The following is a 554641-nucleotide window of genomic DNA, read 5'->3' on the forward strand; positions in this document are numbered from 1 at the left end:
AAGGGGGGAAAGAAGGTCTCATTTTTCGGTTTTTCACTTATATCTTGGAAACTTTGCGTCTTAGCGATATGACTACTAAGACAAACCAAAAGCTGATAAAATTTGTTACAAGTTTTATTCAGTCAAATTTTTCGATATCTTGAATAATTTTGAGATATCCGCTCTTGAAAGTTTATTTAGGGCTTTCAATTTTATCTTGATATCTACATTAGTGAAGCTGCTAGGCCGTGTTTGGTATCATTTTCGTGTAAATCGGGGGTGCTGAATTCATTTTTGGTATCACATTGACACCATTCCTAAGAAAAAACATATAAAGTTTAAACAAATACCTTTTTTATTAAATTCCTCTTCACGCTTAAACCGCTCAACCGATTTAATTGAAATTTGGTATACATATATTTCGAGTCCCAAGACAGGACATAAAATACTTTTTATCTCAATAATCATCCTTTACCGCTCTGGACCGATCAAAGTGGCGTGCTCTTGTGTTGGAGGCCAAGACTCATTTTGGGTCACCGCGCCAACAAAGTAAGTAGTAAGTAATCATCCTTTAAAGTTGTGAAATGGAGTATGGGAGGAATTCCACTTCGTCGACGAAACTGAATTCCTGAGGTTATTACTGGTTAAGGTAAGGTTTGAAGTCACGTTTGGTATCATTTTCATCTAAATCACAGATATATACCATCCTACATTTCATGTAAACCGGTTCAGCGGTTATTGACTCCCTATACAAATTTCCACCCCACTTTTCACACCCTCTAAAGATGCTTTTGGTTATAAAAACTATCCTATGTCCTGTGTCGAGACTGAAACTATTTCTATACCAAATTTCAACGAAATTGGTTTAGCGGTTTAAGCGTGAAGAGGGATTTAAAAAAATATATTTATTTAAATTTTGGTTTTACTTCGGAATAGTGTCAATGTGATACCATAAATGAATTCAGCACCCCCGATTTATACGAAAATGATACCAAACATGGCCTAACAGCTTCAATGATGTAGATATCAAGATATAATTAAAATCCCTAAATAAAATTTCGAGAGCGGGTATCTTAAAAACTATTGAAGATATCGAAAAACTTGACTGGATAAAACTTGTAACTAATTTTATCAGCTTTCGGTTTGTCTTAGTAGTCATGTCGCTAAAACGCAAAGTTTACAAGATATCAATGTAAAACCGAAAAATTCGACCTTCTTACCCCCCTCTACCCCCCAGCACCGGGGCTAGAGCCGGGGACTTTTGATATGTTCACCTCCTAACTAGTCCAAACAAAGTTACGCAGTCAAAAATTGTGTTCCTAGATATCCCCATTTCCCTCTACAACGTTTTTTGAGCATTCATTTCCTGACCTAAATAGGATTAGCCGTTGAGCTCTATTTGAAAGCTACACACTATATCATAATATTGCATTGTCACCTAACTTACATATGTATGCAAATTTTCAGCTTCATTGGATGTTGGGAAGTGGGTCAAATTTTATAATTGACTACGGAACCCTAAAAACTGTGTTTGAAAGCTACGATGCCACTGACAGACATTGGCATCAAATGTATAATCGCCCCTCGTTTTGCGTCGGGGGTTAAAAACGCCCGGTTTCAACTCGCTGGGTTCAGTAAGATTAAAAGCTCAGGTCAGCTGCCCACGGAACTCCAGCATAAAACAGATCGCCGTTAAGTCCACACCGTGTTTGCCGGCTCCTGTTATTTTAGGGAATAACTGCGAACTTTGCTTAGGCCGTTATTAACTGGCAAAAAAGTCTTGTACTGTTGACTAGTCTCGACCTTAATACCATGACGTAAGGTCGAACACTAGTCAGATTTCCGTGTTGCTTGTTACCATAGTCGAAATTGTTGACTGAGGTATTGTGGACGTTAATGTTAAGGCAATAAGGTCCACGATCAGTGAAGTGTTAGTGCCCGGTTTTTGCTCCCGGGATGGAGGCTGCGCGCGTGCGTGGGATGCGTTGGTGGTGCAAACTTTAAGATAGTAGCGGGTAATTTTAAGGTACCATATTATTACTCGATTTCAAGCTAACATCGTCATTTATATTATACATGCAATAAATATTTGTTATCATCATCATCATATCAGCGAGAGGACGTCCACTGCTGGACCTTGGCCTCCCCCAAAGAGTGCCACAATGATCGGTCATGCGCCACCTGTATCCAGCGGACTCCCGCGACCTTTACCAGGTCATCAGTCTACCTTGTGGGGGGTCTACCCACGCTGCGCCTTCCGGTACGTGGTCGTCACTCGAGAACCTTTCCGCCCCAATATCCATCGGGCATGCAAGTGTGCAATACCGAAATATTTGGGGTTCGGCGAAACAAATTGAGCAGCGAATTGTGAATAGATTTATAACCTCTTGCGTCGAATGATGGTCCCTATGACAATTCTTTCAAGTATGTATTGGTTGGGCTTTATTTAAAAATAATCGGTTTAATATCATGTTTTTACTTTATTTTTGTTACTTAAAAGTTACATTTCTAAATAACTTGCTAAAAATATTTTTAACAGAAAACAGCCGAGTCGAAGAAACGCACCCTAATTTTAATCACTTAGACAACATGAAAACGCTTCTTCACATCCAGTATTGAGGTAATACCTGATAGTTCCTTACATATCCCAAAAAATATTATAAGTCTTCATGACATTTAGATATTTTTTCATCTGCAACAAAAAACTATTCATAAATTAGTTTTACACCAAAAAACTATACGTCTCGCTCAACGCTCCTTCCTTGGACCAAGCTTAATAAAAGAGAGCTCCCGCCAGAACGAGACAGCTATACATCCTCAGCTACTCCTCAATTTATTGCGTAGTTAATCGAGTGCTCGCATGTAACATAGTAACGATTCCATTCACGGACCTAACGATGTAGCGATTTTGTATCGATGATAGCGATTTTTATGATTTAGAAGGTACGCGCGTGTCTGTGCGGTAATGGGGCTATTATGTTTCTACAGATGATAATAGAAGGCCAATTTCCTTTGTGCACTATAGAGATTATTAGTATAGAGAAGCCATACCAAACAATGACATTGTCGCAATCGTAACCTGTACTGCGCGATCAAAACGTCGTAAGCGCCATAAAATTCATGGCGCTTACGCGTTTAGTGCGCAAGTAACTACAAGCTCGGTCAATGGTTCAACTTACGACGGTGCAAAATACTACAAAGGGTAATTACCAACCCAACCAACCAGTAACTGGCCACCTCTTAGTAACTGGCCACCCTAAACTAAAAATGAATTATATTCACCTAACAGAATTTATTTTAGTATAAGGTTGCTAGTTATTGAAGGCTGGCCAGTTATTGAAACCTTATACTAAAATAAGTTTTTGGCAAAAATGACATTTTTCGTACAAGCCTTATCGCTGACTGTACTTTTCTTAGACAGACAACTAATACTCATCGAGACAATTCTAAAAACCCCTAACACAATTAGGTTACGTTGGTTCATCACAGAGTTCCTCGATGGTACCATAATATTGCATTGTCATCCGATTTATACATGCATGCAAAATTTCAGCTCAATCGGAAACCGGGAAGTGGATCAAATTTAACTTGCAAGATTTGATTACACATAGACAGACAGACAGACAGACAACGGTCAGGTGAAACTAAATAAAAGCTTGTAATGAATTCTGTTTATAGGTGGAGAGAATTCATTTTTAGTTTAGGGTGGCCAGTTATTGGCCGGTGGCCAGTTTTTGGTGAATTACCCTATATTAATATAGTATAATCATAATAAACGATTATGTTTACTGGTTCTCTGTGCCGGTTCTATACGTAGTAATAATAGACCAATGGTGTGGACACGCTATCTACATCTCCTTCAAAATTCGAAGTATGTACTTATTCTGAAACTTTACAAGTCTTCTGTCTTTGTTTAAAACAAAATCTAAATTCAAATATACTTACTATAAAACCCAAGAGACATAATCCATCTCAAACATAACACAGTGCACAGTTTACCTCTAGATATATTTAAACATTCACAAGACAAACACATTCAAAGACATTGACTATAGAGAAATATAAAATCATCATCATCCTCATCATCTCAGCCATAAGACTTCCACTGCTGAACATAGGCCTCCCCCTTATATGGGGGGTGAATGCCATAATCGCCACGCTTGGCAGGCGGGTTGGCGATCGCAGTCGAGTACACCGAATTTGAGGGACGCTGCTGCCCGTCCACCGGTGGTCTTGGACGTAGTTTAAGGACATACCCGGGTCCAGGACATATAAAATAAAGAGTGGTAACTCCATACATCCAGTGTTGCCAACTCGGATTTTGAAAAAATGCTAGCTAATGTCTAGATTATGCCAAAGCTTTATGAAATATGCTAAAATGCAAATGTCACTTGAAAATAGACTATTCAGGAAAAAAAACACCGTACTTTGTCAGTCGAAAAAGGCGCGAAATTCAAATTTGATGATAATCCTATATGTCAATCCATGAAAAAATCAGAGGTCAATTTAACTGAATTTATAGTCCGTCGACGTCCATCCGCCCACAAAAGTCAAAATTCATATGAAAATATGAACCACATAAGGCGATGGCGCATATTGTTGCTGCCAAGTTGGTGCAAACTTGGCTTAGACTAAATTATGCTAAAAAATATGTCAGATGCTAAATGCAACATTTTGGTGCCAATGCGAGTGAAAATATGCCAGATTTTGCATAATTTATGCCAAGTTGGCAACACTGCATACATCAGTCTTCTTATTAAAACGCGAGTTATTTCATAGTCGACATCTAGCGTCAAGTAGCGGAACTTATCAGTACTGCTGGTTGACAATAGATGTCGCGACGACCGAAGAGTCTAACGGCTCGATTCTGAAAATGTATTAGATCTCTACTAGACCTCAACAAGTTACGATATGGATAATTTAAAGATATTTGTAAGATATGTCAAATTTGACGTTTCCGCGATTCTGGAGGCCCTCTTGAACGATTTCGACAAGTTATGACTTAGATATATATACAAGTCACATCTAGTCGATATCTAATGTAAATTTAGTTGATCTCTATATCGTTTCTAGATTTTGTGAATATCTCGTTTCCCGAATACGCGTGTAATGCTCAACAATTTTCAAGATAATATAACCGGATTAAACGGAACTTCCATCCATCTCCATCTTCCATCAGTAGCGACACTTGTGACATCTGGTGTCAAGTAGTGGTACTGATAATTCCATTACTTGGCGTTAGATGTCGACTGCGAAATATCTCGCGTTTTGGCACAGAATAAATAATAGTACTAGGTACAGAAGACTCACTCTCTAAAAAAACGCGTCTGTCACGATCAGCACAGATATGGCCGCTAGGTGGCGACAGCGCCACGCGCGGCTTATGGCAAACCCCAAAATTGGGGTCGAACGGATGTACAAAAGTACACTCCTTCTTTACTACTTGCTCTATGTAAGTGACTTACATAACTTGTTTAGGGTAATTTGCCTATAACTGGCTGCCCTAAAAACTAAAAATAAATTCTATTCACCTATAAACAGAATTCATTTTAGTATAAGGTTTCTATAACTGCCAGCTTTCAATAACTGGCCACCTTATACTAAAATGAATTCTATTTATATGTGAATACACCTAATTCATTTTGGTATCGTCTTGGGTCGTCCCATTCGTTTTTCGTCAAGTTCTTAAATTAGTCCCATTCTGCTTTCGTCACTCATTCTACATTGAAAGCCACCGACGTTTGTGACGAATGTAGAATGAGTGACGAAAGCAGAATGGGACTAATTTAAGAACTTGACGAAAAACGAATGGGACGACCCAAGACGATACCTTCATTTTCAGTTTAGGGCGACCAGTTACCAGTGGCCAGTTACTGGCGAATTACCCTATTTAGCATTTACATTTTCTTAACATCTAACACTAAGTCAAATTGACATCAATTAGGAACTTGCCTCTTCCAACCGGTTTGAATTTCGAACTTCGTCCTCTCGAATAACTGAAGCCAACTAATATGTTGCCGCAAGCTTGAGAAACACTGCTCTAGGTTATCTAAAGTTTTAGAAACTTTGGCTTAGTAAAGGGTTGACCAGACGGGTTGACGACGATATTTTTAGCTGACTGACGAAGATGAAAGGGTCATGCTTTTAGTCAACAGCAAAGTTATTAATAAATGTGTGTCAATAATTAACACTTAACTACAAACAGCACCACCCTTAAGAGCCAACAGGAGTGGTCATTTCTCCATACAAACGTACTCGACTGTTTCCTCCGTGGGTTTTGACGCTAGAGCAATGATTTTTTCAACACAGATTAATATTGTCAATATCTGTGTCGGACCGTTTAGCTTTTTTGATATTTTTGTGTTTTAAGGCGCTAAAGCCCTTCAATAATGGCCAAAATGGCCTCAATGACTATGCCGCAATGAGAGGCGTATTATTCTAAACTGATATCAATTAGCCAAAAAAGCAAAACGGTCCGACACAGATAATTTTATTACGTATTTGCATTATACATTCCAAATTTGGTTACGATTGGTTATTTTTTGGAGAATGAAACAGTCAAGTACGAAACCTCGATTTTTGAGATTTTTACGCAGGATTTTTCGCCTTGTCCTTATCGCACAAGTTTCAGGAGCCTCTTCCGTTAGCGAGACGGGTATATTAATTTACCTAAAATATTTAAAACTCATCTCCTGTTTCGTCTTAATTGGACCTTATGCCTTTTGGAATAATGTTTACGAACTGTCAGTTAACAGTGTGGGCGATGGTACAGTCGCCATCAGAAACATCGCAGCTGTCGAGGTGCTCAAAAATATCTGAACACGCAGTCTTACGTCATGACAATAGGGGCGTGTTTACATACTTGTGAGCGCCTTGGCCGCTCCGATATATCTGATGACGACTGTACCTACCCTACATGGCACAACGTAATAGAGTTAGACCAAGAAAAGTCTGTAGCATTTTGATAGCCCACGCAGTGCAAGTGTTATTTTAAACGCCATACGTCTGTGAAATTATAACGTATAAATAACACTTGCACTGCGTGGGCTATCAAAATCGCTGCAGACTTTTCTTGGTAACTTAAATATACTTTTGTCCTCCTATAGAAACTCGCTCGAAATGTAAAATTGACGCGTTTTAGAACCGCCCCCTATCGATACGCCTTGGGGGCGCGTATCAGAGGTCAAGACGTATTGACCTACATAATACAAATGGGACAATCAAATATCTTCCTATTTGTCAAAACGCGTTGTTCTCCCAAAATGTGACATTATCTATGAAAAGGGACCTTATTGTCGATGGCGCTTACGCCATTATTAACGAAGCTCCGATATTATTAAAATGCCGCGCGACGATGTGCATCGTAAGCGCCATCGACAATAAGGTCCCTTTTCATAGATAATGCCCCATATTGTGAGATTTCAATCTCCGTCGTGATCAAGTATTTGAAGGTCCTATAGGTATTTTCACATTCGGCGCGATTCTGGAAATGAATTAGAGATTTACTAGATATGAAATAGATAAAGATATGTGACGTTCCACGGCAAAAGGTACCATTGCCCTGGCTGAATATTGGAGCGGCGTTAATAATAGCGTAAGCGCCAACCGCCATAGGGTACCTTTTTCCGTAGAACGTCACATATCTTTACTATTTCATATCAAGTAAATCTCTAATTCATTTCCCGAATCGCGCCGATTGTCCGATCCGATATTTCTATGATAATTTTATTAACAATAATGTGTCTATTGATTTATTTAATTTTTTGTGTGCCGTACCCAAAGGGTAAAAACGGGACCCTATTACTAAAGCAGGCCACTGACGAGCCTTCCAAATGGATGCCGTTACAATGGATTCATCCAAATGGAAGGCATCCTAATATTAAACATTGTACGTTTTTGACATTCACGTACCGATTCTGGATTGCAGCCACGCAATTTGGACTGTTGGAAGACTAAAAAAAAAGTTCGAATCGGGTCGTTTATTAGGACAGTGGAACGCCAGAGTTAAATACGAAATAACCTAATTTATCTTACTTAAACATATTGAAAAGGTTTTCCAAAGTTTTATACATATTAGTATGTTGCTCGAGTAAATATAAAAGTCTAAATCAAACCGAAATAACCAAATAAACATATTCAAAGCAAAATAAAGTTGTCACAGGCAAAGTTACAAAGGTTACTCCTACGTATTCACTTTTACTTTAGTTTGACTTCTAAGCTTCTCACAGTCAGAGAAACAGACTTCAAATGAATTATATGGAGCTCTGCATAAATTTTGTGAGTAAGATAGGTATGCCCTAGTGGATATTTTGGTATAACTTTAGGTAATATAGGTACTCGTATTTTGTCGCTAGCTTTAATTTATTTCAAATACCTAGTAGGTACCTATTTTAGAAACAAAAACAATTAAGTAGCTCTTCATAAATACTTTATAGAGTGTGGCCTGTACCATAAGTAAATAATTAAAAACAAACTTCCGTAAGACACTGACATATTAAATACCGGGTGTGGCCTGTAACACGAGCAAATAATTTAAATATAGATTGCACTCCTCAAACGGTGACCCTTTTGTTCAACGACTTTTAAAAATTAAGAAGTATTTAGACGCCCTATTTTTCATACAAAATAAATATTACATTCAATGGACGCCATCGCCACGCCATATCATTGTGATTGACGTTGCTTGTCAAGCCTTAAACATAACAAAATTCGCAATACATTGCGTCTTTGAATAACCTTTAAAGTGTATTAAAAATCAAAGTATTAGAAGTTATTTTCAAAAGTCGCTGAACAAATGTTGATCAGTATGAGGAGTACAGCCTACATTTAATTTTTTTGCTCATATTACAGGCCACACCCGGTATATTAAAACGGGTTCACTCACTTTTAGAAGATTGTGCGACTTTATAAGCGCGAGTAAAACATAGATTGTACTCTTCTAACGGCGACACTTTTGTTCAATGACTTTTAAAAAATATAAAGTTAATTTCGTTCAGTTCTGACACGTACTTGGGTTTTTTTATAAATATTGTGTTAATTTCTCTCATTATGAGTAACTCCGGTACTACCAACCTAATAGTTCTGAAGTCAGAAATGAGATCTGCACGTCAGATCAGACAGATAGACGTGCATACCAACGTTGACCCGATGACCTTGGGTTGATGGTCCAATTGCGGGCGATCCAGTGACCAACATCACTAGACTTCGCATTGTGTATCAATCTCCACGGCAGACGATGTGGTGGGATATGTTCGCAAGAGTTCCCGTTAGGAGCTAAGGGTTTTTCCGCTGCGATCTGTTATATACATTCATAATTATTTTGCTTACCAGGTAAAACTAAAATGTAGGTGAAGCATTGACAGCAATTTTACTGTACAAAAATTCGAATAATAGTAAAAATAGTGTCGCTCATAAATTACTCTTTAACATAGATCTAGTAATATCTTAAATATTTTAGTGTGTAAGTTTGTGCAGTGTATTTTGGTTGAATAAACTGTTTAGGTTGTATTCAAGAGTTTTTTTTGAAACTTCAACGGAGACTGCCCTATAACAGATCGCGCCATTGCACTTAAGCTTGTTCGTGATGTGCATGCTGCGGCCGCTGCTGGAAACATTTCGAACGCGGAATTCTTGCAATTTTTTTTTTTATTACGAATGGGCTTACTCATGGCCACAGACTAGCCGAGGCGTAGACGTGGCCTACGATGGAGCGAGCTCGCCCAGAAGGTGCCTGTTCACTCTTGATTTGAAGGTTGCCGGGTTATAAGAACACGGAAATATAGACGCCGGTAAGTAGTAGTAAGTAGTAATAGTGTGGTATTACGCTGTGGTCACGCTGGTTTACTGTGTAGTTTTATTGTTGATGAAATTAATAAGCCGAAAAATAATTACAAATATATATATAAGGAAATAAGAAAGATAAGCAACAAGGGAAAAAAAACTTTTCGGGAAAGAATTATTGCAGAACACTGGATAGGCATAGGGCTGAACACCTTTATCCAGAAATTTAATAATCTATTCACAGAATGTTTCCCGAAGAAGAAAATAAAGGTACATGAAAAAAATGATTCCAAACTAGTTTGGATAACCAAGGGTATTCGAGTTTCTAGTAGAATGAAACGTTTCCTTACTACAAGCGCAAATCCCATCTCGGAATCCATTGCTAGCTACAGAAAAAAGTACATAAATATTTATAAACGAGTGATAAGAATTGCCAAAAGATTGTCAGTCCAGACAACAATTGAAAAAGCAAGGAACTCCTCGAAAGAGATATGGAAGGTTGTACAAAAGCATCGAAACAAATTTAACCAACGTAGTAAAGAAATGCAAATGTTAAAAACTGAGCAGGATGATGGTACTGTTAATATCGTTAACAATCCCAAAGACATGTGTGATACACTATTAGAACAGTTCACTAACAGCTATAATACGTGTAACCAGTCAGATGAAGCCATTAGATTGCTTCAGTGTCACGTTACAAGAATACAAGACGATATTATTTTTGACAAAGTCAACCCCGCTGAGGTAAGTTTTATTGTTAAAAAACTAAAATCAAAGTCTTCCAGTGGGTATGACGAGATTCCCATCTCTGTAATAAAGGAAAATATTGACATTCTAGCAGAACCACTAACTTATTTCTTTAACGCATGTTTTAGTGCTAGCATTTTTCCGGATCAGCTTAAGATTGCAAAAGTCGTACCGATACATAAAAAGGGTTCTAAATCTGATTCAAAAAATTATAGGCCAATATCTCTCTTACCAACACTTTCAAAACTGCTAGAAAGACTTATGAAGGACAGGTTGATGAAGCACCTTTTTCTACATAAAATCTTAAGTGAAAGACAGTTCGGCTACCAGAAAAGTAAGGGAACAAGTGACGCAATTACAACCTTGATTGGAGACATAGTGGGGCAGCTAAACCAGCGTAAGAAAGTGGCGGGTTTGTTTTTAGATTTAAGCTCAGCTTTTGACACAGTTGATTACAATATATTACTCGCCAAGCTGGAACATTATGGAATTAGAGATGGGACGTTGTCACTCTTTCAATCCTATTTAAATAATAGGAAACAATTTATACAAATTAAGAAAACATCAGACAATGAGGAGAGAGTTTACAGTTCTAGCATGGCTAAACTAACAAGAGGAGTTCCACAAGGATCCATACTAGGCCCTATTCTTTTTATAATTTTTATAAATGATTTAGATACGTTTATAATCAATACTCTTCCTAGTACTCAGCTTGTAGCTTTTGCTGATGATACTAATGCCATCATATCAGCAGATAGCACTTCAATATTAAATGACAGGGTAAATGAAGCTTTAAAAATTTTTAATGCCTGGTTCAATATTAACAACTTATTATTAAACTGTAAGAAAACCAATGTGTTGCTTTTCAGATCCACTGCCAGAAATAAAGAAATGTTAAACATTTTTTCAAACGGAACTGCTATCCACCAAGTTGAATCGGTTAAATTTCTCGGTGTTGTTATAGACGAAAACCTAAATTGGAAAAACGAACTTCAAGCAATAGAAAACTCTGTTAGTTCTGCTTGCTATGCCCTAAGGAGTTTTAGAGACGAAGCAAAACTGTCTCAACTAAAGATTGTCTACTACGCATTGATTGAATCCAGGTTACGATATAGCGTCAAGTTTTGGGGCAATAGTTACAAGTACAATATACAAACAGCTTTTGTGGCTCAAAAAAGAGCAATAAGAACGATAGCTAGATTACCACAGACAGAGTCTTGTAAGAGCTATTTCTTGGAATATGAAATTCTCACTGTTCCTAGTCTGTATATCTTGGTGATACTAACTGATTTAATTAAGTCTATTTTTATTATAGAAACTCCAGAAGACAGAGAACTCCGCTTAGCTACTAGGAGAAAAGACTTGCCACAAACAATCACGGCTAAGCTTAAAGTAGTGAAGCACTCAGCAAGCTATCAGGCCATTATTCTCTTTAATAGATTACCGGTTGAATTGAAGATGATCGTCAATGTGAACATGTTTAAAACCAAGCTCAAGGCTTTTTTGCTAAGCAAGTGTTTGTACTCAGTGGAAGAATTTTGTCAGCCTACTAATTGAAATTATTTATTGAATTGACATTAAATATATACACTAAGAATTATTCATATGACATATATAGATAATATAATTATTCCGTAATTGACCATTAATTGACATATTTGTTGGTTTTTAGATTTATAAGTTAATATTGACATTTTATATATTTTTTTAATTGTTGTTTCTTTTTTTTTTTTTAATTAGTAAATTACTTTTGTTAATTAACGTGTAGGTAATCCTTGTTTATATTTTACTGTATTTATTTTTAATTAGTAAATTACTTTTGTGATAGTTGGGCAAATTAACGTGTATTTTTTGTATGTTATTGTGTATTTCTTTTGTGTTAGCCAATTTTTATGTATAATTTCCAATGCGATGTACATATTGCTTGTGAATAAATGAATGAATTTTGACGGTTCTGTGAGAATCTGATGAATTTACACCCAAACAGGTGACGCAGCAAAAAAACTGTTGTATCGCCTAAAATTATTTTTAGTTTTTAAGGTTAGGTATAATTATTGTATGTATAGTCTCTAAGGTATGTATCTACATATCCTACAGACATAAAAACATGTTAAATAATAATAATATTATTACGGGCCGTTGTTGCCTGATTGTAAATTAAAGTTAATTTGATTTGATTTGGCAAATAACCGTAGGTACAGTCGCCATCAGATATATCGGAGCGGCCGAGGTGTTCACAATATCTGAACAAGCACTCTAACGCCTTGACAATAGAGGCGTGCTCAGATATTTGTGAGCACCTTGGCCGCTCCGATATATATGATGGCGACTGTACATGGTGCATTTGAAGATAGAAAGGCACAGACCTAAATCAAGGTAAACGGATTGACCTTAAATCCTTTTATATGAAATTTGACAGCCAATTAAAGCAAATTATAGATTGCGCTTTTGATGGTACATTGTTAGTATGGAAATCCGCAATACGATAGACATTTAAATTGACAGTTGCCGCCCCCTTAGTTATCTAATTGCTCCGTCTAGTGTGTGTGATCTGTGCAAACCATTATCCCATAGTTCCCAGCAGGATCAAACAGATGATCGTGTTATGTTAAAACTTCATGTCAAAGTAATAACTTTAGAAGGTTTATCATCAGGCTATTATCCCGAGGCCGGCTGCCGTATTCGAACTTCAAGATATTCACGACGACACGTACTAGATCCATTCTAGATACGTTATAGTTTAGATATCAAATAGTTCTCTTTTGCAGCGCAATTCGGGCAACCAATGTCACTTTTACGTTAGATAGAGTAAGAATATCTATTAGATGTGAATTGGATCTCTAAGTCATATCCTGTGGAAATCGTTCAAGAGTATCTCCAGAATCGTGCAAATGTCAAATTTGACAGGTTAGATCTTAAACATATGGTTATCGTATCTTGGTGATGTCTACAAGATCTCTAATAGATGTCTATTTTATAATCCGAATCGGGCCCCGTAATGTAGTTTGAATAGGTATAAGGCCTATATCAATGAGGTCCTACAGGCAATGTATAGAAAGTTATTGACCGATAAAGAGCGAGGTCTCCCTTTAAATCGAGCAAAAATGATCGTATGTCCGGATGCCCAGATGCTCTTCTGAAATATCAGGGAACATATCGAAATAAAAAAAGTAAAACAATTTTCGACGAATAGGGAAAATTACGTAAAACTCTGCGTAGAGGGCGTCACTAGCACAACGACAGGCCCTACCGCGAAACACGAAAATCGAAAGTTCGGTTTCTGCCTCTCTATCAGTCTTGCCTATTCGATCGATAGAGAGGCATATAACGAAATTTCGATTTTCTCGTTTCGCGGTAGGCCACTTGTAAACAAACCACCTTGATGTACAATGTCATAGTGAAACCTTGGCAAAAAACTGTTTAACAGCCGTATTCGAACAACGAGATACGTCAAATACTAGATATTGAAACGATATGGATTAGATATGTCAGTGTCAAACAAGTGTCAAAATTGACATTTCTTCAAACAAAAACGTCACTTTTGACACTTGTTTGACACTGACATATCTATTCCATATCTTTTCAATACCTAGTATTTGACGTATCTCATTGTTCGAATACGGCTGTAAGGCCTAGTATGTATAAGTTACTATGTGCACTAGTGCTGCACTCTAGCGACAGAACATTGCATTAATACTGCCTATTGAGAACTTCGTCGTTTTGAAGTCGCTCAGTGTCATGTCAGTGACAAGCTCGTGGTAAGGCTACATTTAAATTTGTCCTCGTATTAATTAACTTCAAACCAAATTGCTCCCGTTCGATCGGAGTATTATCATAACCATGTTAAAAAAAACCGGCCAAGTGCGAGTAGGACTCGCGTTTCTAGGGTTCCGTACAAGTCCGACTCACGCTTGACTGCACGTTTCCAATTGCACATTTGCAATTTTTCAAAATTTTAGACCCAGTAGTTTCGGAGATAAAGGGGGGAATGGTCATTTTTTGGCGATTTTCTTAAATAACTTCGAACCTATGTATTTTAAAATTATACACCGTGTTTTTTTTGTTTTCCGTTAATTTCAAGGGTGCATTCCTGAGCTTAAATCAAGTAACTTTCTCAAAGACACCGATATTGTAATTAACTCCATTTCGGAGATAATCTATATTTTATTTTTTTCCTATAAGACCTCTACAATCGTGTACACTTGCCTTAGGGCTGGTTTACATATTGATTAGTGTTTAGAATGAGTTCATACATTTGCTACTAAACTTAAGTACAATCTCGGTCGATCGATGTTCGAAATGACATTGATATGTTACAGATTTCATTTGTTTGGTTGAGTTAAATGTAATGCCCGTCTTACAACAACGCTACATTCTACATTTAATTACTATTTAAACTTAATTTTTTTTACAAAAAAAAAACAAAATAACATTTTTTTTATTGAAAATTAACTATGCCATTTAGTTCTCTTAAACGTACTTAACCATACCCCGAAGTTAACGGAATTCAATAAAAACACGGTGTATAAAAAATATGTCCATCTTTGGGTCACTCATTTACTAAATTTCAACTTAATTGGTCCAGTAGTTTCCGAGAAAATAGGCTGTGACAGACGGACAGACAGACAGCCGCACGAGTGATCTTATAAGGGTTCCGTTTTTTCCTTTTCAGGTACGGAACCCTAAAAAACTAATTGTAAAACTTGAATACGCTCCTCTATTTACCAACCAATATATTGTCAATCTCAGTTGCAGATGCGTGATTTAAATATAAAACAAAAACTGTTGTAAAATAAATAAACATACAAGTTTCAGTATTATTCACGTACTATCGTTATTATTTTTATAAATTGAAGTTGAAAGTGTGTGCGGTCGTTTGTAATGGTGAAAATAAACATTTATATTTGCATACGAAGAATATATCAGATTAGCTAAGGCAATAGGTTTTTTTATACATCGTCAAATGTGTGTACAATTTCACGAAGAGGGCTAATGAGATCTTAGTGAAATACATTAATTCTTATAAATAATTTTAAAAACTTATTTTTGGCTAGAATGAGACGGACATAGACAAAGTGATAGTATATGTGACGTATTATTTTACCCGTAAGTACACATTAGTGAATTTTATGGAATCGTATTATATGGTAAAAATATTAAATTCATTCTAATTTTATAATTTTGTTTATTCGCATTTTATCCTACCTATTTTTTCTTTCAAAACTATCACAGTTGAAAAGTATAACCTAAAAACGGTTTTTATTTATTTTAACTAAAACAGTCAAACGTTCTATTCAACAAGTGTACAACAAAAAACAATTGCAAACCACAAAAACAAAACACAGTGCCCGGGCTAGGTACGCGCGGGGAGGGGCGACGTCAGTACCGACCCGCTCGTAGCTCGTAGCGCTCGTGCGGCGTAGCGATCGTAGCGAGCGTAGACCTAGTGCTGTGTTGTGCTGTGTTGTTCTGTGAAACATGTTTTGAGGTATGTGTGTGTGTTTGTGCTACGCGTAAGTACGTAGTTTAAGTTATGTGTTTAATTTGGTACGCGTATACGTTTTAGGATGTATCTTTCGGCGGTAATTTTATGGGCGTAATATATGTAGGCATATATAGTATATATAATATTTATTTTTATAGAGATAAACTGATAATTAGGTTAACACACTGTGAACATACTGTGAACTGTATAAAAGAAAGGAAATGTTGAAACGAACTGTCTTGAGTTGTAATAATAATTGTATTTGGAGAGAAGAAACTACCACAATATAAGACAAAAAAGACGTCAATCACACAAAACAACCATTAAAATTGATTATGAAGATTGTCTTGCGAAAATGTTTGGTACTTATAATATAAATAATATTTCCTATATTCACAACAGGTTAACCATATACCATACCTAACAAATATTTTAAATAACAATAATACCTACTAATTTAAGTACCGTTTTTTTTTTAAACACCTTATTTGTATTTTTTTAATCTTATTATCAACGTCTGTAAGAGATGTGTGTCAAATAAAATATGCTTTTTAAAGTGGCATTTTAAGGGCAGTTGTATTTAGTTTTAAACAAAATGGCTTAAATGAAATAAAGACTTTATGAATTAACCTCATAGTTTAAAGTTTTAAACTATCAAATAATTATTTCGTTTTGGCCTTAAACGGATGCTTTAAAGCGTGACTATGAAAATAATACTACAAAAAAAATATTAACATTATAAAAAAAAAATAGTTATATAATTATATATAATATAATTATATAATTAACGGCACTTCTTTTTATATCCGTCTTTTTACAAGTACTTCAGTATATATACTGTAAGCTTATCTGTCGATTGTTTTTTTTCTACCACCCTTTGTAGGGAACTTATGTAGATGGATAATTGGTAACAGTTTAAATACAAACTATTAAGATTAAAAATTATATTGAAATTAAATTTCGTTTAACGGATAACTGTTATGTTTCGATATAAAAACGTGTTAATTAAGGAAACCAGGATAAGCTATATTTACCCAAGCCTAGCATTTTTATCATTATAAAATTACTTATGACTCATACGTAGACATAACATATCTGTTACTTAACAACTTTGCACAATAACCACATCACATGACATCCTTAGTGATGTCCTCGTTCTTAGACCCTGTATAATTATTACGTTTTTAGGGTTCTGTATCCAAAGGGTAAAAACGGGACCCTATTACTAAGACTCCGCTGTCCGTCTGTCCGTCTGTATCTCATGACCCGTGATAGCTTTTGGCAGTTGAAATTTTCACAGATGATGTATTTCTGTTGCCGCTATAACAACAAATAGGTACTAAAAACAGAATACAATAAATTTGTTAGAAATACACTTCGCATAACACGTATGGCAGACACACTTTTAGTCAAATAATATCCTTCGCATAAATATAAATAGGTACTTAATTACTTGATATATAATAGTCATTTCACATAATATTCATCTGGCAGAATTTTGTAAGTGGTTTAGGTTAGGGTTTTGTACCAAATAATATTATGCGAAAAGAAATTCTGCGATGTCATATTAGATGAAAAGCAGTATGCCAAAAGAATTCTGTCAAACGATATTTCTACCAAGTAACATTCTTCTTCTTTGCCTGTCCCTCTTCCCAGGTTTATCTGGGGTCGGGTCTCCTTGAATGTCTGCGCCAGAGTGCTCTGTTCTGGCTTGTCTGCATACTAAGGTTCTCTTTCCGGATCTCTTTCTGCATGTCTGACTACCAGGCGTTGGGTGGTCTTCCCCTTCCTCGGGTATATTTAGGGCCTTTTTAACAGAATGGTCATCATCACGCCTAAGGATAGCAAGTTCTACCAAGCAACATTATGCCATACAAATTCTAAATATCTGGGAGACCGAGCTTTGTTCGGAAAACATAATATAAAAAACTCAAAAATGCGCAAAAATTTTCCAGAAATTAGACCTGGCTAGATCGATTTTTCGCCCCCAAAAACCGCCATATAGCAAATTTCATCGAAACGTTAGAGCCGTTTCCGAGATCCCCGAAATATATGTATAAAAAAACGAGAATTGCTCGTTTAAAGGTACTAGGTAAACAACTTTCTGCAACATATTAGTAAACACATAAAAAAACCAAGGCTTTAACTAGCCTTATAGGCTTAGTTAGTCGCCCAACACTAGCCGCCCCACACATTCGCCCGTAGGGTCTGAACTTCTCCCTTTGTGCCTGCTCCTGACAATGTACAACACAGCTGTGGATCGAAACAATGCCAGTTACAATTGTCTATTATGTATGTATATGATAAACATCTGTAACCTGTTTAAGATTTGCTTAGGAAAATGACGAAGAAATGACACACATCATAGTGTCGTGTAGATTCAAACTTTAAGATACGTCAATTAATAGATCTAGAAACGATATGGATTAAATGTGTCAGTGTCAAAAGTTTTTGTTTGAAGTAATATCACTTTTGACACACTTTTGATATCTAATCCATATCGTTTCTAGATCTACATATAACTGACGTATCTAACGTATCTTAAGTAAGAATCGGGCCGTTATACAAGGTGTCCCAAGAAGTAGTGATATACTGAAGCTGGGAGGTAGAGGACCTAGAGGGCTATCTGAATCACCCCCATGTATGTTCCGCGATTTTTCGTATTTTCGGAGTTATGATTTTTTTTTTCACCTATGCCAAATGCTAAAGCCAAACGGTAATTGTTTTTATGTGATTTTATGTTTTTAAGGGCCCTTGAAGTATAGATTTGAAAGGGACGACACTTCATACTACATAATAAGGTAGGTATATTTTAATATATTACGAGTACATCTTCATGAAGTTCCAAAATTTGAAACGACTCATTATGGTAGTAGAACGCTTGCTCTACTATCCAAATTTTTAATTTGTTTTTAAATACTGCTACGCTTTTAGCAACTACTATTGAATCCGGGACGATTGTACATAATACTTTTGGGGACAATATGTGATGTATCGCATCGCTGTGACATCCTATAAGTATTTTTCGAATTAGGTCGCAAGTCTTGCAAGTAAATTAAATTCTACCTCGTAGTCATGATTTTTCCAGTTATTTCCAGTTGCCTCTGGTTACATTTCATGGAATAAATCTCGCCTGTTCGAGCTGTATCCACCTTGAGATCTATCGCGGTGACTTTTCTTTATCTTTGAGCTTAAAGCTCAGTCTAAGAGCTTTATAAGCTTTAGGGCGTTCTTAATGGTTTGTTTTTTGAAACGGTTTATAATAAGATGCCTGTGGCTTTTAAATAATGAGAGGACTATTTTATTTACAAAGTTCCTTGAGGCTCAGATATAATACATATTAAAACTGGTTACTCGTGTTCTTTAAATCAAAAAAAATCTAAAGCTCCACGTTATGTAATTAAATATGTCAAGCACATATCGATTTAATAAAAAAATATTTAATCCAGTACATTTCAAATAATCCAATAAGCGCGAACGATCATATTATATCAATGATTTTAAAATACATTTACACATTTTAAAATAATATATAATGCACGCATTGATAAGTAATTCATGTTCCGAAAGCGATATTAATTTAAATTTTAATATACCTGAATTAATTAATATGCACCTTATATATTGGTCGTTGTATGTAATCTATAATATTATTATATGTTTATAGCTATTAATTAATATGATAGTCTTTTATGAGATTAGGTATTAATTAATAAATGATTTTGCGGAACATGATTCGAGTGATTTCAAAATATAGCCAATCAAATTTTCAGGTAACAATTTATACATTTTCAATTTTATTTTAAGTTTTAATCGTTTGTCGATAGATGGCAGTAAATGTACCTTGACTACAAAATTTACTTTGGCAATAGCCCTCTATACTATCTATTCTCTTTGGTACTAGTCCAATGAGGGTTTCCGCGATCGAGTTTTTCACTAGATGGCAGCACCGTGGTGAGAGGTCTATCTGTCATAATCCACCAATCATGTTTAACCTTTCATTCGATATTGGTCTACGGTGTGGACCTATGGGCAACATGTGCGGAACGTGAAAAAGTTTTTTAACTACAAAAACGTGCAATCCGTATCATGGCTAAAAAACCCTCAGACTACCATGCTAAGGAGTTGTTTAAGCAGCTGAAAATTCTCACGTTACCTTCTGTATACGTACTCGAAGCATGCAAGTACATACGACGCAATCTCGAGCGGATTCCCTCTAATCACCAAAAACTCCAGACTGTAACGCTTAGACGCAACCTCCTATACCTGCCCCCGCGACGTCTAGCAAAGTCCAGAAAATCCTTACCCATAGTAGGTATAAAACTTTACAATACTCTAGACGAAGAGTTAAAAGCTACTTCTGACTCGATATTCGAGAAAAAACTTAAACTGATATTGTTGGACATGGCATGCTACAGTATTGACGAATTCGTTAACTGCTACAAGTCACTGACCCATCTACACAATAAAATTGTTTCTTAATTTTAATTTAATTGTGATATTACCAAATGTACCTAATAATAATTTATAGTACCTACGTATAGAATAAGAAAATGACATGTAAATTTTTTATATTTTTATCAATAAATGATCTATCTATCTATCATGTTTTTTTAGGGTTCCGTAGCCAAATGGCAAAAAACGGAACCCTTATAGATTCGTCATGTCTGTCTGTCTGTCCGTCCGTATGTCACAGCCACTTTTTTCCGAAACTATAAGAACTATACTGTTGAAACTTAGAAAAAAAAAACAATAAATTTTGGGGGTCCCCCATACTTAGAACTGAAACTAAATTTTTATTTCATCAAACCCATTCGTATGGGGTATCTATGGATAGGTCTTCAAAAATGATATTGAGGTTTCTAATATAATTTTTTCCTAAACTGAATAGTTTGCGCGAGAGACACTTCCAAAGTGGTAAAATGTGTCCACCCCCCCTCTAATTTCTAAAATAAGAGAATGATAAAACTAAAAAAAAATATATGGTATACATTACCATGCAAACTTCCACCGAAAATTGGTTTGAACGAGATCTAGTAAGTAGTTTTTTTTTAATCATCATAAATCGTAAACCGCAATTTTATTATGTTACTTGCTGCTACGGAACCCTTCTTGGGCGAGTCCGACTCGCACATGGCCGCTTTTTTATTGGTGGGTTTTGACAGCTGTCAAAAAGACCTCTCGTCACGGTGCTGCCATCTAGTGAAAGTCCCGATCGCGGAAACCCTCATTCGCACAATACTACAGAGTGATTTTATCATATCTAAAAACCTGATTTTAAGTAAGAAAAAAGGGATTTATTGTGCATTAAACTTAATAAATGATGTGTCTATATAATATATTTCAATAAAAAACATCATTTACCTAGTTAAAAAATTCTTCTTAAGAGTAAAACGCAAAAAATGTAAGGGGACATGCGAAAAACTCGAGGGTACAACTTTAAATGGAAATGCCCACTTAATGATAAGTCTAATAAATTCCTGTCAACATGTAATAAAACCTATTAATTTTATGAAAATTACGATCATTCACATTTAAACAGACCGTGAATGCAACCGCATTAGTTTTCAAACGTATTAAATGCGTTTGACATTAAATTTGCATATCATTGTGGTTGTAGCCGCAACGTTTCTCTAAAACAGCACAAGTGAATATTGCACGAATCGCATTTGCGAGTTTTTCGCCGAGCGAATCGTGGTAACGCAATGACGCATTTCACTCTAAAACAGCACAAGTGAATATTGTACGAATCGCATTTGCGAGTTTTACGCCGAGCGAATCGTGGTAACGCAGTGACGTATTTCATTGGTCTAATTAGGATTATTTATTTTAACTCAAATATAATTTAACTATTGTCTAAACTAAATGGTGACAGCTTTTTGTTAAGCATGTAGGTAATTAATTAAATTAATCTTTAGTGTTCTTGCCTAGAGCACTATTTCTATAATAATAATACGCGGAGATAGATGATGAGTATTTACATATAATGAGAGAAATATTTACAGTGATTAATTTACAATTTGATTCGGAAATAAGATTTAGGCTTCCGCGCTGTACAAGGAAAATTTCGTTGTGTCCGAATGACATTGACGTAGATACGTAGACATGCAGCCGGGTTGTGGGCAGCCAGCATTGCGGTGCGCCACAGGACCCCCCTGGGAGAATCAGAGTCCTGCCTGTAAATGAGAAGGAAAGGTTACTTTCCGGCTAGACCGAGTGGTTCTCACCGGGACAACAGCTTGAGTAGGCTTAGCACTTGTGCCTGTAGGTGAAGCTGTGTCGCTCTGCATGTAAGCTGGTTTGACGCGGTCAATGGAGACTGTCACTGGTCCTCGCAGTAAATCCAGTGTGACGGTCTTGTCCGTTCTATTTAGCACGCGATATGGGCCTGTGTATGGCGGTTCTAGTGATCCACGCAGTGCATCCTGTCTAAGGAAAACATGGCTGCATGAACTTAGGTCCTTGTGAACAAAGACTGATTTGTTTCCGTGCCTTGATGCGGGGACGGGTCTGAGGTGTGACATCTGGCGTTTCAACTGAGTGACAAAATCATCAGGCTGCAGGGTGTTTGAGGTATGAGAATGAAAGAACTCACCCGGGATGCGTAAAGGCTCACCATACACCATCTCTGCAGCTGAGCATTTGATGTCTTCCTTCCACGCACTTCTTATGCCGAGTAGGACGATCGGCAACACCTCAGTCCACCTCGTGCTGTTGTGGGCCATGATGGCAGCTTTCAGGGAGCGGTGAAGACGCTCCACCATCGAATTGGCTTGAGGATGATAAGCCGTCGTGTGACGCAGCTGTGCACCACAAAGCTCTGCCAAGACCTTAAACATACGTGAGGTAAATTGACGTCCTTGGTCAGTAGTTACGGTTTGAGGACAACCAAAACGCGATATCCAAGTATCGTAGAATGCATGGGCTACCGTTTCAGCCGTGATATCAGACAGTGGCTTTGCCTCGGGCCACCGTGTGTACCTGTCAATGGCTGTGAAAAGGTAACGGAATCCTGATGAAGGTGTCATAGGGCCGACCAGATCAATATGAACATGACTAAACCTTTCTTCAGGTAATTTGAAATTTCCGAGAGGAGAGGAGGTATGACGTTGCACTTTGGCACGTTGACACGATTCGCATGCACGTACCCAGGTACCGCAATCTTTGCGTACAGATGGCCACACGAATCTCTGAGTAACAAGTTTGATTGTGGATCTCGTACCTGGATGACTCATGCCATGAATGGTGTTAAATATCTTCTGGCGATGCTGCTTGACGATAAACGGACGTGGCTTTGCTTGAGACGTGTCACAATATAAATAAACATTGGTACCTGGTACGGGTACTTTCTCAAGCTTCAGTGACGAAGATCGATTGGCAAGAAGTTCTTGTAGTTCTGGGTCTTCCTACTGGGCTTGCGCGATGGCTTCGAAGTCTGGTGGCACGGCAATGGTCTCGATACGGGAGAGCGTGTCAGCGGTGATGTTGTCTTTCCCGGAGATGTGTCTGATGTCGCTTGTGAACTGCGAAATGAAATCAAGGTAATTGAATTGTCTCGGGGAACATTTCCTGTCTTTTTGCTGAAAGGCGAAGGTGATAGGTTTATGATCCGTGTAAATGACGAAGTGTCTGCCTTCGATCATGTAGCGGAAATGTTTGACACTCTCATAAATAGCGAGCAACTCCCGATCATACGCGCTGTATTGCGTCTGTTGCCGTGTCATCTTCTTTGAGAAGAAAGCAAGTGGTTGCCACTGTCCTTGCACCAACTGTTGTAAAACGCCGGCCAAGGTCGTGCTTGAAGCATCAGTAACTAGAGCTAGTTCGGCGTCCATAATGGGATGAGCCAGTAATGTAGAGTTTGCAAGACTAGACTTACAGTTCTGAAATGCCTCTAACTGTTGATCTGTCCAAGTTAGTGGAGACGAACTTTTCAGCTTAGGTCCAGTTAGCATGTCGTGAAGAGGGACTTGGTGTTCGGCAGCGTGAGGAACGAATCTTCTATAAAAGTTCAGCATGCCGAGAAACCTGCGTAAGCCACCGACGGTCTTTGGAGGAGGAAATTCCTGCATAATCTTTACCTTCTCGTCGATGGGACGCGTGCCTTCCTCAGAGACAGTAAATCCTAGGAATGTGACTTCTTTCTGGCCAAAAGAACATTTGGATTCATTGATGAGCATACCGTACTCATGGAACCTATCGAACACTTGCCGTAGATGATCCAAGTGCTGCTCGGCATCTTTATAAAATGAGCACGTCATCGATGTAGGAGTACACGAAGTCCAGATCTCTGAGCACCTCATCAAGGAACCGTTGAAAGGTTTGGGCAGCGTTTCGGAGTCCAAATGGCATGAATGGGAAGGAGAACATTCCAAATGGTGTTGTAATCGAAGTTTTGCAGATATCATCTTTGTAAACGGGAATTTGGTTGTAAGCTTTAACTAAATCTATTTTTGAAAATATTTTACTACCAGCAAGTCGATGTGCGTAGTCCTCTATGTGGCGGACAGGGTATCTGTCAGGGATAGTGCGTGCGTTCAGCGCGCGGTAATCCCCGCACGGCCGCCAACCATTGCCTTTCTTTGGCACCATATGTAGCGCCGACGCCCACGGTGAATCAGATGGTTGTGCTACACCGTCGCGAAGCATCTCTTCAAACTGCTCCTTAGCAATCTTCAGGCGATCTGGAGCTAAGCGGCGTGGTCTACAGAAGGTGATTTGATTAAAAGGCGGAATGTCAAAATAATTATGAAGGAAAGCAAAATAGCACGCCCGCGTTAAAGCTAGCGACTATGGAAGGTAGAGGTACTTATTTACTTTACTTCTACACTCCATACTAGCGACTGCGTCAACTTAAACGCAGTGCATCTCGCTTGCACCAATGTCAGTATGACGGAGAAGCATTCTGAGTTAGTTTACGCAGTCGCTAGCGAATATGTCAGTGTCAAACTTGTAGTAAGGTGACTGGAATGAATTACCTATAAGTAGATAGATAGTTTTATTGAATATAAAACAGCATGATACTCGAAGTTATATATTCAATAGTATTATGAAATCAAGTAAATCTGAAACTTCATTTAAGTTTCTCTTAAAATTATCTCAATCTATGTAGGCAATAAATTCTCTGACCGATTATATCTACCTACATAACATATAGTAAAAGCTTTTGACAAAAATCCGCTCGCATTCAATCGCCGTTTCAATATATCCGTAAAAAACAGAGCCTTTTCTCCGTAACTAAAATCCTTCAAAGCATCTATATACGTCTATAGGTCCTAACCCGTCGATTGCCCACGTGACCGGAATATCCTTGTGGACAATTTGCCCGTTTCTGAGACATTTGCGGGTTAAGGCTTTAGCGGTTATATAGCTATAAGTTTTACGAGTATTCTACTACTATTATAAATTGTGAGTTTTTTTTTGGATAAGTATTTGGATTTTTGGATGTTTGTTTCTCGGTTTTTGGCTCACAGTTAGTTTATTTTAAACAGAAGTTATTTTAAAATTAATTAAGATAAAGTCTTCCGTTGCAAATTTCGTTGATCGCGCCATGTCTTTTGTTTCTTTCTAAATTCCTGACTTTACGCCTGAACTTAACATGGTATTGGTACAGTTAAGTTCATAAATATGTATATGTCGGCGGCCGATCGTAAGATCAGGCATATTGTGAAATTCCTAGGCATATCGTGAAACGTGAAAATCTTCGACTCGTTCCCTGAGTCGACGGAGCCCCGGTACGCGGGGCTTCTATTTCTGGGCAGTTTGCCCTTCGGGCATCTGAAGCAACGTAACGAACATATCATACCTATAGGTATATATTGGTTTAATGTGACTATCCTCAAAACAATACACAGGAACATTACGATCTGTCTGATCTTACGATCGGCCCCCGACATATACATTTCTTCACCTTATTGCAATAAGGTGAAATCTGTATACATACAATACACATATAAACTGTAACAGTCAAGTGTAAAAATATGTGTGTAGACACAACTTACTCAAAAATATGTTCCATAGTTCTTAACTCGCTGACATACTAAGAGCTAAGGGACATATTTTGAGTATGATTTGTGCACCCATATTTTTACACGATTGTACATCATTTTCTATCAACACAAGCATATTATGTGTGTAAATCGACAGTCATTAGAATACGTGCTAAACCTAATATCGGTTTTAGTATTCTATTCAGGTTAGGTCAAGCGAAATGTTCTAGGCCTACCTAGGCCGTCAATGAGGCTTAGTGTGGATTCTATCAATATATCGGTGAGGCTCAAATGTTCAGGAAACCGATTCAGAGTTTAAGAATCTGTTACGGTTATGATTGTATTTTGATACGAAGGTCGCTTACGATTGGTGCTCTTCTTGGTTGCATCCATCATGGCTGATGAGTGTGGTGTGGATTGTGGAATTCAGCCAGCTGACCTTCCGTCAATTACAGCGAATTCAGTCAAATATTGCAACTTGACTTCGTTGATTGACGTTGCCTGTCAAATATCAAAAGTGCGACCAAAATCGGAATGAACAAAGTATTGAATTCAGAAATAATACGTGATTACGTTAATTATTTGCTTTTGTAACAGTATTTTCCAAGATATAATCACCCACCATCGTATCTCCTGAATTTAGCTTTTCGTATTTTCCAGTCTGCTAACCATAACTTCTATTCGCTGTAATTTCTCTTTGTAATACGGTTTTTATTAACGAAATCTAGTATCCGTGCGACATATATCCTCCTATGGCCCAAGGTCCTACCTATAGTACTTATTAAGTTCAATGAAATTTAAATAATATATTCAATTGGAACAGAGTCACATTTGTTTTGTTTCGTTCAATTTTCAAACATTATCAAAATCAACTCTATTCTCTGCACTAAAGGTTCAAATTTCAGTGGCAAATTCTGAATTTTTCATTTGTATGGCTGGGCCTTAAGAGGATATATATAGAATATGTTACTGGAATGTTCATACCACATTAAATATTATGCTTAGAATTAAAAGTGAAAAAATGTACTGTCCTCACACACTCACACACACACACACACTCACACACACACACACACACACTCACACACACACACTCACACACACACACACACACACACACACACACACACACACACACGCACACGCACACACACACGCGCACACACACACGCACGCGCACGCGCACGCACACGCACACTCACACGCATACGCACACGCATACGCACACGCACACGCACACACATTATTTGTCTCATTCCAGAATATTGTTTCAAACTTCCTACCAACTGCCTCAGTGAAACTAGACCTGTAGGTTATAGTTTCCATAAATCTACATAACCCCACTCCTCAATATCGAATGTCCCCTCAGAATACGCGTCTCCAAGATAAATGCGGTTAACCTTAAACGGGAGAACCTTGGCACGGATCGTATCTTGACGTTAATCCGGCAGATGGAATGTTAAGTTGAAATGTCACGGCTTTTTTCAAGGAAATAACGATCCCTCTTCGTATCCTGACTTGACATTTGACATTGCTTTTATATTAAATATTAAAATAGACAGGAAATGAGGATGATAAATTTTTAAATTTAGTAAATACTTTTGTCGAGCAAGATTTTGTGTGGTTTTGACACTCTAAAATTTATTTTACTGTATGTAGAGGTAAATATTGCCAGCGACTTCTCTCGCGTAAAATTGGAATGGAAATGTAAAGAAGGTGTGTCGCTATATACTACCGTACAATGGGCCCGATTCGGATTTTGAAATTGACATCTATTATATATCTTTTAGACATCACAAAGATACGATAACGATATGTTTAAGATCTAACCTGTCAAATTTGACATTGCGCGATTCTGGAGATACTCTTGAACAATTTCCACAGGATATGACTTAGAGATCCAATTCACATCTAATAGATATCTTACTCTATCTAACGTAAAAGTGACATTGGTTGCCCGGATTGCGCTGCAAAAGAGAACTAGTTGATATCTAAACTATAACGTATCTAGAATGGATGGAATTTCGGGCTTGAGTAATATCAAGCCTCGAAAATTAAATAATGAATAGAATAAAATAGAATAGAATAGAATTGATTTATTCGTAAGCACAAACAATCGGTACAATACATTATATAAAAGGAAACACAAAATAAGATTAACGTGCCACGAAATGGCCCCATCTCAGCATGTTGCTGGTGGCTTCCAGCGCTGATCTTCCGATGAGACCATCAAGTGAGAAGAATCACGGAAGGTAACAGACAAGAATAAAAAGACAGAAATAACATATGGTTAACAAATAGTTAAATAAGGAAAAAAAGTTACACAGCAAGAAGATACAACATAACGACTACTAATGTTACCCGTAACATATAATAGTATACTAAATCAATAATCTATGTAGAAAACTAAATCAATAGTTTACACAACTGTCTTCAACAGTTTTAGTACTTTTTAACGTTTATCTGAGCAATAAAGCCTTGCATAACCCTTAGCTATGATAGAAAAAACGTTACAAAAAAAATGGTAAAATTTCTGCCTTTTCACTATAAAAGCTGCCCATTGACGATAAACATCAGAATTGATGAGGTGTTCCGAACTTTAAGTTCTTTACGTGGCTTTAATATTGAAAAGTTAAACTGTCGATTGGATCGTGACGATTTTTCAAGCGTTTGAGGGGTTAGGTAGTAGATGACCGGCGGCGCGATACGGGAAATGATTTACGGCTCGATTCGGAAAATGAAATAGATCTCTACTAGACCTCAACAAGTTACGATATGGATAATTTAAAGATATTTGTACGATAGATATGTCAAATTTGACGTTTCCGCGATTCTGGAGGTCCTCTTGAACGATTTCGACAAGTTATGACTTAGATATCCAAGTCACATCTAGTCGATATCTAATGTAAATCTAGTTGATCTCTATATCGTTTCTAGATCTTGTGATTATCTATTTTATTTATTTACTTTATTAGGTACACTAAACAGACATCGTACAATATCATGGGTAATACATTTGCACATTATGGTTTAAATCTAGCACGAGATCCAAAACAAGTGTACACAGCATGTTTTACAATTGAGCGGAAATATTATAAACTAATTAACACCATATTAAGTTATAGCTACAGTGAAAAATATCAGAGAAGAAATAACTATCTAAACATTACAATATAACGAGTAACGAACTTTACATTAAATTATAAAGACTATTAAACATCACAAATGAAACAAACTTAAAAGAGGATTAAGGCAGATGTCATCAGTTAAGTGGGAGAAGAGGAGAAGAGGACGGCAGCCAAGCACTTCCTAAACCTAGCGATCTATCTCGTTTCCCAAATACGCGTGTTAGCTTTATGGCGGCTGGCGCTCGCTATTATTAATGCCGCTAAAATATTCAGCCGGGGAATGGTACCTTTTGCAGTGGAACGTCACATATCTTTACTATTTAATATCTATCTAGTGAATCTCTAATTCATTTCCCAAATCGCGCTGCGGGTATCCGTTCGAATTGAACAAAATTCCACATACCAAAGAAAGGAAGTTTTATAATTATTAAAAAAACAAATTTAGCGCAAAAACTGTGGCAATGTATCATGTACAGTCAGCCAAGAAAGTGGTTTTACCACTTTTCAACTCTATCAATCAGATAATAGAGTCGAAAGATGGTAAACCATTTTCTTGGCTGACTGTACCTAGGTATTATCTATTTAAATATTGTTGATATTCAGAGAAAATGTGGACTACGTTTGTATGAAGTGGTCGTTTACTTTCCTCCCTCAACTAGGTACCTAATGACTAATGATATACATGCAAATGAGAAAAAGTACAGTCAGCAATAAAAAATGTGTCAAAAAATAGTGACAGTAACTTATATCATTTTTTGCGCACAATAGCTATTGTTATCATAGCACTATCCCTCTCTATTGGCTATATAATAGCGGTAAAAAAGACATTCTATTAGCCAATTATAAAAAGTAGGTGAACAACGAGAAAACACGACGTACGAGTACCTACCTACTTTAAGATGAAACACATTAAACATCACTTCAAAATTGAACCTTTTCGACTACATCTTAAGGCGTAAATTTAAACAAGGCTTTTTTATGTCCGTACAATCGCGATCCCCTGCCGTTTGTTCCTCAACTAAAAAAAAACATGGCGTCCATTAACAAATTGCTACAGTCACAGCCACAATCAGCAAGCTTTTTCAATCCGCCGGGAATATAACCAGAACGGGAATATTTAGACAAGATTCGGGACTTCAAAGGACAGGGAACTTCGCAGGCACTTCATTTTGTTATAAATAATAAATTCGGGTCGCAGATTAGATGCTGCGGCAGATAAATCACTCTCAAACGTAAATAAAATAAATTTTGTTTCTGTTCTTTTTTGTTCAATTTTAATTAAAATTCACTGCCGATTTTTCTTATAAACATAGCGGGCCGCTATTGTGTTAATACTGTCGTATAAAATCCACAATGTTTCAACACAAATTACTGGAAGTTGTCACCTGAGTGTTTACTTAATGCACTAGTGTGTCAATGTGAGAAAAAGGATTTGAATACCGCTTCAAACCGTTATGCTACTTTAAAAGACTATGCGAGCTCATAGATCTAAACGGTCAGCTTAAAAAATTTACCTTGTACGCGAAATTTTGAGACGTTTAATGGCGCGGAAGTCATCGCAAAAACAAGGCAAACATCGTAAACAATGGCTTGTGAAAGAATGAGGTTCTTAAGCTACCTATTTACAAGATTAAAATTTATTTGTTCCGATATTGGGAAGTTAGGTTTTTTGAAAGCGAGGCACCTATCCAAGTTAGTGTTTGGGTATTAACTAGACTACTTTGTCATCGTATTATTCCAAAAGTGGCATATCTTCCATCTTATTGTACTATCTATGTAAAGTAGCCTGATGGGCAAATAGCTAAGTGCATATTTATTTCTTGTTTAAACATAGGCTCTATTTACTTCAGTTCCTTATTTTAATTTATATGTTGATTGAATTCGACAAAAGGGACAGACCCCCGGTTTTCTCAAATTTCCATAACTAATGGATAATTGGGTCGGGTTCGACCCAAACACTGTTAAGATCTGAGGAATATTTGTAATTTGTGTTACTTGAAACGAGTAAATGACAGTAGTTGCTTATTTTCATATAGATGGCACCACTTTAGCGAAACAAATTGTGAAATTGACGAATAGAATGATATTTGTTATTTTTTGGGTTTACATGGTTTTTTATAGCATTCATATTCATTTATAGCTTTATTAAAGTTAGTTTGTAATGTTAACATACGGTGTTGTCTATCTAGTCCTTACAAAATTATACCTGATGGAAAGATGAATAATGAAACACGAAAATGAACACAAAATTGACCGTCTGATTTCAACTTAGTTAAAAATTATTGATGATATTTCATCAATTTTTTTTGCCGTAATTACCTATATTACTGAAACTAACATTTCTAAAACAAATAAATGAATGTGTTATACTTCCAAATAAAACGCATACTATACATTAGAAAATATCAATACACATTATAAAACAAAGTCCCCCGCCGCGTCTATCTGTGTGTATGTATGTTCGCGATAAACTCGAAAATTACTTGATGGGATGGGATTATCATGCGGTTTTCACCTATCTATAGAGTATTTCTTGAGGAAGGTTTAGGTGAATATTTTTTTAGTGTTGTGTAACCCTTGCGGAACCGTCACTAGTTTTAATTATAAATTTAAATGGGAACATTTCGTTCCCAAATGATTTACTTCAGTAACCAGATTTTGGTTAACGAAACAAAATTCTAGCAGAACTCGCTGGCACAATCCACTGGCAACTTTCTAATTACTGGCCAGTTCTGTCTAACTTTTAAATAACACGCTGTTCAAAAGCTAAACATTGTTAATTCTAGACGTGATCTGATGAAATGTTCTGTTTAAATTCAAACTACGAACTAGACTGACTGACTACTCGCTGGAATTCCTTGAACAGTTGTTGAAACACTGTATTGAAATGCCACCGACTTAAACAAAAACTTAATACAATGTAGATACATTACGTGCGGTCTAGCCTGCGCCAATACATGTACGAGTAGGTATAAATATTGTTATATATTTCTACGACTAAGTACGGATAAGTACGACGATGACTAAATAACATCAATCAAACTGATGTCAGCCTACGTTCGAATTGGCTTGAAGGAATCAAACCATTCATTAAAGAGCAATATAAACATCCTTATCGGGATATTTAAATGGGCCCACATTATCAGTTCGCGGGACGATATCAGCCTGTCGTGTCGGTTAATCGCAAAAGGTGACAGCTCCGAACAACTGACAGGCTGATATCGTCCGGCAAACTGGTAATCTGTGGGCCCCTTAATGCTAATTTCTCCAAGCAAATTCTTCTTGTATTGTCAAGTTGAGGACAGTGACAAATCGACATCTTTTACTTGAGAAAAAGTTGGGTCTTTGTCTTATCAATCTTTTAGACCGAACTCACGTATATAAACCGCTTTTTCTTTCTCCAAGCGAAACTAAACCTATTTCCCTTGAGTTTACGGTTGAAATTGGAACTACATCGTCGGTGTGGTGGGACTGTACCTTTTTAATGGGCTAAAAAGGATTGAGTTACTATTTTTTTTAGTTTGAGTGCTTTGGGATAGGAGTGTGGCCAAGTTTGCTCTAAATTTTGCTTAACGTGACTAGACTCGAGACTAGAATGAAAATTGTAAGTATTAAATCAACATTCACTGCAGCGTAACTATGCACATCTCTCATCTCATTTTTATTGTTTTTGCACAATAAGCACCTAACTTACACTAGATTGACCTACTAACATGAAATACCTAAGATACAAGTATTAAGTTACTTAGTTTAGGTATTGATGTAAAAAATGTTAGAGCCAGTTACAATTTTTGCTTACAAGATCTTTTATTTTATGTTTACATTACTAAACCATGATTGTACATTTATAATATTTAAGTAACTACTACTACTACTTAATGGCGCAACGACCCAAAATGAGTCTTGGCCTCCGACACGAGTACACGCCATAACCATAGCCATAGTATTTAAGTAACTATTTAAGCGTATTATGATTGTTTTAATTTTTGGATATTCTTCAATAAATTAAATTGTATCTTATCTTATCTCTGCCTCAGTGTAAAGGCAGCTTAACGCGGTTATCACACCGATGCGGGTCCGCACTCAGCGTCGCTTCTGCTTGAGCAAGACAATTAGGTCACCATCATCCTGTCCTGACCGGTTTCGGCCACGGCGACTGGGGTTGTACTCGTTATTGAGAGCGACGATCGTGAGCTCTAGGTGACTGGCGTAGCCTATCTTTGCAGTGAATGTACGATCGCACTCACCGCAGGTCAGCACCCAATTGTAGTTGATGATCGCAGGTGGTCGGGCCTTTAACTCGTCACGCTTTGCGTCGAGTTCCACTCGCCTCTGCTCTTCAAAGGCTTGCACTTTTGTGCTCACTGTATGCCTCCACTTCGGCCGATCTTGCGCCGAATTCTCCCAGTGCGATGGCTCAATGTCACATCTCTGCATGTGGCGCTTCAGAACATCTTTGTATCGCAAATGTTGGCCGCCCTGTTTCCGCTTCCCGCTCTGCAACTCTGAGTAAAAGATGCGCTTAGCAACTCTGTTATTAGACATAGTGTGAATGCCGACTCCCTTCCTGGAGTTTCTCGAAGATGGTGGGCCTTAGGAGGAAAAATATAGTTCATCATCATCATCATCTCAGCCATAAGACGTCCACTGCTGAACATATGCATCCCCCTTTTGGGGGGTGTATGCCATAATCGCCACGCTTGGCAGGCGGGTTGGCGATCGCAGTCGAGTACACCGAATTTGAGGGACGCTGCTGCCCGTCCACCGGTGATCTTGGACGTAGTTTAAGGACATACCCGGGTCCAATAAATATAGTCCGGGAAAAATATAGTTGGTCAAACCAATTTGTCAGTCAGCAAGAACCAGGAAAACCATACTCATCCTTTTCTTTTGGGTGCTAGTACTAGTGTAAGACAAAGATAGTATGATTCTCTCCGTCTATGATTGAAATGAGACAGTTTTTTGACAAACTATAGCAAGGTTCCGCCCGTACAACGGAGAGGCGTGCAGCATCTAGTGATCCAAAAGCCTCAAGCCTTTTAGCTCTTTTTTTAGGGCTCGCCTCATCTCTTGACGCCTAAAAGGCTAAAAGCCTATTTAGCTCTTTAGCCCCCGAGCCTATTTCTATTTAAGAGCCTGGACTCTTGGGGCTAATAACCTTATTAAGCCTCTAAAAAAAGCCTATTTAGCACTTTAGCCCCCGAGTCTAGTTCTATTTCTGCCGTGCTAACAACATACGCAGTAATCGCAGTTGAAAAGTCATGCAATTGTTTATCTTGTTCTCTTTGAATAAGATCTTTATTTAAACGATGATTTTCATGCAAGTACTGCACATTGAATAAGCAGGGCAGGTTTAAGAGCCTGGACTCTTGAGGCTAATAATCTTACTAAGCCCTATTAGGCTCTTAAATAGAACTAGGCTCGAGGGCTAAAGAGCTAAATAGGCTTTTAGCCTTTTAGGCGTCAAGAGATGAGGCAAGCCCTAAAAGAAAAGCTAAAAAGCTCGAGTCTTTTGGATCACTAGCAGCACCGTACCCAATGTGAATACCGCCTATGTATTTAAATTAACGGCAACATTTCATGAAGCAGTTTATGATTTATGAATAAATTCTATTGTTTTGAACAATGGAATTATTCATAAATATTTGCTTTAAAATAACCTTCGGCGCCTCTGGGACTCATTAGACCCAAACAACTATTTGAGAAATTAATTACCCACGTATACCCATTGTCCTAAATTATGGGTTGCTGTTTCCAGTGAAGACTAAATAAGGTAAATAATATAAACACAAAATAATGGAAATTAAATAGTATGGAGCTAAAATTTCCAAACTAAATTGTTGCCATGTTTACCTAAGCATTTTACGTCAAAAATGTTACAGTTACGTAGGAAGTGGCGCCCTCATTTATTTTATACTATTTTATGCCGCACTATATTTTAGTTTATAATTTATATCATAGTTCTCAAACAAACAGAAAACAAAACATTTAATAAAACAATTTGATTTATTCTTTAAGTTATATTTCTCTTTTAATTAAAAACTACAATAGTTTAATATCAGACGTTTCTGCGTACATTTTGTATTAGAAAGGATTAACAGAGCGAAGTAAACAAAGATCCTGTGACAATAGAGCGCTCCCACACGAACCAAATTAAAGGCATTTATCTAACAGCGTAAATTCCTTACTACATATAATATTACGTTTTGCGAGAATCGCAGATCACTTGCTCACTATACCTCTCGCGTAAATAGTGCCTAAGACAGTTCCTTCAATTCTCTTTTGGTCGGGATTTGTAAAAAATATTCAGAATTGTGTTTTTACCGTACTTTTATTATTTGTGTGTATGTTAGATTCATATATAAATTAATGTGCTAAACTTTCAAAAATTGTCTTGCAACTGTAAATATCTGACCTCCATTTGAGTGTGACATTGACTTAAGTCATTTTTGCAATAAATAAAATTATATCGAATGAATTCAGGGGTCGGACAAAAAGTGCGGATGACGTAAAAATGACGTAATCTTGCACACAGGATGATGTTTGAGTTTGTATTTAAACTTCCGTGTGACATGTAGTAACAAAGTAGTAGGTATTAATGAAGTAACAAAATAATTGTAACTAAATCCTTGGAATTAATAATACAGGTGGTAGGGTGATGTAGTGAATAAAATAAATTTCACGAATAAATGTCTTTTAATATTGCTTACCTTCGTTGGTATATCTTGATTACAGCAAGAGCAGTATACGTGTTTGTCACGTACCTCCAAAAACGGAAAATTGCCACAATATTCGAGTAAAGATGACATTTTAGAGCGTTTTCTTATACATTAGTAAATATAAATTTTAGCTAAATATAATCGTGAAGATACAATAGCTAAACAATAACGAAGTCAATTTATTGTTCATCTGATTGACAATGTGTCAGTCAAAAACGTACTTACTCATTTCAAGTGGCGATATCGTTTAATAAAGAGGTTGATAAATGATAAGTGATAATTGTTTATGAAAATCAAAAATACTATTTGAAATCATCCTATAAGTGGTTTGACGTCATCCGCACTTTTTGTCCGACCCCTGCGAATGATTAATAACTACACTTAAAAATTGTAAGTCACATAACGGTACGTCACACTTTAGTAGACTTATAATAAGTTTTATAGTTTATGACGACCGGTCTGGCCTAGTGGGTAGTGATCCTGCCTATGAAGCCGATGGTCCCGGGTTTGAATCCTGGTAAGGGCATTTATTGGTATGATGATACAGATATTTGTTCCTGAGTCATGGGTGTTTTCTATGTATTTAAGTATTTATATTATATATATATCGTTGTCTGAGTACCCACAACACAAGCTTTCTTGAGCTTACCGTGGGGCTTAGTCAATTTGTGTAAAAAATGTCCTATAATATTTATTTATTATTTATTATAGTATCTCATGAACTGTGATAGCTAGACAGTTCAAATTTGCACATATAACAAATACTAAAAAGTACGGAACCCTAGGTGGACGAGTCCGACTCGCATTGACCAGTTTTTTGAAACGTCAAACCAAATCGCACCCGTCTGTCAAACCTGGGTGTGCAACTCTTATAAGACGTAGTCTACGGAAGCTCGTCTGTGTAGAGAATTAACAAGGTAGTAAAGTAGTAAGGCATACGACTTACGTTACGGATAATGACGTCGAAACGTGACATGCCGTGACGTAAACACGTCGCGGGCGTGACGGCTGTGCGACGCCGACGTTTTGCTACCGGCATTTTCCTTAACGTTATGTTACGCTTTGTTTTGGTTGTATACATAACGCACCGTGTTTTTATTCCATTAATATCAAGGGTGCATTCCTGAACTTAAGATAAGGTTAGATTAGATTTCATTTATATATCTAAACATAGTACAGTGGTTCTTATGCTATAATATTGTTATTAGGTAACACATGATTAACTACATAGTAGCATGCAATTTTACACCTTAAACTCTAGGACCATACATTACAACACATTAAACAAAATAGACTGGTATAAGTATACAACATTTCCGCAAAATTTCCAGTGTGTCGCTGCCTGCCTTCTTGTCCCCGGTGCATAGTGCTCAAAACCTAATTGGAGGCATTTTATCTCGCTCTCTCGGGGCCATAGAGGCAGCACATTGCACCGAGGCCAAGAATGTTTGGTCACTAACCTGCAGCAACACGGACCCGCCTGCCAATCCTTGCTCGCAGAGGCAATGGGACGAGCCGCTCTGCCGTCTAGTACGGAATAATCTCGTTGATACGTCAACTAGTACGGTGGAGCGAGCTCGTCTCCTTGCCACTGCGGAGTGGGAGTCGGGTCTGTGGCTACAAGCCCTACCCTCTCCATCCATAGGGACCCTATTGGACAACACCACCTTCAGACTGGCGACTTGTTTGCGCATAGGGACTGTAACAAACGTCCCCCATCACTGCCGTTGTGGTGCCATGGTGGACAAATTTGGACATCATGGACTTTCCTGCGGCAGAAGCGCCGGACGCATACCCAGACACGCCAGCATCAACGACGTCATCCGAAGGGCCTTTGTCAGCGTCAAAGTCCCGGCCATACTCGAGCCCGTCGGTTTGGCTAGGGACGATGGCAAGAGGCCCGACGGTATGACGTTGGTGCCTTGGAAGATGGGACGGCCTCTAGTCTGGGATGCCACATGTGTTGACACCCTCGCGCCGTCCCACCTTCCGGGCACCAGCAGAGATGTTGGTCATGCCGCGTCCATGGCAGAAGACCTCAAACGCCGCAAATATGCCACCCTTGGCAGTAGTTATATTTTTGAGGCGTTTGGGGTCGAAACGCTGGGGCCGTGGGGGCCAAGCGCGCGCCGTATATACAGGGCCTTAGCGGAGCGCCTTATAGATGCCGCAGGAGACCAGAGGGCTGGCCAGTATTTTGCTCAACGCATAAGTATTTACGAGGATTTGGCAGACCACGTCGGCGATGGCGAGACGAGTTAGACTCCTTTTTAAAGGAATGGCCAGAGACTGCACAGGATCGGGAAGACTGGAAAAAGTGGGGGGAGGCCTTTGCCCAGCAGTGGGACATTATAGGCTCCCAATAATAATAATAATAATAAGTATTGCCATACAACGTGGCAATGCGGCCAGCCTTCTGGGCACACTGCCCATCGGCAGTGACTTGGGGGACGTTTTTTTATTTATAGGCTTTTTATTTTAAGTTTATTTAGTTTAGAGATAGTTTGTATTATTATTTGTAAGCTAATTTAATGTTTTATATTTACTTAATTATTTGTGAATTAAAATTCTCTCAGTATACAACATAATTTAAATGTCAATGCTAAAGCTAAGAAATTTAATAACATTCTCAAAAACACCGGTATTCTAATTAACTCAATTTCGGAGCTAATCAAAAACATTTTTTAATTCGATAAGACCCCTACAAGCGTACCCCTTTTTTACCCCCTTTTAACCTGTTGTCTGTTATGATAAGGATTCTGACCGAATTTTTTGTTATATTTTTGCGTTTTTTTTTTCGAGAACTACTTTTATTTGCACGCTCTTTTACCACCCACATTAAAAGTTAACAGACTCACTCACTCGTCTTTATTCATATGAAAAGTTACAGGCAAAAACTAAGGTTACCTCGCTCAACGCTTCAGTCTGGCATTTCAGCGGGGTAACGCAGCCAGCATCTTGGGAACCTTGCCACAGGGGCCTTTTTTAGATTTAGTTTAGATTAGTTTTATTTTATTTTAGAATAGTTTGTATTTAGTTTAATTTTAAGTTATTTTTATTTATTGTTTTTTTTTTACTTGTTTTTGTACCATATACCGGGTGTGGCCTGTAACATGAGCAAATAATTAAAACATAGATTGTACTCCTCAAACGGTGACACTTTAGTTCAACAACTTTTAAAAATTATTAATTATTTATACTCCCTATTTTTCATACAAAATAAATATTATCTTCAATGGACGCCATCACCACGTCATATGATTGTGATTGACGTTGCTTGTCAAGCCTTAAACATAACAAAATTCGCAATACATTGAGTCTTTGAATAACCTTTAAAGTGTATTAAAAATCAAACTACAAGTTATTTTCAAAAGTCGCTGAACAAATGTTGATCAGTGTGAGGAGTACAGCCTACAGTTAATTTTTTTGCTCATATTACAGGCCACACCCGGTATATGAATAAAGAACCATTTATGAAAATTTTAATAACAAAACTTCCGTGAGACACAGACCGACCCGTAGCTCTACTATGAGTTCCGTGAATGACAGTGAGAAGTGAAGATAGTGAGAAAGTTAAGGAAAATGTATGGAGTAATTGTACAGTGCCTCTACCGGTCACGTAAAGAACTAAAAATTTCAATTTGTACCATGAGTTACAAACGTGCGTTTGCGTGCGTGCGTGCGTTTCCAACGTGACATTTCTGTCAACTTGTAAACACAACAAATACGCAGATTTTTCACGAATATTAATGCAATTTTCAACGTAATATGTATAAATTTATAACAGTATGTGAACTTCAAGCAAAACTTTAAGGGATAAATCAATTAATAGTTCGATAAAAGGCTGATTTAGTACAAAGGTAATGAGTTATACTTGACATCATATTTTCCTATTTCTACTGCTACATTTGCGAAAATCACATTGCTTACGAGCAGTTTTTGGTTTTAGGCAAGAAGCTGATTGAAAACAACATTTCCCTGAAAACCCGGATTGCATCATGTATGCATGCGTATGCATGTAGAAGTTACATATATTATGTAATTTATGTATTAAGAATTAAGGCTCAATACAAGGAGCGGTACAGACATGTTGCTGTTTTTGTTGCTGGGTGCACATAACACATAGTAAGAATATTTACACAAGAATTGCTATGTATTTTATTAAGCATTATTATCTTAAATAAAATAAAACATACAAATGTTCTGTGAGTTTATTTATTTTTCTTTACTAAGTAAGCATTATTTTATTTTCCGTTGTTCAAATTATTGTGTTTGGTAGGTACTCGTTTTTCATGTCAACTTGGTAACAGGAAATATAAAATTTTCTTCAAAAACTTTTGCTGGTGGTTCAGAATCTGAAAATTTAAAACACATTTATTGCCAAAAACCCGCTGCGTGGGTTCATTTTGTATTGGAAATGGGGCGCTTGGCACTGAAATATACTCGAGATCATATAGGTACTATAAAATTAAGATCGCTATTAAGGTCATACGTAGGTCGTAGGGTCTGTGCGGAAAGAGAAGAGTCGTAGGTATAATGTATGGGCTCCCCTAAATTTCACGACTCTTCTCTTTCCGCAAACTCTATTAGATAATGTTACTTAGCAGTAGGCGGTGCGGACTGAAGCGGACCATTATAATACATACCTATTTTAATATTTTAAGATTTCTTCTCATGTGTGTACTATTTTCATCAAACGTAATAAATATGTAGCCAAAAGTAGCCTGTATAATCGCGCCGTATACTTTGCTTCCTATTTTTTAACATGCAAAGTCATAATTTTAACTCGATTATTAATGATGTTTACGTAATTATCATATTTTGCAATTTTTGTCTTGAATACAATATATTTTAATTTATACATTGTTTACTAACATTGATGTGTTTATTATTTTCGTAACTATGGCAACGTCAAATCTTTAAAAAATTGTAGAATGAAGGTTGAGTCAGTAACAAAGTGACAAAATTGGTCTTAGAGCATTTAATAACTGGAGTGGCCATTGAGTGCTTACTGTTAGGATTTAGTATTAGGGTTCCAAGCAGGAAAGAAAAGCTTGTTTTAACACCATATAGGTAATGTTTATTAATCTCAAGCAAAACTACATAGTAATGGCGTCTCATACGGGAAGAAAGAACACCTACAATTGTTTTATATTGACAACCGAATAAATCAAATATCATAGTCGTAGTAGTCTCGTAGGTATACTCTTTATTTTTTTGTTGACATTATTACTTACCCCTCTGCCGAAAAACACAATTGTGCAAACTTTTGTATGGACTGACATGGCTATTTGTACGTTACGTACAAATCATGTAGAAATAGCAATACATTTGACGTCCCCTCCCCCGCAAAAATCGGCAGACTGTTTTGTAAAGAAAATGATGACATGTCCCTTCTAAATGCTCTTAGTGGATGGTAGAGGTAAGGAATACAATCTCCATGTAATTAATAATGAAAAAGTGTCAGTCAAAAACCTTAAGAGGGAAGTATACTACGTAATCGTCCATACAAAAAGAGAAAACGTTTTTCCACTTGTAAATACGAGTATCTTCCATTCTCCATGATTTTTAGTACGGTATTGATACAATGAAAAACTAGGTTTATGGGTTTTCTTTTTTTCGCTACTCTAGAGAGATTTAGAAAAATTATAATAGCTGACAGCGTGCCCACTTTTTGCAAATATTCTCCGATAAAGGAGTTTTCTCATAAAGTCATAAAGGATTCTCCTTACCTCTACCCTCCATATTCACGGCTACCATCAGTATATGTAACATTACTTTCTGTGCATCTCACTTGCACTAATATGCGAGAGCGAGATGCATAGATAGTAAATTACGTAGACGTGAGAATGTGTCAATTTTGTTATTTAGTTCTTTAGGTGAATCCTAGAGGCGCTGTATAAAACTCCGATATAACTCTTGCTCTGTTTTTTAGTATACTTAGAAAGGGACAGCATCGTTTGGAGTGGAGTGAAGTTAGGTACATAAGACCGTAAAGAAACGTAAAACGTGACACACGGCACGTTTATTCACTGAAAGTAAGTGAAAAATACTCTGCCAACTGATAGTAGAGGCACCGACCCTTCCGTGAGAGGTGTCGAGCGTTTTTCGACTTAAAATACGTGAGTGACCCGTTCTTAATATACATTTATGAAAAGTTAATTATTGAACTTAGTTATTACCTATATCGTCCACTACCTACTAAATTAATCCACACAAAAGCAATTGCAACGTGAATTTCGCCACATAGATATACGTACAAACAACAACACTTCTAACTGTACATCGATGGACCTTATTACAAAAGGCATAATGTCTACTGATGTACAGTTAACAGTGTTATGTTACCTCGCATAAAACAGTGAACCCGTAATACTACGGACGACCGGGCGTCTCTGTTACAAATTAGATAGAAGGAGGAGTTAGGCACTTGTCCCACCGCCGACGATGAGCGATAAGCGAGTAGAACGATAAACTAGAAACGAGTGGGCGAGCGGCGAGAAGCGAGTGTTAGCTCCAATAGTTTTGTCGCTCGGCTATAGGCGAGTGTTCGAGTGCGACGGGTTGTTACTCGCGTCACTCGCTCGGGCGATGCAGCGTAGCCGAGCACGCAGACGTCGCAGACTTGTTCAAACTACGAAGCGAGCATCGCCGAGTGAGTACCGCTAAGCTACTTTTATCTTATCGCGGAGACAAACTAGTAGAGCGAGTGTTCTCACCGGCAGTGTGAACAGCCAGCGCTGAACTATTAATATATGTGTATCTTTTACTAAACACAGGAGCCTAATCTTTTGTTCGTTTCTTGGGCGAGAAAATCGCCGATAGTTAATCGCTTACTCGCTCTTGGTGGGACAAGTGCCTTACTAACTTGATTGTGTGACGTGGGACTGAAACAAAACACTATTGCCTTATAATATATATGTATGTTCTCCGTCTCTCTCAGATGTTACGTCAAACTTTTGATGTACGTAACGTTAGAAGTAAGACGTAAGCTGCAAGCGGAAAGTTCAAGAAGGAAACAGTGAAATTTTCCACGAATCTGTTAAATAGCTGATAGAACACAAAAAGACCGGACAAGTGCGAGTCGGGCTCTCCCACCGAGGTTACCGTACTTTTTAGTATCTGTTGTTATAGCGGCAACAGAAAAACACTATCTGTCAAAATTTCAGCTGTCTAGCTATCACGGTTCATGAGATACAGCCTGGTGACAGACGGACGGACAAACGGACAGTGGAGTCTTAGTAATAGGGTCCCGTTTTACCCTTTGAGTACGGAACCTTAAACACAGTCTAAGACTAAAAGGAAGGCAAACAATATAATGTTTCTCATTTTCTCTGGGCTAACTTATCCTTACGTAACACAAGTTAAACTAAAACTATTTCGCGAACTACTTAAAAAATCACCAGAAGAGGCAGAAACAGGGCGAGTAAAAAGTTTCCTCTTATAATGGTTAGCTGGAGATAGTACGATAGTTTAATTTTTAGAGTTAAGTACATAGCTCCCGAGAAACTGAAATAAAATAAAATACATAGTGCTTTTTGCTAGGCCTACATGAATAAAGGGTATCGTCTTGGGTCGTCTCATTCGTTTTTCGTCAAGTTCTTAAATTAGTCCTATTCTGCTTTCGTCACTCATTCTACATTGAAAGCCACCGATGATTGTGACGAACGTAGAATGGGTGAAGAAAGCAGAATAGGACTAATTTAAGAACTTGACGAAAAACGAATGGGATGACCCAAGACGATACCGAATAAAGTACATATATTTGAACTGAGCTGAAAAGAAAAGTGTGTTGTATCACTTGTGTGAGTCAATCGGTCCTCGCTAGAAATACGAGCGGCCGGTTGCTCTTTGTCGGATAGAAGCTAGTGTTTGAAGGTATGTGTACTATGTGTGCTGCTTGTATGTAGGATAGCCATACAGGCATACATGTCCCTGACATGTCAGGATTTTCGGTCCTTTGTCAGGATTGCGTGCGGTTTTTAGAAGTTATACTTCAAGTGAAATAATCTATAAATACACTGAGAGAAAAGTACAACAAAAATACACTTAGAATTACAAAAATAAACTTAATCCGGGGACAAGGAGAGTTAACTAATAGGAACAAATTGACTTTTGCAATTTCTATTAGTTCTTGCAATTTCTATTATCTGTTTGTTGAAATTATATTTGGGAATACTGAGCTGTTTGTAGAAATAAATAAACTTTACAGAAATAGTGAAACGTCCATAATTATTACTAAAACTTCATTTTTTCCCCCAGTACAGAACTTTTTTTTAAATTCCTGGTGATGACTTTTCTCTCAGTGTACATTATCCTAACAAGATTTGAATCCGAGATGTATGGGTTTGTCAGAGCTACAGTCATTATCCGTTAAAAAACTGAACTAGTTAACAATAGTACATTATTGTCGAGGCTCGGAAGTAGCTACTTGCAGGCTGAGGATTCGTTTTAAACGGACGACCTTGGGAGTCATATATAGTCCTTTTCTCAAAAATGGTGCAAGAAATATAAATATCATAGAAATATTTTACAAAAGCAACGTTCTTGCATGTATATTTTGACAGAAAAAGCCCTTGCCGCCTTTTTATTTTTTTAATAAAAAAAATAGAAGTGTATTTTTCTGCCAAATAAACGCCAACCTATTTGAGACATCTAAATAGTCGCGGTACTAATCATCTGTTTGGCTGTTTAACGGGCCTGTGCCTTCATTTGATATGGTCATATCAACTTTTAAAAAGTTTGGAACTCTACAAATAATGGAATTTGTATGCAACATTGCAGTCCCAAAATCGAGACTGCAATGTTTTTAACTTTTTAATTTTTGACTAACCATAAACTACGCGCTTCGCGACCTATTTTTTAGGTGGCAAAGTCGACTTTGCCGTCCATTTTTGAGAAAAATACATTAACATATCAGTATGACTTACCGTGCCTTAAGAAAAATACCGATTTTCAGCGTTCATTTGTCCTTCATACCTCCATAGCATAAAGGTCTCGGTCTTCAACCGTTTAACAGACATCCACATATTAAGTACCTAGTACCGTAAAACGGGGTGAGTAGGTTTCGCGGGGAGGGTTGGGTTATGAATGGGGAGGGAAGGTTTGAGAGGGGGGTGAGAAGGGATTTTAAGGCTACTGGTATAAAAATAATGTATTCCAATTTAAAATGGGGCTATAGTAATACGCATGATAAAAAAAAAATCGATCCAACAATCTTCCGAAATCACCTTTGTATGAAAAACCCTTTCAGTTTTCACATGTAAAAATAAAATTTTATCGAGGTTTGAAAGTCAAATTTCACCCAACTCACCCCATTTTACGGTATATGGGTTTTTCATTTTTAAGTAAAATTTTAAGTTTCAACAATAAACAAAAGAAGCTTAAAGTTATCTTTCGCGTGTTTTATAAATCCCGTTGTTAATTGTTGTGCTTAAAGAGCCATACTTCTCTAAAACATATAACTACCAAGTTTGCCGATAAACTTAACTCGCGATAATTAAACACATAATTACTTCTCTCACGCCATTGCAGGTGCCATTCCAAGCGCTTACCGTGCACATTCGGCCTGATTCGAACTTTAAGATACGTCATTAATTTGCTAAGATACTACATGATGATGATGATGATGATGATGGTATTTGATGGTGATGATGATGATGATGATGATGATGATGATGAGGGTGATGATGATGATGATGATGATGGTGATGATGATGATGATGATGATGATGATGATGATGATGATGATGATGATGATGATGATGATGATGATGATGATGATGCTCTCTTGACGTGCTCTCAAGTGGCGCTAAGAGGAATGATATTAAACAATATCACGCTACATTATTTCTTTCATAAATAGTACATGAGATAAAATAATTAGGGTACCGCTGGGGCAGATTTCTTATCTGTCTGACCCCTCGTATAAATTGTTCTCAAGGTTGTTCACCCGTAATATTGTGAGTTGAAAGGTTGACGCTCACTTAAGAGATGTCGTACCTAAATAAATTAACGAATTACGAGAAAGATGAAGAAATAATGTTATGTAATCAGCCATGATGAGCAAACTTCGGACTATAGGGGGCAGTTTGAGGGCAAGGTAAGGTTTACAAAAAAATCTTAACTTACGAGTATTATAATGTACCTTGTATTTGTAACATATGTAGTTAATTAAATTAGTTACCCGTTATCATTTATTCATCTTTAATGTGTAAATACTCTTTGAAGTGATGACTGATAGCCCACTGAAGTGGCCACTTAAAAAACAAATAAATAGCTGACATGCGTCATTATGACTGTTGTTCATACTTATATTTGTTGGTAGAGTGCCGTCTAATCAATAGAAAGAAAGATTTGCTTTATTTGTTAATTTTCATAGGTACCAAATACTAAGTACAAATACTCGAAAGTGAATTGATTGATTTGCGAACCTTACCTATCATTCTGATATGCCACGAAAATTGCCGCTGGAGTCCGACGTATGATGATGAGACTTAAATTAATGCATTTTAATCTATTCTAAAGAGTGACAAGAAAATTGTCATTGTTACTCGTACTTGCCCATAAGATGGTTACTTATAATGAATTTTATAACAAAATATAGTTAAAATTAGCTAGAAAATTAGCATTGTACCATATGGAATTAAAAATTTAAAAATATATTATGTAATTAATGTGAAAATGACTCAAATTAATAATTTTGTTGTCATTCGCTCGCGCTAATGCTTTTACGAATAAGTACTAATGAAAAGCACGCGCGAACGATAGCAAAATTATATCATTTAGAGATCATTATCAAACTGCACAACGAGACTTAATCGCGTATTCAAGTTTTAGGATTTACCTCCGACGTTTCGAGGACGGCGTTGTCCCCGTGGTCTCGGAGAAGACTGGCTCAAGTTGAAAGTCCGTTGTGCAGTTTGATAATGTTTAACAATCGTGAAAATTTAAATCAGTATTTAGAGATCAGTTCGAATTGGCATCGGTGACTATATAGAAACAGCCGTTGCTGATCATTTGATCAACTTTACCTTAAAGGCCGAGCCACACCGGCTTGCGTGTGCGTGACGTGCGCGTGTGCGTGCGCTAAAATGTTGGAGCTGCACACGCACACGTCACGCAAGCGGTGTGCCATCTCTCATAAGGATCTGTATACTACAACTCCGCACGCGCACGTGCACGTCACGCACACGCAGCCGGTGTGCACAGACCTTAATACGTCCTCTGCAGCACACATTATTGCTACTCATCTTAATTTACCATCTTCATAGAGAAATTGTATAGATAATAGTATGACTGTCACGTATGTCGGGTATAGGTATGCAATAATTGTATTGTGTATAAAACTGCCGTATTCGAACTTCAAGATATTCAAAAGAGACGACACGTACTAGTTCCATTCTAGATACGTTATAGTTTAGATATCAACTAGTTCTCTTTTGCAGCGCAATTCGGGCAACCAAAGTCAATTTTACGTTAGATAGAGTAAGATATCTAAGTCATAACTAAACTGTGGAAATCGTTCAAAAGTATCTCCAGAATCGCGCAAATGTCAAATTTGACAGGTTAGATCTTAAACATATCGTTATCGTATCTTGGTGATGTCTAAAAGATATCTAATAGATGTCTATTTCAAAATCCGAATCGGGCCCATAGTCTTTCGCGTTGCTGAGCCGAGCGAGTTGTCGCGTGGTTGACAATTGACATGTGTGCGTTGAGGTTTATCGGTTAGTCTGTCACGTAAGGCCCATAATTACTCAATTTCGGTTGGCATTTTGTTAAACCATCTTGTTTTAGCAGATTTTACTAACTTTTAAATTTACAAAGAATAAATAATGAAACTAATAAAGTAACTTATAGCGGTGAGTGCTTAAAATACCAAATATGCTTTCTTTATATACAGTCGCCATCAGATATATCGGAGCGGCCAAGGTGTTCACAATATCTGAACACGCACTCTAACGCCCTGACAATAGAGGCGTGTTCAGATATTTGAGAGCGCCTTAGCCGCTCCGATATATCTGATGGCGACTGTACCAAGAACGGTGAAAAATAAGGGAATCATAAAAAATATACCATTAAATATCGGTAATCCGTCAATTGCCGGTTTTGCCAGTCCGATTTAGAGAGGTTCCACTGTTAAAGTTGTCAACTGTCATATTAATGTGTTCCAATACTCGCCAGGGCGGTGCCACAGTCATACACAAAGCGTATTACTACTGACTTAGGCCCACTTGCACCATTCTACTTACCCGGGGTTAACCGGTTAAACCTGGCGTTACCATGGTTACCAGTACAATTTGACACTAGGTTAACGGTTTAACCGCTTAATTCCGGGTTAGTGGAATGGTGCAAATGGGCCTTACCGGTATAAGTCCCAATCACGAAAGGTCCCTTTTCTCCCAACCGACACAAACGTACTAAGCGCCACTTGCACAATCCCACTATTAACCCGGAGTTAACCGGTCAAACCGTTAACCCAGTGTCAAATTGTACTGGTAACCATGGTAACTCCAGGTTTAACCCCGGGTTAGTGAATGGTGCAAGTGGCCCTTAGACCAGGGGTGCGAAACTCCTGACTTCGGTCAATCTCGGCTCCGCTCGGCTCAGCATTGCTCCGAGCAATTATTAGGGTTGGCACCACTTGACTTCCTTTTGCGTGCACGGCCACAGATAAGATAATCACTTGAATTTTGACAACCCTAAATAGCCGAAAGGGATAGTGCCATATATTAGAAAGGGACAGCATGATTCGACCCTGAACCGCTGTCAAACTTCGGTTTTGTAGGAAGTTTTCTTTCTGTACGGTAGTACTATTAATTATTCTGTGCTTAGACTTTTAATCACAAGTACTTTTAATACACGCGTGATGAGCGGAGACATGTTTCTGCGTTACAAGAGGAAAGACAAACAGACATAAGCGGGCATAACGAAAATAAACGTATTAAAACTTGAGAAGTAATTGCGGGTTGCGGCAGACGCCGGTTTAATTTCACGAGATTTAGCCCGGCTGTTCACAATGCGAATAACACAAAACGTTATCATTGTATCACAATGTATTTTTAACTCAATACTATCCTTGTCTTTTATTTCATCATCATCATCATCTCAGCCGTAAGACGTCCACTGCTGAACATAGGCCTCCCCCTTGGACCTCCATTCGTGCCGGTTGGAAGCGACCCGCATCCAGCGTCTTCCGGCGGCCTTAATAAGGTCGTCCGTCCATCTTGTGGGTGGACGTCCTACGTCTACGTTTACGTCTTTTATTTATTCATTTAGAAATTTACATCAGGCAACAAGGCCCATATTACAAATACCTTACAGACTATGTATGTTATATGTTTAACATTAATGTAAGTAGCTATTTACACAGGGTCACAGATAGGATATATCAAATTGCAAGTTAATTAGTTCCTGACAAACAGACAGACAGTGGACACCGAGGGATGCCATAAGAATTCCGTTTTTTTTTCTTTTGAGGGAACGCAACCCAAAATTTAAAATCTACGGCGCCACAGATCGAGTATCTGTACCCACACAAGTATCTGTCGAACTTATGATACGTCTCTTTATGCTGCGGAGTTTAAAAACATGTGCTTTACTCGGTATGTAAAAGTTAAAGTTTCGTTTATAACATAGCATACTCGCTGTTAAAGTTTCGTTTATAACATCAAGAAACTATAAGAATTCATTTAACAACTTCGCAAACTAAAAGATTAACTATAACATCTTTCAACCATGTAACTACTTTTATAAACAAACGTCAAACTTGTCGGATGCTCAGTCGCTACGTGAACAGTGAGCCTTACAAGCATCGGCAGAGTTTCCAAGTTGCAGGCTTTATGTAAAGAGTTACGAAGAACGCCTCTATGTTACTTTGAAAGTTTAAACACAATATAAGTTGGGATCCACAATAAATATTACCTGTTTTTGTTTATATTCAAGGTTTTAAAGTGGGCTTTGTTCGATTCTTTCCCATAGACAGGTTAAGGGAATCGATAACTAATTTTTTCGCTGCACCCTTCCAGGCGGGATACATTTTTAGGCTTTCGTACCCAAAGGGTAAAAACGGGACCCTATTACTAAGAGTCTCCACTGTCCGTCCGTCTGTCTGTCCGTCTGTGTGTCAACAGGCTGTATCATGGCTCACGTGTTTCTTAATATAGTTTTAGTTTGGGCAAACGATGCATGCACTCAAGACTATTGTTCGTTTATTCCGTAAGCCATAGACATGAATAATGTTTCAGTCTTCCCGAGGATTAAGGCCCCCCCCCACATCTGGCGTCTTTCGAGCGTGGGCGTCTATAATTCTATGGCCGACGTCAACACAACGTCGACGCGGCGTCGACGCAACTGCGCAGCGACGTCATTTTCCATAGCGCTGGACCGACGCCGACAGACGCCGACGCTCGAAAGACGCCAGATGTGAGGGGGCCCTAAGACCTAAGGCTTTCATCTCCAAACAGCATCACGTCACGTGCTATACACATATTGTGTTGTCTTCCTACTTAATCTTTTGGACGAAAATGACCGATATATCCGCACCGCAGGTCCAACGCCAAACACGGATTAATCGGTTACAGAACACAGAGCAACATAGCCCTACGTGCATATGCATAAAGTTCAACTTTAGTTTTGACACTTCGGTGACGTGGCGTCCGAGTGAGAGCTTTTGTGTTTAAATCATAAATCATTTATTTTTCGTGTTAACTTAGTGTACGTACAAAAGTAACATGAAAGGTTTAATACAAACATAATTACATATTGTTTACCACGAAATGGGCTCGCCTTGGTATAATGCTGACCCGAGAGTCGGCGCTGGTCTTCTGGCGAGTCCAAATTGGTGGGCCACGATCGCAGGGCCATGTTTGACACGGCAATTGTACAGTCACCTGCAATAATATGTAACACAGAAATATCTGACACGATCTTATTTGTAGAGCCATAAGAGCGTGTCACATATTTTTGCGGCCTCCGAAGAGTAACATATTATTGCAGTCAATTGTACGTTTCTCCAGAAACTTCCTGCCGCGCACAGCTAAACTGTGAAATGAACTGTCATCCGCGATATTTCCGGACCGATATGACCTTCGAGCCTTCAAGAAAATAGCGTGCCTCCGTCTTAAAGGCCGGCCGGGAAAACATAATTATAGAAACATCCATAACTCAAAGAAATATCCGAGTTCATCACATAAATAAATGCCCTCACCAGGATTTCAACCAGGGACCATCGGTAGAGTAAATAATAATACTATCGTACAGAAAGGACACTTCCTACAAAACCGAAGTTTGACAGCGTTTCAGGGACGAATCATGTTATCCATTTCTAATGTATGGCACTATAACTTTCGGTTATTTAGGGTTGTCAGAATTCATGTCGGTCGCACACGCAAAAGGACGCCAAGCGGTGCCAACCCTAATAATTGCTCGGAGCAATGCTGAGCCGAATGGAGCCGATTTGCCCGAAAGGAGTGCCTTTCCACTGCCATCGGCTTCATAAGCAGGGTCACTACCCACTAGGTAAGACAGGTCTTCGAAATATAAGATATAAGACCAGGTAACTTGTACAGCACCCACTTGTACAGGACCCGGGTATGTCCTTAAACTACGTCCAAGACCACCGGTGGACGGGCAGCAGCGTCCCTCAAATTCGGTGAACTGTGTACTCGACTGCGATCGCCAATCCGCCTGCCAAGCGTGGCGATTATGGCATTCACCCCCCATAAGGGGGAGGCCTATGTTCAGCAGTGGACGTCTTATGGCTGAGATGATGATGATGAACTTGTACAGCAACGGAAAACCCACCTAAGTAATTCATTATCGTTCTAAACTGCGTACAACCAAAGACAGAAAACAAATGTAACGAGCAAAGTCCGCGCAATAAATATGAAACTCCAAGTTGTATCCAACGAGGGTAAGTTGGGGCAAGTTGTACCAACGTTAAGTTGTAGCCGCAAACTCGGCCGCAACCTTCTTGTAAGATTTACTCGAGAAGTTGCTGTCGCGCGCTGTTGCCGCTTTTTCGACGGTTAATTGCCAGTTACTTGTTAAGGGTCTAACACGCCCTGCTGTTAGATTACTTTGCTGGAGCGCGCAAGGGACATTAAACTTTTGGAACCTAACTATGTTTTCAAGACTAGTCATTGTGGGAAAAATCTATCAAGGCCCGTATTTTACATTGATTTGCATGTTATTTGCCTTCAAATAAACATGCAATATTTATTCAGTCATATTGCGTATTTTTTAGTAATGACGCAAAAAATCTAATAGCTTCTAACACATGAAGCGGAAACGCACGAGCACTTACGATCGTGACCGAGTGCAGGAAATTCTTGTTAATGGATTCACCCGCGCCAATGCACTGATTGCATTATGACCGCTGAAAGGGCGTCCATCAAAGGTAACAGGATTCTGCGACAGAGTGAGAATCCTGGCAAATTTCGGATGTCAATGTAATAAAATTTGACATAATTTATATGGAGAAATGACGATTACTCCACCTACAAGAGCCTGGGGGCCCGATTCGGATTTTGAAATAGATATCTATTAGATATCTTTTAGACATCACCAAGATACGATAACGATATGTTTAAGATCTAACCTGTCAAATTTGACATTTGCGCGATTCTGGAGATACTCTTGAACGATTTCCACAGGATATGTCTTAGAGATCCAATTCACATCTAATAGATATCTTACTCTATCTAACGTAAAATTGACATTGGTTGCCCGAATTGCGCTGCAAAAGAGATCTAGTTGATATCTAAACTATAACGTATCTAGGATGGATCTAGTACGTGTCGTCTCTTGTGAATATCTTGAAGTTCGAATACGGCAGTTTCTCTTAAGAATTATGATGATGATATCTAATTTATACTGAAATTGGTACCAGAAAAGGATTAGTACGGTCAAGTGTAAAAATATGGGTGCACAAATCATACTCAAAAATATGTCCCAAAGCTCTTATGTCAGCGATTTAAGTTCTATGGGACATATTTCTGAGTAAGTCTATACTTATATTTTTATACTTGACTGTAAGTACAATGTATTTTTTTTTGTAATGTTTTCTAGTAATCCAGTAACTTTGTCGAATTTTGTAACCTGGTTAAGAGTATTTTGCGTCAAATCCGGTAGTTCTGATTTTTTGCAGGCTTGTTTATGATGTTGGCCCAATGAATAATCCAAGTTTGTGACCTCGAGCGCCGAACGTAACTTTGTCAAAAATCGAATAAACCGCAATTTTTTTTAGATTTGGGTGATTATAACCCTAAAGTACTAGTTTTTGATAGTAACTTCCCAGGGCGTAATAAATTATAAAATTTAGAAAGGCTTTATCTCGGAAAATATTAGATGTACAGAGACAATTCTAAAGTCTTATTGTAGCAAATTTAGTCTACTTTAAAAACGCCCTGGGAAGTTACTATCAAAAACTAGTACTTTAGGGTTATAATCACCCATATCTAAAAAAAATTGCGGTATATTCGATTTTTGACAAAGTTGCGTTCGGCGTTCGAGGTCACAAACTTGGATTATTCATTGGGCCAACATCATAAACAAGCCTGCAAAAAATCAGAACTACCGGATTTGACGCAAACGCAAAATGTATAATTTTACTGTATTATAGGAGTAATTCAGACTATTTTTCTGCATGATGAATCTTATTACGAAATAACAGTAAGTACATTTTCTTGAAAGTCTATAAAACTGAGTAACATACTGGATTTAAATAATTTTAGCGATGGCCAGGATTTAAATAAAAATATTAAAAACAAATCGACTTATTTATTTTAAATTACAGAATTATGATCCTTAATATTAAACTAATCTCAATAATTAATAACTGAAATACATAGAAATCTAAAAGATGTACAGAATTGACAAAGGCTTCCCTAAACAACCCTTACTCCACGTTGCTGGTGCAGAAAAAGAGGCCGGTCTGAGGTGTGCTCCCGCTTATAAAGGCTTGTGAGAGGGGCGGCGGTGGTGACGTAGCATGACGTCGCACGCAACAGTCTTCTATCTCCTTTTACGGCCTCTCCTGACACGTGGTCGCCCTCGACCACATGGTCGTCTAGGCTCCTGCGCTTTAGCATCACGAACGTCATTGTCGCAGTCATCTATACGTCCGGCGGAGCTCTCTATTGTGTGACTGGCAGATGGTAGGCGGTGGCTCGTGCGTTCTACGGCTTGGCTCTCCTGGCTGTTAGGTTCAGAAGGCGCGGGCGCGGCGCTAGTAGTTGGACCCGGCTGACTATCATCGGTAGGTGGGCTGACAGTTTCAGCGCTGGAATCAGAGATCGTGCCGGATGCTGTGGCCTCGTCACCTGGAATTGATAACAAAATAAATTAAAAGACAGTTCATAAATAAACTTGAAAGACAGAGGCACCTACTTTGCATGTCTGTCTCATGAACGGATAGAGGCACCTAGTTTGCTTATCCAATAATACTGTCTCTTATGGGTTAGAGGCACCTAGTTAGCTTAACCCTTCGTTCTTTAAATTTGGGCAGGTGTTATAAACGCCGTGGCCCTTATATAGTAAGGACATAGGCACCTAGTTAGCATATCCTTACACACACAAATATGGACAGAGGCACAGAGTTAGCGTGACCTGTAACGCAAGCAGTCAAAAGCTACTTATGACGCGATTTACGGACAGAGGCACCGAGTTAGCATGTCTATCTACGTAGCACCAAATACAGAGGCCCCTTGTTTGCATGTACAAGCTACATAGAATGGAATTTCATGTACTCACTGTCAAAGAAGGCGGCACACGACTCGGGGGTCCATTCTCCGCGCCATATAACCATATGCTCAGCGGCAGCTTGTGTAGTTTTGCCGTAGGAGCCACCAATCAGTCGCAGGTTGTAGCGACCGTTTGGTAGCACTCTCGAGACGCGGTAAGGCCCACGCATCCCGGAGTCGAGCTTGCCAGTCATCTGCGAAGTTTTAATTACAAAAACCATATCATTTAATTTAAATATACGCTCCGCCCGGCGATTTTTATTTACACGTTTGTCTTGCTTTCGTTGATTTTCATTTAACAATTCAGTGGCGCGTTGTCTTTGTAACTCTCTAAGGCCTTCACGGTTTGGTTGCGTGTTATTAAGAGCTACGTCGCGAATAAGGGTCCTTATTAACGGTGTCGTACCCTCGATACCGACCAGCAATTGTAAAGGGGAAGTTTGAATAGTTTTCTGCTTTGTGCTGTTAACAACAAGTTGAAGCCTCCAAAGGCTAGTAGACCACTGACTATTTTTGTGGCCTCTACGCGAAGCATGTTAAGTACAGTTCTACAATATCGCTCCACTTGTCCATTCTCACCGTGCATTTGAGGAGTTATAAAATGTATGCTAGACCCTATACTCTTTACCCAACCTTGAAACAGAGAGCTTTCAAACATACGACCCTTGTCGCAAACTATAAGTTTGGGTGTACCAAACAAAGAGATTGCGTTACAAAAACAATTTTGCAACTCATTGGCGTCTTGTTTAATCATTGGGTAAAGCAAACAATATTTTGAGAATGCATCGACAATTAATAAAACATACTTAAAACCGTTTGACTCTGGCAAGATACCTAATGCATCAACGTGTATGGTATTAAAAGGAACATCGGGCTTGTGCCACGAAGAAATCGGTTGATGTGGAGCTCTAGGTACTTTTTTTGATGACAAACATATCAAACAATGTGCTATGTATTTTTTAACAAAAGCGCGTAATCCAGGAAACCAAAAGTGTCGCAAAATGAGATCCGTAGTTTTATCGATCCCAATATGATCATGTTGGTCGTGAAAGATTCGTAACAAACTCAACCTGTGACCCTTGGGTATAAAACACAGTAACCTGGATTCCTCGCCAGTAGGAGAGTACTTATAATATAACAAATCATTTTCTACAACGTAACGAGATGCGTCAAGTTCATTATTGTTAACTTTGTCAATCAAATCGCGGGTTTCCTCGTCCGCGGATTGAGCAATTTGTGCCCAGTTTTTTGGTTTATTTATGTGGCAGACATCTACGGGATTTCGGCTTAGGTAATCCGCGTGTTGCATCATTACTCCCTTTCGGTATTCTATCGTAAAATTGAAATCCTGCATATATATCCACCACCTCGCCACACGTGGTAGGAGATCCTTCTTTCGTTCTGTCAATTTCAATGCATTGCAATCTGTTATTATTTTGAAAGGAACTCCTAGCAAGTAATGGCGGAAATGTTGCAAAGCTTTCACGACAGCGAGGGTTTCCAACTCATATGAGTGATATTTAGGTTCGGCGCCTTGAGTAGTCTTACTAAAGTAGGCCACCACACGCCTACGATTATCATTATGTATTTGAATCAGTACTCCGCCGTATCCAACCGAACTCGCATCTGTGTGAAGTTCAGTTGGCAGCGAAGGATCGAATACTGCGAGCACGGGCTCATTAGTAAGACACTCAATTAAATATTTTCGAGCCTCGACCTGTTCCTCACCCCATATGAACGGAACCCCTTTCTTCGTCAATCTAGCTATGCAAGCCGTCTTAGCTGCATAATCGGGTATATATCGCCGGAAGTAACCGGCTAGCCCAAGCAATTGTCGTATTTGACGTACGTTTGTAGGCACAGGAGAGTCAATCAGGGCTTTTATTTTTCTTTCGCTCGGCCTAACCTGACCATGTGATATCCTACGACCTAAATACTCTACTTCTGTAGCGACAAACGTACTCTTCTTTAAGTTAATCGAAAACCCGGCGGAAGTCAGCGTTTCAAGAGTTTCACGTAAGTTATCAAGTGCCTCGTCAACGGTTGAGGCTAAAATTAAAACATCATCTATGTACGTCAAAACTTTACCCGCGTCAATAAGTGGCTTCAGTGTCTTCGTTATTATTCGCTGGTAAACAACAGGCGCATTAGAAAGTCCATACGGGACCTTTAAATATTCAAAGTGGCCTTCGGGCGTTACAAAACCTGATTTTGGGATCGAATCGCTATCCAGTGCTATCTGATGGAAGCCAGTGGCCATATCTAAACAACTAAAGTATTTGCTTTTGCCAAGACGGTCTATATGGTCCTCGATCAGAGGCAGTGGAAAGCGATCTTTCACCGTAATGGCATTTAACGCACGGTAATCTACGCACATACGGTCTTTTCCGTCGCGTTTTTTAACAAGAAGTATCGGGCTAGCGTACGGTGATTGTGACTCGCGAATAATACCCTTATCTAATAGATCTCGAACTATCTCGCGCACTTTAGATTTCTCATCGATAGACATTTTGTACGGTCTATAATTAATAGGAGTGTTACTTGTCAATTCAATGTGCATCTCGCCCGTAGTAACAGTCGTATGGGCCGTGCCCTCAATCAAATGGTCTTTGAAATCATTAATAATTGTAAATAATTTCTCACGATCGTTCCCGGTAAGCGGACTATTAATATCGCTTTCGGTAAGCGAACTATTGGTCGATTGTTGCTCATTGGATTGTACATGTAACACGTCCTTTTTACCGCTAGTATTAGAAACCTGAGTAACGTAATGTTTACCATTTAATCGAAGATATGCTACTCCCTCGCCGTTCAAAGCATCCGTCCCAATTATCACAGGCACACTAATACACTCAGGGGGCACAAGCAATAAATCAACATTCAACGCATAATCACTAAATTCAACTAAGAATGTTACATAACCAGTGCAAACGATATTACCGCCTATGCCGCGCAAAACTTCATAAGTGGGTAGTACAGTGTGTTCAAAATGTTTAAGCACGGACCTACTGATTAAAGAGAAGCGAGACCCACTGTCAATCAAAACATCTGTAGGTATGCCTTGTATAACCGCCGTTGTTATATCTTTGTCGTCCGAACTACCCGTTAATTCTCGACAAAAATTTACATTGTTTTTATTCCGAGATTCTGATCGCTTCTTAGCAAAACATACTGTGTCGTCATGACCCGGTTTCTTACAAAATGAACATACGTTCGCGTTACCATTAGACGAGGTGGCAGAAGGCTTTTTCTCGTCTTTGTTGGGGTTTGCTTCAGGCTGTTTAAGTCGTTTAGGGCAAAAACGTTGCGGGTGGCCTATTTCAAAACATGAATAACATTTTAATTCACGATTGGGCGTATTAAACGTGCGACCGCGTTTCCGGTTATTTGTTTCAATCTGCCTACTGCGTGATGGACGTGTGGATGATTGCGCAATATTTGAATTAGGTTTTGTATAAATAGAAAGAAACTCTACTAGATCTTTGGGCAATAATTGAGCGTTAGTCGCGGTAGCACGAATCTGAGCATCAGTTATACCTCGTATAACAATAGCAACCGTTAACTCGTCGCTTAATCCTTTTACTATGTTCAATCTGAGTAATGAACGTCTTGCATATTCTGCATACGTGGTATAACTGTCGGAATTTGTTGACATGACGCTAAATAAAATATTAGCAACATCGATTCTTCGCGAGCACAATGGTTTAAATTCGAATTTGAAGTTCGTCCACGAACGATCGTTGGTAACCCACTCGTTAAGCCAACTACGAGCGTCCCCTTTCAAACAGTTTGATATCCTAGAAAGGCACTCATTGTCATCCCAACGATTGATATCACGAGCTCTCTCAACTTCTTCACACCAAGAATCGATGTCATGCAAATTTGGATCAAAATTTGAAATATAATAATGGTTAGATCTTACTTTTGTCAATGCCGTAAGGGCTCCAATAAGCCGGTCAGTAGCATCAGGTGCGGCGGTAGAACTCGCATTTGGTTCGCCGACGGTGCTAGCACTTGATCCGGGTGGTACCGACGGGGCCTGCGAGCTGGATCCAGGAGCAACGATGTCCAGGCTGCTGGCCGCGTCCACGTGGCTGGCGTTCGGCTCCACGTGGTTGGTGGCGCCATTGGCTGGGCTCGGGACCACCGGCGCGCTGCCCTCAAGCGCGTGAAGGCGCGCCAATATATCGCCAAGCTGCTCCTGGAGGCCGTCCGTTCCTGGAACTGATTGATTATTCTGCCTACTCCTACCCCTATTACGAGTGGATCTTTCGGCCATTGTTCATTTATTTTTATAATATTTTTTTTTTTGATCTCAATAAATGTTCGCTGCTTATCAAAAACTACTATAGGCGGTAGGCACTATCCCATTTCTGATTTTAGCGATGGCCAGGATTTAAATAAAAATATTAAAAACAAATCGACTTATTTATTTTAAATTACAGAATTATGATCCTTAATATTAAACTAATCTCAATAATTAATAACTGAAATACATAGAAATCTAAAAGATGTACAGAATTGACAAAGGCTTCCCTAAACAACCCTTACTCCACGTTGCTGGTGCAGAAAAAGAGGCCGGTCTGAGGTGTGCTCCCGCTTATAAAGGCTTGTGAGAGGGGCGGCGGTGGTGACGTAGCATGACGTCGCACGCAACAGTCTTCTATCTCCTTTTAATAATTAATACCGACATAGTACGTAAGTGCAAATTGGCCTCTATTTTGTTATAAATTTTTCATAACCCAATAGCCTAAAAATATCACCATTAATAAAGTTCTTAACCTATCATTATAAAACGCTACATCATGTTCAAGTTAATATAATATTTAAAGTAAACTGACGTCGAAACGAGCTCAGAAAATGTTTTCATTTACTAAAACGAAACCATATTTTCGGGCACTGAATTATTAAGAAATCCCAAGGAACGAACCCTTCAGAATTCCGAGCGCTAAATATTAATTTGTTTTGATAACAAAGTAGAAATTTACTTTCAAGAAATGGAGTCTTGAGCCTAACTTAATTGTTAAGCTATTGTGTAAGCTGTAATTTCTTAATGGAAGTGGGATCATTTAAGCCATGCTCATGTTATCTCATAAGTCATAAGTTAGTGTTAAGTAGATATTGATATACCCTTACAGGGCTCATGAGGTATTAAGTACTTTTATGAACTGCCGGCCTAGCCAAGGTGACAATTGCTATCGCTACGACAACGAAACGCTTTGTGTCTCTCTATCACTCTTCCATATTAGTGCAACAGTGACAGTTGCCTTTCGATCGCTACGGAGCGTAAGCGATTGGCATGTTGGCTACGCGGCCTGTATGAGTGCAATCAATAAACAGTTCTGATTCTGAATTATTAATATACAGGGTAATTCTAACGTACTTACACTGATCAGAATGATATTGAACTTTGTTATTTACTCGTAGTTATCGTGCGTCTTGCCCATGCCATGTACCTGTATAGGGTGTCAGATGAGATATCGTTCTGATATCAATGTAAGATTGAATTGGCCTGATAAATTAAGAGGGGATTATCTATAGCAAATTGCCATGAAAAAAAACATACGGAAACAAATTATATTTGCAAGGACAGGATCATAATAATCACAAAAATTTTAATGTTGGCTCGATAGAAAACAAAATACAAAAACATGTCTAACTTTAATTTATTTTCAGTTATAAGCCATACACAAGGTACATACTATTGAAGTATATTTTTTGTTTAAAATAGCAAGTAATATAGCAGAGAGATCTGCCGAACAAATTCTAATTTAAAGTTAAATTTTATCGTGTTTCGTATTTTATATTACTAACTAACGAATAGTAGTAATGTGACACTCTTGATTAATTCACTCCTCTGCTTTTATCATAAAACGTAACAGTTAAATGTGCTTCATATTTCCAGCTCTCGTAACTCCAACATTTTCGTTTCCAATTTACTGGCTTGTTCATCGGCGCCTCATTTTGCAGAAATCCGGGAAATCTCAGTGGTACAGTTGCAATTGGTTCGGAGAAAAGCATCATTCTGTATCTGCTATTCTGTTGGCACCTACAAAGTGAGTCGAGCATTTGAGCGTACCAGCTGGGTCTGCTCATGATTGGCGCGACAATCTGCCGGATTCGACCTTAAAATACGTCAATTAATAGATCTGCAAACGATATGGATTAGATATATATGTCAGTGTCAAAAGTGACGTATTTGTTTGAAGAAACGTCACATTTGACACTGACATATCTAATCCAGATCTATTAATTGACGTATCTTAAAGTTAGAATCGGGCCGAATATCTCGCCCGCGGGATAGGATAAGGGCTGATTTAGACGGCGGCGCGCGAACAGGCATGCGATTTTAGTTACCTACATTACGGACGGTTGTTACGTCTAATCGCGCTCAATGCTGCTGGCACGTACAGGGAAACTACACACAGAACACTGGCTAAACCAAACTGGATGCAGACAGGCCAAGCAGGCCATGCCTAGCATGAACGGTAAGCTCACAAGGGCGCTCCTTCAACTAGGAAAGGTTCGACTGAGTATGGTAACCAGTGTCATAACAGGTCATGGACTTTTTAACAAACATCTTTTTATAACAGGTGTCACAGACAGTCCCCTATGCCGTGGATGCATGGAGGAAGAAGAAACAGCCTCTCACGTGGTGTTGGAATGCAGCGGATTGGCCCCATACAGGGCAAAACATCTCGGATCCCCGAGTGACCTCCCCAAGGTCCTACTCAACATCAAAGGTTTGATAGGATTCCTCGAGGAGCTGGGCTGGCAAGACTAGCCCACCCCCTATCACGCAAAATAGGCGCAAGACGTCGAGTTGCGGAAAATCGCCCGAGCTACAATACAATACAATACGTCTAATTCTAACACTTTTTTTTGAGAAGAACACTATTTATGAATCGGCTTAGTGTCATTTGAATTTTGCTCCCATGGTCTTTAGTTTAAAATTGATACTTGAGCCTACAAAATGCTACATTTCTCGCCTCATCAATAATGTACCTACTAGATATACAGTGTTTGGTACATCGTTTGCCAAATTAAAACGGCAGATAGGTCGAGTCATTTGCTATCTTTTCAAGCCTAGAAATTTTTAATTTGGCGCACATTTTTTTTTCACATCTATGCCAGTTTTTCGTAAATTTCAAATTTTTACTTGCGTAGTAGGTAGTAAAAAAAAACATGGCCAATTTTGTTTTTCTAGACATGAGAAGATAGCAAATGACTCAACCTATCTGCCGTTTTAATTTGGCAAACGATGTACCAAACACCCTGTATAGTTGGTCAGAGAGCTCGACTCCACAGCGCTCGAGCTTCCTGGAAATGAAACATTGCGTTTGCTACTCAGAAACACGTTACTAAATGCGAGTACGTGGAAACGTAAATACAGAGGATTCTAGTAGGAATTATTGAGTGATATTCACGGCGCGATTCGGGAAATGGATTAGACATTCACTAGATATGAAATAGTAATGATATGTGACGTTCCAAGTAAAAGGTACCATATGACGGTCGGCGCTTAAACGCTATTATTAAAGCCGCTCCAATATTATTGCGGCCATAAGGTACTTTTTGCCGTGGAACGTCACATAATATCGTTACTAATTCATATCTAGTGAATGTCTAATTCATTTCCCGAATCGCGCCGTCAGACGTATTATGTTGAGTTCGTTAAAGTTGGTTTAACGCAATAATATTACGCAATATCTACGCAAATATACCACACAATATAATCATTATCATTGCGATTGGGTAAACCTAGTTCCGAAAATTGAAAAATCTGGAAGTTTTTTTCTTATTATTTAATATTCAAGTGTGCCTATTAGATGACAAGAGTATAAAATTAGTTAAATTTAGTTAATATATAGTTATTTGGCATTGCCAAGTTATCTTGGTTAAAACCTTATGGTTTATAGAAAGGAATACATGAAATAACGTCGAGCAAATCATTATGGTTGCGTAAAATGTATCACACAACGGAAACCCGCCCAAATTATTGCTCTATACTGAGCTGAAACCAATTCCTTTGCTTATACCAACTATCTAAATGATTTATTCAGTGGCTTGGCTGATATTTCAATCGTTGATCACAAGCAAATTACCATTGCCATCTGATTGTACTTACTTATTTCCAATCTAGAGCTCACGCTTAGACTGGTTTGTACAATTTTCGCTCTGTACTATATGTAAGCGAAGGCAGTACACTACTGCTTTATTCATGCTGTGGCCATCCTAATTATGAGCTTCAAATATCTGCCACATGACTAAACGACGTAAGTACAAAGCGATTAAAATACGTATGTGATGTTCCGACTCTGGACTGGTTTTGATACGTTGAACATTTCATATTCTAGTGGCGAAGCAAAATTATTGCAGAGGGGAAACTTGATTTGTTTTAATTGCAACTCATGAAAGTGCTAAATGGGTATTTCATTAGAAAAAGTAAACTGAAATTAACGCTTGCTACGAGACTACTGCATTTTCATTTATACTTTTACAAAATAATGAATGGCGTTCACATAGTAGGTAAAATTTGTCGCACGCGTCTGTGCTAGTTAGAGATACTCATACCTTCTTTTTCTTTTCTTTTTAGCCCTTTTCAATCTTTGAGATGTAGGCCTCCTTCAATTTTTGCCATTCTGGTCTATTTTGTGCCCTATGTACCCATTTTGATCCAGCTGTTCTTTTGATGTCGTCATACCAACGCATTTCCTACTGGGCGTGACTTTCCCAAAGGTCTCCACTCTACCAGCCACTTACACCACGAGCCGTCTTTCCGGGATACTCATACCATTTTTAGTTAATCCCCTCACCTGCTCCGTGCAACCGTGCCAGCTAGCGGACGCCCTTACTCAAATTTGCTTTCAACTGTACTCCCACTGTGCTTAGAAACTTTGGTAATCGAATTTGGAATCGAAGAGCAACTTGAACTGTCGGCTGCCAGAATATTTCAGATCGGCTTGAATTACTGGCTTGACTCCTCGTAAAGACGTAGCCTTTATTTTCTATCGCATGGATGATGAGGACTGCTTAGAGGAATAATTCAGATTAATCCCTGCGCTTCTTTTCGCCATCGCTCTACGCGACAACATTTACATCTTCACCTCTTATCTAAATGGTTGGCAGGCTGTTGGCAGGCCTCAACTGTGCGCTTCTCCAAAAACTTCCTCTCTCGCTAAAGCTAAACTGTGGAATGTCTGTCACCCGGGGTCTATCCAGGCCTATATAGGACAATCAAATCTTTAAGAAAAGAGCGTACCTACTCCCAACTTTATCGATTTCTGATGGGTAAGGTTTTATTATCCGTATAACTTATAAGTGTCGTATATCTATGTTATAAGTGTTATACCGGGTGTGGCCTGTAATTTGAACAAAAAATGAAACTGTAGGCTGTACTCCTCATACTGACCAGCATTTGTTCAGCGACTTTTAAAAATAACTTGTGGTTTGAATTTTAATACACTTTAAAGTTTATTCTAAGACGCAATGTATTGCAAATTTTGTTATGTTTAAGGCTTGAAAAGCAACGTCAATCACAATGATATGGCGTGGCGATGGCGTCCATTGAAGAGAATATTTATTTTGTATGAAAAATAGGGAGTCTAAATACTTCATAATTTTTAAAATTTGTAGAACAAATTAAAAGTGTCACCGTTTGAGGAGTATAATCGATGTTTTAATTATTTGCTCATGTTACAGGCCACACTCGGTATGTATGTTATAAGTGATAAATGAAGTAGAAATTCATTGGCTGATATTGGTAGAATCTAGTGTAGTAGATAATGCTATCCAATTTGCGGTTAATGCCAGATACCTAATTAATTTTCCTGTTTAGTGCTCCCAGAGCGTCGCTAATCAATAATACTACAAGTGCATTCAGCATAAATGGATTGCGGATGTCAGTCTTTGCCAAATTACAATCAATAATGATAGGCTGGCTGACTGACAGCGTAAATCAAACTTAAATTAATAGGGAGGTTATGTTTGAGTGCGCTAATGCGGTTGCCAGATAGAAGATATGTACCTACTTGCAAAAAGTTACCGATGTGTTCTATTACAAATAAAATAAACTCATTTATATAAGCAATTTTTATGTCAATAGGTTTGTGCAACAATAGTTACACAGTTTTAATGGTGTGCAAGTTTTAAAACCTTCAAAAATTCTGCTAGTTGAACTCACTATTAAGAATACGAAAGTATGAAACCGTTTTACCGTTTATAGGGTTCCGTACCTAAAGGGTAAAACGGGACCCTATTACTAAGACTCTGCTGTCCGTTCGTCCGTCCGTCTGTCACCAGGCTGTATCTCACGAACCGTGATAGCTAGACAGTAGAAATTTTCACAGATAATCTATTTCTGTTGCCGCTATAACAACAAATACTAAAAACAGAATAAAAAAAGATTTAAGCAACGTCGGACGGGGTCAGTACTTGGATGGGTGACCGTTTTTTTCTTTTGCCTTTTTTGCATTATGGTACGGAACCCTTCGTGCGCGAGTCCGACTCGCACTAGCCCGGTTTTTAAATATCTTTTTGTACTGAAACTGACTGAAATAGAATAACACGTTCGTGCGTTTCCGTGAAAATAAGGTGGTGATTATTCACTACACCTATATCTCGTTAAGAATACCCTTGGTAATATAGAGCGCTTTTAAGAATTTAATTAGGAATGGTTTAGATCCTTAATTTTGAGAGGATAAGGTGTTGTAACCCAATTTAGTAGTTATATACTGTATAAGTACCTGTTAGCGTAATTTAACAATGTTCCCTTGAGGCTCGAAGATGGGTAACATAATGAAATAGAAGGTAGGCTACCAAACACTCATAACAAAACATTTAATGCGCTAGTAAGCAGGATCTGAAAACCAACATTCATATACAAAAATACGAGGAAAGTTGGCCAAGATTTTAATTAAATTTTGCACAATTACATTTTCGTTACTATTTCTCCGGCGGCGTCACAATTGAGCTTTTCAGGAGCTCCGTGAAGAGTTTTGCAAGTTTCGAATTTTTGGTTTAAATACGTTGGCTCTACGAACGTTTAAAAAAATACGGCGGCAAAGGATTGTTCACTACATTCTGTAATAATAATTGAACTTGGCTTGACACGCTGCCGCGTGTCTAGATAGGTATTCTAAATAGAAATAATATATTATATTTTTCACTACGTTCTTACTCGCGATTTCGTGTGCGTTTAATTAGCATTTCTCTATCAATCATCCACCTCATTTCACCCCCTTAATTGATTTCCGTGATAAAAACTTTTCTATATCCTGTCAAATTATCTCCGTACTAAATTTAATCTAAATCTGTTCCGCAATAAGCGCGAAAAGTTTCAAACAGACAGGCAGACAGAGGTTCTTTGGCGTTTCTTATAGTATTACTAGCTTCTGCCGTTGACTTCGTTTGCGTGGAATGATGATGATGATTGGTAACAGGCTACCCTATAATATATCCTTTCCCGGGACTAAGGCCGAGCTAACTATCTCCATAGGTACCGAATTTCATCTAAATCGGTTCAGCGGTTTAAGCGTGAAGGCAGACAGAGACACACAGATAATTTCGCATTTATAATATGTCGCTCATTGAGAAACATAGTGTCACTATACAAAATGATTTGTGCCTGAAAACTCAACTTTTCTAAAATGGAACAACGTCACTATTCGAATGGTTCTTAATTTTGTATAGTGACACTCTGACACTATGTTTCTCAAGGAGCGATGTATTAATACTCGTATTACAAATGTGAAATTATCTGTGTGTATTATCATTAGATGTATGTATATTATATGTATTACGGTTTTATAGTGCGTCAGCGATGTTTGTTGACTTCTTTGCCATTATTAGAAATCGAATAGCGTCGTTCTGGAACAGGGTACGCATTTCTAATAATATGCTATTTACGACTGTAAATGAAAATATTTACCAAAATGTGTTTTTCCGGCATTGGTTGTCCGCGCTTCAACAACCGTAAGTAGTTTTTTAGTTCTTTTTTTTAGTTATTTTTAGTAGTTATTTATTTTTACATTTCTTTCCTTTTATTTTTAAATTTATTGTATTTTAATTTTAAAATTATGTAATGGGTCTATTGTCTGAATAAAAGAAACATTCATTCATTCATTCATTACCTACCTATATCCATATTCACCCAGTTACTGGGATGTTCGAATAATTATAAAGCTTGTACGTATAACCGTATGTATACTTAATAGGTAACCAAGTACCCTTTACGGTAGCAAAGTACCTTCACCCTTCCTGAAATTATTTAATAAATTCTCTTTAAACGTATTCGTACGTGATAGAAACGTATAAGTTTTACTAGAAGTGGTCTCGTTAAATTAGATGTTCTTTCGCAAGAAAGGTATCGTGGAAAAAATCTCTGGATATTAACATTACAGAAAATATTATTTAAAGAATAGAATTCTTCGTTTGACTTTAATTTTTATTTTCAACTATTGTAAGTTTCCCTTTTAAAAATTTGTGTGGGAATTTTCTTGCTCCAAGCTCTGTAATTGTAGGTTTACCTAAAATGTTAAACCTCAACGCAATCAAAGAATGAAACAATATATAATAACCAATGATCGTACTTCCATTTTCCATCATTTTTGGTGCAGCGGACTGATGTTAACGGAATAGGTATAAATAATTTCAACCCTAATGATTAATTATTACGTTAATATTAACCTTAATTTACCATTTCAGTTGAAATTATCGATACCAATTCCGTTAACACCACTCTGCTGCACCAAAAATGCTGGAAAATGTATGATGTTGATATACATAAGATTAGTTGGGTGTAATTTACGAGAAAGAAGCCAACACACAGAAATCTGTCAGTAAAATTTGAACTTGCTGATAATCAATCAATCAAGCATTTATTTTCAGGATACTAAGGCCCATAGACCTTACAAACTAACATATATTTACAATAATAAAAATCTTAAATACTAAAAAATCATTTTCGTGACGCAGTTTTTTGTTGCGGCGTCACTTGCTCTGGTGTAGAAAACTATGACAATATTATGATGATGGTTCCTTTTCTCTACCAAGTTAATGTACAGCAAGCTTACACAAGTTAATATACCACATCTAGCGATTCTACGTCCGCCACGGAATGTCAAGGCAAGCATAAGGTGCAATTTCCCTTGAATAATTCTAACAATTTGCCTCCCTGCCGACTTAAATTTAAGCCGTAATAAACGTCAGCGTAACTAAAGAAAAATGTGCTCCGCGACACTTTATTACCGGCGTTGTTGAGCCCCGATTGTGTGACATGCAAGATTTTTGATGAACGAGGCTTTTGTATGGAGATTAGGTACTGGTACAGGTTATTTTGGGAGTTGTGGAGAAGTGATATACGGTATAGCAGTTGAGTAACTCGACTCACACTTTGTTTTGTGGTTTTTATCGTTTTATCTCTTATTCATAAAACTTTGCGGGCCTGATTTAGTAGTTTAATTATGTTTTGCCCCTTTTTTACAAATACATAAGTCAAAATGATAGATAAATACAAAAGATTATTAGCTAATTGAGGTTTTTAGCGCGCTTATGAATAAGGGGGTTAAGCGTCTGTAGAAGAAAAAGAAGAATGATTACTGTAATGCTATGTTAAAGGTCTTAAAGGATGTTCTTACGGCCCGATTGAAACTTAGGGAATAGGGATACGTCAAATATTACGGCTAGATACGATATAGATTTAATAATATATGTCAGTGTAAAATATGTCTTCAAACAAAAACGTCACTTTTGACACTAACGGCGCGATTCGGGAAATGAATTAGAGATGCACTAGATAAGATATAGTAAAGATATGTGACGTTCCACGGCAAAAGGTACCATTGCCCCGACTGAATATTGGAGCGGCGTTAATAATAATTAATAAGCGTAAGCGCCAGCCGCCATAAGGTACCTATTTCCGTGGAACGTCACATATCTTTACTATTCCATATCTAGTGAATGTCTAACGGCTCGATATCTTAAAGTTCGAATCGCGCCGTATAAGTATCGTATCTAGACTTAATATTTAGGTACGTTATTTCTTCGTATCTTAAAGTTCGAATGGGCAGTAAGTTAATTGACAATGATACTGAATATAACCATCATATCGGTACAATTTGTACATAATTAGAATGTCAATAAAGTTTACCTTAACCCACTTCAAAACATGTTTGATCAAACCCAACATGCCCAGAGGCGTACATGGATTGAGTAGGGTAATGAAACTCCCATAAATAGCTATCAAAGTCAAAATCAATTTATTAGTCTCGCTTTCCATTAAATATGGAATATTTTCCGAATGACTTCTGAAACTGGAGAATCAAATTAAGACTTAAATTAATAATTCCTGATCAGTCTTTTTAAATTAAGGTAATAGATTAGGAACTTTGAAATAGGTACGCGAATTATTTTTTACAAGCTTTTTATTAACTTGCAATGTACCTAACTATGTATGTATGTTTGTGTTTAGTGGTTTATAGAATTGTCTCGATGAGTATTATTATTAGTTTCTTGTGGAAAAAGTACCTACAGTTTGCGATAAAAGCTTGTACCCTAAAATGATGTATTTTTCCAAAAACATATTATTTTTATATCGGTAGTTAAAAGTTACGTAGTCTTCCTGTAGAAACTTGTTTTGGTATTGCTTAGCAACCCGCTGCCGTATTCGAATTTCAAGATATTCACAAGAGACGACACGTAATAGATCCATTCTAGATACGTTATAGTTTAGATATCAACTAGTTCTCTTTCGCAGCGCAATTCGGGCAACCAATGTCACTTTTACGTTAGATAGAGTAATAGGTATATCTATTAGATGTGAATTGGATCTCTAAGTCATATCCTGTGGAAATCGTTCAAGAGTATCTCCAGAATCGCGCAAATGTCAAATTTGACAGGTTAGATCTTAAACATATCGTCTTGGTGATGACTAAAAGATATCTAATAGACGTCTATTTTTAAATCCGAATCGGGCCCCTGTTTTGTGTTAAGCAGGTACAAACTGTAAAACACGACAAAATTTTGTGGCAGCACTAAGTTTGGGACTCTTCACGAAATTTATCGGAGACGAGTTTTAGATTTAAGACGGCTTAGACTTAATTTAGTGGAACGATACTCATTTTATCCCCCCTTTATCGGCCCTAGATCTAAAGTACCTAATTTTTAACAAAGATTTATTACGGAATTTACGGAGCTACATCTTAAAAAGATATTTTACAAAAATTATAATTAGCTTAATGATTTATCTTTATATTAATGTGTACTTTGTGAGTTTTATATTTATGGGCAATATAAACAGTATCATTTTTATCTTCATAATTCATAACTTATTTATTCTTAATCAGTATTCGTAGACCGTTTTTATTTTAAAATGAGCTTTTAAGTCGCATCTCTAAGTCCACAAATGCCGAATTAATGTGACGGTTTACTGCAAAAAGCTTAAGTACACGTTAAAGCAGAAAACGTAATATTTGTTTTTCGTTATTTATTTATATCTTTGGAAGACAACTCTTTCATTAAATACAACTCTTCAATTAAATATATATCAAAAAAATATAAAAAGCCGTCCTTGTTCAAATCAAGAGTGAACAGGCACCTTCTGGGCGAGCTCGCTCCATCGTAGGCCACGTCTACGCCTCGGCTAGTCTGTGGCCATGAGTAAGCCCATTCATAAAAAAAAAAAAAAATATATATATATATGTTAAAGCAGTATAAATACTGTAAATTAGTGTTGGTAGGAGCTCGATTCTTTTGAGTCTTAATCTGAAGAACTCGAACTCCGTTTTCCCGCAATTCTGTGTTTAAAAAACTTCTTCTAAATCTTTTATGTCCCCAGTCAATTCCTTCACTGAGTCATTTAAGCGTAACTTAAACCGTCGAGACGATTTAAGTTATAAAGATAAAGATTTTGTCAATTTTTTTGTAGGTTTATATTTATAGAAACACTAAAGAAAATTGGCGTTCTTAAATAATATGTAGTAATAATAACTTACACAGAAGACTAAGCTCCGAAGGAATAAAATACATAATTATGTCCAGCGATGCTATCGATCCGACTGCGTAAATCCAAGATGGCGCATGCCAAGTGCCAATGATGGGGTATGCTCCGAAGGATAGTGTTGTGTTTTTCTTAATCGTCTTTTCAATAGTTAACAGTAGGTACCCAATCCATTAATTTCATGAGAAGGCAATGGGGTTTAGAAAATATTTGTACATAATTTCAAAGTTATCTTCAATGAAACTGAATCTTTCCAAATGACTAAGGAAAAGCGGTGGGGGCCGACGCCCGACTTTTAATCTGGAGGTCGCGGGTTCAAATCCTGGCTCGTACCAATGAGTTTTTCGGAACTTATGTACGAAATATCATTTCGGTGAAGGAAAACATCGTGAGGAAACCTGCATATTCAAAGGTGTATGTGAAGTCCCCAATCCGCATTGGGCTAGCGTGGGGACTATAGCCCAAAACCCTCTCGCGCATGAGAGGAGGCCTGTGCTCAGCAGTGGGACGTATATAGGCTGAAATGATGATGATGATGATGAAGGAAAACCCGTGAATCTCTTGATAAGAACTCAAGTTTCGACTTAATTATTAGAGTCTAAAATACGGAGTCGAGTGGAAGCAGAGGACTCAAAAGGCTTGAATCTCAACCAGCATTGGTGTTAATTATCAAAAGGTGTAGGCGCTCACAAAATTAAATATAATATATCAAAAATATATAAAAAGCCGTCCTTGTTACAAAGAATTAACACTTACCAAATGCTCATAAATAAATAATAAAAATATGATCACTGACTTAATCATTATAAAGCCTTTGAATGAATCCCTTTTCACCTGCCATTTCAAACAAAAAAGTCTCAATTCACGTTTCCAATTCTTACGTTCGCAATGCCTAACTAAACACAGACGAAACCAACATTTGAGCGACCACCTTTCTTCGCCTTCAGTTCCATATTTAACAATTAACCCCCTTATTCATAAACGCACTACAAACCTCAATTAGCTAATAATCGTTTGTCCTTATCTGTCATTTTGACTTATGTATTTGTAAGAAAGGGATAAAACATAATTTAACTAAATCAGGCCCGTTAAGTTTTATGAATAAGGGGGTAAGTATTTAAGGTGTGGAACTAATAATAACCCTCATTGAAATCAGTTTTTTAACAAAAACTACTCGTATTATTTTTAGCATTAGAAAGAACTTGCAAGAAGGTAAGCGATCTTGACATGTCTTTTAATAGAAAAACGCTTTTTAAAAATCAAAAACTATTACTTATGAAAGCAGAAGAATATAAATGATCGTATTAGATTCATAATTGTTACATATATACAATAACTTATTATTTTTAAAATGTGTTTTTCAATTAAAAGACACCTCAAGATCTAGTAAAATAAATTGATGACTACTTATCCGATAATACTAAAATAGATATTGATCTTAAACTTATTTACCAATTTTCTACTTACCTACCCTACTATAATCTAAAACAATATTGATTTTGTTTGGAAGACTGGTAAATACAGTTTATAAGTAGATATGGCTCATAATTACAATTTTTATTTTTTCTTTCTGCGGTTATTATGTATGTTAACATTATATAGTTACCTACTCATTAATGAACCTCCAGGTCTGTTTCTTAAGTATGTTAAGTACACTACATTGTACTAAAAATCCATTTGTATTATGTGACTGTTTGTGTTCTAAAAAAAAAAAAAAAGATTGTTTACCTTATATCTAATGCTAAAAAAACGAAATATTAGTGCTATGCTGTAAGTAGAATTACATCAGTAGTATTGCAGCGTACCTACCTAACATTACTGACGACTGTATTGCTGGCGCAAATGTCAAAATAATCGGGCAGAATAATCGATTTTGACAATTATGACGGCAAAGCAGTCGGCATGTCGTGTCGCTTTCACTGCAACAGTTATAGGGAATATCACGAAAAACTCTGCGTAGAGGGCGTCATTAGCCCAATCACATGGCCTACTGTGAAACACGACAGTCGAAAGTTCGGTTTCTGCCTCTCTACCACTCTTGCCTATTCGATCGATAGAGAAGCAGATAATGCAATTTCGATTTTCGCGTTTCGCGGTAGGCCACCTGTAAACAAACGGCCTTGGTGCATCAATGTCGCAGTAAATTTTTTTCAAAAAACAGTTTATGGCCTAGTATGTGTAAGTTATTCTATGATTTAGTATATACACCGTGAAATTTTAGTGGTTGTTTTCCCGCAACGAAATGATTCTGCTATCGATATACAGTCGATGTGTAATCTTTTATTTAAATAATGTTAAGAAATGCCAGATTTATAAATATGTCGAACGAAACTCGAAAGTGACCTAACACCAGTAGTAGCACTGCAGTAGTACCTACCTAATTCTTTTGAGAGAATGGAACAAAATAACCTAAAAAGTAGTTCCATTTATTTTTCCTTCACACATTTTACGTGCAGTTAGTTTGCAGATCCTTAAAAGTAAACATAACAAGTTAAGATCAAGCTTTTAATGATCAAAAACTTAAACAAACACTTAAACTTCCCGATACCGCAATAATTGTTCGAACTGCAATCCGCCACGTTCAACGTACGACGTACACAATCACCTCTGCCCTGTGCATGCTGTGCTGGCGTTGAAACTGCCCGTGGTTAAGCAGCCGCTGTGTTGCGGCGACAATTGTTCGTCCGTGTGGAACTTGGGGGTTTAAAATCCCCCGAAGACGCAGCGACTGTAAATGGTCCGGTTCCGCGTAAAGTCGCCGGGCGGCGTGGGAGTCGTAGTTAGCCCTAGCGTACAGCTGCACCATCGCGACGTACTCTGAATTAGAATATTCGTAATGTCGATCCATTTTACTAGAAATAGCAGTGATGACATTGACAGGATCTGTTATCATATCAAGCGAAGAGGATGTAATTATTCGATTTACCAAAGTTGACACAACGTAATGGCAATCATCAAGCTAATAAAAAGGTTTTATTTCAACTGTTAATCGTGAAGGAACAGTCTAAGTAAATTTTAATTTCAGTTGTCAAACAGTAAAGGACTCTAGCCTGTTACACAGTTTAAAAAAGTAACATGTGCTTGTTTATTTGTTTATTTGTTTACAATATCGGGAACTGTCGTCGACTTGCAGTTTTAGTGTGTTACTATTGTTTTTCGCTTGTTCGAGTTTAGGTAATTTTTTTGTAATTTTTTTTTTTTGGAAAACTGTTTATTTATTTGTTTGTCTATCATAATTCGAAAGTACTACCGATAGCAAATCGCCCTGCCGCGGGAAAACAACCACTAAAATTTCACGGTGTATAGTACCTTGCCTGAAAATAAATGTTTTAATTCATTCATTCATTCAATACTCCGTATTCTGTGTAATCCACACGGTACCTTCAGTGTGATAACAGCGTTATCAGAGTCACCCTCTCGGCAAGCGATAGGAATAAAGCTGTCAAGTTGACAGTTACAATTTCCGGTGCCTTTTGTTCGGCCCGTGAATCTTCTTTTATGACATTTATTAAATTATTTATTATTTTTATTGCTCCAAGGGTTGCTGGGGGGTTCGGATGCAAAAGTTAGACTAACAAATCATGTAGAGTTACTGGGGGTGGGTTATAGTGTGGAATTGGCACCAACTTGCTATCTCTTCTTACAAAAATTATAAGCAAATTTTAGGTCTGTAAATAAGTATTATGTTTACTGCATCTGTTCTATTGCTTTCAAGATTATTTTATTGCACTAGAGATCATAGTTTCAAAGTAAACACGGTACCTATATGTCAAAAAATGGTTTCCTTACTTAATAACTTATTTTTATTAATTATATGATATACAAAGTATCATAACTAATTGTTCTCACTATACAGAATTACGAATGGCACGTGCTTAGTCGAGACCGCTCTCTCTTTTGTCCTTTCGTATAAGTACGTAATAATAAAGTTTTATGACTAATCGGTGCAAATTATATTTCGTCGACTATAACTCTAAATTAGACGTAGATCACTCCTCAAAATTCTAACGAGTTAAATCGAGCACTTAAAATTTAACTTATAATTAAAACCTTTTTCAATTAAGCTCTTTAAATCGAGCTTCTATTTTTAAACACCAAAAACTCCACACTCAATTCTACACCTTAGAAACTTTAAAACAAGGTTTCAAATCGGTTAACTTCAGATGCTAAGGAGTTAGTTCCACTTTGGTCTAGCGCTTCGTACCGTCGTAAATTTTCCACTTAGTTCTAATAAATTACCCATGTTGCGCTTTTGCTGACGAAGAGTGCTGACGGGGACTAACTATTAAAGGATATTATATCGAAAGAAGGGATAACGAGGTAAATAGTGGAGGAAAAATATCGGATAGTTATTTTTTTTCCTTTAGTTAAGGTAGGCGAACTCTGCATAGGTCTACCGCGAAACAAGAAAATCGAAATTTCGTTATCTAGGTAACCTCTATCACTCTTCTTGCATATTCGAGCAATAAAGAGGGAGATAAAAAAATTTCGGTTTTCACGTTTTCCGGTAGGCCCTTGACAAACCGCCTTGATGCATCAATGTCTTATTTTATTGTCTGTGGAAACTTGTCAAAAAACAGTGTAAGGCATAGTGTTTATAAGTTACTCTATGGTTTATAACTAGCTTAGTGCTGCACTCTGGCGGCAGAACATTGCAATAATACCCCTTATTTGGATAAAATTTAGCTCTTTCTGGGCGGGGTAAAAGGCGCTTCGTTTTCTATGGCAAGCACCACGTGTTCGGGCTATCGTGTACTGCGGACCCTTTCTCCCCTCCACTCTCCCCTCTTGTATGTTTTAACGGTTTTTAATTGGACAAACGCGCGGGCAGAGGCCAGTATTACTTATAATAAAATACAAAAGTAGTTCAGAATAACAACAATGATATAACATCTTAAACAATCGACCTATAGAAGATTGACATTACCTATAGCTCTTAAATAAAGAGTACTTAATCCGCATCACCTAAAACAAACCTGACTTCATCGCACTCCAAATTTAATCCGGAAAATTGCGGATCACTTCTAGCTGAGATTAGTTCAGGACCGGGACAAGTGGTGTACTAGAAGAGAGGCCTATGCTCAGCAGTGGGCGATAAAAGGCTGATATGATGAAAAATAAATCCCAAACGTGATCTTACACAAGTGCCGCGTTAATCGTATTATTTTACGCCCTCTTCATATCACGCTCTCCTAAAGCCTAAAAGCTTAAGCTTAAGGCAGGTTCATACTAAACTTGTCTGATGTATTGTCTAGTGATGCGGAGGTATCGATTTCATACAATACTTCGGTTAGAATAGTACCATGAGTCACTGACAGTGTCAAAACTGTGATATACGCTAACTTCTATGTAAGTAATTTACTTTCTATAGGTATATCCCGCTCGCACTAATATGGGAGTATGAGCGAGAGACATAGAATAATGTGACGTTAGTGTTTATGTCAGTGCCAAACTGGTGGTATTGGTAGCCACATAGAAATAATCCGAAAGTCACGATTACACTGTAACAAGATATTGTGTCATGCGCCACACCACATCAGATCACGTCACGGCATATAAGTAGGATATATATGACTGAATTCTTCTAGAATAATTATCTAGAGCTATACTGCTCTTCATCACATTACTTACTACTGTAAGTAATGTGATGTTTTTTGCCCTTTGCTTTTGAAATTCAAATATCCTGGTCACGGCATCATCATTTGTATTTATTTTCTTGTTTTTCTATGTTGGGAAAGAAACAAACATAGGCAGATAATAGTCTCATAAAACTGACTCGAGATCTTAATATTGAAAGTGTTTAAATAAGTTGCTGAGTTACCAATACCAATCGTTTATTCTGATACTTGACAGTATACGATTGCTGTATATTCTACGATGAACTACCATTACCTAGTTTGCGTTTGTAACAGCGCCATCTTTGGTGAAATTAGGACATCAAACTATATCGGCTCGAACGCAAAGTGATAAGTCTAAAACCCTTAGCAACTGTGTGTGTACTACGCCAGGCTCAGGTGTTAATACGAGTACTGAATTATTTACCGGTCGATATTCCCGCATACGTCCGCTCCGAGCCGCCTGCGTTAATTCACTGGCAGACTATCTAATTACCAAGGTAATAACGATTCGTATACGTGATATCACACATCTGTTTCCATAGTCTCGGATTTCAAAGGCAATCGAAGTAATCCTATTCGAGGGATTTGCGTGTGATTACACTTTGAGTCCTTGGGTGTAGATGGGGAATGGATATTGAATTGTGATAGGCAAGTTAAGGTGGATGCTCACAAGTCAATTTGTAAACACATTGCGAAGGATTAAGACGTATTTGAGTTATATTTTCGTGTCTACAACTACATACTCCAAAAAATACAATAACTAAATCAATACTTAATCTAACCTCCATCACTTAACAAAATCAATTACTTATTTTAATAATCATGATCGAAATTAAACTTTCGTGAGACATATTTGACACTGTTTAGACAACAATGGTTTCACACACTTAAAACCGAAAATTCACGATATTTAAGCGTAAAGTTACTTACTTCATGGTAGACAAAATCTTAGTCGAACAATTTTTTGAGTGGATTGTTTTCTCCCGTATTTATAAAATGTATACAAATGAGTCTTTAAAACATTACATTCTAAGAAAGTTCTCAGAACCGCGAGGTAATATTACTTATGTATTAAATTATAATAAATTTAATTAGGTAGTTACATGGCTTCAGTAGAATTTATTAGATTCCACGAATATAATCAAATATTTTGTAACGAAAGATCCATACGCCCACATAAGCGTAAGTTCCCAGGAAAAGGATATAAAAAAAGATTTTTAATTAATACCACAAGTTGGCTTTCAATCATCAAACGTAGAATTTACTGTTTTAGGGGAAATTAAATGACAGTAAAATTAATTAGGTAACGATTATTTTCCCATGTACTAGTGATGTGATCAGGGTCATTACTAGTTTTGCTTGTAAATTTATAAGTGTATTAAAAGCATGATAATGAAACAAAATAAAAACATTCTTCTCCTTATTTGAAACTTCACTGTTTATCGCGTCTTTTTCCATATAGCCATCCCGTTTTGCCATTTATTTTGCTACACTATTTAATAAAATTTATATAGATAATGATAACGTTTTCATAATGCAGTAATACTCATAACCTATCGAGGGATCCGGGTATGTGGACCCGGGTATGTCCTTAAACTACGTCCAAGATCACCGGTGGACGGGCAGCAGCGTCCCTCAAATTCGGTGTACTCGACTGCGATCGCCAACCCGCCTGCCAAGCGTGGCGATTATGGCATTCACCCCCCCAAAAAAGGGGGAGGCCTATGTTCAGCAGTGGACGTTTTATGGCTGAGATGATGATGATGGTGATGATCGATATTTTGAGGTTTGTTTTATATTTCCTACTTTATCACTGTCTTCATGATATTACTTACAAAAAGCACTTTCAAACAAAAGCAAAACTGAAAAATAACGAAATCTGCAAAAGCTAGATAGCAGGGATTTTGGTATTAATTTAGCCCTTTTCCAGGCCACATCACTCTACAATATTTTCCCGAAAAATCCAAATATATTCAAATAAATCCAGCTTTGATGATTAATTTGAAACCAAGTCATATTTCCCGAAAATCTAATTTAATTCAAACCTTAAATCGGATTGCTAGGGTTGAAATTCTCTTGGCGCGTAAGTGATCGATAAATCTTACTATGCCTGGAAAAGGGTTAAAGCTGGGATATAATAGTATCGATGATTAAGTTTATCGATGTAGTAATTCCCTAACTGTCATTTAATTTTGCCCCCTATAATCCAGTGAACTGAGAATATCATTATCAAACATAACAGGAAAATTGTTCACAAAACTTATCAGCAGAATTTTGTTTACACGCATATGATGTAAATGTAAATATTCTTACAATAAAATATTATGTATATATTTATTTGTTTATTCAGTATGTAAACTAACGAAAACCATCCCGTTAATGTATAGGTCACACTGAGCAACTTTTGCTATGGCAGTTGTTTCATATATTTTGCTGGTCTAGCATTGAAATTCAATTTTTTTTTCGAGAATTCGGGGTTGGTGCCTTAGTAAAAGTTGCTCAGTGTGACCCATTCATTAACGGGCTTGAATAAATTGTATTCGTTAATTTATATACTGTATGATGTATGTGTGTGTGTGCTGCAATGTAATATTATGAAATAAATAAATATCATATCATATCATATCATATATATATATTCTGTTTTGTTACAGGTATGTTCAAACTCCGTGCCGGCACTACGAAATAACCGTCGAAACTGATATTGTTGCCAAAGCTTTGAGGGCTACAGATTCAGATTACCGCGTCGTTAGAGGTACGCCTAAACTCGGGTTTCTACCATCTTAGTTTCTTGGTATACAACAAAACTCGGAGGTATATTCCACGTGTATGCTTTAAAGGTACGTGAATTTGAAGGCTCTAAAGCTTAGAGCAATTAATAACCGGAGGCGCCTTTAAGAGTATACCCCTCTGCTGAACTTGCATAATTACTTCTGTATGGACTGACGTTTATCTGACATGGCTATTTGCACGTTATGTACATTTGACGCGCCCCTCCCCCGCAATAATTGGCAGACTGCTTTGTATAGAAAATGACAGACAAGGCATCTCCAGTTACTAAATGCTCTAAGCTCTAAAGCCTCCGGATTGAAACCTTATACATTAATCAAACATTATCAAACATCAACACTTATTCAGCAATTACCTAGGCTACAAGGGCACTTTTACATGTCATCATTGAATTTACATACAAGCAAAAATCTTATAATTACCGTCTCGATAGTAGATAATTAAATAGATAAGTTAATAACTACCCTATATGAAACAAGCAATTATTTTTACTTACCGTAAAATGTGACTACTCTACTGTGCTCCCCACTGGGTATTCGTGGGTAATTGTTCTCAAATAGCTTTTATATTTTAAAAAAAACTAGAATTTGACACAATTCTAGGGTTGACAAGGCAGGCTATCTTGGCGCCATCTACTAAATACTTTGACCGGCTAACCCCATTTAGTTGCGCGTACTCTTAGACCCCTAGTGTAAATTTCATTCGATAGCGTGACGTGACGCAGAGCGCTGGTGGCCTAGCGGTAAGAGCGTGCGACTTACAATCTGGAGGTCACGGGTTCGATGAGTTCGATCCCCGGCTCGTACTAATGAATTTTTCGGAACTTATGTACAAAATATCATTTGATATTTACCAGTCGCTTTTCGGTGAAGGAAAACATCGTGAGGAAACCGGACTAATGCCAATAAGGCCTAGTTTACCCTCTGGGTTGGAAGGGCAGATGGCAGTCGCTTTCGTAAAGACTAGTGCCTACGCCAATTCTTGGGATTATAGTTGCCAAGCAGACCCCAGGCTCCAATGAGCCGTGGCAAAATGCCGGAACAATGCAAGGAAGATGATGAGCGTGAAGTGACGCACGCGTTTGCGTTAAGTATCATTCTGTATTTGTAATTTTTCCAAAAATTTTAAAAGCAAAAACGTAAAGCAATGCATCTTCTCAATCTAATTATCAACCGAAACTCGAAGACAGTTTTCCACTAAAACATTCACAAAAACAAAGTTAAACATTTCACAACTTTCTCTAACTTTTTAATCCTGTCCATGATTGATGTTGAAAAAAACAATGCTTGTCTGTGGAAGCATCTATCACGTGAGTGGACGTGCAATGTACTAACATCAATTAAGAGGGTACGGGACGACCGCTTCTATATACAAACGTAGTCCCCTTTTTCTTTTTTGAATATTGACATTATGGGATTTTTTACACAATTTGATGTATTTTTACCATAGTGTAGCCCATTTCGTTTGACTTTTTTTTATTATAATAAGATTTTAATTAAATATTAAAAATTTTTAGAAGTTCCTTAAGTACTTTTATAATAATCAAAAAACTCGATAAAATTCAAGCGAGGTTGAAGGGGCATAGATACGATTAATATATATCAAATTGTGTAAAAGCATTGCTAATTAAGTAAAAAATGTATTGTGCAAAAAGTATTACCCGTGTGGTTCGTAAAACCTAATTTTTTGACTTAGGGCTGTATGTTACATATCTACGAAATTAGGCAGAAGTTTTCCTATTTTCCTTTTTCTCCCCACAAGTGTGACGAAAAACATTGTTTGTTTCACGGACGATACAGAATTTACGAATTCGTGTTAACTAAGCCCTCGCCTTGTACTTTGGGCTTCAATTCACACTCGTTCGTTAATTCTTGTTTACTTACAACGTTAATATTTAGAGAAAAAACTGGGGAAGTTTGTATGGAAGAGCGGTCGCGCGCTGTCCTCTTTCCTTTTAACTGATCATCAACCTTATATCATTGTAATAAAGCTTACAAATTGTCAGTCAGCAGTGTAAAGGATGGTATTAATCATTTTTATTGAACGTCACTGATTGGTCGATGATGCTTCCATTATCGGGCTTGATGAGGCGCGGGCAATTATGTCCTGCCTGGTTTGTGGGACGATTTTTAAATTGAAATTCATTCATAGATGAGAGCTGAAATTTTTGAGTAGTCAATTAGTTGAATCTCCGACCGAAACCAAATTTTTAGCTGAAATCGGAATCGAAGGCTCGGTTTGGTTCTAGTTTCGTCTAGAAGTTAAACTTCGATCGAAACCTGATTTGAACAAACAAAACTTTGGACGAACACCACAAAAATACAATTTCGGCGCAGTTGAAAAGTTTGACAGTTTTTTTTGGCTGAAACATAATTTTCGGGTCGGACACTAGTATTGATTTTATTGAGATTTGAAAAACTTAAGCATGTTGTTTACAAGATCACATTGTAGAATGATTATGCCGTGACACGACAGATCATATCTATTACAAATTAATAACAATTTATTTACTATCATTCAGATAGTAACTATGCACTATGTAACCAAACTGTTTCATATATGTATCTATTTATATTTATAAATGTAGTTCCCCACGTACACGACGGCACTTATCAGTGCATCCGTCCGTTTCTTGCCAACTCGAGTTATCCGACGTATGAGCGTTTTCTGTGAAATATTTTCAAACACATCTACGCGATGTGTATTGCGCTGCAGGTGTTTTGACATACCTTTGTTATATTATATACTGAATACATACGTACTGAGACTTGCACGTGCACTTTTAGACATGAGAAAATGGGTACAGACTGTATCTCGAAAATTGTGTACTTCTAGTAATGCGATATGACCGAAGAAACATTCCTCCGCTAAACCTTAAGGGGAATTTATGCAAAATTCTAGTTTCTATGTCGTCGGCCGATCGTAATGTTCCTGTGTATTGTTTTGAGGATAGTCACATTAAACCAATATGTAGGTAAGATAGGTTCGTTAGGTTGCTTCAAATGCCCGAAGGGCAAACTGCTCAGAAATACGAGCCCCGCGTAGCGGGGCTCCATCGACTCAGGGAACGAGTCAAAGATTTTCACGTTTTTCTAGGAATTTCACGATATGCCTGATGTTACGATCGGCCGCCGACATCTATATTGAATTTTTAAAAATTCATACTATTTGTAGACTATATTTGCAAGGGTAGACTCGAGACTAAACGTTAAGAGGTAAAATTTGGCTCAATATAAAAGTAATTACGAGAACATGTCTTATTTTAAGTTGTATAAGCGTGTTATTTCCGTTGTATAAGTTTAGTGTATCGTGACATACTGCCTACTTCATAAATCATAAACAATATTCAAATTTAAATAATTAGCTTCCCTGAAAAAGTAGCAAAGAGTAACCAATCAGTTAATGAGTTTGTATATAATTAATTATTAACACACGTTAGCGAAACTACGCTCCAATTAAGCGAAGTTAATAAAACGCCATTAAAAAGTGTTTATTTTGCTAATGAAGTATTTAAATTGAGCTCGGTTTTGCTTTTTACCGGTGGTTTCACTGAACTGGGCTGTGTAAACCTTCCGCCAGTTTATTTGAAGGGTTTTTCGCATTAATTTTGTGATAAAAAATCTGTTTAAGTAATGTTCTTTCTGTCTATGCTATAAAATCAAAAGTCTTACCTTTTTTCTGCCTTTCAAGGTCACGGTCCATTCGCCATATTCTTAGACTTGGTAGTAGTCAATTAGGATCCCTTGTGGTCCGTTCCAAAATCGAGGGAATTATAATATAAGTAGGTATACCTACATCCATAGCGATTTGGATGTTTTTAGGGTTCCGTACCCAAAGGGTAAAACGGGACCCTATTACTAAGATTTCGCTGTCCGTCCGTCCGTCCGTCCGTCCGTCCGTCCGTCTGTCCGTCTGTCTGTCACCAGGCTATATCTCACGAACCGTGATAGCTAGACAGTTGAAATTTTCACAGATGATGTATTTTTGTTGCCGCTATAACAACAAATACTAAAAACAGAATAAAATGAAGATTTAAATGGGGCTCCCATACAACAAACGTGATTTTTGACCAAAGTTAAGCAACGTTGGGAGTGGTCAGTACTTGGATGGGTGACCGTTTGCATTGTGGTACGGAACCCTTCGTGCGCGAGTCCGACTCGCACTTGCCCGGTTTAAAAAAAAACTCAGTTATTGTTTCTTACAGGTTATGTTTAGTTTTTCTCATATTTAGAAGTGTTCGCTACTCCCAAAAATGTGGAAACATAAATATATCCCACGTTACATCGCCCTCATTGTTAACTGTACCTTATGCCGTTTGTAATAAGGTCCACCGATGTACAGTTAGGAGTGTCGCTGTTTGTACCAATCTCGAAGATTACTTCCCCGTACCCTAAAACATCATCAATCCTAACACAAGTTCGCGAGGAGGTAATATAAACTTGCGCGGAGTTGGGAACGTATGTATGTTACGTACGTTCAATTAGTAATTAGTAACTCCAATCGTAATTAAACTGTTGTGTAAAATTTCAGTTTAATTTAGAACGTATATTTTTAGTCTCCATTCTCTAGGACTCCATTTTGATGCACCAATAGTGCTGAATAGCGTTCTTCGATGCCCATGCATGCGGATTACTCAAAATACGTGAGTACCTACCTAAAACTCTGAAATTTGGTTTATTTTAATACTTTACAATAACATTTAGGACAATAAGAGGAAATCGTCTGTTTTGGCAAGTTTTTTTTAAGAAAACAATGCAGGTTTAACTATGTAATTCGTTGTAATAGAGTGAGTTACTCAATTTTGCCTCCCGAGCGGCGTCCACTGATACACAATTTCCTTACCGGATGCCAAAACAGGATCAAAGCATAGGAAATTGACAGTTAAAATTAAATGTAACTTACTGTTTAATGCTCAGTCAATTTTAAATTAAATTCACTCTGCATGCTAAAGGTTAGAATAGAAGTGAAAGGGTGAAAATACCCCCGTATTTTGTATTTTAACATCTCAAATATGAGATCATTTTCAAAATCCCAAATGATCAATTCTGATGAATAACTAACTAGCTCAAAAGCATACCTACATAATTATATTTGTGATTTATTTCTACCGAGTGAAAGTCAAAAAATCGTAATTCGAATCGATGAAGTCACTAAAGAAAATCTTCAAGATTTCTAATTAAATGCCAACTTCATTGTGACCTAAAAAAGCGGTAGTTACGATTTTTCACAAACTCCGCTCTCTGAACCTACGGTACTTTAAGAGCTACAAAAATAAATCCTACTGTTCAGTAAGGACATGCTAACACGCGTATTCGGGAAACGAGATAATCACAAGATCAAGAGACGATATAGAGATCAACTAGATTTACATTAGATATCGACTAGATGTGACTTGGATATCTAAGTCATAACTTGTCGAAATCGTTCAAGAGGACCTCCAGAATCGCGGAAACGTCAAATTTGACATATCTATCTTGTCGAAATCGTTCAAGAGGACCTCCAGAATCGCGGAAAGGTCAAATTTGACATATCTATCTTACAAATATCTTTAAATTATCCATATCGTAACCTGTTGAGGTCTAGTAGAGATCTAATACATTTTCAGAATCGAGCCGTTAGTCGCTCATCACGTCTCTGAAGCTGGAGCACCCCAACATGCGCTGAATTCGCCAATAACGTGCACCTCGGAAAAATCGAATAACTCCTGTTCGCCAATATTAAACGTGGAATAGTTCAAAACGGGGTGCCGATGCGAAATGCATTTTATTAGACAGACGTGACAGCGTGCGCGAAGTCTGGGAAGGCCTTTTTAATCTGTTAAAGAACACCCTTAACTCTTTTCTAATGCTAATGCTTTTGTTCTTATTTCGCAAAAGTCAGACTGACTCGCTCAAAATGTATTTATTTGTTAAGAAAAGAGTTCAAATAATTGTGTTGGTACTTTAGATAATTGGTGATGTATTCACAGTAATGTGTTACAAATTTAAAGTACAACTAAGTACATATATGTACCTATTATATTATTATTAACACCCACATTATCCTTGTGACACCGGAAAATGTCACTTTTAGCTTAAATAAAATCTACACAATCACTGTAACCCGCTCAATCTGAAAGTCCATAAAAATGTAAACAACAACTAGCAATATAAAATTTAGAGTTGTAGCTATCATTTTTCATCGAAAACATTCACTAACCCTCCACTTCAAACTATTGAGAATTGTTTTTATTCGCACAAGCTTTAAAATTTCGAAAAATATCCTCTACAAACACTAACTGTACCAGTACTCGTTCAAAAATACCGGGTATAGCTGGTATTTTATGTAGCCAGGTGCACCGTCGCAAATTGCGACTGCCAATGACAGGTACGCCGATGTATTGGTGCTCGAATGCGAGTACCTGCGTTCCATTTGCATCTATAGTGTCTGGGATGACGTTGTTTACTCTTACGTTAAGAGTGTTTGATGCAATTGACTTCGTGAATGCTATAGGTATATATTGTGAAAAACGTTAAATCTATTAATCAGAAAGGAACGAGTTCAAACTTCCTCTGCGCTCAAAAGTTTGTAATCATTCCGGTGGCAAACTTAGATCAATTGTTTGACATGTTTTTCTTTGTACATGACGATCCTTATTTAAAGACACAATTAATTTTATTATTTTAAATTTACGGTGTAATTTTTGACGGTCATGTCATGATGAGAAGATAAACATAATTTTGACGAATGAAGCATATTTATAGGTACTGTAATTGTCATCTTGAAATAAATAAATCTAATCTAATCATTTTGACTTCAAAATCATGTCATTTTATTGTCATTCGACAAGTAACGAGCGAAATGCACGCTCGAATGGTAACTAAATGACATTTATTATTTACCTTTTTGATGTCAGAATTCAATTTTGAATTGGCCTCCTGGTAAGGAAAAAATGCAAACCCACTTGGTTCAAGGTTCTTCTTCTTTCCCCTGCCCTTATCCCACGTTATGTGGGGTCGGCACAACATGTTTTTCTCTTCCAGTCTCCTGTCTTTCGTGTCCTCAGCACTCACTCCTTTCTTTCTCATATCCTCTTTCACACTATCCATCCATCGTTTTTTGGGTCTACCATACCCTCCTGCTCGACTTCGCTGGCTCGGCCATGTGGAGAGGATGGGAGAGGATCGTGCGGCTAAAAGAGCTTATCTGGGGCGACCAACTGGGAGACGTCCGGTCGGAAGGCCTAGGTACAGATGGATCGACGAGGTCCAGAAAGACCTATGTGGCATGCAAGCGGCTGAATGGCGTCAGATCGCACAGGAAAGGAACGAATGGCGCAATCTAGTGTCGGAGGCCAAGATCCACTTCGGGTCGCTGAGCCAGCGAAGTAAGTAAGTATACCCTCTCCGTCCATCAACATTCATCCCTAACATTCTTTTGCCAAAAGGTTATGTCCAGTATTTTACGCTTAAAATAGGTAAACAAGTAAAATGAAATATCATCATTCATTCTCTTGCCCTTGTCCCATTCACTTAGAGTCGGCGCAGCATGTCTTTCTCTTCCACACCTCAAAAAAAAGAAAACAGTATAATGAAAAATAATAATTAAAAAAACAATAGTGGCTACAAATTGATATATTGCACCGAAGTCTCCAATAACCTACATACAACTGATCAGAAAACGGATAAATATACTGAAATTGATAATTATACTGATGGCCCGCTCGCGTGACTGACCAATCACGATTGATACAATCAGTGCTGATAGGAAAAATATGTATCATTTATGATACATTTTACTGTTGGGCCTTGTGAAAAAATTTGACTACGTCGGTGGCAAACAAGCATACGGCCCGCCTGATTATAAGCGGTCACAGTAACCTACCAGAGAGGTGTTATATCCCTTTTTATCCCCAAAATTACTGGGACAAAAAAATTTGAAAAAAAATACACAAAATATTTCTTTACTGATAGACAGGTAAACCTATTAGAAATGTGCAGTCAAGCGTGAGTCGTACTTAATTACTAGATCCGACCCTACGGGTTTTGTAAATGTCATTCACGTTCCCCATAAAAAAATACCTACATTTTTAAAAATTGGGTCGTGTACGGAACCCCTTGGAACACGAGTCCGACTCGCGCTTGACCGGTTTTTATAAGTATATGTAAAACATTTCCGTTACTTATGTATTATCTTGATATTCAACAGCCTATAAGTTCGAGGTAGGAGCTTGAAATATGAAACATTATAATTGTATAATACTAGATGACCGGTCTGGCCTAGTGGGTAGTGACCCTGCCTGTGAAAGCCGGTGGTCATGTTCGAATCCCGGTAAGAGCAAGAACAAATATTTGTTTCTGAATCATGGCTATTTTCTATGTACCTATACATATGTATGCGAGCCCCGATGCAAATTATTTCGTCTAGTTCCACGCAACAATTTTGTTTATTTTAATAAATTTTACACATGAACATAACATGACCCGGGAATGGGAACCATAAAATAGCAATGTTTAATGTAGTTTATTTTGATCGTATAATAAAATTGCACGAGACTTTTATAGCTGAAAAAAAAGGACTTTTCAAAAACGTCGTCCAAATCATATTGTCCTCTCCTACAGCACTGCTGCATGCATGGGCTCGAAACAAAATTGTCAGTACATTGGCAGAGCCCTGTTGTTTTCCCTAGTAATAGCCCTTTACACATATGTTGTAATCCTACCCGTCAAAAAAAATCGTTATTTTTTTTCTTTCAGTACAAACGGCATTTCTTGTATTTGGATTTAGTTATTGCAGAGTATTACCATATAAAATTAAATAACATTAGTATAAGCATTAAATATTAGTAATTTTTAAACAAAAACATAATTTTAAAAAAACGCGAGAACCTCAAAAAGTGGTCTCACTAGACGAAAACATGTGCATCGGGGCTTGTAAGTATGTACATAATACCGTCGCCTAGCAGCCATAGTACAAAGCATGGTGCTAGGTTGATCTGCATAAGATGTCCGCTGATATTTATATTTATTTAATTTATGTATTATATATATAATATTATGTTCATCTAATACCCACAACACAAGCCTCCGAATCTTGTCTCGAACTAATGAGATTATTGGAATTACGGTACGGTACGGTACGTCGTTTGATATTTACCACTAATTTTGCGCTAGAAGAAAACTATGTGAGAAAGGACTAATCCTAACAAGGCTTAATTTCTTTCTGACTTGGAAGGTCAGATGGCAGCAAATTTAGTGACAATAGTTTTAGCGCTAATTCTTAGTCAAGAAGATGCACTGTACTTTTGTGGCCCTTATATTCTCCGCTGCTTTTATCGGGATATTTGTATTGCATCACTGTCCTTACTATTAACAGATACTATGCCGTATTTGCTAAGATACGGTGTAGTTAAGGCTAGGTTGCATTCATTGAGACGGTTAGAATTTGGCCTCTGCCACCTTTTTTTAATAAATTACATCAATTTCACGAGCTGATGTGATGGAGACCAAAGAGGATCATATAAACTCTTAGGTAAAGTATTAACCATGTTGAGTTTGGCTTTGTTAGAATTGTTGTGACCAGACCAACCGTATATTTTAATCTAATATAAGTGTTATAAAATGAATATAAAACTAAAATTAAATACAATTAAGATAACTAAAGCTAAAAATGTTTTTAAATACCTATCAAAATTTTGCGCCTTTGGTATGGCTGGATTGCTGCCGCTATGGCCAATCTTTGCGCGAGAAAGCTGCCTGCGTGAGGGTCACCTGTGGCCTGCCTTAGGCGTTTGCTGAGCGCAAACAGACCAACCGTTGTTTGTTGTTAGTTGACCTCCCAGACGTATTCATCGACGGCGACACCCGGGCAAATAAGTAGACAACTTCTTACGTGCATGCGGGCTGGAATGTAACTCGCTTTGTTTTAAAACTACAGAAAGACACTCAGTAAAGCTGACAAAAACTTAAACAGTGACCGAAATGATAGGTCACATTATATCAGCGTAGATAAACAGATACATGTATTCACGTCGTTATGTATCCAACATTGTCCACGTCTTTTGGACCAGCAGATTCGCGGTCGTCATTTATAAGCGTCGTCATATCCTCCGGCCATTTGTGGACGTTGATAAATAATTTCATTTCTTCCCCCAAATCGGAGATAAAGGAACGTTCTGATGGACAATTCTGGGGATTGTTTTCCTTGTTCCCACAAAGCGGTTTTGTTGTGTTGATATTTTGTTGAATGTTAATGTTGGCAATGTTAATGTTTTTTTCCACAGCAGAAAAAGTAAGGGAAAATCATCTGGCGTTGTAGGGGCATGTAATGCAGAGGGATACGTAAAAGTCATATGGCGACGAACGTATTAGAAATGAGGGTGGAGGTATAATAAGAGGAAAGGAAAACCAAGGAAAAGATGGAAGGACTGTGTGAGAAATGATATGAGAAGAAGCATGTGAATGATGAGATGACGGACGACAGAGAGGTATGGAAGAAGAATGCTGCGCCGACCCCTGGTAAATGGGACAAGGGTTAGCGAAAAATGAGTGCTCATAAAAAGTTAATATAATATATATTGTATAGATATTTTTCTCAAACATGCAATGAAATATTGATGTTATGTTCCTTATAATAGGCTGCGAAGTATGACGTTTCAGGTGCGGCTAGGACAAAAGGTCGTTAATGGAATTTCATACAAATCTTGCAGGCCTAGGCCGGCAAAGTCCTCTTTTTTAATTTTCATTTCACAGATATTTGTGACACAGCGTCGTGGCATTCATCCATTAAAAAAAACTAGACGCAGTATTTGCTTTGTGGTTCGTAATGACACTGCCACTACGCCTATATAAAAAAAAAACAAAAAACAATGCTTGCTATAATTTGCAGTTTTATTTGTATAAAATCAACATGAACTTAATAAATAATACATTATTAACCAAATTCTATAATTTTAAATTATTAATTTAACTACACAAATAAAAACATTTAAAATATTTCATCTAAACGTTAGCGGTAAAAAGGTCTACTCAAACACGCGTAGTTATTTTTTTTTAAATTGTTATGGAGGTAAAGTTGAAAAATATTCGTTCTGTTTTATTGGATTTATGGTGCGTTGTTGATTCTTTGACTTTAATATGAGTTCCGACGAAATAATGAAATTAATATTAATTGTAATCGTAGGTGTTGGAATTGGCAGCGTGAGCAGAATTGATTTTAAATAACTTGCTGCCTCTGCCGCCAAGTCAAAGACGAAGTATGTATATGGTTGCTTATGGCAATTTTATTATTTGAGAAACTAAGAAAAATGGCTTACAGTTTATTAGAAACAGTTTTGTGGCATATTTTAAATGAATGTAACTACAAATTCGTCAACACTGTGGAAATTATACTTATTTACTCCATGCATAAAGCAACGATGTATGTGAAACATGATATCAACATGAAAGACTATGTAAACTTATGTGACGAAAACGACAGTCAGACGGATACAAGGTGAAAAAATCAAAGATACATGAAAATATAAGGGTAGTAAAAATACACGACTCGTGTAAAACATACGCGTGATAATGATATATAGGTACGTGTTGGTTATATTTTGGGTGTAGTTTACTTTTAGTTTTTTGCTATAAATAAAACTTGGGTTTCGTGGATTTTTTATTTTATTTATTTCATTGCATGTTTGAGAAAAGCACTATACATACCTCGGCGGGAAATGGGGTTGCCCGCGCTCAGACCTATCCGGCCTCGCTTCGCTCGGCCGTCTATATGTCTTCGGCCGGCAACCCCTTTCGTCCCGGCCTCTGTAGTAATGTACTATTATTCGCTTTTATGCTGAATTAGGTTGTGTAGTGACCCTGAGGCGTGAACCGGACGTAATAAGTAAATAGATATGTATTTGTTGCGATGATTTACGTAATACTTTTTTTAGCAGAACAATAAATTGAGCTACCAATTCCTTTTTAGGGTTCCGTACCCAAAGGGCAAAACGGGACCCTATTACTAATACTCCGCTGTCCGTCCGTCCGTCCGTCCGTCCGTCCGTCTGTCTGTCACCAGGCTGTATGTACTCACGAACCGTGATAGCTAGTTGAAATTTTTACAGATGATGTATTTCTGTTGTCGCTATAACAACAAATACTAAAAAGTACGGAACCCTCGGTGGGCGAGTCCGACACGCACTTGTCCGGTTTTTTTTTGTGTTCCGTTCGTTGTGTACATTTCAAATAAAGTATCTAATGTTTCATTAATTCCATATTTAAAAATGTAGTTATTTTGTAATTTTTGGTTATTTGACATGTAAAAGTGCCCATGTGGCCTATTAGCTGAATAAATGAGATTTGTATTTTCAAAGAGTTCAGTACCATCGCCCACACCGTTAACTGTACGGTGTACCTTATTAATATGCCTTTTGTAATAAGGTCCACCGATGTACAGTTAGGAGTGTTGTTGTTTGTACGATGTTTCAGAGGAGCATAACAAAATAGATAGTTATATCATAGACATCGCAATTTAAAATCAGGGGTGAACTTGAACACAAAATATGATTAATTTATCCTAAAAATAGATTTTACTAATTTATTTAACTCCTACGCTGCACTCTAAATGCTTACAAATTTATATTATTTTAATTGTGAACATTTTAACACGCAGTAAATAGTATTTTTACTTTAATCGTCTACAACTACCAATAATATGATAAACATTTCAATCAATAAAGTCTCAACAGTATTTATGTAGTCAATTTGACGGATTAAAAAATGGGCCAAGTTTTATTTTGTTGTCTATTTTCTTTGATATTTGGTGGATAGATTGAGTTCCCTATTCTGTAAAATATAGCGCAAATTCACCGAATGTTCTAAAAAATCTTCCACTGAGTTATGAATATATGGTATTTTCGTAACATAAGGGTAAAAAATAGTTAGCAAAATATAGATTGGCCTTGGTACCTGATTGGATTTCTTGTAAAACTTGAAATAAAATTGTACGCATGGAAAATTCCCGCATCGAAATTACTTTTACTCCATTCTCCTGGCGTTCAATCTGCCATTTATTCATTGCCTTGTATACCACGGCAATGATAATTAATGAATTTGTATACTGAACAGGCTCGTATGGGTTGAATGTATGGAGAATCATTAATTATAATTATATAAGGTTTCCAAAATACTAAGTATTCGTTTAGATTTCAGATAATAGGTCAGTAAATGAATGCTCAAAAAACGTTGTAGAGGGAAATGCTAGGAACACAATTTTTGACTCCGTAACTTTGTTTAGACTAGTTAGGAGGTGAACATATCAAAAGTCCCCGGCTGTACTGCCGCCTTAAGAAAAAAAACCATAACTGACAAAAAGTAAGTTTCGAGAAAAAGCCAAAAAACTTTGCACTCCTGTTCAAATAGGTTAAATTCAAAGTACGAAGTTGAAACTTTTGTTAATGAACAAAGTAATAGTGTAGAATTTTTCTGCATAGTAAATTATTCGATTATCTTTTTATTTAAATAAGTTATTCAGAAAAAATAGTTTCTGCTTCGTAATATAAATAAAATAAAAATATCTTTACTAATATTAAATGACATAAGTGTGTACTTATGGTTTTTGTGTTAGTTTTGCACTACGATGTCTAAGAAATAAAAACACAAGTAGACAGTTGTGCTTATGTTACTGACCGGTCTCTTAGCTGAAAAAGCACAATTGGGCACTTTGTTTTTTTTGCTTAGTTAACGTCTTCAAATTATGATTTATCTCGTTAAAAGAATTCATAAAAAGACGATGAACAATCAGAATTATTTATTAAGAGAAAACAAATGAGATACTTTTAGAGATATTTGATTAATAAAACTAAAAAGTTCCATAATTAGATTGCACTAATTTCCTAAGTACAAATGCTATCAGAGACCTTTAAAATGTCATGATGTAATACAAAACTGGAATGAGGTACAAGTAGATTGTACTAAGTACTAGTCCTTAATTTATTGAGACGCTTCTGATGTTTGTGGCCCGACATTATTATCTTGTTTTTCACCTCTGGCCATAAGAAGCAATCGTCTGCTCCTGGATGACTGCCGCATCGTTACTAAACTGATAGTGATAACAAAAACAAAAAAAAAAGCGTACACCCACTGCCAAGAAGCAAGCATAAACAGCCTTTGACTTTTAGAATAAAATATGTTTAGATATTAGCTCAAACACTCAGAAAATTATCAATTATATTTTATCATAACAAAACATGCAATCATAAAAATTACAACACAGCAATACTCAGGAAACAAACATAATGAAAAATAAGTAGTTGGGAAAAGCCTGTTTCATGAACAAGCATGACTGGGCGGTGTATCATGTAATAAAATTAAGCCATGTGCCAATGTAAAACTGTGCGTGTTATTTTGTAACATACATTATAATACAGTAAAATTATACATTTTGCGTTTGCGTCAAATCCGGTAGTTCTGATTTTTTGCAGGCTTATTTATGATGTTGGCCCAATGAATAATCCAAGTTTGTGACCTCGAGCGCCGAACGCAACTTTGTCTAAAATCGAATAAACCGCAATATTTTTAGATTTGGGCGATTCTAACCCTAAAGTACTAGTTTTTGATAGTAACTTCCTAGGGCGCTTTTAAAGTAGACTAAATTTGCTACAATAAGACACTAGAATTGTCTCTGTACATCTAATATTTTCCGAAATAAAGCCTTTCAAAATTTTACAATTTTACATCAGTTCTTAGCTATAATTTAAGGGTTAGGTAGGTAATTTATATGGAATTCATCACCGGCGCGTTCTACAAAATATTTATTTTCCATAAAAAAATGTATGAGTACCTATTTTGAAAAAATATATAAAAATATAAAAATTTAAATATAAAATTTTGAAAGGCTTTATCTCGGAAAATATTAGACGTACAGAGACAATTCTAGTGTCTTATTGTAGCAAATTTAGTCTACTTTAAAAACGCCCTAGGAAGTCTAAAAAAATTGCGGTTTATTCGATTTTTGACAAAGTTGCGTTCGGCGCTCGAAATCACAAACTTGGATTATTCATTGGGCTAACATCATAAACAAGTCTGCAAAAAATCAGAACTACCGGATTTGACGCAAAAGAGCCAGGTTACAAAATTCGACAAATTTACTGGATTATTAAGCTCGGTGGTGCCAGAGTGATCATACATATGATCGAAACTTAAAGCCACGTTATTTTAAACCATTGTACCTTAAATTCGTGGTTAGGTTATGTGAAATAGGTAGGTACTCAACACCAGTCCCAATAGACAAGTTACTTAACACCAATATAAATAAATAGGTAATGGTAATTCCAGATACGCATATACATTTGAATATAATAAATAAATGAAATGAAATACGCGCTCCAAGCCTTAACGTAGGTACTACAATGACCGCGACAAATATACCTAAAGTTATTTTTAAAAAATAGGCAAAATCTGGAATAGGCGACAAGGTGACAAACGTAACATGGATATAAGTATACTTACGAATAATTTATGACACTTTACTTATTACAATCACGTATACACATTAACACTTCTAATATTTTTCGAAGTAGACACAGGAGTCATTAAAACGTGCGACGTACGCGCAACCTCTTCCGAAGGAAAGTAACCTATATCAAGCCGCGTGCGCCGAGCGAACTGGCCGAAATCTGTCCTTAAGGGAACCGGAGAGGAGACTACCTACTAGCGTGATAAAACGTAACTGACCACAACGTTTAATAAATAAAGCACAAGTTTACTTTTTTGAAACCGACATTAAGCAGAAAAAGCATAAGGAAGAATCATACGAGATAGAAAAAACATAACGTGCAACTTGTGTTTTTTTCAGATTCCGAGAGTTATGACTATTAATTATTTTATACTAACAATAATGAACATTTCTGTCGACTTATGGGTTTTTTACATAGAAATTTGATAAAATACCAATATATGGTTTTTCTTCTTGTGAAATTATTGTTGGCCTCAAATTCAAGACAAAGGAAAAACAACACCAGTCGTCAATTTAGTACTTTTCTGTCTATGAATATATACTTATGCTTTTTCTTTCTCAAAAAGGCAGCAACTTTACCAAAATGGTGTGTAGTTATGCTTGTCTAAATCGTGACCTATTAGAGATAAAGAAATAACTGCTAGATAGAAAAATCACATTTTTCTTCCTGATTTCGAGGGTGTCAATAACTCAATTTCGCAAAAATTGTCACTTATGGTTTTTTTTCTTAAGGCGGCAGTGTAGCCCCGGTGCTGCGGGGTAGAGGGGGGTAAGAAGGTCGAATTTTTCGGTTTTTCATTGATATCTTGGAAACTTTGCATCTTAGCGACATGACTACTAAGACAAACCGAAAGCTCATAAAATTAGTTACAAGTTTTATCTAGTCAAGTTTTTCGATATCTTGAATAGTTTTTGAGATACCCGCTCTTGAAAGTTTATTTAGGGATATTAATTTTATCTTGATATCTACATCAGTGATGCTGTTAGGCCATGTTTGGTATCATTTTCGTATAAATCGGGGGTGCTGAATTCATTTATGGTATCACATTGACACTATTCCGAAGTAAAACCAAAATTAAAAAAAATATATTTTAAAGAATCCCTCTTCACGCTTAAACCGCTGAACCAATTTCGTTGAAATTTTGTATAGAAATAGTTTCAGTCTCGACACAGGACATAGGATGGTTTTTATAACCAAAAGCATCTTTTGAGGATGTGAAAAGTGGGGTGGAAGTTTGTATGAGGAGTCAATAACCGCTGAACCGGTTTAGGTGAAATTTAGGATGGTTAGGGACAGATGTATTCTGTGATTTAGATGAAAATGATACCTAAAATGACTTCAAACTTTACCTTAAGCAGTATTTACCTCAGGAATTCAGTTTCGTCGACGAAGTTGAATTTCCCCCATACTCCATTTTACAACTTTAAAGGACGATTATTGAGATAAAAAGTATCTTATGTCCTGTCTTGGGACTCGAAATATCTGTATACCAAATTACAATTAAATTGGTTGAGCGGTTTAAGCGTGAAGAGGAATTGAAAAAAAAAAGGTATTTGTTTAAAGTTTATATGTTTTTTCTAAGGAATGGTGTCAATGTGATACCAAAAATGAATTCAGTACCCCCGATTTATACGAAAATGATACCAAACACGGCCTAGCAGCTTCACTAATGTAGATATCAAGATAAAATTGAAAGCCCTAAATAAACTTTCAAGAGCGGATATCTCATAAACTATTCAAGATATCGAAAAACTTGACTGAATAAAACTTGTAACAAATTTTATCAGCTTTTGGTTTGTCTCAGTAGTCATGTCGCTAAAACGCAAAGTTTCCAAGATATTAGTGATAAACCGAAAAATGAGACCTTCTTTCCCCCCTCTCCCCCCCAGCACCGGGGCTACGGCCGGGGACTTTTGATATGTTCACCTCCTAACTAGTCCAAACAAAGTTACGAAGTCAAAAATTGTGTTCCTAGCATTTCCCTCTATAACTTCTTATTTCTTGGCCTATAAGTCTAATTGAAAATACGCCCAGACGAATATAAAGCCTAGGACCGATATCATTAATATTTAATACTAGACGGGCCCGCAGCTCCGCTCGCGTAAATGAAATAAAGAGTTCGTCTTATGTTTAGTTAAATACCGACATTATTATGTATTCAACCCTGCCATGGTTTAAAACTGTGATAGGGATTTCTTATTTGTAGCCGTTATTTGGATAACTCAATTCGCAAATTTGTCAAAAAATGATGTGATTTGATAAAAGGCAAGATTGTATTTTTTCATCTACACGTATTTATTTAAAACTTGTTTCAAGATAAAATTATTATTTGTTCTTATAAGCCTGGTTGCAAAAACGGTCATTAGATTATTTTCACCTTAAGACGAATATGGACGACCCTTAAATTACCTTTTCATACAAATAGGTAGTCTAGTCCTCTCGGTCTTGCGATAGCTCTCGCCAGTCGCCATGGCCGAGGTTGAGCAGGTCTTGAGCAACTACGTCGTTTCAGCGGTACCTAGGACGTCCACTCGGGCGTCTCCCATTTTGTTGTCCCAAGTACCTGCGCTCTCTTCACGGCACGATCCTCTCCCATTCTCTCTAAGTGTCCGAGCCACCACTGAATTTAGCCGCTTTTGTCTCTCAATATTTCGCCACTATATCGGACCACATCCTTATTTCTATGGCAACAAAATTATATTACGATATTTGGCTGACTGCTGACTGTATATTTGCTTATTTTTATCAGGTCGCTCAATAATATCTGAACATGCACTTTAATCTACCTACATAACTTACTATCAACTTTGTATTTTTAGCCCATCTCAGCATTCTTAGCCCGTTCCCCGGAAGAATGGCAATGTTTGCCGAAGCCGTGAAAGTCAATCTGAATAATATAACTCAAAAATAAATTTAAAACAACAAAATACAAATTGATAACAATAATATAGTAATTACTTTGATTGATAAGAATGATTAAGTCATATATGACATAAATCACTCGTATGGGCTCTATAGACTAAGGTTGAGGTTGACAGCACTTTTTATTATACTTCGTGTAAAAAAACTCAGAAATACCTGTATACCAATATGACAAACATAATTTAGGTTACTTTAACTTACGGATAATTTGATCTAGGCTGTAGCACCGCCAAACGAAAACAACCGAGTGTTGCCGAAAATGGGCCAATATCGTAAAATCAAGATTGTTATGAAAATTTCTTTTACTTATTGTAAATTAAATACGCATAGAAAGCGATAGTTTTTATATTCTAGTTTTATTCCCATATGTAGATAATAGATTTAAATAGTTTTTTCTTATGATACGTGCGTTGTATTCGAGATACGTGTCAAAAACTTTTTTAGAAATTTGTAAGGCGCCATCTCTCTTCTTCGCTCGTTTTTTATCCCGTTCTGGTTTTTCAATTTTATATTTAATATATATATATATAAATATATATGATTTTAAATTAAACCATTTATGTCATGCCATTTTCGATAGCTGGCAGCGGCCGGCCGTGTTATGTAATCTGCTGCTTGTATTTGAAAATAAAATTTAACTTGATATTTTGGTATAAATTAGAGTACAGATGCTGCAATACCAATCTTCCAACTATTAATGGAGTCCAAAAAAATGTAATACCAATTCCTCTCGATGACCCCTTTGAATTCTTTGCCCTGAGCCCTTAAGGCTTAAGAACTCAAAGGGGGCATCGACCTTAATTAAGACTGAATATATAGTTTTAAGTAGTTTTAAGTTTGTAAAGCTCAGTGTGCCTCTCGAGCACTTGACGCCCAAGCCGGTTAACGAGCAAAGGGCACCAGCTGCCCAGCTCAATAAAAATCTATTTAAAAAATGCTGCAATAGCTGCCTGCTGTCAGAAATCGAAATTCCTTTAAGGTCCTGTCTGTCAAAACACCCGTCGGATGATAGCGTCTTTTATTTCATTTGCTCAGTACTAATTAGGAAGAGATAGCTACTATCTTCTACTATCTTAACTTGCGAAATGAAATGTTCTAGAGCATCTTTGTCTAGACAAAGAAACGTAATCTTAGTAAACAGTGCTTTAGGTAATCAGATGCAACAGAGCTAAGATGATGCACAAAGCATTTGCAACTGTACACAGTAGAGAAGTCGTGGATATATCTCTAGAATAAACAGTACAAAGCAAGCAGATGACAAAATGAATAGAACATTTTACGGTGTTCTTTAAAAACAACCTGAAGAGATTTAAAAAGGCAACGAGGATAAGCTTCATCCAAAGCTTCCTCTTCATCGTGAAACGTTTTTGGTCGTGCCCTAAATAAGCTTAGGCTCACGCTCACTTGAGATGATACTTCAGGTTCCTAGGTTATCTTATGCTTAGAATTGATCAACATTATTTTCCCCAAATGCGATTGCCAGCCTGCCCTTTCAACAACGAGATTACCTAGGCTTTATTCTAGGCTTATTTCGTCAGATAGTTTTTAGGGTTCCGTACCCAAAGGGTAAAACGGGACCCCATTACTGAGACTTCGCTGTCCGTCCGTCCGTCTGTCACCAGACTGTATCTCGTGATTTGTGATAGCTAGACAGCTCAAATTTTCACAGATGATGTATTTCTGTTGCCGCTATAACAACAAATACTAAAAACAGAATAAAATAAAGATTTAGGTGGGGCTCCCATACAACAAACATGATTTTTGACCGAAGTTAAGCAACGTCGGGCGGGGTCAGTACTTGGATGGGTGTCCGTTTTTATAGATAATGGTACGGAACCCTTGGTGTGCGAGTCCGATTCACACTTGGCCGGTTTTTCTTCACCAAAACTACTGAAAATCAAGCGGGAAAATATATCAAATAGGATTTTAATTTTATCGAGCATATTACCGGGATATCACGGTATTGAATTGAAGTATTTTGCGATCAATATACACTTACGACATATTAAATATATTAAGAAACGGGTCACTCACGTATTTTAAGTCGAAAAACGCTCGACATGTTTCACTCCGTACCGAGGAGTGTCATCAGGAGCTTGCGTTTACGGTGACGGACCGGCCCCCCCCCCTCGCTCCCCCTGCTGCCACCGGCGCCTGCGCCGAGTCATCGGGCGCGGAGAGCTGCGACCCGCAGTCTGCGCCAGTCCGTCACCGTAAACGCAAGCTCCTGATGACACTCCTCGGTACGGAGTGAAACATGTCGAGCGTATTTCGACTTAAAATACGTGAGTGACCCGTTTCTTAATATATTTAATATGTCTGTGTCTCACGGAAGTTTTGTTATTAAAATACACTTACGACTACGAGTATCTCATAGCAGTCATAATATAGAGAGCGCGTGCTATAAATTAGCTAGTCATGACTTCGTATAAACTAGGTCAGGTTTAGCTAAAGCATGAGAGTGAGGACTGTAATAGTCTAAGCTAGTAAAACACCCCGAGGACCAGGAAGTACACGTATAACATTAACCGACTTCTATTGAGATTTGCTCGGCACCGTATTAAGCCCCATTTAGACGTATCAAGAACTTGCATGCGATTTTTGTTACATATTGTGGTATTACATATGGACGATTAACTGAATTCATTGTATTTTGTAGTTAGTAATATATCGAATATTGTATTTAAGTTCTTGAATCGTCTAAATGGAGCTTCAAGCTCATTGATGTGCTTGACATTTGCAAAAAGTACACATGTGCGTTGCTGACACTTAAAAATTTGGAGGTACACTTTTTTAGTTTGAGAAAATCTCGGCAGGGAATTCATCCCATGGCAGGATCGTTATGATATAGAATTTCCAGTATTACTTTACAAGTATTGGCGCGGGCGAGTCGCACGATAATAAAATAACATGATTTAAATATCATTTTGATTTCGTTCGAATTGACCTGTCAGCTAAAACTACTTGACTACTATTACTTTAAGAGCAGGTACTTACTTAAATCTCCCCATCTAAGATTTATGTCATTCTAATGCCACTGCAGTTTCAAATACCTCAGATTATGCAAACACATCCACAATACGTCGATTAGGTTCGATAATCGACCCATAGTCGATCTCGAATCGCATGAACATTGTCGGGGACAATATAATTGGCATTAGGGTCTAACAGTCATTATTATCGGAGCCAACATACAATTACATCCAGTTCAAGCCAATATGAGCCTTGCGACAGCAAATTAAGGATCACATTGACGGTATAATATGAATTATTGGATAATAACTGTGCTTGAGCGAAGTTTGTAAACGATTGTAGATAATATACGGTAGTCGTGATAGGGTTCGCAAGTTCCGGCCATTAAGACGAAAGGGGACGATCGCCTCAAAACCGGTTTTCCATACAATCGTATTTCCCATTTTTCTCTCCGGATATTAATATTATTGAAAACAATTTTGCATGTTTGATTTTTTATTTCTATTTTTTAATTATTATAAGAGTCAGGAGCAAAACTCGGGTTACAAACAATTTTTTTACAACTCCGTACTCTTATAATAAAGTAAAAATCGAAAGAAAATCAAACCCGACCGTTTGATTTGATTAAAATAGATCAAATTATGTAAAAATATTTTTCAATAAGTAATGTCAATATCCAGAGAGGAAAATGAGGACTACGTTTGTAGGGAGTAACGGCCGTCCCTTTTCCTCATTAACGCCTAGCGTTACAATTTGGTGCCGTGACCAGGATCGGCGACATTTGGTCGGGCTAAAGTATGACAGCGTCAGTTTGCGGTGTCGTTGCTTTGCTCGTATTTTAGAGGGACTTGGCTTTTGCTTTCATTCGTGCTTTGGCAAAGTGATGCCAATAGTACGTCTAAGCTAACTTTGCACTGATTTGAATAGAACAAAGTGAGGGAGTGTCATATAAACGTCATATTTTCATTAATAATGACATTGCCACACTTTGTAATGCAGAGTTAGTTTTATTCGACTATATTTCTATTTGTGTAAATAACGTAAAAGTTTTTTTACGATTTTCAATTTTATTATAATACGCGTATTCAATTCCATGGTACCTATCATCTTTAAAAAAAGAAAATTAAAATACGTACATTTTTACCAAATGTAAAACCTGAATGAACAGTTTTTTGTCAATAGATGTTTTAATTGAACTGGCTAGTAGAAACGAGTAAGCAATGATTTTGTTTCTACAATATAGTTTTATATCAATGTAAAATTCCTACTGACATATATTTTTAATATTTGTGTATCATAAATAATAATTAAAATCTCTTACATAATATTTAACCGCCAATTTCCACACCAAGTTTTAAATATAAGTAGTATTTGCTATTACATAAGTACTTCATTTACAAACAAGATACAAAAAGCTTCGAACTCACTAAGCTAAAAATCAAATAACGAAGAACATTCCAATTTCAATCTTCCGTCTTCTCCATTATGTATATCTAATGGCTCCTCTACACGATGGGCCAACGCCGGCCACTCCAAGGGACGCAGCCATGCGGTAGAATGAGATAGCAATATCACTTGCTCCCTCTAACGCATAAATGCGTCCCTTGGAGTGGCCGGCGTTGGCCCATCGTGTAGAGGAGCCATAAAATAAAAGTTTAATCCTGTCCTATGAGTTACTACCAAACTAGATTTATCTGAGTACATAAATAAGGACCAACTCGACTTCGGGACTTTTCTATTTCCATGTGGACAGTGCAAAAAATAACCGTCGGATATTTTTCACTCCCTCCCAGTTTACAATTTGAGAGCGATACTCCGGTGCTGTGGTCCAAGTGAGAACCATATTTGGATGTTAAAATAATACATTTCTCTGTGCTATTTGCTCTTTTGTTAATAGTTCGAGTATATTCATTCATTTATTGTTAATAGTTCGACCACCAAGGCTAGGAGAGGCTCGCAGAGCAGCGGACGGAATGGCGCAAACGTGTTGTGGAGGGTCGCAAGTTTTATGATGAGACCTGGTTCGCCGCACTCGCTGACAAGAGGCAAAGACGACGACAAGGTGTCTCAGTACCGGTTTCCGCAAACTTCTCTTGTCAGACCTGTGGTAGACCATGTCGATCTCGCATCGGTCTATTCAGCCATCAAAAACGGTGTTACACCATAAATCGTCTGATATAGACGAAAAGGCCTATGATGATGATGATGATTCATTATGAAAGTAATGCACTGACTTTAATATTAGTTACATATTTTATTAATCTTAATATAATATGTTTCTAGATGAAATAAACAAGATTTAGAATTAGGCGTGCTATCGATTCGACAAGTTTTATTAAGTATGACGATTTGGTTATGCAAGAGTTTATAGATTCGTGGCGATTAAGTAGTAGGATTTTCAGTTACTTTTATTTCTCAATTGTGTCATTTATCATGACTATGTACTTATCTATATATATATATATAGTCAGGCATTTTATTGCCTGGGTAAGCCTCACAGCCTTCATATGTATATTAGTTTTACTAAGCGCCCGCAATATAATGGATATGGCGAATTACACGATTCACACGGCTATTGTATACATAATACGCATACAGAGAGATCGATTTATAATATTCTTGGTATTCTACCCGCTTCCGCTACGTCTTGTAACTCGCTCGTAATGTAACAAATAACGTGTCGAGGCGACGTGACGCGACATTTCCAATTTACTCCCTTTGTGCCACGACTGGCCGCGCGTGTGGCCGTCTTAATGCTGAGCATACGTGTAGTAACGCCTTTATACCGGCTTGATAGGACGAAATAGAAAAAAGAGGGATTATTTTCGGGCTCATTTGTTGATTATAATATGCTTTTTTGTCCGAATGATTAATCGGTCTAGAAATATAAAATAAAACCGGGAAAGTGCGAGTTGGACTCGCGCACGAGGAACCCTTCGTGCAATGCAAAAAAAAAAGCCAAAAAAAAACGGTCATCCATCCTAGTACTGACCGCGCCCGACGTTGCTTAACTTTGGTCAAAAATCACGTTTGTTGTATGGGAGCCCCATTTAAATCTTTATTTTATTCTGTTTTTTGTATTTGTTGTTATAGCGGCAACAGAAATACATCATCTGTGAAAATTTCAACTGTCTAGTTATCACGGTTCGTGAGATACAGCCTGGTGACAGACAGACGGACGGACGGACGGACGGACAGCGAAGTCTTAGTAATAGGGTCCCGTTTTACCCTTTGGGTACGGAACCCTAAAAAATATGTATCTGAAGGTTCTAAGCATTTATATACTACTTATAAACTGAAAAAATCTCAACGCTAAACACACGTATAACAACGCCTTTAAACCGGTTTTCACAAATAAGACTCGATCTCAATGGCTGATTTCAGTATGCTTTTTTGTCTGAATAATTTGGCTTGACAAATAAAAATGTAAGCGTTTTTGAGCCTCGTTTATAAATAATTATTGGCAAAAGATGGAATAAGAAAATAAAATAATAGGTAGGTAGGTATATTTATATGTAAAACAAATTACCAAGCAATAAGCAAAAAAATAACCGGTTTCTTTAGATCTCGTTGAGTTTATAGGAACGTCGATTTTGTAAATAAGCAAATTAGTAAAGAATGGATCTTATTTTATTGAAATTGGCAAGGGTTCCTTTTTTGTTGCATTCAAATAAAATCTTGTTGTCTTAGTCACTTAAGTCATAAATATCTTGGCAGACCCAAAATTGACTTAAGTAATTATGTTCAAGAAACATTTTTTCATCAGTTAGCATAATACGTTTTCTTTTTTAATTAAAAGCTTCTTAATTAGTAAGTGAAGTAATTAATCATCATGGTTTTAAGAAAATAAGTTAATTACGCCACTACTATATCCTTCTTCATTTCAATATTGCTTTTAAGAAGCATGTCATCTAAGTTTTTAAACATATTTCTACACGAAGCGTTTCAGAACAGAACTGTACTGTTAATTACCGTCTTTTAATTAAAAACCGCACGTTCTAGGAAAATTTCTCCATATTTTGACAGCAACATATAAACCCAAATTCATTCGACAGAACTTCGCAGCTTGCGCTTTAAATCTGTACTTTATTAGTAGGGGGGAAGGTAGAAATTTCAATTTAGTGTTTAGGTGTGCGGGGTTATAATATAATAGAGTATGAGGATATTTTCTGGCCAATTGGAAGGAGCGTCCTGAAAATGGTTAAACTATCGTTAGCTCCGTCTAGCTTATCATGGGCCCGATTCGGATTTTGAAATAGACATCTATTAGATATCTTTTAGTCATCACCAAGATACAATAACGATATGTTTAAGATCTAACCTGTCAAATTTGACATTTGCGCGATTCTGGAGATATTCTTGAACGTTTTCCACAGGATATGACTTAGAGATCCAATTCACATCTAATAGATATCTTGCTCTATCTAACGTAAAAGGGATATTGGTTGCCCGAATTGCGCTGCAAAAGAGAACTAATTGATATCTAAACTATAACGTTTCTAGAATGGATCTAGTACGTGTCGTCTCTTGTGAATATCTTGAAGTTCGAATACGGCAACATTATAGCTAGTCATGACAAGCTTTCCTGCCAATAGGCTCACTTTATTCTAGAAATAATTAGAAAGACTGAAAATGAATTAAATAAGAATTGCGTGAGCACTTCTAACGACTCATGTGAACCCCTTCAGCTTCCACAACTACTAATGGTTGAATCAAAGGCTTTTACGCTTTGTCTGTCAACAAATAACTATTTTGCATAAACCAGTGAAGCAAAACTTCAACTTTGATTAAATTCAAGAGCAGAAACACCGAGAACGTTCATTGTGAATTCAAAGTCAAAGTCGAAATGAAACACGTACAGCCAACAAAACAAAATTACTGGTCAAATACAATATTCGTCCCGGCTGCCACAGACTGAAGAAATATTTTACGATTAAGACCGGGCACGATGTTGCCGGGCATTTACGATCGTTACCGAATAAACCCACGTACTTACTGAAAGAGGTAGGATTAGGGGCAGTAAAGAAGCGAAATTCGTTTTAAAGGCTGCTAGGACACGCTACGTTACATAGGTTGCACGAGACTATTAATGGCTAGTTGTTTGTATTCTCTTCTCTTACGTATTCAGGTGAGACATTTTGTTCTATTAGGCGTACTTTATTTAATTGTGGGATCTATTTAACACTAATGTAGTAGCTCAAGAGGTCGCTGGTTGATTCTAATTCAAACTGGTCTTGATGCGACTGTGACGATCGTCTTGGTGATTAGCGCGCATCACACGCGTGACTTTTACTTCATTACGCATGCACATTGGTGCAGCGTGAGCGATTATCAGGGTCGTATCAAAATATTATCTTAACCATAACAAGTTGTTAAATCAGAATCAGGCTCTTAAACGTTCGTTCACGTTCCTAACTTTACTATGGTTGCGAAAAGTTTGTGATAGAAAATCGAAATTAAATACCACAAATCAAATACCAAGCGTCTACATATTGAAGTTCTAGTAGTACCATGTAGTAAACTCTTTACTGTACAAAAAGACGTATTAAAAATAACTTAGGTACAATTATTAAGAAGTACAAAGGAATCCCTTTGAGGGATTTCTTCCAGTACTTTTTGACATCATTTCCAAATTTAAATACGGGACGCATATAAAACGCGCTCTCTGAATGGATTTTGGTATTCAAATAGAACTTGTGAAACGATATTACCTAAAGAACTATTCAAATACCATTCAAATTCAATATCAATGCATGTACTTAAAACGTGACAATAAAAAGGTCAAACCATTTTATTCGAGAAGCTGAAAGAGGAAAAAAATACCTCGCTGTTTTAGAATAATAATATAACGTCACGTACCATCGACTTAATTCCGCCGAAAATGAGTTTTCCAAACGACTTGTCAGATGGAATATTCCCTGCTTGATAAATTGCAGCTCAAACCCATAACGGGCCCAGATCAATTGGTTTAATCGACAATTATCTTCAGAATTACGTAATATTTGCGAAGTAGGCCAAAGGAATAATGAGGATCGCCAAGGGAACCCTTTTTGGGTAAGATGAAAGTATTTCCGAGAAATCAAAATCAAAATAACGAGACCGTTTCCTTCGCTTTATTTGTTGAAAAATAAAAGATTTTCATGACGACGGATAATGAGGTGTACGATGTTGGAGTGTTTCGAATGATCGCGAATTTGCATTAAGAAGGTCGTCTTTGTTTATGGTTGTGTTTCACAGAATTTTAATTCGTTTTATACGCCCCAACCCCCACTATAAGCTTACAGGTGTCGGGCACTAGCCACTATAAGGGTCAATCAACTATTTCTTGTTGTTATTCTGTCCCATCAGCCAGGAGACAATAGTAGCATAGTTTGCTAGAGGAACTGCTGTACCATGTTCTACAAACGTGCTTAGTAGATGTCCCATTATGGAAAAGTCTTATTGACTACGAAAAAATTCAACTTTGATTCATTTAAATACGAAAAAACTAGTATTTTAAGAGTGACCCAGGAGACCGTAATCATAGCAACTAGTGACAAGAAAAAAGTTGATTCAGACATAACTATAGGTGCCTTGCGCCGAAACGGCGATCCTGACTGTCACACGTCCCAGTGTGCCCAACAACATCACAGATTCTCAAAAGAAGTAAAATTCCAAATAGTCAATCTGCTCGGCTATCTTGGCATCACAACAAAACAATCACAAAAAGTTATAGTAACACGAACACCAATCAAAATGAGAATTAGAAATTGATGGCATCTTGTTCTCATTTTCACGTGTAACAATTTTACGGATAAGTACTTTCAGATATCATTATGATGTCAGTGTAAGTCTGAAATGGCCTTAGAGTCATATGACGTCACACAACACATGATGATGTCCTAGGACGCCCCAGACGTATCCGTCGACGGCTACACCCGGAAAAATTAGTATCAGGTATTCACACACCATGATTCACACACAGCACAACACAAGCATGATTCTGGCATGTCAGTAATAGCACCAGTAACTGGAAGCCCTTACCCAGTGACAGTCAGCGGGCATTTCTCGCTCCATTACCCCCCATCGATCCCTTACACCCGCCCTTATCTCCCCTACTGCGACTATTTGTCTGAATGTCCGGTTTGACGCATATTTCTAAGGCTTTGTCTACTTTATGGATCTGATTGGAGCGTTATTTAGATATGGAACCGAATTTATCGCTAAGATCATGAGTTCTGAAGATAATCTATAATAATGTTCGTGATAAAGATCTTACACAGAGAAAAAGTTATTGAATATAAATTTTTCAAGACCCTTTCAAATTTCAATATTTAAGGAGACTCGAAAATGTCTTTGTCCAAGAAATTAAATGTCTTATATTGATCTCGGGCCCAGAACTACTTTTTACTTCAAATATAAAATTTTAAATTAAAAAAAAAGTTCCGTTTTGATTTAGCACCTATGTATGTTTTGACCCAAGATATAATTACAAGTTATTTTATTTCCTGGAATATGACTTTTTTGAGTTTACTTAAATCGATTTTGAAACATATAATATTCAAATAAATAGTTATTATAATTATATAATTGGTTCATAAGGGCTATTTATTGATAGAAACAAAGAAATAAATTAACAATAGATATGAAACTACTTATGTAACTGACCCATATCAACCTACTTACGTTTTATCAACGCAGTAATTAAAAAAGTGTCTAGTTAAAATCTTTATAACATCTAAAGTACGTACTAAAAAAGTAATTAATCAACATCATTTTATTTTTCAAAACAAAAAAGTTTAGCTAAATGATCGACCGCGAGTGGTTTTTCGACCGCAGGCAATTTTTTTACTAAAACATAGTAAAATTTAAACAATTCTGCCGCACGCCTCCTGGCAAAAATACGTTTCGTAACGCTTCAAATAAATTAAAAGTTATACAATTCTATTTACCGCTGCCCTGCGGCGTGACAAATCGGGTTTTCAGCATCGAATAATCACAATCTATTCGAACCATCGATTCTTCGGATGTTATTCGAATTGATTCAGAAGACAAGTCGAATATTCAAACGAACCAGTATAAGAAGGACGAGTGTTCTTTGCAAATAGTAAAATGATTACTTCAAGTATGGCCTCTACTACATGCAATGCACGCAACCTGTAAGTGCCTATTATAATGAACCATCAATATCAGAAAGTTTGGAGTTGCATAAGGATTATTTTTAACCGACTTCCAAATCCCAAAGGAGGAGGTTATCAATTCGGTTGTATGTTTTTTATTTTTTTTATTTTTTTTATTTTTTATGTTTGTTACTCCATATCTCCGTCATTACTGGACCGATTTTGAAAATTATTTTTTTGATTGAATGTATATGCATACAGATTGGTCCCGTTTCTGTCAAAACCCAGTTCTGATGATGGGTTCCATGAGGAATCGAGGGAACTCCTCAAATCTTAAAGGCATACATATAGTGATTTTTGGGTTTTTATCGTCAAATCAAGCATATACATCCAAAAGAGTGACATTTGATGAAGTGGAACTGCTGATGATGATCAGAACGGAACTCCTCAACGACGCATAGTTCACGGTTGGCGATTTGTCCTCTTCGTTATGTTTGTTAAGCAAGTTCAGTTTTTAATGCACATTTTTGTCAAGCTCGAGTTCTGATGATGGGATCCATGAGGAATCGAGAGAACTCCTCAAATCTTAAAGGCATGCGTATATAGATTTTTGTATTTACATCAGAAAATTAAGCATTTTCATTAAAAACTGTCACATTTGATGAAGTGGAACTGCTGATGATGATCAGAACAGAACTCTTCAACGACGCATAGTTCACGTTTCGAGATTTTTCCTCTTCGTTATGTTTGTTAAGCAAGTTAAGTTTTTAATGCACATTTTTGTCAAGCTCGAGTTCTGATGATGGGATCCATAAGGAATCGAGGGAACTCCTCAAATATTAAAGGCATGCGTATAGAGATTTTTGTATTTACCTCAGAAAATTAAGCATTTTCATTAAAAACTGTCGCATTTGATGAAGTGGAACTGCTGATGATGATCAGAACAGAACTCTTCAACGACGCATAGTTCATGTTTGGCGATTTTTCCTCTTCGTTATGTTTGTTAAGCAAGTTAAGTTTTTAAGCCACATTTTTGTCAAGCTCGAGTTCTGATGATGGGATCCATAAGGAATCGAGGGAACTCCTCAAATATTAAAGGCATACGCATAGATTTTTTTGTATTTTCATCATAAAATCAAGCATTTACATTAAAAACTGTCGCATTTGATGAAATGGAACTGCTGATGATGACCAGAATAGAACTCTTCAACAACGCATAGTACACATTTGGTGATTACGAATTTCGATTTTGACTTGGACTGGGTCCCGGACTCGGACCCAGAACCGGACTCATACCCGGATCCGGTTCGGACCCGGACCCGGACCTGGACTCGAACCCGGGCTCGGACCCGGACTCGGACCCGGACTCAGACCCGGACTCGGACCCGGACCTTGACCCGGAAAACCACTATGATACCTTAACTAAATAAACCACTATGATTACCTACCATAAAATGTGTAAGTATATAAGTATGATGATGCCAATCTTACTAGCCCCTCCCGCTTAAACCCCCGTACACCGCACCGCATGCGCCGTTAAGTGGGTTAGGTTAGGTTTGAACTGCGATCCTCACAGAACCGAACTGCTATCAGAGACGTGGGTTAGGTTAGGCTAGAACTACGACCCTTACAGAAGCGAAATGCCAGTAGAAAAGTGGGTGGTTTTACCTCCTTTTCTACATAGTGTACCATCTACAATAATCTTTCACCGGCCCCCATAGAAGTCGGTTTTTTTTTCTTAAAAATTATTTTACAAGCTTTTATTTAGTTTCACCTGACCGTTGTCTGTCTGTCTGTGTGTGTGTAATCAAATCTTGCAAGTTAAATTTAATCCACTTCCCGGTTTCCGATTGAGCTGAAATTTTGCATGCATGTATAAATCGGATGACAATGCAATATTATGGTACCATCGAGCTGATCTGATGATGGAGACAGGAGGTGGCCATAGGAACTCTGTGATGCAACAACGTAACATAATTGTGTTAGGGGTTTTTAGAATTGTCTCGATGAGTATTAGTTGTCTGTCGTAAGAAAAGTACAGTCAGCGATAAAAGCTTGTACCAAAAATGAAATTTTTGCCAAAAACTTATTTCATTTATTAAATGACGATTTTTACACAGATTGGCCTAGTCCCACAGTAAGCTTAATAAGGCTTGTGTTGTGGGTACGTCCATTACTCAGGAACAAAATTTTTGTGATAAACACACAAATGCATACCCTTACCAAAATTCGAACTCCTGCTTCGTACGCAGAATCACTACCGACTAGGCTAAGAGGAGTAGGAGGTGGTCAACAACAGTTAAACAACAAATTTAGACACATTGCGCTGTGTCTAAAACTTCAAAGAAAAAATCGGTTCTTGGTTTTGAAGTTAGAATTCCAACAAATTATAAAATGGCCGCCGCGTCTCAATTTAAATTGGTTTTATCGACTCACGCACTCGATTGTAAACAAAGGTGGCGATCACGTGCCATCGACAAATCGGACGACATCAACATCTGGGTGACGATTTTTTCTCATCTCATTTGAATAATCCTATTCTGTTACGTGGCATGTCGATTATTCTTATTCTCCAGCCGATAATTTGGAATTGATATTCCGGTGTTATGGTGCTGGCACGTGAACTCTACGGCCTTTACATACAAAACTTCTACTGGGTCTAGTTTCTCTGTAAAACAATTTTAAGCAACGAAAACTAGCACCAGACATAGTGTTACGTAAATGTTCATAAGCTTCATGTTATTTAAACATAATAAGTATGTTGTTTTAAAATAAGAGACTAACAGTAAATACAATAATAATTAATTACAAACAATATTGAAATACATTCAGCTCTGCGAAGCCTGTTGCAAACAAATGAACGTATTTTAAAGTTTGCATTACACAACATTGCCTAGAGCCTAATGATGTTTGTTCCAGGCATTTTACGCGGTTCAATAATATCAAAACACTGCGATATTATAGATTAAACTATATAAAAAAAATAGATATGCAACTCTTGAAAAATAACAAACTTCAATAATAACAATCCAATCGTGGTGGTCTCGATATGTAAAAATAATATTCTGTCTCAGCCACAACTATTGGCCGTACTCTGCAAGCATTCTGTGCAAGTTTATGCGAATAAAAATAAACAACGGGTTGCACTCCGGGAGTGGCGGCAGAAGAGAAAACTCAATGGCATTGTAAGTTTATCGATCAGGTCACGTGTCCGTCTTACGTCTTATGAATCTTACGGTCACGTGACCTCTCGCAAGTTTAACATTTTTTCCCCATCACAAAAAGTGCACAGCGCCGCTAAAGAAGTTTTCGCTTTTGTACATATAGTCGTGGTATATCTCCTACAGCATTATTTGATCTGCTATGTAATTTTGCATACATATTGCCCCATGGGGAAGATGATAGGGCCTTTATCGCGGTCGAAAAACTTAACCCGACCGATGGTATGATAATATACCGAGGAATACCCAAAATATAAAAGCCTCATATTCGAAAGGTTACCTACAAAAAGATACGTTTTTAAGTAAAATAACTCAAATATTATGTTATATAGATATTTATTTATTTTATTTATTAATTTTATTTTTCATATTGAATATTTAGCTAGATAGGTATCGATATTAAATATTTATTTTAACTTTTTATTACCAAAAAAAAGGGTTACTGATAAAATAATATTACGTACATTTTATTGGTGATATATGACGTACATTTTATTTTTATCTAACCTAATGCCGCCTAATTTATGTACATAACAAAGTACACTTCAATGGAATTTCAACTTTCATAAAAATTTACAAAGTAGCTTTTTTTTCTCATAAAATATCCGAACTAATGAAAGTCAACCAATTTAAAAATATAGCTAGATTCAAACTTACCTAGTTATAATTTTGTATGGTAGGCGGCACGAGGCAAACGTTAAAAAAACAAGTTGACTTGAGAATTCTTATTTGAAGGAGGAAATTCTCAACTGATGTTTTGATTTCCTTACGTAACTGGATATATTCCTGTTTATTATATTTTCATCATATTGTTGTTATTGTCCAAGTCTTATTAATATCCCAAGATTATATCTCTTACTCATCAACATCCAAATTATATTATCCCCGTGAATTCCTTGTTCTATAATAAAATGACCTAACTCAATAAATGTGTGTTCGATTTTCAACCATAAAATTACAAGTACAAGGTTAAAAATAAAATACCGGTTTAGTACCGGATCGGCCGTGAAATGTGTAAATAAGATCGATCTAAGCACTCGGTCGAGGATTACCTTAAATCCCTTGGAAAAGGTCCCTTTTTCATTCAATTACAGTTATGCAGACTAGCGGTTATATTTCCCCCAGGCATTTTTCATTACGAATATCATACTTATTGAAAATTTAATTTCGCGTAAGAAGAAGACATTGGACATATATTTTATTGTATAGCCTTAACATTTATAGTTTTTGAGTCATTATTTTTGTATGTGGGTAGTAGTTTTGCATGTATTTTTGTTAAAGGTAAATTTATATTTCGTCAGATGACAAGCAAAAGTCACTAGTTACTAAAAAAACATTAAACAAAAATCGATTTTCTTTTAGTACTAATTTGGTTCACTATGGTTATGAACTTGTGGTGGTACTTAGTGACTTTTGCTTGTCACCTGGCGATTTTTCCTCAGTCACGCGTTGACCACAAACGCTGTAAAGGGTTCGAAATTCGAAACATCGGGATATCGAAACATAAATTATTTATACGCGATATTATCCGTTTCCATCCGTTTTATTCCAACAAAAGACTTTCTAAATATAATTTTTAAACAAAAAAGCGAAATAAATATGTAGAATGGTGGTTAAGAACTATATAAAACCGTAAACACATAATACATAGGTATTAAAGCAGCCAAGTTATATAAAATATGTATCATGCAAACTGTATAAATATTAAATAGGTCCATAATGCCATTTGGCATTAAGGCCGCCATTTTTGCATGGTTGTATAATATTTTCTGCAATAAAGTTTAAACAAATAAATAAATCTTGCATTAATATCAATATCCAAAGAGGAAACTGGGGATGGTGATACAGTCATCCATTTTCATCATACCATGGCCAAGTTATACCAAAAATCATGCAAGCTGTATAAATATTAAATCCTGAATAGCAAACTCCGAGCATGCGATGTCCAACTTCGGTACAATATTTACACTATGGGTCGCATTGATTTCCCCAAAGTACGGCTTCGCTTAAACTTAGATTGAGGCTACGTACGCCCGGTTTTATTACCATACTAGCTTCGCCCGCGAATTCGGCCGTACTTGTTAAATCAAGAGGGGTCGTAAAGCAGGGAATTAGAAAGAAACGAAAGATATGGCTCTACAGAGGTTATGGCATCGTGTGGGTTTTTGCCTTTTTTCAATTACTCTGAAAATATACTTCTGTTAAAAAAATTCGCCAGATCCCTCGGATATTATATCACAACTATCACAAGCTATTCTCTACAAAAAAAATTATGTACGACTCTATCCTCCGACGTACCTATATTGCACACAAGCCTTATCGTAACTGAGTTGCAGAATCCAAAATGGCGGTATTACAGCGTCCCGCCCGCAGGAAATTACATTTTGGAAGTTACGTATCAACACCCCGGGGACGAGGATGGAGAAAAATACAAAATTTTGCGTATCCACTCATGTTGAATGGAATATTAATAAATATGGCCGAAGCGGTATTTATGGCTCGTCAGAAATGATTAATTTCGTAGTTTTTTACACAACTAGTAACTACCGATCGATGATTAATTGCAACTAGGGAACACCGTTACCGTTACCGTTAAGTGACTGCGCCAGCCAGCAGTTCTGCTGCAAGGACGCAGAAGCGTTGGTCACACCGGAGAGGGAGGGACGGAGAGGCTCGTCGAGCTTGCTCAAATACACGCGCTGGCACGATCCAGGCAGTCGGTCAGAGACGTATGCTACGGTACGCTAACAATCTCCGTCCAGACAAACCTGTTCCGAGCCAGGGCGTGTATTCGGGCCTACTCGCGTATTCCTTCCATCATCAGCCGCCCCGGCATGCTCAACTGACCCTCCTGCCCGAGACACCGGCGAGCCAATAATACAGGTGGGGAGTGTGGGGCGTGTGCAGTCTAGGATAGGAGTTGACGGGAGTAGAAGAACCAGACCGAATACCAGCATCGTGCCCAGTGTAAGGAAGATATGTAGATAAATACTAGTGTAAATATATAGGTAAGAAGGGATGGTGACTGCGATTAAGTAGCGTTCGTTGTTCTTAGGTTTGTTGTGAAGCCGATTGTAATTTTCCCGTGAGTTGTTCAATCACTGGTCTGTCGTTCTCATCAGGCTGGGACTTCGGTATTAACAGTTTTCATGAATTCGTGATTGACTTTCTTTAAGGTCTTTTTCTAATATATGATTAATTGCAACTAGGGAACAAAAGAAAAAAATATTTTTTGAACAAACTTTCGTCAGATAAATTTTAAAATATATATTCGTAGATCTCAACGGTATTTTGAAATTATTTTGATTAAATATTTTGATTTATCTATACTACTATATTATATAAATTGAAATAGATAGCATTATACTGATATAAATAGCACTAGTCCCCTGGATACAAAGGGCCGGAGTCGAACCGCGTATCGGATTAGACCAATGGAGGGTTTGTTCACTTTTTTATATCATAATTGTAATATCCTTATAACATTTAATATCAAAGAATGTGATTTTATATTACAGGCACCTTCTGGGCGAGCTCGCTCCATCGTAGGCCACGTCTACGCCTCGGCTAGTCTATGGCCATGAGTAAGCCCATTCATAATAAAAAAAAGAAAGACAATATTAATTTAATTTAGATTATATTTTACATATTATGTATACATGCATATGTATAAAACTTAAGAAACTAAAACCCGTTCTGAGCCATGCCGGGTCCAAAGGTCCCCATCACACTAGCAGCGTTACCCCGCTGTATGGCGATGGAGACCTGTTGGACAAGCCATGACTCAAACCGGGGGTCATTCCCCTTTTCTCTGAGGCGCTTCCCAATCTCCCTGAAATGCTCTCGTGCCTCCCGTCCCCAGGGCCCAGCTGTCTCGACAGCGACGGGCAGGAAATCGTACGTGGCTCCCAAAGCAGAGTACTTCTGTCGCTTATTTTTGGCGGCAGTCTCTGCCGCCGAACCTGCCGACTTAGCGGTGTGTCCTACATGGGATGCAGCAAATGTACTCACACAAGTTGCATCCCATATAAGACACCGCCCTCTCTGCCAGGGAACCAGCGTCAGCCCGTCGGGTCGTTTGCCATCCGTTCGAGACAGCCCTGGTGGTTCCAGGAGGCACGGGACACCCACCGACAGCAACGCTCGACGGACGAGTTCATTTAAGGAATGGTGCCTGGGGAAACGACTGGCGCATCTCTGACAGCGGAGCCCATGGTGGCCGTTCTCTTCCACCATCACTCCACAGATGCAGCGATGCGCGTTGCACACCTTGCACCCCAGCCTTAAGGCCACTGCGATCCTTAGGGAATCGTTGTCTAGCAGTGTGCCTAATTGAGGGGATGGCAAGGCGTGCAACCATGCACCGGACTCAGGCTTGGAGGCGGCCTTGAGACGCGCCAGATCGGTTATCGAGGCACCAGCCTGTAAGGTCGCATGGCGAAGCCTACAGAGGAATCAAAGAATTAAAATTATTGGACACCAATTCTATATATACTAAAAAATCCCTATACTAGATAAGGAAGGTATCATACAATTTTTAAATTATATTGTCTCCGTCCAAACTTCGCGTAAATTAATATTTTCATTCGAATGAGCAATTTATTTTAATTTAGCGGTAAGCCGAAATAATGGAGATCAGAATTACGCGACAGTTTTCGTCTGTTTGCTGAACAAAGTGATCTTCGAGGTCATTATCTTTTTAATTATGATCGAGAGACTGCTATTTTTATTACCGAGCTTGTTTAATTAAATTAAGCGTTTTTTGGGGCAGTAGGGTCAGTTTGGGTAAGAAAAACATAATTTTTCACCACATCCACTCATGCATAAAATTGCTGCTTCCGTATTTTGCTCCGTGTGATCGTTTTAGGTCTTATTTATTTTAATATCAAATTTTAACTGTGTTTTTTACCGAGTAAATAATAATTGTCTAAACTACAAAATTTTTCATTTGATGTCGAGTACTATCATACTCATATCTACGACCGAAAACCACTTCAGTAAATTCGACGCGAGCGCGCACTGCATCAGTTTTGGGGTAAATAAAAAAGAATCTATATTTCAACATGGATTCATATTTCAAAATTGTTTTTTTTCAATATAAATTTAATTGAAATGTTTGAATAATCGAACTCATACTAACATGAATTTAATTGAAATGCTTGCCTGACCGAATATCATACCGAATTTTGTGAACACCCATATTAACATAAACATGGTCACGTAAATTTGCATCAATACCGAAATAATAGTATCGAATGCTGAGACCAATACCGGAAATTGGGTTACCGACAATACCGACATGCCGCATTTTCGAATGGCGAAATAATTGGTGAGCTGCTCGCGTATTGATTGACGCATTTTGAGTATTGAAAACCGCACTGTTTTATACAAATGTCCTAATTATAAACGATTTTGTTGGAATCTAACTATCTACATATTTAAAATTTGACTTGCGGAATCGAAATAATTGTTCGTGTTCAATTGTTATAAGTAAACTTCTAGAGGCGTTTGAGATGGACGGATAGAGTTACCAATGACAGCGTGCTGCAGAGAGTGCAAAAGAAAAGAGAAATTTTGGATACTGTAAAGATTAGGAAACTGCAGTACTTTGGTCATATATTACGAAATGACAAATACCACCTCCTCCAGCTGATAATACAGGGTAAATGAAAATGTGGAAGAAGACGAACCTCTTGGCTCAAAAACCTCAGGTGCTGGTTCAAGATGAGCACCAGATCGCTGTTTCGAGCTGCAGCGTCAAAAGTGAAAATAGCCCTAATGATAGCCAACCTCCGGCAGCAGCAGACGGCACCATAAGAAGAAGAAGAAGTATAGGGCTTATCACTTATTAGTACAGTCAGCAGCAGAAGTTGCTAAGCTGGCGAGGTGTTCAAAATGATCTTGACTCTTGACGCGACTTTATTGTTAACAGAATACGAGAGTGGCAAGGTATTTTGAACACCTCGCCCGCTTAGTAACTTCTGCTGCTGACGGCATAGGTAACAATAAATGATTACTTAATTTTCTTAGGGTCACCCCACACTAGCGTCGATCGAGCTTCTTCAGCGTCGACGACGCACCGTTGGCGCAACTGCGCAACAACGCCATTTTCCACAGCGCTGAATAGATGCCGAAGCTTAAAAGACGCTAGTGTGGGGTGGATGTATAACAAAATTACCGTAATACCACCAACTAATAGTCGAAAAGCCCAATAGTTCATAGTACAGACAGAAACACACTTTTCCCGGTAGGTAGCTAATTTTAACAAACATTACCTGTTTCTAAGTATAAATTAATATCAAAGTTACCTAAAATTAATACGGCGACCCCAACGGCCGGGTGGATAATTTACCCTCCACTTCAAAGACGGCCATCTTGATTTTCACCGTATTATTTTTTTAAGAATTATTTCCGTTTCATTAATTCACTTCGCAAAATTTACGCGTGAGGGCATTTGGGTTGGAATTCCTAATGACAGAAGAAATGTCTGTTGTCTTTGGATCAAGCAAAATGGCGATTTGGTAATTATTTGTTTGTATTATAGATTTTTATTATATTATATTTAAGTTAGTTTGTAAGGTATGTATGTATATGGGCCTTAGTTGCCTGAAAATAAATGCTATGATTGGTTGATTAATGACCGCATAGTACTCGTACGAAGCTTTAATAGGACAGTTAAGTACTTTCTTTGTAGGTATCTACCGACAATGGTACCATCGCCCACACTGTTAACTGTATAATCTGTACATCGGTGGAACTCATGCCTATGTACAGGAGTGTTGCTGTTTTTACTAGAAGCCAATAACTAAGTACCTAACAAAATATCGACTAGAACTCGTACATACCGAAAAACAATCCAACAGGCGGATTAATAAAAGCCCTTGTAGCTAACGTGCGGCGTAAACACGCAATATCTTATCTTTCAACTGTGCTGTTACATAACGAACTTTAGAACTATCAGAATAAGGTTCATTTTAAAACAATAAATAGTAGAGGCTGGAAAAAAATGGTTTCCGTTTTAGAATCGGGTGATTCCAATTTTGAAAGTTAGGTGCGCCTTCGTGTTCGGTCTGGACGTTCCGGCTTATTGCACTGGGTATTTACAATGTTGTTGTTTTACTGGTCCAGATGGTTATATCAGTTTTTTATGCCATTTGAACAATAAATTGAGTCCAAAACGTTCTCTAAACGGACTTTCCTTTAACAGAATAATAGTTACCGATTTGGGTGCCTAAACTACAGTCGTATAGGTAGGTACTTTATTTTGACTTTCATCAAGTTTTTAAGAAGTAACTTAGTAAAGGGGCCCACTGATTAACAGTCCGCCGGACGGTATCGGCCTGTCAGAACAAAATTTTGACAGTTCCAAACAACGACTGACAGGGCCCCCTAAGACATGCCCAGGTGGTCGCGATCCTCAGCAATGAGGGAACGAGAAAGAAGAAGTTTTGGAGCTGAAAGGACCAGAAAATACAGCAAAGAAAAAACTCTAATAAAGTAGACTGATGATCTGATCGCAAGTCGGCATATCGCAGAAAATTTAAAAAATCATATTTCATACACAGTATGTGCCGAAAAACTCATTTACGCTTTAAAAAGGGATTTCCCAGTTTAAATTTGTTGCACAAGGTTGCTTTGACCTAGTTTGGCGATCGAATTTGGGCCGGCTAAAAAGTGTTTTAGCCATGGAACAAGCGAAGCAATATAATTTTAAGGACGGTTATTCCATACGTTTACGCTGGAATTAAAAAAATATAGCTTCATAACGGTCAATATTTCTACCATCATCGAACTATGTGGAAACGACATAAGAATTTCTTCAAAATTTTCCATTTCGAGATTACACTTCATCCTCTATATATCTTTAATCCCGTATGTTCCCGAACGTTCCAGAATCAATTCGCATAATTCCGGTATCAAACAGCCAACCGACGCGAATTTCCAAATTTCAATTTTCGAACGTGTAGGGTGCCGCGGTGTTGTATGAACGGCGGTTCGTGCTCGAGTTCCAATTTCGAAATTTGCCAAACGTTATCTTGGGTTTCGTATTTTCGTTGGCAACTGGTGACTTGGCAAATTGTGACGCATTTCACTTACTAGTTGGTTGGATGTGACGTTGTTATCGGCGTGTAACTGGTTGGATAGGACAGCTTTCTGGTTTGAATTTCAACGTTTAGGAATTAGGTGACGTTTCGTCAATTCATTTGGTTTTTGTTTTTAATATTTTGTTGGTTCGTTATATTCGTAAGTACTCAAAATCATAACGGCAAAAAATAAATAATGATATCAGACGTAAAAAAAGCTTGGGACTTAACTTCAAGTTTAGAACTATGTAATGTACCTACATATTATATATTTGATACGTTAGTTAAATCATGCGTTTTTTAAACTCGCGGACACCAGAGGGCCTACCGCAAACACCAAAATTCGCAAATTGCGTGTAACTTTTGATAGCCCTCTCGCGCTCGAGAGGAGGCCTGTGCCCAGCAGTGGGACGTATATAGGCTGAGATGATGATGATGATGATGATGAGCAACTTTCTCTGTCACTCTAATTTACGCCTTAATTGGAGTAAGAGGCCCTTATTTTGCGTTCGCGGTAGGCCCTCTGGTTTCCATTGGTGAGCTGTGGCAAAAAGCGGTTAATTAAAACCAAAAATATTACTTTGCTAATCCGCGAAAAGAAAAAAATGAAAAAAAAGCGGTTATATTTTTTAATATTATAGGTACTAAATTATATAAAAAGTAACGTTCTCTCCACTGCCTTAAAATATATCCCTTGCTTTGAAAACGTTCAAGTATAGCAGGGAAGAAGCATGTCGAAGAAATACTGTTAGAACTGTCAGGGACATAAACTTTCTTGACTTACGCAGTTAAACTGCGACTGTTCTTTCTTCGGCGCGAGTTACTCTTTCTTATCGTCTCAGTTACGTTATATTTATGTTTATGACTGCAATATGGACAAAACTTGAGAGCTGTTGTAATCTTTATTTCAAATAAATTATAACCTTGACGAAACTACATAACTATAGGGGAAAGATTAGTATATTAATTTTAGTATAGGTAATTTTAGTGTAGTGTATCCGAGGCACACGCCACCGTTTTAAGTCGACCGCCAGGTGGCTTGGGTTCGACGACGGTGCCGCCCTTCCACACATCGATTGAAACCACTTTTCTACCCTACCCACATATGTATTACCTAACCCTTTGCCTATGTACTTATGATTGTTTTAATGTAATAAATTTTTGTTGATCTCCTTAGTATAGGTACTAAAATAAAACTACAACAAATTATGAATAACAGCAACACAACAAACTGGCCCGCAGTTTGTCAGAAGAAAAACTGGACAAATAGGATTTATTTCGCCTTAGTTTTAAACTGGCTTCAACTTTGTTTGAAGAAACGTCAAGTTCGACACTGAATTTCCGATTGATTTCGTATTTTTAGCCAATTTTTTGACGTATCTTAAAGTTCGAATCAGTATGGCTGCTGCTCGACGGAACGTTGACGCAACTGCGCAGGGACGACATTTTGCATAGCGCTGCTGACTAGACACCGACGCTCGGGAGACGCTAGTTGAGGTGGCCTTAAATTTCAGCTAGAACCAGGGCTGCCAGTACATAAATCTCGATTATACGATCCAGTGCCCGCAATTATACGAAATTCGATTGCATAATACGAGTACGAAATAAAAAAAAACGATTAATATTAAATCGATTTTTTTATAAACTGGAGAATTTCGATTTTCGCGGTAAGCCCCAAATTGCGGGGATCTTTCTCTTTTACTCCAATGAAGGCGTAATAAGAGTGACAGAGAACGATGCCCGCATTTTGCGAATAGATTTTTTGCTATAGCCCACGTTGACGTGTATTTTTAAGTAGTTGCCGTTCCATTAAATCGTATAAACAGTATTGGCACACTGTTTTTTAAAGCATAGTAGTTTGACATCGGTGTTTTTATTCGTATCCAATTATACCGATTGATCAGCTATACGTGATGGATACGAAAAAAAATTGATTATACGAATTTCGTATCCAATTCTACGATCTGGCAGCCCTGGCTAGAACAACTACCTATGGTTGCGTCCTAGGTATCGCTGGAGCGATGAGGTCGTGAAAGATTTGAACGAGCTCGGTGCCGTCGATTGGACAGAAAAGGCGCTAGACACATAATATAAGCATGGCGTCCCTTAGTGTCAGAGGCCAAGATACACTTCGGGTCGCTGCGCCACGGCAGTAAAAGTAAATAAGGACAACAACTATTTGAACCACAAAAAAACGCCCGACCACATTACGCTCGTTTTTAAAATAACTTGTCCAGTAGCGAAAAGTGTGAAAAAACATTATCATTGTCTCGCTCGGTAATAGTCTGTCATAACCCAGCACTTAATGAATCATTCCAGAGTTCAGCGTTAATAGTCAATAAATTATAGTCGTTAACAACCAGGTCTGAAAGGTGTGGGCTTTAGTGTTCTAGTGAATTATTGGGACTATTAAATGTTTCGTTTTTAGGGTATCACTCCCACTTTTATAGGTTATTAGCGCTGACAATTTTATGATTCGTGTTTGATCTTAAGACGTACTCTCGTATTGTAAACAGGTTAGGAATTTGATCTGATTTATTATAGATACATATTACAGGCAGACCAAGAAAAGTCTTCAGAGATTTTGATAGCCCACGCAGTGCAAATGTTATTTATACGACAAACTTGTATGACATCATGTCGTTTAAATAACTCTTGCACTGCGTGGACTATCAAAATCACTGCAGACTTCTTTTGATCTAACTCTATGATCTGCCAGTATCACAAGTGACTGTAATAATGAGTCGACACTAGAATGCTACTATAGCTACTCCTCTGGCGCAGCGACCCAAAGTATGTCTTGGCCTCCAACACGACTGCTCGCCACTGATCCCGGTCCTGTGCTGTTTCTCGCCAGAATGCTTCTCGTATTCCATTTTCAAATTCTCAAACTAACTCCACTTTCCTATTGTTTCAGATGCGAGCAACGGGAATTCAAAATAAACAGCGCGTTTGATAATGTTCGCCTGATCCGATGTGTCGGACTGTGTTGGTGTAGTGAGTGATGTGATCAGTGATGTGATGGTGGCCATTATGCTGCCGGCGCTGCGGGTGCTGGCTCTGGCGGCCTTCGGGGTGGCGTACGCCAATCTAAATAATGGTAAGTGTAGAAAATAGTTTCCAGTTCACAGAACAATGGTGCTTCGGAGTATCGGGAGAGGTGCGCGGAGCCGTAGACAACACGTAGACGCTCTTAATGTAAAAGGGCCTACACATTACCAGTTTGCTGGACGATGTCAGCCTTTCAGTTAAACGCAAAAGGTGACAGTTCCGAATAACTGACAGGCTGATATCGTCCGGCGAACTGGTAATCTGTGGGCCCCTTAAAGGATACATCGAGCAAATGCTGCCCTTGTCCATGTCATGGCTCCTCTACACGATGGGCCAACGCCGGCCACTCCAAGGGACGCATTTATGCGTTAGAGAGAGCAAGTGATATTGCTATCTCATTCCACCGCATGGCTGCGTCCCTTAGAGTGCCCGGCGCTGGCCCATCGTGTAGAGGAGCTATCATGGGACTCATGCAAAGCTAGTACCCGCGAGGATGTAAGGGCTATTGAGATATTTAAAATGTACTAGGCTATAATATTGGGGGAAAGTCATGGACTGAATAGGTACCTTGGCAATTGAATAAAAACCTGGCCGTGTAGCCAAGATGCCAATCGCTTACGCTCCGTAGCGATCGAAACGCAACGGTCACTGTCACACTAATAAGGAAGAGCGATAAAGAGACATAATGCTTTTCGTTGTCGAAGCGATAGCGATTGTAACCTTGGCTAGACCGGCTGGACCTTAAAAAACAAGAAACAGAGATATTGATGCAAAGTTATTCATAAATTAAGTATGAGTTAGAACTCAATACACACGACATGACGCATGACTACTTCGAAATTCACCCCCAAATGAGTTTAATTAAGAATAAACAAGTAAGCCAACATTACATGCAATATTCAGTACATAATTTACTACTGTAAAATATTCACTCAAAAGGCTGTATAAGAGATATTTATACATTATATAATGATAATATATTCCTGTCAGGATGTGTACCTATGCTATTTAATAATTAATCTGTATTAAATTTTACCACAACAGAGAAATACGAAGTTGGAAATTAAATCAATGTATTTATAATTACAGTAATTATGCTTTGAATACCCTGAAGCTATCTAAAATTATGTTTGTTTATTTACATTGTATTTAACAACGATTGAACATTACAAACATATTCTAGATTATTTACGTAGGTATGCCATATTTACACTGTATACTCAAAATATAAATTTCGCGACGTGGATAATGTAGTATTTTACAGTATTGCATGGTTTGCATTGATGAGCTGAATACTTTTATAAGATAAATAAATAGATAATGGAAACCTCTATACTAATGTAGATACTAATGTAGATATCCATTTGAATGTTATATAACTTATATACAAAATCGTCACTCACACGCCAATATTATTAGGACAAGCGCACCAAATATATAAATCTAAGTTTAGGTACCTAATTGTTTGTATTAGAAGTACGTATACTCTAAACAAGTTCAAAAGTGTGTAAAATGACGCTATAACCCTATCAATTACTATAAGCATTTTTGTCATCCACAAAGTTAAAAGGCTAAGCTCGAAAACCAAGTAGGTACAAAAGGCGAAAGACCTCATATAAGAACTACAATCTAGGCTTCAAATATAAAGGGAATTATTTTTTCCTCAAGCCACCCACAAACCGAAAAGACAATATGCAGTTTAGATTTATCAGAAAAAAGTTCAAAATACAAATTGAAGGTCTCTCAACTTCAAAAAACTCATTACCAGTCCGCCGGACGGTATCGGCCTGTCAGTTAGATCAAAATTTTGACAGTTCCTAACAACTGACAGGCCGATACCGTCCGGCGGACTTTTAATCAGTGGGCCCCTTTAAAGAGGTCTTTTTAAATAGGGCTGGGAGCGGATAGAGATAAGTTCAAGTGGTTCTCTGCAAACGGCCACAAGGCCCTTGCCGACATAACTCCGGCCTCCCCATTCCAAGCATGTTCAAATGCAAATTTCCGTATTAGTGTTTCAACGCTTTATACACCGAGTCGCGATGGCCCGCGAGGGACGCGAATCAGAGCCACGCTAAATTTGCAAAAAACGGCGTAAGCGTCGTGCTACATGAAGATGCAAAGTATACAATTTTCTATCTTAGTACACTGTTATAAGGCGAAAATTGTATACTTATTTTAGAACGGTCTTACGTACTTAAGACTATTACTTTCAAAGAGATGAGCTATGCTAAACAGCAGCGCAATGACGTTATTTTTAAAACCTTAGGGTGTTATTTGGGATTTCTTGAACATGCTGCGAATGGAGAAACTCAGGGATTTTATTACAGATTTAAAAAAATAATGCATTTTGTACTGAGCAGTTGCCTGCCAACGAAATTACAATTTTAAAAATAGATCGGTGGTAGATTTTGCTCGTGAAGTGGACAGTTCGAATTCCGTTTGAGGTGGCAATAAATTTTTAATTTTCTTTATTTTAAGGATGCGATTTTGTGATGATTTATTATTATAGTACCTAATATCTGATACAATTTTGATCCCGCACACTGTCTAGGTTTAAAACTTAAATTAGAATCTGCAAGAAAACCCGATTTGAACACTTCGTCTCCATTTCAAAGAAAACAGTGATCACCACTTATCACTAGATGGAGCACATCAGTTGACTTGCGTTTCATAATTCATCCTAGCCGCGAAAATGTTCAGTGGCTTTAGAGCATCACACCTATAAGACCTATGAAGGAGAGAACACATAATATATGCACCATTTAAACCTCTTGTTTGTGTATGAAGATTAGGATCCTGAAATAAGTTTTTAGTTTATTTCTTTTGAAAAACTAAATTTTTTTCTCTAGATACAGTATAACGGAGGTTAGAACCAACAATTTTTGACCAACACATAAATGACAACGTGTGTATAGTAGTGTGTAAGACTTATGTATGGGGTGTGTGATACTGTCTACGTGCTTAATGATTAATGATAATATCTGTTATTTTAAAACACCTGTAGCATATATTATATACATTTAAAAAAAATAGAAAATACTTGTAAATTAGTATTTTCCACCGCTCTTTTGTGTCCCGATTTTAGCAGTATTTAATTTATTCTTCAAAAACGGTTGAAGTTACACAAGACTGTCAATACACAATAAACTCATCATAAAATTTTCTACTACACTTAGTTTCGTAGCATGTTAATTTGGATACGGAATCTAGTAGGAGGTACATCCGCCATTTGAAGAGTACAAGCGTTATCGAAAAACTATAAAACAAAACCTTTTCATTCTAAAATCGCCTTCGCGAAGCTACGAAACTTTGCAAATCCGCGTATTAAAAGCCAAGTGACGAACTCACTAAAAGAGGTTATCTCCTCTTCGACTAAACTTCAAAATTCAATCTTAATTCTCCACCAAATAAGGTTTGTTTTCAAAGAACCGCCTGAATACAAATGGCCGATTGTCAAAAGCCAACCAAGTGGCATCCAGATTTTATGGTAGACTGTCTCCCATAAACCGGTCCATTGGTGTTTATAGACAACTTTGTGCCCTGATAATACGTCGTTAAAGTCTATTTTACATTGGCAAATGATTTTTGGACATTTCCATGTGTAATGAGTCACAAAACATCGGTTTAGTGAATTTTCCGTGTTCATTGTAGCCTTTATGGCATAAGAGTTGATACTGTTTGTTAATTGCTTGAATTTTCCATGAAATTGGTGCGCGGTTAAAACAGTTTTATCGTTTGCGATATATAAATATGGTACGTTTTCAAAACGAATACAGTTATTGGGTTAAATAATTACCTAAGCTCGGATAGTTTGTTCAGTAAACTATTTCTATTTATTGTGCCATTTATTTAATATATTTCTCACAATGAAAAAGTAATAGAACCGCCCACAATCTTTCTGCTTTGCCTTAAGGTTACCTAGTAGAGAATGCCTTTTGGCATTATAGCCGCCTTTTGAACGATAAGTTTTTCTTTTATGCAATAAATATAAAATACACTGAAACAAAGAAAAAAAATGTTATATTGTTATCGTTATAATGAAAATACTAAATAGATATTACATTCATATCTCGAATACCTACCTAGTGATTAACAACCCTGCAGGCTATGTAAATATACACAGAAACATAAATAATATATTACCTTTATTTATGAAATACGCCACATTATTTATTAATAATGGTTCCATAAATGTACAGTAAAGCAACCTTCTCTTTTCATATTAAATTTATTATAAAAACTAAAAACAAGCGCACTCAGATTTCCCGCAAAACTTTTACAAAAATACTGTATGTATTTTTATTGGATACTTCACATAAAAGAACACACTTGTTTTAATTAAACTCGTATCAACACCAGCCAATTTGCGGCCAACAGGCGTTCTCAGGTGCGTCCACACCGGGCACCTTTTTTTATTATTATGAATGGGCTTACTCATGGCCACAGACTAGCCGAGGCGTAGACGTGGCCTACGATGGGTCTACCGCGAACCATAAGTTCGACGTGATGCGTCCCTGTCACACTTACGTACGAATTTACAAGTGCGACAGAGGGTAACACGTGGTTCGCGGTAGACCCTCAAGATACGATCGTATTCGTTTCGTTTGGTCTGCGTCACAATGTAATTTTTAATTTTGAACAGTACAGTCAAATGTATAAATATGAGTGCACAGATAGCTTTTATGTCAGCGAATTAGGAAATATAGGACCTATTTTTGAGTAAGTATATGGATTAGATATGTCAGTGTCAAAAGTGACGGTTTGTTTGAAGAAACGTCACATTTGACACTGACATAATTATCTTATCCATATCGTTTCTAGATCTATTACGTATCTTAAAGTTCGAATCGGGGCGTATATCTCAAATTGTTTTCTTCCATAAAAGTGTCTGCAGATGTTTTGAAGAACTTTATGAGCTCTTGTGGAACCAGAATACCTGTAGCAAATAACCGAAAACACCATTGAAATTATACAGAAAACTTTTTAAAAATGTGCCCATGAATGTGAGGCGGTGAAACGCCCGAATAATGATGCTGGTGTGGACTCACATTTAGGCAAATTTAAGCAAAAAGTATACGACGGCAAAAAACTGAATGCTAATGTAACCGCATGGAAGTGGCATTTCATACCGCACTGCGACTGCGAGCCGTTTGGGCGCGGGGAGAACCGCCTGTTCACTTAATATTTGTATTTGGTATAATACCTCTAGCGTCGAATGAAATTTTTTGGAAGTATGGTTTTTTTTTTATTGAAAATGAAATCTATTTAAGTAATAATATTACGGTAGAAACATAATCTATAATTATTTTTTATATTACGTCCAATCTACAGCATGATCCCATTTTGCTACATGAAGATATCGCGCCGTTAGACATTCACTAGATATGAAATAGTAAAGATATGTGACGTTCCACAAAAAAAGGTACCTTATGGCAGCTGGCGCTTACGCTTATTATTAACGCCGCTCCAATATTCAGTCGGGGCAATGGTACCTTTTGCCGTGGAACGTCACATATCTTTACTATATCTTATCTAGTGCATCTCTATTTCATTTCCCGAATCGCGCCGAATTATTTTAGCATGTTGCTTTAAAATGTTATATAACTTGTATTTTAATCAATATGATGATATAAAAGTGCTTGTTGCTACGCCTAACTTCAATATTGAATATTTTGACATTTGACTTTGAAAAACAACGTAACTTTGATTGTATGGGAGCGGCTTTTTGGCGCCCTGGGGGCCTACCGCGAACCACGTTCGACGTTTTGCCTCTCAGTGTGGCAACACGTCGAACGTGGTTCGCGTTAGGCCCTCTTTTCTTGTGACTATAAACACCGAAAGATTTGTAATTTTTAAAGTATGACTACATCTTAGCGTTACTATAAAAAAAATAATTAAAAAAATTACTGAGCCTTGTCAAATAAAACTTGTTTATTACAGTGCACAAGCTGGCCTACCTAAGCCCTATAAGTATGTGCTAGTGTTGGCAACATTTGTAAAAGTTTAACAGCAAAGTTAACTATACTCGCGTCAGGCACTCACTTATTTTGGAGCGTAAGTGAAAAATACGCCAAGGAGGTGTGAGCAGAAAACTAAGTGTCAGCTTTTCGGCCCGATTCGGGAAATGAACTTAGAGACTCACTAGATATGAAATAGTGAAGATATGTGACGTTCCACTGCAAAAGGTACCTTATGGCGGCTGGCGCCGCGATTCGGGAAATGAGATAGAGATTAACTAGATATGAAATAGTGAAGATATGTGACGTTCCACTGCAAAAGGTACCTTATGGCGGCTGGCGCTGCGATTCGGGAAATGAGATAGAGATTAACCAGATATGAAATAGTGAAGATATGTGACGTTCCACGGAAAAAGGTATGTTATGGCGGCTGGCGCTTACGTCACATAGCGCCGTAATAATATTGGAGCGGCGTTAATAATAGCGTAAGCGCCAACCGCCATAAGGTACCTTTACCCGTAGGACGTCACATATCTTTACTATATCGTATCTAGTTAATCTCTAATTAATTTCCCGAATCGCGCCGTAAGTGTCAGCTTTTGGCTGAGAAAGTCCACAACGTTATTGAGAAATAAAGTTGCGCTGAATAAGGAATTGTAAAGTTGAAAGTTGTTACTGTTTTTAGTGGAGGAATAAAACGGAATATTTTTATTCGCAGCTTTGTGTGGTTTTCATTTTGTGCATTTTTCAATGCTAAATGCATTTTTAGTGCTAAATTTAACTTATACTAATAATGTTTTAGTATGTTTTGAGCAGGAGGCCTATACAGACTGTAATGTCATTTCTGGTTGAAGAAATGACACTTAACAGTTGACAGATCATATGTGGCTTTACATCAGAAAAGGGTCAATTCCAATGTCAATTTATTTATTTATAAACACGTCGTACACGTCACAAATCATCAAAATAACACAATCACATCACATCATCCAAAATAACGTGCTAAGCATCAGATTATTTGTGACGTCCCACGGGTAAAGGTACTTTATGGCGGTGGGCGCTTACGCTATTATTAACGCCGCTCCAATATTATTGCGGCGCTATGCGACGTAAGCGCCAGCCGCCATAAGGTACCTTTTTTCCGTGGAACGTCACATTTTTGTTTGCTTATGTACGTAACGAAATTAGGCTGTTAAAATGTGCTTTATAAAACTTTTAGGTATATTTACAGTCAAAGCCCAGTAACTGAAGTGTATAAAGAAACTTGTAGTTAAAATAAAAATAATATTGACACTGCGTAAACTTTCCATAGATCAGAGACTTCACCAATAATACCTGGCGAAGAAAAAACAACGTTCTTCAAAAATACCTTTTCCAAAAAACACAAGGAACAACAATACCCTCAAAAAAAGATTCGTAAGAACGAGGGAATGGAATGAAAACAACAATTGTGAGAAATTGGTATTCGGAAGGGATTCTCGTAAGAAAAATAAAGAATAAAATTCCTTCGAAATTAGATGAAGGACGGTAATAGGGGAGTTCGATAGCGGAACATAGTAGGTCACTGCTTTTGAATTATATATTAAGTGAGTATGTGACCGATTTAAAAAGCAATTTTATTGATTGTGGGCCCGATTCGGATTTTGAAATAGATGTCTATTAGATATCTTTTAGACATCACCAAGATACGATAACGATTTGTTTAAGATCTAATATGTCAAATTTGACATTTGCGCGATTCTGGAGATACTCTTGAACGATTTCCACAGGATATGACCCAGAGATCCAATTCACATCTAATAGATATCTTACGAATTGCGCTGCAAAAGAAAACTAGTTGATATCTAAACTATAATGTATCTAGAATGGATCTAGTACGTGTCGTCTCTTGTGAATATCTTGCAGTTCGAATACGGCAGTGTGTTCTTGAGGTCGATTCTGACTTCAAACAAATAAATATTATTGGACAATTTTTACACAGATCGACCTAGTCCCACAGTAAGCTCAATAAGGCTTGTATTGTGGGTACTAGACGACGATATATATAATATATTACACGTATACATAAATACTTATATATCTACATAGAAAACATCCATATCTCAGGAACAAATATTTGTGATGAACACACAAATAAATTCCCTTACCAGGATTCGAACCCGGGATCTCCTGCTTCGAAGGCAGGGTCACTACCGACTAGGGTAGGAGGCCGTTAATTAAACGTAAATTTAACGGTTATTACGGTTTTGAACTGATTTTGATACGACTTTCACGATCTTTTGCGTGATTGGCGAGAATTCTGCGCATGACTTTAACTTAATTTCGCATGCGCCAATCAGCGTGAGCGATCAAGGTCGTATCAAAATAAGATCAAAACTGTAACAAATAGTTTAATCTGAATCAGGCTCCATGGCTGTGTTCTTTTCATACATAATTATCCTTTTGAAGACAAAGCCTCTTAATTGTTTCCATTCTGGGAAATATTTGCACGTACTTAGATATTATATAGATAATACCAGTAAATATAAATATCTAACGAGTTCCAACTAACCAGCTTATATTTAGTACCTACCTATAGAAAATAATCTACAAATAAAAATGAAATATTATGGACCAATCTTACACAAATCGACCTAGTCCGACAGTAAGCTCAATAAGGCTTGAGGCAGATACGGACAAATGCCTAAAAACATAGCAAACATCCATAATTAGGAACAAATATTTGTGAAAAACAAACGATTCAAATCCAGGACCTCCTGCTTCGAAAAATAGCGTCTAATTAAATATATTTTCCTTTACATTATTAAAGCATAAGAAAACTCGCAAATAAGTAAGTACGTCGTAAATTTGCAAAATGCTCCATCCACGTAGAAGTCAGGAGTTGAGTTATATTTTAGTCTCCTTGTGGATTCACGCGCGCACTTTACCGTCGCTAAGAAGGCTGCTTTAAAATCAGACAACTTACGAATAGATCCTGGGCGGGGTGCATAAAGTGGTTAAGGGCGATGTGTAGTGAACCCTCAAGGACGTCAGCTGACGCTCCGTTAATTTGAGAGTTATCCCCCTGGATACTAGTGGTCACGAAAATCTGTTCTTGGCCCTTTTTTTATAATATATAAGTATATAAGACGACTGGCAGCATCACCACATAATTACACAGAATATATAATTGTTTTAGTGTAATTTGTTGCCATGGTTGCATTTAGTTGTCCAACAGAAAACATCTGTCTGTCTGTCTTAGGTAATTCGTGATTTTATGAGATTCAGATATACCAAACAAGACATGTATTTAATTAGACGTATATTTTTTTTGTTTTACAATATATAAAACTGAAATACTTATTTTTAACTCCGAATTCGCTTTAAGTTTCTATTTTGATAAACTTATCAAAGACAGCCCCTTGATTGTATCAGTTCTGGGAATTTTTGTGCCTACTTAAGTATTATAGGCACTAGTAAAAACGATTTGATGAAAATCTCTATCTAACGAGTTCTAAATAACGAATTTTAATAAGATATTATACTTGACGCCTATTTTACATTAGGTGTATTTTAACCCTTAGCTACATTTTACCACGGGAATTTAAGCAACCTAAATTGCAACCAAAATGCAGAATAGGTTTAAGGGTTGAAAAAAATACATTTTATGGAAAAACATCTAAAAATAGCAACAAATAAAATCTCTTTTCCTTGACATTACTAAAGCATAAGAAAACTTGCCACGAAGTAGGTCATAACTTTGCAAAATGCTCCATCCACTTAGAAGTCAGGAGTTGAGTTATATTTCAGTCTCGTTCTGGATTCACTCTCGCATTTTACCGTCGCTAAGAAGACCGGAAAAACATAGATAACATACTTAGTAGGTGAAGTATACAGGGTTTTTTCAAGCCTTAGGGCTCATTTACAGGATTCGAGAACTCGCATGTGAATTTCATTACATTGCGGGTTTTGATCGGTCGGTTGAATTCGACGTAACCAACAGTCCGCAATGTAGGTAACTATAATCGCATGCGAGTTCACGTGCCGTCTAAATCAGCCCTATCGAATATTAGAAATTCAAACAGAAACGTCACTTTTGACAGTGACATATCCGGTCCATATCCGATCCATTAGTTCAAATCAGGCCGTAACTGAAATAGCATGACACGTTTCCTTGAAAATACGATATTAGAGTTGAACCAAGATAAGTCTGCAACGATTTTGATAGCCCACGCAGTACCAGTGTTATTTTAAACATCAAACTTCTATGAAATGATGACGTATAAATGACACTTGTACTGCGTGTGTTATAAAAATCGATCCAGACTTCTCTTGGACTAACTCTAAAGGATTATGCACCACTTCATGTTACTTGAATGTGTATGTGAAATTTCATTTTAATTTAGAATGTTTTACAATGAGTGCGTAACTTGTGGCGTGGCTCGTATGATCCGTAATACAATTATTAATGAATTTTACAACAGTAGCCAGATCTTTCTTTCTCAAGTCAAACACCCCTGGCTGTCCCTCGACAGTTTCCCATTAACCGACAACTTCAAAATGGATACCGGGACTTTATTTTACTTGCCAACTTGCCCCTGACTTGAGCTTATTGCCTGCACTGACAATAAAAGAATTAAACTCGGTTCCGCAGCTGGCATTCTGAACGGACTTCGGAACAGATGCTTCCTTTGGACGCTTTGACATATGAATCCTTTTACTTTCTTTAAGTTGAGTTTCTTTCTGTTAGAGTTAATTTAATTTTTGAGTAATATGGCTCCATCGATACTTAACTGTCTATGAACTGAAAAAATAATAAAAAAACATTAGTTACTTTCATAAATTGGGACTTGCGAACTATGTGTTACCACTTGTCAACAGATAAGTTTGTAACAACATAATCGGTTTTAGGAATTAATCAAAGTTTATTTATTACTAAAGTTTATTTATTTTTCGAAGGAATGAGTTCGGCTAGTTGTTATTTTCAGTGTGACTTAGCCAATGTCTTGGTGAGAGCCACGTACCTACATAATTTGTATAATTAGGAATGAACATAATCGTGTGATGTTATGGAACTCGCTTTAAGCTCGTTTTATTACACCTTTCATTATGTAGCGGTCACATAAACTGCTTTTATAATTTATAATTATGTACCTAGTCAATAGGGTAGGTAATACGCAATTTTCAAGATTTATTGCGAAATACGTTGTATCCACTGAAGTAGACATATCTTAGTAATTTAATCTTACACGAGTATTATCTGAAATGTCAAATTTCGTTTGAAGATAACTTTGACTTTGAAGCATTATTGGCTCAATGGAATGAGAATTTGAACAGATTATTGATATTGGATTGTTAAGTGATTGCTATAAATAATTTTGTTATTGATATTTAAATGAATTTATGAAAATAAAATCAAAAGACAAAGATTATTTTCTAAGAAAAAAATATATAAATTATGGAATAGACGTTTTATTACAATTTGCCAGATCTTGTTCCTATGTGAGTTATGCGAGCTCGTATTTAAAAATTCTTAAATAAATACTATTAGAAATTCATCAGTTTGCTTTGAAGATATTTTAAAGATTAATGCATGAATCAATATTAAAGTTCATTCTTAGTTTAAATAACGTTTTTAGTCCAGTATCTGCCCAGCCGGCCTAGCCAAGGTTACAATCGCTATCGGTTCGACAACGAAAAGCATTATATCTCTCTATCACTCTTCCATATTAGCGCGACCGTGACAGTTGCGTTTCGATCGCTACGGAGCGTAAGCGATGGGCATTTTGGCTACGCGGCCTGGTCTCCATTTTCAAGCGTGCCATTCCAGTGCTGAGCACCGGTTTAAGTTGCAGCCCGCCTTAGTGTTTTGAATTTGAGATCTACACTCTGCGAAAAATGTCACACGAATGAAAAGTGAAAAACACGTAAGTTGAACCCTAAAATCAGTTTTGTGTTACCTACTAATACTATTCAAATCAGTTTGAAATCAGTGTGGTGTTATTATTTATGACAGTTCAAATTAATTGTTTCATTTTGAATATACTCGTAATTGCGCTTCACTAAATTCCTTCTTCTTCAGCGTCAAATCCTGCTTCTACTAAGACAAGGCACAAAAGCTTTAAGTAATTGTTCACTATTCATTCATATATTAAAAAGGACATCGCTAGCCTCTGTCTGCGACTTTTTATATACAGGGTGATTTCTGGGTTGTGATCGAGAACCACTTTTTCTGACTCTGTAAATGATCCACATTATCATATGGTAATATTTGATTAAAAGATAATTACTTTAATTATTCTTATTTTTCAAGTAAAATTAATGTTATACTAAGTAACTAATTATGGTCACCCTATGACTTTTGACATACGCTGTATGGAATGCGACAAGACGTCACATTGAGTAGGGTCACCACATTGTATGCAAAAATGTTTTTTTAATACAGTTGCTCAAAAAGTGCTACTTTACGTAGCTGTTTAGCGTGCGGAAAGTTGGTTATCTCGAACTAGTGCTTTTTACTTTTCCAATTTTTTTAAATTTATACTTGTTCCAATTCACGACTACTTATTGATGAGTGTTAATATTAGTTTCCTTTAAACGTCGTAATCAGCATAAAAACCTACCGTTAATGTAAGAATACGAAAAATATTACATATTTCATATTTAATTACTTACCTCTTCATCATTATAACACGTTTATTTTTTAATATTCAATATTGAAAATTCCGTTCTTAATAAGTTGACTGAATGGAACGGAATAGCTGCCAAACGCCCATAGATGTAATATACTTAAAGACGACGTCTAACCGAGCTGTCACTGTTACCACTTTTGTTTAGTGTACGATTAACAATGTTTTTCTTATTTTTTCGCAACTGTATTAAAAAACGTCGTTCGATACACGTGCGGAAATGTCATTCTTCACTCGTCCCGAGTCTTGCCACTCGCCTGCGGCTCGTGGCAAGATATCTCGGTACTCGTGAAGTAACGACATACCTTTCCTTCGTACCTTCCGCACTAGCATCGAAATGTACTATTTCCTACTTGTCATCTTGAAAATAATCATCATTATTGGTGATAAACAATAATTAACAACATCATTAGGCTCATCTTTGGATTCTGTATGATGTCTGGCTCTCTTGCTGTACGACCCCGAAATCATCCTGTAGTTATAGGACTATAAATTTACACAGATCAACCTATTTCGACAGTGAGCTCAATAAGGCTTGTGCTGTGGGTACTAGACGACGATATACATAGTATATTATTTATAATAGAATATAATATATACCTAATAGTGTAATATATAGATACTTTTATGCAAAGAAAACTAAGTAACAGATATTTGTGATTTACCTCCTAAAGCGCTCCGTCGTCGAACAAAATTGAACCATTTTGCAGTCCCGAAGGAATCCTAGAGAATAACTTCTTAAAGTCAATTACAGTGAGTTCGACACACGCTTGGACACGAGTACGTATTATTTTAGCCATTTTATCCGACACTTTTGGAAATAAAGGTCTTATGTCACTAGAAAAAATGGGGCGCTTACGACGTATTGTACTGGTAAGTTTATAGTACGGGATGTGACTGAACATAGGTTATTAGGAAACGAACTGAGAATTTATCAAGGGTAATTGAAGTTTAAGCTTTAAAGATAGAATTGTGACTTAAGGTGACAGTCCATTTCCAACGACAGCTGCATTACTTACTGTTCATTTTACTATGGAAATTGACAATAACAGCGACGCGTTCAGTACTAGTAGTGCAGCTGCGGTTAGAAATGGAATATTACTATTACGATCCAAGGAGGTAATATAATGAGACTAGCATTTTGCTTATTGTGTTAAAAGAGAATAGAGATCCTAGGGGGACATGGAACGAAACGAGAACTATAAATTAATGTAGTTGCTAAATCAACAGATATTAAGTTTAGTATCTGTAAAATAATTTCACCTGTTACCTTTTTATTTTTCAAAACAAATGAAATTTAATCGCAAAAGTTATTTTCAATCCATGGGACTATTCCAATAATTGTATAGAACCTGATAAGGTACAAAATAAATAAAAAATCCCAACTCAATTTCATTTCCTTAATCAATTTAATTGTCTACTATCCCTCGGGCGGAACTCCATCGTCCAATAGCCAAACTTTTGACAACCTAAGACCGGCCGTATAAGCCAATTGGTCCCATACAAGTCCCGTTCTTTGGAAACTTTTAGTGAATTCCAAACTTGTCTGATCTATTTTGTTCCGCAGTCGACTGACAGATAGCAAGGGCAAGTTGCCTCATAAATCTGACTCGGTACTCTGAAAGTGTCACAGACTTGGAAAGAAGTTTCGTATCAACGGTGGACATGGAGTGAGTTTTACAGTTGAATGTCAGTTGAAATTAATATTTATTGGGAATATTGGTGGAAATTTGTTAGACGGATCTTGAGGTTTACGATTTGTGTAAGATATAAGAATTTGCTAAATAATGTCTCTATATTATTGACTAGTTATTAAGAAATGTTTTTGTAAATTTTAGACTACTTACAGATACATTAGATGTGATTGAACGATTAAGAAATTCCTGATTAATTTAAAATAATAAAGAATCATCTTTAATATTTGTTTCATAAATGTAAACCCGAAAGTCTCTTGTAGGTACTCTTTATTTGTTTTATGTATCAAATATAATGTTACCTTTCTCCGGAATTCATCAGAAAATGAAGTCTTTGATGAATTTATTATGATCTTCATTTCATATAAGATCCTTATCCTCTTTACTTGATATGATTACTTAGTATTTTGTATCCTGAGATTTAAGAAGACATCACCAGCTTAAAGGAAAACGGTCACACCTGCAGCGTTTAGGTAGATGCTTGCAACATAAGAGAGTAGTCGTCAGCAACCTGGACCTTAGCTCATTAATATCGGCTGCCTTCATAAAGTGTGTCAGTCTCTTAAATCTATTTGAGTACACCGTGGATTTTATTAAACCATGTCGCAGGCAAAATAGTTCGCCAAATGTAAATCGATACTTAAATATTATATGGAAATACGTGACTTTTCTTTTGATCTGTTATTCCAATTTTTATTTATTTTTCGATTTTTCAGTAAACGATTGTCTTTTTGGCTAAGCCCATAGATGGTTAGACAAAGACTTGCAACTCAAGTGTCATGGGAGTTGCCGAACCATAAAATACCTTCACACTTATTAAAGAACCCCATATGGTACGATTTATAAGAAGTGTTTAGGCGACAACAGTTTCACTCACTTGTATTTTTAGTCGCTATTGAAACCGTTATCGTTTAAACAGTTTAAAATATCTCTCACGAAAGTTTCATTTCGATTTATAAGAAGATTAAATTGTAATTGTAACCATTTCTTCCCAAAAACTTCCGTGTAATAAGTCTGTGCAGTCCGTCAACTTGGGCCCGAGACAGATAGTCGTCGGCGGGAACTTTGCTCATAAACATGTCGGCTGCCTTCATAAAGTGGGTTGCTGTAGGCCGCGACTCACACCGGGAATGGTTATTGTGAATGATTTAATACGTTTAATATCTTATAGTTATATGTTTCTTATAAGTAGCTTGTGTCTTTGTGTTTCATCAACAACTTTTTAATCTTCTTCATCTTATTTTGATTCCTCTTCTATAGAAGCTTGGAGAAAAACTGGAAGTTTGACTTCCCTGGCTAAAATACGATGGTGAGTAATAGCCTGCTAGTCAAACTGACTGCGCGGCTATGAAAGTAGCACGGGAAAATACTGATTAGATGTGGCGAAAAACCTATTGCTGCGAATTTTGATATAAATCACCTAGGTCAAATGCCTTTTTAAAATCGAAATCTGCTGTGACCCCTCGTGATATTACCGAAGTACCTACTGAAGTTTATGTACGAGATGTTTGGTAACACTTTTTTAGTTTTTTACAGTCCAACATACTGAGACAGACACCCAAGATATATATTTATTTTACCTAGTATTTCTTACTTTACAATGATCAAAATCATCAACATAATTATGGAGCCCGTGTCTTCAGGATCTATTTTATCCCATTTTAGATGATACTACTATGTTGTATATTTTTGCCAAAAAGACGCACTTCCTTGGCTTCGTTTCAGTGTAAAAGCGGCAAGTCTCGAGTTGCCAGTACAAAGGCTTTTGGTAGCAACTCTCCTGACGCGTTCTACTAAAACTTTCTGAATAATTGAGGTTTCTCGTAATGCTCGGGTTTCATCAATTTCACTTATTTAAGCCCGCACCAATGTTGCTTTAGCAGTTTTTCCATATCTCATATTTGATGTTACGTATTTCTTTAAGTTAAACTTATATGTATTATTAATTTTACTAACATGCGCCTCGTGACTTTTACATAATTATATAATAAGTATGTTAGTAAGTAAATATACTGTGCGCCATCAAGTTAAAAACTACACAGAAAATGAAATAGGTGTTCAACTATGTATGACCAACAAGGAGAAAACAGGCGGCCTTATCGCTAAAAAGCGATCTCACAGGTACCAGGAAACTAAGTAATTACAAATTTGAACGGGTAGTGTATTGACACTACATAATATAATATAATATAGGTACATAATAGTTAGGGTGTTTCATTTTTCCGAATTTTCGATTTTCATCTGACTTTGCTCGAATTCTTGTTCTAACTGATAAAAAAATATTATACGTTTAAAATAAACTAAATCGGTCAACATTTAGAGGTTGCACATCATCAATAAGGATTTTTCAAATAACCAACGACTCTACATCGGAGGGTAGAAAATGGTTTAAGCGGCTATCATCAAAGCGGAGAGTATTTTGAACCTTCTACATATAAATATTTTTTTAAATTAGTCGTAACCTTGGATTTTTGTTACTCGATAAATGTTCTAATTAAGATTTTTCAGTTTTTCCACCTTTTTCCAAAGGAAAAGTGCTTTTATCGTGTTTTAGACGCAAAATTCAGTTTTCTCATTCGATTTTAGTATCAGTTCATTATATTTTGTCATTTTAGAACATAGTTCATTTTCACGCAATGTATGGGGTTCTCACTCTACCTTTTCAACGTGTGCAACCTCTAAACGTTATTCTATTCTTTTGAAAATTTAAATAGATAGTTTTTAGTGTGGGGAGACTCCATTGGTGAGCAAAGTCAGGAAAAATATTACAACTTTTTTTTCTCCATACAAAAGTGAACCACCCTAGTACATAATTCAAGACTGAAAACACAAACATTTAGGTACTGCTATTTATTTATCATCTTCCTCCAGTTATCCCGGCTTTTTGCCACGGCTCATGGGAGCCTGGGGTCCGCTTGGCAACTAATCTCGAGAATTGGCATAGGCATTAGTTTTACAAAAGCGACTGTCACCTGACTTTACACCCCAGAGGGGAACTAAGGCCTTAGATAAAAGATAATATAAAAAAATGATATACCTTTGGATAAATCAAAAATTCTCACGTTTTAGGTTTATCTTCAGAAAGAATTATGATAATGATCAGAGTTCAATATAATGTTAATGTATCGTATCGGTTGATTTTTATACCTTAGATAAAGTGTCAATCTACCCGACACTTTCGGGATTATCAGCTTAGGCACGATTTACATGGAGCGAGCTTGTCCCGCGTGGTCCATTTACACGGATCGCTTAAAATGCAGCGCCAGTCCAAAGTGCTACGTGCAACGACGTTGCTACATTGATTCAGTTGACAGCAAATACTTATGTGAGTTCACCTCGTTCTGCCGAAGACGGAAAGTGTACAAACAGCGACACTCTTAAGATAAGATAAGATAAAGTTTATTATTCTTGTAGGCATATTGCAATGCGCTTATGAACATTAAATAAAGCTACAACGGCTCTAACCCTACACCTCTGCTTCGAGAATAACTATTTAAATCCCTCCTCAATTGGAGAAGGGTATTGAAATATGGGACCGGCAACAAACTAGGCGGGACACATCTTTTCAAAACATTACATTACGATGTAAATAACAAAAAATACAATTTCAATTACCATAGAATTCTTGCAATTATACATCAGAAAATATATCAAATTCTTACAAAAGCAAAAGAAAATAACATTAATAAAAGAAATGAGAATATACATGATATAAATTTGACTGATTGTTTTGAACTAGGTACCTATTGAAAAAACAAATATTTGATGTGCTTATTACAAAAGACATAAGGTCAACCGATATACAGTTAACAGAGTGAGCAATTGTACAATGGTACATCCGACTTCTCAAAGAAAGATTTTAACGGGATTATTTATATAATATTTTAAACTTTCGCGTTTTGAATACATATTAACTCATATTATAGACGGGTCTAACGCGAATTATATTCAATTACCTTTATTTACCGATGTTTCGACACAGGTTTCACTGGTCGTGGTCGCGGCTGACTGATTGTCCCAGCAAAATGTCAAAACAGAGATTTGTGCATCTACCCGACGAAAAGTGTATGGAAAAGTTTGGGGTAGACATCACATTTTCAAACCACCCACCACACATTTTCGTCGGGTAGATGCACAAATCTCTGTTTTGACATTTTGCTGGGACAATCAGTCAGCCGCGACCACGACCAGTGAAACCTGTGTCGAAACGTCGGTAAATAAAGGTAATTGAATATAATTCGCGTTAGACCCGTCTATAATATGAGTTAATAGGGATTATTTATGTATGTACATGTACAATTATAAAGAGAAATAGTAAAACTGTCATTTTCAGCTGAAACCATCATCAGAAAAAAACCGCAATTCACACGCCTCATTCAAAAACAAAAACCATAAATTCGAAAAAATTCCAAACACAAATTCTGCATCGTCATTCTGACGTTGGGAAAAAACAATAAACCGTCGAGTAGAGAACGGCGCGGTGTTCCAATTTCAAATTTGCCAATCACCGGGCCCGTTTCGCTGCTGGCTTGATTAAATTCGGTCTTTATGTGCGTGGGAGCAGCGTCTTCGTATTAACAGGGCCATATTGTGTAAAAGTGTTCCCTTATTATTGCCCGTGCATGGGGAATGGGCTCATCGAAAATTTTAATATGGCGGCTTTCGATGTTACGCTTGATGAATTGGATTGAGGCTGAAATGCTTTGGTTGCTTGTTTTTCGTCATGTAAGGTGAAAAAAAATACTATAATTTAATTTCACTGTCATTTTAAGAGCTAATAATCATGTACCTATATAATTGTATAAGTAGGTAAAGATTTTGTACAACAAATATCTATACAAATAAAAATAATTTATTTTATTTTATTCTCCATATAGCCCAACAAGGTAAATAAGGAAAATAATGCTACATCTGTAATCCCTTATAACCTAAAGAGGAAACCAATAACGAATTGCCAAACCTTCAATCAATTATATTTCCATTACCATACCAAAGATCACTGTCTGAATCACGTGCCGTCAATCATAAAAGCGCATTGATCTTCAAAAGAACATCTCGAAATGTATCGCTAGCAAACGAAATACAACTTTAAAACACAGTCTTAAGGTTTATATTTGAATAGACGAAGTATGAACCTTGTGAAGGTGTATCATGTTTTTCGGTAAGGTCGTACAGAGCGCCATTATACGCAGTTAATCCTTCAGAAACGCTCCAAGGCTCCATATTGCTTCGTAGAATGTGAATTCGTAATGTGCGGTACGAGTAACTGGGTGTGAAGCGATGGAAATGAAAGTATTATAACATTTATAACCTCTGCGTAAGGTTGGTATTTCCACCTGTCCAATTTCTTAGTCCAATTTGCATTGCGTTTCTAAGCAATCTCTTTCTCACTCACTAAGCAAAATGTGAGACGCAAATACAAATTGTACAGATGGAATACCTCCTTAAGGCCTGAGGAGGGGCAAATTTAAAAACAGTTAAGCCAAGTGGGATGTGCTAAACAATTTTCGGGTTACCCTATTTTCGAGTTTGTTAAATCTTGTCGGTGTTTTGTAATGGGGTAAACAAGCGTGGTTTAAGGATTTGCTCCACATTTTTGCTGCTCAAGTAAAAAGTACTGAAGCAAGGTTTTAATGAGGGTTTCCACAATCGAGATTTTCACTAGATGGCACCGTGACGAGAGGTCTTTTTGACAGCTGCTGTCAAAATCCACCAGTAAAAAACATGGTTAAAGCATGTTTGGTGAATTATGACAGCTAGACTTCTAACCACGATGAAAAACTCGATCGCGGAAATCCTCATTAAAAATATACATGTCTGAGTGACATGGTGGCCAATTCAAACTTTCACCCCGATATCAAAATGATATCGTTTTGTTATTATTCACGAGTGTAATTCGCTAGTATTTTGTTTGTACATGTATTTTCGCAAGCGAGACGCACGGGCGAATGATAACAAAATAATACATACTATTATCGGAATAATACATACATACCATTGTATTGATATCGGAATGAAAGTCCGAATTGGCCTCCCGGGTATCATTTTTAAATACCTATGCTCGGAAAATGTGGGTGCCTATTTTTTCCGTACATTTTGTGAATGTGTTAAGCAATTTTATTTCTAATACTACATTTATTATAAGAGCTCTCTCTGAAAGGCTAAAAACATAATCCAGGCTGCTAAAATGCTTATATTGTACATAAAAATGCGAAAAAATATGATTTAGGTTATCTGTAATCCACTGGCGTAAAAATAATTTATTTCATACTAAATCCTTTGTGTAGAATAATTTGTAGTCTTTCTCGAAATTAAATTGTAATGTAATATGTCGGAAATAAATCAAAATATTCTATTTCATATTTTAGGGCCAAAAAGTAGTAGACCGCGAGCCACGAACAGATTTCCATGACCAATCGCCTCCTGGGTCATAACTCGTATACTGGTTATCGGCTATGTATGATGGTCCCTCATGAACGTCAGCTGGCGCTCCGTTGGTGGGTTGAGGAATGGCAGCCACCGAAATATGTAAAAAAATAAAATAAATTTTGTCATCGCCTCGCGTTATAAAAAAAGACCGTCAGCCGGTTGTACGGCGGTGGAAAGACCGTCAGCTAATAGCATAAATATGTAAAAAATAAGCGCTGTACCTTTTTATTATTGTAATAACTAAATCATGAAACTTTGCATGTAGGATTTCATCAGGCATTTCAAAAAACGCCTTATGGACTTGCGGACATGATCAACTGACGGTCTTTCCACCGCGATACAACCGGCTGACTATATTTTTAGTTCATGATAGCATCTAAACTATCATCTGACAAAGTATCAAGCGGGAGGCGACTGACGATATTTGCTCCTGGCCCGCGGTCTATAGATACCTAGTGATTTCATAAAGTAGGTCCTTGATTCTTGAAATACGACACTGACGAAGAAATAAAAGCAAATTACAAGTTAGTCTGTAATAAATTAACTACACTTTTTAGTGTAGTTAGTACCTCTTCAGACTTTACGCCTTGTATGTTGTTAGATAATTTAATTATATTTTAGTTAAAGTGCCTTCAAAATTATTAATAAATTTGTCTACCTATCATAAACAATTAGGCACCAAATTAAAATATCTTTAACTAATTTCACGTACTACAACAACAAAGTTTCAACCGAAATAACTCTAGAACTTCTTTAACTTTTCAAAGTGACCTCAACCTGGAAAATATTGAAAGCCGTTCAACGTTCCAGCCTTAAGAGGAAAGTCGAGGACCCGTGTGAAATCGCCTTTTCATACAGACGTAGTCCTCATTTTCCTCTCTGGATATTAACATTATTGTTTTTTTTTGACACAATTTGTTGTATATCAACCATAGCTATGCCCTATGTTTGATTTTTTCGAATTTTTGAATATTATACAAGTTAGGAGCATTTAAAAATTGTATAAAATCTGTTTTTCGCTGCAAATTTTTACATAATTCACAAAAATAAAAAGTCAAAACGTAGGGACATAGCTAATGTTAATATACATCAAATTATGCAAAAATATTTTCCATTTTGTCAATAATCAGAGACGAAAATGAGGACTTCGTTTGTATGAAAAAGCAGCCGTCCCCTTTTGCTCTTAAACTACAAAATCATATTCATTTGTTTTTCGTTTAATCATAAACTACGCTGCTCGTATCAAAAATTCATTCGCGTTCTCGCGCTCCCGCTGATTAAAAGTTTACTTTATGGCGTCTGTTTTAAAGTTTAATTTGCAATGAGTTATTTTACCGTGGACCGGTTTTTTTCGTCTAATTAGATTGCTTTGCCGCGTGCTGTCTTTTTGCTGTCTTACTTTTGTTTTATTTCAAGAGTTGAGCGAGACGGGGTATTTAAATTACTAGCTATATGTTTCAGGATAAAAATGTGTCATTATAAAAGAAATAAAATATGTTTTGAAGATACATTTATATAAGTTGTAAAAAAGGCCATAGTCGGTTTTAATTACATTTTTTAAATAGTTTTTTTTTATTTAGGTATGCATCGATACTCAAAAAACGAATATGTACCAGTTGTCATATAAAAAAAGGAAAAAAAAAGTAAAACAAAAATAAAACATTTTTTTATGTCGTGGTGAAGTAGTGACACCTCTAATTTTTAGGGTTCCGTACCCAAAGGGTAAAACGGGACCCTATGACTAAGACTTCGCTGTCCGTCCGTCCGTCCGTCCGTCCGTCTGTCACCAGGCTGTATCTCACGAACCGTGATAGCTAGACAGTTGAAATTTTCACAGATGATGTATTTCTGTTGCCGCTATAACAACAAGTACTAAAAACAGAATAAAATAAAGATTTAAATGGGGCTCCCATAAAACAAACGTGATTTTTGACCAAAGTTAAGCAACGTCGGGAGTGGTCAGTACTTGGATGGGTGACCGTTTTTTTTTTTTTTGCATTATGGTACGGAACCCTTCGTGCGCGAGTCCGACTCGCACTTGCCCGGTTTTTTTTATAGTTGTAGGCCAGACATTGGCCTACTACTTGCCTAAATATCACAATTTTCTATACGGTACTTCCTGTCAAAAATTTGCAATGTGTGTGGTTAAGTTCTGTACTCAATCGATGTTTTTGCAATGTAGTGCATTTTCAGATATTTTTGAGCATCGCGACTGCTCCGATATATCTGATGACTATCGTTGCACTTCAATAAAATCACTTAAGAGCCAACGAGCCGTAGAGTTAAGAGGCGGCAGACCTGTTAACATGAAATATCGCCCATTCCGGCGGTGCAGCCTCTGTCGAGAGCAATTACTATGACTTACAGCACACTGCTACTGGGGATGTGGTGCTGCCAATATTCCTATAGGGAATGTTCCCTGCAACAGTCCCTGAGGGTCACTGTAACTCGTAAAGGAGTAAAGCTTATTTTTAAATGTAAAGTATTACATAAAATATATAGGTAAGTTGAAATAGGCGTTTACTTTTGAATTATTTTGATTATTTCTAGTTTGTGGTAATGCCAACCAATTTTATAAATTGCCATGGCAATTTTATTGTCTGTAGGTCTGTGGTAAACGAAGTTGGTAGTAAGTACATACTAAACCATAGTCAAAATTAAACACCCATAATTTTTAGTAATATTAGTAATATTATAAATAATAAATAAGGGAAAAGTAAAAAAACTCACTGTCTCGGGTGAGATAAATATAACAGTAGCAATGATTTTGATTGAGAAAAAATACAAAAACAGGGTCATAGGTTATGTCCAGTATTTAGGACGTTGCCGTAAATTCTGTAAGTTCCCACCAGGTACGTCACTACTCACTAGATACTGCTGATACAACAGTGATAAGTGATTTACGTGCGGTTTTAATCTCCGTAATACGGTTACGTTACTTACGGTTATGTTTGTGCCAACTCTACCGGTTTATGTATTCATGGTTTCTTGTAGTGCCCATAACTTAGGAACGTATTGCTTCCATTTTAATATTTGGATAATATATACGGGACTGGAATATACCGTTCTTTAGCTATAAGACCGAGGTGGTAGGTTAAACTGTAGGTTTCTGTATCAAAATATATTATGTAGGTATGTATTTTTTTTTATTGTAAGTGTCTCAGACTGTTTTTAACCCTACAATGCATGACATTTTAGTGTTGACTTTTGGAAAAAAAAAATGAGGATATTTATTTTGGAAAATAAAAGGTTTTTTATGTGTGTTCCATATGTGGAACTCCATGCATTAATGTATCGCTGCCATGCAATCGAAATAAGTAACGATATTCCGAAATAAAATGTTTGACATGAACATTTAAGTAACATGTATCTTATTAAAGCCCAGATATCATCATCTAATGAAATGGAATTTAAAGTTTTGGGTGTCAACAAACTCTTATGAAAACAATATCACCTCAACATGAAGCGAAACTAGAATAAAAGTATTCAGATTACCTAAGACAAAAAAACACTATCAAGAATGAATGTAACATTGCTGACTAAGACGCGCTTTGGGAGCAATGTATCTTGCCGGCGCACCAGATGATGCTAACAGCGCACGGAGGTGCAATTCAAAGCGCAATCTTACGTTGCTTGGGTTATTATTTAGATAAAGAGATTGCATGTTTTTTTTCCTAGGACCGAAAAGAAATGGAAATGTTGGAAGTGGTGTGCAATTTTTCGAACATGAAAAAAACTGTTGGGTGACAAGGTAACATTAAACTAATTTTAGATAACAGAGAAAACCACTTTAGTACTCAACCCTTAATACGGCAACGTCCTAAATACTGGACATAATCTATGACCCTATTTTTTGTATTTTTTCTTAACCAAAATCATTGATACTGTTGAGTACCGATTTGAATTCACGACCTTTGCTCAAATTGCGAAGAACACATTTTACAGACTTAAAGTCCTTTATCGGATTCGCGATTTCCTAAGTGTTGACTTGCGAATTAAGCTTTGTTCTTCATTAGTACTCTCTAAATTTGATTATGCTGATGTCGTTTATGGTCCCCGTTTATTAGCTAGTACAGACCGGATGGTGCAAAGAGTGCAAAACGCCTGCGCACGTTACTGCTTTGGAGTCGCACCACGAGAGCACGTGACGCCATATTTGAACTCTGCGCGTATTCTTAAAATGTCACTACGCAGAGAATTGCATCTTTCATCTCTGTTATTTGGTGTTTTTAAAACGTCTAAACCAGAGTATCTGTTTAATAAGTTTAAATTTCGCGGTAGCAGGTCAAGCTTGTATGGAATCAGATCAGTTCGCAATGATTTGTTGTTACCTCGTTGTCACTTCGCCGTTTTCAAAGGTAGCTTTAAATACTCAGCAACAAAATGTTGGAATAACATACCGCCACCTATCAAAAACTTAAATACAATTGGCACTTTTAAATTAAAACTCAAACAACAACTTCTAGAATTTCAAAGCACGCTACCTCCTGGTACTAGAGTAAAACCGACGTATCTGTAGTGGTCGAAATCGTACTTATGCGCCGTTCAACTTTGTTAATCTCAGTACCTATACATATAGTAATATTATTACATTCATGTATTTCCTCAATCTATACTTTATTACCCAACGTATTTATTAAGTCTAAACATTAAACCTACCTTCACATATGTCATAGTATCATACAGTATAATCTTATAAATGTATCCACAAACAATCATATATACACATAACTATATTATCTTCTACACAATCTAAAATAGTGTTAGCCATAGTTTCCGACAAGCAGCAAGCAAATTCATATTGTACGAAGGGTCGGCCTGAAAACCAGCGTTGTAGTAGGCAAGCCTGCTGCAACACATGCTGAGGTTCGCTCCTTTTTAACATCATAATTTAAAAAAATTATATCTACATGTAAACATAATATTTTTTGCCTATTTAAGTTTAATTCTAAGCTTATAATGTTTTGTAGCATTGCCTGTAAATATTTTTCAATGTGGTGTTAAATAAAAATTTTCTATGTCTATGTCTATGTCTATGACCTTCCGTGTTTTTTGTCCATTTAAGGGTAACAGATTAACCAAACAAATGTGACGTTCCACGGTAAAAGGTACCTTATGGCGGCTGGCGCAACTTACGTCGCATAGCGCCGCAGTAATATTGGAGCGGCGTTAATAATAGCGTAAGCGCCAACCGCCATAAGGTACCTTTACCCATGGGACGTCACAAATGTTGCTAAAAAGGATACAAACAACATTTACGTGTCTATTCGTTAGAATGTCCGCAATCAAATAGTAATTAAGTTTAAATTGATCGGGAACGTCCACCGCTATAATATTTACATATTTGTTTTTGGCATTTTACACGGCAGAGTCAAAGCTTTTGAACGAAAACGATTTTGGTGTTCGAAAAGTTTAGGCGTCCGTCCATGACGGCCGCTATAATATAAAACGTCGAAAACAGTTACATGGCGGTTCACGCTGCCAGCATTTAGAGTGTTTTCACATTGTCCGTTCCGATATCGGATGTTGGAACTTGGAACACTCTTTAAGAAAGACAGCTACTAGAGAGTGCCTCATGACACCAATTTTACATTTAATGATTTCTTTTGAGCAAATACAATTATCAAATGAATAAATAAATATAAAAAAAGCACTTATATTTTTTTTTATTTCTTCCGAATTCAATATCACGTCGAACTATGTGACCTCATCACCATTATCATCATCATCATCATCATCATTATCATCACCATCATCATCATCTTAAGAGCCTGGCTTTTGTCGAAGGACTAATCGCCATTCCGTTCTTCTTTCTGCCACTGTTTTGAGCTCCTGATACGTCACTACATTGATTTTCTCTTTGACTTGGTCCAAAAACCCTCTGTTTAAAAAAGAAAATGCTCTCAACGTTAATAAAAAAATAAGACCGCCAGGTTAGGATTCGTATCGAACCATGTGAGATTGTAATGTATTTTTCATTTACACATAGGTACTTGGCAAGAGTGAAAAACGATACAGCGCGTTCATATTAATCATTGCAATGCGATATTGCTTGGAAACGTTTTTTATCTGTAGGTAATATTGATGCGTTTGAAATAGTTACGAGAAAAATACGTTAAAAGATACTCAGAAATTTTAAATACTTGTTCAGCGTATAACTGTGATATTTGGATAGTGACTGCAACAATGTTTGCATTAACGAGACTGCAACATTGTTGCAGAACGTGGCAACGTTTCCTTGACATCATTTCAATCATATATTGTGTTTTTTTTTACACAACAAAATGTAATACAAATTAAAATTAAATTAAACCCATCTTAACCTATAGGGCCTTAATTATGTTTACAAAATATCCCCTACACCGCTGCCACTTGCCATAGTGTGCCTATAAGTTTGGCAGCGTTACCTCGCTAAATGGAATGCGCTTCCTTAATGAAGAAAATTTAACTCTGTCACTCATTTTGTGAAGAAGTTTGATAATAACATCGCCCATTTCTCTGCTGTAATGCTGCACAACACTTCTTTCTCAACTATGAAATCCATCTCAACTGTCAAATAGAAAGATGTCATTACGACATTACCAAGTGCTGGAATACGACCCTAAATTGACGATTAACAAATTTACCGAAGCGCTCTTACGAAAAGGAACAAATCATTTAGCACCCGCCGCCCAAACATTGAAGAAATTACGCGAAAGTGGATTTAGAAAGCATCCTCAGTAAATAAATTTATTGTGTCGTTATTCTTTATAACTTCAAGCACTAAGCACAAGCACATATTTCGGAGTTTAGGGCTAAAAATAACGGGTAACGTTGTGGCTCCACGTTTTAAGAAGAAATGGATGGAGTGGGCGGTTCATACATTCTATTACCTACGTACTTATCTAACATCTCCTATGTACATTATCATCTTTAAAAAAAATTAAATCGCGTATTGGAAATGGAAAAAAGTATTGAAGTTAAACTCTGTGATTGTTACTAGAGATACTTATTCAATATAAAAGCGACGAGAGAATGAAAACATGAATAAGATTGTTTTACAAATAAAGGAAAAATAATACACCGCTAAGCTTAAGTCCACTGTGAAAATGCATTAGGAAATATAAAATTATTTATGTTAATTCGGGCTGTTTAGAACCAATATAATTTTATGTCATTATCTGTCAAATTAACGAACTTCATTATGACCACATTCATCAATGATACCCATAAATTTAAAATTAGTACTTTACTTTTCACTGAAGAGTTGGTGTAACTAATCATGTTCGTGTCAAACACACGTTCAAGTCTCTTCTATGCATGTCCACAGGCTATAGGCTATAAAACTTAATTTTCTGTCTGAGGTCTGAGGTCTTTTCTATTAACAGGGGTGATGTTTAGTTTGAAAGCTCTCATGTTCAACGTCCATACTTGGAAATTATGTTTTCTCCTTTTTTTTATTATTATGAATGGGCTTACTCATGGCCACAGACTAGCCGAAGCGTAGACGTGGCCTACGATGGAGCGAGCTCGCCCAGAAGGTGCCTGTTCACTCTTGATTTGAAGGTTCACTCTCCATCGTAATCTAGAAATTATGACAATGAACGTGAAGTCCGTTTCAATCATATACGGTCCAGTTTTATCTGGGCCAAAGTGCTTAACAATATCGACGGTCTCCTTTGAGTGTCAAGTTACGTTAAGAAAGGTGTTAAATGCTAAAGCAGCAAAGGTAATCGTCGGGCTTAAACTTAAGTTTTGAGCGAACTGTCGGGGTTTCGCGGATTAGCGGTAAACAGTTGCTAAGCCGAAGGCACAGATAGGCGGATAACTACAACAAACCCTGTTGGATCAGCTCTTTTATTCATATAAACTAATTGGGTATACAACCGCGAAGTGTTAAACAACATTTTGCCCCATTGTAAAACAAATAACATTTAAAGTGGGCCACTCAAAACAATCCGCCGTCAGTTATTTCGTTAATTAAGGTGGTTCTCCTTGCTCGAATTTCATACAAACTTCTTGGCACCCTAGCTCCTATTATATAGGGTTTCTTCACTTGTATATGTAATGTTTGGGTAGTATATATACTTCTGTCTTCGCTTAACGTAAAAAAATACTAGATTTTGATTAATATTATTAAGAAAAAAGCCTTTGAATATTGGTAAAAATTTGCCCCATTGCTTGTTTGTGTGAGTGATGCTTATAGTGTAGGTGTAATTCTAACATGGCGACTTCATTTGACAAGCAATCATTTTTAATTTATCAAAGGTGTAACAGATGGCACTTTAAAACCGCAACACAGATTACCTGTGTATTTTGTTTTATTTTCACTCAATAGAGGGAGATATATTTAATGCACAAAGCATGTTACGAGTATACTCATTTAAGAGTCTCCTTTCTGATATAATTTCATTCCCAGATTTAATATAACTTAATAATTATCATGATTATTACACAATAAAATACATTTATATAACTATACATTTAATAGAAAGGTCAGTCCAAACAATCATTCGCGTAACGGTCGTCCACCGAAAAGCCTTGTGAATTCTGCTTTCGGTTCGGCAGAAATATAAATGTTCGCTGGAAAAGCCTATATTTATTGTAAAAATGATTTTTAAACTAAAATACCTAGCTATATTTTTCTCAAAAATATATAGGTATGTGGAAAAAAATGTCACCTTCTTGTAAATAAACAAGATTCTATATGTTCTACTTGTGCATAACAATAACATTAGTAGATTATTAACCAAGTGATCATTTCTTGTTGAAATTTTTTTCAAAAATGTTGCCTTTCACCCGAGTTAAAACACTCTACTTTTCATTTCGCATATAAGGAAAGTAAAATGCATGTGTTTTTTAAATACATTTTTATACTAGGTATTTTTGAGAGTAGGTATTTTCAATTAACAATTTGGCCAAAAGTAATATCGTTATTTATGGAATGGGGAGTCAAATATCAGAATGGAAATTGTATAACAAATCCATTTATACCCAAATTTCAATTCCTTATTGTAAAAAGAATAATAAAATCGTACTTGGAATTGGAACCTAAACTGCTCTAGTGCAGAAACGTAGGGTAGACCGGGTGCAATAGTACCACGGGGCAATAGTACCATCGTTATTATCTTCACAATTACAACGGAATATGAATATGTGGGTATATACGATAAAGCCCAATACTTGTCTGGACCCGCTCACTTAGTGTAGTAAATAAAGGTAGTGGACCCCGCAGTAATTCCTCAGCCAGAAAAAGCTTTACAGTATGATAAAGTATCAATAAATAAAAAGTATTGTATAAATTTCCAAAGAACAATAATAATAGTATTTAAGTAAATACCTAAAGTCTTAAATCGTTAATATCTTTTTACGGAAAATTGCTCCGTTTAAACTTTCTTCTCCGGACATGTTCATGTAACGTATTGCAACAATATATGAAATATCAAAAAAAAAAATCCCCGCAGAAATACCAATATTAACAAAATATAATTTTTTGGCGTGGCTTGGACCGGAAAATTGCTCAGTCTAATTTTTTCACTGGAATGCCATTTTATTGCCGATTTATACATACAAATTGAAAATCTAAAAAATTTACCATGTAACTATACTTTTTTTCAGAAATTGCCTTTTTACTCGCTGTGGAAAATTTCTCTATCCATTTTATTTATTGAATTAAGTTCACAGTTTTCTTTCCATTCAACTATAAAAACATCCAAAAAAATAACGAGCGTATTCAAAACTAAACATATCGGGAGCAGTGTATAGGAGCGGGGTGTACAAGGGATGACAGTTCTTTTGGATATTTTGGATTTAAGTATATACGTGACTACTTAGTATATATTAAAAAAGAAATCAGGCTGAGAAATTTTCCACTCTCAGTTTTTTATAGTTCTAAAATACATAAACTTGGGTATGCATTTTTTTTTGGATTTTCTTACCCACTACGCCAAATTATATTCTAAGATCATATAAGAAGGAAAAAATGGCAGAGCAATTTTCCGATGAAAATGAGCGCCAAAAAAGGAATTATCGTAAAAAAAATATTCTCATGTTTGACAAAAGTTGTAGATTTTTTTCTAGTATCAGATACTGATACAAATAACTTATTTGGTAAAATAATTTTGGACGGAGGAATTACTCGGTTCAATATATAAACAGATTTGTATTTTTACGTATAAATACCTAACTTAGGAGTGGTTTTTTTTTGGATATTTATATGTTAGTTTCGGCTCATACTATACAATAACCAAGCAAAATTTCATCGACTGAGAAATTAATGCATGGGTCTCCATACAACAACTTGCTTCGTTTACTACACTACACTAGTCGGCCGCTCGCTGCGACGCGGAACGGAGGTGCGCGGAGACCATTTTTGTTTTCGAGTGATCAAAGTAAGTATTTACGAGAAATATTTTGTCATATTATTCAAAACTAAATAATCCTAGAGTTAGATTGGTATTAGATTATGATTAGTTAGTTATCAAAGTTTCTTTTGTGGGACAGTATGGGGATGAGTTAGGTAAAGGAATTGAAATTTAAGTACTTTATGTAATTTTGGGTACTCGGGGGCATTAGTAACTATGTGAGCCGGGAACAATTGTACCGTTACAATTGACACCGCGGTACAAACGACTCCTTAACAACGTTACCAAAAATATTAAAAAAGCATTAGGAGAAACCAAAAATAAAGGAAAAATATGAGACGAAAAAAGCAAAAGGGAAGGGAAAAGGCAAGCTAATAGACAAGGGGAAAGGGACCGGAAAAGGAAAAAATATTCAACGACAAGGAGGATTCTGTAGAAGAATACTATTGCCTAGTCTGTGGTGAGCCTTATAGTATAAGCAGATCCAATGAAACATGGGTGCAATGTGATAATTGTCAATTGTGGGCTCATGAAGAGTGTACTGACCAGGGCCCTATTTCACCAACTACGACAGGTATGGCAATTGTCAAAAAATGACAGACCTCTGTTTTACCACACCGACATTTGTCAGTGACATATGTCGAGTGACAATTGACAAGTGACAGGTGACAATTTCGTAGATTGTTTTGTATAGAATTTCATATAAACATGACAGGTATTTTGGTACAATTGTCCATCTTAAATTTAATGACAATTATTTTGTGAAACAAGGGTATTTTTTACTAGTCGATATATTTGTCAATTCTTGACAAGATATCGTTACTGATTTAAACTTTCACGATTATTAAACATTATCAAACTGCACAACAAACTACTCCGATATCTAAATTCAATTCATCCGAAGACGAAGTTCACGTATGAATTGGAATCACAGCGCAGTTTGCCGTTTTTGGACGTGAAAGTGATTGGTCGAGTGGACGGAACCCTAACTCATACTGTTTATAGGAAACCTACACACACTGACAGGTATTTGAACGCCCTTTCTCACCACCATCCTCGTCACTTACAATCGGTGGTTACCTCGCTAGTAAACAGAGCACATGATCTGTGTGACCCTGAATATTTAGAGAGCGAGATGTCGCATATTCAGGAGGTACTAAGGAGGAACGGGTACAAGGTAAAAAAGTGGCAACCCAGACGAAAGGCAAGGCGGAAACGTCCTGATGTCTCCAGACAGCCGGCATTTTTGCCGTATGTAAAAGGGGTAACGGATAAAGTTGGCACAGTACTTGGAAAGTACTCTATAAAGACGGTGTACACACCTTTATCCAAAGTAGCAGGGAGCCTAAGGTCACCGAAGGACGTTATTCCGTTCCAGTCACCTGGCGTTTATAAAATAGATTGCAGTTGTGGTAGTTCCTATATCGGAGAAACTAAGCGCACCATAGCAGAAAGAGTTAAGGAACATATCGCAGCTGTCAAAAATCGTCAGGTCAACAAGTCTGCGGTGGCTGAGCATTTGCTGGAGTCAGGACCAAACCACTGGATTGAGCTGCATAACCCTAAAATCCTCTCCACGGATCGCCATTTCTACAGTAGAAAAGTGTGGGAAGCCATTGAAATCAAAAAACATTGCAATTTTAATCGGGACGAGGGTTTTAAGATCTCATCCACATGGAATCCAGTCATTAGTAAATGTAAGCGGAAACGAATATCGACAGTCGATAAATCGAATATCGTTAGTGTTGTGTGTCGACAGAGTGACATCCCTAGTGCGCAAAACGTTCAAACTGATAAACAAGACCAAGTGCGGGTAGTTCGAAAAACTCGCGCGGCTAGAAGATGTTGATGTCAACTTGAGCCAGTCTTCTCCGAGACCACGGGGACAACGCCGTCCTCGAAACGTCGGAGGTAAATCTTAAAACTTAAATACGCGATTAAGTCCCGTTGTGCAGTTTGATAAGATATCGTTAATTGCTTTCTGTGTACCGTGTTGTCATCACTAACATGATATTGATTGAGATCCCAATCCCACCTAATGCAGCGTACCTACATTATTTGTTGACAAGGCGTGAAAGCATTATTTTTTTGTTACTTTTAAGTTATTTTTTCTGCAAATGCAAGTGCAGTGACGTCAAAGTAGAAATCTATTCTTACCTACTTTGTGTATTCCCTTGTATAAGAATGTCACCTCTGTTACTTTCGCGGAGATTCATTTTCTAACCAAAACCCTAACTTTACCGTTAGTGCCCAACTTCGCCCAAGTAAATTATAAAAAAAAAAACAATACCTACCTATTTACCTAAACATACCTAATTTAGCTACCTGTCCCCAACTCAATCAAAACTATACTGAAACTTATTCCAAATCCAAATCCTAAATGTTGAAGTACTAAACGCCTTCGTAGGCAACAATTACTATTTATAGTGTTATTATGATTTCATGCTTGTTAAGAAGAATTTAAAAGCGATTTTTATTTGTACCCTAAAGGCGAATTTAGGGTACAAAGTTTGTTTTGCCAACGTTTGCCAATAACGGGGTTCGCTAACAACGAAAACACTACAATTGTCACCTAAGCCTGACACAGCTCCGATTTCATGTCAAGAATTACCGACAAATTGACAAACATGTCGACTTATAAAAACTACTCTTGATTCATCAAATCATTGTCATTAAATGAAAGATTGACAATTGTAACTAAAGGCCTTTCAAGTTTATAAGCATTTCTATACAAAAACAGTCTACTAAATTGTCACTTGTCACCTGTCACTTGGCAATTGACACTCGACATATGTCACTGTCGGCTTGGTGAAATAGGGGCCAGGAATTGAGTTACACTTGTCATAATTGTGAGTAGCGATTATCTTACTATGAGATATGTTAGTTTAAGGTTCCTTAAAGAGCATTCGCTCATCAGACACGTAAACGTACATTTATTTATGAATTGGAAAAAAAAAAAACACCTCAAGCAAGCGGTGTGACTTGTCATAACGCACGCACAATATTAACTTTAATAAACGTAAAGTATCAGAATTTCACATTTTTTGTTGGATTTTACAAAAAAAATTAAGTAAAATACGATAACCCCTAATTCCGGAACATGTTCCGGAATTCCGGAATTCGAATCCAATATCGAAAATCAGTTCCGGAATTGGAGACCATCCGATATTGCAAGCCCTAATTGTAACACAAGGAATCATTGACCAAAAACGGGATTTTCTACCATATTCTTACCGTTAACAACAATTACCCTCAAAAATACGTAAATCAATAACCTACTATTTCATATGTAGGTACGAACAGTTTTGGTTCAACTCCTATACATTCTGAACTAGGAACCATTATCCAAAAAATGGTACTATTGCCCCCGGTCTACCCTATCATTTCCTGCACACCTTTTACAACAACAATGACCGTCTTTCATAGCATGCGAAATGAAACGGATATTTCTTGTTTTCTTTGCATTAGCATTTTTCTCTCGATAATTTAATCAATTTGCAACATAAGTATTAGAAGAATCGTCATAAATTCATAAATAACAAAATATAAAAGAACATACATTTATAGAAGGTTTCCCCGCGCTACGTTGCCAATTGGTTTAAAGGGCAACATGCTCGCAACGTTTGGATGTCAATAATTCGACAATGAAAAATTATATTTCAAATCAATTCAAACTTGATATTTTTGACAGTAATGGGTTACTTACTTAAATAAGAAGGCATATTTCGCCCGGGTCTACTATGGTCAAATGGTCTAGTGGCTTTTAGCTAATGAGTATAAGTCTAATAAGTTGAACAGCATGACAGGGTTCAAACCACGAACAAAGACTCATTTCTTTTTGTATTTATTTTATTTCATTTTTTGGCTTTTTATGACCTTATTTTTTATCACACGATTATTTTACGATTTTTAATCATTATCAAACGGGACTTACCTAATCGCGTATAATTAAGTTTTTAAAATTTACCTCCGAGTTCCAACGTTCCGATGGCGTAGTCTCCGTGGTTGTCGGGTCGGGCTCTTAGTTCTCTTAGACAACGGGGACGGAAAAGTTGGAGGTACATTTTAAAAACTTAACTAAAACGGTTAAGTACTGTTTTTCTAAATAATAATATAATGTATAGTATTTATTTTAACTCTAAATTAGTTTTAATAGGTATATATATATATGTATTAGAAAAGGTGGAAAGGCTGACCATATAGTCATCCAGCGTGGAAATGCTCTCAATATCCTTTAGCATTGCATTTTCTAAAAACCTATCTAGATAGAACAACATTAGGTGTTTATGTAAAATGGTAACTATGTATAATTTCAATAAAATGTAGGTAAAGGTATACTTACTTACTTTATAGTTCGTTTTTTTAGCTTTAGAAATAAGGTAAACAATCTTGATGCGTCTTTTAATTGAAAAACACATTTTAAAAATAAGTTACGGCAAATATGTAACAATTATGAATCTAATACGATCATTTATAATCTTCTGCTTTCATAAGTAATAGTTACCGATTTTTTAAAAACGTTTTTCTATTAAAAGACATGTCAAGATCGCTTACCTTCTTTGTAGTTCTTTCTAATGCTTAAAAAAACGAACTATAGTTAGGTATAGTTTTTAGGACTGACCAACAATGACTACGATATTTACGATAGGTACAGAAAGTAAGGCTGACTGCTGTATAAACGTAAGGAAACATAATTATAATTATGTACAACAATAATATATAAGGTATACCTAAATGAACGAGTTCACATCCCATCATAATCACAATATTTTATTGTGTTTAAAGAACGATATATTTTGATTTTTTCTGTTTCTCATTTCTTCCCCAACAATGTGACTCACACGCCAGCTTAGTAGTGTTACGTTACTACTAAGGTAACATTAAAAGCGTTTTTTTAATTTTAGGTACCTAAAATAATTTGCGTCATTTTCAATTGATAATAAGAATAACAATATATAAATTATAAAACTTTTCATAAAATAAAAATAAAAAACAAAAAAAATAAGCACCGTCGTGATTTGAACCCAGAATCATTGTAACTAGCTTAAATTTATTCAAAACAGATGTTGTGGGTGCCACAAGCACATGACAATTTACGTTTCAAAATTCCAGTTGGTTCCAAGTTACTTGTCAATGTCACAAATAAGAATTTAAATTCTAAATTGTTTTTACAAAAAATAAAATTTCATGCGCTGAACTGCGCCCTCTAGGATACTTTATTGTAACATTCCAAATCTACTGACATTTGACACTGACTTTAGGTATGTAAGTGTGCGTGAATGCAAGAAATTGCAATATTTTGCAGTTGGATTCCGATAATAACGAAATGAGACACTGTTGAGTTAAACATATCTCGATTTGGATGTAATATTTTTTATAGTTTTCGCACATATCAACACATCTTAATGAAACTTTGTATTTTGGGAGAAATAGTGAAAATCCACAATTCGTGCACAGTGACGCCATCTTTTGGCTGATAATCGGCATCCCATCCCTAGACATCCACCTTAACCTTAAGTTTTGAGGTCAATGTAATCAGAGACGCTAATACCTTTATTTTGAATTTTCTCGAGTTAACGAACTACGTCAACATTCGTTACCATTATCAATTCAGTTGAATTGGAAATATAAAAGGCTTGATTGATGAAACGTTCAAAGGATTAGTAATAGTAGTGAAACATTTTAATGCACAAAACAAGTACATAATAAACATAGAAGACTATAAAAGTGCACAAATCAAAACTTTTTCCTTTAAGGAATCTCTTCCAGCTAACCTTTAAGCAACTGAGAAAGATAAATAGTAGATGGTGGTGAAACAAATAATGAATTCAGGTAAGTTTTTTTTTTCAAATGGAGCCAAATCCGTTACACCGATAGATTAGTCTTAAAAAGATCTAAAATACTTTTCGCAGTCGGAATCCCTCCCTTAAAATGAAATTATAGACGCAACTTTGTATAAGTGCATTTTAAAGATTTATTTTACGTAGATGAAGATACTAAGAAAATCTATCAAATAGTCATCCTTCTCCAAACAACTGCATAGCATTCAAACAAGAAACTCTGAGCAATTGTAGAAATAACGTAGGTAATTTAGAATATTTCTTAACAGACTCCGTTATCTTTACCCCTTGGAAACGCGCCAGCATACCCGGAAAAAACACTCCAGCAATAAGACCGATTCCACGCCAGTAACTGTTTCTGTAGTATCCAATTAACTTTATTTTATAGTTGGTTACTCCCATACGAGTTTGTTTGGTAAGTCTTGGAACTATTTTAACAAGTTTCTTGAATATTCTGCCTTTAGATTGTGAGATTTTGCAGGTAGGAATATTATTACCGTTAAAACCACCCTAGTATAGTCTAAAGGCACTCAAATAATGTTACAAAATTCACTCAAATATATTTGTTCAGATGGGACTTTTATTTAAATTTCACAATTGGCGCTCCTCAAGCAGGACTTTCACTTCATTTCACACAAAATATTAGGCGCAACATCATCAGTATTTGGTATTTCTCTAAGATCCCCACATTACAGGTAGAGCCTAGTGTCGGGATCAATGTGCTGCTTATATTGAAATTGAGACAGCAACGGAGTTGACAGCAGTCGCCGTGGCCGAATCGGCCGAGGAGTTATTATTATTATTTGTTTCTCCATTTTGGAATTCACGGGCCTACAAATCCCGGTCTTTTGATAGGCTTGCGTGGGGATATAGATCCAACACGTAGAGGCCCCTTGGAGAGCTTTAATGTCATGTAGAACGCCTGCTGGAACCCGTTCACAGGCGCAACAATAAACACCCATGAACCGGTCGCAGCAGGCATTGGGACTATTGCAGAAAAAGTGAGTATACCGGTCTATGGATTGAAGTTTGGATGGACAATGAGACTGGGCTATTGTAGAGAAGTCCGGACACCTGCCATAACAATGCTAAAACACGTTATCGAGGCAGGTGGTGACTTGCCGCTGACTAGATGGGCCCCTGAAACTGCCGTCGCGAAGACGACCAGGAGCAACATCGGTGTGAGCGGCTCAGGGGTGTCGAGAGGTATGCGCCGCTTTCTACCCAGTGGCTGTTAACAGCCACTGTGCCAACTCGCGTCTTATGCATCTTTCACTTCCACCCCTGGAGCATATAGCTCTAACGACTCCTCTCTGGACGGCCAATGAAAGCAAGCCAGAGCTGAGAGTCCTGCGGGTCCCCTTGGGGTCCACTCCGACCGACGAAGACACGCCGGAGACGGAGACCCTGACCGACTCTCGGGAGCACTCGGGTCCGTGGGGTCGTTACTCCCCAACAGCTCGCCACAAGCTGCCCTGCGGGCTTATTATTATTATTATTTGTATGTCTTTTCCATATCTCGGGACCATGGGGTCCCGGACCTTTGGGAGGCGTACGTGGGGCCGAAGCCAACAGCGCAGAGGCCCTTTAAGACACTTTAATCTAAAAGCAAGGGATACACACGTGGCGGATACCATCCCCGAACGCACAATGTGATACATCAAGAGATGGTCCCCGCCAGGTGCAAAGACTATTGCAGTGCAGCACTTTTGTGCTGCGATGGGAACTAAGGTCATGGGCTATAGATTTGAAAGTTGGATGGACTGGATAATGGGCTATGGGAGAGACTAGCGGACACCTGCCGTGACAATCAGTCTCAAAATTGTATAAGACAGGTGGTGACTCGCCAACTCATTGAGTGGGCCCCGCAATGGCCGCACGCACAGTGCGACAACAGGGCAACACTTTGGAGCGGCTGTGAGGTTGTCGAGAGGTGAGTCTGCGGTAGCCAGATCCCGGTAATCCGTTCAAGGGCCGCCGGCGTTATGACATTTTACACTTCCAACCTGGAGCATAGGTCCCGCTCTTGCGACTCCACTCTGGCCGGCCGGTGAAGGCAAGCACAGAGGCGAGGGCCAGATGACAGGGCCCTCTGGAATAGGGGTCCGCGGTGTCGCCACTCACCGTCAGCTCGCCACAAGCTGCCCCCGCGGGGTTATTATTATTATTATTATTTGTTTGTCCTTTCCATATCTCGGGACCATGGGGTCCCGGACCTTTGGGAGGCGTGCGTGGGGCCGAAGCCAACAGCGCAGAGGCCCTTTAAGACAGTTTACTCTAAAAGCAAGGGATACACGTGGCGGATACCATCCCCGAACGCACAATGTGATACATCAAGAGATGGTCCCCGCCAGGTGCAAAGACTATTGCAGTGCAGCATTTTTGTGCTGCGATGGGAACTAAGGTCATGGGCTATAGATTTGAAAGTTGGATGGACTGGATAATGGGCTATGGGAGAGACTAGCGGACACCTGCCGTGACAATCAGTCTCAAAATTGTGTAAGACAGGTGGTGACTCGCCTACTCATTTAGTGGGCCCTACAACGGCCGCACGCACAGTGCGACAATAGGGCAACACTTCAGAGCGGCTGCAAGGTTGTCGAGAGGTGAGTCTGCGGTAGCCAGATCCCGGTGATCCGTTCAGCAGGCCGCCATTTATTATTATTATTATTGAAATTTCTGTATTTCTTGAAATTAATATTATTTTTAATTTGAATTTTGAATTTGGTTTGCACCAACCAGCGTGAGCAACCTTCAAATTCGAATCAAAATAATATCAAAACTGTTACAAAGTGTTATAATCTGAACCGGGATTCTGGTCATCTTACTGATCTTTTCAATCGTAATTGGCAAGCTTTAGGCATTGATCTACATATTCTACATCTACATATCAAAGCCGCCGATATTAGGCCAAACAGGAAATAGCCGTTCGCTACATGTAGTTCAAACCGATCTAAATAAACATCGGCTTGAAGAGCGGAATTTTTGCTATTTTTGGCGAATATGGAGGTCGTCTTTGGTTAATGAAAGAATTGCAAAACAAGAACCAAAGTACTTAAATCAACAAATTTCTGGGCTACTTTGTATGAGTTTTTTTTATTTTTTATGACTTGCAGATTTCATATTCATTGTGCCTTACATATAAAGTAGTCCAAAATCAAAACTGGGTTCACTAGGCCTTCACAATATTATATTACAAAATTTAAAATGATTGACTGTACCTCCACAATATTTATATGTCCCGGCATAATCATTAATCATAGAATTTCACCATTTCATGATACTCCATTTTTCGAGTAAATTGATCACTTTATATTTTGAGTTTTTCATAATGTGGCCAACCAACCATCACGTCATGGATGAATTCTAACAGTGTTTCCTCCTCACAAGTATTATACAAGCATACCTAATTATTAACATAATAGTACGTACGTGAAACGTAAATGCCTTTCTGTTTATAGCATTCAGCAGCCGGATTCAAAAACAAAGGAAAAAGAATTGATATTGGGTAAGCTGACTTATTAGATCACTATAAAAGCAGACAGGAAGTATCTGCCGAAAATGATGGACGATATGTTTTAACAAATAAACGAGCGTTATTATATTTTAATGTTCCGTCCATGGTCCGTAATATCGGAGATACTAAGTACCTTTTACGGGGGATGAGCTTGGCGGAGATCCAACATCAGATGGGCTAGAGTATCATGACGTGATCAAAATATGTATGCGTTGTTGTTGAATTTTGAAACTGCTTTTATGATGCACGAATATAATAAAATTTAAGTTATGAAGCAAACAAGAATCTAATAACTATTTTGCAGACGAGACTTATGAAATTGGAAATATAGAAACAGAAATTGAATTCATCATGTGTACAACGAAGTTATTGAAGCATTGTATTACTTTAGTTAGAGAAAACAGAAGAATTTATTATGCAAAATATCAAACTTTGCGCGCAGGCAGGCTAAAACACTTTGGAAACAAACAAAGGACAAACACTTCTTTACCTACATTTTTTCCCTCGAATGCTCAAACTTGAGCCATCCAGTAAGCGTACGTAAAATATTGCTATTGCCCTTGTTTACCTCACATTGGGAAACTTTTACCATACTGTCATAGATTTATGGTCCTCAAGTATTGTCGAAGCGACAGCGATAAAGAGCTCATTTCAATTACGCCCACAAGAAAATAGATCCGACAAAGAACACGAAATAACTCAAATGTGTCGTAATAAATCCGAACGCGTAGATAAAGTTTGAATTACTTCACCATTGAAAATTGCGGGATCGAGAGGGAATCGCACGCTCAGCCGTTCAAAGTTCTTGCCAAGTTCAGGACAGCAGTTTTCTTGTATGACCAACTCGGATTGTGAGGGCTGCTCAGACAGTATGTTGTGAAGTTGCCACTAAAATGTAACATTAGAATGTGGTTTCTTGGAAAGTTTACTGTCTGGAATTTGGAGGTTGGACTTTGTGTTTCACTGATAAATTATTCCCAAGATTCGAACTTGGATTTAGAGATATAAATAACATGTTTATCCTTAAAAACTTACTTTTAGATAGATACAGAGACAGATAACGAAATTTAGATTTAGGTTTTTAGGCCTTCTGTTTTAAGCTCTCTTAATGCTAGGACAAACTATTTTGAATTAGATACATACTTTGTTATCACCTCATTATTACTTAGACGGACTATATTACACACCACCACCACATGACACCATTTGCAAGAAACTCATCTCCATACATTGGTATTCCAAATATGGGTACAGCCTGTGGCCTGTAATACGAGCAAAAAAATTTAACTGTAGGCTGTACTCCTCATACTGACCAACATGTGTTCAGCAACTTTTAAAAATAAATTGTGGTTTGATTTTTATTACACATTAAAGTCTTAGAATAAACTTTAATGTGTAATAAAAATCAAACCAATGTATTGCGAATTTTGTTATGTTTAAGGCGTGACAAGCAACGTCAATCACAATGATATGGCGTGGCGATGGCGTCCATTGAAGATAATATTTATTTTTTAATACAGTTGCTCAAAAAGTGCTACTTTACGTAGCTGTTTAGCGTGCGGAAAGTTGGTTATCTCGAACTAGTGCTTTTTACTTTTCCAATTTTTTTAAATTTATACTTGTTCCAATTGATGAGTGTTAATATTAGTTTCCTTTAAACGTCGTAATCAGCATAAAAACCTACCGTTAATGTAAGAATACGAAAAATATTACATATTTCATATTTAACTACTGTGGTGTGGGTATTCATAAAAATATGTACTAGCGGGTAGATTAATAAAATCAGTTGCTATCGAATACACGTTTCATTTACATCATGGTGACAGCGGTGCCGTATTTTATTATATATTAAAGGCATTTCGGGCAAGTAAATAAGTTTCGTGCAGTTTAGAGTGTGTGCTAGTGCTAAATTGTGTTGTGTAAACAATATGGAGCATGCGCGGCCTCCGCCAGAGTTGTGCCTGGAGGGTGGCCCGGCCGCGCGCGCCGAGGCGTGGCGCCGGTGGTACACGCAATTCCAAGTATTCCTAAAGGCTTCGGGTGTCTGTAAGGAAACAACTGACGTGCAAGCCAGTTTGCTGGTAAACCTAATAGGGTCGGAAGGTTATAATGTTTACTTGACCTTCAATTTTACAAAAGATGAGAGCCGCGATGACTTAAAAACTTTAGTGGCAAAGTTTAACGATCACTTTGGGACCAAACAGAATGAAACAATGGCACGATTCAAGTTTTTCTCTAGGAACCAGGAAAGCGGTGAATCTATAGACGAGTACGTAACGGCACTGAAAATACTTGCCCAGCAGTGCGCGTTCAAGGACCTCGAGGAGAGCCTAATGCGTGATCGCATTGTGTGCGGTGTGGCCAGCAGCAAGGTACGCGATCGCTTGCTTAGGGCGGAGGATCTAACTTTGGATAAGGCGGTAAAGATTACTCAGGCAAACGAGATGTCAAGTGAAGAGAAGCGCGAAATCGAGGAATCTAAGGTTGCCGGGACACCGTCAACGTCGGCAGTGGATGTACTGTATGGAACCTCGGGACAGTTTTCGGGTGGCCGCGGCAGGCGCCCGCAGCGCTGGCGGGGACGCGGCGCCCGGCGCGGCGGCGGCGGCGCGGGGGCGCGCGGGGCCGACAGCCCGAGCGCGGCGGCCCGCTCCTGCGCTGCCTGCGGGAGTACCTACTGCGACGGAGGTCAGCGGTGTCCAGCGAGAGGTGCAAAGTGTTTATTGTGTGGTGGTGCAGGTCATTTTAAGGTAAAGTGCCCATTTAAAAGATCGAACAAAGTGTATCAAATTGAGGAAGAGGACAGTTACGGTGACGACGACGAGCTGTACTTCATCGACGGGATCGATGTGGACTCTGATTATCATAAAGACCGCAAAAAATGGTATGAAACTTTACTAGTTAGTGATAATCGTAGGGCCGAGACTTTTAAGCTTGATACTGGCTCGGATTTAAACGTTTTATCAATGAAAAATTTCAAAAAATTGGGTCTTGACAGTGCTAGTATAGAACCATCAGATAATATTAGGGCCGAATCATTTTGCGGAAATTTTGTACCTATGATCGGCTCGTGTATTATTAATTGGTTATATAAAGAACGTTTATATCCGTTGCGGTTTGTTATATGTCGAGATGATAGAAAGAGTGTTTTGGGCAAATATGCTTGTGAGGACTTAGGTCTAGTAAAACGCATATATTCACTTTCCTTAGATAATTATGAGGATCTCTTTCATGGCCTGGGTAAATTGCCGGGTGAGTATACTATTAGTATTGAGGAAGGAGCGCAGCCGTCAGTCTGTCCGGTTCGCAAGATACCTATGGGTGTGCGTGACAAGCTACAGGGTGAACTAGAACGCATGGTCAAAATGGGGGTGATTAGAAAAGTGTCCCACCCCACACCGTGGGTCAATGCGATTGTAGTGGCCGCGAAAAAAGACGGCAGTTTACGCGTGTGCCTCGACCCGCGGCCGCTCAACCGCGTTGTGCGCCGTGCTCGCTATCCCCTCCCCGCGCTCGGCGAAATTGCCACTAAGCTGCAGGGTGCGCGATATTTTAGCAAGCTTGATGCTCGCTCTGGTTTTTGGATGGTACAAATAGATGATGCCAGTGCCGACCTATGTACATTCGGGACACCATTCGGTAGGTACCAGTTCTTACGCCTCCCGTATGGTATAAACTGTGCGTCTGAGGTGTTCCATTCTAAAGTTCGTCAAATTTTGGAGGATCTGGAGGGAGTCGAGTCCTTCGTCGATGACATTATAGTCTATGGACGTACCTTAGAGGAACACGATGCAAGATTGAAGTCATTGCTGGACAGATCACGCGAGGTAGGTATTAAATTTAATAAACAGAAGTGCGAATTTAGGGTACAGCAAATTACTTATCTCGGTCACACGTTTAGTCATGAGGGTATGCGCGTTGACTCAGAGAAGGTTAAGGCTATCGAGAAGATGGCTTCTCCACACGACCGACCGTCGTTGGAAAGGTTTCTAGGTATGGTGAATTACTTATCCAAATTTATACCTAACTACTCAGAAGTGGCGTCACCTTTACGAGCCCTGTTAAAAAAGGAAACGGAATGGTGCTGGGAGCCGGAGCACGAGGCAGCCGCCGGACAGCTGCGGGCGTTGGTGAGCGGCGCGCCTGTGCTGGCCCTGTACGCCCCGCGCGCGCCAGTACTGGTCTCGGTAGATGCTAGTCAGCACGCGCTGGGCGCGGTGATCCTTCAAGAGGGCCGGCCTGTCGAGTTTGCGTCTGCCACGCTGACAGACGCACAGACCAGGTATGCACAAATTGAAAAGGAGCTTCTTGCCATCGTCTTCGGACTGGAGCGATTCCATCAATACGTGTACGCTCATGGTGACGTCACAGTCGAGACGGATCACAAGCCTCTGGAGGCATTGTTTTCAAAACCTTTAGATTCGGTGCCAGCGCGTTTGCAGAGGATGATGCTTCGCATACAGGGTTACGATTTCAAGGTCGTGTATAAGCCAGGTAAATATATGTATGTTGCAGATACGTTGTCTCGAGCACCCCTTCCGGATAACATTAGTGACAAGGTATCCGAAGAAATAAACGACCAGTCAGTTTTCCTATTGGAAAATGTCAGATTCAGTGACGGTAAGCTACGTACAATCAGAGAAGTGACTGCAGAGGATGAAGAGTGTCAGTTAATAATTAAATATATACGTGCAGGTTGGCCACACAGTAAATATGAAGTCAACGAAAAAGTGCGAGGACACTGGTCGTTGCGAGATAGTTTCGAATATATAGATGGTATAATTTTCAAGGACAATTTAGTATACATACCAAAAGCGCTGAGGTCAGAAATGATTGGTCGCGTGCACGACGGACACATGGGCATCGATCGTTGTAAGCGGCACGCACGTGACGTCATGTTCTGGCCGGGAATGAGTCGAGACGTGGAGCGCCGCGTGCGCCGCTGTGGGGCATGCGCCGCGCGTGCGCCAAGGGCCCAGCGCGAACCCATGTTGCCACATGATATACCCGATTTACCATGGATAAAGGTAGGTTCAGATATATTCCAATATGGCTCGAAATATTTCCTTATACTGGTTGATTACTTTTCTAATTTTATCGAAGTAAGTCAAATCAAAAACATAGGAAGTAGGGCAGTCATAGAAGCCATGAAAGATCAGTTCGCCAGACATGGCATTCCTTGGGTATTAGTTACGGATAACGGACCTGCTTACGCATCCAAAGAGTTCGCGGGTTTTAAAAAAGAATGGGAGTTCGACCATATTACGACATCTCCCCATTATGCACAATCGAACGGTCGTAGTGAAAAAAGCGTGCGAACTATTAAAGATATTCTTATAAAATCTATAAATTCTGGTACGGATTTCCACTTAGGACTTTTAAACTTCCGAACTACACCCCGCGATAACCTAAGTTCGCCATCTCAGTTACTAATGGGACGCACGCTCAATACAAGATTACCGTCACACGAGAGCAAACTTCGACCGAGCCGAGATAACAGCCGTGACTACGAGAGAATGGTACGTAAGCAGCAAATTAGTAAACAACATTACGACCAACGAGCACGGGCACTGCCGGAATTACAGCCGGGCGACCCGGTGCTGGTGGTAGACGGGCAGCGCAGGAGACAAGCCCGTGTCGAGTCACGAGCAGATCAACCGCGTTCCTATTTCGTGACTGATTGCTCCGACAAGCGAATCAGACGAAACAGGCGCCATTTAATAAAACTTGAGCGCTGTTCACCCGTCAATGACAGCAACGTTGCTGACAAATTGCCGAGTGACGACGAAGCTTGGTCGAGTGCCGACAGCGACAGGCCGCCGTCACCCGACGGAGCTACTACAGCTACGGGTTCCGCAGCAAACTCGCAACCACATACGGAAAAATCTCGCGAACCTAGACAAGCAGCGGTTAAGGCACGCATTAATATGAAAAACTATATTTAAAACATTAAATTTTTCCAGGCCAATGAAAGAAGTTTCGCTAAAGTTATTGTAATAATCACAATAAAGAATAATGTAAAAAAAAAAAAAAAAAAACATAAGTAGGTAATAAAATAAATACTTAAGTTAAGTTACGTGCATGCAGATATGTATATTACTGAGTCAAGAATTAAGAATAGTTATTTTGTAATACTCGCATGCGTCAGCTCAGCTTCTATTGATAGATAAGATTAAGTAATATGCATGTTATTAATGTTATAAATTTAAATAATTTATTTCCCCAATTACATAATTACATAATAAATATAATGCAATCTTGTTACTATTTTGTTAAGATAGTAAGTAATATGCTTGCAGTAGCATAAATGTATTATTATTAATTCGAAACAATCATACTATTACGTCATTAATATAAACATCATTTATTAATCCAAAATTATAACTATTATACAACAATATGATTATACTTACTTTATACTTGTGTAAAGTTAGCTTTGATTTCCACTGTAATTATAATAATGTACTTTAGGCATAAGTACTTATGGTTTACTTTTGTAACGGGGAAGATGTGGTGTGGGTATTCATAAAAATATGTACTAGCGGGTAGATTAATAAAATCAGTTGCTATCGAATACGCGTTTCATTTACATCAACTACTTACCTTTTCATCATTATAACACGTTTATTTTTTAATATTCAATATTGAAAATTCCGTTCTTAATAAGTTGACTGAATGGAACGGAATAGCTGCCAAACGCCCATAGATATAATATACTTAAAGACGACGTCTAACCGAGCTGTCACTGTTACCACTTTTGTTTAGTGTACGATTAACAATGTTTTTCTTATTTTTTCGCAACTGTATTAAAAAACGTCGTTCGATACACGTGCGGAAATGTCATTCTTCACTCGTCCCGAGTCTTGCCACTCGCCTGCGGCTCGTGGCAAGATATCTCGGAACTCGTGAGGTAATGACATACCTTCCGCACTAGCATCGAAATGTACTATTGTATGAAAATTCATAATTTATTAAAGTTGTTGAACAAAAGTCATCGTTGGAGGAGTACAATCTATGTTTTAATTATTTGTTACAGGCCACACCCGGTATATATTTAGACAACATTTCATTATATAACCTTCCTGACCAGAAATAGTTCAATTGGCCTAGGATTGTGGCCATTTTACATCGGCTATACAATATGCAACCATAAGTGAGACCGCACAATTCCTCATTACCATTTATACATAAACCATGACCTGCCCGAATAAGCTATCAGCTATGTGGCGACATTAAAATTTACAACATCACCAACAGCCATAAACAGGAAAAAAAAAACGTGGCCGAGTCAAAAATTCACAAGAAACCGCGACATACGCGGTAGTAAAACCGAATGACCCACGTTACTGGGAATTTTACGATGTATCCGTTATGTATGTTTAATACATTCTTTGTCGTACTGCAGGAGATGTTGCCAAAAGTCGCTTGATTTAAAAGCGGAGTCGGACAGGTGTACGTGATTTCATGTAGGTTTTGGGGATAGGGCAAACCAATTCGAGCACTGCTCATAAGATATCACGGCGATACGATACAGATCTGTTAGTTTCAAAAGTGAAATTTCTTCAACCAAAAATGTCACTGTGGACACTGATAGATCGGTATCGTATCGCTGTGACATCTTATAAACATGTTTGAATAGGGGGCCGTGAGTATCTCAGATTATAGGTGCAAACAGACAAAGGACGATGGGATAATATCTGTGCCTCCAGTGTAAAAGGGTTAAACTCAAAAAATGAAATTTTTCAGTATGGCCGAAAAACGTTTCAAACCGTGTTTTCTCTGCATTGTTTCTAAAAAAAATAGGTTTTTGTTTTTAGTTTAGATAGTTTAAGTCACGAATTATAACTTGTCATTTAAATTAACCTGACTTATGTGAAAGTAACGGAAATATTGGCTTTCAAAAACAACTTATATCCCTTTTCACAAAAATAATGAATGTGTGAAAAGGTTAAACTGCACTTTCTCTAGTGTTGCTAAAATCTTTTTGAACTTTTGTGTTGTGTAAAGAAACCATTTTGGGAACTAAATATTGCATTTTTTTTAGATTGATGGTACAAAAAACAAACCAAAGAGAATAATATTAATGTAATTAAAGAGTGACTTAATATATTTAATTACTCTGTTGAAATTGTGAATGGTTACTGAACAGAGTAATGTTGTACTGTTGTACTGTAGTAGTGTTGTACTGACAACAGGGCAGTTGTACTTGTTTGTCTTACTTCCCCATCTTTGTTTTTTTATGTTTTGTTTTTGTTGCACAATTATTTCATAATCAGCCTTTTAGATGTCTTTTCTTCTAAAGGACTTTCTTTTTGATATTTGACTTCCACCGTTTTGCACAACATTGACCAACAAAAAAAAAATTATATGGAAAGGAATCTAAGTGAACATTAACCATAATCATTAACTCAATTTAGCGAAACTAGATGGTGAAAAACGGTCAAAGTAAATTATTTACACCCCTTTACACATCATGACGTCTTAAAAAATGTTTGTGAATAATAAAAAAACTTAAGTTTTACCGTCATTCACGAACTAGACTCGGTAGTTGAAATAGATCTAAGTGAATTTTAATTTCTTTACACCGAATGTTTCTTGAAATGTAGTTTATTCATTAAGATTAAACTTTACTTTAACTATCGTTCGTAACACGATTCTTAAGTACCAATTTTTTAAACGAGATTATATAAAAATAAATCGTTTTGAACATAATGGTTAAGATTTTTGACAAACTTAAACCCTTTTGCACAATCGATATCTCAGCAATTAGAAGTCGTAGGGCCGTGGGTGTCAGCACAAAAGATGTAGTTTCATGTAATAAACCTTGTACTGGCAAAATTTGTAATTTGGACAAACTCGAGTTTAACCCTTTTACACTGGAGGCACAGATATTCTTTATATCCGGGTTTTAAAGTATTAAAAACATCGCCCAATAAGCGAAGTTTTATTACAAAACTTGTAGCTTATAATTTCGTCTAACTTTAGTATTTCGCAATAATTAAACAGCGAACCTTCGTCTAAAACCTGCGTAAACCGGGATTACGTAGCAAAGGCATTCCAACCCCATTTTAGTATGTAATCCAATTAAAACCACCATATACATTACTGTACGGATATGATGGTCGTATTTGTCTACGTGACAGCGTGATAAAACGGTGTCCGTCTCTTTCTATCCCGCAGAGTTAAAAAGTGACAGTTGTTTTATCACGTGGATAAATGTGGATAAAGCGATCCATAATAGGCTTGCTGGACAGGTTACTTTCAATCCACTCGTGTTGTGCTTTTCTTTTATTAAACAAACAAACATCAAATATTTATTCAGCAAATAGACCACAGACACAGTACAGGGGCACTTTTACATATCAAATGACTACAAGCAATAAAAATAACCATTATAAATTACAATTAAAAATATAGAGTGGATGGGAATACGGTCTCTAAATGTGGAATTACAAAAAACATACAAGCATCAGACCAATACAAAAAATCTTTGGAGATGTAAAAGTGTCACAGATAAATTAAATGTAACTAAAAAAATATTATCAAATTATCCTTAGAGATGTTAAAGGTCTCCAAGACTTGATTTCTTATGTAAGTCATTAAGGACAAGAAACTAAATCAGACAAACAAACAAGTACCGAATGAAATGTTATCTCACTTATATAAATATTATCTCACGTTAATGCCACTCAAAAGTAAAGTTACATGATAACATGACATGTAGCCCGTGTAAGATCTAGACACGCGGCAGCGTGTCAAGCCAAGTTCAAGCAAAGGAACTGGCTAGCCAGCGCCAAGTGTAATATTACACGAACCACTTGGCGCCACTTTTGACCCTTCTATAACTCAAAACATCTTTAACGTAAACACATAAAACTACGTGTGTTTAATTATATCCATAAGGACATCTAGAAGCCCAAATTTCATGAAGCTAGCTCAAACGGTTATAAAGATATGAAGGTCAAAAAGTCGTAAATTTTAAGACTGACTGACATACCTATAGTACCTAAACCTAACCTACTTCCAGATGATCTAGAAGGATGAAATTTGGAATCCAGCTCAGTTATTGTGTGAAAGCGTAGGAAAAAATCTAAAAATAAAAAAAAGTTATAAAATAGGGGGGGTCCCCATACAAAAAAACCATTTTTTATTGTGACTGACATATAAGTACCTAAACCTAACCTACTTCCAGATTACCTAGAAGGATGAAATTTGGAATCCAGCTCGGTTATTGTGTGCCAGCGTAGGAAAAAATCTAAAAACAAAAAAAGTTAATAAATAGGGGGGGTCCCCATACAAAAAACCTGTAATACGCGCTAAACAACCGGCCAACGGTGTGTCGTTGGCGGCGCGTGGCACCACATAATTAATACAAAGAACAGAAGTAAAAAACATGCAGCGGAAACACAAGAAAAAACATTAAATCTCAATACCTGCCTAGTTTTCTTTACAAAAAGTATTGATATCCCATCAAAAACATAAATGTAAAAAAGGAGAGCCAAGTTCAATACAAAGATTATGCTTGGCTGTGGGGTTCGCCGCAAAAAGAATGGATATCTAAATGAGTACGTTCTATGCAAAATCGAAATATGTATTTATAGGAACAAAATAACATTATAAACAAGTATTAAACTCTATTTCTTTGCTTTATTGGATACCTATAACAATTGCTGTTATTTAAAAAAAATGTGAGATCTTAAAGTAGGTTAGATTTGGCAGTTTTTATTAGAATTACAAAATATATATGATGAATAACTTTATAAAATGACTGATGTAATGAAAACTGGCCAAGTCAAATCTAACCTGCTTTAAGATCTCGCATTTTTTTAAATAACAGCAATTGTTATAGGTATCCAATAAAGCAAAGAAATAGAGTTTAATACTTGTTTATAATGTTATTTTGTTCCTATAAATACATATTTCGATTTTGCATAGAACGTACTCATTTAGATATCCATTCTTTTTGCGGCGAACCCCACAGCCAAGCATAATCTTTGTATTGAACTTGGCTCTCCTTTTTTACATTTATGTTTTTGATGGGATTAAACAGACCAGTCTCCACAAACAGCACCTGTTTATGAGTATGACGCGTATCTCAGCCATATTCTCTGTTAATCTTCTTAGCCAAATGGGATAAACGTAGGACTAATTCCTTTAAAGTCTGTCTCTAAACTAAATAAAAAGGTACCTAACTCTGAGATCCTAATTTAAGAAGACAGAAGGTCAAGTTTTCTTAAGAATACAACAGTAGCGCAAAAGTTTTCAAAAATATATGTAGGTAAGTATTTCTTTCATATAGTGCCATGCCTTATGGGAAACGATCACAGAGATAGTTCAGAGCCGGAAACCGCTACCAACTTTTAGTATGTTGTTGGGCATGGCATTGGGTCTCCAAAACTGCCGGGAGACGGCGGCGCCGGCCATCTACTTCAGCGGAATGACGTCATCAAAATGACTCCCGCTTCGTTGCGAATATTGCATACTGCACCCAAACTATGCATAGCACATACACGTGTGGGGTATTAAATGAAAGCCAATTAAATAAACTATATTTTATTTATACAAAATGTATCAAAATATGCAACAGTTAAAGAGAAATTTACAAAATAATAAAAATTACGTAAAAAAATATTCGATTATTCGGGTTTTACAACCAAACCAAAAGTCGGACGATAAAGCAATGTACTACAACATTAAAAATGACGTCTCAAGCCATACACGGATATCAATAAAATCAAAATTGGACCAAATATGTGGAAATTATGCATCAAAATGTAGATATTTGCCCATACAAACGCATAAAAGTAAAAAAAATCCAAATTGGTCATTTTCAGGATAATCCGCATAAGCTTCTAGTATGTTATTAGCAATATGACCTGGATTCTAAAACTGCCGGGAGACCATCTTTATTATCCCCCAGTCACGAATTATGACGTCATACAAATAATCACTGCCGAATTTCGTAAAATGTAAATTATAGCTATACTATGAGTCACACATACATGTGTGTTACATATAATGAAAGGTTATTAAATTTAGTATGATTCACCTAAACATTATTTGTAAAAAAAATGTACGGTTTAAGAGCTAGAAACAAAGAAATACCACTTTTTATGGCAAAAGTAGATGTATATCAATTTTATAGCTAAACTAAAATCGTTAATAAAACGTTGCATATAACATTTAAAAAACCAGTTATTCAACTATACATCACAGTTTAAATTTTACATTTTAGATAAAAACTGTGGAAGTTGTGGAAAAAAAACTAAAGCGCGCCAACAATTCTACCTTAATGCGCTCATATTATGCAAAGAATAGTTCTAATTATCGAGTATTAAATGAATGAACATTACATAAAGTACATGAAAACGACATTTTCGAATGGAACCATAATTAAAAAAATAATAATTTACTTGATAAGTAAGCAAAATACTGTTTCTTTAAGTACATAATCTCCTCCTTTCAAAGTCGGTTAAAATGTAGCTTTTGTGACCTGGGCTACAAAGACAAATAAATTTACACCTAATTTATCAAAATCAGTTCAGTAGTTTCATGCAAACGGTACCTACTCATGCACGCATAGATAGCAAATTCTGCCGTAGTCGGACAAAAAATTAAAATTCAATAATTAGACCTTTACTATTATGGCCTGGCGTGGCTTGGCATCTAACGTTGAAACCCTCAGGCCGTAGATGTTAGCAGGCCTAGCGGGCGTCGCCTCGATGAGTTAGCAAGATGCCTTATGGAGGCTTCGAAGGACCAGAGGGGTGACCTGTATTTCGGAGGATCAGAGGGAAAATTCTGCCAGCCTTCTCAGCTCAGCCTTGAAACCCTTGCACCACTCAAGATTCCACTTTTATAAGAATACCCAACTGGCGCGAAGTGGCGCAGAATAGGGCAGAGTGACGCTCTTTTGTGTCAGAGGCCAAGATCCTATCCATGTATGTATAAGGCTAATCGAGGCTTAAATATATAATTATGTATCGCATTAAGTGAACTGATATGGCATTTACCTCGATAAGGCATTTTGTATTAGGCATGTACCTACTTACTGGCATGTAACTTTACATTTCTCTAATAATGTAGCGTAAGAGTCTATTTCATATTAATATTTATCGCGACTACAGCAGGAACTGCTGTCTACGAATGTAATTATGTATTTTTTACATGAAACAACTGATCTGATTTTGATAAATGAGGTGTCAATTTATTTGTCTTTGTAGCCCAGGTCACAAAAGCTACATTTTAACCGACTTTGAAAGGAGGAGATTATGTACTTAAAGAAACAGTATTTTGCTTACTTATCAAGTAATTTTTTTTTTTAATTATGGTTCCATTCGAAAATGTCGTTTTCATGTATTTTATGTAATGTTCATTCATTTAATACTCGATAATTAGAACTATTCTTTGCATAATATGAGCGCATTAAGGTAGAATTGTTGGCGCGCTTTCGTTTTTTTTCCACAACTTCCACAGTTTTTGTCGAAAATGTAAAATTTAAACTGTGATGTATAGTTGAATAACTGGTTTTTTAAATGTTATATGCAACGTTTTATTGACGATTTTAGTTTAGCTATAAAATTGATAGACATCTACTTTTTCCATAAAAAGTGGTATTTCTTTGTTTCTAGCTCTTAAACCGTACATTTTTTTTACAAATAATGTTTAGGTGAATCATACTAAATTTAATAACCTTTCATTACATGTAACACACATGTATGTGTGACTCATAGTATAGCTATAATTTACATTTTACGAAATTCGGCAGTGATTATTTGTATGACGTCATAATTCGTGACTGGGGGACAATAAAAATGGTCTCCCGGCAGTTTTAGAATCCAGGTTATATTGCTAATAACATACTAGAAGCTTATGCGGATTATCCTGAAAATGACCAATTTAGATTTTTTTAACTTTTATGCATTTGTATGGGCAAATATCTACATTTTGATGCATAATTTCCACATATTTGGGCCAATTTTGATTTTATTGATATCAGTGTATGGCTTGAGACGTCATCTTTAATGTTGTAGTACATTGCTTTATCGTCCGACTTTTGGTTTGGTTGTAAAACCCAAATAATCGAATATTTTTTTTACGTAATTTTTATTATTTTGTAAATTTCTCTTAAACTATTGCATATTTTGATACACTTTGTATAAATAAAATATAGATTATTTAATTGGCTTTCATTTAATACCCCACACGTGTATGTGCTGTGCATAGTTTGGGTGCAGTATGCAATATTCGCAACGAAGCGGGAGTCATTTTGATGACGTCATTCCGCTGAAGTAGATGGCCGGCGCCGCCGTCTCCCGGCAGTTTTGGAGACCCAATGCCATGCCCAACAACATACTAAAAGTTGGTAGCGGTTTCCGGCTCTGAACTATATTCCCATAAGGCATATGACTAATAAGTTTATACCTGCTGTCATAGAGTGTACTCGACATCTATCATTCAAATATAACACTAGACTAAAAAATATGACAGTCAATAAATTCTTTTTAATTCCTCGCATCGGTTTTTAAAGTCTCATAAAATTTACTGTCTTCAAAGGAATGCTTGAAGAGACTCCTAATGATTTCCTGTCATACCTACCCTGCCCGCGTTCTAATTCCGCCTACATTTCCATGCGTTTCCTCTTTACGATCTGTGTGTACATGACTTTTATCTATTTTTAGATTTGACACAGAAATTTTCGTTAGTAAAACGAATGTTTGAGAAAATGAAACATCGATAAATCCGCTACCGATATGTCAGTCATAGATTGATAAATAAAAGATGTGTCAACTTGTAATAGGGGAGGGTGAGCTCTGGGTAAGTGGTCCAGAACCCCCAAGATCTACCTACTTAAAAATTCAAAAATGCTTACGGCTAACTACGAGCATAGATAGGGTCGTGGTTTCTGCCACTATGGAGTGAGAATAGATATCCAAATATTTAAAGTAGGACGCCAGGATACTATCCTCATCAAACGTATGACATATCCAAATGAAAATACAAATTTATTTACTAAATACTTTTATTCACTTTACACCACAATAGGACCTGCTACGGCCTCAACACTTAAAATTTAAATTATATACCGTAACTATTACTAATTAAATTTAACTTAAGTACATCTCAGGCATACTCGGGCCTGCAATACACACAAAATCCTACATAGGAATTACAGGTTTCATAATAATAATAGAATTTACCATGTAGAAAGTTCACGTTAAAAAGAAATTCAGACTTAAATATTGTTTATCCTTTCCATCAAAGGAACACAGTCACTAATGTAAATATAAGTTTTTAACTCACAGTTTTATCGTATAAACACTTCACCTCGAGTCCAAAAATTAAGTGGAGAAGACGGCTTCTCAACTAGCATGGTGCGACACCACCCTAGATCTTCCAAAAGCCATAGGGCCAAGAAGATGAAGAAGGCAAGCCAAGGGACAGGCCAAGCCAAGAAGTAGGCCTAGCCAAAGGACTGGCCTAGCCAAAAGACAGGCCTAGCCAAAGGAACCCTAGAAACAAAGAGAATGTTCTAGGTTTTAGAGAGGTTATGTTATAAAAAGTTATATTTATATTTAATTGGGACAACGCGCGATTTAGCTTGCGGAAATAATGAGATTAAAAAATCCTTACCGGTTTCTAAGCCGAGTCCCTTATATTAGACACCAGACGTGGCGACGTAGGCACACGCGGTGAAACAAAATGATGTCTCATCTTTGTCAAGGAATTGCAAGTTGGTTTGAAAGAGGTGAAAAGGTTATGCCGCCATTACCGGCGCATAGGAAGCTAGGTTAATCATATTTTGGGCCAAGCCCATGAATTAATTGCCGACCTGATGTCGAAATTACGTCTTACATCTTGTCACGGAATATCCCAGTGATCAAGCGAAAAATCAAATGGCAAAAGCCACAGACAAAGTGGTGAATGGAAAACCTCCCATTCAATGACATCGCAACTGACCGGATCCAATTTACAGAAAACCGAAGTCACCAAAAATAAAAAGAATTACTAATTTCGAAAGCTAAAAATAAGGACATTATTTATAACTACGAATTGCAAAATATAAAAGAACACATACCAAATGTTTATTCATAAATACTCTTTATGTATGACTGATTGTCTGTGCAAAACCACAGACAACAAACCAACTGTCATTGACAGACGTCAATGTTTACTGCGACAGTAATAAACAACACCGATTCAACCCGCTTTACCAAGTCAAAGCTATTTATATGTAGTGTAACCATGTACAAATGTATTTCAATTGTGAAATGTGTAAACTCCAAAGAAAACAAGGTATTTATGTCCCAGCACAATGCAGGAACGAACAATGGATGCGCTAAATGCGACGATTTATATATGATTGATGACCTACCATTCCGGTAAGTTTTATCCTCTAAATATAGCCAAAAGCGTATATGTGAAGATTAAAAACAACATTACTGGTCTCCGACCTTGACCTATCTACTCTAATACTCGTGTAGAACGTATATTAACCACCAAATTCTTATCAAACAAACATCTACTTTTCTAACCTATAAAGTGCCTATCTATAATAACATTCAGACGTTTATAACACTGGGTGCCTACCCTAAAGTGTTACAGTTCATCTTTAGTTGGGTAAAAAAAAAATTTTTTTTTTGAAAAAAAAAATTTTTTTTTTTTTAAATTATGCGTCTAATATGAAGTTACACCTTAAACTACCAAACTTAACCACGAGAACACAGATAATCTGTAAAGAAAACAAACCTTATGACAAAACTTATACCTATGACTTGGTGAATGGCCAATTCAACCAAGGAAAACTAACAACTAATTTTGATCCGGATCTACTTATTCCTAGTGAATACTTACCTAAATCTAGAAGAGGATGTCAAAGACGGCAACCCGAGAAAAAAAAAACTTTCCCTTTATTAAAGAAATTGCCTATCACCGACAAAGGTGGAACTAAGTAAAGAGCTGCATCATCTAGCCAATACACAATTCCTATATCGACAAACAAAAGTTTGGACATAGTACAGAGTTTATTGAGAACGTAGTCTCGTTTCACGATTTAATAATGTTTTATAGAGTAGTCCCACTTAAGGGTTTATAAGTTAAGTAAGTTTCTGTAGTTTATTCAGATTATTTAATGTTTTATGTCTTTATAAGGACATATCAAGATTAAGATTGGTCCGTATGCATCCGGTACCAATATATATAGAATCAAATACATGGAACAATTACCCGGTCTGATAATTTCAGTATTTAGTATCATATAGGATATTTCAAATTTAAGTATTGAGCCAACAAGTGAAAAGACGAGTACCGCTACGAAGACGGCTCGGCTTCACCAGGACGTACAATATCTTTTATGTGAAAGTTACCTAGAAGTTTTCCTTCTAAGGATTTTAAAGAGTATACAAGAGGACTTAATTTTTTATGAATGACACACTTGTCATAACGGGGCGCTAATTTAGCTGAGAAATGTTTTGCTGCATTTGACAATGGGAAACATCTTTTATAAACGATTTGCCCTTCTTCTAGTTCTACGTGACGCTTCCTCATGTTGTAATACCTAGCATTACGTTCATGGGAGGCGATCAACGAGTTACGCACTTTTTGAAATATAGTTTTGAGCTCTTTAAGTTTTTCAGAAAAAACACCACTGGTATCTAATTCGAGCGCGTTTTGATCTATAGGACCTTCACTATTATAAAGAGAACCATCTAGAATCATCTGACGACCATGTGTTAGAAAATACGGTGTATCTTTAGTTACTTCGTGACGAGCTGTATTTAATGCACATTGTATTTCCGATATGTTCTTATCCCAGTTACGGTGATCAGAACGCACGTATGAAGCAATAGTTCTTACAAGTTCACGGTTCACTCGTTCCGTTTGATTCGTCTGAGGATGATATCTAGGGTTATAGAAAATATGAGGGACATTATATTTGGACATTAAGTCTCGAAAGTCTTTTGAAGTAAATTGAACACCATTGTCGCAGAATATATATTTAGGAACCCCATGTATAAGAAATATCCCTTTTTCCATACACTTAACTATAGCTTTCGCAGTTATGTTGCGTAGTGGAAACAAAGTCACATACTTACTGAAATAATCAGCACATACAAAAAGATACTGATTTCTCAAATAAGACGGAGGAAAGGGACCAAGAATATCACAAGATATGGCTTCGCCTGGTGACGATATACGTCGGGGATTACCCATCAAGCCAGGACGAGCTAAATTAACAGGTTTATAAGTTTTACAAATTTCACAAGAATCGACATATTCTTTCACGTCTTGAAACAACGTAGGCCAATAATATAAATCCGCTATTTTGGAATGGGTTTTAGCCACGCCAAAATGACCGGCAGTAGGATCATCATGATACTTATTTAAGATTTCATTTCGGTGCTCATAAGGGAGTACCAGCTTCCAGTCAAATTGAGCTGTCAGACGATACTTATTCTTAGAGTAACGGAAAAGTTTATCATTTTCAATTTTAAAGTTGGGAAAGAGAGAAGGTTTTTCAGATACCTTTTTATATATATCAAGATACCAAGGGTCTTGAGTAGTAACAGAATTTATAGAACTGACATGAATACGAGAAAGACAGTCAGGTATGACATGTTCTTTGCCCTTCCGATGAATAATTTCAAAGTTAAATTGACTTTATATTAAAAGTCCTATCCGTTTTGTAAATAATCTCCCTAACAATACGAGATTCGTTAGGAGATTGAAAGTCATCATCCGAACCAGACGACGCAGAAGAGCCTTGCTCATTTAACCGATCCAATAAAGAGGTAATTAACGTTTTCAACAGAAGTACCGCTTCGGTCTCCTGAGGCAACCGTGAAATACGACACAATAGATATTTGCAACGCGAGGATAGCCTGTCGATCGCCGCTGCTGATAATTCTCCTTTTGCTTCTAACTCTATCTCCTCTACCTTATGCTGACAGAGTTCTAATTCGGAAGCTTCATTACTTATTACCAAGTCCTGGAACTTCAGACTACCCTTTTTGGCTAAATCTGCAGTTTGTTTCAAAGCTTGACACAGACTGGATCTACGTGAGATGGGATTAACCGGAAGTCTGCGAATCGCTAATTCATGTGACATTTCGTCTTTATGTAAATGGGTGATTTTACAACCAGCTTTTATGAAATCCATTTTTCAAGATTGATATGTAATATCAGAAGTAAGTCAGTATAGAGTTATAATATTTTAAAGATAAGTTAAAATTTTATTAGATTTTAACAGTTTTAAAGTATTTTAAAATATTGAGAAAATCTCTTTAAGTATAGCTAATTATTTAGCGTATAAAGTATAGCTTTATTTATAAATTGGTTAAATTTATAAGTTTAACCTCCAACACAAACAACACTTTCAAACAACAACTTGCAATTCCCTTTACATATAAACACCTTAATACTAAAATATTTTTAAAATGTTTCACTTGGAAATGTCATACTCCATAGGCCATACGTTGGGCACGCCACTGTAATAGGGGAGGGTGAGCTCTGGGTAAGTGGTCCAGAACCCCCAAGATCTACCTACTTAAAAATTCAAAAATGCTTACGGCTAACTACGAGCATAGATAGGGTCGTGGTTTCTGCCACTATGGAGTGAGAATAGATATCCAAATATTTAAAGTAGGACGCCAGGATACTATCCTCATCAAACGTATGACATATCCAAATGAAAATACAAATTTATTTACTAAATACTTTTATTCACTTTACACCACAATAGGACCTGCTACGGCCTCAACACTTAAAATTTAAATTATATACCGTAACTATTACTAATTAAATTTAACTTAAGTACATCTCAGGCATACTCGGGCCTGCAATACACACAAAATCCTACATAGGAATTACAGGTTTCATAATAATAATAGAATTTACCATGTAGAAAGTTCACGTTAAAAAGAAATTCAGACTTAAATATTGTTTATCCTTTCCATCAAAGGAACACAGTCACTAATGTAAATATAAGTTTTTAACTCACAGTTTTATCGTATAAACACTTCACCTCGAGTCCAAAAATTAAGTGGAGAAGACGGCTTCTCAACTAGCATGGTGCGACACCACCCTAGATCTTCCAAAAGCCATAGGGCCAAGAAGATGAAGAAGGCAAGCCAAGGGACAGGCCAAGCCAAGAAGTAGGCCTAGCCAAAGGACTGGCCTAGCCAAAAGACAGGCCTAGCCAAAGGAACCCTAGAAACAAAGAGAATGTTCTAGGTTTTAGAGAGGTTATGTTATAAAAAGTTATATTTATATTTAATTGGGACAACGCGCGATTTAGCTTGCGGAAATAATGAGATTAAAAAATCCTTACCGGTTTCTAAGCCGAGTCCCTTATATTAGACACCAGACGTGGCGACGTAGGCACACGCGGTGAAACAAAATGATGTCTCATCTTTGTCAAGGAATTGCAAGTTGGTTTGAAAGAGGTGAAAAGGTTATGCCGCCATTACCGGCGCATAGGAAGCTAGGTTAATCATATTTTGGGCCAAGCCCATGAATTAATTGCCGACCTGATGTCGAAATTACGTCTTACATCTTGTCACGGAATATCCCAGTGATCAAGCGAAAAATCAAATGGCAAAAGCCACAGACAAAGTGGTGAATGGAAAACCTCCCATTCAATGACATCGCAACTGACCGGATCCAATTTACAGAAAACCGAAGTCACCAAAAATAAAAAGAATTACTAATTTCGAAAGCTAAAAATAAGGACATTATTTATAACTACGAATTGCAAAATATAAAAGAACACATACCAAATGTTTATTCATAAATACTCTTTATGTATGACTGATTGTCTGTGCAAAACCACAGACAACAAACCAACTGTCATTGACAGACGTCAATGTTTACTGCGACAGTAATAAACAACACCGATTCAACCCGCTTTACCAAGTCAAAGCTATTTATATGTAGTGTAACCATGTACAAATGTATTTCAATTGTGAAATGTGTAAACTCCAAAGAAAACAAGGTATTTATGTCCCAGCACAATGCAGGAACGAACAATGGATGCGCTAAATGCGACGATTTATATATGATTGATGACCTACCATTCCGGTAAGTTTTATCCTCTAAATATAGCCAAAAGCGTATATGTGAAGATTAAAAACAACATTACTGGTCTCCGACCTTGACCTATCTACTCTAATACTCGTGTAGAACGTATATTAACCACCAAATTCTTATCAAACAAACATCTACTTTTCTAACCTATAAAGTGCCTATCTATAATAACATTCAGACGTTTATAACACTGGGTGCCTACCCTAAAGTGTTACAAACTTATATTCACTAAATTACTGAAAAGTTTAAGAAAGTGAAAATCAATTACAAATCGGAACATAATTTCCGTATTAATTATATTTAGATTACCTAAATATAAAAACGAAATCAGAAGTATAAGTACAGAGGTAAAATAATAGAAAACTATTCATATATAAAAGAAAATATTGGTCGTGTTCTGCGGTAGCATCTTTCACAATGATGAAAATTATTAGCGTAGGTATAATGTTTTCTGACTTGATGATCTTGAACTACAATAATTTTATGTTAAGTTAAACCGGTATCATAATAAAATTAATATACGGAATCCGCTCCCAGAGCCCAATTCTGATCCAACAACTTATTACGATTTTGATACGACCTAAAAGATCCACGCTGCTTGGAGCATGCGAAATCGTCAAGGTCGACAAAACCAGTTCAAAACCATAACACATTTTTAAGACGAAACAGGAGCTGAGTTTTAAATTATTTAGGTAAATATACCCATCTCGCTAACGAAAGCGGCTCCTAAAACTAGTGCGATAAGGACAAGGCGAAAAATCCCGCGTAAAAATCTCAAAAATCGAGGTTTCGTACTCGACTGTTTCCTCCTCCAAAACTTAACCAACCCTAACCAAACTTGGAAATCTAAATTATAATGATATTATCTGTGTCGGACTGTTTCGCTTTTTTGACTAATTGATATCAGTTTTGAATACTACGTCTCTCATTGCGGCATAGTCAATTAGGCCATTTTGGCCATTTTTGAAGGGCTCTAGCGCCTTAAAAAACAAAAATATAAAAAAAAGCCAAATAGTCCGACACAGATATTGACAATGTTAATCTGTATTGAAAAAAACATTGCTGTAGCATCAAAACCCACGGAGGAAACAGTTGAGTACGTTTGTATAGAGAAATGACCACTCCTGTTGGCTCTTAAATCAGAATTCTGAACTAGGCTCCCAGAGCTCTATAATACTTAACGAATTCAAATCCCACTCGCAACATAAAACCTTTCAGTCAAACTACGATGGAAATAAAAACAGCGGCAAATAAAAACGGGGTGAGAACAACCGCAGTTATGGACATTCTACTAACCTAGTATTCACTAACTTTAGTTTATACAAACTTTTCCGCCTCTCATGTTGTGTCCATAAGTTATTTATGATGCTTTTTGTTCCTTTTCTGGTTTAAACAAAAGCTTGTGAATATATATATTTTTAATTAGTTTTATATTATGGGATAAAATGCAATCTGACTATGTAAAAGCTGTAATGAGTTAGAAACGTTGGGGTGTATTTTAAATTCATTACTTGTAGTGAATTTAGTGAACCTACGCGATATATTTCCAAGTAGGTATCGCGGTAACCGAAGACAATATATATTTTTTATTCAAAGCGAGAGATATATGTAGCTCTGTGTAATCAATTTACCCTGAACTCTTTGACACTTTTAGAGTGATACATTATAATCTGACCAGGGAACCCAAAAAAAGTTAAATAAAGCCCAGCGGGCTGTTGGTCCGAGCCTGATTTTATTTCATCCGCTGTAGACAACCCAAATCGATCACTTCGTGCCAAGAGCGATTGGTTTTTTGAAGTGCTCAGGCCAAATAAAATACAACCCTCTTTGCCAGATACTTCGTGCTTATTCACGACTGCGGGCCTTAGGGTGGTCGCGCTTTTGGGCCTTTTTATTGAAAGTTGTATAGATACTAAAGACTACACGATGTGTCGAGGACTAATATGTAAGGTTTTATATATTTTTTATAAATTTTGTCTATTTGTCATTTTATTATATTGTTGTTACATTTGTTTCTTTAGTTGTCAGTAAATGCTTGATCTTACTGCAGGTTTTTTCGTTTCGCTCTCCGCATTTTATTAGCTATCGGATGGTTTTAAATGTCCTGAATTCGTGGACACGATGAAACCCGGCCATGCATGATCTGGTATATTTTTTTACCGAATGCACATTTTTTTTTCTTTATTAATCTGTAATTATTGTAATTTATAATAAAATACGTAAAAATAATATATGGGCTTCTGTGAGTTTTCGCCAAATATATTCCATCATACCTTAGATTTTTTGTCCAGCGTTTCTTGATAAGTATTATTCATTCGCTTCGTACTACAATGCCATAATTGTATTTATATATTCATAAGGTGTTTTATACTTATTAGAATGTCATCTTGCCAAAAACATGTTTTTTGAAACTCTTTTCTACTTGAGGTAGCCAGGAAAACTTTCTACTCCAACAATACTACACAGTGGCGGATTTGCAGTCTTTGCCGCCCTAGGCCCCAAGCCTTATAGCCGCCCCTTTCGCAGCGCCCATCATATTGACGACATTTTAAGTTATTTCTTGTTATCATTCATCGAAATTTTTTGTCACAATTTGCCGCCCCTAATTTTTTGCCCGGGCCTACTGGGCCTTAGGGCAAATCCGCCACTGACACTACAACATAATATACATATATCGGAGCGGCCGAGGTGCTCAAAAATATCTAACGACTTGACAATAGAGGCGCGTTCGGATTTTTGGGACCAAGTTGGCCGCGCCGATATATCTGATGGAGACTGTACCTACATCCTACATCTGAAAGCAGAATCATTGCGTTCTAATCTAAAGCAGGCCACTGACGAGCCTTCCAAATGGATGCCGTTACAATGGATTCATCCAAATGGACGGCATCCTAATGTTAAACATTGTACGTTTTTGACATTCACGGGCCGATTTTGGATTGCAGCCACGCTATATGGATTGTTGGAAGGCTCGTCGATGGCCACCTTTATGATTGAGTTGAAATAATAACGCCATCACCCGAGGCAACCTTAACCGCTAACAGCTTTTGAGAGGTAATTACATCGTCTATATCTCCATCTGCCTCGAGACAGTCAACATTATTTTGACCTCTCTTTCGGCATTAGCTCGGGGGTCAAATGTCTGTAGAGTCGGACCGAAAAAGTCTGCAGCGGATTTGATATCCTACGCAGTGCAAGTGTCACTTATACATCATAAGTTCATAGAAGTTTGACGTTTAAATTAACATTTTTACTGCGTGGGTTATCAAATCCGCTGCAGACTATTCTTGGTCTGACTATAATTTGTTTGTCCTATGAATAAAAGTAAAAACCTGATGTATAAATTAGACAGCGAAGCAAGGGCCCATTGACGTCAAACATTATTTATCTGATGACATTGTTATTGAACGTAATAATTGATATCAATTCGCCACTTGTGTAAACATTGACATTATTATTGGCATTTCATTATTTTCAGTACTGACGGAGCAGAAATATTTTGGCTATGGATAGGTATAAACAAACAACCAATATTTGGGGAAAATATTATACTGATAGATTTAGCTTCAACCAAAGAAACATTGATTGAGTAAGATGCGTAAAATCTAAGACTATATAATTTGGGCTTCAAATTTGATAGGTAAACGAGATGGCACTGTACAGTTTGCGGTATCTCGCGGTCAGTCAAAACTTAACGTTTGACAATTCAGTGGCCTTAGGGTGGCAGCCGGAGGAAAGTAAAATAAATTATATAAATACTTAAGTACATACATAAAAAACACCTGAAATTGAGCGCTGGTGGCTTAGAGGTAAGAGCGTGCGACTTTCAATCCGGAGGTCGGATCTCACCTATACACGAAATATCATTTGATATCTACCAGTCTCTTTTCGATGAAGGAAAACATCGCGAGGAAACCGGACTAATTCCAACAAGGTCTAGTTTACCCACTGGGTTGGAAGGTCGGATCGCAGTTGCTTTCGTAAAAACTAGTGCCCTTACGGGGATTTAAAACCGGGACCATCGGCTTCATATATTCACTTCATAGTCACTTAAGTCACTACTCACTAGGCCAAAACCGGTCATCTTGGACCTATATTAAATATACGTGACGTGACATAATCCGATTGAATAGTTGTACCTATTTATGAGTAACGATAGATCGCGGTGATCGAAAACAATATTAAAACCTTATTTCAGTTTTATTTGCTGACGGTATATAAGTACATATGCACTTTGAACATTATGCACGTCTTACTGCTTTCTTATTTCTACTAATTATTATTTCCATTAGACTTGTAAATTAATTGCATTCATAATCAACTAGACTATTTACTGCATAAGTCACATCATCAGATAAAGATGCCTCTTTTCTACGTTCCATTATTCTTAATTACTTTAGTATATTTCTTATACCGCCACTTCACCAATAAACTGGACTACTGGAGAACAAAAAATATTGCTGGACCACAACCGATACCATTTTTCGGAAATTTAAAAGAATCCGCCTTAAGAAGAGTGCCCGTTGGTTTGTTATATAAAAAGTTTTATGAAGATTACCCTGAAGAAAAAATTGTTGGCATATATTTGATGAAAACACCAGCCATTCTAATTAGAGATTTAGAAATAGCGAAGCATGTTTTGATAAAAGATTTTGACATGTTCGCTGATAGAGGAATCAAGTTTGGAGAGAAAGATATGGGTGCCAATCTATTCCACGCTGACGGTGATACTTGGAGAGTTCTGAGGTCCCGATTTAGTCCACTGTTCACATCAGGGAAGCTGAGAAACATGCTGCATCTGATCAATGAAAGAGCGGAAAAGTTTGTAAATTATGTAGACTTGATCACTAAAGATAATACCGAGCATGAAGTGCATTCATTAGTACAAAAATACACGCAAGCGACAATAGCAGCGTGCGCGTTCGGTTTAGACATGGACACATACGGTCAACTAGCAGACACGCTGAAAAGAATAGACGAGAAGATCTTCACAGTCAATTCCAGTTCCATTTTAGACATGTTGTACCCTGGTATACTTAAAAAAATGGGTGGATCCAAGTTCCCGAAAGAAGTTAAAGAATTCTTCTTCGATTTGACAAAGAGAATCATCAGTCAAAGGCAAGGCAAACCTACAGAAAGGAACGACTTTATGGACTTGATTCTGGCTCTGAGGCAGAAGGAGATTCAATGTCGAACGAAAAACGACGATAATTTAATCCTGGATATGAATGACAGTGTAATTTCAGCACAGTCTTTTGTTTTCTATGCAGCGGGATACGAAACCAGTGCTTCCACGATGGGTTTTCTTCTATACCAGCTAGCTTTAAACCAAGACATACAAAATAAAGTAATTGAAGAACTAGATGCAGTTCTAAAAAAGCACAATGGAGAGATGTCATTAGAAGTTATATCTGAGTTAACTTATATGGGAAAAGTATTTGATGAGACGCTTAGAATGTATCCGATAATAGATAAATTGAAAAGATGTGCCCAAATGGACTACGAAGTGCCTGAGACTGACCTTACGATAAAGAAAGGGCAGATAGTGATAGTACCCGTGCATGGAATCCATTTTGATGAGAAATACTACCCTAACCCTGAGGTGTTTAATCCTGAGAGATTTTCGCCAGAGAATGTAGCAGCGAGGCACTCATGCGCATATATGCCGTTCGGATTGGGACCTCGACATTGCATAGGTAACTTTTTTATATTATAACAGCTTAGGCACTAGGTATGGTAAGTTTCAGTAAAAACTAGTTTTCACAAAGGAAACTAGTTTTTACTGAAATACCTATCCCAGTTAAAACTAGTTTTCATTTTTTTTATTGGATTCCAGGTATGCGCTTCGCCATCGTCCAAATCAGGGTATGTCTCGCTAAGCTGCTGTCTCGCTTCCGCGTTGCGCGCTCTTTGAACACGAAGAGTTTTTGCGAATTCTCTCCTACAAGGCTGGTCTTATACCCTGAGGGTGGTATCAAACTGAATTTTGTTAGAAGGAGTTAGTTATTTTTTTTTATAAATGGCGGAATCACCTGGGTAATACTAAAAATAACATTGGTATAGTACGTAGACGTACTTAATAATTAAGGCCCAGTAAGTTCATGCTCTTCTCTCACTCTCATTTAGGGTATAAGCGTGAAACAAATGGATTTGCGTGCCCGGGAGCGCGAATATTATGTTTTCTATTTTTTTACGTTTGAATAAATAAAAAGTAATCGAAACGTTCCCTCAAACATTCTACTGCCGATTTTTAGAAGCAATTTTCGTATTTTAAAAGCTTTTGTTCATAATATTTTACAAATGTTTAAAGTGCAAGTTCCTCGAGAAAGGCCTCAAGAGCAGTATTGTGATCCAAAAAAGTATGTAAATTAATAAATTATTTAAATATTATTGAAATGGTATGATAGATAAATACATAGGTATGTTTATCACATAGGTATAGTGAGCGTATGTTAACGTGCGGCACCTAAGTCAACAATTATTGTAAATAATAAATGTACTTATTGGTTTGTATGAATGTCATCTGTGTCGTCTTTAGAACATTCAAGAGCAGAAGTAATCTATTTTTTTTTACGCTCAACTGTATCTGATGAGCAGTGATCTGGGATTTGGTTGCAACGCCGCGGGATCTAGTAGAATTTTTTGTATGGGTACGGGAGTAAGGATATGGATATAATTTTTCACAAATATTTTTGAAATACAATTATGTACCTACTAAAAATATTCTTCTTCTTCTTCTTCCTTACTCCATCCCACTTTACATAACATTACATAACATAAAAAACCGGGCAAGTGCGAGTCGGACTCGCGCACGAAGGGTTCCGTACCATAATGCAAAAAAAAAAAAAAAACAAATAAAGCAAAAAGAAAACGGTCACCCATCCAAGTACTGACCCCTCCCGACGTTTGCTTAACTTTGGTCAAAAATCACGTTTGTTGTATGGGAGCCCCATTTAAATCTTTATTTTATTCTGTTTTTAGTATTTGTTGTTATAGCGGCAACAGAAATACATCATCTGTGAAAATTTCAACTGTCTAGCTATCACGGTTCGTGAGATACAGCCTGGTGACAGACGGACGGACGGACGGACAGCGAAGTCTTAGTAATAGGGTCCCGTTTTACCCTTTGGGTACGGAACCCTAAAAACCACGTTTATTGTATGGGAGCCCCATTTAAATCTTTATTTTATTCTGTTTTTGGTATTTGTTGTTATAGCGGCAACAGAAATACATCATCTGTGAAAATTTCAACTGTCTAGCTATCACGGTTCGTGAGATACAGCCTGGTGACAGACGGACGGACGGACGGACGGACGGACGGACAGCGAAGTCTTAGTAATAGGGTCCCGTTTTACCCTTTGGGTACGGAACCCTAAAAAACATTTATCTTTAGTAGCAACCAAATCCCCGATCACTGCCTGATGAGGTCAATCTTGAGACTATTAAGATTTATTCATTAACAAAACTACTACTATTAAAATGAATAAACTTAGGTATAAACAGTTATAATTATAATGATTTATGGCAAAGACTAGTAAAATTAATATTCCAAGAAGTCGCAAAAATATTAAATTCAAACTGTCATCATTTCCCCCTTAAAAAATCTTTTTACTGTTAAGTTTATTAAAAAAAATAATTACGATTGAAGAAAGTTAATGTAAGAGTCACTCAACCTTCCTAAGTGCTCATTTAATGTCACTTATTAACTTAAATTAAGCGAATGTGATGTTCTTCATTCTTATACAAGCTTTGAAATTAATTTTCTTTGGAGGCATGATGTAATTTTATTGAGTAGGTAAGTGGGTAATTGTTTTGAGATTGTTAATTTAACGACTAAAAGGCAATTTTGTTTTATTTTTTAATTAAAATTTTTACAACAATAAATTACAAAGAGGCAAAACAGATTTATTTAAAAATAGAATTAATTATAACATTTTCAACCTTATTCTCGTCTATATATTTGGATTTTCGAGAGCTTGCTCAAACGTTTGAGGAAAATCATGACGTGTAGGTAGTTTAATGAAAAAAAAAAATACTAACTGTAGAGTACTTTCAACAACTTGGAGGAAAGATTATTGCGAAAAAAAATTTGGTTCTGCGACCAATGCCCTGTTCATCAAAAGCTTGTAACTTCTAATACAAGTGGAAGTCCCTTTCTAACAAAAGCTGTCAAAAAGGGACTTCCACTTGTATTACAAGTAAAGTTGGGATTAGTCCAGTTTCGTATCGATGCTTATTACTCAAAATCAATTACTAAACTTCATGATGTTGCTTTCGTAAATATTTATTTAATTAGCCCATTTAGTCAGTGTGTCCCACTGCTGGGCAAAGGACTCCCCTCTTTCCTGCCACTGTGATCAGTCCAATGCATACTTCTGCCACTCCTGACAGAATATATCGAGATTGTCCCGCCATCTCATCTGAAAAATTGTTACTTGAGATTATACACACAACAACACATGCAAGAAGTGAGGTTTTTCGTACCGTACTACAACATTAATCAAAGAGTTTCTTCAAGTTAAGCTTAAAGTAAATATCATGCACGTTAATATCATTCACTCATTCGTTCATTCGTACCAAAATGTAGCTTAGTAAAGTGTCATTCTATAGAACTTGCTATGTAAACAAAAGTCCCTAGTAAATTCATCATTTTTGACAGTTTCAATATGGCGGTTTGTTTACATAGTTAGCAAGTTCCATAGAATAACACTTTAGACTGAATGACTTCGATTTATGGTTCGGTTCGGTCTGTGAGACCGAAGTAAACTCTGAGACGCACCTGACTCCATTGTTCTAGCGGATATTTGTGAAGTTTTTCATTCACGACAAACTCCTCACAATTGAGAATTCAGAATGTTCGATACTCTAAAGGAATGGTAGTTGTTGTTGGTTTGAATTTAACGTACTTTTTGTAGTTTCGCTTTGAATATTTACAATAAAAACTCTCTGGAATTCACTTTTATTTTTGCTATTAAACTATTTACAGGTTTCACGAAAAAACCTTTGATGTTTCGTTGTGGTAGCACCTACGTTAAAAAGGATACAACATTAAATTGATTCATATTAGAGGACTATTATTATTACATTTTCCCAATCCTATATTCTGTATATGTTCTAGATCTACCTAAGTAGAATGGCAATAAGGATTGTGTTGTGTGTATTTTAAAATAAACAACAAATCTAGTATTTGGCGCCATCGCATCGTATACGATTCATTAATTATGCATTTCATATAGGATACCTACTCAAAAATGTCAAATTGCATTACAACATTCGGTCGGACGAATCTGATAATCAGATACTTTTGACATCGTCGATCTTGAAATTGAGCCAACCGTTGCAAGTGCCCAGCCAATCAGAAAGCATAACTGACAATTAACGGAGCATTGGACCAATCACGATCTATGTTCACAAGCACTATTGACCATTCGCATTGAGATTCCATATACTCGTTTTTAGGGTTTCGTACCCAAAGGGTAAAACGGGACCCTATTACTAAGACTTCGCTGTCCGTCCGTCCGTCCGTCCGTCTGTCACCAGGCTGTATCTCACGAACCGTGATAGCTAGATAGTTGAAATTTTCACAGATGATGTATTTCTGTTGCCGCTATAACAACAAATACTAAAAACAGAATAAAATAAAGATTTAAATGGGGCTCCCATACAATAAACGTGCTTTTTTACAAAAGTTAAGCAACGTCGGGAGTGGTCAGTACTTGGATGGGTGACCGTTTTTTTTGCTTTTTTTTTCGTTTTTTTTTTGCATTATGGTACGGAACCCTTCGTGCGCGAGTCCGACTCGCACTTGCCCGGTTTTTTAATAATCAGTTGCAGTGGCTCGTTATAGAGAAAGCTGTACGGATATGATGATCGTATTTGTCTACGTGACAGCGTGATAAAACGGTGTCCGTCTCTTTCTATACCGCAGAGTTAAAAAGTGACAGTTGTTTTATCACGTGGATAAATGTGGCGATCCATAATAGGCTTGCTGATTAGATTGCCCGTGCTTGAGATTTTAAGTGAATATTGTACTTTTTAATTTTCACATCTCTCGATATCGTGTTGCCTCCGGCCAATTGTTTAGGGAGCTGTCTAAGTCATCCCGCCATCTCCGCGCCTGTGCCTGCCCCATCCACGCTCCTCAAACTTCTATGAAATTATGACGACTAAATAACACTTGCACTGCGTATGCTGTCAAAATCGTTGCAGACTGTTCTTGGTCTAGGACATTGACTGTTTTCGTGTATTTTGCTAATTGTCAAGAACTCATTTTTAACTGTTTTTAAACAATTGAAAAGGTCAAAGTCAATGCACTCATACATTCTGTCAAGCTTCCAAAGTCAAAAAAAATTAATCATTAAAACATCCAGTTCGCGTTGAAAGTTCTCAGTCACTTCCACATCTCGAGGAAGCAACTTTGAATTACTTTTCGCAGTTGAAAGCATAATGAATCGGGGCCGTCCGAGATATTTGCTCCAGAGTTGGGAATTTCTGTGCAAAAGGCGAAAGTTGTTCGACAAAATGATTTCTTTGGAGCTCGAATCGTGCTTGGAAATCTTTTGTTCCGAGCATCGTGGGGAAAAAAATATATTAAATGACAACGTCTCAAAATAAACACAGAAACGACTCCCGAATGTCTAATGACACAACTTTATGACACGCACGCGGGGACAATTAAAGCCGAGCCACACCGGCTTGCGTGTGCGTGACGTGCGCGTGTGCGTGCGCTAAAATGTTGGAGCCGCACACGCACACGTCACGCAAGCGGTGTGCCAACTCTCATAAGGATCTGTATACTACAACGCCGCACGCGCACGTCACGCACACGCAGCCGGTGTGCACAGGCCTTTAGTGTGAGGGATTGCTCAGGGTTGTAACAAAACAAGATCAAAACCTTAACAAATTGTTATATCTCTTTGACATGGGTATCTGTAGAATTTTTTTTTGCTATCTTTAAAGATGAATAACGTACAGTCAGCATCAGATATACCTGAGCGGGTAAGGTGTCCAAGAAAACATATACACTTCAATCGTCACAAAAATAAGGACATCTAAGTTGTCATTTTAGCATAGGCTTTCAGTTCGTCACATATATCTTAACTTCTGAGTTTTTCTTTAACACATACACCCTTATTTAATCACAATGACAATAACGGTTAGAAACTCAGTGGTAACTAAGCACTCAAATTCAAGCTGCTGTCATTAATACCTACACACACTGCCAATCACGTACGTCAGCAGCCAGGGTGCCACCAGTAAGTTGCTAAGCAGTTGTTATTTCAATGGTAACTAAGCATCAACATTTTTTCTGTTTAACTTTTAAAAAAATACTGTAGCAGCTACGAATTGACACCTCCTTTCTTAAAGAAGTATTTTATCGTCAAGTGTCAAACTTAGACAATAAATAACCCTTTCCGACCGGTTCGGTATAATCCTGCAAACTATTTTTAAAAAATCCTGTCCGCAAGCAAATCATCTTTTCGAGCTCAAACCTATTCCGATCTAAACTGCAGATATTAGAGACACGTTTGAGTACTAAATACCGTCAATGGCATCAGTCGGTCGCAAGACAGTGGTGAAGATGGTGGCGTAATTTGGTGTGAGTAGTGACACACGTAAGTTCATAATATCGTATAATTTTGGTATCAAAGTTGCTATTTAATACTTAATTATTACAGTAAAAGAGTTAAATGAGTTTATTAAGCACAAATTAGCGCAAAAATATGTTATTTAGGGAAAATTACATGCTCGTAAAAAATAAGTGCACGAATTTGTGGGTTCGGCCGTAGCCCGTGACTCAATTGTCATAACTATTTGCAAGTTTGTGAGTATCCGGCTTTTGCGCAAAAACTTAAATCATAATAGATAGCATATGTTTGATCATTTTATAATATATTCCGTTTCTTAGGTTTGTATGTTTTAAGACGTCCATTAGGAGCCAGACAAACTCTTTGAATTTTGTGTTATGGTGATATAGGTATCAAATATTGAAGAAGATTTTACGACGACTTCATTCCCCTTATTCGCTTTTGGAATGGATTCACTATGAAAGCCAAGAATCAGACGATGTTCTAGCTTCGCTGTGTCAGGTCGTGGTGTATAAAACCCGTCCAGTAGGGCTAAAAGCATGGTGATTATAATTCTGCCGGACTTATGCTTGAATTCGGTACATCCATATAAAGCAGTTTGGCTGTGATATTATGTCACTGGGGTTAGGTCCAGCTGTTGGTCTATACTCGATCTTTTCTCGAAGTATATGCCAAGGTAGTTAATTTATATCGTCATAGATTCTTTACAACTATATTATTTGCTGTAAAACTCAATCATAGCAGATGACACAGCACGGGTAAAGTAATGGTGAATCGAATAACTGACAGATCGAGTTTGACATTCAAAGACGACAATGATATGTGACGTGGAGAGAGTCGGCTGATGATGACAAATTAAATAACGTTCTAGTTAACTGGAAAGACAGTAAATTATGTTCCTCGACTTCTAACTGTTCAAGTTTTCAGGCACAATCAATATTAGGGTTGTGAAGAGATGAGAGAAAAAGATTCGATCAAATCGTTGATGTAACAGCTCCAGAATTAGTTATAAACTATATTAAACATATGTAAATACTTTCTTTTTACTTGTGAATGAATGAATATTCATTTTATGAGAACTTTTTCAACGATTTCTATATGATGTAGGTAGTTGAATTGAGATTACTTTATAATTGTTTTCAATCATTCTACAATCGTTTCGGTGTTGATTCTTAAAGAGAACTGTGATGATTATGTAAATTCTGTCACTTATTATTATACTAGTGTATTGTTGTGTAAAATGTTGCGTTTTTTTCATATCATTTTACAAATCCAAATGAATTTGCACGTTCGTGCATTTACAGATAAATCCTGAACGTCACTTTCGTGCATGCGATTTTTTTTATCATGAAGGGTCGTTGGATTTTTTTTATCATTTTTTACGTGTATTTTATAACAAATGAAAACGGTTCACATGTATTTTTTATTAGTTTTTCCAAAATATTTTTCCCGGCCGTAAAGGGATAAGTAGGTTTTACGAGAATGATAGGTTATTTATTTTAACTGTCATAGGCGGCCGTTCTTCCAAATCGTAGAGCATATTATATGTTAATATATTGATTTAACCCGCTTATTGTACTAAAATATACTATATAGTACTAAAATACGATGCTCCGAATCGATCAAGGAACGAAAATAATAGAATTGAAACTTAACACATAAACCTTATGGCTTTGTAATAGAGGCTAGCCGTTAAAACCATCACTGCCATGCATATACACGTACGTAATATGCTAACTGTCGACCATAGGAATGACGAATTTTGTTTTTACAACTTAGCAGCGAGGATAGAGTATACAGAGTTATATGTATACTTACAGTATGTATCAGAACGAAAGGCCAAGAAAGAGACCCATTAATGTTTAGGTCATACTGAGCAACTTTTACTATGGGACCAACCCCGAAACCCCGGAAAAAAATTACTCTCCCATAGAAAATTTCAACATGAGGCCAGCAAAATGTATGAAAATTCCAAGTATTTTTCCGCGTTTTCGGGGTTGGTCCCGTAGTAAAAGTTGTTCAGTACCTATGACCTAAACATCTTTCTTGGCCTTTCGTTCAAACTAACGTTCGTACTAACAATAAGTTCAAAGATATACAGTATGTATCAACATACCGTGTATCTTTGAACTTATTGTTATTATAACCAGTATAACCTAGCAGTAAACATCAAATGGCATTCCGCACAGGAGTAATCTAAGGAACGCTTACTGCGGGTTCAAACCTACAACGTCCTGATAGAAAGTCGTACATACTCTACATGTGACATATCTTCAAAAAACATATAAACGTATCCGAAATTAATATAAAACCACAAATTAAGTAATAATAGAAATGAAACCCAAAAAAAAAGCTGTAATCTCTAGGTGCATCCGACTGAGATTTGAACCCGCGGTCTCTGCTTTGAAAAGCAAACGCCTTAGTAACAAGACCACAACGTGCCTTGACAATTGGTTCTAAATTCGGCTTCAGTTAGCTTTCGCTAATATGTGTCACTCATTCGTTTTGATGATTCTATTAAATAAAAGAAATAGTTTGCAGTAAGCTGACTGACAGGCCTCTGTCAATGGTTGAAGGGCAAAACTTGAGATAGATGTATGTGATGACAAGACTGTACTGCTTTCGATGATTGTCAAAACGCTTTACCTGAAATTAGCATAGCTATTATTCATTCAATATACGACCATACATGTATGCTTTAAACGTCTATTTTTCCATATTGTTCAGATATATTTGACACATTGACCGCTTAGATACCAATGATTTTTTGACAGCTAAGGTATCAATGATTTGTTGTAAGTGTAGAAATTAATGAATAGCGACTGTTAAGATATTTGTGATATGTTGAGCGCTCACAAGTAAATGCTACCATGACAGTCAACAACTTTTTGACAGTTTAAACGTTTACCTCTCTTTGAGCACCTGGAGTGTATAGCGTCTTCTGCTGCTGACTGTACCACCCCTGCATAGAAGTTTGAATACAGAGGTGGTACCTTTTCTCTGCAGCTGAGTGTACAAGCGGTTGCTGGTTGAATGGTTGCTGTGATGGTCAAATATACTTCAGCTTGAAGTAAGATCTTGAAAAGAGGAGCAATGTGCGGAATAAACCTTTCCTAAATTTGAACTTATTCACGGATGTAAGGGTAGGATGTCATTGTGTGGAGGTTTTGGGCTTATTACGGACCTTTGAACTTGACCTTGAATAAATTTTGCCTTTGTTGATAAAGAGGCCGGTCCTGGTTTAACGTCTTGTTAAGGTTTTGATATTTTTATAATAAATAAATATTTGGAGACAACACAAATCGACCTAGTCCCAAACTAAGCAAAGCTTGTACGACACCCACACTGTTAACTGTACATCGGTGGACCTTATGCCTTTTGTAATAAGGTCCACCGACGTAAACAGCAGTTGCTGTTTGTACTATGGGAACTAGGTGACGATACGATAATAAAGAAACACGTGACAGTGTAATGCATACTTAAAAACACAGAAAACATGCATAACTTCAGGAACAATTTGTGATAAACACACAAATTAATGGCCTTACTATGATTCGAACCCGGAACCTCCATATTAGTAGGCGAGGTCACTACCGACTAGGCTAACTAGGAATGCTAGGATGTCGTTACGACGGTAACAATCGCTCACACTGTTTGGTCCTCGCGCGTGCACGTTTTAAAGTGGTGTCATTAGACGTTTTGCTAGCACTTATGGGTGCGCGTGTGATGCACTGCGAGTGTCAAGGACTCACGTCACATCACGACATCAAAACTATAACAAATTATTTAGATAGAATCGGCCTGAAAGTTTATATTATTTAAATGTGTTTAGGTAAACAAAAAGTCATATCTAAAATAGGTCACAAAGTGGTCACAAAGGCATGTTTATGTCTGGATTTGCTTCTTATTATCAAGCAAAGAAAGTTGATTTTTATGTTATTTTGTATAAAAGCTTTGTTAGATTTACAGTTTCATTTTTACGACAGTTGAAATATCGGTGAATTGTGTTCTTTTAGGCGCTGTGTGTTTCAATTACGAATACGGTAACATTTTTCTTATATACTCAAGTCTTGAGTAATTTTTGTTAATTTCAGCAAATATATTCCGCATTTTTTCATGGCTCTGTTCAGATTTCTTAAACACGCCAAGCCTCAAGTTTGAATTTTTCTGAAAACACGTGTCTAATTAAGTTTGTAAAAATTAAGTTAATTTATTGTCCTGTTTTCTTCACAAAGCCCGAAATGTTTATATCTCGTGAGACGAAGCAGATGTTCAGAACTCACACAAATAAGTCCTAGCGCTGTTTTATATCATGGTTTATTGGATTTGATGCGAGCTTCGGAGTTAAGTTCTTTTTACTATTAATCTGGATACTAGGATAGTGTTTAGCAAAAATGTGCTAACCCACATTCATATTTATTGCAATAAAATGTCAAATTTAAGCGTCAATTTATTGACTTGACATATTTTTGCAAAATAAATGTGGGTTGACACATTTTTGCTAAACACCATCCATTATTGTAAGTACCTAGATACACTAAAATTACTCGGAGATTTACTTTAAGGTTTTATTAAATTCATATGTAGGGAAGTCAGGCAAATCAGACCACATTTTTTATGATAAATTAGTAGATACAACTTTTTAACCAGGCACAGGAAAATACCTAACATAACTGGGCAATTATTTATAAAATAAAGAGGTAATAGAATCAATTATAATATTTATTGGAGTACCTATATTTAACGGACACATTACGAAAAATTATAATCGCCTTCTTATGGGGGCGAATCGTAAAAACTCTGTTAGAGAATTATATTTATTTTCAATTATATTTCCACAGTATACATATTACAATACAAAAATACATATTACAATTAGAATTACAATTAGAATACGCGTCTAAATCTTTCCGTTGGGATCCATTTTCTAGGTAACATTTAATACCAAAAACCAATATCCTGTTTAAATGTAACGAAAGTAACTTCTACTTGGTACATAGTAGAACATTGTAATTTTAATATGATCAGGTTCAGTTTTCCAAAGTTAGACCAAACACAGCTCTCTGCATGTGGATAGTAAAACAACCAACGTTTGTTTTATCGAGGCGAGACTTAATCGCGTACGAATACGCTTTTAAAACAAATGAAAAATTAATTATGAAACTGGAAGTTTGGACACGTATGTTTTCTTGAATAATTTTACGGTTTAGACTCACTTATTTTTAGTCACTCGCGCGACATGTTTCGGAGAGCCTAGGTCTCCTTTATCAAGCACTAACAGTGCGAGCAACGTTCACGACGGCCGTGTATCGCGTGCGTGGTTGTGTATCGCGACTTTATGTTTTCATTTGCATCCTTTGCACTTTGATTATTTTTCTAAGGTGGTACTATATATATATATATATATATATATATATACAATACAATACAATACAATACTCTTTATTGCACACCTCACATACACGTAGTTTACAATAAATGGACAATAACATAAACAAAGACAGTAGAGGTAACAACAGGCGGTATATATATAAATATATATATACTATGTAGGAGAAGCCATACACCTAACAATGAAATGGTCGCAATCGCAACCTATACCAAGCGACCAAAATGTCGTAACCGCCGTAAAGTTCATGGCGCTTACGAGTTTAGATCACGAATTTCACGCTCCGCTTCTATGGTTTGTTGTCAAAACAACAACAACTAATGGCGCAAAATACAGATTCTGTGTGCCGGTCTTCTTTTTTTCTCTCACAACGAATCCCATCATCTTCTTTAAGCTCGAAGCATGGTGCATGATAAGCCATTTCGAAAGAGGACCTGACATCTAAACGATGTGTGAAAGATGTCAGAAGTTAGTTATCATTTGCGCTGTCATTTCGCTCAAACTCGAAAGGATATGTGATAAAGGATATGTACGAGACGGACATGAACCCCCTTATTCATAAATGTTTACTAAAGTTGTCAAGCCGATAATAATCGTTTGTTGTGATGTTCTTTCCGACGTATTGGTATGATGGAAATGGGACAAACGATTATTATCGGCTTGTTATTAACTTTAGTAAACGTTAAACGTTAAATAAGGGGGTAAGTACTTAACTTAATAAATATGCCTCTCAATCGGGCCACTGTTTTGATTCCAATATTTCTCGCACATTAGACTTTGTATTCAATTACTGGTATCGCGAGCCGAGCCTTATGTCGTAAAAAAGTTAAATACCACTGGAATTCGTGTTTGTGTTGACAATAAAAATGATGGTGACCTATATTTACTCGTATATACCTTACAATTATTCCCCATATCCCCCTAACAAGTCATTAAAGCAACAAGATGCCACTTTGAGTCGCGTCATACAATAAACTCTCACACACTAATTGGATAGGTATGACGTGTCACTTTATATGCGATGTGACGCGCGATTCTGTATTGTATTCACATTGCATAGCTCTAGTGAAAAGGGTACTAGTAACTTACATTCTTTCACCTGCGCTGCGCAAGACTTGTACTCAGTTGTACCCTTTTCAATAGAGGCGCTCATAATATATGTGACGTTATCTATGAAAAGGGACCTTATTGTCGATGGCGCTTACACCATTATGAACGATGCTCCGATATAAATTCAATGCCGCGCGACGCTGTGCGGCGTAAGCGCCATCAACAATAAGGTCCCTTTTCATAGATAATGCCTCATATTATATTGTATTATGTTCCCGAAACGAGAAGAATGCGTGTAGGTACCAATTTTGAAATTTGTGATATAAAATAAAGAACTATATGTCGACCCGTCTGGCCTAGTGGGTAGTGACCCTGCCTGCGAAGCCGATGGTCCTGGGTTCGAATCCTAGTAAGGGCATTTATTTGTATGATGATTCAGATATTTGTTCCTGAGTCATGGGTGTTTTCTATGTATTTAGGTATTTGTATATATCGTTGTCTGAGTCCCCACAACACAAGCCTTCTTGATGAGCTTACTGTGGGACTTAGTCAATCTGTGTAAGAATGTCCTACAATATTTATTTATATAACTTATCGTCAACCCAGTTAAGTAAGGGTCTCGATAATAAAATTATCGTTTTTTAACAAGGTTTAACTTGATATTTCTCCGTGTGTACATAATCATAGAGTAAACGGTTACCAATTTTTGAATCATTCGCCTTTTTCGAATTTATGAAATCGGACTGTCTAACTGGTAACTTATAAACACTACAACATAAACAACATTAACAAAATTGTCAAATCTAACAATCCCCTGATAATCATTTATCCATATCCGTCATTTTAACATTCCTATTTCTTAGAAAGAGACAAAAAGCAGAGTTTTGTAAAAGGATGCTCTTTTATGAATAAAACGGTAACTTTCCAGCTTTTCACGAGAGATTTTAACTCAGCTGACAAAAGTGAATGCCACATATTTCCAGAACAGCGATTTTTAAAGGTAATTAATAATTATTTCATACAATTAGCTAGGAAAATCAGTGCCGGATTTAGACATTTGCCGCCCGTAGGCTATGCCGATTTTACCGCCCCTATCCGCCTCGCTTATAGGTTTTTTAATAGTACATTACTACAGAGGCCGGAACGAAAGGGGTTGACGGCCGAAGACATATAGACGGCCGAGCGAAGCGAGGCCGGATAGGTCTGAGCGCGGGCAACCCCCATTTCCCTCCGAGGTATGTATAGTGCTTTTCTCAAACATGCAATGAAATAAATAAAATAAAAAATCCACGAAACGCTAGTTTTATTCATAGAAATAACTAAAAGTAAACTACACCCAAAATATAACCAACACGTACCTATATCATTATCACGCGTATGTTTTACACGAGTCGTGTATTTTTACTACCCTTATATTTTCACGTATCTTTGATTTTTTCGCCTTGTATCCGTCTGACTGTCGTTTTCGTCACATAAGTTTACATAGTCTTTCATGTTGATATCATGTTTCACATACATTGTTGCTTTATGCATGGAGTAAATAAGTATAATTTCCACAGTGTTGACGAATTATTCATTTAAAATATGCCACAAAACTGTTTCTAATAAACTGTAAGCCATTTTTCTTAGTTTCTCAAATAATAAAATTGCCATAAGCAACCATATACATACTTCGTCTTTGACTTGGCGGCAGAGGCAGCAAGTTATTTAAAATCAATTCTGCTTACGCTGCCAATTCCAACACCTACGATTACAATTAATATTAATTTCATAATTTCGTCGGAACTCATATGATCGCTAGCTTTTTGTCCGGTAGACGCTTATGAGCCGTATAGTAGACGGAAGCTGCTCCGATAGTGTGGACATTACCGCTGGCGTTCCACTAGGTTCTGTGCTATCATTGCTGCATATCAATGATAATCATTGCTATGCAGATTGCAGAGATGACAGTAGTAGGGATACGTACAGGCCGTGCCAATATCCCTCATTCTGTGGTGCTGGAAAGTCATGAAAATCTGATATCGAGAGCACTCTATTCATCCTAAGTTTCAGCATGGGATCGGAACCATTTAGTGAGATTCAATACCACGAAGACACAAGAATCGACGACCACCCCAAACTCACAATGTAGTCAGATGGTGGTCAGATGGGTCACAAATAATGTAGGTACTTGAACAAAAACGCGAGCGTAGCGAGCGCGAAATTTTTTCGAAAAAATTGTAGGTAGGTACATTTTTAGGGTTCCGTATACTTCAAAAGGAAAAAACGGAACCATATATGGGGTCACTTTTTTGTCCATCCGACCGTCTGTCTGTCTCAATATAAAGGGTCTTGACATGACAGAGGGCGGCAAAATCGACAAGTAATGCTTGTTATTTAAATTTTAGAAAAAAAATCTGGTCGACCCTATCTGAACAGCACATAAAATATATTTTTTTGACCCAAATTTGCCGCCCCCTAAAATCTGCCGCCCTAGGCTTCAGCCTACTCAGCCTAGTGGTAAATCCGGCACTGAGGAAAATTACCAGAAAACTGAGAATTACAGTTCGAAAGCCTTTAAGACTAGGAAAGTGACCTATAATAAACTTTATTGCAACAGCATAAGGTCTACCAATGGTTAAAAGTGTAATGTAAGCCTGCATCGACTACTTATCCTTTAGGTGTAAAGGGATTTTATTTCCAGTGTTGACATTATTGGAAAAATGATCCCTCGCGCTCGGCGTAAACCCAGCACTCCCTCGGGAACCCTGATAATCTATACTCACTGCCATACACAGAACATACATTACATATATAAATCAAGATACTTGATAAAATAATTTACTTAAACTGTTTCCTTTTCTGTGTTGTGTTAGAACTGGTCAAAGATGCTTAGACCTAGTCTTTCTTAATCTAGAAATGGGGACTGGGAACGGCCGGTCCAAATTCGGCCTCAGCCACTAAAGGGGCCCACTGATTAACAGTCCGCCGGACGGTATCGGCCTGTCAGTTTTTCGGAACTGTCAAATTTTAGTTCTAACTGACAGGCCGATACCGTCCGGCGGACTGTTAATCAGTGGGCCCCTTAAAGCACTTGGTCACATCTTCTGTTATTTGTAATAGTATAATTATGAGTATTATGACATCTATTTCAATTTATAGTTCATACGAAAGCTTATGCTACATACGGATTTCAAAAATCTAAGATAAAACAAAACCGGGGGCCATATTCAACACGGAAGATTAATGCGATTTTGAAATTAGTGTAATTGTAGGTACAGTCCTATTAAATATATTAAAAACGGATCACTCACGTATTTTAAGTCGAAAAACGCTAGACATGTTTCACTCCGTACCGAGGAGTGTCATCAGGAGCTTGCGTTTACGGTGACGGACCGGCGCAGACTGCGGGCCGCAGCTCTCCGCGCCCGATGACTCGGCGCAGGCGCCGGTGGCGGCAGGGGGAGCGAGAAACTACCCTCATTTATGGCATTATTGTCAAATGATGGGTTGCACACAACACTCACTACGTCATTCGCTAATGGTTCGTACACACTGTCCACCGACGTAGTACCCAAAACAGTATACGTGAGTGACCCGTTTTTAATATAAGTATTGAATATGTTTGTGTCTCACGGAAGTTTTGTTATTAAAATTATACAGTCCATACCGTAAAAAAAACCGGGCAAGTGCGAGTCGGACTCGCGCACGAAGGGTTCCGTACCATAATGCAAAAAACAAATAAAAGCAAAAAGAATCACGTTTGTTGTATGGGAGCCCCATTTAAATCTTTATTTTATTCTGTTTTTAGTATTTGTTGTTATAGCGGCAACAGAAATACATCATCTGTGAAAATTTCAACTGTCTAGCTATCACGGTTCGTGAGATACAGCCTGGTGACAGACGGACGGACGGACGGACGGACGGACGGACGGACGGACGGACGGACGGACGGACGGACGGACGGACGGACGGACGGACGGACGGACAGCGAAGTCTTAGTAATAGGGTCCCGTTTTACCCTTTGGGTACGGAACCCTAAAAACAATACCTACTTATACCTACGCATTACTACCAACTTAACTTTCCACGCAAGTGAACCACCTGAACATTATTAGTGCTACATGTTCTGAGCTCAAGTTTCTCTTTACTTCTCGAAAGTTCAGCTTCTTGCGAGCGAGCTTACACGTTCAATTGAGTAGAAGTATTTTCAAAAGGGCTTATCACTCTATGAACACCATACAAAAATAAGTCTTTTTGAGAGGTAACTCTCAATTGAGATACGGAGGCAAATTCTTTTTTAACTACTTTATATGGAGGCCGTTTCCAACTTACATTGCTTATCTTGTACAAACAAGCAGACGGCCTGGTGATAAGCGGTACCGTAGCCTATGGGCGCCTGCAACTCCAGAGAAGTTATATGCGCGTTGCCGAACCTAACACCCCGCAGCCTGCACAGAATAAACAATACGAGTAGTACTAGGTACAGAAGACTCACTCTCTAACAAAACGCGTCTGTCACGATCAGCACAGATATGGCCGCTAGGTGGCGACAGCGCCACGCGCGGCTTATGGCAAACCCCAAAATTGGGGTCGAACGGATGCACTTTTAGCTACCTGTAGCAAAGCGACGAAATCGCGGAGTGAGCCACGCCTGCCGCAGCCTCGTTGAGCTCTGGCAACCTCAGGAGCCATACCTGTACACGATGGGCCAATGCCGGCCACTCCAAGGGACGCAGCCATGCGGTAGAATGAGATAGCAATATAACTTGCTCCCTCTAACGCATAAATGCGTCCCTTGGAGTGGCCGGCGTTGGCCCATCGTGTAGAGGAGCCATTACTCACCGGCAGGTACGCAACACTTTAGTAGGATCTTGTCAATGGGGAGACACTCTTCACTTCGGTCGAACTCGGCTCCGTTCGGCTCAGCGTTGCTCAGAACAATTATTAGGGTTGGAAGCACTTGACTTCCTTTTGCGTGCACGACCACACATAAGATAATCACTTGAATTTTAACAACCCTAAAATAGCTGAAAGGGATAGTGTCATATATAGAAAGGGATAGAAAGGGATAGTATGATTCGACCCTGAACCGCTGTTAAACTTCGGGTTTGTAGGAAGTGTCTTTTCTGTACGGTAGTACTATTATTTATTCTGTGATATAGTGTTAGTGGTATGATGACATCAATATGATATCAGTGGCCGTCAGTGCGTCTTGCATGCACCAATACATGTACGGACAAGTACAATACAAGTGTGATACCAGTCTGCATTAGAAAGAAGTGTACCTACATGAAAACTAGTTCGCTGTCGCGCTCAGGCTCGCTCATTAGCGCGCGACCTATATGCTGCTCAAGTGTGGTGCATGGCGAAATTAGACTATTTTATCTTCTTCTTCCTCGCGTTTTCCCGGCATTTTGCCACGGCTCATGGGAGCCTGGGGTCCGCTTGACAACTAATCCCATGATTTGACGTAGGCACTAGTTTTTACGAAAGCGACTGCCATCTGACCTTCCAACCCAGAGGGGAAACTAGGCCTTATTGGGATTAGTCCGGTTTCCTCACGATGTTTTCCTTCACCGAAAAGCGACTGGCAAATATCAAATGATAATTCGTACATAAGTTCCGAAAAACTCATTGGTACGAGCCGGGGTTTGAACCCGCGACCTCCGGATTGAAAGTCGCACGCTCTTACCGCTAGGCCACCAGCGCTCCTTAGACTATTAACTTATAAAATCCTTAGACTATTAAATTATTAACTTATTAAATTAGACTATTTTATATGAAATATTTATTTATTTCAACTTTAATGCCGGACGACTTGTGGGCCAAGTTAACCACAGAGTGGGAGTCCCACGACCCACGAGTCTAACCGGGGAGCCGGCAGGCCTCGCCGGCGATGGGGGATAAATTGGACTCCTTCTTGAGAGGCTGGCCAGATATTGCACTAAATAGAGACGAGTGGAGGAAGAGGGCTCAGGCCTTTGCCCAGGAGTGGGACACAGTGGGCTTCGAATAATAATAATTATTATTATTTAAACTTTATTGCACAAAAGAAAACTTATCGTACAAAAGGCGGACTTAACCTCTCGTGTGCTGTGATTACTTTTTTCTAATATTTTCCTCGTACACGGATCCGCGCTCCGGCATTCTCTACCAGTCAACCTCAAGGCAAAGCAGAGAGATTGTGGGTGGGAAATATAAATGATTTAATTTCGGTACCGCGGACCTAAATGCTGGAATAATATAAAGTCCGCCGGACGATATCGGCCGGTCAGTTATTCGGAACTGTCAAATTTTTGTTCTAACTGACAGGCCGATATCGTCCGGCGGACTGTTATTCAGTGGTCGGCTTAACTGTACAAAGAAGATTGTAGATTCTTTCTCAAATCATTTTCAATAATCTCATTGCTAAAAACCTACTAAATGCGTATAGTTACTGATGTTTTCCCCCTTCTTTGTCCCCCCCCAAACAACGAAATAGACGGACGCATTTCTGAAAAAAGCGAAGTGCCGCTGCACTCCCTCTAAACTTCCATTACTTAGGCTGCGGCGTTAAAGCGAGTTCTCATACCCGAGATTACTCAATGCTAGAAGATACGTCACTATTAAAAACACGTTAAAGTTAGACCAAGAAAAGTCTGCAGCGATTTTGATAGCCCTCGCAGTGCAAGTGTTATTTATACGTCATAATTTCATAGAAGTTTGACTTATAACACTTGCACTGCGTGGGCTATCAAAATCGCTGCAGAATTTTCTTGATCTAACTCTACCAATTAATTGTTGTCCATTGTTACAGGATGGCCCAAAGATACGTACAAAAATAGAAGTTTTCACAAAAAAAAGAAAACAAATGTCATTTAAAAATAAAAGTATATTCATTTAACTAAAACAATACGTATTATTTTCAAAATAGTGTCCTTTAGCTATGGTCACACAAAAGCACACGTTGGTTAAAATTATCAACAATATGCTGCAGTCCCTTCACTTTTGATACTGAGATATCCGATCCAATCGTATCTTTAGCAAATTTTTGACGTATTTCAAAGTTCAAATCAGGCTGTTAGGGCTGACTTAGACGGCGCGCGAACTCGCATGCGATTTTAGTTACATTGCGGACTGTTGGTTACGTCCAATTCAACCGACCGATCAAATCCCGCAATGTAATGAAACTCGCATGCGAGTTCTCGCATCGTCTAAATGAGCCCTTATTCGTTTGACTAGGTCGAGGTTAAAGTGTAACCGTATTAGTTTTAATAATTGTACCATTTCTTCTCTATCTTTATAAATTGAGATAATCTGTGGTCGCAGTCCTTTTACCCGTATATAGTGCACAGACGCGGGCGCGATAGGATTTTTGGGTAAAATGCTATTTCGCGCGCCTTCCCTTTCACCCCCTCTTACTCTAATTTAGGAGGCCGCAAAACTACTAAAGCGAAAATCTTGCACGGTCCTACCATCAGCATCCTTTAAAGCAAACTTAGACTTTACCTACTTGGAATAAGAATCATAGTTGAATTAGCAATTTTTCAAGGAATGATCTTGCGAAAATTAGCACGAAGTGCGGGTTAGGCAAGGTTTAAGTCAAATTTACATTTCCTGCTTTTAATTTAAGACTCAAATTTGTTTAGCACCACGTACTGTAATTTGTGTTTTATAAATTAAACAAAACATTAAAAGCTTTGTTTTAAAGTAAGTAGCTATAAATAACTTTGTTTGTATTATCCTTAAACCTGCTTTATTATACCTAGATTGTTAAAACTTTAATTGTATGTGTTTTACTTTATTTTATAGGTACATAATGTGTTTCGGTTGGAATTTTGTTTCTACTACTTGAATGGATTTAATGAATGTTGTCACAGGGTCGCCATGACACCAGCGCTGAATTTAGTGCTTGGGACGACGACTTTAATTGATGTAAGGTAAGGTGGGGTATTACAAAACATAGTTTATTTTGTTCGGGGCAACACAAACAGTATGAGGATTCCATACAAGTGTTTGTATTGCCCCGTAGACACGTATCGTTCACGAGTGAGTGATTTAAATGAACTGTATCATTTGACTGCATTCACTCACTCTTCAACTCAGTGCAGATTCATCTCGCTCATTTCGCTCAGTAATTCATTTATCTCAGTATTCTTTGCTCGTTCTCGCACCTATCTTTTCATTATTAGGTGTTAACCCACATTAATTTTTCAATAAGATATCAACTCAAAAAATTGACGCTTAAAGTTGATATTTTATTGTAAAATGGATGCGGGATGAGTGGATGACTCATTTTTGCTAAACACCATCCATCTCATGTTGTCGTCATCCGTTAGTCATGCCACTTTGTACCTTATTACAGTAACATAACAAGCAGTGGTGGCCGAGTGGACATGACGTCTGACTTTCAACCGGAGGTCGCGGGTTCAAATCCTGGCTCGTACCAATGAGTTTTTCGGAACTTATGTACGAAATATCATTTGATATTTACCACTAGCTTTTCGGTGAAGGAAAACATCGTGAGGAAACCTGCATACATCTGCGAAGAAATTCAAAGGTGTATGTGAAGTCCCCAATCCGCATTGGGCTAGCGTGGGGACTATAGCCCAAGCCCTCTCGCGCATGAGAGGAGGCCTGTGCTCAGCAGTGGGACGTATATAGGCTGAAATGATGATGATGATGACAGTAACATAATGAAAGCTGCCAAGGATCACAATTTGCTGTCACCATGACAAAATACGAAACGGAGAAATTAAATTATTTAACCGTTCTTCTAAAATTTTTACGATTGAGATGCCCCTTGAGTAAAATGAATAAAAAATGCTCTCCAGAGATATTAAACCTTTTAGAAAAGCTCTTATTTTATAAAATGTTTTGATATTCCTTTACAAAGCGAAATAACACGCGGTTAATGTCAAAACACTTTGCTTGTTCACTTTTGCTACGAATTTAGTTACAATTTGACATTAAACCAGGGCTTAGAGTGAATATTGTACGTAAATAGCAACGTGTACGAGTATTCCGTCAAATATATTATTAAAAAGATGTTTTGAAATGTCATTTTATCAAAACATTTTATATTTTTGAAACATATATTTTATATACCTATGTGTTCTGGCGTGAAGTGGCGCAGAGGGCACAATGGCGCTTTCTTGTGTCAGAGGCTAAGATCCTCTTTGGGTCACTGAGCCAGTGATGTATGTATGCATGTATGTATATTTTATATAATTTTTTTCATAAGTATTTGAGTCTCAACTCTCAAGTTCCGAGAGAATAAGGTGTTTAAAATGATCTTGACCCGACTTTATTGTTATCAGAATAAATATCGTGTCAAGGTAACTTCTGCTGCTGACTGTATCACGCCTATAACTGTGCAGTTAAAAATTACCTAGCTTTATACTCGTATTCACTTAACTTTGCGATGTCTACAGGGAAGACGCGTACGAGTTGGTCGTCTAGCCCCACCTTACATTATAGAAGGAAATATAGAGGCATTTGCAGTGTCAAAATAGTAAGTAGTGCTAAGTACCTACTATTAATATCGTTGAGTATTTCAAATAAGTACCCAAGTTTATCATTCATCAAGATTCCTAAAACTAATGAGTCTTCTTGTCCTCCTCTCGTTCAAACTTTGCTGACTGAATAGGTCCAACTTTGTCATGTTAATTAAGTTATTTTCTGGAGCAAACTAAATTGATTTCATTTAGTAGGTCCTTGTAAACGGCGCCTTAGTAATCAAATAAGAATTAATATCCGATAACAAGTAAGATTAACGGCCTAGTTTTTGACAGGCTAATTCCAATAGTTGATAGATCACCTCTATTGTTTGGAACTAAATAAAGTTGCTGGAAGCTGGAATCTGGAAGCTGTGGTGGCCGAGTGTAGCTTTGGTGGCCGAGTGGATATGACGTCTGACTTTCAATCCGGAGGCCGCGGGTTCAAATCCTGGCTCGTACCAATTTTCGGTGAAGGAAAACATCGTGAGGAAACCTGCATACATCTGCGAAGAAATTCAAAGGTGTATGTGAAGTCCCCAATCCGCATTGGGCTAGCCTGGGGACTATATAGCCCAAGCCCTCTCGCGCATGAGAGGAGGCCTGTGCCCAGCAGTGGGACGTATATAGGCTGAGATGATGATGATGATGATGAAATAAAGTTGTACACGAGGTACACATTTTTATTTAGATTTGGACATTTTTATGTTACTTCTACTCGGAATCACGAGCTTTTTCGATCCTAGAAACAAGAAGGATCCCAAGATTGTCATAGAAAGAAAGTTAGTAGGTATCCTAGTTTGAGCATGTTTTGCTCAATTGTTACACCTAATTAAAAAAGTATTTTAATTAGACGAAGATAATTTTGCATTTCAGATCTCTACACTACTCTACATAGATACTACTCTGACTAGTTAAATATCTGTACATAGTCTCGCCTTAGTCCAAAATTAGTACCTCGTTTGCTGCAAATTTTCGTGCTATTCTAGAATCAAAACAATGCGGTGGTATGATTACTAGGGTTGCAAACCAAGCAAACTCCAGCAATTTATTAGCATTATTTGATGATGTTTCTTTACCAGTCTTAATATTGCTACTGTTTTCAATTGAGTTTTCGGATTAAAATGTATCGACAACTTTCTTATTTTCACTAAATGACCAGGCTGTGTCACTCTCCTAATATTTTATGTCCTATTCGTTATTCTTCTTGGTCTTCCTTACTCACATTCGTTGTTTGCCAACTTGAATACGAGTAAACTATTTTTTATCTTTATCTTTATCTTGTCTTATCTTCTTTACCTTATCATTAGCAGGTTATCTTTACACATTTGACATTTGTCGCTTTTTGTTTGCCTACATTTCCAATTCTTCTAGTTCTTTTTAACAAGCTTTTATTAGGTCAACCTGTATGTAACTGTGTAATGGAATCTAAGGTAACTAATTTAATCATCTTCCAAGGATCGTAACGTCATGAAAATTGGCAGCTGTATGTAGTTCTGATGACAATACAATAATATGGTACTGTCGAACTGATCTGATGATGGAGACAGGAGGTGGCCATGAACTCTCGACCTGTATGTAACTAACTATGTAATGGAATCTAAGGTAACTAATTTAACCATCTTCCAAAGATCGTAGCGTCATGAAAATTGGCAGCTGTATGTAGTTCTGGTGACAATACAATAATATGGTACTGTCAAACTGATCTGATGCTGGAGACAGGAGGTGGCCATAGGAACTCTGTGATGAAACAACGCAACCTAATTGTGTTAGGGGTTTTTAGAATTGTCTCGATGAGTATTAGTTGTCTGTCGTAAGAAAAGTACAATCAGCGACAAAAGCTTGTACCAAAAATGAAATTTTTGCCAAAAACTTATTTACACAAGATATTTTTTAGGGTTCCGTACCCAAAGGGTAAAACGGGACCCTATTACTAAGACTTCGCTGTCCGTCCGTCCGTCCGTCCGTCCGTCCGTCCATCCGTCCGTCTGTCACCAGGCTGTATCTCACGAACCGTGATAGCTAGACAGTTGAAATTTTCACAGATGATGTATTTCTGTTGCCGCTATAACAACAAATACTAAAAACAGAATAAAATAAAGATTTAAATGGGGCTCCCATACAACAAACGTGAACGTTTTGGACCAAAGTTAAGCAACGTCGGGAGTGGTCAGTACTTGGATGGGTGACCGTTTTTTTTTTTGCTTTTTTTTGTTTTTTTTTTTGCATTATGGTACGGAACCCTTCGTGCGCGAGTCCGACTCGCACTTGCCCGGTTTTTTATACGAACGATGACGATGCGTTGGTAGGATTTTCTTAACAATGGCTATAGCTTTAGATAGAGTAAAACATCAAATACACATTTTATTTTGAAATCGAGCCCATATTTTTGAAACAAGGATGCCGAAAACTGAATAGCACAAAAATAATATCAACAAAAAACCCAATTTCGACTGTCGTGTTTAGTCCCTGGCCCCCAGCGATTTACCTACAACACACGCTATTGACGAATCTCGCTGCGCGCTGTACCAACCTAATGATGCCTTTCGGGCTGCTCGCATATGCTGCGATTTTTAAGGTACCTTTCAGATACGGACTATTACTGCTGCGGTTTTATTGAATCAGGGGCAATATATATTATTCTACTGGCGCCACCTATAAGACTTTGTCACAAAAAAACTGAGCCGTCTTTTGTTTTTTTCTCGTGGAATTTAGCTACAAATAGCACAACTCTGGATTGTTCTAATCAAGCTCTGAACGCATCAAAATTTATGAAAAAAAAACGAAAGACCGGCGAATGGCTCAGGTTTGAACGTGATTACGTCTTATAAATCGATGAACGCCGGTAAGTAGCATGCACGAAAAAGTGTCACGTTGTAGACAAATCTCCATTGTAACGTTGTGGACGGATCTTCGTTACGTAAAATAACGGTAATGTTTTCTTATGACGTTATCACGCAACATTATCGTCCGTAAACCTACTTTACAGACAACCATATTTTTTTTACCACCGGCCAGAGCGAGCATGGCTGCACTATGCCGGCCCAATTCGAACTTTAAGATACGCCAGTCAATAGATCTAGAAAAGATATGGATTTGACACTGACATATCTAATCCATATCTTTTCTAGATCTATTAACTGACGTACCTATCTTAAAGTTCGAATTGGGCCGGCAGGTTTGCCATGGAACCTTTTCGGTTGCTAACATTTTATACAACGAATAAGCGCCAAAACGAACGACGACAATTTGCCCCCCTAGCGATTTGCCTACGTATCGTATGCGTCTCACGTAGCTCGGTGTACCCACTAATGACGCGCTTCAATGTGCATTATTGACTCTGATTGGCTGACAGTGTGAATAGAGAAGTTCTGTTTAGATTTGATAGCTACTTATAAAATATTATACTTCCTTATATCTACTTAACGGTAACGTTACGTAATATAATTGTAATGTTTTCTTATGACGTTATCACGCAAAATTATCATCCATAAACCTACTTTACAGACAACCATTTTTTTTTTACCACCGGCCAGTGCGAGCATGGCTGCACTATGCAGGTTTGCCATGTAACCTTTTCGGTTGCTAACATTTTATACAACGAATAAGCGCCAAAACGAACGACGCCCAATTTGTGACGTTCCCCGGGTAAAGGTACCTTATGGCGGTTGGCACTTACGCTATTATTAACGCCGCTCCAATATTATTGCGGCGCTATGCGACGTAAGCGCCAGCCGCCATAAGGTACCTTTTTTTCGTGGAACGTCACATTTGCCCCCCTAGCGATTTGCCTACGTATCGTATGCGTCTCACGTAGCTCGGTGTACCCACTAATGACGCGCTTCAATGTGCATTATTGACTCTGATTGGCTGACAGTGTGAATAGAGAAGTTCTGTTTAGATTTGATAGCTATAAAATATTATACTTGCTTATGTCTAATGCTTGTTTATTTTAACAAATAAAATTTAAGACTTTATTCGAACACGAAAAGGAAATTACATAAGTATAAAAACCGGACAAGTGCGAGTCGGACTCGCCCACCGAGGGTTCCGCACTTCGCACTTTTTAGTATTTTTTGTACAACAAACATACATCATTTGTGAAAATTTCAACTGTCTACAACAATAGCAATACATCATCTGTGAAAGTTTCAACTGTCTAGCTATCATGATTCGTGAGATACAGCCTGGTGACAGACGGACGGACTGACGGCCGGACGGACGGACAGCGGAGTCTTAGTAATAGGGTCACGTTTTACCATTTGGGTAAAGAGAAAATCTCAGCATAATGCTGACGACTGTCTTCCAGCGCTGATCTTAAAGTGGAAAATAATACAAAACGGCAACCAGCAAAACTTATATCTATTTAACTTATTATACCTACTAATACCAAATTCCTCTCCCATTCCTAACAGTACTCAGCGCACGTACAACTGTCAAAATGACGTTGCCGTTAAGCCAGAAATTCAAGTTATTTTACTGCCGACACATAAAAAGGAAATTCATTGTTGATGTTATAACCTTATAATGCCCGTATAGGTGTTGAATGCGTGACGAGTTTGCTTAAGGTGAGAAATAGGGATCTATTTCTTAAGAGGTATTCTACGTTTGTATTATGAAAAGGCAATTTCGCGCGGGTCCTCCACTTTCGTCTTATGGTTTCTTTATGCTATTGACACAGTGATATGAGTAATTTTTTGTCGGTATATAAAAAAAGGAAGATTACATAATATTCGATACATCGCTAACTACAAAGTACAACGAGTTCAGTCGATCAACCAAACACCGCTAATGTAACGAAAATCGCATGCAAGTTTTTGAACCGTCTACTTACTTGGGACTTAAAGAGGCCCACTGATTAATAGTCCGCCGGACGGTATCGGCCTGTCAGTTGTTCGGAACTGTCAACATTTTGATTTAACTGACAGGCCGATCGATACCGTCCGGCGGACTATTAATCAGTGGGCCCCTTGAGGGAGCCCTCTGTCATGATAATCACGCAAACCATGTATGTAAGTGATCTCTTCAATATTGAGCATTACTAAGTATCGCACAGGGCGTAAACTGAGCCATTCCTGAGCTAGTGCACATTAAACTCAATAATTTATGCTGCACTAAACCGTAGAGCGCCGTAAAATAATGCTTTATTATAAGAGGATTATAAAACTTTATGGGATAAAACTTTAAGTGAAGTGTCTTTGGAGCCATTAATGGTGGATTTCCGGCTTCCTATTAGAATGAAGAAATTAATTTAATTCCACCACTTATACTTGCATTTTTTGGGAACATAAAAAAACTTAATTAAATACGAATGGAACAAGGGAAGTAATTTTTTATTTAAAACCGTAAAACTACCAAACTTTAGTCCGAAGTATTCTAACTAATTTCATAAAATCTTAATAATAATACACAGAAAACAGTGACTGATGCTTAACAATTACCTACTAATCAAACTTTTGTCACTAAGGTCCACAACAAAATATATTGGAGTAATGATTGAATGGTTTTACATTTACGAAATCCATTTTCTTTTATGTCGTAGCGGTTTTTATCCCAAAATCCGCTCTGTCTTACTTTAAGTGTTGATCGGAATTTCATACCAAATACCTACAGTATTGACACTACTGACAGAATGAAATTGTTTCGCTTCCTCGACATAATTTATAATTTAGTTACCTGGATGCTAAGAGTTTTTACACTCTGTCTGTTTATATTACCAAATCTCAACTAAATCTGTTCAGGAGATAAAAGCGTGAAGAGGTAAACATACATAGGTACTATTCAAAATGCTTTAATAAATATAATATGTCTGTTACCTCTTCACATCCAAGCCGCTTGATCGATTTAGATAAAATTTCCTATGGATATAGTTTGAGTCCCGAAAAAGGATTAAGGAAAGGTTTTATCGCAAAAATCATCTTTTTAAGCGAATAAAACAGCAGGGGCCAGATTTTCATGAAAAAAGAATTCTAGACATAAGGTATGCCGTTAAACCTCTTTCCATTCGCAAATTCGCGAGAAAAATCCGGCCAAGCGCGAAAGTGTTTTATGCGCCGATTGTTTTTCCCAATAACAGCGTGGCTCTGACTCGTTTTTTAACAAAACCACACCCCGATCATTGTTCGCACGGATGCCTCGGACGTTTTTTACGAGTAGTGCCCCGTGTCTAAAACGGAATAACAAATCAGAGGTTTCATTTAAAAGCTATACAATTATAACGAATTTGGAATGCGCGTTGGCTATACTCGTATAATTATTATATGTGGTAGGACAGCTGAAAAAAAAAATCAAATAACATTATAAAAATGTTTCTATGCACAAATCAATAGTTCATTTCAAACTCTAAACACGTAGTTAAAAACTGGGAATCTGTATTTCATATTTTTAGAACAGATAGAACCGCTTCCGCAAATTTCCTACTAAATTTTCCACGCGTGATAGGGAATAGTTCCTATAATTCGAAAAAGTTTTGATCCTGTTTTGACACGACCTTGAATCTCATCACCAGGCATATCACGCGCACGAATAAGTGCGAGAGAGAAAGCTTATCAGAAGACTTCTGATTGCATTTCGTAAGCATCCTTTTCACCTCCTCAAAGGATAGTTTCCGGGACTAAAACTATAATTTTACTCCTCACGGTTATTTACATCCTTCCCGGGACTCAAAATATACTCATGCAAAATTTCATCTACAGGGTGATTCAGGAGACATGAGCAGGACTAACACTGCGCATTTCTTAAATTATAAGCAACTGTTTCGTATCAGTATTAGTGAGGTTAACGTTAATTTTCTAGGCGTGTTGAAAAAAAAAGTTATTAATTTATTTACGACATGCATGGTTACCCTACAATTAGAATACTAAACTACCGATATTCTGTGTCAAATTGAATGTCATCACGGTCTGGTTACTTTTGAAAACTCGTATCTCACTCAAGTTTGACAGTTTATTTTCTTCGTAATCATAATGCTGTCATTACGGTTAAAGAGGTTTTACGTTTATTAATTAGGTCTTGTAGGGTGACCATGATTGTACAGAATTGAATTTGCCCTCGCCAAAAAGATAAAAAATAGTAAAAAGTGTGGTTGTTTCACCTAAATACGACGGTGATCGATCAATTATCAGTTACTGAGTGTGCAGGATTAGTCCTGCTCACGTCTCATGAATCACCCTGTATTTAAGGGTAACATTCCATTTCCAACGACAGCTGCACTACTGTCAATTTTACTATGGAAATTGACAATGACAGTGACGCGTTCAGTATCGGTAGTGCAGGTTCGGTTATAAATGGAATGTTACCGTAAATCAGTTTAGCGGTTCAAGCGTGAACAAGAGGTAATAGACAGACAGCTAGGCAGACAAACATTTTTCTTTTCGAATTTATTATATGTGTAGGTATGGATTGTTAAAACAGAATCAGCCTCCAGATCAAAATCGCAAACATTGTGCAGGATTAAATTGAAAGCTGTAGTCAATGCAAAATCCACGCGTTGTAAATTGGAATTTCCTGAGGCAAGCCTAACAAATACCTTTTTCCGAGGCACGCCTAAAAATACCTATTCGTGGTTAGAAAGGGCGGAGATATTTTTCAAACAGGAGCTTGATTCTGATTTTAAAAAAAGGTTATTGATAATGATATTATATTAAATATTATTTGCATTATGCAATTACACCAGCAAGTAACGGAGGGTGAGAAGCACTGATATGATATTATTATTATCACTAGGTACACTTATAAAACAAAGTTTCCCGCCGCGTCTGTCAGTTTGTGTATATGAATGTTCGCGATAAACTCAAAAACTACTGTACGGATTTTAATGCTGTTTTCATTTATTAATGGAGTGATTATTGCAGAAAGTTTAAATGTATAATTTTTTAAGTTTTGTGTAGCCGGGGCGGGTCGCTTCTTATACATATCATAGAATAGAATAGAATAGAATAGAATAGATTTATTCGTAAGCACAAACAATCGGAACAGTACATAGTATAAAAGAAAACACAAAATAAGATTAAAGTGCCACGAAATGGCCCCATCTCAGCATGTTGCTGGTGGCTGGTGTCATCAATCTCAAATCAATAAGAAATCCGAAACAGATCGAATAACTAAAACTCTAATTGGCCCGTGAAATTATGACAGTGTCGGTTGCCATTTCCCATTGGACTCTGAACTTGTTTTCATATAAGTTTAAGATGGGTTCTTGACGTGGTCCCTTCGGAATATTCTTCAGCGGCTGAAGATTGATTTTGATTTCGAGCCAGCAAACAGCTAGATTCTTTTTTTGAAGTCAGTTATAAATAATTCTGACGGATTGAAAGCCATCGGCGCGTACAACGATTCTAAATTGAATAAAATTGTAATGCTAGAAATGCTTGTCGACTTTTTAAAAAGTTTTTCCCATTGAGAATCTGTGAAGATCCTTTTGACTCGATGGAGCCGTGGGAATAGAATAGTTTTGATTTGAAGGAGAAAATAAATAATTTTAATCAAAATATAATATAGGGAGGGTACTATATGATATTCGTTATTTTATAATGATACAACTAGGGAACTAGTCCAAGAGACTACTATACATAAATTATGAACTGATATAGGTGTCATAATACTAAATAAAAAGTGCCCAGGCCAAGTTTCAGAAACGCGTTTCAGAAAAAATTAAACTGCGGACATCGAAAATGCGGACAAACTTTATGTCAAACAAAGGGACCCCTGGACCTTAATACTAATAAAGTTCCTAAATCAATATCAATTTACGAATTCTATGAAGGAACTCAAAGTGGCGCCTAACTCAACTCCTACGAACAGAACCTGCGAACGAATTGTCCCACAAATAGAACAAAATGCTTCACGGGACAAATAGTACGAATGCAGTGAAGTCGTCTGAAACAATAAATTTTGTTTCCAATGCACGCCCTCGTTTTTACTTCGACTTGCATTTGCTAGTCCAATGAATGATGTCAATGAACTGGATGTGAATGTATTTGATTATGTTCAAGTGAATGAGGTTTACTCTGTCTATTCAACACAAATGGCACAAACACTTTTTTTTTATATAATGAACCTCTCTTTCCTGGGGAAGCTTTTTATTATCAAACAGTTTCGCACTGAGCTAGACCGTTCCGAAGAGAGAGAGAGAGAGAGTTAAATTAGGTCTAATGCAAAACCGAAAATGCTTAGGTCTAATAATTAACGTCAGAAAAGTATTTTCAACATATTATACCCTAACTATTTTGGCTCAGCGATCCAAATAAAATCTTGGCCTCCGAAGCGAGAGCGTGCCTCGTGTCCCGATCCTGCGTAACTTCCTGCTAGTGATTGACGCGAAGTTGAAGCAGATCCGCTGTCATACTGGCTTCCATAGTACCTATGCACAAAACAATTTTTGAACTAGTTTTTTCCTTAAATATATTAAATATGTCTGTGTCTCACGGAAGTTTTGTTATTAAAATAGTTTCCTCCTTTTCTAGACCTTATCCAGTGAATGTTATATATCTGTAATCCTTCCGCACAGGATCCCAGCAATATGTTTCGTTTTAGTTTTGCCGACCACATTGACAGCCTGACGTATCGAGTGCTGCCCACATATTCCCATTGCTTCTATTCAGGCCAGTGTACAATGACCGTCAAGCGCTGAAGTTTAACGTAATCACGGAAGAAACTTATACTGGTTTAGTCCGTATTTGACCTGGGCTTGTTTATTATTTGGAATAACTGTTAACCGTCGGAGTAATTTAGTGATGCACCGCTTCAGATGTTTCAGTTGAGATGCCGAGATTTGTGGCGAACGTTCCTGTTCGAGAAATGTATTAGTTCGTTTTGTTCTATAGGAAGTATAATAATATAAACTTCGAGCAACACGGAAGGGAGGCGGCATTCGCACTATTTCCCCTCTGCCGAGGTACAAGATTAGCGCGTCAATCTAATCTAGCGCGGGTAATAAAACTAGTTGCATTTGGATTTTTCACTAGACCGAGTCCAGACGCGCGCGTGAACACTGCTGCACAAAAATGCCTATTTGCTCGGTTTTTTGTTATAAAAAGAGGTCGGGGACATCAAATTTACAAAAAGAAAGTGTTACATTTCACATGTAATATTTTTTTTTACATATCATACGTTAAATTACATTTAAATACAATTATTATATTTTAGTCTCAAGTAATTGTTGGATTTATCGATTTTGCTCGCTCAGTTCAAATTGCGGATCGGTCGAGCGACAAATCCGACTTCTCATCTCTCAGAATACAATGACATATGTACTTCAACGAAAATGTGTTAGTGTGCGTGTTGTGACACTAGTCACTCGTCCGTACACAAAAAGAGATCGAGGTTTGCAAGATTTGTCTTTGACGTGTGTCATTTTCTATGTATTTGTGTCGTCATTACAGATTGGATTTTGTATGTAAGTGTGTGAGAAATGCGACTGTGTGCACCTTTCCCCCCGCGAAAAATGGCAGAAAGATTTGTACGGCGAGATATCGCTTGCCCTCCCTTCCGACGTGTCGGAAGCCGGTGTTGCTCTAAGAATATAAAAGTGATGTTGGGGAAAACATTTATTAATACTCGAAAAAACTTTTGGCAGGCGCGGATTCGAATGAATTGGGAGACCTCTTAGTTATTATTTACAATACCTATCAACAGGTCTATTTTAGCTTTAGGCGAAGAATCTATGAGTATACAGATGAAACTAATTCAATCTTAACCTGTAGGTTTACTTTATTTAGAGGGCGTTACCAAATAATTATTCTGAAGCTAAAGCATTTGCTTTATGACCGTCAAACGGAATGTATAACTTCACTTGGATACATGAGATTCGTCCCTCCCATAAAAAGGTGTAATAAACAAAAACTAATAAAACCCTTAGGGGTACATCAGAAAACTTTTTTATTTTTACGACGCTTCCCCGTATTGCTTTTTGACCTCGCATAAAGGGACCATGCGTATATAAACGCATTTTAGAAAATAACTAGTAATTTTGCGTTTTATAGCTGTCTTGTCTGTGTTTTGGGGAGGTAACAGCTTTTGAATATATCTTTGATTAGAAGTTATTAAACTATTGTATTCTTTTTTATTTTAGGTTTTACTATGGTTCAAAAACAACAGCTCCACAATATTGTCATAGAAGTTATCACAAGAAGGATACAAAAGTATCCGTTTCCCGTTAATACTTTTGTATTAACATTTTCATACATTCCACTCAATGAAAATTAATTTCAAATAATTTTCAAGTAAATTGTCAAAATTCACTCAAATATATTTCTGTTAGGTACCTAAGCCGGTTTTACGTAATTGAGTTAGATCACACAATTGTTAGGATATTACTTAGACATCTATTATTCATTGGGAGTTCACAGTGGGAGTGTTTGAATAAATAAAGGTCGATCTACAGGGTGATTCAGGAGACGTGAGCAGGACTAACACTGCGCATTTCGTAAATTATAAGCAACTGGCCGCGTAGCCAAGATGCCAATCGCTAACGCTCCGTAGCGATCGAAAGGCAACTGTCACTATCGCACTAATGTGGAAGAGTGATAGAGAGACACAAAGCTTTTCGTTGTCGAAGCGATAGCGATTGTAACCTTGGCTAGGCCGGCTGTTTCGTATCAGTATTAGTGAAGTTAACGTTAATTTTCTAGTCGTGTTGAAAAAAAAAGTTATTAATTTATTTACGACATGCATGGTCACCCTACAGTTAGAATACTAAACTACCGATATTCTGTGTCAAATTGAATGTCATCACGGACTGGTTACTTTTGAAAACTCGTATCTCACTCAAGTTTGACAGTTTATTTTCTTCGTAATCATAATGCTGTCATTACGGTTAAAGAGGTTTTATGTTTATTAATTAGGTCTTGTAGGGTGACCATGATTGTAGAGAATTAAATTTGCCCTCGCCAAAAAGTAAAAAAATAGGAAAAAGTGTGGTTGTTTCACCTAAATACGACGGTGATCGATCAATTATCAGTTACTGAGTGTGCAGGATTAGTCCTGCTCACGTCTCATGAATCACCCTGTATAAACATTTGAACTTCCGAATCAATTCAAATGCCAATTGTTTTGTCAATTTGTCAGAAATCCAGTGACGGCCAACTTTTGTAAAACTAGCTTCATATAGAATAATATAACTTTAGGCAACATTTCACTTCTCATTAGAACAACAAAATCCCTCCATTACCGAACGACCGAAACTTATTTGCGGCCGATAACTCTTAAAGTGTATTTTCACCAACCTTCATCAACTCCAACCAAGGAAAACTAAACCTTATCCTGTCATATTACGCTTCAAATTTACTTGACGAATTATACATACCACGCGTGCAAAATAACTTTGAGCATGGAGAAAGAATATGCGTGGCGATTGCTTTAAAAATGCCTTAACTCGCTAGCTGATATGGACCTTAAAATCATTGCTTGAAGGTTGGTTTTAGGTTGCAGGGTGTTGTGGGTAGCAAGGGGTGATCCTATAATCTTTGAGTCAGCATCTCAGACGCCCACAAACTCCTTAAAGTGCCATCTCTGGGGCTTATGGCTAAATGGAACACAACTTTTTCATCCAAAACGTTGGGTCTAAGCGCGAAAATTGCTAACAGCGTACGAGATCAAATTGTTCATTGGATTCGTAGTATGAGAAGAACTTATGCAGGTTGCATAAGAATTTGATAATTTCGTGGCCTGAATATAAAACATCAATTATGACTGTGATGAGCTAAAGAAAAACTATATTTATGAAACAACATGTTAACTTATTTTTTACGAAATTTGTTTTAATCATATTGCAATGTTTTGATTCATGGTATGTTTTAAACATTAACATTAATAATTGATATTTAACGTAACCCGTTTAAGCTAATTGACCATTTATTTTTAATTAAACATTAGGTTAATTTAAGTCCAAACGTCACAATAGTGAAGACATGTCATTTAAAACACTGTATTATGTCGGTTATTAAAACTAATACTTAATTGATCAATTTAAATAAAAGTCACTTACTGTAAAAAGCCTCATCATGTATAACAGTAAGTAGCCCGCATCGGTTTGTTCAGTCAAAGGAAAAGATGCGGAATACACAGTAGCTGTAATAAACATCTGAAGAAGATGTAAAGGCCAATGATGATGATCTAATTATTTAAATAAAACAATATATGTATTTAAATCTGTTTTAAAATTTTACTATAATACCGTATATATACCTACAACTTAACAACTTATCGTGTTTTTTAGCTGCGAAGTCGGCACAGATGCGGGCCTCTGGCACAATCAGCATCTGACCTCAAAAAACAAAAATATTCGTCCCGTCCTAATTGTATTCTGTTTTTCCCTTTCTTATTTATTCCCGGGCAGACAATCAGATATTGAAGAATACAAGAGAATGTTTCTTGTAATAAAAGTACTTCTAAGGGTACTAACGTCAAACCAATTCAAATCAAGGGATACTTTGCCAATGAACGCCTTCGCTCAAGCGTTCCCGGAGAAAACTTTTGCCGTTGGAGGAAGTAAACAAACAAATGAACTACGTGACAGGACGCAGCTGAAATGCCGTCCTTCATGAAGGGCATAAGGTCGAAATTCCTTTGTTCACCTTTTTAATATACAGGACGAAAAGATGTGTGTCACAATCAAGCTATTTGATGCTCGAGTGGCCAGTGAGCCGGTTTGGTATACAGGGAAAAATGACAGAAAATCCTGACGGTATTTTGAGTGTCGAAATTGATAGAGGCTTTGTTGGTTTCAATTTAGAGATTTACGGTATGACAAGATTTAACAAATCGAATTGCTTCCGCGCTAAAAATGTTATTTGTATTTTTTTTATGATACATTGATGAGTTTTAGTTGAATAAAATAACTAAAATGTGTGCATATGCAACTAACATGTTGCTGTAGCTGGATTCAGTTGCGAGTACGTTTGTGCCCTTTTTATTTTTTAATTAACTAATCATGATAAATCTATGTATATACTAAATATGTAGTGCATAATTATTGTTTTCCATCGTTTTTCTCGAAAACATTCGTATTTGTCATGCTACTTCCGTCAACTTCAGTACTTTTTGTGCCGAGACTGACTGAAATAGCAAGACACGTACGTACGTTTCCGTGAAAATACGATGGAAAATAATTACGCACTACATCTGTAGATACTGTTATAAATTCAATATGTGTCATCCCTATTGAACGCCTGTCAATCTATCCGTCTATATTACCAAAGTCGATAACGAATTCAATGACAATTCGATTTAAACGCCGTACTGGAATGAGTTCCAGCGTTTCGTCAGTATTTATGAGATTGTCACTGTCATCGGGCGATATCAGGCTGTTATCGACTGCATACTACTCATAAACATAACTCGGTTAGACGGGTGCAATTTGTTTTGACTTTTAAAAGGCATCGCTGGGATGACAGTGTGGCGGCGGATCTGCTTCAGCTTCGCGTCAGTAACTGGCAGGAAGTTGCACAGGATCAAGACAGGTGGCATGCTCTCGTATCGGAGGCCCAGATTCTCTTTGATACACTGAGCCGAAATAGTTACCTAGTTTAAAAAGTACGAGGGCAACTGAAACTTGTTAATTAGATATACAGTTGCAATAAGCATGATCAAAGAGATTTGCAAATAGATTCGTACTGGTACGTTTTGACTCTCTAAAAGCCGGGCTGTTTTTCGGGGGTTTTCTAGCACTTTAAATTTTAACTAATATCAAAGAGTAATAAATATAGCCTTCCATATTTTTGTTCTTTTTTCCCATCGTCACGTACTTTAAATTCTTTGATTGTAAAGTCATTTAATAGCCGTTTATAATATTTTTACACAATTTTCAATCGTGGCTTAACGACGGATGGGTTTGTGCCTTCACTGCCTTTGATGTCTAACTTGCCAAAGAATGACAACATGGCGGACGAATATTTGAAATGTCATCGTATTTAAGAATTATTTCGATGTGATGGAAAACATTGCGTACGTGTAACTTCGGGGGTAAGAATATTGCAAGCTCGGATCATTAATTCCCTCTAGCCTGCGGCCCTAAACACATACACCACATCACACATCGCCACATCTCCAAAATTTCACTTACCTCCCAAGTTGCACAATGTAATATTTCATCAGAGCTAATGACAAAACCAATAAGTTCAAAACACGCAATAAAACCCAGAGATTATAGAGTTGTAACATAATAGGGTGCAAACGGCCTTCCAGCGTCACCATAAACTTGAAAGTTTATAGACACATTCCGTTTATAGTAACAACGGCGAAATTACGACGAAATGGCGTTGGCCGGTCGAAGTATATTACAGATGGCGCCAGCGTAGGGTTTACCTGTCAATCCTACGAAAAGTGTAAGGGGCAGCGTAGAGTTTTTGGATGGGTGATATGACATGGCGACCTAGTAGTTTCATTTTGTAGCACTGGCGTCGCCACTGCAGTTTCACAACTCGAGATCTTGATACTCTTGATAGGGTACGTTTTAGGCGCAGGTATTATTAAGGAAAATTTCCCCTACTAAGACTCCACTGTCCGTCTGTCTGTCACCAGGCTATATCTCATTAACTGTAATAGCTAGACAGTTGAAATGTTCACAGATGATGTATTTGTGATGCCGCTATAACAAAAATACTAAAAAAGTACGGAACCCTCGGTGGACGACTCCGACTTGCACCTGTCCGTTTTTTTTAATTTTATGGCCTGAAGGAAGGAAGTAAGTTTTGTTCTATGAGATTTGGCTTGAAGGGCTAGCAAGCCAAATCTCATAGAACAAAACTAGAGAAAGATAAAACCTATGCTTGAAAACTTTGACAGTTGCCAACAATTGAAAAACAACCTTATTTAAACAGTCTAACCGTCACAACCATCTTAGCCAATCCGATTTCAAAATTCAAACGTTTGAAATTCGAATCCGCCGGCCGGAAGCTCACGACGTCGCCGGTAGCAGCTGATCCGTCCTTCCGGCGGTATTTTATACTTGTTTAAATAGCTTTTTTGGGTTTACGTCTTATTTAGTGAGGGTGTATTTACGAGGCCCGGGAAATACGGCAGTTCCCTTTGAAATAGTGCGGGGGTTGATAGGATTGTATGTTTCAATGGAGCGTAATAATATATTGGATAATGTTGATAAATACATTGATAAAGACGGAGGAATTATATCATACAGTTTTCTATTTATACCACATAACAAACAAGCACATGGCTGCCTGGTCTCAAGCGATCACAGTAGCCCATGGACGCTTGCCGAAATAAAACTTGTTAAAATGAGATCTTTTTCAGAAGCACGCTACTTGTATTTTTTTAAGTCACATTTCTAAAATAAAGTATCAAAACACTTAATAGATGCTAATGCTAATACTACTAATTATTACTTATTAATCTCACTCCAATTTAATTAAGACGGCTAAACATATTTTCAATGCCAGTTTCATAATAAATGAAGCTAAAAGCTGAATAATATTAAGTAAATTAATTGAATATTCTAAAATTAGAATCCTTCTACCAATTAGACAAATAGCTGGTCCTTTCACATATTTATGGTTGACTGGTAGACAATGCCACAAGGCATTAGCCCGCCTTTTGTATGTTTTTTCGATATGCAATAAAGTTTAAAATAAATAAATAAATGTTTATCAAGTTTTCACTGATTCATTCATTCATTCATTATTTATTCATAAAACATAATATTTTACATGTCAAATAAGGTACGTATATACAATTTATACACTAGATCTTAGGTAGATCTCACTGTACTTGTTTTTGGCGAATAACGAATTAAATAATACAAAACTGGGGTCTCATAATACAGGTTGAAATAAATGCCTACTTGATATAAAATCCTAACCCGAGGGACCTATATTTTTAGCGAAAATAAATTAGGTGTTCACTTTCATAAAATGCTTTTAGAATTACTGCTTTACTTAAATATTAACTTGTAAGACTAAAATACGCTTACAAAGGAAACAAGATTGTTAGTTATAAGATTTATTTAACTTTTCTATCAAAAATAATAGGATGGGACTAAGCTCTACGTAAACTTTACACAATAAATATAATTATTACAAAAGCATTTATTTCATCACTTTTTACAACTGTTCTTAGTTATAAGTTAAGGTTATTTATAATACAAGGGTAAGGGGGTAGGGTATACAGGATGATTCATGAGACGTGAGCAGGACTAATCCTGCACACTCAGTAACTGATAATTGATCGATTACCGTCGTATTTAGGTGAAACAACCACACTTTTTCCTATTTTTTTTACTTTTTGGCGAGGGCAAATTTAATGGTCACCCTACAAGACCTAATTAATAAACATAAAACCTCTTTAACCGGAATGACAGCATTATGATTACGAAGAAAATAAACTGTCAAACTTGAGACTTGGACTTGAGTGAGATGCGAGTTTTCAAAAGTAGCCAGACCGATGACATTCAATTTGACACAGAATATCGGTAGTTTAGTATTCTAATTGTAGGGTGACCATGCATGTCGTAAATAAATTAATACCTTTTTTTTTTCAGCACGACTAGAAAATTAACGTTAACCTCACTAAGAGTGACATTCCATTTCCAACTGCAGCTGCAATACTGTTCATTTTACTATGGAAATTGACAGTGACAGCGACGCGTTTCCATAGTAAAATGAACAGTATTGCAGCTGCAGTTGGAAATGGAATGTCACTTTAATACTGATACAAAACAGTTGCTTATAATTTACGAAATGCGCAGTGTTAGTCCTGCTCACGTCTCCTGAATCTACCTGTATAAAGATAAAGTTGAAAGGTGTTGTGTATCATCAGGTGTTTATAATAAGTGCCGACGCGGTCTACTCGTAGGATGGAGCATGCTTATCTAAAAGATGTCTATTCACTCTCGATTTGAAAAGATCCAAGTTAACCTAGCGAGTCTAAATGTACCTACAACACAATGTGCATATATATTTGTTGAAATTTAATTTGAACCTTTAATAAACCAAATAAAGTAGCATATCTTTTGTTTCATTGCATAAAGCGAAATTCGTTCTATATAATTTACTACCAACAAGTTTGGTGGGGGAGGAGTAGGCAGGTTTGTAGGAAATGAGTTCCATTCCTTAGCTATTCGCATAATAAAGATAGAAGCAAAGCCTTTAGTCATATTGTTACTTCAAATGCCACTACGTCAATTTATATAGTGGCACTTTCGCACTTTGTGACTCCGAAGTCTGTGCCCAGTTAGCGTAAATGAACTCTTCACCAAAACTATCCATGAATCTAAACTACAAATCCAACAACATTCTTGCTAATCTAGAAAGCAACCTACTTAGACTCAGCTTATCTCTTTCATATTAGCTCACTTAGAACGGGACCTCAGTTTCGTCTTAATTTCTCATCTCCATTATTTCCCGTTTAGCCAAGGCAATTATTAGCGAATTCTGCTCTCGGCGCGTATAATATCCTAACTTCACCCGGTTTCCCGGTTAATACGCCATTTTGGGTACGTGGGGGAGTTGGGAACTAACAGGAACAATCGTACATCATCGACTTGCAGTCATAAATCCGTTCATTACAAGAAAATTTCGGCCGAAACTAATTTCCGTAGGAATGTACCTTCGGAACTGGGGTTTTTGGGACACACGGGCGCGTTGAATGTTGTTTTTGTGGGCCATGAACCATGAGCGTATTAAATATAACAAAAGAAATAAAAAAGGTTAAATTAAAAATTATGAAATTATGAAATTATGAAGAATTATGAGATTATGAAGAGAGAATTATGAAGATGAGTGAGAATTACGCGGTAGACCCGTTTGGGTTACTAAATATGATTGTGTACAAAACGCGAGAGTGTAAAATATTATAATAGAAATGTTTATTTTAGACGTCCTGAATGTATCCCACTTGATATGTATACATATAAGACTAAAATTTGAACGTTCATGCGATCTTCTTTATATACCTAGATAATAGAAGTAAAATGTCTTCTATATAGACGAGGCAAAAACGCACAGGAATATTGCATAATAAAATAAAAACTAATATTGTTAGTGATTATGTACGTAAAATCACTAATATTATTAGTTTATTGTTAACTTGTACTTTATTATGCAATCCTAGTTAAAGAAGTACATAGAAGTAAGATAAGTACCAATACAATTCACGAAAATTAAGTTTAAAAATCCGGTTTTTTATGATGTCCACAGGAAAGTCGGTCACTTTAATTCGGTTTATGTAATATGTATATTTAAGTAGAATGACGATTTTACTACTACTTTAGTTAAGTTATAGCTATTGTTATTTTGAGAGCCAAACCTTACTACAGCCATCGACTTTCAGGATTTTAATTTTCCATTTCCTAGGCTTTGAATACACTCACCTCACCTAACCTTTTTACTCTTTTTAGCCTTACATAGCAAATAGCTTGCTCGATAGTATTCCTAAAAGTCTGTAGGTGAACGATGAAAAAGCTACCAAGCGAAAAAGAAGGCATGAACAACAGTTCATGCTTACTTTTTTTTTCTTCTATACCTGTTTTTTCCGTGCATAATACACTCCCGAATCCTAACCTACTTTCGTCGGCACGTTCGTCACTCCCTGCATCCCTAGAGATGCCGCTAAAAGTTCGCGTAATCCATACCCGGGTATCCAATGCCCGGGGAATTGGGCCGGTTTCCCGGATTAACGGGTAATAGTGCCCGGGTAACCCCACTATTGGAAGCTGAAAGGTTGGATATAATCTGTAGGTTTAATGAAAAATGTCGGACGATTTATGGATGGATGTGTGAACCCTACTGATTTCTTGAGCATTGAAGGACGAGCCTTACAGCTGGATTAATATATATAAAAAAACCGGGCAAGTGCGAGTCGGACTCGCGCACGAAGGGTTCCGTACCATAATGCAAAAAAAAAACAAAAACATTAAAAAAAAAACTGTCACCCATCCAAGTACTGACCACTCCCGACGTTGCTTAACTTTGGTCAAAAATCACGTTTGTTGTATGGGAGCCCCATTTAAATCTTTATTTTATTCTGTTTTTAGTATTTGTTGTTATAGCGGCAACAGAAATACATCTGTGAAAATTTCAACTGTCTAGCTATCACGGTTCGTGAGATACAGCCTGGTGACAGACGGACGGACGGACGGACGGACGAACGGACAGCGAAGTCTTAGTAATAGGGTCCCGTTTTACCCGGTACTTGGGTACGGAACCCTAATAGCTGCTCATCAGCTACGTTATTTTTTACTTACTATTATCTGTTTTTAGGTGTCTTTAAAAAATAATCCACTGAAATAGATACGAAACTACAAGGTCTCAATTGCCCGTGGTTGGGGTCTAACATGCGTCGTTTGCATTCGCGACGTACAAAAATAATTTGATTTACTCTGAACTCTTCAAAAAAAGTGACAATAATCATTGAAAATCTGTCATACTTGATTATCATACTTCAATACAACATAATCAATTATTATATAATTACATTGTTAAAGTAAACGCTTTTACCATATCACCATAAGTATCAGCCATACGAATAAATAAATTTATTTAGGAAGCCAATGGTCCTGGGTTCGAATCCTGGTAAGGGCATTTATTTGTATGATGATACAGATATTTGTTCCTGAGTCATGGTTGTTTTCTATATATATAAGTATTTATATATTACATATATCGTTGTCTGAGTACCCGCAACACAAGCCTTCTTGAGCTTACCGTGGGGCTTAGTCAATTTGTGTAAAAATGTCCTATAATATTTATTTATTTTAACTAATTATTAAAAATTACATGTTAGACAGAAGATCTTTCGAAAAATAATTTAAAGGGCGTTAAAGGAACGCTGTTTAAAAACAAATCTAATACTATTCTTATTTCTGATAAAATAAATAAATAAATGGAAAATAAGTTACAAAAATTTACCTTTATTTATTTAGCCAAGCTCCCAAGCTTTCATTAACCCACTATAAGTAATTATAACCGGTTCAGTCAGCTTATCCGGTATTTTAACCGGTCCGTGCCCACAACGTCGGAGCCAGCAAGGATTTAATCCGGGCTCACCTCGTGTCGACCCGTCCGGCTCTGATCCTATCCGGACGAGCAAAGCCGTGTCAATGAATACTATGAATAGTGCCCTAGTTAGTATGGAAATAAAAACCGATTTTTAACCGACAGGAGAATTTAAAGCAATGTTGATGGATGACGTAATAAGTCGATCAAGAAAAAACTATAAATGTGTTACAAGTAAACCGAGAGTTATATATGTATAATGCGTGAAATTAATGAATTATCTTTGTTTATTTGTGGCTTTAGTAACACTACTCTATGAACACCATACAAAAAAGTCCCTTTGAAAAGATACTCCTCAAATGTATTAATATGAGGAGATACAAAGAGTTTTACGAAAGCAAGGCAAGGGGCTCTGACTAAAATTCTCACAGAACGACTTGTTTTTTTAGATAGCTTAATACCTCTGTATTATTCAAAACATCCTGGCTTACAGCATCTATGGACTTATGCAAAATATTGAGACAGGAAAAAAAGATTATACACACCCGCTGCCTAATTTAAACGTGTATTTGCTTTACAAACAGCTAACACGATTAAAGTATACCAAGCCGGCATTAACAGAATGATTAATAGCGATGCAAGCAATTTTTTAAATCCCCCTGTATATACTCCACTGTCCAAAAGGTCGTAAGTGCTAAATATTTTGTATGACGTTCCATCGTTTTGTAAAAGGGATGTTTAGAACACGGTCGTGACGGCTGCCACAAAGGCATATTTCAGCGGATCGTTACAGACGCAGTGTTAGAGCGCCGCTGCTGTGGGGCCTCGAAATGAGCGAAAATCTGCAGCCTTGTTAAGAGGGCTATCTTATCTTATCTTATTATTTTCGGGGGCCCTTGCGGATACACTTCGACCCATAGAGCTCTTTTGTGCAGTTACGAGTGTTAAGAGGGCTAACGCAAAATTGTAGTTATTAATATTAAATTTACACTTTTTTAACAATAGAAAAAAAAACTAGACCATATTAAATTCATTATTCCCCGTCTTAATGTAAATTTTCTCCAATATGCTCGGAAATGTTCACCTTACTGTAGCAAAAATACTACGGGAAGTTCTTCGTTAATGTCAAACTCTAATTAAAAAACATCAAACTATCGCTGTCCTGTTCTAGCGGACGGGAAGTAAAAAAACACTACAGTAATAACTTATTACTGTAGTGTTTTTTACTTTTTAATCATAAAAAACGCAAACGGCCAATTATTATTGCCGCGAGCCGCTTCTACACGACCCGATCAGCTATCATTTCACGTGTATGATCGTGCGAATACTGCTTAATAAAATCAAAGATTATATTTATATTTTTTTTAAATCTCATCCGTGTTCATAAAGCTTATATAGTTTGTCAAAGGACTTTCTCATTTCAAATATAGACAAAGAGAATCATACTATCTTTGTCTTACACTAGTACTACCACCCAAAAGAAAAGGATGGGTTTTCCTGGTTCTTACTGACTGAAAAGTTGGTTTGACCAACTATATTGCACAATTATATTGAATGAACGAATACTGAATGGCAGAATAAGTTTGTAACTTTAACTTTTAAAAATTAATTAAAGAGGGAAATTGTTTTTGACATTTTGGATGTGAAGGTTTGATTTGAGTGATGCTTGATGGTTAAATAATAATTATTTTAGCTTATTTCCTCGCATGTTTGGAGAAAAGCACTATATATGCCTCGGCAGGAATAGCAATTCGTGGATTCGTCTTCTTTGTCGGACTCCGCTTCGCGTCGTCCGACAAAATCGAAACTCATCCACGAATTGCCCTTTCCCGGCCTCTGCAATAATGTACTATTGTTTTCATGTTGACATCACTTGTCCATGTGGCTCGCTCTTACCTGTATATTGGCTCGAGCAGGATGCGATGCGAGAGAGAAGAACAAATCAAAAAGAGACGACTCCTAATATCTGACTTGAACGTATTCGCTTCTCCGCTTCTCATGATTGGTAGTGCCGATGAAGGAAAGAGGTATTGAATGAGGATATATATTATTGAACGCAATCAGTAAATAGGCAATCATTTACGTACGTAGGTACATTTTCTCCCAAATAATGATTTTGAAGAAAATTGCTATCTTTATAAAGGCGCCTAAAAGTGATATTAGACAACCTGAGCAGATAAGTTCTGCACTTATTATCACTCCCAGGATACAATATAAAGCCACATTTTCTTTAGTTTTCTAAGATATTGCATCCCAAAAAGTATTGAAGCAATTACAATATTGTTTGCAAGTTCAAATTCAGAAATGTGTTACTTTGAACTCTCTTAGCAGGAAGGAAATGTGCTACTTTGATCCTTCCTAGCAAGGAAGAAAAAGCTCTTTTCCGAATAGGTGGTGTGTAAAATATATTTAAAAATATATTCACCTACTCGGTTGAGACCCGTCACTATTCTCCTACGTCTTCCGAGTGAACTAATTAGTACCTAATATTTATTTGGTTTCCTCGTTTTCCCTGGCCCTAACGCCAAGCTCAGCGGGTATTGTTCCCGCGCACAGTTATTTTCCTCTCCCATTATGCCTTCATAACAACGCAGCTGTAGCTCACGCCTCGATATACTGTGACAGCAGTAAGCATAAGGTCACCGCTGTTTTACTGGCCCCACATGCTCCAGGCATTTGTTCCTGCTCTCAGTATTTTCCTCCCCTATTATGCTTTATTACAGAGAGGCTGTATTGCGATTGCTTTGCGATTTCGCACTGGGTTTACGGAAATCCACATTACGGGTACATTAAAGAGAGATGTACCCAGGACCCAAGACGTTGGTAAAGCGTATATTTTTCACCACACTATTCACAGGCAATTGCATTTTATCCACAAGTATGGTAGAGTAATTTGATGCAAATTTAAATACTTATACATGCTTCAGATTTAGGCATGAAAAATGCAAAAAAAATACACAAGGGAAGATACAGGATCAGGAGCCCCTTACACTTGTCTGCTGTTTTCATTGTAGAAAAAGTAAATTTATTAACAAATACTGTCTTTTGTTTCAGGTAACTTCCAATCTCACGGAATCGAAACTTATATTGGTATGTTTTAAACATATCAGAACAGAAAATTCATTCATTATAGTCCAGCCCTACAACTACGTAATTAAGTACTACACGGTAGCTAAAAAATAACTGCATTCCCGTTGTCAGGGAGGTTTTGGGATTATACTGAGTAATTCTTACTGTGGGATCACGATCCGAAAAAATATTGCCCTCCCATAGAAAATGGACGAGCCAAAGTGTAGGAAACAGCCTAATTTATTTTCGCGATTTCGGAGTTGGTACCAAATACCAAAGTAAAAGTTGTTCACTATAATCCTAAATTATCCCTGGCAACGGGAATATAATTATTTTTTAGCGATCTTGTACATAAGTACTTATCTATATTGATTTTGTTGAGTGAGTTTTTTCTTTGTTTTGTGATATTTTGCATCATATCTGAAGAGAATCATGAGCAAACGAGTTTACCTACTCTAAGGGTCGGTTGCACGAAACTGTTCGTATCGTTAAAGAGTTCGCTAAATTTTTATGTATGGAAAGTTTCATAGTAAAGCGCCGGGGCGCGCCGGCTGACGTTGATCAGTCTGTCAAATGTGGTTGGTGCAACTGGCCCTAAACTACAGAATGTTCTATTTTTCATCCCTACATCTTGCCTAAACCTATGTAAATATATTAGCTACATATTTACGTTAAAAATCATCTTTTGGCCAGAACCACAGAATAAATAATAGTACTAGGTACAGAAGACTCACTCTCTAACAAAACGCGTCTGTCACGATCAGCACAGATATGGCCGCTAGGTGGCGACAGCGCCACGCGCGGCTTATGGCAAACCCCAAAATTGGGGTCGAACGGATGTACTTTTAGCTACCTGTAGCAAAGCGGCGAAATCGCGGAGTGAGCCACGCCTGCTAGAACCCAATTGTAGCCCAGACGTACTTTTATGACGTCCTTTATCCATATCTCTGTTTCAGCAAGGATTTAGTAAATTTCATCACGTCGCCCAAAGCCCGTGATACATTGCCCTTTAGTTGATAAAAATCGTATCCATGCATATTTTTGTCTTAAGTACGGCCCACTAAGGTGACCCGTATTTTGACCGGGCTATTTCAGCCATAAGTACTTGTTTAATGCATACATTGTCACATTACCTTATCAAATTGTAGATATACCCCCTTATTCATACAACTTAGCACACATTTGTTAAATTTTGTCCCTTTCAAACACAATTTTGATGTCAAAATAACAGATAGGGACAAACAATTGTCAAGAACTTGTCAGATTTGATGAGTGTTTATGAATAAATGCGAATTTGAGAATATTTTTGAAAAGTTGAAACACCCTTATAAGAGTAGGCTTATGGTAACATTCCATTTCTAACCGCAGCTGCACTACCGGCACTGAACGCGTCGCTGTCATTGTCAATTTCCATAGTAAACTTGACAGTAATGCAGCTGCGGTTAGAAATGGAATGTTACCTTTAGCCTATTCAGCCAAAGATATCAAATTACCGAGACTTTTTTTATGTATGTGAAATAACTTAAGTAATTTATAGGCAGAATAATACACACTCTCTCTCTCTCTCTCTCTCTCTCTCTCAATACCAAAACTGAGGTTGACTGAAGTAGCATGACAAATACGAACGTATCCGAGAAAACACGATGGTAAAGGATTTTGCACTCTGTGCCTGTACGAGTGTACGGCTACCATCAGTTTGGCATTGATATAAACGCTATCGTGAACGTAATTTACTTTCTATGCATCTCGCTCGTACTGACATATTTGTGCGAAAGAGATATATCTATAATTATATCTCTTTCTAAAGTAAATTACGTTTACGTTAGCATTTATGTCCATGCCAAACTGATGGTAGCCGTACTGGCCACTACTTCTTTAAAAAACGCAATATTCCCGAAATTTCCTTGTTTACCGCTAAAAGATTAAAAAAGCCACTATCATCCCTGTGACCCATATTGCCGGCATACATTATTCATGCTCACGCCATGTTATTATTTACCTGAACATTCTCTTTGGGACGCTGGACGTGACGCAAATGACGGATTTTTGTCTTTTAATCAAATTATACGTACTGTGTTATGTGAAAATGCGCGATTGGGTATGTGTTCCGGGTTTTAAGTAAGCTCTGATATGTTACGTGTGATATTATTTATTATGTGCGCGGAATGTAACTGTTATTTTATGAGACGGAAGTTTACTTTTTGTAATGGAAATAATTTAGAAACATCGTGTATTATGTGTTCTGGTTTTTAAGTTGGTTCTTATAAAGCTTTCTTATGTCGTGTGCCAAATGTAACTGTCATTTATGACTTGTGATATGTTTACAACTTAACAAACACATAACCTTATAAATAAAATAAATGCCCTAAGTCGGAGTCCGTAGGTAGGGTGCCCAGAAGGCTGGCCGCATTGCCCCGCCGCTGGATGGCAATGCTGATCCCTTAGGCAAAATATTGGCCACCCTTCTGGTCACCGGAGGCCTCTATAAGGCGCTTTGACAGCTCCTCATAGAGGCGACGCGCGCTAGGTCCCCACGGCCCCAAGGTTTCCACTCCAAACGCCATTAATGTAAGTTTTTATTTTGCGAAATGGTTAGGTATATAACTAAGCTGAAGAGGAGATAATTTGCCTCCTATTGACGCCGAGTGTACCGCAGTTAATATTCCAAACCCGATTTCCCGAATTATAGTTCGGCTGGCCGCATTTTTATCGCAACCGTTCACAATTGCGTAGCGTTTAATGAGGCGGCGAATCAAATTGCCCGAATACAAATTATAGTTACATGGTATAATTGCCGCATTTTTGTAATTTCCATTCGGTTTTTCCTCCTTTTGGAAGTGGGATGAGAAAACAGATTTTTACGGAAATGTTAACGTTTAAGACGTAAAATTAAATTATGGGGATTTTTATATTAAAGCGTAAATGGACCCGGGTATGTCCTTAAACTACGTCCAAGACCACGGATGGGCAGCAGCGTCCCTCAAATTCGGTGTACTCGACTGCGATCGCCAACCCGCCTGCCAAGCGTGGCGATTATGGCATTCACCCCCCATTAAGGGGGAGGCCTATGTTCAGCAGTGGATATCTTATGGCTGAGATGATGATGATGATATTAAGGCGTTGTTAAGATATTGCAAAACAGGGATTTAGTGTGACAATAAAGGAAACAAAAAACCGGGCAAGTGCGAGTCGGACTCGCGCACGAAGGGTTCCGTACCATAATGAGAAAAAAAAAGAACGAAAAAAAAATGCAAAAAAAAACGGTCACCCATCCAAGTACTGACCACGCCCGACGTTGCTTAACTTTGGTCAAAAAACACGTTTGTTGTATGGGAGCCCCATTTAAATCTTTACTTTATTCTGTTTTTAGTATTTGTTGTTATAGCGGCAACAGAAATACATCATCTGTGAAAATTTCAACTGTCTAGCTATCACGGTTCGTGAAATACAGCCTGGTGGAAGACAGACGGACGGACGGACGGACGGACGGACAGTGAAGTCTTAGTAATAGGGTCCCGTTTTACCCTTTGGGTACGGAACCCTAAAAATGTAAGTAATAAAACACTTTGTCATACTATTCTTACATTACCTATATAAAAACCTTTCGGTAATTAATATATCTTCAAGGCACCTTAACAAAATATTTACATAATTATATTCGTTCACTGAAAAAATGATAATAATATTTAATAAAAAAAAATGCCTTAAATAGTATAAGTAGGTATTATTTGTGACAAATCTCACACCTACACAAGGAAGACCGTTTATTAACTAAAGAACCCTAAAGACACCTCACAGGAAACAACAATGTTTTGATTGTATAATATGGCTAATATGGACTTAACATGTACCCGTATACAAAGGGTGCAGATTCGATTCCCGGCCTAACAAATATTTGTTTTGGCTCCCCCTGTGTACCCAAGGCTTAGGTTCACGATTAATTTAAGTAGGTCATGACAAGTTAAGCCCTTGCGTTGATATAGTGGGGTGGCTTAGAACGGTGACGTCTTAACTATTTCCACACTTAGGGTTTACGCCTGCCATTTTAGGGCTTTCCTGTCTGTGTTTAGGAGTCAGCCCGTTTCGAAACCTTATGTTTAATGGGTCTCTATTGTTTATCAAAAAGTCTTACTCAATTTGCCCGCATTTTCGTTACCATATATAACTTTGTTTGGTTCAAAAACGCGTCACTTTTCAGGATTGCCATAAAACAAACCTTTTCACCACACCAGCTCGGAAAGGCTTACTTTGCACTTCAAAAACTGATAGCAAAGTTGCATTTTATTCACATGTGAGGCAAAGTAATCAAATGCAAATTTTGAGTTTTTTTCTTATGTTTGCCGGAAGAGTTGACTTTTAAATTATGATTTTGGATGATAAATATTTAAAAACAATTATTTGGATTTGATTTGGTTTGATTTAGTTTGATATTTTACATTTAATATTTCCCTCGGGTTGGTGTGGTGAAAAATTTTGTGTTTCACTCGGAGGCAAATTTAGTTTAACCCTCGTGCTTTGAAACCCTCGCCACGCTCAAGATTCCATTTTTCGAACCACTCGCTACGCTCGTGGTTCAACGTTGGAATCTTTCACTTGCTCGGGTATCAATATTAGCACGAACGGTTAAACAACAACTTTGCCCCCTTGTAAAACAAATAACTATTTTTTTGTTGACGAAGTGATAAAATGCGTAAAGAATGCGTAATGTGCAGGCTGCATGCACAGGCTTTTACAAAACCAAAAATGTAATCTTAAGTACATTTTAACCCTCTAGTTCATATGCTATAAAACAACGATGCTTATAAGATGTCACAATAAAATTGTCACAGCGATATGATACTGATGTGTCAGTGTCAAAAGTGACATTTTTGGTTGATAACAAGTCACTTTTGACACTGACACATCAGTATCGTATCGCTATCAGTCTTAGGATATCAATCTTATAAGCACTGTTCAAATCGGGCCTTAACCTTTCATATGTCTTGTCCGGTATACGTTCCCGTCAATTTGGACTGTAATTTACAATTTCTAGGTTAATAATTCAAGGGTAATAATAATCCAGTAGCAAACTTTTGACAAAAACATTCGAAGGGTTAAGTCAGAGACCTTCAAAATTTTTCCTTTACCGAATTGCGACGGGAAAAATATGAAATGATACGCTATGTTTTTCCTTTAGGAATTTAAACAAAGCTTTAATGTCAGATGTCAAGAAGGAAAATGTTATGATAATAGATTGTTTTTAACTTTGTAGCTGTTCAATTTTCATCAAGAACCTCGTAATCGTAGGAAAAACCTACCCTCCACCCCCTGGTTCGCTCCCACAGATTATTTAATATAAGAGATATGACTCGCCTTTCTATATTTATCATTTGACATTTTAACCTTTATAATTCAAATCAATGACAACTTACATAGGTATTGACTTGCATTAGATGTATCATTAATTTGATCATCATTTTGTTCTTCTAATTGTAAATTATTTTTGAATATGACGATGTACAATTAATACAAATAATATCTATTCTATTTTATAATTGCTGGCTTCAGGCCGCGACATCGTTTGCGTGGAATGATAATAATGAATGAAAAAACTATTGTAGGTACTCGTATGTTCTTTCCGAACCTCAAACTATTCGAAATTTCATATGATTTTTGTGTACCAAATTTTTTTCTGTGGGTCTTTGGCAGCACCCCGCTACTGACTAGGTCAGGAAGCCATTCGAGTTCGTATTTAGTGGATTATCTGCCTTGTTACCTAATCTGTGACCACACGTCACATCTGCCCGTTTTCTATAGCACTCGAGATGAATGATGGCGCCAAACGCCGGGAGAAAAATGATGCAAAACCTCATATTCATATGCTAATGTCTTGTCCCAACCTTAGTGCCTTGAGTAGCACCGAAGCTCGCGGGGAAAGTTAATTTCGTGAAAAGGGCAATTTTTGAAGCAAGTTATTACGTGTTGGAGTTTGGGTTTTTGAATTTATTATTATTACAGTTATTTCACTATGCCAATTCGAAGTTACATTTTGAAGTCAGCATGATGCCATATTGTTATCATTCGCCCGTGTGTTTTTCTCGGGCTAATACTTAATTGTGAGAACAAGTGGGAGCGAATGATAACAAAATAAAATAATTTTCGATATCAAAATGTAAGTTAGATTTGGTATCTACTCGTAAAGCGGTGAGCGGCAACCTCTTACGACACAGCAATGGGATAATATCAAACACTGTTAACTGTACATCGGTGGACCTTATATATTTTGTAATTAGTGTTGCTGTTTGTCCATATTTGAACACACATTAAAAGATATTAGCTATGTGTCAGTCAGATCTATAAGACAAGCCTGTAAGTGTAAGCCTGTATTAGTAGAAATTTACAACCTAGGTACAGTCACCTGCAATAATATGTTACACAACGAAGGCCGCAATAATATCTGACACGATCTTGTTTGTAGAGCCGTAAGAGAGTGTCACATATTTTTGCGGCCTTCGAAGAGTAACATATTATTGCAGGTGACTGTACCTAATATCGCGTGCAGTCTATGTAGTATAGACTTCAAAATAAATACTTAATCACTCACCGTATATCAAAATAAAATAAATAAACGTAGTAGGTTACGTTAATTCAGTTGAATTTTAATGAACAAGCCGGTTTCCAAAGCTCAATTTCGAAAACATCCAAAACCTATTTTCCCGGAAGTATATTTAAAACCGGAGCTAAACTTTTAGATATTCCGAATATGTTTTAAAAACGCCGAGCTGACACGGATTTATTAATTTGTTTTAAAAAATTGGAAACTGATAAAATGGCCTTGTGGCGGATCGGGTGTGACACTTTTTTGCGGGACGATTTATCGCCCAGTCTGTATGGGCCCTTACCATGACAACAACGCCGTACTTATTCGCTAGTGACTTTCAAAACTCACTCGCTAAATATCTGGATCGCACTAAAGCCACACGGCGGGCACGCCATAAGTAATTTTCTGTCTCGCACAGCTAAACTGGTGTGGAATGAATAAAACTGTCGCCCACGGTATTTCCAGACCGATATGACCTTCAAAAGTTCAAGAAAAGAGTCGTACACCCATCTCAAAGGCCTATAACGCACTTGAAATTCCTCTGTTATTGCAGGGGTCCATGAGCGATGGTAATTCCTTACCATCAGGCTATTTAGTCCGCTCGCTTGCCTCCTACTTATATCATAAAAAAAAGTAAAGAATTTGCTATAAATTCGGATAAACTAACTGCATAGTCTTTTAAGTGAGAGTGGTAGTCTCAACGCAAACGTCACAATTTTATGAAAAATTTACAATCAGAATACGCATCCCGGTGTGCGAGCAGGACATCGCTATATACGTGCATAGTATCTCGCTTACACACCGGCTTCTACATCAGTGTAATAGCCGCGTAAAGTGATGGTAAGGGACTGGTGTGGGATAATATGGATAGGTTGTGTTCGGATCCATTCAGCCGATACTGTGTGATTGCTTTAAAATGCTAGCTGTGGAATAAACTTCGTAGGTATCGAAAAACCACACAACTATAAGTATACTCCAATACTGCAACTATAGTCCAAAAGTTCAATACATAATTAAGTATTACTTGACTTACTATAAATATAATATTATAATAAATTAATTTTATAGGACATTTTTACACAAATTGACTAAGCCCCACGGTAAGCTCAAGAAGGCTTGTGTTGTAGGTACTCAGACAATGATATATATAATATATAAATACTGAAATACATAGAAAATAACCATGACTCAGGAACAAATATCTGTATCATAATACAAATAAATGCCCTTACCAGGATTCGAACCCGGGACCATCAGCTTCATAGGCAGGGTCCCTACCCACTAGGCCAGACCGGTCGTCCTCTTCTAACGCAGCGACCTAAACTGTATCTTGGCCTCCAACACGACTACTCGCCACTGATCCCGGTCCTGTCCTCTTTCTCGCCAATCTTCAACCTGGAGCTTGTGCTGATCAGCGTTCACCACGTCCACACATCGATACCTGCCGGCCTAGCCAAGGTTACAATCGCTATCGCTTCGACAACGAAAAGCATTGTCTCTCTATCACTCTTCCTTATTAGTGTGACAGTGACAGTTGCGTTTCGATCGCTACGGAGCGTAAGCGATTGGCATCTTGGCTACGCGGCCAGGGTCGACTGACGGGGCGGAGTGCTGTCGGTTTTCCCTCAAACGCTCTTTTCACCGCCCGATCCGTGACTGGTAATTTGCGGAACGGAATCTGGTCATCTGCGTATCTGGTAATTTACAAAATGAACATCTGGTCATTCGCGTATAAGGTAATCTGCGTTTCTGGCACTATGCGTCTGAACGGTTGTTCAACTTCGGCGTTTTTGCGGATTCTCCAACTGCCATCGTGTCTCTGCGTTGATCCGAGGATTTTGCGGAGAATCTTCCTCTCAGCCACCAACAACTTACTTTCTTCCTTCAAAGTTAGTTTCCAGGATTCACATCTGTATGTTAATATAGGTTGTAATTAAGTATCGATAACCATGAATCCCTCTTTTTTAAATTCATACTCGGAGAAATAAATACTTTTGTCTTTTGGAATTGATCAAAATAATCCCATTCTACGGTAAGTACCCGCAACTAGGGTTTGCAATCCGGATCCGAAATGTATGAAATTATCCGGATCTGGATCCGGATCCGCGGATCTTCCCATACATTTCAGATCCGTCGTGCAAACCCTACCCGCAACACAACATTGAGCTAATGGAACTAGGTTTATTTGTAAAAGATTGTTTCCTAAAAAAATATTATTCTTTGATGTCAGGAAATGATTGCTTCAGATATTTGAATGTGGAATATTAAGATCATTGGAGATTTATTTTAATTTTTATCTACAAAGACATTTTCATTAGGTGTCACCACGGATAAATAAATACAATATTATTTTTGATTGTACCGTTTCAATTTGAAAAAAAATATTGGAAAAAATATTATCATTGATAGGTGCTTTGTATTTAATACGAAAGATATTGTTTGATTACATAATATTCTTTTAATATGTTGACGATAAGGGTTTAATTATTATCAAACAAAATAAAAGTATTAACAAAATAATTAAACTAGACATTAAAACTAAAACTAAAAAAATACTGTTGACGATTATGAATGATTTCATAGTATGATGCTAAAAATAATGTAAAAATACTTTCTATAATGTCAATATCCAGAGAGGAAACAGGGACTCGGGCATGGAGAAGCGGTCCTCCCTTTTCCTCTTAAGCAGATTTTACTGTACTTTCATATTTGGCAGGAGATTATTCAACTCTCCTACCTCCCCGTAAATATTTAATGAATATGCCAATAAGTAATCGAGATTTTCTGATGAACGCAGCCTTTTTCATAAATATACATTACTCATTTAAGCAGATTCGGGTTAAATATACAAGGCTGGAAAATGAGAATGAATATCAAATAATTTCCGTAAACAATTTGATTAAAAAGCATCAACACTTTTAGTTTACTCGTACGCTTCTCTAATGGGCTGAATTAGACGGCGCGCGAACTCGCATGCGATTTTAGTTACATTGCGGACTGTTGGTTACGTCCAATTCATCCGACCGATCAAAACCCGCAATGATATGAAACTCGCATGCAAGTTCTCGCATCGTCTAAATCGGGCTTAAGGTACTTTTTGAGTTTAGACTGCACAAGCGTTACGACTGCTATTGTCGATTCAGTTATTGGTTTTTTTTTTAATTTTAAGCTATTCTCGCGAGGTCTACTACAGCTCAGTATGACCAAATGTTCTCGTCTAAACGCCTCATTTCTCAACCGATTCTCGTGAAATGTTGTGACTGTGAGCAGGTTCAAGATTTAAAAAGATTATTATTGTCTATTCAATTTTCAGATTTTGTTCTAAATGGCGGAGTCAAAGGGGTTCACGAGGCTAACAGCTTATAAAGCCACTAGTAATATTTATATATGTACAATGGCGTTCAAAAGTGCATGGATAGATGTTGACCGTAATGCCTTAATATTACGGTTCAAACATCTGCATGCTCTTTTGAACGCCAGTGTATGTACGTACATTTTTCAAAATGTTGTAATCTTAACTTGACGAATAATATATGTAGGTACTGTTTCGATTATTCATTATGGCAGACTAAAGCTTACATACACGTTTTGATACAAACAATCCATATTTCATTTCCAAAACCCCCACATGTGAATCTAATTGCAAAACAATTAAGCAAGCCCTCAAGCAACTTACGGCTCTATCCCAAAGAATTACGTCTCAATACACTTTGACACTTTCATAGAACGAAGTTTGATAGGATTGACGCACTTTAACCACTTCCTGGGAAGATTAATGATGCTGTCACGAGCGGGATGCGGGTTCGAATCCAGGTGAGGTGACAGCTTATGAGAAGATAGTGGCACTTAGGATCTATATTATGTACTTACGTGTAGATTATCCTGAGTACGTTGAGTAGTTTAAGTTGAATCAGCGACGGAATATACAAACAGCAACATTCCAAACTGTACATAAGTGGACCTTATTACAAGAGGCATAAGGGCCACCGATGTACAGTTAACAGTGTGGGTGATGGTACTACAGATGTAGTGCATAATAGTTTCCATCATATTTTCTCGGAAACGTTCGTAATCGTCATGCTACTTCAGTCAACCTCAGTACTTTTTGTAGCTATACTAACTGAAATAACAAGACACGTTTGTACATGTCCGTGAAAAAAACGATGGAAAATTAATTATGCACTACATCTGTACCTATAGTCCTACAAAAATCAACTCACATGTAAAAAAAACCGGGCAAGTGCGAGTCGGACTCGCGCACGAAGGGTTCCGTACCATAATGCAAAAAAAAAAAACAAAAAAAAGCAAAAAGAAAACGGTCACCCATCCAAGTGCTGACCCCTCCCGACGTTGCTTAACTTTGGTCAAAAATCACGTTTGTTGTATGGGAGCCCCATTTAAATCTTTATTTTATTCTGTTTTTAGTATTTGTCGTTATAGCGGCAACAGAAATACATCATCTGTGAAAATTTCAACTGTCTAGCTATCACGGTTCGTGAGATACAGCCTGGTGACAGACGGACGGACGGACGGACGGACAGCGAAGTCTTAGTAATAGGGTCCCGTTTTACCCTTTGGGTACGGAACCCTCAATACTCAATACTCAATATCTTTATTGCGAATAAGGAATAGTCCATGCAGTAGTGGATACACAGTAAGTATCAAATAAGTTAAAACAGGAAAAAAATAAAGTAATTTAAAAACATGTCAAAAATAAAGAAAATAGATAGCACATAATAAAATTGATAATGTCATTAGAATACAAATGAATAATTATACAGATTAATACAACACATCACAAGATTCAACAAACAATTATAATAACAGTCCAAAACAATAAAAATCAAGATAAAATTAATGCAATTCCAAGGTCTATGTTAATCAAATATCTTACCAAAGTATTCGTCCAGGTTATAGAATGGTCTACTTATTACCTACCTACTACCTAAATAATAGGGTCCCGTTTTACCCTTTGGGTACGGAACCCTAAATAATAGGGTCCCGTTTTACCCTTTGGGTACGGAACCCTAAAAAACGATGGAAAATTAATTATGCACTACATCTGTTCCTATAGTATGTACAGTCGGCTACAAAGACATGTACCCATTTTTCCACTTTATTATAACGTAGTAAGGTGAAAAAGTGGATACATCTCTTTGTAGTCGACTGTACCTATAGTCTTACAAAAATCAACTCACATGTAAAACATACCTAGGTATACGAGCCCCGATGCAAATTATTTCGTCTAGTTCCACGCAACAATTTTGTTTATTTTAATAAATTTTACACATGAACATATAATGACCCAGTAATGGGAACCATAATAGCAATGTTTAATGTAGTTTATTTTGATTGTATAATAAAATTGCATACGACTTTTATTGCTGAAAAAAAGGACTTTTCAAAAACGTTGTCCAAATCATATTGTCCTCTCCTACAGCACTGCTGCATGCATGGGCTCGAAACAAAATTGTCAGTACATTGGCAGAGCCCTATTGCTTTCCCTAGTAATAGCCCTTTTCACATATGTTGTAATCCTACCCGTCAATAAAAAAATAAAAAATCATTATTTTTTTTCTTTCAGTACAAACGGTATTTCTTGTATTTGGGTTTAGTTATTGCAGAGTATTACCATATAAAATTAAATTACTTTAGTATAAGCATTAAATATTAGTAATTTTTAAACAAAAACATCATTTTTGAACAAACGCGAGAACCTCAAAAAATGGTCTCACTAGACGAAAACATGTGCATCGGGGCTCGTACGCTAGATCGTATGTGTATCCTCCTCCCATTTATCCCATTTTTATTTTTTATTATTTGCAGTTTATCCAAGTCGCCATACGTTACCGCCGAGCATTGGATATTGTGTCAAACCCAGCGAGCTCAGACAGTACTGTATCGTATACCAGCAGCCGTACTAGGCAATAATGATGTGGCGCAAGTAACGGGCGGGAGCGTTTAAGAACTTAGGCCAGATATTTTCATGAACAGATATCGTTTCATACCCAGTGAACTTAGTAAGTACTGTACTTATTATATCCTAGCTGACGTAATAGCCAATAATGATGTGCCGTAAGTAATAGGCAGGAATTTAAAGAGTTTTTTATTACATTCGGTTTAAGTACCTCTGTAAGTAATCACTGGGTTTGACACAGTGTCCATATAAGGATCAAATCCAGTGACTTCAGATACTACTATATCGTATTCTAACAGTCATACGTTTCGTTATTAGTCACGCTAACCAAGTAGGTACCAATACTGTAGAGCTCACACAGTTGACTATATCGTATCCTAGCAGCCACACCGTGCTTTTGGCAAGATGTCTCTGATTGTATAACGTTGAACAAAAAAGAAGCAACTTCACTAAGAACTTTCAAAAGCCCTAATTTTATTTTAAGCGGCCCACAGATTACCAGTGCGCCGGAAGATATCAGCCTGTCAGTGGGCCAGCTTAAGTCTTCATCAGAAATATCAATTTCTCAAATGCTAATTTACGAAAGTAGAATGCACAAGTTACTAGAAAACAAGTAGAAGTATTATTTTATTATTATCTCAAGCCTCGTTCCGCGAAAACCTCATAGCTTACACCACAATAGCGTGCGCTTCACTATCAGGGCGTCGCAGCCGTTCGGTCAATTGGCAGTATCGCGCACTCGCTGAAAAATACAGCTCCGAGACTTGCGTGCAATGTTTCCCATCATTAAACTTATGTCATGGCTTCTGAGTAAACGTTTCATTTAAATCATTTGAGCGTGAAGCAACTGTCTAGCGTACGTTGTATTATGATAGATAGATAATCTGTTGATTCATTAGCCACAATACACAAATCGGATCAATCAAATCAAATCGAAAAACAGATCGGGTAAATCCTGTAGAAAGGCTAGGTCAAGAGCACCCTAAACCAGCGAGCGTGTATGAGGAATGTTATGAAAGTGAAGGAAGCGAAAGAGGTATGTCAGGATCGCAGCAAGTGGAAATCCGTGGTCTCTATCTACCCTTCCGGGAACTATTTACACAAACGCCTATGCGTGACGTATGTACAATACACAAAGATAATTCAAATACTTACAAAAATAACATACAATAAAAATTCTTAAAAAAAAAAGAAAATAAGTACAAAATCAAATAAGAGACACAGATAGAAAAATAACATCATATTCCATATTATGTATATAAAAAAGCGATCTGCGTCGCACCAAAATATTATGGTCGGATGTCACACGTAAAAAAACTTCTTGCCAACCGCCTCAGTTAAATTGTAGTGCTAGTTTGAAACAGTTAAGATACATAATAATATTTTTTTGTTCTGTTTCTGGATAAAGTAACAAATATTTTTTGTATCGTATTTCCATTCAAAAATAGGTACGTCGTTATAAATGTAATCTCACTCTTCAATCATCGGCAAAAAAGGGCAAGAAAAATAAAAGACCAAAAATCGCAATAATCATAAAAAGAAGTAAGAGTAAAAGAATGAACTGAAATACAAACTCGACATCAAAAAGTAATACGGACGTAATCACAATCCATCCAACCAAAATTCCTCTTCAAAAGAAACACGATATTTCAACAAAAATAAATGCAAGCGGAAACTCCATTACACCCTTTTGACAATAAATTCCGAATTAATTAAATCGGCCGACATCTTGCGATGACGAATCGATTCGGGCCCGTGTCGGTGGGTTTCGGCCTCGCTCGGCCCTTGGGCTTTATTTCCAAATGTGAATTGGACTTGTCGAAATGTTATTGGAAACGGATTGTTGGCGATTTCTAGTCCCAGGCCGATTCGAACGTACCTATCTGACATCAAAACGATGTACAGTGTGTCAAAACAATAAAGGCGAATATTTAAATGGTGGTTAACATAGGACCTAAGAACTTAGAGAATATAACCAAACGGAGTGGTCATTAACAGGCGTTCCCCTCTGTCGAAAAAAGGCGGCCAATGGTCAACCACATGTCAGACACATGGATGGACTGGCGTTTATCTGACATGGCTATGTTAACGTTACGTATACATTTGATGTGCCCCTCCCCCGCAAAAAACGGCAGACTATTTTGTACCGAAAATTATACACATGACGTCTCCGTTGGTTATATCCTCAAACCCTTAGAAGTATATTGAGATAAATCTTGCTTAGAAATACAATGAAAATATTAACCATACAAAATAATTTGGCCCGCAATGTTTACAAACACACTAACGTAATGTCATATTATGTTATGTCTCGTAATTTTTACAGTACAGTCAACGTCAAAGATATGTTTGCACTTTTGCACCTTACTTCTTTGTAATAAGGCAAAAAGTGTAAACATATCTTTGACGTCGGCTTTACATTGCTGCTCCGTATTGCTACGACTGTTATGTGTCAGAGGCAGAGCGAGACTAAAAGAAGATGCATTGGTATGTATTATATTGGCATGGATTTTTTATTTCTAACAACGGACCCATTAGACCGTTTTCAACATAGCGATATTACCTGTCAAAGTGAAAAATTCGATAAAGGACCAATCAATTCATGGATGCTCTTTCTATTGAGGGAACTTATGTAGTTGATTCAAGTTTATGAATACGTAGGTAATATATATTATCTGTTATTTGAATTTAGGAGTCCATAAAAGATGTCCAAAAGAGACAAAATTTTTGACCATTTTTGTCTAAATCAATTTTGTAAATCTATTGCTAGGCTTAATCAGACATTTATATTGCTCGTAATTTTCCGTCAATATAATACAAAACTTGTTATTTATTAAAAAAAATAGAAACATACAATTTTTCTGACCGCCTGTTGATCTCTTTTTGATTGTTTGTTTATTCTATGTATTGAGAATTTGTTTTCTGTATCGAGAATATCGAGACGATAAATTGTAAATACTCGTATTTGTAGTGTATTGTTTTCTGAAAATAACCCGCCCACCTACCTGTTTACAAGAAAATTCACAACCTACATATTTTTTTCAACGCTGCGCTTACCAGAATCAGCAAACATTGATCGTACATTTAACGGACCACAGCCGGTTTAATTACTGTCCTGACCGGTCTCAGGATGTTCGTTTAAATTAAACAAATAAAACGGAATTGATTTCGCCAAGTTAATTTAGAAGGTCGATTGGCTGATGTCGTCCCACGGGTTTTGTTTGTTCTACTATATTGGACATCGAGTTTTATATGGATGAGAAATAGACCTATTGAAAATTAAGTTTAATAAAATGTATTTCGTGTAACACGTCAATAGGCATCTATTGCGCTATTTTTGACGTGATAACGTGTCACGTTGTGGACAGATCTCCATGGTAACGTTGTCGACAGATCTCCATGGTAACGTTACAGCCAAAGTATGCAATTTTTCATCAATGTTTTCTTATGACGTTATCACGCAAAATTATGGTCCGTAAACCGACTTCACAAACAACCATATTTTTTGATTCAAACTTCTTTTTACAGACCGATTGGTCTGTTATGGGAATAAATAATAGGTACATATAAGTATTACCATTTTTGACACCGTCAACTGATTATTTCCATTTATTTGAATTCAATATTTCCGAAAGACTTCAAGGTCTTCACGCCATCTCCTTCGAGGTCTGCCGTGACGCCGCAGTATGAAATCTTATTTTGTATTAAGTATGTAAATAGATCGTTTTTAAACGAAACCACAATGCTTAGAAATAGAAGAAAGGTTCAGCGAGCTCAAGTCTCGCCTGACAGGATTTTTTTCCAACGTGTTCTTTATTTCCAAGCTTTGTGATATCTGTTTATATTTGTTAAATTTTACGAGTATAATAAGGTGGAGATTCATCTTAATGACTCCGCCTAGAATGGAGGTCGTCGCTGAGAGGCATTAATAAAATAATAACCCCTACATCCCACTGCTCACAAGGAAGCTACCTCTCAGACCCCTTGATATATTATTATTATTTATGTATCATTTAATTTTAATTTATTTTGGTTTCTGGGAAGCGAAAGACTTGTGCTTGAATCCCGGTTTGGGCTTAAATTCGAGATTTAAAATGATAAAGACTGAGCCCCGTGGATACAAAATTTATTTACGCTATTTGAGATGATAAGGGCATAAAAAGGGTTGTTTCCTCTCAAAGGGTCATTGAATCAAAATTACGGAAATATACGTAGACCTGTAATACTAGAATCATAAACAGTCATCAAACGTTTTGCATCAGTGTTCAAATTGAAATCAACAAAAACCCATTTATTAAGGTGGAGTCTCCGCTTATCATTTTGATGATCTTGTTTTGATGTTTATAAAAAGTACTTGATTTTAATAATTATTTCATTACCCATTTATGGCCCATTTGCTGAAAAGAATAATACATTACAATACAAATCCTCTTTATTACACAACCTCAAAATAAATTTACAACCTCCAACCTTTATATTTTATAAGAACCCCTTTTACATCGTTAGTAAAAAATTCAAATGCTCATGTGCTCAAAATTTATAAGAACCCCCGTTTTATCGTCAATAGAAATTTCAAATGCTCAAGTACTCAAAAAAATATTGAAGTAAGCAGTATAATATTTTAAAGTTAAAATGAGCTATTTAGTAGACGTTCATGTTAAAAACAAATAGGTAACCTTAGTTTTAGCCTGCAACAAATAATATTCAATTAATTATGTAGGTAAACAACTCACGTTTCGTGATAAGCGTTTATTTATTAACCTAGCCAACAAATCATACAAGAATTTTACACTTCGAATTAAATTCGTGTCATACTAACATTAATCTAATTTTACGGTTGAACTCAAGTATTTTTAATAACTAGCGTCACGTGTTTCGGAGAGCCTGGGTCTCCACATTCAAACTCAAATTGGTTACGTGCTCCCAAAACATGTAGCGCGAGTGACTAAAAATACTTGAGTTAATCCGTGGAGTGCCCTATATCACACGTGTGATTAATTTGAGAAGTGACTCATTTGATACTGACAGTGTATTACTACAGATCAGTATGGGTCAAATTGTTTTGCATCAATTTGTATGGTGGATGTTCACCGGGTTAACCCGTAGAATTAGCTTAATTCTTAACTTACCGTTAATTATCGTCAAATTGTCGCTGACCGTTCTCATTAATATTGTTTTATGAAGCCGATTTTATTTAAAGATTGTAGCTTGTTTTGAGTTAGTTATAGTACGCTTGACACGACTTTAGGGGGCCCCTTAAGTCTGACAGATTAAGTGTGACAGATTAGATACCAGCTCGCCGGAGGCTATCAGCCTGTCAGTTATTCGAAGCTGTAAAATTTTGCATTTAACTGCCAGGCTGATATCGTCCGGCGAACTGGTAATCAGTGGGCCCCTTTACTGTGCACTCGCGCATCAATAAGTGCGAGCTATCATGCTTTTGCTTTATGATTGACACGACTTACTATGCACTCTCTCAGCAATATAAAAAAAAACCGGGCAAGTGCGATTCGGACTCGCGCACGAAGGGTTCCGTACCATAATGAAAAAAAAAAAGGAGCAAAAAAAGAAAACAGTCACCCATACAAGTACTGACCACTCCCGACGTTGCTTAACTTTGGTCAAAAATCACGTTTGTTGTATGGGAGCCCCATTTAAATCTTTATTTTATTCTGTTTTTAGTATTTGTTGTTATAGCGGCAACAGAAATACATCATCTGTGAAAATTTCAACTGTCTAGCTATCACGGTTCGTGAGATACAGCCTGGTGACAGACGGACGGACGGACGGACAGCGAAGTCTTAGTAATAGGGTCCCGTTTTACCCTTTGGGTACGGAACCCTAAAACATACTATGTACGTGGTTCGCAGGTTTGCGCAAACTTGTTTTTTTGGTTACAGTACATGCAACGGTTACGGTTACGGCTCGCTAATGAGTATCCGTCTTCATGTGCTAGGTACGACCTTTCATACCACAACAATATTTTACACCTTAATAGATTTTAAAATTCGGTTTAATTTTAAACGTCTGCATTGCATACCTTGTTAGAAATTAAGTAAAAGTGGGAAGGCGCATTGTCTCAGGTGAAGGTAAAGTCTATTTCAATAGAACTTGCTAACTATGTAAACAAACAAACAGTAGTAGGTAGGTAGTAGGTAGGTAGGTAGGTAGGTAGGTTAGTTTAGTAGGTACCCATAAATGGCCCAATTACGTTTAACACGCAACACATGAAAAAAAAAACTTAATTTGTTCGGGACATGAAAATAATAGGTTGACGGACGTTGTAAACGATTTTACCGCTAGAATTATTAATAATTACAATAGGCTACCTATTGAAAGCACAAGAGCGTTTTTTCAAGTTTTAAACACTTACGGCCCGATTCGAACTATAGGATACGTCAAATATTACGGCTAGATACGATATAAATAAATAATAATAAATATTGGGGACATCTTACACAGATCAACCTAGCCCCAAACTAAGCCAAGCTTGTACTATGGGTGCCAGGCGACGATATACATACTTATATAAATAAATACATACTTATATACATAGAAAACACCCATGACTCAGGAACAAATATTAGTGTTCATCACACAAATAAATGCCCTTTCTGGGATTCGAACCCAGGACCATCGGCTTCGCAGGCAGGGTCACTACCCACTAGGCCAGACCGGTCGTCAAATATGGATTAGATATGTCAGTGTCGAAACTGACGTTTCTTCAAACAAGAATGTCACTGTTAACACTGACATATCTAATCCATATCGTATCTAGCCGTACCATTTGACGTATCTTAAAGTTCGAATTCGGCAGTTACTTCGGTCGTGTTTTAATAACGCCGCTCTCGTTGCGAATTTCATACTTTTCACACAGTATATATCGTAATGTACTACTAATATCTAAATACTGCTTCAGTATTTCGTAAATTTTTTATGAGACTAACATACTAGATCTAATAATATAAGTACTAATTAGGGACATGAAAAGACGTAGTATATCTCAAGTTTCATCTCTTCATATATGAAAGTCAAAGTAATTAATTTTAGTATCGCTGAAATATTATGATACACTCGCATACTCGTATTTACTAATTAATTAATTTCTTTGTGTATCATATTTAACGTTTAATTGGGTAATTCTATTATCTAATTAAGATATAGGTATTTTGATTATGTTTCACTATGTTGTGTTAAGGATTTTGTAGCCAAAATGTCAAAAATCAACCATTATAGTTTTATGTCCGTCTCTCTGTCCGTCCGTCTGTGTGGTTATATGTCACAGCCATTTTACTCGAACACTATTACAGTGAAAAACTACGGTAGTACACGAAGACAGTAGGTAAAGTTTAATCAAATCGAATCAAATCCAATCTAAAATCATTTATTGCTAGGCAACAAGGATCCCATCAGATCCATCCTAACATACATACTTACAATAATCTTAAAAAACCGGACAAGTGCGAGTCGGACTCGCCCACCGAGGGTTCCGTATTTTTAGTATTTGTTGTTATAGCGGCAACAGAAATACATCATCTGTGAAAATTTCAATTGTCTATCACGGTTCGTAAGATACAGCCTGGTGACAGACGGACGGACGGACGGACAGACAGCGGAGTCTTACTAATAGGGTCCCGTTTTACCCTTTGGGTACGGAACCCTAAAAACTGTAAATCATTTTGGCGAGACAATAGATTTTTCTGCTTCACCTCAGTGCCCAGGCCGCGTCCAACATGGCAATCGCTTTACGCTCCTTAGCGGTCGAAACGCAACTGTCACTGTCGCACTGATATGGAAGAGTGATAGAGAGACACAAAGAGTTAGTTGTCGTAGCGCTAGCGATTGTCACCTTGGGGTTCTGGTAAAGATTCGGCAGATTCCCATAAAAGTTCTACAAAAGTCATATCTGGAAGTAACTCGGCATACTTACTTTCTTTTAGAGTTCATATTTATGATCATATCTGGCACAAAAAGAAGGTCCATTTCCCCAAGATCACATTTGCGTGGAACTCCGAATTTTGTGAACGTTACCAAAGACTAGTAAATATTGAAGACTGACAATCTCTATACAATACTGCGTTCCTCGCGTGCCTCATCATTTTGTTACAATGTATTATAATATGTGACGTCCCACGAGTAAAGGTACCTTATGGCGGTTGGCGCTTACACTATTATTATTAACGCCGCTCCAATATTATTGCGGCGCTGTGTGACGTAAGCACCAGCCGCCATAAGTTACCTTTTGCCGTGGATGACACATATTCTATGCGTATGAAAACTGTCACCCTAACTGCTCAGCTGATCATGACTTTAAAAACTAAAATTGATCTAACATTATGAAACTGCACAACGGGACTTAATCGCGTATTTAAGTTTAAAGATTTACCTCCGACGTTTGACGTTCGTTTCGTAGTCTTCTCCGAGACCACGGGGGCAAAGCCGTCCTCGAAACGTCGGAGGTAAATCTTAAAACTTAAATACGCGATTATGTCCCGTTATGCAGTTTCATAATATATCTATCTATCTATCTATATATATAAATGCAAGTGTCCTGACTGACTGACTGACTGACTGACTGACTGACTGACTGACTGATTCATCAACGCAGAGCCGAAATTACAAAAGCCAGAAAGTTGAAATTTGAACATCAGATTGCATTTATAAAGTGTACAAGAGATAAGAAGCGGTTTTGAGAAATTCAACCCCTAAGGGGGTTAAAAAGGGGATGAAAGTTTGTATGGGGTTAAAGTTTTCTTTTAAGCTAGGAATTTGAAACTTCGCAAAAAGATATATTATTAAAATACAAGAAAACTAATTTCAGCGTTTTTGAAAACTCATCCCCTAACAGGGTTAAAAAGGGGATGAAAGTTTGTATGGGGTTAAAGTTTTCTTTTGAGCTAGGAATTTGAAACTTCGTCAAAAGATATATTATTAAAATACAAGAAAACTCATTTCAGCGTTTTTGAAAATTAATCCCCTAAGGTGGTGAAAAAGGGGTTGAAAGTTTGTATGGATATCAAACATGTTTTCGAGTGTGGGACTTGAATCTTTGTATTTAGGGATATTATTAGAAGACAGGAAAAGTAATTTCAGCGTTTTGTAAAATTCATCTCCTAACAGGGTTAAAAAGGGGTTGAAAATTTTAATCCATTACAAATGCTTTGAAACTTCGTAGAAACGCATAATAGCCGATTACAAAAAAAGTGATTGCAACGTTTTTGGAATTTCAACCCCTAAGGGGGTTAAAAAGGGGATGGAAGTTCGTCTGCGGGTGCAAATTTTATTTTAAGCAAGGAACTTGAAACTTTGTAAAAACGTTTTAAATTAAAATGCAAGAAAACTAATATCAGCGTTTTTGAAAATTCATCCCCTATGGTGGTGAAAACAGGGTTGAAAGATTGTATGGATATCAAACATTTTTTCGAGCGCGGGACTTGAATCTTTGTATTTGGGGATACTATTAGAAGACAATAAAAGTAATTTCAGCGTTTTGTAAAATTCATCCCCTAATAGGGTTAAAATGGGTTTCAAAGTTTAAATCCATTACAAATGCTTTGAAAATTCTTAGAAAGGCATAATAGCCGATTACAAAAAAAGTAATTGCAACGTTCTTGGAAATTCAACCCCTAAGGGGGTTAAAAAGGGGATGAAAGTTCGTCTTCAGGTGCAAATTTTATCTGAAGCTAGGAACTTGAAACTTTGTAAAAAGGTATTATATTAAAATACAAGAAAACTAATTTCAGCGTTTTTGAAAATTCATCCCTATGGTGGTGAAAACGGGGTTGAAAGTTTGTATGGATATCATGCATTTTTTCGAGCGCGGGATTTGAATCTTTGTATTTGGGGATATTATTAGAAGACAATAAAAGTGATTTCAGCGATTTGTAAAATTCATCCCCTAACAGGGTTAAAATGGGGTTCAAAGTTTGAATCCATTACAAATGCTTTGAAACTTCTTAGAAAGACATAATAGCCGATTACAAAAAAAAGTAATTGCAACGTTTTTGGAAATTCAATCCCTAAGGGGGCTAAAAAGGGGATGAAAATTCGTCTTGGGGTGTAAATTTAATTTTAAGCTAGGAACTTTAACTTTTTGGAAAAAAAAGGTAATAAATTAAAAAACATGAAAACTAATTCAAGCATGTTTGAAAATCATCCCCCAAGGTGGTGAGAAAGGGGTTGAAAGTTTGTATGGAGATCAGATATTTTGTGAGTGCGGAATGCGGAACTTGAATCTTTGTATAAGGGTATGAGAAATACAAGAAAAGTAATTTCGGCAACCAACATCAAAATCCACTTGACTTAAAACTTCATACAACTTGCTAAAAAAGAAAAGAACTTAATTTCAACATTGCTTGGATATTAAAATTATAGGTAGGTACTAAAGATGTAAAATGTTGAAGATAAGATTCCACGCGGACGAAGTCGCGGGCAACAGCTAGTGTTAAATAATCGTGAAAGTTTAAATCAGTGTAAAATTGATCTTCTTTGACCGCCGAGGTAAACTAAAACTTAATTTTATGCCATTAAGTCCCGTCGTTGTGAATAATTAAATCGTGACTACTTTGGAAAAAAAAATATCTTATCTTTTTCTATCAATCAAAAGAAAAATGTGGGATGCATACAGAGGTACTGTGTTTTAGCTTTGAGTAGCAGTGCGAGACGAGATTTTTTCAAAGTAGTGATAATATCGCTATCTACAACGATTCTCGCAGCGTTGTATGGGTTATCAGTCTTTTCTATTTACTCTCTGGCCATACCCACCAACATTACTCAACGTCTGATGTTAATTGACTCGGCCATACATCATTCTGGCGCATTAATATGCTATACATAGGATAGGAAATTATCCCGGAATAAAACATCCGAACAGAATATATATCAGCGGGCAATTGAATGGAGTGTTCCATATTGTATGTAACCTATGTAAGAGCTTCTATCGGTGATGTTCAGCGGTACGTGTAATATAGGCTTCAAATACGGATTTATATCGGATGTGGCCTGTAATATGAGCAAAAAATTAAACTGTAGGCTATACTCCTCATACTGACCAACGTTTGTTCAGCGACTTTTAAAAATAACATGTGGTTTGATTTTTAATACACTTTAAAGTTTATTCTAAGACGCAATGTATTGCGAATTTTGTTATGTTTAAGGCGTCACAAGCAACGTCAATCACAATGATATGTATAAAATAGGGAGTCTAAAAACTACATAATTTTTAAAAGTTGTTGAACGAAAGTTTCACCGTTTGAGGAGTATTATGTTTTAATGATTTGCTCGTGTTACAGGCCACACCCGGTATAAAACCTGGATAGTACAATTCGTTTTTTTGCTGGTGAAAATTGGCCTTTATCACCGACGCAATACATCATGTATTCAACTGAAGAAGGGATGACTCGAATGTAATGATTTCTTAATTTCTGATTTGTTGGATTCGTCTCTGCCCCGATAAGCAGAATGGCTATTTAAATGTCGGAATAATCACGATAAGAAATGGTGGGGAGAATCAAGTCTATATCAATATAATATAAAAGATTAGCTATTCAAATATAATGTCGTAAAAATATTTATAATTGTTATAAACTAATCGAAATTAAAATTACCTTATTTTTATTAAATTCCAAATTTATATTCAGTTAAATCTAACAAGAACTTAATCGACTGAAGGCTGGACCGCTAGTATAGCATAAACATGTAAACTCCTCAAAACGCATCAACCTTTAGAGCAAATATTAACAAAACCGGACAAGTGCAAGTATTAGTTGTTATAGCGGCAACAGAAATACATCATCTGTGAAAATATAAACTGTCTTGCTATCACGGTTCATGAGATACAGCCTGGTGACAGACAGACGGACAGACAGACAGACAGTGGATTCTTAGTAATAGGGTTCCGTTTTTACCCTTTGGGTACGGAACCCTAACAAAAATTAAATTTCAACTCAAGTCAGACTAATACATGTTGAATGGTTTCTTTTACGACACAGTTACCAGATAATAACAAGCATATGAACGCCACTTACTTTTGATATCCACTCGTGCCCAATAATAAGTGGACATCAAACATATTATTTTTAATCGGAGCGTTTGTTGCGTGCAGTACTGCTGTTATGATGGCTATTAAGTTGATAGGGGTCGTTACGGTAGCCAATCAGTACCCTCGATTATCAAGGGTCAGAGGAAATCGGTGGAAAAATACGAATATGTATCACTAGCTGTGCCCGCGGCTCCGCCCGCGTGGAATTCGATCTGTGTCAGTAAGCGGCTAATTTCTAATCCTAATTTCTCTCCCTCTCCCCTGGAGGCGGAACTTGAAGTATAGTTGACAGATGGATATGCTAGAGGACTGCAGTCCAGATACAATATTTTACAATTAGGTACCACAAAATAAAACTACAATCCAAAATCAATAGTTTTGCGATATAAAAAAAAATCGATATAAAAACGCAATTTGATAGACATTTGTACATTTTTACTTTTAGTATGGAAATCAGTCACATCATTTTATCACGAAAATCAACAGTATTACAGCAGTAACGTTGCAACAGAGTAATGCTGCCGCAGTCGCCATAATTATAAAGTCATTGAAAACGCGAGCGAAGCGAGCGCGAAAATTTTTCGATATAAAAACGCAAATTGATAGATAGTTGTAAATTTTTACTTTTAGTATGGAAATCGGTCACATCATTTTATCTCGAAAATTGACAGTGCTGCAGCAGTAACGTTGCAATAGAGTAATGCTGCTGCAGTCGCCACACATCAGAAAGTTGTTGAAAACGCGAGCAGGCGTGTCTCACTCCGCGATTTCGTCGCTTTGCTACAGGTAGCTAAAAGTACAACCGTTCGGCCCCAATTTTGGGGTTTGCCATAAGCCGCGCGTGGCGCTGCCGCCACCTAGCGGCCATATCTGTGCTGATCGTAACAGACGCGTTTTGTTAGAGAGTGAGTCTTGAAGTACTTAGTACAATGATTTATTCTTTGACGCGAGCGAAGCGAGCGCGAAAATTTTTCGATATAAAAACGCAATTTGATAGACAGTTGTATATTTTTACGTGTAGTATGGAAATCGGTCACATCATTTTATCACGAAAATCGACAGTGCTACAGTAGTAACGTTGCAACAGAGTAATGCTGTTGTAGTCGCCATACATTAGAAAGTTATTGAAAACGCGAGCGAAGCGAGCGCGAAAATTTTTCGATATAAAAACGCAATTTGATAGATAGTTGTACATTTTTACTTATAGTATGGGAATCAGTCACATTATTTTATCACGAAAATTGACAGTGCTGCAGTAGTAACGTTGCAACAGAGAAGTGCTGCTGCAGTCGCCATATCTTAGAAAGTAATTAGTAACGCGAGCGAAGCGAGCGCGAAAATTTTTCGATATAAAAACGCAATTTGATAGACAGTTGTACGTTTTTACTTTTAGTATGAAAATCGGTCACATCATTTTATCACGAAAATTTACAGTGCTGCAGCAGTAACGTTGCAACAGAGTAATGCTGTTGTAGTCGCCATACATTAGAAAGTGATTGAAACCGCGAGCGAAGCGAGCGCGAAAATTTTTCGATATAAAAACGCAATTTGATAGATAGTTGTGCATTTTTACTTTTAGTATGGAAATCAGTCACATCATTTTATCACGAAAATCGACAGTGCTACAGCAGTAACGTTTAACAGAGTGAGAGTGACATTCCATTTCCAACTGCAGCTGCAATACTGTTAATTTTACTATGGAAACGCGTCGCTGTCATTGTCAATTGCCATAGAAAATGAACAGTATTGCAGCTGCAGTTGGAAATGGAATGTCACTTTAATGCTGCTGCAGTCGCCACCCGAATGTCACTTTTATCGTAACTTATAATGTTATTGTAAACGCGAGCGAAGCGAGCGCGAAAATTTATCAATATAAAAAACGCAATTTGATAGACAGTTATACATTATTTTTTACTTTTAGTCCCAACCAGGCGCGAATCCAGGATTTCATACAGAGAAGGGATGGGACAGTTTTCTATCAGCCTAGCTTCGCATAGGGCTCGACATTTAAGGGTCTCAGCGAGGTTGTTTTCATACAGAAAAGATGCAAGAAAGCAGAGCTTTGAATTGACCAAGTGAATTGAATTGGCGAAGTGTGAGCAAGGCAGAAGGCCCAGCTGCGAAAGAGGAAAGCTTGGATTTGGATCCACGCCCAAGTGTAATTAAGGGAGAAGATCAACTTTGCCATAAGGCAGAAGACCTCGCGTGAGACCTTACGCCGAACTGCAAAGGAGTGGCTTGAAATCGAATCTATGCATGTAATCACGACTCTTCTACTGCTCGCTCTTTGGCTTCACTCGAAAGCGCTACTTCATAGGATGCTTTTAGTTTTCGGCTTTCACGGGGCCCCTTATAACACTTTGACAGTTAGGTCTCAGGATCGCGGCTAAGGAGCAACTCGGCTTGGCCGACAAATCTGGCGTGCAAGAGAGCAAAATTCGCTATAAAATCAGCAACCTATGTCGAAAAAATCGGCTGGCCGCAAGCCCGAAAGCAAGATTTTTTTCCATGACTTTAAGGGCCTCCGCGTAAGGTCAAATCGAAAGCCTACGTTGGAGATGTTCTTACGTACCCTCACTCTCTTACTTGATCCCTATATACGGCCCTTCGTTATTAGATGGGTACTTGTATGTACACGTATAAAAGTTTCATGTAGGTACCTACTCCACGACGACTGCAGTGCTAATGCAGCCTGCGCTTTTTTTTGCCTACGGTTTTGGTGCCATAAGCAAGTGCTTATTTTGCTTAAAAGGGTTAATCCGGCACTGCAAATGACAGAGGTCAATGTTTTTTTTTCAAAGTACCCACCTTCGTGGTCATTATTATTAAGTGCTTAAAGTAGGCGATACGTATGAATATAGATTTGATATGGGTGCAATAATTGCGATTAGGTATAATTCATGATAGAGAAAATTAATAATTTTAAATAACTATGCAATTATACGCGTGTTGATATGTGTGTTTATTTTACCTCTACGTAACTATGTAAACTCATTTTTAGTTTTCTTGATTACTTAATGTTTACTCAGTTCCCGAAAAGATGGCACTGTGCAATGAGGGGCAATTAATTTACTGTCGTTTAATTTTGTTGTATTATTAATTTATTAAATCAACATAATTATTCCATTATTTTTGTTGATATATCCGTACCCCCTTTCTAAACTTAGAGTTAATTTGGCAAAATCTTTCCTCGGTGGCTTATTCATGTCACAATGTATTAAATTCAGCGCCATCTGTTAGTTTACCAGGATACTCAATAGTTGTAGCACAACTATTGAGCAATAGTTGAAAAGAGTTTGCCCCTCTTTCCTACGTAGCGCCATAAGATTCAGGGGCAAACTTAAGTCAATCGAGTGTTGTGGCTACCCCCCCTTTTAGGGATTGAATTTTTATAGCCTATAACCTGGCCGGGGATTTTCTCGACATATTAGTAAAGTTTTCATCAAAATCCGTTCAGCCGTTTTCACGTGATGCGCGTTCAAATAAACAGACAAACAGATAAACAGATAAACAGATAAACAGACAAAAATTCTAAAAACTGTTGGAACGTGTTCTGTTATCGATTCTAAGTATCCCCAGCCAACTTTTTTTCAAATATCTTCCAAGTACAGACTTTCGACCGTCTTCAGCTTTATTATATGTATACCTAGATATATGTTACATAGTATACAAGCGTAGGGTTCTACGGAATTTCATGATAGCGCCTTTCTTTATGTATCCGTACGGATACAACTTAGCTACATTGGCTAAAGGGGCCCACAGATTACCAGTTTGCCGGACGATATCAGCCTGTCAGTTACACGCAAAATTTGACTGCCCCGAACTACTGACAGGCTGATATCGTCCGGCGAACTGGTAATCTGTGGGCTCCTTAAGATAACCTGAGAGGTGTATGCCACTTGTTCAAATGAAATCTGAGAGCTTACCGCAAACCACGTTCGAAGTGTTGCCTCCCTGTTACACTTAAATTACGTACGAATTTACAACTGCGACAGAGAGGCAACACGTAGAACGTGGTTCGCGGTATACCTTCTGAGTACCTTAAAGGCGACGACTTTTATTTTCACCAAATATAGCAAAGAACCATAAGACGGACTTTCAATAAAAAAAAACGCCGACCGCACTCTAATCGCCTCAAATATTGCAACAGATACACAATATGTGTCAACTCTGTAACGCTCCAATTTAGGCGTCTTAAATAGGTTAATATCACAGGAATGCATTCTGCGAAGTTATGTGTACATATCTATCCACTATTTTCAACACCACATGTATGAAACCGATTGTATGAAACCGACACTGAACCAAGGGCGTTTTTCATACCCATAACTGAACTCTGTCATAAAGTCCAAGGATAAGGCACATGACACAGGACACGGAGCGTTCATAAAATTTTAAAGTAATAAATTCTGCTGAGACACAACATAAACACGCCGCAAAACTAAACAGTATCAACAATGCAAATGTATGTTTTTAATTACAAAACGTCTTACACCTTCACAATTTATGTGCGGTCTTTAAAAGTTTTTAAAGCGAACGACATTTTATGGTTCATGAAAGTAAAATGAGACGCACTGCGCAGGACCGGAGCGTTTTTAAAGCGCTTAAACTATGTTAATTAAAGTTGTGAATAATTTTGAGTTTGTAAAGGCTTTTGTGGTGATGGAAACACTCTATTGCTTGGCATTATTAATTATGATCGGTTTTTGAAATGTTTTAAAGTTTTGCACCCACAGAGGTGGACCGAAATAGATAAACGACACGCTGGAAGATAAATCATTCAGAAATGTACTTTTTGTCGTATCATACGTGTAAATCTATCTGTATATAAATCTTAAGTACCTAAAATATTAAGGGACAATCTTACACATATCGAATTAAGGTTGTATTGTGGGCACTAGGTGACGATATATAGGTATACCTACTCGTATTATAGGTTGATATATACCTACTTAAATAGAAAGAAAACATCCATAAGTCACGAACGAATACTTATAATGAACACACAAATAAATGCCCTTAGCAGGATTTTAACCCGAGACCTTCCTCTAATAGGTCACTAGTCCACTGACTGGACAAGGAGGATGTTCAGAATAATTATATGGATTATTGTCACATGTTTAAAATAATTGGTTAATGTTCACAGTGCGTTAAAGTGAACATTTTAATTAAGTATTTAGAATTTAATTATTAATCATCAATTCAGTGGTTATGCTGAATTTGACGTGGATACTCAACTGAATTTATATCGCGTACATTATGAATTTGCATATTCAAAGTTATATAGCTAAATTAAAAGGGAATTTTATATAATATCTCGTTGGTACCTCCTATGGTACTTCTTATGAATGCCTTTCTTTAAAAGTGTACACACCACTTTTTAAAAAAACTAAAATTTGATTTGAAACTAGAAATAACATTTGAAAAATACAAAAAAAAAAGTAGTGTACTAAAAAAAATAGTCTATGTACTAAATTTGACTTGTGAAAGAGCCCTTCAGGCATATATCAGTGTCAGATTGGTGGTATGCGTACTGGAGCCAAGGAATTCAAAATTCGGCCTGAAGGTTTCTATCACAAAGTCAACCATCCCTCAATCACAACCAACTTTTAATTGCTATAGATCCTAAACGATCACAAATACTAAATTAAATTACTTATAAATAATTTTCAGATCCTTATAAAATGACACCACACTTAACATACGAGTAGTACATAGATTTTTATGTATTTATTTCTTACACTACAGCATTAATTAGGGTTTATTTGTAACTCGTATATCGTTTAATGACGCTCAGACAATCAAGATAAATCGATTGATGAAAAAAATAATCAATATCGACCACGCGTTTATTCACATAGGTAGGATACACCTTTGCTTTACCTTGCACAGTTACTATATAAGTAGCTTTATTAGTTTCTATGCAAATAAAAAAAAATGCCCCAATTTCAATAACAAGACAATAAAAGGTTCGCGTGGCTCGAAATCAGTTAATAACATACACAAATACCCCTTGCCCCTAAAGTATGTTATCGTGCTGAATCTAATTAATTATTATCATGGCATTTAAACTTGCACTAAACACGCAAACGCGGCTTTTTTGTTATTATTTATTGTGAAAGTTATTCCTGGCAACTTCTACTCAAATTATTCAGGTTATTATATTTCAGTGTCTTCGTTGGTTTTGAAAACATCAAACATGGTTTTATTTTTGAGCATAATTATACTTACAATAAAATTACATATTATTTATTTTGTTTTCAGTTTCTTCCATTATTCTATAATAGCATTACAAAAAGGTTTCTTATTATGTCTACGTTTATAAAAAAATACGTTGCGATAAATAAAAATAACTATTTCTATATCTATTTATTTAATAGAACACCGGAAAATGCTCGCTGGTACGCTCCGTTATTAAAAAATTCAAAATTCGTTTATTTTTTAAACGTTTTTCCTAGGTGTCGAATCCTCCTTTTAAGTTTGACACTTGTGTTAGGAGGTGTTTGCTCTTCAATACAAAGGTGATTATAACATTTATAACTATACATTAAAACTAGAGAGAGTTTCTTACTTCATTTACAGTAACATTAATTTACACACATTATGTGTGATGCTTGAAATTGATAGCTCACCTACTTACTCCAGCGAAGGCTTAGAATATGCCCCAATCTGTGTCAACTCCGTGTGCAGCAGATTATGCAGCCCTCGCGTCTAATGAAGCCCCGCAGCAATACTTGCTGCATATATTAGAACATGTGTGCCGAGGGATGAGAAACAACATATACAGGGCGTCCCACGGCGATGCCACATGGAGGGAAAGTACCTTAAATATCATAGATAGCATATTTTGCTGAAAGAAGACTTCATTTTATTTTTAAAACTTAGTAAAGTTGCATTCATACTTTTTTAATTTTTTTTGAAAAAAAATGTATGGAAAAAAATTATCGCGTCATTGGAGGAAAAGTACCTTAATTATTGTAAATGAACATCTTACTGAAAGAAGACATTATTTCGATTTAAAAAAACAAGTTGAATTGCATTTTAAATAATTTCATGGTTAAACCGGGAATCGAACCCGCTACACGAGAAAAAAAAATACCTTGTACCAAAAAAATAATTCTCACATTGAAGCCTTTCGATCGGTATGACAAAGCTACAAGGTATTTTTTTTTTTAACTAAGTTTTAAAAATAAAATGAAGTCTTCTTTCAGCAAAATATGCTATCTATGATATTTAAGGTACTTTCCCTCCATGTGGCATCGCCGTGGGACGCCCTGTATATGCAACCAAACAGCGGCGGTATAAAATTGAGTTGCCCCAAAACATAATACCGTATCTTAATGTCAACGGCGCGTCGTACGTCGTACAATAATAGACTCTATAATAGATAATAGATTTACATACATATTGCACAATACAAGATGAATATCTGAATAGGAGCTGAAATCTGAACTATCTTACTTGCAAAATAATAATAAGAAACTCATAATACTGGATAAAAGCTAACAGAGAGCGAAAATGGTTAATCAGAATAGTTTAGTACAGTCAAGTGTAAAAATATGGGTGCATACAACTTACTCAAAAATATGTCTCATGGTTCATGAGCTGAGGTCATAATTTTGTGTATGATGAGTGCAACCATATTTTTTTTCACTTGACTGACCTAGACCGCAAAAAGTACCTTAATTAAAAGTCTCATTGTCAGCACATTATACAAATTATTCAGCAGTATTGCAGCGCGAAATTACTGCCTAACATATTACTATAAAATTTATAAAATTTGACGCCCCTTATTTACATTTGAACCTACTTCTGAGCAGCTATTTTAAATATTAACTCTATTTGAGTCGTGTTTGCATAAAACTTTTCTCTATTGGAAGAGTTTACGTTGTATTTGATTCAATTGAGTTGAAACAACAGGATATATCAGTATCGATGAGTTGTAGTTTACTGAAATTAATGTTAACTTTTGTTTACTTCCGTCTTGTTTACACTTTTGAGCAAATTGTTAGACAAGAGTATATTTAAATTATACATTAACTATCTTCTGCTCTCGTCTTCATTTGCGTAGAATAATGATGATTGATAATATCTATCATACTTTAATGAAAATCTCTTTTTATTTTATAATTAAATCCTTACTAATAATGTTCATGATTTATAATATATGTCTAATATTATCGGAACTATCAATCCGATATCGGATGTCGGATAGCCTCTATCTATGAGAAAGACTGTTAGAGACAGCCTTCTGGCTCAGAGTCCACCAGTGTCCTGTTTTGCGATACCCATATACCGTTTTTTAGCCATATTGATTTCTTAAATGAAGAAATAAATACATATAAACAAATACGTTATCTAGACACGCGGCAGCGTGTCAAGCCAAGTTCAAGCAAAGGAACTGGCTAGCCAGCGCCAAGTGTAATATTACACGAACCACTTGGTGCCACTTTTGACCCTTCTATAACTCAAAACATCTTTAACGTAAACACATAAAACTACGTGTGTTTAATTATATCCATAAGGACATCTAGAAGCCCAAATTTCATGAAGCTAGCTCAAACGGTTATAAAGATATGAAGGTCAAAAAGTCGTAAATTTTAAGACTGACTGACATACCTATAGTACCTAAACCTAACCTACTTCCAGATGACCTAGAAGGATGAAATTTGGAATCCAGCTCAGTTATTGTGTGAAAGCGTAGGAAAAAATCTAAAAATTAAAAAAAGTTATAAAATAGGGGGGGTCCCCATACAAAAAAACCATTTTTTATTGTGACTGACATATAAGTACCTAAACCTAACCTACTTCCAGATGACCTAGAAGGATGAAATTTGGAATCCAGCTCAGTTATTGTGTGAAAGCGTAGGAAAAAATCTAAAAATTAAAAAAAGTTATAAAATAGGGGGGGTCCCCATACAAAAAAACCATTTTTTATTGTGACTGACATATAAGTACCTAAACCTAACCTACTTCCAGATGACCTAGAAGGATGAAATTTGGAATCCAGCTCGGTTATTGTGTGTAAGCGTAGGAAAAAATCTAAAAACAAAAAAAAGTTAATAAATAGGGGGGGTTCCCATACAAATTTCTTTTTTATTGTGACTGACATATAGTACCTAAACCTAACCTACTTCCAGATGACCTAGAAGGATGAAATTTGAAATCCAGCTCGGTAATTGTGTGTAAGCGTAGGAAAAAATCTAAAAATAAAAAAAGTTAAAAAATAGGGGGGGTCCCCATACAAAAAACCTGTAATACGCGCTAAACAACCGGCCCACGGTATGTCGTTGGCGGCGCGTGGCACCACATAATTAATACAAAGAACAGAAGTAAAAAACATGCAGCGGAAACACAAGAAAAAACATTAAATCTCAATACCTGCCTAGTTTTCTTTACAAAAAGTATTGATATCCCATCAAAAACATAAATGTAAAAAAGGAGAGCCAAGTTCAATACAAAAATTATGCTTGGCTGTGGGGTTCGCCGCAAAAAGAATGGAGATTTAAATGAGTGCCAAGTTCTATGCAAAATCCAAATATGTATTTATAGGAACAAAATAACATTATAAACAAGTATTAAACTCTATTTCTTTGCTTTATTGGATACCTATAACAATTGCTGTTATTTAAAAAAAATGTGAGATCTTAAAGTAGGTTAGATTTGGCTTGGCCAATTTTATCAGAATTACAAAATATATATGTTGAATAACTTTATAAAATGATTGATGTAATGAAAACTGGCCAAGTCAAATCTAACCTGCTTTAAGATCTCGCATTTTTTTTAAATAACAGCAATTGTTATAGGTATCCAATAAAGCAAAGAAATAGAGTTTAATACTTGTTTATAATGTTATTTTGTTCCTATAAATACATATTTGGATTTTGCATAGAACTTGGCACTCATTTAAATCTCCATTCTTTTTGCGGCGAACCCCACAGCCAAGCATAATTTTTGTATTGAACTTGGCTCTCCTTTTTTACATTTATGTTTTTGATGGTACATGGTTTACTGTGCAATGTGAAAACGCTCTTATAGTACTCCGTGTTGAAACATAAGTACAAAAGGTACTTTCGCCGACCTCGCACAAGAAAAAAGCAATAAAACAATTACACGGTACAACGACCATTATCCTGGATTAACCTTAATTGAACGAAGCTTAGGTAAGTATTTAGTTGCCAAAAAAATGAACTTTCTTGTGACGATACGAACATTCCTAAATTGTTGTATCGAATAATATACAATCAATTTCAAATTATAACTAAATAATTATATAAATATACATACGAAAAAATCGTATATGACACGTTTAAAGCACTTCCACATCTGAGGGTCTCCTGGGATACACGAAAATGGAAATTTTGTTATCAGCCTCTCTATCTTTAGAATATGCAAGAGTGATAAAGATGCAGATAACGAAATTTAGTAGGCCCTCTGATAAGTATAAGAAGAATAGTTATTTGTTTTACAAGGGGGCAAAGTTGTTGTTTAACCGCTCGCGTGCTCATATTGATACCCGAGCAAGCGAAAGATTCCAAAATTGGTTCGAAAAATGGAATCTTGAGCGTTGCGAGGGTTTTAAAGTACGAGGGTTAAACAAAATTTGCCCCCGAGTGAAACACAAAATTTTTCACCACACCAACCCGAAGCAAATATTAAATGTAAAATATCATACAAAATCAAATCCAAATGAATGTTATTAAATATTTATCATGCAAAATCATCATTTAAAAGTCAATTCTACCAGCAAACTTAAGAAAACAACTCAACATTTGGTGTTGATTACTTTGCCTCACATGTGAATAAAATGCAACTTCGCTATCAGTGTTTGAAGTGCAAAGTAAGCCTTTCCGAGCTGGTGTGGTGAAAATATTTTTATTTTATGCTGTACGTGATGATGTGATGAAAAGGTTTCTATTACCTAATAGATACTGGTAGTAACTACTTAAGTAATGAATAAATTAACATAAATTTATTTTGTTCCAGGTAATGCCCGATCATTCTCGGAAATATTATTCAAGACTGAAGACCTTGGTATAGTTGAATATTTTTTTACCGTTTTTCATAGATTTTAATAAAAAAAACTGTCCAAGTGCGAGTCGGACTCGCGTTCCAAGGGTTCCGTACATTACTTAATTTTTAACAATGTATTTTTTATATGTGAAACGCGATTGAACTGCCTTTAAAAAAGCCGTAGGGGTCGGATCAAAAACTAAGTAATTAGTCCGATTCACGCTTGACTTCATATTTCTAATAGGTTTTCCTGCCATTTATAGGTAAAGACCTATTTTATGTATTTTTTTCAAAATCTTAGACCTAGTAGTTTCGGAGATAAAGGGGAGGAATGGTCATTTTATGCCTATTTTCTTGAATTACTTCTAAACTGTTTATACGAAAATTATAAAAAAAAATATATTTGAGATCCTTATAATAAGATCTTTCATTTGATATATATAACACGATATAGTTTGAAATACTTTATTTATTAATTTTCTCATTTTCCCCCCAAAAGTGGCCCCATGTTTAAAATTAATTTGTTTACGTTGCATGTCCGTCTTTGGGTCACAAACTTACATATATTAGCCAAATTTAAACTTAATTGGTCCAGTAGTTCCGGAGGAAATTGGCTGTGACAGACGGACAGACAGACAGACAGACGCACGAGTGATCCTGTAAGGGTTCCGTTTTTTCCTTTTGAGGTACGGAACCCTAAAAAGAAGCAGTAGATCAAGATGGCTGATCTCCATCTGGCGGAGTCAAGTGACAGCTATTATCCGCGCGATCGCATCTGTCATTGCGAGGACAGTTTCCAACTGAGCGCATATTATTGGGTAGGCCCAGTGGATATAATATAAGTAGGAAAATTTGACTTTCATGGCATTTTTGGTGGTCAATACACGACCAGTCTGGCCTAAAAGGTAGTGACCCTGCCTATGAAGCCGATGGTCCCGGGTTCGAATCCTAGTAAAGGCATTTATTAGTATGATGATACAGATATTAGTTCCCGAATCGCCTTCTTGAGCTTACCGTGGGGCTTAGGGCAATTTGTGTAAAAATGTCCTATAATATTTATTAAAAAAAAAATACTATTTGTAGAAACACTGCTTTTTAAGAGACAATATTGATTTAAGTCCCAAAACAATCATTCAAGTATTTTTCGTTGACATTCATCATCATCATCATCATCTCAGCCATAAGACGTCCACTGCTGAACATAGGCCTCCCCCTTACATAGTCGTTCATCGTTGACATTATGAGACAAAATATAATATAGTCTAAGCCCATTCATCCATATATGCACCATTCACTAACCCGGGGTTAACCGGTTAAACGTGGAGTTACCATGGTTACCAGTACAATTTGACACTGGGATAACGGTTTAACCGGTAAACTTTGGGTTAGTGGGATGGTGCAAGTGGCGCTAAGTCTAACATAACCTTAAATATAACAATCATCATCCGATCCTCATTTTCACCTGAACTTAAAAAAAAAAAAATATAAAAATAACTTATTGAGCCATTTCATCTAAAGTTGAAGGTACACTACACTTTCTTTCAGATTTGGGATTTGTAACGTTATGTTTACTCAGAATAACGAGCCCTATCGATCCTGATAGGAGAAAAGTTTTTAATTTCTTCTATCAGGCGTCCCAAGTAATTTAGGATGGAAATTGTAGGACCCTTTTCTGCTATTATTAGGATTGAAAAAGCTCGCGATTCTAAGTAGAAACAACATAAATATTCCCAACTAAATACAAGTGTAGTTTACCCTTAATAAAATAAAGCGGTCCTCTTGAACGTTTTGTTTAATTCGCTAGGATCCGTTGACCGCTCGCCATAGACTAGAAATACTCTAGACCGAGTTTAGAGTAATTATTTCATGCAACCGGTGATGCCAAAAATGCGGGGGTGCGCGGGACGAGGTGAGCGAAATCCCGTGCTGTGATTGGTCTGTTCAAAGACACGGACGTCACACAAAGACACTTTCGACTCGAACATGGAGTGTTAGTTAAAGGAAATTACCGTATGCGTGGCAGAGGGGGTAGCGGGACTATGCTCAGTCTGGAGGATGTTTTGTCTGTGCCGCTCGCTAAATGTGGTACCTAGCAGAGTGAACTATGAGCCAACATCTTGTTTATTGTCTCAAAGATAATGTCACTGCTAGAAGCGGCCTATTTCTGTAAAAGCGCCTTAGGGTTTGTTTTGTTATGTTAACAAAGGACAGGGGTATTATTTCAATCGCTTGCGGAGCACAAGCGAATTGAATTCAGCTAAACCAGTACCTTTAAGTTCACTGCACTGCTTCGATGCTTAATAAATAAAGGAACTGTCCGCCATTTGTAATTTCTTGTATTGTGCAATAAAGTTCATATAAATAAATATGTATGTGAAAAATCCACTGACTTGAGCGACACACGAACTCGCAGCTCTAGGATACCAGCCCGCCGCTCTACCAACTAAGCTACCGAGAACTACCCGTTGACAGTAGAATATATTGTACCATATGGGCCATATGATATGACGAACAATCGAGAGATCGGCCTGATGGCGTTAAGCCTATGGGGTCTTGGGCCTCGTGGAAGGGATATTTTAACCGTGTCTTTTATTCGTAAGCATTGTGGTACCATCTGCAGACGTTGAGTTTTCTTCTTCCTAGCGTTATCCCGGCATTTCGCCACGGCTCATGAGAGCCTGGGGTCCGCTTGACAACTAATCCCATGATTTGACGTAGGCACCAGTTTTTACGAAAGCAACTGCCATCTGATCTTCCAACCCAGAGGGTTAACTAGGCCTTATTGGGATTAGTTCGGTTTCCTCACGATGTTTTCCTTCACCAAAAAGCGATTGGTAAATATCAAATGATATTTCGTACATAAGTTCCGAAAAACTCATTGGTACGAGCCGGGGTTTGAACCCGCGACCTCCAGATTGCAAGAGGCACGCTCTCAGCGCTAGGCCACCAGCGCGTCTGCAGACGTTGAGTAATACAAAATTACTACGATTAAAAGAAATACGTCGCTAAGTTAGTTTCAATCAAAATGTGACCTTTATGTTTTGAATACACGCTAGGTAAAGGACATTTCGCACCTTTAGACAACAAAGACTCACTGCCGTATTCGAACTTCAAGATATTCACAAGAGACGACACGTATTCGATCCATTCTAGATACGTTAAAGTTTAGATATCAACTAGTTCTCTTTTGCAGCGCAATTCGGGCAACCAATGTCACTTTTACGTTGGATAGAGTAAGATATGTGAATTAGATCTCTAAGTCTTATCCTGTGGAAATCGTTCAAGAGTATCTCCAGAATCGCGCAAATGTCAAATTTGACAGGTGATCTTAAACATATCGTTATCGTATCTTGGTGATGTCTAAAAGATGTCTAATAGATGTCTATTTCATAATCCGAATCGGGCCCTCATTTCACTACCTATAACTTCCACGTCGGATATACCCTTGTGACGTCAAGGGTACGTTGTCACTTTAGTATCAAAGGCACTGATGAAGGGTCTTATTTAGGGACGGTGAGACAATGCGTTATCATAAAATTTGCCTATAGTTCCACGTAAACAAAGGGTGAATTAAGGTTAAGCTAGGAAGAGAAGGGTTGAAGTATATCTTAAGCAGGTATCGTTACCTGCTCGTAGTATAAACTGAAAAAAAAAATACAATTAATAGCGGTGCGAAGCAGGATATACTTGTTTGAATCCGTTACTTAACATCCCAATTCTGCCACTTAATAAAATATAACAGATGAATAATAGTTATTTGTTTTACAAAGCGGCAATTTTTTGTATGCCGTGCCAATATTGAAACACGAGTAAGCGAAAGCTTTAAAATTGAACCACGAGCGTAGAGAGTTATATGAAATGTGGAATCCTTAGCTTTGGGGTTTTAAGGCACGAAGGTTAAGCAAGCTTTCCTACCGATTTAAACTCAAAAAACACAACACAAAATTTTTCACCACACCAACGTGTGGTGAAAAATTTTGTGTTGTGTTTTTTGAGAAAATACTAACTTTACAAATAAAATCTAATGAATGCTTTCAAATATTTAGCATGCAAAATCATTGCTTAAAAGCATATTCTAAAATTTGCATCAAATAACTTTGCCAGTCCTGTAGATAAAATGCAAATTTCTCATCAGTTTTTGAACAATTAAGAGAGCCTTTACAAGCTGTTGGAGCATTTTCACCAAAAATATACTTTTGTTTCTACCTATTGTACGTAAACTGTTTAGGCGACAATGGTTTCACTTGCTTGACTTTTTAGTCGCTACTGGCGACATGTTTCGGATCCATCGGGGGTCCATCTTCAGGCTCAAGCACTCGCGTCGGTTGCACTTCGTTTGAAATATTATGTCTCAGGCAAGTTTAATGTCTATGGTTTATTTGTATTGTATTTATATTTTTATTGTTTTTTAAAGCGAAAACTATTTATTTGTTAAAGCCCAGGATGACATCATAAAATACGAGTGGTTCTGTAATATGAACATAAATCTACACATAATGCACAGATAAAGTGGCTTTTGAAATATGAACGTTAATTTAAACATACTTAATAGAGCTTATTTCACTAACAGCTTAGTCTACAGTTCCGGAAAACAGGTTCCGAGATTGAGAAATTCGATTCCGAACTTTCAAATGAGATTTAGTAGTGAACTCCTAAAGGACGTAAGTTACTGAGGGTAGCCTAGATAAGAGTAGAGAAGCCCCGAATAGTGGTTTTGGCCGAAAACCGAATATTCGACCCCAGGTTTCGACCGAAGCACGGAATATTCGGCATGACATGCGAACATTTTGTTTCACAATTTTTATGAAAACTGTTCGCCAACCAAGCACAATGTTTGCTTAGATATATTTTTTGATTAAAATAATTAATGTATGTAGTTATCAAATCAGAAAAAATATAATAAAATAAAATATCGTGTAATCAACAAAAAACTTCGTGTTTAAAAACTTTCCCATAGTAGGTACATTTCTAATATTAAATTAATATAATATTATGTTTTTTTTTAGGTAGGTGTAATAGATATACGGTATGCGGCGTTTTAGCCGAATATTCGGCAACATTCTGAAGAATACCGAATGTTCGGCAAAATGGCCGAATACCGCATAGATGGCGAATATTCGTGGCATCTCTAGTTTAGAGAGATAATCTGTTTAGTAATTGGGCATGAACTATGCTGAGCTATAGATTGCATTTGGATGTTTAAATCTATCAATGGAATCTTTAGTATAGGAGCTTAACAGCGCTGCATTATAAAAATCAATAATGCCTCTGACCAAAGAGACATTCTTCTTAGGAAAATGTTCAATTTTAAATAAAATACCTACCTTAAATCTTTGAAGAAATGTGATCACAGCTCAACGTTATCAGACCTAATATTTAGTAATTATTATTTATATTTAAGTAATTAAAAAAATATAAGTATTAAGTGCAAGAGATGTAGTATACATATATGTATACCTAATAGTTAGGACTGGTCATATTAACAGTAACTTCAGGTTACTGCCTGCAACATATATTATATGTGACACATGTAAGCAATTATCGTGTATTTCGTTCGTACATTTCCGTATTTATAATTATATGTATGTATTGGCCCGGGCGAGACGCACGATAACGAAATAACATGATTCAAATCTCATTCTGAATGTCAGTGTACGTTCAAATTGGCCCTGTTTGTTTGTGGAAAGAATATTTGAGCGTAGCAGTGAAGTAAGAATCGGTTTTGAAAACATCTACCTATATTTGTTGTCGAGGCAAGGTATTCAATGAAAATAATAATTGCAAAAAAGTTCCAATGCCAGCAAGGCCACAAAAGATCGTGGATTTGACCTCTTAACTTCAAAACGTTGTTCTCAACGGTCTTAACTTTTGCAGACTTTGAACTCGGAAAATACAACTGGCTTTTATTTTTTAACTGTGTTTAACTTTGAAAACGTCTGACATTTATAACAAGGGGGACCCCGGGAGACTTGCCTAGCCCTGAAAATTTATTTTAAAAGAGTACCAATATCCTAATTTTATTTCATTCAGCCTTTCGAAATCACGTAGCTTATCCTGTTCGGTCACGATACAATGTACAGTCGACGTCAAAAATATGTTTACACTTTTGCACCTTAACCCTTCGTAATAAGGCGAAAAATGTAAACATATTTTTGACGTCGACTGTACCTACACCTATAATAAAAGTATTTGCATTTTTTATAATATGCCCCTTGTTATCATATGGTTTAAGTCTCTCAGACTTCCCTTACGAATTATCATCATCATCATCATCTCACCCATAAGACGTCCACTGCTGAACATAGGCCTCCCTCTTGGATCTCCATACGTGCCGGTAGGAAGCGACCCGCATCCAGCGTCTTCCGGCGACCTTAACAAGGTCGTCTACCCCCCCCCCCCCTTACGAACCCCCCTGACGAATGTTATTTGATAAAGAACAATAAAACAATATGACATTACATTTAGTTTCAAACCATAATAGGTAATGTAAGTCACAAAATCAAGTCACATTAATCCTAAAAAATGATCTGCCGTTTATTACCTATAAATATTATTTTCATATTTATATCAAATGGGACTAGGTATAGTTAATTATGTACAAAACAATTCTTTCTTTTGAAATATCATCCAGTCATCTAGCGTTGTTACAAGTATATTTCTGTCTTTCAATTGCCGAAGTGCTTAGTCAGGATGACGTAGTGACACAAGGATTCTGTCAGTATTTCGGTTTATTTTTAGGGTTCTGTATCTCAAAAGGAAAAAACGCAACCCTAATAGGATTACTCCTGCGTCTATATGTCTGTCCGACTATCCCCCCCCCCCTTATCTCCGAAACTACTGGGTCTAAAATAAAATAAAAAAACACTATAGGTAAAGAACTATTCTTTGCCTATAGATCTCAGGAAAAGATATTAAAAATGTGCAGTCAAGCGACTGATTGTTGTTTTTGTCCTTTTGGAATTAAAATTTGGAAAAAAAATGCAATTTATTTTCACGCAGGGTTTAGTGTATTCCGTAAATTATCCACGTGAATTAAGCATTATTTAAACCATTTCAGATTTTTTAATGTTTCGCTTTTCCATCCGGCTTTATCTCATAGTTTTAAATTAATATTTTCTGTTTTCACGTATTTATATGTAGTTTTAAAATACTTGAATGATTTTATGAGCGTTACCTAATGTTTTTTTGCCTTTGTTTATTTCACTAAGTAAATGTAAAGTTTTCCGTATTATGAAAATTATTAGTGTCTTCTTTCGTGACCGTCACAATCATTTTTCTACTTGTGTTCTTCTTCTTCGTGGTCGTGACCTCAAATGTCTGAGGGACGTGACTCCTATGGGTTATTCTTCCTACCACTGCTCTCCAGGCCTCTCGATCTTCGGCCATCTGCATCGTTGCCTGGAGCGAAGTCTGGGTAATATTATGGACCACATCTGACCATCTACTGGGTGCACGCCCTCTACTCCTTCGTCCGTCGACACTCCCGGTAATAATGTGCCTTTCTAGCGTGTCCACTACTTGTGTTATAATAGTAATACTAGAAAATTTTCAATTTATTTAAAGGAAATACGAAAAATAAGATAACAATGTTTTGGGTTCGAACTGGCGTCCTATTGGAACATAAGTCATAACCAACTGAGCTATCGAAGCTTTCTAGAAGCGTGCGAATTTGTTCCTTTCCTTTCGGTCTGGTTTGAACTTTAGGGTACGTCAAAAATTTGCTAAAGACACTACATGGATCGGATATATCAGTGTCAAAAGTGACGTCTCTTCAAACAAAAAAACATATCTTTTTTGACGTATCATTATAGCTCAAATCTGGCCGTTTCTCTTGTTTAAACGTCTTAAAAGGGTAGGTACGCCTACGCCGACCGTTCCGGTCGGACCGGTGTTCAAAACGCTTGCAAGTTCGAGTCTTGCCCGAAGCGTTGATTCTTTTCATTTTTGCTTTAATTAAATAATGATGGTGTTCATAAAGACTCTGACTGTCAAGGAATATTACTTACAAGTCTTTAAGACGACGGAAAATATTTTTCTCTTGTTATACACCAGGAGCAGCTGGCTCGCAAAACAATATTGTTTTACTTAGGTATTACTCATAAAGTTTTCATCCGTATTCCTACTCAGCTAAGTCCTAAAACAAAGGATAAGTTAAGTACTATGCTTAGTTTATGCGTTTACTTTATATTACCAAGTACCAGTACCTAAGCAAGTTTTTAAAGACTCGACAGCGCTGATGTGATACTTCTAGAATTGCACATAAGCACAGTATGAAGATTGGTACCTATAGATAATTAATAAACAAGTTAAAAAGGACATAAAAATATTTTTTTGTCACCATTAATTTATAATAAACTAAATGTTTTATTAAAAGTTATATAAAATGACAAACGAAGAGTTTAGCATACGACATTATAGTCCGGTTTTTTTAGCATTAGAAAGAACTTCGCAGAAGTAAGCTTATGGTTCCAAATCCGGCACTTTTAGCAGTAATCATTTGAAGTAAATTATATGTATTGACCATGCTACATTAGGTAATTCAATAATTATTAACAATTAAAGAGTCTGATAAAAACTGCATGCTTGCTTCTGTGGAGTTCTTTCTAATGCTAAAAAAAAACGAACTATACATGTTTGTGTTTCTGATTGAATGAATAATTAATAATTGAATTATTTGAAACACACATACACACAACAACATTCAAACAGGCTAAATTCTAAATAAATTGGAAGTTACAGTACGGGTTACGATGCTATTTCTCAGCTATTCTTTGACGAATAAAACAAACACGTAAACGAAAAAACAGCAGTAGTAAAAGAGTTATTCAGTTTTAATTCTATGTTATTGACTTGCATTTCTAAATAATAAGCTCTTACAATAATTATTATGAACTGTACTGCGATAGGCACGATAGCGCGCACGCCACACAATGTTCGAAGCGAGAATGTCACAAATAACAACATTTGGTAAAATAAATTCGACATTTCAAACCCCAGGTTGTGTTTTATACTTACTCAGGTGAAGTGGCAATCTCGGCGAGGTTCAAACAAGTTTTATATAAAATATTATCGTACTTTACAGTGCTACAAGGAAATCTATAAACTGAATAAAATAGAATTAAAATCGAAATACACTTGGCAACACCAGTTTACTTGCCACAATAATCACATTTCTGTGAGATTTTTGTATCTAAACCTGATTTTTATTTTAAAATATTTGTGAGCTATTTCTCGAAGAAAAGAAATAGTAAGCATCAAACTGAAATGAAATTAAAACCTAGCTAATCTCGGAAGATAACATTAAGGGTGCTTAAAGGCGGCTGGGCAAAATTTAAAGTTGGTGTTCAACAAGAGGACGTTCCCCAATGCGTTGGACGGATCAGATAAAAGCCCTTACCAACACCCCACTTAACACATGTGCCAGAGAAGCATCTGCCAGGGAGAACTGGCGTAGAATCGTTCGTCGTTCAACGTGACCACGACTGCTCTGTCAAGAGTAATTCGACGGAGAAGAAGAAGTTCAACAAGAAACGTATCTTAAAGGACTAATGCGACATCGACAGAAGATGAATGATGGATATTTGCACCATGTTTTGCCTGTTTGCGCTCAGTGGTGCCCTAATTTTTTTTTTCTTGTCGGTCTGTAAAACATTCCATTTATAGGTATATTATTTACTCAATTACATTTGGATGTATGTATAAATTTACGTCTTTTAATTTCTTTCCTTTTATTTTTTAAATTTATTGTATTTTAATTTTAAAATGATGTAATGGATCTATTGCCTGAATAAAGAAACATTCATTTATAAACTCTTTATTGTACAAAACACAAATTTATGGCACAGGATAGGCAGTACAAAGGCGAACTTATCCCTTTAAGGGATTTCTTCCAGTTAACCTTTGACATTTGTGGCTAAATCTCATTTATATTTATGGAAATTTATATATACCGATACTGTTGTAGATATAAAAGATGACCTGAATCCCCACGGTCGTATTCTTGTTCTCATCTTTAAATTTATAATAAGTTTGTATTTCTTACACAATAAGATTGGATTCCTTTGGCGTGCGAATACTCGTACCTATAAAGCTCCGATGATATGATTTTCTAGAACAAGAGCAATATTATTGAGGTTTAAAATTTCATGTCTTCTCATAACATCTGAATAAATATAAAACAGTTCCGTTGCTTAGCTATTGACATATAACACACAGCCCAACGGCCCGGCCCAGCCACGACATTGCGTGACCGGCGGCGATGGCATCGGCAACCATAGGTTGGCCAGAGATAGCAAACGGACCTTTCGTTCTAACCTATGGTTAGACGCAATGTCGTGGCCGGGCCGTTAAAGTGATGTACGCTGTATCTGTCAATTTCCTTGAAAACATTAATGACACCGCATTAATGCTGAGATTATGACGTTCATTCTGTCACGCGCTTTACTGACAAATATTTAATGACAAATTGACAGGATGCAGCGACGGTTAACAGCGAGCGATGCCGAACTATCCGGGCAGCAAAGCGGCAATATCGATTTTGACACATGCGGCAGAGCGCAGAGCGAGGTACTGACATGCGGTATTTTTAGGGTTCCGTACCCAAAGGGTAAAACGGGACCCTATTACTAAGACTTCGCTGTCCGTCCGTCCGTCTGTCACCAGGCTGTTTCTCACGAACCGTGATAGCTAGACAGTTGAAATTTTCACAGATGATGTATTTCTGTTGCCGCTATAACAACAAATACTAAAAACAGAATAAAATAAAGATTTAAATGGGGCTCCCATACAACAAACGTGATTATTGACCAAAGTTAATCAACGTCGGGAGTGGTCAGTACTTGGATGGGTGACCGTTTTTTTTGCTTTTTTTTGTTTTTTTTTTGCATTAGGTATGGTACAGAACCCTTCGTGCGCGAGTCCGACTCGCACTTGCCCGGTTTTATTTCCAGAGTCAATGCTGCCGACCGTACTTTTTGCTATGATAGATAGATAGATAGATAGATAAACACTTTATTCATTTCCACAACATACATGCACAGCACATAAGTACTTTTAAATTGTGTGAAAGAGGATATGAGAAAGAAAGGAAGTGACCAAAGACAAAGGAGAATGGAAGAGAAAGACATAGTTGTGCCGACCCCACATAACGTGGGATAAGGGCAGGGGAAAGAAGAAGAAGTACATACTTTTAAATGAATGACCGCATACCTTCTTACTATTTTTCCCATTACGTGTTTAAAATTTTACATTAACCGTGACGTTCCCGTGTAAACATGCAATGTTTAAAGTATAATTACGCATTTATAATTCATGAGTGAACACGAATTCTGTGTGTAACGGAATTTCCTCGATTTAATGTTTAAATTAAAAAGAAATGCGGCGAAGGATGCTCGTTACTGCTGAAATTTGAAACATTTACATAATTATGTACCACGCAATTATATTCGGAATCATTTTGCATTTTCAACCCACCTAGCCGTATCACTTAACATTTTTTGGCTTGAGTTATTTTTTGATTTTTACAATTTGTTAAGATTTAGATTTTATTTTGATACGAGATTGAAAATCGCTCACGCTGATTGGTGCATGCAATACTTATTAAGTGAGATGCGCGTCAATCACTAAGATGATCGCCCAGGTCGTATCAAAGGCAGTTCAAAACCATGACAAAATATCAAATCAGAATACCGCCGCCCATACGTCAAACCTTGCCAAGCGAAATGAAATTTTATTTTGTCAACTCAAAGTTCAAATAAGAATTGAACAGGAGACCTTTTTATAGGTATCTGGGTGGCTAGAGGTTAATGTACATGTTTGAATTTTCGTATTATGCCAACACAAGTTGTTAAATGTTTATTCTAAAACTAAACCATGTTAATGTCGTAAGTGCCTGAGGCCATAGTGACATGATATGATCAAAGCTTTCGTGTTCGTGCCTCACGATAGACGGTCAAAGTAAACGCTCTTTGGATCATAATTCACGTCTCAGTATTATATTACATGTTGCTAAATAACTGACTTTAATGAGCTTAAAATGGTACAGTAATACCACCCAACCCCCTTATTCACGAATAAGGGGATTGGTTGGTAGGTATATGAATAAAACTCTACGGAGCTCATCATCATCATCATCTCAGCCATATTATAAGACGTCCACTGCTGAACATAGGCCTCCCCCTTGGACCTCCATTCGTACCGGGTGGAAGCGATCCTTCTACGGAGCTGATTTAAAGTGACATTCCATTACCAACTGCAGCTGCAATACTGTTCATTTTACTATGGAAACGCGTCGCTGTCACTGTCAATTTCCATAGTAAAATGAACAGTATTGCAGCTGCAGTTGGAAATGCAATGTCACTCTTAGTTAAATTACGTTTTATCCCTTTCTTACAAATACATAAGTCAAAATAACAGACAAGGACAAACGATTATTAGCTAAGTGAGGTTTGTAGCGCGTTTATGAATAAGGGGGCAAACTCTCCCAACTACCTACTTATTGGTCCGATTTTAACTCGAATAACTCGGTTCAGGTGTGACAGTTATTCGAATATCGAATTTCTATAGCAAAAATAAATACCCAAGGTAAACGTGCTAGTGCTCGACATCCTAATGCTCAATAGATGACACCTTGCTGTCACCTGTATTGACGATGACTAACGTTTCAAGATGACATGTACTGGGACCGCGTCGAGCACCAGTACCAAAAATTATGAAAAACTGCAGAGTGGAAGATCGATCTGTAAAAGATTGTCCCTAAATATATATAAATATATGGTCAAGCAAATCTTTTCAGTAGAAAAAGGCGCGAAATTCAAATTTTCTATGAGACGATATCCCTTCGCGCCTACATTTTTCAAATTTGCCGCCTTTTTCTACTGACAAGGACGTCTTGACTAACTATATATTATGTAAAAATATGTACCCTCAAACCAGCCAGTATTTCGTACCTCTGTGGTTTGTCTAGCGTGCTTCATGCATGAAATTCCATTCCACTTCCACTTCCAGTTCCACTGTCTTTTTTACAAGCTTTTATTTACTTTCATCTGACCGGTGTCTGTCTGTGTGTATCAAATCTTGCAAGTTAAATTTGATCCACTTCCCGGTTTGCGATTGAGCTGAAATTTTGCATGCATGTATAAATCGCATGACAATGCAATATTATGGTACCATCGAGCTGATCTGATGATGGAGACAGGAGGTCGCCATAGGAACTCTGTGATGAAACAATGCAACCTAATTGTGTTAGAGGTTTTTAGAATTGTCTCGATGAGTATTAGTTGTCTGTCGTAAGAAAAGTACAGTCAGCGATAAAAGCTTGTACCAAAAATGTTTTTTTTTCCAAAGACTTTTTATACTCCACGACGTTCAAAGGAAACGGGCATATCTACAAATAAAAATAACAAACGTTTGTTTTGCTTTGCCACTACAAATTGTGCTTTAAGTAATTGCTTGCTCAACCCAGCTTTAATGTAAACTGTAAAAGTTTCAGACTCTACAAGCTTTTATTTAACTTGTTCTTAGTTAAAAGAGCAGTTTCCCAGAATAGATACTTGAAGGAATAATAAGTTAGAGAAATAAAACAAATAGAATTATTATTATAGGGCCCGATTCGGATTTTGAAAAAGACATCTATTAGATATCTTTTAGACATCGCCAAGATACGATAACGATATGTTTAAGATCTAACCTGTCACAGCCGTATTCGAACAATGAGATACGTCAAATACTAGATATTGAAACGATATGGATTAGATATGTCACACTGACGAAGATTAGATATGTCTTGTTTGACACTGACGAAGTATCTAGTATTTGACCTATCTCATTGTTCGAATACGGCTGTCTAATTTGACATTTGCGCGATTCTGGAGATACTCTTGAACGATTTCCACAGGATATGACTTAGAGATCCAATTCACATCTAATAGATCTCTTACTCTATCTAACGTAAAAGTGACATTGGTTGCCCGAATTGCGCTGCAAAAGAGAACTAGTTGATATCTAAATTATACCGTATCTAGAATGGATCTAGTACGTGTCGTCTCTTGTGAATATCTTGAAGTTGGAATATGGCAGTATTCCGGTGAGGTAATTTTTAGGTTGCGCCTAATTTCCACGTCTTTTGTATAGGTCGCGGCAGGTTGGACCGTAGACATATTTTTTGAGAATGACCTTGATATAATTCTAGTTCGTTAGGAGGCTTTCATTAAATCAACAATAAACTAACTTGCCAAACAATACCCCAGTTGACTAACCAAAACTCTATTTCAACAGTGTTTATTTTAAACAAACATTTTCGTTTATGACTTCGCCTAATGAAAACGTAGAATTTGAAATGCTAAACTGGCCCCGCTGTTAAAGGTACCGCTTATTGCTCGCGATGAAATATTTCAAGTGGCTAAGATTTATCATAATATTATCAGGCTATGCTTTTAAGAAAATTAAAGCGCTTGTATAAAATATGAATGAACAGTTTGAGACGCAAATGAGATATTATTACAACGTTTTGGGATACCTACAATAATATTGAAGTTATCATCAAATTCTGAATGAATCAATCACAATTTATTTTATTTTAGGTCACAATACGTACGTATTTAATTTTATTACAGGTAAGTACTCATACGGCGCGATTCGGCGAAATGAATTAGACATTCACTATATATGAAATAGTAACGATATGTGACGTTCCACGGCAAAAGATACCTTATGGCCGCAATAATATTGGAGCGGGTTTAATAATAGCGTAAGCGCTAACCGCCATAGGATACCTTTTTCCGTAGAACGTCACATATCGTTACTATTTCATATCTAGTGAATGTCTAATTCATTTCCCGAATCGCGCCGATAATGTGAATACCCAAACATGGTATCGGCGGTAAAGTAGACTTTTTTTTAATTAATAATATCTCTGAAACTAGGCGAATTTCAAAAAAGTTTATAGGACATTTTTGTCTCTAAATATGATCAAGAATACGCTGTTAAAATTATTCGGTTTACTCATGTTACACCGTGTATAATAAAAAATATGATTGATATAATACCTACACTATCCTATGTCCTTCATCTAAATCGGTTCAGCACAACGATTCAAGCGTGAAGAACTAACATAGAGATGAGAGAGAGAGTTACAGCCGTATTCGAACAATGAGATAAGTCAAATACTAGATATTGAAATGATATGGATTGGATATGTCAATGTCAAACAAGTGTCAAAAGTGACGTTTTTGTTTGAAGAAACGTCATTTTTGACACTTGTTTGACACTGACATATCTAATCCATATCGTTTCGAGATCTATTAATGACGTATCTTAAAGTTAGAATCGGTCCGTTACTTTAACGTTTATCATATAACTTAGGAATTAGCAGGGATTTTTAAAGTGTGACCTAGGTGATGTAACTAGGTGCAAAAAATTTGACTTACCCTAACGATGATGGTCACACTTTCTCACCCCAGACCGCGTCAAATTGTCACACACGGGGTTAAATCACCTGCCGTGATTAATTACTTATTTAGTCCGCGGCGAACTTCGGTAATGGATCCGCCTCTTTCACGTTCGCTGTGGCACTTGAAATACAGCAGGCATTTTGTGGCCGTTTGCCGTTTTAATATCCTCTAGCCGCATACGTCAAACCTTGCCAAGCAAAATGAAATTATATTTCGTCAACACAAAGTTCAAATTAGAATGGAACAGGAGACCTTTTTATAGGTCTCTGGGCGGCTAGAGGATATTACATAATTTTTTAGTTAGTCTATTATTTTAGTGTACCACTGCTGGGCAAAGGCCTCCCCTCCTTTCTTCCACTCAACACTGTCGTTTGTACTTTCTCGCCGATCCAGATAAAATGCGTCCTAGTCGTCCCGCCATCTCCTTTTCGGCCTAACTGAACCCCGGCTTGCGCCATCGATGGTGTTCCGTGGGCACTAGGTAACCATTTTAGCCCACCTTTCAGGGTGCATGCGACAGACATGCCGCCCAGTCCCACTTTATTAATATTGTATACTTGAGTCGCTTAACTTCAAACTCGGGTAAATCCATCTGTCAGATTATGCGATTTTGGTATTAAGAAAAGGTAATAGGGTCGATATTTGCTGAGAGGGTCGAATGGATTTACCCGAGTTTGAAGTTAAGCGACACACTTATTCATCATGACTGTCAAAAATCCAATTAATGGTGACATTCCATTTCTAACCGCAGCTGCACTAACGGTACTGAACGCGTCGCTGTCATTTTCAATTTCCATAGTAAAATTGTCAGTAGTGCAGCTGTCGTTGGAAATGGAATGTTACCCTAAACGGTGACTTGTGTTAGTCTTAACGAGGCATAATACTTTTATGTTGGTATCTAGGTATTAGTTTGTTTACACGTAGGTGGAAAGATTCGCATGCTTCTGGTAATCTTTTGACGACCGGTCTGGCCTAGTGGGTAGTGACCCTGCCTGCGAAGCCGATGGTCCTGGGTTCGAATCCCAGTAAGGGCATTTATTTGTGTGATGAACACTAATATTTGTTCCTGAGTCATGGGTGTTTTATATGTATATAAGTATGTATTTATCTATATAAGTAAGTATATATTCTCCTAGCACCCATAGTACAAGCTTTGCTTAGTTTGGGGTAGGTATTGATCTGTGTATGATGTCCCCAATATTTATTAAAAAAAAAAAACAAAAAAAAAATCTTTGGTAGCTCAGTTGGTTAAAAGCGATCGGGCCGGTGTTCCAAAAAGACACAAGTTCGAATCTTGTACGGAAAATTTGACATCAACGGCAAAGTTCAGGTTTCAATACATTGCGGTAATTACTCTTGCCAATCCTGAGTATTTTCAATAAACAACATTGATGCAAGGATTTGATGATGATGCAAACGGTGATAACGATGAATTTTAAGAAAAATAAATACTTTTATACAAATAAATTGGATATTTTTAACGCTAGGAAGAAGTCGTTTCCCGTGGACATCCGGTGATAAAACTTGGAAGGCAGAATAATGTCGTGCTATTTCTACACACGCTTGCAAAATGTACACGTTCATCTCGTCCAAAAATTTAAAAATGGAAATTTAAATTAAAAATTTTTGTTTTTTATTTTTTTTAATGAAAATATTATCTCCTCCTTCTTCCTCGCGTTATCCCGGCATTTCGCCACGGCTCATGAGAGCCTGTGGGGTCTGCTTGACAACTAAAATAAAAATATTATATGACGTATATATGTAATAACAAAATGAGGAAGTCAGGAGTATGGTCGTCACAGCAATGAAGTTGCAGTTGCCATCCGAACGTCACTTGGTGACGTTGACGTTCGGATAACAACTTCAGCTGCATTACTAAAATTAGTGACGTTCGCCACCGCATTTTTGACCGTCGCGGAATGATTTGTACGGTAAAATATCGCTTGGGCTCCCTTCCGACGTGTCGGAAGCCGGTGCTCAAAGGTCAGCGCACTGTATTGGCTGCCTTGTGAGTCGGTCTCGCGTGACCAACATAATTACGCCGCACTTAAAAGGCTGCGTTTTATTTACTGAGGGGTGAGACTACATTAATTCGGGGCCATAAATAAATCAAGATAAGAAACCCTTATGCTTTATACCTGTTTACATTATTTGTAATCTCGACTAATGATATGTGTTATTTTTATATTACCTAACATATCGCTGGCCTAGTAGTACAGGGTTCTATATTTCACTTTTATCGAACTGAGAACTTACCGATTCGACCTTTAAGATCCGTCAATTAAGAGATCTAGAAACGATATGGATTACCATGTGTCAGTGTCAAAAGTGACGTTTGTGTTTGAAGAAACCTCACATTTGACACTAGCGACAAGCACTTATGAATTATCATGAAAGCCTCATGTCTATTTAAATAGGTAGGTAGATGGAGTGTGAAAGTTCACAATAACCGACCCATTTCCGATTTATGGATGTTTAATATTTTTGAGAATTCGGATGGCAAAAAGATGCGTAAGTTCAGTAAGACACGTTAGAGTCTATGAGGAAAGAGAAGAGTCGTGTAATGTATGGAATATATAATATATTCCGAATAACTTTCCGAACAGACTCTTCCATCATTGGACTGCCATAATAATATAGCCGCACTTTCACTGCAGAATCAATAGGAACAGAGTTGCAGAGCTGAGATAGGCTCTAGCTGTGAAAAGCACCTTTACCAGGTGAAAGTTAAAATGAACAAAGCAACTCTATTAACTCCTACAGCCGTCTGCATGGCCTGAATGCTTCGGACGCATGCATCGGCCGATTACCAGCAAAGTGGCGTTAGAACAACTCGCATTCACTTCGGCCATATTGTCCCATTGTCTTGCTTTGTTCGGCCGCACAATGGGTAGAAAAATTGGCTTTCCATTGCCTTGTTAATTTATTTCATAATAGATCGGCGATGTCAGTTTAACTGGGTGAAGTTCTATTTGCTATGCGTTCTAAAGGCCTGCTGGATCAGTCGTAATAGGTCCCATAATTTTGTTTAAAACTTTCTTTATAGCAAAAAGACCACCTGTCTTACCTTTTGTGTTTATCTTTAAAACTGGTTTTGTTTACATCTTATTACACAGTTTATTAGCTTTTCGGGTCAATATGGAATATTTATTTAATTAAACTGAGTTAAAGGAGTAAAACAGCAGTTTCCGTCTGCTAATACATTTATCTTTCTAAAAACTGTTCACAAAATTACTTTTACAATATCCGGAGCAAACTTTGCAAATTGCGTACAAGAAATGTGGAATTTTTATTTAAAAATGTTTTAAACCGAAGTTGGAAATCGAAAGTTACCGTGGAACAAATTTCGTGCAAAATTTCCCTTTAAACTGTAGAAGTTTGGTTTGTTTTCGAACATAAAATGAAATACTTACTTCTTTTGAGCTTTTTGTGGAAATTTGAACTTTGTGAAGCTAATAACAAGGTGAGTTTTAGACTGAATTTCCGAGAGTTCACAAAGTAAACATTTGGAATCGAGGGTGTACTTGGCACACCGTGGAAAGTGTGGCAAAGTTCGTGAGTTACGTGATTACATTATGTTTGTGGATTTAATGTATGTCTTTATGGTTTCCTTGCATTGTTTTATTGTTTATTACTACTAAGAAATAACCTTAACCTTGTGAAGCATTTGCACAAGCGTCGAAAAATTTCAGACTTTTGATTATCAGCCATAATTTTATTTTATTTATTTATTTATTTAAACTTTATTGCACATACAAAAAGTACAACAGGCGGACTTAATGCCGGTATAGGCATTCTCTACCAGTCAACCATAGGGCGAAACAGAAAAGCGTCCATGTGGGTGCAGTGAGAAATAAACAGAAAAAAAAACGTAACTTTTGAGCGAAGTAAAATATCAACATTCTAAATACCTACTATATACATATAATTATGTTATACCTTATGACAAATTTTATCATATAAGTGTCCTTTTTTGTAATTACAAGACATTCAATTACGTTACGATTACATGAGTCAGAACACTCACTACTACTACTATCCAAGATGCTACTCAGACAGAACACACTTCATAAATACATTCCTGTTTAAACTTTTTGAATAAATCAAGATTCTAAATTATTATTTTTTTTCTTCCTGATTAACATTAAATAACTAACACATTTTACTACTAATGCATTTGCAGATCCTTAGTACTTAGGTACTATTAACTTTCTATCTTTTTCAAATTTGCCACCAGCTTCATCTCATTAGCATCACCACAGTCATCGTTGTTCGCAAAGCATAAATAAATCCCTATAAATCCCAAGTTTAATATATGGACGACGACATTAAATAACAGGATTCCGGAGTCCATAAAAATTAACCGCCCTCTCATTAATCATGTGGGTTGGAAACTTAATTATTTTTTAATGAAATAAAAGGCACTCCAAGTAACGAGTTTTATTGGATCAGGATGCAAATTTTTCACAGTTTGTTATGGAGATGGAGCCAGTTTCTGTGGATAAATCAAGCTATTAGGGCGAGATGTAGTCAAAACGTTTTGCGGAATTTACGATATGAATTTATATTGTACGAACTTTATAGTACCTAAGTAGTCTTAAGTATTTGTGTAGTAGGTAGTGCAATAGAACGAGTAATGATTTCATATTTTTTCAAGCGCAACGCAACTCAGCCAGTCTCATAATGAATAAACAAACTCTTAATACAACTACATTTATCGCAAATAAGTAAACGTCTCCAAAACAACAAAGAAGAAGAAGAGGAAACATTACCTAATAAAAAAAGTAAAAAGGCGAATCGATAGTGGAACATTCAGGGAGCAAAACTGGGATACGATTCTATGGAAAAGTAAACTATAGTTGCACCGACGACCGAACGTCCACCGTGTTTTCCACCTTCATATTCGCTGACTAATTGATTCCACGAAGACGAAATACGGGTTGAAATCGGTAGCTCACTGATTGGAATAACACAAATTGTACCATCAATATACTACTCGGTTTGTACCCAAATATACTCTGAATTTTGAAGTTCTGGTGTTTCTGGAAATCTGGAAGCAAAAATTATTGTTTTGCATTTGATTTGGGAAATTACGAATTTCTGTGAAATAACAAACAAGAATAATGATGAATATGAGTGTTTCGTAGAAAACGAGAAAGATTATTTTCAAAACTCGTTAGTTATTATAAAAAAGTACATTATTTAGAAAAAGCTTGTACCAACACATTATTTCTATTTGTTAAAAGCATGGTATTAAAATTTCCAACTAAGCTTAAAATAAAAGCACACATTTCAAAGCTTCTCCGAACAGAAATGTAGAAATCATTGTGAGTCGTGCAATCTGTGATAAAACGATAAATTCAATGGCAGCGTTGGTATGAAGCTCAACTAGTTAACAGAGCACGAGAGATGAGCGGTGTAAATATTAGCACGAATACGGGAATCTGTAGAAACTGTTCTTTTTTACATCTACTTCAAATAGAGGAGGTATCTAAATCTTCGGTATCTTTGTTCGAATGGAAATAGTACATTTTGATGCTATTATTGATATGATTTAGGAGGCAAACGAATAGATCAGTCGCCTAAAGGGGTCCACTGATTAACATTCCGCTGGATGGTATCGGCCTGTCAGTTAGAACAAAATGTTGATAGTACAGTCATTATATCCAAAAAACCGACCCTACCCGTGAATAATTAGTTCTTGGAGTTTTTTTTCGTAGGTCCCTCGGGGGGGTCACTGGGAGTGTAAATTCAATAATTTTTAAGAAAAAAAAACCGACTTCTATGGGGGCCGGTGAAAGATTATTGTAGATGATATACCTACTATGTAGAAAAGGAGGTAAAACCACCCACTTTTCTACTAGCATTTCGCTTCTGTAAGGGTCGTAGTTCTAGCCTAACCTAACCCACTTCTCTGATAGCAGTTCGGTTCTGTGAGGATCGCAGTTCAAACCTAACCTAACCCACTTAACGGCGCATGCGGTGCGGTGTACGGGGGTTTAAGCGGGAGGGGCTAGTAAGATTGGCATCATCATACTTATATACTTACACATTTTATGGTAGGTAATCATAGTGGTTTATTTAGTTAAGGTATCATAGTGGTTTTCCGGGTCAAGGTCCGGGTCCGAGTCCGGGTCTGAGTCCGAGTCCGGGTCCGAGCTCGGATCCGAGTCCAGGTCCGGGTCCGGGTCCGAACCGGATCCGGGTATTCCGGTTCTGGGTCCGAGCCCGGGACCCAGTCCAAGTCAAAATTGAAATTCGTAATCACCAAATGTGTACTATGCGTTGTTGAAGAGTTCTATTCTGGTCATCATCAGCAGTTCCATTTCATCAAATGTGACAGTTTTTAATGTAAATGCTTGATTTTATGATGAAAATACAAAAAAATCTATGCGTATGCCTTTAATATTTGAGGAGTTCCCTCGATTCCTTATGGTTCCCATCATCAGAACTCGAGCTTGACAAAAATGTGGCTTAAAAACTTAACTTGCTTAACAAACATAACGAAGACGAAAAATCGCCAAACGTGAACTATTCGTCGTTGAAGAGTTCTGTTCTGATCATCATCAGCAGTTCCACTTCATCAAATGCGACAGTTTTTAATGAAAATGCTTAATTTTCTGATGTAAACACAAAAATCTCTATACGCATGCCTTTAATATTTGAGGAGTTCCCTCGATTTCTTATGGATCCCATCATCAGAACTCGAGCTTGACAAAAATGTGCATTAAAAACTTAACTTGCTTAACAAACATAACGAAGAGGAAAAATCGCGAAACGTGAACTATGCGTCGTTGAAGAGTTCTGTTCTGATCATCATCAGCAGTTCCACTTCATCAAATGCAACAGTTTTTAATGAAAATGCTTGATTTTTTGATGTAATTACAAAAATCTCTATACGCACGCCTTTAAGATTTGAGGAGTTCTCTCGATTCCTCATGGATCCCATCATCAGAACTCGAGCTTGACAAAAATGTAGCTTAAAAACTGAACTTGCTTAACAAACATAACGAAGAGGACAAATCGCCAACCGTGAACTATGCGTCGTTGAGGAGTTCCGTTCTGATCATCATCAGCAGTTCCACTTCATCAAATGTCACTTTTTTGGATGTATATGCTTGATTTGATGATAAAATTCCAAAAATCACTATATGTATGCCTTTAAGATTTGAGGAGTTCCCTCGATTCCTCATGGAACCCATCATCAGAACTGGGTTTTGATAGAAACGGGACCAATCTGTATGCATATACATTCAATCAAAAAAAGAATTTTCAAAATCGGTCCAGTAATGACGGAGATATGGAGTAACAAACATAAAAAATAAAAAAAATAAAAAAAATAAAAAAAATAATAAAAAAAAACATACAACCGAATTGATAACCTCCTCCTTTGGGATTTGGAAGTCGGTTAAAAAGTAGGCTGAATCAGGCTCCTGCGTATATTCGAAAAACGGTTTTTTTTTAATAACTCGGTCATTTTTAGTGTTCCGTACAAAACTTTGTTTACGGAACACTTATGGGATCACTTCGGTCTTGTTGATTTACAGTAAAACCGTGAGGACAAAAATTGTTCAGAATTTGATTCTCTACAACTTTGTTTCCCTTCATTTATGCCGTAAAGCGTGGAACATAGGAGATAATGATAATATTTTGAATTTGTCGCGTTTTTCAGGTTTAATTTCTAAAATATCGATTTTGGGGGAAAGAAGGTAGGAACCAAAATTGTTCAGAATTTGATTCTCTACAAGTTTAGTCCTCTTCATTTATGTCGTAAAGTTGAAAATAAACGAGATGTTGAAAATATTTTGAATTTGTTGCTTTTTTCAAATTTTATTTCCAAACTATCGATCCTGGAAGAAAAATTGTGAGGACCAAACTTGTAGAGAATCAAATTTTCTAAAATTTTTGTCCTCACGGTTTTACTGTAAAATCAAAAATGACCGAGTTATTCAAAAAAAACCGTTTTTCGAATATCCACAGGACCCTGATTCAGTCTACTTTTTGAATTTACACTCCCAGTGATTCCCCCGAGGGACGTACGAAAAAAAATCCAAGAACTGATTATTCACGGGAAGGGTCGATTTTTTGGATATAATGACTGGACTAACTTGTAGAGAATCAAATTTCCTACAATTTTTGTCCTTAAGGTTTTACTGTAAAATCAAAAATGGCCGAGTTATTGAAGAAAAACCGTTTTTTTTTTGGAAAAAAACCATTTTTCGAATATACGCAGGAGCCTGATTCAGCCTACTTTTTGAATTTACACTCCCAGTGACCCCCCCGAGGGACCTACGAAAAAAAACTCCAAGAACTAATTATTCACGGGTCAAAATCTATAATGACTGTACTATGACAGTTCCGAACAACTGACAGGCCGATACCGTCCGGCGGACAATCAGTGGGCCCCTTAACATCTGCAAGTGCCACCGAGACATTAGCGTTTTGTTAGCTACCACGGAAATGATAGGCATCTTGGCTAGTTCCTCTGATAATGCCGGTGTCAGGCGACTTAGCTCTTTGAATAGAAATGCTTTTGCTTTATTAGGTTTAGGTTTTAATTAATTTTAATTGAAACTTTGGTACTTGCGAGGTTAATTAATTTTAAACCTCTTTCTTAATTTGGCTCCTGGTTTGGTATAATAAAATACATTTCATTTAATTATTTATTTAAAATAATCTAAAATAAATATAAAGATAAAATAATAATATGCACTAGCTACGTCCCTAGTAGCAGAAACGACTGCACCGCGTTTTTCATTCGTCTTTTGTTTCCGACGTCATCTTCATTAACCGAGCCTTTTGCGTCGACGGTGTTTGACTACACCGGTCCTTTTCACCGCAACCAGTATGATATGAACTACGAAACCTCTACAATGACGCGTAGTTGTAGATCAAGTTATGCTAGACGGACGCGCGCGATAGGAACATCAGTTTTGCTTTTAGCAAATATGCTTGCATTAATTATTATAAAGGCGTTCTTTGATGTCGGTAAATGTTATAAGTTTTTTATTATGTTTTTATATAATGAGGTTAGCTTGGTAAATTTCAAACATAATATTCATCTCCCCGAAGATTAAATTCAATAGAAAAAAAAAGTTTTTTATCAGTACAGCGGACCAGGTGTTCTAAATGATCTTTACACGACTTTATTGTTAAGAAAATAAGAGCGTGTCAAGGTAATTTTGAACACCTCGCCCGCTTAGCAACTTTTGCTGCTGACTGTACACGTCACGCGCTCGATCAGTAGAGGCGGTCGGTGCTCCAAATCGAAGATCCTCAAACCGGATCGAAACATGTCAAGTGTTTACTAAACTCAATAATACGTCACATGGTATGACATTAACGAGAGTAAATAATACCTAAACCTGAATCTTAGGCTTTATTACGTTAAAACAAAACGATAGAAAAACCATTCAATGAAAACGTCAAATTCAAAAATAAATAAATAAATAAATGATAAATGATAAATCCATGACATTCTTCCCTCCTTAGTCCGCCCCTATTTCACTAACGAGACAGGTGCGATAATTCGACAAGTCTCATTGTTGTCTCAGATCTAAATATATTTTAAAGACGAATCTAAATATATTATAATCCCTCAGATGAGCTCAGACAATATTTCAATGCTTTAAATATACCACTGGAGACAATTCCGAAGATAATCGAAATTGTAAACATCAGCGAAAGGTCACCTGTAGGCCAAGCACATGATTGACGCGACAGTATCTCGCCGCGAGATAGACTACCCGTCTTTTTTTAACTGTATTAACTAAAGAGGAACGGGTAGTCTATCTCGCGGCGAGATGTCGCGCCAATCTCGTGCTAGCCCGGCTGATACTTAAAATCGTAAACACCCAGTACTAGGTAAAAGATAAGGTCATCGGTCGGTCATCGGGTATAATACAGCCATTCCTGGTTCTTCATTTGGTTTGGTTTGGTTGGTTTAGTGATTCATTTCTGGTTCTGGTGGTTGGTTTGGTTCTGGTGGAGGTGGTGGTTTCTGGTGGTGGTTCGGCACAGTTCAGGTCTGTCTGGAAGGATGAAGACTGTCCTGATCCTAGCTGGTCTGGTGGCCCTGGCGGTGGCCGGTTCGAGTCCGTCCGTTCCGCACAAATATGAAGTGGAGCTGAAATCTGGTAAGAGCTTTATTTTTTATAGTTCTATTTTACGTTTTAAATAATTATAGTATTTTAATAACAAAACTTCAGTGATACACAGACATATTAAATATCTTAAGAATACGTGAGTGACCCGTCCTTAAGATATTTAACTATAGTATTTGTAGTATTAATAATTATACTAGACGTCTTATTGTTTTTTTAGGACGAATATAGACTAAGGCACTGGTATAGGATGACTAGTCATCTTAGAATGATTATACATTGCCATACCTACGAGTATAGGAAGTACCCCCAAATTGATACTCGCATTGCATAAATTATCTGTATTGCTGTTTACGTTCAATCTCAAAGTAGATTCAACGCAAACAAAGATCCCCCACACATGCATAGAAAGTTAGAAACACGTAACATTATAGCGGCGAGCACCACAAGCACATAAAGTAACTATCTATTATAAATTGAAGTAAATAGATGTTACATACTAAAGAAAAATTGACCAAGCCCTCCAGAGGCCGAGGCCGGGATCGAACCAGGGTCTTCAGCTTACGCCCTAACCACTAAGTTACCCGGCCACGGTGGCACCCGTCCCAAATTCTCTCCCAGAAAGTAGCGTTGAAAGGAGTGAAAATAAAAAGTTAATCCGGCTAAGTAGGGCTAAATAAAGGAGCTCTGCTATGTATACGTACGTAAGTATAACTAAAAAGCGAAACATTATTATAATCACTGAAATAAATACCTAATGCTCTTTTGAAAAGGTCGCGCCAATCATTGATAACCCCAAAACCCAATCGCTTAACGTTAAACTGATTCGTATGTTTTGCTCCATATCGCATTTCGTAATAAACCGTTTTTTTTAACATGGCAATCTGAGTCGGCCGGAAAAATCCGGCCCTATTTCTCATTACCCTAAGAGTACTAAAACGTAGCAAGCGACTAACCTTAAATACAGAGGGCCTACCGCGAGCCAAATTCGAAGTCTTGCCTCTCTGTCGCACTTGTAAATTCGTACGTAAGTGTGACAAGGAGGCAAAACGTCGAACGTGGTTCGCGGTAGGCCCTCAGCTATAAGCTCGTTCAGTACCAATGATTGGTAGTACCGTATTCTGAAGCGCTAAAACCTATTTTAGACTGGCAAAGTAAACTCAGGTGCTTTAGCGGTTATCAAACTGGTTGCGATTCGCAAGTCGGTCTGACGTGGGAGCGGAATGTCGCTATAATACGCGCATAGTGTTGTCTCGGTCAAACATCGGAATGACGTGTAAATCGCATCCAGTGTGATAGCTGCCTTTGAGCGTGGTGCAAACAAACGAAGTACAAGATGGTAGATTACGGTTGCAAGCCGGAAATTAAACGGTCGATAGCTGCATTAATTATATTAAAAAGTTTTAAGGTAGCTCGTACATTTACCTGGTAACTCCTGTAAGAGTAAAACTACTTTGAAAGCTTCAGGCCAATTCGAACCGATATGAGAATGATATTGGAATCATATCTGGTAGCTGTCAATGTCATTAGTGCGGGCGTTTCGCTCGCACTAATACATCTGCGGACAAGATTGAGCGAAATGAACGTATTCGTACTTGATTGACAGAAAAGGACGGCTCCAAAGGCTCTATTCAACTCGACTCAAGATTTAAGACTCGGAAGTTTTTTAAGCGTAGAGTCGCGTAAAACGAGTCGTTTTCTTCAAATTTAGTCTCAAAAGACTCAAATCCTAATCAATTAGGCTGGGTAGTAATCTTCGAGCAACACCGGCTTCCGACACGTCGGAAGGGATATCTCGCCGTACAAATCTTTCTGCCATTTTTCGCGGGGGGAAAGGTGCACACAGTCGCATTTCTCACACACTTACATACAAAATCCAATTTGTAATGACGACACAAATACATAGAAAATGACACACGTCAAAGACAAATCTTGCAAACCTCGATCTCTTTTTGTGTACGGACGAGTGACTAGTGTCACAACACGCACACTAACACATTTTCGTTGAAGTATGTCATTGTATTCTGAGAGATGAGAAGTCGGATTTGTCGGTCGACCGATCCGCAATTTGTACTGAGCGAGCAAGATCGATAAATCCAACAATTACTTCAGACTAAAATATAATAATTGTATTTAAATGTAATTTAACGTATGATATGTAAAAAAAATATTACATGTGAAATGTTACACTTTCTTTTTGTAAATTTGATGTCCCCGACCTCTTTTTATAACAAAAAATCGAGCAAACAGGCATTTTTGTGCACCAGTGTTCACGCGAGCGTCTGGACTCGGTCTAGTGGAAAATCCAAGTGCAACTAGTTTTATTACCCGCGCTAGATTAGATTGACGCGCTAATCTTGTACCTCGGCAGAGGGGAAATAGTGCGAATGCCGCCTCCCTTCCGTGTTGCTCGAAGGTAGTAATATTCAGAAGCTAAAAAGGTAGCCATTTTGTAAATATCGCCTTCCATTAGCGAGACCATTAAAATAGTTTCGGTTTTACTAATTACTGGATCGGAAATTGCACGAATTAGGAAATGACCGTATAAAACTGGTTATAGCCACGAAAATTCAGTTAGAACAGGAAACGGTAGGCAACGCGTTATTATTTAGATTGTTACCTATTAATTTGATTAAAACACCATATAAAGTAAATTAAAAGCAAACTTTAATCTACATACAAGGTGGTCCAAACCTCGACGTCCAAATTTTTTTTAGATTCCTCACGGCGTAGGCTGTCAGAATATACCCCATGTAGGTTAGCCGATTTTTCGTAGTTTTCGATTTATGATTTTTTTACCTATAACCTTGAAAATTGAAAGCTATGCTAAATAGAACATAACAGAAGAGCCAACAATCTTTAAATTAAACTTAAATCTGACTGAAATAGATGTTTAATTTTATTTTTATAGTAATGAAAGCTTTTATATACGTTTCGTAGAATCATCATAATCATTAAGTTAAGAGTCTCTAATCGATAAGTAAGGTACTCCACCTTCTAGCTTTTTCTATCTTGCGCCAGCTCAGCTCCTTGACTTTTAGATACGACTCGGCCCCTACCTTTTCATTCACTTTCTCCAAGTACTTAACTGCGTCTGGGTTTTCCTCTACCTCGCTTGCGTTCTATCCACCCCTCTAGGATATAGTTTTAAAGAAATAGTCGTGTCGTATTAAACGTCCAATCAATTTTCTGCGTCTATTTACAATAGTGTACAGGGTGGATCTCCTTTCACTCACTCTTTTTTCAAATTTGTGGAATATTCTACTTAAATAAAGTCCTAAATGCTTTTGCGGTTGCATCGCGGTGATCTTAAATGGAATCGTGCGTGGTGCAACATGCTGCATGGTATTTCGGCATGCCGAGACCGCAAAAGTTGTTTCATAACAGGCGAAAATTACGTTCCAGCCATGTCTCATGCAACTATAAACATCTTCTTCCTCGCGTTATCCCGGCATTCTGCCACGGCTCATGCGAGCCTGGGGTCCGCTTGACAACTAATCCCATGATTTGACGTAGGCACTAGTTTTTACAAAAGCGACTGCCATCTGACCTTCCAACCCAGAGGGTAAACTAGGCCTTATTGGGATTAGTCCGGTTTCCTCACGATGTTTTCCTTCACCGAAAAGCGACTGGCAAATATCAAATGATATTTCGTACATAAGTTCCGAAAAACTCATTGGTGCGAGCCGGGGTTTGAACCCGCGACCTCCAGATTGCAAGTCGCACGCTCTTACCGCTAGGCCACCAGCGCTTCAAGCTTCATGCAACTAGGTATAAACATATGAGAAAATAATGTAAGGATTGAATGGTCAAGTCATATACAATTTTTTATTCACATTTACACAGATTTAAAAGTTATAAAATCTCTAATCCACACAATTTTACTCCTCACAGCAATAAAAGTCTCTTACAGCCAATTTCAAACTACTTAACATTCAACACTAATATTAATATTTTAACCGATACGCCAATAAATTCTATTTAACGTCATTTTCATTGAAAGCCGCGACATTTACAGATCCGACGCGTAAAAATGGAATAAATTTTACAATCATATAAAAAGCCCTTGAAGAGATTACGGTGACGTTAACATTTTATTCAGAAATGGCGGCAGCTGCTACTTAAACGAAGTCAAAATTATGTAAACAATTTTGCACTTTAATACAACGAGATAAGGTTCAAGCATTACATTCGTTTGATGTAGAGTTTCTCTGTTTACAAAGGACGTAAGAGTCACGGTTTTATGAATGAAATGAGCTGTTTTGGGTGAGTGCGGTCGATGTCCAGGCTGTATGGAGCTTATTCCTGACCCACCCGTTTATGTAGGACAGTAAATGCTACTCACAGAGGAGTTAACACAGTAGAACTGTTTTGGAAGTTATTTAATTAAAATGTACAAATAAAACGTTGAAGCACTACGTATTTTCAAATTTGAAGTTAATACTCTAGGTCCATGGGGTCCCAGCGCGCACAAGTCGTTTGCAGAAATCGCGAAGCGTCAGACATAACTGGAAACCGAAGAGCTGGCGGCTTCTTCGCACAGCGTATCAGCATTGCTATACAGCGAGAAAATGCCGCCAGCATCCTTGGTACAGTGCCTCTTGGGCTTATTTTAGAGTTTAGATATTAAATTTCACGCCTATATATAACGCATAATTTGTTGACAAAACCGTATAGTCATAAAATGGTTTTCTGGGATATGACTGCCAAAAAAAATAACAATATTCGTACCATGCTAGCACGAGATACTAATAGTTGTCCATACAGTTAGTAACACAAAAATAGTCGGTACGCTTTTTTATTGATAGTTACACTACTGTATTTCTCGAACTGTGGTTGCGGCGTACAGACATTACCCCAAAATATAATTAAAGTCACAAGGATAGTTTCCGGTGGGGTAGAAAAAGCATTTCGCTGTTTTATAAAGTGAAAGAAATTAATGAAGCGCACATGAAAGTAAAATTAATTATAGTCTACGCGTGTTTGATCATGTTGGACATTTTTAATTATTTATTTGTAGGTATCAAGTAAACGTTCTGGACTAGCAATAGGGGTTATAGGTTCAATCCCGTTTTAATTTCTCTTTTAAATCCTTATTTCATATCCTAATCCTAATAGTCATTCCATATTATATAGTTGAGTGTGCTCAGAGCATAAAAAGGTCAACCAAGGCGTTGCATGAACAAGAGATTTCCTTTGGCAGGATTGGTCCTTAGGACCCAAGGATGGATTTAAGAAGTAGTGCCACCCAGATTTTTGCTGCAGGTGGGGGCTGGGGGGGTTTTTAAGCGTCTGCGATTTCTGAGGTTAATAATTCTTTAAGTTTAGGTTCTAAGTCAAGTTTAGTATCATTTTCAACTAAATCAAAGATGTAGACATAGATTTCATCGAAATGGGTTCAGCGTTTATAGATTTGCCATACAATCCTACACCTCACCTTTCATTTTTAAGGATTTTTTTGGAATAAAAACTATCCTATGTTCTTCCCCGGGACTCAAACTATCTCTATACCAAATTTTATCTAAATCGGTTCAGCGCTTATTGAATCAATACAAATTTCCTCCTCCCTTTTCACACCCTTAAGGGATGATTTTTGAGATTAAAAGTTTGCTTTGTTATTCCCCGGGACTCAAACTATCTCTGTACCAAATTTTAACTAAATTGGTTCAGCATTTTAAGCGTGAAGAGGAATTGAAAAAAAAAGTATTTTTTTCATATTTTATGTATTTTTACTTCGGAATGATGTCATTATGATATCAGAAATGAATTCAGCACCCCCGATTTATACGGAAACGATACCAAACTTGGCCTAGTAGCTTAAATGATACAGATATCAAGATCAAGTTGAGAGCCCTCCCCCCCCTAAAAAATTACATGAAAAATCTCGGGGGCTCCACTTCTTGAATCCATTCCTGGGTCCTAAGGACCAATCCTGCCAAAGGAAATCTCTTGTTCATGCAACGGCGTATGTTAGCTCCAGCACCATCCGCTATATAGTCCTTATTTTAGTTATTTATATTTATAATTCATTTTTAGATCTTTCGTAATTAAACTTTTGATTAATCTCTGACAATCCAATATGTGTAAAAGATAAGTTTTAATATACCTAATTAGTAAACTAACATACTTTTGTTACAGGTAATTGCCGTAAGAATAAACAAGGAAAGCTGCTGGTAAACTCAAATAGTGTGCCCTAGGAGTCTCTTGATTTTTTATTCAAGACTCCCGTATTTAGTGGAACAGCCGGCTTAGCCAAGGTTACAATCGCTATCGCTTCGACAACGAAAAGCATTATATCTCTCTATCACGCTTCCATATTGGTGCGACAGTGACAGTTGTGTTTCGATCGCTACGGAGCGTAAGCGATCGGCATCTTGGCTACGCGGCCTGGCTTTCTTTCTTTAGATTACATAATATGTATATATTATATCTTTCTCGCGTTATCTCGGCGTTTTTGCCACGGCTCATGGGAGCCTGGGGTCCACTTGGCAACTAATCCCAGGAATTGACGTAGGCACTAGTTTTTTTACGAAAGCGACTGCCATCTGACCTTCCAACCCAGAGGGTAAACTAGGCCTTATTGGGATTAGTCCGGTTTCATCACGATGTTTTCCTTCACCGAAGAGCGACTAGTTAATACCAAATGATATTTCGTACATAAGTTCCGAAAAAATCATTGGTAAGAGCCGGGGATTGAACCTGCGACCTCCGGATTGCAAGTCGCACGCTCTTACCACTAGGCTTGAAACAACGTGGTTTTCTTTAACAGCTCATGTTTTTATTATCAATAATTATTATCATTAATGAATATTGGTACCTAACCAAAAACTTACAATAGGCAAGCCCAAGAGATTAAAACTACACCCTAAGTATTGAAACATTTTAATACGAGTATATTATTATTGTAAATAAAATAAAGAAATATAACTTTGGGAAAAGTTACATAACGCTCGTTCTTTTTAATTGCCTTTATTGTAGAGTTGCCTTTAGTATTACAATATAATCCGTTTTACGCTAAACCGACCCGAGGCATTAAGCATTAAGAGCTACAGCTGACAAGTTCTAAGTAACTAAGTCAAGATAGTCCGAGCTAAGCACGTATAAACAAGGCATGAAACTCATTGCGACAAAGCACGTTTAGACTGTGAAAATGTTATAATGATTTGATATTAGTTCTTGCGCCTCTGTAGCATTAAAGCATCTTATGTCTTACTTCTGGAGAGAGTGCAAAAGCTATTCCTACGGTTCCTCTATAAAAAATGTATGGATACTATCCGTTCTTATACCCAACCAAATTTTTGTTAGGAATACTGGGTCTCAACTCTCTGGAAGTAAGACTTACGTGTTCGAGTCCCGGGCGAGGCAAGCGAGTTATAGAAAATCCTTGAATTCAGTTTTGTTTCTTTTTAAAAATAAAGGAATGTCTCCTTTAAGTAAAATGAGCCAGCTTAAGGATTTAAGGTAGTTTCCCTCCAGGGCCCGACTTATCTTTCCACCCTGTAGACCTCGATACTACTTATATGTATCGAATCTGTCAGTATCAAAAGTGACAGTGACGACGTGTCTTTAAACAAAAACCTGACTTTTGTATCTCGATCTAATTTTTGACGTTTATCAAAACTAAAATCAGGCCGTTATTATTGTAATAAATCGATTTGTGTAAGTGCCATAACAATTATTTATTTAATTAACTTATTTGCTAAAATGTATCTGTGTGAGACACAATACGTTAATGTCCAATCGAAATCACACAACTCGAATCTGAATACGCCTCACTCTACGACAAGAGGGTTCATTCGGGAAATGGAAAAACAATGTCAACAGTAGTCGACACAATAACGAACCTAGTGCTGCGCTCACTCAAACGGTACCTTCCTCTATAAGGTTATAAGTGTATTTAATAATATAACTATATGACCTTTCTAGTTAATCCCTAGGTCAAAAGAAATAATGGCTAGAAAAGCACATTTGTGATATTACACTTACAGTCTTAGGAGGGGGCATAGAGGCCGGAAATTGGAGAGAAACAAAAGATATGGCACGCCGCGCGAAACTTGTGACGGAAGATATTGCAGTAGCGGAGGTTAACCCAGCGCTCACTCAAACGGTACATTATTCTAAAAAGTTATAAGTGTATTTAATAATATAACTCGATATGACCTTTCTAGTTAATGGGATTAGGTCAAACGAAATAATAACTAGAAACATTTGTGATGTAGCAATAATAGGATTATTAGAGGCTTAGGAGGGGGTTTATTTCGCTGTCCGTCTGTCTGTCTATCTGTCCGTCTGTCACTAGGCTGCATCTCATGAACCGTAATAGTTAGGCAGTTGAATTTTTCACAGATTATCCAAATTTTTTCTGTTGCCACTATATCAACAAATACTAAAAACGAAACAAAATAAATATTTAACCCTTTAACCATTTCATATTCCATTCCAGTCATTCGATTTCAAACCGTAATTCTTATAGTAGAGATGCGTTTTTGTTTTAAGTATGATTGCAAGTATGTTGCCGCTACGGACTAAAGGTTTAAGTGGAGCTCCCATACAACAAAAGTGATTTTTTTGCCGTTTTTTGCTTACTTCGCACTTAGCCTGTGGGTTTTTACATGGCATTTGCCTTTGACTAACATGTGTAAAAAATCAATGTTATATTATAACTACAACTTTGCCTAATTTACAATATTAATAACAAACTTAGAATAAAAAGTAACCTGAAATTAAAACTTCCTACAAAACTAAAACTAAAACTTTGCCTTAGCTTTCGCTTACTTAAGTGACGTGACGGTATTACCTCTATATTAGCCTTAATGCACTGATTGTATTATACCCATTCACACTAAGGGCTCTTACTGAAGTGGCTAAGTCACTTAGTGAGAACCTCTGTAATTGATTTTTCTTGTAACTAGTAAGCGACGAAAATTAATCTTAAACGTGGGCCTAAAGACTGCACTCTAAATATATACCAGATTCTGTGTAAAATTTTGCTTGTCAGTTCTACATATTATCTATTAATAATGACCCGCCCCGGATTCACATGGGTTAACAATTTATACACAAATTTTCCTCAAGAATCACTCTGTCGATAAGCGAAAAACGGGCATTAAAATCCCTCCTGTAGTTTTGAGTTTGGGCCCGATTCGGATTTTGAAATAGACATCTATTAGATATCTTTTAGACATCACCAAGATACGATAAAGATAATATATGTTTAAGATCTAACCTGTCAAATTTGACATTTGCGCGATTCTGGAACTCTTGAACGATTCTCACAGGATATGACTTAGAGATCCAATTCACATCTAATAGATATCTTACTCTATTTCCAACGTAAAAGTGACATTGGTTGCCCGAATTGCGCTGCAAAAGAGAACTAGTTGATATCTAAACTATAACGTATCTAGAATGGATCTAGTATGTGACGTCTCTTGTGAATATCTTGAAGTTCGAATAGGGTAGTACACGATCAAACACACAAACAGACAGACGCGGCGTAGCGGAAGCAGTTCTGTTATAAAGTTGACCCAAAAATTTTTTATTAAGCTATGAGCTTCATCACATATGTTCCTTGAGTAATTCTAAGCATTTCAAGCCTGGGAGCCAATAAGAAATGTGTGTCTACTCGGATTTGTAATGGATTCAAACTTTCAACCCCTTTTTAACCCTGTTAGGGGATGAATTTTACAAAACGCTGAAATTACTTTTCCTGTCTTTTAATAATATCCCCAAATACAAAGATTCAAGTCCCGCGTTCGAAAATTTTTTTGATATCCATACAAACTTTCAACTCCTTTTTCACCACCTTAGGGGATGAATTTTCAAAAACGCTGAAATTAGTTTTCTTGTATTTTAATAATATATCGTTTTACGAAGTTTCAAATTCCTAGCTTAAAATAGAACTTGAACCCCATACAAACTTTCATCCCCTTTTTAACCCCCTTAGGGGTTGAATTTCTCAAAATCGCTTCTTATCTCTTGTACACTTTATAAATGTAATCTAGTGTGCAAATTTCAACTTTCTATCTTTTGTAGTTTCGGCTCCGCGTAGCAAAAAATCTCCAACCAAATTTTTCACCTTTTTACGTTTTTCTTGTAAAATTACTATGAAATTGAAAAAACAAATATCAGCAATGAATTCTACGTCTTTGGTTTATACGAAAATGATACCAAACTTGCCCTAGTACCCACCAGGATCAGAGTAGATTTTTTTTAAAGATGACGGATGGCGGCCGTCTTTGTACCCCACCCTCCCCCCCACTTCAGGCTAGAAATGCTTAGAATTACTCAAATATCAGATGTGATGAAGCTCATAGCTTAATAAAAAATTTTTGGGTCATGTATGGCAGCGTTACATAACTGACTCCAGTAGCGGGAAACTTTGTTTTATAAGGTGTAGGTAGTGATTTTCATGTGTGTAATTTTAGTTTCATTTCGCTTTAAACTTAATGTTCAACACACTAAATGTTTCACATAAAAGCGGTATTTTACATTTATTACAAACTTAATTGCTTTCCTTGCCGCATGCTACGAATAATTTTTAATCTCTTAATCCTTCTTTAATGTTTTAAATTATTATAAAAAGAGCTTTACGGCGTTATTTATAAATGCGTTACTGACCTGAATTAGCAACCTATAAATCGTTTCTCTTTATTTGTCATTTTGACTTTTGTATTTGTAAGAAAGGGATAAAATATAATTTTATTAAATCAGGTCCGTAAAGTTTTATGAATAAAGGGGTTAAACTTTCAATTGGATATCATTATTTAACCGTCGAACGACGACCATCGAAACAACAAATTGATGCGAAACAATTTGACCCATGTTGATCTGTAGTACAGTCACCTGCAATAACATGTTACACAACGAAGACTGCAAAACTATCTGACACGATCTTATTTGTAGAGCTATAAGAGCGTGTCACATATTTTTGCGGCCTTCGAAGAGTAACATATTATTGCAGGTGACTGTACCTAACACACGTCTGATACTGAGTCGCTAATAAAAAAAAGTCGCTAATACGACCCAAATTGAGTTAGGGCCCGATTCAGATTTTGAAATAGATATCTATTAGATATCTTTTAGACATCACCAAGATACGATAACGATATGTTTAAGATCTAACCTGTCAAATTTGACATTTGCGCGATTCTGGAGATACTCTAGGATTTCCACAGGATATGACTTAGAGATCCAATTAACATCTAATAGATATCTTACTCTATCTAACGTAAAAGTGACATTGGTTGCCCGAATTGCGCTGCAAAAGAGAACTAGTTGATATCTAAACTATAACGTATCTAGAATGGATCCAGTACGTGTCGTCTCTTGTGAATATCTTGAAGTTCGAATACGGTAGTTCGTATCACACGTGTGATACTAGGGCGATCCACGGGTTAAACAAAGCTTAAAATTTAAGAAAGGTTTGGATTCATTGATGATTCAATAACAACAACAATACCCGTGAATGGGCTACAGTAGGCGTTCTACTTGACATCAAAATTCTCCAAATGGCCTCTACGTGTGGGATCTATATCCCCACGCACGCCTTATAAATGACCGGGCTTGAAAACCCTCGAGTTTGTTACGGAAATACAACAATACATTTATTATACTCAGTATCTTAAGGTACCTAGTTCAAAAAAGCGGCCAAGTGTGAGTCGGACTCGCCTATGAAGGGTTCCGTAGCAGCAAGTAACATAATAAAAGTGCGGTTTACGAATTATGTCGATTAAAAAAAAAACTACTTACTAGATTCATCCTCCTCCTCATCCTCATTCAAACCAATTTTCGGTGGAAGTTTGCATGGTAATGTATATCATAGTTTTATTTTTGTTTTATCATTGTCTTATTTTAGAAGTTACAGGGGGGGGACACATTTTACCACTTTGGAAGTGTCTCTCGCGCAAACTATCCAGTTTAGAAAAAAATGATATTAGAAACATCAATATCATTTTAGAAGACCTATCCTTAGACACTCAACACGTATGGGTTTGATGAAAAAAAAAAAAGTTTCAGTTCTATGTATGGGGGACCCCCAAAATTTAACGTTTTTTTTTCTATTTTTGTGTAAAAATCTTAATGCGGTTCACAGAATACACATCTACTCACCAAGTTTCAACAGTATAGTTCTTATAGTTTCGGAAAAAAGTGGCTGTTACATACGGACGGACAGACAGACAGACAGACATGACGAATCTACAAGGGTTCCGTTTTTTGCCATTTGGCTACGCAACCCTAATAAAAGTAAACAAATAAATTGTATATTTTCGGATAGTTAAGTATAACATTTAATGATTAACCAACCAAATACAAAACCACCTGGATCTGTCACTGAACGACCTGACTTTAACCTACATTATATTATTTGATCATGTAATGTTTTCATCTACCCTAAACTGGCGTAAGAAGCCATTTGATGGTATAGATGGTCAAGCAAACCCTGTCAGTAGAAAAAGGCGCGAAATTCAAATTTTCTATGAGACGATTACTCTTCGCGCCTACATTTTTCAAATTTGCCGCCTTTTTCTACTGACAAGATCTGCTTGACCAAGTTATAGATTATTTATGTATACTCTTTTTTTAATTCCCAAAGATGTCCTTTAGAAATAAACTGACATACTGCCGTATTCGAACTTTAAGATACGTCAACTTATAGACCTAGAAACGATTTGTATTAGATATGTCAGTGTCAAAAGTGACGTTTTGTATGAAGAAAAGTCACATTTGACACTGACATATCTAATCCATATCGTTTCTAGATATATTAATTGACGTATCTTAAAGTACGAATCGGGCCGATAGATGTTATACTTAAGTTAAAGAAAAAGACAACACTTCAGTGCCCAAAGTCTTGGACTATGTAACTATAGTCTTCAGCTATGTTGTCTTGTGGTGAAAAAAATATTGTTAACCTTTTATAAACCCTTGTAAAACATACCGGGTGTAATATGAGCAAAAAATTTAACTGTAGGCTGTACTCTTCATAGTGATCAACATTTGTTCAGCGACTTTTGAAAATAACTTGTAGGTACCTACTTTGATTTTTAATACACTTTAAAGGTTATTCAAAGACGCAATATATTGAGAATTTTGTTATGTTTAAGGCTTGAAAAGCAACGTCAACCATAATGATATGGCGTGGCGATGGCGTCCATTGAAGATAATATTTATTTTGTATGAAAAATAGGGATACTTCATAATTTTTAAAAGTTGTTGAACAAAAGTGTCACCGTTTGAGGAGTACAATCTATGTTTTAATTATTTGCTCATGTTACAGGACACACCCGGTATAGCACCATGTTCTAAATTTATTTTACAACAGTAGGTGGGCAAGCCGCTTTTCTTACTTTTCCTTTTCACACCACCCAACGATGCCTTTTATTCCGTTCACTTTGTATAATGAATGTTTATTACTGAACGCACGCCACGCTCCCTACCACGAACAAAATCAGGAGTCCTATTCTAATTTCAAAATTTGATATAAGCAAAGAGAATAGATAGTATAGAGGGCTATTGCCAAAGTAAATTTTGTAGTCACTTAAAATAAAATTAAAAATGTATAAATAAATGATTTTTAATGTTTATTGTTCCATACTGACCCATGTTCTTTCACTGATATGTGTTAAAATTGTTAAATATCAAACGGTGTCGTCAACGCCATGCGCCATCTATTCGAGAATGACTTTTTCTTGATTTCCGAGGCACGTTTTTTTCTTAGACTTTATTTATCTTATAGGGAGTTATACACTCGGGAGCAAAAAAATCGACTCAAGTCGCATTTTTTAGTTTTTGTCGTGTTTTTCGAAAACAGTCAATATTTTAGTAAAAGTGAGATTGCAATATTATTGTTTATTTATTAAGCTATCAAAAACATTAATAATCCATAAAATCGGTTAGGTATTTTTCAGGTAATTGTTATTTTTGTAGAAAGTGAGATTTTACCTGCTTTGATTACGCACGAGTTGAGCCCCTTTGAGAGCCATAAAAACCGATTTAACCGGTTATTTCTTATCAGTCGCTTATCAGAAGTTGATCTGTGCATATCTCACGCAATTTTTCACTGGAATCACCTGGATAAAATGGACACCACAGAAACTGAAGCCAGCCAAGTCATCGTCTTGCTGAATCAAGGCATTAAGCAGAGCGAAGTTGCTGAACAGCTGAATTTAAGTCAGTCTGCTGTCTCCAGAGTCTACCAAAAGTTCACATGGACTGGAAGGCTTGCTCAGAAACCTGGATCTGGCCGTCCCAGGTGCACATCGTGGAGAGAGGACCACTTCATTGTTGCGGCCGGTCTGCGTGATCGACACCGTACCGGCGTTGACATCCAGCAGCAGCTGATGCAGAACCGAGAGCAACCAGTGAGCTCTTGAACAGTTCGGCGAAGACTTAAGGAAGCCAACCTTACCCCAAAAAGGCCTACCACAGGGCCCAAACTGACCGGGAGGCACTCGGTTCTCCACTCCATTGATATCTCCGCCCAAATCATGACGGAACCTCCACCGTAGGCGACTGTCTCGGAGATGCAGTATGGCGCAAACCGTTCTCCAGGTCTTCGGTACACCCGTCCATTTCTGTTACTGCCATGGTAACACACCCTGCATTCATCACTGAAGAGTACGCGGCTCCATTGCCCGTACGTTCAATTTTCATAAGTCGAAACGAAATCCACGCGAGCGTTTCGGTGCCTCCCGGTCAGTTTCGGCGCTGTAGCAGGGCTTTTTGGGGTAAGGTTGGCTTCCTTAAGTCTTCGTTGAACTGTCCAAGAGCTCACTGGTTCCTCTCGGTCCTGCATCAGCTGCTGCTGGATGTCAACGCCGGTACGGTGTCGATCACGCAGACAGGCCGCAACAATGAAGTGGTCCTCTCTCCTCGATGTGCACCTGGGACGGCCAGATCCAGGTTTCTGAGCAAGCCTTCCAGTCCATGTGAACTTTTGGTAGACTCTGGAGACAACAGACTAACTTAAATTCAGCTGTTCAGCAACTTCACGCTGCTTAAGGCCTTGATTCAGCAAGACGATGACTTGGCTGGCTTCAGTTTCTGTGGTGTCCATTTTATCCAGGTGATTCCAGTGAATAATTGCGTGAAATATGCACAGGTCAACTTCTGATAAGCGACTGATAAGAAATAACCGGTTAAATCGGTTTTTATGGCTCTCAAAGGGGCTCAACACGAGCGTAATCAAAGCAGGTAAAATCTCATTTTCTACAAAAATAACAATTACCTGAAAATTACCTAACCGATTTTATGGGTTATTAATGTTTTTGATAGCCTAATAAATAAACAATAATATTGCAATCTCATTTTTACTAAAATATTGACCGTTTTCGAAAAACACGACAAAAACTAAAAAATGCGCCTTGAGTCGATTTTTTTGCTCCTAAGTGTATATATCTCTGATATAAGTATTAAAATAAATAAATAAATGCGTATTATTTTTTGGGAATCAAACATATGGAAGAACATAAGGTAACTTTGAAAGCGCAAATGGAAAGCGGGATAATTTTAAAAAATTGCTAATAAATACTAAACTAGAAGCACCTTGTCGAAGTTATCCTAGAGCATCTTACTTCATTGGCCTTTAATTAGAACAAAACAACACTTTTAAATGATCAATTTCGTAAATTGGGGTTACTTTGATTCGTGGGGTAACATTGACCAACGATTTTTAAATCATAAGGAATTCGTTTTTGGATGCTAAAATCATCTATTTTTGTCCAGCCAGGCAAACCATATCATTAAATGTTTAAGTTTGCGTTCAAAACTCGTTCGCGAACTCTCTGTTCCTCAAAAAACGATGATCAATGTTACCCCGCGAATGAAAGTAACCCTTTTTTACGGTATTAATACCGGCATTTATTCCTAAATTCCAGTATTGTGGATCTACATATTATTTAAATACTGGTATTAAGTAAGAACTGTCCAATATTGGACGCCCTAAACAAGATCAAATTCGTATCAAAACCACATCGATTTATTAAAGCGGAATCAGCCTCGCGTTCCCTTCTACGGAAGCTTCGAAATCAGGTAACAGTAATTTGTTTCGTTTCAATGGGAGGGTGAAACGGAATGACCGCGTCTTTTACAAGCGTATTGCTTTTGAACTAATCGCGATACGTTTGTAGTTTACCGGCTTTTGGCCTTCTTTTATGTGTGTGAATAAAAGAGGGGGGTGAATCATTCTTATATCAGTCTCAAGCTTTTAGATTGACAATTTTATAGTCTTACCTATGAAATAATTAATTTTGGATTTATTTACATTTTTAAATTTAAGTAAGTAAGAAAAAACGGTATGTGATGAAATTTATACTTTCATCTCATTACTTCTGATATTTTTTGTACAATGTAGGTACATGTACCAGTTCTTACAGGGTGACCCAAAAATACGTTTACCTACAAAAATATTTTCTACCACGGCGTAGGTATTGTTATTTATTTTTACTAACTCCTGCATTTGTTTGTTAAATCAAAATAATAATGTACCTATTCATGAAAATAATAATTTAATTTTAGTTTGTATTTTCTATTTTAAGGCTTTTTATTGTTTAATAATTCTTTTTTATTCTTCATGAAAATATGTTTTGGGTTTAGTTAAAAATTATTGTAGTTTTAATAGGTAATGTTTCATGATTTTTTTTTTAAGATATTCATTTTTTTCATTTATTCATAATGGCTTGACTTGTATTAGGTAAATAAATACATATTCCTAAAAAAAATTTCAACGTATTTTTTGGTTATCTGTAAAATTTAATATACTTATTTCCATAAAAGAAATAATATCACAAAAGATCATAAAATGAAGATTAATTTAAATTCGCAGCTTGCTTTATATTAACCGTTTAACGGTTTAATCGTTCATTTAATTAAAATTGATACTGACAATTAATCATTCCGTTGTAACAATAACTTACAAAGATGGCGTCGTATATCGCTTACCGCGCAATATGCAATTACATTACAGTGAAAACTAGATAAATGGAAATTCGTAGAATAGAAATTTTAGTAAATTTCTATTTAGCAATTTCAATTTATTTCAATTTCAATTTAATTCTGTTATCACAGGAATTACCAGAAAATTTTCAGCCTGGACATGCGTTGTTAATTTTTAAAAATCGGAATACAAGGGAAACCCTATTAGAGTAGAAAATTTCAAATAATAACCAAAAAAAATTTTGTCTGATTTTAGTAAGAGTAGGGGCATTTAACTGCTTGTTGTTTGTGGAGTTAGAAAAACACATTACGGTTCACGACTTAAATGTCACCCTGTATAAGGGAAACCCTATTAGAGGTCCAGGTAATTTACCAAGGAAAATATGGTTTGTACAGGTTGATTCAAGAATGTATTTGACATGAATGTAATGAACGAATCTTTCATTGTATGACAGATACCTGCACGCATATGATGGTCGTTCTTGTCTACGTGACAGCGTGATAAAATGGTATCCGTCACTTTCTATCCTACGGTGTTAAAAAGTGACAGTTTTTATTTTTTTTATTTTTTTATTATTATGAATGGGCTTACTCATGGCCACAGACTAGCCGAGAAGTAGACGTGGCCTACGATGGAGCGAGCTCGCCCAGAAGGTGCCTGTTCACTCTTGATTTGAAGGTTGCCGGGTTATAAGAACACGGAAATATAGACGCCGGCAAGGAATTCCATTCCTTGGCAGTGCGCATAAGGATATTATGGTTATTTTATCACATGGATAAAGACGGATAAAGCCATCCATAATACGCCGGCTCCGCTGTATCATGGTCGCATTTTTATCACTTGTCATGTCATGCGATACTTTTGCACTTACGTATTTATAAATTAGTACGTGACAAGCATGAGGTCAGATGATAAAAAACCGACCATTTTAGCCCTACTATACCGGTATACAGTCAGAGCCACCATTTTATTGGTAAATGTTATACACATAGATATTTTCATTCACTCATTCATTTCATTCTTGCCAGCTCTTTTGAATCGACCTGTAGAAAAACCATCCTGTATACCAGCGGTCGGCAACAAGCGGCCCGCGGGCCGCATGCGGGCCGCGAACCTCTCACTTGCGGCCCGCGAGCCTCCCTGGCTATTTTGTATGTAATATTGACAAACGACAATGTCTGACAAAGTCATAAATATTAACAAAGTGCGGCCCGCGTCAACTTCGGTAACTACTATTTGGCCCTTGGCTGCTAAAAGGTTGCCGACTGCTGTATACCAACGCAGCACAGGTACCTACTTATAATATTCGCCTCGCATTTCCGCCTAAATTAAGCCCCATACTATATCCAGACTGACTGCCGTATTCGAACTTTAAGATATTCACAAGAGACGACACGTACTAGATCCATTCTAGATACGTTATAGTTTAGATATCAACTAGTTCACTTTTGCAGCGCAATTCGGGCAACCAATGTCACTTTTACGTTAGATAGAGTAAGATTCAAATTTGACAGGTTAGATCTTAAACATATCGTTATCGTATCTTGGTGATGTCTAAAAGATATCTAATAGATATCTATTTCAAAATCCGAATCGGGCCGTGAAGCTAAACGTGTTAAATTAAACATTGTTCGTACTCATAAAGGCGCGTTTTACCCCCTCGGGCGGTAATGGAACTCGTTTGGTGTGATTAAAAAAGTTTCAGTCCGGTTTTTTTGTCCGACTCCCCTTGTCTGTTTGTAACGCTTCACGGCTTATTAAAGTTTACCTACATTAAATTAAAAAGGGTCTTGGTTTTTTGTTTTAATAAATGCCATCGTGTCAATTCGTGTCCGTCTGATATAATTTTTTTTACCACACCAGCTTGGAAAGGCTTACTTTGCACTTCAAAAACTGATAGCAAAATTGCATTTTATTCACATGTGAGGCAAAGTAATCAAATGCAAATTTTGAGTTGTTTTCTTATGTTTTCTGGTAGAATTGACTTTTAAATGATGATTTTGGATGATAAATATTTTAATAACATTCATTTAGATTTGATTTTGTTTGATATTTACATTAAATATTTGCTTCGGGTTGGTGTGGTGAAAAATTTTGTGTTTCACTCGGGGCAAATTTTGTTTAACTCTCGTGCTTTGAAACCTCGCTCCACTCGTGGTTCAATTTTGGAATCTTTCGCTTGCTCGGGTATCAATATTAGCACGAGCGGTTAAACAACAACTTTGCCCCCATACCTGAGTTATTCGGAAAATTATTAATTTGGCGTTGGATCAACAATGAATAAAGTTAGTATAGGTACACGCTAATTGTTGATGGCTTCTTCAAGTCTTACGAGTAATACTGGATTGGATAAAGTCGATGAACAATTATAACTTGCAGCAATATTTCGCTTGTTTTGGAACTATCGTTTATTTTATTCATCACCCTTGCTTGTAAAAGGTGTTATTACACGTAGGCGATGCGGTCCGTAAATCCTACATGACTTCACCTCGCTAATTGAATTACGGCAGTTACGTCCTTTTAGGTTTTAGCAGTGGAAGGAAATAACTGAAACCACATTTTCGTAGTTAGCATAAAAGTGCACTAAAATTATACTTTGGCACCGAATACGCGATTTGGCGGGAATAATGTTATTATTATGATAGAATAACGTTTAAGAATGAATTGTTAGACTATGGATTGGACGATGAACTATGTGATAAAATGATTTAAGTATCTAATTGTCTCTGGGAAAGAAGACTAACGTACGATTTTCAATGATGATGACAAATTTATTGCATTAACTCCAGAAGCAAACAATTAAACAATATTGAGATAAATTTTAAAAAGACAAAAACACCAACCTTATGGTCACCCTATTCGACAAGACTTGGGGCCTGATTCGGATTTTGAAATAGACATCTATTAGACATCTTTTAGACATCACCAAGATACGATAACGTATCTAGAATGGATCTAGAACGTGTCGTCTCTTGTGAATATCTTGAAGTTCGAATACGGCAGTTGGTCTGTATGTTAAAGTACCACTTTTCCACACTTTTTTTCACAGGTATTCCAGACCAATAATCAACCTTCCTCTCGCCGGTGCATGAGCTGGAACAGTAGTCCACAATTTGCTAACACAACGTTTACATATTTCTGCATGTTGTCACGTCTACATCATCATCATCATATCAGCCCTTTATCGCCCACCGCTGAGCATAGGCCTCTCTTCTAGTACGCCACTTGTCCCGGTCCTGAGCTAATCTCATCCAGCAGTGACCCGCAATTTTCTGGATGTCGTCCACCTAACGAGCCAATGGACGCCAGGCGCTTCTTTCATTTGAAAGCGGCCACCATTCTGTTAACATTTTAGTCCACCTGCCATCACTCTGCCTAGCAACATGTCCTGCCCAATTCCATTTTAGTTTGGTAATGACGTCTACATGTGCAAGCTAAAGTAAAACAGTAAAGAAACACATATTTCTATTCACGACTTATAAATTCGCCCTGTATAGTCGTATTCGGCTTGGCAGCCCGCAGACCAGAAGCAATATCCGGCTACGTAGTGCCACACTAACTGTTGCGAGCGCCTTGCGCGCCCTCCTCTCCTTCGACGCCTGTGTGAATATTTACTCGGCATATCTAAATGCATAATACACCGACCGACCGGTCTGGCCTAGTGAGTAGTGACCCTGCCTATGAAGCCGATGGTTCCGGGTTCGAATCCTGGTACGGGCATTTATTTGTATTATGATACAGATATTTGTTCCTGAGTCATGGTTGTTTTCTATATATTTAAGTATTTATATATTATATATATCGTTGTCTGAGTACCCACAACACAAGCCTTCTTGAGCTCACCGTGGGGCTTAGTCAATTTATGTAAAAATGTCCTATAATATTTATTTATTTATTATAATAAGAAAAGTGACAAAGCCATTCTGTCTTTTTGACAGTTGAAATTTTCACAGATTGTGTAATTCTGTTGTTGTGTTATAACAGCAAATACTAAAAAGTAGGGAACCCTCGGCGGGCGAGTCTGACTCGCACTTGTCCGGTTTTTCTCTCTTTCACAAGTGACGTTGTGGCCTTTGTCGCATCTACATGGGCAAACTCTTAAACTCGTGCCAAGGCATTCCTAATAAAGGTTAAAAGCTAAAACTGATAAACAAAACAAAAAATAACTCACATGGAGACAATGTCTTAACATCAGCCCTTCCGAAACCTTTGTGTAAAAAGCATTAATTGTGGGCGTATGGGCGAGCGGGGTCATTAGGACGGAATCCAAGTGCTTGTATAATTTTATTAACGTTTTATGCAGTTACCATTACCCAGTGCCACTCTGTATAGTCTGTGTAGCTTAGAACACACGGGGTTTTAAAGCATCGCGCATTGCTGCATGCGTTCCAACGTTACTTTAAAAATCAACCATGTTTGACTGTTTTGAGTCATAAAATTCGACCAAGTGCGAGTCGGACTCGCGCACGAAGGGTTCCGTACCATTACGCAAGAAACGGCAAAAAAACATGTTCGCTTTATGGGAGCCCTAATTAAATATTTATTTCATTCTGTGTTTAGTATTTGTTGGTAAAGCGGCAACAGAAATACATCATCTGTGAAAATTTCAACTGTTATTTCAACTTTTACAACTAGCTATCACAGTTCATGAGATACAGCCTGGTGACAGACAGACGGACGGACAGACAGACAGATGGACGGAGTTCCTGTTTTTCTGCGTGAGAGATCTTCAAGATCGTATCAAAATAAGATCGCAACCGCTACAAGTTGTTAAAGTTATAACCGAATCGGACCGCAGGTCAATTCACCCAAATAGTTGTTTATATGTCCAATTTTAGCTTACTGTTAGAACGAAACGTGACCACCCAAAGCTTTAAAAGTAGGCCGTTCTATTCATATTATGCGGGGCTTCTGCGTAAAACTAAACCTTTTGGTAAACAACGGGATAGAGCCATTATGAATATTTTGTACATACAATAGAAAAGTGAAGGTTGTATGGGGAATGTGTGTTTAATGTGGGGTTAAATTTATACAATTTAATATTAAGGGATATATAGTGTAATTTTTAGACAAAGGCTTGTTAAATATGATACGAGTTAGACTGTATCTTTAAATTTGTAACCTTAAGAAAAGAGCGCTGGTAGCCTAGCTGGTAACCCCGGCTCGTACCAATGAGTTTTTCGGAACTTATATACGAAATATCATTTGATATTTACCAGTCGCTTTTCGGTGAAGGAAAACATCGTGAGGAAACCTGCATACATCTGCGAAGATATTCAAAGGTGTATGTGAAGTCCCCAATCCGCATTGGGCTAGCGTGGGGACTATAGCCCAAGCCCTCTCGCGCTCGAGAGGAGGCCTGTGGCCAGCAGTGGGACGCGTATATAGGCTGAATTATTATTTATTATAAGAAAAGAGCGTACCTACTACCATATTCTATTCTATTCTATTCTATTCTATTCTATTCTATATTTATAGTCCGGGAACACACTTGCAATCAGATCGACAGATTGCAGACAGATCGGTATCATATCGGACACAGATCAAATAGCTAAAACTCGTTTTGGCCCGTACGAGTATAAGTCATCCTTCGAACAATAATATGAAAACAAATGGATCCAACAATAACACACTAATTACCAGAAAGGGTCTCGTTATTCAGACCCCAATACCGATAATAAGTATAATAACCTCTCGACCGCCCAAATTATACGGAATTACCTCGAGTTGTTTGGAATTTAACATAATTTACATTTACGGATATGTTCCGCCATGTTAGATTTTCAATGATAATTAGATGCTGCTTTGTTGCGGTGATTATATTCATACAAAAGGTTAAATGAGCAAAAAGAGGTTCAAAGGTTAAAATGCGAAAGCTTTAAATATATTTACAAGGAACATCGGTTTTGTAGACAGTGAAAATACTGTACAGGCGCCATCAGATACATCGGAGCGGCCAGGGTGGTCACAAATATCTGAGTACGCCTCTATTATCAAGGCGCTAGAGTGCGTGTTCTGATATTGTGAACACCTTGGCCGCTCGGATATATCTGATGGCGACTGTACCTACTGTATCTCTTATTCTTCTTCCTGGCGTTATCCCGGCATTTTGCCCCGGCTCATGGGAGCCTGGGGTCCGCTTGACACCTAGTCCCAAGAATTGACGTAGGCACTAGTTTTTACGGAAGCGACTGCCATCTGACCTTCCAACGCAGAGGGGAAACTAGGCCTTATTGGGATTAGCCCGGTTTCCTCACGATGTTTTCCTTCACCGAATGCAATCTCTGACAGTAAATATACCCGTCTCGCTAACGGAAGCGGCTCCTAAAACTAGTGCGATAAGGACAAGGCGAAAAAATCTCAAAAATCGAGGTTTCGTACTCGACTGTTTCCTCCTCCAAAACTTAACCAATCGTAACCAAATTTGGAAATCTAAATGATTTTGAAATTATCTGTGTCGGACCGTTTTGCTTTTTTGGCTAATTGGTATCAGTTTTGAATACTATAACGCCTCTTATTGCGGCATAGTCAATTAGGCCATTTTGGCAATTTTTGAAGGGCTCTAGCGCCTTAAAAAACGAAAATATCAAAAAAAGCAAAACGGTCCGACACAGATATTGACAATATTAATCTGTGTTGAAAAAAAATCATTGCTCTAGCATCAAAACCCACGGAGGAAACAGTCGAGTACGTTTGTATGGAGAAATGACCACTCCTGTTGGCTCTTAATAAGTGAAAAATAAAGTATGTACTTAGCCTTAACAATTCCCTAAACAAATACACGACTTTCATTGCATCTTCTATTCAACTAAAACACCAAACATCGTTAGCAATGTTCAATGTATCAAAACCGTTACTAAATTGTTAAATCAGAACCAGCCTCCAGTTAACACGTTCCTCTCCACTTTAAAACATCATCTCCTCGTATTACTAACAACCGTTAAACTGAATATATACTAATAATTTTTAAGAAAAAAAAACCGACTTCTATGGGGCCCGGTGAAAGATTATGGTAGATGGTGCACTATGTAGAAAAGGAGGTAAAACCAGTACCTACTTTCTAGTAGCATTTCGTTTCCGTAAGGGTCGTAGTTATCTAGCCTAACCTAACCCACTTCTCTGATAGCAGTTCGGTTCTGTGAGGATCGCAGTTCGAACCTAATCAAACCCACTTTTCTAGTAGCATTTCGTTTCTGTAAGACTCGCAGTTCTAACCAAACCTAACCCACTTTTGTTCGGTTCTGTGAGGATCGCAGTTCAAACCTAACCTAACCCACTTAACGGCGCATGCGGTGCGGTGTACGGGAGTTTGAGCGGGAGGGGTTTGGCATCATCATACCCACATTTTATGGTAGGTAATCATAGTGGTTTATTTAGTTTAGGTATCATAGTGGTTTTCCGGGTCAAGGTCCGGGTCTCTGAGTCAGATTCCGGGTCCGAGTCCCGGTCCAAGTCAGATTCCGGGTCCGAGTCCGGGTCCAAGTCCGGGTCCGGGTCCGAGTCCGGGTCCGAGTCCGGGTCCGAGTCCGGGTCCGAGTCCGGGTCCGAGTCCGAGTCCGAGTCCGGGTCCGAACCGGATCCGGATATGAGTCCGGGTCCCAGTCCAAGTCAAAATCGAAATTCGAAATCACCAAACATGTACTATGCGTCGTTGAAGAGTTCTGTTCTGATCATCATCAGCAGTTCCACTTCATCAAATGCGACAGTTTTTAATGTAAATGCTTGATTTTATGATGAAAATACAAAAAATTCTATACGTATGCCTTTAAGATTTGAGGAGTTCCCTCGATTCCTTATGGATCCCATCATCAGAACTCGAGCTTGACAGAAATGTGGCTTAAAAACTAAACTTGCTTAACAAACATAACGAAGAGGACAAATCGCCAAACGTGAACTATGCGTCGTTGAAGAGTTCCATTCTGATCATCATCAGCAGTTCCACTTCATCAAATGCGACAGTTTTTAATGAAAATGCTTGATTTTCTGATGAAAATACAAAAATCTCTATACGCATGCCTTTAAAATTTGAGGAGTTCCCTCGATTTCTCATGGATCCCATCATCAGAACTCAAGCTTGATAAAATTGTGGCTTAAAAACTTAACTTGCTTAACAAACATAACGAAGAGGACAAATCGCCAAAGGTGAACTATGCGTCGTTGAAGAGTTCCGTTCTGATCATCATCAGCAGTTCCACTTCATCAAATGTCACGTTTTTGAATGTATATGCTTGATTTGTTGATAAAAACACAAAAATCACCATATGTATGCCTTTAAGATTTGAGGAGTTCCGTCGATTCCTCATGGATCCCATCATCAGAACTGGATTTTGACAAAAACGGGACCAATCTGTATGCATATACATACAATCAAAAAAATATTTTTCAAAATCGGTCCAGTACTGACGGAGATATGGAGTAACAAACATAAAAAATAAAAAAAAAAAAAAAAAAAAAAAAAAATAAAAAAAAAAAAAAAAAAATAAAAAAATAAAAAACATACAACCGAATTGATAACCTCCTCCTTAGGGATTTGGAAGTCGGTTAAAAATACAGAAGAAGGTGTGCCATTTTTATAACAATTTTAGACCAAACGAGCTCAAAGGAAATTCTATATTTTTGCGCAGTCTCCGAATCAAATTTCTATAAGAAGTAAGGTGTGCAGGTAGGGCAGACTGTTTGTTATTTGCAACATGATCGTTTTAGATTACTAGCCTGATGGCGTTCTAGATAAAGGAGTTAAGGTGCATTAGGGTAATTGCGAAAAGTGAGGATTATCGGGTAATTCCAAATTCAGAGATGCGCCGGTCGTTTCCCCAGGCACCATTTTTTAAATGAAATTGTCCATCGACCGATGCTGTCGGTAGGTGGCCCGTGCCTCCTGGAACCACCAGGATGGTGCAGGGCTGCAGGCTGGTTGGTGCAGGGTGGTTCCCTGGCCGAACCACCGCCCGGTGTCTTATATGGGGTGCAACTTGTGTGAGTATATTTGCTGCATCCCATGTAGAACACACCGCTAAATCGGCAGGTTCGGCGGCAGAGACTGCCGCCAAAAATAAGCGACACAAATACTCTGCCTTGGGAGCCACGTACGACTTCGTGCCCGTCGCTGTCGAGACAGCTGGGCCCTGGGGACGGGAGGCACTAGAGCTTTTCAGGGAGCTTGGAAAGCGCCTCAGAGAAAAGGGGAATGACTCCTGTTCTGAGTCATGGTTTGTCCAACAGGTCTCCATCGCCATACAGCGGGGTAACGCTGCTAGTGTGATGGTGACCTTTGGACCCGGCATGGCTCAGAACGGGTTTTAGTTTCTTAAGTTTTATACATACAATTTTACATAGGTATTATCTATGTAAAATTGAATAAATTATTTCAAAACTGGATCGGTTCAGCAGTTTAAGCGTGAAGATGTAATATATAGGTACAGACAGAGTTACTTTTGCATCTAAAATAAAAAGTAGGGATTTTGACAAAATATCTTGAACATTCTTGACTTAAGCAAACAATTTTAATAAGCATACTGTCCTGTGCCTATTTACTAACACCTAGGATACATACTTCTCTTTCTTTTTTACCTAAAAGTTACTAGGTAAGTACTTATCTTCATTTCGTTAAAAATAAAAGCTGTCATTCCATTTATTTCCAGAGTTTATCGCGACATGAAACGTAGCTGTAAGGCTGAAAGCATAAAAACATAATGCCCTTCAAAGGCCAGAGGGAGAAGGACAAATAAAACGGTGTTAATGTCCGTCAACACATTCCACTGAGGATTTGTAAACTTTAATGCGACATGATAACGGCCCGATTCGAACTTTCAGATACGTGAAATATTAAGTCTAGATACGATATGGATTATATATGTAATCTAATAATAAATTGATATTATTAGCCAATAATATATTTTTAGGGTTCCGTACCCAAAGGGTAAAACGGGACCCTATTACTAAGACTTCGCTGTCCGTCCGTCCGTCCGTCCGTCTGTCACCAGGCTGTATCTCACGAACCGTGATAGCTAGACAGTTGAAATTTTCACAGATGATGTATTTCTGTTGCCGCTATAACAACAAATACCTACTAAAAACAGAATAAAATAAAGATTTAAGTGGGGCTCCCATACAACAAACGTGATTTTTGACAAGTTAAGCAACGTCGGGCGGGGTGAATACTTGGATGGGTGACCTTTTTTTGCATTATGGTACGGAAGCCTTCGTACGCGAGTCCGACTCGCACTTGCCCGGTTTTTTTTTGTAGTAATGTGGCTACTCACATAGTCAGAAAAGTTTATTTTGTGTTATTCGAGCTGTACCTTCACATTATTAACCATACCTATGCTGAAGTGTTAGGCAAATAGTTATTCAATCTACCTGTGAATACACATAGACTAAAAAAACCTTCTTAAAATGATACCCATCTCAAGTTTGTAAAAATATAGACGTAAGCTATTCAAAGTTTTCTTAATAATAATTCCACATACATTCATATCTCACTTATTTTATGAAACCCTCTCATAAAACCTAAGTACTCGCGTGCAGCCACTATACTAAAAGTAAAACATCCCCAGTTTTATTACAAGATGAAGTGGTTCTTCATATCCGAGCCTCCGCGACCGGCTAAAGAAAAAATAACAAAAATATTTTCTTTCCATTTAAAGGCCTCTTAGGTGACGTCTTCTCGCGACCAGCCTTTTAAAAGGACGTATTATTATAACTAATACAAGTAAGTTAAGCCCTTTCGATATAAAGAGGTATGTCGAAGTGATATCTTTTCAAAATAAGCTAGATGAAGGGCAGGTAATTGAAGAATAACTTGATGGTTGGAAATTGATAAGAGGTATGAAGATTATGGAGGCAAATTCAAGCTGACATTGTGACATCAATATGATACAGGTAAAGGGCGTTTTTTGAACAACTAGCAATATTGTACAAGGTGATTAGGTAGGTGATACTGAACAACTTTTTCTATGGGACCAACCCCGAAATCCCAAAAAAACTTTGGCCTTCCCGTAGAAAACGTCGACAACCACTCGACCAAAATGTATGAAACGGCCAAAAAGAATTGTGTGATTTCGGAGTTGGTCCTGTAGAAAAAGTTGTTCAGTATGGCCTACCAACACACCCTGTAGCACGCCCTGTATAATGATGGGTGTTCTGTCATTTCGCCAAAGTTTGACTGTCCAAATTTCACTTGTAGATGATTTATTTTGGCGACCAACACTCGAATAATTAGTTGCGAAATGACATTGAGCATAATAATTTTCGGGAATGATTTAGAGAACCCTAATGATGTCGATAGCGCGTGCTTTTCAGATCAGATCAGATCAGATTTGGTGCCATCGTCTCGTTTTTATCACCGCACCTCCCGCCAAAGGAGCAAAGTTCATCCCCACTTCTTAGATACATGGCACACCAAGAATAAACGGGCATCTCGCTCGTTTCTTCCCAGAACATGCAGAATGTGGAATGACTTGCCTCCTGAAGTATTTACTTTGCGCTACGACGTGGGATTCTTCAAGAAGCGGGTATTTAGGGTTCTCAAGGGTCGGTAACGCTTAAGTGGTTCCTGTGATGTTGCTTATGTCCATGGGCGACGATGACCGCTTCCCATCAGACGGCTCGTCTGCTCGTTTGCTGACTATTACATAAAAAAGATCATTTATTTGCTTTTCACAAATAAATACATGCAAACACAGTTAGAAAATTCGCTCGTAGTTGCTTGTCCGTTTGGCGACTGACATTATTTACATAGATATCATTTTAATGTGACAATGTAAGTTTTATTTGCCGTCATGTTCTTGGAAAGTTCTAGACGTCAATTACGGCAATTAGTTCTGACAGAGCGAAACTCAAAGGTTAATAATTAAATAAGGAAAGTAGTTAACAGTTCACAGGAAATACTTAATCGATTTCATTAACAGCGCGTCGCGCCCAAAGGTTTCGTACTTTATAGGTGAATGACCTTTCTAGTGTTACTCATTGGTTTCGTTGCCATGTATTATTAAGTCGAATAAACGCTCGGCATGTTTAGATCCAATTTTCGGGGATGCACGCTTTTACTGGTCAAGGACGTGAGCCATATGCTGCGCTTTATGTTCGAGTCTCACGGGAGTATTATTATTAATATGATTACTTTCCCTTGGGGCAACTGTTAAAACCCTGATTTTTATGGTATTTAAACTTACTAAACATTTTTTTAATAGTAGACATGATTGATACAACATTTCTTCTAGCAAACTGGTATAGTCCCTTGGACAAAGCCACGGTACAGAATAAAAAAAAGGTTGATCCAACTTTCAAGCTATTTTCGTCTACTTAGCTGGCATATTTTACTGTGCTTCTCTACCATACAAGTAATTATTACTGAATATAGCGTAGGTATGCGGTTGCCTAGGATACCAGCCCACGAGCGGAAACAAGTTGGTTGTGAGTTCATTATTACATTTTATAATTACATCCTACGCGAACCCCGGCTCGTACCAATGAGTTTTTCGGAACTTATGTACGAAATATCATGGGATGTAGTATAATATAAGTTCCGAAAACTCATTGGTACGAGCCGGGGTTCGCGTAGGATGTAAACTACGGATTGAAAATCGCATGTTCTTACCGCTAGGCTAGCGCTTGCTCGATAGTAGGTACCTACCCATAAACAGTGCTTTTCATTTTGAATTTAACACAAGCTACAAAACTAAATAACATGTACACTACAAAGAGCAAACGATAACGAACGGTCCAAGTTCTGAAATGACCCCTTTTAATTTTCTCAATCGTTAGCAGGGAAAAAGGAAAGTTCGAACAGGGCAATAAATACAAATAATCGTTGGAAAAAAAAGTCCGTTCCGTCGTTCCCTTACTTACCTTTCTTTATTAGACGTCCAATTCTTGTTTGGATAGCTGATTCTTCTTTTTGTGACGTTTAATTTAAAGTACTTATAGTTTCATTTTCGCGCCACTACGGCGCGTGTGTGAGTGCTCACATATCTCATTGATTGAAATAATATAATAGTACAGTCATTATAGATTTTGACCCGTGAATAATTAGTTCTTGGATTTTTTTTTCGTAGGTCCCTCGGGGGGGTCACTGGGAGTGTAAATTCAAAAAGTAGGCTGAATCAGGCTCCTGCGTATATTCGAAAAATGGTTTTTTTTCCAAAAAAACGGTTTTTCTTCAATAACTCGGCCATTTTTTATTTTACAGTAAAACCGTAAGGACAAAAATTGTAGGGAATTTGATTCTCTACAAGTTAGTCCAGTCATTATATCCAAAAAACCGACCCTTCCCGTGAATAATCAGTTCTTGGATTTTTTTTTTCGTACGTCCCTCGGGGGAATCACTGGGAGTGTAAATTAAAAAAGTAGACTGAATCAGGGTCCTGTGTATATTCGAAAAACGGTTTTTCTTGAATAACTCGGTCATTTTTGATTTTACAGTAAAACCGTAAGGACAAAAATTTTAGAAAATTTGATTCTCTACAAGTTTGGTCCTCACAATTTTTCTTCTAGGATCGATAGTTTGGAAATAAAATTTGAAAAAAGCGACAAATTCGAAATATTTTCAACTTCTCGTTTATTTTCAACTTTACGACATAAATGAAGAGGACTAAACTTGTAGAGAATCAAATTCTGAACAATTTTGGTTCCCACTTTCTTTCCCCCAAAATCAATATTTTAGAAATTAAACCTGAAAAACGCGACAAATTCAAAATATTATCATTATCTCCTATGTTCCACGCTTTACGGCATAAATGAAGGGAAACAAAGTTGTAGAGAATCAAATTCTGAACAATTTTTGTCCTCACGGTTTTACTGTAAAATCAAAAATGACCGAGTTATTCAAGAAAAACCGGTTTTCGAATATACACAGGACCCTGATTCAGTCTACTTTTTGAATTTACACTCCCAGTGATTCCCCCGACGGACGTACGAAAAAAAATCCAAGAACTGATTATTCACGGGAAGGGACGGTTTTTTGGATATAATGACTGGACTAACTTGTAGAGAATCAAATTTCCTACAATTATGGTCCTTACGGTTTTACTGTAAAATCAAAAATGGCCGAGTTATTGAAGAAAAACCGTTTTTTTGGAAAAAAAACCATTTTTCGAATATACGCAGGAGCCTGATTCAGCCTACTTTTTGAATTTACACTACCAGTGACCCCCCCGAGGGACCTACGAAAAAAAAATCCAAGAACTAATTATTCACGGGTAGGGTCGGTTTTTTGGATATAATGACTGTACTATAAGTAGGTAATATTGTTTTTAGATTTACTAGTCTAGTTTTGAAACCGATAAGTGTTTTTCTCACAATAATAATTTCGGCATACCATAGTCTAACCAGCCAAAAACTGTAGATGTGTTTTTTTTATTAATTTTGTCATGGACTTATAGAAAATCAAAATCATTAAGAATAGGAATTAGGCCATGTCTGTGTGTGGGTAACGGGGTAGCTGTTTACATTTTGTTAGTGGCAGACCTATGTCCAGCAGTGGACGTCCTCTGGCTGATATGATGATGATGAGTGGCAGGAGACTGGTTGCGCCATAGTGTGACGGTGAAATATGGCCCTAAGGATGTTTAGATCATCCATTATCAAATTACAGTCATGATGCTATTAAAAACACTTGCCGCTTAGAACGAACGTTGAACAGGCCACAAAATATACAAACTCCTTTGCGAAGTATTGCAATAAAAAGTTAATTGCTTAAAAAACAAATGTTAGCCGCTCAAGATGCTTCGGATTACGTTTTAAAAACATTCTTAAATTTAGAGCATAATTTGGAAATCAATCAATCAATCAAAATATACTTTATTCATGTAGGCCTAGCAACAAGCTCTTATGAATCGTAATTAATCTTAATCTAATTATCAGAGCAATTTATTGATGTTAATATTATTCCATAATAAAATTGGATTATTATACATGTCAAATTTAACACTAAGAATTTCACAAAAGGATCGTCAAACATTAAAAAAAAAAATTGTATAAAAAAATACTAGTCTAGAATTTCTAGAATAAAATCTAAATGTAAAAAAAAGCATAAGTAACAAACAAGTAGATAATATTACATCGGAATATCCATTTCCTCATCAATAATCAAATATACCTAATAAATAAATAATCATTTCGAATAACAATTAATCCCACGTTGTATTATCATTCATGTAGTCCTGTGTGGTATAATAAGCTTTGGAAATAAGTTTACGCTTTACATAATTCTTAAATTTATTAATAGATAATTCAGTAATATGGTTTGGAAGTTTATTATAAAATCTTACACAATTACCCATGAATGATTTTTTAATTTTATGGAGCCGAGTGAAAGAAGATAATAGCGAGAATTCATGGAAATGTCAGTCCATTTTGTTATATAGTTAATTGTGAATTGTGTGTGTGTGTGTTTGTGATATAGTTAATTGTGAATTTTCGATGTTTCCGGTCCATGTCCATGTCCATCAATTGCAGTAGTAGCTATACGTACTAGGTACTTGCTAATATAGAACCAATTTTCAATTAAATGATCTACCTATCTACTAATTCAAATGTTATTATTGGGTTGTGTGTTTTGTGTTTATCGGTAGCTTCATTAGATGTAAAGCGGTATCCAGACTAGTAAATTTTTTGTCAATCTGATTAAATTTCCCGATCGAATCAGAAGGTGCGGATGCAAACACCAATTTGGCTCGCCGAATTCAACCGCCGATAAAATGAGGTGCGGACGCAAGAATACAAATTTGTGAGGCCAGTATTTTCGTTCTGGGGCATTTTTTCAATATAGAGGGCTCTAATATCACCATAATTACCATACATTTAAAATTGGTGATTGGCGCCAATTATTTTCCTGATCATATGGACCGATTTAATCAGGCCCGTCTGGATACCACTCAAGCGTCATTCTTTAGAAGCGCCATATGTGCGTTAGATGATATCGAGACTTCACAACCGAGCAAATCGACCCGATACCGCAAAGAATATATTTGAAAACTTGGGTATCAACACATGGAGAAAAAACCATACATTTTATATAATATAGTAATATTGTATTTCACCTTATATTAACTCTTGTCAGGCGTAGTCTACTGGAATATGCAGGATATCAGCCAGGGCTGGTCGATGTAGTAAATGTGCATTGTGACAACCCCAGGACTCGAAGCTAGCTCGTAAAGGCAGTCTGGGCCAGAAGTGACGATCGCCTAGAAGAAAACGTAGGTTTACTTAACTTTTTATAATGAATTCATGGATTCAATAGCAGATAAGGGTTTTCCTAACCTCGTTTATGGTAGTAAATGTCTATATGAGCTTTCTCCCCGATTTTGTCCACAAAAAAGTTTTTTAAAACTTATAAACATCGTTTGAGATTGATTCTTCAAAACCAAAGTGAAACTGTGCAATTAAAAGAATGTGCTTTATAATTTGTGGCTTCGCTTACCTCCAATGGCTTAGGTTGTGTTGTGTCTGAATATAAATAATGCTACTGTTTTACATATTTAGATTACCACGCATGCGTTATTTTGATGAGGTATTTTATGAAAAGGTGAACTCATGAGTTCACCTTTGAGGTTTCTGTTGTGAAGGTAACTTGATGGCCAGCATAAATAACTGAGTTCACATTTGAGGTTTGACAATGTGTTCATTGGAGACGGGGGAACCTGGGTCTCGAATAGTGGCCTAAAATACCTCATCAAAATAACGCATGCGTGGTAATCTAAATATGTAAAACAGTTACCTTCAGTCAACAGAACCCTCAAAGGTAACTTAGTTATTTATGCAGTCAATCAAGTTACCTTCACAACAGACTCATCAGGGTTCTCAAACCAGTTCCTGGCACCACTGTCGAGGTTCAGCTCGCCGAACACCATTAGGCCGGTGGCGACCAGTTCGCCGGATTCTACGATGGGGAACCACGGGAAAAGTGGCTCGTCGCAACTCAAGCTGGAGTCCATCTTGTAGTAGTAGTGGCGGCCTGAGGGAAGAAAGCCATTAAATTTAATGATACGTGTATGAACGAAATGTACGATGCTATGCTACATATTTTATCTTAAACTAAAATGCGTTTGTAGTTTTTTGTACGTTTGAATAGAGCACAATGAAACAAATTCACGTGATACCACAGTCGTTAGTGATGCTTAGTAAATTTCTTTAAATAACTTCTCTCCAACAAAGAAAGTGTTGTTCCCTCACACAAAAACACATCCAGTGTTACACAGTCTATGGGAGAGAAAGTGGATAGATCATAGAAGGTTTTGACAAACTTTCTCCAGTCTGGAGAAATATGATATGGTCAAGAGAATAATACATTGACCGAATATAACTATACCAGAATCGTTAAAATTGGAATTGTAGGATAATGTGTACCCGCCTCAAGACATCAGAATATTGGTAATAACTGATCTAGGCACCTGTTCTGTACTTACCCATCCACGGAATGCAGGCCTGTATGGTGAAGACGCCCTCACTGACGATCTCGCTGGTAGAGTTGGAGATCTGTACGACCTCCTTATTGGTTCCCACAACCCACACGCCGCCATTCTCGGTGATCTTGTTCTCGTTGTCACGCGTAGCGCGGCTGCTGATGATTTCTGGAAAGTATAGGACACAATGTTGTATTTATGAGTAATTAGGTACCTATTTTACTTCTTCTTCTTCTTTAAGTGCCGTCTTCATAACGGAGGTTGGAGACCTTATGTCTATATGCCAAAAGTCTGACTAGAGCTCATAAATGACCCTTCGTATATTCTACAGGGAGCAACTTAACTGTAGGTACAGTGCGCATGCTGCCAACGTCAAATATTGTACTACCGTCCAAGAGGTTACAAATATAGAATTTTATTTCAATCAATGAAATCTTTCATTGACCAATCACAACTTTATTAACAGCCAGAAATTGTTTATTGTGTAATATTCAGTGGTGCAATATTCGAAATGTAAAGTGAATTTAAGATACCTTCAGTAGTGAAGTACTGTTGCAAAGTGTAATATTCAACATCATCTACTGTCCAGTCCGTGAAGCCCACAGCATCCATGTCGTAGTAGGGGGTGAACTTTTCTTTTGGCAGCTGTTGAAAATAACAATCAGTTTATAGTGTTCAAACAAATCAAATCAAATCAGTTTGTAGTGTGTAGTTTATAGTGTGTGTTGTGTGTGTGTGTGTGTAGTGTTGTTGTTTGTGTGTGTGTGTGTTGTGTGTTTTGACGACCGGTCTGGCCTAGTGGGTAGTGACCCTGCCTGCGAAGCCGATGGTCCTGGGTTCGAATCCCAGTAAGGGCATTTATTTGTATGATGATACAGATATTTGTTCCTGAGTCATGGATGTTTTCTATGTATTTAAGTATTTGTATATTATATACATATATCGTTGTCTGAGTACCCACAATACAAGCCTTCTTGAGCTTACTGTGGGACTTAGTCAATCTGTGTAAGAATGTCCCATAATATTTATTTATTTTATTTAAATAGACGGATATACATAAATACCATCGCTGCTGTTAACTGTACTTCGGTGGACCTAGTGCCTTTTGTAATAAGGTCCACCGATGTACACTAATGAGTGTTACTGTTTGTACAAATTTTCCTAGGGACTTTAAGACAGCCTGCCAATTAAACAGACATCTGATGACACTAATGAAATTAATAAAATCGTTCTTGGAACCTAAAATGCTCTAGTGCAGAAACGCATCATTTTCTGCACAGTTTTAGTACAACAATGACCCTCTTTCAGAGCATGATAAATGAATTAAGATTTGGTTTGCGACTGTGCTTTGGAGACATTGTATGGAAGGAACTTACAGCAACTTGCGTGCCAGCTACATCGCCATTGGAATCGTAGAAGCAGCACACGGTGTCAGAGTAGCAATACATAGATACAGAGGTGACTGGCAGACCGTTGAAACATCCTTTTGGAAACATTGTATGGAAGGAACTTACAGCAACTTGCATGCCAGCTACATCGCCATTGGAATCGTAGAAGCAGCACACGATGTTGTCAGAGTAACAGTACATAGAGACAGAGGTGACTGGCAGACCGTCGGGCTGGGTTTGAAACATCCTTTTGGAGACATGGTATGGAAGGAACTTACAGCAACATGCATGCCAGCCACATCGCCGTTGGAATCGTAGAAGCAGCACATGATGTCAGAGTAGCAATACATAGAGACAGAGGTGACTGGCAGACCATCGGGCCGGATCTGAAACATCCTTTTGGAAACATTGTATGGAAGGAACTTACAGCAACTTGCATGCCAGCTACATCGGCATTGGAATCGTAGAAGCAGCACACGATGTTGTCAGAGTAGCAGTACATAGAGACAGAGGTGACTGGTAGACCGTCGGGCTGGGTTTGCGTCACCCATCCCTCTGAGACTGGCAGACCGTTGCGCTGGATTTGAAACATCCTTTTGGAAACATAATATGGAGGAACTTACAGGAACTTGCATGCCAGGCACATCGCCGTTGGAATCGTAGAAGCAGCACATGATGTCAGAGTAGCAATACATAGAGACAGAGGTGACTGGCAGACCATCGGGCCGGATCTGAAACATCCTTTTGGAAACATTGTATGGAAGGAACTTACAGCAACTTGCATGCCAGCTACATCGCCATTGGAATCGTAGAAGCAGCACACGATATTGTCAGAGTAACAGTACATGGAGACAGAGGTGACTGGTAGACCGTCGGGCTGGGTTTGCGACACCCATCCCTGTGAGACCGCGTCCGTGAGTGTGCGCGGGGTGTCAAAGAAGAAGGTGCTACCGAAGTTGATGCCGAAGTCAAATCTTACTGCGAAGTTAGATGTTAATACGAGTATATGTGCCATTCTTAACCAAAAGGGTACTTATTATAGAAGGTTGTCACTATGCTGCTGTTTCCGTAAAGATTGAATTAGAAATAAACCTTATCGACAACCAACGATGTGGACCTTTTAGTTAAAAACGTCACATATAATTGTTAATTTATATAATTATATATTTTTTTTTTATTGCTGTTGGAGCAAATATTTATTTTTGTCACGACCGGGCATTAGTTTGCTCTCATTTAAGAACGCAGCAGATCATAATTATAAATACTATACTCAGTTCCCTTATTGTTAGTGCAAATCTCTTTCTCCCTCGTCTTTGCGTTTATTTCAGTTGCATCTTCAACTGCTGCTTTGGAACCCATGTTCCGCTAAATCACTTGCTTAGTCTATGTAGACTAAAACTAAATTAGTCTAACAGACGTTATACCAAACGCTGTAACAGACGGCCGCACCGGACGTGGAAGATAGTTCACCGTACTTCCTTTAAGAATACAGCTATAAGTGGACGTACTTTAGTGAAAGCGAGAAAGAGATAAGCTGACAGGACCAAGGTCGCGGCCTGGTACGCCCGTCTGTTAGCACTATTATATGAGCGTCAACTTCTTAATCAAATATTATCAAATATAATCAAATCTTAATCAAATATCGCGTATCTCAGACGAACTATAAACAAAATAGTAAAATAAAACTTACTTCTAAATCCGCCTTTCCATATGCCTGTAACATAATAAAAATACATTACCTAATTTAAGGATATAGGTTGCATTTGTGTACATTATTAATTGTGAACGACGTGTTATCAAAAACATATTTATTATTAATAATAATAAAAATACTTACTAGAGCTGCCCACAGCTGTAATAGCGAATAAAACCAAAAGTTGCTTCATTTTGACACTACACCTGACTAAAGTTATCGCGGATTATTTTCCATCTTTATATATAAAAAAACCGGGCAAGTGCGAGTCGGACTCGCGCACGAAGGGTTCCGTACCATAATGCAAAAAAAAAACGGAAAAAAATGCAAAAAGAAAACGGTCACCCATCCAAGTACTGACCACGCCCGACGTTGCTTAACTTTGGTCAAAAATCACGTTTGCTGTATGGGAGCCCCACTTAAATCTTTATTTTATTCTGTTTTTAGTATTTGTTGTTATAGCGGCAACAGAAATACATCATCTGTGAAAATTTCAACTGTCTAGCTATCACGGTTCGTGAGATACAGCCTGGTGACAGACATACGGATAGACGGACGGACGGACGGACGGACTGACGGACGGACAGCGAAGTCTTAGTAATAGGGTCCCGTTTTACCCTTTGGGTACGGAACCCTAAAAACTCACTATCTTGCTAATTTCTGCTTCCTCCTCTTCGATTAAATAAATGTACAGCAACACGTTCGATTGGACTGTATACCTTAAGTCTTTCCAATAAGGTTTACTAATCAGTGTAGAGATTATAATCTAGATTCTCTTTATAATGATTACCAGCCTATTGTCTGCACACGGAAACAGAATTTGATAAGCCGCGTTTGATGAAACTATATTTATACTTGTTTTTTTTAGGGTTCCGTACCCAAAGGGTAAAACGGGACCCTATTACTAAGACTTCGCTGTCCGTCCGTCCGTCCGTCCGTCCGTCTGTCACCAGGCTGTATCTCACGAGCCGTGATAGCTAGACAGTTGAAATTTTCACAGATTATGTATTTCTGTTGCCGCTATAACAACAAATACTAAAAACAGAATAAAATAAAGATTTAAATGGGGCTCCCATACAACAAACGTGATTTTTGACCAAAGTTAAGCAACGTCGGGAGTGGTCAGTACTTGGATGGGTGACCGTTTTTTTTTGCTTTTTTTGCATTATGGTACGGAACCCTTCGTGCGAGTCCGACTCGCACTTGCCCGGTTTTTAGCATTAGAAATTAGGTAAACAATCTTGATGTGTCTTTTAATAATAAATAAAATACATTTTAAAACAAAACAAACAAACAAAAATTTATTCGCAGAAAAAGGGTAAAGATTACATTTGTTAGTGTAAAAATAAAATATGTTCCACCTTTTTCAACTGTTTTAAACAGTATGCAAATATTATAGAGGGTATTAATTAGCATTACATACAACATAAATTAATCCGACAATGGTAACTTAACATCAGTAAAAAAGAGTCAGTAATATAAAGACATATTCAGATTAGAATTAGAAGACACTATGTAGTTTAAGAAATGGTTGTAATATAACACATCACTCCGTATGATTCATAAAATCGTTTACAGTATAAAAACAGCGTTCCATGAGCCAAAATCTCAGTTTTTGAGTAAATTTCTTGTCCTCGAGTGCTTTTATGTGGACTGGTAGTTTATTGTATATTATAATACTCGCATTGTAAGCGTTTCTTCTGTAAATGTCGGTCATGCAGCGCGGTTGGTTTAGAATATTTTTGTATTGTGGTCTAGGGTTACTTGAGCAATATATATCAGAACGTTTAACATAGTATTTTGGAAATCTTTTAACAAAATTACAAATTTTTAGAATGTAAATACACGCCAAAGGTAATATATTCAGTTTTTTAAACAATGGTCTACAGCTACTACCAATTTGAGCATTAGAAATTGCGCGAACACATTTTTTTTGTAATTTAAATGCCCTTTCCACATCCACAGAGTTACCCCATAAGATGAGACCATAGTTAAGAATAGATGAGACGTGGCCGTGGTATGCTGTAAGGGCTGCTTCATAGGACACACACTGACGTAGCTTTCTTAGGGCGAAAATGAAACGGTCCAGTTTTTTACACACTGAACTAATATGTTCTCTCCAGTTTAGTGAGGAGTCTATATTTAAACCTAAAAATTTAATGGTATTACTTTTCTGTAAAGGAATGTTGTCTATATTAATATTAATTTGTGGCGGGGTTGTTCTGGAAGAATGAAATTGCATGTACTGCGTTTTATTCAGATTTATTAGAAGATTATTATCAAGTATCCAATCATTCATGTCTCTCAAGGCATCATTGATATCAGACTCATATGTGTGTTGGTTTTGACTCCTCACTACGATGGTTGTATCATCTGCAAAAAGTATGGTTTTAGGCTTTGTGGCTTTAGGAAGATCATTGATAAAGAGTAAAAATAAAAGAGGCCCTAAGTTACTTCCTTGAGGTACACCTGAAACAACCGTACGTAAAGGTGATCTGTATACTAATTTATGTAAATTATTTTCAATCTCAACAAATTTTGATATTTCAGTAGTTTGCTGTCTATTCGTTAAATAAGATCTAAGCCAGTCATTTGTTTGACCTCTAATTCCGTAATTGTCTAATTTATTAAGCAACTTTGAATGATCTACAAGGTCAAACGCTTTTGTCATATCAAGGAATATGGACATAACAGGTGATTTATTATTGATAGATTCAGTTATATATTTAATAAATTCAAAACATGCCAGTTCTGTGTTAAGACCTTTTCGGAAACCGTATTGATCAGGATGTAGGATGTTATGTTTTGTTAAAAAGCTATCTAATCTGACACAAAAGGCTTTTTCAACTATTTTAGACAGTATCGGGACGATTGTTATTGGTCTATAATTTCCGGGATCGTTACGTTTAAAAATAAGTTACGGCAAATATGTAACAATTATGAATCTAATACGATCATTTATATTATTCTGCTTTCATAAGTAATAGTTTTTGAATTTTAAAAAGCGTTTTTCAATTAAAAGACATGTCAAGATCGCTTACCTTCTTGCAAGTTCTTTCTAATGCTAAAAAAAACGAACTATAGTTTGAGCCGGCTCTTAGAACGACGATATAGAAATAGAAATAGAAATAATTTTATTCGTGAGCACAAACACAAAATAAAAACTGACACTGATAGGTCAGTAAATGAATGCTCAAAAAACGTTGTAGAGGGAAATGCTTGGAACACAATTTTTGACTCCGTAACTTTGTTTGGACTAGTTAAGAGGTGAACATATCAAAAGTCCCCGGTTGTAGCCCCGGTGCTAGGGGGTAGAGGGGGGTAAGAAGGTCGAATTTTTCGGTTTTTCATTGATATCTTGGAAACTTTGCGTCTTAGCGACATGACTACTAAGACAAACCGAAAGCTGATAAAATTAGTTACAAGTTTTATCCAGTCAAGTTTTTCGATATCTTGAATAGTTTTTGAGATACCCGCTCTTGAAAGTTTATTTAGGGATTTTAATTTTATCTTGATATCTACATCAGTGAAGCTGTTAGGCCATGTTTGGTATCATTTTCGTACAAATCGGGGGTGCTGAATTCATTTATGGTATCACATTAACACTATTTCGAAGTAAAACCAAAATTTAAAAAAACATATTTTTTAAAATCCCTATTCACGCTTAACCCGCTGAACCAATTTTGTTGAAATTTGGTATAGAAATAGTTTCAGTCTCGACACAGGACATAAGATAGTTTTTATACCGAAAAACATCTTTTGAGGGTGTGAAAAGTGGGGTGGAAGTTTGTATGGGGAGTCAATAACCGCTGAACCGGTTTAGATGAAATTTAGGATGGTATACATCTGTGATTTAGATGAAAATGATACCAAACATGACTTCAAACCTTAACTTAAGCAGTATTAACCTCAGGAATGCAGTTTCGTCGACGAAGTTGAATTCCCCCCATACTCTATTTCACAACTTTAAAGGATGATTATTGAGATAAAAAGTATCTTATGTCCTGTCTTGGGACTCGAAATATCTGTATACCAAATTTCAATTAAATCGGTTTGAGCGGTTTAAGCGTGAAGAGGAATTTAAAAAAAGGTATTTGTTTAAAGTTTATGTGTTTTTTCTTAGGAATGGTGTCAATGTGATACCAAAAATGAATTCAGCACCCACGACTTATACGAAAATGATACCAAACACGTCCTAAGAGCTTCACTAATGTAGATATCAAGATAAAATTGAAAGCCCTAAATAAACTTTCAAGAGCGGATATCCCAAAAACTATTCAAGATATCGAAAAACTTGACTGAATAAAACTTGTAAAAAATTTTATCAGCTTTTGGTTTGTCTTAGTAGTCATGTCGCTAAGACGCAAAGTTTCCAAGATATAAGTGAAAAACCGAAAAATGAGACCTGCTTTCCCCCCGCTACCCCCCAGCACCGGGGCTACGGCCGGGGACTTTTGATATGTTCACCTCGTAACTAGTCCAAACAAAGCTACGGAGTCAAAAATTGTGTTCCTAGCATTTCCCTCTATAACTTCTTATTGCTTGGCCTACTGAACAGAGAAAACATAATAAAAAAGAGAGAGTGCCACGAAATGGTCTCACCTCAGCATGTTGCTGGCGACTTCTAGCGCTGATCTTCCGATAAGACCATCCGGTGAAACAATCACGACAGGTAACATGAATAACAAGAAAATTATTAATATACATAAAGAATAACAATAAAATTAATATAAAAAGACAAATTTAATATAGTGCAGATATAGATATCTAGTGCAGAGATGACTGTCACATTTAGACATTTATATTAATTATTACTTATTTATTTAATATTTATTGCACTCAAAAATCAATTCTTAGGCGACTCTCACTAAGTACTTAGCTTAGTAGATGGTACCTACTTATCTACTACAAATTTTATTCATGTATGATTTTTATGTTATCATTATCATTGCATTTACGTATTAAGATAATTATGTAATTAATAAAATCACAGATACGCACTCGCAATCTGCGCATTATTAACCCATACGTTTTATCACATATAACGTAAACAATATCAACGAAGTAAATTACTTTTTTGATGCAGAACATTAAGCTCAAGGACATATTACAAGCTCAAAAAATTCCATTACATCCAAGGAGTTAAAAAGCGCACGTGAAATAATTCCCTCAAAAAACCTTTAAAAAGGTATGCACGTTTAATAAAGCTGCTTACATAAAACGGCGTATTTTACAAGAAACGTACATACGCTTACGTCCTTTTTGCATCGAGGTGTATTAAGACTTTTAATATAAGACTGCCCGAGGCCGGAGTGGCATGAGCCTGTTATATTACGACCCTTATAACCTGGGCCATAAGATTAATATTAAAAAAGTAATGCAAATCATGGGAACGCATCGGGTTTTTATGACGTCATCGGAGTAAAAGGCTTTTTTGTTTAGAATAAACTAGGAACATGCGGTCGTGACATCAAAGGTTTATGCTGTATACCAGGTTGTAATTTTTTTGGCTTCATTATATGAGATAATATTATGTAAGGAAGCTTTGTGGAGCGCGGCGTGGTAAAACAATATGGAATATCTGGAGCACAGACTGTATTATACTAGAGACAACGTACTTACAGAATTTTTGATGTGTAACAAAACCGAGCGTATAACGCGTTAGTTTCTTAATGACTGCCCAGATAGCTTAGTCAAGTTGACAGCTGTAGGGCACTGGTCCCACCGCGAGCTAGTAAGCTATGAGCTATCGGCTATAAACACGAACAAAAGATTAAGCACTCCCGTGTAAATAAAAGAGACACGGCGATATCTAGACACGCGGCAGCGTGTCAAGCCAAGTTCAAGCAAAGGAACTGGCTAGCCAGCGCCAAGTGTAATATTACACGAACCACTTGGTGCCACTTTTGGCCCTTCTATAACTCAAAACATCTTTAACGTAAACACATAAAACTACGTGTGTTTAATTATATCCATAAGGACATCTAGAAGCCCAAATTTCATGAAGCTAGCTCAAACGGTTATAAAGATATGAAGGTCAAAAAGTCGTAAATTTTAAGACTGACTGACATACCTATAGTACCTAAACCTAACCTACTTCCAGATGACCTAGAAGGATGAAATTTGGAATCCAGCTCAGTTATTGTGTGAAAGCGTAGGAAAAAATCTAAAAATTAAAAAAAGTTATAAAATAGGGGGGGTCCCCATACAAAAAAACCATTTTTTATTGTGACTGACATATAAGTACCTAAACCTAACCTACTTCCAGATGACCTAGAAGGATGAAATTTGGAATCCAGCTCAGTTATTGTGTGTAAGCGTAGGAAAAAATCTAAAAACAAAAAAAAGTTAATAAATAGGGGGGGGGTTCCCATACAAATTTCTTTTTTATTGTGACTGACATATAGTACCTAAACCTAACCTACTTCCAGATGACCTAGAAGGATGAAATTTGGAATCCAGCTCGGTAATTGTGTGTAAGCGTAGGAAAAAATCTAAAAATAAAAAAAGTTAAAAAATAGGGGGGGGTCCCCATACAAAAAACCTGTAATACGCGCTAAACAACCGGCCAACGGTGTGTCGTTGGCGGCGCGCGGCACCACATAATTAATACAAAGAACAGAAGTAAAAAACATGCAGCGGAAACACAAGAAAAAACATTAAATCTCAATACCTGCCTAGTTTTCTTTACAAAAAGTATTGATATCCCATCAAAAACATAAATGTAAAAAAGGAGAGCCAAGTTCAATACAAAAATTATGCTTGGCTGTGGGGTTCGCCGCAAAAAGAATGGAGATTTAAATGAGTGCCAAGTTCTATGCAAAATCCAAATATGTATTTATAGGAACAAAATAACATTATAAACAAGTATTAAACTCTATTTCTTTGCTTTATTGGATACCTATAACAATTGCTGTTATTTAAAAAAAATGTGAGATCTTAAAGTAGGTTAGATTTGGCTTGGCCAGTTTTTATCAGAATTACAAAATATATATGTTGAATAACTTTATAAAATGACTGATGTAATGAAAACTGGCCTAGTCAAATCTAACCTGCTTTAAGATCTCGCATTTTTTTTAAATAACAGCAATTGTTATAGGTATCCAATAAAGCAAAGAAATAGAGTTTAATACTTGTTTATAATGTTATTTTGTTCCTATAAATACATATTTGGATTTTGCATAGAACTTGGCACTCATTTAAATCTCCATTCTTTTTGCGGCGAACCCCACAGCCAAGCATAATTTTTGTATTGAACTTGGCTCTCCTTTTTTACATTTATGTTTTTGATGGTTTATAGTTACTCGCCCAGCGGTGAGCTATAAATATCGCCGTGTCTCTTTTATTTACACGGGAGTGCTTATCTTTTGTTCGTGTTTATAGCCGAAAGCTCATAGCTTACTAGCTCGCGGTGGGACCAGTGCCTAGTGGATTGAAAACGCCTCTCAAAACTTTAATAACGTATGGAAATTACGTCACTTTTCGAAGAATCTGTCACCCTATCCATTATATGTAGTTCGTTTTTTAGCTTTAGAAAGGAGATAAGCGATCTTGTCATGACTTTTAATTGAAAAACGCTTTTCAAAAATCAGTAACTATTAGGTACTGATGAAAGCAGAAGAATATTTATGATCGTATTAGATTCATAACTGTTACATATTTGTTGTGACTTATTTTGAAAACGTGTTTTTCTATTAAAAGACACATCAAGGTTGTTTATCTTTTAACTAATGCTAAAAAAACGACCTATAGGTAGTTGGAACTTCCATGTAAATTCCGTGGAAAAAAAGGTAATGTAAATACAGGGTGATTCAGGAGACGTGAGCAGGACTAACACTGCGCATTTCGTAAATTATAAGCAACTGTTTCGTATCAGTATTAGTGAGGTTAACGTTAATTTTTTAGTCGTGTTGAAAAAAAATGTTATTAATTTATTTACGACATGCATGGTCACCCTACAATTAGAATACTAGACTACCGATATTCTGTGTCAAATTGAATGTCATCACTGTCATCACGGTCTGGTTACTTTTGAAAACTCGTATCTCACTCAAGTTTGACAGTTTATTTCTTCGTAATCATAATGCTGTCATTACGGTTAAAGAGGTTTTATGTTTATTAATTAGGTCTTGTAGGGTGACCATGATTGTAGAGAATTAAATTTGCCCTCGCCAAAAAGTTAAAAAATAGGAAAAAGTGTGGTTGTTTCACCATTATACGACGGTGATCGATCAATTATCAGTTACTGAGTGTGCAGTATTAGTCCTGCTCACGTCTCATGAATCACCCTGTATACATATTTTTGGGACGTGGGCTTGTAAAGATGTTTGAACTCGACCGTACCAAGTGAGATACTTGAAACAAAACAACGAGCCAGCCCACCTCTAATCCCATCGCTCTGGGGCTGCCATAGAAACCCAACCCTTATTTAAAAAAAGTCACACGTTCTACAGACTTCAAACTCACTTACATCCTTTTTCCTTTTCTGCCCATGTTGAATTATACAAGCCTTCACTTAAACCGGTGAAAAAACCGACGTGAAGCCGACGTGAAATCACGTTTGGTTCGTGTTCCGTGGGACAATCCAATCGGCGTAAAATTCGCGAGCCCCCAGAGACGTTCCCATGGCAACGGGTTGCGTATAAGTTGGGTAGGGTTGCCAGCGATGGAGGTTGAAAAGGGGTGTGGTAATTTGTATTATTTGTTTGTGCTACAAAATTGAAGCCACTTTAGATGCCAGTTTACATAGAAGTACTAAGTGATTGTGAGGTTACATTCTAAATTAGCTGCTGTTAACTTAATGCAAGTTTAGTGTGCAAATTCTTGGGATTAGGGGGCAGCGTTCTAAAAGGTCGCAAATCTAGCTCAAAGCAATGGATTTTTCTATTGTTCCTTTAATTTAAAAATTTACAACACTGACAATCTACGCAACGTAATTTACAATACAATCGATAGGAAGAAGTGGAGAGCTCCTATAAGGAAAACACCTAAATCGAAGTCTCGATCAACCCGACCTGTGGGCTTACCGCGTACCACGTTCGACGTGTTGCCTCTCTGTCACACTTACGTACAAATTTACAAGTGCGACAGAGAGGCAACACGTCGAACGTGGTTCGCGGTAGCCCCTCTGACTACCGCCATCATCTACAGCAGACCGATGATGGACCGACAGAAGAAGAAGAGCTTTACAATACAATACAATACAATACAATACAATACTATACAATACAATACAAATACTCTTCATTGCACACCTCATTACGAAAAACAAAACAAATAAAAAAAAACAAAGTAGAACCTAATTTTATTGTAGTAGGTAACCCTAAGTAGGTTATCAATTAGAAACCAGCGTATTTAATTTAAAAAGCCATTGAAAATCAGTTGAAACTGAAAGTGGGCACGCCAGGAATGTTTCAATTGATCCCCTTTACTAAAGCGTATTATGAATTAGTGGCAACCCTGCCCGTTGAAAAGGGGTCACAAAATACAAAGTTATCTCGTAAATTTTCAGACAGGTCGATGTAATTTTGTGGGGCGGTCTGATAAATTGATTTAAAACTTGTACGGTCCTACTTGCAGTTCTGCAAGGCGAAAGTCAGCTTGCCGCTAGGGTAAACGTAACGTAGGTAGGTATAACCAGCTTACTCTATCTTCATCCTCGCGTTGTCCCGGCATTATTGCCACGGCTTCTGGAAGCCTGGGGTCCGTTTGACAACTAATCCCAAAAATGGCGTAGGTACTAGTTTTTACGAAAACGACTGCCATCTGACATTCGAACCCAGAGGGTAAACTATAGACCGACCGCTTAACTCAGTCCTCGCCTGCGCGGTGCGGGGGCGACGGGGCGGGACGACTAAGGTCTAACGGCCTGGCCACGACATTGGTCTAAGGCGATCGGCGGCGGCGACGGGCGGTAAGTCGCAAAAACAATAACCCGGCGACGCATAATGCATGCCACGAGCCTTGTCGCCGAGCGGCAACGCGCGCGGCGTGCACCGGGCGACCGGCGGCGGCGGCGAGCGGGGAGCGGCGCGACTCGAACATTTGTATCGGGCAGCGCGGGCGATGCCACGACTAAAGAGCGGTGCGACCGGCCTAGGCGGCGCGACGGATCGAGCGGGGCGATGCGGAACAAAACATTTTGTTTTTTTTTTCGAGCGACATGGAGACGGAAGGGTTTATTATTGAAATTTTAAATGTACTTTCGCGTATTTAAGTATGTTGTGACGTCTCCGCACTTATTCTTGTGTAAGTACTCGTTTTTTTGGGTGCTTTATATATACAATATATAAAATACTAAACTAAATTTAGATAAATTTGTCGTCCTGTATTTAGCCCATGCACCCATTGACAAACAATGAAATATATTCTAAGCACTTTTGAAAAAAAAAACATGATTTTAAATACGTCTACGTACCAGCCGCTCCTAGTCGCTGCCGCCGCTACTGAAAGTACGTGGCATGCCTGGCGGTCGCTCGCGTTTTCCGCCTCGCCCGCCGCCCCGCCGATCGCCTTAGACCAATGTCGTGGCCAGGCCGTAACGACTGAGTTAAACGGTCGGCCTATCTTTAGGCCTTATCGGGAGTAGTCCGGTTTCTTCACGATGTTTTCCTTCACCGAAAAGCGCCTGGCAAATACATGGCATCTTACTCTATAATCTAATCTAATAGCTACTTAACATTATTACAAGAATACAAGCAGAACTCTGTCTGTGAGTACTAGGATTACAAAGCGTAAGTTACCAATTTTTTAATGTGGAATATTTCGCAGTTTTGAAAATTCTCGCCGGTATGCCTTATTGTAAGCGCGCGATTGTTTTATGCGATAAACTCAGCGTTAAACTCTATGCAATATTTAATTTACGAAAAAAATGGAAAAAACAAGTCCTTAACATTTAAACTATAATTATTTTGTATGAAACTAATGTTTTCTCAAGCAAAGTCTGCGAGTGATATGATAAACGATAATACATTTTGTTTAAAATGTATGCTTTGTAACATTACCTATGTTAACGAGTTCTACGCGGTTGACATACTTAGATGTTTAATATTCAGAGACTATTAAGATCATTCGGGTTAATTGCAACTGCAACAGCGGATGACATAGTTTGACCCATTTACCCACGACGGAATGGAGACTTATATAGTTTGTCACAGGACTGTCTCATTTTAAACATAGACAGTGAAAATCATACTATCTTTGTCTTACACTAGTACCGCCCAAAAGAAATGGATGAGTGTAGTTTTTTTGTTCTTATTTACTGACAGATTTGACCAACTAAAATTATTGAAAATGACGTCTGCTAGACACCACATTAGTAGAATCTCTCTAAAAAAGTCACCACAGTTGCAGAGGGTTAAGGAAGTGGTTGTCCTCTTTCCTCTTAATGTTCTCATTTTACCTCGAAAATTTAACTATTATTTGCGGTTTTTTTTTGTAAAGATTCTATGATAAAACCAGTAATGGTCCTTAGAAAAGTTTTAAATGACTAGATGGTGCTGAGATAATTTCTTTAGCACCACTTGCACCATTTCACTAACCCAGGTTAACCGGTTAAACCTGGAGTTACCATGGTTACCAGTACAATTTGACACTGGGTTAACGGTTTAACCGCTTAACCCCGAGTTAGTAGGATGGTGCAAGTAGAGGTTTTTAAATTTACAAAAGGAAGTTATAACAAAGGTGTGTTTTGTATAATTTTAATTCGCAAAAAAATATCAAATAATTGAATGGTATTTTATGTTGTCCACAGATAACCTCGACATCACACGGCAGGGCTCCATCCGCTCCTCCCTTCTGCACAGGGGCACACCTCAACTTAACTTGCAATCAGGTAATATTCTATATGTATATAAAGGTGCCATTCGGATTCAGACCACACTAGCGTTACTGCTGCAGCAGCGCTGCCAACTGCATTACTGCATGAAACGTCAAAAGAGCATTTATCGAGACATCCCAACTAGCAGATCTATGTGCTATAAAAGTTGAGAGCACGTTTTTATTTTCGCTTTTTGGTGCTATAAACGGTGTAAAAACAGTCGAATAAAAGTCCTGTAAGCGTTTACTCAACGCGAAAAGGCGCACTTATACAGACTAAAAGTGTTATAAAAATAGAGTAAGCGCTGTATAAGAAGCAAATCGATGCTGTAAGAGTTGAGTAAAAGTTGATATAAAGCGCTTCTAGTGTTTTAATAGCAACGATAGTGCTTTTATTCGATTATTTGTTCTATAAACATTATCAATTTGCTATTACTCAGTGAAAGTGTTCTATAAAAGCAACCGCACTGCTTTTTCTCAGCAAAAATGTTTCGTAAAAGTAGCTGAATTGCTTTTACTCGGCATTTTGAATGTGTAAGAGTGCAGTAAATGCTTTTATTCAACAAATATGTGCTAAAAACGATCTCAGGTAAGCGATTATATTTCAATTATTTGATTAAGTTTGAGGCCTATAATCGTCTTCAAGTGTCTAATAAAACAAAAAGGTACTTAAGTATTTTTTTACTGCTGTCATCCATGACATTTATTTTTACCGTGATTGTGTACATAAGTTTTTACTGTCTGTAAGTACACGTAATACAGTAAAACCTAGCGCGAAAAATACTTTATTGATAAAACCAAAGGCACTGGTTCATATATATTCATGGGCCGCCTATTTTCTTAAATTTCAATAAAAAAATATTAATTAAAATAAGTAAAAATTTGCTTACACGATCTAGTTTCTGTTATATTTCATTAATTCGACTATAAGTCGAGTAACTGTGTTTACTGCTACTCTTATAGCACATGTTGTCGCCATGTTTATGGATTTATAGTCCGGTGGCCGACTGCATGAAACCCTACCTGATAAAAAAATAGAATAATCCTACTCTGTGGGGGTAGCTGACTTTTAGCAGCTTCAACTGCTCTTGGTCGGCCGTGGCTTAACTTGGCAAATTTTGCGCAAATGGCAAAAAAGTGGTACAAATATTCATCAAAAAAACAAAAGTGGTCAGCTACATCCTGTGTTGGCAGGTTCCTGTGTCCGACCGAATTTGTGGTACCACGTGAGCTACAATTTACTTCATCGAAAAATAGAATGTCACTTGTATGGTAGGATTGCTGCCATTCACATTTTTTTTAATGCGGACGGACTGCAAAAGCTATCAGGCTAAGGTGAGGCCGACCAAGACATACGTCAACAAATTTAATGTAGGTATTACAATCAGTTTTTTTCATTCTATTTTTCGATGAGGTAAATTGTAGTTGTCACGTGGTACCACAAATTCGGTCGAACACAGGAACCTGCCAACACAGGATGTAGCTGACCACTTTTGTTTTGCTGTCCTCAAAGGCAGCTATCCTACCCTGCAAGTTTCATTCTATTATACGATGGGGTTTTTTTTTTATGAATTTTTGTGCCACTATTTTGCCATTTACGCAAAATTTGCGAAATTAAGCCGCGGCCGACCAAGAGCAGTTGATGCTACTAAAAGTCAGCTACCCCTACAGAGTAGGATTTTCTATTTTTTTATCAGGTAGGGTTTCATGCAGTTGGCCACCGGACTATATTGAAACGTACAACATGGCTGACTTGTGCTGTTAATGTAGTTCAAAACTCTTTAAAAGTACTCTAAGCTGAATACATTTTGAATAAAACCTGTAAATACACTTCAGCTCCTATAACAGCGGTTTGAGCCCCATTACCCGAATTATGATATAAGCGCGCTGTTACAGCAGCATTGTTGCCAAATGGTTATTGGATTGCTTTTAATAGGCTTTTATAGCAACAGAGAAGAGAGTTGAGTAACAGTTGTATTAAAGCGCCTTATTCAGACAATCAGCTATTCTATAGCTGTTATATGATTTTAATAGAACAATTATGCTGAATAAAAGTGATTTAGTAGCGCTAATTCAGCATTTATTAAAAGGTGGAATAAAAGTGCTAAAAGATAGTGCTATAAACGTTTATACGACATGATTATAGCACTAATTAGCGAAAATTGCTAAATAGTCGAGTTAACCGCTATTATACGATATATTGGTGTTTCAACAACCGTAACTCGGCTGTTATACGATTACAGGCTGAGTAAATCAATTCTTATACGACTATTTTGCTAGTTGGGATTTACCTAAGTATGTTATTGAACAAATTAAAACAAAAATGTAAAGGTGGCCACTCACGAGCCATCCAACAGTCCAAATAGCGTGGCTGCAATCCAAAATCGGTCCGTGAATGTCAAAAACGTACAATGTTTAATATTAGGATGCCGTCTATTTGGATGAATCCATTGTAACGGCATCATTTGGAAGGCTCGTCAGTGGCCTGCTTAAAGGTGGCCACTGACGAGCCTTCCAACAGTCCAAATAGTGGCTGCAATCCAAAATCGGTCCGTGAATGTCAAAAACGTACAATGTTTAATATTAGGATGCCGTGCATTTGGATGAATCCATTGTAACGGCATCCATTTGGAAGGCTCGTCAGTGGCCTGCTTAACTTTGATAATCCACGAAATAATAACATCGACTTTAAAGATGAATCGCTACAAGCAGTCGCTGTGTGCCTTTAGAGTCGTTTAGTACAAACCTGTAACTACAAGACATGCCGATTTCGCACGCATATCATATGGGCTTTCCTTTCACCTATTAAACATTCATTCATCATCATCATCATCATCTCAGCCATAAGACGTCCACTGCTGAACATAGGGCTCCCCCTTGGACCTCCATACGTGCCGGTTGAAAGCGACCCGCATCCAGCGTCTTCCGGCGACCTTAACAAGGTCGTCTCTCCCTCTTGTGGGTGGACGTGCTACGCTGCGCTTGCTAGTCCGTGGTCTCCACTCGAGCACCTTTCGACCCCATCGGCCATCTTCTCTGCGTGCAATGTGGCCTGCCCATTGCCACTTCAGCTTGCTAATCCGGTGGGCTATGTCGGTGACTTTAGTTCGTTTACGGATATCCTCATTTCTGATTCGATCACGTAGAGAAACTCCAAGCATAGCCCTCTCCATAGCTCGTTGAGCAACTTTGAGTTTTGAGATGAGGCCGATAGTGAAAGACCACGTTTCGGAGCCGTAAGTCATCACTGGTAACACACATTGATTAAAAGACTTTCGTCTTGAGGCACTGAGGTATGTCGGACGAAAAGACATAACGTAGTTTCCCGAACGCTGCCCAACCGAGTCGGATTCAGCGGTTGACCTCTTTATCGTCACCATTCATTCCTCAGTTGTAATTCTTGTTAATATGTGCGCGTCACGCGTAAACACGACGAAATCGGTATGTTATGAAATTACAGCTGCTTAGCGACGTTTTCTCTGTCTCTCAGCCACAATAATATCAGATTTTTATTGGAACTTTCAAAAAAATCACAATATTATATCAATCTAAAACCTTCCGCTCACTGGCTCGCGAGGAGCTTTCAAGCCTACTTCTCTTTGTTTCTCCATAATATCTCGTCAAACGAATCCCTACCCACTTATTTCACGTGCGACTGGGTTCCTTTTGCTTGGGTATCTGTTCATCGCTTGTCCATTAAATTATCTACTAGGTTCTCCGGCAGAATGGACGTACGGAGAGATTAACAGGCCTATTCGGATTTCGAGATAATCACAAGATCTACAGACGATTTAGAGATCAACTAGATCTACATTAGATATCGACTAGATGTGACTTGGATATCTAAGTCATAACTTGTCGAAATCGTTCAAGAGGACCTCCAGAATCGCGGAAACGTCAAATTTGACATATCTATCTTACAAATATCTTTAAATTATCAATATCGTAACTTGTTGAAGTCTAGTAGAAATCTAATTCATTTTCCGAATCGAGCCGTAAGTCCTTGTTGGTTGGTCTGGTTGGAAATAAATGCTTAATGCGTTAAATAGAAGTTCCTGGTCAGAAAAACAATGCCTTCACTGTTCCAGAAACTTCTTTTGAACGTGTTACCGTGTGTTATTTAGAATGTAAACTTGTTAAGAGTGTAATTTTCCGTTTAACTCCACAATTCAGAGAATAAATTACATATAGTATAGAATTAGGGAATTGTATCGAATCCGACGATAAAAAATATAAATCTGCCCATAAAAGATGCATCACAACCTTAGAACATTTAGTAACTTGAGACTTCATGGCTGTCATTTTCTGTAACTACATACAAAACACTCTGCCGATTTTTGCATGGGAGGGTACGTCAAATGATTCTACATGATTTCTACGTAACTTACTACGTACGTAGCCATGTCCGTCCATACAAAAAATTGCACAAATTTTAAAAGGTTTTCGGCACAGTCAGGTAAGCTCTTAAAGGCGACTCCAGTTATTAAAAGATCTCAACCAAAATAAAACTCACTAATTTTAAAAGTGACTTGCAACCATCGTTGGTTTAGGTATTATTTGTCGTTATCAAGTACCTATGTACCTTCTTCTTCCTGGCGTTATCCCGGCATTTTGCCACGGCTCTTGGGAGCCTGGGGTCCGCTTGACAACTAATCCCATGATTTGACGTAGTCACTAGTTTTTACGAAAGCGACTGCCATCTGACCTTCCAACCCAGAAGGGAAACTAGGCCTTATTGGGATTAGTCCGGTTTCCTCACGATGTTTTCCTTCACCAAAAAGCGACAGGCAAATATTAAATGATATTTCGTACATAAGTTCCGAAAAACTGATTGGTACAAGCCGGGGTTTGAACCCGCGACCTCTGGATTGAAAGTCGCACGCTCTTATCGCTAGGCCACCAGCGCTTTTGTTATCAAGTAGGTACCAAGGTGATAATATCATCACAGATTATGTATGCAGCATGTGTTACAGTGATCCAGGCGACACGTGTCGTTCCGCGGATGCAAAGCCGGGATCAAGGGTCACCCTTTACCTGCCTAATGTAAATTTCTCATTCACACTTGTATGGTTATAGTAAGAGTGAAAGAGATGGTAATCGGTCGTTAGTTTGGCTGCGGATAGTAGAACAGAGCCGCTGACATCTATAAGTAGGTCGCAGTAACACATATTAATCAACGCCTAAAACGCGCCGCCTTTTACCTTTAAGAGCCTATGGAATTAGATGTTGGGGTAAAATACTGATTGTTGGCGTCATGTTATAAACAAAAAAACACTCTTCGTTCTATTTTGTTATTACCGCTTATTAATTTTTATTGCGTGGGTATTTATCTTGTGATATAATAGTAGCAGGACCTACAGATGTAGTAGGTACATAATTGTTTTCCATCGTACTTTCTCGAAAACGTTCGTATTTGTCATGCTGCCTTATCCAACTTCAGTACTTTTTGTGCCGAGACTGATTGAAATAGTAAGACACGTTCGTACCTACAATGTACTTGTACGTTTCCGTGAAACTAAACGTGAATAATTCATACTGTTATTAAAAAATGACATCATTTTGAGATCGAATGTAAGTTCGAAACTTCGAATTGGCCTCTAAAAACGTAAACGTAAAATTGTCACGCACATTGACTCTGTAGATCTTCAAATGATTATCACTGCCCGATTCAAAATTCGAAGATACGTCAATTAATAGATCTAGAAACGATATGGATTGGATGTGTCAGTGTCTTAAGTGAGGTTTTTGTTTGAAGAAACATCACATTTGACACTGACATATCTAATCCATTTCGTTTCTAGATCTATTCATTGACATATCTTAAAGTTCGAATCGGGCCGTAAGTTAATTGCGTGACGTTATCCAAAACATACCTGGTAACGTACAGTCGCCTTAAATAATATTTTACTCTTCGATAGCTGCAAAAATATGTCACACTCTCTCATGACTCTACAAATAAGATCGGGGCAGATATTTTTGCGTCTTTAGTTGTGTAACATATCATTGCAGATGACTGTACTTAACCTAATTCCTTGAGAAACGGCCTTGCTATCCGTACAGCGCAACATATGATTCCCAGCAGGGCAGTTCCTGCCCTCCAGTGATAAGGGTACGTACGTCTCTTGTGGCTCGCGCCTTAATGTATTTATATACCATGGTTTTTATTTACGATTGCGCTTTAAATGTGTCAATCCTAATATCGAACCTTAACCGTTTGTAGTTTTAGCCAATGGTGTATTTATTTACCTACAACTTAAAGAGATGCTTAATATTGCATACTATATAGCGATTCTTTTAACTTCGTGCGGTAAACATCAGGACGTCTAATCGTATTTAACAAGTAGCGACCTCTACAACGTATTTGAAAATTCTGAGAAAAGCTACATTGGTATTTTAAAGGCTAGTGGTATTTTAGAGACTAACCGCCTTGTTCATAAAAATTTATGGGCCTGATATAGTTAAATTATGTTTTATTCCTTTCTTACCAATACACAAGTCAAAATGACAGATATAGACAAACGATTATTAGTTAATTCGATATTCTGTATACCGTAGCGGTATAAATAGCTAGTAATATAGCCGATATACTTTCAGAGTTATTGAGATAAAACGATCGCAAATCTTCCATCGCTATAGAGTGTACATAGATACGGGCGCTGCCATAATATTATCCTTTGTTCCTTCCTAATTTCGTAGATTCGTCCCCTCTTCAATCTAAAACCCTATACCGTCACTATAAAAACAAAAAACTTCGACATTCTCTTTGCACTTTAGTTAAAAAAAACAATCGACGTTCGCTCGCGGACATCGTCCTGCCGATTCACATTTTTTTGTGTGAACTTTTCCTTTTCCTGATTTATTTGCGATGAGTACTATATCACATCATGCAGGGATGGTTGTTTGCTTCCATTGTTTGTTTAATCGGGATGTCTGTCAGTTCTGTTTGTATGTTTGCTATTGTCCTGGCTTTTGAGGTGGAAAGTTTATTAAAAACGGCGGCTTCTTTTGTAATAAGACCGATGGTATCGTTTCATTTGCAATGAACATTTGAATCTCCCATCACAAAACAGAGAGAACAAACAAAGAGCTTATCTGGGGCGACCAACTGGGAGACGTCCGGTTGGAAGGCCTAGGTACCGATGGATCGACCAGGTCCAGAAAGACCTGTGTGGCATGCAAGCGGCTGAATGGCGTCAGATCGCACAGGAAAGGAACGAATGGCACAATCTAGTGTTGGAGGCCAATATCCACTTCGGGTCGCTGAGCCAGGAAGTAAGTAAGTAAGTAGGTATCACAAAACAAATATCCCGAACATTTAAGAGACGTGCGCGGAACCAAAGCCAACAATTAGACGTCCTAAAGACTATGATTAAATATAAGAGGTACACCGGTTGTTTATTATTATTATTTTACTAAGAGATTACATTGTCCCACTGCTGGGCAAAAGCCTCCCCCCTATTTCCACTTTCTCGGTTTGGTGCTAATTTTGAAAAGTCTCTCAAAAAATAAATCCAAGTTATCCCGCCATCGCCGACACCATTTAAATATGTAAAGATTTTTTTTTAATATTTCAAACTATTTTAAGGTCATAGTGTTAATAGTCATAAATCTACTTATAAGCTTTCCTTACGTGTTTTGTTTGCGCTTTATATATTAAATATGTTCAGAGTATAAACTATATATTACCGACACAATTACATATTTACGCAACAAAGCCTCATAACCGTTCGATAATCTGTACATCCATTAATTCTCTCTAAATTTAATCGCACACACACATACATGGTTAATCTAATTAGCTTGTTTATATCGCTCCTCGTTTGTCATCCGGAGCATCCTGCGTTGAACGCACCTGCGTACCGGTAACTCGAAAACAATTATATTATTACAGGATTATACGTTCACATGCTTAAATACGATGTATTGTATTTTGGCATCTATAATTAATAATCAAACGAACTTACCTGTGAAGTTTGATTACAATTATACGAGTACCCAAATCCAAGACAACAAATATAATTTACAAGCAGCAGTACATGGAATCATGCCGTCCTTGTCACACATTTTAGAGATATAATATTTAAAAAACAATTTCGCACTGTTCCCCTACCTCACTACGCCATCGTCCCTCGCCATCCCACTCTAACCCCGCTCCTCAGATACCCGTCATTATTTCAGAGTGGATCTTTTTTGTGTTATGAACAGAGACTATTTTATTTTAATTTTCGGGGTTGAGGGGCGGGAATTTGTTGTCTTGGATTTGGATACTCGTATAATTGTAATCAAACTTCACAGGTAAGTTCGTTTGATTATTAATTATACTTCCTATCCAAATCCAAGACAACAAATATAATTTACAAGCAGATGTTCAGAGCCTTGTATCTAAATACAGGTGCGAAAATAAAATGAAATATCGATATGAAATCAGTAAGTTACGTATACCGTTACTGATATGACTGATTTCAGCTGAAGAGATTTACCTGCAAATGTAATTTTATATAAGTATAGCATTGTATATTATAATGATAAGCGTCATTGATTAACGGGTAAAATTAGGTACCTTTTACATTCCTTTTTGGTGAAAGAAAAAAATAATTATAAATAAATTAAACTTTCTTAGTTTTTATTATAATACCTATAACTTTAAAAAACAACTTCTTAAAATTATGGTTATAACTGTTGTATAATGTAATTTTGCCTTTGCTTATGTAGACCATTGAAAGGTTTGTTCAATCTTTAGTTATAGCTCTGAACCAATTTTTATAGCACTTTATACCCATTATATTATTCGAATTTCAATTTAAATTTAACTAAGATATACATTGTTTTAATTTTCAAGATTATAATTAAGTACTACAACGGTTTAGGTTGTTTTCTGTCAGACACTATACATAATAAATAAGCTGTTTTTTGTCATTTAGATTTTACCAACCACTCACTGGATGTAATTATTTTTTGCGTTATGATTAATCTATGAATGTATGTCTTTTTAAGTATTGACAAGTAGAATAAAATATAACTTTATGACAGTTTGCAATGAAGATCCAATACAACAATAAATACCCTCTTCTATACAAAGCCTGTGGGTAAAGGAGATTTTTCTTCATTGTAAGGTTGTCATAGAAATCATGTTTCTATACATTTAGACTAAGTCCGGACAATGACTAGTAGAAAAGCCTGTAGGTGCTGTTTTTAAACTTATAATTTTTCAAATTTTCAATTATAATTCAGCTTCAAATTATAGATTTATATAGTTGGTCAAACCAATTTGTAGTCAGTAACAGGAAAACTATACTCATCCTTTCCTTTTGGGTGCTAGTACTGGTGTAAGACAAAGATAGTACGATTCTCTCTGTCTTTGATTGAAATGAGACAGTCACATTCTCAAACGATATGTAAATAGCTAAATAATGTATATAGATAGACTACCTTTATTAATAAATAACTCGTCTTTCTTTACGTATCTGACCGATGACGACTACACGTGATACAAGTGGCAAGTAAACTTTGGTAGATTGTAGTGTAGGTAGTTAGGTCTTAAATTATGATATATTTGTGTATAAGGCATTTACTTGAAATTTATCATTCAAGGAGTAACTTATAGTAACCTTTTTTAAAAATAACAATTATACTGTGCAGCGTGCACAGTATTCTTGTGATACACAATCAACAATAATTATTTAAGCTTACTCGTGTTACGTAGCATTCAATAGGGTATTACATAGGTACTATAAGTATTTAAATAAATTATTTTACACCATGCATAAAATACACAGATTAGAGTTATTTTTAAACACAAGTTCTATTTTATAAATTGGATAGAAATATAACAATACACTCTTTTTGTTTGGGTAGTCGTGTAAAAAGTAGGTGAGTTGACCGTGACGTCACGATCTAATGTTTCATAGAAATTCCATGTTAGCAAATCGTTTTGACAGTTCTAAAAAGGTAACTGATTTGTAGTAGTAGTAGTAGTAGTAGTAGGAAAATACCCTATTATAACTGTACAGCAGTATAATATGACAACCTAGAGCATTTAAATTAATGACAATATTTAATTTTATTATTGTTGATGGATATCAATCTTTTATTGCGATTGTCAATCTAGCTATTTAGCGATGGCGATTCATGTAACAGGTTACAGCATTTAACTCTGGTTGCATTGTTGTGCAATTGTGCATATTGGTTTTCAGCTAAGGATTCCAGCGTTGATTTCGCGTCGTGGGATATATGCATCAACCACGGTGCAGCCCTTGTTAGTTGCGGCGACGGTCCCCTGAAGTTTAGAGCTGAGATAACCAGTAAGCAAATCGTACTGGATTTGTTACGAGTAGGTAAATCGGGCTCGTTGAGATGGTATATATTTGACTGCAGGTCAAAGATGCTGTTTGAAGCTATTTGGAACACATAACTTCGTAATATGTATGTATAATAATGTGAATGTAAAACCGGTTAAAGGGTTATATCTCTTTGCATATATTGTTTACTCGTCACACAGCACTGTTGGTGTACTTAACAGGATTTTAGGCTGCATTAACACCAGTTAAATTGCTTCAACGTAACTAAAATCTCCTTTGTATTTCACATACGTAAAGTCACATCATCACTATTAAAGTGGAGGCAACATAAAGGTCTGGATGCAGACTATGACAAGTACATTACATTGGCATCAACACTGTTACAGTGGAGCACGGTTATATATCTTTGACTCATTTTATAACGATCAAAGCGTCTGCAGAACAAACATACCGAAGAGCGTAAAGACCGAAGAACGAAGTGACTGAAGAACGAAGTGATCGAAGAGCGAAGCGACTGAAGAGCGTAACATCAGAAGAGCGAAGCGACCGAAGAGCGTAGTATCCGAAGAGCGAAGCGACCGAAGAGCGTAGCATCCGAAGAGCGGAGAGACCGAAGAGCGTAGCATCCGAAGAGCGAAGCGACCGAAGAGCAAAGCGACCGATAAACCAAATGACCGAAGCAATCGAAGAGCGAGTCAGCCATTATTATGTAGTTTTTGATATTATGCAATTATCATCATAAATCTTCAACACAGTAAATGTGGAGTAAGGATAGCCTCGTTACTGTTAATGCGGAGCAAATTCAACCTCGACGCTGTGAAAGCGGAGCTCTCGACACAATTACTGTGGAGTAAAAATAGCCTCATCACTATTAAAGTGGGGCAAACTTACCCTCAACGCTGTTAAAGCGGAGTTCTCGACACAATTAATGTGGAGTAAAGATAGCCTCGTCACTATTAAAGTGGGGCAAATTTAGCCTCAACGCTGTTAAAGCGGAGCCCTCGACACAATTGATGTGGAGTAATGATGGCCTCTTCACTATTAAAGTGGGGCAAATTTACCCTCAACGCTGTTAAAGCGGAGTTCTCGACACAATTAATGTGGAGTTAAGATAGCCTCTTCACTATTAAAGTGGGGCAAATATAACCTCAACGCTGTGAAGGCGGAGCTCTCGACACAATGAATGTGGAAAATTTTGCCTCGACTTCTCGTTTGTAACTAAATATTTATCCTATGGGTCAATTTTTGAAGAGGGTGTTTTTTCGACATTTGTATGGCAATTTTTTATTTTTGAAAAATCTGATTTATAATCATCGTTTTAAGAAGGGTTCTTAACAACAAAAAATATACTGTAGGAGGCACCTCTGTACTTTTTATAGTTAGCTAGATATGGACGTTTAAAGATCGACATTTGTATGACACTATTTAGCCATTTGTAAGGCGCTTTTGACATGTATACGGCATTTTTTCGACATTATATGGCAGTATCAACATGTATATGCCACTATTTATTATTTTTGTTGCATTTATAAGACCCTGACGACATATGTATAACACCTTCTCGACATCTGTATGGCCCTATGTCGACATTTGTATGCCACGATCGACATTTATACGGTCAAAATAGCCGTATAAATGTCGCCATACAAATGTCGCGACATGTCGCCAATAATATTTTTTAGCGATATTTCCTACACAATACAACAGATTCACTTATTTATTTTACTATATATTTTAACACTATATTTGCAACTATTATTATAAAAGAAATATTTTTATTCCAACTATGTACCAACGTATTCAGCGTCCATACAAATGTCGTTGTAGTCGTACCAAAATATATCGAAAGAGATTTTTATATGTTTTTAAATAAATTAAAATGTTTCCGGGTTTACATTTGATGTCAATCGATGCCCAACTAACCGCACTATTGCGTTGTAAATTTAATCTAACCGTTATTCAATAGACAAAGAAGATTATAGGAGGTATATTTAAGTCATAACAAAACAGGTGCCGCGCGGGACAGCGATAAAAAGGCTTCCCTTGTTTTATGAAATAACGCATTAATTTATCAATATGATTAAATCAATTCTCTGAAAAATGCTCTTTATAGAAATACAAAGTTGTTTATAATACATTGCCTACATCCAAAGTTATGATTTTTTTTATTGCGCGATGCCGCCACTGGGACACGCGAAAAACGGCAAATTTCTCCGTTTTTGGAACTTCAAATGCGATTTTGTCAGGACCAAATAATATTTTTGGTACAGTTGTGCATGATTTTTAAAGCTTATAATACACTGAAGGAAAATATATACATACCCAGTCTTTTAGTCCTATGGACTTCGAGTTTTAGCCGTGGGACAGCAAAAAATGCCTATTTGAAAATTGACCCCTATATGAATTTTAATCTATATGTGTTATTTAATGTGCAATATCATAAACTCTCCTTTTGTCATTGACTTTTATTTGGTAACACGGTTTATACCGAGTACTTACCTACCTGTTTGATGATCATCTCGTTGCATAGTATACCTAAGTTTCTAAGTACTCACTCTACGTAAACTACCAAATTCTGAATCTCAGTTGTCATTAGGAGGTTTACTTATATTTCCGATACGATTTACGCATGAGTTTACGATCCTCGACGCTATTGTACTAGCGGAGTATTATTATTTGACGTAGTCCATAATATTACACAAATCAAGTCCCAATACTTTGACCATGATTTATTTCATTCTAAAATTACATTGAGTTGATAATATGAGAGTGTATAAAAAAAAAATATGTTAGCACATTCATGAGGTTTACTTACTCGTAGAAAGATATACTGTTCACACTTGGTACGCCTCCGTTATACAGTACTGTTGTAGAAAGTAACTGGCTATGTGATGTTAAGCATATAGCATAGGGTGTTTCATTTTTCCAATTTTTTTATTTTTCTTTGACTTCGCTTTTCTTCTTGGTTCTACATCTGTACAGAGCCCATATACCAAAGATTAGGGAAATCGGACAATATTTAGAGGTTGCGCTCTGTGGCAACTTTTGTCTATAGAAGTTAATATAGGTGCAGTAGAGGGTAGAAACAAAACTTATGTAACTTTTTGTAGTAGGTGGTGTAAAAGTGATTTGAATAAGTAGTTTTTATATTGAAGCATTTTTTTTAATTTAAAAATGAGAAATAGACGTGGAATTTGGTTACTTGACAAGGTTCCTTGTGATAATTTTTTGGGCGCTCGACTTCCTTCTAAGGAACAAGTAGGATTTTTTGTCTGTCTCATATATGTCCGATTTTGGCATGAAGCAGTGGTAAGTCGATGGGCTCCCAAGATTGATTAAGATATGCTACAGCTTTTAAACAGTTATCCCGATAAAAATGTAAAAAAAGTGCTCTTGCGGCGGTCAAGAGACATCTTTGGTATTTGTCAGAAATAAACAAAGGACTAGCTTTTTTGGATGAACGTATCACAGAAGATGAAAAACAGAATTTAAATAAACCAGCAAATAAAAAAGAAATGAAAAGGTTGGATGGTAAGTGTCTGAAATTGGAAGAAAAATCTCTTGGTGCTTTTGTTACTACCAAAACAAGGTCGATCTTCGAATTATTTGGTGTTCAAGATGTAAGCCATTATTGTAGCCCTAACACCTGAGACTTGGTCGATAGTCTGAACGTAGTCAACGATACTGCAGAGAGGGGTATAGCTTTAATAAAAAAGTTTAATGACTCTGTCAAAGATGAAGGGCAAAAACAGTTCTTGCTGAAAGTCGTCGAGCATCACACAAAATGCGTTACTAAGCAAACAAAAGAAGAGGTTTCAGCTTATGTAGCTAAATGATTACTTATTTTGTTATGGATGCATGTATTTTAAGTTTAGTTTTACTTTCAAATAAGTTTCAACTACTGTATTGTTCTATTTCGTAATAATATTGAGTTACATTACTTTTTTGTGACTTTTTTTGTATCTGTTCATCCAGCGCAACCTCTAAACAATGTCCAATTCACTTAAAATTTGGTATATATGCTTTTAAGATAAGCTGGACCCGGAAACCGAGCGAAGTCAGAAAAAATGTCACAATATTTTTTTTCCCATACAAATGTGAAACACCCTAATATAGCATTGGTACTTAATAGTGTCAATCAGTAATGTCTATTTATCACAAAGCAGGAGATCTGATGAGCAAAAGGAGGCGACCACACCGACTGGACCCAAGACTCGACGATACTGCGATGTGCGATTAAAACCAGTACCTAATCCTTACGATACATTCACTATGTCGGTATCGGAGCACGCGTAGCGCGTGCTCGTCGTATACATCGGTCACTGGCAACAGTCGGTCAAACTATTCTTCAAGTATCTTGTAGATTGTGTATTTAATTAAATTTTTTATGTACCTACATATAAAATGTAGGTATCTGTATACCTACAGGTATGAGGATATCTCCTCATAAGATGCTAATTAAACTTATTGGTTAAGTAAAGAATGAGTCTATTTGCACAAAGACACATTTGCTACCGTGCATAGGCACTTAAATATTACCAATCGGCAAGGATTAATATTGTTACCTATCTTTTTTATTACACAGTAGGGTAGATCTATAATTTTTATTCGATTCGGATATAGTTCGTATACCTAGTACCTACTAGTATACAGTATATAAAATCTGTAGGCGAAAGCATGTCAATATAATATAATAATATGGTGTTCGCATTCGTAAACAATTTACTGAGCGAACATTGCATGGTATGAATGTAACATATTTTATTCAAAACATGAAATGTTAGTAATATGGTACATATTACTATAATCTATGGATTTTGTATTAGTCATATAACTGGGTTAAAGATCATTTTGTGATTTATCTATTTATAGCTCCGTACTTATTTCATCCGTAATTATTTTATTCTAAAAAGGAGGTAGTTGTAACAAGTGATTTCGTACGGAAGCAAAGATTACTTACTTAGTTGATTTATTACGTAATGAGTTTATAACGCTAAATGAAAATACGATTTCAAATTAAAGATTACTAGCCATGTAAAGTATTGCAAACGAGACTAGCCACTCACATGCTTTTGGTAACTGTAGCTACCAGCTGTCACCCTTATTTTAATATAATAATAGAGGTCACTGAAAAATATCAAGCAAGTGAGTGGCTAGACTTGCCGTGCCGAAAAACCATTCATTTGTTGCTCGGCCACGGCGGCCGGCGGTACAGTAATGTTTTGATTCTATAATTATCATTCAGCGCTTAATAGACATATTAAAATTACTCACCCTAACTTCATCAATCGACACACACACAGACATTTTTAGAGGAACACTATTTTGGCGAAAATACGTGTGATTCGGACTAACACAAAAACATGTAATGACGGGTATCTGAGGAGCGGGGTTAGAGTGGGATGGCGAGGGACGATGGCGTAGTGAGGTAGGGGAACAGTGCGAAATTGTTTTTTAAATATTATATATCTAAAATGTGTGACAAGGACGGCATGATTCCATGTACTGCTGCTTGTAAATTATATTTGTTGTCTTGGATTTGGATAGGAAGTATAATAGTCGGTTTGTGGTTCAAATTTGGGTGCAGCTTAACATTATGGGTATCAGGTTATTTAGGTATAATATTAAATTATTACTTTAATCAAAATGAAGGGATTTTCGTAATACGTAACAATAATAATAGAACATATTATATATAAAATAAAATAAAACTACAAACAAATTAAAACTAAAATAAAAGAAACTTACCTATAAAATAAAAACCTAATTAAGTATAAATAATAATAGGGATCCGTTGAAGCATATCGTGTTTTGATTAGGAAAAAGTAAAATAAACTAAGTGCCCTGAAACGGATCCCCACAATTTCTTTTTACACCTCTGGAAAAAACATCCATAACTCAGGACAAATATTTGTCATAAACACACAAATAAATGCCCTTACTATTCGAACCCGGGCCTTCCCGGCTTCGTAGGCAGTCACTACCGACTAGGCCAGGAAATCGGCAAAGTTATCTCATCGCTTCCCATATGATAAGAGTCAATAGCTCGCCAGCTTGCAAATAATAGCCGTGAAATAAAGTGTCGAATGATATTTTAGGCCTGAGCAATTTGAGTAAAATAAAACGTTGAACACAATTGGAACCCGATATTTTAACAAACGTTATTAAATAGCTACGTTGTTAATAAATTTGTTGTTTTTTGTTGTGTGCTTTTTATTACCCAATTGTTAGCTTCTCGTCGTTTTGTTTTTCATTAAGTTCACCAATTAAGCGTTGTTTTGTTTCAATAAGTTATCTAATTACTTTTCTTCAAACCTATTAGAGTCGGACCAAAAAAAGTCAGACGTCTGATTTGATAGCCCACGCAGTCCAAATGTTATTTAAACGTCAATTTCATAGAAGTATATGCAAACTTTACTTAACCTTTACTGCCTGCAGTAAGTTTGTGAGATGTGTCAAACTTGCGGTTTTCTCCAAAACACTTCTGTACGACTACTCAGCATAACTTCTGTATAACTTATACAAAAGCGCACTATGAATCAGTAAAAAGTATAGTTTTCAATTGAGTAGGTTGTTATTAGTGTCAAACACTGTTAAAAACTGTCGTGATTGTTTCACCGGATGGTCTCATCAGGAGATCAGCACCGGAAGCCGCCAGCAACATGCTGGGGTTAAACCATTTCGTGGCACTTTCTCCTTTTTTATGTTTCTCTGCTTGTATAATTTCCTTTTTATGTTAGTACTCACAAATTAAATATTTCTATTCTTTCTATTCTAAAAAAGGAATTTTAGTAACTAGAAGGAAATATACCTACATAGTAGTAATAATCCCACCAAAAACATAAATGTAAAAAAGGAGAGCCAAGTTCAATACAAAAATTATGCTTGGCTGTGGGGCTCGCCGCAAAAAGAATGGAGATCTAAATGAGTGCCACTGCCAAGTTCTATGCAAAATCCAAATATGTATTTATAGGAACAAAATAACATTATAAACAAGTATTAAACTTTATTTCTTTGCTTTATTGGATACCTATAACAATTGCTGTTATTTAAAAAAATGTGAGATCTTAAAGTAGGTTAGATTTGACTTGGCCAGTTTTCATTATATCAATCATTTTATATATATTGTAATTCTGATAAAACCTGGCCAAGCCAAATCTAACCTACTTTAAGATCTCACATTTTTTTAAATAACAGCAATTGTTATAGGTATCCAATAAAGCAAAGAAATAGAGTTTAATACTTGTTTATAATGTTATTTTGTTCCTATAAATACATATTTGGATTTTGCATAGAACTTGGCAGTGGCACTCATTTAGATCTCCATTCTTTTTGCGGCGAGCCCCACAGCCAAGCATAATTTTTGTATTGAACTTGGCTCTCCTTTTTTACATTTATGTTTTTGGTGGGATATCAATACTTTTTGTAAAGAAAACTAGGCAGGTATTGAGATTTAATGTTTTTTCTTGTGTTTCCGCTGTATGGTTTTTACTTCTGTTCTTTGTATAATTATGTGGTACCGCGCGCCGCCGACGACACACCGTTGGCCGGTTGTTTAGAGCGTATTAAAAGTTTTTTGTATGGGGACACCACTTATTTTTTGACTAAACTTTATTTTAATATAGCAAATATAATAATACATATATTGGGGTAGTTTCAAATATCTGCTTGTAACGGTTCCAACGCTACAATAAAAAAATATTTTTTTGTATGGGGACCCCCCCTATTTTTTAACTTTTTTTTATTTTTAGATTTTTTCCTACGCTTACACACAATAACCGAGCTGGATTCCAAATTTCATCCTTGTAGGTCATCTGGAAGTAGGTTAGGTTTAGGTACTTATATCAGTCCCAATAAAAAATGTTTTTTTTGTATGGGGACACCCCCTATTTTTAAACTTTATTTTAGTTTTAGATTTTTTCCCACAATTACACACAATAACCGAGCTGGATTCCAAATTTCATCCTTCTAGGTCATCTGGAAGTAGGTTAGGTTTAGGTACTTATATGTCAGTCCCGATAAAAAGTGGTTTTTTTGTATGGGGACCCCCCCTATTTTTTAACTTTATTTTATTTTTAGATTTTTTCCTACGGTTACACACAATAACCAAGCTGGATTCCAAATTTCATCCTTCTAGGTCATCTCTGCCGCCCTAAGCTAAAAGGCAGTTTTTCGACATTTTGCCAAAATTGACTTTTTGTGATATTCGTAATGTAGAGATCGAGACGCATCGACCACTTTGGCCCGTTTTCCGATAAGTGGCTTAGTTTTCGAGAAAAATATCGTAAAAAGACCGTATTTGCACTAATTTTCGTTCGTTCCTAGTCTAAAAAGCGACTATTTGACAAAGCCAGGCTAAAACAACGTATATGCAGCTATACGTTTTTTTACGCTCTGGTTTGCGTAAAAACTTATCCACCATATCTAGCCTAAAATAACGTATAAGCCAAAAACTAGGCTAAAAATACGTAAAAGACGCTATACGCACTTTAAGATTAGGATCTTTAGCAAAATTTTAGATCTGATACTAGTCTAAAAAATCGTATAATATATTTTTTTGTTTAAATGTTTCATACGCCATTTTAGCCTAGTATCACTTAACTTTTTTACGTCACCATAATAGTCTTTAGAAACGTATAACTATTATACGTTCTTCTTATTTTGTATGGACGTCGTATTAAACGCAAACAAACTTTTAAAATGGTTGAAAGTGCGTCTAACTAGTCTATAACGCAGTATATGCTCCAACCTTCGTCATGCTCCCCGCGCGCCGAAAGACACCTTTACGCTAAGTAAAAGCCGTCAGCCGCAAGCGCAGGCTTGTGGCTACCGGAATGAGAGCGGAGGTGGCTTTTTGCGCGCGAAATATTGACCGAACGCCAAGGTTAAAAAAATACTTTATTATTGCATTACCATCATATGTTATTAATAATATGTAGTGTTTACAATTAGTACCTTCGAGTATTATCATTTTTATCAAGGTATATACTTTAAAAATGCCTCGCAAATACTTCCGCTCGACAGCAAATACGTCTTTCTAGCGTAGTTTGTGATGGTAAAATTGTTCATACGTACTTTTCTACAGCAAACGTTGTTTAAGTTTTATTTATTCATTGGACGGTTTGACTGCTTTTATTTAAATTAAATCAGATTGATATTACAGCTAATCGTATCGGGTTTAATTCCTTATAAGCCAAGTAGGTATTTGACATTATGAAGAGTTTAAATCTTATTGAAAAATGTTTTAAAGGGAAATTTAATGAGAATTCTTACGGGCAGTATAACATTTTCCGCCTAAGTATTTAGATAACCAGGACAAAGGACCATGGGCATCTTTGTATGGAACCTGGGTCCATCCGAAAACCAACTGAGAATTAAAGATAATATTATATACACATATATATATAATATTTTACTTAAATGAAATACTTAAGTAGGTTTTATCTAGTTCATATCGCACCAATAGATTTCGATAAGAAATATCGTAAATTAATTACTGCAAATTATATTACGTTTTATTTATATATTACAGTACTATCTATTACGTTTTATAAAAAAACAATATGTATCTTAAAATAGGTTGGTATGTTTGTGTATTAGATAATAGTTGTATGTTAAAATAGTCAAACCTATGAGTTTGTAATCTAATAGAAAAATAATTTTATTGTGAATCTAATTTTTAATTACAACCGCTAAAAGGCGTTTTAGAATTAAATAAATGACAGAGTATGTGCAGGAATTAATACACTCGTATTAATTTTATTGCTAATGTAGACTACATAATTCGCTAACGTATTACCGTGCGATGAAATTCCATGCCTATTGATAACAAACTAAAATAAATATTAGAGATGCCACGAATTCGGTAAAACATTATGTATTTTTTGAGTTACGTGTACGCAAAAACTGGTCACCTACAAAGATAAATGTTTGCTAAGATTTAAGTCAGCAGCAAGCTGGGTTCTCCATACAACTGTAGTTACGCTCTCATTTTAAAACGATTAGCTAGATTGCTCTAAAACTTTGTACTCAGTAAAGGATAAGGTATATCTATGCCTGTAATTAATGTGTAGCTTCAGATACCATAGAAAAAAATACAGCGAAAATAAGTTTTTCATACAAAACTTATTTTTCCTCTATTTCATTAGTTTTGTTGGAATATAAACTAATTAGGTACTGGCATAGATATACCTCATGTCATTGAATGTGCAATTTAGTACAATCCAACACGTTGTTTTAAAATGAGTACGAATCTCCGTTTTTATGGGAAGTAAAAATTCGGCTGAGCTTACTGCAGACTCTGTTAAGTTTCGTTGCTCATGCTCATTAGAAGTATATTTAATGTCATTAGTAGAGTCGAGTAAATCTAGTCCATTATACAAATAAAATCAGAAAGGACGTACACTAAAAATTTGTTACATATTATGGGGCTATTCCCACTAGTTAGGTATCTACCGCCAAGTTGTTACCAGTGGTAACTACTGGGAATTTATATCCCACTTTTGTTCCCAGTAGCTACCACCAACTCAGTTTTGTGGTAACTACTGGGAACTTCTTTTTCCAGTAGTTACCACTGGTAAAAGGTGGGATTTTTTCCTAGTAGTTACCACCAACATTTTTTTACAGTACAGTTTAAATGTTTGTTTATTATATGAACACAAAACACTATACTACCAGGCTATTATTAAAAAGACAAGATCCAGCGATTAATTTTTGGATTATAATCTTAATTACCATACAAAATTAACACATAGATCGGGTTTTTCCTTAATTACCATCAAGTTGTTACCAGTGGTAACTAATGAGATTTGTTTCCCAGTAGTTACCACTGGTAAAAGGTTGGATTTTATTCCTAGTAGTTACCACCAACATTTTGTTACAGTTCAATAGTAATAAAAACAGTATAAGTAGAATACTATAAATATAGAGGCTTTATTGAACCCTAACAAGATTGTAGTGGTAACTACTCCTATTAGTTACCACTGGTAACAACTTGATCGTAACTAGTGGGAATAACCCAATTTATATGTTAATTTTGTATGGTAATTGAGATTATAATCCAAAAAGTAATTGCTGGATCTCGTTTTTTTAATAATAGCCTACTAGTATGGCGTTTTCTGTTCGTATATAAATAAACATTTAAACTACGTGCCTGTTTTTTATTCCCATTTCTTCCATAAATACTAATCTATAAAACCGTATATTCGGTGTTTTTGTTGGTATACGTTTTTTTACACTAGCACGCTAGTCGAAAATCTGGTCAAATTCATAATTTTTCCTAGTATACTAACCAAAAAGGCCGAATAGCTGCTATAGGGTCTTTTAACTTAGGATCTCAAGTGCGAATTATTCATTGGTACTAAGCAAAAAGGCAGCATGTGACATTTACGGTGTTTTTACCTAGTTTCTACTTCGGAACTAAGTTAGAACGCCGCATAACGCATGTTTACCGCCTTCTTGACTAGTACGACCTACTCATTTTTAAGCTTAATACTAATTTAAAGTGTTTTTTGCAAAATAAAAAAAAACTGAGCTGTTTAGAGACATGGGCGTTTTCGGAAAAAAATATTTGGGTAAAATATCACTGTCCCACGACTTTGGTATACTTTTTTACCGTCAAATACTGTTTTAAAGTGTACTACATGTATACAAAAATTGTAAAGTGATTTATTATCTGAGTATTTATGGTAAAAAAACTGATTAAATGGTACTTTAAAGTAAAGAAAATGTACAAAAACTGAAGAAAAGGAGATGATTTTTGAGTGTCCCATGCACACTTTGCATACTTTGGATCCAAATATTATATATCTGCCTCCTTCTAGGCCCGAACCTGGTTGTTGTGTGATAAGATCGTACCAGCCAAAATCTATTTAAAACCTTATTTTTTAGCACCTAAAGTAAAAATATGCATTAAAGTTTAATTTATTGTTGTCCTTCAATATCGACGTAGTGGAAATTTCCACCAACGTCACGGAGTTTTTACCAACTTAGTAGCAAAAATCTACTAATATCATACGCATTTTTACATGATCGTAACATTATGATCCTATAATTACCCGGTGTTTAGGTTTTACAAGGCAATTGGGCTCGAAAAAAGCTAGTGTAGGTTGTGCGTCACGCTGTGCAGAAATTTGTTTTCCACAACGAACTGAATTAAACTGAACATAAGGAGCCAATTATAGACTAAATATTTATGAATTACGTTAGATTTGTATGTGTTGTATGATATGAAATAATTATAATTAAGAAAATTCAAACGATCAGACCGCTATTTCGCTTTATTAACCAACCGGCATGCCTACGTCACATCCAAAACGTTACGTGATGTATTAGTGGAACAAAAAAACGTGACGTATGGAATGAAAATGCACGGTTTACATGCCGTCATTTTAAGTTGCCAAAATATAGTAGGTAGAGTGATATTAAAAAGACACAAATAATTTTATTCTAGCAGAGCTATATTCTTCTACCTACACGACCTACTAGTAATTACTTAGCACCAGTGGCGGCTCGACCTAAGAAACGCTGGCAGGCGCAGGTTATGCTTTCGACTGCAGCAGTATTGCAGTACGACAATACTGCTGACTGAAAATGTCAAAAAACTGGGCAGCAACATCTATTTTGATTTTGTAGCAGTAATGCAGTCGGCAGTATTGTCGTGCTGCAATACTGCTGCAGTCGAAAGTGTAATTAGGTACTGCAGGAAATTTCAAAATCTGTTAAGTTAAACTATAATAATAGGTATTAATTACTAAATTATTTAATTTAGTACAACATTAAGTAGGTACTAAATTAAGTAACTATTTTCCGCACATGTAAACCCTTCATGTAGTTCCTAAACGCGATATTATGGTCCATAACGTCACTTTGTCCTACTGTGGCTGTGATTGATTTTATTAGAATTTATATTAATTATTAGAATAATTGATACTGATTTCGATCTCATTTGCAAGAATAATATATGATAATTATTAAAAACAACTTTTTATAATACCTTTACCTTATGTTTTTTATAACAAAATGATTGCAAAGCAACAATTAAAACGAAAAACGTGACGTATTGGAAAGACTTCTTTAAATAACTTTAATGTAATACTTAGTATTGCAGTTGTTATTCGTTTTTAGAAAATTAATATTGTTTTGTACTTCAATAAATAAAAACTGGTTCACTTAAAACACTCCGATCTTCACTTAAAACCTGCCTAAAACTTGTAACGTAATGGATCGTCACATTGGCTGTCATTCAGTTTAAAGTGATTTATTAAGAATATAAATAATGTATATAGAAAGAAAGTAACATTTTCATAAAATATATAAATAGTAGATTTAATTCAACCCATTTTTAGTAAAAAAAAATTTTTTTTTGGTGTGTGGAATTCCATTACGTGACGGACTCTAATTCTAAAAACGCCCACATACTATAAATATCTAAAATAAGTACATATATATACCTACCACATACAAAAAGAAAAAATGGAAAAAGTTTTACCTTTTCGTAGAAATTCAAGAAAGATGTTTGGGTTGGTTTTTTGCGATTATCTCGGAACTAGCTTTTGTCGAAAAGCTGCCTTTTAGACTAGGACGGCAGAATTCTGGAAGTAGGTTAGGTTTAGGTACTATAAGTCATAAGTCAGTCTTAAAATTTACGACTTTTTGACCTTCATACCTTTATAACCGTTTGAGCTAGCTTCATGAAATTTGGGCTTCTAGATATCCTTATGGATATAATTAAACACACGTAGTTTTATGTGTTTACGTCAAAGATGTTTTGAGTTATAGAAGGGTCAAAAGTGGCACCAAGTGGTTCGTGTAATATTACACTCGGCGCTGGCTAGCCAGTTCCTTTGCTTGAACTTGGCTTGACACGCTGCCGCGTGTCTAGATCAGTCGGATGGAAATTCTTTTAAATAAAATCTGTAAGCGTCGGTCCCAGAAGACGTATTTAAAGGAGTCAATGAGTTGGAAAATTATAGAGACGCTAGACTTGGACGAGTCAGATATTGAAAACGGTATACAAGTATCCAATATTTCATCTAGTTTTCACGTAGGGTGGCCCTGAATGGTTTCAATCCAACATTATAAGTTTTATTTACTTTTATAATAAACATATTGACGTGAAATACGTTAGAGCCAGTTACAATTTTTGCTTACAAGATCTTATATTTTATGTTTACTTTTATAAACCATCTTTGTACATAATACAGTTTTAAAATACCTTTTAAGCGTATTATGATTGTTTTAATTATTGGATATTTTTCAATGAAATAAAATTTATCTTATCATAATCAAAAACTTTAATGTCATGTACGTATGTCATGAGCGCTTTTGTAACTGTAGGTATAGTTAACTATTCCAAATTATAACCAACCATATTATCTCCTGAATGTAGCTTTTCGTATTTTCCAGTCCGCAAACCTTACGTTTTGATACAGTCTAGTGTAAAAATATGAGTGCACAAATAATCTCAAAAATATGTGTGTCCCGTAGATCTTATGTCAGCGAATTAGAGACTATGGGACATATTTTTGAGTATGTTGTCTACACCCATATTTTTACACTTGACTGTAAACTCAAACGAGCTGCTGGGCCGCCACAATTTTTTTCCAGATTTTGTTGTTTTGAATGATTCACGGTTAGTTTCACTAGGCTTTATATCGACCAAGATATGGACCACCCAAGGTAATCACTATCCATATCCTGGTGGATAATCGATATAAGTCGATTGGTGTTCTTGTTGATTTTCAGACTCATGATACGTCATAGGCGCTAGCTTCCATTTTGCACACTTCAAGTATCTTTAGGCATAAGCGTCATTCTAGATCTGTGAAAAACTGACGAAGCATAGCCCTACAAAAATCGTGCATATTACTCCCTACGTACAGTCAGCATTAAAAGTAGCTTATGAAATAACGCAATGTATTTCCCACCCTGGATACTTCTGCAAATAAAGATGTATCCGTAGACTAGGTATTAGCAATTACTTCATGCAACCGATGATGCACAAAATGCGGGGGTGCGCGGGACGAGGTGAGCGAAGACCCGTGCAGTGATTGGTCCGTTCAAAGCAGTGTTGGCATCAATCTGAACTAAATCAATCCGGATTGATCAATCGAATTGACGCGTCAATCCGAATTGATCAATCCGGATTGATCAATTCGAATTGATTCAATTCAGATTGACGCGTCAATCCGATTGAATCAATCGGAATTAACGCATCAATCCTCAATTCGGATTAAATCAATTCTCAATCTAGATTAACCATAGTCCCTAAGATTACTTTTCAAAGGTGTCCTTTTTTGGGACTTACTTAGGTACTGGACTTAAAGTCGATATCTGAGGTTCCCAGAGGTTCGAAAACATGTTCCTGATGTCAGTATTCACTGATGTCCCTTTTTGGGACATTTTTCGAAATTGGCCGATTACGTTCATATTCGTAATCGATGTCGACCATAGGTCCCGAAAGATGTCCCTTTCATTTCGGGACATTTTTTTAAATTATTCGTTGGCACTTTAAAACGATATCTGAGATTTCCAAAGGTTCACATGGTAGGTAAAATATGTTTCCGATGGCAATACAGACGCAGTTTCCTTTTTTTTGGACATTTATGGGACATTTCTTAAAATTAACCTATTGCGTTCAAAATCGATATCTGAGGTGCCCAAAGGTTTCGAAACATGTTTCTGACGGCAATACCGAGAAATGACTTTTTACCTACGCTAAGGTTCCGAATCATGTTTCCGACGGTAATATTCCGAGATGCCCTGTTTTGGGACATTTTGGGACATTTCTTGAAACCAACCGATTGCGTTCAAAATTTATATCTGAGGTGCCCAAAGGTTGCCCAAAAGAATGATTTATTTTTATTGAATGCCTTGCGAGTATTACAGTAAGTATCGGGATATCCCCCGGTATTCACTGTAATACTGGCAAGGCTTTATATATTGAACTTTACTTGTTATCATGGATATTATTTATTCATTTATCTCACAATAACAATCTGTCATAAAAACATAACAAGCATCAAATAAAAATCGAAGGGAGCCCGAAATATGATATTTTTTTATTGATTTAGACATAATTATAATATCGTATAGAAGTTATCTTACAGATGTATTCTCATAATTATTTTTTATCCACACGAAAATAACAAAGTGAAATTTTTAAACCCACATAACATTGTTCTAGAATAAAAAAATGTACCTATAGATATTCAATGTTAACCTTTACGACAAATAATAGTTGGAAAATGTTACTTACCGTAAGAACAACTGCGATGTCCAATCCTCAAAGTCACGCCAAGTTAATCGTATGAAACAGTCCAGAAGTAAATCCAAAAGTCCGTATAACAAGCCAACGCCAAAAGAAAATCCACAGTCCAATTTAAAACAAACACACACAGTCACACACCAACAAACAACAAGGGTTGAAGACCGAATGTCTTATCTCTACTGGACTCAAACTGGACACAACTAGAACAATAAAAGGATTAGAATCATGCTATCTCTTTCGCACTCGTACGTTTTTAGAACGCATCTTGTTATCAGCAGGGTGGCGTAATGCAGGTAGTAAAGTAAGTACGCGGCTAAAGTGTAGAATCTAAATATTGCCGTTGAAACCATGTTTTGCACCTCAGATATCGATTTTGAATGTGCTTGCATTCACTTTCAAATAATGTCACTAAAATGTCCCAAAACAGGACACCTTTCAATATTGCAGTTTAAAAGATGTTTAGAAACCTATGGTTAGGGTTCTTATCTTATCTTGGTTAGGGTTACCTCAAATATCGATTTTAAACGCAATCGGGTAATTTCTAGAAATGTCCCAAAAAGGGGCATCTCTCAATATTTTCCTCGGAAACAAGTTTCGAAACCTTTGGGCACCTCAGATATCGATTTTGAACGCTATTGGTTAATTTCAAGGAAAGTCCCGAAAATGTTCCAAAAAGGACATCCTTCATATTGCCGTCGGAAACATGTTTCGGAACCTTTGGTAAACTCAGACACCGCTTTTGAACGTATATGGCTAGTTTCGAAAAATGGCCTAAATAAAAAGGACATTAGGTAGGTACATACAAAGTAATCGTCAATCCGAATTGACGATTGAGGATTGAGGATTGACCGATCAATTCGAATTAACGATTAGTAATCGTCAATCCTCAATCAGTAGATTTAGAATTAGTTTCGTCAATCGTCAATCGTCAATTCGGATTGATCGGTCAATCCTCAATCGTCAATCGTCAATTCGAATTGATTTTTTGCCAACACTGGTTCAAAGACACGGACGTCACACAAAGACACTTTCGACTCGAACATGGAGTAAAATTACCGTATGCGTGACAGAGGGGGTAGCGCGACTATGCTCAGTCTGGAGGATGCTTTATCTGTGGATGTCTCTACAGTACGTATTAAAAGTGTTTGTCACAATCTAATTGTGTAATATGCAGGGGAGCAATTTCGACTGTGGGGTAATTTCAACCAATCGAAATATCTTCCATGTTATTTGTAATTATCTTCCACATTATTAACTAGAGTTACACACAACACACACAACACATCATTTTCGCTATCTGGATATATATGGCACTCCAGTTAATAATGTAAACATGGAAGATTTTTAATTTATTTGGTAATCCAGCAGCTGGGACATAAAACAAAATATCGTAGGGTAGCGAAACTCACTAAGTACTATCAAAAAAATTAAAGTAACAATGCACTTTATTACACTTGTAACACGGTATATTGTCCAATAATGTCAATGATGTTAGTTAGTGACTTTTACTTGTCACCCGACGGTATATTGTAGTAGATACGGAAAGTTTAATTACGAGTAATGGTAACATTCCATTTCTAACCGCAGCTGCACTACAGGTACTGAACGCGTCGCTGTCATTGTCAATTTCCATATTAAAATTGACAGTAATGCAGCTGCGGTTAGAAATGGAATGTTACCATAATAGGAACTCACAGGTTTACGCTATTAGAAAATGGTAGATACTTTTGACGCGATTTGTTACTTTTCTGTTGACTGTACCTAAACACCCGGGCATTATCGATCTCCCTAAGCCGGGCCGAATTTCAATATTTATGAAGTATCTTTTGTTACGAGTTATATATCTGGTCATTAAGCACAGACGTGTATAATCGTGGCTTATTTGGGGCGTCCTGTATATTATGATATGTATGTAGTAGTCCGAGAGCCCAAGAGGGGATTTTTAGGGTTCCGTACCCAAAGGGTAAAACGGGACCCTATTACTAAGACTTCGCTGTCCGTCCGTCCGTCTGTCACCAGGCTGTATCTCACGAACCGTGATAGCTAGACACTTGAAATTTTCACAAATGATGTATTTCTGTTGCCGCTATAACAACAAATATTAAAAACAGAATAAAATAAAGATTTAAATGGGGCTCCCATACAACAAACGTGATTTTTGACCAAAGTTAAGCAACGTCGGGAGTGGTCAGTACTTGGATGGGTGACCGTTTTTTTTTGCTTTTTTTTTGTTTTTTTTTTGCATTGTGGTACGGAACCCTTCGTGCGCGAGTCCGACTCGCACTTGCCCGGTTTTTGTAGTTGCTCGAGCGCGTCAGATTAATTATAAGAGTGATATCTTGCTGCCTCGTGGGGTTTACCTTAACCACCACTTTTACCACTTTTAGCCGTCTATGTTGAGGAGTTGGTTGGTGGGAGGTTGGTGGGGGCTTCAACAAATCGTTAATCAGGTTGTGGATTTAGTCATTTTAGTCCAAATGAATGATATAATTGTGATATTACAAAATCTGACAATTATTTGTACGCATTTCCTTAATCTGACGTCTACAATAATAAGTGTCAGATTTAATTAAAGAAAAATTATAGCATTATTTTGGACCAAAATGACCGAATCCACAATCTACTTACTGGTCTTTTATACCCTCCACCAAAGCGTGACTCTACCCATTTTATTCTAAAACAAAGAAAACTTTAATGTACTTACATTACGAAATGCAGGTCTTACGTTCACAGTAGAGCGCTTTCAAGATTAGTCTTAAGACTGCGTACTTTAAAGCAACTAAAGGACTTAAAGAAGATACAACATAAAGATGACTGCCGTAGTTGTAAACATACATGTATTGTATCTTTACAACTTTCCTTGGAGTTACAGTGAATTGTAAAGTACCTACCTACGAACTCCTGCCCAGTGCACCGTCACTAATACATTGTTAAAACTTTCATCATACTTCACTGATTGCTGTGAAGATACTTTCTTAGCATATTCAGACAACTTTTTAATTTATTTAGCGTAGTTCTTAGAATCATCAGCCAACTATAACTTGTCTGTAAGTTGCCTTTTAGAGTTGAAAACTACTAATGCGCGCTAAATTGATTATCTATAAAGACAATACTTTTTTACTATTTTCAGAACTTTTAAGCTAAGCCCCCCCCCCCACATCTGGCGTCTTTCGAGCGTCGGCGTCTACAATTCTATGGCCGACGTCGACGCAACGTCGACGCAGCGTCGACGCAACTGCGCAGCGACGTCATTTTCCATAGCGCTGGACCGACGCCGACAGACGCCGACGCTCGAAAGACGCCAGATGTGGGGGGGCCCTAATTACAACAATAATTAAATTACAACAATTCCCAATTATTAAAGAGTAACACAAGAGTTTTAGGTACTGTTAAATAATTTAATTTCCTAAATTTCTACCCATTTTAATTTGTACTTTGTCACAGTGACAATAGTATGAGGTCTCTAGCGATTTTTATATACCGGGTGTGGCCTGTAACACGAGCAAATAATTAAAACATAGATTGTACTGCTCAAACGGTGACACTTTTGTTCAACAACTTTTAAAAATTATGAACTATTTAGACTCCCTATTTCTTATACAAAATAAATATTGTCTTCAATGGACGCTATCGCCTCGCAATATCATTGTGATTGACGTTGCTTGTCACGCCTGAAACATAACAAAATTCGCAATACATTGCGTCTTAGAATAAACTTTAAAGTGTATTAAAAATCAAACTACAAGTTATTTTTAAAAGTCGCTGAACAAATGTTAGTCAGGAGTACAGCCTACAGTTTAATTTTTTGCTCATATTACAGGCCACACCCGGTATTTATAATATATGTTACTGTGACAAAGGTACAAAATGGGTCGGAAATTAAATTCTTTGACCGTACAACTTTAAATAAACCCATAAACCGATTCCAATTCTCTCAAACCGGTCCACGAATTGCATGAGACCGGTACTCTCTCATCCGCAACGCCGGTGTAACCCGTGATTTACGCTACACGAGATCGTGAAACACCATATATTAAGATGGCGTCACTAGCTTCCGGTGCTCGATTTCCATAGGAATTGGCGTACTTAACCCAATTAATGGAATGGTTCCGTTCCAAGATATACTGCAAACCCTTATAGCCTTCGTGTTTGCATTTGTTTTGGCGCTCTTAAGAGCCAACAGGAGTGGTCATTTCTCCATACAAACGTACTCGACTGTTTCCTCCGTGGGTTTTGATGCTAGAGCAATGATTTTTTCAATACAGATTAATATTGTCAATATCTGTGTCGGACCGTTTTGCTTTTTTGATATTTTTGTTTTTTAAGGTGCCGGAGCCCAGTAAGGGCCCGGTAAGGAGCCCTTCAGAAATAGCCAAAATTGCCTAATTGACTATGCCGCAATGAGAGGCGTAGTATTCAAAACTGATATCAATTAGGCAAAAAAGCAAAACGGTCTAACACAGATAATTTTATAATCATTTAGATTTCCAAGTTTGGTTATGATTGGTTAAGTTTTGGAGGAGGAAACAGTCGAGTACGTAACCTCGATTTTTGAGATTTTTACGCAGGAGTTTTCTCCTTGCCCTTATCGCACTAGTTTTAGGAGCCGCTTCCGTTAGCGAGACGGGTATATTTACCTAAAGTATTTAAAACTCAGCTCCTGTTTCGCCTTAAAAGTATTTAGCGAGTATCAGCATTGCGATACAGCGAGGAAATGCCGCTATCATCCTCGGTACAATGTCTCAAGGGCCTGTTTTAAATTTTAGCTAGTTATTAATTTATTTTAGTAATACCACTGTACATGTATATCATGTTTGTAAATAAATGATTTTATCTTTTGCGAGTTTATGGCGAACTGATCTTAGGAAAGTGGACATGCTATACCAGTTTATGCTAAAAGTTAGTGTAGGAAAGAAATCAGATTGCTTTTTTTTCTTCGTAAATTTGCCTCAAACAGTACATAGGGTGGATTGCAAAAAAAACTGTACAGGACCTACAATTTTAGTATGATGTTGATTGATTCTTTTGTTTTATCACAATTAAGCCATTTTATTTTAGCTAATTTGCAAGAAAGTGTGTTAGCGTCATGCTTTAGACTTACATGTGTATGAATTTAAAAATACAATTTAATATTAGTAAAATATTGTTAATTTTAATAGAATCAATAAAATTAACTTAAGACTAACTAAAGATTCCTATTGTGCTTTACTGTTTTTCTTTTTTTTTTCAATTCTTCCACAGCAGAGGGTCTTCGGCTAACATCGAAACATGTTTTCTACCACTCTATCGCTCGTGCTTAGTCGTGCAATAATGAGAAGATAAAGAAACTTCGTTTTTCGTGGAAGGCCCTTAGGAATAGTAATAAGTACTATTGATCAGCTAGCGGCCTAAGAGAGTATCCAGCATAAAATAGACCTATAGATCGTATTGATAATGCGTGTTCAGAGATCACAATATAATGGTAGATATGAGAGAAGATGGATACGGATTGACCAATACATTGCCGGGTCGGTGGTCAAAGAGTTATTGGAGTTTACGTGAAAATATGAATGTCAGTACGGATTTCGCAAGTTGGGATTTCTCTATGGTTAGTGAAGTTGCTGGTCATGGGTTCGAATCCCGAGAGTGATGAACACAGACTTTTTAAAGCAGAGAAAGCTCGCTAGTTCGAGTATTGCCCAAAGCTGTGAATTTTTCAGTTTTTCCTTAATATAAAAATTTGTAGGATCATTCTATGTTACATTACATTGTCCCATCGATCGTCGCTCTCACTAGCCAGTGAATCCAGTTCGCCAAGGCCGAAACCGGCTAGGACAGGATGATGATGATGATGATGACATAGTCACATAATATTTAACGGAACTCTAAAAACTGCACAAATGTTGGTAGCTCTTTGCAGAAAAGATGCAAGCTTTAGCCCCAGGGGGCGGGAAAATCTACAATAAAGAATATATTTTATGAATGACGGCGTAATGTGATGTTAAATATTTCATAAAATTTACATATATACATGAACACACGCCTGGATTTCCAAAAAGGGGAGTCTAAGTACATAGAAACGAACTGACGTGCCTCTTTTGTTCGCGTATCAAGTTGTTGTCTCAATCTGAGTTCATCAAATACGGTTATATTACGGATTTTCCCGTATCTATTTATGTTACCGTGAAAACCCGTTTTTTGATGAAAACGTGTTAATCTTAGTTACAACACCCCAAACGGCTACTGCTATGGTTATTTGGTCACTACATAATAATTGGCCACTATTAATAACAAAACTTCCTATTGGCTTTTGTTTATTTCTGATTTGTTAGGAGTGGCGAATTACTTTAACAGTCACCATTAATGGATTCAAATTGATTGTTCAAATAATAATTGCAGTGATAAACCTAATAAATGGTTCTGACATGGCTATACAAACAACAAAAAAGCTATGTTTTCTAAGTTAACATTATAAATCCCCATTAGAGATCCCTTATAGGGATAAGTTCGCCTTTGTACATTATATTTTTTGTTCCATTGTAATTTAACCTGTCTTATGTACAATAAAGTGTTTACATACATACATACATACATACATACATAAATACTAAGAAGTCGCTCCTGTGGTAGTGGCGGTCTCTGTCACGGTTAACCTAACAAGCTCCTTCTCGCTTCGCTCGTTGTTCAGGTACTTTTCTAATACATATTATTAGGTATTTTTAATACTTAGCTTATTTTACATTGTTTTTATATTTCACAAACCTTGATACATGTGGTATAATTTTCATTATAGTTCGTACATACTTTTCTCACAGTACCTATTATACAAAGAATTTAATTTCAGTATCATTTTGTACCTTATCACAGTGACAATCAATCTGAAAGTCGCTAGAAATTAAATCCCTCGACCGTATTCTTAAAACTTACCCCCCGATTTTACATTATTATTTTTATTTCTCAAAGATAAATTTTAATATTTCTGAAAAAAATTACCTTCAAAATTGTTACCCAGATATTACCCTCAGAAATATACCTACACGTTAGATAGGAATAATCTTCAGCAAATACAATCCGAGTATAATAAATACTTTCGGGCTATTTATTCTGGCGAGCAAACACGAAGGTCCCTCGCGTAATTCTATTATAAATGTGGACGGAGGTATTGTATTATTCAATGTCGAAACACTCTTTGTGTTGGCAGTCTTGGGTTGTGTGCTTAAAGACTTAGAAAGGCTTAGTGGAATGAGGGAAATAGGGTACTGAGAACAGTGGGAACCTAGTCGTATTGCTAATATCACTACATCTTATAAAACAAAGTCCGGGTCTGTCTGTTTGTGTGTTTGTATGTTCGCGATTAACTAAAAAACTACTGAATTGATTTTCATGCGGGTTCCATCTTTCAATAGAGTGATTCTTGAGGAAGGTTTAGGTATATAATTTGTTAAGATTTACCCGTACGTATCCGGGGCGGGTCGCTAGTTACAAAATAAAGTTACCGCCTATGGACACAGAATAAATAATAGTAGTAGGTACAGAAGACTCACTCTCTAACAAAACACGTCTGTCACGATCAGCACAGATATGGCCGCTAGGTGGCGACAGCGCCACGCGTGGCTTATGGCAAACCCCAAAATTGGGGTCGAACGGATGTACTTTTAGCTACCTGTAGCAAAGCGACGAAATCGTGGAGTGAGCCACGCCTGCTATGGTCTAGTACAATAGAAAAAAGTAAACGAATAAGTCAAGTCCAGACAAAAATATATCGATGTAAATGTTAAGTACTAAATGAACTTTAAATTGATCAGTGTCACTGACATAAACGCTATCGAGAAAGTAATTTACTTTCTAAGCATCTCGCTCGTACTCGCATCAGTGCGAGTGATAAATATGTACAGAAAGTAAATAACGTAGATGTTAGTGTATATGTCAGGTTTGTCACTGGAAGTGACTGGAACTCGTATCAGTATATTTAATTACTATTAACAAAAACTTCTGTTAAAAAACTGCAAAGATATACAGAGTGACCAATACGAAATGCGGTAGTAAGATAAAATATAGGTACATGTGTGTTGTGCCCAACATCGACGGGAGACAGTGAGAAATGACCGGCGACCCACGTCACCCGGTCCTGTGATTTGTAAATATGAATGAAATATGGATATGTGTGGTCTCAGGGACAGGGACTTGCTGCCGTATTCGAACTTCAAGATATTCACAAGAGACGACACGTACTAGATCCATTCTAGATACGTTATATTTTAGATATCAACTAGTTCTCTTTTGCAGCGCAATTCGGGCAACCAATGTCACTTTTATGTTAGATAGAGTATCTATTAGAATCTATTAGATATGAATTGGATCTCTAAGTCATATCCTGTGGAAATCGTTCAAGAGTATCTCCAGAATCGCGCAAATGTCAAATTTGACAGGTTAGATCTTAAATATATCGTTATCGTATCTTGGTGATGTCTAAAAGATATCTAATAGATGTCTATTTCAAAATCCGAATCGGGCGAATTGGTTTGAGGCGCTGACTTGTTGGAATACTTCGTCGGGTGACAAGCAAAAGTCACTAACTAACACCATTGAAATTATTGGACAATAAACCGTGTTACAAGTGTAATAAAGTGCATTGTTACTTTAATTTTTTGATAGCACTTAGTGACTTTTGCTTGTCACCCGACGATTTTTAATATGCATTCGTGTAATTCTTAGCCTCTTCTTAGCGGTTGTGAGTTGGCAATAATTATTGTCGTCGGTTACTGCGATAGTTATCATGAAAGAGAACTATGTCAACGGATTTTATCATGTATAATGAATGCATTTAAAAATATATACGTTTCGAACCCTTTACGGCGTGCGTGGGCAACGGCAGACTATGGAACAATACAGGGTGAAATTGTTATGTTTGACCGTACGCTGAGGGGTGAATCACATGTCAATGTTTTCTATGGAACAGCTGATTTATTATTCGCGATTTCGGTGTTGGCGTATAGTAAAATTTGTTCAGTATGACCTACATCCCGAAAAATGTATTTGGATGTTTCTTACAATATTGGCTGGTCCATTTTCTATGGGAGGGTAAATTTTTTCTTCGCGATTTCGGGGTTGGTCCCATAGTAAAAGTTGCTCAGTATCCCTCCCAAAACCTCCCTGGCAACGGGAATGCACTTATTTTTTGGCCACCCTGTATTGACCTCCAGCATATCCATAAGTGAGAGAATAAACCTTGATCCTACCAAAAAGGATATTGATATTCATATATAGGTATACATACCTATGTGAGATATTAAACATGTGGAACATAGTTGTAGATAGTAGGTACATATTGAACTATAGTTGGCAGCTTTTACGGTACCTAAGAAACCTAAGTGTTACCCCTACTTCAGCATAATGTAGAGTTTAGTGCCCTAGTGCCAGAAACCCAACGAATGGCATGTGTAGCAAAAAGTGAATTAAATATTTCGGGACCCTTCGGTTTTTACGAGCTAAGCACATAGGAATATAGAATTCGGATTGGATAAGTAAAGAACAGTATAGAAACTTTTAATTTAACTTATTATAAGTAGGTAAGTACCTAAGTTAGTCGCCATCTTGGTAGTTTTTTGTACACCCAATTTAATATCTACCCGGACATGTATTTTTTTATCGAGCCTATTAAAGTAGATATAAATATCTATACGGTGTGTTTTTTCAACCCTTAACCATTATTTATCATTTGCGTAATCATCATATAGGTCATACCGAGTTATCTTACTAACTATGAGAAAAAAAAAACCATTTATTCAGGTGAAATAAACCCTTTACAGACGTTTTTCTTCTGCCAAACTGCAGGGCAGTTTGTTGGCAGAGGGAACTCCCTTAAACATAGATGGGTAGACTTAGCTAATTGCCTAACTAATTGTTAACTTATTTAGGTACCTACATCTTATTGCTTATGCTGGTAACTTTAAGTAACTTAATTTTGTTTAATAAAAACATTTTCATTTTAGCTTTAAACATCCTAGCTGATTTACATGAAGTATGAGACCAACTCCAATTAAAAAAATTAATAAGTACCTACATTGACATCTTCCGCTCTGCCAAAATGTATGAAAACAGTTTTGGGGTTGGTCCCGTCGTTGCTCAGTACGCTACTAGTTATGCCCTATTCACCTCGAAAAATATGGCTAAGGGTTATTATGTGTATAAAAGTAGGGATTATAAGGGGGAGCCTGATGTTGGCGTAATGGTACAGTCAGCAAGTATCAAATAGATAAGTAATGACGGCTAAAGTGACACATCCTATCAAGTGTGTCTCACGGTATATTATTATTTGCCCACTTTTGGCCGTCACTATCTATTTAATCCGACTATCTGGGTATATTAATTTGTTTCTTTTTACTAAATGTTAGCTAATAAGCAAATTTAAGATATTTTCCACCGATCTACTGCCCCCGCCATCTTGTTGGGATTGATTGAAAGGTTTTACGGGCCACGTTTCATGTGGAATTCATTACGCCTCAATATTGATAAGGCCGTAGCCTGCGAAAAGATTTTATCGACCAACCGCTTTTAGATTGTGGTTAAAATTAAAAGAGAAGAAAGATTATCTTTAGCGTATGTTTCTGGCAAAAATATTTACAAAAAACCTGCCAAGTGCGAGTCGGACGCGCGCACGAAGGGTACCGTACCATTACGCAAAAATTACGATTGTTGTTTGGGCCCCACTTAAATATTCTGTTTTTAGTATTTGTTGTTATAGCGGCAACAGGAATACATCGTCTGTGAAAAATTCATCTATCACTGTTCGTGAGATACAGCCTGGTGATAGACCGACAGACGGACAGTGGAGTCTTAGTAATATTAGGGTCCAATTTTATCCTAAAATTCGACTACAAAACAAAATAAAAATACACAATGGGAGAAAGGGAGAGGGAGGGAGAGGGGGGAGGTACAAAATAAAATTCGGCCCACTTAAGAGTTCTACTATTCATACCATACGTGTGCGTCAACCCTAAATCGTACATGACCTTGCTACTCCTCAGGGAAATCTGAACCGTCCGTATCTCGGTGAGATATGAGCGGGCGAGACGAAGAATAATGCTCGCATGCGGGATTACACGGATTAGACAGAGACAGCTTCTGGCATGATATTGCGTCGTTCAGGATTAATGCAGTGGGTTAGGTTTGAGATAGTTTTACTAAGATGTGTCTTACGCGGTTATCACACTGATACGAATTCGCACGTCGTAGTCCTCGACTGACTGACTGTAATGCCGGCTGTACACACTTGTCGAGAGACCCCGAGACAGGCCGAGAACGAGTGTGTACATGGTGTTCCCTTCTCGTTTCGCTGTTCCTTGTCTCGTCTCGCGCTCCGATTGGAGCGTTGCCAAGACTCGGCGAGAGGCTCTCGACGAGTGTGTACACTATACAGTCGACATGAGGACTGTAAAATAGGTAAGTAGTTATAGGTATCTTATTTTATTAAAGGACGGTAAATAAATAGGCAGTAAGCGTACCACCAGCGCTCAGTATGCCATCCTATTTTCACCTCAGCATGGATACCCGCACCTCACATTCCCCACGCACGACCGCCCCCTTAAACTAGCAAATTCCCAGCACTATGTAAAGTATCCATCACCGGCCACGTAGAATATAAAACGGTGCACGTACCCCAAACATTGCTTATGCTGTACAAACATGTGAAAATAAACCCTCCACGGAACTAATAAGACTCAAAATTGGGACACGTACAGCATACAATATGGGATAGCTGGCATTATTTTATACATGACGTGTTTAGATGTGTTTATGTAAAGCTAAGTTGGGTAATCACTCAAGATGTTGAATTTATGTAACACGCTTTAAATAATAACTACCGGTTGGAATGGGATGTAAAGTTATACTATTGTAACCAAGGCAAATAGGTGTTAAGTTATGTGTCAATTGAAATAAATTACATTCCATTAAACATTAAAACATACCTATAATATTTCATCGTCTAGTACCTACTCATAAGGCTTGTGTTGTAATTTGTGTGAAATTGTCTTATAATATTTATTTATTCAAGAAGAACTTACGAAACATCTTATAATATTAGACATTGGAGATGTTGTTGTTGTCCTAAGGCACCCCAGAGGTGCAAAGGGCCTTCACAAGCTCGCGCCACGCCTTCCTATCTTCAGCGACCGCTCTGGCCTCGCTCCAGCTCAACCCGACCGTTCGTAGTTCATTTGTGACGGACCGCTGCCAAGAGTGTACAGGGCGCCCCAGGCCACGGCTTCCGTCCGGCGGTTTCCAACCGAAAGCGATGGTTGCGTTATTTGTTTCCCCTCTTCGAATAGTATGTCCTACCCATCTCCATTTCCGTGTCGCGATTTCTTGGCCGATGGGTGTTTGCCGGCATATACGCCATAGGTCTTCGTTGCGCATAGTTTTTGGCCAGAAAACGCGAAGGATCGACCTGAGGGACTTGTTGACGAAGACTTGAAGCTTATTCGTTAGGCCCTTAGTCACTCTCCACGTTTCGCAGCCAAAAAGCAACACAGATTTCACAATTGATTCGAAGAGGGAAAGTTTAACACGTCGCGTGAGCACATTCGACTCCCAAACAGCCTTTAACTGCGCGAACGCAGCTTTCGCCACATTGGAGATAAATGATAAAATGATTTATTATATATAAACGATTTAAGAAAATCATTTTATTTTATCCATTAATCTACCAAAGTATTTTAGAACAATCTGTTGGAAGTAAAACAAATATTCGTCGCACTTTTGATACTTGACAGGCACTCTTGTAATTTTTTTGTAGATCTACATACATAATATAGTACATATGTATATATACCTAAATGTGATATTTTAACACAGTCAGTACCTAGCAAGTATTTTATCTGTTTAGATATTTTGGTTGATGTAGAACTGCATTCCTTGCAGCAACGCGAAAAGAGAAAATGTGGTAAATTTGCTTAACATGTTTTCAAGTAACGAGTTTTGCCGCGTTTCGTAGATTTTTCTTTAACCACGTGAACATTCTTAGCGTAGGTACATAGATGTTTCCTAAGCAACATATAGCACATAGCGATGCGTTCGACTGAACGAAATAAGCTCAAATATACCTACTGAGTATTTTATTTAAATTCAACAAGGAGAAATCTGATACTAGTGCAAGAGTTCATATCAGTTTTGCGGTCACTTTTGGGCAACAAAAGCAATTCATTTTAATTTGAATTTCCCATTTCAATAAAGGGTTAAAGTCAATTTCATTATTCAATATTTAGACTATGAAATATCTAAAGTAATGTAAACTCTGAGCATAAAACGTAATTAAAATCCTTGAATGTACTATAACGACACGCGACATTTCTATTTCAATATTTTAATAATATTTATGAGATTCACATCATTATAACTGGGCTATTATTGCTAGCACTCGTCGTGTCTCTAGCAATCAAGAAAGCATAATAGAAAATTTCAAATCAAAATTAATTCGAATCCATATAAATATTCAATTTTTATTTCGCCACGAACCAAACTTACTTGACCCTTGTATCTACCAAGCCTTAAGCTTTCATAGACTAAATTACATCAGTCGAAGCAACCAACCCGAAAACTGACTCCAAATATTGAATAGAATTCTTTTCTTAGAACTCTTGTCCTTTTAAAGGTAAATTCTCGAGCTTTAGCAAAGAATGAATCCCTTTGCGATATCAAGTGTACTTACACCCTTCTGAAGTACACTACGGTTATAGAATTTGGAATTACAGATAGTTGGGCGTGTTTCGTGCTCAAATAGGTTCGCCCAATACACTTGTTAAGTTTATTGAAGATTCATTGGTAGAAATACGTCTCGGCAAGTCAATAACTGTTATTGCGTTTTCAGATTTAGTTACCTTTGATCGGCAAAATTAGCTTTACTCCTAGTCGAGTAGACGTAGGCAGTTGTTTTGTGTTTTATTTTATTCTCATCACATTTTTTGGGTTTCGCAAGTTGACAAGGTACCTTTATGGCTTTGCCATGTCTGATTGAAAGTGTGTCCATCTTTATTTATGATCAGTTGGTAATAAAATCGCGGAGTTAACTATATTAAAGAATGAATTATAATTGAAAAAAAAATTTTTGGATACGTACAGTACATATTGCGCGATATAACTAGTGCTAGAGAAATATTTCAAGTTTAAATTTTTTAAATCCTGGTTTTTATGGCACTTATTTCTTTAATCATTTTGACCAACGATTAACTCGAGACTAGAATAATGGTAAAACTGACAGGTTCCGTGCCTATTTAGATATATTTTTTTGTATGTGGTAGATAATTACATTGTATTAATAAAGTTATATACCTACAAACGTTGGGAGCGAATTCGACATTTTAACAGTTCAAACAAAGAAGGACGTGAAGAATATTAAAACCCAACAAACTCCGGACCCACAAACCGAAAACTCAATTGATCCACTAGAAACTACGGAAGTGGACACTAAAAAACCCTGAAACCATTCCACGACCAAAAGGTTGGAACTGCTGTAAACGTCCTATAAGAAAAGTACTTTTTAGTTGGAACCAGCAAACCCCTTCACTACGAAATTGGCACAATTGCGCTAGACTCACCAACTGAATAAATAGATGAAGCTTTTTAATTATTCAAATGATGTCCTACAGCGGCCCTCAGCACCCTCCAACTGGAACCAAACTGTATCTCTATAACGTTAGAGTTTAAATTTCAATGGGTGCTAAAATGCAGCATTCTCTGCTGTATTACTGAGCAGTATAACGTTTTGCGACAAAAAGATTGGATTAGTTGTGTTGATGGTCTGATTATCATAATCGATGTACGAGTTGGAGCCTTATGCATTATGCATAGAGTTTGGAATTGGTTTCAAATTTGGAATAAATGGAATGTTTTTTCCAGTACACAATTACACACCCAATGCTGATGTCCTACAACCTTCTTACCGCTCTTACCTCTTAGCTACCAGCGCTTTTCACCTGGTAGGTAACCACCATCTCCAACCAGTCAAAGTGGACTCTGTATTAAAAGTTGAAAAAAGTAAAAACGCTTTTATGGCAACTGTAGTTCATTGCATTGCTTCAGGCCTGGCTGATTTTTGGGATTTTGGATTTAAGTCCTATCCAAGAAATTTTGCCTAAACTTAAACTAGTGACCATTCGCTAAATGGTTACATAATCGCATATATACTCTCTCACTCTCTCTCTCGCTCTCTCTTCCTATCCATCTATCAGTCAGCTTTCCTGCTTAAACTTCTCCACTTCGTCCTGTCCACAACATCGTCCTCGGATAACTTGCACTCATCCAATCAAGTCATTTACTCTATGGAGAATTTTAAATACACCTAAAATAACAGCTCTTAATAAATTAAGTTACACATGATGCCTAGTTGTTATTATAAAATAAATTCCTTCACAAGGAAGCATGTCGATAGCAAACTAGGAAGCGAGCTAACGAAGGAAACTGATACCAAATTTCAGCTCCGAGCGAAATTTTGCATGCATCAGTTCAGTCCATGTATTCTTTACAGCAGGTGAGTCGACAGCGTTAGAGAGCCAGAAAGCGTAACCGAAATAATGAATGCCAATCGAAACAGTCGTTAATGCCAATTGGCATGTTCTGACGAGGTACCTACCTACCTAGATGCCAAAAAGCTACGTCAGAAAATGCCCGTTTCCACCGAGCTTATACCTCGTGCTTTTCTCAAACATGTGAGGTAATAGTTCACAGGAGAAACAAGATTCGTTATTGATTTGCTGTAATTGATTAGCTGTAAGTATAACTTATCTAACAAATCATGTTCGACTCATGCTTACAAAAGTAAGCAACAGCTACTTGTGCCTAGATCGGAGATACTTCACATGTCAGAGGTCGTGAAACATGATTAGGAGGTTTACAGCAGTTGTTTCCACTTACCAAGTCCTCTGGTCCAGAAAATGAGTTTCCTAATTACGAATACTTGTTTCAATACCACGCCCAAATACTTAACACAGGTATAGAGATATCTAAATATTATCTATTTCACATGTAAGTACTAAATGGTACCCGTCAAATCGTATTTTCTCGGAAACGTTCGTATTTGTCATGCTACTTCAGTCAACCTCAGTACGCTTTGTATCGAGACTGACTGAAATAGCAAGACGCGTTCCTACGTTTCCTTGAAAATACGATGAAAAATAATTATGCACTACATTTATATCTCATATTATAGGTACAAAGACTGGGATGGACCATAATATAATAGGTATATGATGAGCAACTAACAGTTGCCTCCCAAAACACTTGAGAAAAAATGCAAACTCAAAGCTTGCAAATTGTGAAATCAATTTCAGAGACAAAGATTTGGTCAATAAATTTTAAGCGACATTCCGGCTACATTCAAAACTCATCTACACAATTTAATTATAACTCATTGTGCAAAGGAAAATTTGTATTCAATTTATTAATGAAAACCAATGTTACATACCTATACAATGTTAAATACCTAGGTATTTAAGGAAATTGTTTTTGTTTCATCCCTCATAATAACCAGGGCCTTTGACATTTAACAGCACCTAAACATAAACTTTGTAATACCTAATGTTAACTTGTTCCGACTGAAGAACTTGCCTGTTGTATTAAGTTTAATCATCAATGATTAAAACATTTCTTTGTGTTTACTTGAGATAGGTACACCCAGCCGCAAAATTTAATGGTCAATCTAGTAATGAATTGATTCATAATGTGTGCATGCATTTTGAAGCTTCGTGTACAGTCAGCATCTTCTTGTTCTTATGGTGCCGTCTCCTGCCGGAGGTTGGCTATCATTAGGGCTATTTTTCACTTTTGACGTTGCAGCTCGAAACAGCGATCTGGTGCTCATCTTGAACCAGCACCTGAGGTTTTTGTGCCACGAGGCACGTCTTCTTCCACATTGTCGTTTTCTCTGGATTTTCCCCTGTATTATCAGCAGGAGCAGTCAGTATAGTGATGGCCAAATTTTTCGCCACTTTAGCCGTCACTATCTATTTTATGCAGACTGTAAGTAGGTACCTACCGTTACTAAGCGATATGAATAAATGTATAGCAGTTGTAAAAAATGCTTTAAAATGTCTTTGCAACTAGAAACTGAAGTCAAAAAGCATAAAAGATCAACTAAAGACTACAGAGATAATGGCTTTTGTAGTAAAAAAAACTATTTCTGAAGTCACGTCTTGGGAGGCACGTAACCAACTTTTTTTGCTTGGAACTACTTACAAATTGCAAGAAAGAAACCGAATAAAAAATCCGAATTACTGGCAATCCAATTTGGCGTACATGTTGATTCGGTTCATTCAAAATAATCGAAAAGTTTTGCGGTGTCACAGCGCACTAACGATATCAGCACGATTCAACTCCTAAATAGTGAATATGAGTAAATGAATGAATTAATGAAATTTATTTATTCCAGAAATATTCCATATGTGATTAAAACATTTCAAACTAATCATATGAGTGGTTTCCAAAACTTTAAACCGCAACACAAAAATATACCACTAGCTAAGGAAGAAAATGATATGCGTCACACACGCGGAAGTGAGTGGTTCCTCAGACATTCCACGCGATTATATGTATTATTCAGATGTCACGAACATTTCAGATTCCAATAACCTTTGGAATGTAGATTCCAAAGGTGATGACACGATAGGATGCACAGACACAGTTATTTAAGCAAATAGTTGAAAAGTAATAAGTAATATTTTCGAAATCGTATTTTTTATGTGAACTGTATGTATTAGAAAAGAATAGTCTATTCTAATACATACAGTTCTCATTTTTTTAATGAATATGAATCATTATTTAAAAAAATTATCATAATCATTTTTGAGTCTTTAAAGTACCAAGTAAATAATAATTTCCATTTTGTCTGTAATATTTAAATATAAATACCTATTTAGAGTAGGTACCTACCTACTCTTTATTGCACACCTCAATAATGATAAGCTGATAACAGTACTAAATTTATGATTGCACACTGTAAACTCATTTCGTTGTAGCAATATTGTCGTGCAGCTTTAATATATGACTAATCTAGATAAAACACATAAACTATCATCAGAGTGCCATTAATTTCGCCCGCAACTACTGTTCTGAAGCCACCCACTGCGCCCCGCGCGCATTTGGTAAAATGCGAAATTCGCGAATCGCCTCGGCGAATGGAAATGCTTTGTTTTCGCAGATATGGGAAATAAATTTTCGCCTGGAGCGAACGGGAGATTCGGAAGGGCCAACTTAAATCGACTTTCGAACTGTTACTCGCCGGATGTTACCGATAGGGCTATCGTGGTTGGGTCGTGCATTTTTTCGGTACTTTTAATCAGTTTATGGGCAACGTGGGGTTCGATGGGAAAAGGTATAAGTAAGTATTTATTAGAGTCTGTGCGGAAAGAGAGTCGTGAAATGTATAGGCTCCCTAACATTCCACGACTCGTCTCTTTCCGCATAGACTCGTTATGTCTGATATTTTTCCGAATAACTATTAATGTTGACGCTGAAATGGCCATCTATCAATAAACGATGCTGTCGCGGCTTAAAAGTAACCTTATGGTGCAAATCCGAAAGAAAGTCTGTCCATCTATTACCTCTTCATGCTTAATCGCTGAACTGGTTAAGATGAAATTTGGCATAGAGATAGTTTGAGGAAAGAACGTAAGGTAAATAGTTTTTGCTACGCAGACAAAGTTAGTTACGTGCAGAAGCGAGTACAATAAAGATTAAGAAATCAAAGCTGACAATATACCTAACGTCGTCATAACATTAGCCAAAAATGTCCATTATTATGAGTGACTAAAGTATCTCGAATATTGTCACGGACACGATCGTCTCGCACTAAAAAGCGATAAACTTCAATAAAGTTCAAACGATCACATGGCACCTAACGACTCATAAACCGTTTTTTATCAAGCTACCAGCTGCCTCATAAACAAAACTCGATGTACAGCCCCAAAATCACAAACCTATAGCCTAACTGTTTTCAAAACGCACCGATCTTCGGGCAGCCGTTTTAGAGACAACCATTATAACTTAATATTCAATCGCGCATAGTTTTTATGTAACTTTAGATCTTTTTATACTGGTTATTCTGTAGCGATAGGAACACAGAAAAACAAACAGCTTTACTCGCCATTAAGTTTATAGTTCCACCATGTGCCAAGCGACGCTCGTCAAAATCTATGGAGCGGCGATGGCCCGATTCCAAACCGATATTCTAGCGACATTATTAATTTAAAGAGAATTTTACCTTTCTGGTTTTGAAAGTTTACTCAGAGGCCAATTCGAACGTACACTCAGATTGATATCTGAAGGATGTCACTTAGTTATCGTGCGATAAGTATGAGTGAATTTGTTTTCTCATGTTGACTGGTAGAATTGACATCCATTTGAAAGATATGTCCCTAACTTTACAGGTTAGTGTTATCTTGGCGTTGGTGTCGTGAAAAGTTTTGTGTTTCACTCGGTAGCAGAATTTGTTTAATCTTAGTGCCTTGAAACCCTCGCTTGAAACACTCTCAAAACTCCACTTTTTGAACCTCTCGCATTAGCGCAAGAGGTAAAATAACAACTTTTTCCTCTTGTAGCACAAATAACTATTTACACACACTTTACTTTATCGCTACAGATTTCTTTTCGTTTAGCTTAACTACGCAAGACATAATGCGAAGAGGCCCGTATATTTTTGCTAATAGATCAACGCAACTACATATTATGACAAGTGACAATGATAAACTGTGACACGTTGTCGCTATGTCGCGTCTCGTTTATCGCTTCTTTTTCGGGGTTTCTTTTTCATGTGAATGTTAATATTTAGTTTATAAAAATGACGGAATAAAAAACACTAGGAATAAAAATGGGGATTGTTCGCAATTTAAATTGGAATTATTTAACTGAAGCGGTATCTTTAAATAAATAAATAAACTGAAATCAATTTTATTATTTACTTATTGCGCCCATAGTGCGAGGTTAAAATGATGCCTTACACCCGAGTTAAACAATCTACTTTTCATTTTGAATACAAGGAAAGTAAAATAGTATTTTTTAAATTGATGGTCAATTAACCAATCAATTAACCATTTAGGTAAAAGTACTGTTATATTATATATGAAATGGAAATTAAATTATATCGGAATGAAAATCTTATAATAAGTTTTATTTTTAACAAGACAACAAAAATTTTGTTGCTTATCGTAAAAAAATCGAACTTGGATATTAAAATGCTCTAGTGCACAAACGTATCACTTTCTGCACACTTTTTAGAACAACAATGACCCTCTTTCAGAGCATGAGAAATGAATACATATGCAGGGTTTCCACAACGCTGATCGGCATTCTGCTACATTTCAGCGACGCGCCGCTCCACCTTTAGGTATTCGTGCTAAATTGGAAGAAAACTGGGACGCGGGTGACAGCTGACGTCCCTAGACAATATGCAAAATATTCGCTTATTTCGTGTTCACCCGAGTTTAGATGTGGATATGTACCTACGTCTGCGAAACACGGAGGTTCACATGTTCTGTGTATGTTGTAAATGTGTGTACTGATCGATTTGCAAAGCTGATGTGAATAAAATGAACGATACGTGTGACATACACTATTCAGTCTTTGTATTCTTTAGGTACTAAGTGTCGTAGTCAACTAGGTAGTATATATAGTTACTCTTCATAATATTTTGTAATATTTCGCGATTGGATGTCATTCTAGGTTACTTGTGGCATACATAAAGTGTTTATGTCTGCATTTGATCCTAGAATACCCTTTTTTTGTGAATTTTGAATTAGTTTATATACTTACATATTGATATTTCAACCAAGAACACTAAAAAAACCGCAAATTATTTTTGCATTCTGTTTTCATACCACATTTATCTTTGAATTTAGAAAATTTAAAATTGATACAAAAATATCTGAAACTGTACCAAGAACTGTAGCCTTTCTTGAGTTTTTGGTTCAGTTTGAGATATTTTAGCTAAGAGAAATATCAAGAAATATCAATATGTATTCAAACCTATAGCTAAGTAAATTAACTATTTCAAAATTCATAAAAAAAGGGTATTCTAGGATCAAATGCAGACATAAACAGTTTATGTATGCCACAAGTAACCTAGAATGAACAGGAAACCAAGAATAACGAACAGAAATGTATCTGTTAAATCAATGCGCGTAGCAAGCTGGAAGCCGGAAACAAGCCTCTTTCCGCACAACCGTTCCGCCTTTAATGTAGAATAATTTACCGCACTTGATGATGCACACTGCAAAAAAATCGATTTTTGAGTGCCTGTGACATCGCTAGTCTTGTAAAATAAAATGATAAAGTTTTTTGTCCTTAGATTTATTTCTTAAACAAGTTTTTATAATATGATTTTATATGATTTAAATAAAATGTTCGTTTTATTATAATCGTGAATTATTATATAGTTATAGTCCCATATCGTGTTCACATTGACATTAAGTAAGTAAAATAAATATTGTTTTTTGACATGTTTTTGTACCATATATGTATGAATAAAGTTTATTTAAAATTTCGATAAAATGCAGATCATTTGTACCCTACATGACATATGTGTCTATGAAATCATTGACTAAATCGCAAATTGCAGTTACTCGAAATTACAGTCAGCCGCAGAAGTTGCGGATCATGTGTTCAAAATGATCTTGACGCGTCTTTATTGTTAAGAGAAGAGCCAAGTCGAGGTAACCAAACCTCGCCCGCTTAGCAACTTCTGTTGCTGACTGTACAGACCACAATTTAAAAAAAGCAAAGAGTTGTCAAGACTAGAATAACGAGCAGAAATGAAGCCAGCAAAAGAGTCGAGGCATTAAATCGATGCGCGCCGCTCCCGCTGGACGCCGGAAACCTGCTTATTTCCGCACTGGCATCGCGCCGATAATGTTGAATTAACCATACTTCAAGCTAAAACCGCTCCGGTTTTCGATGAACATGAAATAGTATTTTATACAATCGTGATATAATAGAGAGCTTTTCAGTCGAGTACCGTGTTTAGGCAACGAAGCTTGCTGAGTTGCCTAACTCAGGTACGAGATTGAAAAGCTTGATTATATCACTATTGTATACAATACTTTTTCTACGAGCCAACAAAAATAATACTTTAAACTAGTAGAATCATACAAACAAACCAAACCAAAAGTATACACAGCTAAGATACGCAAGCAGCCGCCTACCTACCTTCATACTGGTACGCGCCCACGCCGCCGCGCCCAGCGTGTTGGTCAATGACACCTTCTCGTAACTCATGAGGCCCTGGTACTTGCTCCGCACTAAGTTAATTTTTTAGACTATTTTCTCGATTTTGGCCACCGTAGCCTATGGAGACTAACAAGCAACACTAAGTGGTTTTCGTAGTCTATGGATGTTGCTATTTTAAGGGTGTCACATGCGCGTTTCTGACTTATGAACCAATTGTTTCTACTGTATAACCTAAAATAAATAATTAATTTGAGCTTTGGTTTTATGTATGTATGTATGTATTTACTTTATTGTACATAGAAATATAAACACGAGAAACACAGTTACAGAGTCAATTAAATACAACAAAGGCGAACTTATCCCTGAATGGGATCTCTTCCAGTTAACCTTTGAGGAAATGAGTAGAACAGAAGTAACGATGAATGACAAACAAAAGCAAAAGTGTACAATCCCTAAAATAAATAAAATGCACGTTTTGAATACACATTACTCCAAATATACATAAATAGAAATATAACAATACAAGAGCACATATACATATAATATATATAGGTATAAATAAAACTAAATAAATACTCAACATATAATATAAATAGATATATAGATATTAATTCGAACCAGAAAAGTAAAGGAAATGAAATATAATTATAATATGTGAATGGTTTTGTTTCGTCCTGTTGATCGCGGAGAGCTGTGATTGGTCAATTTAATTATAGTTGACTAAACTGTATCGTAATGAATATTATAGTTGAGTTGGGAGCCCATACATTAAAAATACCCAATTGAAGTTTGGTATAAGAAATCTTAATTCAAGAATTATAGTCGACGAGTAGGAAAAAGCGTTTATTGGTTACAAGATTATGGTTAAAATCTCCAAGTAAGTAATGAATAGCTTATGACATGGTTGCGTTTTAATATAGGTAGTATTAATTGAACTAATTAGGTAGGTAGTTTTCATTTCTTCAATCATGCATACACTTAGAAATCAATTTTTAAAAAGGAAAACATAAATCACGATTAGGAAAACACAGACACTCGATTACGCGATATCAATTGACTGAGATTTAAACGTAGATAGATGCACATTATATTCTTTTGAAAAAATTCAAAAATGCATTTTTAAATCCAGAACTTGGCGATTCTACCAAACTTACCAAATTAAAAAATGTATCTACAGTCGCCATCAGACTAATCGGAGCGGCCAAGGCGCTCACAAATATCTAAACACGCCTCTGTAGTCAGGCGTTAGAGTGCTTGTTCACGGGTTCCGTCTATTTGGCATAACTTCCGTGACCCGAAACGCATCTGGCATAACCTATTTCGCAGAAATGTATGTCGACGAATGTTAAATTTGCAGAAAGTTACAGTTTGTATAATATGCAATATGCCAAATGTTTGCAAGTCCGAATCTTAAATAGACTACTATTATTTTGACCGATTTTTGATACGAATAATTTTATTTTGCGTTTGTTTAAATGTTCGAAATGTGATTTGCATAATCTGTTTAGCATAATAGGATTTAGGCGAATATTTACATCGCAGAAAACGTATTTCGATTCTTTCTATTTGGTATAAATTGTATGATCTAAAACGCATCTGTCATAAGCTACATTTAGCAGAATGGCACATAGCATTAGCGCCTGCGCTTTGCTACGCAAGGGCGAAGGGGCTGCTATGCCCGTAGCGCCGGAGCATATGCGGAGCCCAACAAAAAAACTGTTGCTAGAAAAGTGGGTTAGGTTAGGTTAGAACTGCGACCCCACGGAAACAATCTATTGCCAGAAAAGTGGGTTAGGTTAAGTTAGATCTGCGACCCCACGAAAACAAACTGTTGCCAGAAAAGTGGGTTAGGTTAGGTTAGAACTGCAACCCCACGAAAACAAACTGTTGCCAGAAAAGTGGGTTAGGTTAGGTTAGAACTGCGACCCCACGAAAACAAACTGTTGCCAGAAAAGTGGGTTAGGTTAGGTTAGAACTGCGACCCCACGAAATCCAACTGTTGCCAGAAAAGTTGGTTAGGTTAGGTTAGAACTGCGATCCCACGAAAACAAACTGTTGCCAGAAAAGTGGGTTAGGTTAGGTTAGAACTGCGACCCCCAAGAAAACGAACTGTTGCCAGAAAAGTGGGTTAGGTCAAGTTAGAACTGCGACCCCGTGAAAACAAACTGTTGCCAAAAAAGTGGGTTAGGTTAGGTTAGAACTGCGACCCCACGAAAACAAACTGTTGCCAGAAAAGTGGGTTAGGTTAGGTTAGAACTGCGACCCCCAAGAAAACGAACTGTTGCCAGAAAAGTGGGTTAGGTTAAGTTAGAACTGCGACCCCATGAAAACAAACTGTTGTTATTCGGCGAAATGAAATTATGAGAAATAATAGTTGCGAGTTGCGGAACATTCGGCGAATTAATTTCAGCCAAAAAATATTGGGCCTACAACATATATGATTCTCGCAAGTATGCAAAACATTTCTATGCCATAAGATTTTATGCTTGTAGTACATTATGCTTAATGGCGAATTATGCTAATAAATTATTACAAATAAAATTATGCGAAATGAAACAGATACCAGGTCTCGATTCGGACATTAAAACTATGCCAAAAGACACTTCGATCAATAAAAATTATGCGTAGAGCACGTATGCGCAACAATCCAGTACCAAGTGAGTTTATGCTAACAGTATATTATGCCTAAAGTTATTATGCACAATAGAATTATTACAAAAAAAAATTATGCCAAAGATAGGGGAACCCTTGTTCACATATTTTCGAGCACCTCTTGGCCGCTCCGATATATCTGATGCCGACTGTACCTACTCGTACTTCTATTTTAATGGAATTTATTTATTTTTATTTTTTATTTAAATAATATTATCAGAGACAATTCACACCCAATAAATCATCAATTGATATCATTGATATACGTAAAATTGATATTAATAAACATACCTTCAATTGAATAATTTGTGTTAAATAAATAAATGCTGTTTATAAAAAGCTTTGTTGTATTCCAATTACTTGAATATATTCGGCAGGATGCCAAAGTTAATAGAATTCAGCAAAAACACCATTTATGAAAACAACCGTAAACTGACTCTATTAACCCAAGCATTTTTCGTATTTCTTCCAGTCATAGCGCCGAACAAAAATGCCTCAACAAAAACGAGGGGCTAAAAATACGGAGCGAAATATACTATAACAACATGGATATTGGAAATTGCACGTTGTTTACTTCGTACTTCATAGTACATACACACACTGCAAAGATGTATGTAACTCCGTATAAGATAAATAAAGTCTAAGAAAAAAACGTGCCTCGGAAATCAAGAAAAAGTCAATCTCGAATAGATGGCGCCATTACCTTTGGCCTATTCACGGCTAGATGGCGTTGACGACACCGTTTGATATTTATTTAACTATTTTAACACATATCAGTGAAAGAACATGGGTCAGTATGTAACAATAAAAATTAAAAATAATTTATCCTTTTACATATTTTGATTAATCTATACATTTTCTATTTTATTTTAAGTTTTAATCGTGTATCGATATATGGCATTACTATGGCAATAGCCCTCTATACTATCTATTCTCTTTGTACTAAGTAAAGAATACCAGTCTGTTGATATAGTGTTTGATATCTATAATAAGATCTCTGCAGTTATTTAAATCGTGAACTGTGTTTGAACATCTTTATGATGTAGCTAAACAAACAAGAATATAGAATAGATAATTTGTAAGGTTTCGTCCACACTAAAATTAAAAGACCATACACAAATAACAATAGACAAAAGACTAAATAGAGATTAAGATGTAAACAGACGAACAGACCCTTGGTATGTAAAGGGACCCACTGATTAACAGACCGCCGGACGGTATCGGCCTGTCAGTTAGAACAAAATTTTGACAGTTCCAAACAACTGATACCGTCTGGCGGACTGTTAATCAGTCGGCCCCTTAATAGTAGTTTCAGTTTATTTATTCAAGAACAATTTACATCGTGTTTGAATATTCAATATACATATATACAATTATGATTAACCTAGTGAACAAAACAAAAACGCATGCAAGACATACATGATTATTCAATAAATAAATTCTATTATGACATTAAACGTTTCAACAAACAACCACAGCAAATTCATAATAAAGTAAGAAAATAAATCAATAATAATCAATTAAGTATATAAGTTTATGTCAGCAACAATAAATAATAAGTGTTACATTAAAAATCACTAATGTCATAACAGCATTTTTCTAACAAATATACTTTTAACTTATCTCTAAAAGTTGCGGCGCATTTTAAAACTTTAAAATCTGTAGGCATCTTGTTAAACAATCTGACCGCTTGAACTCTGGCGCTGTGTTCTACAACCTCCAGTCTCGGAGCTAATTTTGGAGTCAAGTTCTTAGTCCTAGAGGCTTCCCGCAACACCATTTCGGATTCCGTTTCATAACGATTTCGATGCTTGATAACATCCGTTAAAAGAACTAGTATGTAGAGGCTAGGTACAGTAAGTATTCTCAGACTCTTAAAGTGTTCTCTACAACTTCCCCATGGAGGAAGCCTAGTGATAGCACGTATAGCATCTTTTTGGGCCACGAAAGCGCGATTTATGTTGTATCTGTAGCTATTGCCCCAAAGTTTTATACTGTAGCGGAGTTTGGATTCTACAAGAGCAAAGTACACCATCCTAAGTTGTTCAACAGTCAATTCATCCCTAAGGCTGCGAATAGCATAACAAGCAGAACTAATTGAGTTTTCAATACTGTTTAATTCATCCTTCCAGTTTAATAGTGCATCTAAGTGAATATACCCAATATTTTTGTGCTATCTACGGGTTGAATGAGGTTGCCATTTATATGAACACTTAGAGTCTCCTTATTTCTAGCTGTAGTTTTAAATAGCATAGCATAAGTCTTTGAGCTGTTTAATATCAAACTATTTGCCTGTAGCCATGTTTGACATGCTGTTAGCGCTAAATTGACCTTAAGGTTTAGATCAGCAATAGTTGGGCTCGACAAGACTGCACTTGTGTCGTCAGCAAAAACGACCAATTTTAATCCTGGAATTTCTTTACTAAGATAAGAAATAAAATCGTTTAAATATAAAACAAAAAATATGGGTCCCAACACAGATCCCTGAGGAACGCCTCTTGTTATGTTGACGCATTTTGACCTATGTGTGACCTCAATAGAACTTTCCTGAACCTCCCTAACCTCTACAAACTGTTTTCGGTTCCGTAAATACGACATGCACAAATTTAATTCATTTCCCCTGATGCCATAAAATTCTAGTTTATTCAATAAGATGTCATGGTCAATAGTGTCAAACGCAGATTTCAAATCAAGAAACACACCAGCGACCCTTAACTTTTCATTTAAGTTATCAGTAATATCCCCTATTAAGGTATCTATGGCCTCAGAAGTACCAATACCTTTTTGATAGGCAAATTGTCTTAAATTAATGATATTATTATTGAATAAGTGTGCCGTAAGTCTTTTTTTTATTATCTTTTCAAAAATTTTGGATAAAGTCGGTAATAAGGAAATAGGTCTATAATTTTTAGGATCCGTTCGCGAACCTTTCTTATATAAAGGAATAATTTTTGCAATTTTCAGCTGCTCGGGAAAAATACCCTGGTCAATACAATTATTATAAAAACATGAAAGTGGTTGAGCTAACTGATCAATATTATCTTTGATGATGGTTATAGGTACATCGTCATAACCACTAGAATTTTTATTTTTCATGGCTTTGACAATTAACTTAATTTCAGATGATGAAGTACGCCTTATTACCATATTATTTTGTACTCTTTTGGAATTCGATTCTAGTAAGGAAAAAGCTAGGGCAGGGTCACCAGTTATTTGAAAATTTGCGGAATCAAAATTGTTGGAAAAAATATCGGCTATATCCGCACCATTGCTTACTAATAATTGATCTATTTTAAGTAAAAGTTTGTTATTACTGTGGACTCTATTCTTATTTGTACGTTTGTTTACTACTTCCCAGATGCTTTTAGCAGAGTTATTTGCCTGTATAATTTGGTTTTGTACTGTTAACTTCCTTGCAGTCTTGAGAACCCTTTTGAATATTTTAATATACACTTTGCGATAGCTAATTAAACTTTGATCATTGTGAACATTATCTACTGATAATAGCACACGTTTCATTTTGCTTGCTACCTTGATTCCCTTTGTTATCCACTTAATTTTGTTAGTTTTATGTAAATTCATTTTTTTCTTTACCTTTTTAAAGCTTTTTTGAAATATAGCAGTAAATGTTTTAAGGAACCCATTAATGCCTAAAATATCCAAATTTTCTTTTTTAATATAATTTTTGTAAAGTTCCTGATTCTTTTTGTTAAAAACTCTACGATGTACAAAAATGGCTTTTTCCTTGTTGTTAACGTGCTTATTATTATTAACTACAAAGCCAGTTTCTATACCTGCATGCCCATCTGACAGACCATTATGATCCACTAAAGTCCATGACACACACTCCTCAGGTAAATTTGTCAGGATATTGTCTATGCACGATTCAGATTCATTGCGCTTAAACGTCACTTTGTTGTGAACAAGATGCCTAAAGTTATATGATCGCAAAAGTTTAATGAACATATTTTTTCTCTTATCATCTTTTAACATATTTACGTTAAAGTCTCCGCAGATAATACATTTTTTGTCAAGGAAGTACTGTAGTAGCTGTTCTAACTTCTCCATAAAAATGTCAAATTTTTTGTCATTTTGGTAACAGCAACATATACATATATTAGTTTCTAAATCCCTAACCCCACAAATTTCAAAACACTCTACTCTAGACATTTTTTTACACTCTAATAAAAGTTCCGTCTTCCTAGCCTTTTCAGCCAGTATCAATGTACCACCCCTTTTTTTCTTGGCTCTGGAAAACATACAGACTATTTCGTAATCATTAAAAACCACACAATCGGCTTCACTACTGTTTAAAAAGTGCTCGCAAAAACATACAAAGTGCGGTTTTTTATCTAAACAGTTCAAATACAATTCTACCATATCTTGCTTTGATTTTATACCACAAATGTTTTGTAGAAAGACATTTAAAGATGTTGTTTCTAATTGCTGACTATTGGACAATGAAACCTTGCTATCTATGTTGACATTTCCCAGCTCACTATTTGTGGGTGCAGATGTATAGGTACACAGATCAAGTACAGAGGTGTCACTATTTGCGAGTATATTATGGACGAAAAAACAAGGGATCCTTCTGTCCTAAGTTCTCACTTATTACGCTATTATTTATAGGAGAAGTTTGCAGAGTGACTTTTGAAACATCGACATTTTGAAAGCTTAATATCCATTCTGATGAATGGTTTGAACCCCAGAATGGTTTGAACTCCGTAGCTGAGAATTTTTCCAGTTCCCAGTGAAAACTGATCTAGGGTTAGGTTTCGGTTCGAGTCATATAGGTAGCCATAACCATGATTATGCATATCATGCCCCAGTTTATTATTAAATGATTCGACTCGTGAATTATAAACAGGAGCACCACAAATATAAGTCGGCAAAACCATGATTATGTTGGTGTTATTCATGCTCTTTAACTTATTATGTATAACATTTACCAACACATCATAATTTTGGGTAGTATGAAAGTCTGACTCGCCAATCATGATAATGCAAAAGTCTGTTTTAGAATAACTGGCCAGTTTCACATCTATGTCTTTTAATAGTATTTCTATTCCGACATTGGGCTTTAAATAATGGCAGTACTCAAAATCCTCATAAAATCTCACTGATGCCATATTACGTAATACATTACACCGTTTACTGCTAGATATAATACATAATTTATTTTTTATTTTCTTGCACTTGGAGGCTTTAGTAGGACCTCTAGGGGATTCGTTCGTATTTTGGTTCACGTTCAAGGCCTCAGGGGTGGGTTGATTCCTGCTGCAGGAGCCAGTTCTTGTTCCAAGCTCGCAATGACTCGATTAAGACGAATTATTTCCTCCTTACAGTTACAAAGGTCAATTTTTAATTTTGCTATGATACTTTCCATCTCTAAAGTTTTTACTGAAAAATCTGAACGTTGTCCAAGGTTACTCCTTCCAATAGGACTAGCTATATTCGATATCCGGCTCATACGGGCTCCTTTCGTTGACGAGGGTGACGTATTGCACAATTTTTTTAAAGTGTTTAATTCTAACGTCAATTTGGTAATGTGACGCGTTAGTTCATTTCTTTCGATAATTGTGTTCTGTAATTCGTTGTCCGTACTCGCCAGATCAATTTTCAGTTTTTCTATTTTACCTTGTAACTCAGCAATTATACTGGTATCATTACTTAATTCGAAACTTTTAGATACATCGTCATCCAAAGGTAGATAGTTATCTGGAAAGCGCTCTTCAATTTCCGATATTAATTCCATAGATTTAGATCTTGTACGTGATACTTCCTGGCTCTTAGCTACGCTTATGTCAACGAAGATGACTTCCTTCTCCTCAGTTTGCTCTTCCGCAACAGATGAAGAACTGGACGCCGGTGACTTATATAGTTCATCCGTTAGGACTGACGCCGCAAGTAAAGAGCTTGAAGAGCTTGACGCCGATGCTTCCACTACTGGGGATGATGCCTGTGACTTGTTATTTTCCCCCTCTTCCCTCTCAGTCAGGTCTTGCCCCACAGATAAGGGACTTGACGCCGATGCTGCCAGTGCTGCCCCTTCTGCCGATGTTGTCGTTGGCTCGTTAGTTTCTCCTTGTCTTTTCCCAGTCGACTCTTGCGCCGCGGGTGAAAAACTAGGCGCTGGCGACATGTATACGTCGTCCGTCAGGTCAAACGCCGCGGGTAAATAGCATGACACCGATGCCTCCACTACTGGGGATGCTGTCAGTGACTTGTCATCTTTGCTCTCTACCTTCACAGTCTGATCTTTTCCCACAGACAAGGAAGTAGACACCGACGTTGCCGATGCTGACGGTGCTGCCCCTTCTGCCAATGCGATCGTTGGCTCTTTAGTTTCTCCTTGTCCTTTCTCAGTCGACTCTTGCGCCGCTGGTGAAGGACTCGGCGCTGGCGACTTGTGTACATCGTCCGTCAGGTCAAACGCCGCGGGTGAGAAACTTGACACCGATGCTTCCACTACTGGAGATGCGGTCGGTGACTTGTTATCTTCGATCTCTTCCCTCTCAGTCTGATCTTTCTCCACAGATAAGGTAGCAAACGCCAATGCTGCCGGTGCTGTCGGTGGCTTGCTAGTTACTTCTTGTTTTTTCCCAGTCGACTCTTGCGCAGCGGGTGAATAACTCGACGGCGGTGCTGCCGATGACTTTAATGCTTTTTTCCTTATTGTGACATTCTGTTCTTCGGTGCTCCTTATCGGAATATATTGTTTAGTTATAGCTTGGATTGGTGAGTTAGTTCCATGCAGACACCATTGGCATTTCCATTTTTTCTTACTTTCCACGGACATTAGTCGGATTAATTTTTCGGATCTTCCAGAACATTTTGTGTCAAACACCTCATATCAGTATCAATAGATATCAGTAGATGTCGCTGTAATCAAGATGTGCAAACGTAAACACTGTGATGGTACGAGTTATGACAGCTAGCCGTGGGTTCAAAGTTCAATCAATTTTAAATATAAAAACGGTCACTGTTTTATTGTTTTGTCGGATATCTTTGTCACTTCTTTGTTTTTTCTTTGACAGGTTACAGTTTTAAGGTACTTTACCACGCACAGTCCTTGTTTATTACCACTTATACTAAATTTACTTGTAAACACATAAATATATCCGTAAGGTATTTAGTTGTAAGTTTACACCACTTAATTGTCAAACTGCACTGAGATAACATTTTCACAGTCGTCAATTATAGTTTATCACATGTCAAGTCTACTTTTACTCGATTCAGATACAATTATTTAATTTTAAACATATAAAAACACGGAGCTTATTGTTTTCGTGACGCGAGCGCCATCTATCCCTAGTGTGGCTAGAAAACCGTTTGTTACACGTTCCCTGCTGAGGTTTTTCTAGGGACTTTAGTCTAGGGTTTTCAAAAAATAACTGTTACCTATGTTTTTAAAAGGTCGGCAACGTGTATGTGACACGACTGAAGTTTCAAGCATCCTCTATTCCAATATCCATACGCTAAGATGATCGATTACCACCAGGCGAGTGGAATGCTTGTTTGCCAGCAACGTGATACATAAAGAGAGTCTTTCAGAAAATTATTCGCATTTAGTTTTCAGAGGTCTATCTTCCAAACATTGAAAATTTATAAAACACATGGAAACAATATAGCTAAAACAGTAAATCGCCACGCAGCCGGACCGGATAAGTGGGGCGGCCGGATGTCCGCCCGCGTCTTGCCCGGATGCAATGAACCAGCAAGCGCACTGGATTGCCCGCTGCCCGGGTCCGGTTAATGCACACAAGAGTGGAAAATAGTACATCGGGCATCGGTACTTTTCTTATCTTACACCAAAGACATATGTAACTTCGTATAAGATGAATAAAGTCTAAGGAAAAAACGTGCCTCGGAAAACAAGAAAAAGTCATTCTCGGATAGATGTCGCACACACCTTTAGCCTATTCTCGGCTAGATGGCGTGACGACACCGTTTCATATTTAACAATTTTAACACAATTTTAACAATAGATATGAGGGAATGAACATGGATCAAAATGATATAAAAATAATAAAATCATTTATCCATATAAATAAATAATAAATAAATAAATAAATAAATAATAAATAAATATACATTTTTTTGATAATTTTATACGTTTTCATTTTGAGTTTTAGTCGTGTGTCGATAGATGGCAGTAAATTTACTGTGACTACAAAATTCACAATGACAGGACCCCTCTATACTATCTATTCTTTTTGTCTTACACTAATTTTAACAGTACATTGGTACTGTACCCCTTACAGTACAGACTGGTGTTACGATCGCGCGTTGGACTTTAGAAAATTCTAGCTTTGAGAGGTATTGATCGATCGTGCGTTTGATTATTATTCGCTTTGAATGCGGTCTATGTTTTGGTGTCAGTACCTGTGGGGTGAGAACGCGTTTAGGTCGCGACATTCACGCCCCGTTTATATGGTTTGTTATCAAAACAACAACAGCTCATGGAAAATAGTGGTTCTATGTGCCGGTTCTATACATAGTAATAAGCATGGCAAAATTTCATTTTTGTACAAGCTTTTATCGCTGACTGTACTTTTCTTACGACAGACAACTAATACTTATCGAGACAATTTAAAAAACCCCTAACACAATTAGGTTGCGTTGTTTCATCACAGAGTTTCTATCATCAGACCAGCTCGATGGTACCATAATATTGCATTATCATCAGATTTATACATGCATGCAAAATTTCAGCTCAATCGGAAACCGGGAAGTAGATCAAATTTAACTTGCAAGATTTGATTACAGACAACGGTCAACTAAATAAAAGCTTGTAATAATAGTTTAATGTTCTTAACCACTATTTCTCCATTGTTACAGTATCCATGACACAAGTGATAGCGGTGGCGGGCGAGCCGGTGTATCTGCCGTGCGACATCGCCTCCATCGACGAAGATGACGCCGTGCTCCTAGTACTGTGGTATAAGGAGGATCTCGGGACGCCGATATACAGGTAACAACTGAAATCATCATGTACCGTAAAACGGGGTGAGTAGGTTTTGCGGGGAACGTTGGGTTATGAATGGGGAGAGAAGGTTTGAGAGGGGGGTGAGAAGGGATTTTAAGGCTACTGCTACAAAAATAATGTACATATTCCAATTTAAAATGGGGCTATAGTAATACGCATAATAAAAAAAAATCGATCCAACAATCTTCCAAAATCACCTTTGTATGAAAAACCCTCTCACCCCAAATACGAGGCACTACGGGGTGAGGTGGGTTTTCCTCTTTATCGTCAAAGTTATGAAATGGAACTACCCAAAATAAAATGCAAACTAAAATACAAACGTCCGAACCACTTATTATATACTTACACCATTCAGTTATCACATGTAAAAATAAAATTTTATCGAGGTTTGAAAGTCAAATTTCACCCAACTCACCCCATTTTACGGTATTTAAAAGCTGGGCTCTTTTCAGTGGAGCAATTTCCACTTATCCTATCCTGTGCCATCTCTTAGAAATTTCTACTTATCCGTACACGTTTTAGATCGAGCGACACGCACGATAACTAAATCACTTAGGCCCACTTGCACCATCCCACTAACCCGGGTTAAGCGGTTTAACCGTCAACCCAGTGTCAAATTGTACTGGTACCATGATAACTCCAGGGTTAACCGGTTAACCCCGGGTTAGTGGATGGTGCAAGTGGGGCTTAGATATATTTCTGGTGTCAGTGTACATTCGAATTGGCCTGTTGGTCAATATAAGTTCTCCTTGCCTTCCTTTTCTTCTTCATCCTTGCTTCAGCTTTCCCTTCTACTATTTTTTTAATCGTCGTGTCATACAGAACGTCTCAAATTCATTAATTTTCTTTTCTCAATAGTTTTAAAAACTAACTGAAAAGAACCATAAAAAAATACATATTTTAGTGAAATTGTTTGGCACTAGTGCGGCAATAGGAACGTCAAAAGCCATATATTTATTTTACCAATTGCGTGGCGGTCAACGGTTTCGTTTCCAATACTAACAGAGAGTAAGTCCATGATTAAAATATAAATACATTATAATACTGTACAATTGTAGCACAGCAATTCAATAATTTACATTTAAGTACAGGATATGAAAACGGAGATGTAACGTTATAATGAGTTTGAAAATTTATCGTTACGAAAGCGATTAAACTCACCAGCAAGCACCTATTACGTTTACCAATTCACGAACCGGAACAATCAATAATTCAATATAATCTCATTTAATTATCTTCCAAAACATTAAAGCTTGGCCCTTCAATAACAGACAAACAATACGCACTTGTACAAGAATAAGCATAAACAAAATTAGGGGATAGCAAGAAATTCGCTCGCGGCGAGAACTCTCGAGTCTGTTTATTGGCCAAATTCAATGAGCACTCTTAACACGGCGAGCATAATGTGCGAGCGGTGCGAGGCAGAAGCGGTGCGAGAATTCTCATTTAGACGATGGGAGAACTCGCATGCGAGTTTAATTACATTGCGGGTTTTGATCGGTCGGTTGAATTGGACGGAACCAACAGTCCGCTATGTAACTAAAATCGCATGCGAGTTCGCGCGCCGTCTTAATCAGCCCTTAAGGTGATATTCGGATGGTGACTGCATCAGCGTTTCTGTTGCCGCGTTAGCGTTATACGGAATGGGACGTCGCTCTACAAATGCATAGCTCTGTCTCGCTTGCACATGTCATTCCGTATGGAAAATTCCGAACGTCTGCGGCTAGGTTTACAGCTGCAGCGTTAGAGCGAGAAATGTCTCTATCATTTTTTTTTATAAAAAGTAAAGTGACGGATTTATTATTTATTCGTATGGCATTATGAGTCGTTCCACAGTTTTATTTACAAATTAATGTCTAGGTTCTTCACCCATTGGGCTGCGTTATCAGTAAACGCTATTAAGTCCAGAGGGTCACCAGGGTACATTCGTTTTGGGCACTCGTGAATTATATGGTGGATAGATTGTATAGGCGCACCGCAATCACATTCCGGTGAGTTTTTCCACCCACACCGAAACATAAAATCGCCAGATCGACCGTGCCCTGTGCGAAGTCTATTAAGCTGGCACCATTCCCGTCTTGGGGCCGAGAAGCCTTTGGGTCTTTCAGTGGGATTGTAATCGCTGTAGGCTGTAGGCAGGTTGGAATTCCATTCCTCCATCCATTTATCTCCGATGTTGAAGTTATCCTTCATTAGTCCGTGTGCCGTTGAGTACGACGGGTGGCGGGATTTTAGGCGTTGTCTGGGAGGGTACATGAATTCAGGATAGGCTGGCAGTTCTGGATTTTTAGAGATTTTGGTGACTTCGCTGAGCAGGGCTTGCTGTCTTCTGAGGTGCGGTGGGGGTATGTGGCTCAGTGTTGGTAGCCACTGGATTGGGGTCGACTGTATGGTTCCAGATATGCAGCGCATGGCTTTCCGCAATTGAACATCTACCTTCTCCACGTGGGCACTATTAAGCCATACGGGTGCACAGTATTCCCCAGCAGAGAAAACCAAGCTGAGGCCCGTAGTCCGGAGTACATCTGCGGTAGCTCCCCATGTTGTTCCGGTCAACCTATGCAGGATATTGTTGCGGGTTCCGAGCTTTTTGCTTAGCTTGCTTAGATGGGCACAGTACGTCAGAGAACGGTCAAGGGTTACACCAAGGTATTTGGGCTGTGGGTTGTACACAAGCGCTTTACCATCAAACGATACTGAGGGGTTGTATGAAGCTAGTTTGTTGTTCAGGTGGAAAGTTGAGTGACGGATTGTACGTTTTAAACGCAGCCATTAATGCAGCATCGAGAGCAACCTAATACCGGGTGTGGCCTGTAACACGAGCAAATAATTAAAACATAGATTGTACTCCTCAAACGGTGACACTTTTGTTCAACAACTTTTAAAAATTATGAAGTAATTAGACTCCCTATTTTTCATACAAAATAAATATTATCTTCAATGGACGCCATCGGCACACCATAACATTGTGATTGACGTTGCTTGTCACGCCTTAAACATAACAAAATTCGCAATACATTGCGGCTTAGAATAAACTTTAAAGTGTATTAAAAATCAAACCACAAGTTATTTTTAAAAGTCGCTGAACAAATGTTGGTCAGTATGAGGACTACAGCCTACAGTTAAATTGTTTGCTCATATTACAGGCCACACCCGGTATATTATCACGGAGCTTGATGGTAACATCGCTCGCGTCAACACCGCAAAAGTAATGCTGCTGCAGCGCTCGAATGTCTTCTTTAAGGGGCCCACTTATTACCAGTCACTCGGACGATATCGGCCTGTCAGTTAAACGGACAACGTGACAGTTCCGAATAACTGACAGGTTGATATCGTCCGACAAACTGTTAATCTGTGGGGCCCATTACACGTTTCTGAGGGAATACCTCATAAGCATAACACACGAAAACAAGGATATAGTATACAGTAAAATAATTAGCTTCCCATAGAAAACGTTTACACCAGTCGAGATGTAAGAACACGGATATCGCCTAATGGCTTCTTAAATAAATGCTTCGGACCTTCAGCCTATGACTTGCACCAACAGTTGTGCCTCATCCAAAACTCTTTTCAACATTGTAAAGACAACTCAAAACTTGGCAAGGGCTTTCAGGTGAACAATTTATTCGATTTCAGTAAACGCGAGGGCTAATGACGTTATTGTTTTTTTTACATCAAAGAGGAAATCCAGGATGAAAGCTTTCGCCAATTTCGTCTACTCAGCCGGCCTAGCCAAGGTTACAGTCGCTATCGCTTCGACAACGAAAAGCATTATGTCTCTCTATCACTCTTCCATGTCAGCGCGACAGTGACAGTTTCGTTTCGATCGCTACGGAGCGTAAACGATTGGCATCTTGGCTACGCGTTTTTTTTTAAATATTTTTTTGATGTAACAATTCATTTGAGTGTAATGTGTAGGTATTTTAGGAATGCTAGCAGTTTGAAAATTGTATGTCGAGCCACAGAATTTAATTATTCTTTCTCTATAAATATTTATTACGAGCATATATGTTTAAGTATTAGTCACTTTAGTAATAAGGCATCACGTTTCATGGAACGATTCTTATTGTGTAACATCTTGTTTCTCCGAACTCGCAATATCTTTAATAACAATGGTTTCACAAAGGAAAAATATTTACAGAAAATGTTCCAAGAATTTCTTCAGACGCTTAGAAACAATACTAGTGACGTCTTCGTTTTGCTAAAGTTGAAATTGCTAAATACTTTAGGTTTTTTAGGGTTCCGTAGCCAAATGGCAAAAAACGGAACCCTCATGGATTCGTCATGTCTGTCTGTCCGTCCGTATGTCACAGCCACTTTTTTCAGAAACTATAAGTACTATACTGTTTATACTTGGTAACTAGATGTATTCTGTGAACCGCATTAAGATTTTCATACAAAAATAGAAAAAAAAAACAATAAATTTTGATGGTTCCCCGTACTTAGAACAATGACTCAAAAAAAATTTTTTCATCAGACCCATTACGTGTGGGGTATCTATGGAAAGGTCTTCAAAAATGATATTGAGGTTTCTAATATCATTTCTTTCTAACTAAATAGTTTGCGCGAGAGACACTTCTAAAGTGGTAAAATGTGTGTCCCCCCATAACTGTGTAACTTTTAAAATAAGAGAATGATAAAACAAAAAAAAATATATGATATTATACATTACCATGCCAACTTTCACCGAAATTGGTTTGAAGGAGATCTAGTAAGTCGTCTTTTTTAATACTTCATAAATCGTAAACCGCAATTTTATTATGTTACTTGCTGCTACGGAACCCTTCATGGGTCCGACTCGCGCTTGGCCGCTTTTTAAGTTTTACTTAGCAGTGTTCTAACAACAGGAGTGTGGCGCAACTTGTTAGTTTTCGTTTTAGTTACCTACCACTTGCGAACGCTAACCACGAAGCTACGAATAACTTAACATACTTGTGTCAGACTGACTTGTTTTATAATATTTATTTTGGTTCCTTACATATTTATACTTTATGAGATATTGGGGAAATAAAAAATAACTACTTTTTCCCCCCGTTTTTGTTTATAACTTTTTATATTTTTGTGTGCTAACTAATACACGCTTCGAATACATTTTTCTAGGCATAATGACGAATCCACTGAGGTATCACACGTATTTTTAGGAGTATTATCTCTAGTTTTCACCGTTTTCAGGATCTCGAACAGACTACTAGTGTTTCATATAAATCACATTGTAGCAAAATCGTTTTGATAGTTCAAAAAAAGAAATTGATTTGACGAATAGTCAAGTCAATTGTCAAGTCAATAATAATCAAACTTCTACCACTCTAATAAAACATGTGGCAATGGCGTATTAGGCAAATTTCGTGATCTTATGAGGCGGGTCGTATTTAATTAACTTTCTCTGGCCCTTGTCACACAAGTTTATAACTTAAATGCTGGTAGAAGTCTATTTTTAACTAGAAGAAAGGGATTACCTCTGAAAGTTACAAACTTCCCTGATTCGACGCCTTGGTAGTGAGTACTGTTGTCATTAATTAGTTTGTTAGAACACAATTCCCCCAATGAGGGTGATACTGGACGGTCGATGCAGTCTTTAACTTATGTACCGTATTTGTAGTTGGGTACTTATACTTTACGCATTGTATTCGAAATAAAATTGAACTGTAAGTACTTCCATTAAGGTTGTTTTCTGTTAAATAACCAATTTTGTTTGTTAACAGTGTCGACGCCCGGGAGCGAGACTTCGGCGTGGCCGAACGCTGGTCTGACGAGAGCGTCTTCGCGTCCCGAGCATATTTCTTGCCGGAGCGAAGACCAGCCGAGTTAGGAGTGGACCGCGTCAAGGCTTCTGACCAGGGCATCTACCGCTGCCGGGTCGACTTCAAACAGGCCCAGACTAGGAATTCTAGGGTCAATCTCACTGTCATAGGTAAGCTTAGATCATTATTATTTATGTCATTTATTGACTGAATGTCCCACATTGTCGATATGGAATGAAGACTTCGGCGTGGCCGAACGCTGGTCTGACGAGAGCGTCTTCGCGTCCCGAGCATATTTCTTGCCGGAGCGAAGACCAGCCGAGTTAGGAGTGGACCGCGTCAAGGCTACTGACCAGGGCATCTACCGCTGCCGGGTCGACTTCAAGCAGGCCCAGACTAGGAATTCTAGGGTCAATCTCACTGTCATAGGTAAGCTTAGATCATTATGATCGTTGGAACCACCTGTAAGTAAGTATTATTCAAGCGCATGTACATCCTACTCGTATATATCACTGATATTCATATGGAACATATTACCTATACTAATTAAATGTTTGTTTCTACTTACTTCCACCCCAAGTGAAAACTTGACTTGATATTCATGTAAACTGCAAATGTGTTCTAGAACACTTGATGATATTTGACTTTAAAATATCCGATTTCCGAATCCGGTTTGGCTTCGTTCCAATCTTCAATACTAGATTTTACATGTTTAATTCATAGTTATGGTAACATACGCACTCTTTTGGTCATTTTAGACCACGTTCTTTTCAGCAAAAAGTAAGTTGAGCAAAAGTAGAGACAATTTGAGATCCGGGGCTCGGAACCGGTTTATTTAAACCTATTATAGCACAAAATTTTGAATTTTGAATGCTTTTATCGTAGTACGGAATCTTGTATTTAGGTAACAACTTCGTATTATTTTACATTGTCCCATTAAACATAATGACCAAAGAACGAAAAAGAACGTAATATTACCGGTATTTATTGTAGCAAGAAAAAACCGGTTCCGAGAGGGAAGACCAAAGGGTTTTTATTAATCATCATCATTTCATGCAGACAAAATGGCGGACAGAAGTTAGTGATTTAATAAGTACAAGGAACTAGATATTGCCAAACAGGCCAAGCCAAGTGCCGTATTCGAACTTCAAGATATTCACAAGCGACGACACGTACTAGATCCATTCTAGATACGTTATAGTTTACATATCAACTAGTTCTCTTTTGCAGCGTAATTCGGGCAACCAATGTCTGTCTGTATTAGATGTGAATTGGATCTCTAAGTCATATCCTGTGGAAATCGTTCAAGAGTATCTCCAGAATCGCGCAAATGTCAAATTTGACAGGTTAGATCTTAAACATATCGTTATCGTATCTTGGTGATGTTTAAAAGATATCTAATAGATGTCTATTTCAAAATCCGAATCGGGCCCCAACTTAAATGAAAACACGCCTCCAATATTGGCACGGAACGCTAAAAGTATACCTATACTCATACACCTAGGTATGTATCTCCGGTACAGCAACTTGATTAAATTTTTATATACCCGCAGACTATTTATAATAGAAGCTTCGAGGGATATTGGATGGACCGGTGGTCGGATTATGTATTGACCATGCGGATATACGTATATTGCATTTTTTACGGGAAAGTAATCGAAGTGATTTTGGTATTAAAGGTGAAATCTGCATGGACTGAATATTGTTTGGTTAAGTGTTGGGTCATCATCTTCCTCGCGTTGTCCCGGCATTTTGCCACGGCTCATGGAAGCCTGGGGTCCGCTTGGCAACTAACTTGTTAAGTGTTGAGTAAATGAATGATAGTTACCCGAATTTAACGTTTTTGGTGTTTACGTACCGTAAAAGCACCCAACTACTACTACAGTCTACAAGCTCTCAAATATGGATCAACATCTGTGTCCAGGTGTGTGTGTATTGTTCGAATGTCGTATTTCTATGGCAAGATAATTATAAAAATAATTTGGCCAAGCCCGAGATAGCTCGAGGCATTTAGTGTTCCGTACGGCTACCATCAGTTTGGCATTGACATAAACGATATCGTGAACGTAATTTACTTCCTATAATAGGTATATCTCTTTCGCACTAATATGTCAGTACGAGCGAGATGCATAGAAAGTAAATTACGTTCACGCCCACGGTAGCGTTTATGTCAATGCCAAACTGATGGTAGCCGTACCGCTCGCATCGTTACATTTTACAGAGGTTGCTTGCCTGTTTTTAGGATACCGTATTCAACTACACACACAGAACAATAGTACAAAGTATCTAAGTGCGAAGGCCGAAGGCCGAGCTTTAGCAAAATGTCATCGCTTTAGCACAGAGCAATAGTACAAGTGTCTAAATGTGAAGGCCAAAGGCCGACCTCCGCGTAGCCCGAAGGCCCGAAGCGTCCAGGATGTCAGTGCTTTAACACAGAACAATAGTACAAGTGTCTAAATGCGAAAGCCGAAGGCCGAGCTCCGCGTAGGGCCGAAGGCCCGAAGCGTCCAGGCTGTCAGTTCTGTGTTTAACCACTGACATCTTGCAGGCTTCGGGCCTTCGGCCCTACGCGGAGCTCGGCCTCCGGCCTTCGCATTTAGACACTTGTATTAATTACCTGTGTTTAGAACTGACCTCCTGGATGCTTCGGGCTTTCGGCCCAATGCGACTTCAGCCTTTGGATCTTGCGACTTAGACACTTGTACTTAAAAATACTTGGAAAAGTTACGGGAGGCGCGCGTCTGTCGGACGCTTCGGATCTTCGAGTCGCTCCTTCGGCCTTTGCATTTAGTTAGATTATTGTACTATTGCTTTGTGTTTGAATACCGAAGTCGAGCATCTCGCGAATGCTTGATGTATTATAATAATTTAGAGTAAGGCCAAGCGCGCACCACGATTTTTTGTCCTGCGATAATTTTGTCGCAGAAATGCAACGTATGTGTTTATATGTTAGTGCGCGCATATGCGACAAAAAAATCGCAGCGATTTTGAAATTGTGATTTGTCACATTTTTCTGCAATTGTCCGCGACGCGATTATCGCAAAGTGAATTGCAGCATGCGGAGTTGTATGGCCCCGCGCGCACTATGATAATAAAATCGCACCCCGGCCGGACCTCAGTCGGCATTTCGCTCTCCAAACCCCAACATCTCGGCACCTGCATCTCCAATGGAGTCTCAAAATGAGACGCTAGATGTTGACCATTTAATTATGGAAATAGACGGGGATCACCTTTGTGTTATAAATGCGCAAAGTCATACAGCAATCGCATATTAAAGACACGTTTCATGACAAGCGACTGGTACGAAATCCATGTTGAGAATGAACAAATCGTCGACTTTTTCATCGCATGTGCGCGCAGTGAATTTTCTGCGATATATTACAGCGCGATTCTAAAATCGTGTCGCAAAAATTAATATCGTGGTGCGCGCTTGGCCTATAATATCTTAAATGTATACTCCTTCAATTTGAATTTAGAACTCATTATTATTTTTTATTTGATTTTGTTTCTAGTTCTATGCCATATATATAGACTTTAATATTATTTAGAACTGCTAAAAAACAAGATCGGCACTTTAAATATTTCGTCAATTTTACCTTTGTTTCTAAAAACTGTGATATTTAACTGTCATATATATACTATTAATGTCTTCCAAAATTATTTTTTCGTAACAGGACTGAAGGGCTACCGCGAAAACCGAAATTCGCAATTTGCGGGAATCTTTCTCTTTTACTCCAATGAAGGCGTAATTAGAGTGACAGAGAAAAATGCTCGCAATTTGCGAACTTCTATTTTCGCGGTTATAGCCCTGAATCTTGTTGCTCACCGATCCGTTCAAAAATATACATAAGTACTGAATATAATTTAATAGATATTATAATTATACAATTAATACAGAAATGTAATGGTACTTAATGAAAAGGAATATTGTGTATATTGTTTCGACGAATCAGATACTCTCAATAAAATCTATACATGAGGCCAAAGCTGTTCATAAATATTAAATGACTTTATTATATCTATACGCCTTACTAACTCCATGTGTCCTATTGTGGAAAGAAAAAACAAAACGACAGTCAAGAACGGAATTCTTAATTTGAATTTTTCAAATTTTTGAGATGCCTAGTCCATTGGTTGGAAAGCCCGTTCGAAATTGAAACTTATACGCAATCTAATAAGGTCGTATTTTGTGGATCTCTCTCATACTTATAGTAGGCTATTGAGATAAAATTAAATATCCCACAAAAATAAGCAAGCAGAATTAAACTTTGTGTCAAAGACATAAGTCATAAATTTCAATGCAAAAGTTTTAACTAAGGATGTTTCTCGCTAAAATTATGTACTGCCTTATATGAATTGACCAGTGTAAGCATCAGTTAGCTAGCCCTAAGCAACCAAAGGTCAAGCTGCAGTTGAAAAACTAATAAAGATAAAGTTAAGCTGATAATTTTCCCGCCGTCTCCATGCTTCTTTAAGTTGGGTATTGACTGGTCAGCTGCCTGTTAGCTATAGTTTTCGCGAAAATCGCCAGGACAGAGGTGAAAATTTTTGTATGAAAACTTGCAACTTTAAATGCGTTTTTTGACGAAACTATTGCAGTCTAAAATGAAGTCAAAATCAGTCCATCGACTCAATTTTTTGCAAGCTTTCTAATGGTACCCCACACGATTCTTACAAATGAAAAAAGTTTCAGCCTACCCCTCTCAACCCCCTAAATTTCCCCCTTTAATAAGAAATAAGCAGTTTTGACTTATTTACAATATGAGTGGTGGTAATTGCTATAACTGTTCCAAATTTTAGGTATCTATGTCAAACGGTCTCTGAGAAAAACGTATTTAACTGATTTGCAAGACCGAAGTGATCCCATAAGTGTTCCGTAAACAAAGTTTTGTACGGAACACTAAAAATGAAGAAAAAGTCAGACAAATACAAAAAGTAAACTGCTGTTTATACATAATTAGGTAAGATAAAGTTAAGATAAGATAAAGTTTATTAAGCTCAATAGGCATAGGATTCACTGCCCAAGATCTTTCGCTGATACTTAAATTAATTAGTTATAAAACTGTGCCATTAAATAAGTACCAGCTACCTTCCAATAATTGCCTCTATGTACTTATTCGTGTATTATATACAGACGAGTATTATTTATAATTAGATACATATTAAATTTCGTAGACTAAATATAATTGCGTGCTCTTAAGGTCATTAATAAATAAATTACCAAATCAGTTTTTTTTATACAATCATTATACATTTTATAATGTATTAAAAAAACTGATTTGGTAATTTTTTTACTGAGATTATCGGAAAAAAAAGAAACGGATATAAATAGTAAAATATGACCGTATAAATAAAATGGTTGGAGGTATAGTTAATGCAAAATCAGAGCCATTTTTGGAGATTTCCTTACCGTAAAACGGGGTGAGTAGGTTTCGCGGGGAGAGTTGGGTTATGAATGGGGAGAGAAAGTTTGAGAGGGGGGTGAGAAGGGATTTTAAGGCTACTGCTACAAAAATATTGTATTCCAATTTAAAATGGGGCTTTAGTAATACGCATAATAAAAAAAAATCGATCCAACAATCTTCCAAAATCACCTTTGTATGAAAAACCCTCTCACCCCAAATACGAGGCACTACGGGGTGAGGCGGGTTTTCCTCTTTATCGTCAAAGTTATGAAATGGAACTACCCAAAATAAAATACAAACTAAAATACAAACGTCCGAACCACTTATTATATACACCATTCTGTTTTCACATGTAAAAATAAAATTTTATCGAGGTTTGAAAGTCAAATTTCACCCAACTCACCCCATTTTACGGTACTGAGGCAAATTAATCTAATTGTGAACCCGGGATCCGTAAAATTGTTTTATAGGATATTTTCAGATAGCATAAAAATAAAAATTCTCATCTCAGTTTTTCTTGCGTTAAGCAGAAAGGAATTTTTACCTTTCCAGGGCTTTGAGAATATTCTCGCCTTAAAAAGAATATGTAACTACTTCAGTACGGATATGATGGTCTTATTTGTCTACGCGACAGCGTGATAAAACGGTGTCCGTCCCTTTCTCTCCCGCAGAGTTAAAAAGTGACAGTTGTTTTATCACGTGGATAAATGTGGATAAAGCGATCCATAATAGGCTTGTAGGTTGTAAGTAAACTTATATAAAATTACAAATAAATATTCTATTGGTAAAGATGATCATGATTTACAATCTATACAAATATTTAAAAGCGATGCGACTGTCTGTCAGTCGTTGAATCGATTTAGATATTTGGTATGGAGATAGTTTAAAAGCCGAGGAAGGATATAGGATACAGGACATTGGACTTATTTCTGTACCTACCACATTAAGCAAATACATTTCTATTTCTATTTTGGATATTTTTTATCAATCGTTATCATCATCATCATCCCACGCAGAAGAAGTCGCGGGCAGAAGCTAGCATAAACTTTTGCACACCCCAATAGAAAATAATGATACAAAAAATACATAAACACAGGTAGGTAGATAAAAAAGCGATATTATCAATAAAAAGCCCTTAGGTAGCGGAACATAATAAAATATATCATTACATAATGGAAATAAAACAGCGAAACCAACAATACTTAGAATTCTTAGAACTAACCAAAAATGACAATGAGAGCTCTCAATAATATTGTGTATTTAAATATTTCTTATTGTTACGTCTCTGAACAGATATTTAATGAATTCCTAATGAAATTGCAAAATTCATGCAAATGTGTACTCGAATGAAATAATGTACCTACCTACTTAAATATCTGCATTAAGTATTACACTGTGGCTGTGGCATATTAGAGCGAAATCATAAAATGTTTGGAATATTGCCTAAGATGTGAATAAACTTAAATTTTCTTGGTACAAGCTGTTATTAAATTTGTAATTGTTTGCATATAATTTAAGAACTGTATGTTATTAAACTGTGCCTTGATGTTTCGATCATCTTAAATCGCCGCTGTAAAAGGTTCCACGCTACTACACTGGTTTAATATTCCATAATTTTTACACGTTATTAAATTAACCTCTAGCCGCCCATACGTCAAACCTTGCCAAGCAAAATGAAATTTTATTTTGTCAACACAAAGTTCTAAATAGAATGGAACAGGAGACCTTTTTATAGGTCTCTGGGCGGCTAGAGGTTAAAATCGGGTCCGGAAGTAATTTTAAACTCAATTATACGCGATTAAGTCCAGCCGGCCTAGCCAAAGTTACAATCGCTATCGCTTCGACAACGAAAAGCATTATGTCTCTCTATCACTCTTCCATATTAGCGCGACAGTGACAGTTGCGTTTCGATCGCTACGGAGCGTAAGCGATTGGCATCTTGGCTACGCGGCCTGGCTCTACGCTGTGTCGAAAAATTCGGAACGTTTAATTTTCGTGGCCGAAACATAACTTTTGTAGATACACCAGCGTAATTCGGAACTATAAAATTACATAAAATATGAGCTTGATGCAACCTGAATTTAGTATTACGTTCATTACATTGCTCAACAGTATTACCCTAATCTCCACCTTAATGAGATGAAATTAGGGTTTTAATTCTCTTGACTACTTGACTTATTACTTTCTAGTATTGTGGCCTATGTGACAACCTTACATCTCAGTGCGACTATGCTTTTGAATAAGGTTATTCAGTAAAGTGCAGGAGTCGTCTCTTGAGTACAAAGAGCTCGGTTTGCAATGGCGGACATGAAAGCGTATGCAGATTGATTTTGCCGCAGTGGTATATGGATTAGATTTTATCTTTGTGGGCTGTAAGTGATTTTCGTGGCATTTCCGATCTGTCACTGGGTTGTAGGTAACTTGTCGATTGCCAGTAGACATTCATCTATACAGAGTCAAATTTTAACCACCGGCCATACTCTGAGCAGGCAGTAACCCTGCAGCATCAGAACTGATAAATGGAGGTCATTATGAAACGTAAACACCTCTACTTAAAACTTAGAGCACTACTTAAAAATTGGCATATTCTGTAACCGGTCGGTTATGGCAGGCAGTAACATTCCATCATCACGACTGAGGAGTTAGAGGTCATTATGAAATGCAAGTGCCCATGTCCAATACTTAAAATCCTACTCTAGAATCAGAACTGTATCAATGCTGGCGGTTAAGGCAGGCAGTAACCGTGCAGCATCAGAACTGAGGAGTTGGAGGTCATTATGAAATGCAAGTGCCCATGTCCAATACTTAAAATCCTACTCTAGAATCAGAACTGTATCAATCCTGGTGGTTAAGGCAGGCAGTAACCGTGCAGCATCAGAACTGAGGAGTTGGACGTCATTATGAAATGCAAGTGCCCATGTCCAATACTTAAAATCCTACTCTAGAATCAGAACTGTATGTATCATCCATATTGAATTATTTTCAAAATTTGTATCGACATAAACATCATAATATGATGCTGGAACCTGCTCACAAAATTCCACGAGAATCAGTTGAGAAATGCCACCTGTAGAGGAAAGTATCCGGACATAAGAATGAATTTTTGCCAAAGCTAAAACGTAGACCTTCGCTCTACTCGGCCAATAAACGTAAAAGGCCTAATTGTTATTAGGTCCAGAAAGCTAAATTCAACTCCTAAGGGGGTAACATTTGGGCTAAAATTCTGTAACAAGATCGTGTGATTTAAGTAGGTCGAGTGATTTTTAAAATAAGAGATTCCGGCCGCCAAATATAAACAACCCCAAATAAATACAAGCCGCGCAAATATGCTGTCCTCGGTGAGGGATACATATTTGCGCCATTTGGCGTAGAGACTCTGGGTCCGTGGGGGCCTAGCGCAAAAGCCTTATTTAAGGAAATGTCCCAGCGTCTCAATCAATCAATCAAAATATACTTTATTCATATAGGCCTAGCAACAAGCTCTTATGACACCATTATCTCATCGACACCACAGGTGACCAGAGGGTTAGCAGCTACCTCGGCCAGAGAATAAGCCTGGCCATTCAAAAAGGAAACGCTGCCAGCCTCCTGGGCACCATAACAAACGAAGATGACCTGGGGAGCATTTTTCACCTATGAGTTAATTTGAGATCTGTTAAATTTTAGTTTAATTTTAATGTTGTTTTTATTCTCATTTTGTTTGTAACTGAAATATAATTCTGAAAATAAATACAAAAATCCCTAAATGTATTGTTTTGATTGCCGTGACTTGCATTGAATGCAGCTGCACTGTTCCACGTTTCTCACTAAAGTAGCGCATACGGACTGTCAGCCCACCACTCTTATGTTCTTTTGTGTTTGCTGGAGTCGTATGTCCCACGTCGCTGAACTGAAACCAAGTTTGTATCTTGAATTGATTCAATTATTTATCTAGCGTCTATTCTGTTTCGTTATTTTGATAGTATGGTAATTTTGTTGCTCTCTTTCTACAGTCACGATACTTTATTTAACAAGAAAATTATTTAAGTATCTAGGTATAAATATGCGAATGGTAGGTAGTAGGTAAAACAAATTATGTTTTAATTATGTATTTAAATCATTTGAACCTCTGATATAATTACGTAGATAGATAGAGTTCATTCTTTTGTACAATATAAGCGTAATTTCATCGTATTGCCCTAAAAAAATCTTCCACTAAGTTACGAAAAAAAGTATTTGACGTTTTTTTTTTCGGGGCAAGTTATAATTTCGTATTTATCTTGTCAAGAATGAGGAGATTCTCAAACCAGACAAATTTTAAGTAAATGTAATAAAAAAACGACTAATGAAAATTCTACCCATGATACATTGGTCTCAGGCTATAACAATCCTAAGTGTTCTTTCTTCACTTTCTCACTTTTTCTTGTAGTATGAAAGGAATTTTCCAGTCCCTTAATCACAGTGTTTTATTAATATCTCTTATTCCTTTACTAAACTTCTAAACGCAACACACCGTGTACACCGAAAATATTTAATCAATTCCGAGAAACCGTTTCGAAGCAGCGAGTTTAATGTTGAAAATTAGATTAATTTCTATATCAGATCTCAACATTCCCCGTTGGGTATTTTTATTAAATTCTGTAAATTTTCAAAGTCGAATTATCATGAACGTGGCGCCGAACGTTTAAAAATGGCCGTCTTGTATATTTATTCGCGGTATCAGAAACAGATTATAAATATTAATAGGTACTTTTATTCCTATAAATTGTACTAAACTCGAATATAAGATTCTAACATTGCCACGAGATTTAATAAAGTAGAAATAAGTAGCGTGAAATGGGATTACTTTAATCAATAAAAAAAGTAGGTACGTAAGTATCTCCCCAAATACGTACTCAAATTAGGATTATGTATATATTTCAATATTCTATACATATGTGGTTGTCAGAGTACCCACAACACAATTTAACCCTTCTTGGGCTTATCGTGGGGCTTAATCAGTTTGTGTAAAAATGTCCAATAATATTTTTTTTTGTTCTATGTACTAAGCACCCTTACACCTCTTTTAATCGGCTAATTTAAAATCAATTGACGTACAGCTCACAACAATATAATTATCAATCCCTTATTCATCAATTGCTACATATTTGTTCCGTAATAGTCAAATATTTTTCCCGAAGGAGCGAACAAATTTGGAACATTGCAAGAGTTCGAAAATGTTACCGATGTTTATTAAATTATTATACCTATTATACTTTATTTACATTAAATTGTTTTACGATGGGTTCCGTTTTTATTAAATTTATCTATATAAAGCGATTCCAGAAATAAAAAAGTATTTTATACTTTTTTGGGTCCAACAATCAACAATCCAATAACATTTTTTTATGAATCGGACACCCACAATAATATAAATTCCATTGAAAAAACATAGATGAAAACCAAACCATAATCGATTTTTATTTCCGTATCGATTTCATCAATACGAAATATTTTAATATATATGAGTTTATCTGTAGAAAAAAAATAATCTCGTGATTTTTTATAATTTACAAATACTTCCTCATAGGATTTTTTTACAGAAAGGGCGTAAGTGCTGTTCAAATCTAATACAATTTTGCCATGTCGGGCTAAAAGGATTCTTCCCGGTCTTAATGGGAAGCAAATTGGCCGATTTTATCCTGTTGGTTAACTTTCCGGTTTAATCGGTGGTTCGTTAAATTTTCTAGATATTTTAACGTGGCCCTTATTACTTAAAGGTCAGGGTTTTCTCGGAAAAGAGGGAGTTTTAACGTTAGGCTTTGTTAATGTGTTGTTGTTGCAGATATTATTACCACCATTACTTAGTGACTAATGTATCTCGTATTATAGGTGCATACAAACCTCTACTAATATAATAAATGCGAAGTAACTGTCTATGGGACACCTATGGGACACTATTACCTATGGGACAAAAGCAACTATGTATTACATATGTACCTACGTTACTTTCGCCAGTCACAAAGAGAATTCATCCATGGTGAAATTGGCTCTAGCTTTAGATTAACTTCTTGTATTTTTAAAATAGGTTACATCCTTATTTCCTTGTTCATAAAATTTAGTAAGTATCCGTTATATTTTGTCACTTTATAAAAAACACAAAGGTCAAAATGACGAATAGGAACAAAATATTATCAAAGACTTTGTTAGCCTTATGGATAAACGTTTATTTAAAATTACATTAAAGTTACGCTCTCATCGCACCACTTATTATTTTAATAAGTTAGAAACCCCTAGTTAGTTCGCAAACCAATTATTGAAAACCAGGGCCCTATTGGGGAAAAGATATCGATAATAATCCATTACTGGGACGATTAACATTCAGGTCCTAAAAGAGCTCCTTGGGGAACACCGAGCTTTACTGCCGGGGCCATTACTTTGATAAAAAGTCTGATAACAGAAGGCTCTGTAATCTGCATACTTTGAGGTTCAATTTATTTCTTTAAGAGAATAATTATATTAAATGAGATTTCGATTGTCAAGTAACTAATGGATGAGTTTTACGAGTAATGAAAGTCTGTATAAAAAAATGTTTGCAAATAAACAAACGGTACCATCACATTTTGCTACCGTGTCATTTGAATGAACTTGTCTTTTTTACCTGTATCAAAGAGTTAGAAAAAAAACTGATAGGTGCTGGAGTATATTTCATGGGATTACCATGTTCTCGTTATTGTAAAATTTGTATTGACTTAAATTAAAAAAAAAATAACGAACACGGTACCTATGTAGTACAAAGTTTAAGTGATTTGGGGGAAGTCTTTTATATTTAGTATTTAGTTTTAAGTTGTGTTCTGTATTAGCATAAGTTTAATGCACTTGCGTGTTTTTGTAAAATGTTTTTGTATTTTAGTACAAAGGTACAAAGTTTATACTTTTATCAATGTATGTACCCTTCTAATCGATCGTCGAATATGTTCTTGTACAGACATGTCACACGACATACAAGTAGGTCAAGGAAATAAAAAGTTTTATTACAAAAACTTCCATAATGTCTCGCTCCTAAATAAATTATTCGCCATTCAACTTCGTATGGTTTCTTAGATAACGTGTGAAGTTCTCATCATAACTTCTGCGTTAGGATGTTAGAAACGGGGATCTTCAGGAAGAGTTTTTATTCGCTGTTTACGAAAGTTAGCATGCGTTTTTATACAGTTACTCGTAATCATTTGTTTATTTTTTCACTTAGCGTCACTTGCACCATTCCACTAACCCCGGGTTAACCGGTTAAACCTGGAGTTACCATGGTTACCAGTACAATTTGACACTAAGTTAACGGATTAACCGCTTAACCCCGGGTTAGTGGGATGGTGCAAGTGGCCCTAAGTCTTATAGTAAGTTTGGTGTACCTACATTGTGTTATAATAAGTACTTTTGGCTTCTTTTAACTTTAAGTTCAGCTCACTTAGTTCATGTTAAAAGTTAAGCCTGCCAATCAACAGAAGTGGAGACCAAGGTGAGTTGTGACAGAGGAGAGTTGTGACATTGTAGATTTTTTGGAATCTATTAACTAAAAACTAGGTTGCAATAGCGCGCATTTGTTAGTTCAAGTTGCGATCTAACAAACGCACACTGTTGCGAGCTCACTAATAGTTATTAGATTCCAAAAAATCAACAATGTCACAACTCTCCTCTGTCACAACTGACCTCGGTCTCCCCAACTAAAATGTAGATTTGTTCTAATCTTACCCTCAAAGAGACCACGAATTTCAACAGAGATTTTTAACTACCGTCACCTTTCTGTGTAACGCTAACTTTATACATTTTGTCAACAGTGCCTCCGAGCAAGATGGTGATAACCGACGACCAGGGCGACGTGAAGCAGGCGATCGTCGGGCCCTACGTCGAGGGGGACTCTTTTACGGTCAAATGTGACGTCAGTGGAGGTAAGCAGTACCGTCTATACCATAAGGGCACACCCCAGGCCCCCCATCCTCAAGGGGCCCCGAAAGACACACAGTACGAGTAAGAGTATATTTGATTACCTACCTATAATAAATAGAAGAAAAATGTTACCGATGTTATGGACCCCAAATTCTTATGTGCCCAAGGGCCCCGGTATAGTTTAAGACGGCCCTGGAGGTGAGTATACGCAACTTCTTGGAGAACTGCTGACTGTAGTCACAGAATATAGTACAGCAGTTACTAATATTTCTGTCTTTATGAGCTTGCCCCTTCCTTAATACTCGGAACAGTCAAGAGTTAAGCGCGCTCCACAAATTGAATAATTTAATTTATTTTCGTAATTATTGTTCATAGCTTAAATACCTCACGAAACCCGCGTAGGTGTTGATAGCGACTTTATTCCGCTTATTATCAAAAACTGTCGTGTTTTTGATAATAGACCGGTTAAAATCGCTAGTTTTTAACTTGAACAATAATTATGATAAAAATATTCAAATTGGAAATTTTACTGGAATTTCCGGTTCCATTGTTAAGGTCTTGCACTACTAAAAAGTATCCATCAATACCACCAAAAAGGAAAGGCTACTTCTACAAAACTGGCCACAAAAAATATAATAAGATTGAACTGTCATTTTGACGAGCTCGTTGAAACCACCATCCAAAACAACTCTGCATCTGCAACCCTTCGAACTCTTTTATATTCATCCCTAGAGATGCCGAATTATACCCGTGACTTGAAAATCAATTAAGAAGACCTTCGGCCGTCTCCGGTTGCCAGACGAATTATACAAAGCGATGTTTTGAATAATTTGTGTACTGACTCCCCTAACTCCTAACTGGTCTGTTTGAAGAATGATGACTTGAAGAAGCCAATATTTCTTTCTGATTTTGATTTCAAGAATACCAAGCTAAGTCCAGTTTTAGTTAGATATTCGATCTGTTTCGAACATGATCTGTCAGTGCTATAATGGGGCCATTTCGTGGCACTTTAGCGTAACATTCTATTTCCAACGACAGCTGCATTACTGTCAATTTTACTATGGAAATTGACAATGACAGCGACGCGTTCAGTACCGGTAGTGCAGCTGCGGTTAGAAATGGAATGTTACCATTCTTATTATCTTATTATTTATTATCATTCTTATTATTTTATTTTTATTTTTTTATTTTTTCTTGTTATCTTATTTTGTGTTTTATTTTATATAATGTATTGTACCGATTGTTTGTGTTTACGAATAAATCAATTCTATCCTATTCTATGAGATATTTCTTCAACCAAAAACATCATTTTTGACACTGACAGACAAGTATCATAACGGAAACAGATCAAATAATTAAAACTCGAATTGGCCTATAGGTCAGAGCAAAGTTCTTGGATGTAAGGTCTCACGCTATCACGTGTCAGTAATTTCAGGCAGACTTTACATTGGATACGAATGTGCATACCACTCCAGTGTCACGCTCGCTCATAGACCGGAGGAACATGCGAATTCGCATCAGTGTGATAACCGCCTAAGAATTTAAAAAAATCTAATCTTATTTTTATGAATACTTCGAGCAACACGGAAGGGAGGCGGCATTCGCACTATTTCCCCTCTGCCGAGGTACAAGATTAGCGCGTCAATTTAATCTAGCGCGGGTAATAAAACTAGTTGCACTTGGATTTTTCACTAGACCGAGTCCAGACGCGCGCGTGAACACTGCTGCACAAAAATGCCTGTTTGCTCGGTTTTTTGTTATAAAAAGAGGTCGGGGACATCAAATTTACAAAAAGAAAGTGTTACATTTCACATGTAATATTTTTTTTACATATCATACGTTAAATTACATTTAAATGCAATTATTATATTTTAGTCCCAAGTAATTGTTGGATTTATCGATTTTGCTCGCTCAGTACAAATTGCGGATCGGTCGAGCGACAAATCCGACTTCTCATCTCTCAGAATACAATGACATACTTCAACGAAAATGTGTTAGTGTGCGTGTTGTGACACTAGTCACTCGTCCGTACACAAAAAGAGATCGAGGTTTGCAAGATTTGTCTTTGACGTGTGTCATTTTCTATGTATTTGTGTCGTCATTACAGATTGGATTTTGTATGTAAGTGTGTGAGAAATGCGACTGTGTGCACCTTTCCCCCCGCGAAAAATGGCAGAAAGATTTGTACGGCGAGATATCGCTTGGGCCCCTCCCTTCCGACATGTCGGAAGCCGGTGTTGCTCGAAGTATGAATAGAAAGTTGCCCAACTATTTTTTTAATAAATATTTGCTACTTTTGTATGGATGCCTGGTTGTCTTAATCTATTTTGCAAGGAAATAATTAATTTCGGCTAAAAGAGAGATCAAGTTGACATTTTGATTAACAATTCACCCAGAGAACCATTTTAAATTATTCTATTTGAAGGTACCTACTTGTCATGCCTAAGATGAAAGTGGACCATTTTTCTTGAATTTTATTATAATTAGGAGCAAAATGAATGAATGAATGAATTTTTTTTTTCGCTCTTACGTATTATTCTTATAAAATAATAAAAAAATCAAACAAATGGACATAATTAAACTTACATCAAAATTATGTAAAAATATTTTCTGTAATGTCAATATCCAAAGAGGAAAATGGGTACTACGTTTATAGCGGTCGTTCCCTTTCCTGTTTATTCTAATCTGATGCTGTAAACAGAATTTATGGGCAAATATATAAGTACTTTGGTCAACCAATCTGTCAGCAGAAGGCGAGAAGATTCGATGTCCCGTAAAATTATATTATTTTCTTAGTCCAATCAAAGGTCAATTACCAATAAAAAACCGCTTATACTGACCAACCGCTTACTATGACGTAATTACTGCGCGAACTTTGGTTTTCATATAAAATTCTTTGTGACAAATTCGGATAAGATGACTTCGTTTATAGTGACAAATCTCTTACTATGACCGAAAAATCCTATTTTTATGAAATTATGTCCGGTTATACTGACGCATTCGCTGATTTTCGTGGCCGTCACCACGTCTTTCCCTTCGAGAACGTTTGGTGCGTTCATGGCGTGTAAGGTATTTTAGTTTTGGTTCTCAGTGACAAATTGATATTTGTTACAAGTTTAATAAAACTCATTTCTCTCAAAGAATTTGAGAAATTTGGTAAATATAACAAAAATAAGAAGTTGTACAACTATGTTTTATATGACATCCACTTAGTATGACGTGTTTGTTACTTCCCTTCGATGTCATTATAAGCGGATTCTACTGTAATTATAATGTGTAAAATATAGTTTCACATTTAAAGCGAAATTCCAATTCAAAATCGTCAACAAAATTTTACTGATAATTGTTCTAATTCTAACTACTACCTTGTTATGCCCAACGAAATGCAATTGTTTTGCCAAATTGTTGAATCATGCGAACACTAAGCCGGCCTTTGCCGCTAAATCACAGGGGAATCGCGCAATTAAAGCTGCAATTTTGTTATTATACTCGAACTGGCACAACGGCATTAGCTGGACAGTAGTCATAAATATTGCAACAGCTAAAGAGAGGGCCTACCGGGAAAACCGAAATTCGCAAATTGCGGGGATCTTTCGCTTTTACTCCAATGAAGGCCTAATTAGAGTGACAGACCAACATGCCCGCAATTTCCGAACTTCAATTATCGTGGTTACCCTTGCAGGTAACTCTCACTCTCTTAACAAGGCAAACAAAACTGTTCATCCGGAGTAGGTGGTCTGTTGAAGTTGGTAAATAAGAACATGACAGAATACTTTTACAATCCAAGAAATCTTTTAACACCGCGATGTAGAAATCAGTGCTGAGGGAACAGTGCCATCTAGTGGGAGAATTTATTCTTCATTCAAGTGTTTTGCGTCTTCATCCAAAATAACTTATAGTTGTATCATAATGCTTACTCATAACACGCCAAAGAAGGGTCTTAAGTGTTTCAAAGAAGGGCAACTGATGAAAATCATCTTTGATCTAATTTTAACATCACTTCCATCTCATTAGTAGCAATTTTTGGCTCCTCCTAACGAGTATAATAGGATGCAATTGATCTATCAATTTTCGTGTGTCAATATTGATTTTTTTAATTATCATCATCATCATTTATTTAAGAGTTAGACTCTTGTCGGTGGAGCGATTTCCATGCATGTAGGAATTTTTTAATGCCGCTCTCAAATTTTAACGAAATTCCCGGCTTCGTACCGTTTCAATATTGTTTACTGTCCCCCGTACAATTGTAAATTTAACCATAACCTATCCGTTGTTCCACTAATCCCTTGTTTGCCCTGGACATTGCGGTCGGTCTGATCGCTTATTTGATTATTTGTCTGTCTGTATGCAAAAGCCGATGCCGATTTCAATCAAACTTGACCGGTTGATTGAAGCTGATGCGGTGTATTGGTTATGGTAACGTTTTGGAATTATATTCAATTCAGGGAAATAATGTGTGGACAATGGCATAACCGCGTATGAAATGTTTTGCGGCCTGTACGGATATGATGGTCGTTCTTGCCTATGTGACAACGTGATAAAACGGTGTCCGTCACTTTCTATCCTACGGTGTTAAAAAGTGACAGTTATTTTATCACGTGGATAAAGATGGATAAAGCCATCCATAATTCATTATGCGTAAACGGGTCGCCTCGATGGCACGCAGGGCGCGGGCCAGCTCCAATAGCATCCTCAACGCATTAGCAAACCGTTTAGACTGTCCACTCACTAAAGTGCTTATCGCCCTACATGTCAGGCCCCGGATTGCATAACTTAGTTTGTTTAGTTTAATTTAATATTCTATATTATTTTATTTTTATTTTCAAAATTTCAAAATTATAGATCTAGACATATATTAATTGACATTACATTATATTAATTGACATTACATAATTTAAATTTACATTTGTTTTTATTATTTTTATTTTTATTTAATGTAATTATAATGTCTAAATGTGAATTTTGAATTTTTGAATTTTAATAATTTAATTTAATTTAATAATAATACGCCGGCGATTCGAGCTTTTATATACGTCACATATTACTGTCTAGTCAGTGTCAAAAGTGACGTTTTTGTTCGAAGAAAGAAGAAGTTTTGTTTTGTTTGTTAGGTTTTACTTTTTTTGTAGTCGGATGTTTTAAGCTCATGAGGAATAACATGATATTTTTAATTACAATTAAGTATAGTTTTGGTTCAAATAAAACTCGAATACAAAGGAAAAACTCGCTAATAAAAAACATCCAGCAATATTTTCTAGAATTACTACTCTAACTTCAGTCTCTATTTTCTATTTATGTCTATAATTACGGAAATATCAAAAGGATTTTTTATTATTTACTAAGTCCATTACTAAGAATATTACATTTTATTTTTGTTAGTGTTTTGCTGGATCTCTATTTTCATTAAGCTTATGTTACTTCATTGTTCGTAGAATGTAGTTTTAAAATTCGAGCGTTACTTCGATAGTTGGAGAAGGTTTTTAGACGGCGGATTCTTGTAACTCTTAAACATAGGTTATAATTTTTGGAAGATTTTTTTGTTAACCTACTTTGGTGTCCCACTGCTGGGCAATGGCCTTCCCTCGTGTTCTCCACTCGACCCTGTCATCGGCATTTTCCCACAATTTGGAGTAGAATGCGTCCATGTCGTCCCGCCATCTCCTTTTAAGGTTTTATAACAAATTTTTTTTCCAGGCCGTCCCCGACCATGGGTGAAGTGGTTCAGGGATGAAGTGGAACAGGACACGCCAGCGACGCCTCTGGTGAACAACGGGGTGCGCGGGGTGCTCCGCGTAGGGCCTCTGACCAGGGCTGATGTGAGAGCCACACTTACGTGCCGAGCTTCGAATCACCAGCGGGCGCACCCTATTGAAACTACGCTCACTTTAGATATGAATTGTGAGTATTAATTAATTACTTACTCTGTTGGCTCAGCGACCCAAAATGAGACTTGGCCTCCGATACAAGACAGCGCCACTTTTCTCGGTCCTGTGCGACCTGTGGCCAATCGTTAATTAATAACAACAATTGTTAGTGTTGTTAATTGTTAGTTGTTGTTGTATTAATTATGCTGTATTAAGTATATGGAGCCTAATGTAAGATGTTGACACATCCTTGTATTGTAATTGTTACTTCATATCTGGAGGTCGTGATCATCTTACATCTCAGATAGTATATGTCAGAAATCTATTTATACTGTAGTGATCATGACATAGATTTGGCTGTTGTCAATTTTGTCAGGTTTAATTTTATATTTGTAGACAAAAAAAATCTTTTGGTGCTAAGAAAAACTTACTTCCTGGACTGAACTAGGATTTCTTTCAGAACTTAGTTCAACTTTAATGTTCGTAGATCTACATAATCGTTGCCACCACGTTCTGTCACAATTTGACCACATTACTAGGCGCATCGATAACAACCCTGAGAAACTAGTTAACGTAGTAAATACGGATGATGGAAAAGATCCACCAAAATACAGGGTGTTTGGTACATCGTTTGCCAAATTAAAAAGGCAGATAGGTCGAGTCAGTTGCTATCTTCTCATGTCTAAACAAACAAAATTGGCCATGGTTTTTTTTATTACTATGCAAGTAAAAATTTGAAATTGACGAAAAACTGGCATAGAAGTGAAAAAAAAAATTACTCCAAATTAAAAATTTCTAGGCCTGAGAAGATAGCAAATGACTCAACCTATCTGCCGTTTTAATTTGGCAAATGATGTACCAAACACCCTGTATAATAGTGATCCTTCGAAATAATCTTATTTCTATTTTGTTTTATTGGGAAACAAACGGCTTACAATATTATAGGATATAGATATTATATGACTAACACGAGCCAAAACATTTTTCACTAATGTATTAAAATATAATCGCTTAAAGGGAACTTAGACGAAATGCTTTTATATTTGTATCTAATGGTAACATTCCATTTCTAACCGCAGCTGCCCTACCCGAATTGAACGCATCGCTGTCATTGTCAATTTTCATAGTAAAATGAACAGTAATGCAGCTGTCGTTGGAAATGGACTGTCACCTTAATTAAGTAGTAATAAATGTTCATATAATTTTCGTCTAATGATATTTTTTTTCTGCAGTTCCTCCTCTAACAGTCCACATACTGGGCTCGAACCAGCCTCTGTCAGCCAGCAGGCGGTACGACCTCCTCTGCCAGAGTTCAGGGTCAAGACCCCCTGCCTCCATCACCTGGTGGAAAAACGGCCACAGGATTAACAACGCTAAAGAAACGGTAATAAACCACAATTTTGCTTAAGTGCTTTATAATAATTAAATACAGCTTTATTAAATATGAAGTGCGCTCAAAATTGAATGTTATAGCCAAAGTCTTTAGGTTTAATTTTCTTTGTAAATTTAGTACACGTGTATTGCGATAAAATCGTTTAGCTTTATGAAAAACACATTACCGATTTCGGTGGATGAGTAATATTATCATATTTATTGTTTTAAGCTGTTTCAGCCCTTGGGAACGAAATTACTATTTTATTACTTCGCTATGAAAACAAAATTTTCTTACCCAAACTTATACAACCAGCGTCCATCGGTTCTGCGTCCTTTTAAAGGTTTCTTTCTTACGCTAGAACGGTCCGGGCTCGGATCCAGGCGACCGATACTTTGTTGTCCATGGAAAGCATCACGTGATCCCTCATGATTTATCGTAGAAAACGAACGGCGCGATTCGAACTTTAAGATATCGCGCCGTTAGACATTCACTAGATATGAAATAGTAAAGATATGTGACGTTCCACGAGGTTCCAAAAGGTACCTTATGGCGGCTGGCGCTTACGCTTATTATTAACGCCGCTCCAATATTCAGTCGGGGCAATGGTACCTTTTGCCGTGGAACGTCACATATCTTTACTATATCTTATCTAGTGCATCTCTATTTCATTTCCCGAATCGCGCCGGAAGTGTAGGATGCCTCAGTCTGGACCCTTAAGGACGACTCACGCTAGACCGGGCCGGGGCTGGGCCAGAGCTTCGTTTTCGATACGCCGTCATAGAAAATGACACGTCGGACGTCTCGGCCCGGCGCCGACCCGGTCTAGCGTGAGTCATCCTTAAGTCTGGCACTGGTGCTGGGGTCTTACGGCTCGGTCACGACATTGAGCGACTTGCGACGGCGGCAGCGACAATATAATAGGTGAAAGCGAAAGGTTCGATCACTGTGTCTCACTCTAACCTATGGTTATCGCTGCCGCCGTCGCAAGTCGCTCAATGTCGTGGCCCAGCCGTTAGCTTCTTAACAACTTCGGTTCTCAATTTTTTATCGAACTACCTTGTTTGCGTTCCAATATTGTGCAAGGCTTGTCCCTGAAGAAAAACACACACTAAACAATTTGTGCTAAGTGGAATGGTCCCTGTGAAAGTGCTTCCCAAACTTTCCGGTCCAGGAAACTTCAAAAAGAAAGTCAATTCCACACTAAAGTTGGCCGAAATTCCTTATTGCCCTAATCTTTATTGCGATAAAAGACAAACACCTAGCAGTCAACTTAAGGCGAATAGTGATGTCCAATGTTATTCAAAGGATTCCTTTTTTAAACTGAGCAAAAATATGAAAATAACTAGCGACCCGCCCCGGCTTCGCACGGGCTGGCAAATAATACAGCTAAACCTTTCTCAAGAATGACATTACTACTTAATGGCGCAACGACCCAAAATGAGTCTTGGCCTCCGACACGAGTACACGCCAGTTGTCTCGATCCATTTCCCGCCAGTTATCGGATGGAGATCGCGCAAGTCCGCTTCAACCGCATCGCCCCAGCGATACCTGGGACGTCCGATCGGCCTCCGCCCTACCGGGCGTCCCAGGTATGCCCTCTTAGCGCCGCGATCCTCCTCCATTCTCAAAACGCGGCCGAGCCAGCGATGACGGTGAGCCTTAGACTCGCCTATAATATTGGGTGCCACCACAAGCTCCTCAATTTCGACGTTTTTGCGAAGTCTTCTCTCCTCACAGCTGCCGTCCTAGTCTAAAAGGCAGTTTTTCGACAAAAGCTAGTTTCGAGATAATCGCAAAAAACCAACCCAATCATCTTTCTTGAATTTCTACGAAACGGTAAAACTTTTTCCATTTTTTCTTTTTGTATGTGGTAGGTATATATATGTACTTATTTTAGGTATTTATAGTATGTTTCTAAACAGCTCAGTTTTTTTTTTATTTTATCAAAAACACTTTAAATTAGTATTACGCTTAAAAATGAGTAGGTCGTACTAGTCAAGAAGGCGGTAAACATGCGTTATGCGGCGTTCTAACTTAGTTCCGAGGTAGAAACTAGGTAAAAACGCCGTATATGTCACATGCTGTCGTTTTGCTTAGTACCAATGAATAATTCGCACTTGAGATCCTAAGTTAAAATACCCTGTAGCAGCTATTCGGCCTTTTTGGTTAGTATACTAGGAAAAATTATGAATTTGACCAGATTTTCGACTAGCGTGCTAGTGTAAAAAAACGTATACCAACAAAAACACCGAATATACGGTTTTATAGATTAGTATTTATGGAAGAAATGGGAATAAAAAACAGTCACGTAGTTTAAATGTTTATTTATATACGAACAAAAAACGCCATACTAGTAGGCTATTATTAAAAAAACGAGATCCAGCAATTACTTTTTGGATTATAATCTCAATTAACATACAAAATTAACATATAAATTGGGTTATTCCCACTAGTTACGATCAAGTTGTTACCAGTGGTAACTAATGGGAGTAGTTACCACTACAATCTTGTTAGGGTTCAATAAAGCCTCTATATTTATAGTATTCTACTTATACTGTTTTTATTACTATTGAACTGTAACAAAATGTTAGTGGTAACTACTAGGAATAAAATCCAACCTTTTACCAGTGGTAACTACTGGGAAACAAATCTCATTAGTTACCACTGGTAACAACTTGATGGTAATCAGTGGGAAAAACCCGATCTATGTGTTAATTTTATATGGTAATTAAGATTATAATCCAAAAAGTAATCGCTGGATCTTGTTTTTTTAATAATAGCCTGGTAGTATAGTGTTTTGTGTTCATATAATAAACAAACATTTAAACTGTACTGTAAAAAATTGCTGGTGGTAACTACTAGGAAAAAATCCCACATTTTACCAGTGGTGACTACTGGAAAAAGAAGTTCCCAGTAGTTACCACAAAACTGAGTTGGTGGTAGCTACTGGGAAGAAAAGTGGGATATAAATTCCCAGTAGTTACCACTGGTAACAACTTGGCGGTAGATACCTAACTAGTGGGAATAGCCCCATAATATGTAACAAATTTTTAGTGTACGGCCTTTCTGATTTTATTTGTATAATAGACTAGATTTACTCGACTCTACTAATGACATTACATACACTTCTAATGAGCATGAGCAACGAAACTTAACAGAGTCCGCAGTAAGCTCAGCCGAATTTTTACTTCCCATAAAAACGGAAATTCGTACTCATTTTAAAACAACGTGTTGGATTGTACTAAATTGCACATACAATGACATGAGGTATATCTATGCCAGTACCTAATTAGTTTATATTCCAACAAAACTAATGAAATGGAGGAAAAATAAGTTTTGTATGAAAAACTTATTTTCGCTGTATTTTTTTCCATGGTATCTGAAGCTACACATTAATTACAAGCATAGATATACCTTATCCTTTTCTGAGTACAAAGTTTTAGAGCAATCTAGCTAATCGTTTTAAAATGAGAGCGTAACTACAGTTGTATGGAGAACCCAGCTTGCTGCTGACTTAAATCTTAGCAAACATTTATCTTTGTAGGTGACCAGTTTTTGCATACACGTAACTCAAAAAATACATAATGTTTTACCGAATTCGTGGCATCTCTAATATTTATTTTAGTTTGTTATCAATAGGCATGGAATTTCATCGCACGGTAATACGTTAGCGAATTATGTAGTCATTAGCAATAAAATTAATACGAATGTATTAATTCCTGCACATACTCTGTCATTTATTTAATTCTAAAATGCCTTTTAGCGGTTGTAATTAAAAATTAGATTCACAATAAAATTATTTTTCTATTAGATTACAAACTCATAGCTTTGACTATTTTAACATACAACTATTATCTAATACACAAACATACCAACCTATTTTAAGATATATATTGTTTTTTTATAAAACGTAATAGATAGTACTGTAATATATAAATACTATGATAAATAAAACGTAATATAATTTGCAGTAATTAATTTACGATATTTCTTATCAAAATCTATTGGTGCGATATGAACTAGATAAAACCTACTTAAGTATTTCATTTAAGTAAAATATTATATATATATATATATAAAAATGTATATATATATATATATATATATATATATATATATATATATATATATATATATATATATATATATATATATATATATATATATATATATAAAAATGTATATATATATATATATATGTGTATATAATATTATCTTTAATTCTCAGTTGGTTTTCGGATGGACCCAGGTTCCATACAAAGATGCCCATGGTCCTTTGTCCTGGTTATCTAAATACTTAGGCGGAAAATGTTATACTGCCCGTAAGAACTCTCATTAAATTTCCCTTTAAAACATTTTTCAATAAGATTTAAACTCTTCATAATGTCAAATACCTACGTGGCTTATAAGGAATTAAACCCGATACGATTAGTCGTAATATCAATTTGATTTTATTTAAATAAAAGCAGTCAAACCGTCCAATGAATAAATAAAACTTAAACAACGTTTGCTGTAGAAAAGTACGTATGAACAATTTCACCATCACAAACTACGCTAGAAAGACGTATTTGCTGTCGAGCGGAAGTATTTGCGAGGCATTTTTAAAGTATATACCTTGATAAAAATGATAATACTCGAAGGTACTAATTGTAAACACTACATATTATTGATAACATATGATGGTAATGCAATAATAAAGTATTTTTTTAACCTTGGCTTTCGGTCAATATTTCGCGCGCAAAAAGCCACCTCCGCTCTCATTCCGGCAGCCACAAGCCTGCGCTTGCGGCTGACGGCTTTTACTTAGCGTAAAGGTGTCTTTCGGCGCGCGGGGAGCATGACGAAGGTTGGAGCATATACTGCGTTATAGACTAGTTAGACGCACTTTCAACCATTTTAAAAGTTTGTTTGCGTTTAATACGACGTCCATACAAAATAAGAAGAACGTATAATAGTTATACGTTTCTAAAGACTATTATGGTGACGTAAAAAAGTTAAGTGATACTAGGCTAAAATGGCGTATGAGACATATAAACAAAAAAAAATATTATACGATTTTTTAGACTAGTATCAGATCTAAAATTTTGCTAAAGATCCTAATCTTAAAGTGCGTATAGCGTCTTTTACGTATTTTTAGCCTAGTTTTTGGCTTATACGTTATTTTAGGCTAGATATAGTGGATAAGATTTTACGCAAACCAGAGCGTAAAAAAACGTAAAGCTGCATATACGTTGTTTTAGCCTGGCTTTGTCAAATAGTCGCTTTTTAGACTAGGAACGAACGAAAATTAGTGCAAATACGGTCTTTTTACGATATTTTTCTCGAAAACTAAGCCACTTATCGGAAAACGGGCCAAAGTGGTCGATGCGTCTCGATCTCTACATTACGAATATCACAAAAAGTCCATTTTGGCAAAATGTCGAAAAACTGCCTTTTAGCTTAGGGCGGCAGACAGGGCCTAGGATCTTTCTCAGGATTCTCCTTTCTGCCACCAGGAGCTTGTTTTCTTCTTTAAGTGTTAGTGTCCAAGTTTCGCATCCGTACATGAGTATCGGCCGTATGAAGAATCTCAAGAATTAAGTACTCTATTGATATGTGAAAATTGCATGAAAATACGTTCAGTAGTTTTTGAATTTATCGCGAACATACCTACAAAACATTCGCGGCCAGGGACTTTGTTTTACAAGGTGTAGTAGTATTGTTGTAGGTACTAGTAGCAATAATATGCTTGTATATAAAACCATATTTAATACATAGGTATTTAATATATTCTAATGAGGCTGTTTCAAGCTTCAAATTATTTGAAGTTCTTTCGGTAAGCTATTGATTTATCTTGAACCTGCCTCTTGGAAATTAATAAAATAACTTTATAATTTTCGGCTCGCAGGCTGTATCAAATATTTGTTCAATATATTTCAGTAACAGGTAGTAATTTAATTTATTAACATCTTAAATTTTTAATGAAGTAGATTTTTAAGACCAACAGCAATCCTCTGTAAATTTTTTTCTCTTCCTACTTAAATGTTAAAAGACAGCGAGACAAATTATAAACTGCTTGTTTGATTTTACAAATGCCATTTGATTTGCAAAAAGCCGCTTCCATACAATCGAAGTTAGGTACGCTCTCATTTTAAAATGACGTGCTTAATTTATACATGAAACTTGACATGAACATTTACGTAACATAATCTGTTTTCGTTGCTAAACATAGTTATACAAAAAAAATACAACGACTAAAGTTTTGAATGTAAAACTCCTACACGCTCTAAATGTAATATACCTAACTCTTAAACGGTACTTGCACCATCCCACTAACTCAGGGCTAACCGGTTAAACGGAGTTACCATGGTTATCAGTACAATTTGACACCGGGTTTACGGTTTAACCGTTTAACCAAGGCTTAGTGGGATGGTGCAAGTGCCGTTAAGTGTGTTAATCCAAAAACGAGCATAACACAACACTAGTCGCCTTAAAATAAGGCCACGTAGTTGTAATAAATGTAGATTGAATGGGACTGGAGCGCCCGGGCCACTCGAATCGGTCGTAAGGGACCACTGTTCTCGACAAGTTTGGCGTAAGTGACAACGGTGATTATTCAACAGCTGCTTTGTTAGATTACTTCCTTTTTCATAAAGTATAGACCGAAAAACTTAGGTGTTATCAAGTACCGTAACTGAGCGTTTTCCAAAAAAAAAGTACATTTCATTCATGTCTTCAAAATAATGACCTCTTGTGCTCATTTTACTCAGAATCATTTGTACATTCACACCTCATACATAAAAAATGTGGCCCAAAATTTTGCATGAAAAAATGTTTTTCCAGTGCGTCACGTTCATACAAATAAAAAACTTCTCATACAAAAATGTGACAATCTGGAAAGAAACTATTGGGACACATTTTTTCATGTATGAGGCGTGAATGTACAAATAATTAGACATGCGCGAAACAGTGCTTCAAAAAGTAATGCTACATCACATTACTTCGTGACTCGGTACGCCGCGCCGGTGCTCGGTATAGCCGAAAGCATCGCAGAGCGAGTGCGATAACATAGCAATGATGGCACATGACGCTATCACAAGTGGCATTATACGTTACGCGCACTGTATATATACTTGAACTGACCATTCATATCGGCGAGGTAATCTATATTAAATCGAATCTATTACGCGCGCTTCGCCCGATCGTTCGCGCTCGCGTAATGAGTGATGTTTGAAGTGATGGTTGATTTTTCGGAGTGATACGTAATGCCATATTACGTGTTCGAGAGATATCTCATTTGTGATATTACGGCCATTACTTACACATGTCTACAAATAATTCTGAGTAAAATGAGCCGAAGAAGTCAATATTTTGAAGATATGAATGAAATGTACATTTTGTTTTGGAAAACGCTCAACTACGCTATTACTACTACAGAGTGGCCCAAAAATACGTTGATAATTTTTTTTCTAATTACTTACGTAACTAGTACGAAATAAGTTAAAAATTAAAACTATACTCTTTTTATGCAACAAAAATTAATTGAAGACAATATAGCCAACAGCCTCCTTTCGCATTGACACACAAACGCAAACGTTTGTTAAAATTTTCAACGAAATGCCGCAGCTTCTCCAAGGATATTTCGTCCCATTCTTTGGTAAGTGTTGCTTTTAGAGCGTTAACACTTTTGTGTTTATTAGTACAGGCCCTTGTCTCTAAGATTGACCGCAAACTATAATCCATTGGATTAAGATCAGGCGAGTAGGGTGGCCACTCTTTTGAACTTATGAATCCGGGGAAATTAGCAGTGGTGCAAAGATAATTTTTCGGGATTCATAAGTTCAAAAGAGTGGCCACCCTACTCGCCCGATCTAAATCCAATAGATTATAGTTTGCGGTGTGGTTATAGGCATATGATGAATAAGTAACAAAACTCGCCAGTTACATCGTTATACCATCCTCAAGTCTATTAGGTTAAGGCTTATGGCAACTTTTCATCAGTGGAAGTTAGAATGACAAGTAAACAAAACTAGTTGGAAAAGGAATGCCAATATTGCCAATGTAAGAAAAAAGCCCAATTTATTGGTATTAAATAAAATCACTATGCTTATTAAATTGTTTACAGATGTCAATCACAATGAAAAAAATAACGATGATCATCTCTGGTTAACGTGGATGGAATTGGTAATACATACTTGGACCGGCAATTGGGTTCGAATCCCACGTTGACCATAGTTGGTCATCCTTCATTTTTTCATTGTGATTGACATCTGTATATACAATTTATAGATTGTAATGTATGTACCACATTACACTCACTCACAATAAAAAAGGGTGTGACGTCTCCTCTTCTAGCTGTCACTGCCAACGTCGTGCCATAATAATCTAACAGATGGCGTTAGGGAGCTTAGAACGCACAAACTACTAAGAAGATACTACGTCTAGAACGCAATTAGTATGAGACCTTACATCGCGCTTACGGAGTTATAATGTCAGTTTCTATATATATAACATCCGACCAACTCTCAATGGACTTCAGTCCCCAGGCATAACACCCGCCTGGAGAGAGTACTCTCAATTGCCTCTCTATATTCTACAAGGGTGAAAATATTAACATTATCCATATTCTTCTGAGGGGATCAATTACTGTAGGTATTTTATAGTAATTTAAATGTTTAACAAGCAGAAACGTCTGCGAACGATGCTTTCAAGCTTAGAATAAATTTAAAAGTGGAAAAATTACTGTCTTGGGTGAGACTTCAACTCACGGCCTCTGGATCGATACTCCAGCGCTCTGCCATGTGAGCCACCAAGACCTTATCTATAGCCAGCAAATCTTTCCACCATATTAGGGGTCAAAAAGACCCTAGCGACGTCTACCGTAAGAGTGTTACACTTCTTAAACGGCTACCGGAGTTCCAAGTCATATCGGAAATTCAGCCAAGACAGTAATTTTTCCACTTTTAAATTTATTCTAAGTTTATATTACAGTAACTTGCAAATGCCTATTATTTTAACTCCATGTTCAGTCAGCATTGTACATACTATATACATTTAATTAGCCAATATACCTAACTACGGTAGCCTGATAGGACTAAGCGAACCAAATCTCGTATTGATTAGTGTTTATGCTTGAGCGATATAATTATAATTAACGTTAACCGATGGAATTCCTGCCTAAATTAATTATTAATAGATTCTCCGAATTACTCCACGTGTTTATATTGATCTTATTTAGCTTATAACATTCCGTCGTCATACATGATACAAAGTTAAATGCCCCGATATTATTACCTATACAGGTTGTTTGGTACATCGTTTGCCATGAAAAACAAATTGGCCGTGATTTTTTTACTACTACGCAAGTAAAAATTTGAAATTTACGAAACACTGTCATAGAAGTTGTGTTGTTTGTGAACACATTTTAAAAATAAGTTACGGCAAATATGTAACAATTATGAATCTAATACGATCATTTATATTCTTCTGCTTTCATAAGTAATAGTTTTTGATTTTAAAAAAGCGTTTTTCAATTAAAAGACATGTCAAGATCGCTTACCTTCTTGCAAGTTCTTTCTAATGCTAAAAAAAACGAACTATAGCTGTCACTGCCAACGTCGTGCCATAATAATCTAACAGATGGCGTTAGGGAGCTTAGAACGCACAAACTACTAAGAAGATACTACGTCTAGAACGCAATTAGTATGAGACCTTACATCGCGCTTACGGAGTTATAATATAATGTCAGTTTCTATATACATATATAACTTCCGACCAACTCTCAATGGACTTCAGTCCCCAGGCATTAACACCCGCCTGGAGAGAGTACTCTCTATTGCCTCTCTATCTTCTACAAGGGTGAAAATATTAACATTATCCATATTCTTCTGAGGGGATCAATTACTGTAGGTATTTTATAGTAATTTAAATGTTTAACAAGCAGAAACGTCTGCGAACGATGCTTTTAAGCTTAGAATAAATTTAAAAGTGGAAAAATTACTGTCTTGGTTGAGACTTCAACTCACGGCCTCTGGATCGATACTCCAGCGCTCTGCCATGTGAGCCACCAAGACCTAATCTATAGCCAGCAAATCTTTCCACCACATTAGGGGTCAAAAAGACCCTAGCGACGTCTACCGTAAGAGTGTTACACTTCTTAAACGGCTACCGGAGTTCCAAGTCATATCGGAAATTCAGCCAAGACAGTAATTTTTCCACTTTTAAATTTATTCTAAGTTTATATTACAGTAACTTGCATATACCTATTATTTTAACTCCATGTTCAGTCAGCATTGTACATACTATATACATTTAATTAGCCATTATACCTAACTACGGTAGACTGATAGGACTAAGCGAACCAAATCTCGTATTGATTAGTGTTTAGGCTTGAGCGATATAATTATAATTAACGTTAACCGATGGAATCCCTGCCTAAATTAATTATTAATAGATTCTCCGAATTACTCCACGTGTTTATATTAATCTTATTTAGCTTATAACATTCCGTCGTCATACATGATACAAAGTTAAATGCCCCGATATTATTATACAGGGTGTTTGGTACATCGTTTGCCATGAAAAACAAAATTGGCCATGATTTTTTTTACTACTACGCAAGTTTGAAATTTACGAAACACTGTCATAGATGTGAAAAAAAAAATATGCACCAAATTAAAATTTTCTAGGCCTGAGAAGATAGCAAATGACTCAACCTATCTGCCGTTTTAATTTCGCAAACGATGTACTTACCAAACAACCTGTATATGTGGCTTTTAATACAACTAGTAGGGTTAATACGATATACGATATAGTCGCGGAGTGTGATGGTATCTACTAATATAATATAACAAACGCTGCATCTACTTGAAAAGCGACAGTATGGAAATTCCAAAACAAACATGAATTTCTATGCAAATATGTCGTCGTGGTGTCATTTGCACACTTTGCCGAAGCCGAGTTAGCTTAGGCGGACTCTAATTACCCGCACATTTAGCCCAAGCCGTATTTAATCACTTGGCTGGGAAATGAAGACATCCGTCACAATGACGTTGGAGACAGAACGCCATTAATAAAGCTGTAAAATAAATAACTACAGATATAGTGAATAATTATTTTTCATCGTATTTTAACGGAGTATGAACGTGTCTTGCTATTTCAGTCAGTCTACAAAAATTACTGAGGTTGACTGAAGTAGCATGACAAATACGAACGTTTCCGAGAAAATACGACGGAAAACAATTATGCACTACATTTATACTGATGTACAGTCGCTATCAGATATATCTGAGCGGTCAAGGTGTTCACAATATCTGAACAAGCACTCTAACGCCCTGACAATAGAGGCGTGTTCAAATATTTGTGAGCACCTTGGCCGCTCCGATATAACTGATGGCGACTGTAACTATACCTACTTTTGCACTTTTAATTTCACAGTTTGTTATATTATGAATTTTATTTATGATACAACCTTACGACTAGCACGATTTGCAATGCTCGTGTGCTCGAGTGATTATGATACAATAAATTATCAATATCACAGTCCTAATACAAATACAAATACAAATACAAATAATTTATTGAGAAAAGTATAAATAGTACAATGATTGTTCTTAAAGACTAAGAATTTACATAGAGACACGTGGTTTACAGATGCCTGAACTAGGATTCCCTGTGTTTCAGGCAGCGAAGGACAATATTAAATTTATTTATTTTTAATTATTCACTTAATTATGAACTATATTTATTACACAAAACAACTGTATATCACCTTAACAAAGAAGTAGGTTCTTAAGTATTAAAAATCACAGAACAGAATTAGGTAATCATTTTACGACTATTAGTAGGTTCTCTGTATCATCGTACGTCATTTTTTGAAGGGCGCGTCGTAGTGTGTTCTTACAACACGCATAGCTTTGTGGGTATAAGTCTAGTATTGCATTTAGCCTGTTGTTCAAAAATGGGCCCAAAAAGACAAAAAATCTAGATGAAAAAATGTGTTTTCTTTGTACTGTTTGGATACATATAATATCTTTGCGCCTTTTATATCTATATTCAGAGTTGAAAGGAGTTCTGGCGTGCTGCTTTAGTGTTGTGCTTAATATATATAATTGACGAACTGTTAGTACTTCACATGATTTATAAAGGAGGTCAGTAGGGTATAAGAAGGGCCGGGAGGTAGCTACCTTTAGTAAGGCTCTCTGGGCTCTTTCTAGGGTTAGGAGTGTAGTTTTCGCTGTGCCACCCCAGGAAGAAATGCAGTAAGTTAGTATCGATTGACATAGTGCAAAATATACTTGCTTGATTAAATTTGGGTTAGCGATTGAACGAAGTTTTTTGAAAACAAACATTAACTTTCGAACTCTATTGCACAATGTTTCAATGTGATTTTTGAAGGAGAGGGTTTCATCTATCATGACTCCCAAATACTTAATTTTGTCAGTATTAGCTAGTGATTGACATGAACAGAGATTATTCGATTTTTCCTTACAGTTATGTGCGTAAAGTTTGATGTTATGTGCATCCGGCTCTGTTTTCCGCATGGAGAATCTTATAAACTTAGTTTTGTCAGAATTCAGTGTTAGTAGGTGAAGTTTAAGCCAGTTAGTTACAGCATTAAATCCGCGTTGTGCGTACTCGTAGACCTCGTTTATTGACTTTGCGGAAAAAAGTAGGGCAGTGTCATCTGCATAGGAAATGATTTTGCCACTATCTATTTTTAGATTGCATAGGTCATTAATATAAATTAAAAATAAGGTCGAAGCCAAAACGCTGCCTTGCTGCAAGCCAAAAGCTGTGTTTTCTAAATCGGAACTGATAGTGTTATCTATTTTTACGCATTGAGTACGTCCGTCTAGGTAGCTCGCGATTAATTTGAGCTGTGTTCCTCTAATACCTAGTGCTTCAAGTTTGTGCAGTAAAGTGGAAGTAGAAACAGTGTCAAAAGCTTTTGCGAGGTCCAAGAAGATTCCAATTGTCTTGTTTCCCTTGTCTAATTCCTGAACTAAATAGTCAGTCAATTCGTGTACAGCATCTGCGGTTGATAACTTTGGCCTAAAACCAAACTGTGTCTTTGCCAATAATGCATGCTTCTCCAGATATTGTATAAGTCTATTATTAATAATTTTTTCTAGGATTTTTGTGGTTGCTGGTAACAGAGAAATCGGTCTATAATTTGTTACTTCAGCTTTGCTACCAGATTTATAGATAGGGATTACAATGGATTTCTTCAGACATTTCGGGAATATTCCTTCAGAGATGCACTTTTGAAAAATGTGTGTTAGCGGTGGAACCAGAATGTGTTTGAAGGTCTTTATTATTTTGTTCGAGATGCCATCCCAACCAGCCGCGGAATCTTCTTTTAAGGTCATGATAATTCTTTCAACCTCAGCTTCATCCGTATTAAGTAACACAAATGATTTGGAAGCTTTGTTTGTTTCGGATAGTATTCTTAAAGGGGGTGACGACGAATCGCCCTGAAGTCCCGGGACCTTTTCAGCCAGGTTTTTGCCTATGTTAACGAAAAACTCATTTGTGTTATTTGCCGCCAACAATTTGGACGGACCTACTTGCAAAAAACTTGCAGATGACTCACGTTGCTTTGTTGTGTATGTTACGTTTCTAAGATATTTCCATACTAATTTACTGTTTTTTCCAGCAATTTCCAGCTGTGTTTTGTCGTAGTGTGATTTAACGTTTTTCAGTAAGTTGTTACAAAAATTACGATATCTTTTATACGACAATTGCAATATAAGATTGTCTGGGTTCGCTTTAGCTTTTAAGTGTAGTTTATCCCTGTGTCTCATAGATCGAAGTAATCCCGGGGTACTTAATCCATGGTTTTTTGTTATAATTCTTGCTATTAAGACGTGTCTTATTGGTGTTAAGTAAGATTGCTTGTTGGACATTTTTAATCAAGTACAGCATACTATTTTCTGCATCAGCAGAATTATAAACTGGGCCAAAGTCAATATTGCGTAAATCATCTCCAAGTTTGTTAATATTTAATTTATTGACAAATTGCGTGCGCGTGCATGTATTACGTGATTTACGATAGAGGGTTAGTAGGGCAGCTCTGTGGTCGGTCACTGTAGAGTTAGTAACAAGTGCTAATGCCGAAAAATTTGATTTTACCATAATATGATGTAGGCATGATCTAGGCATGCCTAGATCATACATTTTAAATTCTGAATAGGTAGTTAACTAGTCCAGTTAGCTACTGCAGTTAGTTTCTGTTTTACGGAACTGGCTTAGTCGCCTTAGTGAAGCATATCAGAAGTCATTAACCATTCTCCATTTTGTTATCATGTGTCCCATACACCGTTTATTACGAGCAACCAAATGTCCACATCGAATAATCCCCAAGTTTATGCCGTTCTCACCTCGACCGTTGTCAGAGTAATGTATTTCTCTATTGATGAGAATGTATGCCCGGCCTAATGTTGGTAGGAACTCGAGTCCTTTAAATCTGAATTTGAATAACTCAGCTCGTTTTTACGAGACTCTGCGCTTAAATAACTTCTGAGTCTTTTAAGCCCCAAGAAGTCTAGTGTTGAGTCTTTTTTAGGAGCAACTCAAAAGGACTCGAGCCTCCGAATAAAGACTCCGTGAACAATCAAATAGGTTTTAGTTTTTTCCTAAATAACAGTAAAGACATTAAGCGTTATTGTAGTATTTATGTACCTACCTAACCCACAAATTTTACATAAAACCAATGTATTTCGAAATTGTTTAATAAAAAAATCAAGTTCTCTGAAAAGGACTCAAGTCTCTACTTGAGTCTTTTTCAGAGAACTTGATCTAGATTCTGAAAAACTGAGTCTTGAAGCAGAGGACTCAAATGACTTGAGTTACCCAACAGTAGCCAAGGCCCCTGTAGGATCTAACATAGGAAAGCTATCGTATGAGTCAAAATCAGACGCTTAACTTCAAACTCGGGTAAATCCATCTGTCAGATTATGCGATTTTGGTATTAAGAAAAGGCAATAGGGTCGATATTTGCTGAGAGGGTCGAATCGACTTACCCGAGTTTGAAGTTAAGCGACACAAATGCTCGGGCCTTTTGATGATGTGAATCTTTTTGTGTGAAATGGGTTTGCTTTGTGAAATCGGTGACATATCGCTGACCCAATATTACAGGGTTCTATGTTTAACTTTTATCGAACTGAAATTTGAAAATTATCATATTGACATTGAGTCGAATTTCAATTATCTTGAAAATGTAATATAGAACCCTGTAGTATTGGGCCAGCGATATGTTGAACGATTGATGTAAATAAAAGTCTTGTTATACAAAAGAGGGATACAATACAGATTTTATCTATCTCTATACAATGTCACGTTAAAGTCAAAGTAGTGATTTATTGTGAAATATGACAATAGGCAAACTTCTAAGTCTCTCTCTTTGGTCGGTCCCTCATGTCTGAGGATCGTGGTCAGTATCAGGGTTGCATCTGGAGCGGATGATCTGTCTCCACCGGTTTCTGTCCAACGCGTCTCTGACGACCGTGTAGAAAGCAGAGGATGACGAGTCTTTAACTTGATCGGTCCATCTTATTGGTGAACGACCGCGTGATCTCCTGCCTTCGGTGTGTCCAATCACTATTAGTTTTTCCAAACTTTCGTCACCTCTGCGCACTGTGTTAAACTTCTAAGTAACTTGCATCAATAAGATTGAAAGGCAAGCCACCCTTTCAATTGTGAAACATGGTCATATAATAGTATACTGATAAAATAAGACAAGTTTTTGGCATGCCGTAGGTTTACATTACGTAGCAATAGTATAACTGTCTTGTGCCAAAACTAATCCTAGTTCTTAACGATTAGTTCTTAAGGAAGTTATGGACAATAATTTACTCGTTTGACTGTACTTGCAATATTTTTGCACCATATGAAAAACCTAGATGCAACTGTGAGTAATGTCGAATAAATATCAAATCCAAAACAGATTTTATCTAGCGTAAATATAATAGGACATGATAACTATGATTATACGTAAATTAAGTTTTAACAAGCAGGAACATCTGCGAACGATGATATTAAGCTTATACAGGGTGGAAAGATAAGTCGGGCCCTGGAGGGAAACGACCTTCAATCCTTTTACTTAAAGAAGACATTCCATTATTTTTAAAAAGAAACAAAACTGCATTCAAAGATTTTCTTAAACTCGCTGCCTCGCCCGGGACTCGAACTGACAAAAAATTCCAAAAAATAAAAACTCGCAATTTTATTCTACTAGTCGATACAGTTAATGTTAATGATATCATTTCTCCAAGAAACATTACGTCTTACACTCGTCTGTCGTACAAAATATCCATAAAATCTAATATTTAGTAATAAAAATCAAACTCTAAGATTCTCTAAAATACTCTTAAGATTTTTTTAGACAAGCCAAATTGAAGAAAAAAAGAAAAATACTTTGAATGCAGTTTTGTTTCTTTTTAAAAATAAAGGAATGTCTCCTTTAAGTAAAATGAGCCAGCTTAAGGATTTAAGGTAGTTTCCCTCCAGGGCCCGACTTATTTTTCCACCCTGTATAAAATTTTAAAGTGGAATGCCTTGTGAGACTTGAACGCCATCCAGAGGCCGTGACTACGAACGACTATGAACGTGTTTGTAATTTGTCAACAGTTGTCAACGGATGGCAATACAACGACGTCAACCGTTTCACTGCTGCCGAGCAAGGCAGACGCGGGTGCGAGGCTTGCATGCCGCGCGGCAAATCCGGCCATGCCGCAGGTCCCCTCTCTTGAAGATGGCTGGACGTTAGATATACAGTGTAAGTGATTGTACTTAGCATTCAAACAACTGACTGCACACTTGCACAGTGTGTGTTTGAGACGAAGGAGCGACCTGCGCAGTGTGCGTTTGAGACGAAGGAGCGACTGGCCGCGACGTTTTGCTGACGTGCGGCCAACTCAGCTACATACCGCAGATACGTGAGGACGTTAGATATACAGTGTAAGTACTTGTAGCATTCAAACAACTGACTGCACACTTGCACAGTGTGTGTTTGAGACGAAGGAGCGACTGGGCGCGACGTTTTGCTGACGTGCGGCCAACTCAGCTACATATAACGCAGATCCGTTACGTGAGGACGTTAGATGTACGTGTAAGTATTTGTAGCATTCAAACAACTGACTGCACACTTCCACGGTGTGTGTTTGAGACGAAGGAGCGACTGGGCGCGACGTTTTGCTGACGTGCGGCCAACTCAGCTACATATAACGCAGATCCATTACGTGAGGACGTTAGATGTACGTGTAAGTACTTGTAGCATTCAAAAAACTGACTGCGCAGTGTGCGTTTGAGACGTGGGCGCGATTAGGCACGAGGTTTTGCTGACGTGCGGCCAACTCAGCTACATAACGCAGATCTGTTACGTGAGGACGTTAGATGTACGTGTAAGTACTTGTAGCATTCAAACAACTGACTGCGCAGTGTGCGTTTGAGACGTGGGCGCGATTAGGCACGAGGTTTTGCTGACGTGCGGCCAACTCAGCTACATACCGCAGATCTGTTACGTGAGGACGTTAGATATACAGTGTAAGTATAACTTTATATTATACTTGTAGCATTTAACGACTGACTGCGCAGTGTGCGTTTGAGACGCGGGCGCGACTAGGGCGCGAGGTTTTGCTGACGTGCGACCAACGCAGCTTTACCGCAGATTCTGATGTCCTTACTTTAAGGGCTCGGCCACGACATTGCGCGACTGGTGACGGCGGCAGCAGCAAACATAGGTGGGAACGAAAGGTCCGATCGCTGTGTCTCGCTCCAACCTATAGCTGCCGCTACCGCCGTCGCCAGTCGCGCAATATCTGGGCCGAGCCTTAAGACGGTTTAGTAAAATTGAGATATACGTGTACCTACCTCATTTTGTTTATTGAGACCAGCCGAGGTTTCAATTTAACCTTCGAATTTAATAACTTCGTCAGTATTCAAATAAATTATTTAAATCAGTATAAACAATGCATTATTGCCTTATAACTTATTGTGTTTTTCCAATAATGCCACTGCGTCATGCAACGGCACTTAATTAAAATCGTGGTAATGACATCAAACTTATGCGCCATCATAATTTCATAATGAAATTTCGTTCAGTTTTAATATTATTTGGTTGATATGTCTCAACATAATAAAGCATTTTGTGTGTCTGTTAATGAATCAATTTTCGATAATTGGATGAACATGTTTACGCTGTACTGACACTATATACAATATTGCCAATATTGCCACTACGACAGATTATTTAACTCTCATCATTCTGTGTTAATTAGCGATAAAGAAGCAAATGTAAAATTATTAATCATTATTAATTGAATGAAGTTCTTACTACTCGTAGCAGTAAAAGGAAAAATATAATTAATTTTTAGGGTTCCGTACCCAAAAGGTAAAAACGGGACCGGTCTGTCTGTCAGCAGACTGTATCTCATAAACCGTGATAGCTGCGCAGTTGAAATTCATCACAGGATTTATTACAGGTGATGTAGGTACCTATTTCTGTTGTCGCTATAACAACAAAATACTAAAAACAGAATATAATAAATATGAAAGTGGGGCTCCCATACAACAAGCGTGATTGTTGCCGTTGCCGTTTTTTGCGTAAAGGGGCCCACTGATTAACAGTCCGCCGGACGGTATCTGGTATGGTATCTGTCAGCTGGTTGGAACTGTCAAAATTTTGTTTTAACTGACAGGCCGATACCGTCCGGCGGACTGTTAATCAGTGGGTCCCTTAATGGTCCGGAACCCTTCATGCGCGTGGATTTTGACTGCCACTCGGGGAAAATTACCTTAATTAGGTATATTTTATTTAACGTCGTGTATTTTACCACCAATTAAAATATATTACCATTTAAATAGCTTTATTTTCTAGCAGATTCAACGATATCGCGGATTTAAGGTGTATCTATGTTACTATTTCAACTTGACATACCGCGGTGTATCATCTAAAATTCCGATCACTGTTCATTAGTGAATCAAAAGCTGTGCCTTTTTAATACATACCTACTTGTAAAAAAAACCGGGCAAGTGCGAGTCGGACTCGCGCACGAAGGGTTCCGTACCATAATGCAAAAAAAAAACAAAAAAAAAACGGTCACCCATCCAAGTACTGACCACTCCCGACATTGCTTAACTTTGGTCAAAAATCACGTTTGTTGTATGGGAGCCCCATTTAAATCTTTATTTTATTCTGTTTTTAGTATTTGTTGTTATAGCGGCAACAGAAATACATCATCTGTGAAAATTTCAACTATCTAGCTATCACGGTTCGTGAGATACAGCCTGGTGACAGACGGACGGACGGACGGACAGCGAAGTCTTAGTAATAGGGTCCCGTTTTACCCTTTGGGTACGGAACCCTAAAAATATGTAAATCAAAAACAATATGTATGAGTACCTATATCAGCTTATTATATATTCGAGGAATGCTTTTATCCCCGCTCTTGAAAGCAATATACGTTTTATTTTGTGTATGGCTCCTTGAACTGCCTTCACAAAAGAACGTTAATAACGCGGTGATTTAATATTATTTATATCTGGAGGCTTATTTAAACACCGATATTGATATTAATATGTCCATCTCGCCCGCACTTGTATGGTAGAGTGAAAGAGACTGAATAAAATAGTGTCCATGGGAAACATGCAATGCATACAATAATTGTATTAACTACAAATTATACTTATTTTATTAAATATTTTCGATTATAATTATAAGGGTAGAATCTACCCTAAATACTTACTTCGGAGATCCCAAGTTTTATAAAATTTTACCATTTTTATACTGTGACCTCTAAAACACCAACTCTTACCTACCCTAATAAAAAGGCCGCCGGAAGGGTAATAAAGAAGGCAACACACATACACACTTAAACCTTTCCATAATAAATTGTTGCCATATTTAAACATTTTACGTCAAAAAGTTGTCAGTTACGCGGAAATTGGCGCCCTCATTAATTTTGTACTATTTTACTTACACTATGTTAGTGTGTGATGATGATGAGTCTAATAAGTATATGTATTATTTTAAATGTGGGCGTTAATGTAGTAAGGGACACACGGTTTAAAAATTGTTTATCTCTAAAACTACATTTACTATTTCGTGCTTGTTCGTAAAATAATACAAGTTTAATATCAACAGATATCCCGGAGACGACAGTTCGATTGGGCACCAATCTGGATCCTACTAACATCAGGGAAGGCTCGGATGTATACTTCGACTGCATCATCAGGGCACATCCCTATGTCTACAAAGTTGAATGGAGGCATAATGTAAGTACCAATAAGAAGAAGAAGTAAGACATTTATTCCATAAAGCACAAATACACAGGACAATAAGATGAAAGAAATAAGATAATAAAGAGAAAATCATTAGAACAGCAAAACAAAATAATTAAGTCCAAATTAAAAAAAAAAAAACAAAGAGAAAAAATACACACTTGGGTCCAGCAATGTGCGCTGAAGGGAAAAGGCCCTGTCGAAATTCCAATGCTGTTTATTCTGCCAAGGCCTTAGGGAGTGACATTAATTATGGCAACCACTCGTGTTAACTGTCCATCGGTGGACCTTTCATCATCATCCTCATAGCGTTTGTCCCGTACTGTGACGGGGTCTGCTTCCCTACTTTTCTCCTTCCACTTCGCTCTATCCTGGACATCGGTTTCCGCTAGCTCGTCTTTGGGGATGACATTTCGCCACCGTTGCCTTGGTTAGCCTTATGCCTGTTGGAATAAGGTTTACGAACTGTCAATTAATAACTAGTGCGGGGGATGGTACCCGTGGATTCTCATTTCTTAAGATACCGTTCGGATTCATACACCAGCAGCTGACGGAGTATTGCAGGACGATTGCATTGCTGCCGAAAATGTCAAAAATCTGGGCACCAACATAGATTTTGACATTTACGCCAGATATACAGTTTGCACACAAGTTTAATTGTAAGAGATTCCATGAAGAGATAAGTTCGCTTTTGTTGTGTTTAATTTACTCTGCCACTATGTCTCTTGTGTTTTTTTATGTACAATAAAGCATAATACATACCTACCTAGACACAATAAGCCTGCAGCTTCCTTGGAGCCTTGTCTGCCAATCACATTATGGTTTTTCAGAAATCCTATGTCACTTGAAGCATATTTCTTATTTTATCAGGGCAAAACGTTGCTTCACAACATCGGACAAGGCGTCATCATCAGCAACCACTCGCTGGTGCTGCAGGGCGTTGGGAGAAGAACTGCTGGCAACTACACGTGTGTCGGCTTCAATGCGGAGGGCGATGGAGAAAGCAAGCCATTTTCCTTGGACGTGCTTTGTAAGTACTGAACAGTCTTATAAAAAAAATGGGACAAAACAATACACGACAATACAATACTCTCCATTGCACACGTCTATGAAAAATGATACAAATCACCAATATAAAGTTAGGGCATCAATCGGCAGTATTATCGCTAGACAGCACAAACTTTAAAAGTAAATTTATCTAAAATTGTAAATGTATGTCTCTAGATATTTATAAGATAAGTCGCGATCATCACACACAAAAGAATCACCTCTCAATTTTTTAAGAATTACTCGCGTGATAAAAATACCATTAATTAATGCTACAATTATCAAATGTTGCTATGCCACTAAATATCGCCGATCTCCGGGCCATTAAAAACTTTACAGCTCCTAATGACGAACGTGTTGAGGGTTTTAACTAGTTAAATATTACGAGTAATATAGTGGAGTGTTAGAGGTTTTTTTTTTCTGTAGGTATTGTTGGAAAGAAAACGAACTAAAAATTTGTTTGTTAGTAAAAGTTTAGAAATAGGAACCCAACGGGCCAGATTGGACAAATCTTAGCAAAATTACAACTTGAAAATATACATATCTGTACTAATTAAGAATTCAATATTATTATCCGTTTATGTGCCTAAAGCGTCAGCTTTTAAAAATTCAGCTTTTAAAACGTAACGATCGTATGACGATCGTCAGAAAAACATCTGGAGGCTCATTCTGTTTTAACAATATGATATGTTTTTCATCTGATTTTGATACGACCCTAACCGTGAGTACCGATCAGCGTTAGTGGTTCACGCTGATTGGTGCTGACGAAATCCAATCAGGAGTCTTTCTCTTATTGGTGCTATTCGCTAACACTTATTTGGCCCTGTGGTGCCGGCATCAGAAAAGATTAGCACCACGCCATCTCGTCCCGTGGGTGTCGTATAAGGCGACTAAGGGAAAACTGGCGACAGATATGCATATGAGCAAGGCTCGCCCGTATCCTTAGAGGGGTCCTTGCTCACAAGAGCTGTGCGCGCACCACATCGAAAAAAAAAAACACTTATTGATACCTTATGACACGCATTGAACTATTATTACTTGGTACCATCACGCTCAGCGTTTGTAATGCCATTTAAGATCCTAGCTATATTAGTTGTTCCATACTTACGCTATGGATTGTCCAATTTAACTAGAACTATGGTTTGCAATACGGATCCGAAATGTAGGAAATTATCGGGATCTGGATCCGGATCCGCGGATCTTTCCATACATTTCGGATCCGTCGTGCAAACCCTAGCTAGAACCCTAAATGGCGTAACAATCACGGAGCGTGACTGTACGTATAGAAACGACAAAGAGAACTAAGTTTTGCGCTATGAGTTGTTGCCGGCCGACAAGCTATGGAAGCGGAACATGAATCTCACAATATAAACGCATAAGCGCCATAAATTTCTCGGCGCTTACGACGTTTTGGTCGCATGGTACAGGTTGTGATTGCGAAAATTTCTACCGGGTGTGGCCTGTAACACGAGCAAATAATTAAAACATAGATTGTACTCCTCAAACGGCGACACTTGTTCAACAACTTTTAAAAATTATGAAGTATTTAGACTCCCTATTGTTCATACAAAATAAATATTATCTTCAATGGACGCCATCGCCACGCCATATCATTGTGAATGACGTTGCTTGTCACGTCTTAAACATAACAGAATTCGCAATACATTGCGTCTTAGAATAAACATTAAAGTGTATTAAAAATCAAACCACAGTTTATTTTTAAAAGTCGCTGAACAAATATTGGTCAGTATGAGGAGTACAGCCTACAGTTAAATTGTTTGCTCATATTACAGGCCACACCCGGTATATGAAGTAATAATAACTCAATAATGTTGATGACATGACTCAAGTTCGCTCCAAATGAGATGAAAACCATATCAAATTATTAAAACAGAGTAGGCATCCGGGTGGCCTCTGGATGGCAGTTTAAACGCTGAAAGGACTGTGTAAGCTCTTTTGAGGAGTTTGTGCTCATTCAGACCGGCGAACGTATTTGTGAAATCCTTAATACAGGTTATTTCGACGTGTTTGCGTTTCTGAGGAATTGGATAAACGTATCTACAGGCCAATTCGAACGTACACTGATATCAGAATGACATCTAACATGATCTAACTGATAGATATCATTAGGTATAAATACTTTGTCTAGGTTCAATATTTGAAAATAATATTCAATTAATTATTTACATCCCGGTAATTGAGCTCTATAATAAAAAACGTGTATTTACGCCATTTATTTTAATTAATCCCTTCATTTTCCTCATGTTTAATATTTTCGCATTCAGTTCCGACTTGTTTATCAATATAAATCTTATCTTAATTAATGTAATACTAATAATAGAAGATCATAACACTTCATACAAAAGGCACAATTAATAATGATTTTGAACCAGTAAATTCTTTAGGCAAAGCACATAAGTTGTAGGTATTTAGGTCCTCTTACTCCTTTTTAGGGTTCCGTAGCCAAATAGCAAAAAACGGAACCCTTATTAGGATCGCTTCAGCCCACAGCTTAAAGTGATTGGAGCGAGTGAAATAGTCAATCACTTGTGATTAAAGAATGTAGGTATTTTCTCAAAAACAAATTTATCATTTCACTTAAATAGAGAAAATACAAGATCATAAAATATGAGTTTTGTTACTATGCGGTTACTAACTCATAAAGCGGAAAGCCTGCCTGTAAAAACACTTACATTGATTTTGTATGATTTAGTGCACCAATTAAGTTTTATCAAGCATTTAGGTACGTCTGCGACGACAAAAATTTTATATTGAATGTGCATCCTAATTAAGTGAGTTGGCACCGTTGGCACAAATGACTAGCACGTTATATTTGGCGGAACTGCAAAAGCAATATTATTGCAGTATTTCTATATTCCGCGTGTTTACATAATATTTACGGTACATAATCTGTCAACAGACGCGCCGACGTGTCGCAGCTCACAGCAGAGAGTGCACGGAGTAGCGAAGCAGGAGCGAGCGCACATCACGTGCCATGTTGACGCCAATCCGTCTGACGTGACTGTAAGTAACTACATATCTTCTGTTGTCAGATGAGCTATCTCACAGAGCCACAGAATAGCGAAGCAGAAACTTTCATGTTGATGGCAATATGAACGACTAATGGTAACATTTCATTTTTAACCGCAGCTGCACTACCGGTACTGAACGCGTCGCTGTCATTGTCAATTTCCATAGTAAAATTGACAGTAGTGCAGCTGTCGTTGGAAATGGAATGTTACCCTAAGTCAGTACTGCTTATCATGCAGCTATAAACTTAAATAGATGTCATATATGAAAGAAAAAATAACGAAGGCCTCGGTATTAGGGCGCCGAAAGCCTTTAAGATATTGCATAAATTCGACCCATTCGGCACTGGAGGCCTTGGTAACTTTTTCGTTCGTAGATGACGTCTAATGTTGTTTCTGCTTGAAATGACACAAATTCAAATTTTTTCATATAGGTAAATAATGTACCTTAATTACTAGCATACGTAGGTATTGCATACAGATGTAGGGCCTCATTTTTTTCCTTCGTATTTTCACGGAAACGTACTAGACGCGTCTTGCTATTTCAGTCAGTCTCGGTACAAAAAGTACTGAGGTTGACTAGCATGATAATTAGTAATTATTATTAATTACGAACGTTTCGGAGAAAAAACGAAGGAAAACAATTATGCACTACGTCTGTACATATTTCACGTATTAAAACAAAATTATTACTAAGGGACCTATCACACTACCGATTTGCGACCGAGTTGCGATAGCGTTGCGCGCTCGCGGTGAACTGGTTTCGCGCTCCCGGCGAACTCGCTGCGAGTTCGCCTCGCTTTCAACTCCCAATTCCCCTTCCACAATCCCAAAGAATTAATAAAAGGTATATTTTCTCGGCTATTGAAACATGAATTAATTTCTTTCCTCCACTCCAGTTTCGTTGGACCTTCAACAACACGGCCAACAGCAACGAAGTGAGTGACTCGTACGTGTCTCGCGCCGGCACTAGCTCGACGGTCACCTACACGCCCCACACTGAGATGGACTACGGCACTCTACTCTGCTGGGCGCATAACAGGATTGGGAAACAGCGGGTGCCGTGCGTCTACCATATTATTGCTGCTGGTAAGTTCTTTTTCAGCGTGTACAGCCATCAGATGAATTGGAGCGGCCAAGGTGTTTACTAATATCTGAAGCCTCTATTGTCGAAGCGCTGTGCATGTTCAGATAATTTTGAGCACCTCGGTCGCTCCGATATTGTACATATACGAGTATGTGTCCACGGTTAGGAAAACTTCATCCAAATATCCTGACTTGTCTGTGCCATGTCTCTCCTTCATTGAGGGCCCTCAATCATCCACCCATCTATTTTAGTCGGATGTCTGATATCCTTCAACTTATATTTCGAGTTGTGTACATATTTATTGAATCATAATATTATTGAATTGAACAAAAATATTGGCTTGCCTTCATTGTCGGCGTACAAGAATAGTCGTTAAAGCTATAACTATGCTAAGAGGTAGAATCAGTCTAAGCTCGAACATCACCTGAACTGTTAAACGCATAGTTGACGTTATAATCTAGCAGACTTAAAGATACTGATAAATTTAATATTTTTTCTGTGCAGGCCGGCCAGACCAAGTGCATAACTGCACGGTGGTGAACGCGTCGCTGACGTCGTTCGGAGTCCGCTGCATGGAAGGCTTCAATGGCGGCATGCCGCAGTCCTTCCTCCTGGAGGTCCGGGAGATCGTCACACAAGTGAGTTACTTAGGATCGATTTTATCATGATATATCTGCGAGCCATACTTACATATTTTTTTTATATCAAACGAAAAAATGATAAATTCACCGCCTCAGCTCCTTAAAAATCCGTACAAAAATTCGTAGTTCAGTTGGTTAAGAGCAATGGGACTGGTGTTCCAGAAGGTCGGAAGTGTTGCCGGAGGTGGTGAATTTTTCCTTTTATTCTATTGCTACTGACAAAACTTCTTTGCCAGACTCTTCTTCCTCGCGTTATCCCGGCATTTTGAGCCTGGGGTCCGCTTGACAACTAATCCCATGATTTGACGTAGACACTAGTTTTTATGAAAGCGACTGCCATCTGACCTTCCAACCCAGAGGGGAAACTAGGCCTTATTGGGACTAGTCCGGTTTCCTCACGATGTTTTCCTTCACCGAAAAGCGACTAGTAAATATCAAATGATATTTCGTACATAAGTTCCGAAAAACTCATTGGTACGAGCCAGGGTTTGAACCCGCGACCTCCAGATTGCAAGTCGCACGCTCTTCCTGCTAGGCCACCAGCGCTTTGCCAGACTAATGAATAATATCTTTCCATCAGCAAATCGTAGCGAACGTATCCAGCGCCGTCCCACGCTTCACGGCCGTGGGTCTCCAGCCCGGGCGTACGTACGCCGCGGCGGTTCTGGCGTACAACGCCAAAGGGAGGGGAGATCCGTTCCCACTCCGCGCTGGGACGCTGCGGCCGCCGGAGAAGCATCATGTCCATGACAAGAGCTTACAGGGTATGTAATTCTTTCGACTATTAAGCTTTCTTTTATTATTATGAAAGGGCTTACTCATGGCCACATACTAGCTGAGGCATAGACGTGGCCTACGATGGAGCGAGCTCGCCCAGAAGCTGCCTGTTGCTATGTGTGTTGGTGTGTTGTTGATGATTTGATTTTTTTTTAATTTATAAGGCAAAAGGAATATATTTCCCACATTGATGTGGAACTTTACAAAGTGAAAGGGTTAGTATAATTTCTGGAAAGTTTATGCCTGTTAAAGGGTTGAATTGGGAAGGGAAGGTGTGAAGCGTCTTGTCTAACCCCATGCTCATGACAACTTATTTTAAGTGTCGGTCCTTTTGGATTTTTTTGCGTTAATTCAACGATACCGAACATTAAAATGATCAATGGAATTTTCCGTTCCACAGAACCGCTAGTCTCATGACTCTCTGTTTTAGTTAAGATAACATTTTGATTAAACATTTTAACTATTCTTGCAATGGTACAACGTTGAGTTTGATTGTGTCGGAGCAACACTGAGCTCTCGACGAGTGTGCATTGTTACTGTATTGCCGACATAAGAAACAAAACAACACTCTTCTTCATGGTTGTGACCTCATGTCTGAGGGACGTAACTCCTATGGAGTATTCTTTCTACCACTGCTCTCCAGGCCTCTCGATCTTAGGCCATCTGCATTGTTGCCTGGAGCGAAGTCTGGGTAATATTTTGGACCATATCCGACCATCTACTGGGTGCACGCCCTCTAAAACAACTTGACATTTCCCGAATTCCGCAGACTTACCCCGAACCGCCTTCCAAATGTCCGGCACCATGTCAGCGGCCGTGGGGGGTGGCGGCGTGCTCATGGTTGTCATAGTTCTCTTCATGATCGCCGTGCGGCAGCGCTGCGCCAAGCGCAAGCCGCGCTCTGCGCCCACGCCGACGTCGCAACCGGCGTCGCCGGACAAGCTGAGAGAGAAGGACGATAGCGAGAGCGATGATAGGAACCCGGACATTATACCTTCGGATACTGATCAGATGCAGGTAAGTTATTAAAAAAGGGCTTAAAAATACTAGTGTAAAGAATAAATTTAATTTAAAAGTGGAAAAATTAATGTCTTGGGTGAGACTTGAACTCACGGCCTCTGGATTCAAGAGTTCTGGGTTCAAGAGTGGGTGGAAAGAGAGAGTGGAGAGAGTTGGAGTGGAGGTTCTGGATTGGGTTCAAGTCTCACCCAAGACAGTAATTTTTTTCACTTTTAAATTTATTCTAAGCTTAATAGCATCGTTCGCAGACGTTTCTGCTTATTAAAAATTAAAAGTAGTGTAAAGAGAAAAAAGTTATCCCAACTTGGCTCACCAGACGAGTTTTGGATACTTATCTGATACAGGCTAGGTACAGAATGAAAAATTTATTGGTTGAACCTTGATAGAGTACCTAAAAAAACGAAAAATGTATAATTGAAGTGAAAAGTCAAATGGTCAACGTACTGTTTTTTCCTGATAATAAAAACGAATCTCTGATCTGAAGATCTTTCAAACTCTAAATGAAAAAAAACTTCATAGAATTTTAAACTTCTACCGGAGATCTATGTTTCGTCTAACAGACTTCCTGTAACCGTTTCTATATCACCCATCATTACCACAGATGGATTACTACCGGCAGCAGCAGGTTTCAACGATATCCCCACCGCTGGGCAACCGTGGGCCGCGGGGCAGCGTGGCCGGCGTCCGCGGGGGTTTGCCCGGGTACTGCCCGCTCCGCACCGCACCTCCGCCTTCGCACCCACCCATGCACGAGTCCGGGGTAAGTACTATTAGCAGGCGTCCGCAAATTGCCAAGAAGCTAATATCCCCAAAGTGCTTCCTGGATATTTAAAACAAGTTAACTTTTAAGATCTGACACCATTCATTACAGTAGTAGCTTCAAAGGCTTCTTGTGCTTTTTGTATTATGTACATGGAAATGGAACTATCCAGTAGCAAAATTAAAGAATGTTACATAAGATCGAGTTAATAAAAGTGAAAAATATTCAGGTATATTTATGATCGAATAATCCAGGCGTGCACAACGACTTCAAGGAATTGTAGTGAAGCCCCACTTGTCCACCATACTCTTCCATTAAAAATTAAAACAGTAGGCGGTAGGTGTCGAGCGTGCACGCTTGGAGCGTACATGAACCTTGAGTTAGAGATATCACTACCCAAAAATCTACAATCTGTCCTTCTTTCAGACCGCGTCATCCGGCATCCCGCCGCCCGCACGCTTCGCCTCCGGCTCGTGCACGCTGCCCCGCGGCACCACGCTCGCCCCCGAACGCTGCGGCATACCGCTGCAGCACCTCCGCACGCTGCCGCGGCCGCTGCCCGCCCCCGCGCCCCTGCCGCGGGTCACCCCCCGCGACACCCCGCTCTGACAAACAACGCAGCTGTAGGACATGTAAATAATTAAGTGAGTGCTCAAGACTTTTGTTTCGTTCTGGTGACAAGTTTAGATTTGAAAGTTTTGTAATCAAGAAAGATTTCGATTACTGCTATGGCTTTGGATTAACATGTCGAACAGGAAAAGGTGGAAGGAAAAGACAAGGAAGACATACCCCACCATCACATGAGTAAAACCACAAGGAGATAGAGAGAGAGATTGGTTCTTTAAAGAATGAAGACGCATGTTTAGAAAATTATTTAATTTAATATTATATAAATATTCCAAAATATTATATTTCTCCGATGTTTTGTATGCCGAAATTTAATCTAATGCATTTGGCATTCTTTCCAATACCGTAATTTTTCTTTACTTTTGAAGGGGATGGATTATTTAACGGATTTTGCAAAGAATGTTTTCGATAAAATAAAAATATTGTAATGTACGACTAAAACCGAAAGGTATGGTTTTGACTCAGTTGTGGCCAAAACCGACTATTTAAAGATATTTAAAGACGATGAAAAAAATGTGATGGCTTTTCTTAAACACCTGAACAATTAAACATTCAGACAGGCAGTACCGACCGTATAAAATACCGACCAAGTGCATGTCGGAAGCCACGACTAGTCTAATTATCAAAGATTAATTCAAATTCACTTAACATTATTGAAATCCAGCCGAACGCCATCCAAAAGTACAATGTTGTAAGTTTCGGCGCGGCTGATGGTTCGGTTGCGGCTCAAAATTATCGGACCTTTCGGTAACGGGATTTTTATACCGAAACCGAAATCAAAACCGAACCGAACTTCGATCGGATGATAAAATTTGGTAACTCTATTTGGCTATTACTATTGACGAATGACGTTTCACCTGACGGATTAAAATGTACGGAGACTACGTAGTCTCATAAAATACACTCTAGCTAATATTACAGAGACATTTAAAATCTAGAATTGTCACTTTTCATGGACGAAATGTTACGAGTATGACCGAAACGAAAAGGTGTTTTTTATTAGGTTATAATATTTTAAAAGTCTATACTTAAATAGTTAGGGTAAAATGAAATAACGAATTGTGTTACCTAATGTAATTAGTGTAAATAATGAATTTTTTCAATGAATAGTTGCATACATTTTAAAATTAATAAATCATATTGTATGTATAATAGGAAAACAATACAAAGTATTGGTTTATTGGTATCATAATGTAACAGTATTAATTATTTCAGTATTATTTATTTTTCAGTATATTTCAGTATTATTCTTGTGGTAAATGGTTGTGACAATCGTAATGTTATCGTTTGATACCTGAAGAGTTTTTGTCATAAAATTTTTAAAAATATCTGTTTTGTCAATTTTAATTTATACATATTAACAATAAATATATTAGAAAATTTAACGGGAAATAATGTACTTATTCATCATAATCACGATTTGTGATATTGTTAATAATAATGCTAATCTACGAATGGTTACCTTTTGTATGAATAATCATTTTCTATGGTGGAATGATAAAAAGTAGGTATTTAAATTGTTTTTTACACTCAATGTGCATTACATTGTACATAATTCATTGCAAAATTTGTAGCATTTCCTTTGTTTTATTGGTTCTGAAACAAATTAAATTCATCCCAATTTAATTTATCAAAAATATGACAAATATGCAAGGTGGGCCTTGCAAGGTTAGTATGTCTCTACTAGGTAGGTGGCTACTCATTAAAAAAGTAAAGAAAGAAGAAGACCCTCATAAATCATGTTTGTTGACTTTAGTAATAAAATTCGTAACATTATACCGGGTGTGGCCTGCAATACGAGCAAAAAATTTAACTATAGGCTGTACTCCTCATACTGACCAACATTTGTTCAGCGACTTTTAAAAATTACTTGTGGTTTGATTTTTAATACACTTTAAAATTTATTCTAAGACGCAATGTATTGCGAATTTTGTTATGTTTACTAAAGGCGTGATAAGAAACGTCAATCACAATGATATGGCATGGCGATGGCGTCCATTGAAGATAATATTTATTTTGTGTGAAAAATAGGAACTCTAAATACTTCATAATTTTTAAAAGTTGTTGAACAAAAGTGTCACCGTTTGAGGAGTACAATCTATGTTTTAATTATTTGCTCGTGTTACAGGCCATACCCAGTATTTAAGTAAAAACAGGTACCTAAATACAAAACACTGCCCTAATGTAAGAACAATGATACCAGAGGTAACTGTTCGTAAACCTAATAAATAATACATTTGTAAATAGCATAACATTGATGATGTAAATATGTTTTGTATTTAATATAAAACTGTCATTATTATTTTTTTGTTTCAATATACTTGGCTGTTTCAAACGCTGTTCACATTTAAACGGCTCTCCATATATTTTTTTTATAACGGAAGAACAATGTTTACCTTTAAACTCAATTTAAACGTAGCATTTTGGAACATATTAAATTTTTTTTAACAGCTGAAATCATGAATCATTCATTACAATGCATTAGTAGGTACTGAAATATTATGTAAAGTTAATACGTCTATTTTTAATGGTATAAGAAGCAACCTACATATATAGGTAAGGCCTCAACTTGAAGCCCTCAAGCTATCTCCATCCCAAATTTCATCTAAATCGGTTCAGCGGTTTACGCGTGGAAAGGTAACATACAGACACACAGAGTAACTTTGGCATTTACATATAATTTGGACAGTAGGGATTTCTGAATACAGTGTACAGTCGACGTCATAGATTTCTGTACACTTTCGTACCTTACATTTTTAATAAGGCGAAAAATGTAAACATAAAATATCTTTGACGTCAACTACATATGCGCTTCAAAGCCTTATCTAACTACTCATTTTACACTATATCAGAGAGTATCCCAATTCAAACAATGTGCTCCAATACAAAGCCATAATACCCGCCTTTCATTCAAGAGTAAAGCCCCCGTCACATTATACTGCGTTTGTGGCGACACTGGCATACACACCAGCTCCTTTGTCATTTTATGCATCCAAAGCTACAATAGCGCGCTTCCAACAACGAGGCGATACCGAATTGCAGCTTTTCTGTCTCATTTGCGAATATCACATGTGACATGTAAGAACATAGTTGTTGTGTCGCGAATGCCAAGGAGGAATACAGATATTTTTTCATTTAAATGCTATGAAAGTGGCACATTGTTTGATTATGAAGCGGGTTAAAAACGTTTCCAAACTAACGAGTTTGACTTTACGACTAGCAACAAAAACTTGCGGCCCGATTCGACCTTTAATAGCTCCTCTACACGATGGGCCAACGCCGGCCACTCCAAGGGACGCAGCCATGCGGTAGAATGAGATAGCAATATCACTTGCTCTCTCTAACGCATAAATGCGTCCCTTGGAGTGGCCGGCGTTGGCCCATCGTGTAGAGGAGCCATAAGATACATCAATTAATAGATCTAGAAAGGATATGGATCAGATACGTCACACATCTAATTCATATATTTTCTAGATCTATTGCGAATTGGGCAGTTAGTTGGTTCAAAATGGATACAATATGTCGAAAATCGAAAAAGCGATCTTTATAAAAGTCTATGCGTCATTTATGTTGTAAAAATTGGTATTGGCGTTTGAAACACAGCCGAACTGCCCCGTGCTGCTGAATCGTGGTAGGTATTGTCATTTTATGTGGTTCTGGATAGTTTTTGATGAATTAAATTAAGCGGTCGCAATACAAACCGTTTTAAAAAATTTACTGCACTTTGGACCTTTTTTTTTGGTGTTGGAAATGTTTGACCAAAAATACTTATAATAATGACTCTTAGGGCTCATTTAGACGATGTGAGAACTCGCATGCTAGTTTCATTACATTGCGGTTTTTCATCGGTCTGTTGAATTGGACGTAACCAACAGCCCGCAATGTATAATGTATATACAAGTTCGGTCGCCGTTTAAATTAGACCTTAACCTCCTGAGACTAAATGTACATAATCGTGCAACCTAATTTGAATCTTTCAGGCACCAAATAAAGTAGCATTTCTTTTGTGTCATTGCTTTTTAAAACAAACCAAATTCGGTCATTTTAGGTAGTTACTTATTCATTATTCATCAAATTAAAAATATGAAAACTTTATATAGTCGGATGACAAGCAAAAGTCACTAACTAACACCATTGAAATTATTGGAAAATAAACCGTGTTACAAGTGTTATAAAGTGCATTGTTACTTTAATTTTTTGATAGTACTTAGTGACTTTTGCTTGTCACCCGACGATATGCTGGGTTTTACGAGGTTAGGTGTTTTGTACGATGTTCTCTTCTTTTTAATAATAAATACGATGGAAAACAATTATGCACTATATCTGTACCTACTATAGTAAACGGGACAAACTTAAAGTATCGGCGTTTTGGGATTTCATCGCAACATATACATACTTGTCATAACATACATATACCTATATATATTGACTTATGTCCTTGTTTGTTTTGATATACCTACCACTTAGGGTCCCCCCACATCTAGCGTCTTTCGAGCGTCGGCATCTGGTCAGAGCTATGGAAAATGACGTTGCTGCGCAGTTGCGTCGACGTTGCGTCGAGCAGCGGCCTTAGAGTTGTAGACGCCGTCGCTCGAAAAACGCTAGATGTGGGAGGGCCCTTAAAATGACTTTTAATAGAATTATTTAGTAATAATTGTTTTGAGGATATAAGATATCCTGTTGTTTTCCTAGCTAATAGTCTTACTGTTGTTTTGTTTAAGTTTGATAAAATTAGTCATGTTTTGTAAATAGTCATAAACTTTCTTAACTGTCAGATGTTTTCAGTAAAATAATGAAAAATGAAAATAAATGGAATTATTCATAAAATTAAATGTGTTATTTCATTTTTAAGTTTTTTAGGGCCATTCACAGACAAAACATCTTCCAGGTTGAGCATAGTCGCGCTAACCCCTCTGCCACGCATACGGTAATTTTACTCCATGTTCGAGTCGAAAATGTCTTTGTCTTTGTGTGACGTCCGTGTCTTTGAATGGACCAATCACGGCACGGAACTTCGCTCACCTCGTCCCGCGCACCCCCGCATTTTTGGCATCATCGGTTGCATGAAATAATTGCTCTAAACTCGGTCTAGAGGATTCCTAGTCTATGGGGCCAGCCCACACTAGCGTATTTGGAGCGTCAGCGTCTAGTCGACGCTATGGACAATGGCGTCGCTGCGCAGTTGCACCACCGTTGCGTCGAGCAGCAGCCATAGAGTAAAGTTGACTAGACCCCGCCGACGCTCGGGAGACGCTATTGTGGTGTGGCTGTGACTGACTGATAATTTTTTGATGATATTTTTTCGTTACAATCAGAAATATCTGAGCAGAAGAGGTGTTCTTAACGAACTAGACTCACACTTAAAACGAAAGTGGACGACGGCGCGAGAACGCATTTTCATACAAACGTGCTCGCCATTTTCCTCTCTGGAGGATAACATTACTTATAAAAAATATTTTTAGTAAAAATATGAACTGTGTAGTTTGATGCAAATTAACAACTGCTTGATTTCTTTCGAGTTTTTAATTATTATCAAATGCTGCTAGCATTTAAAAATGAGTATGGATTATGTTTTACCATCTATGAGTTTTACGCGGCCTTTGCATCCACTCAAACGCAGTGCATCTCGCTTGCACTAATGTCAGTATGAGGAGATGCATTGTGAATTAGTTTACAGTCGCTAGCAAATATGTTAGTATCAAACTCGTGGCAAGGATAGTAGTATGTGATCTGTGACCTAAGCTACAAAGTAATACCTAACCTTAGCATGAACGGCTTAAAACTTGAGTGGGATCTTAGTTGAAAGAGGATTATATTTCTATTACATGTAACATGCGGTTTCTGAGAAATTTCTCAACGTGAACGCTCCGGATGCCACAGATTAACAACCTAGATTTTCTCAAGGGATTACAGTATGTATAGTGCGACGAGAAATTGTAGAAAATTACCTATTGAGGGCGCCACATCCTACGTAACTGTCACGTTTTGACGTAAGCTGCTTAAACATGGCAACAATTTAGTAGGTATGGTTTTTTTCCAGTTCCATTTTATTTAATTTCTACTATTTTATGGACATGTCGCCAGGAAAGACGGCTCGTGGTGTAAGAGGCTGGTAGAGTGGAGACCTTGGGGAGAGTGACGCCCATTAGGAAAACCAAAGATGCATTAGTATGACGACATCAAAAGAACAGCTGGATCAAAATGGGTACAAAGGGCACAAAATAGATCAGAATGGCAAAAATTGAAGGAATGCTACGTCACAAAGATTGAAAAGGGCTAAAAAGAAAGAAAGAAGATTTTATGTCGCACTTTAGTCATTCAAAAAAGAAATGTACAGACAAACCGAAGCAAATATTAAATGTAAAATATCAAACAAAATCAAACCAAATCAAATCCAAATGTATGTTATTAAATATTTAACATCCAAAATCATCATTTCAAAGTCAATTCTACCAGCAAACATAATTAAACAGCTCTAAATTTGCATTATTTGATTACTTTGCCGCACATGTGAATAAAATGCAACTTTGCTATCAGTTTTTGAAGTGCAAAGTAAGCCTTTCCGAGCTGGTGTGGTGAAAAATATTTTTACCCAATTTGACACCCCGACATTGCGGATGTAGGATTCTACATCCGATATCGAGTCGGACAGTGTTAAAACGCTCTAAGGAGATACTCATATATTCTAAAGGCCATAAAAAAAGAATTGCCAAAGGTAATTAAAATAATCCAGTCCACTGCTCACTAAGCTTAGTAAGAAAATCCACACATTTTTTTTTATGTCCTATACGTAGTATACATATATGTAGTGTCCGCGCACACCTCCCGACCCCACCGACTGGCTTCTTAATGCGTCCGCCCTCAGAAATATCACGTGTCTCGTGTGCGGCCGCACTAAGCCAGGATTATCGTTTTTTGCCACATTCCACCACTAAACCTGGACATATTGCCATTTAAACTAAGCATAGCACTAAGATGAAACCAACATAACCGTACTCGCAAGATCTGTATGAATAGTACAGAATAGCAGACCACGCTTACTGGTTGGAAAAGGCTGGAATGTAAGTGGGGACAACCGTGGTAAGCCGAGCTTTAGGCGTGCATAGCCTTACTTCAAAGAACATAACTGCTTTTTTTATAGCGATTTGTGCAGAGAGGGCAGATTTGGGGCTTTTTCATACGGTCGTGCTTTACGGTTATAGGCGGAGAGATAGGACCCGGAATGCACAGATCTACAATGACGCTTAAGGATGACTCACGCTAGACTGGGCCGGACTCGAGCCGAGGCGTCTGACATGTCATTTTCTATGACGCAGCACCGGAAGGTCCGGCTCAGGCACGGCCCCGTATAGTGTGAGTACTTCGCTTACGCTTAAAGATAATTTTATTGAAGTGTGCAAAAGGTAAAGCAGACCACTGACGAGCCTTCCAAATGGATGCCGTTACAATGGATTCATCCAAATGGACGGCATCCTAATATTAAACATTGTACGAATTTGACATTCACGGACCGATTTTGGATTGCAGCCACGCTATTTGGACTGTTGGAAGGCTCGTCAGTGGCCACCTTAAGACCATCACGATTAGGTATGAACATTTTTTATTCACAGTCGCCGTAGCCTATGGACGCCTGCAACTCCAGAGGTTGTATAAACATACAACTAATTAGCTTATCTTTTAGCTTAGCTTTTACTCTGATATTTTCTAATATCAAAACTATACTTACACAAAATGTGTGACAAGCCCAAGATTTTTTGATATTACCGCACTACCGCCAATAATTTGTGTACTATTTCAGTAGCCAGAATCTACCTTGGCGAAACTTTGGGTTATCCGCCTCTGGTCAAAGGTGTGAAAATACGCTTTTTGTCAAAGGCTCGTTTGGTCAAACATGGTTTGGTTTTGTCAAAAGTGCGATTCGTCAAAATATCCTTTTTACCAAAGGTGCGTGTGGTCAAATTACGTTTGTCAAAAGTCCTATTAGGTGGGACCACTGACAAAACATTTCCAAGAAACACGTAAACAATGTCCGCAAAAAGGCCCCAGAACCTTGAAACTCAAACTTTGACATTCTTCAAGTTAACACTCGGGGCTAAGTGGGAAGTTTCCCAAACTTTTGACGTACTAGTTGTGTTTGTATTCAGAATGTTGTGTGGATTATGACTTTATTCCTTAATGTAAGTGGTGAAGTTTTGTGCAGTTTCTAAAACTTTGCAGGTAAAAAAGCTTTTGGTGTAATTACTTGTATAAAGTAAGTAATTGCAGGAAGTACTTAAGTGGGTTTTAGTGGTTTTCATAGTAGAAAAGCTTTTTGCGTTAGCAAGCAAAGCTATTAAACAAGGTGCTATAAAAATAAGTACATATTTATCTAGAAATGTTAACATACAAATTAAACATAAGATAACTAAACTATAAAACTTAGGTTTTAGGAGTTAGGTTATTAAGGACTAGGTTTCTTAAAATAATCTTAAAATAAAACACTAAAAAATATCTTGCGACATGGTGTTGGCAACATTTGCGCGCTGTATTAATATTATAATTAAAATAACAATTAAGATAACCTATAAGAGGTCAATTCGACTCACAAAATGTGGTATCATCTTGGGTCGTCCCATTCGTTTTTCGTCAAGTTCTTAAATTATTCCTATTCTGCTTTCGTCGCGCATTCTACATTGAAAGCCACCGACGATTGTGACGAATGTAGAATGAATGACGAAAGCAGAATAAGACTAATTTAAGAACTTGACGAAAAACGAATGGGACGACCCAAGACGATACCCAAAAAAATGTGACAGCACAAGTACTGACTGTCAGGCTAATTCAAAAAGTGTACGCGCAATGCCGTCATTCTGATATCAATCTGATGTAGGTATCTGAATGTACAGTCGCCATCAGATATATCGGAGCGGCAAAGGCACTCACAAATATCTGAACACGCCTCTATTGTCAGGGCGTTAGAGTGCGTGTTCAGATATTGTGAACACCTTGGCCGCTCTGATATATCTGGCCCCAATTTCACCAGGGTGACAGGTGCGACAATTGTAAAACATCACTGTTGCTGACGTCACAGGCATCCATGGGCTACGGTTACCGCTTACCATCGGGCGGGCCGTATTCCTGTTTGCCACCATCATTGAATTATTTAAAAAAAGTTTATTATATCGGAAAAAAACAGATATTTCTCTTGCTAAGTTTATGACAATTGTCTCAAGAAACACTACAATTGTCACGAAATTTCGACATATAACTCGTTTCCTGTCAAGATTCACCGACAATTCTACAAATATGTCGACTAGAAAAAATAATTCTTGTTTCACAACATAATTGTAATATACAATTGTAGCAAAATGCCTGTCATGTTTGTAAGTATTTCTATAGAAAATATTTTATAAAATTGTAATATGTCATTCATCCAGCAGCCATCGCTTGACAATTGTCGCTCGACATATGTCATTGGAGCCTGATGGCGACTGTACTTGAATGTAGGTATCAAAAATAGACAACGCAAACGCGAACGCTCATCAGTCTCATCACGCTATCAAATGAAATTTACACTAAGGGTTCAGAGCGGCTACCGCGAAAACCGAAATTCGCAAATTGGGGGGATCTTTCTCTTTCACTCCAACGAAGGCGTAATTAGAGTGACAGAGAAAAATCTCCGCAATTTACGAACTTCGATTTTCGCGGTTATAATAGCCCAGAGTGCAGCACTGACTTTACACAAGCAAATTCAAATACACAAACTAAAGCGTCATACATCAAAAACAATGTAAGTAAATGTACAAAAAACTAACATCACATTACCCTTATCAGGCAGATAGGAGAATTTACGTTCTGTTTCGGCCTTTTGTTTCTCACATGACCTGGGAATTACTTTTGCTTGACGACATATTGCCTCAAATAATTTTAAATATCAGTCCAAATTATGTACAGCCGGCTGTAGAAGTTGCTAACCCCGGCTACACACGTAACGATAAATCGTAGCGATAAAACTGTGCAGTCCGAACTGCGCAGTTTTATCTGCCGTGTGTATGACAAATCGTTGTCGATTATCGTAACGATTTCACATACGCACGGTAGATAAAACTGCGCAAATCGGACTGCACAGTTTTATCGCTACGATTTATCGTTACGTGAGTAGCCGGGGTAAGCGGGCCAGGTGTTCAAAATGATCTTGATGCGACTTTATTGTTAAGAGAATAAGAGCGCGACAAGGTAATTTTGAACACCTCGCCCGCTAGCAACTTCTGCTGCTGACTGTACTTCCTTTGGTCAACATCTAGTGAACTACTTCCATTGGTCAAAACTAGTTTTCACAATCTCTGTGAAACTAGTATGCATTTTGCAAATGGGTAAAACGTGTTTGTCGGCTTAAAATAAGACTTAGACGTCCAAAAGGAGTTATAAAACTACAAAATTATTTGGTAGTAAAATAGTTCCTACTGCACATAAGGTGAAACACAGGACTGTATCACTTAGTAAAATTGAAAAAAAAAACTAAATGAAATTATTTTTAAAATAGTTTTTTGAGGTTAGATATGACTGAGGATATCACGAATCATTTGTGGTATATTGTACAAAAAAAAATCAGCCATATCTGGAGGAGCCCAACCTAGGTTTCATCATACCTAGGTATGTTTTGATAATATTTTTATTTAAGAAAAAAAATGGCTGAAATGTAATGATGTGGTATATTTTTAGAATCGCCTCAAAAAGTCCTTTCATACCACGACCACACGGTAGGTTTCTAAAAAAAAATCTTTTCCCATACAAAAAAAAACAATGACTTAGCACTCCCTAAGGGATTTTTTTTTAGGAACTGCGGGTCAAAAATCTTGTTTTGACCTCTAGTATACGTGTGCCCAATCCAACGGCTAACCTGTAAATCGCGGTTTTTCTATGAAATTGGGGTCGTACGGCTGCCGCTAATACCTACTCAATGTATGATGGCTCCTCTACAAGATGGACTTGCTCCTTCTAACGCATAAATGCGTCCCTTGGAGTGGCCGGCGCTGGCCCATCGTGTAGAGGAGCCATGACAAGTTTGACGGAGTTGAGTATGACCGGCAGGCATAACATTTTAGAACGACCCATCCTATCGGACAATATGAAACCCTCGAGGCGATACACTTGCTGGCTTTGGCAACGACGCTTCAGGTAAATGAATGCAAATTGTTGGAAGCACTCGGGAGGCACTTTGGGCCTCCGCGTAACTTGGCAATGGGCTTCGTTTTAGGTGGGTAATGAAGGTGCATTATGATACTAGCCCCTGCCCGTGACTTCGTCTACGAAGGCGTGAAAATGTAGGACGATAATCCCTATGCGATATTACAAAGGCAAAAGGAACCATATTTGTCCGTCTGTTTCATTTTCACTTCATTAACGTTCAACCGCTGAACCCGTTTGAACCTGAAGCACAATTAGGTAGGTGTAATGGGCCGTATTCGGATTTTGAAATAGACATCTATTAGATATCTTTTTGATATCACCAAGATACGATAACGATATGTTTAAGATCTAACCTGTCAAATTTGACATTTCCGCGATACTGGAGATACTCCTGAACGATTTCCACAGGATATGACTTAGAGATCCAATTCACATCTAATAGATATCTTACTCTATCTAACGTAAAAGTGACATTGGTTGCCCGAATTGCGCTGCCAAAGAGAACTAGTTATAAACTATAACGTACCTAGAATGGATCTAGTACGTGTCGTCTCTTGTGAATATCTTGAAGATCGAATACGTCAGGATATCTTTTTAAATTAAATTTTGAACTATGGAGAAAGTGGATGAAAAGGTGGATGGACTGTGCGAGAGATGATATGAAACGAGCGCAAGTGAATGATGAGATGATGAGTGACAGAGGTGTGGAAGAGAAAGACATGCTGCGCCGACCCCAAGTGAATGGGAAAAGGGCAAGAGAATGATGATGATGATGAATTATGGAGAAAGTTTGGAGCAAACTAGGGATAATTTTCGGTAGATTATAAATATATAGGTATATAATAGTATTTCTTATTAGCGCAAGTTTTAACTGTACCTATTATGGATTACGATTATAAATATTTTCTACTTGAAAATATCTCCAGGACTTACTAAAATAATCATAATATCCCTTAATTACTAGGAAAATTTCCAAAAGCACGAAATGCTAACAACGAAATCTCGCCCACTCATTAATGACCAGATATACAGGCGAGCCCAAAACGCACCCTAAAATCGAAGTGCAAATTTTGATAATTAACATGAAATTTATTCAGAGAACGCAAACGAGAGCAGCAGTCGTATTCGACCTTTTTAATCGGCATCCCATACTATGACATTTGTTATGGGATGCCAATTATAAATACTGTATCGATTTTAAACTAACCGACTTCACTTTTCTATCCGGCCTAGCCAAAGTGACAATCGCTATCGCTACGACAACGAAACACTTTGTGTCTCTCTATTACTCAAACTTCCTACATATATAATTAGTGCGACAGTGACAGCTGCGTTTCGATCGCTACGGAGCGTCAGCGATTGGTATGTTAAAGATGTCCAAATTTAGGCCGCGTAGCCAAGATGCCAATCGCTTACGCTTCGTGGCGATCGAAACGCAACTGTCACTGTCGCGCTAATATGGAAGAGTGATAGAGAGACATAATGCTTTTCGATGTTGAAACGATAGCGATTGTAACCTTGGCTAGGCCGGCTGGTTCGATGATAAGAAATAAGAATGAAAAATTAGAGACGAAACAACAATACCAGGAATTATTTTCTACACACATCAGGAACACACACCACACATTCACATCACACACACATTCACATTTCACATTTTTAGCGTTAGTAATGTCAGTATTATTTACTTTTAGGTACCTACCTACTTTATTTCAAAACTTATGACCATTGCGTTACTTTCTTTGCAATATTAAGAAAGAAATATAAACAAATATTCTGAATCTCTTTACTCCATTTTTGCTACATACCAAGTTAAATAAAAAAAATATCAGGCTATTAAAAAACAAAGTCGAACATTGCACTATGCCACGTGAAATGAGCACTCGGTGTAATACAAGCGTATGCCGATGTTTAGAGCGACCGATATTATCGCTGGCTTCCAGTTAATGGTGTCTGATTAGATACAGTCGACGTCAAAAATATGTTTACATTTTTCGCCTTATTAGAAAGGAGTAAGGTGCAAAAGTGTAAACATATTTTTGACGTCGACTGTTCTATAAATGGGGTAAAAGCTGTAGAGGTAGGTATAACAATAGGAGTTTTCAAAGATTATAATTCTAGTGAGAGTGACCTGGAAGCCGAAAGCCTCGACTGCAACTCTCACCGCGCGCGATCCTCAAAAATCTTTAAATACCTTTCTATCCTTGTTTTAAGGGAAATTGCGGTTACGTTTCCCATCTCTGGGGTATCAAAAGGGTATGACCAACTATAGAGTGAAGACGCTGCAACTATTTTCTAACCCGCCGCCCGCCATATTCATTATATATATTTGGTTTAACTGACTTTCACGCGTATTCGGGAAATGAGATAATCACAAGATCTAGAAACGATATAGAGATCAACTAGATTTACATTAGATATCGACTAGATGTGACTTGGATATCTAAGTCATAACTTGTCGAAATCGTTCAAGAGGACCTCCAGAATCGCGGAAACGTCAAATTTGACATATCTATCTTACAAATATCTTTAAATTATCCATATCGTAACTTGTTGAGGTCTAGTAGAGATCTATTTCATTTTCCGAATCGAGCCGTAAGACTAGGTGACGCCGCATTCAACTGCGACGCTCCAGCGAACGGGTAGGTAGCCCTCAGATTTTTCGCATTTTAACCTATGATGCTACTCTCTTTAATAATAGTTAAAGGGGGTTGAGTTAGCTATCCCCTTAATCTTTCTAACTTATTCCATAAACAGAACTCCATGGAATAATTTTTTATAAGCACATCCGAAGATGAGAAAATTAAAGAAAACAGAAAAACATAGGACGAAGAAAGTGTCACGAAATGGTCTCACATCATCCTGGCGACTTCCATGCGGTGAAAAAATCACTGCAGGTAACATAAATACCTAATCAATAATAATAAAAAAAACATGCAATAGACAGAAATAAAACTGAAGTTATACTATAGACCGACCGCTTAACTCACCCTCCCGCCCCGTCGTCGCCCCCGTACCGCGCAGGCGAGGACTCAGTTAAGCGGTCGGTCTATAAATGAATTATACATGTTTTCAACTGTTAATAAATCCCAGTATCTAATGCCAACACCGTATTGAGCGTATGATTATTAGCAGTGATTAAAACGGGGCGTGCGATCGGCTAACGACCGGCCCTCGATTATGCAGCACGTACGTTAATACATAATAGCGGTCTAATTACAACGCAAACGTACGTGCTCTTAAACTTTTATTAGAAACCGGCCTAAATGGTCCTTTCATCTGTCGTTGCTATTTGTTTTGTTGTTTATTTATTTACATTGCTATACACGGTGGCCAAAAAATAAGTGCATTCCCGTTGCCAGGGAGTGTTGGGATTGTACTGAGCAACTTTTACTATGGGACCAACCTATTACCCTCCCTAAAAATTACCCTCCCATAGAAACAGGACCAGCTAAAATGTATGAAACAGTCAAATTTTTTTTTGCGCGATATCGGGTTGGTGTCATAGTAAAAGTTGCTACAAATCTTTTTTTTATTTTTTTTATACGTTCTGAAACGTTCTATATTGAAATATCTGGCCCGGATACAAGTACCACAGATGCTGCTAAGCGATAATGTGTTAACCCACATTCACTATGCAATAAGACGTTAACTCAAAAAAAAATACTACAAAATTAATGTGGGTTGACACATTTCTGCTAATCAGCATCCAGATATTACACAACTACGTGAACTAGTTCTCCGTTTGGAGGTTCAGCCCACTCCAAACATTTACTCGTCCGCTCAGTGAATAAAGATTCATTACCAGCTCGTTAGTCAGAGCTGAGTCCTAGATCGATATCAGGTCGTAAATACGCTTGACAAAAGCACATGTAACTAAATGCAAATTGATTCGCGCTGGCACTAAAACTGTTAAGTCCTTTTAAGGCTAGTTTTATGTTAACTTTCTCAAGCGAAAATGCACTTTAGCGACATTGACGCTTGCGACGTTTTCAAAATGCTTCTATACGATTCTGAAGTTTCTGTGACTCAAACGCGTGAAGCAAAAAGGATTATTTTCCTAAAAACAAAAGTTGAATCCGTCCAGAAAAGTAAAGACGAGAACTACTAGATACTAGACAGAATAAAAGTATTTTCTAAATTAAATAGTCCATGTAGAGTATATTAAGTTATTTTATTACTATATTATTAGAGAGAAGCCATACCAAACAATGAAATTGTCGTAATCGCAACCTGTACCACGCGACCAAAGCGTCGTAAGCGACGTAAAATTCATGGCGCTTACGCGTTTAGGTCGCGACATTCACGCTCCACTTCTATGGTTTATCAAAACAACAGCTACTCATGGCGCTAAATACTGGTTTTATGTGTCGGTTCTAATAATAATAGTTCAATGGTAGAGTATCGGATAGTGTTTTACCTCCGCTGTTAGAAAACCTTCTAACCCTTAACGTCGTATGTGGTAACCCTTTTGGAGTATCTCCTTGGAATTGAATATCCTGACCATGTGTCAATCGAAATTTGCAATTTCGTTCTTGTTTTACTGTCTAATTTCCATGGAAAAGGCTTGAATTTTCTGCAACATGTTAGATTCTCATTAAAGTGAAGCCTTATTCGAGAATTACACTCGATAAAAGATAGATGTCGCATCGTAAAAGTAACCAATACGATGATCGTATTGGTTACTTTTTCTTTTTTTCAGGCAAACGACCAGACGACTTGCCTGATGGTAAACAATTACCGTAGCCCATGGACACCTGCAACACCTGAGGGGTTGCAAGTGAGTTGCCGGCTTTTAAGATGGGAGTACGTTTTACCTATATTACACTTACTTTAATAATAAGTATAAAGTTGTTAATGCATTGCAAACTTTTTTATGTTATTTTTCTTGATGATGCTTAAATCCTGAGTGGCATTCGAGACAGCCGTTTAGCATAAATAAATAAAAAGGTTTATTATAAGAATAGAATATCTTTTAATACTGCTTAGCGTAGAATTGCGGAGCAGCTGAAAACCGCTTTATCTTTGCCAGGCAGTCGCGAGGTATGTAGCAGTCGGGCGTTTTGATAGCGTGCATGAACGCGTTAAACGGTGTATATTATGGGCCCGATTCGGATATTGAAATAGACATCTATTAGATATATTTTAGACATCACCAAGATACGATAACGATATGTTTAAGATCTAACCTGTCAAATTTGACATTTCCGCGATTCTGGAGATACTCTTGAACGATTTCCACAGGATATTATGACCTACTGCCATATTCGAACTTTAAGATACGTCAATTAATAGATCTCGAAACGATATGGATTAGATGTGTCAGTGTCAAAAGTGATGTTTTTGTTTGAAGAAACGTCACATTTGACACTGACATATCTAATCCATATCTTTTCTAGATCTATTAACTGACGTATCTTTTAGTTAGAATCGGGCCGTTAGAGATCCAATTCACATAATAGATATCTTACTCTATCTAACGTAAAAGTGACATTGGTTGCCCGAATTGCGCTGCAAAAGAGAACTAGTTGATATCTAAACTATAACGTATCTAGAATGGATCTAGTACATGTCGTCTCTTGTGAATATCTTGAAGTTCGAATACGGCAGTATGACTGTGAAGTTTGTGCTTCCAATGTAGCCCATAAGATGGCAGAACCTACTATGCATATGCACAAGAAAACGAACAAGAAGTAGATCAAATTGGTGCAAAGTTAGCTCAGATTGACTATAAGCGCCACTTGCACCATCCCACGAACCCGGGGTTAACCGATTAAACCGTTAACCTAATGTTTACCATGGTTACCAGTACATTTTGACTGGTAACCATGGTAAATTTAACAGGTTAACCCACCATCACCACATCTAACCTGGGTTAGAGGGATGGTGCAAGTGGGCCTAAGAAAGTTACACTGTATCACAGAATAAATAGTACTAGGTACAGAAGACTCACTCTCTAACAAAACGCGTCTGTCACCCAGATATGGCCGCTAGGTGGCGACAGCGCCACGCGCAGCTTATGGCAAACCCCAAAATTGGGGTCGAATGGATGTACTTTTAGCTACCTGTAGCAAAGCGACGAAATCGCGGAGTGAGCCACGCCTGACTGTATAATTATAATAATCCAGACAGTTACATACCAAGCAGCCGCCCGTACCTGCAGACCGCGGCCTTTATTGTACCGGTGACAAACTACATCAGCCGTTTAATAAAAGCACGTTGAGAAATGTCGCGTCCAGCCCTTTGTTACCGTACCTATAAATATAGGGGTTACCAGTCGCGAGTATGAGTATGAGGATGAGGATGAGTATAAAGCATTTGTGTTGTTATAATACGAGTAAAAGCACGTTGAGAAATGTCGCGTCCAGCCCTTTGTTACCGTAAAAATAGGGGTTACCAGTCGCGAGTATGAGTATGAGGATGAGTATAAAACACTTGATGTTATAATAAAAGCACGTTGAGAAATGTCGCGTCCCGCCCTTTGTTACTATAAATATAGGGGCTGCGAGTCGCGAGTATGAGTATGAGGGTGCAAATGAGTATGAATATAAACTACTTAATGTTATAAATAAAGCACATTAATGAATATTGCGTCCATGTCTTTGTTACCGTAAATATAGGGGCAGCAAGTCGCGAGTATGAGTATGAGGATGCGAATGAGTATGAATATGAACTACCGACGCTATATGATATTATACTTTAATTTTAATCCTATGAGAAGTCGCGAGTATGTGGATGCGAATGAGTATGAATATAAACTAATTACCTACGCTATTTATTGTTATACTTAATAAACACAGCAAGAACACATTGTCACGTCCTGCCGTTTACTACGACTATAAATATAGGGACTACGAGTCGCGAGTATGAGTATGAGGACGTGTCGCGAGTATGAGTATGATGGTGATACTCATTTGCAGCCTCATACTCATAACCCTACTTAGTTAAAAAATAACAATTTTGCTGTTATTTTCAGAAATAGTATATATGTGTATCCTGTGAATGTCAGTGAAACGTCGAAGCATACTATTCCACATTCTTAACACGAGTAAGGCACCTTCACGAATATTTTACATAAATTCGCATCACTATCTAAAAGTATGCCACTAGAAAGGAATTGTTAATACAAACGTCGCACTACTGTCTCGCGCGCGAATGGTGGTAACCGACACAGAAGCCATATACATGTCGGCCATTTTGTATTTAAGGGGGTGGGGGGATAGGTTGATTGACGCGGCCTTCTCGCTATTGCCTTTTATTTTTTACCCAACTCTGAATGTGCCAAGAATAAAAGAATAATTCTAACAATAGAACGTTTTATTCTTAAAGTGGAATAACGTAAGTTGACATTCGACTTTCACGCGTATTCGGGAAACGAGATAATCACAAGATCTAGAAACGATACAGAGATCAACTAGATTTACATTAGATATCGACTAGATGTGACTTCCATATCTAAGTCATAACTTGTCGAAATCGTTCAAGAGGACCTCCAGAATCGCGGAAACGTCAAATTTGACATATCTATCTTACAAATATCTTTAAATTATCCATATCGTAACTTGTTGAGGTCTAGTAGAGATCTAATTACTTACTTACTTACTTACTTACTTCGCTGGCTCAGCGACCCGAAGTGGATCTTGGCCTCCGACACTAGATTGCGCCATTCGTTCCTTTCCTGTGCGATCTGACGCCATTCAGCCGCTTGCATGCCACACAGGTCTTTCTGGACCTCGTCGATCCATCTGTACCTAGGCCTTCCGACCGGACGATCTAATTAATTTTCGGAATCGAGCCGTTTATTTAATAGTGACATCACTTGTTTGTGATCTAGACTATACCTTAGCAATTACTTATTCTGTGCCTTAGCCTAAAATGGAATTACAATTTACAGACTGATGTTTTTTTTATATATGATTTTATATATGATTTATTTTGTATATGATTAATGAAAATGCTGTTCCGATTCAGGCTGCAACAGTAAGGAATCGTGATAAAAGAAAATCTGAGGACTAAGGGTCACCCCACACTAGCGTCTTTTGAGCGACGGCTTATAGTTATCGCTATGGAAAGTTGCGGCAACGTTGCGTCGAGTAAAGTTGACTAGACGCCGACGCTCGGGAAACGCTAACGCGGGGTGGCCCTAAAATATAAAACCCTGATATAATTGGCGAGATCAAAGCCACACGACTCCGCTGGCTTGGTCACCTGGAGAGGATGGGGGAGGATCGTGCTGTGAGAAGAGCGTATGTGGGGCACCCGGGCGGAAAACGTCCGTCTGGGCGTCCCAGATACCGCTGGAGTGACGAAGCCCAAAAAGACCTGTCCGCCCTTGGAATACCCAACTGGCGTGAAGTGGCGCAGAATAGGGCAGAATGGCGCTCTCTTGTGTCGGAGGCCAAGATCCTCTTTGGGTCACTGAGCCAGTGATGTAGGTATGTATGTATGTAATGGTCTACTGGCCGATCTATTTCCAACATACCTTTTCTAATTAAATTATACAGAGCCAGGAACTGTAACCAGGAAACAATAAAACACACAGGATAATTCTTATGAGAGTACACATAAATACACCAATACAAAAATAGGACAATATTGCGAACATATCCGGCTTAATAATATTTGTCCTTGTCTCAGAGTACTCGTATATTGTACAGAGCACAAACATCTTACGTTAGTATCTTGTAATGTATTACCTACAGATTACCAGAGCTCGGCGGGGGTGAGCTGTTTTCAGAGTTTGCACAACATGGACATGCCTTGTCATTCGATGGTATATGTGGTGTAATTTAATAACTAAAAAAAATATTTTATTTAGGCTGCCTTTCCGCTACGATCTTTACGTCGCCATTAAAACAAATGAATTTTATTGCAAGCTTTTTTAGTAAACCTTTTCAAATAATATGTATATCCATCCATATGCTACTATTAAAGTTTATTTGTACATAAGGCATGGTCATTTAAGTTTAATTATAATTAATAAAGTTTTATTTTAATATTTCTTTCTAAGGTGTATCTATATTAATATCTACAATTGACATAAGTGACGTCAAAATGGCTCACTCCTGCCGAGCTCTGCAGATTACTTACCTGGGTACTGACAACACAAGCCTTACTGAGCTTAACGTGGGACTAGGGTATCTTTTAGACATCAGCAAAATACGATAACGATATGTTTAAGATCTAACCTGTCAAATTTGACATTTGCGCGACTCTGGAGATACTCTTGAACGATTTCCACAGGATATGACTTAGAGATCCAATTCACATTTAATAGATATCTTACTCTATCTAACGTTAAAGTGACATTGGTTGCCCGAATTGCGCTGCAAAAGAGAACTAGTTGATATCTAAACTATAACGTATCTAGAATGGATTTAGTACGTGTCGTCTCTTATGAATATCTTGAAGTTCGAATAGTATTTATTTATTTATGAGTAATTTCTAAATCATCGGTAAAATGTTCATAAGTGCTTGTTGCTATAGTCTGTATCTTTAGGTACCTATTTAAATAAAAGTAAACAAAATCTACCCTCAAATGGCTCCTTAAGCCAGTCGAGGGTAGATGAAAACATTACATGAATAAATAATATAGGTTCAAGTCAGGTCGTTCAGTGACAGATCCAGGCGATTCTGTATTTGGTTGTTTAACCAATAAAAATATTATTTTTATTTTATTTTATTTAAGTCTTTTATTCTCACAAATATTACAAATTTTGGGTGGTTTTACACATCATATTATTAAAGGTGAGGTACCCATTTTTGGGCAAAGGCCTCCTCCAAGCCCTTCCAATGGTCTCTGTCTTTTGCTTGTCGAGTCCATGTGTTTCCAGCTATCTTCGCTATATCATCTACCCATCTTCGTTTTGGGCGGCGTCTTGGTCTTGTCACCTCGTGAGGGTGCCAGTGCATAAATAATATAACTACCCGAAAATTTACAAATTATTTGTTTACTTTTATTTAAATACCTAAAGATACAGACTATAGGCATGAATAAAGTATATTTTGACTTTGACTTAAGTAGAGTACCTATCCGATTCGAACTTTAAAATATGTCAATTAATGGATCTAGAAACAATATGGACTAGATGTGTCAGTGTCAAGTGTGCCGTTTTTGTTTGAAGAAACATCACATTTGACACTGACATATCTAATCCATTTCGTTTCTAGATCTATTAACTGACGTATCTTAGAATCGGGCCGTAAGTCAGTGTCAAGTGTGAGATTTTTTTTTTGAAAACCGTCATATTTGACGCTTACATATCTAATCCATCTCGTTTCTAAATCTATTAATTGACGGATCTTAAAGTTTGAATCTAGTCGTACTATATTACGACACATGGATGGATGTATATTACTACGTATATTATATTCCTAAACCTTTACAATGTTTAGATAGTTCTACCTAGCACGGAAACTTCTTTTTATCGCCATTACCCAAACTCGACATTTTCACAAACTGTCACAATGTAATTTGGACCCCAAAAAAACAGGCCAACCCTCCGGCCCAGAGGTCCACTGCACGTTTAATCTCTTTATTCAGCAGTTGAAAGTTAAAAGGTTCGAGTCCCCGGAGAGGCAAAGGCAACATTTTTCTAGTCGCAGGTGTTGGAGATTAGTTTTCTCGATACCCGTACAGTTTCTAGCTTTGGGCGTAGGGTGACAATGGTTTATTTTTAGTTAGAGACTTATGTTTTACACGGGTGTCATGGAAAAGCTACCTTTTATAGTGTTAAGTACACATAGGTTAAGTTTATCACTAACTTATAGTTTTTTTTATTAATTTTGTTTTGGTGGTTTCTGGTTTCATTTAGAAACTTATGATTTCTACTATCATCTATTAGGTCCTTACATATGAAATTGGCGTTTCATATGGCAGAAATGAAAACGATTTTTTTTTATGAAACTATTTTTTTATTTAGTCAAAGTATGTACCATGGCTATCTATGCACTTTTGCCATCTCGAAGGTAGTTCATTGATTCCTTTACTAAAAAAAGTGTGTGAGCGAGAATCAATAAAATCTTTGAAGGCCGTTTGGACAGCCTCGTGAGAATTGAATTTTTTTCCTTGCATGAAGTTGTCCAAATTCCGAAAAAAATGGTAATCAGTTGGAGCAAGGTCCGGGGAGTATGGTGGGTGTCGAAGACATTGCAGTCGCAGCTCCCTTAGTTTTGCGGCCGTCAAACGTGCCGTATGTGGTCGAGCATTGTCCTGAAGCAGCAGTGGGCTAGATCGATTGACCAGTCTGGGTTGTTTAATGGCTAGCTTTTCCATCATCGTTTGCAATTGTTGACAATACACATCAGCCGTGATTGTTTGCCCAGATCTTAAGAAACTGTAATGGATGACACCGGCACTAGTCCACCAGACACTTACCAGTACCTTTTTCTGAGTCAACTTTCGTTTCGGGCAGAATTTGGCTGGTTCACCTGGGTTCAGCCATTGTGAAGAACGTTTCCGGTTATCGTACAGGATCCATTTTTCATCACAAGTAACGATACGATTCAAAATGCCTTCATTATTGTGCCGGTTGAGAAGTGAAACGCAACACTCGACGCGTGTTTCTTTGTTTGCGTCGCTCAATTCATGCGGTACCCATTTTTCAAGTTTTTTCACTTTTCCAATTTGTTTTAAGTGAATCAAAATGGTTTTATCACTCACACCGAAGCCTGCCGCTAACTCTGACGTGGTTTGCGATGGATCTGCTTCCACAATTGCTTTTAATTCTTCGTTATCAACTTCTGTCTCCGGCCGTCCACGGGGCTTGTTCTGTAGGTCAAAATTTCCAGAACGGAAACGTTGGAACCAATAACGTACCGTATTTTCTTTTGCAGTAGCTTCCCCATACGCATTGTTAATCCTACGAGCCGTTTCTGCAGCACTAGTGCCGAGGTGAAACTCATATTCGTAAATATAGCGATATTTTAAGTTCTCCATATTGTGAACAGAACGATGTGAAAGAAAAACAAATGACGCGATAACAAATAAATTTCGTAATTCGAACACAGAAATACATGGTCTTAAATTTGAAATAAATTTGAATTTGGAATTCCTAGCCGAACGCCACATATTTTGAACCAAAGTTGCCAGTTCGCCAAACGCCAATTTCATATGTAAGGACCTACGAGTAATATATATTTTTTTATTTATTTTTATTTTTTATTTACCTTATAATTTGACATGTCTTACGTCATATTACGTCATTTTATAAGGCAAATAGCTCACCCCCGCCGATCTCTGATTATGATAGAACTTGGCATGAACATACATACACGTACTTAAAATATATTTGTCTTTGTCCCAGATATATGCATGGTACGTGAATGTTCATGTCAAATTTCATCTTATTTTAGAATGCTGTTATAAAATAAGAGCTTAATTGTATGGCGACGGCTAGTTTTGTGTGACTCTCAGGTTGCGGAATGGATGCAGGCGGCGCTCGGCGAAATGTATGAGTGGTCTTGATTTGCTGTCGTCCAGTTCGCGGTCTGAATATAGCCATTCTTTATTTGATTCTTTAGTCGATTTATTTTAAGTTTCTTTCTTTTTGTATGTTACCTACCGTGCTTGATGGTTTCATCGGAAGATCAGCGCTGGAAGTCGCCAGCAACATGGTGAGATGAGGCCATTTCGTGACACTTTATTCTTACTATGTTTTCATTGATTGACTGTTGTATATCTATTTTTATTTGTTGGAACAGTCCCGAATCTTTCCTGCAGCATGGTGTTATCACGTCGTATTTCACGAACTCCGCGCTCTTACACAATCAGTTTGTGTTATTGAAGCCGGGTTTATTACCTAATGGCTCCACTTATTACTTCTTCTAACTTAGCGTTAACTTGCTTGTAAAATGTATCGTGTTGGGTAACTACTAACTAATTTGGCTCTTTGTTCTTAAGGGATTTAGTTTAAGAGGGGGAGTAAAGCAAATTAGAAAGGAATAAAAGAAATTGCGACGGAAGATATGGCCGTTGCGTGGGTTTTGAGCTTTTATACTAATTACTCTGAAAATAAAATATTATTTTATTGACAAGATTATAGTTTTTTAGAAATATATTTTAACAAGGAAAAAATTCGAATTATAATTATTATTCTAATTTTTTTTTTAATAAATTTTTGTATGTTTAAAATTATGCTCGTCAGGTCCCTCGGCTATTATATATTAGGTATTAGCTATTTTATATTAAAATTATACTACAGTTGTATGCAGCCACCTACAGCCTTTTATGATTTTGGTTGGAGTAAAATAATTATTATTATGCCCTTTCAAATATAGTCTACTTTTTGTGTTTTTTTCATGGTATTTTTCCTTCACTGAAACGTTTTTTTTTTCTACGTAGGTGGCAAACAAGCATACGGCCCGCGTGATGGTAAGCATTTTCCGTAGCCTATGGACACCCGAACCGTAACGCAACTGTAATTATATCTTATAAGTCATTGTAGAACTAAAGCTAAGTAAGATCCCGATCAAAGGAATCATCAGAAAATCGATAACATTCAAATTGACTTAAACCCCTTACAAATTTTAATATCTGTTAAAATTTATAGCTGTCACTTTATAATAACATCGTAATTGATATAAATTAAACCGTTTTGCCCATAACAACCCCCTTCCGGGGGGTTGGGGGTGTGGGGGTTAACCCACTGATTTAATACGGCCCTTGTGCAAGAGTAAAGAAAACGCCAGAGTAACATCTATAGGGCTTTCTGCCACTGACTTATCTAAGGCGGTTGATTTCCTAGTAAAAGGTGCGTTAACGACTGAATTTAGTTCAATATTACATTTTTCATCTCAGCCATAAGACGTCCACTGCTGAACATAGGCCTCCCCCTTTTTTGGGGGGTGAATGCCATAATCGCCACGCTTGGCAGGCGGGTTGGCGATCGTAGTCGAGTACACCGAATTACATTACATTTTTACTCAAACTCAAAACCATGTTCTGGTCTACCCTGTGGACCCACAAATTAAGGGCTATAAAGTAAAATTTTCTTATTTAATGCCATAGTTACAACAACATAGTAACAAATGTTTAGTTTAATTTATTTTTAATATGTATTTGTTTTCTTTAATTTTGTGATATTTTTTTAAATGAGAGTAAAGAGTAGGTTAAGGCTGTATGTCGCCAGAGTCAATGCGAAATTTAACGTTGAATTTTCTTCAAGAAAAGGTCAGCATAACCTACTCGCGTAGCACCAAAATATAGGAATTTGTATGTATGTCATATAATATTATACAAGCGAGACGCATGCTGCTGCGCCTATTGTACTATCTCGCTGTACTTTATTATCAGTGATCGTACATTTTCCAGCATTTTTGGTGCAGCACAGTGGTGTTAACGGAATTGGTATAGATAATTTCAACTGAAATGGTAAATTAAGGTTAATATTAACGTAATTAACGCTACTTAATCATTAGGGTTGAAATCTATACCAATTCCGTTAACTCTTTTCGTCCTGGTGGTCACCTATACCAACCACCTTTTACACATACATCCCCTTCAAAATTGACTAAATTTTTTTTTTTTTTTTTTTAATTATGAATGGGCTTACTCATGGCCACAGACTAGCCGAGGCGTAGACGTGGCCTACGATGGAGCGAGCTTGCCCAGAAGGTGCCTGTTCACTCTTGATTTGAAGGTTGCCGGGTTATAAGAACACGGAAATATAGACGCCGGCAGGGAATTCCATTCCTTGGCAGTTCGCATAAGGAAAGTAGAAGCAAAGCGCTTCGTGCGAATTGGTGGAATATCTACCATGTAAGGATGGAAACCGGCCGTGCGTCTAAAAGTCCGATGGTAGAATGGGGACGGTGGTATAAGCTCGTGTAGCTCTTGGGCACACTCCCCGAAGTGCAGCCTGTAGAATACCGACAGGCTGGCGACTTTCCGCCGATGGGCCAAAGACTGAAGCTTAGCCGTTAGCTTCTTGTCGCCAATCATCCTCCTGGCTCTGCGCTCCACTGAGTCCAAAGCGGCGAGTTGGTATTTAGCTGAGCCATCCCACATTTTTTCCCTTATTTTAGTTATCATAAGCCATACACTACCTGTAGCACGCTTTCATTACTAAAAATTACTCCGCTGCACCAAAAATGCTGGAAAATGTACGATCACTGACTATCATATAAAACTGTTACTCTCTACACGTTTCTTTACTCGTGTGCTCTTAGGTACCTACTTTTAAAGATAATATTGATGGTTGGAGCAAGATAAAATTAATTTTATCCCTAGGTTTGAATAGCTCTTTCTTACTTAATTGCACGAAGATGGAATATTAAAGGTTATCATGCCAAAAAAATCTTCGGTAAGATCAAGTTCGGTAAAGTCAGGTAAGTACTTAACACATTCATTCTCCCGTGTCACGCCAAACTCCATTAACTCGAGTTACATGAGTTACGGATAACCAGCCTAAATCGTCTTAAAAACCATTAAATATATATCTACTAAAAGAAAATTTTTAAAATCTTCATTATTTACTGAGAAAAGCATATGCTTTTGAAATAATGAAGAAGAAAAGTGAAGTTACATGAGTTAGTCATATGACTAACTCATGTAACTTCACTTTTTTGGTGGTGGCGTCAGGCACAACTCAGTTAACTTGAGTTGTATGACTGACACAACCAAAATATCAACATCGTTTCTTATGTTACCGGAGTTAGGCATGACTGGACGAACGCTTGATTTATACGACAACAATATTGGTATAGTAATACGTGTCACGTTTGATCGCGCGTATGTCATGTAACTTGACTTACATGACTTCGTGTGACCACTATAGTATGGAAGAGTTGATCATGTGAAATCTTTTAAGTAATTGGAATAAAATTGTTACATGTAGATGAGAAAAAATAAAAAAATTACGACGAACCGTCAACGATAACAGCATTTGAATCTTTAAAACTTTAAACGTAATTATCTCTAAACTCAACTTTTAAAGTTACATGAGATGCGCCGTGCGCGTGACACGGCAGCATTGCCACTATGTGCTACGGGTTACGCTCGTAGCGCGTAGCCATGTCTTTGCCGTATGTCATATTACATTGGTGTTGGTGAGGGCTATCTTCACGCACACATTTATGAACACCAGATTAAAATATGATTTTAAATAAGTTTTGACATTTATTGCACTTTTGACAAACTACCGCGTCAATACCTCAATACGCAATACGCATAGAACACAATATAGAATATGACGAGAAAAGTTCCCAATCGTAGCTAACTTAATTAAAATGTCAACATTAACTAGAACAGTACCGCCCCGCACATAATAACCTTAAATGGCGTTACAAAACAGTTCAAAATTGGAATTTATTGCGCGACAATACGGTTAATATGAGTTTCGAATGTCACTTACGCTTGTTGTTAATCCCGAAAGCCCGAAGAGTACACAAAAAGCTCGTCTGAATTTGAGACTTATTGCGTAGCAATAGCATATAAAATTGAATGAGTTTCCGAATGTCACTTACGTTTGTTAATCGTGGTAGGGCAGACACGAGTTTCCGAAATCTAACTTGATTTGTCCATCTTTGTCGTAAGCTTGTTTGGTGTTAGTTTAGGGTGGGGACACACGCAGTACTCGAAACATAAATAAATAAATTATTAACCGACTTCCCCGGTATGACCCGGGAGGACCCGGGTATGTCCTTAAACTATACGTCCAGGATCCGGGTATGTGCTTAAACCACGTCCAAGACCACCGTTGGACGGGCAGCAGCGTCCCTCAAATTCGGTGGACTCGACTGCGATCGTCAACCCGCCTGCCAAACGTGGCGATTATGGCATTCACCGCCCTAAAAAGGGGGAGGCCTATGTTCAGCAGTGGATTTCTTATGGCTGAGATGATGATGATGAACCGACTTCCAAATCTCAAAAGGAGGAAGGAGGTTATCAATATATCGGTTGTATGCTTTTTTTAAGGATTTTGTTACGTAGCTGCAATGGCGAAAACAAAAACTTTGTTAAAAAAATAACCTCGAGGTTTTCAAACTAGCTACCTATTTGATCGAGTACATATTTTCTGCAGTGATCGGAAATTAAAAATGTGTTCTCCATTTTAACTTTCAATCCGGGCTTTCAAAAATATGATAAAATTGCACAGCACGTGTTTTTACACCAAAAATAAATATGTTTTTTTTGCACGGTCAAAGAATATGCTTATCTAGGTACAGTCAAGTGTAAAAATGGGTCCACACATCATACAGAAAAATATATCCCATAGCTCTTATGTCAGCGTATTAAGAACTATGAGACATATTTTTGAGTAAGTTATATGCACGTATATTTTTACACTAGACTACCATTTTGTCTTGACAATAATATGAGATCTCTAGCGGCTTTCAAATTGACAGTCACTATGACAAGGCGCTAAATGGTACCTACATAAATCAAATTCCTTGATTGTTTATGAGTATGTGGCGTCTTCTCTAGCTGTCAATGCCAACGTCGTGCCATAATAATCTAACAGATGGCGTTAGGGAGCTAGAACGCATAAACTGCTAAGAAGATAGTACGTCTAGAACGCAATTAGTATGTGAGACCTACATCGCGCTTACGGAGTTATAAAGTCAGTTGCTATATATATAACATCCGACCAACTCTCAGTGGACTTGTAAATTGATGTAAATATATTTGTAAATAGGTACTCTCCGCGTCTTCTCTTGTACATATATGTAGACTGTAGAGTATGAGTGATAAAAAGTACGCGCGCTTAAACGCATCAATAACAAATATTACAAAAATACAGTTTTCATTGTCCCGTTGAATTTTTCGTACTTAAGTATAAGCAGTCGTAGGTATGTCATGTCTTCACTTTAGTTTGGACTGGAATGGTAGTAGAGTCTACTTAAAGTTCCTGCACCGACTTTAATTGCCATTATACTCATTGTAAAGTCCATGCAGAGTTAACAGTCCAACTCTGGCAAACATACTCCAGCTCTCAGTGTGTACACAGCTTTAGCCTCATCGTGATTTCGCTTGATTTTGTTCGGTTTGTGTTCTCTTTCAATTCACAGTTAGTTTGTTTAAATTTGGACTACTTTCTCCCCTCTATCGTTTAATTGCATATGAATTCTGGTCAGAAATTCCACTACGTGACCCCGAGATATTATGGGACAATCTTAAGGGGCCCACTGATTACCAGTCCACCGGACGACATCGGCCTGTCAGGTAAACGCAAAATTTGACAGTTCCGAACAACTGACAGGCGGATATCGCCCAGCGAACTGGTAATCTGTGGGCCAATTTACACAAATCGACCTAGTCCCACAGTTAGCTCAATAAGGCTTCTATTGTGTGTACTAGACGATGATATATTATATGTAATAGATAGATATAGATACATCCTTAAATACTTAGTAAACATTCATAGCTCACAAACAAGTATCTGTGATGAAGACACAAATACATAAATGCCCTTACCAGGATTAGAATTTGAACCCGAGACCCCCAACTTCGTCGGCAGTGTCACTATTGACTAAGCTAGGAGGCAAACTGCCGTATTCGAACTTCAAGATATTCACAAGAGACGACACGTACTAGATCCATTCTAGATACTTAAAAGTTTAGATATCAACTAACTAGTTCTCTTTTGCAGCGCAATTCGGGCAACCAATGTCACTTTTACGTTGGATAGAGTAAGATATCTATTAGATGTGAATTGGATCTCTGTCATATTCTGTGGAAATCGTTCAAGAGTATCCCCAGAATCGAGCAAATGTCAAATTTGACAGGTTAGATCTTAAACATATCGTTATCGTATCTAGGTGATGTCTAAAAGATATCTAATAGATGTCTATTTCAAAATCCGAATCGAGCCCCATTAATCAGCATTATACATATGTAGATAGTACCTACAGCACGGCTACCATGAGTTGACATTTGACATTTACGCTAGTGACTTCGTGAACGCGATCGCACCAATACATCAGTATCAGTGCGATCGAGATGGGCGGCGATCGAATTCACGCAGTCGCTAGCGTAAACGTCAAGTGCCGACTAATGTTAGCTTTATATTGTCATTTTATCCTCAAAACAAACCTGCCGGCGTATTATGGATGGCTTTATCCACATTTATCCACGTGATAAAACAACTGTCACTTTTTAACTCTACGGGATAGAAAGGGACGGACACCGTTTTATCACGCTGTCACGTAGACAAATACGACCATCGGATCCGTACTGATCCTTGTAAATTTCAGCCTAGATATTTTTGCCTCTGTACGTGGTGTAAGATATTACAGCAGTGACCGTCCAGTTCTCAGCTCGCATTACTCAGTCGCAGCCCATTGGTCGCGCTATTGCGGAGATTTGTAGCGCTGTAACTTCGTACATTCACCTGCAATAATATGTTTCACATTCACAACGAAGGCCGCAAAAATATCTAACATGATCTTATTTGTAGAGCCATAAGAGCGTGTCACATATTTTTGCGGCCTTCGAAGAGTAACATATTATTGCAGGTGACTGTACAGAATATACCTGCAACATGCAATGTACAACATACACTCAAGAGACACTTTCAATACGAGTAAGCGAGGAATCGCTGCTCGCGTCCTTGGCACCTTACCACATGGACAACTTCACTAGAATTCGGTTTTTAGTTCTGTAGACTTTGACTAAAGTTAATGGGATTCATGAAGAGTAAATTAGCAAAAGTTGTAGGACTTTTGTAGTTTATAACTTATCAGTTTTATTACTGGTTTAACGTTGCAGAAAATGCAGAAGCGGGAAATGAGGCATGTCATTGTTGACACCTGACAGAAATCCATGATCGAATTTAAACTGTTGTGAGATATACTAACATTGACGCACGCATATGCGTTGCTATCGATGCATACGTTTTGTAGCACTGTTAGTGCTTGAGAAAAGAGACCTAGGCTCTCCGAAACATGTCGCGTGAGTGACTAAAAAACAAGTGAGTCTAAACAAATCCAAAAAAAAAAGAAAAATCCAAAGAAATCCATAAGTTCCATAACTGTTTCATAACAACATTCTAAAGTTCAAATCACCGTCAGTTTTACAGTTGTGTCAACGACACAGGTATGTTTACATTTTTTGCCTTATTGCAATGGAGTAAGACCCAAAAGTGTGAACATATCTGCGACGTCTGAACTAAACACTTTAAGATCTAATAATGTTTTTACAAAAACATTTCGCTCCTCGCGGATTAGAACGAGTGCATTTATTTTGCATTTTGTTCCACCTTGCATTTATAGAGAAACACTTCAGTTGGCAATTTGCTATTGCTTGCCTTAGAATAATAAAAACAAGGTGTGTTACTTGTATTCTGTGCTTTAATATTCTTAGTTGTTAGCAACTGGCGACGTAGCGATACTCGTCTGGCTATCGAAGCGTGAAATTTAATCAAAATGTTGATTTCATTCCCATCCGCGAATGGTGATGGCGTTGCTATATCTCGCCGGGCACGGGTGCCTAGGTTATATACCAATTGTGAAGTATTAATACGCGCCTTGTGATCTAGATTGGAATTTAACCTTACGATTCTCAAAAAATTCCTACGATTCATGATCATGGTGATTTTACATTGTAGGGGAGGGACATTGTACTTAATGCGGGTTGGAACAAATTTTATATTACAAATCGACCTAGTCCCACACTTCCCACAGTAAGCTCATTAAAGCTAGTGTTGTGGGTACACGACGCATACGAGCCCCGATGCAAATTATTTCGTCTAATTCCACGCAACAATTTTGTTTATTTTAATAAATTTTACACATGAACATAAAATGACCCAGTAAAGGGATTCATAATATCAATGTTTAATGTAGTTTATTTTGATCGTATAATAAAATGGCATGAGACATTATTGCTGAAAAAAAGGACTTTTCAAAAACGTTGTCCAAATAATATTGTCCTCTCCTACAGCGCTGCTGCAAGCATGGGCTCGAAACAAAATTGTCAGTACATTGGCAGAGATAAATTACATTAGTATAAGCATTAAATATTAGTAATTTTTAAACAAAAACATTATTTTTGAACAAACGCGAAAACCTCAAAAAATGGTCTCACTAGACGAAACATGTGCATCGGGGCTCGTAATATGTATACTTAAATAATTATGTTTGCGGACTATATTCCATTAAATAAGTTCGGTTCACTAAGGGTGTCTTAGGGATATACCTTTTTAGCGATAAGATGGCCGTTTGTCTGTCCTCAACCCGTAATCAACTGTGTATTGTAGATTTTTTGTTTTGAGATATGAAATAAAGACGTTTATATTTGTCATCGCTATAGCTCGTAAAATTGATAGGTACTCGTTAGGTGTGAGGGCAAAAGGGTTCTTAAGCGACGACCTCAAATTGGAAGGCGTTTGGGATCACAGGAAACTGTTTGGACAGGTTGAACGTAAACCTTTTTCGTAATTATCGTAGTAAAATACTCAATTTTAGATTCTTCTCATTTCCATCCATAGGTTGTAGGTAATTAAAGCGTTGCTGCAATCAAGGTTCAATTACACATGAACTTAATTCATAACTATGTGGTATATTTTGCAAGAAACCATCACACTTATTTGTTGCATTTGGCACGTCTTGCAAACTCCAATTGAAGTTCTGCATAATGTGTATGTGCATACATTTGTCCTTTGTCCAGCACAATAGGTACCGTCGCCCGGGATGAAGAAGGATGGCTTGGGTGGATAAGGACAAAACTTTAAATGTGATTTAACTGAAAATTTCGTAAAAAATACCCAAAAATTGTATGATTCGATTGAATATAATACTAGATTTTGTAAGGTACAATTTGTATGGGTAGTTATTAAGATATTGTCAGGTAAATTCACATTTTAAGTTTTGTCCCTATTCACCCCAACCATCCCTATTCACCCCGGTTGACGGTACGTCTTTCGGCATAGTCAGCATCAATATAGTAGCGGATAAAACAACGCTTCAAAAGTATCTGCCATTCTGGAGTTAACAGATTTTAAATCGATCGAATACAAAAGGTAATCACGGTCTATATCACTGTCGATATTAGTGTAGTGATTCTGGAATTATATTGAAAATAGAGATATAATGTTACAGTTCGCGTTTTTTAGATTCTTTTACGGTTTAATTATGCTACATAGGGATAGGGTCAAGGGATCTATACCTACCTACATCATAATTATGTTGTGTTATGATGGGTCGTATGAATATATAGAAAAAAATATTTTTACAAAGTTAGAACCTCTTGACGTTCGTCGGTACCTACTTGAATTTCCAATATAAGCAGATACCTAATTGCTGAATCTTTTAAAGAAAAATAAAAATTTATATATCTGTATTTCCGTAAAATAAAACAGAAAATTTCCTAACGAAGCGTAATAAGCATCTCCAGTCTCCTTCAAAATTACAGAAAATCCTTTTATAACTCCCAACGAATTTTAAACTCACTTCAAAATCTCAAACTCCATTCGTAAAAACCAAAGCAAATCAGGCGTAGCATCGATCTTAGAATTTGAAAGTTAAATGTTCCTGAAACTCCGTATTCTTAATTAGAAGACCCTTCTAAACAGTTTCATGGTAATTCTGCCTTCGAATTTGCATAGCGAATAGCCAAAAGATCGTAGCCCGTTAAATATAAGCGGATATCCCCTACTTACTTTACAAACCTCTTATTTTACTTATTAATGCTGAAGAAAAGACAAACTTCTGGAGCTTGAAATAGAGTTCATAATGTGATATTGAGTTTTAAAGGAGTTACGAGTTAGATGAAAAATTCTGTATCTTATACCGGCTTTCGTAAGATTGGGGATCTCATATTTAGGGTTCGTCAGTCAGGGTACCCTAATAGATACGCAATGTCTGTATGTCCATATATTACAGCTTAACTAACGAACGTAAACGTAACAAACACATGTTTATTAGGTATCGTTATGATTAGATTTCGCAATAGATCTACAATCTACAATATCTATTGCCTGTCAAATAATATCAAAAGTGCAACCAAAATCGGAATGATGTCAAGTGTAATTGGAAGTATTAAACTCAGAAATACAAGTAAAAGTTACATTATAGGCCGAGGTCGATAAAATGATGATCTATCTCATCTATCAATGCACTCACGAGAACTTTCCAAAGATGCGAAACTTTCTACATGAGGTTCTCTGTAACTTCTGAGAATGTTCTCGAGAACGAGAATTTATTTATTTATCGTAGTTTATACCATGAATATTCACGATAGTTTAGGTGTAGTCCTTATTACCCCCAAAAAATTCCGACTTTTGGTCTACCGCTTCCGGTCTGAAAAATGTATGACGGCCCGGCCAAACGGTCAGACCTAGGTGGGGGTGCTCGACCAAATGTCATAGATACTGATATGGGGTCCCCTAGATACCTAAGAAAAATTTTTTTTTTGGAAAAATGCTACAATTGCGGGAAAACTGGCCACTTTTATTTTGTATGGCAACTTTTAAACGGTGCGTGATAGGTGGGGGGTGCTCGACCAAATGTCATAGAGGGCCCCGAGAAAAACAAACTGCATAAAAAAAAACAAAATGGCTGACTTTTTTTTTATTTTTTCAAGTTGGTCCGAGCGCGCTGAGATTTGGCATGGCGAGAGATAGAGGCCTCTAGACCCTCTAGATTCCTATGACAAAAAAATTTTTTTTGGAAATATTCAAGATGACGGAACAATAATTTCCATGTTGCAGAATGTTCTGAGAACATTCTCGAGAACGTTTCCGCTTTTTGGGAATGTTCTGCAATTTGTACATTGCTAATCACACCACCCGTAATTATGTATTTCTAATAAATTATAATTTTAAATCACTTAGGTATATGTATTTATAAAATATTACGATCTAATAAATAATCGTACCAAGCGTCATCGACAAAAGTGTATAAATACTGCTCCATACATTTTTGTACTTTTTACTTATATGTACTATAAGTATACGTTATCCAACGAGTACTCGGCATTCAACAAGCCAACAAAAAGAGCCAATACCGTTTTACCACACAATACCAATGCAAGAATGCCCCAAGAAAGACATACAAGCTGAACACAATATCGGTACTAAATCTCCTCAAATGAACATGTCTGAAGCAAGCCAGGGCGCCATCCATTACGCGCTCGGAACGGGGTCCGAGCATAAATTCCCTCGCAACGGAGCAACCGATGTGGTCCGATTTATAGCCACGTATAGCTGTCCAACTCGCTTGTAAAGGTCGTATGCTCCTAAGATGATACTATGGAGTTGTGACGTTTTATTTTGAGAGCGACGAGAAATTCCGATGACCGGTTGTATTGAGATATATTTTAGAAATGGAGGTTGTTGAGGAGGAATTGAAATAGGGTTCGTCCATAAAACAGAATTGTGGTCGCTTATAAAGAATAATATCTGGGATACCGAACTTTGCTCGGAATGCAGTTACTAGTAAAAACTCAAAAATGCTCGTTTTCCCAGAGATAAGACCTAGCTAGAACGATTTTTCGCCCCCGAAAACCCCCATAAAGCAAATTTCACCGAAATCATAGAGAGTTTCCGAGATTTCCGAAATATATAAAGAAATATACAAGAATTGCTAGTTTAAAGATATTATTAGATAGATAAATAAATAAATATATAAGAATTGCTCGTTTAAAGATATTAGATTAGATATACGCATGGCGAGTGCATTAACGTTGACGCGGACGATTTAAATGTGGCTTTCCAATAGAGAAGGGTCCTTATGCTTCATGTGCATAAACGGAATTACCGCTTGTCACTGTCACTTCCCTCGATAAAATGAGTGACGTTGGTATAAATCACTCGTTTTATCAAAAAAATACAGTGACAGTGCCCACGTCAAGGCAGAATTAATGCTGACGGCAGTCGGCTGAATACAGCAGCAGTATTGCAGCGCGATATTACTGCTGCCGTAAACGTCAAAATCGAAGTAGCTGCCCGATTTTGTTTTAATCTACGCCAATCTACGAGAACAATGCAGTCGGCAGCGATCTGTAATGAGAACAAATTTACTTTATTTAGATATCGTTTTGATTTTGGGTGTAATATTTTGGGTGTAATATTGAATTGCCTTCTTAGTACAGACCTTTAAGTATCTATAAAGGTCTACTGCCTAGCACAATGTTAAAGGCTACAAATAGGAGGTTTTAATAGCCATCGGACCCTGGCCATTAGGCTACACTGAATAAGAAATGGGCACCCTACGTCGGATAGTCTAATGGCGCCTTTAATGGTTACTTCACGTTGCACATGGTCTTAAGATAGTGGGGTACTTAGGCAAGTACCATTTACCTAACTTATGTACAGACGACTTCAAAGACATCTTTACATTATTGCACGTTATTTTTGCGTAATAAATAAGGTTTATCGGAGATATTTATACTTACTGACCTAGTAATTATAGTTTCTGTTTTATGTAAACTTAGAAGCTTATCACACTGGCAATTTGCAGGAGAAATGAATGATACGCTAGCACGCAGTAATAAATGCACGACGTAATAAAAATAAAAACCTTTTTTTTTAGTTTAGACCTACTATATAAAAACCTTTTTAATACAGTTGCTCAAAAAGTGCTACTTTACGTAGCTGTTTAGCGTGCGGAAAGTTGGTTATCTCGAACTAGTGCTTTTTACTTTTCCAATTTTTTTAAATTTATACTTGTTCCAATTCACGACTACTTATTGATGAGTGTTAATATTAGTTTCCTTTAAACGTCGTAATCAGCATAAAAACCTACCGTTAATGTAAGAATACGAAAAATATTACATATTTCATATTTAATTACTTACCTCTTCATCATTATAACACGTTTATTTTTTAATATTCAATATTGAAAATTCCGTTCCTAATAAGTTGACTGAATGGAACGGAATAGCTGCCAAACGCCCATAGATATAATATACTTAAAGACGACGTCTAACCGAGCTGTCACTGTTACCACTTTTGTTTAGTGTACGATTAACAATGTTTTTCTTATTTTTTCGCAACTGTATTAAAAAACGTCGTTCGATACACGTGCGGAAATGTCATTCTTCACTCGTCCCGAGTCTTGCCACGAGCCGCAGGCGAATGTATTGTAAATAGTATTTTTAATACAGTTGCTCAAAAAGTGCTACTTTACGTAGCTGTTTAGCGTGCGGAAAGTTGGTTATCTCGAACTAGTGCTTTTTACTTTTCCAATTTTTTTAAATTTATACTTGTTCCAATTCACGACTACTTATTGATGAGTGTTAATATTAGTTTCCTTTAAACGTCGTAATCAGCATAAAAACCTACCGTTAATGTAAGAATACGAAAAATATTACATATTTCATATTTAATTACTTACCTCTTCATCATTATAACACGTTTATTTTTTAATATTCAATATTGAAAATTCCGTTCTTAATAAGTTGACTGATAGAACGGAATAGCTGCCAAACGCCCATAGATATAATATACTTAAAGACGACGTCTAACCGAGCTGTCACTGTTACCACTTTTGTTTAATGTACGATTAACAATGTTTTTCTTATTTTTTCGCAACTGTATTAAAAAACGTCGTTCGATACACGTGCGGAAATGTCATTCTTCACTCGTCCCGAGTCTTGCCACTCGCCTGCGGCTCGTGGCAAGATATCTCGGTACTCGTGAAGTAATGACATACCTTCCGCACTAGCATCGAAATGTACTATTACAGTACATATGGTCCTATTTTCCCGCACTAGTGCGTAAAATACCTAGCACTTTTCGTGCGATGTCAAAAGTTTAAAGGGCCATATGTACTGTAAAACGTTGTACGATACACGTGCGAATAGGTAATTCGCAACTCGTGTCGATTTAAAACACTCCCTTCGATCGTGTTTTAATTTATCGCCACTCGTTTCGAATTTCCTATTTTTCGCATTTGTATCGTAAATAACTATTTTGATTTTAAAGTGAGAATCAAATTATAAAGTCGGTTTAAAATAGCGCGCTTTGATTAGTATGGAAAACTTATTAATCACTATTTATGCTTAAATCTTTTATCACAAGCGTATTCAGACAATCCCTTCACAGTAATTAATTTATATCTACCCATTGTGACGGAGGTACAGATTTACAAACTTATCAACACGTTCACTACACCCGTATACCGAAGCATTAAAGTTCAGTATCGTGCGTATTTAAATATTGATAAGTTGGTAAGGTTTATACTTCATTTTGCGGCTGGCTTGTTTTGGGTTAGGGTCGAAAAAGGTGTTAATTAGAAGCAAGATAAGGTCCGCGGATTCGTTAGTTTAAAATCTGCTTTGCGGACGTCAGTTTTTTTAAGGGCTATTCAAAGATGAAGATAACCGAAGTGGTGTTCAGAATTAGCTAGAGTACAAAAAGCAGTTCCGAAAGTAAGTATTGAGTCAAGCAGTTTTTTGTCAAATATAACTTTTCATCCATCCGCCAAGAAATTTCAAAAATATATTGAGGGCGTCTCTAAGCTTTCAACAGACAAAACATGATACAAATATGCTGTTCACCATACCTAAATTAAATATGTGTAACTATTTGTGCGCAAAAGCTATTAACACGGAAATTGCTTCTGAAAATGCGTTATTTAATTTTCGATCGAATTCTGCGATTCTTATTTTTTGTTAAAATAACTACAAATAACAATGATATCCACGATCCTGGACCCACTCAGCCATCCACCCAGTGCTCATCGAGCTGCTTTTGGAGAAAGACCTGAACTCACTGCACGTTAGTGCCATGAATCATATCCGTCTATAATTAATCACATTTACATGGCAAATAATTGTTCATCGCCAACCATCCGTATTCAGGTTGAGACAAAGATTTCAATGGGTCCCGCGGAATTAGCCTCTACAATGGCCGCTAACTGGAATTTCAATTGGGATAGGTACTTCTACTATTGGAAACTCGATAGCGAAGTGGATATAGATAAAAAGTACGGGATTCTGACTGAGCCAGCATTACTGTTACAGTATTACAACGCGCGATTACTGCTGATGTATTGCTGCCGAAAATTAATATATATATATATATATGTGTGTGAAGGTTAGCTGCAACAATGAGGGACTTGAGGTGACAGTATTGTCGCGCAGCAACACTGCAGGTAGTGACGCATTTGGCTGCATTACTGCAAGAAATGTCAAATTTTCTCGATAAAGTAACCTTCTTGAGGTAGCATTACTGCCACAGTATTACCGCACGAACTTACTGTCGATGGCATTGATGACGCCATTTCAAACTCAATTTGGATGTCCGAACTTTTGACGTTTGCGGCAGCAATGCAGTAGGAAGCAATATCGCGCTGCAGATGCAGCACTGCAGCATAATTTTAGCGTAATCTGAATCCGAACAGTATCTTTACGAATAGGCACTTTTGTTAGTTCCATCGTAATCGCGAATCAATAGTACCTAACTCCTAGGTCAGAACGGATAGAATGATTTATTTGACCATTACTTTCAACCCGTTGTAATGTGCAATCGGTTATTGTAATTAAATTTACAAAAGGTCCCGTGTATAAAAATGCCTTTAGAAATTCAAGTCTTTATTCGGCTAAAACAGAACGTTAATCGAGTATTTTGTTGCATTGAAATAAAACAGTAGTTTGAGAAAGAATTACTTTCAACCCGTTGTAATGTGCAATCGGTTATTGAGGTTCGAAATTCAACCGTGTAAGATCAAAAGGGACCTAAATTTACAAAAGGTCCCGTGTATAAAAATGCCTTTAGAAATTCAAGTCTTTATTCGGCTAAAACAGAACGTTAATCGAGTATTTTGTTGCATTGAAATGAAACAGTAGTTTGAGAAAGAAAAGGAAGACCATTTTAATAATTTGTTAAGTTAGGCCTTCCAGCCGGTTCGGCGTGGACCTATGTCTAAACGCTGCGCTGGTTCAATGGCATCAAATGGCAATTCAACACCCGTTTCTGATGAAGGGTGTAAAAACAAAAATATAAAATAGATAAATAGGTAATGGTCCCTACACTCACCCCCAGTGCCGTGGTGCAGGTATCCGCAATATCCTTCCGCAAATAATATTAATAATAGTTAAGAGCTTATTTTTCCACAATGCGCAAGATCGTCCGCACCGCACGTATTTTGTTCAATTGACAGATTTTCTTCCGTTTTTTCTTCTTTCCCCGAATGACAGTATATATAAAAAGGTGGGAATGAAATGAATCAAATAAATGATAAAAAGTAGTGGTATTAAAAACTAAACAAATTAGTTTTCGTTTTTGATTGTGTTGTGAAATATTAGTACAGAAATAATTAAATAATAGTTATAATACATCTGGATATCAAGTTATAAAGCAACATTCATTCGCCCTCGCACTACATATTTAACGTAAAACCAAAATTACCCCTTAATTATTACCTGTCTGAACCCCTAGTGTTACATTCGATAGGGTGACGAGCGTTCGCGTTTGCGTTATATAATTATCTTATTTTGTATGGGATTTGGAACACCACGCCAAGGAGAACATTTTGGATACTCAATATCCCATACAATAAGTTTTCTACAAAAATTTAATTTTTGGTACAAGCTTTTATCGCTGACTGTACTTTTCTTTCCACAGGCAATTAATACTCATTGAGACAATTATAAAAACCCCAAACACAATTAGGTTTCGTTGTCTTATCACAGAGTTCCTATGGCCACCCCTGGTCTCCATTATCAGATCAGCTCGATGACACCATAATATTGCGTTGTCACCCGTCTTACGTATGTATGCAAAATTTCAGCTCAATCGGAAACCGAGAAGTGGATCAAATTTAACTTGCAAGATTTGATTACAGACCGTTGTCTCAGGTCAGGTAGGTGAAACTAAATAAAAGCTTGTAATGACACGTACGTCACGTCACGCTATCGAATGAAACACATTACATTACATTACATTTACATTAGGGGTACAGTACAGACCGGGATATCAAATTCAGCAATCGAATTAGAATTAGGCCAAGAAAAGTCTGCAGCGATTTTTATAGCCCACGCAATGCAAGTGTCATTTATACGTCATAATTTTGTAGTAGTTTGACATTTAAAATAACACTTGCACTGCGTGGGCTACCAAAATCACTGCAGACTTTTCTTGGTCTAACTCTACCATTTTAATATCGCATACAAAAACGATTGGTTTATCTAAGTGCAAAACGCACGATAAAAATAAACATAAATAAGTCAAGTGAGGCCCGTTTTACAACGATCAAACTCATTACAAACATTACTTCGCCGTGATGTAATTAAGACCAAAAACATGAACGCATAAAACAAGGAGAATGTTTAAGAAAAACACGGAACTTTTCAAACATTTCCTTCCAAAAAGCAAAGTTTGCAATTTTTTTGATATTGAACTCTATTGGCTTTTACATAAAGTTGTTTTTTATTTGACACGGTTTTACTCGGCAGTCCGTTTGGCCCGAAGCGTGCTTTTGTGTTGTGTAATGATTTTTTTTGATGGAAAATTTTGTTTGCATGGCTTCATTAATGGAGATAGCGCTTAGCGTGTATCTTGTATATTTCTGAAGTAGGTATGGTAGTAGCGAACTTAATTTAGACCGTATCTCGTTGCAATAAGGTTTCATATTATGTAAGGAGTTGACGAATCGCCTGATAGTTAGCTACTAACGTGGCTCATGGACATCCGCAACCCCAAAGGGGTTATAAGTGCATTGCTGGATTGAAGATGGGGGTAAATACGGATATACAAAATACCGCGACAGTTTAATCTACAGTATTTTGTTTAAAACATACAGAAACAGGACTGTTATTTTTATTAATAAATTATTTATTGATCACATCGTGTGCAAAATGTTTCTTACTAAGCTGCCCCAAAGTATATTAAACTAAGGGTAACATTCCATTTCTAACCGCAGCTGCACTACCGGTACCTACTGAACGCGTCGCTGTCATTGTCAATTTCCGTAGTAAAATGAACAGTAATGCAGCTGTCGTTGGAAATGAACTGTCACCTTAAACCTCCATTCAACTTACCATCGCCATTTTCTTTTTAATAAAACTATTGCCAACTTTTAATTTCCATTACGTCCTAGTCCATAGACCAGAGACAATAGGCGTCGCAAAGCTGCAACACTAACAGGATATTGCGTTGTGTCTAGTTCTCAGCTCAGATGAACATTAGCATTACCTATAGAGGTGACAAGGGGGAGAGGGGAGATGAGTGAATGGAATTATTGTTTGTTTTCATGTAGTTCAGTCATTATAGATTTTGACTTGTGAATAATCAGTTCTTGGATTTCTTTTTCGTAAGTCCCTCGGGGGGGTCACTGGGAGTGTAAATTCAAAAAGTAGACTGAATCAGGCTCCTGTGTAAATTTAATTTCCAAAATATCGATCCTAGAAGAAAAATTGTGAGGACCAAACTTGTAGATAATCAAATTTCCTACAGTTTTTGTCCTCACGGTTTTACTGTAAAATCAAAAATGGCCGAGTTATTCAAGAAAAATCGTTTTTCGAATATACACAGGAGCCTGATTCAGTCTACTTTTTGAATTTACACTCCCAGTGACCCCCCCCCCCCACGAAAAAAATCTAAGAACTGATTATTCACGGGTAGGGTCGGTTTTTTGGATATAATGACTTGACTAATGGTCTCATTTTTTTTTGCTGAAAACGACAGTTAGATTCAGCCTTGAGGGCTTGGTCACTCTTTCATTAGAAACGGTAGAGCGGCGGGCTGGTATCCCGGAGTCCCGAGTTCAAGTCTCGCCTGAAACAGTGAGTTTTTTCGCTTTCCCTTTATTTCTATTATAAGCAATGTTAACCCTTTTAGTAAATTTTACCAGTTTACCAATTTTGAATGCAGTCCGCCAGAAATTCGTTTTGTTAGTGCAACTTAAATAGTTGAAACTAAATGGAAGCGAGTACGTATCTACTCGCTATTTCCATCTGGAAAGCGAGTTTCTTAACAAGAGTTGTTTGCCCAAATAGCAATTCTACTTACTCAACCTTAGGCACTGGTCCCACCGCGAGCTAGTAAGCTATGAGCTATCGGCTATAAACACGAACAAAAGATAAGCACTCCCGTGTAAATAAAAGAGACACGGCGATATATTTATAGCTCACCGCTGGGCGAGTAACTATAAATATCGCCGTGTCTCTTTTATTTACACGGGAGTGCTTATCTTTTGTTCGTGTTTATAGCCGATAGCTCATAGCTTACTAGCTCGCGGTGGGACCAGTGCCTTACAGCTAGCATCGCATTATCCATCAGTCAAACACAAACTCAAACTCTCGAAAATCAAAATATTTACTCTCAACATGGAGTTAGTATAATTTTCCTGGTTCAAATCATTTCCATCAGCTTAAGTCTATAAAAGTATAAGATTATTTTGAGTTCCAAAATTGTACAGCAATCGGATAAAGCTGCCATCAAATCTGAAAAATGCCACAACAAGAATGCCGCCATTCCCCTTACCGCCTTTTAGAACGAGCACACATCCGAAATTCTCTAATTCCTTTGAAGGAAGCGCTCACATGTCGTGTCCTCTGAAAACATTCCAATTTCACACCACTTTCCTTTGCCGTAAGCAAATATTTTTCTTCCCCTAATGTCTTTGTCCTCCGTAATTCGAAGTCAAGCAAAAAAACCTCATATATAAGGAAAATTAATTATCGCCTTTCGCGTTCAAAAGAGATTGCCGAGGGATTTCCTGTGAGAAAATGACTTTTGGGAGGAAATGTTTTTGATGTAGTTTTGCTCTTGAAACGAATATTATTCATTATAGAAATGCAAATGGATGTAGTTTCGCTCTTGAAACGAATATTATTCATTATAGGAATGCAAATGGATGTAGTTTTGCTCTTGATACGAATATTATTCATTATAGAAATGCAAATGGATGTAGTTTCGCTCTTGAAACGAATATTATTCATTATAGGAATGCAAATAGATGTAGTTTTGCTCTTGATACGAATATTATTCATTATAGAAATGCAAATGGATGTAGTTTCGCTCTTGAAACGAATATTATTCATTATAGGAATGCAAATGGATGTAGTTTCGCTCTTGATATGAATATTATTCATTACAGGAATGCAAAAAAAGCGTATTGTCATTTTGGTCATGCAAAACTGCGTCACAATTCGTATTATCTTTCATTGTCTTTAGTTAAGTACTTAAAGTTAGACCAAGAAAAATCTGCAGCTATTTTGATAGCCCACGCAGTGCAAGTATTATTATTTATTATTACGTCATAATTTTATAGAATTTTGACGTTTAAAATAACACTGCGTGGGCTATCAAATTCGCTGCAGATTTTTCTTGGTCGAACTCCACTTACATACTTACGTATAGTCCGACAAGAAATTGTAGAAATTTATTGAGGGCGCCACTTCATATGTAACTATCAAATTTTTAACGTAATATGGCAACAATTTTAGTTACCATGGATTTTTTTTAGTTCCATGTTATTTAATTTCTATATATAATTTATCGTAATATAACCGATAGTTAAAAGAAATATTGACGTATCCCTTAATTTATCTTCCGCTCCGCGCACGCCTTCCATATTTCCTGAACACCATTGTCCCGTGTACAGGAAAGATGTACCTACATAAAATAAAATATATTCTGCCCATTAGCTAGCTGAACACACTGCTCCATGAAATTTATTTGACAAAATCCACTTGACTGTATTCTTGCAAATAAATGATTTGATTTGATTTTGTAAAAATTAAAACTACGTATAAACTATAATAAATGTTATAAGTAATATTTCATTAAGTCATAAGTAATGTGCTTTTATTTTCCTTTAGTGATAAAATCATTGTGAACGTTACAAAGTTCACTTTGTGTCTTACCGTGTAACGTAAAAGAACATCAATAAGCATTCATATTTAATGTTAATATGTCCCACTGCTGGAAATTACAATTTCCAATTAATCACCGCACCTTTACCGAGTATTTTTTTACTTTCTTCGAACAATTGCGATGGTTGCCGGTTGCCGCAATATTTCTGGAATTTCACGGCTCGCTTTAACTTTTGGGAATATTAATAGTACATTTTAAATGAAAAGCTCTCTATACAGAAATTGGAAACTGATTTAATAACTGGATGGAAAAAATCTCAAAGGATGTCGTATTTTAAAATGAGTTAAACCATGTCCATCCGACAGCTTTCTACTATAAATGTAAATACTTTCTAAGCGTTTCTTTAATTTTTTGACATTGTATACACCGTGTTTTTTTTTATTTCCGTTAATTTCAAGGGTGCATTCCTGAGCTTAAATCAAGTAACTTTCACAAAGACACCGATGTTCTAATTAAGTCCATTTCGGAGATAATTTTTTTTTTCCTATAATGCCTCTACAAGCGTCTACACTTGCTTTAGGGCCGGTTTACATATTGATTAGTGTTTAGAATGAGTTCATACATTTGCTACTAAACTTAAGTACAATCTCGGTCGACTGATGTATGAAATGACATTCATATGTCACAGATTTCAATTGTTTGGTTGAGTTAAATGTAATGCCCGTGTTACAACAACGCTATATGCTACATTTAATTACTTTAAAAAAAAAAAAACCAAAAAAAAAGCAAAAAAAAATTTTTTTTCCAAAATTAACTATGCCATTTAGTTTTCTTAAACGTACTTAACCATACCCCGAAGTTAACGGAATTCAATAAAAACACGGTGTATATTGTGACCTTTTTTGCCACTTTAATTTTAATTAACTTAATCAGAATCTGTTTATGTGGAACTTAGGTGAAATGGTAACAGTACGGCTATCACCAGTTTTGACGTCGACATAACGCTCACGTCTACGTAATTTACTTTCTGTGCATCTCGCTTGCACTAATATGCCTGTACGAGCGAGATGCATAGAAAGTAAGTTACGTAGACGTGAGCGAGTATGTCAATGTCAAAACTGATGGTAGCCGTACAGATATAGTCGCTCCAATAAAAGTCTGCAGCGGATTTGATAGCCCACGCAGTGGAAGTGTTATTTATACGTTATAATTTCATATAAGTTTGACGTTTAGAATGACACTCGCACTACGTGGGCTATCAAAATCGCTGCAGACTTTTTACGGTCTAACTCTAAATAGATTTTCACTACACCAGCTCATAAAGGCTCATTTAAACTGGTGTTGCATTTTGTCTACAAGAGATGCATAGCAACTTGATGCAAATTTTAAGATGGATACCTACACCTACCATCGTTGGCTAGTGCAATTGACTTTTGAGTGGTGATTTTGATTAATAAATGTTTAATAGCGTTTATTGGGAATTGTAACATTTTACAACTTAGTTTTTTCTTGCCTTGGTGTAGTGGATAATATTGTGTTTCACTCGGTAGCAAATTTTATTTAACCCTCGCAACGTACAAAGTATTCCACTTTTCGAATCGATTCAATTTTGGAACCGTTCGCTTGCTCGGGTATCAATATTAGCACGACGAGTAAAACAACAATTTTGCCCACTTATAAAACCACTCAATCATACGTTTGCCGTTGAGGAAAAAAAACAATTGTATTAAGTTACATAATTGAATTTATTTAAATGCTCGTCGCTAAATTCGGGACCAGTACTAAAAAAGTAAACAGGAAATGTCAATACGTTTATATTAATGAAATAAACTACCAAAACCAACTTCGACTTAATATTAAAATGCCAATAATTCAACGAAAATACAATTTCATTAAAATTTTAATATTAATGCGTCCATTACTGCACGTCAAATATCGAACGTGAAATTTATGAGAGACTTTAGTCGCATGGCGGCTCGGATTTCAATTAAAATTTCAATATATTATTGTAATGAATCACGAATATTGTAAAAGGGATTTCTTCTGGATTTGTTCATATTTTTTGCAAGCGACAATGCTAATATTGTCTGCACAAACAGACAATATTAGCGGATGAAATATCGCAACAAAAGGATCTGCCACCATGTATATTAATTATTCCAATTACAGAATTATATGTTTTACCAAATTGAGATAAATCTATACAGTACTACGAGTGCTTACCTATACGGCCAAAACTATTTTCTATCATCTAATTTATTCAGTTAGCTAGTAGTTATTAGGGTTCCGTACCCAAAGGGTAAAAACGGGACTCTATTACTAAGACTCCACTGTCCGTCTCTCTGTCTATCTGTCACCAAGCTGTATCTCCTGAACCGTGAGACAGTTGAAATTTTCACAGATGATGTATTTCTGCTATCGCTATAACAACAAAATATCTGTGAGACCGAGCTTTGCTCGGAAAACCCATAAAAACTCAGAAATGCGCGTTTTCCCAGAGATAAGACCTAGCTATAATAGATCGATTTATCCGAAAACCCCCATATAGCAAATTTCATCATAATCGTAAGAGCAGTTTCCAAAATCCCGAAATATAAATAAACAAACAAGAATTCCTCGTTTAAAGGTATTCAGATACTAAAAACAGAATAAAATAAATCATTATTTAAGTGGAGCTCCCATACAATGAAAGTGATTTTTTGCCGTTTTTTGGGTAATGGTACGGAACGCTTCGCGCGCGAGTCCGACTCGCAGTTGGCCGGTTTTTATGAAGCTATAAAGCTACTAAACTAATGAAGAGTTGTTTATAGTAGTGCCATGAACCTGGATGCACAAAACTTGCGCAGACTTCGATAAATAATTCAACAATTCCGTGCGCCATGCTTTTAGTGCATTTCTGTGTAAGTACATCGATGTGTGAAACCACGTCTGCTCGTTGTTCGAGATACACTGCCGTATTCAAACTTCAAGATATTCACAAGAGACGACACGTACTAGATCCATTCTAGATATGTTATAGTTTAGATATCAACTAGTTCTCTTTTGCAGCGCAATTCGGGCAACCAATGTCACTTTTACGTCAGATAGAGAAGATATCTATTAGATGTGAATTGGATCTCTAAGTCATATCCTGTGGAAATCGTTGAAGAGTATCTCCAGAATCGCGCAAATGTCAAATTTGACAGGTTAGATCTTAAACATATCGTTATCGTATCTTGGTGATGTCTAAAAGATATCTAATATATCTATCTATTTCAAAATCCGAATCGGGCCCACAGGCCTCGTAGGTAAAGATAAAGATAAAAATATAGTTTATTCAAGTAGACAACATGTCACTCAACAGACAACAATCACTGTCACGCAACTGTCACTGTCACCCCTTATCGCCCACTGTGCTGAGTACAGGCCTCTCTTCTAGTACGCCACTTGCCCCGGTCCTGAGCTAATCTCATCCAGAAGTGACCCGCAATTTTCCGGATGTCGTCCACCCAACGAGCCAACGGACGCCAGGCGCTTCTTTCATTTGAAAGCAGCCACCATTCTGTTAACATTTTAGTCCACCTGCCGTCACTCTGCCTAGCAGCAACTGTCAAACTAATATGGAAGAGTGACAGAGAGACACACAGCGATTCGATGGCGAAGCGCGAGAGATCGTCACCTCGGCTAGGCCGCCAGAACAGTAGAATTTTAAGACCTGTCGTAGAACTGTCCGGGTTCGGCTGAAGCGTCCGGTACTTCGTTTTCTATAGAAACCATTAGGTACGTAACTAATTACCGTGGCTTGGAAGTATCTTTCTATAGAAATTAAAGTACCAGACACGTCGGCCCGGAGCCGGGCCGTTATAGCTAGTCGTCCTTTAGGAGGTCTTCACATTGGATACGGAGTTGCAAATCCGCACCCCGCTCCGTTTTGCGAGAGGGACATCGCTATATACGAGTAGCATACGCAAATGTCAAAAATCATCGTTTTTAACATATTTACGGCAGTAATACCGTCTTCAGTAATGTCCCGCTGCAATACTACCGCAGTAGTGCAGCATATATTGCAGACATTTATACTAAATTTAACATTAGCGGCTTTACGTTAATTATGTAGTGTATAATTGTTTTCCATCGAACTCTCTCGGAAAAGTTCCTATTTGTCATGCTACTTTTTTTTACATGGGGAATGCTTCTACGCATACCGCTGGGCCGGGGAGAAACTCGAACGGTTATGTGGGACTCAGCGCTGTCAAGATGTTCCACTACCCACTAAACCCCATGGTGTCCTCTCGCCGCTATGGTTGCGGGGTTACGGGGAAGCTCGCGCAATGCGTCCGCGACCCCGCAGCGGCTATCCTGACTAGGATCCATACCCCTAATGCTACTTAAGTCAACCTTGGTACTTTTTGTACCGTGACTGACTGAAATTAGCAAGACACGTTCGTAAGTTGAAAATACGATGAAAAATAGTTATGTACTACGTCTGTATTTTCAAAACAATGCCGCATCCACAAAATTCCAGCTTCAAGCCCTAACTTATGCCTCAAGTGACTTACGGCATGGGAATTAATGGCACATAAACATTAGCCTAATTTGTTCTGACGTAATTCTGCTGAAACCTAGCGGTTCAGTTCAACTAGATGCTTATTCGACTTCATTAAATAAAACGAAAAATGTGAAAAATTCAAAAAATTCAAAATGAAAAGCTTGTGACATGTCGAAAACTACGGCTCGTAATTTATCTATCTAATACTTTTAAATATTCTTGTTTATTTATTTATATATTTCGGAGATCTCGGAAACGGCTCGAGCGATTTAGATGAAATTTGCTATATATGAGTTTTCGGAGGCGATAAATCGATCTATCTAGGTCTTATCTCTGGGAAAACGCTCATTTTTTGAGTTTTTATATGTTTTTCCAGCAAAGCTCCGTCTCTTAGATATACTCGAATAACTACATTTTTTTTTTTATTTCTGTTGTCGTTGTTAAGGTGACGTTCAGGTGACAACTGCAGCTGCATAAAGGTCACGTTCGAATGCAGCTGGCAGTACTGTTGCGGCATCGTGGTCTCCGCCTTTGTAATTTTGTACGATTTTGTAATTGGTCGGTTAACTTATAAATATTATAACTACTCGAAAATGTACAAATTATTTGTATTCTTTAAAAAAAATACCAAAGGTACAACCTATACAGGCAGAATCTACACGTGCTGAAAGTAAGTGAAAATAAATTCCACCCCAGTGGCGCAAATGTTTAATGACTTTAATGAGCGCAGGTGATTTGCTCACCGGTTTCAAAGGGAACGTTAAAATAAAAAAGCAAAAGTTCCATAATTTTTTTCAAATTTAAACGCTACCAATCATTCCGCATAAAAAAGTTAACGTAATTTTTATTTAATTTGAAACGAAACTTCGACACACTAAGTTATCCGTTATCCTCTTTTGTCCAGTTTTTAATTAATTAAAAAAGTACGAAGATTCGGTACGAATGTCCGTGAAAAAGCGGAACGGTAATGAACAGGCGAAATTTTTTAATTTCTTTAACGAAACTCGTGGAGTGTCGTGCCAAATGAAATAAGTTGATTTTCTTTCTTGTTTACAAGGTTCAGTTGTGAATTTGTTGGTTCTGCAAATTGGGATTTACGCTTAGCTTTTAAATTTCGGTGTTTTATGATCATGGCTGTTATGAGTTTATTCTCTTTCTTAACTGAGTATTTTATTGACATTCTTTTCTGTTATTTTATTTAATTACTGGCTTTTGCCCGCGACTTCGTCTGCGTTGGTTGATGATGATGATGATTAATGTAAAACTATCCCAACGTCCTCGGGACCTATATCTTCTTCGACTCCACTATCTTTGACTATCTTCATACCAAATTCATCGAAATCGGTTCTGCGATTTGAGTGTGAAAAGGAAACAGATAGAGAGCCTGAATTCCTTTCGTTTATTTATTTATTTTATTATATCAAGTAGGGAATTAAAATCCCTACTAATGGCAACATTTATGCTTCATGAACTTTATATTGCATTTTTATTTTAAATACTTATACGTATGTTGGTAGCGGTGGCCATATTTGTTTAACTTTTTTTTTTAAATTTGTTATTGCACCACACAAGTGCAAGTGATTTACTTACTAGTTTATGACACGCCTCTCAGTGCATTTCGCGCACACCGTCATATAATAATCCCAAATCCAATGTTTATTTTGTATTTAATTTTAATGTGTATTGTTCTTTTTTTTATTCCTTGTATTTTGTAGTTTCAGAGTGCCTTGGTTTTACTGTAATGCTGTGTTACTTATTTGATCAATAAAATAAAAAATACTACTAATAATACACTTATTCGCGATTTATGTAAACATCCCTATTGCACCTACGATTCTGAATGTCTATTAAGAAAGTGCCCTCTCTTCACAATACTCCATACAACATAATAAAGATTTTAATCCCTATCCCAGTACTGAATAATCCTCAGAAATTAGAACAAAACAGATGCATGCGTCCACAAACTTTCCATGCATTGTGAGTCGAATTCAAGTTTCCGAATCAAAAGATTTAACCTTACTTACCAAGCCTCTTTCTCTTAACATTACAGCCATTTATTTATGTAACTTATTCTGTACCGATTAAGGCCGCAATTCCAATGACAAGTTAGAACGAAATACGGTGTTGTGAAAGTAAAATCACATTTAGCAACCGGAATGGAATGATTTACATGTCCCATTGTGTACGTTGTCTTTGTTTTCTTTTAAAACGGAATATGTGAATTAACAATAAGCTATGTGAAACATGCTTCTTGGTTTTGGAATATTGTGACCGAGTTTTTAATGCTTTTACGAGCTTTTATCTATCTTTCATTGTTTGAATATCTCTTCGTTTAAATTTCATAACACTTGTTGCAATTAGATTGAGCTAAAATTTTACAAGTCTATCTAGGTGTAGTTTTCATTGCAAAATGTGTGTGCTTGATGAAAATAAAAGGTATATCAACATTATGGCTATGAAACGGAAATCTGTAAAATTCAGATATCCTGTTGAACTATTTCAACAGATATCGCTTGCCATCCAGCGCGGTAATGCCGCTAGTATCTTTGGCACTTTTGGGCTGGGTGGGGGTCGGAATAGGGCTGATAGTGTGAGTAGGATGGTTGGATGGATTAGTAATGAGTTTAGATTATAAATTAGGACATTTATTTTAGTGCGTATATAAATTGTTAAGTAGATTTTAAGATTGACTTTGATTGACCTACCAATGTTTACGAATTACCTACCTAACCCTTATGTTTCAAATTTAATTGAGACCATAATATTTTGCTGTAGGTATTACATAGTTGGAAAATGTCATTTCAATTAAATTTGCTGTTAGCAGCCACACGCTCCGACCCTCGATGGACTTCCTGAATAAGGTTTAAGAATTATTTAGTTTGGACGTTAGTACAAGAGATCAAGTTATACTGTAACTACATATCACCACAAATTGAAAGGCTTTGCTGTGACGTCATAAACTCGCAAAATGTCCGGCCTAATATCCAAATGAGCGACTAATCTGCCCGTCTAATAATCCGGCGTGGAATCTGGAATTTTTGTTGTATGAACCCAACGTACTAGAATTATTACTAATAGGTATCTGGGAGACCAAAAAACATATAAAAATGTTATGTTCCGTCTTTTTGATATCCGACAGATAAACAATTGGTTGATATGCGTCGTTTTTGCATACAACCAAATTTGCACAATGGTGCAATGTACTTATTAAAATATGAACTCATTCATAAGTGTTATAAAATGAATATAAAACTAAAATTAACTACAATTAAGATTACTAAAGCTAAAAAAAATTAAAATAAGGTACCTGTCATAATTTTGCGCCCTTTGCTAGGGTGCCCATCACGCAGGCCGCGTTCCCGCACTGGATTGCTATGGTCAATATCCACGAGAAAGCTGCCTGCGCGAAGGTCACCTGTGGCCTGACTTAGGCGTTTGTTGGCGCCTTGCCAATTATTATGTTTCAACATGACAATGGAAATAGAGTACCCTGAGTTCATTGGGCGGAAATATAAAATGAAACATTCGAATTAAAAAAAAACGATCTACTCATAAAAACTTCACGAGAATCGGTTGAAAAATGCGACCTGCAGAGAACATCCGGACATACGAAAACATTTTGCGAAAGCTGAAACGGAGACCTTCGCAGGCGCTCGGTCAATAAAACAACTCGTTAAACTATTGTATCTATACATAATATATACAACAGTGTTAAACTTCCTTATCTTTCCGATGTAAAGGCATTTGATTTACCCAACACCCTGTGCGTTTGAATCCGAATACCACCCGGGCGTTATATCTCGGTTCGTCCGGTTCAAGATGGCCGCCGGATATCCGGTCTCATTGGAGATAGCTGACGGATATACTTACTTACACATGGTGTAAGGAGTGGGTAATTAAAAGCGAATTAATATATGTATTTAGGAATTATTGTATACTCTTGAGGAAACCTACCTACTATTACTATTTTTCTCCACCATACATTAACAGCCGAAAGTGAGATTCTAAAGCTCATTCAACTATCTACCATATTCTAAGGCCATTAAAGTCTAATTTCAAACTGCTCGTCCGATGTCGCTTACGGCTGTTATGGGCAGTATTTCACACAATTCGTAATCATATCTCGGTATACACAACGATTGTTCGCCATTGTATTGTAAATTCAACGTTTCCCTAACATGATTTATTTGGGTATTTATTTGATAGATGGCGTTGCTAGTATCAATAAACGAAAATAAATTATACTGTAGGGACATTTCATGTTATGTTGTAATTTTGGTGTATATTATTATACTATACTTACGTTGACATTTAAAGGATGACTCACGCTGGACTGGGCCGGGACCGGGCCGGAGCTTCCGGTGCTTCGTTTTCCATGGAAAGCACCACGTGATCACCGATCAGCCGTCATAGAAAATGACATGTAGGACGCGTCGGCCCGGGTCCGCACCGGTCTAGCGTGAGTCAACCTTTAATTGAATTCAAAAAAGAAGGAAGTTATCAAGTTAACCGTATTTTTGTTACTGTCAGCTTTGCTAACTAGCCAACTTTGCCTCCAGGCGATCTTTGCCCAAAAACACTTATAACAAATTTGAAACTGTTGAGTACTGATTTTTTAATCGAGATCCTTACCTGGTGAGATGGTTGTTGTAATTTTAACTCGCTAGGTGGCTCTGCTTTACAATATGGTCAGAGAATTAATTTTTTTAATTACAATCGACACCAAGTTTTTCCCTACCTTACTTAATGGCGCAGCGCCCCAAAATGAGTCTTGGCCTCCGGACACGAGTACACGCCAGTTATCTCGATCCTGTGCCATCTCCCGCCAGATTCCATTTTCCTATACCCCTTCCCTAGTTTGTTTTAATTATAAAATATCAATGAAACCTTATATAACTTTGTAAACGTAGGTACCCTACATAAGCTCAATTAATTGATTTCCGCGGTGGCGTTCGCAATAAGCAAAGCAGTAACATCAGAGCAACCGACTTCATTTAATTGCTCCATATGAACTTTAATTAAACCGTCTTACTGCAAACGCAACTAGCGCAGAGTCAAACCACAGTGTAAAATGTAACAGTGGACCGACGCTTTTGATGTTTGCGTGAATGCCGACACTGCACAAGAACACAGTACAGCTGTCACAGACATTTAAACTGCCCAAAAATTAGATACAAACATTTCAAATAAAACACACTGTAGTTTGTTTTTTTTAGCATTAGAAAGAAGTTGCAAGAAGGTAAGCGATCTTGACATGTCTTTTAATTGAAAAACGCTTTTTAAAAATCAAAAACTATTACTTATGAAAGCAGAAGAATATAAATGATCGTATTAGATTCATAATTAATAGTTACATATTTGCCGTAACTTATTATTAAAATGTGTTTTTCAATTAAAAGACACAAGAAGAAAGAAGAAAAAATAAACTATAGCCCTGAAACTAGGCACCTCCTCTACTAACCTAACTTCTACTAATCGCTAATTGCACCCACTTCGATTTCCAATTGAGCTGAAAATTTGCATATTTGTGTTTGGGATTTTTAAATTTTCTCGATGAGTATTTAAAAAAGTACAGTCAGCGATGAAAGCTTGCATCAAAAATAATATTTTTGAATATTTTTTTATGAGACTTATTTTGTTTTATCTGATTTTGCCCATAATTTCGGCGTGCCCCTTATACGAGCCACTCTCTCTCACATTGGTATTTCTGAATATTCGACTGGCACTTGGTAACTGAAACAGTGAAGTACTTGTGAATTGTGATGAGCCTAGTGAATGGTAGTTACAATTTTGATTTAGGCTGCAAGTTGTCATAAATGTCATACAGCGCGATTCGGGAAATGCATTAGAGATTAACTAGATACGATATACTCGTATTAAAGATAACTTTACCATTTCATATCTAGTGAACCTCTATATCATTTTCGAATCGCGGCGCCAGCCGCCATAAGGTACCTTTTGCCGTGGAACGTCACATATCTTTACTATTTCATATCTAGTGCATCTCTACTTCATTTCCCCAATCGAGCCGATAATATAATGAAAATAGCAGAATATTATTGTTGAAAAGTAGTAAGTAGGTGGTTGAGGAGTTAATAGACATTGTCAAGGATACGAAGCTGAATCGATCTACACCGCCGCCGCCATACGTACATACAATCTAAGTTAGGTACCTACGCATTTAAAAACGTTATTCTATTAATAAAATAACATACTTAACGAAATTACAACAAATAAAAATTAAACGATAACGAAATTACTTAATGATGAAGATGTCTTATGATGAATGAAATGATAACGTAATGAAATTTGCCATGAATATTTTACCCAACAAATATAATATCTATGTTTGGTACTAATAGTTCTCGTTAGTAGAAATTATAATACAAAGAATTAAGAGCAAGTAGAACTTTAATAATAATAATAATTTAGCCTATATACGTCCCACTGCTGGGCACAGGCCTCCTTTCAAGCACGAGAGGGTTTGGGCTATAGTCCCCACGCTAGCCCACTGCGGATTGGGGACTTATATACAAAATTTGTACTCGTTCTGTTTTCTTTGTATAAAAACCACTCCCATACGCGTTACGCTTTCATGCGTCAACGCGTAGTTACGCGTTGCGCGTGTAGTAAATAGCGGTACAACGTGAAATACGGGAATCAGCTGCAAATGGTGTTAAAGGTATGAAAATCGGCACGATTCATCTTTAGGCCATTTGAATCAATTTGACCCGTAGCACCAAAAAAAAAAACAAACGGAAAGGAGTTATGACGTAATCTTTTTTTTGTATGGAAAAAGAAAAAAAAATGTTCAGAAACCTATTGTGTGTGGTATTAAATGAAAGGGAATTTTGAGCCGGTTCTAAAAATATATCACATTATTATATTTCCGTCACTTGCATTCAATTAAAATAAAAATAATTCTCAAAACATACCAAGTTCGGGCTCCTTCAGATACGAAACCGTTGAATTATTTTTTGTAAAATATACCTCAAGTAATACCCAATATCCTCATATCTAACCCCAAGAAATTGATTTTGAAAATATTTAGTTTTAGTATTTTTCATCATCATCATCATACAAATAAATGCCCATATACACATATATACAAGCTCTGGTAAGGGCATTTATTTGTGTGATGATGATGAACACACAAATAAATGACCTTACCAGGATTCGAACCTAGGACCTCCTGCTTCATAGGCAGGGTCACTATCGACTAGGCTAGGAGGTCGTTTCATTGATAGATTGATAGGTCACAATTTGTAATAATAAAAAAATTAAAAAAAATACTAAAGCTAAATATTTTCAAAATCAATTTCTTGGGGTTAGATATGAGGATATTGGGTATTACTTGAGGTATATTTTACAAAAAATAATTCAACGGTTTCGTATCTGAAGGAGCCCGAACTTGGTATGTTTTGAGAATTATTTTTATTTTAATTGAATGCAAGTGACGGAAATATAATAATGTGATATATTTTTAGAACCGGCTCAAAATTCCCTTTCATTTAATACCACACACAATAGGTTTCTGAACAATTTTTTTTCTTTTTCCATACAAAAAAAAGATTACGTCATAACTCCTTTCCGTTTGTTTTTTTTTTTGGTGCTACGGGTCAAATTGATTCAAATGGCCTAAAGATGAATCGTGCCGATTTTCATACCTTTAACACCATTTGCAGCTGATTTTGGTCAACCGCTAGCACTAGTGGCGCTTTCCGGACTTTGCAATGCCTGCGAACGCAGCATGGTTCCATTTATCGCTTGTCACTATGCCCGTCACTTTCGCACTTACATACTTGTTAGAACGTGACAGGCATAGTGACAAGCGATAAAAATGGGACTGTGCTACCGCTGCTGGTCGGCGATGACGTTCGATATGAATCGCATACGGGTAACTTTCCATTTCTAACCGCAGCTGCATTACTGTCAATTTTACTATGGAAATTGACAATTTATTTATTTAGATATTTAATTCAGGCAATAAGGCCCATATTACAAATACCTTACAGACTAACATACATATGTGTTTTATAAACTTAAAACTAAACACTATTTAGACGACAAAACGACATTTATTTAGATGACAGCGACTCGTTCAGTACCGGTAGTGCAGCTGCGGTTAGTAAAGTAATAAACTGTGTACATAAGATGTCATATACAGGAGATATCGAATCAACAGTTGCCCATTTCGAGCATACAATATGATCTTAAAACTACTAACTATACTAGCTTACTGACTAACTTATACTTAACAAACTGGTGATTCCAGAAAAAACTCATTTAGATTGTAAAATACATTTTCAATCAACCAGTTTTTTAATTTAAATTTAAAACGAAAGATTTAATTTAAATTTAGAAATGGAATGTTACCATAAGAGAGCAAAGTTTAGGCTTAAGACAGCTGTTAACCCTAGTAAATGCTGTCGCAAAAACAATACAACAAAAGCAACAAAATGTATTATTTGCTGCGAGCACGTATCACTTTCTGGTCGCTAGCCAGATTATCTGAACACGCTGTGCAGATTTTAATCACATCTCCTGTGCCAAGATTCTGATGTGCCAAATGCTTGCCAAGGTATCGCCTTGAGTATATCAAGTCTGTCTTGAGATTCCCAATAATATTTTGTGAAAACTGCTTCAAATTGTACCATTTTAGACGAATTAGGTACATCGCGTAGTTTAAATATATTATCCCAACGAAACGCCGCGCGCCGAATACCTATTTTATTTCATTAATGTGTTTATTCCATGAATAACTTTACTATAGGGAATATTACTGCATTGTTCTTCCGCTAGAGTGCATGACCGATCCATATAGTAAACAGTTATTTGACAATTTTGAGTCAAAATTTTTGACAAGTCTGTAAGACTTCGGGATTAAAATAAAATTGCGTAACCGTCGCTGCGTTTAAGGATGACTGACGTTAGACCGGGCCGTATCCGGGCCGGAGCTTCTCGCGCATCGTTTTCTATGGAAAGCATCACGTGATCGCCTGTCATGTCATAGAAAAGTAAGCTCCGGAAGCTCCGGCCCGGACACGACCCGGTCTTACGTGAGTCATCTTTTATGCGAACCGCGTGAAAATTTTGGGTTCCAACGAACGTGACGGCTCCAATGCAACACCCTCGTTTTAAAACGAGATGATTAGATGAGTACCTACATAACATTTGGCACATACCATTACGGTAACATAATTATACAGGATGATTTTGGGGTCGTGGAGCAAGAGAGCCAGATATCATACAGAATCCAAAGATGAACCTAATGATGTTGTTAATTATTGTTTATCACCAATAATGATGATTATTTTCCAGATGACAAGTAGGAAAAAACATTTTTGCATACAATTTGGTGACCCTACTCAATGTGACGTCTTGTCGCTTTCCATACAGCGTATGTCAAAAGTCATAGGGTGACCATAATAACTTAGTATAACATTAATTTTACTTGAAAAATAAGAATAATTAAAGTAATTATCTTTTAATCAAATACTACCATATGATAATGTGGATCATTTACAGAGTCAGAAAAAGTGGTTCTGGATCACGACCCAAAAATCACCCTGTATGGTTCTAGATTTCGATGCTAAAAATTGTTCAATAAAGAAAATACAGTAAGTAGAAATTTTGTAAAGCTCTGAGATAATGTTAACTTATGCTGGTCAGTCTCAAACATAATATGCAATAGTAATACAGCGCCAGACTGGCAGTTCCGGCTGCGTGTCAAAGCCTCACCGTTTGCTGCCTCTAACTGTAGCTATTATAATATAGCTACATAATATAGCTACAGTTTGGGTTAGCTATTATAATATAGCTACAGTTTGGGGTAGTAAATAGCTATTTTATATAACGATGGCTCATAATTAATCCTGATAATACGGAGTATGTCCAGCATGGACAATCTATGGAAAATGTGACACAGTGAGTTAATTCCAACAGAAAATTTCTAAATGAACACGATTAAATTTGTGTATTACTTACTTGTTCGTCTTGTCTTATTTAGTACTTTATTAAAGTCTGCTTTGAGAAGCCTTACATAAATTGTCTTTTTAGTTCATTTTCCAGACCATAAGAATTTAACAAATTTTACATCCTTTTAAGATTGGCTTCTTTCACACCACGTCGCATTGTGCAGCATGGAAAACTGAAAGAAATAGATGTCGTATATTAAAAAAAAAGTGACCAACGGCCGAATTCTAACTTTAAGATACGTCTAGATATGGATTAGGTACGACAGTGTCAAAATTGACGTTTCTCCAAAAAAGACGTCACTTTTAACAATGACATATTAAATTCATATTATTATCGTATCTAGACGTAATATTTGACCTATATTCAAGTTTGAATCGAGCTGCAAATCAAATTTTTGCTGAAATAATAATCCACCTTTGTAAACCGCAGTTAGGACGCTAGCAAGAACTTACATGCAATTTACGTTACATTGCCGATTAATAATGTAAACTGCATTCGAAAGTTTGATCAGATACCGCAATGTAATGAAAATTGCCTGCATGTGGTATTATAGGCATCTGGGTGGCTAGAGGTTTGAAAATACCGCAATAATCTAACAGCTTATTCAAAGAGGTCGGTGTAACACAGTGCCAACTAAGACCGCTATTAACTCAAAATTAAGCCACGGCAATTTGATCCTCATTCCCCTGACCTTAAAGTCGGCCGCGAGGATAATTCCATAATCTTCTTCCCAAAAACACATCTCCTCCTTCAATGATTTTTCAAAAATATACCTAATTTGTTAAAGCTTAAGGAACAATTTGAAATAAGATTAAAAATGATATACGCGTTTTTGTAATATATTTGCAATTGCATTAGATTCACTTTGTGGAGGAAGTAATGTTTTTATCTTCTCGCTGGTATTCTAATGCAAATTGCTGGGAGACCACTTCGCTTAATTTATGTTATTGGTCATACAGATTAAGACAAAGTTAACTCGTTGTTGAGGTTTAAAAGAGTCTCGGGAGGGTATTCTAAAAGGTTTTAAATAAACTGCTTTTCGTAATAAATTAAGAGGATAGTGAACCGAAGTTTTTGAAAAGTTACTATTTGAATGACATGAGGAACACGAAATGATTATTGGCTCTATGAAATAGTCCAAAATAGCCATCACTGCAACTTCGATTTCCCCATCTCAATTTTGACCAAAAATCATTGTTTAAAAAAATTGAAGATTCTTTTGTTTTTTTTGTTCTTTTCTTTTGGAACTATGTAGGTATAACAAGTAGGTAAGTGTGTAAGTATTTAAAATTTTGGTAAACGCATTGATGTAACCTCAATCGCCATTTTACTTGCTTGTGTAATCAGATTTGCCTAGATTTGTCAGTAGGTACCGTAAAATGGGGTGAGTTGGCTGAAATTTAAATTTCAAACCTCTATAAAATTTTATTTTTACATGTGAAAACTGAATGGTGTATATAATAAGTGGTTCGGACGTTTGTATTTTAGTTTGTATTTTATTTTGGTTAGTTCCATTTCATAACTTTGACGATAAAGAGGAAAACCCACCTCACCCCGTAGTGCCTCGTATTTGGGGTGAGAGGGTTTTTCATACAAAGGTGATTTTGGAAGATTGTTGGATCGATTTTTTTTTATTATGCGTATTACTATAGCTCCATTTTAAATTGGAATACATTATTTTTGTAGCAGTAGCCTTAAAATCGCTTCTCACCCCACTCTCAAACCTTCTCTCCCCATTCATAACCCACCTCTCCCCGCGAAACCTACTCACCCCGTTTTACGGTAAACAAAAAAAAACTAATTAAGACTTATAGAACTAACTTTGTTAAGTAGTTCTATAAACGAGAACTTCTAATTGGTTCTGTAAATCAATTGTAGTTTGTAGAAATATATTACGCTGTTTTTTGTGATTTCCCATGTATTGGTATGTATTTCTATAGAAGAAAATCGAGACTACGCTTGAACGTAAGTAGGTACTTGCACTGCACTTTGTATGATATCAATAAACGTTGCAGATTTTCCTTGGTCAACCCTTGTCTAAAAAATTGGAATTATACCTGTTGAATCAAAAGTAGATTAAGTCCCCAGGATGGTGATAGAATTAAGAATCTGAGTGTTCATTAGTATAGCAGTATTTGGGCTAACTGATTCACATCTCTAACTTTTACACTCACGAGGGTCCAATTTTTAGGGTTCCGTACCCAAAGGGTAAAACGGGACCCTATTACTAAGACTTCGCTGTCCGTCCGTCCGTCCGTCTGTCTGTCACCAGGCTGTATCTCACGAACCGTGATAGCTAGACAGTTTAAATTTTCACAGATGATGTATTTCTGTTGCCGCTATAACAACAAATACTAAAAACAGAATAAAATAAAAACTTAAGTGGGGCTCCCATACAGCAAACGTGATTTTTGACCAAAGTTAAGCAACGTCGGGCGTGGTCAGCACTTGGATGGGTGACCGTTTTCTTTTTGCATTTTTTTCGGTTTTTTTTTGCTTTATGGTACGGAACCCTTCGTGCGCGAGTCCGACTCGCACTTGCCCGGTTTTTGTATTTCGACCGCTGGATTTCGTGTATTTCGTTCAATAATATCTCCACTAGGAACTAAAATTCTACTAATACTCGTAAAATTGAAAACGAGTGGTCAATACTACTAGATTCTCAATTTCTATCGCTCGTATTTTGAAAAATTTGCATTTTGCCGTTTTTCACCGTTTTGAAAATTCTAGTGATAAAATCGATTGACCGAGATTCAAAAATCGCTCACTAGTAAGTTTTTTGTATGACGTTTAAACGTTAACATTTTAAAATGAGAGCGTATTCTTGATTGTATGGGAGCGGCTTTTCGATGACAGGTTCGTGTGACTCTTAAAATACCTGACTATTCGTTTAATATTGCAACCCGATTGCGGTAAACGGTTTTTTGTGAAAGTAAATTACACGCCGGAATATGCAAGCGTGCACTGGATGGAATATTAAACTGTTTGTAAATAAATGCGACTTTGATACAGTGAGTGAGTGGCAGTCGATTATTGAAATGTTTTTGAAATTCGAACTAAATCGCAAACAAACTACATACACACATACCTACATCTCTCTCTCTCTCGGGACGGTCCCTCATTACTGAGGATCGTGGTCACTGGAACCCCTCAAATAAACAATCTGTCTCCATCGATTGCGGCCCAAACTAGCCCTCACTACTTGATGTAGCTTGGAAGAGGCGGTGGCTTCCTTTATTTGGTCAGAGCATCGTATTGGCGATCGGCCTCGTGTTCTCTTGCCTTCGGTATTGCCAACAATGACCAATTTTTCCAGATTGCTATCCTCTCTTCGTTTGATGTGACCGAAATATGACAGTATGCGTTGCAGACATATGGTGGACAGCCGAGTCTTGATGCCAAGTTGAGAGCGAATAGACACATTTGTGCGTTTTGCCATCCACGGTAAATAGCATTCGCCTCCAGCACATATATTCTCTTCCTCTCTCTTGATCGGATGGTCGAGGTCTCTACTCCATAGAGAAAGATAGGCATTATTAAGGCTCTGACTAAGCAAATTTTGGTCTTATAGCTCATACCCCGATTTTTCGAGATGTTCTGAAGGCGTGTCATCGCTTCTTTCGCCATGGCTATTCTACATACCTACATATTCACGCCTATTTCCCGGAGAGGTAGGCAGAGACCACGAATTTCCACTTGCTACGATCCTGACATACCAAGTTCGCTTTCACTTTCATAACATTCCTCATACACGCAACCAAAATGCGCTACATAATTTCGTAGATGGACACATGATTGACACGCCATTTCCTGTCTCCGTCGCCAGCGTATTGCTGTCCCGGTCGCACAGTGGCATTAATCGCCAGCATCATCGATGGTTAGAGTTAGACCAAGAAAATGCCATTGCCCTAGCAATGTAAGTAATGTCATTTGAAACGTCAACGTCTATGAAATTATGACGTATTTAACACTTGCACTGCGTGGGCTATCAAAACCGCTGCAGATTTTTCTTGGTCTAACTCTAGCGTATTAACTTTAGTATAGTTTTAAGTACATAGTGCTAGACAAAGAGGCGAAATATATCAGAACACTATCCTTATTTCTATGGTAATGAAGGTGAGAAAAACAAGAAAAAAAAGACACAAAAACAAACAAACAACAATAACAAGATATGTGGTGAAGGTGAGAACGGTGGTGATATATTGACCACTTTACAGATGGACGGAGGATACATATCGAGGTACGAAATAATACAGAAATCTAATTCCGTAACTAATTCTACCAGAGAGTAGAACACATATGTACAAACTGTTGATAAAAATGGATAGTCCTTGCCTGAAACAAATGTCCTCCTCAACTACGAATTATCGCTATAAACTTTCAAGTCCGGGCAACTGAAGCGGTCCCAAGGCGCTGGACGGAAACGACATCTGCCGGGTAATGCTGACTCGACGTTCAGTTTTTCTTCAAGTACCATCACAGAAGAAATCATAATACTACCGTACAGTACTACAAGTTTGAGAGTGGCTCAGGGTCGAATCATGCTATCCCTTTGTAATATAATTATGGCATTATCCCTTTTGGCTATTTAGGGTTGTCAAAATTCAAGTGATTATCTTATCTGTGGTCGTGCACGCAAAAGGAAGTCAAGTGGTGCGTCTAAATTGCTCGGAGCAATGCTGAGCCGAACGAAGCCGAGTTCGACCGAAGTCAGGAGTGTCTCCCCACTGTTACCATGAACCTTATTCAAATTAAATAATTTGTTACAGTTTTGAAACGACCTGGAAGATCATTCACGGTGATTGGTGCATGCGAAATTAAGGGTGTTCTGCCTTTTCGCAGAACTATTTTTGGCGGAATTTCATTTGCCAACCAACATTTCGCCGACGTTTCACTTTGACAACTAACGATTAGCAAATTTTTGTGTGACAACGTTTCAATTGGTAGAATTATTATAAAGCAGATTATTATAACGCCTCTAAACATTTGGGAGACTTATCATTTCTCAAATCTTTCACTTGGTCGAACAACTCTTGGACGAGTAACGTTTCGTTGAAGCTACAGTTCGCTTTTCATACATTAGGCAAGTTACAAATAGGAAAAAGATACATACCAAAAAATCAAAAATGGCCGAGTTGTTCGACTTTTTATAATGTATATTTTAATATTTGAAGCCAGTGGCAGCGAGCGAGCGAAGCGAGCGAGCAAGACCTTCCTGGGCAGAACCGACTTGGATATGGTTAGGTTAGAAGACTAAGGCGGGAGCTTTGCTCCCGCCTTAGTCTTCGAGGTTATTTTTTTTTTCAACAACCTAAAAAACGTAATTACATCACAGCAACTTTCGGGTCAAATATCCCAACTTTCGTGTCAAATATCTCGGCCATTTTTGATTTTAGAGTAAAGTTATTCCTACAAAAGGCCCCCCTTTGGCACAGTCTGACCAAATGAAACAAATGGTAGACAATAAACAACTAAGTGTATATTATGCCAACTAAAACATTCTACGACATGAAAGTTGGCATTTTGAAAATAGGCATTATAAAACACAGACCAAACGTTTAGTTGGTAACTGTGCGGTTGGCAAATAAAAAAAAACCATTTGATAAGTTGGGAAATGAAAATTCGGCGAAATGAAATTCCGCCAAACGTGAGTTGGGAAGTTATAATCGGCCATACCATTTTCGGCGATAAATAAGAGAACCGAAATTAAGTGAAAGTCGTGCGTGAGATGTACAGTCGCTATCAGATGTATCGGAGCGGCCAAGGTGCTCACAAATATCTGAACATGCCTCTATTGTCAAGGCGTTAGAGTGCGTGTTCAGATATTGTGAACACCTTGGCCGCTCCGATATATCTGATGGCGACTGTACGCCAATCATTAAGACGACGATGGTCGAGGTCATATCAAAACCAGTCCAAAACCGTAACAAGTTATTAAAATCGGGCTACATTTTCTACGTTAACTATTCTTAAACCATATTGCAAGGACATAAGATCCAAAGTTGGTCAGTTAAGATAACTTGTTACTATTTTCGGTAGACGGTAAAAATTTTCACTTTTCATGCTCGTAAAGTTGGACTATATGGATGAATGCAGGCTGTATAAAACAGATTTTATGCACTGCTGCATATTGAGAGTCCCCAGCCAGCTCGGCCGAATTTCTGCACCTTCCCATACAAACTGAGTTCCGTTCTCATTTTAAAACTACGCGTTGGATTGTAATGAAACTTTGCACATACAATGACATGAGGTATATCTAGTTCAGTAATTAGTTTATATTGCTCCAGTTTATAAAGCAAACGAAATAGAGCATAAACAATTTTTGTATGATGAACTTAAATTAACTGTTTTTTTTTAGTATGGTATCTGAAGCTATATAAACTAATTACAGGACTAGATATACCTTATCCTATTTTAAGTACAAAGTTTCAGAGCGATCTAGCTAGTCGTTTTAAAATGAGAGCGTAACCACAGAATAAATAATAGTACCTACTATCGTACAGAAAGGAAACTTCCTACAAAACCGAAGTTTGACAGCGGTTCAGGGTCGAATCTTGCTATCCCTTTCTAATATATGGCACTATCCCTTTCGGCTATTTAGGGTTGTCAAAATCCAAGTGATTATCTTATCTGTGGTCGTGCACGCAAAAGGAAGTCAAGTGGTGCCAACCCTAATAATTGCTCGGAGCAATGCTGAGCCGAGCGGAGCCGAGTTTGGCCGATCACAAGAGTTTCGCACCCCTGGCGTAACTACGTTTGTATGGAGAACCGAGTTGCTGAGGACTCTTATGGCTCCTCTACAAGGGACGCATTTATGCGTTAGAGGGAGCAAGTGATATTGCTATCTCATTCTACCGCATGGCCGCGCCTCTCCGAGTGGCCGGCGTTGGCCCATCGTGTAGAGGAGCCATTAAATAAATTACTTGTGTATAGCCAGAATCCTATTTCATTTTTAACCGACTTCAAGAAAGATAAGGAGGGTTATTAAGACGGATTTATTGCGGGCTGTGTTTTATAAACGTATAATTATTTTTATCAAGACAAACTTATTAAAATAAAGCTACTTTGTTACAAAGCGCAAAGCGCTTTTGTTTTACCACTGTGACAATTGTCATCTGACAATGACAATCTGACAATGTCTTATAAATAGATGCATGTCCTTGCTTACTCGTATCAACCCTAAAATGAATAAATAAATAAATATTGGGGACATCTTACACAGATCGACCTATAGCCCCAAACTAAGCATAGCTTGTACTATGGGTACTAGGAGACGATATAAACATACTTATATACTTAGATAAATACATACTTATACACATAGAAAATAACCATGACTCAGGAATAAATATCTGTGTTCATCACACAAATAAATGCCCTTACCGGGATTCGAACCCAGCACCATCGGCTTCGCAGGCAGGGTCACTACCCATTAGGCCATACCGGTCGTCAGAATGCAGAGAAAATTGACAGTGTCAGTTATCAACTGTCATCAGGGTGAAATAGGTGCCTGTTATGGTATTCTTCAGTACCTACTTGTCATCAAATCGGCGTGGCTTAGTAAAACACAAGACATTGTCAACTGACAATGACAATTCCTCACTTATCCACCCTGAAATGTACATAAAATTGTCAGTGTCAGTTGCCAATTGTCAGCGGGGTGGAATAAGCGCCTTTTCAATATTTGTCATCAAATCAGCTTTGATTGGCAGGACACGGAAATTTGTCAACTGACATTGCTTAATAATACCAGCAACAAGGCAGTAAAGTCAACCTTCAACAGTGCAAGGAATATTAATAAATATTTTAATTAACCCCCGCCACGGTACACAAAGTATGAAAACAGCCCGGGCATTAGTGGAGTTAACAAAGCAAACCAAATGTACCAGTTGTAAGGGCCTAGCGAATTCAATAGGCTAAATTGCGGGTCGGTCGCTCTGCAAATGGCTGTGATGGGGTGTGGTGTAGGTGAAGAGAGTAAGAGTGACATTCCATTTCCAACTGCAGCTGCAATACTGTTCATTTTACTATGGAAACGCGTCGCTGTCATTGTCAATTGCCATAGAAAATGAACAGTATTGCAGGTGCAGTTGAAAATGGAATGTCACTTTAAGCGGGCCGATTCGTACCCGAGGGTCACGGGACAAAAGTAACATACGACAGCAATAAAAAGCTCTATTAAGGTGACCGCTTGAACTACGTAGGTATATTTTTAACTCAGACCTAGATGAGTAAATTCCTCAACTATAGTTGAGGAACGCCATCTATCGCGTCACTCAAATACTAATGTCGCCCGGGTTGCTATAGTATTCTTCAAACTGGAAGGTTACGCTGATAAAATCAATTTTATACAATTTGTGCGTCATTTGGCTTTTTTAGGTTAAAAATTGTATGCCTCTCAGCGTACCCTTCCAGTATGAAAAATATTGGAGAGGCTCGGCTGCTTTCTCCTCAGTTCCTAATAAAATTAATAAACGGTCATTGATTTTAAAGTGTATGTGATTTGGAATGACGTAGGGCCTAACGTCAATGTAAATAAGACTAACACATAAATGGGTGATTCTGTTAAGCTATTCTTATCTAATCAAATCAAAATGACAGAGTGATGAGTTGCACGTTTCGGTCGTACTTGTCCGTACATGTATTGGCGCGAGCGAGACGCACGGTCGACTAACATCACTTAGATATGTATGATTTCACAATGTAAGTTTGAATAGGCTGTATATCCTTCGATACCTCTCATTTAGAGAGGTATGAGCGGCCGTACCCGCCTTTCGGCTTGACGGCTTTGGCGGGTCGCTCCCCACTGCGTGGGGAGGTCAGTCGTCATCATTTTAGGGATAACGGTGTTGCAGGTGTAGGCCAGCTCTTCGCTACCGATCGTTTACCCAACCCCACGACCCCCAGCCTGGTGATACCGTTTTAGTGGGGCCAGCTAGGCATCGGCTTCCTAGGCCCTCCCCAATTTACCCGCTACCTCTCCTCCCTTAACCCCGCTTGAGGCCACACAGGAAGACTGTAAGCTGTTGGGCCGCTACGGAAATTACGCGGCGCGCGGGGGGGGGGGGGGAGTGTTTATACCAACACCCATAGGACCTTTGTATTCACAAATGTACATTTCTAATTTTAGGGAAACGTTTTGGGTCAGTTTTCATAGTAAAGTTTTTGGGGCTATTTTGGATGTATTCAATGTCATTAGGTACCTGTACGCCGTACATGGACATGAAATATAGAAATGAATCTCTTAATCTTGAATGAATCTTATTTGAGTTTGTAGAATGACAGCGACTTTGTCAGAGTGACAGCTTAACATTACGACATAATACCGGGTGTGGCCTGTAATATGAGCAAAAAATTTAACTGTAGGCTGTACTCCTCATACTGATCAACATTTGTTCAGCGACTTTTGATAATAACTTGTACTTTGATTTTTAATAGGTACACTTTAAAGGTTATTCAAAGACGCAATGTATTGCGAATTTTGTTATGTTTAAGGCTTGACAAGCAACGTCAATCACAATGATATTATGATATGGCGTGGCGATGGCGTCCATTGAAGATAATATTTATTTTGTATGAAAAATAGGGAGTCTAAATACTTCATAATTTTTAAAAGTTGTTGGACAAAAGTGTCACCGTTTGAAGAGTACAATCTATGTTTTAATTATTTGCTCATGTTACAGGCCACACCCGATATATTATTATAAAGGTAACATTTCATTTCTCACCGCAGCTGCACTACTACTCCGATACGTCGATGTTAATTGTCAATTTCCATAGTAAAATGAATGACAGTAACATCACAACAGTAGTGCAGCTGTCATTGGAAATGGGCTGTCACCTTAAATCCTACAATACAATACCACTTACACTTCACCTGCCTAAACTGCTGATATAATCTTGAAAGCATCTTGAAAGAAACCTAAATAAAATTCTTCAAATTCAAGTATTGTTGTGTTGTTATCAACTTAACATTGGTTAAAACAGTTGAATCTTTGTGCTATAAATATAATCGATTTAAAAGCAAAACCTACCTATAACCACTTCCACAATATGACAAGAAAAAAGCCTTTTAAGTGTTATTAAAGTTATACAAAGACTTGTATAACAGCCGTTGTCTCCCGCGGATTAGTTTTACAGTTATTTAAACTTCTCGCTGGAATTAATTCCGAGACTTCTACCTCATTTTCTTGGGAGCAAAATCGCTAAAAGTTGCGTAAAGTTGCTCTTAGTTTCAATGTCTTCAGTCTGCATTCAGTGAATCGTTTAAGAATAATATTGTAAAAGACTAAAATAAATATAAATGCTGCACATGCAATGCACATTTGCGTAGATTGTGTAGTTTGGTACCGTAAAGTGAGTAGGGTCAAAACTGAAATTCAAACCTCGATAACATTTTATTTTTTAGTTCCGGAAATTTGTATTTTAGTTTTTATTTTATTTTGGGTAGTTCCATTTCATAACTTTGACGATAAAGAGGCAAACCCACCTCACCCCGTAGTGCCTCGTATTTGGGGTGAGAGGGGTGATACAAAGGTGATTTCGGAAGATTATTGGATCGTTTTTTTTTTTGTAGCAGTAGCCTTAAAATTCCTTCTCACCCCCCTTTCAAACCTTCTCTCCCCATTCATAACCCACCTCTCCCCGCGAAACCTACTCACCCCGTTTTACGCTACCCCTAGTGTAATAACATTTGATAGCGTGACTGACGCACGCGCTTCGTCAAGTCTCATTTAGTATTTGATTTCGAGTTTTCAAAACGTCCCGCAAAATGTTCAAAGTCCTATGCAAAATATAAACTTTACGCAAACGCGTACGTCCGTCACGCAATCAAATGAAATTTTCCTGTAGACTATCATAACAATCACCATAATATGGGTAAGCGTAAATTAGAATTTTGTCTTTTCAAAGATTGAAATAACTGTGACGCTACAAGATGATAGGGATTCAGGTGACCACGTAATCTACGTAGCAGGGAAAACAATGAGTAAAAGCCCTGATATCATAATTATATTCATATGTGATCTAGATACATATATGCAGCGGTTTGTCTTTATGAGATAACTGCGGAATCCAGAGCATTTCATCGAAGGTTAAACGTGATGCGACGCAGAATTCATAGTCTACTTTAGTTATTAAAAAGTATATGTTATACATGATGTTATTTTTAGTTGGATTAAATGAAGTGATATGCGCAATCAGCTGCAAAGAGAGAGCACAGATATTTGTTCCTGGGTCATGGATGTTTTCTTTATATTTAAGTATTTGCATATTATATATATCGTTTCTGAGTACCCTGCCTTCTTGTGCTTACCGCGGGACTTAGTCAATTTGTGTAAGAATGTCCCTATAATATTTATTTATTTATTTATTATAAACCAAACAATAATTTTAAATTTAAGCAATGTCTATGAATACCTGAATGCCATGATAATAGCTGTTCACTTTATTTTTACTATTAGTATTATCTTCACCATGGCCTTTATCGCATACTTAGTCGTTACATTGTTTTTAATTAATAATATCAATACTAGCTCATATATCCGAGTACATGGTGGAACTAATCTCACAGAAGAACCAAATAAACATTTAGTTGTAATAAAGGTAAATCTAAGTGGAGAAAGTAAAACGTGCACTGGATCTGTGTTAAATGAAAATTGGATTATAAGTGCAGCCCATTGCTTTAGATATAAGAATATTAAAACAGTAGAGGTAGAACAATTTAAAGATGGTAACTTAGAAACAATCGGAAACGATAAGCTTGCTAAAATTAAAATACATCCAAAATATGATGAAGATGGAAGCATTAATTCAGCTAAACATGATGTTGCTTTGCTTAATTTGAAAACGCTGGTCGATGTATTTGAAATAGCTGAAGAATTTCCGGAAATTGGTCAAAAAGCAACTATAGCAGGATTTGGAGAAACGAAATGTAGGTCTGGAACAAGCGAAGGAGTGGTTGTTATTCAAAGAAGAAAGAAGATAATTTGTACGTTTGGAAATATTTGGGGATGCCATGGAGACTCAGGAGGGCCATTAGTGTCGGAAGGTCGACTAGTGGGTATTATTTCTAGACGTAAATGTAAAAGAGCACAATGCACAACATATTATTCTGATGTTTATTCTAACCTTGAATGGATAAATCATGTAATTAGTCATAGTGAGTAATAAAATTAATGTGTAAAATGGAAATTATTTTGTGGTTTATAATAATAATAATAATAATCTCCAAGGGGCCTCTACGTGTTGGATCTGTGTCCCCACGCAAGCCTATAAAAAAAACCGGGATTTACAGGCCCGTGATTCCAAAAAAGGAGATATAAATAATAATAATAAATATTGGGGACATCTTACACATATCAACCTAGCCCCAAACTAAGCAAAGCTTGTACTATGGGTGCTAGGCGACGATATATATACTTATATAGATAAATACATACTTATATACATAGAAAACACCCATGACTCAGGAACAAATATTAGTGTTCATCACACAAATAAATGCCCTTACTGGGATTCGAACCCAGGACCATCGGCTTAGCAGGCAGGGTCACTACCCACTAGGCCAGACCGTATAATGGAAAAGATGCAATTGAAACAAAATAATTAGTTTGTTGATTTTTTTGACACATTAGTTAATTTTGGGAATAAAATTATACAAAATAGGAATTTTAATATTGTGTCTTGAAATAATATATCTTAGAAGTACTGAGGTAAGTATATAAAAAGGTCCAGGCCGTTATTCACGGTACTTACTTATTGTCGCTCATTGAAATGATGAAATAGCAAATTAATCAATAAAAATATCTCAAAAGTGGCCAAGGTTCTACTTGATGTATTAAAATTTAAAAATCAGGATACCATTCCGTAAAACTTTTTCGCAAGTACCTATGGGAAAATCTCAAGACGTATTCAATGCGATATTGCGTATGAATATCTATTTCAGAGATACGTTCTAAAGGCGACTTAGCTATTTGGCTTTAAAGTCCAATTTTAGATAGAAAATGTTACAAGTTTGCAAGAGATATCGGATTTATCTTCAGAACTGTTATTCTCTATCACTTATCGAACATTTGAATCAAAAGACCCAGTGTAAACTAAATGAAAAGATAACCGAAGACGCATAATAGCCAACAGGGTTGTTAAAACTATTGATAAACCATGAACCATTTAAATTAGTGGATTAACACCTTTCAATAGTAAAAGTCTTTTATGTTCCAAAATTAAATTACAATGTGCTTTCCTTTCACTTGAAAGAAAAATAGGTAACACAAATGAACAGCTGTCGGAAGCCCAAATCTTGTCATAGAGATAGTATAGCAAACAAATCTTATTCGAACACGAAGCGGCGCACTGCTGGGCGGCGCGCAAATTGTCAGTACTTAATTTTCTATTTATTTATTGGAGCATACACATATCTTCCTGAAACTGCACAGTGCGCGACTATTTGGGTTCTAAGGTGTAATTAAAATTAATAATAATCATCTCCGTATCCCCCTTACATTTCATTAAAGTGTCTGTGTAGTTATTGTACGTGTTGGCCTCAGCTCCAAGCATGCCTCCCATATTCGGATCGGAACACCGTTGTTTAGTGATGAGTGAAACACATACAATTAAATAGGTACCTACTAACTGCAAATATTTTTTGTGTGTGCATTTAAGAAGAAGAAAAAATATTTTTATGTTAACGCTACAAAATAATACATGAAAAAAAGAAAGGCTTGCATTTACGAAATATAACAAACCAAGTTTTAAGGGCGTGCGGTTACGTTTATACTGGAAATCGAACGCTCGCCCGTATCTTTTAACCAATTGGAAGACTAGTCTGGATAAGCTGCAGGAATGCGCGATTCAATGGATGCATCTCACCAATAAGCTTAGCGTTTGGGTACTGAATGGAATCCATTCCGTTTTTTTGCAGTTGGAGCGTATTAGTAAAGAAGTTTCTGTATAGATTCTTATATTTATCTGGGAAGATAAAAAGCGGATAATAACAAAGGTGGTGGTACTGGTGCTCGACGCGGTCCCAGTACATGTCATCTTGAAACTTAAGTCAATAGTCAATAGAGGTAACAGCAGGGTGTCATCTATTGGGCATTAGCATGTCGAGCACTGGGGCCACCACCTTATTGCAAATCCCATTCATAAAATTATAGTGCCTCTGATAGTTCAAATGATTTGTCCTTTAACAACCACAAATGTCAAATTGAATTGAACCTACTAAAAATATTTTGATGACATTTTGTATTATGAATAGCGGCAATGTTTTACTAGATTATTTTTAAAATTGTCTAATTGCGCTGAAGGAATATGGTATATGGGAGGTTAGCTACTTAAGCAGGGTTGCGGACCTTACGCGTACCGAAAACCAAATTTAATCAATCCGACCATCAGTCGATTTCAATTCGAAGCTGATATTCAAACTGCCTCGGGTGATCGTCTACATCTACTACACACACAATTGCACACATCGGACGTTACAGTTCTTGCTTGGCTGTGCAAGTGTCAATTACAATGCAAACGCTGTATTAGGAGTTTATCTAACGGGCACTAACGAGAATTTCCAACAAGTTCTAGGCCATTTTAGGACGATGGAGGTGTATGCACTCTGTCACTCATCTTTTACATTAGGTACCGTCACCATCAGATATATCGGAGCGGCCAAGGTGTTCACAAATATCTGAACACGCCTCTATTGTCAGGGCGCTAGAGTGCGCGTTCAGATATTGTGAACACCTTGGCCGCTCCGATGTATCTGATGGCGACTGTACGTTTGATTCAATGCACCAGTGATGTACCTATGCGAACCGGTAGAGGACATGGTAGGAACAGCGTTTAATGATTCCAAAACCAGGTAGACATAAAACTTTACTGACTAAATTTAATGTAGGTACTGTTCATAGTGTAATATGGCAATTAGCCACTTTCAGTGTTTAACAGTAACACTCTGGTTTACTGTGACATAAACGCATATCGCTTGTGTTAGAGTATATGTAAGCAGGCATTTAGAGAATATACGTTCTTATACTATCACACATAAAGAGTTTGACTTCTACTCCCATCACCTGCTCGAAACGAATAAAACAAGAACAATCTTATTCGAATTTAAACTGTTGTGAGACATACTAACATTGAATAAATTTACGGTTTAGACTCACTTGTTTTTAGTCACTCGCGCGACATGTTTCGGAGAGCCTAGGTCTCCTTTATCAAGCACTAACAGTGCGAGCAGCGTTCACGACGGCCTTTTGTTGCGCACTGCGGCTCGCCTAGGCTCTCCGAAACATGTCGCGCTAGTGACTAAAAACAAGTGAGTCTAAACCGTAAAATTATTCAACAATCTTATTATTTGATGGCGATCCTACCAGGATATAACAAGTACAATCTTGTTATTTGACCAACAACTAGGTAGCGTCGTGATACTTACTTTTAAAATAATTTTAAAAAGCCTAATAAGCATTCCGAATAAAACGATTCTTACATCAATGGTAGAAGCAACTCCTACAATTGCCAAGAAAATGCCACACCCACCCTTTTCCTCAGTAACATCTAAATATTCAAATAGAGGCAGTGGAGTTCGGAAACAATTATCTGATAGCGGGAGCGTGTGGTTATCGCACTAATTTATTGTTCTGGCCTCGCGGGGCCGGTGCGAGGCTTGGAGGAAAAAACTTATAGGCCGATTCGAATGGACACTGACATCAGAATTATATCTGAATGGTATTATTTAGTTATTGTCCGTCTCGCTTGCACCAATAAATTTACGAACAAGTACGAACTAAATGTACGATATTCTGATGTCAGTGTACGTTCAGTCCTGGCAGCGTAATTATGGATGGCTATCTACGTGATACAATAACTGTCACTTTTTAACGCCGGGGGATAGAAAGTGACGGATACCCTTTTATCACGCTCTCACGTAGACAAGAATGACCACCATATCTGCGCGGTTAGTTGCTTAATTTATGCAACTATGTAATTACTAAGAGCGATAAGGTGACAGTCCATTTCCAACGACAGCTGCACTACTGTTCATTTTACTATGGAAATTGATAATGACAGCGACGCGTTCAGTACCGGTAGTGCAGCTGCGGTTAGAAATGGAATGTTACCATTAGAAACATCATAAACAGAAGAGATTTAAGATACGTACCGGGCAGCACCATCGATTTTGATATTTGCGGTAGTAATGCTGTCGTACTGCAAGCTGCAGCTGAATTTAATTGCACAGAAAAAAAATCTCTCAAAGATATTACCGTGTTCAAAGCAATTAATAACTCTTATCTCCATATCTTTGCAAAACTTTCTTACATGGAATTTGTAAAGCAGACTGCATTAAAGAGAACCTTAACTCGTCACTTTTTTAACCTAGTAGCTCTTAATGCTGGTATATTCAAAATTGGACATTATTATCTAAGAAGTATAGGCCGTTTTAAAATGAAGGTGTTCAGAATGATAAGATGTTTCGAAAGTTATCCGTTCGTCGGCATCGCTTATTTTAGGTCTTTCAACGTGTCGCCAACGGTTTCAGAAAATGAACCTTTCAGGTGGGCGAACCGCTTTTGAGGCGAAAGGATAAAAGACCCCGTTGTATGCGGTAGCCATTTTGTACCTAAGTAGTGAGGAGTAGTTAATTTCGTGGCTTTTTCATAACGGTTTTGAAAGGACCTATTTGTTGGTAGCCTTTTCTTGTGACAAATGCCGAATAGATGACTCAGTGTTTATTTTACAGAATGTTTCTGCTTTCGCGCAGAAAAGCAGTTTATGTATTAAATATATATTTAGTTAAGTCGTTTTGAACATGAAAAGGTTGTCGGTTATTTAAGGCTTAAAGTGGAACATCTCTTGAATCTTACGGATAAAAGAATGATGAAATGCCTACAATTTTTCTAGCGTTAAAAGCTTTCATCCCAAGTTTAAGGGTGTACTTATAGAAGGTAGGTTCAGTTTACTATACTATTGATAAATCGTACAATACCACGGTAACCTAGATTGTCAAATTTCGATTTAAATTTTCCTTTGTAAATAATGTTTTAACAAGAGCATATTATTCATATTGAACTCAGACTATACCTGAAATGTGTGTGAAATTTGAATATAAATGTATTCAAATTTCACATTTAGAATAGGGAATGCCAATTCAATTGTCATCGGAGTGCTGAGTTTCATAGATAGGAATAAAACTTCGAGCAACACGGAAGGGAGGCGGTATTCACACTATTTCCCCTCTGCCGAGGTACAAGATTAGCGCGTCAATATAATCTACCGCGGGTAATAAAACTAGTTGCACTTGGATTTTTCACTAGACCGAGTCCAGTCGCGCGCGTGAACGCTGCTGCACAAAAATGCCCGTTTGCTCGGTTTTTTGCTATAAAAAGAGGTCGGGGACATCAAATTTACAAAAAGAAAGTGTTACATTCCACATGTAATTTTTTTTTTACATATCATACGTTAAATTACATTTAAATACAATTATTATATTTTAGTCTCAAGTATTTGTTGGATTTATCGATTTTGCTCGCTCAGTACAAATTGCGGATCGGTCGAGCGACAAATCCGACTTCTCATCTCTCAGAATACAATGACATACTTCAACGAAAATGTGTTAGTGTGCGTGTTGTGACACTAGTCACTCGTCCGTACACAAAAAGAGAACGAGGTTTGCAAGATTTGTCTTTGACGTGTGTCATTTTCTATGTATTTGTGTCGTCATTACAGAGGGCCTACCGCGAACCACGTTTGACGTGTTGCCTCCCTGTCACACTTACGTATGAATTTACAAGTGCCATTGAGAGGCAAGACGTCGAACGTGGTTCGCGGTAGGGCTTCTGATTGGATTTTGTATGTAAGTGTGTGAGAAGTGCGACTGTGTGCACCTTCCCCCCGCGAAAAATGGCAGAAAGATTTGTACGGTGAGATATCGCTTGGGCCCCTCCCTTCCGACGTGTCGGAAGCCGGTGTTGCTCGAAGGAATAAAAGGATGGACAACCAAGCGCCTTAATAATATAATGAAGATATTTAGACTTCATTTTATCAATAGAAAGCTGAAACCTGTGTCGAAATAAAGGTAAATCCGGGAGACCGAGTTTTACTCGGAAAACATATTAAAATACAAAAATGCGCGTTTTCCCAGATATGAGATCTGGCTAGATAAATTTATCGCCCCCGAAAACCCCCGTACTTATAGCAAATTTCATCGAAATCTTTAGAGACGTGTCCGAGATTCCTGAAATATAATACCGATATATAAATAAACAATAATCGATCGTTTAAAAGTATTAGATTTATGACTTGATTTTTATTCTTTCCTGTCGGACTGTAGCCACATCCAATTTTTTTAATCATAAACTACCTAGAGCGATTAATCCTAGTCTCAAAGGAAAACTACCTATAGCAACATGAATCGATTGTTGCAACTTTTTTTTTTAATTTTATCTGTGCGTCTCATTATGTTAATCGTTTATATCTTAGTTATATAAAGGATATAGGTTCAATCCTTTTTAATCTTTTGTCAGAAAGCAATTTACATTCAAGGCTCTATTGGTATTCTTAATAAAGGCAGACATTATTTATAGTGGCCGGGCCACTACAATTACCTGAAAAGGGGTGTCCCGGTTTTGAACGAAATATTAACCGAATAATTGACCATAAAGTAGTTTGAAACTATAATAGTAGTTTATGTGACTGCTACATAATGAAAGGTATTAAAACACGAGTGTGGGTTTAAGAAACGAACGAAGTGAGTTTCTTAAAAGGATCACACGAGTGTTTTAATGCCTAATTATGTACAGTTACATACACTACTTTATCTATATACATATAATTACCTTCTTTTATATATTATTCTTTTATATATGTGGTTAGTGACCTCATATTTCAGTCGACATCAATCGTTGCTCTCTGGCGGAACTCGCAGATTTGAGAGGTGCCGTCTCCTTAAATATCTTTTTATCACTCATTTTATGTGAAACTTTTGCTTAAAACTTATTTAGAAACAACAAAACAAATTAATTTTATACCTAAAACTAATTAAAAGATAAACTGTACGTCAAATGGCGGTAAATGAAAACTTTTTTCACACATGTCACGCATCTGTAGTTTTTTTTTTTTAATTCATAGACAAACGAATGAAGTCCCTATTCTCATGTCACTCGAGATAAAATGTCGTACGGTTTATATTAAAAAAATATACTGAATTGACGTTTCGTATCGATAATTGTTTTAATATCTATGGATACTAGAATAGACACCCACTTGAGTTTTGACAGCTGTTCCAAACTCATAACCTTACAAAAATCTATAAAGTTATAACTTTAAAGTACAGATTTTACCTACTACCACAGATAAGAAAGTACTCATAGTGAAATTGGTTGTCATAATGCTGGTCATTTCCTATGGTTTCTGAATGCATTTTAGAGCGTTAATGATATGTGCGTAGATAAAATATTAATGCTAATTACTTGTCGCTTTGATACTGGCATAGTTGTTCAAATTCAAAAGTGGTTTAAAAACGTAAAATATGATACAATACGGCTTTAGATGTATTTTAATACGACATCATCAATCGACTGGTAGGTTAGTACCTAACTAACTCTTAACATAGTGCTGAGCTGAGTTTTCACTTCTGTCGGCACTCCCGGAGTGTAACCCGTAGTTTTTTTTCCTTCTAGTATGATCGAAAGAGCTCGTGATTATGAGTAGAAAAAAACATTATATTTACTTATTTTACAAAAATTTGATTGGATCACTTCTCGCGAGAATGCCCTTTACCAATATTTGGACCGCAGCCATCTTGAATTGTGCAATTCGTGCAAGAACTGTAAAAAAAGCCATTGGCAACGTTAAGCCGCTGCAAATTGAAAATAAAAGGAGTAATTTTGTCGTTTCTATGTTCATTGAAATTACCGAACGTGCTCCTCTTCAGTTTGATGTGTTTTAAATGAGTTCAAAGTAATGTTTTGAAAGCTTTTGTACTTACAACTATTGGTGAAAATGACCCCATTAAAGGCATGTCCAGACTAGTGAATTTTTCGCCAATCTGACTAAATTGCCCGATCGAATCAGGAGGTGCGAACGCAAACGCCAATTTGGCTCGCCGAATTCAACCGCCGATAATGACCGATATTACCGATAAAATGAGGTGCGGACGCAAGAATACCAATTTGTGACGCCAGTATTTTCGTTCAGGGGCAATATTTCAATTTAGAGGGCTAAATCTAAAATTGGTGATTAATTACTAATTTCTGATCAAATCGGTTGATTTGATCATCCCGTCTGGATACGCTTAAAGCATGACTCACGCTAGAGTCCGGGTCCGAGCCGAGGCATCCGGCACTTCTATTTTCTATAGAAATCATCACGTGATCACCTGTAATGTAAAACAAAGTGTCAGAAAGCTTGGCCCGGACCCGTATCGTTCTAACGCGAGTCATCCTTTTTATGCCTTTGTTGTCCGTTCATCTGTCTAAAATATAAAAGAGTCAGCAAACGAGCCGCCTGATGGGAAGTGGTCACCGTCGCCCAAGGACATAAGCAACATCGGAGCAATTTCTGCGTTACCGACCTTTGAGAATCCCATTTCGTAGCCCAGAATAAATAATAGTACTAGGTTCAGAAGGTTCACTCTCTAACAAAACGCGTCTAATACGAGAGATACAAGGGCAAGCTCGTGCAGGCATCCGTTCCATAGCAGTGCGCGGCAACTACTACTGCTAGACACCAAAACTAGTGTGACCGCATGTACTTGTAGCTACGCGACGAAATCGCGGAGTGAGCCACACCTGGTCGTAGCACAAAAAAAAAAAGCTCTGGGAAGAAACGAGCGAGATGCCCGCTTATTTTTTGGTTGGGTTAGAGTACCCCTAGTGTAAATTTCATTCGATAGCGTAACGTGATGTACGCGGTTGCGTTAAGTTTCCAAAACGTTCCGCTAGGCGCGCTTGTTCAAAATCTCACACAAACATAGCAAACGCGAACGCTCGTCACGCTATTGAATGAAATTTACACTAGGGGTTCTATAACTAAAGTAAGGGTGCTCAAGCTGAATAGGTACCAGGCCTATAACCGCGAACATCGAAGTTCGCAAATTGCGGGCATTTTTCTCTGTCACTCTAATTACGCCTTCATTGGAGTAAAAGAGAAAGATCCCCGCAATTTGCGAATTTCGGTTTTCGCGGTAGCCCGTCAGGTGCGGTATATATGGCCGCCCCGATAGGCTAAGGTGTAATTTACGGCAACTGTTATGAAACAATTTCAGCCAGAATTATAATTATCAGCCCCGCTTTAGATTTAGCTTCACCCTGCATACATTATTAGAGCTATTATTAATGCATAGGTATACACTCGTATGTTTGTGTACGCAATAACAATGTATCCCAGAGGTATCAGGATTTATAACACGTGATTTAGAATTTATAATGTTATAGTGTTATTTATAGAACTAAAAATCTTTATCTATATTAAATGAATACCAATATCTATCTCATTTTAACTCCTGGTGTTAATCCAAGTGAGATGTCCTAATATTGACAAAAATTGTATCCAGCTTTAAAAAAAAACTTGTTTGTACAAACATAGTGTTGCAATACTAAGTACATGATTGCTAAAAAGGCCGGGAATTAAGGAATTAGCGGCCATGTCACGTACATTCGCGAATGAAGCAAGGCCGTTTAGAATCACGAGGCTGAAATTCCGGCCGAAAATTGTATACTATCCTCAAAAAATGGCACTTGAAAACCTGGATAATAAAAAAATAGGTAAACTCAAGCCTTTAAAAAAGGATTATAATATTAATACATAGAAGCCTTAGCCCCGTGCCATTTCTGTAGCAAAGAATAGCTCTTTTAAAGATACAATTTGAAACAAACTAAACTTTGTAACCGACTTCCAACATTTTTCTAAGTGAGACGTAAACGTTCCACGTTATTTACTATTATTGTTTCGCTGTAAGCCGTCAAAGTTGTGCATACAGAGAACCTTATATTCATAACTTACTGCAACTATTGGAAATTGGCGAGCAAGTCATGAAAGTATCGCTGTTTATAAATTTATATTTATATGCAATATCAAATAGGTAATTTAAACCAATTTTTTAACAAGAAGATACGTCTGCGAGCGGTTTTCCAATTTTATATTATAGGAAAAACTAACTAACTTCACTAACTAACTAACTAAACTTTAACTTTTTCCATTCGTTCCATTAATATATCACGCAATATTTATCAAGGCAATTAGTGAATTAATTATCTTTGAACGCAATCACAAAATTATGAATCATACACATTAAATTTTAAGTAGGTTATTATACTATATTATCATAGTATCATATTAATGTTACCATTTACAATTAATAGTTATAGGTAAGTTTCTTTTATTTTAGTATTAATTTTAATTTCTTTGTAGTTTTAGTTTATTTTAATACATTGATTGATTGACGATTCATTTGTGCAAAATTAACTTTTAGAAATGAACTTATTATTATTAAATAAAATAATTTGACCAAAAAAAAAAAAAGTTATAGCATTGACAGTAATGGTTTTATAACTACTAATAAAAACTAAAATTTTACGCAAATGAACAAAGTCTAGCGTTATTCAAAAATTGAATTCGCTATGAATCTTTTCTCATTATTCGTTATTTTGACTTATGTATTTGTAAGAAAGGGATATACTTAATTTTAATAATAGTTTGTATAAGTTTTAATAAAGAATATAGTATATAAAGAAAGGGATAAAACATAATTTAACTAAATCAGGGCCGTACCTAAAAGATTTATTTATTTTTTATTTTCTTTATTGGGGAAAAAAACAGATACAGGCCAATAATATTTACAGGCAAAATTACTAAATTTTATGAATACAGGGGTAAATTTGTAAATTAAATAATCCGCTAAAAAGGTCACAAAGTCATCCTTTTTTGGCTTTTCCGCCTATTCCTGTGAATTATAACCAAACATTAAAATGAGAATTTATATCCACCATTGTATTGTAGGTGTTTTGTTTAAAGTTTCCAAACTAAAACAGGAATATCGAATTTCAATTAGGTAGGTATAGAGCTTATAATAATTAATCAACGTGTCCGTACAATTTAATAATGTCATTTAGGGGTTGTGCACAAATCACGCGAGGTATTTTTGGCTACTTTTTGACCCCCCCTCCCCCTTGGTGATATTTGGTGAGGTTTTTGGCATACCCCCTCTCCCCACGCAACCTCACGTGTATTTTTTTGTTTTTTTTTCATTCGACCTAATTTTAAGATAAATAGTGTTGTATTTAGAAAATATTGTTTATTTTTCTATTTTCGTTAAATACATTCGCTATTTTGAAGTGCAGACTGCAGAGTGAAGATCTCGCGTGATTTGTGCACGACCCCTTATCTGTAGGTGCTAACTTGCTTCTACTCGCGTCATCGCTTCCGTAAGACGATTATTTCCGTAATAAAAACTATTATATAAATACAAACTATCTCCATACTAAATTGTTTCTTAATCGGTTCAGCGGTATAAGCGTGATGAGCTGATGAGGTTACAGATACACCGACAGTCACTTCTGCATTTATAATATTAGTAGTAGGAATAATAAATAAATCTAAATACAATCGAAGTTACGCTCTCTTTTAAAACGACTTGATGAAATGACATGACATTTAATATTCCAGTAACATTATCATCATCAGCCCGTTGCAGTCCACTGCGGGACAGGCCTCTCCCAAGGTAGGCCTCGCCGTAGGTACCTACGCCACAGAGCCCAGTAACATATTTTTTTTAGATATTATATCTAGGTCTGGTACTAGTTTTCATCCGGTAATTAAAACACCAATTAAACCAATAAATGACGAAGAATTCCTAAAAATACATACATTTAAACTGAGATACATTCGAGTATAGTCAGCAAATCAAATAAATTATTCGAATCTGCTTTTGTGAAATGAATTCTGATGATTCCAAATTTGAACATCCAACTCCAGACATTTTGGATTGTCATTAAGAATGCCGCTTAATGAAGTTTAAAGTTTATGATATCCGTCAGCGGCGCTGTCATTATTTTGCTCGAAAACCGGTTATTTTGCTGAAACCGGTAAAAGTTTTAATTTTCCGTTTTGAGTCAACTCACTAATTAAAACTGCGGTGGTGCAAGGATTTGCAACATTTTCGTTGAGCATTTTCTGGTAAACAGTATTGTTTGAAATATATTTTGTTGTTGTTGTTTTTATTTTTTTAACTAGGTAGGTGGTAGAGCTATGACAGGCTTTGATTTTAGTGCAATAAGTTTAATCTAGATTAGACACAATGTTATACCAACGTAAGCTTGCTTTTCTTTAAAAATATTCAATATAAAACTTTATTTAGTTTAATAGTGTAAAATTAGTTTCGTTTTGCCATAATTTACACCCTGAAATAACTTTTCACCAGTCCAGTTTGTAACGGCTTTCTTTATTCTTTAGAAACGAATGAGAACGTTACATAGGTACCTAGTAATATGATGCAAATTTTGCGTTGTTTTCTCACTGTACATACTGAATTGACTTTTAAACGATGATTTGGAATGATAAATAATTAATAGCGTTCATTTGAATTTGATTTGTAATGTTAGTAGGTACCTACTTAAGTATTTTCTTTGAGTTGGTGTGGTGATTTTTTTTTCCCTTGGTAGCAAAGTAGGGGTATTTGGAATCTAATAACTGTTAGTGAGCTCGCAACAATGTGCGTTTGTTGGCGTTTGCTAGCTCGCAACTTGAACTAACAAACACGCGCTATTGCGACCTAGTTTTTAGTTAATAGATTCCAAAAAATCGACAATGTCACAACTCTCCTCTGTCACAACTCACCTCGGTCTCCCCTATGTGTAACTCTTGTGCCCTCAAACCCTAGCAACGCTCAAGATTTCACTTTAAGAATCTCTCGCTATGCTCGTGGTTAATTTTTTTGATATTTTGCTTGCTCGGGTATCAATATTAGCTAGCACAAGGAGTTAAACAACATCTTTTCCCTCTTGTAAAATATAATATTTTTCACCACACCAGCTCTTAAAGGCATTCTTTATTCTTCAAAATCCGGTACTTTTAATTAAATAGCAAATCAAGTTTTACCTTTAAAATCTGTATAATGCTACGCATTTCTATCAGGCAGTTTGACAACTCAGTGGATTAACTTTTGGATCTAATTTCACTTGGCGAGCTGAAGTCCTAGCAACGACTCTAATACAACTTTTGAGAGCGTGTTCAAAACTAGGATTAAAATACGTGAACAGTCTGCGAAGCGAAATTCGGTCTGTAGGGTTCAGTAGTCAACAAGGAATGCTTGTGTTTTCTTCAAGTTCATTAAATTTGTTAGATACAGAATAAGGAATTTTATCTATACAACAATTTTTATCGACTACTATACGGATAATATGTACATAATATTATGATGATCATTCTTGTCTAGGCACTTGACAGCGTGATAATACGGTATCCGTCACTTTCAATCGCGCTGTGTTCAAAAGTGACGGATATTTTGTCACACGGATAAAGCTATCCATAATAGGCCTACTGACAAAAAAAAACAACTATACAAATCAAGAGATTATACCGTAGCCGAGTTAAATCGTTTTTCTTATCGTTCGTAACGATATATTTTATTGCCGTTGTCATCGTCCCGGTTCAAACTGCTAAAGTACCTATACGTATATAGCTGTAGTAACTGGTATATACGTAAGTATACGTAGTATAGCTGTAACTGCTGGTAACAGCCTTAACCTAATGGCAGGTAAAAAACAATAAATTGAAGCCGTCGCTGCAACGCAATCATGCAACCCCTAGACAGCGAGCAGTGGCTGCTATTACTGAACCGAGCGACAAATGTCGCATGACCCGTTTTATCACTTGTAATTTTTGCTTGCAAATAAACAAAATATTCTCACATGTAAAAAATTTGGAATCTTCTCATATTTTTGTATGAGGTTTACAAACCAAATTGATTTACTCTTGTATAGGTATTTACTTTGATGTAGCGCTGGTGGCCTAACGGTAAGAGCGTGCGACTTTCAATACGAGATCGCGGGTTCAAACCGCGGCTCGTACCAAATAGTTTTTCAGGACTTATGTACGAAATATCATTTGATATTTACCAGTTGCTTTTTGATGAAGGAAAACATCGTGATTCCTCACCAGACTAATCCCAGGCCTAAATTTCCGTCTGGGTTGGAAGGTCAGATGGCAGTCGCTTTCGTAAAAACTACGTCAAATCAAGGGATTAGTTGTCAAGCGGACCCCAGGTTCTCATGAGCCGTGGCAAAATGCCAGGATAACGCGAGGAAGAAGAAGAGGTATTTACTTTGATGTTATAATTATATCAATCTAGGTATTTGTTTTTTTAGGCATGAGGATTTGAATGCACAATGTCGAACGCTGTCAAACTACTCCCCAAGTTTATTGCAAAACCGACAACTACCGGCAATTAAGCGTTGGAACTCAATTACATCAACAACTTTGAAGAAACGCTCGGTTAAAGTGCTTGTAATCATGGAAAAATGGCCATTGTGGTTTATAGCCTAAGTGCCAGTGTGGCATGCAGTTAATTGTCCAGCGATACCCGGTTACTGCCTAGTGTTTTCATCGTTTAAGGGCGATTACGGGCGAAAATTATCACGCTTGCTTGTTTAAAGGGGCCCAATGATTAACAGTCCGCTGGAAGGTATCGGCCTGTCAGTTGTTCGGAACTGTCAAAATTTTGTTCTAACTGACAGGCCGATACCGTCCGGCGGACTGTTAATCAGTGGGTCTCTTAACGGCCTCATAGCCTAGTTGGTAGAGACCTAGAGACTCTACGGAGCAGGGACTTATTTCTCGAACGACATTAGTCTATTATATTTATTGTGTTGTTACGGTAACCCATACGATTTGACAGTTCGCAGACTAAAAATATTAGTCTAATACCAATCGAAATATGGGCCCCTGGTCACAGGTCCGAATTATAAGATAGGGGCATTTATTAGTGTTTTCATTGTGTTATAAACTAACACCAATATCAAAGACATACGAATTTCTCATAATAAAGTTATATTCAAAGCACGGAATCCTAATAATATTTATTTTATTATTTTTTCCTCAATTGCCCACTCGTGCGATTAGAAGAACGATTCAGATGTGTCACTTTGTTATAGTTTTAAACCGGCTTTGATAGAACCTTGACGATCGCTCACGCTGAATAGTTCATACTTACTTGATGAAGTATAAGTCGTGCGTGAAATGCGCGCCAATCACAAAGATAATCATCAAGGTCGAATCGAAACCAGTTCAAAATCGTAACAGCATAGCATTGAACTATTATTACTAGGTAACGTATAGAACCGGCACAGAGAATAAAATTATTATTATTATCTATTCTCAACCAGCGACAAGTCAAATCTGACATATTTGTCACATTATCTACATACGATTTCGATTTCGATCATGGCTTCAGCCCATTAGCCGTCTAGTTTTGTGTCGTCCTTATTTTTATTCATTAAGGTGAACGCACTAGTGATCGACATGCTAATGCCCAATAGATGACACATTGGTCTCACCTCTATTCACAATGACTTAAGTTTCAAGATGAGATATACTGGGACCGCGTCGAGCACCAGTACGCTTACCTTATTACCATTTATGTTTTACAAGATTTAATTTATATCGTTTTAAATATTTTTACATTGATTCATGTGAAGCAATATTCAGAAGACAATTGTATTTTGATTCGAGTTCAAGATCTCCAATCACGTGCCCACCACACAACAGCTCCACGATCTGTCTAACTCGCCATTTTGATCGCGTGGTGTACCTACCACGTGATTGTGTCGATTTCATTGTTTGATATGGCTTCTCTATAATAATACTAACTGAATGGTAACGGGTCATAAAATCTGAATCACTCTTCAGACGTGCTAAAACACGTGTATTGTGACTCTCACGGGACGCCCTTAAATAATTAAGAGGGTCTCGGTTACAGATTGATCTCGTGCCGATGTACAGACGACTAAGAATAGATATCGGCATTTTATAGATAGACTTGATTCTGAAGTCACGGCAGTTTTATACAACTGCCAAAAAAAAGATTGTAACGTATTAGGTCCATGTAGTACTTTCTTTTTAAATACTGTCAGCTTTTGGATTATTTAAAAAGATTTTTTTTTTTGTATATTAATTTAAATATACAGGGTGTTTGGTACATCGTTTGCCAAATTAAAATGGCAGATAGCTTGAGTCATTTGCTATCTTCTCATGCCTAGGAAAACAAAATTGGCCATGTTTTTTTTTACTATTACGCAAGTAAAAATTTGAAATTTACGACAAACTGTCATAGAAGTGAAAATTTTTTTTTGCACTAAATTAAAAATTTCTAGGCCTGAGAAGATAGCAAATGACTCAACCTATCTGCCGTTTTAATTTGGCAAACGATGTACCAAACACCCTGTATATTTATTTATTATACAAATGGTTAAAGGTATATAAATAATCATACAAAAGTAACTTAAATATATCTAAATATTAAAATATTTTAATCTAAAAGACCTCCGCGGGCTGTACCGGGTGCAAAGGTGCCCATGATACTTGCCGCCAATAATTAAAACTTTCGAGAGTTTGATTTTAATCAATAATAATTAGGTAATATACACTTAAATTGTTTGACTTGTAACGTCCACTGAGCGCTTAGGCTACTTACGTAACGTGTAAGCACCTAGTGGTGCACCATCCATTCTCCCAAACACTCAAACACCCAATCACATAATCACCCATACACCCAAACACCCATTCTCCTAATCACCAATCAAAGTTTGCTCACAGTTTTTAAGCATCAAACCTTTGTCCGAAGTCATCATCATCAGAGACACTCTTATCGGTGGAGTAATCGCCAACCATTTCTTTCTTGTCCTAGTCTTTTAATTCCCTCATCGAAATACTGGATTTTGTTCGAAGGAAGCGCTGGTGGCCTAGCGGTGAGAGCGTGCGACTTGCAATCTGGAGGTCGCGGGTTCAAACCCCGGCTCGTACCAATGAGTTTTTCGGAACTTATGTACGAAATATCATTTGATATTTACCAGTCGCTTTTCGGTGGAGGAAAACATCGTGAGGAAACCGGACTAATCCCAATAAGGCCTAGTTTACCTCCGGGTTGGAAGGTCAGATGGCAGTCGCTTTTGTAAAAACTAGTGCCTACGTCAAATCATGGGCTTAGTTGTCAAGCGGACCCCAGGTTCTCATGAGCCGTGGCAAAATGCGGGGATAACGCGAGGAAGAAGGACTGGATTTTGTTCGAAGTACTGGACCTAATTTTTTTTTTCATGCCCGTTTCTAATTGCCACCGTAACATCAAATTGCCGTGTCTGTGATATTAGTGGGTCGTGTATTGCGCCCGACGCCGCGACGCCTCCAGACTTTGTTGCCAATCCGTCTTCCTGATTGCGCAATTAATATACACTTAAATCGATTGAGTTATAAGTCCACGGGGTGCTTAAGCGACTTTATGTATACTGTGATGCACCCTTCTGTATAAATCAAGAGGTGATTAATAGGCTTATCCTATTTTCAAAATGATTTAAATATTTATGCAATACCAATACATTTATTTACATAAAAGATTTATACAGTGGTAGGTATTATTAGTTATTTGTTTTACAAGGGGGCAAAGTTGTTGTTTAACCGCTCGTGCTAATATTGATACCCGAGCAAGCGAAAGATTCCAAAATTGAACCACGAGCGTAGCGAGAGTGGTTCGAAAAATGGAATCTTGAGCGTTGCGAGGGTTTCAAATCACGAGGGTTAAACAAAATTTACCCGCGAGTGAAACACAAAATTTTTCACCACACCAACCCGAAGCAAATATTAAATGAAAAAAAACCAACAAAATCAAACCAAATTAAATTCAAATGAATATTATTAAATATTTTTCATCCAAAATCATCATTTAAAACTCAATTCTACCAGCAAACATAAGAAAACAACTCAAAATTTGCATTTGATTACTTTGCCTCACATGTGAATAAAATGCAACTTTGCTATCAGTTTTTGAAGTGCAAAGAAAGCCTTCCCGAGCTTAGCTTAAAACTAAATTAACTAATAACTACCTACCCACCTTAAATCTAAAATAGGCCTTTGAGGCATTTATTTATTTAAACTTTATTGCACAGTCAAAATTGTACAAAAGTCGAACTTAATGCCAGAAGGCATTCTCTACCAGTTAACCCTCGGGCCAAACAGACATTGTACCAAGGATGCTGGCGGCATTTCCTCGCTGTATCGCAATGCTGATACGTTGTGCGAGTTAAAGTGACATTCCATTTCCAACTGCAGCTGCAATACTGTTCATTTTACTATGGAAATTGACAATGACAGCGACGCGTTTCCATAGTAAAATGAACAGTATTGCAGCTGCAGTTGGAAATGGAATGTCACTCTTAGCCGCCAGCTCTTCGGTCGCCAGTTATGTCCACCAGATGCTTCGCGATTTCTACAAACAACTTGTGCGCGCTGGCACAGTGCTATTTGTGCAATTACATATTTTAAATGAAGTACCAAGTTGTTAAACGATTCAGTTTTTGGATTTTTGACAAAATGGATGAGCCTTAGGTATTACAGTTAACAGCCACTGTGTAAATTGTAGAATAGTCATTTGTACAACAAGAGATCAAAGTTTGATATTTCTTCGAGTGCTTATTTTGAGTCCCGTGCAAGCGAACGATTCTATAATAGATTCACGAGCATAGCGAGTGAATCTAATTTAGAATCTTGAGCGTAGTAAGGGATTCAAAAGCGCACGAGATGTAAATAACTTTGATCTCGTGTAGTACACAAAATTTTTCACCCTAAGCAGTGAGAACATACCTATAGAGGGACAGAGATAATAGAACCCAAGTATATCGAACTTGTATTAGACCCCGCATGTTGAAATGACATTTGACTATAAAGGTCACTTGAATGACATTTTGTCTCACTCAGTGAGCAAAATGCGATTTTGCTCACTGAGTAAGACAAAATGAGTGAGCAAAATCGCATTTTTAATTTTTTTTAAGAAGCAAAGTACCCTTGTTGGAGCTGCTGAGGTGAAAAGTATACTTATTATGGAGGTGGACTTAAGAAAATTGCCTAAAAACATCTGCAAAAGAACAACGCTCCGGGTGGTTATCGTCAAGAGTGCAATTTTAAATTGGTAACAAACAACACATATCTACTTATAATGTTCTTCCTCAGTATTTTGTTTGAGCCCGAGTCCGGCAAACCTCACCGACTTAAACTGATAAGAAAGTTGAATTTTATTCACTTGTGAGACAAAGTTATCAAATGCAAATTTTGAGTTGTTTTCTTATGTTTGCTGGTAGTAGTTGACTTTTAAATGACGATTTTGAATGATAAATATTTATAAAATTAAGTTGTTTTAAGTTGTTCGCAGAAATCGCGAAGCGTCTGGTTGACGTAACTGGTGACCGAAGAGCTGGCGGCTACCTCGCACAACGTATCAGTATTGCGATACAGCGGGGAAATGCCGCCAGCATCCTTGGTACAATGCCTCAGGGGCCTATTTTAGATTTAAGCTAGTTATTAATTTCGTTTAGTTGTACCACTGTATATATATTGTATGTAAATAAATGATTTATATTCTTTATAAAATTGAATCGATTTGCTTTGATTTTATTTGATATTTTACCGTTACTCGTAGTATTTTCCTTGCGATGGTGTGGTGATAAATGTTGTGTTTCACTCGGTGGCAAATTTTGTTTAACCCTCGTGCCTTGAAACCCTCGGAATGGTCAAGATTCCGTTTTTTGAACCACTTGCTACGCTGGTGGTTTCATTTTCGAATCTTTCGCTTGCTCGGTTATCAATATTAGCAAGAAATGTTAAACAACAACTTTGCCCCCTTGTAAAACAAATAACTATTATTATTCTACTGTTTACTATGACAAGACTTGTTTGCTTTATATGATCGACATTGTTTATTAATTTTATTATGTACATATGTGTGATGTAGAAAAACATAACCGTAGCAATTTTTTTCATATAGTTTATATATCTACATATAACCATCGCAATAACGAATTCAACATAGGGGAACTGCGTACAGCCATCCAAAAGCTAAAGGGGAAGGCTCAAAGAGAAAATCGGGATTAAAAGTTTTAAGATTCCGCCATTCCTTTTGAAGAACGTTACGCATGGAGCTGTTTTAAAATTGAAATAAGTAAACGCTTTGAAGGAGTTGCATACGTTTTTTTCGTGCGAAAATGGTTACTTAAATCTATTTGCGAGAAAAAAGAGATGAGATATGTGTGGGCATTAAACTTTTAGACACTTCGACATTACATTTACTTAGCGTGAAAACAACTATTACATTTCTCTTCTTAGTCGGATACTTTTATCATAGCAGTCGTGGTCATTAGGATTGTTGTTCGGCATTACATTTATAAGGTGTAAAAAAATAATAGGGAACGGTTTACGGGCATATTTGGTATCGTGTTCTGATTAGAAAAAATTACAATTCAAAGAAACTTATTTTGACGCGGTATAAATAAATCATTTTTATTATGTTGCGAAATGGAATTATAAAAAAAAACATTTAATAATTAAGGTGGAGTTTAGATTCTCACAAAATATAACGTAACGTTTATTCAAATTAATTATACTCCCCATAAGACCTGGACATCGTATGCCAAACATGAACGTCGCCTCAACGCTTTCCACATGCACTGCATCCGGAACATATTGGGCATATCTTGGAAGGACAGGGTCACAAACCAGAGGTTTCTTGAGATTGCTCAGCTGCCCAGCCTCTTTGCGCTGCTAAAGCAGAGACGCTTACGCTGGCTGGGGCATGTGCATCGAATGCAACCTTCTCGTTTGCCGCGGCGTGTTTTGCTTGGCGCCATAGCTAATGCCAAGAGAAGTGTCGGTTGGCCGATGCTACGGCATAAGGACTGCGTCAAGCGAGACATGAACTCCTTCAACATCCCGGTTCATAAATGGGAGGAGCTTGCCGAGGACAGAGATAAGTGGCGCAAACTGGTGTTCGATGGTCGTAAAATCCACGATGACGCTTGGTTTAAGACACTCGCAAGTAAGAGAGCCAAGCGTCATCAGCCCGACATCTGTTCGCCACGGGCACACTACACCTGCCAGTTTTGCGGTCGTGGTTGTCGCTCCCGTATTGGCTTA

General features: G+C 37.2%; 3 protein-coding genes across 3 annotated transcripts; 2 read left to right on the plus strand and 1 right to left on the minus strand.

Annotated features, from left to right (window-relative positions):
* Positions 1-15881: 15881 nt before the first annotated feature.
* LOC134673238 (neural cell adhesion molecule 2-like) lies at positions 15882-464042 on the plus strand. Its single transcript, XM_063531190.1, has 18 exons — positions 15882-15994; positions 122670-122852; positions 346108-346188; positions 406425-406557; positions 412275-412483; positions 425512-425622; positions 431315-431518; positions 432717-432868; positions 449468-449615; positions 452982-453112; positions 453989-454148; positions 457086-457189; positions 458094-458283; positions 458786-458919; positions 459503-459686; positions 460469-460716; positions 461321-461479; positions 461906-464042. Exons 2-18 carry the CDS (start codon positions 122774-122776, stop codon positions 462086-462088), a joined length of 2610 nt encoding a protein of 869 aa, XP_063387260.1. The 5' UTR covers positions 15882-15994; positions 122670-122773; the 3' UTR covers positions 462089-464042.
* LOC134673577 (uncharacterized) lies at positions 22156-22755 on the minus strand. The gene is made up of 2 exons (XM_063531575.1): positions 22219-22755; positions 22156-22167 (listed from the first exon to the last, which is right to left on the minus strand). Exons 1-2 carry the CDS (start codon positions 22753-22755, stop codon positions 22156-22158), a joined length of 549 nt encoding a protein of 182 aa, XP_063387645.1.
* On the plus strand, positions 188631-190338 carry LOC134673671 (cytochrome P450 6B1-like). Its single transcript, XM_063531682.1, has 2 exons — positions 188631-190031; positions 190172-190338. Exons 1-2 carry the CDS (start codon positions 188696-188698, stop codon positions 190336-190338), a joined length of 1503 nt encoding a protein of 500 aa, XP_063387752.1. The 5' UTR covers positions 188631-188695.
* Positions 464043-554641: the final 90599 nt, after the last annotated feature.

Source organism: Cydia fagiglandana, chromosome 18 (assembly GCF_963556715.1).
Source record: "Cydia fagiglandana chromosome 18, ilCydFagi1.1, whole genome shotgun sequence".
In the NCBI taxonomy this organism is placed as follows: Eukaryota; Metazoa; Arthropoda; class Insecta; order Lepidoptera; family Tortricidae; genus Cydia; species Cydia fagiglandana.

Coding starts and splice junctions, on each gene's coding strand:
- LOC134673577 (XM_063531575.1), bottom strand. CDS start 22,755: ATGGTGGAGCGTCTTCACCGCTCCCTGAAAGCTGCCATCATGGCCCAC.
- LOC134673671 (XM_063531682.1), top strand. CDS start 188,696: ATGCCTCTTTTCTACGTTCCATTATTCTTAATTACTTTAGTATATTTC. Junction 190,032..190,171: donor GGGACCTCGACATTGCATAG/GTAACTTTTTTA, acceptor ATTGGATTCCAG/GTATGCGCTTCGCCATCGTC.
- LOC134673238 (XM_063531190.1), top strand. CDS start 122,774: ATGGTGGCCATTATGCTGCCGGCGCTGCGGGTGCTGGCTCTGGCGGCC. Junction 449,616..452,981: donor CTGGACGTTAGATATACAGT/GTAAGTGATTGT, acceptor TAATATCAACAG/ATATCCCGGAGACGACAGTT. Junction 458,920..459,502: donor TCCGGGAGATCGTCACACAA/GTGAGTTACTTA, acceptor TCTTTCCATCAG/CAAATCGTAGCGAACGTATC.